This window comes from Pelophylax lessonae (assembly GCF_965119305.1).
Source record: "Pelophylax lessonae genome assembly, chromosome: 4".
In the NCBI taxonomy this organism is placed as follows: domain Eukaryota; kingdom Metazoa; phylum Chordata; class Amphibia; order Anura; family Ranidae; genus Pelophylax; species Pelophylax lessonae.
This window is the reverse complement of record NC_138771.1, coordinates 201,210,823-201,787,538: the sequence shown is the minus strand read 5'-3', so window position 1 is coordinate 201,787,538 and position 576,716 is coordinate 201,210,823. Positions and strand designations below refer to the sequence as shown.

The following is a 576,716-nucleotide window of genomic DNA, read 5'->3' as shown; positions in this document are numbered from 1 at the left end:
AACGCGAGCCCAGGGTGTGCACGCGCATGTAAACCGCAGTTGTACCAAACATGTGCCATATTGCCGTGAACGTCAGAGTGAGAACAATAATTCAAGTGCAAGAGGTACTAGGTAACTCTAAACTGATGAGCTGTAAAGGCTTTTAAAGCATCACCTATGGGGATTTTTGGGCACCATCGGTTTTGGTGATATCCCGGGTGCAAGAAATTTTAAGACATGTAATATTTGGTATTTATTTACTGAATCCAACCCCATATTTTATATTTTAACCAAAAATGGGTATTATATGGTGTGGTTGTGCAATAAAAGTAATTTTATTTTGTTTTTTCCTGAAAATTTGCGTTTAATAAACAGTTGCGTAAATATAATTTGAAACCAAAATTTGCAACTATCAGCTTTTTATTCTACAGGGCCTCTGCTTTCAGAAAATATATAATGTCCCGAGGGTTTAATAAATTTTATTGCCAAAAATAAGGATTCTTACATGTATGCGAAAAAAATAAAATAGCTCTGGATCCGAACTCGATATAGAAGTTTTGTGACTTCTATGAGTGTCTGGTTAAAGCTTGTGGGAGGAGTTTTCATTCTGCACTGGCTGTCCTATCAGGATGCAGGATCCCTGACCCTCGATCTGGACAGTACTGATTGGCCCTGTGTTGATCACATGCACTCTCCCCAGAAAAAAAAAAAATCTAGCAATACCTACCAAACTGAGCATTTGTAGCCTGTCCCCTGGCTTTGTATTATCCGGAAATACATTTGGGACAGTGGAAGGAGGAGAGGAAACAGCCTTTTTACACAATGCAGAGGAGATTAACCCCGGAGAGTATAACAAGCATGCTTTACTGCATATACAGACTGATTTTACTTTATATTTTTCTTTATAAATGTTTTTATGTCACACATTTTTCTGGGTACATTGCGTTGGAAAAGCATGTGAATCCTGGGTGAAAGTTGTGCAAAATTTGTGTTAAAATAAAACATTTATAGACAGGTCCCTTAGTATTTTTTTTTTTTTTTTTTTTGGTTGCTATAAATACTGCTTAATTGCTTAAAAAAATCTATGTTAAATTATACCTAAAAAGTTAAAGCCAAACTTTTTAGTTAGATCGGATAGAGTAGTAGAGGGGGTTAAGACCCCTGCCAATTTTGTTTTGCTGCTTGTGTTCCTATTGCGGAGAAGTGTCAGGAAAAATCCCTTTTAGATTGCTGTCAATGGAACAAGCGTCCCGATTAGATGATGTACTCTCATCTCCAGTTCTGGTGACAACTGTAAATTTTGGGACATCTCATCACTTTTTGTCCCATTGGCACTGGTCATGAGGACAAATCAAGAGGGTGAATCTCCCCAACAGGAACCCAGTTATAAAAAGTTTTGGATTTACATATATATACCAGTAATAAGCATACATTCTAGATACCTGTGCCTATCACATACAGAACAAAAAAAATGACTAATGAAGGCATTTGTCATAGTAAATATTTTTAGCAGCAATACCTGCATTCCATTCTTCGCTTTCTGCATTAACGCCTCTAGTGTTGCCTTATCTTAAGGCACAGATTTCTTTATATTGTTGAGCTTTTATGTTAATGCACATTTTTGTAGCCATTTTTTTTTTTGCACAGAAAAATGGACATAACAAATTAAAGATTATGCTAGTCACTGACATGACTGGATACGGCTTTAGTATGTAAATAGAAGAGAGAAGGGAGTGGATTATTGGAATGTGCCATGAGCAGTTTTTTTTTCTCACTGTGACTGGGCAGATTGCCAAAATCCTTTCAAGTATGTAATAGGCAAGGTAACACTTTTGCCTAACAAGCAGCCCCCACAGTCTGCCTGCAAAATAAAGCTGTCAGTAAACTAGAGAATAGCAGAGAGATGAATGCATTTTAGTATCCACTTATACTGTATATGCCAGTAAACTGCAGCAGTTTAACCAATATATTTATTGAACAAAAAGTTTTCGGGTGAACCAGCAGCTCTTGACTTACATAATATGTGAGGGATGGGAGAGAAAATGTTAAAGAAAACAAAGACCTTTCTTAGTGATCCCAAACTTTTTACATGTTATTGCATATGTACTGTATTTAGCTTGTTTATGAAAAGGTATGTAACACTACCACTACAGGAGCCATTTGATAATTTGGGTTCCCTCTTCTGTACCTCAACTCTGAGAACAACAGTCAGCCCTTCTGACACACCTGCTTGAATGAAAGTTACTGCAAGCACTTACTGTATAGGAGCAAGAGAATAGATTCCTTGATGGTCTGAGCATAAATGAACACACAGATGGTAGATTTAGACACAGTCCATTAGACTGTATCACTATGCCAAGGTAACTTAGAATATAGATCTGTACCAATAGGCTGAGATTATTCAGCAAAGCCAACAATAAACAGTGCTATACGCATTAACTGCAATGTGAATAATAATACTATAACTAGTCTAGAGTTCACTCTAGGAGAATGTCTAGGACAGTGATGGTGAACCTTGGCACCCCAGGTGTTTTGGAACTACATGATGCCCATGCACTCTACAGTGTAGTTGAGCATCATTGGAAATGTAGTTCCAAAACATCTGGGGTGCCAAGGTTCGCCATCACTGGTCTGGGATATGGTGCAATGTTCCCCGAGAGGTACCTCTTAGCATAAACAGTAGGTGAAGGTTTCTGTGTAGCAGCTTTAAAGGGATGGTATTAAATCTTAACTCTTCAGCTGGCTAGCATTGAGGCACAGTTGTACCATTGGTGCACTTGAGAATAGTCTGTCAGGTATCTGTGAGGTAAAGTCTGAAGTGGAGCTTGAGTGCTGAGGATTCAGGGAAAATGTAGACAGGGAAGTCGGGCCAGCAACAGATGGGGCAAGGCGGTATATAAACAAAATCCAAAGAATGGTCAGACAGGCAGAGGTCATACACAAGCTGGTGGTGAAGCACGGAATTGGCCAGCTGGAGAGAAGTCATGAATTCGGGCAAAAGTTCATACACGATAAATAGAGTCTCAGAGCATACAGCACACCCAGGGAGATGATCCAAACAAACGGGCACTGAGTAACAGGAAGTGCTGCTATTTATGGGCTGGTTAAATTGTACATTGTTCGCAGCTGGCAGCAGGTGGGGCTAGTGAAGCAAAAGCAAAGCAATGCATCAGGCTGGAAAATCACTGCAAAGATTCCAGAGCTTCCCTTTGGCCCAACAGGCAAGGCTGCAGGCTGCAAAACTGGGAACCTCCCAGTTCAAGGACACCCAGGTACATGACAATGGCAATTCCCCACAGCAGCAGCTCACCAGTCTCAGTGACATTGCAGCTCATCATCGAGCCAGAGTGATTAGCCCACTATCTGCTCTGTACCAAGGTGGCTCTGGCTGTCAGCACCCCAAAACTCAGCACTTCAGATCCTGCTCAGGCTTCCAATATGCAGCAGTGGTTGTGAAAACTGGACAGCAATATGGATTCTCCAGTCTCACTCATGGCAAGAGGCAGCTGTGTCCTGTACAGCCTGAGAAATTGCAGCTCCTTTACTCTTTTCCTGGCAATCTCCTTCTCGGAAATGCAGTTCAAAAAGCTTTTGATTACAGCAGAGTCTTTCCTCTGGACTACAGTTTCCACAGTGCAGTGCTGCCTGAGTCTATTGAACTCTTCCTACTCAGCAGTTGCCTCCTCTTGCTAGAATAGCTGTTAACCAGTTCAGTACCACAGGGCAGTAGATGTGCAGAACAGCTTCAGCCAGTATTTCTCTCACTGTTATTCTTAGCCAAGCACCTGTCTACAGGTACTTTTAGGTTTCATGCACAGGGGCTTTTACAGGCATTTTGTATATGCTCTGCATAATTTCCAGACACTGTCCTGCACACAGACAGCCAAACAAATGAAGTACTATAAATGAAGTGCCATATTAGTGCTTCTTTGCATCAGCCTTTACCTGTGCATGCATGTCTGATGTATTTTCCGAATTCAGAGGTTTCTCATTCAGAAATACAGTAGGCCCACATGTGCAGAACAATATCGACACAAAATGATTGATGTTTACAGGAGTATGGCCTTGTGCAGACACCATTGAGGTATTTATACTGTATATATCCATATCATATCTCCTCTCAAGTGTTTTTTCTCCAGTGAGAATAAGTTTAATGTTTGTAGTCGTTCCTCCTAGCTGGTCCCCTTATTAAGCACTTGCCCCTTGTGCACTTATACCCCCTTATACCTCCTTCCTAAAGAGGCCGATTTTCAGCTTTCAGTGCTCTCACACTTTGAATGAAAATGACTCAGTCAAACAACACTGTACCCATATGAAATTGTTGTCCTTTTTCTCACACAAATAGAGATTTCTTTTGGTGGTATTTAAGCATTACTGGCTTTTTTATTTTTTGCGCTATAAATGAAAAAAGACCGAAAATTATGTAAAAAAAATGTATTTTTCTTCGATTTTGTTATAAAATTTGGCAAATTAGTTATTTTTATTCATAAATTTTGGCTGAAATTTTTACTGCTACATATCTTTGGTAAAAATAACCAAAAAACTTGTATATTATTTGGTCTTTGTGAAAGTTAGGCCCCTTTTACACGAGCGATCCAATCAGATCCGCCTGTCAGTTTTTTAGGCGGATGTGATCGGATCCCCCCATGCATCCCTATGGGGCAGCGGATGTCAGCGGAGACATGTCCACTGACACCCGCTGCCATCCACATCCAATCCTGTCCTTGAAATCCGGACAGATGGAAACCCTATTTTCCATCCGTCCAGGGGATCGGATCGGATGAGAGTGGACAGGTGGTCTGCTCTCATCTGATTCCACCATAGAGATGCATGGGGCTCTGACATCTCCCTCTCCGCACACTATGCATCTAAAACATAGTGGGTACAATTATAGTAGCATCAATTACATGTTGATCAACTAGTTAGTAATCTAGATTATGTATTACTGGACGGAGCTGCGTGATGTCAATCCCGCGCATTCGTGCGGGGGTGGCCGGTCACAGCACAGGGCTCTGAAGAAACGGGACGGGCGGCCATTTCTTCGGAGCGCATGCGCCGATGACGTCATCAGCTACATTCAAAGTAAATATCTCATAAATGGTGCAAGTTTATAGGTAAGCCTTATTAAAGGCTTACCTATACGTAAAAGTTCTCAAAGTGGGTTTACAACCACTTTAATAAAGAAAATATATAGACATCTCCTGTACACTCCATTTACTTCAGGGACTGGACAAAGATACGAGCTTGTTTTTATCTTGTGCTAATGCTGACAGGACAGAAAATAGGTAACTTAGGAAAACAGTGCTCGTATAAACCCTTTGGACATTATGTATTCCCTAGAGCTTATATTTAGAAAAGTAGCCATTTATAGTACATCGACCTAGGATAAAATGCTGCCAGAATCAGCATTTCTGAAAGTAATTTCTAGCAGCAATACATTTTAATGGATGTTGCACCACTTATCTTGCTATTACTATCCCATCACAGTACATAACAACTTCCTGTATATGTCTTAAAGAGTTTTAACATAGGAATACAAAATTGCATACATTATTTGAGTATTACATAAGTAACTATGGACAAAATGACATAATCAATGCAGTCTTTCACTAAGAATAACAGAAGTAAGACTGCTTTTTATCAACTTTAATAGATAAAGCTGGTGGTTAGAGGGCTGAGACAAACCATTTAACAAGAAAAGGGGTGCTTTCAAAGGTCATCAGTTACTCGTTTAGTCAAAAGGTAAACATAAACCTGTTTCTGTAACTGAATATTCTTTAACCACTTGCCAACTGCCCCCACGTACATATACTGCGGGGCGGCGGCTCTTCTGCCTGACATCGCGTACAGGTATGTCATTTTGTGCTTCCGGGTCTGTGGTGTGCACACCCCACCAGCGAACTGCTTACATTATGATTGGACATGGCGGGAGCCAATCAGCGGGTCACATCGCCATTCTGTGATAAGGGAAGAGAGAGATCCTGTGTTCCCATAACATGGATCTCTGTCTTCCCATAGTTAAAGCATCCCCCACAAAGTTAGAAAGCACTCCTTAGGGACTCATTTAACCCTTTGATCGCCCCTGACGTTAACCACTTCCCTGCCAGTGTCATTAGTACAGTGACAGTGCATATTTTTTTGCACTGATCACTGTACTGGTCTCACTGATCCCCAAAAAAGTGTCAAAAGGGTCACTTAGTGTCCGATTTGTCCGTGGCAATATCGCAGTCCCACTATAAGTCACTGATCGCCGCTATTACTAGTAAAAAAAAGAAAATAAATTAATAAAAATTCTGTAAAAATATCCCATAGTTTGTAGACACTTAGACCCCTTTCACACGGCTCCGTTCCGTCGACAGAGCCGCGCTGCTCAGTGGGGGATTGATCCGCCGATCCCCCGCTGAGCAGGTGGATGACAGGCCTGACAGGCTCTGTGTGCAGAGATGGAGGTGTCAGATAACCGCTCTCCTTTATGGGGAAATCGGATGAGAATAGACCACCTGTCCGTTCTCATCCGATCCGATCCACCAGACGGATGGAAAATAGGGTTTCCACCCGTCCGGATTTGACAGACAGGATCAGATCGGATGTCAGCGGACATGTCTCCGCTGACATCCGATGCCCCATAGAGATGCATGGGGCATCCGTTCAGATCCATCTGAAAAACTGAAAGGTGGATATGAACAGTCCGCAAGTGTGAAAGGGGCCTAACCAATCAATATACACTTATTGCAATTTTTTTTTATTTATTTTTTTTTACCAAAAACATTTAGCAGAATAAATATTGGCCTATATTTATGAAGAAATGTGATTTTTAAAAATGTTTTATTGGATGTGTTTTATAGCAAAAACTATAAAATATTTTTTTTTTGTCAAAATAGTCTTTTTTTTTTTTTTTTGATTACAACGCAAAAAATAAAAACACATAGGTGATCATATACCACCAAAAGAAATCTCTATTTGTGGGAAATAAAGGACATCAGTTTTGTTTGGGTCAGCATCGCATAACTGCGCAATTAGGAAAAAAGAAATCTGATAAATGATAGAGTCATAAAGTATATCAAACAAATTTCAGTAGCGCAGGGATGGTGGAACACAACTCACCACCACATAAGTGTTCATAAGCATATATGGAACATGAACCTACATGCAACCCTTAAAGAATGACTAAAAGACATAAAATCAAAAAATCATCCGCAAATAGTCCATATAAAGTCCATATGTTTGAACATATACATAAATGTGCACTTAATCCAAGGAGTATTTGTTGGACATGATATTAGGGGTATCACCCCACTCTCCACCACCAACATGCCGGGGGAATGCCTGAATTCAACACTCACCAGAAGGAGCTGCTTACCCACTCTCGTGGATAAGCTTAGAGGGCATAGATTGCAGAGATCACAACAGCATCACACCTCAGTTTCCAAACAAGGCTGTATCACTGCTTCCAACATCTGCATGTACAGAACAAGGCCAGGAACAAAGAGGAAAATATGCAGCACTGTCAGGGTTACCTGATCCGAGGCCGAGGTGCTGAGAGGGCTCCCCTTGCGGCTCAGTGCGGCACACCCCTGGAGATGGTACAAAGAGTGTGGCGCCCCAAGTGGCACGGGTTACCAGCTGCAGGCAGGTAGGCAGAACCAGAGCAATCCGAGAGCGAACTGGAACAGGCTGGAATCGCAGCAGGGTATGAGTCTTCAAGGCTCTGAAGCAGCCGGGCTACCTTGTGCCAAGGAATAGTCTCTAGTAGCGGAAACCGTGGTACAAGCCGAGGTCATGCACAGGAGACAACCAGAATAGCCGAGGTCTTGAAGCAAGCCGGGGTCATACACAGTAGGTAACGGAAGCAAGGTCAGTGGGAGAAGCCAAGGGTCAAACCAGGAGCAGGAGATCAAACGGAATCAGGAACAAGCCAAGTCACAACAGGAAATCCAAACAGGAAACAGGAAGCACAGGAAACACAGGAAGCTGAGAGATAATCCAGCAATGAGTCTGATCCTATGGCCACCTTTTATAGGCCATTTCCCTGACAGGCCAGCAGAGGGCTGTGTCAGTTGAGTCAGGAGCATCCATTTCTATTACTGGCAATGTTGCCAGTTCTCCTATGGCCATTTCCCTGACAGGCCAGCAGAGGGCTGTGTCAGTTGAGTCAGGAGCGTCCATTTCTATTACTGGCAATGTTGCCAGTTCTCCTATGGCCATTTCCCTGACAGTGCCCCCCCCCCAAGGGGCAGCCTCCGGATGCCCAGACGGGCCAGTCTCTCTGAGTGTCTGTTGTGGAACTCCCGGATCAGTCTAGGAGCGTGTACATTATTTGCAGGCTCCCAGGAATTTTCCTCTGCAGAATACCCCTTCCACTTGATGAGGTACTGTTTTTGTCTACCCCTCTTTCTGCAGTCCATTATGGCCTCCACTTCATACTCCGCTTCACCCTCCACCAGGACTGGAGGAGGGGGTAATTCATGCCTACCAGAAAAAGGGCTGGGTACAACTGGTTTTAGCAGAGATACATGAAATACTGGGTGAATTTTGTAGGAGTTGGGTAAAACCAGTTCGAAAGCCACAGGGTTGACCTCCCTTTTGATCTCAAAGGGTCCAACGAATCTTGGACCCAGTTTTCGGGATGGGCAGGAAAGTTTCAGATTAGCTGAGGAAAGCCACACTTTGTCCCCTCTTTTAAAGGTAGGTTCGTTTCTTTTCTTTTTATCATAGAACCTCTTGTAATCCGTTTGTGCTTTCTGGACGGCCTCCTGAAGGAATAAGTAGTTTGTCTGAATAGAATTAATCCGGTCTTGGACTGCAGGGACAGATGCTTCCGGAAGGGTATTGGGCAAAAAGGAGGGATGGAACCCATAATTCGCCCAAAATGGGGACTGGTTAGTGGAGGCATGTACCGAATTATTGTATGCAAACTCCGCACATGGGAGAAGGGATATCCAGTCATTTTGGGCAAAGGTACAGAAACAACGAAGATACTGTTCTAGCGTCTGGTTTGTTCTTTCTGTCTGGCCATTGCTTTGGGGATGGTAAGCGGAAGAAAGACATATTTAAATGGACAAGGTCTTACAAAGATCCTTCCAAAATCTGGAGGTGAACTGTACTCCTCTATCGGAAACAATATTATCCGGAAGCCCATGTAGTCTGATTACTTCCTTGATGAATATTTTTGCTGTTTCTGGGGCTGATGGAGTGCCGGTCATGGGCAGGAAGTGGGCCATTTTGGTCAGACGATCCACTACCACCAAGATGGTAGTAAAACCCCCAGATGAAGGTAAGTCAACAATAAAGTCCAATGAGATCATCTTCCAGGGTTGCTCAGGGATGGGTAGAGGCCTTAACAGACCCCAGGACTTGGTGTTGGACCCCTTGTTGCGCTGACAGACAACGCAGGAGCTAACATAAGACTGGCAATCCTTCCTTAAACTGGGCCACCAGAAGGAGCGTTGGATAAGCTCAAGGGTCTTTCGTACACCAAAATGTCCGGCCAGCTGATGGTCATGGAAAGTCTTTAGAACTTGGAGCCTGACTGGTTGGGGAACGAAAACTTTGTCCTGGTGCCAAAGGAACCCGTCTCGACTCTCCAAGAGGGGTATTTCTGTGTCCGTGTACTGGGTGGATGCCTGTTTAATTGAGGATTTTAATTCTGGCTGGATCAGGAAAAAATGTTGTGCTGACAGAATGGTACTTGGTTCCACAGACTCGGGGGCATCAGGGAACATTCGGGAGAGGGCGTCTGCTTTCCCGTTCTTGGAGCCTGGTCGGTAAGTTATGTGGAAATTAAATCTTGAGAAAAATAAAGCCCACCGGGCCTGTCGTGGTCTCAGACGTTTAGCGGCCCTCAGGTATTCTAAATTTTTATGATCAGTGAAGATCAAAATTGGGTGGGCGGCACCTTCCAATAAATATCTCCACTCCTCCAAGGCGGTTTTAATGGCCAACAGTTCTCGGTCACCCACATCGTAATTTCTCTCTGAGGGGCTCATCTTTTGAGAGAAAAAGGCAATAGGGTGAAGTAGGGCCTTAGGTCCTTGGCGCTGAGACAAGATGGCTCCTGTGGCTATTTCTGAGGCGTTTACCTCTAACACAAAGGGTAAAGCCGGATCTGGGTGCTGTAAGACTGGTGCAGAGGTGAACAGTCCTTTGAGTTTGTCAAATGCTGCCTGAGCTTCTGGGGACCATTTGAATCTGGTCTGCTGGCGAGTCAACTGCGTAATCGGTGAAATGATAGCTGAAAAGTCTTTTACAAATCTTCTGTAAAAATTAGCAAATCCTATGAATTGTTGAACACCCTTCTTGTCTGAAGGGGCTGGCCACTCAAGGATAGCTTTCACCTTTTGTGGGTCCATTGCGATTCCCTTGGTAGATATGATAAGACCCAGGAATTGGATGGAAGTCTTTTCAAATTCGCACTTTTCTGCTTTAATGTATAAACCGTGCTTCCTCAGAGTTGCAAGGACTTTTTTCACGTGAGCTCTGTGGAGATCCAGGGTAGCAGAGAAGATGAGGATGTCATCTAGGTAAACGATTATGAAATAGTCCAAAAATTCCCGGAAAATATCGTTTACGAAGTGCTGGAACGTGGCTGGGGCGTTACATAATCCGAATGGCATAACTAAATATTCAAAATGTCCGAACCGGGTCCTGAAAGCCGTTTTCCATTCGTCCCCCTCCCGGATACGAACAAGATTGTAAGCTCCCCGTAGATCAAGTTTAGTAAAGAGCTGGGCAGTTCGGAACCTTTGGAAAAGTTCAGGGATGAGGGGAAGTGGGTATCGGTTTTTAATCGTAATTTTGTTAAGTTCCCTGTAATCCACACATGGCCTTAGTGAACCATCTTTCTTCCCGACAAAAAAAATTCCAGCTCCAGCGGGGGAGGAAGAAGGGCGGATGAATCCCTTTTCAAGGTTCTCATTAATATACAGTCGTAAAGTTTCTAGCTCAACCTCAGATAACGGAAATATACGTCCGAAAGGAATCTCGGCACCAGGAAGCAGTTCAATGGGGCAGTCGTAAGGCCGATGAGGTGGGAGAACATTGGCCGCCTTCTCATCAAAAACATCCAAAAACTCGTGATAGACTGTAGGTATAGCCTGACTGACATCTGGAATTGATTGGATGGTTGAACAACTGGCGGGACTGCTAACCCCAGGAACGAAGCAGTGTTGCAGGCAGTAGGGAGAGGTAAAGGAAATCTCCTTCTTGGCCCAGTTAATCTGTGGATTATGGGCTTGCAACCAGGGAATTCCCAGGATGATGGGGAACATGGGAGAGCAAAGGATGTCAAAACAAATGAATTCCTGGTGGCCAGAGTTTGTTATTGTGAGGATGGGCTTGGTTTCCTGGGTGACAAGTCCAGAACTGGGCAAGGAACCATCGGCCAGATGTACCTCAAGTCGCTGACGTTTATTGCAGAGGGGTACACGGAGTCTTCTTGCCAAAGTCAAGTCCATAAAACAGCTGCAAGCCCCCGAATCAACTATGGCTAGGAGCCGGACCTCCTCTTCCGCCACCTGTAGTGAGACAGGAAGAACGAGATGAGATGGAAAAGATCCGGAAACTTGGAAGTAAGGGCTTTGTGGGAGGAACTTACGGGGTCTCACGGGGCAGTTTCGTAGGAAGTGTCCAGACCCTCCGCAGTAGAGACAAAGATTGGCGTGTCGGCGGCGTTGTCTTTCATCTGCACTTAGTGAAGAACGCACTTGGCCGATCTGCATTGGTTCATCCTCTGCATGGGTAGCAGGGAAAGGTGCTGGTGTTGGAGTGAAGTGGTAAGGGGCCCTAGGCAACATCCAGGTTGGGCGAGAAGTCTGTGAGCGCTCAAACCGACGCTCCCGGAGGCGCCTATCGAGCTGGATAGTAAGTTGAATCAGTCCCTCTAGAGTAGTGGGAATCTCTACCCTGGCCAACTCATCCTTAAGAGATTCGGATAATCCCAGACGGTATTGGTACCTGAGGGCCGCCTCATTCCAGCACGTATCAGTGGACCACTTGCGTAACTCTACTGTGTAATCTTCGGCGGGGCGTTTTCCCTGCTGGAGGGAATGCAAGGTAGCCTCAGCCGTAGCCACACGCTGAGGATCATCATAAAGTTGGGCCATTAGATCAAAGAAGGTGTCAATAGAATTGAGAGCAGGGTCCTTTTGCTCCAGCAGGCCATGAGCCCAGGCCTGTGGCTCCTCCAACAGTAATGAAATCACAAACCCAACCTTTACAGTCTCTGAAGTGAAAGTCCTAGGCTGGAGGGCCAGGTATAGCTGGCATGCGTTTCTGAAGGCCCTGAATTTCTTCCGTTCACCAGAGAAGCGTTCAGGTATTGGCACCCGTGGCTCAGGGGGAGGAACCATCATAGTGTGGGAGGAAACTGGCTGTCCCAGGAGGGATGGAGCAGAAACTGTGCTGGTGGATGAAGGACTGGGATCCGCAGGAGCAGGAGAAGTTGTCAGATGTTGCAGTCGACCTTCCAGTTGGAAGTATCCCTCCTGCAGACGCTGTACTGCCTGGGTAAGGGCAGTGACCTGCTGGCATAGAGCCACGAGTGGGGAAGCACCTCTGTCGGCCTCTGACATGGCTGGATTATACTGTCAGGGTTACCTGATCCGAGGCCGAGGTGCTGAGAGGGCTCCCCTTGCGGCTCAGTGCGGCACACCCCTGGAGATGGTACAAAGGGTGTGGCGCCCCAAGTGGCACGGGTTACCAGCTGCAGGCAGGTAGGTAGAACCAGAGCAATCCGAGAGCGAACTGGAACAGGCTGGAATCGCAGCAGGGTATGAGTCTTCAAGGCTCTGAAGCAGCCGGGCTACCTTGTGCCAAGGAATAGTCTCTAGTAGTGGAAACCGTGGTACAAGCCGAGGTCATGCACAGGAGACAACCAGAATAGCCGAGGTCTTGAAGCAAGCCGGGGTCATACACAGTAGGTAACGGAAGCAAGGTCAGTGGGAGAAGCCAAGGGTCAAACCAGGAGCAGGAGATCAAACGGAATCAGGAACAAGCCAAGTCACAACAGGAAATCCAAACAGGAAACAGGAAGCACAGGAAACACAGGAAGCTGAGAGATAATCCAGCAATGAGTCTGATCCTATGGCCACCTTTTATAGGCCATTTCCCTGACAGGCCAGCAGAGGGCTGTGTCAGTTGAGTCAGGAGCATCCATTTCTATTACTGGCAATGTTGCCAGTTCTCCTATGGCCATTTCCCTGACAGGCCAGCAGAGGGCTGTGTCAGTTGAGTCAGGAGCGTCCATTTCTATTACTGGCAATGTTGCCAGTTCTCCTATGGCCATTTCCCTGACAAGCACATACAATCCTCCTACCTGCTTACTTGCTTTTTCCTTGGAAAATTGTTAAATTCAGGCATTCCCCCAGCACGTTGGTGGTGGAGAGTGGGGGGATCCCCCTAATATCACGTCCATCAAATACTCCTTGGATTAAGTGCACATTTATGTATATGTTCAAGCATATGGACTTTAGATGGACTATTTGCGGATGATTTTTTGATTTTATGTCTTTTAGTCATTCTTTAAGGGTTGCATGTAGGTTCATGTTCCATATATGCTTATGAACACTTATGTGGTGGTGAGTTGTATTCCCCTATCCCTGTGCTACTGAAATTTGTTTGATATACTTTATGACGCTATCATTTATCATCTAATTTTTTCATTATTTATAGAGTTGAGCGGACACCTGGATGTCCGTGTTCGGCGGGTTCGGCCGAACTTGAAAAAAATGTCCGGGTCCGTGTCCCGGACTTTTTCCGAACTTTACCCGGACACCAAACCCCATTGAAGTCAATGGGGACCCGAACTTTCAGGTACTAAAATGGCTCTAAAACACCAATGGAAAGGGCTAGAGTGCTGCAAATGGCAGCAAAACGTAGTTAAGAGCATGGCAAGTGCTCTTAAAAAAAATCCCCTTTAACTTAATTTTTTAATAGCAGATTAGAACAGCAATCTGTAGTAAAATATAGCTGAACGCTGCACACAACAGACTGATAAAAATAGATTTTTTTCTCCCTCCTCCTCCTCCTCCTCAGTGGGCTCAAGTGAGGGCAAAAAGATCGTTCACTGCACCACCCCCCACACAGCAAAATCGATGTAGACTGTCCCTGCCTAATCACCCCAGCCTGTCCCTAAAATGCTCAAAAAGATCATTCACAGCACCACCCCCCACACAGCAAAATCGATGTAGACTGTCCCTGCCTAATCTCTCCAGCCTGTCCCTAAAATGCTCAAAAACTTTCCCTGCCTACACTCCGACCTGTCCCTGCATTCTTTTCGGACACAATTTTTCACTGTCTGTCCCTAATCAGCAGCCAGCACGTATGATGTGTGCTCTCTCCCTATACTACAGCAGAATGACGCACCGCGCTGTGACTCTCGAACTTATAAAGACATGGGTCACATGCTTCAGATGGCCAATCACAGCTACTAATACATTCGTAGGCATGGCTGGGATGGCGCACACCAGTTAAACGCTTGTTGATTGGCTGTTGAAAGCCCGCCATTAAAAGCGCGCCATTACATACAAAACAGGAAATAAAATTACCGAACACAGATTTTAAACCCGAACATACAGTAAAGTTTTCGGGTCCGTGTTCGGGTAACAAAAATCCAATTATTCGGTACGAACCCGAATAATACAGTCCGTGTTCGCTCAACACTAATTATTTATTCTTTAAGTAGCAGCACATTATCAGATCACTTTTTACTCCTAAGCGCATAGGGTTACTTGCCATATTTTTGTGTTATCAAGAGCTATTGTGAGTATCTGTGTATTATTATTTATATGACTGCGCAATTGTCAGTTAAAGTAACACAGTGCTGTATCACAAAAAATGGCCTAATCAAGAGGGGGGTAAACCTTCAGGAGCTCAATCGGTTAAACATGCTCGCTGGCATTATACTTTGTTAGTCACTTATGTAAAGTCCATCTTCATCTACTAATCCATCGCACTATACCCCCTTTAGATAGTGCTGCTGTTCAAGAAGAGTTACATTGCTCCTTCGTAGGTATAGAGGTGCGGTGATTGTAGCTACCCTAAGTTAGAAAGTGTGTTACTGGCTGGAAAACTAGGTGAAAATAAATGAAGAAGAGTCTAAAAATGATTGCAGCCCCATTCATATTTGTGCTTACAAAAAAAATAAAAACTCTGTAAATTCCCGTTTCCTCCCATGGACACATGCGTGACAATGCACCGACTTTGTGTGCACTGCTTCGAAGTGATATTCATTGTAAATAGCATACCAGTGCACCACACGATGCACTCCAGTACACCACAATGTACTTACCATCTGTTGTGGTGCACTCTGCTGCTAGAAAAGAATTGTTTGTGATGTCCATTGTCAGCCCATTCACAATGACATATATTGTATAACTAGTTGATGCCACTCAAATGCCACATCCAAGTATAGATCTCAAAACCTTCATTTGTAAATGTTGAACTTAACTGGCATGAAAGGGAACTGACCCATTAGATCATAAAAACATACCATATTTTGTTACAAATATTAAAATACTTTCCGAACCCAAGACAAGGGATTTAAAGTGTAACTGTTGAGACAAAAACATTCCCCTCTGTTTACAAGAATTTGAACAAACTTTGATGCAGATTCCTACCTTTTGTTATTCTGAAGAAATCTGTGTGTTTGTCTGTATCCATGTGAGTCTAGTGGGATTGGTTTCCTAATTACCAACCAGCTGCGCATCTGCAGGGCTCCAATGAGATAAGCTGCTGGGCCTGCATCTCTTTAGATGTGATTTCCTATGGGGAGTATCTCACCAATAATGACATTTTTGTTGCAGGGGATGCCTAAAATCTGATTTGTATCTTAGTGCAGACATCTGGGAAAATTGGTGAGCCAATCACACAAGCAGGAAATTATGTTTCTGGGGGGCATTCTGTACACCATCTGTGTACAAAACACCTCCAGGTAGCCATATTGCATTGCATTTTCATAAAATTACAGAGCTGCAGACTGAAAAGGATATTTTATTAACATTTAACTACAATAGGACTTGTGTCGCATTGTATACACTGTATTATTATTTTTTTTATTTGCTATTTTTTTCCCCCACGAAAGTGGAGTTAACCTTTAACCCCTTCCAGACCGCCCCACGCATATATATTGGGGCAGGGGGGCCCTTCAGTCCAAAATCACATTTTTGTAAGTGATTGAGTTTCCTGGGCCAGGGGCGCACATGTCCGCCGTCGGCGACCAGCTCCCGCTGTGATTGGACGCAGCTGAAGCCAATCAGTGGGTCCGGTGGACCCGATGTCCACCAGGACCCGCCGATCATTCCTGAAGCAGACAGAACGGTGGTGTTTGGTGTTTCTGCTAAGTAGGAACACAGATCTCTGTCTTCCTACAGTACAAGCAGCCCCCACCAGGTAGAAAGCACTTCCAGGGAACACATTTATCCCTTTGATCGCCCCTGATGTTAGCCCCTCCCCTGCCAGTGTCATTAGTACAGGTACAGTGCATATTATTTAGCACTGATCATTGTATTAGTGTCATTGGTCCCCAAAAAAGTGTCAAAAGTGTTACTTAGCGCCCGATTTGTCTGCTGCAATATCACAGTCCCGCTATAAGTCACTGATTGCTGCCATTACTAGCAAAAAAAAAAAATGATAATAAAAATTCTATAAAAGTATCCCATAGTTTGAAGATGCAAAACAATCAATATATGCCTTAATTGGGTTATACCAAAAGTATTATTGGCCTTAATTGGTGAAGAAACTAGATTTTTGAATTCTTTTTTTGCATGTGTTTTATAGCAGAAAGTAACAAAATATTTTTTTTTTTTTTGTTTACAGTGCAAAAAAATAAAAACTGCAGAGGTGATCAAATATCCCTGAAAAAAGCTCTATTTAAAGGAAAAAAAGGACATCAATTTTATTTGTGTACTGCATTGCATGGCCGCACAATTGTCAGTTAAAGTAATGCAGTGCCGTTTTCCAAAAAATGGCCTGGTCGTGAAAGGGGTAAACCTTCCGGAGCTGAAGAGATTTAATAAAGTTATACTTGATTGCACAGCTTATTTGCCACATTACGTATCATATGATATATTCACACAATGGCTGGTTGCCTTATAAAGTCCTCATGGGTCGACGTGTTTCCTGTTTCTGCTTCTTCAGGACATATGAGAAGAGTAGCAGTGGCAAGTGGAAAAAGAACATAGTAAATGTAATGTGCATACATCCTAAATACATATTCAGTTACATTATCTGATTACATTAAATTTGTGTGGTTCACACATTACATTCCTGTGCACAGCAAATATGCAAGATATCCCCTGGGTGTGCACTGGAGTGTCAAGGAGGCAAAAGGGACGTTAGTCAAAAAGGGCACCATGTGAACTGTAACACAACATATCGGTACCATAAATAAAGGCATAGAATCCAGCCTTTGAATAAATAAATGAAAATGCCAGCCGGTGTTCTACTTACATATACTAACAAACAGAGGACAAGAAGTCTACGCAAGAAATTGCAAGGAAAAAAATCATTACGTTTTATTGCTTAGTTAAAAAACAGTTAGTTAGTTTTTTTTTAATGACTTTTCGTATAAATTAAATGTATAAATTAGGCCCCGTTCACATAGCAGCGACGCTACTTCCCGGGGCGACCTCCGAGGTCGCGGTGCGCTGCTCGCCCCGCGACCTCGGAGCGGCCGGCACGGACTTCATAACATTGAAGTCTATGAGGGTCGCTCCGGGTCGCCCCAAAGAAGCTCCGGACCCTTTTTCTAAGTCGGAGCGACTTGTGTCGCTCCTATTAGAACGGGTCCGCAGCTTCCCTATGGAAGGCGACCTACGGCGACCTGTGAGGCGACCAGGTTGCCTCACAGGTCGCCCCAGTGTGAACGGGGACTTAGTGGAACCGGTCATTACATTGGGGAATATCTCCCCCATAACATTTACAGTAGAGACATAGTAAGCCAGCATTTGACTCACGTCGGCAGCAACCGACAAAAACGGAAATATCAGCATTATTTAGGATTGACCTTTAAATACGGTTATAAAATTACTCATTCTTGAAGTTCTACTCTACATCTTATTCTATAGTATATAAAGATTAAACTAGCAATGACCTGTAACAATAACTTTCTAATATTTTTATTTTGATAAAGGAAAGCAATCACATGAAATTAACCATTACAGATTTGGTGATAAAGGAACACTTTGACTGCCACCTGATATACCCCATTCACTGCAAAGCAAGTGAATGTTACATAAGTGAAAGAAATTCCAAAGGTTTCATTTATAATTTAGGATGCTCTAAGTGTTTCAGATGAAGCTAAAAACACATTTCATTATTATTGATGATTATGAGTCGTGCTGGCATAAAACATGAAGTCACATTCCCATCTCTATTATTTATGATACAGTATGTATGCATGAGCAAAACGCACTTCCCTGATTGCATATTTATGAAACTGAATGTCAGATGAAAGAGAAATGTAAACACCTAGCTTTGCCTTGTTCTGTGTATAATACATTAATGAAACTGTTTTATTTTGTTAATTATGATGCTAATGTGAAGTGAACTTTGTCCTCAAATAGACAGTTGACTCAACAGGATAAATTTGGATTGAATAGTAACACAAATGCTGTACGCCTTCTCAAGTCGCATTGATTGAAATATTTCACTATAAGTACATAATTTGCTGCCTATCTTTAGATTCATTAGAAGTTTTAAAAAACGAACGCCAGAAAAAAAGGTAAAAAAAAAAGGAATAAGTTAGTTACTAATGCTATCACGTTTACACTGTAACTACACCGAAGTTAGAAATTTTAAATAAAATATAATCTTAATATAAATACTCTGTAATCTCCTGAAGACACAATCTAGAGATAGTATTTCTCAAGGGCAGTAGGAGTGTAAAATGAGTCTTTCTTTTTCTTTGCTTCTTGCATCACCAGCAGAGTTGTATAAAGTACTCGAAACCCATACTTGAGTAAAAGTACAAGTGCTCGATCAAAAACTGACTTGAGTAGAAGTGGAAGTGCTCAATCAAAAAGTGACTTGAGTAGAAGTACTAAAGTATTAAACATTTTTTGTACTTAAGTATTGCAAGTAGTTTTTTTAAAAAAATTTGCTACTCAAGTACTGAAAGTAAAAGTACCAGTAGTTTTGAAAAAAAAATTGCTACTCAAGTACTGAAAGTAAAAGTACAAGTACTGTGTTATGTAGTTATTAAAGAAAGAAGTCAAAAGTTTGAACAGCATATTGTCTTTTATTATTTCAAATGCAGCTTTTATTTATGCATACAGTAGCATTTATTTTCGTATGCGCTGATAATACACATGTTTTGAGCTTCATGAAACCTGCCATCTACTGTATTGGCAATGGTAATTTTTATAATAGTAACGAGTAACTATGCAGCACAAAAAAATATATTGGAGTAGAAGTATTGAAATTATCGAAAAAATGTAGTGAAGTAAAAGTGGAAGTAGGAGAAAAAAAGTCTACTCTAGGAAAGTACAGATACCGCCTTTCGGTACTTAAGTACAGTAGTGAAGTAGTTCTACTTAGTTACTATACATCTCTGATCACCAGTCATATTCAAACTTTTGACACATGCCTTACATTGGGTTTTGTAAATGTGAGAGGCAACAAGGAACTTGCAGTTGGCTTTTAGGATAACAAGCAGGCATGCTCTAGGATTGCTATAAGGGACAAGCAAATTTGTGAGTTTTTGCTTCACTAAATTTTCATCAAAAAATGGGACAAGTTTCAACAGTTAGTAAAATGCACGGGAGTCTATAGAGAAGGTTAAAGTGGTTTTAACCACTTTCCTACTGGGCATTTTCACCCTTTCTGCCCAGACCAACTTTCAGCTTTCAGTGCTGCCGCTGTCGCACTTTGCATGGTCATGCAACACTACACCCATACAAAATTTGTATAATTTTCTGGAGACATATAGAGCTTTCTTTTGGTGGTATTTAATCACCAATCATTATTTTTTGCTAAACAAACAAAAAAAGAACAAACAAAAAGTTTTCCTTAGTTTCTGTTATAAAATTATGTAAATATGCACATTTTCTCCTTCACTGATGTGCGCTGATTAGGCTGCACTTATGTGGACTTGATAGGCACTAATAGACTGCACTGATGGGAAATGATGAGCACTGATGAGGAGGCACAGATGAGGCTGCAATGATAGGCGGCACTGATAGGCAATGATTGATAGGCACTGACTGGCAAGGATGGGCACTGATAGGTGGCACTGCTGGTTACTGATAGGCGGCACTGAAAAGGTAATGACTGATATGTCCTGACAGGCAGCACTAATGGGCACTGATTGGCAGCGCTGGTGGGCACTGATTTGCAGCACTGGTGAGCACTGTTAGGGCTGCACTGATAAGAAGGACACTGATTATTCAGTTTCGAGAGCAGTGGCTCTCTCCTTTTTCTTCCTCCACACAGGGCATATCGATAGAAGTTGGAGCCATTGGCTCTTGCTCCTGTCAATCAAACCCTGTAATAAGGGAGCGAGGGGAGGGGGGGGGGGGGCAAGCTGTTCTGTCTTTTCTATGGAAACAGTTAGCATGGCTTGGGATCAAGCCAGCAGGTGTGCATCCTTCTATGGTGGCCAAGTTCATTCTTCATAGCCCCACCATACATAAGGATGTAGCCACTCTCTCTTGCTTGCTCCTGAAATGGACTAGGTACTATAGACTATAGGATTTTTAGTGTACATAGAGCAGTGCACATGACCAAAACTGACTTGCACCATCTACATCCAAATAAACACAAGTTAAGAGAAAATGAAAAGTTTTTTTGAAGGTTCATAGAGAACATTACAAGAAGGCACAGCAAGAAATAGTTTCATAAAAAATAGATTACAGGGCCATTAAGGATTGGATGTGTATACATTTTTTGGGAGAATAAGGATACCATTTAGTGTCACTTTAAGGGCTTGTTTACACGTGCTTGAAAATGTGGCTTCAGACACGCTTTTTTAAAGCGCTCTGAATGCCAACCAATGCCCCTGTCACTAAATAAAATGGTTAGCTTACAGTCCTATTTACATGTTGCTTTGCTTTGCTTTGCTTCGCTTGAAAAATTATACCCCGTGCCGCTTTCTTGGTGCTTTAAAGCGTCTCCGAAGCCTCCATAGATGTCTATGACAAAGCTCGCTTAAAGCACTTGCAGCATTTGAGAAGCTTTTATTCAGCTTTAGCTTCACTTAGTTTTTTTTGAGATATTGAGATATGCCAGGAAGCACTGAGAAACAAAAAAGGGAACATCCAGATTTATAGCTAATAAAGCCACTGATGGACTTTTAATTTCAAAATATGTGTACTACTGAGGAAAATAATATATTGGAAACACATTCATTATTTATATAGATTATATAAAAGGCTATTCTGTCTCCCTTTTCACTGGATAACAGGTAATGCTTTCAGAAGCAAGGTAACATACAGTATATTTCTAGCTCATATACTATATAGTTAAAGGTTTGTGGACACCTGCCATAATACCTAGATGAGCTTTTTAGGCATACCATTCCAAATCATAGGCATGTTGCTACAACCCCTCCCCCCTCCAATAATAGCCTCTATTCTTCCATGAATGCTTTCGAAGAGATTTTTCTGTTTCTGATATTGTACTACAACAGCTACCTCTCAGAAAGACGTCATCAGAAGTCACTTCCAGTTCATGTGTATATATTCTAAGAACATCTGGTGTGCAGCATGGAGCAGCAGGAAGGTGAGCAGGGTCTGGACTAAAGCAGAGCAGATGGGGACCAGAGAGAGAGGACTGAGAGGCAGAGGATCAGCAGAGCTGAGGGACCAGAGCTGGAGAAACTAGCAATGTCATTCATGCTGCGCAGCATGGAATAAATATAGTGGGAGGTGATCAGGGGCCAGAGAGAGAGAGAGAGAGAAGGACCAGAAAACCAGAGGATAAGCAGAGCTGGGAGTACTACTGCGCAGGTGATCTGCTGAAAAAGGGTACTAACAAGCTGGGGATCTGCTGAATGAGGGTACCAATGAGCTGGGGATCTGCTGAATGAGGGTACCAATGAGCTATGGATCTGCTGAAAAGGGGTACTAATGAGCTGGGGATCTACTGACTTGGGGTACTACTGAGCTGGTGTTCTACTGGCTCCCTTTAATTCAAATTAAAAAATCAACAAATACACAGAGCATTTGACAAGCTTCATTAAGGTTTCAAAAAAGCATAATATAAGCATATCTAAAAACACATAAAAAAACATGTTGAGGTGGTAAACTCTTTAAGGCGTGTTGAAGTTGAAGCAAGTGTAAATGAGCCCTAAGAATGCAATGATTTTTAAATAGCTTTAAAGTTAGGGAAGTCCCTTTTAACTGTCAAAGATCTGTTCTTGCACAAAAAAATTGCCAGGCCTGGCATCAACCCTAAGCCTCGGTTCACACTAGGGCGACCTGTGAGGCGACCTGGTCGCCTCACAGGTCGCCGCAGGTCGCCTCCCATAGGGAAGCTGCGGACCCGTTGTAATAGGAGCGACACAAGTCTCTCCGACCTAGAAAAAGGGTCCGGAGCTTCTTTGGGGCGATCAGGAGGCGACCGCCATAGACTTCAATGTTATGAAGTCCGTGGCGGCCGCTCCGAGGTCGCGGCGCGCTGCTTGCACCGCAATCTCGGAGGTCGCCCCTGAAAGTAGCGTCGCGCTAGTGTGAACTGGCGCTAGCTCTTTGTTTAAAAACAGCCACATAATGATCACATGGCTTTGTTGATAAAGCAATGGCACACAACTACAGGAAATGGACATGACTTTGTTCAATGAAATCATCCGTTCATTCCTAATCACTATACGAAAGAGAATGGGGTGTGCTGGTGCAGTACCACTATGCCTGAATGAAAAACCTGAATGATTTTGCTCCCTGCATGCATCCATGGTTTTTCATTTTTTTGTTTTAATTGTTTTAAATCGCGAAGTAGTGTTACCACAAAACAGTTTTAGAGCCGGTCCACACTAGCGCGACTTGTCAGGTGACTTGTCAGCCTGACAAGTCGTGCTCCCTCGTGGTCCATTGACCACTACAGGACCCGTTCTAATAGGAGCGACACAAGTCGCTCCGACTTAGAAAAAGAGTCCTGTACTACTTCGGGGCGACCTCGCAGCGACTTGAATAGACTTCCATTATGTGAAGTCCCTGCAAGTCGCTCCAAAGTCGTGGTGCATGGTAATGCACAAGTCGCCCCCGAAGTAGTAAAGAGTCGTGTCGCCTTAGTGTGAACCGACTCTTAGTCTAGTGTATTATTTTTTTCTCTTATAAAAGAAGCGATGATACTATGAGATTAAAACTTGGTCCAACATGAACTGAACTCTAAACGTCTAAATGCACAGATGTCAATCGTACATGAGAGCTGTTTTACCTGCCAAAGTATTTGTATTTCTCTCTTTTCAGTCCTGATATTTACACAATTCTGCTCTACAGCACAGCCCTGTCTAACAGGGGAGGGGATTTCATCTTTCCCTGCTGCAGTTTTACTTTCACTTACAGCCCCCCACTGCGCCCCAAGCCTATGACATTATAGTGAAAGAAAAAAATACGATTTATTTTTTTTCAGTCTGCTTTCTCCTCCTATCAGCATTACTTATTTCACTGCAACACACTTGATTGGCTCCTTGTGCTGCTCCTCCTTCCTTCTATCTCAATACTACTTTACAGCCCATACAGTAGACTAGTTTGATAACAAGCCAAATCCAGGTACACCTATTATTTGCATGTGAAAAAAATACATTATATATTATTGGTTACAGAGCCACATGAATCGTGCCTTTAATAATTGCCCTGAGTTCAGCTTTACGCATTGTCCTTTGGTCCAAGCCATGAAGCCTAGCTGGCTGTTAACCTTTTTCATTTATTTTTTTTTATTAAACAAACATTTTACTATGTGAGAAAGTCTAAAATTATTTTTTTTTTTCACATTGTTGTAAATAATTCTGATTTGGCCAATACAAGGATGCAGTCTAATACCTTTCTCCTACCATATAATTTGATATTTAATAATTGTAGGTAAAATAAATTGTTCATATTTTAATTTACCTGGTCTTTTCTTTGCATTATTTGTCTTGTCCTTGGTGTTTCATTTCAATTTTGTTTGATACTATAAAATGATAGATGGGATCTGATTAAAAATATGTTTGCATCCATGTTTTTAGTTAAATTGATTTTTTATTTAACTGAAAATCATCAGTGATTCAAGTTATTCATCAGTGAATAATTTTAATCAATCCATTTATTTATTCTGAAATATATTACCACACCTTTCAAGCTCAAACAATAAAACAGTGACAATAACAATTGCATTTCATTTCAAGAAGGAGAATCGGTTTCCACTGAATGCCTCTGTATGAATTCAGATGAATGTTACATGGATTTAAGAATGTTTGAATTTAGAAACATTTGGTCAAGTTTTTTGGAAAGTGCAAGCAATGTGTACAGAAATATAAATGACGATGTTGCAGTTAAATTTGGGCAAAGCTTAAAAATTGAAGTTTTGCTGCCTATCAGCAGATGTTATTGTGCCAAAGCAATTTGTAAAAAATGAAAAAGATAAGGACCTTTAGTATATAATTCCCAATTACAAGTGATAAAGAATTCTACAAAGGTGACAGTATCTAGGAACACTTGTTCTAGCTCACATGAGCTTTTAGGATTTTGACATAATCTTAGAAATATCCTACACATTCCAATTCCTGATAACTGGATTACATTGCTAATAATAGGTTTGGTCTAGAAACAGGAAGATTCCTTTGGGTGGAAGCTTGCACGTTTACTAATATGGTGCAGAGTGTAACTGGGCAGATGCAGAATGTTTACTGAAAGTACTATATCATTCATAACTGAGTTTGTTCGCCCATGTCTAGCTTCACTTTTGTGGTGGGTAGGAAAGTGCGCTGATTCAATATAGGGTGTGCTGCTACCTTAGAGTGTATGTTGTAGAATAGGTAAAGAAATCAGGTGCCCTGCCCTAGTGCATATGTGCAACATACAAAATGATGTAAACAAATAAACCAAAAATGCAATAATAATGCAAAAAAATGAAAACGTATGCAAATCGTGTAAAACAAAAAATGTCCAGAAGGTGACTAGTGATACACCAATGTGCAATAAACGTTCATATTATAAGTCCATAAATAAAGTGCAAAAAATGGTGACAAAAACTTCCAGCTTGGGGAAAGGTGAACTGTGATTGGAAGGTGCAAAGTCCCACCACCAGCTTGGCCTCTTACCAGAAGTTAAACGTTAAGGGCATATATGAATATGACCGCTCCAAAGGTCATGCAGCCAGGTAGAAAAGTTCCCAGAAATACAGAAGGCACTCTGACACACTCGTGCTCCCTAGACTCTTACCGGACAAAAGCCAAACAAGAAGCCTGGTTCTATGGTGATGAGTGGTCCTGCCGGGGGTTACTGGACTCTAGGATGGCTGATGTAGTTGCTTGTGTCCAAGAGGAACAGACCCAGTCAGAAAGCCTGACGAAAGAAGATACTGCCAAAGGTGGCTAGACTCTGATTGGCTGCTGTAACTCCTTAGTCTGGTCGACCTCAATAATAGGGGACACAACAGAGGGGACCGCAATGGTGCATTACCAACAGTAGATTTTTATTAAAACAAATGGTTGCACTTACAGTTGTGAAGACAATAATAGCGAGTTCCCTCACGGAGGAGCTGTATGGCGGGGTCCGCCTGCAGTGCGGACCGCTGCCTGGTCTAGATGTGATGACGCGGCGCCTCCTCTCTGACACGTTTCTCCCGATAGGGCATCCACTTAGATAGGAGGTAGAGCCAGCGCCATCACTACCGCCATTATATATGCCCTGTAGCAAGTACTTCCAGGGTTCGGGACCCTCCCCTTCTTACCTGTAGACTGGCCACTTATCATACTCTTTAATAGCAAAGTCCAAATCAACCAAAAGGGGATAAGGGGACTCTTGGGCATCACCAAATATTGTTATGATGTGTGGTTACAGTCTGGAAGGTCGGGATGTCCACCGGAAGTACTTGCTTTGTTTACTTCCTGTCGTCTCATATCTATGATACTGCTTCCTGTGCTGATGACAAGGGCATTTCCTGCTTCCTGCATCAGCACAGGAAGCAGCATCATTTCCTGCTTACACAGGAAATGCCCTTGTCATCAGCACAGGAAGCAGCATCATAGATATGAGACGACAGGAAGTAAACAAAGCAAGTACTTCCGGTGGACATCCCGACCTTCCAGACTGTAACCACACATCATAACAATATTTGGTGATGCCCAAGAGTCCCCTTATCCCCTTTTGGTTGATTTGGACTTTGCTATTAAAGAGTATGATAAGTGGCCAGTCTACAGGTAAGAAGGGGAGGGTCCCGAACCCCGGAAGTACTTGCTACAGGGCATATATAATGGCGGTAGTGATGGCGCTGGCTCTACCTCCTATCTAAGTGGATGCCCTATCGGGAGAAACGCGTCAGAGAGGAGGCGCCGCGTCATCACATCTAGACCAGGCAGCGGTCCGCACTGCAGGCGGACCCCGCCATACAGCTCCTCCGTGAGGGAACTCGCTATTATTGTCTTCACAACTGTAAGTGCAACCATTTGTTTTAATAAAAATCTACTGTTGGTAATGCACCATTGCGGTCCCCTCTGTTGTGTCCCCTATTATTGAGGTCGACCAGACTAAGGAGTTACAGCAGCCAATCAGAGTCTAGCCACCTTTGGCAGGATCTTCTTTCGTCAGGCTTTCTGACTGGGTCTGTTCCTCTTGGACACAAGCAACTACATCAGCCATCCTAGAGCCCAGTAACCCCCGGCAGGACCACTCATCACCATAGAACCTAGCTTCACTTTTACCATCTAACTCAGGATCTTTTTCTAACTAAAAATTAGAGGAGAATTTGATATTCTAATTATGCTTGTCTAATTTATTTCTTATCTCGGAAGATGGGTGGTGCAATATTTCGATAGAACCATAAAAAACCCACCACTTTTCTTAAAAGCATTGGGGATTCCCTATGGCATCAGTGGTTCTTAGAAATCGGTGACAGCTGAAAGCTGCCATATATAAAATGCATGGCCCCAGCCAAACAGGGAGCTGAACATGCTAAAGAATGGGCGTTTAGCTGAACACTCAAAACAGCCAAAGTTCAGTCCAAACCTTTGGGTCATCCATTGTCCTGAATAAGTTCCTTGTTGCAGATAGTGTACCTCTTTTTTATTCCAAAATCATTTTTATTAGTATTAAAATGGGCATAAAGTAACAACATAATGCTAGCAAAGACTTGCACCTATATTGTACAAATTAAGTCAAAGGAAAAGATAGGGATAGATAGGACATGGTCTCTGCAATATAGCATACATAGAAGGAATGTATTACATAGAGCATGGGTGCTCAACTTGTGGCTTTTCAGCTGTCACCGGACTAAAAACCCCATGAAGCATTGCAAGGCTGACAGTTAAAAGCATTACTCCCAAAGACATAGGCATAATGGGACTTGTAGTTCTGCAATAGCTCAAGGGTCACAAGTTGAGCACCTATGACATTGAGTATTGACAAATTATCAAATTGAGGACAAAGGAAATGAAAGATTAATCCTGAGTACGTTGGACCTAAACGCATACGAGGTGGTATCAAAAAGTTTAGAGACTAGCTCTGTGCTTGCGAGGATTTCCAGTAAAACCAGTCACAGAACAGGTTTTGTAAATAGCAAGTAAAGGCATAGGTTTCTTTACCATAATGACTTGATGGCTTCACCTTAAAATTAATATCTAGGAAACTGTGGATCCACATATCTTCCATCGTAGACCAGAAAATATCTTTTGTGAGATAGATTGATAGATAAATAGAAAGATAACCATAGAATCTGCTTATGCCATTCTTTTTTATAGTAAGATATTTGTAAGCAATGCGCTGTGTAGTTTGTTCATCCCTAGCTCTTGAGTCTTTAGTCACCATCAATTATAGTTGAGACCTACAAGGTCAAAAGGTTATCTAATAAGATTAAAGTTTGGGCTCTGGGGCATTTAAATGAACAGTTTATGCCTTAGAGACCTTTCTCTAACCAAACAGATTATGATCTGTTCCTTAAAGATCATGATCTGTTTGGTTGGCCATCTTGTGCCACCTCATTGGTTTTCCCATTGGGTGTCTTGATCCCCTTCCACTACTCCCTTGTCAAACACTGAGTAACGGTCACCAAATAGAGACGCTATGTTTTATCAAGTTTCAAGCTGGTTTCATAAAGTTCTGTTGCTGGAGGCATCTACTTCTGAAGAAGTGAAAGTATTCACAAAACGCTCCAAGTTACAAGATGCATTCCTCTCCCATATTGCAATCATCTTGGTTATGTAAAGCATGTACTTGAAAATATACCAGCTTGATGTACATTATATATTGTTACGTGTAACCTATTGGCTTGATATGCCAAACATTTTTTATGTGTACTTTTTACATTTATATGTCAAATTCTTTTACAATAAATTGATATTTTATGACTTTTGTATTATGCCTCATTTAAAGAATATTGGTTGTTTGTATGTTATAAAATGATTAGATGTTTTGTTAAAAAAGTTGTGATTGTACAAAGTCTTATGAAAAAAAAAAAAAAAACAATATGCTTATCTAAGTGCTCAGCCCAGACATTACATGCATTGAGGCCATCTATTCTGTACTTGTTTCATCTTTTTTGGTGAGTTTTAGTGCTTTAAACAGCCTTTTTAAATGAACAGGCTGCTTTACTTCAATGCACATTTGCTAATGCAGCCCAAGTGTGAATAGGCCCTAAGAATTTATTCAAATTTCACTTTGACATTAGGAAGGTATTTTTTGCTGTATAATAGCACTGGACAACATTTTTTTGAAAAGTAACTTTGGGTTTCTCAATATTGATCCTCATCTGCCATGTAGCTGCTCAACCCCTTTTTTGTCAAGGTCTACCTGTAATGAAGCTATATCTAGTGCTGAAGTTATTTTCCTGCATAATTCGCATTGCATCAGCAAACACTGAAATAGAGCTCCTAATTCCAACATCTATATCACTAATAAACAAATTAAACATCATTGGCCCCAAGACAGAACCCTGGGGCACACCACTGACAATTTTACACTATTTAGAGAATTAGTCATTTATCACTACTCTCTCGAACCATGTAACCAGTTTCCTATCCAAGTACCTCTAATTTCATCAACCCCAACAGACTTTATTTTATAGAATAAATGTTTATGAGGTTTGGTATGAAATGCTCTAGAAGAATCAAAATAAACTACATCCAATCCAATTTCTCATTTACTTCTATATTACTTATTGAAAAAAATGACAATGGATTCCTAGAGCACTGTGGGTTAACTAAAAATATAGCACAACAGTAATCATATTCTTTCAGGCAGGCTGCCTCTCATAAAATCTAAGGTAAAGTTGTGTTATAATGACGAGTTGCTGCTATAAATCACTGCTTTAACTAATTGATTTATGTAAATTTCAGCTTAAACTGTGAAAAAGAGTGTTTTTTTTAACAGCGGGGAGTAAAGAAAATAGAAAAGAAGCCTAAAAAGCCACTTGCTTGCCCAAAAAATGCTTGAAATATATATATTTTTTTTTAGCTCTGAGCATAATACAGGAAATAAAAATAAAACCACCATACATTCTCTTAAAGCTGGGCATAGATTAGTATAGGCAAGTCTGACTGTCTTTCTGGGTGTTTTGGGATAATCTCACCCCTAAACAAGGGAACTCTAGTACACAATAGCAATCTTTGGAGCAATTTTGGTGAGAAGGAACCTCATTCCTCAGTCCCAGCAAGGTGAAAAAGAAAACAAGATGCCTGACCTGTCTGACCTGTAAATTACCTGTAAATTAAATAACATGAGTGCCGTGCTTCACCTTTAAGATCAAAAACACCATATATACACTACTCAAAAAAATGAAAGGAACACTTTTTCATCAGAGTATAGCATCAAGTCAGTTAAACTTCTGGGATATTGATCTGGTCAGTTAAGTAGCAGAGGAGGTTGTTAATCAGTTTTGAAATTAACAACAGGTGCACTAGATTGACAACAATGAGGCCACCACCAGCAGTAATGATTTTACAGGGGAAGGCAACAGGGAATTTTTTCCCTACTCATCTTTTCTGACGGTCAGGGTGCCAGGAAACCAGACTACACAAAGATGCAAGTAAAATAAAGCAGTTTATTGGAGCAACAACAATAAACGCACAGCAAGAGTGAGGAACGAAATCAGGAACAGCCAGGGTAAAGTCAAGAGCGGGTAGTCATCCAAGCCGGGATTGAGTCTAGAAGCGGGTAGTCATCCAAGCCAGGATTGAGTCCAAAGGCGGGTAGTCTGCCAATACCGGGTCATCTGCCGATGCCATGTCATCTGCCGATGCGGAATCGAGAGGCAGGAAAATCTTCAGCCAAGCCAGGTCATGCACAGAGGAACATGAAGAACAGAAGACTGCTAGCAGTGATGCATCTTGGAGCACTAACACAAGGGCAAAGGACTGCAAGCCAACTGGTGATATATATAATAAGGTGTGCAATATTATCACCCAGGCAGCAGGCAAGTGATGATGCAAACAGAGTTTATAAAAGACAGCAGTCTGCACATGTCCAAGATGGCTGCCAACAGGACGGCAAGGCAAGGTTTTTCACTAGTTTTGCATTTGGCTAGGGTCAGTGTCACTACTGGTAGCATGAGGCGATATCTGGGCCCTATAGAGGATGCACAGTCAGTCCAACTCCTCCAGGATGGCATTGCCAGAAGGTTTGCTGTGTCTCCCAGCACAGTCTCAAGATCAAGCAGGAGATTCCAGAAGACAAGCAGTTACTCTAGGAGAGCTGGACTTGGCCGTAGAATGTCCTTAACCCATCAGCAGGACTGGTATCTGCTCTTTTGTGCAAGGAGGAACAGGATGAGCACTGTCAGAGCCATACAAAATGACCTCCAGCAGGCCACTGGTTTGAATGTCTCTGACCAAACAATCAGAAACAGACTTCATGAGGGTGTCCTGAAGGCCCAATGTCTTCTAGTGGGCTCTGTGCTCACTGGAGTCTGGGTCTGGAGAAGCCATGGAGAAGGTTATGCTGCCTGTAACATCGTTCAGCATGATCGATTTGAAGGTGGGTCAGTGATGGTCTGGGGAGGCATATCCATGGAGGGACACACAGATCTCTACAGGCTAGACAATGGCACCCTGACTGCCATTAGGTATCGGGATGAAGTTCTTAGACCCATTGTCAGAGCCTCTGCTGGTGTAGTGGGTCCTGGGTTCCTCCTGGTGCGTGACAATGCCCAGCCTCATGTGGCAAGAGTATGCAGCCAGTTCCTGGAGGATGAAGGAATTGATACCATTGAACGACCCCCACGCTCGCCTGACTTAAAGCGGAGTTCCGGGCACAGAAGTCATTTTTTAACAAACATACCCCCGAGACAGTCAGGGCTAGCACATTCCACAATGGCTAGCCTCTGATCTGTCCCGGTTCGCACTTACCTTTTAGAAGAAATACTTACTTATAACATTTCTTCCACAGCGTTTCCATCTCTCTTGTGGGCAGCTGAAGCCGGCGCGGTCCTCTTCTGTGTCTTCTTCCGCGTCTTCTTGTCCCAGAATGCGCCTGCACCGGCCCCTCTCGTCACTTCCGGTGCGTCACCCGGAAGTGACGAGCGGTGCCGGTGCCGTCGCATTGATTCCTGGGAGCGATGACGTTCAGCTCCCAGGAATCATCGCGAGACAGGAAGTGACAGCGGAGCCGCGGCGCTGAGGGAGGAAGTACCCTGAGGTGAGTATTTACGATCTTCAATTACAAGGTGAGTTTTAAAAAAAAAAAACCTAACTATCCAATTCCTTTTCAGGTTATGCAGAACTAGCGGACGGGCACAAAAAAAATATCGTTTTTGTGCCCAGAACTCCGCTTTAAATCCAATAGAACACCTCTGGGACATTATGTTCTGGTCTATTTAACTTTACCAGGTTGCATCTAGGTCTGTTCAGGAGCTCAGTGATGCCATGGTCCAGATCTGGAGGGAAATACCCCAGGACACAATCGGTCGTCTCCTTAGAAGCATGCCCCGATGTTGTCAGCCATGCATACAAGCACATGGGGGCCATACCATACAAACTACTGAGTACCATTTTGACTTGCAGCAATGAAATTTCAGCAAAATGGATAAGCCTGCTGCATCACTTTTTCACTTTGATTTTCGAGGTGTCTTTGAATTCAGCCCTCTGTAGGGTGATAATTTTCATTTCCATCAAACAATGAGGCATCCTTTCGTTCCTAACACATCACCCAGTTAATATCAGTATAGATAATCCAACATGATATTTTTTCGCATTGAGATCTGACGTGTTTTCAAAGTATTACTTTAATTTTTTTGAGCAGTGTATATATATATATATATATATATACTGTGTTTAAATATAGAAGTGTGAATTCTACCACTATAGTGCTTGAAAACCATATACCAATGTTGTATAATAGTATAAACTGCAAATTAAATTAAATTAAATGTACATCAAAATAAAGTCCATCAATTGTAGGTGGCCATAAGAGTCACCTTATAGTATTAGGCCACACAATGAGATCCGCGTTACTGTTCAGTGCTCTTGTGGTGACAATTCATTAAATGTGTATTACTCGTGCTGCATGCTGTACTCTCACCTGGGATAATGGATCATATGTATTAATATGATCAAATAGCGTTTTTGTCCCTCCTAGGGGGACTGAAAGTGTTGTACCTGTGGTTCAATGATAGCATTGGTTCCTCCTTCTACCAGATTCTCCTGCCAGCCATGTACATATAAATATAAAAACAGCAATAGTGCTTTATCTTTAAAATCACTCCATTTATTACTAAAATCTCCAAGTATTACACTCTTTAAAAGGTGCTACCAGTGCACTAGACTGTGAAACGCATATTACATCAGCTATGTACACCATCATGGAATTACTATATGTTAATATAGCGGTGATTGCTGTTCTTTGGTATCCACTGTTAGAGCATTGTGCCGTCAAAGTCCCTCCCCTATGCATTGTACCACAGGGATATATGGCTTCCTCACGGGGATAAGATAAGTCGTCTGACCTGCATGATTGTTTTGTTGCCTAAGAACTTTCGTTAATGGCTGCAGTGTGCTACCCACAGATATTGTTACCCGGTCAAGCCAGAAAAGGTTGGATAATGGTACTATCTGCACACAATTAAAGATGAATAAAATAGGCAGGCAAGGGACTAGTCACCAGTGTTGGCTGTGATCTCCATACAGCTGATCTTTCCCTTACTCCTGACTAACCTTGCCTTTTTCTGCATTGTGTCTTTATACAGAGGCAGCCATCTACTGTAGGTAGACGCAGGGCTTTGCTTCCTAATGTTAGGAGAATAAAGAACAGCACAGTAGTGACACCAAGTTGCACTCTAAATCTCAGAATAGCACTGCCTTAGACTACTATTTTTTTTTTATAGCTACTCATATAGCGCCATTAATTTACACAGCAGTTTACACATATATTATACATTCCCAACAGTACCTGTCCTCAAGGAGCTTACAATCTCTTACATACTGTACATACACTAGGGCCAATTTAGATTGGAGCCAGCTAACCTACCAGCATGTCTTTGGAGTGTGGGAGGAAACCTTTGCAGGCACAGGGAGAGCATACAAACTCCATGCAGGTAGCAACATGATTGGGATTCAAACAAACAACCTTAGTGCTGCTAGAGGGAAGTGCTAACCACTTAGCCACTGTTCTACTCTCACTGCAATGAGGCTATAGTTACAGGCATGCCTAAGCACCGTCACAAACCAAGAAGTCCACTGCTTTTTTCAGGAATAATTTAAAGCAAAAGCTACTCTTTAGGCACAATTAACATCAGTGGCGGCTGGTGCTCAACATTTTTTTTTTTGGGGGGGGGGGGGGCGCAAACAGAAAAATGTAATAGGCATTGCTTTGCGGCAAAAAACGCTGTAAAAATTGTGTGACTTTGAGGTCACAAAAGTGTGAAAGGGGCCTTTAGTAATCAAGGTATAGTGTGCCCCCTTCAATGCAGAGTGACCAACATGCCCCCTTTCAATGCAGAGAGACCAGCGTGCCCCCATTCAATGCAGAATGACCAGCGTGCCCCCTTTCAATGCAGAATGACCAGTGTGCCCCCCTTTTAATGCAGAATGACCAGCATGCCCCCTTTCAATGCAGAATGACCAGCATGCCCCCTTCAATGCAGAGAGATCAGTGTGCCCCCATTCAATGCAGAGAGATCAGTGTGCCCCCTTCAAAACAGAGAGATCAGTGTGCCCCCATTCAATGCAGAGAGATCAGTGTGCCCCCTTCAATGCAGAGAGATCAGTGTGCCCCCTTCAATGCAGAGAGATCAGTGTGCCCCCATTCAATGCAGAGAGATCAGTGTGCCCCCTTTCAATGCAGAGAGATCAGTGTGCCCCCATTCAATGCAGAGAGATCAGTGTCCCCCCATTCAATGCAGAGAGACCAGTGTGCCCCCTTTCAATGCAGAATGACCAGCGTGCCCCCTTTCAATGCAGAATGACCAGAATGCCCCCATTCAATGCAGAGAGATAAGTGTGCCCCCTTCAATGCAGAGAGATCAGTGTGCCCCCATTCAATGCAGAGAGATCAGTGTGCCCCCTTCAATGCAGAGAGATCAGTGTACCCCATTCAATGTAGAGAGATCAGTGTGCCCCCTTAAATGCAGAGAGATCAGTGTGCCCCCTTCAATGCAGAGATATCAGTGTGCCCCCTTACAATGCAGAGAGATCAGTGTGCCCTCTTCAATGCATAGATATCAGTGTGCCCCCTTTCAATGCAGAGAGATCAGTGTGCCCCCATTAAAAGCAGAGAGATCAGTGTGCCCCCTTTCAATGCAGAGAGATCAGTGTGCCCCCTTCAATGCAGAGAGATCAGTGCGCCCCCTTTCAATGCAGAGAGATCAGTGTGCCCCCTTTCAATGCAGAGAGAGATCAGTGTGCCCCCTTTCAATGCAGAGAGATCAGTGTGCCCCCATTCAATGCAGAGTGACCCCCCGAGACCAGTGCACTTACCTGCAGCTACACCTCAGTCCCCCGGCGTCTCCTCGAGTCTTCTTGCCTCCTCCTCGGCCAATGGCATGGTTTTGCCTTTCGGCCAATCAGGAAGCGGGTCTCGGACCCGCTTCCTAATTGGCCAGGAGGAGAATCCGTGTGACAATAGCAAATTTTCATTCGCTATTGTCACACAATGAGTGGGCTTGGGGCGCACTGCTCTGCGCCCCAGGTCCACCCTTTTCTGAAGCCTATTAGAGCCTCTGGCTCTAATCAGGTGACTCAGAAAAAAAACCCCATTGAGCTCCATGAGTCCGGCAGATTAGGGGGCCGGACGCATGGATAGGGGAGGCGGCGCCCCTGCGCCCCCAACGCACCGGCCACCACTGATTAACATTTTAATATGTACCCTAAAATGTAATAAATCACTTTTTTGAGTTCAGTTTTATCTTATAATGGACCTGTATTGAAGAAATTATACTATACTGATGTTTTTTTTTGCCTTAATGTCCTTGTGAATAATTTTTGAAAGCCGCTGATAGGGAAATTGCATATTTCATTATGAATGTTGGCCTCACAAATATATAAAAAACTTGTAATATCCTGGTTATCCTGATTACCTTAATGACTTCATGCTACATGAATGTCATTGTAAATTGACTATATGGACAAGCCAGCCCACTCATCTTATTTCAGCAATGTGCCATTTTCCTTAGTAGGTCATTTTGCTTCAGTAGGGGTGGGTTGGCCATTCCTTACACAAATCTTATATATTACAGTTATAACTTGGAAAATTCAGTATCCTATCAGAGCTTGCAATCATGCATGCATCTGTAATCACCTGTGTGCCACGCAGTGCAAGCAGGCAGGACTCCCTGGCTGAAACAGCATCTTTAGTTAAGTATTCTTGTTATATTTTCTAATAATATTATCTGTATCTGTCATTAGTTTTAGTAAATGTTATACTTATAAGTATTTGTGTGATCTTTCTTTGCACATATCAAATACAACCCCAAAAAACATAAACTATCATGTGACCGTGACTGGGTTTTTTGCTTTTATTTCTTAACATAGTAAATACATTTCATATGCAAACCATTGTTCCTTGCAGGGACTTTTTTTTTTTTTAGCCTGTTACTCATAAATGTGAACTTTAAAATGCCAAATATTTGGTTGGCACTTAATATTGGTTGTGCGTATTGAATGTTAGAATAGAGTTATTGTTTCTATAATTAGCAGTTTGTCACTTCAGCAGTATGGCCACTTAGATATAAATACTCAGATTTAGTTAAAAAGGTAATGATGATAACCTACTTGCAACAACAACAACTTTATAAATTATGATGGCTTGCTGCAAGATGGCTTTCTAAATTGTATTCCCCCTACTGGTAAAATCAAATGTTTCAAAGCTCTTGAAAACAGGTTCCTCTGATTAACCACTTACTGATCAAATGTGTATTAGACTGCACTTACACCACTTCACTTGTGTTGCTTTAAGAATATGTCAATCACATGCATGTTGTTGTGTGCTGACACCCCCAACTGCTCCCCCTTATAGTTGCACCCCGGGTTGTACAATTCTTATTTTTTTGTTTACTATACAGAATTTACTGTATATAGTGGTATCAGTCTGTGCAGTGCTTTACACATGCTGTGGCTATGAAAGGAATTATACCCCCTTACCCATTTGGCAAACACTACTGCTCACCGAACGTTACCCAGTCAGGTTATTAGGACTGCGCTGTAACTGCCCTGCAACTTCATGCAGTGCATGTGGTTGCATCTAATCTACAGGATTAAGGGTCAGGATTAATTCTCATACACATAAGCTCACACACACACACACAGCATTTTTGACAATTGAAGACTGTACCATCATTAGCATTATAGGGTAAATGGCTAATTTGCATTGTTGTCTGTAGGGGGGGGGGGGGGGGGGCAGAGAGATCGGGACTCAAAAAGATGCCTCCCTCTTTCACTGCTCTGTTCTTTCTCTGTGATCAAGCTCCCAATGTGCTGGTCTATCTGAATGGGGCTGAGACTGTCGGAACCGACACACTATACATCAGCACACTGAGCGCTTGATCCACACCCTTTCTCAACCAGGATGCTGTAGCACCCCTAAAGACCTCAGGCAGCACCCCCAGGGGGCTGTTAAATTCCATCTGAGAAAGACTGCCCTGTGGGTCTAGCCGGCAGTTTAAAAAAAATATCTCTAAATACTCTTTCTTCATAAACACTGTAACTGTAAACCTGTTTTTTTTTTTTTTTTTACATTGATTAGTTGATAAGAAGATCGGGGTACAACAGACCATCTTGGCCATGTCAATTTCAGGAGCCCAAGAGATCCTAATGCACCCACTGAGCTTATGGCCATCGGCCATTGGGTAGCATGTACAGGAATGAATGGAAAAAGGGAAAGGGGTTTCAAGGGACCCCATTTTCCTACTTTTTCCTCATGGGAGGGCTGCAGATAGGCAGTTTCTAGCTCCCCCCTGTATAGAGCGTCTAGGCGGGAGATACGGAGGTTGGAGGATTCTGATTGGCTAAAAATAGCTGCCTGCGGAAGGTCAGGTGACCGAAGTTTCTGGAACCGAGGCAGGCTATATATAGGAGTGGGAGCGAGGGCATGGAGTCAGTCGCCTCAGAAGATCAGCCGGAGCGGAGCTTCAGGATGAAGACATTACTTCGCCAGCTGCTGGAGAAGGCTGAAGCTGAGGGAGGAGAGAAGTGGCTGCGGCGCTGCTTGGAGCTGACGGCAGAAGAAGAGACGGAAGAAGGACGGCTGCAAAGAAGAGACTTGCCTGAAGAAAAGAAGAGGACGGCGGAGGGAGAAGCCAGCGGTGACGGAAGAAGAGGCGGGAAGAGAGGCAGGCCGAGCGGAGGACGGCGGGGCAAAAAGGAGGCGACTGCAGGAGAAAACATGACGGACCAGAACGCTACAGGACCGGGACTGGAACAACAAGACAGTGCCGCAACTACCGAAGAGCGGCTGAAGAGAAGAAGGACGCCAAGAAGACAATACAGCCCACCGGTGGAAGAACAGAAGGCTGGAAGAAGGCGGGGAAGTCAAGAAGCAGCGAGAGAAGAAGAGGCGGGTGCAGCGTCGTGGCAACATGAAGTAACAGAGGCCGGAGCTGTCGGAGGGAGGTCCACTGCTGGCCTCAGTGGCAGCTGCCGGAGGAGCGATAGAGAAGACAGCCCTTTGTATTGGCCGGCAGAAGAAATGCAGGTTTTGGAAGAACCGGGTACTGCCGGGCCGGGTGAGTTAAATGTGGCTATATTTGAAAACTTGAACCAGTCCTTAAATCTTATAGTCAATTCCTTAAATAGTCTACACAGTAAAGTACAACCTGGGAATGTATCTTCAGTGTGGCAAAACCCTGAGGAGGGGAAATTGGTGCCAGAGAGATCAACAGGTTTCAGAGAGAAAGTACCTGAAATTGTGTTGAAGGAAAGTATGCCCTGTTCACCTTCTCCTCTGGGCTTTCACCTGGGTGCAGGTATTAAGGAAAAGATTTGGAATGGGGAATTCGTGCATATCTTATCCCTACTTCCATCTAGCAAGGAATTCCTAAAGCCGGAGAAAAATGATGAGGATAGGCGAAGACCAGTTGCTAAAACTTTAGACACGAGTGTGCTTTTTGCGCTGGAGCGCATAGCGTGTCTAAATGTTTTAAAAAAGATGGCAGCCAATACTCAATCAGGAAAAGAGCCATTTCTTAAGGGGCAAACTCCTGGTGAACCTGCAAGAAATGCAAACATGGCTGTGCAAATACCCAGATCAACAGAGGGCCAACATACTTTATGAGGGTTTTGCAGAGGGTTTTAGACTACCTATCTTTGAAGGAAAAGGTTGTATAAAGGTGAGAAATTTAAAGTCAATTGAGGAATTACCACATATAGTAGAAGACAAAATAAATAAAGAAATTGCAGCGGGTAGGGTTGCAGGCCCATTCTGTAATCCACCATTTAATAACTTTAGAATTTCTCCTTTGGGTATCCTGCCGAAGAAAGAGCTGAATAAATTTAGGCTAATCCATCACTTATCTTTTCCCTTGGGCAGTTCCCTTAATGACCAGATAGACCCGAACGATTGTTCGGTGGAATATGCTTCATTCGAACAGGCGATAGTTTTGTTGAGGGAACTGGGCAAGGGAGCACTGATGAGCAAAGCTGATATTTTGTCAGCATTTAGGTTGTTACCCATTCACCCGAGTTGTTTCAACTCGCTAGGTTTCATGTTTAAAGATAAATTTTATTTTGACATGTTTCTACCTATGGGGTGCTCATTATCGTGTGCATATTTTGAAACATTCGCCACCTTTCTGGAATGGGTTTTGAAAGAAAAATCAGGTTCCAAATATACAATGCATTATCTGGACGATTTTTTATTTCTGGGCCCAAAAAATTCTAGTGGCTGTTTACAGCTATTAAACTCGTTCAGAGATATTTGTGCCCAGTTCAACATTCCACTAGCTGAAGAAAAAACTGTACCTCCTTCTCAAAAATTAGAATTTTTGGGAATTTTGATAGATTCAAATAGCATGGAATTTAGATTACCTAAGAACAAGTTGGATAAAATTTACAATCTCATCTTAATATTGATTAGGAAGAAAAAGGTTTTGCTGAAAGAACTGCAAAAGCTTTTGGGTAATCTGGCCTTTGCTACTAGAATTCTGCCAGTTGGGAGAATATACTCAAGGCGTATGTATCTTAAAATGGCAGGATTGAAAAGTCCATTTTCGCATATTAGGCTGACTCAGGATATTCGTGAGGATATGCTGATATGGACACAATTTTTGCAAACATTCAATGGTAGAACAGTGATCCAAGAAGAATTCATTACAGACTCACAATTCTGTTTGTTCACGGATGCAGCAGGTTCTATCGGGTTCTCGGCCATTTGGAGAAATGAGTGGTGTGCAGAAAGATGGCCGGAAAAATGGAAAGTAAAAGGTCTGTTACAAAACATTGTATTTTTGGAAATATTTCCAGTCATAGTGGCAGTAGAGATTTGGGGACGGAAGTTTCAGAACAGGAGAATCCTATTGAGTACGGATAATAAGGGAGTATTATTTGCAATAAATTGTTTAAATTCTAGATCACAACCAGTTATTTCAATGATTCGATATTTAGTTTCCAGGTGCCTGTTGTATAACATTTGGTTAAAAGCTCGCTATATTCCAGGTAAACTAAATGTTATTGCTGACGCTCTCTCACGTTTACAGATGAGCAAATTCTTCGAACTGGTGCCGGAGGCCAACAAAGTGGGTATGAAATGTCCCGGGCATCTATGGGACTTAGTTTAGTCCAAGAGAATATTCGTAACTCCCTGGCGTACTCAACATGGAAAAGCTATTGCAGCTCCTGGTCACTGTGGTTATCATTCTTACATGAGACCAATAATGGACGGATGGCAATTTCAGAGAGATTGGTATTATGTTTCCTCGAATCTTTACTTCAAAAGAAATGGTCTTGGTCACATGTTAACAAAACCTTATATGGAGTATCGTATTTTATGAAACTGAAGGGTTTTGAGTCTATATTATCCTTCTTTTCGGTACAGCAAGCTTTAAAAGGATACAAAAAGAAACAAACTAGGATAAATTATCAAGGCCCAATCTCTGTGAATAACCTAATAGATATTTGTAAATATGCTGATAGAGTATGTTTTTCAGAATATGAAGTTAAATTGTTGAGAGCAGCATTTTCTGTTTGTTTTTTTGCAGCCTTTCGAATATCAGAATTGGTTCCTAGATCGAAAAGAGATGAGGGTGGTTTGTTATTTGAGGATGTAGTTTTTGAAAAGGATAAATTAAAATTATTTTTGCGCAAGTCTAAGACAGACCAGTCAGGTAAAGGGACATGGATATTACTAGGAAAGTGTACAGAGGAATCCATATGCCCGATAAAAACATGGAAGACATACTTGGAGGTGAGGCCTGGAAAGGGGTCACGGCTCTTTATTCATAGAGATTCGTCTCCTCTGACTGGGTTTCAGTTTCGAAGGATCTTCGGAAAAATTTTAGCTGTCTTAGGGCTGTGCAATAAAGGCTTATCTTGCCACTCATTCAGAATTGGGGCAGCCACGGCTGCGGCAAACTTAGGAATGGGAGGTGATAACATAAAGAAAATTGGCAGGTGGAAGTCAAATGTCTATCAGAGATATGTCAGATCTAACTATGTGCATTCTAATTCCAGGTAAGAAGTTAATAGTTTGGATCGTTGGGCACTCTTATGTCCGCTGGGCCCACAAAAGAGCTGCAGAAAGAATTTATGGAACCAATCTGGATCTGGACCCAAGTTTATTTGAATTATATTGGTGTGGTAAGGGAGGGATGATCTGGGACAATCTGATGACTGAGCTAGGTAGACTGAGTTATGGTTGGCCATTACCGGACATACTGTTAATCCACCTAGGAGGTAATGACATCGGGAGAATAAGAACAGTGAGGCTATTCTTTAAAATATGTTTTGTTATCAAAAAATGGAAGGCCTTTTCACCTGGTACGGTTGTAGTATTTTCTGAGATCATCCCTCGACTTATTTGGTTGCAAGATAACGTAGGAAAGGTGTTTGAGAAGATGAGGAGAAAAATCAATCATAGAATAGAGAAATTCATGAGTATAGGTTATGGCATATCCTTTAGGCATATGGACTTGGAAGGGGGTATTCCGGGCCTGTATTGGAAAGATGGGATACATCTTTCGGATATAGGTTTGGATATAATGAATTTAGGCTTACAGACAGCTATAGAATTGGCCGCGGGCTGGTGGGGTAGTCAGGAGGTTAGTACCTCCTGACTTAGTGGAGGTGTCTTTATATGGTTAAGTGATAACCCGAGCGTCAAAGCTGGGTAGTTGTGTTATGTATTGCAAAGTTATGCTAATGGTAAAAGTGAAAAATTATTGATTGATGGATTAATGAGTTAATTAATTTATAAACCAATAAATAAAGGCCGTGGCCAAGTTATTATCCAAGAAAGCTGTCTGGTGTAAGTTATTTATTAAATATATAATATAGATGCTTGCCATCCCATTAACTATCCACTGCTGTGGAAGGTTCCTCTAGCCATTTGGCCCAGACTCTGTCAAATTTTTCAGAGCAACCTCTGTGAAAATGCCTGTCTATATAGTAGGGCAAGGCATTGTTTCCAAAAAGATAGAAGAGTGGGGGCCTGTTTTTTTTCCAGCAGAGCATAATAGCCTTTCTGGTGTAAAATAGTAGGAGGCCAATCATGGTTGATTGGTTGCAGTTTATACATGCAAAATATAGTCTTTGTTGTATATCTTCAGCTGCAGGAAACTTGAAATGTGAAAGGATTTAAAATATATCTCAACCCCAAAGCAAACATTTTTTACATTGCAGTTTACAAGGGCTTGTTCAGACTTAGGGACTGCAGCTCCTCTGAAAAGTGATCTGAAATCCATTGATTTCAGAGATGTGTCTCCTCAGCACCTGATTTAACCCTTTAAATGCTGGATTACCTTGCAGAAATTGCGGGGAGGTGAGTGTTGTCACTCTTGGACAGGAAGTGTGTTACCGACAGGTGAAAATACAGGAAAAATAAGCTTGGAAAATAAAACAGCCACTATATCCAAGGACTGGTAAACTGCAATATATATAGATATATGTTTGTTTTTTGGCTTTGACACACTTTTCTTTTTTCAAATAACATACCAACATAAAAAATGTTTTATTTTATCTGTAAATAAATTCACCATGTACTACAAACTATAACTATTGTGAGCTGGGATAAAAGGAATCAAAAGCCCTCCATTAAACCATTGTGAAGCACAGATGTGCATTCTTTAACAGAGGGCATCTGCATGTCTCACTTCCATCAAAAATACAAGGAAATGAGGGAATCATTCCTAATTTTTAGACAGTGGGTGTAGCCATGCAAATAATTATTGTTTGTCCCTGGGCTGACAGTGTGACCAAAACCTCTTATTACCCTTCAATAGCTCTAATAATAACTCTTTCCTCCCTTCTCTACTGTGCAACCAGAACCGCTGGTTTACAATACAGATACCTCTTTATATTATAGAACTATTTAATCCAAACTGTATTCAACTGTTTAAGGCTTATTGGCCATCATCAGTGAATATTGTAGAAACCACGGTTTCCTTAGTTGTTAAATCAAATGAAAGATTCTTCAGACTTGCATTTTCTGCATTTTTAGGGTTCCACGTTCTATGCTCCTTTCACTAGGTTATGAGTCATTTGTTGTTCATCTAGAATACTGGCAAGCCGTAAGTGGCAGTTCTGCCTTACATACTATCTTTGTTAAAGCTAAGCTCCAGGCTCCTTCAGAAAAAAAATTAAAGTCAACAGCTACCAATACTGTAGCTGCTGACTTTTATTATTAGGACACTTACCTGTCCATGAATCCAGCGGTGTCTTCATCCCAGCTGATTTTTCAATCGACACTCCAGTGCGGCCACCACCGTCTAGGCTACTGGCGAAGCACTCTTTGTGAATGGCCTGGCAGGGGAGGAAGGAGGAAGGGGGCCGCCGCAAAGTCAGCCTGGAAGTAGAAGTGGCAAAACCAGGGGTGGGCGGGGAGGCAAACAAGCAGACCTTCCCCTTTTGGGTGGAGCTCCGCTTTAAGTTAATGCATAAAGTTTTGATCTGAGATTAGGTCAAAGTGGTAATGATTCATTGCTGCAGTAATTTTGGAGTACATTTGCAACATTTAACGTTTTTCCTGCTAAAAAATCTATCCATCCCTGATGGTGAACTAGAACTAAGGACCATTGCTTCTTTTTGTCCTTGCAGTTTGGCATACATTGAAAATGTTTTTAAACCATCTTCCCTGACACATAAAGCAAGTGTAAGGTTTTCGCCCTATGTGGAACTCTATTATCCAAACGTTACTCTGAAAACTTATATAAAAAGCACTGATAAAACCTTTTTCATAGCTGATGGCTATTGATCTTGTATGATTCACGTTTGTTATTTTGTCCCTGTATATGACCAACATATAGGTAGCTCTCTTTCCCAAAAATTGGAAACATGTTCTTGCCCCTGCATCCGATTAAAGGGACAAGGTCATGATTGATGCCAATATTGAACTCTGAGGATCAGTGACTCTGCCCAGGTTTGATATCTCACAGGTCTGGCAATTCCTATTTGAAATTCAAAGGCTGGCTAGCAGCAGAATATAGTTACCAACGTGGCCAAAATATACTAATGACAGAGTATAGATGGGTGTTCTCTTACAAGAATTAACAGACAACAGCCACAGTGTAAAAATGGCCAGCCGTAGAACAATTTTATTGAGCAAGACATGGCCAAAATGTACTAGAGACAAAGAGAGCAAGCAGGGGATTTACTGCAAGAATTAAGGTACTGCATAGTATACAGCAGTGTATAAGTACACGTATCAGGGCAGCTTTAATCAGGTCAAAAATGTAGTAGAGACAAAAATAAAAAAAGGGATTTTCTAAACCTCTTGACCATTATTTAAAGACCATGTAGTACATTGCTGTTTTAAAAAAATCCTCGGGACACATCTACACATGATTAGCCAGGATGAAGAATCTTGAATCCATGGTACCTATGAGAATAGTAGTTCCTTGGCTGTCATACCAGGACTGTGACCAAAATATACTGCAGTCAGATGCAATCAGGTACCTCGAATCCCCCATGATTCTCCTATGACAGAATTACTTAAAAATGAAACCCCTTAAAATAGCCCCTACAACCCTTAACAATAATCTACATCATGTCCCTAAACCAAACCATTAACACTCAGCCCAATCCTAAACATAACCTTTTTACATCAATGTAACCTACAAGATTCACCTAGGATTCATTCATCGTTCCAGTTATATCATTTTTACAAAAATAATTGGATGAAAGCTGTGTGAATCTTGTGTAAAAAGTAAAAACCTTTAAAAACAAGTGCATGTTAAGACAAAAAAAAAAATGCAATACATCTCTGCAATTTAAGCACATATACCATGTTTTATCCCTGCAAGTACAGAAAATAGTTGTATAGTTGCCAGAAATGCACTTGGCTCCTAGTTGCTTGTTGTGGGCATCACACAGCATTTTTGTGGACAGAACGGTGTCAGCTCTGCCCAGTTGTCTTTTGGTAAAACACAGAATCCCTCCTGGTGTCCTTATCTCCACAACATAGGGACTATTTTTTTTGCAGTCACTGCAGAAAAAAAAATGCTTTGTATGATTTTCCCTTTTTTCTTCTTGTAAAAGAAAATTGCCCACAAGTGTAGAAATAGCTGAAATTTCAATTGTTCAGCAGAACTCTATGACTTTATCATATAAATATGTTATTTAAACATTATCCAAGGAATGTGCTACACAAAAATAACAGTTTGTTATCAAGAATAGCTCCTAGCTATCTGCGGAATTAAGGACGCAGAACTGCACACAGCTTGGTTGATTAATTTCTGGCTCACTTTATAAAGATCTGTTTTGCTAATGTTCTGTAAGCTTTTATAAAACTAAAATGCTCTAATAAAGAATATAGTAAAAATGAACAAATAACCAGGTTTTACTGGCTCATTTGTTTGGATACTGTAATACAGCACAGTTTGAACATAATGCTGCGTCTTAATTACCTGTCACATTTTTCAAATATTATTAAACTTTAATTGTTTCTCTTTTGCTTTATTCTTTCCAAAAAATGCATATCAGCAAATGTATTATTCAATAAAATAAATTATGCTTCATAACATTAAAGAAATTAATCTAAATGAATGTGTTAGATTTATCAAAGCAAGAGGAAAAATCAATATAATTCAGTAGTAGCACTGTTTTAAGGAAATAGCATAAGTAAGGATATAACCATGCAAACAAAGCTTTGGTTATCATGCAAATCCAGACAGTGGCTGCACTGTGAGGAACTAGATTTACAAAAATACACAGGGTGCATCCTTAACCACTTAAGCCCCGGAAGATTTTACCCCCTTCCTGACCAGGGGGTATTTTGCGATTCGGCACTGCGTGACTTTAACGGACAATTGCGCGGTTGTGCGACGCTGTACCTAAACGAATTTAGCGTCCTTTTTTCCCACAAACAGAGCTTTCTTTTGGTGGTATTTGATCACCTGTGCGATTTTTTGATCATGCGCTATAAACAAAAAAAGAGCGTCAATTTTGCAAAAATAGCAATATTTTTCACATTGTTTTATATGAAATTCCCCAAAAAAAATGTAAAAATCAAAATTTTTTAACATTTTTGGCCAATTTGTTTTATGCTACATATGTTTGGTAAAAAAAATCACAAAAAGCGTATTTTGATTGGTTTGCGCAAAAGTTATCGCTCTTTACTAACAAAGGGAAAGATTTTTGTAATTTTTGTTGTTTTTTTTTAACGCGTAATGGCGGCGATCTGCGATTTTTTTTGCAGTACTGCGACATTGCGGTGGACAGATCGGACCCTTGACTGACATTTTTGACACTTTTGGGGTTACCAGTGACATTACTGCAGTAATCAGTGCTATACATATGCACTGTTACTGCAAAATGACACTGGTAGTGAAGGGGTTAACTTTATTTGAGAGGGAGGAGCTGTGTGTGTCCCTAGGGGCGTGATTATAACTGTGATTGGCTGTGGCTTGAGCTGTAGAAACAGTGATCAACGGTCCTACATAGTAGAACCGTGTGATCACTGTTTCTACACAGGGGAGAATGACAGGCGGCTTGTTTACACTAGCCGCCTGACTTTCTCCCTCTGCAGCGACGATCGCAGAGTGACCGGCGGACATCGGATCCGCCAGTCACACGCGCGGGGGGGTCCGTGACCACACGGGAGCGCGCCTCCGGGGACGCGCGCTCGCTCCCTAGACCCTCACAGGCTAGCGATGTAGATCTACGTCACTTTGCCTGTGAGGGGCTGACTGCCGACGTAAATAGTCGTGTGGCAGTCAGCAAGTGGTTAATGGTGCATTCAGGGTGCATCCACAATGCATTCGCTTTGTGTATTAAATTGCTTGTAAAGTCTCATTTAAAAAAAAAAATACAAAACTTGTTATACTTACCTGCTCTGTGCAGATGGTTTTGCACAGAGTGGCCCAGATCCTCCTCTTCTCTGGTCCCTCTTTTGTGCTCCTAGCCCCTCCCTCCTGTTGAGTGCCCCCACAGCAACCTGAGCCGAGTCGCAGCTCCCTGTCTCCATTCAGACATGGAGCCCTGACCTGGCCCCTCCCTTTCCTGATTAGCTGATTGATTTCGATTGACAGCAGCAGAAGCCAATTGCGCTGCGCTGCTGTCTCAGCCAATGAGGAGGGGAGTCCCGGGCAGCTGAGACAATTCTACAACATCACTGGATAAATATGGGCTCAGGTAAGTATTGGGGGGGGGGCTGCTGCACACAGAAGACTTTTTTTTATCTTAATGCATAGAATGTATTAAGAAAAAAAAAAACCTTCTGCCTTTACAATCCCTTTAAGTGCCAGGTTTGGTGTTGTGCTGGATCCATATAGTGGTGGACCTATACCTCCTGCCTCTTGCCTCCTCTAGGATCCCCTGCATTTCTTCTGAACTGTACTGGAGTTAGTTCTGCATACCTGAAATTTCATCTGGCACCACTATGTCCTAAAGAAGGAGCTGTGCAGAGGTCTGTGTGCAGAAAGCTTGTTTAGGTTGCGGATCCTATGTTAATGTCTTAACTTTAGCGTGCTGCCTAAGTAGTATGTACAGTATAACTACACCACTATGTTGGCTCTGCCATTTACATCAAGGAGGTCAGAAATCACTTTTGTGAGGCACGTACAAACTGTACATCATTGCTAAGGTTCTGGTATATGGGTACACCTCCAAGAGCAGCCCCTAAATGAGCTGCATTTATATTTTGTGTAATACATTTTCTCATTTGGAGGTGAGTTCCTGGTTACCAAAGAAAAAGCCAAAAGAGCAAAAGTAAAACGTGTGCACATCAGTAAAGCTATCTGAGGACTATCTGGTGTGAGGACTCCAAATAGTGTAAAAAGGTAAATGAGAAGGGAAATTAGGGTACGGTCAGGCAGGAAAATTTGCACATGTTTAATATTGCTACAACTCTGTTGGCGAGCTCTATCTTCCCCAGTGCAATAACTGTAATTGAAAATACACTTAAATTGATTTCAGAGGGGATGGGTGATTCTCAGAATTCAGCAAGTATTATCTAAATATAGCAAGTCTTCATTGCCTGTGGCACAAGGCTAAGTCTCAGAAAGACTTCAACCAATATAAATCTGCCCTCCAAAAATACAATTCTTGCCTCCACATTGCCAAACAGTCCTATTTTATCATTCTAATTAACGGCTTTTCATCCAGTCCCCATCAACTCTTCTCTGCCTTTAACTCTCTACTTCGTCCTCCACTGCCTCCACCCACTCACTCATTGCCCAGGTGATAATGAGATAAAATTGATACAATTTGGTGATGGGACCTCTACTGTACAGATATCTCCCCCACATAACAATCCATATCCACAAGTACAGTACTTTCCTCATTCAATCCTGCTAGTATAGATGAGTTTGCTAAACCTTTTTCTAATGCATACCTAACCACCTGCCCCCTGGATCCTATTCTCTCACAAATACCATGGTCACCCTCTGACTCTTTCCTACGCTCTCTAACTCACATCTTCAATCTCTCCCTCTCTTCTGGCATCTTCCTCAACTCTCTAAAACATGCACTAGTCACCCCCATACTTAAACGCTCTCATTGAATCCCACAATCTTAACAACCTACGCCCCATGCCTTTGCTTCCCTTTTTCTCCAAACTCCTTAAATGCCTGGTCTACAACTGACTGAGCTACCACCTCTCTGAGAATACCCTTCTTGATCCCCTTCAGTCTGGATTTTGACCTCAACACTCCACAGAAACTGTTCTCCTAAAGCTCACAAGCATTTTACTAATAGCTAAAACCAAAAATCTCTTGATACCCTATTACTCTTTCATTGTAAACAGAATGCAGGACCAGATATGCCAGAACCCACCTAACTAACCGGACCAGTAAGGGAGACACAACAAATATATAGAAAATATTATCTTTATTATACAAAATTCATAAAAACAAAGGCCTAGGAGCCTAAAAATGATCAGAAATAAATGTTGCAAATTTGATTCTACTGAAGTTCCAGAAGACCATAAACAAGTGAATATCATGTAATGTAACAACACAGTAGAGCTGTATGCTTCGGGCAACCTGATCTGCCAGGTTAAGGTCTCGCCAATTACACAGCTTCTTCAGGACCCCATATGGCAAGGTAGAGCAACACTGAATATTTTATACAAATAAATACTCACTATAATTAGCACAAAAAGGAGAGTGGTCCCCAAAATAAACAGTCACAAGATTTATCCAGCCCTGATTTATCTAGCCATCTCAGGGCTGGATAAATCTTGTGACTATTTTGGGGACCGCTCTGTTTTTTGCACTAATTATAGTGAGTATTAAAATATTCATATCATTTTCACAGGGTGGCCCTGTTACACTGTCTAATTATATTACTCTCTTTATATGAAGCTTTAATAAAGTGCTGTCATATTGGTTATTTTTCTTTTATACATAGAGTACATTTTCAATATGCTGATGGGACTTTTTTGCAAACTTTGATGTATCTTACCGTAAATTGCCCATTAAGATGAACGTTGGTGGCCCACTATTGTACCCGTCATTGGAAACTTTATAGTTGTTCCCTCTTTTTGTGTGTGTGTGTGTCTCTTGGTGTTTTACACCAGGGCACTATTTATGTGATACATATTGAAAGAGTTATTGTTCTACAGGTCTATGTTTAGCACCATTGCCTGTGGTGCATTCCCGCTGTCCAGTGGCAGGTTCTGGTGCCCCTGTGCCCACCCCCAGACTGTACCTATTGGGAATTTGTATGATCGACCACAATAATGTAAGCATTATCATTGGTTTAAGAAATGATATGTTTGTTTTGGGTTATATGGTATATTTTGTATATACTTAGAATTTAATTTTTTGTTGTATAATACATTCAGTGTTGCTCTACCTTGCCATATCAGGTCCTGAAGAAGCTGTGTAATTGGTGAAATATTAATCTGGATTGGGTTGCCAGAAGCATACAGCTCTACAGTGTTGTTACATTACTTGATATTCACTTGTTTATGGTTAGTGATGTCGCGAACCTAAAATTCGCGGTTCGCGAACGGCGAACGCGAACATCGGCAAATGTTCGCGAGCCGGCGAACCGGGCGAACCGCCATAGACTTCAATAGGCAGGCGAATTTTAAAACACACAGGGACTCTTTCTGGCCACAATAGTGATGGAAAAGTTGTTTCAAGGGGACTAACACCTGGACTGTGGCATGCCGGAGAGGGATCACGCAAAAAAAAGTTCTTAAAAATTATAATTTTTTGATAGAGAGCCAATTATTGGAAAAATTAAAAAAAAATAAAAATAAAAAATTTCTTTGGATTTAGCATCTGGGGGGTCTAAAAAGTGTACCTGTGAAGTTTCAGCTCTGTAGCATGTCCAGAACCCCTAAAAAACAGCATTTTTCTTATATTTTCAGGAATATGGCTTCTCTGCGGCTGGCTTTTTCTCTTGCAGGCATTTAGCGGGCATTTTTTTAGGCAGGCATGTCATTTTTTGTATTTAGTGTCTGGGGGGTCTAAAAAGTGTACCTGTCAATTTTCAGCTCTGTAGCATGTCCAGAACCCCTAAAAAAACAGCATTTTTCTTATATTTTCAGGAATATGGCTTCTCTGCGGCTGGCTTTTTCTCTTGCAGGCATTTAGCGGGCATTTTTTTAGGCAGGCATGTCATTTTTTGTATTTAGTGTCTGGGGGGTCACAAAAGTGTACCTGTCAAGTTTCAGCTCTGTAGCATGTCCAGAACCCCTAAAAAACAGCATTTTTCTTATATTTTCAGGAATATGGCTTCTCTGCGGCTGGCTTTTTCTCTTGCAGGCATTTAGCGGGCATTTTTTTAGGCAGGCATGTCATTTTTTGTATTTAGTGTCTGGGGGGTCTAAAAAGTGTACCTGTCAAGTTTCAGCTCTGTAGCATGTCCAGAACCCCTAAAAAACAGCATTTTTCTTATATTTTCAGGAATACGGCTTCTCTGCGGCTGTCTTTTTCTCTTGCAGGCATTTATCGGGCATTTTTTTAGGCAGGCATGTCATTTTTTGTATTTAGTGTCTGGGGGGTCACAAAAGTGTACCTGTCAAGTTTCAGCTCTGTAGCATGTCCAGAACCCCTAAAAAACAGCATTTTTCTTATATTTTCAGGAATACGGCTTCTCTGCGGCTGTCTTTTACTCTTGCAGGCATTTATCGGGCATTTTTTTAGGCAGGCATGTCATTTTTTGTATTTAGTGTCTGGGGGGGTCTAAAAAGTGTACCTGTCAAGTTTCAGCTCTGTAGCATGTCCAGAACCCCTAAAAAACAGCATTTTTCTTATATTTTCAGGAATACGGCTTCTCTGCGGCTGTCTTTTTCTCTTGCAGGCATTTATCGGGCATTTTTTTAGGCAGGCATGTCATTTTTTGTATTTAGTGTCTGGGGGGTCTAAAAAGTGTACCTGTGAAGTTTCAGCTCTGTAGCATGTCCAGAAACCCTAAAAAACAGCATTTTTCTTATATTTTCAGGAATATGGCTTCTCTGCGGCTGGCTTTTTCTCTTGCAGGCATTTAGCGGGCATTTTTTTAGGCAGGCATGTCATTTTTTGTATTTAGTGTCTGGGGGGTCTAAAAAGTGTACCTGTCAATTTTCAGCTCTGTAGCATGTCCAGAACCCCTAAAAAACAGCATTTTTCTTATATTTTCAGGAATATGGCTTCTCTGCGGCTGGCTTTTTCTCTTGCAGGCATTTAGCGGGCATTTTTTTAGGCAGGCATGTCATTTTTTGTATTTAGTGTCTGGGGGGTCACAAAAGTGTACCTGTCAAGTTTCAGCTCTGTAGCATGTCCAGAACCCCTAAAAAACAGCATTTTTCTTATATTTTCAGGAATATGGCTTCTCTGCGGCTGGCTTTTTCTCTTGCAGGCATTTAGCGGGCATTTTTTTAGGCAGGCATGTCATTTTTTGTATTTAGTGTCTGGGGGGTCTAAAAAGTGTACCTGTCAAGTTTCAGCTCTGTAGCATGTCCAGAACCCCTAAAAAACAGCATTTTTCTTATATTTTCAGGAATACGGCTTCTCTGCGGCTGTCTTTTTCTCTTGCAGGCATTTATCGGGCATTTTTTTAGGCAGGCATGTCATTTTTTGTATTTAGTGTCTGGGGGGTCACAAAAGTGTACCTGTCAAGTTTCAGCTCTGTAGCATGTCCAGAACCCCTAAAAAACAGCATTTTTCTTATATTTTCAGGAATACGGCTTCTCTGCGGCTGTCTTTTTCTCTTGCAGGCATTTATCGGGCATTTTTTTAGGCAGGCATGTCATTTTTTGTATTTAGTGTCTGGGGGGTCTAAAAAGTGTACCTGTCAAGTTTCAGCTCTGTAGCATGTCCAGAACCCCTAAAAAACAGCATTTTTCTTATATTTTCAGGAATACGGCTTCTCTGCGGCTGTCTTTTTCTCTTGCAGGCATTTATCGGGCATTTTTTTAGGCAGGCATGTCATTTTTTGTATTTAGTGTCTGGGGGGTCACAAAAGTGTACCTGTCAAGTTTCAGCTCTGTAGCATGTCCAGAACCCCTAAAAAACAGCATTTTTTCTTATATTTTCAGGAATACGGCTTCTCTGCGGCTGTCTTTTTCTCTTGCAGGCATTTATCGGGCATTTTTTTAGGCAGGCATGTCATTTTTTGTATTTAGTGTCTGGGGGGTCACAAAAGTGTACCTGTCAAGTTTCAGCTCTGTAGCATGTCCAGAACCCCTAAAAAACAGCATTTTTCTTATATTTTCAGGAATACGGCTTCTCTGCGGCTGGCTTTTTCTCTTGCAGGCATTTATCGGGCATTTTTTTAGGCAGGCATGTCATTTTTTGTATTTAGTGTCTGGGGGGTCACAAAAGTGTACCTGTCAAGTTTCAGCTCTGTAGCATGTCCAGAACCCCTAAAAAACAGCATTTTTCTTATATTTTCAGGAATACGGCTTCTCTGCGGCTGTCTTTTTCTCTTGCAGGCATTTATCGGGCATTTTTTTAGGCAGGCATGTCATTTTTTGTATTTAGTGTCTGGGGGGTCTAAAAAGTGTACCTGTCAAGTTTCAGCTCTGTAGTATGTCCACAACCCAAAAAAAACAGCATTTTTCTTATGATTTTTAGTAGAAAACTAATGCAGTGTCTTTCCAGCTGTCTTTTTTTCTTTCTGGCAAGCTGAAATATGATATGCCAAGGCAAACATGCCTATCAGTTGAGCTATGACACAGACAACACTGCACACATGGGGAAATATGTAAAGCAAAAAACAGGAAAAGGAAATTAGGTGACGGTCACAAAACATGATATTGTGATTGGCCAAATAAAAAGTCACCTCGCGATGAGGTCGCGCCAAAGTCGCGCTAAGTCGCGCCAAAGTCGCACTGGAAGCGACGCTACTTTAGTGGTAGCGGCAGTGTAAACCAGCACTAAAACATCCAGTGTGTGAATACGATCAGGTATGATGTTTTATCGGTCAAGTAGTGTAAGGGTTACGCCCGTCGCCCGCTTCACAGTGACAGACCAAACTCTGACAGACCAAACTCCCCGTTTAACAGTCAGTCAGTCCATTTGCACAACCGCAAACTCCCAATTTGCACAAGGTTGGATACCAAGCTAGCCATGTCCCGTTCCTTGTCCTCACTGACATCATTGAAGGTCTCTTCCTCCACCCAGCCACATACAACACCAAGGGTCCCCGAAAGGTGAGAACAAGCCCCCTGGGACGCCTGCTGTGGCTGGTATTCCACCTCCTCAAAGCCACCTTCCTCCTCTGACTTCTCTTCTTCAGACTCCTCTCTCTGCGTTGCCACAGGTCCAGCAATTGACAACGACAAGGCTGCTTCTGGTGGTGATGAGGACCACAACTCTTCCTCTTCATGCTCATCTACAGCCTTATCCAGTACTCTTCGCAGGGCACGCTCCAGAAAAAACGCATATGGGATGAGGTCGATGATGTTGCCTTGGGTTCGACTGACCACCAGGGTTGTCATCTCCGCAAAAGGACGCATGAGCCTACAGCCATTGTTCATGAGCATTCAGTAACGCGGACAAAAAATACCCAGCTCCGCAGAAAGAATGAAAGAAAATGAATGTTTTTTTTTATGAAAAATTATCCTGCGGATCGCTTTTGGTCTGTACACAATGAAGCAACGACCTTATCATCTGGGGTGTGCCAACACAATCCTAGAGGTGATCGCTTCATTGTGATACGCAAGCCCCTTCACCACGACAAGGTAACGATCACGAAGGGGAATTGACACATGTATGTGCCTTTTTTTTTGTTTTTTGTTTTTTTGCAGCCACAGTGTAGCACCAGAGGCCAGAAAAATTAGGCATGTACACATGCATGAAAAAGTAGGTATTGTTGCAGCCGCTGCTGTAGCAGCGGCCTGAAAAATTGAGGTTTTAAGGCAGAAAGTGCACTAAAACATTGCTGCTTGAACCGTAGTTGGTGGCGGAGACGTCACGTAAGTCATCCGGCATGCAGAGAATGATTATATACAGCAGCGTGTGGACCATTTTTAGGCCAAGGCATCTCAGTCATCACCAGGCCTTTTTTAGTCAAATGCATCCCCCACTGTCAGTCCCTTCGGGATCCATGCCTCATTCATCTTAATAAACGTGAGGTAATCAAGACTTTTTTGACCTAGGCGACTTCTCTTCTCAGTGACAATACCTCCTGCTGCGCTGAAGGTCCTTTCTGACAGCACACTTGAAGCGGGGCAGGCCAGAAGTTCAATGGCAAACTGGGATAGCTCAGGCCACAGGTCAAGCCTGCACACCCAGTAGTCAAGGGGTTCATCGCTCCTCAGAGTGTCGATATCTGCAGTTAAGGCAAGGTAGTCTGCTACCTGTCGGTCGAGTCGTTCTCTGAGGGTGGACCCCGAAGGGCTGTGGCGATGCATAGGACTAAAAAAGCTCCGCATGTCCTCCATCAACAAGACGTCTGTAAAGCGTCCTGTCCTTGCCGGCGTGGTTGTGGTGGTAGGAGGAGGATTACTTTCTTCCCCTGTTGGATTCCCGTTGTGCTGTGACATCACCCTTATACGCTGTGTAGAGCATAGTTTTTAACTTATTTTGTAGCTGCTGCATCCTTTGCGACTGCCGGTAATTGGGTAACATGTCACAGACTTTCTGCTTATACCGGGGGTCTAGTAGCGTGGCCACCCAGTACAGGTCGTTCTCCTTCAGCCTTTTTATACGAGGGTCTCTCAACAGGCATGACAGCATGAAAGACCCCATTTGCACAAGGTTGGATGCCGAGCTACTCATGTCCAATTCCTCGTCCTCACTGATGTCATTGAAGGTGTGTTCTTCCCCCCAGCCACGTACAACACCACGGGTACCAGATAGGTGACAACGAGCACCCTGGGATGCTCGTTGGTGCTCGTTGTCACCTATCTGGTACCCGTGGTACCAGATAGGTGACAACTCTTCCTCTTCCTCTTCCTCTTCACGCTCATCTACGGCCTGATCCAGCACTCTTCGCAGGGCACGCTCCAGGAAAAAAACATATGGGATGATGTCGCTGATGGTGCCTTCAGTGCGACTCACTAGGTTTGTCACCTCCTCAAAAGGACGCATGAGCCTACAGGCATTGCGCATGAGCGTCCAGTAGCGTGGCAAAAAAATACCCAGCTCCGCAGAGGCTGTCCTAGCACCCCGGTCATACAAATACTCGTTGACCGCTTTTTCTTGTTGGAGCAGGCGGTCGAACATTAGCAGTGTTGAATTCCAACGTGTCGGGCTGTCGCAAATCAAGCGCCTCACTGGCATGTTGTTTCGCCGCTGAATATCTGCAAAGTGCGCCATGGCCGTGTAGGAACGCCTGAAATGGCCACACACCTTCCTGGCCTGCTTGAGGACGTCCTGTAAGCCTGGGTACTTCTGCACAAAACGTTGCACAATCAGATTCAACACATGTGCCATGCACGGCACATGTGTCAACTTGCCCAAATTCAATGCCGCCAACAAATTGCTCCCGTTGTCACACACCACTTTGCCGATCTCCAGTTGGTGCGGGGTCAGCCACTGATCCACCTGTGCATTCAGGGCGGACAGTAGTGCTGGTCCGGTGTGACTCTCTGCTTTCAGGCAAGTCAACCCCAAGACAGCGTGACACTGTCGTATCCGGCATGTGGAATAGCCCCTGGGGAGCTGGGGGGGTGCAGTTGGTGTGGAGCAAGACGCAACAGCAGAAGAGGACTCAGCCGAGGAGGTTAGCCAAGAGGATGGAGTAGGAGGAGTAGAGGAGGTGGCAGCAGGCCTGCCTGCAAGTCGTGGCGGTGTCACCAACTCCTCTGCAGCAGAGCCACGCATTCCATGCTTGGCAGCCGCCAGCAGGTTTACCCAATGCGCAGTGTACGTTATATACCTGCCCTGACCGTGCTTTGCAGACCAGCTATCAGTGGTCAGATGGACCCTTGCCCCAACACTGTGTGCCAGACGTGACATGATTTCCTTTTCCACAATAGAGTACAGGTTGGGGATTGCCTTTTGTGAAAAATAATTTCGGCCGGGTACCTTCCACTGCGGTGTCCCAATAGCGACAAATTTTTTGAAGGCCTCAGACTCCACCAGCTTGTATGGTAAAAGCTGGCGGGCTAAGAGTTCCGACAAGCCAGCTGTCAGACGCCGGGCAAGGGGGTGACTCTGCGAGATTGGCTTTTTGCGCTCAAACATTTCCTTCACAGACACCTGACTGTGGGCAGGTGACGAGCAGGAACTGCTGAAGGTGAGAGGCGGAGGGGCGGGTTGTTGATAGGGGGCATGGAGGACAGCAGTGGTTGACGTGGCTGAAGATGCTGGACCAGGAGGAGGATGGTGGCTTTCAGTTTGTGTGCTGCTTTTACTCATGTGTTGATCCCATAGGCGTTTGTGATGTGAGATCATGTGCCTTCGCAAAGCAGTTGTACCTAGGTGGGTGTTGGACTTCCCACGACTCAGTTTCTTTTGGCACAGGTTACAAATGGCATCGCTGATATCAGAGGCAGACACACAAAAAAAATGCCACACTGCTGAGCTTTGCAAGGACGGCATTCTGGTGGTGGCAACAGCTTGCGTTGATTGGCGTGCTGTCTGGCTGACCCCGGGTGCCGAATCTACATGCTGTCTGACTGCGCCACTAGCTCCTTGCGATGACCTCCTCCCCCTGCTTCCAACTCGTCTCCTCCTCCTCTCTGTCTCCCCATCTGAACTTTCCCCCTCTTCTTCTGCTCTTCGAGCAGGCACCCAGGTGACATCCACAGACACATCGTCATCATCAGCCGCTTCACTTGACAACTCAGCAAAGGCAGCAGCAGCAGGTACAACATCATCATCATCACAATGTACGTCCATGTGTATAATGCTGCCTGACTGAGACATATCCCCGTTATCTACATCCTCTGGCACTAATAGTTGCGCATCACTTATTTCTTCAAACTGATGTGAAAATAACTCCTCTGACGGATCAAGTGAAGCGGCTGTGGTGCTAGTGTTGGTGGTGGTGCCGGCGGGCTGGTGAGTGGTAAATTGAGAGGTGCCCGAAGCTGAGCTGGAGGAGGATGGTGCATTAAGGTTCCGAGCGGAAGCTGTAGACGATTGGGTGTCCTGTGTAAGCCAGTCAACTATGGCCTCAGAATTTTTTGAGTTCAGGGTCTGTGGTGGCCTCTGAACACTGGGCATTATTCTAGGGCCTAAGGAAATCACAGCACCACGACCACGACGGCCCTTGCGGGGTGGCCTGCCTCTGCCTGTCATTTTTTTTTTAATGTGTTGTTACTGTTGTACTATGAGTGCAAGCTGCTGTGCCACCTTATATATCAGTGGTGGGTGGGCAGTGGCACAGTACACTCTCTGTGGACCTGACAGCAGTCACTGGCACCCAGGCAACTGCAATTTAAAAAATATATATATTTTTTTTTACTTTGCAAGCTGCTGTGCCACCTTATATATCAGTGGTGGGTGGGCAGTGGCACAGTACACTCTCTGTGGACCTGACAGCAGTCACTGGCACCCAGACAACTGCAATTTAAAAAATATATATATATTTTTTTACTTTGCAAGCTGCTGTGCCACCTTATATATCAGTGGTGGGTGTGCAGTGGCACAGTACACTCTCTGTGGACCTGACAGCAGTCACTGGCACCCAGGCAACTGCAATTTAAAAAAAAATATATATATTTTTTACTTTGCAAGCTGCTGTGCCACCTTATATATCAGTGGTGGGTGGGCAGTGGCACAGTACACTCTCTGTGGACCTGACAGCAGTCACTGGCACCCAGGCAACTGCAATTTAAAAAAATATATATATTTTTTTTACTTTGCAAGCTGCTGTGCCACCTTATATATCAGTGGTGGGTGGGCACACAGTGGCACTGCAGTGGGCACAGTACACTCTGTGGACCTGACAGTCACTGGCAGCCCAGGCAACTGCAATAATAAAAAATATTTTTTTTTTCAATTTATTGCAACAAGATGCTGTGCCAACGTATATATATCAGTGGTGGGCAGTGCACTGCAGTGGGTACAGTGCACTCTGTGGACCTGACACAGCACTCACTGCAATTATGACAGAGGAAAAAAAAATATTTTTTAAAATGCCAGGTACTGTGCCTGTGCCACCCGAAATGAGTGTGGTGTGCACACAGTACAGTCTGTGGTAGGTCTGTGGCCTCTCACACACAGCGGGCAGGCAACTGCAGTGTACAATAGATATATATATATATATATATATATATATATATATATATATATATATAAAAAGAAAAAAATCTATTACCTTACCAGCCCTTGAAAGGGCTTTTGGGGACACTATATATATATATATATATATGTATATATATAAATAAAAAAATCCTCAATTACCAGCCCTTAAAAGGGCTTTTGGGGACACTAGATAGATATAGATATATATATATATGAAGAAACAACTCAATTACCAGCCCTTAAAAGGGCTTTTGGGGACGCTAGGTATATATATATATATATATATATATATAAAAAAAAAAAAACACAAATACCAGCCCTTAGAAGGGCTTTTTGGGGTGCTGATATTACAGCAGTAGTGGACCAAGAACACTGCAAGACCAGGAACACTGACTAACTGTCCCTAGCTTAACAGCAGCAGCAGCAGCAGCAGCTCTCCCTACTCTCACTACACACACTGCTTCAGAATGATCTAAGATGGATGCTGCCCTTGCTTATTTATAGGAGGTGGGAGGGTGTGGGAGGGAGGTACGCTGATTGGCTGGAAATGTGTCTGCTGACTGTAAAGTTCAGGGTCAAAGTTTGCCTCAATGATGTCTTATGGGGGGCGGACCGAACATCGCATATGTTCGCCGGCAGCGGCGAACGCGAACATGCTAAGTTCGCCGGGAACTGTTCGCCGGCGAACAGTTCTATACATCTCTATTTATGGTCTTCTGGTACCTTAGTAGAGTGAAATTTGCAACATTTACTTGTGATCATTTTTAGGCTACTATGCCTTTGTCTTTAGGAATTTTGTATAATAAAGAGAATATTTTTTATATATTTGTTGTGTCTCCCATGCTGAGCCTCTAAAGTCTGGCTAGTTAGGCGGGTTCTGGCATTTCTGGTCCCACATTCGTTTTGCTTGGTTCGGATGTGGCTTCTAGCCAAAATTCATTTTTGTACTCTTCATTGGTTCTCATCCTACCTATCCCACTGCACCTTCAGTATCACTTACAATTTTACCTCCTCCTCTCCTTTTTTCTGTCGGGTCCCTCAAGGCTCTGTTCTTGGGCCTCTCCTAATCTTGATCTACACCTCCTCCCTGGGTCAGCTGGTAGATGGCTTTCAATACTATTTCTATGTTGAAAACACTCAGATCTATCTCTCAACCCCTCAGCTTACTCCTTAATGCATAACTCATTTACTAACAGACACATCAGTCTGTATGCCACACCACTCCCTCAAACTCAATCTATTCAAAACAAAGTTCATAATATTTCCTTCCCCATGTGCCCCTTCCCCTGATTTCTCTGTCAGGATCAATGGCATAATTATCAACCCATACTCGCATGCCAGGGTGCTAGGTGTAATCCTGGACTCTGAACTCTCCTTTTGGCCCCACATCCAATCACTGTCCAAAGCTTGCTGCCTCAACCTCTACAACATATTTAAAATACACCCTTTCTTAATCAATAACACCACAAAGCTTTTAATTCACTCTCTGTTCATCTCTCGCCTTGACTACTGCAACGTTCTTCTCATTAGATTACCTTTACATAGGCTATCTCCCCTTCAGTCCATTAAAAAAATGCTGCTGCCAGACTCATCCACCTTACTAATCATTCAATGTCTGCTACCCCTCTCTACCAATCCCCTAACTGGCTTCCGTTAACCCAACTAATTAAATTCAAAACACTAACAACAGCTTACAAAGCCATCCACAACCGTGCCCCCAGTTACATCACTAACCTAGTCTCAAAATACCAACCAAATCATTTTCTTTGTTCCTCCCTAAACCTCCTGCTCTCTAGCTCCCTTGTCACCTCCTCTCATATTCACTTCCAGGACTTCTCCCAAGCCTCTCCCATCCTCTGGAATTTCCTGTCTGACTTTTCCTACTCTTTCCACTTTAGGCGATCTATGAAAACCCTTCTTATTAGATACGCCTATCCTGCCTCCACCTAACATCTGTACTTTTATTTTTTCTATCAGCTCATCCCTTGTAGTTATTACCTTTTGCATCACTTGCCCCCCCCCCCCCCTTTTAGATTGTAAGCTTTAACAAGCAGGGTTATCTGATTCCTACTGTAATAAACTGTATTGTAACTGTACTTTCTGCACTCATGTTGTAAAGCACTGTGCAAACTGTTGGTGTTATATAAATTCTGTTTAATAGTAATAATAATAATAATAGTACATCTACCCCTTTATGTACTTTTGAACAATATCATGGTGAGACATAGCCTACACTTTCTAAAGAGACTTTAGAATATGGTTCATCCATTGCAATGCTAAAAACCCATATGCATGCAATTAGGGAAAAAACAATTTCATCAGGCATGACCGAAACATTTTTGGAAGAGAATCTCAAAATTGTAAGAGAGAATATATGACTTGGGGGGGGGGGGTCAATTTATCCTGTAAAATAATATATGCATCATCTTAAGCAAAAAGCAAATGTTAATACTGATAAAATGGATCATATTAAAAAAAAAACAAAAAAAAAAAAAAAAAACAGATCTTTCAGAACAACATTAGAATTGATGAGTTCCAGAAAAAAGGGGAGGTGTGTAACAAAATATATTGGGAAACTTTTTTCTCTGTGTTTGGGAGAGATGCATTTTTCTCTGTGTTTGAAGTTGAGAGGGCTCAATGTGTCCTAACCCACCCTATTTCATTTGTGGGAATGCCAAGATTAATCCTAGTCATATTAATTATCAGGACACAAATACCATTCTGTAGAGAGCACTCTGCCTTGAGGATATTACAATAAATGGTACAAGAGATCGTTATTTCCAGGTTTTTTCTGCAGAGGTGCAATGAAAAAATGATTATGTTCCAGGAAATTAAAAAATGTTTGCAGAAGCTGCAAAGTTCATGTTATGTTCAATCCTGCATGACTAAGAGTTGTTGCTAGGGGGAAACCCCAATTTTTATACACCAGCTGATGCATCTTAATGGATTAATAAGAATTAAAAAAAACTATAACAGTGGCTGGAATAATTTCACACCTGGCAGTTTTTCAAGGTACTGAACCTTTTTTTTCTTTATCTTGCAGGATTTGGGAGCACTGGATGTGTAGAGTAGAGAACAGAAGAGTACAGTAGAGAAAGGCTGTCTCCTAACTAAGTTGCTATTTACGGGTTTATTTTTTCCCACTTATGCTCCTAAGGGAAGATTTGAGTAATGGTGTTTTTTTTCCTCCTTCTAGTCTTGTTAATACTGAGCTTGAGCATCACATGGGGTGATGGAGTGTCGGCTAACAATACTTACCAAATGTACCAAGGGCTATTTCAACAGATATCCATCAAAATGTGCACAGTACTTTAGGACATTTCTCTTGTCCCTTGTATGATACAAAATCTCAGGAGCAGATTTTCTACTTTTATTAACTTTTCATAAAGTTTTTAGAAACTTTTTCAGAAAATGTCATTGTGCATAACATAATATGATGATACAAAGGTACAACCTTGAAAATTGGACAACTGATGTTATTTAAATGCTAAGGACCTCCAAATGATCACAAAAATGTATGCTAGTTTGTATGTATTATTTTTAACACTTTTCAACAATAGAGATAGTGTGTTATACAAAATATACATTTTAGTTACATGGCGAACTGTTCTAATACAGTAAAAAAAGTATATAAAGAATGGAACTGGAAGAACCCTTTACTGCCCATAAAGTGTAGAAGTAGGTAAATGGGACTTTTTTTGTGCCACTAAATAATCACACATGAAAAACATTATTATTTCATGGGAATGTAGACTGCACTATTACTGTATATATAAACTAATTAAAAAGAAACACCAAACACAATTCATTGGTAGTTAAATGGCCACGGCACTATTATTGGCATAAATAAATAAATAAATAATGGATCAATAAATAAATAAATACATAATTCAAATAACTTTATTAATTCAAAAATTCGAATAAATATTGAATAAATTCAAACTCCAAATAAATATGCAAATAAAATTATCGCTTAGTCATAAAAAACTCAAGCGAATCAATAAATAAATAAATCAGAAGTCCCCCCTTATAATAAGGATGACAAGCCAAAAAAAAGTGCTGGCGACAGGGGTGGGAAGGAGGGGAGCTCGCTACGCCGTACTAGACCAACTGATCCCGGAGCCCTCACGCAGCTGCTTATATAGCCCTATTTGATCGCGTGACGGAAGCTTCTAGAAGGTCACGTGTTTCCCGTATGACGCAAAGTCAGGTTTCTCCCGCCTAAAAGACCCGTGCGTGCCACGCGCGGCTAAAAGGTATACAGCATTTCATTTTTTTTTATTTCTTTATTTAAAACTCACAGTGGCAGCCACAATCCCATGCAGCGAGCCATGTACTGCGCCTCGCTTGCCATTATCTACATATTTAAAATAACAATTTGGACAAACACTTAAAAAAACAGTACTCTTCAGTGGACAATCAACGTGTGATATCTGGTGTCTGGGATAGAAACAGAAAGGTGAAGGCAAAAAAAAATACAGAGTAGTCCATTGAGTCAGCTCATTTTATTTATTTATTTTTGGTTTTTGTTTGCTTTTTTTAAAAAAAAATTTGTTAATATTTTTGTATTTTTGAAGCCATTTACTGTTGATTGGCTCATTATCTTTCCTTAAAGTTTACTCCAAGCATCAACTATCCTTTCAGTAAAATAATACTTTCTAAAATTCGAAATTTGAACTTGTCTCCAGTTAGTTTGAGGACATGTCCCAGTGTTCTTGATTTCGGTTTCATATTGAAAAAACTGCCCTCCTGAACCTTACTCACCCCCTTGATGTATTTAAAGGTTTCAAACATGTCTCTCCTTTCTCTTCTTTCTTCCAGACTGTACATATTAAGTTCCTGAAGTTGCTCTCAATATGTTCTATCCCCTAGACCTTTTACCATTTTTGTTACCCGTTTCTAGACTCATTGTAATTGATATGTTGCTGCTTGCTGCTAGGCAGATAATGTCTTCAGTACTTTCTCTGTCTCCGATTTGGAACAGACTTGATTTGCTGCATGTGTTCTCCAGGTCATTGGCTCAGAAAGTGTTGAACCTTCAGATTTCTTTGAACATAAATTATGTTCATAGCAACAGGGCCTGGTTATATGTCTGCCCCCAAATGTGATGCAAACGTGTCAACTAGTCCTGGGTTCATGGTCAGGGAGTCTAACTATAGTAACATTCCTCATTCACTTGTAGCACTTTTCATTTCCATTAGCTATGGCTTAAACATCTAGCATACTTACTGTGGAAACATCTTTTATTTAGAGACAAGATAAATAATGTGCATGGTATAATAAATGTGTTAAAAGTTGAAATTTTGTAGGGAATTACACATATTCTCACACATTTTGATATAGACTAAACAAGGACTGTAGAAAGTTTCAGTATGAGATATTGTACAGGGACCACAGAAGATTTTAGGTATACCCTCGTGTCTAAATGCTTTGTAACAGAATCAGTCAATGTGTCCCCAATGGCTCACAAGTGTGAAGAGGGACTTCTGTTCTTCATTAGGACCTAAGAAGTTCAAAAAAGACCAAACCATAGAACTAAATCAATGTAATGAAAACAAATCACAATTGCTACTTTCAATGACAACAAATCACAGCAAAACTTTGTAATTAAATAATGATGATACAGTATATACATATTGGTGAACTATGAGCTGCTTCTGTGCTCCTGATTTCTCACTCATGGGAGGATAAGACTCTACATAATAGGTAGGCTTAATTTAATCATGTATAAAATATAGAATGCATCACCCCAGACTCCGAATTTATCCATATTTGTGTTGTTTCAGGCAAAACAGTTTTTCCTCTGTGCACAGTGTAATACATAATGTAAAAGCAAACAAACATTTTAGTCCTGAAGCTGTCTTTACAGGTTTCTGCAGGCCCCAAGATTTTTGCAGGCCCCAAATAATAATAAATGATAGATGGTAATAAAAAAAATAGATTTTGTTTTCTGTAACAGAGAAAAAAGAAAGAATGTGTAAATGTTTCTCCCCTGCTTTTGTGTGATAATGAATCATTTGTCTCTGTATTTCCCACTTTCTAAAAAAAAAAAAAAACCTCATCGGATGTTTATTTTCTGTTTACTGACGTTTAGTTGTACAAACAATAAATCATCATTGTGAGTTTAAACAAATTCTGACCTGCCTGTTTCTCCTCAAGTGTTCCTGTGAGGACATGACAGAAATGATTTTTGCAGAGTGCAGTGGGATATTTATCTTTATTAATCCAATTTATCATTCCCCCTGAGTCAGCTCTAACCCAAGGCTGCTTTCTTTTGATAAATTAGGAAAGAGGTCAAAATACTATAGTAGTTTTATCCTGGCTGTCTATACACACTCTTACAAAATAGGGCCTACACATTTAATTTATACACATGCTTTACACAATAGAGCGCACAATCAGTTGGCATTCTCAATATTAAGAGTAGTGTTGAGCGAACACGGACTGTATTATTCGTGTTCGTACCGAATAATTGGATTTTTTGTACCCGAACACGGACACTTTACTGTATGTTCGGGTAAAAATCCGTGTTCGGTCGTTTTATTTCCGGGTTTTGCATGCTTTGGCGCTCTTTTCATGGCGGGCTTTCAACAGCCAATCAACAATCGTTTAACTGGTGTGCCTTAAGCCATCCCAGCCATGCCTGCAAATGTCTGCAAATGTCTCAGTAGCTGTGATTGGCCGTCTGAAGCATGTGACCAAGTCTTTATAAGTTCCAGGCAGCCGCAGCGTCTTCATTCTGCTGCTTAGATCAGGGACAGAGCACACATCAACGTGCTGGCTGCTGATTAGGGAAAGACAGGCAGGAAAAAACCATTTGTGTCCGGATAGAATTGAGGGACAGGTCGGAGTGTTTAGGCAGGGCGAGTTGTAGGCATTTTAGGGATAGAGTCTGCTGAATTATAGGGTCAGTGTCTTCTACAAAGTACAATCGATATTGCTGTGTGGGGGGTGGGGTGACTCTGCACTCAATCCTGATCTACGATCTCTTCTCAATCCTGTTAGGGAGAGGCTGCTGCTGCTGAATTTTAGGGAAACTGTGTTCTACAAACTACAATCGATATTGCTGTGTGGTGTGGGATAGGAGATAGGCAGGTGTCAGTGATCCACATCCATTTTTCTGTGTGTGAGCTGCAGTGAACACAATCTTTTTGGGCTGCAGTGAACACAATCTTTTTGGGGTGCAGTGAACAACGTCCTTTTTGGGGTGCAGTGAACAAAATCTTTTTGGGGTGCAGTGAGCAACATCCTTTTTGGGGTGCAGTGAACACAATCTTTTTGGGGTGCAGTGAACAAAATCCTTTGTGGGGTGCAGTGAACACAATCTTTTTGGGGTGCAGTGAACAACATCCTTTTTGGGGTGCAGTGAACAAAATCCTTTTTGGGGTGCAGTGAACACAATCTTTTTGAGGTGCAGTGAACAAAATCCTTTGTGGGGTGCAGTGAACACAATCTTTGTGGGGTGCAGTGAACACAATCTTTTTGGGGTGCAGTGAACAAAATCCTTTTTGGGGTGCAGTGAACAACATCCTTTTTGGGGTGCAGTGAACAAAATCCTTTTAGGGTGCAGTGAACACAATCTCTGTGGGGTACAGTGAACAGAATCTTTGTGGGGTGCAGTGAACACAATCTTTGGGGGGTACAGTGAACACAATCTTTTTGGGGTGCAGTGAACAAAATCCTTTGTGTGGTGCAGTGAACACAATCTTTGGGGGGTGCAGTGAACACAATCTTTTTGGGGTGCAGTGAACAAAATCCTTTGTGGGGTGCAGTGAACACAATCTTTGCGGGGTGCAGTGAACACAATCTTTTTGGGGTGCAGTGAACAAAATCCTTTTTGGGGTGCAGTGAACACAATCTTTGTGGGGTGCAGTGAACACAATCTTTTTGGGGTGGAGTGAACAAAATCCTTTTTGGGGTGCAGTGAACAACATCCTTTTTGGGGTGCAGTGAACAAAATCCTTTTTGGCGTGCAGTGAACACAATCTTTTTGGGGTGCAGTGAACAAAATCCTTTGTGGGGTGCAGTGAACACAATCTTTGTGGGGTGCAGTGAACACAATCTTTTTGGGGTGCAGTGAACAAAATCCTTTTTGGGGTGCAGTGAACAACATCCTTTTTGGGGTGCAGTGAACAAAATCCTTTTTGGGGTGCAGTGAACACAATCTTTGTGGGGTACAGTGAACAGAATCTTTGTGGGGTGCAGTGAACACAATCTTTGGGGGGTACAGTGAACACAATCTTTTTGGGGTGCAGTGAACTAAATCCTTTGTGGGGTGCAGTGAACACAATCTTTGGGGGGTACAGTGAACACAATCTTTTTGGGGTGCAGTGAACAAAATCCTTTGTGGGGTGCAGTGAACACAATCTTTGTGGGGTGCAGTGAACACAATCTTTTTGGGGTGCAGTGAACAAAATCCTTTTTGGGGTACAGTGAACAACATCCTTTTTGGGGTGCAGTGAACACAATCTTTTTGGGGTGTAGTGAACAAAATCCTTTTTGGGGTGCAGTGAACACAATCTTTGGGGGGTACAGTGAACACAATCTTTTTGGGGTGCAGTGAACAAAATCCTTTTTGGGGTGCAGTGAACACAATCTTTTTGGGGTGCAGTGAACAAAATCCTTTGTGGGGTGCAGTGAACACAATCTTTGTGGGGTGCAGTGAACACAATCTTTTTGGGGTGCAGTGAACAAAATCCTTTTTGGGGTGCAGTGAACAACATCCTTTTTGGGGTGCAGTGAACACAATCTTTTTGGGGTGCAGTGAACAAAATCCTTTGTGGGGTGCAGTGAACACAATCTTTGTGGGGTACAGTGAACAGAATCTTTGTGGGGTGCAGTGAACACAATCTTTGGGGGGTACAGTGAACACAATCTTTTTGGGGTGCAGTGAACTAAATCCTTTGTGGGGTGCAGTGAACACAATCTTTGGGGGGTACAGTGAACACAATCTTTTTGGGGTGCAGTGAACAAAATCCTTTGTGGGGTGCAGTGAACACAATCTTTGTGGGGTGCAGTGAACACAATCTTTTTGGGGTGCAGTGAACAAAATCCTTTTTGGGGTGCAGTGAACAACATCCTTTTTGGGGTGCAGTGAACACAATCTTTTTGGGGTGCAGTGAACAAAATCATTTGTGGGGTGCAGTGAACACAATCTTTATGGGGTACAGTGAACAGAATCTTTGTGGGGTGCAGTGAACACAATCTTTGGGGGGTACAGTGAACACAATCTTTTTGGGGTGCAGTGAACAAAATCCTTTGTGGGGTGCAGTGAACACAATCTTTGGGGGGTACAGTGAACACAATCTTTTTGGGGTGCAGTGAAAAAAATCCTTTGTGGGGTGCAGTGAACACAATCTTTGTGGGGTGCAGTGAACACAATCTTTTTGGGGTGCAGTGAACAAAATCCTTTTTGGGGTGCAGTGAACAACATCCTTTTTGGGGTGCAGTGAACACAATCTTTTTGGGGTGCAGTGAACAAAATCCTTTGTGGGGTGCAGTGAACACAATCTTTGTGGGGTACAGGGAACAGAATCTTTGTGGGGTGCAGTGAACACAATCTTTGGGGGGTACAGTGAACACAATCTTTTTGGGGTGCAGTGAACAAAATCCTTTTAGGGTGCAGTGAACACAATCTTTGTGGGGTGCAGTGAACAAAATCCTTTTTGAGGTGCAGTGAACACAATCTTTGTGGGGTGCAGTGAACACAATCTTTGTGGGGTACAGTGAACACAATCTCATACTTCTGAACATTTGAGGGTGCTGCCTGTTCCATACTCCTCCTCCTACTGCTCAACCATCCTTTTAGGGGTACAAACAATAGTAATTGGGGCCTAGTGTGGTGGTGTACGTGTGAGATACATACACTTTCTTTTTGATCATATTTTCTATTCCGCTATTCAATTAAATCCTTTGGGGATCAATTAAATTGCGTGATAGTCTGTGTCGGTACGTGTGAGATCCACCTTTCCAAGTTTTTGGGGTTCATCTCATACTTCTGAAGATTTGAGGGTGCTGCCTGTTCCATACTCCTCCTCCTACTGCTCAACCATCCTTTTAGGGGTACAAACAATAGTAATTGGGGCCTAGTGTGGTGGTGTACGTGTGAGATACATACACTTTCTTTTTGATCATATTTTCTATTCCGCTATTCAATTAAAACCTTTGGGGATCAATTAAATTGCGTGATAGTCTGTGTCGGTACGTGTGAGATCCACCTTTCCAAGTTTTTGGGGTTCATCTCATACTTCTGAAGATTTGAGGGTGCTGCCTGTTCCATACTCCTCCTCCTACTGCTCAACCATCCTTTTAGGGGTACAAACAATAGTAATTGGGGCCTAGTGTGGTGGTGTACGTGTGAGATACATACACTTTCTTTTTGATCATATTTTCTATTCCGCTATTCAATTAAATCCTTTGGGGATCAATTAAATTGCGTGATAGTCTGTGTCGGTACGTGTGAGATCCACCTTTCCAAGTTTTTGGGGTTCATCTCATACTTCTGAAGATTTGAGGGTGCTGCCTGTTCCATACTCCTCCTCCTACTGCTCAACCATCCTTTTAGGGGTACAAACAATAGTAATTGGGGCCTAGTGTGGTGGTGTACGTGTGAGATACATACACTTTCTTTTTGATCATATTTTCTATTCCGCTATTCAATTAAAACCTTTGGGGATCAATTAAATTGCGTGATAGTCTGTGTCGGTACGTGAGAGATCCACCTTTCCAAGTTTTTGGGGTTCATCTCATACTTCTGAAGATTTGAGGGTGCTGCCTGTTCCATACTCCTCCTCCTACTCCTCAACCATCCTTTTAGGGGTACAAACAATAGTAATTGGGGCCTAGTGTGGTGGTGTACGTGTGAGATACATACACTTTCTTTTTGATCATATTTTCTATTCCGCTATTCAATTAAAACCTTTGGGGATCAATTAAATTGCGTGATAGTCTGTGTCGGTACGTGTGAGATCCACCTTTCCAAGTTTTTGGGGTTCATGTCATACTTCTGAAGATTTGAGGGTGCTGCCTGTTCCATACTCCTCCTCCTACTGCTCAACCATCCTTTTAGGGGTACAAACAATAGTAATTGGGGCCTAGTGTGGTGGTGTACGTGTGAGATACATACACTTTCTTTTTGATCATATTTTCTATTCCGCTATTCAATTAAAACCTTTGGGGATCAATTAAATTGCGTGATAGTCTGTGTCGGTACGTGTGAGATCCACCTTTCCAAGTTTTTGGGGTTCATCTCATACTTCTGAAGATTTGAGGGTGCTGCCTGTTCCATACTCCTCCTCCTACTCCTCAACCATCCTTTTAGGGGTACAAACAATAGTAATTGGGGCCTAGTGTGGTGGTGTACGTGTGAGATACATACACTTTCTTTTTGATCATATTTTCTATTCCGCTATTCAATTAAAACCTTTGGGGATCAATTAAATTGCGTGATAGTCTGTGTCGGTACGTGTGAGATCCACCTTTCCAAGTTTTTGGGGTTCATCTCATACTTCTGAAGATTTGAGGGTGCTGCCTGTTCCATACTCCTCCTCCTACTGCTCAACCATCCTTTTAGGGGTACAAACAATAGTAATTGGGGCCTAGTGTGGTGGTGTACGTGTGAGATACATACACTTTCTTTTTGATCATATTTTCTATTCCGCTATTCAATTAAAACCTTTGGGGATCAATTAAATTGCGTGATAGTCTGTGTCGGTACGTGTGAGATCCACCTTTCCAAGTTTTTGGGGTTCATCTCATACTTCTGAAGATTTGAGGGTGCTGCCTGTTCCATACTCCTCCTCCTACTGCTCAACCATCCTTTTAGGGGTACAAACAATAGTAATTGGGGCCTAGTGTGGTGGTGTACGTGTGAGATACATACACTTTCTTTTTGATCATATTTTCTATTCCGCTATTCAATTAAAACCTTTGGGGATCAATTAAATTGCGTGATAGTCTGTGTCGGTACGTGTGAGATCCACCTTTCCAAGTTTTTGGGGTTCATCTCATACTTCTGAAGATTTGAGGGTGCTGCCTGTTCCATACTCCTCCTCCTACTGCTCAACCATCCTTTTAGGGGTACAAACAATAGTAATTGGGGCCTAGTGTGGTGGTGTACGTGTGAGATACATACACTTTCTTTTTGATCATATTTTCTATTCCGCTATTCAATTAAAACCTTTGGGGATCAATTAAATTGCGTGATAGTCTGTGTCGGTACGTGAGAGATCCACCTTTCCAAGTTTTTGGGGTTCATCTCATACTTCTGAAGATTTGAGGGTGCTGCCTGTTCCATACTCCTCCTCCTACTCCTCAACCATCCTTTTAGGGGTACAAACAATAGTAATTGGGGCCTAGTGTGGTGGTGTACGTGTGAGATACATACACTTTCTTTTTGATCATATTTTCTATTCCGCTATTCAATTAAAACCTTTGGGGATCAATTAAATTGCGTGATAGTCTGTGTCGGTACGTGTGAGATCCACCTTTCCAAGTTTTTGGGGTTCATGTCATACTTCTGAAGATTTGAGGGTGCTGCCTGTTCCATACTCCTCCTCCTACTGCTCAACCATCCTTTTAGGGGTACAAACAATAGTAATTGGGGCCTAGTGTGGTGGTGTACGTGTGAGATACATACACTTTCTTTTTGATCATATTTTCTATTCCGCTATTCAATTAAAACCTTTGGGGATCAATTAAATTGCGTGATAGTCTGTGTCGGTACGTGTGAGATCCACCTTTCCAAGTTTTTGGGGTTCATCTCATACTTCTGAAGATTTGAGGGTGCTGCCTGTTCCATACTCCTCCTCCTACTCCTCAACCATCCTTTTAGGGGTACAAACAATAGTAATTGGGGCCTAGTGTGGTGGTGTACGTGTGAGATACATACACTTTCTTTTTGATCATATTTTCTATTCCGCTATTCAATTAAAACCTTTGGGGATCAATTAAATTGCGTGATAGTCTGTGTCGGTACGTGTGAGATCCACCTTTCCAAGTTTTTGGGGTTCATCTCATACTTCTGAAGATTTGAGGGTGCTGCCTGTTCCATACTCCTCCTCCTACTGCTCAACCATCCTTTTAGGGGTACAAACAATAGTAATTGGGGCCTAGTGTGGTGGTGTAGGTGTGAGATACATGCACTTTCTTTTTGATCATATTTTCTATTCCGCTATTCAATTAAATCCTTTGGGGATCAATTAAATTGCGTGATAGTCTGTGTCGGTACGTGTGAGATCCACCTTTCCAAGTTTTTGGGGTTCATCTCATACTTCTGAAGATTTGAGGGTGCTGCCTGTTCCATACTCCTCCTCCTACTGCTCAACCATCCTTTTAGGGGTACAAACAATAGTAATTGGGGCCTAGTGTGGTGGTGTACGTGTGAGATACATACACTTTCTTTTTGATCATATTTTCTATTCCGCTATTCAATTAAAACCTTTGGGGATCAATTAAATTGCATGATAGTCTGTGTCGGTACGTGTGAGATCCACCTTTCCAAGTTTTTGAGGTTCATCTCATACTTCTGAAGATTTGAGGGTGCTGTCTGTTCCATACTCCTCCTACTCCTCATCCATTCTTTTAGGGGTAGAAACAATAGTAATTGGGGCCTAGTGTGGTTTTGTACGTGCGAGATACATACACTTTTTTGGATCATATTTCCTATTCCGCTATTCAATAAAAACCTTTCTAGGGCAAGATCTTAAATTACAGAAATATGAGGAGACCGTCAAATAAGGGCCGTGGCCTGGGTCGTGGTGCTGCTGGTAGAGCTCCTGTTGCAAGGAGAGGACGTTGTCGATCTGTGCCAGCTACACGCACATATGAAACACCTTCCTCAAGTGTGAGTAGGCGACAGAACCTGCATCAGTATTTGGTAGGGCATCATACGCCCCTAGAAGTGATGAGGCCAGAACAAGTGGAGGCGATAGTAGATTGGTTTGCTGCTGACAGTGCCTCCAGTTCCTTCACATTGTCTCCCACCCAGTCTACTGCAGAAAGGTCACAGTTGGCACCTGCAGCCGATGTCCAACCGTCTTTCACCTCACCCCCTTGCAAATCAGGCAAGCAGTCTGAGCCCCAAGCCATACAGCAGTCTCTTCTTCTTTTTGATGACTCTGTCAGCAGGGTTTCCCAGGGCCATCCACCTAGCCCTGCCCCAGAAGTGGAAGAGATTGAGTGCAGCGATGCCCAACCACTTATTTCTCAAGATGAGTACATGCAAGGATCATCGCAGCACGTCTCCGATGATGACGAAACACAGGTGCCAACTGCTGCGGAATTACGAATTGTGGAGACTGACAAGGGTTGCAGGGGTGAAGACTGCATGGAAGATGATGTGGAGGACGATGAGGTCCTCGACCCCACATGGAATGAACGTCATGCAGGTGACCTGAGTAGTTTGGAGGAAGAGGCGGTGGTCGCACAGAGCCACCAGCACAGCAGAAGAGGGAGCAGGGTGCAGAAGCGGAGCGGCCATGCCCTAGACACTACGCCCGCTACTGCCCAACGCAGCAAGGGAACGAGCGCACCAAAGTCAGCTCAAAGGAGTTCTCTAGCGTGGAAGTTCTTTAGAAAATGTGCTGATGACAGGACACGAGTGGTTTGCACCCTGTGCAATCAGAGCTTGAAGCGAGGCATAAACCTTCTCAACCTGAGCACAACCTGCATGATCAGGCATCTAAGTGCAAAGCACGAGCTGCAGTGGAGTACACACCTTCAAAACCAAGAAACGTCTCTGGCTCATCCTGCTTCCTCCTCTGCTGCAGTCTCGGCCACTCCAGCCACATCTGTAGTGATACCGGCACCTGCCACCCCACAAACAGACGATCTGTCAGCAACACCACCACCTGGGTCACCAACAACCATCTCCACAATGTCCCGTGGAAGCGTTCAGCTTTCCATCTCCCAAACACTTGAGAGGAAGAGGAAGTACCCCCCTACCCACCCACGATCCCTGGCCCTGAATGCCAGCATTTCAAAATTATTGGCCTTTGAAATGCTGTCATTCCGTCTGGTGGAGACGCACAGTTTTAAAAACCTTATGTCGGTGGCTGTCCCACAGTACGTCGTGCCCAGCCGCCACTACTTTTCCAGGCAAGCCATCCCTTCCCTGCACAACCAAGTGGGGGAAAAAATCAGGTGTGCACTGCGCAACGCCATCTGTGCCAAGGTCCACCTAACTACCGATACGTGGACCAGTAAGCACGGTCAGGGGCGTTATATCTCCCTAACGGCACACTGGGTAAATGCAGTGGCGGATGGGCCTGAGGCGGATAGCAATTTGGCGCATGTCCTTCCACCCCCGAGGATTGCAGGGCGCTTCAGTTTGCCTCCTGTTCCTAACTCCTCCTACTCCGCTTCCTCATCCTCTACCGCCTCCTCATCCGGACAGCGTAACACCTTCACCACCAACTTCAGCACGGCCAGGGGTAAACGACAGCAGGCAGTTTTACAACTTGCCTGTTTGGGGGACAAACCACACACCGCGCAGGAGTTGTGGAGGAGCATGGAACAGCAGACAAATGAGTGGTTGCTGCCAGCGAGCCTCAAGCCCGGCCTGGTGGTGTGCGATAACGGGCGAAATCTCATAGCAGCTCTGGGCCTAGATGGTTTGACGCACATCCCTTGCCTGGCGCATGTGCTGAATTTGGTGGTGCAGAGGTTCCTTAAAAACTACCCCGATATGTCAGAGCTGCTGCAGAAAGTGCGGGCCGTTTGTGCGCACTTTCGGCGTTCTCACCCTGCTGCTGCTCGCCTGGCAGCGCTGCAGCGTAACTTCGGCCTTCCCGCTCACCGCCTCATATGTGACGTGCCCACAAGGTGGAACTCCACCTTGCACATGCTGGAAAGACTGTGCGAGCAGCAGCAGGCCATAGTGGAGTTTCAGCTGCAGCACGCACGCGTGAGTCGCTCTGCGGAACAGCACCACTTCACCACCAATAACTGGGCCTCCATGCGAGACCTGTGTGCCTTGTTGCGCTGTTTTGAGTACTCCACCAACATGGCCAGTGGCAATGACGCCGTTCTCAGCTTAACTATCCCACTTCTATGCCTCCTTGAAAAAACAATTCGGGCGATGATGGAAGAGGATGTGGCACAGGATGAGGAGGAGGAGGAGGATGAAGAGGTAACATTTCCAAGGCTTTCAGGGCAGTCATTCGCAAGGGGCTCCGAGGGTGGGTTCCTGCACACACAAACGCCAGGGACACAATTGTCCAGCAGGGGCACAGTTCTGGAGGATGAGGAGGATGAGGAGGTGGTGCCCTGCAGCCAGTGTATTATCTGAACGGGTATTTAGCACGGCTGGGGGCGTTATAACAGACAAGCGCAGCCGCCTGTCCAGAGACAATGTGGACAAGCTCACGTTCATTAAAATGAACCAGGCATGGATCCCACGGGACTTTTCCGTACCTTATGCAGAATAGCAATGGATACCGACCTTACCCACCCATTGTTCCATTTTTGCTCTTTCTCACTCTTTTGGGGTGTACCCTCATTTAAAATTTGTGAAAAGAAGCAGTGTTGGCTACCTCGTCCTCCTCCTCAGGGCCAGATTAACGTAGGGGCTATTGGAGCTGCAGCTCCAGGCCCCTACCTTTTATATAGGCCCCGGGTTGGCCATATTCACTGTTACCGCTCTTCTGTCACTTGTAAACACAGAAGTCTGGCTTCTATGCTCGCTTCCCCAGGCAGCACCCTCAGAACCTCCCCACACAGCGCGAAGGCCGGACAAGGAGGGACAGTTGCCGATGCATGGATGTGTTTATGGGCTTCAGAGACAGCATCCAATGTTGAATTAGGCATGCATGGCTGCACCCTTCCTCCTCTGGGTGCATGGCAAGGCACGGCCCTTAAGGCCCTTCAAAATCCTCAGCACCAAGCCCATGATGCTCTTAATCCGGCCCTGGTCCTCCTCCACCGCCGCTTCCACCTACACCGCCCATAGGTGTGCACAGCCTATTGCATTAAGGTGTGCACCCCAAAGTTGAAATACACATGCATGTGTTTGCCAGCAGGGAGAGTAATGTATTGGGGCCATGTACCTGTAGGCAAAGAGAAATAGAGCAGAGCAGGTCCGAGGGAGATCTTTCCCATCTCCTCACTGGCAATGCTATGTGCCCTAGGTGATTAGGGTGTGCCCAGGCACACCCGGCACACCCTGTGCGCATGCCTATGTCACCGCCACATCCACCACCACCTCAACCTCCCTCCTACTCCATATGGGCCTCGTCCTTCAGAGATGAAGAAGAACATTGTTTTATTTTTCTGTTTTTTTTGTTGTTTTAAGTTATTTCCCTATCCACATTTGTTTGCAGAGCACTTGCCATGCTCTTAATTACGTTTTGCTGCCATTTGCAGCACTCTAGCCCTTTCCTTTGGTGTTTTAGAGCCATTTTAGTGCCTTAAAGCTCGGGTCCCCATTGACTTCAATGGGGTTCGGTGTCCGGGAAAAGTTCGGTAAAAGTCCGGGACACGGACCCGGACTTTTTTTTAAAGTTTGGCCGAACCCGTCGAACACGGACATCTAGGTGTCCGCTCAACCCTAATTAAGAGTCATTTGAGGGATATTAAGTGAATGTAAATGCAAAATAAACGCATTTCTAGACTTTCTTTGCAGCATTTTTATTTTTTATTTGCTAGTTGCAAAAATACCCACTGATCCTGCCAGTCTATGCACTGTAGCCCCGTATATTTCTACTATGTTTGGTCAATGGTATCCACAGATTCAGACCTATAGTAAAGCTGACAGATGTACAGTTCCATTTGTAAAGGGAATAGCGGGATGCTGTGCAAAAGCAAAGTGATCCTTTAGTTCAGCCTTTTTAAACCAGGGTGCCCAGGCACCCTGGGGCGCCTTGAGGCTCCTTCAGAGGTGCTTTGGCAAAATGCCTAAAAATTGATCAAAAATTGTATAAAAGCCAGCAGGTGGATGAATGGGAAAAGTGTTCTGCATAAGTCGCAGAAAAAAGTTGGTTATATGGAGGGTGAATTATGCACAAGGTAACACATAAATTATGTGATAATAGGTCAATTTATTATGATAATATTGTGTGGAATGCACACTGTGCAGTACAAGTCATGATGTTTCAACGATAGACAGAAAACAAGACGGACAACATGTAACAAAAATACAAAAACCGGCTGGTACAAAAACAAAATGACTAATCAGGGTGAAAAATAGGGTATGTGGGAAGTTCACATGGAGTGTCTCAATATTGAGCTTCTTCCTCTCACATAATTGTGTATGGCCTGATCAGTTCCTTGTGGAAGCTCGGGTGCGACGGGAGGAGTGATATCACTCAATGTATGGTGCAGAAGGGCTGATCCGGTAAGACAGGGGTTAATTGGAGAGGAGTTCGATCCAAATGGAGGATATGCTGGAGGGATAGTTAATCCTTTTGCATATTCCTCTGCATTGCCTATTAGGGCTGGGCTGTATAGCAGTTGAGTGTCCTGGTATGTGGGGAATGCCTAGAGGGTGTATGCATGCATCGCGGCGACAGTAAGCAGCTGAGTGGCTGGTGTGTATGCAAATGCACTGGTATGATGCCAGGGTTTCTGGGGGACTTTGTAAGGTACAATGGTCCTGCTGACAGTATAGCTTATACTCAGTGTAAATACCTGTAAGTTCTGGCTGTGTCTTCGCCCCGCAAAAAGTACCTGTCCTGTTGGATGTCCTGTGCTTGTCTGCTTACTGAGCTGCTGCTGTCTGCCTTCCCTTTCTTATGGTCGGTGTCCTCCTGACTCGGGTGTCTCAGTCTGTGAGAACCGTGCGCTCCTTTCCCTCGCATCCGCCATCCACTACAGGAGTGTAGTGTGTGTACGGCCGGGCTGATGGCGTCAACTAGTTTCGCTGGGCGTGGCGTAGCTTCGTCTGGACGTTCATGAGGTCGGCAGCTGGTCCCTTATAAGTAGTCTTCACAGCTGCACAAACTCAAGTAATCAAGTGGGTGGGGAAGTTTCTGCAGCGTTTTTTTTCAATAAATGCTTGGGGCATGTCTGGATGATTTAGCAGGTAGGGCTAAAAGCATTCTTGGCATTTAAAAAGGACATTAGATGGATTCCTCATGAAGCAGCAGCAAGGTGATACAAGAGACATCCTTAAAGTGGTAGGGGGGTCATTATCATGGAAAAGAAGAGAGGTGCTGAGAAACATGTGATGTTATAGGATAGGATGATAGAAAGAAGGGATGTGAAAATACAACATGAAAACCATGACAACATGACAGCAAGACAACAAAGGGGACATGGCCCACAGTCACATAGGTACTGCACCTAATCTATAAAGGGGGTACTATATGTGTGTAAGAGGCATCGACCACTGTAAAGAGACGTCTATAGAGGTCATTAAGACCGCTTAATAAATTTGGCTCATACAGAAATATAGGTCGGTGGTCGTGTCATGGTGTGTGGGGGCCTAGGTTAGTTGAATGTGTATGGTCCAATCAAATCAATTGTAGCTAACCATGGAGTAAACTCTGGAGGGGCCGAACAAATGGCAAATAATGCATGTCAATGCTATCTTGTTAAGGAGTAAGTGTCGTGGCCTGGTAAGGGGGATGAGTATTAGGATGTCTACTAAAGGGATATGGTATAAATAACTAGGAATTTCAGTATTATTGTTCAAGTAAAATTTGGAGGTTCATTTCAGTGTTTAAGCCTAAAGGAGTTAGGCTATTAAGGTTAAAAATCCACCATTTCTCTTTTTGTAGTAATATGCGATTAAAATTGCCTCGTCTGGGGGACATTTTCAACTCGTAGATACCTTTCCCATGTATGCTATTTTGGTTTAGACGGTGAATACAATACTTACTGAATACACTTAGGTGTATACACAGTCACAGGTATTTTATCCTAGGTCCGCACCAACCCCAACAACCACAATTTTTGACAGCAGGTGGATGAAGCCTGCCTTTTAGTTACACAAAGCCAAAGGTTTTCATTATGCACCATTAGGACTTTCTAGACACTGGCATCCTAACAACCAATGATGTCATCAGTTGATAATGAGGATGTCTGTTGCCTCCACAGCATCTTCGTTTGACCCTCCTGTGCCCCTCTCCCTCAGCGCTGGAGTGACATTAGCTGCCTGATGAAGAGAAACTGAAGAAGAAGAGAAACACTGGAATACTAGTCAGTATCAGTGTATAAAAGTGTATTCGCTTTGTAACAAAAAGATCACCTCTAACGCTGGGTGTCCTACGTGTGAATGTTGCTGCATGCTGTAAAACTATTAGAATCGTTTTTTACATTTTAGAATGGGGTGCCTCGAGACTGTCCATAATTTAAGGGGTGCCTTGAGATTGTCCATAATTTTAAAGGGTGCCTTGGGATTTTCTATAATTTTAAAGGGTGCCTTGATTGAAAAAAGTTTGAGAAACGCAGCTTTAGTTCCCTAATCAGCCTCTGACTGTAGATGAGCTCGAGCATCCTCCAAACTCATCTCTAACCCAACTTAGAGCTCTTTTGGATACCAAAGTGATGCAAACGGGAGTTCAGAGTTTGGTTTGGAGATGAGGTTGGAGGACGCCGAAACACATCTCTACGGGTGATGCCAGGGGAAGATCACAATCTCAAAATACTATATCCTTAAAGTTGTAATAAAGCTTAGTTTTTTTTCTCTTTAATAACCATGTTATACTTACCTGCTCTGTACAGTGAATCTGCACAGAGCCGCTCTGCTCCTCCTTATTTTGGGGTCCCCCACCTACGCTCCTGGCTCCTCCCCCTCAAGCAGTGCCCCAGAGAAAACGGCCTGCCTTGGGGGCACTGCTGCCTGCTCGCCCTCGAGCCCCTGCTCTATGCGTCCATAAGACACATAGAGCCATGGCTCTACCCTGCCCCTGCCCTCTCCTTATTGGCTCATTGGCTGTGATTGACAGCAGTGAGAGCCAATGGGCTCCTGCTGCTCTCTCAGCCAATGAGGAGGGAGAGTCCTGGGACAAGCTATCATCAACATCGCTGGATTGGAGGGGGGTCAGGTACAGATTGCAGGGGCTGGGGTGGGGGCACTGTACACAGTAGGTTTTTTACCTTTATGCATTGAATGCATGAATGTAAAAATCCTTCAGCCTTTAGAACCACTTTAAGCACAGGTGATGATTAAATTGTGAACATATGCAAGTGTGAAATTACAAAAGAAATCTGGTAGGGGCTGTAAGAAGTACATGAGAAAGCTGAACTGAGGAGTGAGAAATGACCCATCTGCATCTCATTGTAGTTAAAAAAAAGCAAGAGTTCTGAGTTTGGGTTAGAGATGAGTTCAGAGGACAATTGAGTTTATCTCTACCTGTAACATCATCCTTACAAAGTTAAAATATCGTAAAATAACCCCCAAATGTTTGTGCAGGTGTTTGTTTTCCTTGTAGCAGCTAATGCTTTAGGTGATGTATTTTTTTTTTACTTTAAAGGAAAAGCCGTATTTAGTAAAGGCTTGTAACAGAAAATACTTTTGAGAATATTCACTTCAGCCACCCAACCATATGCAGATGGAAAAAGTAAACAGAAATTTTCATTTCACTATTTCATAATTTAAGTGAATAATCATTCAATTTATTATGTGAAGATTCTCAACTACTTTAGTAAATTAGCCTCATATTTCAGTATCTAGGTGCACAGTGAATTTTGCAATAGGAATATTAGCCTACTGTTAGCTATCTCTAAAACTCTTTGTAATTATTTTTTTTTTTTAGCTTTACTAATAATACTGTTTAGATTGATAAATATACCTGTGCAAGTTTTATTAACTTTGTTTCTATGCATATTTTTTTATACTATATGTTTGTAATTTGCATGCTACATAGTACATGTGCATTGCTGCTGATTTTCACAACACAGGTCTTTATTTCGGCTAATGATCCCTGTGTGGCTGATTTGTTATCTCAGAAGTTATTAAGAAAGGAGGCCGAGTAATTGTAAATTGATGATTTCTGTCTCTAATGGCTTATTTGTCACTTAAAGTGCATGTTGAGGCAAAAACTTTATTTCAAGTTTTGGATAATGCCCAAAAGTATTGGAATGTGTTGGCATACTGTTTTTTACAAACACAGGCATAACAACCAATATTGTATATTATACTATTATTTATATATATATATATATATATATATATATATATATATATGTATATATATATAAAATATATTATTAGTACTACCAGCAGCTGGCAGTAATATAACGCTTACTTAACCACTTACCGACCGCCGCACGACTATTTACGGCGGCGGTCAGCCCCTCACAGGCAAAGCGTCATAGGACTACGTCGCTAGCCTGTGACGCTCTTGGGAGCGAGTGCGCGCCGCCGGAGGCGCGCTCCAGCTCAGTCACGGACCCCCCCGCGCGTGACATCAGGTCCGCCGGGCACTCGCGATCGTCCGTTACAGCGGGAGAAAGGCAGGCGGCCAATGTAAGCAAACCCGCCTGTCATTCTCCCCTGTGTAAGAATAGTGATCATACGGTTCTGCTATGTAGGACCGTTGATCACTGTTCTTACACCTCAAGCCACAACCAATCACAGTTAGAAACACGCCCCTAGGGACACACTTAACCCCTCCCTCTCAAAAAAAGTTAACCCCTTCACTGCCAGTGTCTTTTTTACAGTAACAGTGCATATGTATAGCACTGATTACTGTAGTAATGTCACTGGTAACCCCAAAAGTGTCAAAAATGTCAGTCAAGGGTCCGATCTGTCTGCCGCAATGTCGCAGTTCCGCAAATAAAAACGCAGATAGCCGCCATTACTCGTTAAAAAAAAAAACAACAAAAATGACAAAAATCCTTCCCTTAGTTAGTAAACGCAATAGCTTTTGCGCAAACCAATCAAAATACGCTTTTTGCGATTTTTTTTACCAAACATATGTAGCATAAAACAAATTGGCCTAAAATGTGGTAAAGAATTTTGATTTTTACATTTTTTTGGGGAATTTCATATAAAAAAATTTGAAAAATATTGTTATTTTCAATTATTATTGACGCTCTTTTTTTGTTTATAGCGCATGATCAAAAAATTCTGTAGGTGATCAAATACCACCAAAAGAAAGTTCTGTTGTGGGAAAAAAAGGACGTCAAATTTGTTTAGGTACAGCGTCGCATGACCACGCAATTGTCCATTAAAGTCACGCAGTGCAGAATCGCAAAATAGGCCCTGGTCAGGAAGGGGGTAAAATCTTCCGGGGCTTAAGTGGTTAATGTAATATTCTTCTTATTGAAACTACTTGGTTATTATGTAACTTCCTGTGTCTGCCTTCCTGCTGTATCCAATTATACAAGAAGGACTTAGCTGTGTCCAGTATAATCTTGAATGGTAGAAGTCATATCTGCAGAAGTTTTCCAACAGATATAGGCCCAGCTACAGCCAAAGTACTAAACCCTGCTGCAGATTCAGAAATACAGTAGCTCAGAATTACAGCAAAATAGTCTCTGAAAAAGAGAGTAAGAAAGCATACGGCTGCTAACTGTCTTTCATCAACATTTTCACTTGCTAATTTGACAATCCAGAACTAATACATAGTTACAAAGTCAGGTTGAAAAAAAAAAACACAAGTCCATCTAACTTAACCAATGAAAAACCTCAGCAAAGCATGATCCAATTTGCTACAACAAGGGAAAAAAATTCCTTCCTGATCCTACGAGAGGCAATCAAATATTCCCTGGATCAACTTTACCTATAAATAGTAGTACCCAGTTATATTATGTACACCTAGGAGAGAATCCAGGCCTTTTTGAAAGCAATCTACTGAGCTGGCCAGAACCACCTCTGGAGGGAGTCTATTCCACATTTTCACAGCTCTTACTGTGAAGAAATCTTTTCCTCTAGATGTAAAGAGTGTCTCTGGAAGGTCAGGACCTTTAAGAGGATAGGTCAGTTAGGGTCAGATGACTCCCGGGATGTTCTGGAATTCCTGGGGGTCCCTATAAATAGGGTCAGCTTGTTAGGTAAGGGGCCAGTCATCTGAGGAGGATCGTCAGCAGAAGTTCCCACACCCCCCCCCCCTTCCCCTGTCACAGCTTTTTTTATGTGGTAGGGTCCCTCTGGTACAGTTAGGAGGGGACAGTTTTTAAAGGAAATTAATTTTCATGGTTTATTCAGATCGAGTCCTAGTGGCTTAGCTGTTTTATTTATGGTTTTTGGTATATAAAGGTATTTTCATTTCTAGGTTAGTATATATATATATATGGTCAATTTATATTAATTTAGTCTGTATTTATACCAATAATAAAAGCCGCAGCCAATATATTTATCCAATAAATATATTAAATTGATGAATTAATTTGTGTTGTTTTTTTTTTTCTTTATGTCATGGCATTACTGCCTGTGATCCCATAACTCAACACCAAGTTCACTATATGAACCCCTTATGTATTTATACATGTTAATCATATCCCCCCTTAATCTCCTCTTATCAAGAGAGAATACATTTAGTTCCTCTAATCTTTCCTCATAGCTGAGCTCCTCCATGCATCTTATCAGTTTGGTTGCCCTTCTCTGCACTTTCTCCAGTGCTCTGATATCCCTTTTGAGAACTGGTGCCCAAAACTGAACTGCTTATTCCAGATGAGGTCTTACTAATGATTTGTACAGGAGCAAAATTATATCTCTGTCTCTCAGAGAGTCAATGCCTCTCTTAATACAAGAAAGACCTTTGCTTGCTTAGGATCTACCAGAACACCCAGATGCTTCTCCACTGTGGATTCCCCCAGTTTTACTCCACCTAGTATGTATGATGTATGCTTATTCTTAGCCCCTAAGTGCATAACTTTACATTTATCAACATTAAACCTCATTTTCCACATAGTTCCCCAATAAAACAGTGCATTGAGGTCAGTTTGTAAGTTGGAGACATCCTGTAAGGAAGTTATTCCACTGCATAGCTTGGTGTCATCTGCAAATACTGACATGGTACTTTTAATCCCAGACCCCATATCATTTATAAAGATATTAAAAAACTAAGGGTCCCAACACTGAACTTTTGGGTACACCACTGATAACCTTAGACCATTCATAGTAAGAATCATTAACCACTACTCTCTGAATTCTATTAGTCCTGAAAGTTTAAAATAAAGATGCTGAGAAAGTAAAAGGAAGCGTATACAAGAGCCAAAACTGCTGCTAAACTTCCATCTGAAAAGTGGTCCACCACAGATTGCCTTTTAGAGGGAGGTAAGATTATCGTAAATGTAAAAGAAGTCTTAGTTGATTCCACTATATTTTGTTTTAATTTTTTTTTTCAATCATCTGAAACTTCTGCATATGTACCTCTGTTACCAAAGCCTCTTAGAAGTAATGTTTGGTGGCCATTAAATTGATCACACACGTGTTATTTTTAATATCATAATAACAGCATTAAAATCTGTAAAAAAAAAAGAAAAACAAGAAAAAACACACACACAACAAATTGCTCATAACAACCTAAAGCTTGTTTACAGCTTCAGGTACTGATAGCTATACTTCACAATCAATAAAAGAATGAAAGGCTGTGATGACATTGGGGAATGGAGAAAATGACAAATGATACTAGTAGGAGGGCAGATGAGAAGCCAAAGAGGCAGCGTAGACAAGACATGAAGGATAACCTGAGATCTTTGAGGAAAAGAAAATACTGAGAAGATTAGAATCTTCTGAAATACACAAGCCACATGCTATAAAAAAACGAAGTCTTAGAATTATAAAGCATTTCTTTATTGTGGCTCTTGAGGTGACTGCGCAGTTCTTTAACTATTCATCAGATAAATAATAATTTGTAAAATGATTCTGGATACTAACTTAAAAAGAATCCCATTCCTTGTGAATAAAACATTCAAATCCTGACAAGCACATAACTCCTTACTGGGAGTGATGGAAATATAACACATTAATAACGCCTAGTAAGTATTTCAGGTAAGTAATGCTGCCAGTCTTAGTCTACTTTGGCAGATACAGCTAATTAAAACATATAAATCAGCTCATGTAGAATGGATATATTTACTTGGTATTTCTTACACTAACAAAACCACAAGCCTCTCCTACTAAGTCATGGCTTTAGATAATAGAAGAAGTGGTAAGAAGACTTCTATTTCGGGATTTCTAAACTTACAAGAGCATCTCACATAAGGATTTTATTTCTGCAGTTTCTCTTATCATAAATAACAAATCTAGCATTACCAATAGGCCAATAGGTTTCTTGTGATATTTAAGTGGTTTACCTTGAGGGAATCAAAACAATGAGCAAAAAAAAGGATCAACAGCTGTTTATATATATATATATATATATATATATATATATATATATATATATATATACATACACACATTTTTATTTTATTTTTTACAGGTACAGTGTGTTATGGCTTTATAAGAATGCTGTTGCCTGATAAGTGTGTTTTCTGTCCACACTTCTGTCACCCTCTGGAGCTCTTCTATCCCTCATTTACTGTATATATCTAAACAAGAGATTTTTTATACATCTATACACCTTACACTCCCCCCTGGCACAGCCACCTGTGGTGAGGTGTACATACCCTGTTATGCCAGCCCATGCTGTGCATAAAGCCAGCCCACGTTGGACGTCTTGGCTCTTGGGTAGTAGCGCTGCATATGTGTGTGCCTGAGTGTGTGCCTGTGTGTGTGTATATATACACATACATCCCCAAACACACACACACAGGTAGTCAGCTCAGTGATACTGGGCTTGTGAAAGTGGGGCCGCTTAAGCATGGCTGCCAACCCTTAATTTATGGGCAGTTGGTAAACATTAGTGCTATTTGCTTCTCTCTGTGAATGTCCATGGACAGGAGTAAGCATCTGTTAAAATGACACTTTCTTAGCTGGTGGACTAGCAAAACATGTACAACTAGAGCCAGCTATAGCCTCTATCAGTCTTTAGCACCCCAAGATAGTGTGAGAACTCAGGACGGAGGGAGGGAACTCTGTGAAGCATCGATTACGCCAATATATTTTTTGCTAATGCCTCAAACCTATGCTTTGTGACCTCACCTTCCTTCCCCAACCACCACATATGACTCTGACATGGATAGGATTGGAAAAAAAAAGGAGAAAATATGCTGGCACCAAGCAACAGAATAAATAACAATTGTGTGAAATGAAACAAGAGAAGGGTGTTTCGCGCTATAAACAGAATATAAAAAATTAATTATTGGAAAAATGTGCTAAGCTGCTGCCCCCACTGAGACTACTACCATAGTAGAGTCAGCAAGAAATGTAAGTTTAAAAAGTGAATATGGCACTGCTTGTTTCTGGTGTGGACACAATGGACAAAAGTGCATCTGCAGTTGATGTGCTTAATAAAGTGATTCATTTCTGCTTGATAATAAATGTACAAATAAGCAAATAAAATGTGAAAGCAAATACATTTTTAAACAACTCTCAGTGCAAATCGTCAAACTGATGTGCTATGACACAATATATGTATGTATGACACATTATAGAAGTCCATAATGTAATGATATTTGGGTTCATAAATCTCGCGGTGTGCCGGTGGTTTCACACGTTCGCCCCCTTTTTCTCCTCACTTACCAGAGGCTTTTGCCTTTAAGGGGAGTAACAGCATTCATAACTCTTTTTATACAGTTTCCAGATCCAGGTCTGTGTTGTTTTCTTCACAGGTTGCCTGCCCATCCAGATTGCACACATGCTGAGACAACAGCAAATGGGCCCCATAATGTAAATCCGTTTTACCGTTTATTTGCAAAGTATGTTTAAAAATGCACTCTCATTGTTCAAAAAATACCACAGCATTAAGATCAGGAAGTCAGGCCTCAAACCGGAAGCGACATAATGACGCTGGAAGCTCTGCCCTTTGCTTTTCGTCACATCAACGTCACCAGAAATGTACCATCTTGCTACACTTCTGAGTTTATATATGCTACAGTATTCTAGCAACCCAGGGACATGTGGCCTGTAGCCATATTTATTGCTCAATTACGGTTTTTCCTTTAGTTACCAGGTGTCTTAACCTCTTGTTAGTACGAATGTCGATCATATTTATTCAGTTACAATTTCCTCTATAATTGACAGGTTGCCTTAACCCCTTGTTAGTACTAATGTCGGTGGGGCTAATTTGGTATAGTGTCACGGGGATGCCAGCATACTTTTTCACAGGCATTATACATATTCAAAAGTCAAATACATTGCTAGTCAACAAACAAATCATTAAAATAACACATAAAACTAAAAACTTTTCTAAAAAACATTTTTTTAATGATTTGTTTGTTAGTAACAATGCATTTAACTTTTGAATATGTATAATGCCTATGGAAAAGTATGCTAGCATCCCCATGACACTAGACCAAATTAGCCCCAATAAGAAGCACCATAGTTACATTGTTACATAGTTAATCTGGTTGAAAAAAGACACACATCCATCCAGTTCAACCAACAGAGAGAAAAAAAAAAAAAACAGAAAACCTCCATATACACTATGCAATACCAACAGTTGATCCAGTGACATAGTTAATCTGATTGAAAAAAAAAAAAACACTAGTCCATCTAGTTCAACCAATATGAAACACACACACACACACATCGTAAACCTCAATACACTATCCTATACCCACAGTTGATCTAGAGGAAGGCAAAAAAAAAACCCAATTGAGAGTATGATCAATTGAGAGGGGAGAGGGTGTTAAATCTTGAAAATGAAATTTGCCCATTTGCAAGTCTAACAGACCAGGTATTGTCAAACAAAGCATAAAACAAATAAGTGTGCACAATAAATTGCAGCAATGGCATACCGATGTCTAAATAGCAGGTGAGCCCAAAAGTCTCATGTATAAAGGAAACTAGGATGACCAATGAAGAAAAGTTGAATCAAGGATCCAATTCAGGTGATAGACCTTCACCCAAAAGCAAGCTACTGCTCTCACCTTGAGCCTAGACATCTGTTTTACCAGCAGGTCAAATAGGCATGTATGTATATATACACCTACACATACATAGGTGTGAAAGTAGCAGAACACTATGCTTGCACTAATGAAATAATTAACAGGCATATGTCTCTGCTCCTATCACACCTATATATGTGTATGTGTATATATACATATAAGTGTGTGTGTATATATACCCCTATACAGAAGTTCAGATGTTTTGCCTGCCTCCAAAGACCCCAAAAAAATGCCCAAAAAAACGCCTGCGTCAAAAAAAAATGCCCAGGTGTGTTATTGCAGGGGTTTTTTTGGGGCATTTTTTTGGGGATATGTTTGAGACGTATTACACCATTGGAAGTGTTTTATCCTTACATGTTGTGCGGGCTATGAGGAGTATTGAAAGGAGTGGACAACGATCATGAAGCAGAGTGGACTGTACATGTCATTCATGTTTTCCTGCTGGTCCAGTTTAAATCCCTGCGCTTTATGCTCATTTGTGAGAACAATTGAGCAATAGGGTCTGGTGAGTTACCACTTCTTCTGATTTCATCCCCGTCACTTGGTGGTGGAAAATAGGTGACCCTAGTAGACTGCACGACTTGATGGCTGTTTATTGGACTTCCCTTTCATTTGTTCATTTTTTAATTAAGAGGACTATGGGACGTTCCGAGTGATTTTTAGTGATTGCATTGTTATACTAAACATATGTAAACATTCACTGGTCGCTTATAGTTCTGTTGAGACAATGATACATTGACTCTTGTGCTACTATTATTTATATTTTATGGTCTTTTGATCACCTCTGCAGTTTTTTTTTTTTTTTGGCGATATAAACAAAAAAAGACCAAAAATGTTTAGAAAAAATTAAATTTTCGACTTTTTCTTATAAAAAATATCCAATAAACTAAATTTTTGTCATACATATAGGCCAAAAGGTATTTAAGCGTATATTTATTGGTTTGCGCAAAAGTTATAGCGTCTACAAACTATGGTGTATATACTGGAATTTACACAGCTTTTACTTTCTGACTGCCTATCTCATTTCTTGAAGTACTAAAATGGCAGGACAGTACAACCCCCCCACCAAAGCCTAGTGACAGGTATACAAAGCTTCTACGGACTTCAAGGGCTTTACACACCCAGTCTAAGGAGTTTTTCACAAATGCTGAAGTGAGGCAAGGATGAAACCTATTGCAGTGGTTGCTCTGATGGTGCTGATGGATGGTTTTCTCCAGAACTCTGAGCTCAGAACAAGACCATTTAAACTGGGTAACTCATAATATTAGACCTGCCTATGCTGCACAGTTGGGCTTTGCTATTATTGCCTCCCTAATAGCGATGTCCTGAAAAATGCCCATAATAAAAACAACCACTATGTGGGAAGAGAGTCTTATCCATAAACCTTTTAGAGGCAAGAACTGTAATAATAAAGAAGAGAGAAAGGACTCAATTTGCTATAAAATACAAATATTGGAGCAGGTATATTATATTGTAGCTACCATCAGCCAGGATGAAAAAAAAAACCCACAAAAAATCAACATCAGAATAGCTGCAATTCCTCAAGTGAATGTTTTACTGTATAGTCTCTTACAGGGCTTATAGGCCCATAATAAATATGGCACAGCTCTTCTGCTTTTAGCATACGGATAGGATGACCAAAGACAGACAGCTCAGACTTAAAGGTATTTTTGGGGTCTGTTTAGGGTTTATAAAAAAATCCATCATACTTAACTTAGTGCTGCAGCATTGGCTCTAAGGCCAAGAACTGAGCATTCACATGATCAGTGAAGAGAGAGATGACTGTCAGGCACCTCTCTCCACTATGCTTTCCCAGAGATCACTGTGGCCTCAGGCAGTGAAGGGGACGGGTGCAGCTAGCTTTGGCTCTAAGAACATGCTGAGACCCAGAGTCAGCTGTCAGTCAGGCAGCTGGGTAGATCCTGATAATATGGCTGGGATTCTTCCAGAGCCTGGAGAGGCTTTGCTACGTCAACTACCAGCGAGCTATAGCCTGCTGTCAGCCGACTCGGGGTCACAGGAGGGCAAAAGTAAGTGTACTCTGTGACACACAGGAGAAGTATTGGGAAAAAGCGTTAGCCATACTTCTCTTTTAAGGAACCCATGGAAGAAGGAGTCTTATACTGAAGTGGAAGAAAAAACAGAGAAAATAGTAGTAGTAACTATGATCAGTAACTTGGCGTGGAACTCAAGTGAGCTGGAATTCTTTTTGCCAACCCTCAATTTTGCTGTGTACAAGAGGACAGAATAAGTAAATATGATTCCTTAATCCAAGAAAGATTGTATGGGTTAAATAATATCAATGCTTAGCTATATTATAAACACAAACAATATTTTTCACAATGTTCTCTACTCTTTCTGAATCCTGCTCATAACAGTTGTAACACAGTATGTTATGGTGTCTCGTGATAATGCTAATACTACAAACATTAATTAGTTATTTAGATAATAAAAATGAACCCGTGTTTTATTTTCTGCTCAATATAATCTATTTTAATATTGGTGTTGTGGGGAAAAATGAATCTAAAGCTCCATGAATAGACAGCTGTTATCAATTTACTTTATACAGCACCAACTGCTAAAAGTTTTGACACTGTTAGCTCATCAAAATTGAGACTTCCTTTTATTAAAAATTTAATCAACAATAAAATCAAATCTCAAGACACTTAACCTCCCTGGCGGTATGATTATGTCAGGAATTACATACCAAAAGCGGTACAATTGTTTTCATGGAAATTTGGCGTTATGTATTATAGGCCTACAATTCTTAGTAATTACTGACTTAAACCTGACCAAAACAAGAGTCTAGTAGACATCCCAGATGTGATAAATTTGAAACACAAACACGTGAATTATAATTGAATCAATAATATAATTTTATATATATATATATATATGTGTGTGTGTGTGCATATATATATATATATATATATATATATATACACATATATATATATATGCATATATATATATACCGGTATATATATATATATATATATATATATATATATATATATATATATATATATGCATATATATATATATATAATCAGGGGCGTAACTAGAACTTTCAGGGCCCAGGTGCAAGAAATCATGAAGGGCCCCCCCCCCCCCCGAACACTGCCCTAAAACTCCTTCAAGACCCTCAACCTCTTACAGGCTTGTAAGGCCCCCTGGACACCGATGGGGTACATACAAAAAAAAAACGACTGTATATACTTTATATATAATATTCTTTCATTAAAGGGAATGTGAACCTCTACAATCGATTTCTTTGATTTGCCTCCTTAGGATCGGTAAAATCAGACCTGGGGAATGAGACCAGTAATAGTGCTGGTGGGGTAAGGGGGGGTATGGGATCAGTGGCAGGACTGGCGGTGAGGGGGGAATGGGACCAGTAATAGTGCTGGTGGGGAAAGGGGTGTGTATGGGATCAGTGGCAGGACTGGTGGGGAGGGGGGAATGAGACCAGTAATAGTGCTGGTGGGGAAAGGGGTGTGTATGGGATCAGTGGCAGGACTGGTGGGGAGGGGGGAATGGGATCAGTAATAGTGCTGGTGGGGAAAGGGGGGTATGGGATCAGTGGCGGCGGTGGTGGGGAGGGGGGAATGGGACCAGTAATAGTGCTGGTGGGGAAAGGGGGGATATGGGATCAGTGGCAGGACTGGTAGGGAGGGGGGAATGGGACCAGTAATAGTGCTGGTGGGGAAAGGGGGGTATGGGATCAGTGGCGGCGGTGGTGGGGAGGGGGGAATGGGAACAGTAATAGTGCTGGTGGACTAAAGAAACACCTCCAAATTCACCCATAAAAGGCAAACAATTGCGCTCAGGAGTATAGGACAATGTTGCTACTTATATAGAAGTAATTATAGGTAATGAAATCATGTATAAATGTTGTAATATGAATTAGATCACACAATACAAAATAGAAAAATTATAGTAGCGCAGGAATGGTGGTACCTCCTAGCCACCTTTAAGGCTCTTTCACACGGGCGTTCCGATCAGATCGGCCTGTCATTGTTTTAGGCGGATCTGATTGGATGCCCCATTCAGCCCTATGGAGCAGCGGATGTCAGCGGTGACATGTCCGCTGACACCCGCTGCCATCCGCATCCGATCCTGTCCGTGAAATCCGGACGGATGGAAACCCTATTTTCATCCGTCCTGGGGATCGGATCGGATGGGATCGGATGAGAACGGACAGGCAATCTGCTCTCATCTGATTCCCCATAGAGAGCAGCTGGGCTCTGACACCTCCCTCTCCGCACACAGAGTGGAGACGGAGCTGTCATCCGCCGGCTCAGCGGGGATCGGCGGATCGATCCCTGCTGAGCAGTGCATGGTCCGCAACGGAATGCGGACCGTGTGAAAGGGGCCTTACGCGTTTAAAGTAAATTGGGAAAACCGACTATAATATAATAACAGAATTACTGCGCACTTCAGCTTAAAATCATTTAAAAGTCCTTAAAAGTCCATAAACTCAAATGGGCAATAACTTGAAGCACACACACGTACATATATCTACACACATATAAACACACACACATACATAAACACACACATACATACACACACATACATATATAGATGCACATATGCACACACATACAGTACACACACATACAGTACACACACATACATACACACACATACATACACACACATACAGTACACACACATACAGTACACACAAATACATACATACATACATACATACATACATACATACACACACATACATATATAGATGCACATATGCACACACATACATACATACATACATACATACATACACACACATACATATATAGATGCACATATGCACACACATACATACATACATACATACACACACATACATATATAGATGCACATATGCACACACATACATACATACATACATACATACATACATACATACATACATACATACACACACATACATATATAGATGCACATATGCACACACATACATACATACATACATACATAAATGCACATACAGAAAGCCTTTTTAAAAAACGAGAGAGGACTGTACCTTCCTGCCGGGTATTGCACTGTAGGGGGAGGCAGAGAGCACAGCACACACTCTGGTTTCACTTTACATTGCTTCCAATGTTATGTGAGATCAGCTCCGTCGGGAAGATCGGGCAGCTCTCGGTCTCAGCTTCGCTTGCCGCTCCTCCTCTCAATACATACAGGGGGCCCTCTAAGGCCCCCTGTAGCATTGGGCCCGGTCGCCATGGCGACCCCTGCGACCCCTGTACGTCCGCCCCTGTATATAATATAAAATGTGTTTTGTGCAATGTTTTTTTTTTTTTTTGAATTTCCCTCCCTAGTTCCGCTCCCATGCAGCATTGCTGCTGCAGGGAACGGAACTAGGAAGTGATCCGAGGAGGAGGAGGGAGGAGCGGCGGGACTCTCTGCTGGCGATCTCAGTAATGAGAGATCATCGCTGGATCGCCAGGATAAGGTAAGAGAACACCGCTGCGCTCTCTGCAATCCACCCCGAGCGTGACTCGGGGTTACCGCTCCTGATATGAAAAATCAACCCCGAGTCACGCTCGGGATTACCGCTAAGGAGGTTAAGGGCCATACACGCCATTCACTATAAGATTTTCTGAAGACTTTTTCCTTCAGATTTACCTTTTCTATGTAGTGCAAGGGCCTGCCAGATTGCATACAAATTGAAAGTGTTTAGGTTTGACCTCATATTATATGGTTTTGGTAAGTCTGAAGAAAAAAGTCTTCAGAAAATCTTATAGTGTGTATGGCCCTTAACTCAGGACTTTTTCACATTTACGTGTCTATATCACTGGTTTTTGATCAGAGAAAAAGGAAATGTGCCCATGCATAAGCACATTCAAGTGCTTGTAAATGTGACTACAATGGATTAGAAAAAACTTAGCTAAGAGAAGTTTAAAGTAGAAGGGTTGACTTTAGAATGGTGCAATGTTTGAATTGCACTGATTGCCTTGTTTAAAGGGATTGTAAAGTTAAGTTATATTTTAAATTAAAATAACTAACATGTTTTACTTATCTGCTCTGTGCAATAATATTGTACAAAGTGGCACTGAACCTCCTCTTCTGGGGTCCCCTGCTAGTGCTCTAGAACTCCTCCCATTCATAACTGCTTGCTATGGGGGTCCTCGTGAGGGCTCGATCCTGAGCCGGGCTGTGTGCATCCATTAGGTCCCACTGCTCTTAGCCAAGCCCATGAATGCAGGAAAATTGAAGAGCAGGGCTGCTGCTGGTGGCAGAGCTAGATCGAGAGTGGTGTTGGATAAGTGTTTACGAAGGAGGGAGGCACAAACGGTGGAAGGTTTTTTACCTTGCCACTAGGGTACAAAACCTTCTGCCTTTGGAATCATTTAAAGTGATTGTAAAGCTTTAATTTTTTTCATTAAAAAACAACCATAATATACTTACCTGCTATGTGTAATAGTTTTGCACAGAGTGGCCCGTATCCTCATCTTATCTGGCCCCTCGCTGGTGCTACTGGCTCCTCCCTCCTGTCAGTTGCACCCACAGCAAGCAGTTTGCATGTAAGCCGAGCAGCTGCTATGTGTGTTCTTTTGGCGATTTGGTCCCGCCCCCTCTATCTCCTGATTGGCTATAGTGGACATTACTGGATCAAGAGTGGGCTCAGGTAAGTATTAGGAGGGCTGAAGGGGCTCCTGCACACAGAAGGTTTTTTACCTTCATGCATACAATGCATGAAGGTAAAAAATCTTGTGCCTTTACAACCACTTTAAGAATCATTGGTCTCTCCAGACCCAAAGACTATGCAAAGATGGGTGCTTGGGGAAGACCAGTAGTATGGAGTACAGAAATATCAAGTAGTTGAAAGGGAAGTTAGGGTGTAAAAAAAATAAACTTTTTTATGATAGAGCAGGGAAGAGCTTGAAGATCTGACATGTTTTTATTGCTGTCATTTTCCCACTGGGAAGATTCATCCATTGTGTCGGCCTGTGTTTGTTAACAGGACAGAAAGCAATTGGAAATCTAAAATTTTACAGTTACAACCTCAAAACAGGTAGAGGGGAAATCTTCCAACGGGGATTTCTTTTCTGGTAAAAATTGCCCAAGAGTGGATTTTGGGGAGATTTTAACTTACTTCTGCCCTTTTTTTTTTTTTTGGAACAAGCAGAGAAGGGAGAATATCCCCATTGATGAAATGGGCAACAAAAAATATAACATAGTAGAGGGTCTATTCAAAAGCTTAAAAATACATTTGGCTGGAGTTCAATTTTACCTGAATGTAATGTTTGATGTGACTTTCAAATTTCACAAGATGGCTATTTCATAGGTTTGATTGTTGTAATAAACTTATGCACTGCTGTATGTTACTATACCCCACACAATGAATAAATTGAATAAATGAAAACAAAATAAATGAACTGCTGCAATGACCTCTCAAGTGTACTCTGTCACTTTAAAATTTAAAATAATTCAACATAAATGGTGCGCTGTTCTAAATGCGTGAATAACACACCCATGGGCGTCCCGCTTCATTCCCCAATCTCACACTGAGTCCACTCCACACAGTGCGCAGCAGTGATTATGGCCACCAACTTGATCCGCCAGGTGGCTCCCTCCTCCCTCCGTCCTCTGCTGCTCTTTCTACAGCTGCAGGGGGCGGGCCAGGGATTCCCTGCTGACGTCAGTCAGGAGGGGTGGAGCTGCGCCCCGCAGAGGAGAGCGGAGCATCAGCTCAGCCTGGAGGGAGAGAGGAAGCTGGAGTTGGGACACACGTGACCCGGGGCGGTGGCGGTGAACTTGAAGAGTATCTGAGACTGAGTAAGTCTAATAATTGATTGTCACTGTCACAGTGTGCACGGGCTTCTTTTGCATACTTGGACTTTTCCTTTTAATTAGTAATTAGAGGGGCTGGATTGTCCAGCTATATTTATCTAGCGCTGCACTATTTACTTATTTGATTGCTCATCAGTATAGGTTGTTCATGCTGCACTCAAATGTATGATTAAGTGTATATTTTTCAGTATTATGGCTTTATTTGATGAATGAGCTTTTGTTTCCATCAGACCCGCTTCTCCCTCCATAACTGGGCATTTAGCTGCAGGAAGAGGGCACAGGTGCATCGTCCAGCCCCATTGCCGACAGCCTGTCAACCTCTGAGAGCTTAACGGCTGCTGCAGCTGGGCAGTGGTTTTATAATAATAATAATAATAATAATTTAAATAATACATTTTATTTTATATATCACCTTTAAAGGCTGTTTCTCAAAGTGCTTTACAAGGAAAATACAAGGAATCAAGGAATACACAGGCATGGGTGTCCGCAAGAGAGGGGGGGGGGGGGTCAGGTGCCCCCCCCCCTGCAATCTCAATGTCCCCTTTAACAACTTCTGGACCAGAAGGATTTGCCCCCTTAATGATCAGGCCATTTTTTTGCGATTCAGCACTGCGTTAATTTAATAGAAAATTGCGAGGTCGTGCGACTCTGTACCCAAATAAAATTGATGTCCTTTTTTCCCACAAATAGAGCTTTCTTATTTTTTGCGCTATAAACAAAAAAAGAGCAACAATTCTGGAAAAAAACAATATTTTTCACTTTCTGCTATATAACATCCCCGCCCCCCCCCCCCCCCCCAAAAAAAAAAAATTAAAAAACTAATTCCTAATCATTTTAGCCCAATATGTATTCTGCTACATATTTTTGGTAAAAAAAAAAATAAAAAATAATCGCAATAAGCCTGTTTTGATTGGTTTGCACAAACGTTATCACGTCTACAAACTAGGGGAAAATTTATGTCATTTTTATTGTTTTTTTTTTATTTTTTACTAGTAATGGCGGTGATCTGCAATTTTTAGCAGGACTGCGACATTACGGAGGACAGATCGGACCCCTAACTGACGTTTTTTTTAAACTTTTGGGGGTGACCAGTGACATTACTAGAGAAAATTAGTGCTAGAAATATGCACTGTTACTATAATAATGCCATTGGCAGGGCAGGGAAGGGGTTAACACAGTGGGTGATCAAGAGGTTAAATGTAAGCCTAGGGGAGTGATTCTAACTGTGTGGGGGGGCATGGCTTGTGAAATGATCACAGAGACATGTGATTCTATATAGAAGGATCACAGGCGCTCTGTGATCATTCCAGAGAGAAGAACGGTCAGCTGTGTTTACAACAGCTGACCATTCTTCTCTCTCAGCGGGGAGCGATCCCTAGTTGCAGGCGTGCAACCGACGTAGGTCTACATCGGTTTGTGCAGGAGGGTTCTTTACCAGTTTTCAGAGCGCCGATCGCCCCTCATGTGACCCATCGGCTTTCTCCTCCCCCCCGTCTGACAGCTGCCTGCGGTGGGCGGGGCAGAGGATTCCCCACTGACGTGCGGTGGGCGGGGATGAGGATTCCCACTGATGTCAGTTGGGAGGGGAGGAGGAGGAGAGGCCAAGAGGAGGGGAGGAGGTGGGTCACGTGAGCGGCAATCTACGCTCTGAAAACTGGTAAAGAACGGCTTATTTTTGTAAAACACATACACAGGGGTACACAGGATTATTAACAACCTCCCACCCGGCCACTGTACATATACAGCCAGGTGGGAGTCTCGTCCTTCTGATTGGTCGTTCCCGAACGTCCTGCAGAAGGAGCGAGATCGCGCCGCCGCGGGCAGGCGCAGCGGCGGGATCTCAATGTGCCTGTGTCCCTCGGACACATAGCAACAAGTTTTGGCAGGAGGGCCCTGTGATTGGCCCTCCTGATCACATGACATGTCCAATCACAGCCGTAATGTAAATACAGCCATTGTAACATTGATTACCAGTGCAGCCCTGGGGGGGGGTGCCACTAGAGCCAACAGGGATGCCCACCCATAACCACCAGGGATGCCCACCATGGCCACCAGGGATGGCAATCAGGGCTCAGAGAGCCTGCCAGTGGTGCCCTCCCTATCAGTGCTGCCCACCATTGCCATCTATCAGTGCTGCCCACCAGTGCCCGTTATTGCCATCTATCAGTGCCGCCCACCAGTGCCCATTATTGCCCACCAGTGCTACCTATCAGTGCCCATCAGTGCCGCCCATCAGTTCCGATCAGTGGCGCCTATCAGTGCCGATCAGTGCCGCCGATCAGTGCCCATCAGTGCCACCTAGCAGTGCCCATCAGTGCTGCCTGTCAGTGCCCATCAGTGCTGCCTGTCAGTGCCCATCAGTGCTGCCTATCAGTGCCCATCAGCGCTGCCTATCAGTGCCCATCAATGCTGCATATCAGTGCTACCTATCAGTGCCACATATCAGTGCCCATCAGTGCTGTATATCAGTGCTACCTATCAGTGCCCATCAATGCTGCATATCAGTGCATTCTCATCAGTGCAACCCCATCAGTGCCTCCTCATCAGTGCCTGTCAGTGCGGCCTCTTTAGTGCTCATCAGTGCAGGAAAAAAACGTATCTATTTACAAAATTTTATAACATAAACAAAAAAACTTTTTTTTTTCAAACTTTTGTGTCTTTTTTTATTTGTGCACCAAAAAAGAAAAAACCTTGTGGTGATCAAATACCACCAAAAAAAAGCTCTATTTGTGGGGAAAAATGACATAAATTTGGTTTAGGTACAGTGTTGCATTGCATGACCGCGCAATTGTCATTCAAATTGCAACAGCGCTAAAAGCTGAAAATTGGTCTGGGAAGGAAGGAGGTTTAAGTGCCCATTATTGAGGTGGTTAAACAGACTGTAGACAGGATATGAAATTTTAAATGAAATGACAGCAGCAGGATGGGAGGAGACGGGCACTGACAGGTGCAGACAGGCAGGGAGAGAGGGGGGAGAGAGGACAGAGGAGGATAGGAGAGCTGCGGATGACGGAGACACATATATTGACCACGGTGTCAGGGCTCAGCAGCTGTGGTATACTGTGGTCAGTTTACAGAGGGGAGGACATAGCCAGGCAGGATCGGTATTTTAGGTGATAGAAGGGACCAAATTACACAGCACAAGCACTGTGCTGTATAACATGCTTTAAGGGAACAGGATCAATATTTTTTTCTTTGTTTAGGTTAACAAACGCTTTAAAAATAAATGACGTCGCCTTTAGGACTTTGTCGAAAAGGGGTGGAGCATAGGTGACCTAAAATGATGCCCCCCCTGAAAAAAGTTCTGCGGATGCCCATGAACACACCCCTTTAGGGGGTAAAAGAATAAAAAAAATGCACAAAACCATTTAAATCCTTTTTAGTGAGATCAAACCATGCTAAAATACCATGTGGTTTGCTAATAGGGAAAGTTCCAAAAAAATCAACTTAAAAAACATAAAAAAGTAATAATATTGTAGTGAATATTCACAAATAACATCTATATTTAAAGTTAAATAAGCTGGTACTGCAGTCACAATTATCAGTAAATATTTTTCCTCTTTCCACCACCAATCACTTGTGGGTGAAGTGCTCGCTCACCTCACAGAAAGATCTGGTCAGTATGCGCCTTTGGAATATTCACTGCAGGCTTGCAGACTGCAGGCTTTGCATCCATCCAATGGTTTAACCTTCCAGTGTACTTTCCCATTTATAGGGCTTTTATGGATACAATTCCACTTCGCTCAGTTGCTCAAATATACGAAGGGGATTGGCTCATAGCACAATATGTATTATATAAAACTTTAATGTATACTCATTAAAAACACTCACATGGAATCTCTCTTGTACAAAGCATGAAAGTTGAAACATTAGCAGATCGCCTCCCCATTGTCTTCCGGGTAATGAAGACACCGGAAATGACGTCACTGGCTCTGCCTGGCATGTTACATTACTTGTCACTTGACTCCCACAGGGTAATTGTTTATTGGTAGCCATAGCGACCAGTCGATCATCACGATAGTACACATCAGTATTGTAAATAACAACAATCTTTCCCAGCAATATAAAATATGAATACATAAATAGTTCTGCCAGCTTCTGTACTAATTATGGTAAATACATTAAAAGATATTTATACACACAAATTGATAATTACTGTTATTGTTAAACTGTCTTAATTTGCTGAAGCCCATATACTAAAATAGAATATTTAAATGACCCCAGAATGCACAATCGATGTAGTTAAAAATCAAACCCCTCATATTGAAACAATGATGGACATATGAATATACCTGAAATACAAAAATAAATTAAATAAAAATGATGTATATAAGAATGTGCATATATAATGAAAAGTCTTTCAGGGGCCCATCTAATGATGAAAAAAAAGTACCGCTAATATACAAATATTTCAGTAATTAGAAATAAGTTTAAATCTAAATCAATATTATGCCCTTTAGGTTGAAGTGTATCAAATTCTAAAATCCATTCTGATTTACTTTTGCTTAATTGGATAATTTTATTATCCCCTCTTCAATGTGGCTTATACTTATCAGTCACCCAAACTGTAGTAATGGCAGCTTCTTGTTATAGTACTGTGCAAAATGTCTTGACACACTGCGTTTACTTAAACCTTTACAGATATTTTGAATATGTTCACGAATGCTTATCCACAAGTGTCTCTTTATTCGCCCAACATGTTGCATGTTGCACATTCCCTTGCTAGGAAGGGAGCATTCTGGTCAATCAGCCAGATTGAATTGTTCCACAATTATACCTATTCACCCAATGGGAATGTGTATATTTGTACAGCAAACTTATGTGAGAGGTTTCTCCAGGTGACAGATCTATGGAATAATCTTTTGTCTCAAGGTAAATTAAAGCCACAGTTAATTTGTCAAAGCCCTTGCCAGCATTTTAGTATTATATCCCTATTAGGGAGTTATATCTTCAAAAAGGACACTTACTAGAAAATAATTTTTCATAGTGTGTGTCAGGGTTAGAACTTGCGATAATGCTTCTATTGTTGCCTATGTCTTTTTGTGCTGTTGATAACTACACCTCCCATCAAAGGGGGTAGAATGTGGGGGGTAAAACTAAACATTTTGGCTGGGGTTAGGTTTTTAAAGAGATAATAAAGGCTTTCTAAAATAAAAAAAAAAAAAAAAACGAACATGTGATACTGACCTGCAGTGCCCCAATAGAAATGTGTGATGCTCAGCACCTTACTTCTGCGCTCAGAAACAAGGCTCCAAGATCACTCCTATCATGGTACTCATACTTGGCATCCCCAAGGCTATGCCTTGCTGCCCTCTACGACCAGGGTGGTCAACATATACTGCAAACAATAAACAAAGAAAGGGCGCACCGGCCTAGCGCATTAGTCTCAGTAAGGCTTTATTTATTACAGAATAAAAATGTCTAATCACAAACAAGTGATGTAAACCAGCATGTCAGATTCAAATGACGGAGTCCATAGTAATAGAGTCCACAGTCTTTGATGAAATGACGGCTAACACGTTCTGAGGCTACGCCTCTTCCTCAGAACCAAAGTGGGTTTGCTTGAACAGAGCAGCACCGATCCTCCTCCTTTCAGGTACCTCTCTCCTGCCAAGTGCCCCCATAGCAAGCAGCTTGCAATGGGGGCACCCAAACAGGATCATTTCGGAGCCGGGGCTCTGCGGGTCCAATCACACACAAAGCCGCAGTTTGGCCCCGCCCCCTCTCTCTCCTCATTGGCCCACTGGCTCCTGCTGCTGTCTCAGCCGGTAATGAGGAAGAGTACACAGGGAGCCAGGGCTCTCATGCACATTGCTGGATCGAGATAGGGTTCAGGTAGGTATTGGGGGGCTGGAGGGGCTGCTACACACAGAAGTTTTTTTACCTTCATGCATAGAATGCATGAAGGTAAAAAAAAAAAACCTTTAGCCTTTAAAACTACTCTGAAGTTGACTCATACTGTTGCACTGACCAAAATAAATTATAAGATACAATCTCTGAGCAGGAAAGAGAGCCTGCATACATAAGTTAAAAAAAGTGTCTAACTGCATTTATATTAACTACATTAATGCTGAAATATTAACATGCCAAATTGATAAACTAATTTACATTAAAGAAATCTCACGGCAAAACAAAACTAACAGCAGCATCTAGTAGCTGTTAAAATAAGCTGTCAGCACATAACTGATGCAGTAGAATATTTTACCTCACAGCTTTCCCCAAGCCTTATACACTTCCTGCTAATGGACATTATAAGTACATGTCCCCTTCTCTCCACAATGCCATGCCTGGCTGCTGAGCTTCTTTTCAGTTTTTTATAGTTGTTAGAATTCCTATAAAATATATTTACTATGCATGAATGAATAAAAGTGATGGGAAGTCTCTTCAATGGAGAGAACACAAAGATTTTAAAGAGACCCTGTCAGGTAAAAAGAATTGAACACAAAGCTTTACCTGCAATAGAATAGACTAAATACTTTTCCGATTGCTGAATGATTTGTTGCCAATCTGGCGACTCCTGTTTCTCTTCATTTCATGTCCGGGTTTTTGAAAACTAAAAAAAGAATGTGTTCAGATTTGGATTTTAGAGTGTTGCTCTTTATTTCTCAAACATGACAACATGTTTAGGATATGAGAAAGTGAATGAGACAAGAAATAGTTGGCAAAAGTAGCTGAATAAAGTGGTTTCCTAAGTAACAATATTCCAAGGAGTGAAAGAAGGAGCTAAAAACGCTCTTCTTTTTCTGACCTACTGGTAGACTATAAGTATCCTATTGTGGTGGTGCAGTTGAAATTCAGAATTACATAAAAATTTAGGGCAGGGAGCTGTTTTCAATATATAACTAAACAATATTCAAGCCAATGGGTCTCCTTTTAAAGGACGCCTAATAGGGCTTTTATTCTATGTTACTTTTTTATGTTTTGAAGTTTGCAAGTTTTAAAATGTATGTTTTTTTATCTTGCTTATACACTATTTACAAAGCATCAAAGCATCACAAGTCTTGGGCAAAAATCCAGAAAAAAAAAGGATCCCAGATCTCACCAAAAGTTGCTTCTGCATAGTGATTTAGGATACTAAATGTTCCTAAGCTCTTGCAAGAAAAATTGTGTTGCCAACCTTTCCATTGTGGTAGCTGGGTCAGCGGTAAATACAGTGGGTACGGAAAGTATTCAGACCCCCTTAAATTTTTCACTCTTTGTTATATTGCAGCCATTTGCTAAAATCATTTAGGTTCATTCTTCTTCCTCATGAATGTACACATAGCTCCCCATACTGACAGAAAAACACAGAATTGTTGGCATTGTTGCAGATTTATTAAAAAAGAAAAACTGAAATATCACATGGTCCTAAGTATTCAGACCCTTTGCTCAGTATTTAGTAGAAGCCCCCTTTTGATCTAATACAGCCAGGAGTCTTTTTGGGAAAGATGCAACAAGTCTTTCACACCTGGATTTGGGGATCCTCTGCCATTCCTCCTTGCAGATCCTCTCCAGTTCTGTCAGGTTGGATGGTAAACGTTGGTGGACAGCCATTTTTAGGTCTCTCCAGAGATGCTCAATTGGGTTTAAGTCAGGGCTCTGGCTGGGCCATTCAAGAACAGTCACGGAGTTGTTGTGAAGCCACTCCTTCGTTATTTTAGCTGTGTGCTTAGGGTCATTGTCTTGTTGGAAGGTAAACCTTCGGCCCAGTCTGAGGTCCAGAGCACTCTGGAGAAGGTTTTTGTCCAGGATATCCCTGTACTTGGCCGCATTCATCTTTCCCTCGATTGCAACCAGTCGTCCTGTCCCTGCAGCTGAAAAACACCCCCACAGCATGATGCTGCCACCACCATGCTTCACTGTTGGGACTGTATTGGACAGGTGATGAGCAGTGCCTGGTTTTCTCCACACATACCGCTTAGAATTAAGGCCAAAAAGTTCTATTTTGGTCTCATCAGACCAGAGAATCTTATTTCTCACCATCTTGGAGTCCTTCAGGTGTTTTTTAGCAAACTCCATGTGGGCTTTCATGTGTCTTACACTGAGGAGAGGCTTCCGTCGGGCCACTCTGCCATAAAGCCCCGACTGGTGGAGGGCTGCAGTGATGGTTGACTTTCTACAACTTTCTCCCATCTCCTGACTGCATCTCTGGAGCTCAGCCACAGTGATCTTTGGGTTCTTCTTTACCTCTCTCACCAAGGCTCTTCTCCCCCGATAGCTCAGTTTGGCCGGACGGCCAGCTCTAGGAAGGGTTCTGGTCGTCCCAAACGTCTTTCATTTGAGGATTATGGAGGCCACTGTGCTCTTAGGAACCTTAAGTGCAGCAGAAATCTTTTTGTAACCTTGGCCAGATCTGTGCCTTGCCACAATTCTGTCTCTGAGCTCTTCAGGCAGTTCCTTTGACCTCATGATTCTCATTTGCTCTGACATGCATTGTGATCTGGAAGGTCTTATATAGACAGGTGTGTGGCTTTCCTAATCAAGTCCAATCAGTATAATCAAACACAGCTGGACTCAAATGAAGGTGTAGAACCATCTCAAGGATGATCAGAAGAAATGGAAAGCACCTGAGTTAAATATATGAGTGTCACAGCAAAGGGTCTGAATACTTAGGACCATGTGATATTTCAGTTTTTCTTTTTTAATAAATCTGCAACAATGTCAACAATTCTGTGTTTTTCTGTCAGTATGGGGTGCTATGTGTACATTCATGAGGAAGAAGAATTAACTTAAATGATTTTAGCAAATGGCTGCAATAAAACAAAGAGTGAAAAATTTAAGGGGGTCTGAATACTTTCCGTACCCACTGTATATCATCTAACTTTTCTTTTAAATAATGGGAGGGGATGTAATGATCTGACTTTCTAGTGCAGGTTTTTTTGTGCAAGCTCTGCTTAATTTAATATAATAATTAATGGTGCCATTTGTCATGTCTATTGCAATATAATAACCTATTGTACTGTATATATTCTTAAACCACATTATTGTTTATTTCTTGATATACGGTAATACACCACAGCAGATTTGTTATCTTAGCAACATACTGTTTACTAGACCTTAGAATAAATAGCACCGAAGGCTACTGATCTTAGAGTGAAGTTAAGACCTTCCATGCTTTCCCTAGAATTGGTGTCATGCAACCTATCTTTTGATTAGGGATGCACCGATACGATATTCGGATTGGATATCGGCCCCGATATGGCCATTTTAGATGGATCGGGGGATCGGTAACATTGACCGATCTACTGGCCGATCCGGTTTTTGCTTGGTAACGGCTCAGCCATCCCTTACTAGGTGCAGTAGTAGAATGGGATGGGAGCCGCTACTTCCTGTATAGGTCCGGCTCACAGGCGGAGTGATATCAGATGCACTCCGCCTGTAAATGGAGGAGCCGTACACATGAAGTAGCGGCTTTGCTCTGCACTGCAGCCGCTTGCTTTGCGTGTAGCTCCGGATCGGTTCCGGTATCAGTATCGGCGATTTCACAACGCCAGATATCGGTATCGGGTCCAAAAAAGTCGGATCGGTGCATCCCTACTTTTGACCATATAAAAATATAAGAGGGCAGCATGGGAGGGCCTCCCATTACTTTCCTTCTGGTGTCATTTGTCTTGAGATCTGCCTCTAAATGTTGTAACATTACCCATCAACACTAAGCCACCAATGAGAACTAGTGTGGCAGGTCCAAGGCCCAGAGCATCCACTAGGAGGCCTGAGGCTAGACATGCCACTGTATAAAGCAGACGTGAGCAACCTTTGTAATCCAGCTGTTGTGAAACTTTATGTTCCATGAGGTATTGCAAAACTCTGACAGCCAAAGGTATGACTCCCAAAGGCAAAGGCATAATGTTAATTGTAGTCTCGAAACAGATGGAGTGGAAAGGTTACCTACCCCTGGTATAAAAGTTACTCAAGATCAACAATAATGAAATATGGTTTGTGTGTGTGAGATACCATTATAAGAAAAGTGTTGCTGTTGTTTAGTTGTGCCTTACGACGCTGCACCACGTGAGCTTTCTGTCCATGTGAGCTTTCTGTCTTTCTATATTCAGGAAAACAAATTGCCACACTGTAATCTAACTGTAACAGATTTGTTTTCAAAAATGATTACATTATTATGTAATTACACTATTTATAGCAAAATGACTATTAAAAAAATAATGTGTTAAGGACAATTTTTAACAAAATATGAAAATACTGTTGATTAGAGAACAGAATATCTCCACCCTGGTAAATGTTTTAATTATTGACTTAAGTTTTACACTAAACCATTTAATTATAATATTTAGACTTAATTAATCTTTTCATTTGTCTGATGTAATCAGTGTTATGTATGGTGTGTTTAGCTTCATTTTGATCTCTAGATAATTAGGCATTTCATACTTTTTGATCCTCTCTTTTAATACTGTTTACATGACTATATCCTCTTATTGTACTTACTGCACGCATAACTTAAAATCCTCAAGATTACATTAATAATAAAAATAGAAGATCGCTTAGGTTTGACATAATACAAACTTACAACTGTTATATTTTTTCATTAAATCATCATGTTGTAAGAAAATAAATGTAGAAAAATACTTTAAAATCTGCTTGCTACAACAGATAGCTGGTGAAATGTTAAAATATTTTACTTTTTTCCTTATTATTGTAAATATTGACCAAATCAAGAATATATATAATACATATACGTTTTTTCCCACTTATACCTTCATACTGCAAAAGTATATCTTGATATACTGAGGCTGAGTTACTAAATACGTTGAGAATATTTATTTATTAGAGAGTTAAGATTTACTTTAGTTATGTGCAGATGAAATAAATAAAATTAAGTTTGAATTTCACATGATTGGATAATTAAAGTGAATCTTTAAGCCTTGTACACTATTGTTTTTTTTTTTCAAGTTAGCGGGTTAATCTAAAAAAAACCTGACAGCTCAGGTCGGAGCCGCTGTACTAACAATCCAATGTTAGTACAGTCATCTCCCCTGCTGTGCTATTGTGTTCTGATAAGTGAACACATCTGTGCAGAGAGCAGCCTACACTGTAAATGGCTGATATGAATCCACAAGGTAGGGATTTTACCAATGACACAAAATCTTCCTTTACAAAAAAGTGTGCTGGCAATGTATTTAGCATTAAAATAGACATTTTTATAAAAACAGTGCATGCAAGAATAAATTACTGCCATATCAACAGATGTATTGTTAGGATTGCAAAAGACCATGGGAACCCAAGGACCACACAGAAGAGAAGAGAACAGCAGTGGGCATGACAAGAGTGACTTAAAGGGAAATGGTAAGAAGCAGAGGCTATTTGTATACAATGCACACACACAATTACAACAAATGCCTTAATTATTATGCAACAAGTGAAAGTCTTACAGACGCACATAAGCCTCAAGACAATGGATCATTTTTTATAAAATTCAGCTCCTCTATTACATATGCTTTTCTACACACTAATACTTTATTTGAGTCTACCAAAAAGAAAAACTTATTTAAAATTGTTAGAGACTACTTGGCAATCAGCAACTGTTAGGACAACGAAAACATTCTTCAGAATTGTGTACAACATAGAATATGTACAACATGATTTATGGGATGCAGGGGTCAAGACTAATTTACAACAAAACATGTACAGTGCAGCTGTCAGAATTATGTAATGTACAGCATAGCTTATACAATGCAGTGAACAGAACTATAAAATACACAGCACAGCTTGCAGAGTGCAGCTGTTAGAGGCTGTTGTTCAGGAGTCTGTTCTCCCTTTTGTTAGTGGTCAGTGGAAGCTTCAGTGAATACACCACTGTTTCCCTGGTCTCTGCTGAGTGGCGTAAGGCTGGAACCATGCAGCATTGCGTTAGATATAGCTCTGAAAATTAGAGTGACATTGTCAGGGAATCCCTGTGAGACATCTAGTGTGCAGATACGCGCATGCGCACAAGGATGCTCATGCCCATGTTCTGTAATGATTGATCTCCAGCTTTTCCCTGTGTCCTGAGTTTATTCTGTATGATTCCCTTGTTGCTGATCAAGCTTGCTCCCAACCTGATCTTGGATTCTGCTTCTGACCGGTCTTTAATCCCTGACCCAGCTTCGTTCCTGACTTTTACTTTGCTCATGATTTGGTACCTCGCTGCCAGTCTGTCCTGCTCAAGTGCCTGTTGGCTGTCTGCTGTACCAGCTCTGTGCACCGCTGAGTGTTCCTGCCTCAAGTCTGCTGAGAGCTCTGACAAGCTGCACGTGCTGAACCAACAGTGTGAGCGGAGTTCCCCTTTACCATTGGCTAGACTTCTGAACCTTACTACTATTCCTGATCCATTGGTTTGCCAGGCTCCTTGGGACCCCATCTCCTGCTGCAAGTTCTCCTATCAACATCTGCAGGCACTCGTTTTGCTCCTGTCCCTCTGTACCCTCTGTTCTACCTTCAGTGGGGCTCGGGTTGGAGATATAAGAGAGGCTGACCTCATAATTTCAGTCTCCTATGAGGTACATGGCAGACATGCTCTGTCAGAAGTCCTGTTTACCCAGAACACCAAGCAGGGGACACAGGTGTCAACAGATGCCTAGCTCTAACAACACAACATTTTACAGGATACCAAAATTTAAGCTAAGATGTCATCAGTACCCTGTAGGTAGGAGTAAGCATTTCCCCAGTCTCCTCTCTTTCCCAGTGTGACAGACTGTTCCCTTCTACCATTGGGAGTTTGATATTCATCAACATTGATGCCTGTTTGCACTAACCAATGGCAACAGTATCTGCTAAGACTCCGGTGTGTATACCTATGCCATTAACATTGACGCCGCCTCAACCTGTAACTGTTCTCTTACCCAGGTATTGTATATCGCTTCTCGGCCTTTTGGCTAAGATCAAGTGTAGTATCTGTTCTTATCAGTTGGTATGGGCCTTAGCTAGTACCAGTATGACCGAAACCCGGAGCGCTCAGAGTATTGAGGTATGGGGAGTAGGTCATCTGGGAAAGCATGTAGGGCCCGCCGCCTTCTGATTTGAATGGGTTGAACTGTCCTAACCAGTTTGAAGGGAGCAGGAAAGCCGGTCTGGAGGGTGAGCCCGGTGGAACTGCTCCTGGATGTAATGGGCTGAGGAACAGGATGGCGAGTGGAGGGTTTTCTCTCCTGGGTTTTGATCTGGCTGGCTAACGGGCCTGTCCCCGGGGGAGGTGAGTTCTCTCTAAGCTGTCCAGGTTCTGATGTCTGCTGGTGGGGATAGGCTACACTCGGTCTGGCTGGGGGCTGAGATAGAAAAAGCCCGTAGTGTAAGTGCCCCTGGGGTGGCAGCCCAGGGGTGCCTTAATTTCTCACTGGTGAGGGGCAGCTCGCTGTGAGTTTTTTCGGCACTTTGGTCACTGCACTATGCACACCTTTTTCGCACCTGCCTCTTGGGACAGGCCTTTTGGCTTGCACCAGAGGAATTTTTTATTCCGGCTGGAAGACCTGCCTTGGTTCCTCACATGGCACCATTGCACTTTCCCCACTTCCCCTTCCCCACTTCTTTGTTTGTCTGTCCTTTTTCTTTGGAGTTCGTCACCTGCACTATCACCTTGTTTTCTTTTATTTGCACGACTGGAGGGTGTGGGTCCTCAGGCCCTGCCTTGAGTCTTGGGAGGGGGTTGATATGGCCTTTTGGCTTAGTTCGCCCTCTCTCATGGGGTCTCCCTTCGTGGGAGCTCCACTTAGTACTTGTTGTGGGCTGTTTCGGCAGTCCCCCTGAAGAACGGGGTCAGTTTGGTTTCGGCCGACTGACCACAAGTACCTTAAATCCCTGTCAGGAGTCTTGCGCCCCGGGGGATCGAGGTTTCGGGTCCTACCTCTTCGGAGGGAAGACCATACGTTTTCGCACACCCTGTGCTTTTTTGTGTTCTCACTTTGTATGTGTGCACTTTTTTATGCACCGGGTTGAGTCTTTTGAGTGTGTTGCACACGCTACGGGCTTTAAAAAAAAAAAAAAAAAAAAAAGGTATTGTATATCTTAGTTTTCTATGTATGAGAAATATTTGTGGTGGGCTCATGCAATATCATTGCTTGCTGCTGCCTCTGTGCTCATGAATTGCTTATGGTACTAATGTTCCATGACACTGCTGAGAAAAATGACAAGTTTGTTTACTTTTTTCTCTGGCTAGTTGTGCTTGATTATTATTGTGTTATCCCCCCACAGAGATCACTGGCTAAGGACCCATACACACGATCAGAAAATAGTACGAAAAATACTGCTTTCGAAAGCGATCATACGATAATCTGATCGTTAGTACAAAGCTATCAAGAGCCAATCACAACAGTTCATGCTATATTATCCGATGGGACAAGCACAAAAATGTTTCTTGTACGATACTAGATCGTACGATTTTCGTTTAATCAGTACAGTTGTCGTCCGAAAATACAATACAAAAACACATTCAATCGCTTTTTAATTTTTATTCTGTTGTAGGAGAATTTTCGTAACTTTAGTAACCTCTTTTATTTTTTATATGAGACTAGCATGCAAAAAAAAAGGACAATATTTCGTCCAATAATCTCATCCTGTGTACCAGGCATAAGGAAAAAAACTGAGAAAACAAAAACCTTGCTGATTAGATGATTCAGGAGTTGTAGGTCTGAACTGCACAACTTAGAAGTGGGATGAATTTTGACTGATTCCCTTCTCTCTATTCCATACACACTTGCCAAAGACCATGCGGTATATTTATTAGGCAGTGAATGTGACATTCACCAAACATGCATGCGTTTTAAATGCCAGTGATTTCTTCACCTGCAGTGAATGTTTGGGGAATGTCACATTCACTGCTTTATAGGACTGTCTCCATGAATACCCCTTGCTTATACTGGCTGGCAGATGGAACCTCAAACGTGACGTATTGGTATACTCATCTATTTACAGTATAGCAAGTCTCATCAATTTAGAGCAATACTTCATTAATAGTGCAAATAGCTTGTAGTGAATGAAAAGCTGCTACTTGGTAAAGCCCTCATTACACTGTTATTGCCGCAAAACACCTAAAAGAAAAGATCTCCAATTTAATGATGTTACAACAAACAATAGCCCTAGAAATTTCATTGGTGAGAAGGATGCTTGTGAAAGATGCTTTTGAACACTGACAGTGTTTTTTCTAGATAATGTACTCTATTTCATTGCAGTCTCTTTCTTTCATAAACAATCTAATTTTACAGACAAGTCATTTATATCCCTTAATTGCTCATTACTTAAACTTTCCAGTTAAAATGCATAAAATTGTTAATATAGATTCTAATTATATTGTAACAGAAACTTGTGTCACAGTATTTAAAAAAAAAAAATCTGAATAATTGCAAAGAAAAAAAAAAAAACTAACTAGGATTTCAAATAATTGCTTATTAATAGAACTTTACAGTACATTGTTACAATATAATAATTTACATAACTTATGCAATCTGTAACTATAATAAAGTGGCTCTATCGTGCAAATAAAAAAAATATTACAATTGGATAGAGTTGTGAGGGGTTAGAATAGCAATTTGGTTTTAACTGTTGTCTGTGTCTCTGTTTGGGAGATTTAGTAACTCAGGGGTCTTCAAACTATGGCCCTCCAGTTGTTCAGAAACTACAATTCATATCATGCCTAGTCATGTCTGTGAATGTCAGAGTTTTACAATGAATCATTGGATGTGTAGTTCCGCAACAGCGTGAGGGCCGTAGTTTGAGGATCCCTGCCCTAACTGATCTGATCACCAATGTTGTCCTGATTGAAAGTAAAGATAAATCTAAAATTTGAGTTGCCATTAGAAAAAGAATAGATGGCAAATCTTCCGATGGGAACATTGCTTCCCATGACAACTAAAATGGTTTCCACTCACATTGGAAAGAAATCTTCCCACTTCCTATTAAGTTTACAGTACATAAAATAAAGGGAAATCTCATTAATGAGGCAGATTTGGCAAAAACAAACTGGGTATAACCCTCCACTACTTTATCCAAAATAAAAAAAGTGTTGCCTTTAAATACATTTTAGTTAAGTTCATTTACTAACATAGTAGGGGATGTTTACTTAGTGGATAAAGCGAAGTTGTGTTCCATTAAGTCTTATTTTCTTTTAACCACTTTAAGACCAGAAGGATTTGCCCCCTTAATGACCAGGCTACTTTTTTCAACTTGGCACTGCGTGACTTTAACTGACAATTGCGCGGTCATGCAACGCTGTACCCAAACAAAATTTATGTCCTTTTTTTCCCACAAATAGAGCTTTCTTTTGGTGGTATTTGATCACCTCTGCGATTTTTATTTTTTGCGCTATAAACAAAAAAGTGCGACCATTCTGAAAAAAAACACCAATATTTTTCACATTCTGCTATATGACATTCCCAAAAAAAAAAAAATTTAAAAATCAAAATTGTTTAACATTTTAGGCCAATTTGTTTTCTGCTACATATTTTTGGTAAAAAAAAAAAAAAAAAGCGTATTTTGATTGGTTTGCACAAAAGTTAAATAGAAAGTAATAACCGCCCTAATGGTACAGGAGAACAGCAGCAACTTCAAGTGTGACCACACCCCAAGCAATATTTCTATAAAAAGTCACGCTAACTTGAGTAATGGAAAATAAAGTCCATAAAGTCCATATAAATCAGGAACACAGTGTCCAAACAAGCTCCCTATGGGTATACGCTTACCAGAGCTGGTAAATCAAAAGGCAGGTTCTCAGAAGCAAATCTCGTCCCTTTGATAGTAGACTGGAACCAATATCTCGCGTAGACTCAATAAATTGGAGGAAAGATAAAAACGCAATAGCGTAAAACCCAACAAAAACGGATGAACAAATACACCAGAGTGAGTGACTAACAACTGGATGAATAGTGTGAACTCCACCAGTGTATGAAAATCAGAAAAAAGAAGAATGCTCTAAAAGGGACACCTATAGGTACCCCTTACCAAAGGTAGTTGAAAAACATGCAGTCATATATTGTGTGCAATCCTGTGACAGCCGGTGTCGCCTCTTACCACAGTGTAGAGATATGTTTGCCAATGTGAATGGAAAATCCTAAATAAGTGTCTTCTATGTAGATAACCACCACCAATATCACTCGCCTCTTACCAGATAAAAAATCAGATTGAGCCAAATAAAGCAAGAGAGTCAAGTATGACAGGACGCCAGCCTTCACCAATAGGATTTGCCTCTTACCCTAAGGAGATGGTAAATGAGCCTATGGGAATGATGAGCTTCACGGAACCTGCAGTGGACTCCAGGGCGAGTGACTCCAATATAGCCAGGGTAATCACCACCAAATGAAAGAAAAGACCTCCATAGTGTAAAACCATACGATTTATTGGAAAGAAAAGAATAAAACTTACAGAAAACGAGGAAATGGGGAGCATGTATATCAAGTCTATCCGCTCGTCCGCACTTCCTGGTCGCGATTTTTTTGGGGAAAACGTCATCTGTGACGAAACGTCGTAAGGACACGGCGTACTGACGTCATCCGATCGCGACCAGGAAGTGCGGACGAGCGGAGACCGTCCGGCCGGCGGCCTTGATATACATGCTCCCCATGACTCTCTTGCTTTATTTGGCTCAATCTGATTTTTTATCTGGTAAGAGGCGAGTGATATTGGTGGTGGTTATCTACATAGAAGACACTTATTTAGGATTTTCCATTCACATTGGCAAACATATCTCTACACTGTGGTAAGAGGCGACACCGGCTGTCACAGGATTGCACACAATATATGACTGCATGTTTTTCAGCTACCTTTGGTAAGGGGTACCTATAGGTGTCCCTTTTAGAGCATTCTTCTTTTTTCTGATTTTCATACACTGGTGGAGTTCACACTATTCATCCAGTTGTTAGTCACTCACTCTGGTGTATTTGTTCATCCGTTTTTGTTGGGTTTTACGCTATTGCGTTTTTATATTTGCACAAAAGTTATTGTGCCTACTAACTGCTGGAAATATTTCTGTAATTTTTATTGTTTTTTGTTTTTTTTTTACTAGTAATGGCGGCAATCTGCGATTTTTTGTGGGACTGCGACATTGCGGCAGACAGATCGGACCCCTGACTGACATTTTTGACACTTTTGGGGGGACCAGTGACATTACTACAGTAATCAGTGCTAAAAATATGCACTGTTATTGTAATAATGACACTGGCAAGGAAGGGGTTAACAATATATGTGATCAAGGGGTTAAATGTGTACCTAGGGGCGTGTTTCTAACTGTGGGGGGGTGTGGCTTGTGAAATGACCATAGAGACCTGTAATTCTATATAAAAGGATCACAGGGGCTCTATGATCATTTCAGGGAGAAGAACGGTCAGCTGTGTTTACAACAGCTGCCCGTCCTTCTCTCTCAGCGGGGAACGATCGCGGGTGTTTCAGGCAGAAATCGGAGCCACCTGACTGGTGCATCGGCTTCCCCGCTGACAATCATGAGCGGGAGCGCACCGCCAGCGGCGCCTTATCACCCCCTAGGTGCCACCAAGCGACCGACGTAGGTCTAGGTTTGCCTGGGAAAGCCACACTGCCGTAGTAAATATGCGTTAAACGGTCGGCAAGTGGTTAATCCCCTGCATGCAATGGGGCATTACCACAGTTTTCCAATATTCGTTAAGCTAAATCAACATGTTCTACTCCTCCAGTAAAGCAACCCTACTGCTTTATTAGTGGAGCAGAAATCTTATCCTCACCCTAAATAATCAAATCAATGCACTAATGAAAATATAATTAAAGCAGTATAAAACCCAAAAGCAAACTTTTATTCTATAGCAGCTTACCAATTCTTAGATGTGATAGCTGCAATCATTTTCTTTTTTAGCCTTTATTTCTTCTATTTTCATCTGGTGATAGAGCCAGTAAGTCTGTTGTTTTTCAAAGGTACAAGCTCTCCAGCAGAATGTAACAGTTGCAGAGATGAGACAAACCATTTACCACTAGCATGGGTGATTACAATGATCAGCTTTTATTTATTTATTTATTTCTTTATTATTTCTCCCAAATGGAAAACAAAAACTGCTTATAAAGTATTAGCTAGAGTTTGGATCCAATTTGTTACTGTATTTAAATCTGCTAGTACATTTACTACTCCCCTCCCCCCAGACTGACAATGTTGCTGTTCAAAGATGCCCCCTGTGCTCCTTCATCCAGAGTGGGGGCATCCCTATACAGGAGGTGTGTTACTGGCCAGATCATCAGAAGAAAAGAAAACAAATGTAGCCAACACATCTAATATTTGGTAAGCTGCAATATATTACATTTTTGGTTTTGGGTTCAATACAACTTTACTTTTTTTTTTTTTTTCTAGGCAATTTCTTGCACAGATAAATATTATATATAGCATTGGCAAAATAGAAGGAAGAGCAGACATTCAGGAACAGAGTTGGACAACGCTAGGAACATGTTATGTCTGGCATCCAACAAATTTATAGTGTTTGTCTTCACACATTCCAGTATTGGAAATACAGATTTCCAGAGACTGGTCCCTGAAAATAGAACAAAGCTGATTAATTGCAAGAGCTTTGTAAGTTTATGTTTGTGAACATCCATATTCATCAAGTCAGGAATCTTTGCTTAAGTAAGCTGTAACTCTGCACATCAATGAAGCTGTGTGTTCTTCATTGACTCAATTAAGAGTGTGCATGACAAGCATTCATTGAGGTATTATATAGATTTATTCAATTCATGAGTAAATTATCCTACTTTTAACTTAAAAAATATAAATGTAATTGTATTAATTGTGAAAGCTATTGCTAGATCTTTTTGCAAAGCGCCTTATAGCTACCCAAAATTTGCATATAAAAGTTCAGAACTAACCTTAAGTTTGTATCACAAGCTGTGAAATTTTTCTAAGGATGCTTCAAACCATTACATGGGCTCTGTGCTCTTTCATTTCATGAATATTTTATTCTATCTTTTATTAGTCTTTTTAGATGATGGCAGTTTCAGTCTAATGTTTATGCTGAGTTGCATGTAAAATATAGCTTGACTTTAAACCCATTTCATTTCTGTGATTGTTCTAGCCACTGCCTTAGTTATGAAATTTTAGTATGTGTGCCAATCTACGCAGCTCACCAAAGGAGTAATGACGTGTTTTAGCAAAATGTGTTGAGCATTTGACTTAAGATGTGTAGACCAGAGTTCTATATAGTAATCGAAACCCATACTTGAGTAAAAGTACAAGTGCTCTATCAAAAAGTGACTTGAGTAGAAGTGGAAGTGCTCGATCAAAAAGTGACTTAAGTAGAAGTACTAAAGTATTCAACATTTTTTGTACTTAAGTATTGCAAGTAGTTTTTTAAAAAATTTTGCTACTCAAGTACTGAAAGTAAAAGTACCAGTTACATAGTTACATAGTTACATAGTTAGTGAGGTTGAAAAAAGACAACAGTCCATCCAGTTCAACCTATGATGTGTGTGTGTGTGTTTGCTTTTAACCGTACATTGTATACCCCTGTATGTTTGGTCTCTAAGGTGACCATCTAACAGTTTTTTGAAACTATCAATGCTCCCTGCTGATACGACTGCTTGTGGAAGAGAATTCCACATCCTTACCGCTCTTACAGTGAAGAACCCCTTACGCATTTTAAGGTTAAACCGCCTTTCCTCTAGTTTTAGTGAGTGGCCACGCGTCTTATTGTATTCCCTTACTCTGAATAGTTTGTTCCTTATGCCAGGGTCGCCAGTACAGTATTTGTACATTGATATCATATCCCCCCTCAATCTTCTCTTCTCCAGAGAGAATAGGTTCAGTGCTTGCAGCCTTTCCTCATAGCTGATGTCCTCCATTCCCCTAATTATTTTTGTTGCCCTTCTCTGGACTCTTTCCAATTCCAGCACATCCTTCCTGAGGACCGGTGCCCAGAACTGGACAGCATACTCCAGGTGTGGCCGGACCAGAGTCTTGTAGAGAGGGAGAATAATCTCTTTATTTCTGGAGTGAATCCCCTTTTTTATACATCCCAGTATTCTGTTGGCTTTACTTGCAGCAGCTTGGCATTGCATGCCACTGCCAAGCCTGTTGTCTACCAGTACCCCCAAGTCTTTTTCCATCTTAGACTCACCCAGAGGTTCCCCCCCTAGTGAGTAGCTTGCTTTCTGGTTTTTGGCCCCCAAGTGCATTACTTTACATTTTTCAACATTAAACCTCATCTGCCATGTAGTTGCCCACCACGTTATTTTGTCCAGGTCTGCTTGTAAGGTTTCCACATCCTGCATAGAAGATATTGGCATGCCTAGTTTAGTATCATCTGCAAATGCCGAGATTGTACTAGATATCCCCTCCTCTAGATCATTTATCAATTAAACAGGATTGGTCCCAGGACCGAACCCTGGGGGACCCCACTTTCCACATCAGCCCAATCCGAGTACTCCCCATTAATCATCACCCTCTGGACTCTCCCCTGGAGCCAGTTCTCTATCCAGGTACTCACCTTATGGTCCATACCTACCTTCCTTAGTTTGTACAGTAAGCGTTTGTGGGGAACGGTGTCAAAGGCCTTTGCAAAGTCCAGATACACCACATCCACCGGCTTACCTTTATCTAGGTGGCAGCTCACATCATCGTAGAAGGTTAATAGATTGGTTTGGCAAGAATGATTTTTCATAAATCCATGCTGATTGCTACTAATAATACAGTTTTCATTGCTAAAGTCTTGTATATGGTCCCTTAATATCCCCTCCAAAATCTTGCAGACTACAGATGTTAGGCTGACCGGCCTATAGTTCCCCGGGATACACCTCGGCCCCTTTTTAAATATTGGTACCACGTTGGCTTTTTTCCAATCAGCTGGCACCATACCCATCTGTAAACTATCCTTAAAGATCAAGAATAAGGGTCTGGCAATCACCTGGCTGAGCTCTTTAAGAACCCTCGGGTGCAAGCCATCCGGTCCCGGTGATTTATTTATGTTAAGTTTCTCTAGTTTAGTTCTAAGTCTATCTTCTGTTAGCCATGGCGGCCAGTAGTTTTGAAAAAAAAATTGCGACTCAAGTACTGAAAGTAAAAGTACAAGTACTGTGTTATGTAGTTATTAAAGAAAGAAGTCAAAAGTTTGAACATCATATTATTTTTTATTATTTCAAATGCAGCTTTTATTTATACATACAGTAGCTTTTATTTTCGTATGCGCTGATAATACACATGTTTTGAGCTTCATGAAACCTGCCATCTACTGTTCTGGCAGTGGTAATTTTTATAATTGTAACGAGTAACTATGCAGCACAAAAAAAAATATCGGAGTAGAAGTATTGAAATCATTGAAAAAATGTAGTGAAGTAAAAGTGGAAGTAGGAGAAAAAAATTCTACTCTAGGAAAGTACAGATACCGCCTTTCGGTACTTAAGTACAGTAGTGAAGTAGTTCTACTTAGTTACTATACATCTCTGGTGTAGACACATTTATTGCCATGTTATGAGCAGTATATTCTGGCATCAGTTTGCATTTAAATTGTATTACATTATAATGTAAATTATGTTGTACAAGTATTGTAACGATGTTAACAAATATTTACAAATGATTCCGAATATAAAAAAATATCTTAAATAAAATTATTGTGAACTTGATAACAACTGCTTTATACTGGCGTTGGCATTAATAAATGGTATTTTATGCTGAAAAGCATTACACTAATATAGGGGACTCACACTTCAATCATGGAGACAAACATACATATATATTTATAGTTTCCCATGGGAAAAAAAAATGACAGGAAAATTATATCTGGCAGCTTGGCGCCTTTCTGAAAAGCCGAGCTTTGTCATACAGCTTGTGCTTCACTCACCAACAATAATGTAACTTATTATAAGTTACCTGTTCTATAGTGAAGTGATGAGTGATCATTTGCATAAATTATAGTGATTCACCACATAAAGCCTGGTGATGAGTAGGTTGTTAAGTCATTATTACTCATTTGCATAATTTCCTATGAGAATGTCAATATCTTCATCATCCCAAAAAATACAGTTTCTAGAATGTTGAATATTGTACAGTTCTAAGAGGAGCTAATAATGACTAAATTATGTCTGTATTTCTCTTTTAAATCCTAATTTTAGTATCTGTTTTTAACTATGTAAGTGGTTTTATCTCACTAGCCATAGAGTTGCCCCAACAATGTACTATAATACCTTGACTGTTGCCCATAGGATAAGTACAAAGAGTTGGTGCCAGTAATTGAATTTCAAAGGAGTTAAGATTCTGAGTTAACATTAACTGCTAGGAATTGGTATTTTATTGTGAATGAGTTTTTTTTTACATTTTTCAAAGTTAGGTGTCTGGATAGGGATAAGTGTAAAGGGGAAGATATATCAAATGGCTTGTTCACACCACAAAGAGCATGTCGATACACATGTCCTTTTGGTTCATCCTTTGTTGACTGAACAAAAAGGCAAAGAACAATTTGGATCTGATATCACGATTTTTTTAGGACAACCAGATCATTTTTTTTTTGTTTTTGACACACAAATGCATAAAAAGTTTGGGGCTGCATTTTTGCAAATGGAGTTGGAGATTTGGTTAGCATCAATGGTGTCCTCAATGTTGAGAAATGCAAGCAGATGCATATCCATCATGCCATAGCATCAGGGAGGCTTGCGATTGGCTTCAAATCGTTTCTGCAGCCCAAAACATACAGTAAATATCATTAAGAACTATTTTCAGTGTAAAAAAGAACAAGGAGTCCTAGGAGTGATGGTTTGGCTCCCATAGAAGCCTGACCCTAACATCATCAAGTCCGTCTGGGATTATGAAGAGACAGAAGGATATGAGGCAGCTTCCATCCACAGAAGATCTGTGAACCTACCTGCCCAGTTTCTTCAAAAACTGTGTGCAAGTGTACCTAGAAGAAATGATGCTCTTTTAAAGGCAAAGGGTGGTCACACCAGCTTACACTGGATATCTGAATTAACAGGAACAAGACAATGAGAATTCTACCCTATTTATAGTCCTGTATACCAGAGACCACCCACAGGATGTAATCAGTCCTCATGGTCAATTCCATATGTGGCAGCCATCTTTAAACACACAATGTCAGCTTGCTCACTAAACCACCTGTGGGTGAGAGATATTATTACACAAGTATGGGGACATTTGTCCTGAATCAGTTAAAACATATCCACAACTGATACACTCTGTCATACAGGTGACTCCTGATAATGTTATCAATGTAGTGAAAGCTACTTGGGTTCTTCATATGTTGTTAGGGATAAAGTTGGATGGAGGTTTGAAGGTACATTTCACCTTAACCTGGAGTAAGCTCGGTGAACACCTGTTAAAAAACCAATGGGGTTGATTTACTAAAGGCAAAGAGACTGTGCACTTTGCAAGTGCAGTTGCACTCTGCAAGTGAACTTTCTCCAGAGCTTAGTAAATAAGGGGTTGGTCTGCTGACTGCGCTCATCTAATCATGTGCAAGCAACATTTTTTCAACAGGACTCCTTCCAATTACCAAGATGTATTTCAGCGGAAATAGTTCTGCATGCTGCATTGTCAATTTGTCATGTGTTATTAGTGGCTGCAAATGCATGAAACCTCTCTTTTGAATATAAAGAACAGATTGTCCTTGGTTTAAATAAATTCATAGACTTGCATAATATTGTGTATGAGTCACCTTTAGTACATTAACATGCTTCTTCAGCTTTTTACTGTTTTTTTTCCCTGCAAAATTCTGACTATAGGTGAAGCACTGGAGAAGAGTAAATGATGGTGGTTTAACACTGGAATAAAACACACGCGCCCACTAAGACAACTTTTGAACTTTAACCTCCCTGGCGGTATGATTGTTTCGGATTTTAGGTGCTGAAAGCGGTACCATTATTTTGCATGTAATTCTTAAGAATGAGCAGCCCAAACCAACTATTTACATATGATTTTTTTTTACTGTGCGTTCTTCTTTATAACATCTTGGGTATGATAAAGTTTGAAACACAAAATCATAAATTATAATATAATAAAAAACTATAAATAAGTTAAAGTATGTATGTATGTATACATATATATGTACTGTATATATACATACATATATATATATATATATATATACAGTATATATATATATATATATATACATATATATATATATATATATATATATATATATGTATATATACATAAAAAGTACAGAAAAACTGCAGGAAAGGGCACTGGGGGGCAAACTAATGTGAATTTATTTTATTTTGCAATGTATCTGTGTGTTTGGTGTGTTTCACATTTGAATTTGCCGCCGGTTCCACCCCCCTGCGAACCTCACGTCGCAGGAGACGGAAGCCGGGGCACACAGAGGATCGGGAGGAAGATCCACCGCCACACACCGCTGGGATACATCGCTGGATCCTGGTGACAAGGTAAGTAACCCCTCTACCAGGATCCAGCGATCTTCCTATAGGTACCCCGAGTGTGGCTCGGTTTACCGCTTTTGGCATGAAATTTATCCCCGAGCCACACTCGGGAATACCGCTAGGAATGTTAATGTGATAAAAACAGGAATGCTACTCACAAAGGTGATAACATGGCAGGCACATCAGATGGTTGTGAGACATGATGATCCTCTAAATGATGTATGACTGGGGGGATGAACATCCATGGGAACAAATGTGACTTAACCAGGCTAGGGGCTCCACGGTCTGGTTTGCCGGTGGTGTCTGGCACTTCCGGGACTCATGGAACGCACAGTCATACATCATCTAGAGCAGATCTCTCCATAAAGAGGACCTGTCATTATTATTATACAGGATTTCTATAGCGCCAAGAGTTTGCGCAGCGCTTTACAATGTGAGGGAAGACAATACAGGTACAATACAATTCAATACAGGAGGAATTAGAGGGCCCTGCTTGTTAGAGCTTACAATCTAGAAGGGAGGGTCAAGTGAAACAAAAGGCATTGTAATAGGAATAAAAGTGATAAAAGCGTGTTTACATGCAGAAGTGAACTGATACGTAGGTCGCACCTTCGTATGTAAACGGTGTTCAAATCACACATGTGAGGTATCACCGCAAACATTAGAGGGTGAGCAATAATTCTAGAGCAAGACCTCCTCTGTAACTCTAAACTGGTAACCTGTAAATATTTTTAATTTTAGCCTATGGAGGTTTTTAAATACCGAAGTTTGGTGCCATTCCACGAGTGTGTGTAATTTAATAGTGTGACATGTTAGGTTTCTACTTACTCGGCGTAACATCATCTTTCATATTATACAAAAAAATTAACTTTAGTTTTTTTTTTTTTTTTTTAAATTCATGAAAGTGTTATTTTTATTTTCAAAATAAAATTGCGATTAAAAAACTGCTGTGCAAAAACCGTGTGACATAAACAATAGCAACGACCGCAACTTTATTCCCTAGGTTCTCTGCTAAATATATATATATATATATATATATATATATATATATACAGTGCTTTGCGAAAGTATTCGTCCCCTTGAAATTTTCGACCTTTTGCCACATTTCAGGCTTCAAACGTAAAGATATAAAACTGTAATTTTTTGTGAAGAATCAACAACAAGTGGGATATGAACTGGAACGAAATTTATTGGATATTTCAAACTTTTTTAACAAATAAAAAACTGAAAAATTGGGCGTGCAAAATTATTCAGCCCCCTTAAGTTAATACTTTGTAGCGCCACCTTTTGCTGCGATTACAGCTGTAAGTCGCTTGGGGTATGTCTCTATCAGTTTTGCACATCGAGAGACTCAAATTTTTGCCCATTCCTCCTTGCAAAACAGCTCGAGCTTAGTGAGGTTGGATGGAGAGCATTTGTGAACAGCAGTTTTCAGTTCTTTACACAGATTCTCGATTGGATTAGGTCTGAACTTTGACTTGGCCATTCTAACACCTGGATATGTTTATTTGTGAACCATTCCATTGTAGATTTTGCTTTATGTTTTGGATCATTGTCTTGTTGCCACCACCATGTTTGACAGTGGGGATGGTGTGTTCAGGGTTATGAGCTGTGTTGCTTTTACACCAAACATAACGTTTTGCATTGTTGCCAAAAAGTTTGATTTTGGTTTCATCTGACCAGAGCACCTTCTTCCACATGTTTGGTGTGTCTCCCAGGTGGCTTGTGGCAAACTTTAAACAACACTTTTTATGGATATCTTTAAGAAATGGCTTTCTTCTTGCCACTCTTCCATAAAGGCCAGATTTGTGCACTATACGACTGATTGTTGTCCTATGGACAGAGTCTCCCACCTCAGCTGTAGATCTCTGCAGTTCATCCAGAGTGATCATGGGCCTCTTGGCTGCATCTCTGATCAGTCTTCTCCTTGTATGAGCTGAAAGTTTAGAGGGACAGCCAGGTCTTTGTAGATTTGCAGTGGTCTGATACTCCTTTCATTTCAATATTATCGCTTGCACAGTGCTCCTTGGGATGTTTAAAGCTTGGGAAATCTTTTTGTATCCAAACCCGGCTTTAAACTTCTCCACAACAGTATCTCAGACCTGCCTGGTGTGTTCCTTGTTCTTCATGATGCTCTCTGCGCTTTAAACGGACCTCTGAGACTATCACAGTGCAGGTGCATTTATACGGAGACTTGATTACACACAGGTGGATTCTATTTATCATCATTAGTCATTTAGGTCAACATTGGATCATTCAGAGATCCTCACTGAACTTCTGGAGAGAGTTTGCTGCACTGGAAGTAAAGGGGCTGAATAATTTTGCATGCCCAATTTTTCAGTTTTTTATTTGTTAACAAAGTTTAAAATATCCAATAAATTTCGTTCCACTTCATGATTGTGTCCCACTTGTTGTTGATTCTTCACAAAAAATTACAGTTTTATATCTTTATGTTTTAAGCCTGAAATGTGGCAAAAGGTCGCAAAGTTCAAGGGGGCCGAATAATTTTGCAAGGCACTGTATATATATATATATATATATATATATATATATATATATATATATATATATGTGTGTATATATATATATATATATATATATGTGTATATATATATATATATATATATATATACATAATGTTTGGGAGTTCTTGGTAATTTCCTAGCAAAATATGACCGTTTTTACCTGTAGGAGAGGAGTACCAGAATAGGCCTGGGCTGGAAGTGATTGCTTAAAATACTGGGCTTACACAAAGGGGTTGATTTACTAAAACTTGAAAGTACCAAAATCTGGTGCAGCTCCGCACAGAAACCAATCAGCTTCCAGATTTTTTGCCTAAGCTTATTTGTTGGAAGCTGCTTTGATACCATTCATAGCTGCACCAGATTTTGCACTCTCCAGTTTTAGTAAATCAACCCCACAATGTCCTTCTTCCTTTAGGCTGGGTTCCCAAATGTGCGATGACAGACCTTCCATGTGTGATTTGCATCGCATTGCGGTGCGATGTCTGTGCGATGCAAATTCAGCCATACATGTATGGCTGAATTTGCATAGCGTTCGGACCAAAATGGTGCAGGACCCTTTTTTAGGTCTGCACTTGAATCGGAAAAAGTGTTCTGCAAACCCATTTGGGGATGTCAATTACTTTACATTGACGTGAAACACACAAAGATAAAATTCCCAGTTCAATTTGCCAACCAGTCTGCTTACCAACCAAATTGGCCTGTCTAACAGTTTGCGTCAATACAGGGATTGACGCAAACTGTTAGACAGGCCAATTTGGTTGGTAAGCAGACTGGTTGGCAAATTGAACTGGGAATTTTATCTTTGTTTGTTTCATGTGCGTTGCCCTTCCATGTGTTCTTTGCTATTAAGGCCAGTTATAGGTGGGGGCAGAGGCCATTTTCTTTGTTGTATATGTGTACTGGTGAGTGGACATACTGGGTGCCTTTGCTGTAACAACTATCAGCTGGGCTTCCATTATGCCCCCAATTACCTTTCAGGAGGGATGGGCGACCTCCAGGCTCACCTGCCCCCTATCTATCCATTAGCTTGCATGTGCTCCCACTGTGGAGACTCTTTAAAATTCATTAGAGTTAGGACTGCAGGTAACAGGGAGCCTTGACGTGGCCCTGCAGCTTTCACATGCGTTTGCAAATGTGTGCTAACTAAACCCCTGTATTGACGCAAACTGTTAGACAGGCCAATTTGGTTGGTAAGCAGACTGGTTGGCAAATTGAACTGGGAATTTTATCTTTGTTTGTTTCATGTGCGTTGCCCTTCCATGTGTTCTTTGCTATTAAGGCCAGTTATAGGTGGGGGCAGAGGCCATTTTCTTTACTTTACATTGACACCTGCAGCGGTTCGCAGAGAGCAGTGAGAACTGCCTATGAGTCCTGTGGGAAGCGGGAACTGGAATCGCACTGGTTCCCACATCGCACAGGTGTGGGCCCAGCCTCAATATACTATTTCAACACAACTGTTTCCCAGGTAATTTTTTTGACTCGGTTTCTGTAATGAAGGTTTTTTCTTTTCTCTTATTTGTTTTGGTGAGGAAAATGTACATGAGTTTATAGAGCCTTATTTCCGTTGTCTTAGAAACTAGATTAGAAGTTTGAGAATTTCCTTATTTGTTTGTATAATCAGCTTGGGAAGTGTACAGGAGCGCTTCTTCACCCCTGTTGTTCTGTTGTCTTGGAAACACTATAGCAAACTGCAGCCACACTATTTAACATGCATTCCAAGAAAAAAAAAAAAAAAACTTAGTTGTTAAAGAAAATGTAAACAGGCATTTTTTGGCAGTCTTTTATACAAAGAAGTACCTTGTACTGAGCTCACTGAAAACATGATGAAGTCATAAGTGATTCCAATGAAGAACCGGTTTTCCAATAAATGGCTACTGCTCCAAGATAAAGCTATAAGGTTATCCTTTAATTATTTGTAACTATCTTCTATAACCATATGATACTATATAGTACCTTCAAACACTCTGTCTTCTGTATGACTGTGTTTTGTATGACATGTACACAGATACATGCATGAACTGTTTCATTAGAAAGAAGCTTCCCTCTAGAGTATCTGAGTAGAGAATGCCATATGAGCACAGCTGAACCTAGCAATACACATAAGTAGAGAGACACAGGATTCAACAAAGCTAATGAACAGTGCTACTCAATATACCACCGATCTATTCATTTCTGCTTTATCACCATTTTAACCTTCTAAATATTTAACCTTTTATTTTGAAAGGTGGCATTATGGAAACAATCTTTACAGCTTTCAATAGTAAACAACATCCCTGTCAGCAGAGGGTCACTTGTACAAAAGTTACATACCTGCTAAAAGAAGAGTCATGATAATGGAAAGTTCACTTCAAATACTTTCTGCAATTTTCCTTTCCTAATAAACTCCATGCCGCATATGTTTGGGTAGCCCCATCCTCGCTCCTACCTCATAGGACCCCACTCCCATAAATTTTCAGGCTGAGCCAAAGGCCGTGTTTCGTAACTAGCCTACTAGCCTACTCATGACTCTGGGAGGGAACTTCTGCCGCCATGAAGTCCATCAGGAAAGGAAAATTATGGTAAGTATTTGATAGTAAATTTTTTGTTTTCCTGACAGACTTCCATGGCAGCATACGTTTGGGAACTTACTAGTCCAAAAAACAAGGAAGGGATGTCGGAAAAGTAGGCTTTCAATCATAGCCAACAAACCCTATGGATAGATATTGACAGCATAAGGAAGTTAGCTACATCCCACAAAGAGCCAGAACAGCTTGAATGGAAGATATGTCATCCTCCAACTAATCCTAGCACCCTTTCACAGGGAGCATGTGAAGTCTAAACACTCCTGTATGAGCCCTAAGCTTTATAAGCCTAATCAATAGCTGGAATGACCCATCCATCAAAAATTCGGGATGACATCTCCGTCCCACTGATTCTACTAGAGAGAGTGACAAATATGTCCTAAAAATCTGAGCAAAACAGTATCTTAAGAGCATGCTTGAAAAATCCCCATACCTGTGGCATGGAACTAGTTATTCTTGGTGGTCCTGTATATGGGAGGAACAAATCCTTTGTTCTCATAGAATGCCGAAGCCACCTCAGATTGCCGCCCAGCATGGACATAAACACTACCCATACTGGGCAGAAAGCCACATGGATCCCTCTTGACACAAGGCCCAGATCCCGGCAAATCTCCTGATTGAGGAAAAGAACCCATAGAAAGGCTACCTTTATGACTGAGACTTTACTCAAAGCTGAACTGAAAGAGATTCCACCTGGAGCAGCAAGTTGTCAAGGGGCCTTATGTGTTCTGATTCTGGCCAAGCTTCCTGCTGAGGATGTAGACCCAGAGAGATTGACATCATGGCTCAATCCTTACTCCAACTGGACTGGAGGGGATCCCATCTGGAGCTATAAGTCACCAAAGGATCCTTCCTAGCCTAAAGCTGTGATCTTGGCAAACATCCTGGCTGAAGAGATAGTCTTAGAGTGCATGTCTTCAAAGCTAAGTCTTTACCCAGGCTGGACTGCTAAAAGATCTCATCTGGAGCCGGCAAGGAAGCCCTGAGCGAGAAGTAAACCCTGTCAAGAGAGACTTTGTTCTCTTTCGAGTCCCAGATGCAACCCCCTACCAAAGTATTGGATGAGTAAGGGATAGTCTACCCAGGAGACATTAGATATGACAGGGACTGCAGAGATCAGCCCTATAAGAGAGCTTTAGGATCAGTTAATGTCCAGAACGCACCTGACCAGAGGACTGAAGCAAAGATAGCAAAGCAGTCCAAACTGAACAAGCTCTGTTAAAATTATTTTGTAGGACTTATAGATATTAGCTTGGAGAAACAGCCAAGCCTGATTAGTCTCTTCCTGCCAGGATGAGAAAGTGGAAGAGATGAACAAAGGTGGAATATTGCTCTTTACTACAGAAGATCTCATCTGAGAGAAAGGATTTCAATCCGATACCCCGATATCAAAGGTAGAATACCAAGGCCTGTTTGGCAAATAGGGAATTACTGCAAACATTGCCATTGGTCTTAGCAACAGACCCCCCAAAAATACTGTATATGGATCAAACTGGAAAGCATATGGCTTGTGAGACCTTTCCTGATCTGACACAGCATCCGCACCCAGGGTTTGGCCCAGGCCCCTAGGGAAATGCTTTCCAGCTTGTAACAGTCAGGAGATGGTACCAGATCTAACTCTGAAATCTTGTCCAGAGATAAAATCCACTTGAAGGGACCTGTATGTAGGAACCACTTATTGGCCCTTCAGTTTCTGACCTCCCCCCTGATGTAGGACACCACTGTGAAGTTGTTCAGCCTCACTGGAGACTTAAAAGCCTGCTGTCAGGTGACAAAAAGCAAAGCAAAGCATGAAAGACATGGCCACAAAACCAGAGTGTACAAACTAGCTTCCCAACAGGGGAGTTCTACTGGAAAAAACTTCCTGGCTGGGGAGTTCCACTGGCAATCACTCAGCAGCACAGAAGATTCATTACTGTGCCAGCACCCACGGCTTTATCTGCCTGTTTGCAAGACATTAATTGCTGGGTGCATGATCAATATTGGAGAAAAAAAACCCTTTCAGGACAGCAGGCCTTTTCCATTGAGCACACCTCAATATAGGGATGGGGGAGACCATGGTCCTGATCATCAGGTATTGAGACACTGACAGGAGAAGAGAGGAAAGTCAGTAATACCCAGCATCTTACCACCAAAGCTGTATCTTCCTAGCAGAAGAGGAGCAACTAGGTACCCATAAGATATGCATGGGTGGCATAAATATGAAAAAGACCAGTAAGCAACCTCTCCCCCAGAAGTGGAGCTCTTTGCTGGATACTTGGTTGAGGACTCTTTGTCTCTTCAATTCTTTCTGAAATCCAGGCCGGAACTGCAGGTGCAAACCTTTTTGGAGTTAGACACTGACTTTTGAACTGCAGTACTCTTTCATTCAGCAGACATGTACTCTCAGGGAAGGAGTTCAAACTAAACACAGCTCTTAGCTGTCAAATGAGACTAGCTCTTGGAGAGGGTTGTTTAGACTCTCACAATGAAGACAAGATTGTCCCACTTGTAGAATTATTCCCAGCTATTTGCTATCAAATGAAGCTAGGCTCTCCAAATACGTATATATATATATATATATATATATATATATATATATATACACACAGTCAGGTCCATAAATATTGGGACATCGCCACAATTCTAATCTTTTTGGCTCTATACACCACCACAATGGATTTGAAATGAAACAAACAAGATGTGCTTTAACTGCAGACTTTCAGCTTTAATTTGAGGGTATTTACATCCAAATCAGGTGAACGGTGTAGGAATTACAACAGTTTGTATATGTGCCTCACACTTTTTAAGGGACCAAAAGTAATGGGACAATTGGCTGCTCCATCTGTTCCATGGCCAGGTGTGTGTTTTTCCCTCATTATCCCATTTACAAGGAGCAGATAAAAGGTCCAGAGTTAATTTCAAGTGTTCTATTTGCATTTGGAATCTGTTGCTGTCAACTCTTAATAGGAGATCCAAAGAGCTGTCACTATCAGTGAAGCAAGCCATCATTAGGCTGAAAAAACAAAACAAACCCATCAGAGAGATAGCAGAAACATTAGGTGTGGCCAAATCAACTGTTTGGAACATCCTTAAAAAGAAAGAACGCATCGGTGAGCTCAGCCACACCAAAAGACCCAGAAGACCATGGAAAACAACTGTGGTGGATGACCGAAGAATTCTTTCCCTGGTGAAGAAAACATCCTTCACAACAGTTGGCCAGATCAGGAACACTCTCCAGGAGGTAGGTGTATGTGTGTCAAGTCAACAATCAAGAGAAGACTTCACCAGAGTGAATACAGAGGGTTCACCACAAGATGTAAACCATTGGCGAGCCTCAAAAACAGGAAGGCCAGATTAGAGTTTGCCAAACAACATCTAAAAAAGCCTTCACAGTTCTGGAACAACATCCTATGGACAGATGAGACCAAGATCAACTTGTACCAGAGTGATGGGAAGAGAAGAGTATGGAGAAGGAAATGAACTTCTCATGATCCAAGGCATACCACCTCATCAGTGAAGCATTTTGGTGGCAGTGTCATGGCATGGGCATGTACGGCTGCCAATGGAACTGGTTCTCTTGTATTTATTGATGATGTGACTGCTGACAAAAGCAGCAGGATGAATTCTGAAGTGTTTCGGCAATATTATCTGCTCATATTCAGCCAAATGCTTCAGAACTCATTGGACGGCGCTTCACAGTGCAGATGGACAATGACCCGAAGCATACTGCGAAAGCAACCAAAGAGTTTTTTAAGGGAAAGAAGTGGAATGGTATGCAATGGCCAAGTCAATCACCTGACCTGAATCTGATTGAGCATGCATTTCACTTGCTGAAGACAAAACTGAAGGGAAAATGCCCCAACAACAAGCAGGAACCGAAGACAGTTGCAGTAGAGGCCTGGCAGAGCATCACCAGGGATGAAACCCAGCGTCTGGTGATGTCTATGCGTTCCAGACTTCAGGCTGTAATTGACTGCAAAGGATTTGCAACCAAGTATTAAAAAGTGAAAGTTTGATTTATGATTGTTAATCTGTCCCATTACTTTTGGTCCCTTAAAAAGTGGGAGGCACATATACAAACTGTTGTAATTTCTACACCGTTCACCTGATTTGGATGTAAATACCCTCAAATTAAAGCTGAAAGTCTGCAGTTAAAGCACATCTTGTTTGTTTCATTTCAAATCCATTGTGGTGGTGTATAGAGCCAAAAAGATTGGAATTGTGTCGATGTCCCAATATTTATGGACCTAACTGTATATATATATATATATATATATATATATATATATATATATACACGTATATATATATTATATATATATACACATGTAACCCAGAGCCACGCTCGGTAATACCGATAAGAAGGTTAAGGGGATTGTTTAGACTTTCGCAATGCAGACTTGTAAAATCATCTCAAGCTATTTGCCATCAAGATAAAGCTAGTCCTTGAAGGGGCAGAATAAACCGTCCCACCGTCTGAATGTCCCGCTTGTCAGAATGATTATTTAGGATAGAATATTCTTCATCTCAACTTCCATTGCATTGGAAGAGAGGCAAGGGTTAAGAAGGGCTCCCAGGCTGCAACTCCAGACAGATATACCCCTTAAGGACAAGTCCAACACAAAGCTATCACCAGAAGATGCTACAACCCCCCCCCCCCCCAAGGGCACACCCAATCATCCTAATTGAGTATACCCTGAAGGACACAGTATCCTCCAATGACAACTCCATGTATACGGTCAGCCAAGCTGCCACATTAACCAAATAGGTGACTCATTATGTTCGAAAACCTCTTCCCCATAAGTGCCTTTATCTGACATCCTGCAGTGCAGGTAGAAGTGTCCTGGTTGGGGTTTGAACTTGAGCAACCCAGTACTGCAAGGTGCTGACCACTAAGACATTCTGCAACTCTGTCCTTCTGTTCAATTTTCACCCCTCTTGAAGAATGATCTTCTTGATGACAGTATGCAAAAAGAAGAAAAAAATATTACATTTTTTAACCTTTTTTAAAGATTTTTTTTTCTTTTTATTAAGATTTTATTCTTTTACACACTCTCATCCGAGTAGTTCAGTGTCACCATAGCCTACTACCCTGGGGTGAGGAGGGGGGCGGGGTGATTAGGGATTTTCTTCTTACACTGTTACTGCTTATAACAATCATTATCACTTTGATAAGCAATAGGTTTAATTGTCATTAATTAGTTTAATTCATGGCAGCTTGCATACTGTTGTGATCTGTGATTGGCTACAGCTAATCACATGGTACAGGGTGCCAAGTTACATGTGATAGCTGTGGGCCAATCACAGCATCACAATAGTAAGCTAGCAGTCGTGAATGGAAGCCATTAATGACTGTTTTGTTAACATGTAATCATGTGATTGCTATGATTTGTCACAAGGACTGTGTACTGAGTGCCCTGCTCCACTGTATCCATTGGTGCCTGCAGCTGCCACCTGCTCACAGTAAATATTCCGTGGGTGAGTGGCAAGTGGTTAAAAGAGTAAGCAAATATAGCAAAATAAAATTAGAAAATGCATTTACAGCTAGATACATGCAGCTACAGTAAAAAAAAGTAATATTGCAATTTTGTTTTGGGAGTCTCAAGTTCTAACATGCCACCTGTTTGCAGCTCTTGCATGTATTTCACACTTCTGGCTCCCTCACCACATGCAGTGATTTCTCCTGCTGCCTCATAGGTCATTGCAGGACATTTGAGCTAGTGGGAGAAACCCCGGTGTGTGGCAAGAGGAAACAGGTATTCAACCTATCTGACAAGTTGACTAACTTCAGCAACCAAGGAGCAACGATGAGATAACATTTCAACAAATGGGCTTCTGGAAAGGTAAGTAAAGTGACTCCTCTTTTAGTATGCATCTAACTCTAAACAAATGACCACATGTTGACATAAGTGCCTGATTTCTTTAGACCTATGTCAGTGCTTACATGCAGTTCTTATTAACATTTATGATAAATACAGCCTGTAAATCAGACCCGTTGCAGAGAGAAATGGATCCTGAGATGTTCTGATGTAAATTTAACATTGCTAGGATTTTAAACAAGGGGAAAATGCAGGCTGGTTGTACATACAAATGCTCACGATGACATCAGACATCTACAGAAGTTTAGGTTTGTAGAGATGCAACAATTCATAAGGGCTTAAAACACGTAAGATGTTGGGCCCAATACTACAATCCCTGACTGTCACAGCACAGTATGTCTGTTCCTGGAGGAAGCAGTGTACTACAGGATGCCTGCTCTTGGCTACTCTTCATTGCCTCCACATCTTAACATTTTAACACCAATGAAGGCATGATGACATACAGCTCAGAGAGTAAACGGTATAAATAAACATGATGCAGCTACACAAGTGCACAAGAAGAGAGTTGTGATGTGTAGCTTAGTCACGCCACCTTCATACTGCTGAATTAGGCACATTTGTAAAAGGGATAGGGGATATTTTTACCTAAATTAGTGGTAGCAAAAAATTTGGTGGTGGGTGACCGATGCAGTTTCCTCTCAGATTGACCTCAGATGCAACATAGACATAGTAGCAGCATGTAAATAGTGATATAAAGAATGCAGCACAACCCTTTACTCTATAAGTAAAATCCTAACATGTGCAAAATACATACAAGTGTAAATGTTAAGTATGTCACCTAATGAATAGTGTTAAAACTCCCATATGGTGGTGAAAACCTTTTCAACTCACAATCCTATTCCATGCATATAATTATATATATTATGCATAAATACAAACTCAAATAACAGTGTATGGGTGATATAATTAACCACTCCTGGACTGAGCCCATTTCTCTGACACATGTTGTATACAATTTAAAATCTGTATTTTTAGCTAGAAAATTACTTAGAACCCCCAAATATTTTATATATATATATATATATATATATATATATATATATATATATATATATATATATAATTATATGTATATATACATATATATATATTTTTTTTAGCAAAGACTCTGGAGAATAAAATATGACAATATTTCTTGTCACGCGGTATTTGCGCATTGGTCTTTCAAACACCATTTTTTTGGAAAAAATATATTTCACTGCATTTAAAAAAAAATAGACAGTAAAGTTAGCACATTTTTTGTATATTTTGAAAGATGATGTCATGCCGAGTAAATAGATACCTCACATGTTATGGTTTAAAATTGCAGACATCCGCAGAATGGCGACAAACTACGGTCAATAAAAATCTCCATAGGCGACGATTTAAAAATTTTTAACGGTTACCAGTTTAGAGTTACAGAGTAGCTCTTTTTTAGAAATATTGCTCTCACTATGGCAATCGCGGCGATACCTCACATGTGTGTTTTGAACAGCGTTTCATTTGTGGGCTCAACTTCTGTATGCGTTTCCTTTCATGCGCGAGCTCAGAGCAATGGGGGTGCTTTAAAAAAATGTTTCTTTTTATTTTATTTCATTTTTTAATTTTAGCACAGTTTTAAAAAAAAAACTAAATCTGATCACTTTTATTGCTGTCACAAGCAATGTAAACATCCCTTGTGACAGTAGTAGGCAGTGACAGGTACTCTTTATGGAGGGATCGGAGGTCTAAAAGACCAAAGACCCCTCCACTGCACTTCAATGTATTCAAAATGCCAAAAACTGCATTTTTGAATACAGTCACTTTTTTAAATTCGGCGCCTTCCGGGCTACTACATCGGAGACTAGATCAAAGCTGAATCCGGCTATGATCAGGACTCCAACCAACCAGCGGACATGCAGGCTGGTTGCTCGGGTCTCCCGGTTCCACAGTGAGTATAACAAGCATGCTTTATTATAAAAAATTACTCAAAAGAATCCACCCTGCGCTAAGTGAATATATAACACTTCAAAAAAGGACCTGTCGCTGCTGCTCATCACCGGGTGATCAAAATATATAATCTGGGCTTTGCAGCAATGTCAACATCATTATCTTTGGCACCATAAATGAATTAAAATCGTATGCTCCCTAATCTATACTAATGCAAAATGGAAATAATAAAATAATTGAAAATGCGTATAAAAATTGTGTATAAAAATTTAATGAAAATAAAAAAATATTGAAAAATAAATAAAAATTAAAATAAATCAAAATAAAAAAAGGTAATGAAAATAAAAATAAATAAAAACAAAAATAAAAAATGGAAATAAAAGTGAATAAAAACTAAATTATAATGAATAATAATGAAATAAAAATAATAATGTGAAAAAAGAGAAAATCAGAAAAAAGATATTAATAAATAATGATATAGTGTTTGTTCTGGAGTATATATATGTTTAAGTAAACCTTTTAGATTTTTTTATTATTTATTATGATATTGCCATTATAATATTGTTTTAATAAGAGATGTTCAAAGTATGAGATAGGAATTTAAATGTATTAGCTGGTTTTAAACAAGCAATAAGCAGTAATATTTCCTTTGGTTAAATTTAGTTTTACAAAATAGAAGTCAGATTTCTCGGGTGTACATGAGGCCGTGTACACCTAACAAAAAATTAATCTTGGGGTCATGTGATTGCCAGAGCTCACTATAAGAGGTTGCAGGGAAGGCGGTAATCTTGGTCTATGAGAACGCCCACTGGGAGGGGTGAAACACATAGACGAGATTCTGGGCTTTGCAGCAACGTCAACGTCATTTCCGGGCTGTTGGAATACAAGCAGAAGTGTGCTGGAATGCACGCCGCTTTTCGTATGGTGAATACATGCTATTGCCCTTCAACCTGCCTCTAGGAGCGTATAATTTAATTATCTACACGTCTATGAACATCTGATATATTGTAAGTGCACATTTTACTAGGATATATTTAATAAAAAATATTGAACATACTGCACTATTGGGATCTTTTTTGTCTTTCCATGCCGAGCATTGGAAATTACCAGTATCAAGTTTGTTAAGACCCCTAACCCCATCTTCTTCTTAGTGGGATTATGTATTCACTTGAATAAGATATGTACACGGATTGTTGTATTCATTTTTAAATTGGTCATATATGTTTAAGGAGATGCACTGTCTTTAGCGCTGTGTTATGGTTATATATAAAGCATGCTTTATTGCATATACAGACTGATATTACTGTTGTGGGATTAGTAACACTTTAAGTGAATAGGTGAGCTGTGGTAGAACCCCCTAGCTCACCTACTAATTTGTGCAGATTTGCAGGAAGTCAAAGAATTATATTTATTTAGTAAATAGTGGTGGAACCTCAAAAGTTGTTCCTCCTTCAAAGTTGTTGAGTTTGTATTTATGCATAATATATAGAATTTTATACAGGGCTGTGAACTTTCTGCTTCAATAACTCTGTGCTGAAATAATATTTAGGCTGCAGCTCTGCAAAAGCCAACATTTTAATTAGACATCTAGCATATGCACTTGAAAATTGCCTAAAGTATGACAGTCCACCTGAAGTCATGCTGCTTTAAATAGCTACTGAGAATCTTATTAGACACAATTCACTTTGTATATATTTTTGGGGGTATCTACAAAAAAATGCTATTGTTTGTAGAAGCAATATGGTATACTGTACAGTAGAGTGTTATTATTTATGGTGAAATCTCTTTTATCACCAATAACTTACAATCTTTTATTATAGTATACTATAACAGAGTACTATAACATAAAAGTGAATGTCGGTTTAAGCGGGCAGGCAAAACTAGTAAAACAAAGTTTTGTAGCAAACATTTTCAGTGTCTTGCATCATGCATTTATTGATACTTTGATAACCTTGGTAAAGCTAAAATTGACAAATACACCACTGAAAATGTATTTTACAATCCAAATAATTTTATATCTGTCTATCCAGTCCTGAGATGTACAAAGCATTTCTAGGCAGCACAAGCAGGCTGGTGGCCTGACATTTCTCCACCCCAGCCCCCCCCAAATTAAGCAATATAACCTAGTCAACTCCCTCCCACCATCTACCTTGTGATCGGATAATGAAGCCTCAGCAGCAGCAGACTGGTGAGCTCATCTTACTGCTCTGTTCTCCTATCAGATAAAGGAAAATTGAGGGTGCAACCTGAGTGTAGTAGAATCACAAATTTATTGTGATAAGACAAATGGTAACTCACATGTATGTATTGCTTTAAGTCTTTTAAGGTCCTTGCGGTAAAAGCAAGGAAGTATAAAAACCTATTTAGAGTATATTAACTTGCTTTACTATTAAAATGTTGTACTCACTTTTAGAAAAAACAACACACAGCATATGGGATATCACAAAATATGCCTACAACATGCACAAGCTATCTATCCTTCCTAGCAACTAAACATGTACAATGTATAGGCATACACTAAAGCATGGGCGTAACTACAGGGGTTGCAGGGGTTGCAATCGCAACCGGGCCCCATGCTCCAGGGGGCCTGTGTGGCTCCCCTGTACACCTGGATAGGAGGGGCGGCGGGGGCAGCATGTAGAGAGATCACTGTCCTCCTTTTTCCTCCTGTAGCTGCAGGAGGAAAATGAAGGAGATTGGTTCCTCTGTATGCTGCCCCTGCCACTCCTTCTATCCAGTTCACTTGTGTTCTGCTGTCTCTGGGACCCTGTGTGCTTCCCTGGTCCCCCCCCCACTGTGCTGCCCCCCCATGTGCTCCCTCCCCTCTCACAATAGAGAACCAGTCATAGTCAGTGACATTGTAAAAAAATAAAAAAAAATGACAAAAAATAATACAATTAAAATACCAAAAAATAAAAACTACTGGCACCAGTGGGTGAGCTTCCAGGATCGCAAAGGTCACACTTGCAACCGGGCCCTAGCATTCCACCAATGTGGGGGGGCCCCAAGATGGCAGGAAGGGGGCCCACTGCAGAACTTGTGAAAGGGTCCAGCTGCGGGACCGTCATAAAGGGCCCCGCAACAAGAGTAAAGGGCCCAGGATCAGTGGGAAGAGCCCCAGGCTTGAAAGGAAGGGGAGGCCCTTCATGGTTTTTTGCACCGGGGCCCTGAAGGTTCTAGTTACGCCTCTACACTAAAGAGTTATCTAACTTTTCCTGATGATGGAGTCTTTTTCCTTTTAATCCAGGATCTCTCCAGACTGCTGGAGTCCTCCAGAACAACCAGTGCTGCTAATTTGTCTGGAACAATGGTTGTGTTTTAACTCCTTCCCTCCCCCTACTTCCTGCTAACATATTTTTCTGTCCTGAAAAATGCTGTACTCACTTGTAGGAAAAAAAAATACACAACATACAGAAGTATCACAACTTAATTAACAAAGTAATAGGGGAAGTCTAGCTTCTAAAAATAATACATGGTCATCACTCTGTAGTTATGGTACAAAAATCACTAAAAATTGCCATAGCTACAAATGTGCTCATTAAAAACTGGTTGTCCCTCTGATGGTGGTGGTTTTGTTGCAACAGCTAACCTAAGATACGGTCCAGGACTTGCACCAGGCTTGTATCCTGGATATACCTTTTCCTGTTGGTTACTGCTACTCCTTCCATGCCATCCATGGCAAGGAGGTTTCCCAAGTTCTGTCATAGTATTTACCGACTTACCCCAGACAAAGGAGGAACACCATCAGCTTTGTCGGGGTTTTGTTACCTGAGTGGAATTAGAACCTTCAGCAGGAACAGGCCTCTCAGGCAGTCTCTGAGTGACCAGCACCATACACCCTGCACTTGACATAATTTGGGAGCCCTCCTTACCCCAGCTGGCATAGTGGGAATAGCAGTCACCAACAAGACAAGATATATCCAGCATACATGACTGGTGCAAGTCCTGGACTGGATCTAAGATTCCCTGTTGCACCGGTACCACCACCATCAGAAGGACAACCAATTTTGATGAGCAAGTTTTTAACTGTTACAGGAGTTGCCATTTGTCTTCTTGTCACAATAAAATGTGCAATTTTACTACATGCAGAACTCTTATCTGCCATTTAAAGAGACACTGCAGTCTCCCGGAGGTGCTGCACCGAGTGTCCTGAGCCCAACAAGAGTTTCCCAGGAACCCAAATTGGTCTAAATGAACTGTGTTGTGGAACCCATTAAATGGCTACTAGTTCACACTACATTTTGCGCCTTACACCCTTACGCAATAACTTACTTATCTGTATTCCTATCTGTCCATGTGCATGCAGCACATCTGACTGGTTCAGTCTGAGTGCTTCTGTTCAGGGATGACAAAGACTAAATTCAAATAACATCAAACGATTTGTGCTTCTAGACTTATTTATTTTGTTTTTTTTTTGTATACTTTGTGATACTATCAATAAAATATATCTTAGCTGTTAAAAAAATACACATCATTATGTTAAACATAAAAATGTTTTTCTCAAAAAATGGTATCCTTCAAGTTTTTTATATACTCTAAGCTTCCTTTCAGCTTTCCTAATCAGTTTTGTATTATTCTGCAGTGCATGCAAACTCTTTGCCATCCTGAACCTGTTTTGCATTATTGATTCTAGCTCCCTAGCTTTTTTTGCTATATGTACTCTTTACACTGAAAACATGTTATATAATTTTTTATTTTCAAAAGTTCAACTTCTTCTTAGATTTTGTTTTTACAAAAAATTCTTGACGATTTCATGCTTTTTTCTAAAATAAATTAATTAACAGTGAACAGTGTTGTAAATTCTGCTGCCAGCATTGTACAGTGATGTGATCAGCTGTAGTAGTTGTGTTGGAGATCACAGTTTTACATGCTCGTTTTAGAAATAGAAAAATATTCAAGTTGGCAGGTTGTACTATGATATTTTCCCTAATACCAGTCTGTCCAAACTTCAAAAGATTTATTCAGCACATATTTTGCAAGCACAGTCATTTTATGACTATTATTGATTCAAAAAAGGTTTGGTAACACAGGAATGCCACACATTAGATTACCATTTCATTATTACCTTGGAAACACTTTTCTCCCCCCCCCCCCCTTTCACTCATGCCAGCCTGTGACACATATTTGAATTCACTGGAGAGATTTACTGAGATAAGAGAGCTTTTACTGAAATTACCCAGCAGTACTGTGGCAGCAATAGTTCCAGCAGAATCTATATAAGCAAGCTGAGCTATAGAGCAGGATGCCTGCTAGTTAGTTTTGGCCAACAGTAAACTGCTCCTGTGATGATTATATTTTATTATTTATTGTTCTCGTTAGCAGGACTGTTAAAGCAGAGTGTGAACAGCAAGTACTTTTTACTAGTGAACAGTGAACCACGCACGCCTGGGGTGGCAGTCATTTTCTGCAATAGATATTAGTGTGTACTGTATAAACATTTCTACTATTGACAACTGCTTTGCATTAGCTGGTCACTTTGCCTACTTATCTTATTATATGGATAATTTGAACAAGCATTAGAGGAAAAATTTTTTATATATATGACCACAAATGTCAGGAAGGGCATGCTAGTAGACAACATGTTTTTTTCTAGACATAGAAACATAGAAACATAGAATGTGTCGGCAGATAAGAACCATTTGGCCCATCTAGTCTGCCCAATATATCTGAATCCTATGAATAGTCCCTGGCCCTATGTTATGAAGGATAGCCTTATGCCTATGCCATGCATGCTTAAACTCCTTCACTGTATTTGTAGCTACCACTTCTGCAGGAAGGTTATTCCATGCATCCACTACTCTCTCTGTAAAGTAATACTTCCTCATATTACTTTTAAACCTTTGCCCCTCTAATTTAAAACGGTGTCCTCTTGTGGTAGTTTTTATTCTTTTAAATATGCTCTCCTCCTTTACCGAGTTGATTCCCTTTATGTATTTAAAAGTTTCTATCATATCCCCTCTGTCTCTTCTTTCTTCCAAGCTATACATGTTAAGGTCCTTTAACCTTTCCTGGTAAGCTTTTTCCTGCAATCCATGTACTAGTTTAGTAGCTCTTCTCTGAACTCTCTCTAGAGTATCTATATCCTTCTGGAGATATGGCCTCCAGTACTGCGCACAATACTCCAAGTGAGGTCTCACCAGTGTTCTGTACAGCAGCATAAGTACTTCTCTCTTTCTACTGCTTATACCTCTCCCTATACATCCAAGCATTCTGCTGGCATTTCGTGCTGCTCTATTACATTGTCTTCCCACCTTTAAGTCTTCTGAAATAATTACTCTTAAATCCCTTTCCTCAGATACTGAGGTCAGGACTGTGTCAAATATTCTATATTCTGCCCTTGGGTTTTTACGCCCCAGGTGCATTATCTTGCACTTATCCACATTAAATTTCAGTTGCCAGAGTTCTGACCATTCTTCTAGTTTTCCTAAATCCTTTTCCATTTGGCGTTTCCTTCCAGGAACATCAACCCTGTTACATATCTTTGTGTCATCAGTAAAAAGACAAACCTTACCATTGAGGCCTTTTGCAATATCACTTATGAAGATATTAAACAAAATTGGTCCCAGTACAGATCCCTGAGGTACCCCACTGGTAACATGACCTTGTTCTGAATGTTCTCCATTGACTACAACCCTCTCTTGTCTGTCACTCAGCCACTGCCTAATCCACTCAACAATATGGGAGTCCATGCTCAATGACTGCAGTTTATTGATAAGTCTTCTATGTGGGAGAGTGTCAAAAGCCTTACTAAAATCTAGATATGCAATGTCTACTGCACCTCCACCGTCTATTATTTTAGTCACCCAGTCAAAAAAATCTATAAGATTTGTTTGACATGATCTCCCTGATGTAAACCCATGTTGTTTTTCATCTTGCAATCCATGGGATTTAAGATGTTCCACAAACCTATCCTTTAATAGGGTTTCCATTAATTTGCCTATTATTGATGTCAGACTCACTGGTCTATAGTTGCTCGATTCCTCCCTACTACCTTTCTTGTGAATGGGCACGACATTTGCCAATTTCCAATCTTCCGGGACGACTCCTGTTACTAATGATTGGTTAAATAAATCTGTTAATGGTTTTGCCAGCTCACCACTAAGCTCTTTTAATAATTTTGGGTGTATCTCATCAGGACCCTGTGACTTATTTGTCTTCACTTCAGACAGCAATCTTAGAACGTCTTCCTCTGTAAAGACACATGCATCAAACGATTCATTAGTCATCCTTTCAAGTGGAGTTCCTTCTCCTTCTTTTTCTTCTGTAAAAACTGAACAGAAGTATTCATTAAGGCAGTCGGCTAGCCCTTTATTCTCTTCTACATACCTTCCGTCCTTTGTTTTTAATGTAGTTATTCCTTGTTTTAATTTCCTTTTTTCATTTATATATCTGAAGAATGTCTTATCCCCCTTTTTCATACACTGAGCTAGTTTTTCTTCTGCCTGCGCTTTAGAAGTTCTTATAACTTGCTTGGCCTCTTTCTGCCTAATCTTGTAGATTTCCTTATCTTCATTGCTCTGGGTTTTTTTATAATTACAAAATGCTAGCTTTTTATTTTTAATGATTTGGGCCACTTCTGCTGAGTACCACAGTGGTCTCTTCCTTTTTTTGCTTTTACTGACAAGTCTAATGCAATTTCTGTTGCCTTCAATAATGCACCTTTTAAGTAGTCCCATTTCTCCTGGACTCCATGTAATCCGTTCCAGTCTGATAAGGACTCATTTATGACTAATTTCATTTTTGAAAAGTCTGTTTTTCTAAAATCTAAAACTTTTGTTTTTGTGTGGTGTGACTCTTTCACAGTTCTTATATTAAACCACACTGACTGGTGATCACTAGATCCCAAGGTTTCGCCTACAATGACATCATATACCGAATCCCCATTTGTGAATACCAAATCCAAAATGGCCTCCCTCCGGGTTGGCTCCTCAACCACTTGTTGCAGAGACAACCCCAGTAGGGAATTTAGAATATCTGTACTCCTGGTAGAACTTGCTATTTTGGTTTTCCAGTTTATATCTGGAAGATTGAAATCTCCCATAATGATAACTTCTGCTTTCATTGTCATTTTAGCTATTTCTTCAACTAGTAGATCATCTAGTTCTTTAACTTGACCAGGTGGTTTATATATCACACCTACACGAGTTACTGCATGATTAAGACCAGCCTTTTTCAACCAGGGTGTCCGGGCACCCTGGGGTACCTTGAGGTTTCTTCAGGGGTGCCCTGGTAAAATGCCTAAAAATTGCCCCAAAAGTGTATACAAGCCAGCAGATGGATGAAGCCTGCCTTTTAGATACACAAAGCCACAGGTTTTAATTGTGCACCATTATGACCTTCTAGCCAACAGTGTCCTAATAACCAATGACCCTGCCCATCTCTGTCAGCGCTGAGATCACATTAGCTGAGTGATTGAGAAAAACTGAGGGAGAAGAGAAACATTGGAATACTAGTCAGTACCAGTGTGCAAAAATGTATTGGATTTGGAAGAATAAATTGCCTCTAATGTAGTACCAGTGTGCAAATGTGTATTGGATTTGGTAGAATAAATTACCTCTAACATTGGGTGTCCAACGTGTGTGGATGTTGATGTATTATGTAAAATTATTAGAATAGTTTTTTACATTTTAGAATGTGGTGCCTTGAGAGGGTGTCTTGAGCTTGTTCGTAATTTTAAAGGGTTTCCATTTGGATTGTTCATAATTCTTAAGGCTGCCTTGTCTGAAAAAAGGTTAAGAAATACTGCTCTAGATGGACTTATGTGCCTCTTCACAGGCTAATGTATGCTTCCTCTCATAGACATAGGAATTTTGGCTTATGTGTATGCATATGGGTACGCACATAGGTACGCATACATCTGCGTACCAACGTATCAGTGCTCAGGATCAGTGCTGCTTTGCTTTTCAGCATTCCCTGTACCCTGTCACCCTGTGATTCTGCATCCTGATTCCAGTACCTGATCTGGTTTGTCTGACTACTCTCTGCCTGCGCCAACCCTGGCGTGTCCTTAACCTTCACTTCTGTCTGCTCCATTTGCTTCTCTTCCACTGATTGGCTCCTGACCCAGCTTGAACTCAGACCACGCTCTTGCCTGCCCCTCTGTATCTGATCCGTCCTGCCAGTGTATCACCCGACCTGCCTGACTCTGCTAATGTTCCTGAGGTTTCCAGTACTCGCCTTACATCCTGGTGTGCCTGTTGTTCTACAGTCTGCAACCAGTGCATGCCTCACCCGCTCGCTGTCACCAGTACCAGCTTGCTTCAGTCTGCCATCCACCAGCTGTCTACCAGCCTGCCTGTTTCACTGAAGACTACTGATGACCTCTCCTGCCTGCCGTATATACCCGCTCTGCTTCTGGCAAGACCTACAGGCACTCGTGCTACTCTGCATTCCTGTGCCTTCCGCTCACACTACCAGGGGCCCCGAGTCAGAGGTGTAAGAGAGGCATTCCTCTACATTTTGAGCTAAGTTAAGGTACGTGATAACAACATCGCAAACTAATTGCACAGAATGTACCTACATTGTATCTACCTTCTGTTTATTTCAGCTTAGGTGAAAATGTGTTGAAGGACTATACAGGTTTATTCTGTACAGAGCAGGGAACACATTGTATTGTATTATAAGGATTTTTTGGGCTTGGGTGCAATTAAACTTATACAAAGTGTAAAATGCCAGCAGTGCTAATCAAAGGTATATGTTGTGTGCTTGAGAACCTTCCAGTTGGCCTTCTATCTGTAACTTTAAACTAATGCTGAACATGAAGGGCATGAATACAAATTTGTCAGGTGCCCATCCACATCCAACGTTTATTCTTCTTTTGCTTTTGAGAAAACATTCCAAGTTATAGGGACAAATTACAGTGGCCCAGACTAATGGCTACTAAAGCTTGTGCTTATCCAAGCACACCAGATCACAATATGGTCTTTTTCATAAAAGGTGTTAACTAGAAGAAATGTTGGATTTTAGGTCATTCATCTCCACCCAATTTGTTTTTTTATACCCATTATTGGTTAAAATGAATATAACCTCCTTATATCCCCTTTTCTTGTTCACCCTCATAATATTTATACTTTCAAAGGTTATGGTGGAAAAAAATAAAGCTGGGTATACACTAGTAGATTTCCGAATGAATGCTCTTGTCAATACTCATACTAAAATTGTCAGTACAATTGAAGGCTTGATGAATGTCATTTGAAAGTAGCTTCATGGCGCAGGTAAGTAAGTGCATGTGGAGAAAATATAATGTTCTACATTTGATCTTGAAGTGAATGGACTTTATTGAGTGAAAACCAAATGCATTATTAGAATTGAATTTGTTCAAAAAAATTTCCATCTTGCTTTTTCAAAATTTCTGGTCACTGCAGTCAAAAAGGAACATCAATTTGACCCCACCTACAATTACAAACTTTAACAAATGTTGAGACATTTCGAGTAAAATACATTTTGAATGAAAATCTGCTATCTATATACAGTTTTAGGGAAATGGTTTATGAAATATGACCAAGATAGATATTTTTTTGTCTACCAAACGTTACAGATAACCCCTTGAAGGAAATCCATGTGAGGCAGAAACCTAAAGAGCCCAGGGCTCCTTCACAAAGCTGTTATCTTATAGAAACAGAGCAGGGATTCTTAGATCACCTTCTACTGGACACCAGCAATGTGCTAAACACAATAGTCTTGGTATCAATATATAAGGGTGGAGCATGCTTTGACTATTCTGGCTACAGTAAATTTTATAGGGTAAAAAGCTATCCACCTTCAGAGCAATAGCAAACATAAAAACTCTGTTATATTTGACTTATCATTCTGAAACCTTTACATTGTATAATCAACATTTACCAGAAAAGTCAGATGTAATCTGTAAAACCAGGGGATCTATAAGGTGAGTAATTTAAAGTACAGTACACTCTGTTGAGAACAATAATAAAAAAAAAAAAAATCTCATTTCAACCCTTTGTGAACCGTTACGTCCAGATTTCTAGTACATTGTGGACATGATTTTATCCTTTAATCTTCTTCACTGCGACTGTAGCATGAATGACTTTAATAACATTTCATAACTTCTGAATTACTACCCTGTAAAGAGAAGTCTTACATACTATAATACATTAGGTGGTTTCTGTAAAAATGCACTAGAGAAAGAGCAGAAAATGGTACTGAAAAAAAAAATTAATGTATAAGAGAATATACTGTAGTGAGAGGATTATCTAAGAAGAAAAGAGCAACACTGAGTTTAGATATACATTTAATCAATAATGTGATACTTGTTAATACATGATTATGCAACACGAAATTGTGCAAGGTGTGTCCATAATTACATATCTGCTTTCAAAATGCATGGTGCCATCACCAGTAATACAGATCAATGTTATGACAAACTAATAAAACACAGAGCTCCACAAATACAGTATCTCACAAAAGTGAGTACACCCCTCACATTTTTGTAAATATTTTAAAATATCTTTTCATGTGACAATACTGAAGAAATTATACTTTGCTTCAATGTAAAGTAGTGATTGTATAACAGTGTAAATTTGCTGTCCCCTCAAAATAACTCAACTCACAGTCATTAATGTCTAAACTGCTGGCAACAAAAGTGAGTACACCCCTAAGTCAAAATGTCCAAATTGGGCCCAAAGCATCAATATTTTGTGTGGCCACCCTCATTTTCCATTAATAATCTATGACTTGTTATATATTAATCCGAGCTCTTTATCATTTATATTGGGGTAATACAACGCAGTGTCACTTTATATTGGGTATTCTCAAGTTTTGACATCATTGGACTTGGCGAACTCTGGGGGTGACGTTTTCAGCGTCCACAGCTGCCTTTTGCTAGTGTTATTGGGACAATAGAGAGACTTATATAGATACTACAACCACAGGCAGTGTCTTTAATGCTCCTGATGATGCATGTGATGTGAAATGGCCGTAGAGCTACTGAGACATGCCTGAGGTCCAGCCGCCACTCTAATATCTAGTGTCAAGGCTTCTGATGGAAGTTGACAGATACATTTCTGCTTCTTGTCTTTCTTGGACCTCGTTGCATCATTATTACACTGGTTGGTAAGTGTCATTTTTAGATATTTTTGTATTGTAATTAAAGATATTTTTTATATTAAATACTACACTATGAGTATCTCCCTTTTATTTGGATTTGTATATGCATTGTCCTATAATTTAGACAGCATTTAGCCCTGGTGAGTGTGCATTTTATCCATTTGGTGGAGGACAACGTTCATGAGTGATTTAAACTGTATCATCTTTGCACTGAGTCACCTCTTCGGTTTTCACAATTTATTTCCATCTTTGGACTTTTACTGGACTTTTTATCATGTTGCTAAATATTGATCAGAAGGAAGAAGCAGAAGGATCCGGAGCATGATGTGACAGGAGCGGACATTATGCTATAGTTAAGTCAACATCCTAAACCAGCAGTGGCCTAAGCAACATTTTACCACCCAAAACTTCAGTGAGTTTAAAGGAGGATCTGGTTGGAGTATATCGGGAGTGTTGCCTGTCCTGGTATCGGGTGTTTATACCTTTGGTGTCCTGAGTCTGCATTTACTGACCCCCTGTAACTTAAGGGGTCCACTTCATCCGGTAAGCCTTGAGTGCACACCGGGTGTTCCTGTGTATTTGGTGGAGGTGTTTACAACCTATCAAATGCTGTTATTATTGCCATCATCAAATCTACTATTTCTATTGGACATTCATTGTCATTATTATGGACTATTTATTTATTTATTTAATTAATTATTTATTTGGCACTATATATGTTTAGTCCACTTTATCATGAACATATGATTGTACAGAATTTATTCACTCTCTGTTAATTATTTATTTATGCACTATAATATGAACCTTATTTTTGCCTTGATTGTAAGGTTTTTTATTTTGCACAAGTGTTTTTTAGTTGAGCGCAACTTTTATTTAGCAATATTTAACCTTTTTCATATTTCACACATTCACGTGTTTGTTGCGGCTCCTACTAAGGAGTTAATCCTGCACTTTCTATCCATTATTTTTCATCTATACACGGTTATATTTATATATATATACATATTCACTTCCTTTGCACGGGTTTTTGTTGGTATTAACACCACACATTTTCTTTTAAATATTGATCACTGAGCATTGCAATTGTTTTTTATTCATTTTTTATTCACCCTTATTTTACAGCACTTCCTTAACCCACTTGGGCATGGAGTTCACCAGAGCTTCACAGGTTGCCACTGGAGTCCTCTTCCACTCCTCCATGACGACATCACGGAACTGGTAGATGTTAGAGACCTTGTGCTCCTCCATCTTCCATTTGAAGATGCCCCACAGATGCTCAATAGGGTTTAGGTCTGGAGACATGCTTGGCCAGTCCATCACCTTTACCCTCAGCTTCTTTAGCATGGCAGTGGTCGTCTTGGAGGTGTGTTTGGGGTCATTATCATGTTGGAATACTGCCCTTCGGCCCAGTCTCCGAAGGGAAGGGATCATGCTCTGCTTCAGTATATCACAGTACATGTTGGCATTCATGGTTCCCTCAATGAACTGTAGCTTCCCAGTGCCGGCAGTGCTCATGCAGCCCCAGACCATGACACTCCCACCACCATGCTTGACTGTAGGCAAGACACACTTGCCTTTGTACTCCCCACCTGGTTGCCGCCACACATGCTTGACACCATCTGAACCAAATACATTTATCTTGGTCTCATCAAGCCACAGGACATGGTTCCAGTAATCCATATCCTTAGTCTGCTTGTCTTCAGTAAACTGTTTGCGGGCTTTCTTGTGTATTATCTTTAGAAGAGGCTTCCTTCTGGGACGACACTGTTATATAGGCTGTACAGTCACTACCTTACATTGTAGCAAAGTGTCGTTTCTATAGTGTTGTCACATGAAAAGATATAATAAAATATTTACAAAAATGTGAGGGGTGTACTCACTTTTGTGAGGTACTGTATATATATTGCACAGTAATCAGCATGCAAGGTTTTAAAATAATTTTATGAATAATATTCACTGTATTCATGAATTGTAATTTGCAAATATCTGAGTTGGTTTGGGTAGTGTTAGCATGTTAAGGATCAATTTACACTCATCAGTTTATATCTATAGCTACATGCAGTTTAGTACTCAGCACTTTTGATCATTTAAATATGTATATAAGCACATATTGATTTGCATATAGTGGAGGTGGTTGGATAATATCACTTTGTAAAGATCAAATAACACTTGCCACTTTATATGTATGGACACATGCATTGGTTTACACAGGATTTATAAGCACCAAGTACTTTTTAAAAACTCGTCATTTCATTTAAATATAGCTAATTAGCTAAAATGTCTCAGTCTGTAAAAGATTTTTGTTTTGTTTGTTCATATTTTTTTTAAAGCTTCTATGTTTATTTCAGTAAGTTAGAGTGTCCACAAATATGAAAATAAATATCATGATGGCACAAATGGCCTTTTGTCTTACCACGTGCATTCAAATCTATCCTTAGTATAGCTATAGAACTTACATTTTATGATGTGAGTTGGTCACATTTGCCTGTTCATATCTTAAAAATGTCTGACATGTGCAGAGAGCATGTGAGCTCCTGGGGAATTCTCCATGCTTTGTATGACAGCATGGAGGGCAGATTGGGAGACAGCTGGGGAGAGATGTCAGCCCCTACACTCTCTCAGGCTTAGTGGTTATGTTAGCTCTCTTAGACAGCTTACTTGAGTGACATTTTTATTCTATTTTAGATTAGTGCTTTTCATAAAATGAAGAAACTTCAATTAAACCCAGAGCACAATGAGAGCTTCATTAAAGGTTTATTAAAGTGAACCTTGCAATTATCCAGTCTTATAAACAGAGCAGTACCTTCATCATCTGTTCCATCAGTTGTTTGAAATGCATTTCTCCTTTTTGCAAATGTGCAGCCTAAGGCTGGAGCTGGTGTGCGGCGATTAAATCTCCTTGCTATTGTGGGATTTAACTGCTTATTGGCAATCATCTCATGAGCAGCACACTGAAATCAACCTAATGCTAATAAGCTAACTGTCAACATGCAGTTCAATCCCTTAGAAGCAAAACCATTAATTAAAAGGCTAAACAGCATTACAGATCTGCAAATTGTAACACAGTTAACCTTTTTATCTGTTTCCTCCTTATAACCCCTTGAGTCCCACAGGTTGTTCTTTTTAATTTTAGAGATGGATTCATTTTGAAATGTCTACTGTAACATTTATTATACACCATCTTTCAGGGCATAATGCTTTATTTGGTAGCATAGAAGGATCCACATACATAGTTACATAGTTAGTCAGGTTGAAAAAAGTCCATCTAGCTCAACCAATAAAAAAACAAAAGAAAAAAAAACAGTAATGAAAACCCAACCATACAATCCCATATACACAATCCTATACCCACAGTTGATCCAGAGGAAGGTGAAAAACCCCAACAAAGCATGATCCAATTTGCCACAGCAGGGGAAAAAAAATCCTTCCTGATCCCCTGAGAGGCAATTGTATATTCTCTGGATCAACTTTACCTATAAATATTAGTACCCACTTATATTAAGTACACCCAGGAAAGAATCTAGGCCTTTTTTAAAGCAATATAGTGAGCTAGCCAGAACCACCTCTGGAGGGAGTATATTCCACATTTTCACAGCTCTTACGGTGAAAAAACCTTTCCGAATTTGGAGACAAAATCTGTTTTCCTCTAGACGTAACGAGTGCCCCCTTGTCCTCTGTGTTGACCTTAAAGTGAACAACTCAACAGCAAGTTCACTATAAGGACCCCTTATGTATTTTTACATGTTGATTGTATCCCCCCCCTTAATCTCCTCTTCTCAAGAGAGAATAAATTCAGTTCCTCTAATCTTTCCTCATAGCTGAGCTCCTCCATGCCTCTTATCAGTTTGGTTGCCCTTCTCTGCACTTTCTCCAGTTCCCAGATATCCTTTTTAAGAACTGGTGCCCAAAACTGAACTGCATATTCCAGATGAGGTCTTACTAATGATTTGTACAGGGGTAAAATTATATCCCTCTCTGTGGAGTCCATGCCTCTGTTAATACAAGAAAGGCCTTTGCTTGCTTTGGAAACCAAGTTTGGAAACTAAAATATAGTTTGGTTTTAAAAAAAAAAAAAAGCGCACGTGCAATGCTCATAAAACAAAAACAAAACTGATGACAATCCAAAGTGTGTGTGTCTATAATAGAATGTTCATGCATCAAAAAAAAAAAAACAAATCCACTGTAAATAAAAGATAAAATTAAAAAAAACACTGAAGATGTGAAGTGTCTGTGACGTAACGCTTAGGAGGAGCTAGTGACGCAAGGCTTTCTACACACCAACCGTAACAACACTAGCTGATTCTCTTGCGAGCCGATAGAGCGGATGCATCGGCTCTACTTGTGCTGGGAAGTTTTTGGGGCACTGCAAAGTGTTCACAGCACATGAGGATTGCTTGCTTTCACTTTATACTACTTCATTGGCATGGATGTGCATTTCACAGCACAGTTTTCACATGCACTTATTGAATAGTGGTTGACGATCCTGTTATATTCGTGTATTTTCTGGCATTTTCTATGGTAGTATTACATTATATTGTTTTATATTTATTTTTTCAGATATCTGGGGATAATACGCTAAGAGGAGAAGTCACCCAACTGATTGGCAGATTTTTTATTTACTCACAAGTACTGACTATTAACTTTTAGAGGTGAGAGCACCTGATAAATCAACTGATGAATGGATGAACTTTATAAAATATTTTTCTCTTTTACACCCTTCAAAAAATCTAAAATATTTTATTTCTTTTGATTTTTATCTATGCATTTGTGGATTTTTGTCATAATTGGGACTATTTTTTATTTATTTTTGTGAGGAAACTTTGAAGTTCATTTCTGATCTGTTGTTACAGTGTACCACACATTTTGGTTATTTATGTTTATGATATCATTAATTGTTTTACTTACACATTTTCCTACACCTGAAAAGCGCACCACCCATTTCTTTCATATTTTACCTTACAAGCCTTTAAAGAACTTGTTTTGGTGAGTGCTGCAGTTCACCTATAGGTGTGGTCAGTCGCCACCATAGCAGCGCATCCCATTGCCTTTTTTAATATTCATATGGGGTAAAAAAAAACTTCTCCAAGTGAAAAAAAAAACCTATGCACTTCATACTGTTACGGTAAGCCTTTGATATGCGTGTAAATAAAACTTGGAGGATTTTGTTTAGGGATTTTACCCTTTTAGTACAATTTTTTAGTTTTATATAGTTTTGTTTACTAGATTCTAGTAATTGGACATGTTAAAAAAATAAAAAAAGGCATTCTCCTTTTTTTTAATTTACATTGCACATCTTCCTATAGTTACCCCATAATACTGTATAGTCAACAAAGTTTTCAATTCAAAACTAAATTTTGCATAAGTACGTTTTTTTTTTGGGTGAAAAAGTGAAAGTTTGCATTTGAATATAGGAGACTTTTTTCTTTTCTCTTTGAAAGCTACATTGCAACATACAGAGGGGAGAAGATAATCAAGATGGTAAAGTCATAGTTTTATGAATTTATGATCATTAAATTCTAAATAACATTGTACACAATTGTATCAGCAACAGTATAATGAAACCGCTAGATGCAAAATAGTATTCTTCCTTTATTAAAATAGCCAGCAGGAAAAAGTGCTAGTCTGACCTGTTTTGTGCAATGCTTTCTCAAAGACAGTTTCCTGAAAAAGCTATGTCTAGTTAAAAAAAACTTCAGACTAGAACTTGTTCCTGCTGGCTATTTTATTAAAGGAAGAATATTGTTTTTCATGTTGGTATGCAGTTTTACTGTTGCTGGTATGACAGTTTGCTTCAGTGGAGACAAGCCAAGCTGAGCCGAGCTGAAATGTAACTATGCAATGGGAAGTCTGATCTCACCTGGGCTCCAGTCAAAACTAAAAAATATGCCCAAAGATGTAAAGAGGAAACCAGAATTACCTGTTTAGAACACGATTTTATAATCTAGGCATTGCTGTAGTGCACCAGTGTACCCCAGACTCTGTCCTTGGTAATATGATTATTTTTCCTATTTGAGGATTCTTGCTTTATCTCAAATACAGAAAGTCTGATATACTATAAGCAATGTCCATACAGAAAAAGTTTGAAAAGCCACCTTTTGGATTCGGACTGGTCTTGAAAGTTTAAATAGTGATGCATGAAATAGGAAGGGAGGAAGTCACAAACACACATGTCTGGCTTTGTTACCATCTACCCCCACCCACACACACCATAGATGTAACACAGTACCTCACTGACAACATAGAGGTTAGGGAGACAAACAAATAAGATTGGTGACAAGCAGAAAGGGAAAGGATAAGAACAGAGCATAACACCGATAATGTTGGTATTTGGTCAAATATACCAATAACCTACAAATTCAAATATTACATCTAAGACCTTAAAGAGGAAGTAAAACTTCCTCTGTAACATGTACCTATAGGTAAGCCTATGAAAAGTGAAATTAAAAATGACCAGCGCTATGGCTATAACCGTTAGGCGTAAGCTGCCACCAACCTACCCCTGGAGAGCCAGGGGTTAAAAATGGATAATGGGTGTTGTTGGTATGTGGCGCTGCCTTTTCAAACTGACAATGGATGCACTGAAAATTGCTATATTTAGTGTTAGTTACCAATAAATATATACACTTATGACTAGTGTATTTTAAGAGAGCATACACATAAAGTAAATATAAATATAAAGTTCACCGTGCTTTGGACCAAAGTAAAGTGCATATAATATCTGTGTGAAGTGCTGAATAGTGCAAATAATTAAAACTAACCGTGCCAGTGTTTTATAAACTTTATTATTAGAAAGTGCTTATATAGTGCAAATGATACATATAAAAGTAAAGTTTCGTGAAAGCCTCTATGTGGAGGTGCTATATGTGCATATTATTCAAATTATACTCATAAATGTGAAATTGTGTATATATACCTCAGGTGGGAGTTAAATAGTTTGTGAACAAGATATAAAGTGCTGATATTTTTCTAGCCCAATCGTAATTGACAGTTATCACCAGCGTATAGTGACTGATTATTGTGGGGGTGCTGATGGTGTTTGTCATTTGAGTCCACCAGACTACACGGACCTCCAGGGAGGAACTTACAGCCGATCCCACTATCATACCAGAGCAGCCCCAGGACCTGTGATTACATACAGCCAGCACCCCTATCTCTAAGGGGAAATTTAAGGGTGAGTGCATACCTGTTGGGGGACCACGGGTATAGGCACCTTCAGCACCCCCACAATAATCAGTCACTATACGCCGGCGATAACTGTCAATCACGATTGGGCTAGAAAAATATCAGCACTTTATATCTTGTTCACAAACTATTTAACCCCCACCTGAGGTATATATATATATATATATATATATATATATATATATATATATATACACAATTTCACATTTATGAGTATAATTTGAATAATATGCACATATAGCACCTCCACATAGAGGCTTTCACGAAACTTTACTTTTATGTGTATCATTTGCACTATATAAGCTCTTTCTAATAATAACGTTTATAAAACACTGGCACGGTTAGTTTTGATTATTTGCACTATTCTGCACTTCACACAGATATTATATGCACTTTACTTTGGTCCAAAGCACGGTGCACTTTATATTTACTTTATGTGTATGCTCTCTTACAATACACTAGTCATAAGTGTATATAAGTGTATATATTTATTGGTAACTAACACTAAATATAGCAATTTTCAGTGCATCCATTGTCAGTTTGAAAAGGCAGCGCCACATACCAACAACACCCATTATCCAAGCCTATGAAAAGGCTTACCTATAGTTTAGGAGCTATTTACTTTGCATGCAGCCAGTGACATCACTGGGGCATGCGCTCTTAAGAAGGAGCGGACGCCTGTGCTATTCCTTCAAAGCCCTGTGCTGTGAACGGCGGCTCCCGCCCACATGCGCGGGAGTGACGTCATCGCAGCTCCGGCCAATAGGTGGATACCATGTGAACGGTGAGCGGGCAGTGCTGCGGGGGCTTCGTTTTAAGGTAAGTATATCATAATGAGCTAGTATGCAAACTAGCTTATTAGGCCTTTGGCTTTCAGGTTTTTATTTTTTAAATTTTTTTTTGGGGGGGTTTCCAACCTCTTTAAAGCCATGTTTAAACTTAGCAAAGCATTCAGCAACTACTACGCATGCTAGAAAACTGCATTGCATGCTCAGGTTACATAGGTAGAAAAAAAATGACACTTGTCCATAGAAGACAGACAGGAAAACGTGAATCCCTCAATCCCAAAATTTGCAGTTTATCTAGAGCAGGGGTGTCATACTCAATTTCATTGCGGGCTGCATCAGCAGTATGGTTGCCCTCAAAGGGCCAGTTGTGTCTGGAGTGTGCTATGTACAGAGTGTAGAGATCAGGAATATGCTACATTCAGAGTTCAGAAGTGTGCTACATATAGAGTGCAGAGTTCGCAGGTGTGCAATGTACAGAGTGCAGGGTTCAGGAATGCCCTACATACAGAGTGCAGGGTTGAAGAATGCTTTATGTAAAGAGTTCATAGGCCAGAGGTGTGCTGTGTACAGAGTGCAGGGTTTAGGGGTGCACTACGCATAATGTGAAACCCCAGCCCCAACCCCCTCCTTCCAAAGCTTCCTCACATCTCTCTCTTCTACCTGGCGTGGCTCTAGTACCTTCCTGTGTAGGTGGCTCTGCCTCAACTTGCAGGGAGATCATTCTCTCTCTCTCAGATTCTGGAGTCCCTGCCGAGTCCTGACGTAAATACATGTAAGGATCTGTTAGTTCTGGGAGCCACTGAGAGCAAAGCTGTTCCTTGTAAACACAGAAGACCTCTGTGTTTACAAGTGACAGTGGGGAGCGGGAAGGGAGGTGAGAGATGGAGGTGGTGGAATGGAGTTCTTCCATGTTCTGGATGCAAAACTGAGTGCAAGGGCCACATGACAGGGTCTGATGGGATGGATTTGGCCTGGCGGCCTTGTGTTTAGCATATGTGATCTAAAGGAAGGCAAAAACAAAAACAAAAAAAAACAAATGTTACACAGTCAACCAGATCTCTGAATCAGCATGCCTCCACATTATTTCTCCATTAAAATGTTGCGCTTTTAGAAATCATTCTAAAGCAATCTACTGATTTTTGGATCTGGATCTTTTTGAAAGACTATTTATATATTCATAGGTTAAGCCCTTTTCCAAAATTGTAAAAAAAAGGCCCTTGTTTCTTTTGTAGGCTTCCTAAAGTGGCCAACTCTCCACTGTTAGGCAGAGGGGTGCAATGGACACCCAGCATATAGCACAATGGCAGCAGAGGTGTCCAGTGCGTCCCCTCACCAATATTTCAACAGTACAAATGGCCACTGCCCACACATATAACTGGCCTTTACAGCAAGGAGCATATAGAAGGGCAACACATGTAAAACAAAGCCAAATCGCCAGCCAACCTGCTACCTATAGAATTACCCTGTATAACAGTTTGCATTAAAAACAGGGGGTTTTGCAATATACATGCGTAAGGCTACTGTGGAGGCCGTGACAAGGCATCCCATTACTATCCGCAGTCCTAATTCTATACATTTTTGTTGCGGCCTCCTTACGTACGTTTTTGCAAATGTGTGCTAACTAAACCCTTGTTTTTAACGCAAACTGTTTGACAGGTAAATTTTGGATGGTAGCAGGCGGGCTGGTGACTTGAGCTGTGAATTTTGGTTTTGTTTAAACACTTCTGGACTGGAAGGTTTTACCCCCCTTAATGACCAGGCCATTTTTGCGATAAGGCACTGCATTAATTTAACTGACAATTGCGCGGTCGTGCGACGCCATACCCAAAAAAAGTGATGTCCTTTTTTTCCCCACAAATAGAGTTTTCTTTTGGTGGTATTTGATCACCTCTTTGATTTTTATTTTTTTGCGCTATAAACAAAAAAATAGCGACAATTCTGAAAAAAACAAAAAAAAAAACAATATTTTTTACTTTCTGCTATATAATATTCCCGATAAAAAAAATTAAAAATCAAATTTCTATCATCATTTTAGGCCAATTTGCATTCTGCTACATATTTTTGTTATAAGAAAATTCACAATAAGTGTATATTGATTGGTTTGCGCAAAAGTTATCGCATATACAAACTAGGGGAAAGATTTATGTCATGTTATTTATTTATTTATTTTACTAGTAATGGCAGCTATCAGCGATTTTTAGCGAGACTGCGACATTGCGGCGGACAGATTAGGCACCTGACATTTTTGACACTTTTGGGGGGACCAGTGACATTACTACAGTGATCAGTGCTAAAAATATGCACTATTACTGTACTAATGACACTGGCAGGGAAGGGGTTGACACCAGGGGCTATCAAAGGGTTAAATGTGTCCCTGTGTGGGGGATGAGCTTGCTGAATGAACACAGAGACCTGTGTTCCTAAATAGGAGGGACACAGGATACTGGTGTTCAAAACTGACAGAACAGTTGTAAACCCGGCAGACCGCCATTCTGTCTCAACGGGGAGCGATCGTGGGTGACCGGCAGACATTGCGGCTGCTGGACCCACTGATTGGCTCCCCTTGTGGCCAATTGGCATGCGCGTGCCCCCACTAGCGGTCCCGCAAAGTGATGTACAGGTACGTTGTTTCGCGGGACAGAGCTGACCTGCCGCTGTAAATCTACGGGGGCTGGTCGGCAAGCGGTTAACATGCATTGCCCTTCCATGTGTTCCTTGCTGAGAAGGCTAGTTATAGTTGGGTGAAGTGGCCATTTGTTTGTAATTGAACACAAGCCTTTTCTTCCACTTTAAATGTTATTACCACTGTCTAAGCCTAGCTAGGCCTTTCTGTTTGTGAAAGAAATTCCCAACTTTCTTATTAATATCAGGGTCTGTAGCAGTAGTAATTTAGCTGCATGGGCACCTATATTTATTTAGACCCATAATACCTTTTACTATTAAAATCACATCTCAGATAGAGACAGGCACCACCACCATTTCTATTTACCCCTGTCCTCGGAAAAAGGGCATAGCCAGGAATTATGCCTGTTCAGTCATGTAAAGAATAAAAACAACATTTTCCAGCAGCTATACCTCAGTATTATTCAAGCACCACAGCTTTAAGCTCTCCAATTTTGTTTGTTATAATTCTGCATCTGTGAACAGAAGCTTTACTCTGCCACTACTTTTTACATTTAGATTTACATAATATTTTCTGTTGTGCAATTTTCATACACTCATTAGACACCTTCTAGTAGTTTCTGGCCCATATTTGACCTATCTGCCCCAGCTTGTTCCCTAAATAAGTTTTAAATACTTCTCTACGTGTCTCATGAACATCTCCTGTAGCACAGTAGGAATACTTCTGTGCAGTTACCAAACATCTTTGGCATATTGATTCTCCCCTGTGGTGCAAATGGGTTAAACTTGACTACTGATTACATGTCAACAGTGAGTTAGGGCAGTGTTTCTCAACTCCGGTCCTCAGGGCACACCAACAGGCCAGACTTTAGGTATTACCTTGTGGAGATGCAGCTGGAATACTGCAATCACTGAGCAGCAAATTAGATCACCTGTGATGTATTTCAGTTTTCTTGCAAACCTGGCCTGTTAGTGTGCCCTGAGGACCGGAGCTGAGAAACACTGAGTTAGGGGTTAACTAAGTCTAAATTATAATTTATGTTGCTAAATAGAATTTCTTACATGCCTGTGTAAGCATTATCTCGCATAATCAATCTCACACATTTAACAATAGAAAACCTGGTGCAAGGTGTTACATTTACCTGTCGCATCTATTTTAGTTCAGAGGCCATGCTATAGTCATTTGCCCCAATATAATGGATAAGTGATATGGCAGCTTTCTTGAGCATTCTTGGGTGTCTGGCCAGAGTTGAGTCTGTGCAACCGAGCTGGCCACCCTGATGCAGTTAACCGTCAATACTTTTGATAAATAGACACCAGGCTGTCATTACAGCAAGGTATAAAATGCAGTTGTTCTCTTCGGGAACTTCGGAGCCTCACCTGTGAATGGCTCATTGGGCAGGACCCTTTGTTCCTGACAAAGACCCTGGCCATGGCTGTAACAGGGCTTCCAAGTCAGATGGCACAGGTATTGAGTGCAACTCTTTTGGTGATTGTTGTTTTTTTTTTCTACCTCATGTATTGCTTTGCTGTTTATATATACATATATCCAGTATATATATACACTGCTCAAAAAAATTAAAGGAACAGTTTTACTCAGTGTATAGCATCAAGTCAATTAAACTCCTGGAATATTGATCCGGCCAGTTAGGCTCCTTTCACACGGCCGCTCCGTGTGAAAGGTCCGCTGCGGGACTTTTTTTTTTTTTTTTTCCACGGAGCGGATGACATTTCTGTCATCCGCTCCGTGTGCCCGCATATCATCCTATCCGTTTGCGGATGATATGCAGACATAATGTAAGTATATGGCACTGCGGATGTCAGCGGATGACACCGCTGACATCCGATTTTCCTTCCTTTCCGTTTTTTACACAGAAGGAAAAATGGGGTTCTGTTCCGTTCGTAAAAACGGAACAGAACTGACAGGAGGAAAATCGGGTGTCAGCGGATGGTATTCCGCTGACATCCGCAGTGCCATTCACTTACACTTTACATCCGCAAACGGATTGGATGATTTGCGGACACACGGAGCACACGGAGCGGCCGTGTGAAAGGACCCTTAGATAGCAGTTTCAGCTGCTTTGGTGTTAATGAAATAACAACAGGTGCACTAGATGGGTAACAATGAGACGACCTCCAAAACAGGAATGGTTTTACAGGTTAAGGCTACTGACATTTTTTTTCCCTACTCATATTTTCTGACTGTTTTTTACTAGTTTTGCATTTGGCTAGGGTCAGTGTCACTACTGGTAGCATGAGGCGATACCTGCCAATAGTATAGGTAAATAAAGATGATTGTTTGCTTTCAAGCTACTTTGTTTTGTGTCCTGTTGGTTAGGCAATACATACCCCAATAAAATAATAGCCCAGTCCTTCAAAACCCTGATATGTTCCCTCTTATACCATTTATTGTATGTCGTACTCTTACAGCTTGTTGTCTGCCGCTTTGTACATGGCACATAAAACATTCTGTCAAATGGTGGAGATTCTCTGCAACACACACATTGAATTATCAAATACAATTTTTAAGAATCCTCCACCTTCCTTGATTTTGCCATTGGTTCCAATATGGACCATGGGAGCTGCATGATATGTAGCTCTTACAGGTTATCTCTACCCAGTCCGCACTGTGCCAAAACCTGCAATCCGGGAGAAGGCAACCCCTCTGCTCCCCCACAATCCTGTGATGGATTGTTCCTCATTTTTCCCATGTTCAATACAGTACATTGATCCCTACAACAGTCTTGATGACATTAGAGGACTTCAAACTGTCAGACAGTAGGTAAGAAGAGGCTGTAGGGACCAGTCTAGCAGCATAGAGGAGCCTACAGAACTGAAGGTTTGGGTAACTAAAATTACTTTACCAAGTCCTCCAGACATAAACAAGCAGTTAATCTTCTTATAGTGGGGTTGAGTTTTTAACGCTTTCTGAAGTTCTAAGAATTCTAAGAATTCTGTTTTCTAGCAGTATTAGTTTGGGTTTTATTGTGGGTATCAAGGCCGTATGACACCATAATGTCCCATGAGCTACTTTTCCGCGTGTCACTGGAAAAACAAGCCAAAATGCACTCCCATTACTTTAGGTGTGAATGGGGCCTGAAAGTGAAATTGGCGCGTTTCCACAAGAACAATGAGGCTCCATTCACATCTGTGTGTTTCCAAACACAAAGCATACTGCACAGCAAATGCGTGCTTTGCCATGGATTTCAGAAATGCTACAAATGTGCAACTTGTTTGTGTTGCCTTTGCATGTTAAAGGCCCCCCAAGTGTGGCAAATGCACCAAAAATGGTGGTAATGCACCATGCTCTGCTTCAGAAAAAAGTGCTGGAGCTTGTCTGGGGCGATTGTTGCGTGTAGGGCAGCCCATTCAAGTGAGTGGGCTGCCCTATATTTGACAAGTGAAAATGCTTCAAAACACCTAAAACAAAAGCATGTGGGAATGTGAGTTTTCGCTACGTGGGGATATGGATGAGGCCTGACAACTCTACGTCCACTCCGTCCTATGTACTTGTATAAAGATGGCCATACACTATGCAATATGATTGTACAATCTCCTTTAGATTTACCAGAACTATGGAATAGAAGGACACACCTGAACAATCCATTTAATTTGTATTAAATATATAGCTGATGGGAGAGCTGAGGGAGATTGTGCAATCAGATTGTATAGAAAGTGGGTGGAAGGTGGTATAGTAATGAAGGAGGTGTGGTCCAGATTGGTAAAAACACCCTATCACACCCTCTTCTGTGATGCCACAAGAAGGTGAAGACTTCTGGGAGCTGACCTACAGGAAGTGAATGCTGAGACCCTCTACAGGAAGTGATACAATCGAAAAAATAATGTAAATAAACTGACAAGATTTGAAACCTCCTGTGCATAAGGTGTGTGATAGAAAAGCATATTTGAAAGGCTGGGCCAGAAATGGCATTGGAAAATGCTTCTATTTATTATAAAAAGTGAAATTCTGCCTGAATAGGTAAACTTATCCTTTAAATACTTATTATGCCACCCAGGCCCTCTTGGAACCCCCAAGTGCGAACAACAACTTATGAGCATCACAAGTAGTAGTATTATTGTTAAAAAGACTTATCGGTATTTATTTGCAAGTGTTAACAAGTTTGTGACATAAATTACAACTGTATTGACACCTACAATATTCTTAAGCCCTTTCAGTGCTATGTTCATTAAAATGCAATCCACATTCAAAACTCCCATTAAAGCCATTTAATTTTAAATATTAAAAGTCTCACTGACAACTGCAGTTGATAGTCTCCTTGGATCAAGCCCCAGTACTTTATGTTGGTTAATTTAGTAATTAGAAAAAGCCATACTACACCACATTTCTTAAAATTATTCTGGATCATTTTCTCCAAGTTTCCCCATACGCAATAAAGAAAACTATGTTAGCAGTGTTTCAATATTTTTAATATAATAAAAAATTAGGATATAGCGTTACATAAGTATAGATCCTCTAAAATTGCAGATATAATTTGATTCAGCAAAATACCTGTTACCATGCTTACAAAAGAAATTGGTAATTACAATAAATTTTGTTTTAACAGTACATCATAGAAATAGACAAAATATTTATGCATATATTATGCAAATAATATTACATTTACAAGTCTGTTACAAGGTTGACACCAAAAAAAAAAAAAAAAGAAAATTATATAGAATAATTTCCATCATTTAAAGGCAATTCACAATCATTTTGAGGAACTGGGTGTGTGTTTAAGGCCATTAGTTCTAGTATAATGTATTGTATTTGACACATAGTAGCACAAAACTGTGTTATAGGTTGTAAAAACTGTACATGCAAAAAAGAAAGTTTTTTTTTTTACCATTATATATGAACAAGCATATATATGTATTTGGGTAATTTAGTAAACATAGTTTCTGTGTATAGAGTAACAACGGACGTGCATTTCTCACATTTCTTGTGACATCTCAGAGTCTCATGTTAGCATTACCCCTGCGGAGCAATGGAAGACAGGGTTCTTACCATTTCCGTCTTCTCATACTCAATGGCAATAATGCGAGTAGGTGCTAACAGGAAACCTCAACATGTTATCATCTCTTTGACACACAAAGATTTAGACACATGCATCTTATTAAAACTTTACAGAGAAAACATTTTTTTCTTTCCAAAAAAAAGGCCGTCATTCAAGCATGTAAATAGCTTGAATTTTTAATCACCATCAGTGGCTCTTTATGAGTAAGCTTCTTTTTGGCTTGTTTTTTTTTTTTTTTAATTAAGAATAAATTATTCAGGGTAAAGTAGTAAAAATAAAATCACACTTTTTCTGATTTGTGTGTGGTAAGTTAATTTTCTTATGGGGACAGTTTATTAAGTGCTGCATCTCGGGATTTCTTCTTCCTTTCCAAGAGGTGTGAAAGCACTTGTCCACGTCTCTTAATGTTTGTGTAAGAGATCCATTAAAGTGCTATTGCTTTTTTTTTTGTGGCTATAATTATTGCCAGTCAGAAGACACTGGATTTTAAAGAATTTAAAACTTTCTGTAAGAATCGTTACAAAAGTACTGAAATTTAAAAATTAGTAACATGTAAACATTAACACCAAGGAATTGCATTCCCACATAAGTAGAGCTTGGTTAGGGAGGAGGATACAGTTTGGGTTAAAAGCGTGATTTGTGCTTCCCCCAACAGTTTTAATAATAAAAATCAATAGTCACAAAAATAAGACTCAGGAAACAGTTTCAGTCTTTTGAGTTTTTTTTTCCTGCCGAGTATATAAAATCTTTCTGTTTTCACATATATCCATATTTACAGTTTTGGTCTGTAAACAGAATCATTTAGATCCGGAAAAGTCTCTCTGTATTCCATGCAAACAAGCAGGCTTGTTAAAAGTCCAGACTTAGTGCACCTTACGTTGAAGCTGGCCTGGCATTGGCAGCTTGCACAAATATTGGAAGAGCTGTACTTTATACTAGTCAGATCTGAGTCTGTAAAAGGTGCCCAGTTGGTGTATATGGAGGTGGAGCAGGAAATGGCTTGAATCCTCTGGATCTCATGTACAGCAGAAACTGATCAGGAATCTCCGCTAACACGTCCTTAGCAAGCCGTGCCATGCTCAGTACATGGTTTCCAGTTCGGTCAATGTAGTCTCGAAAGGGAACAAACTGTAATAAAAAGCAAAATACAGTGTATTGTTAAAGAGAAATGTGACATCTTATGGAACACTCCATCAGCCATATTAACAGGTTTCAAATAATCCGAATGTAATTCAAGCTTTACACAACAATGCAAAGAGTCCTACAACAGCTGTTGAAAAGCAGTTTTGGAGGACTGGATCAGAGCATTCAATCCCCCACCATGCCGTTATAGCTGCCTTGTGTCAGAGCAGGGAGCCTTTCTTCATTCTGGATCCAGCTTTAACAGTCTAAACTCAGTTTTTTATCTGAACTAGTGATAATAATAGCTTAAGTGATATCTCCAGAGTATTCCCTCCCCTAAAGGTAATGTGATACCGCATTACTGTATCCTGTAAACCTTTGAGGAAAGTTCATAGGAATACTGTATATCAGGAATTTACTTAGACTGGTAACAGACATAGTCTAGCTAAAATTATTATATTGGTTATATTCATTTAATGCAGTGCAGTAGGAAATAAGAGGTGAATCAATTATTTTGTTACCTCCCCATTTCTATTAATTGCCATTCTCCACTGTTGCCCATTGTCATAACAAAAGAAAACATGTAGAAATGTTTATGGTATTATTAGGACTTTATAGCATACACTAAATAGAATACATATGTTTTAGAAGAATCTTGCTTGTGAGGTACTTTAACCACTTAAGCCCCGGAAGATTTTACCCCCATTCCGACCAGGGGGTATTTTGCGATTCGGCACTGCGTGACTTTAACGGACAATTGCGCGGTCGTGCGACGCTGTACCTAAACGAATTTGGCGTCCTTTTTTTCCCACAAACAGAGCTTTCTTTTGGTGGTATTTGATCACCCGTGCGATTTTTACTTTTTGCGCTATAAACAAAAAAAGAGCGTACATTTTGCAAAAATAACAATATTTTTCACATTTTTTTATATGAAATTCCCCCAAAAAAAAATGTAAAAATCAAAATTTTTTAACATTTTCGGCCAATTTGTTTTATGCTACCTATGTTTGGTAAAAAAAAAATCGCAAAAAGCGTATTTTGATTGGTTTGCGCAAAAGTTATCGCGTTTACTAACAAAGGGAAAGATTTTTGTCATTTTTGTTGTTTTTTTTTTTAACGCGTAATGGCGGCGATCTGCGATTTTTTTTGCGGTACTGCGACATTGCGGCGGACAGATCGGACCTTTGACTGACATTTTTGACACTTTTGGGGTTACCAGTGACATTTCTACAGTAATCAGTGCTATATATATGCACTGTTACTGTAAAAATACACTGGTAGTGAAGGGGTTAACTTTATTTGGGAGGGAGGGGCTGTGTGTGTCCCTAGGGGCGTGCTTTCTACTGTGATTGGCTGTGGCTTCAGCTGTAAGGACACTGATCAACGGATCTACATAGTAGATCCATGTGATCAGTGTCTTTGCAGCGAGGAGAATGACAGGCAGCTTGTTTACACAAGCTGCCTGACATTCTCCCTCTCCCCCGCCGATCGCCGAGTGGCCGGCGGACATCGGGTCCGCTGGTCACACGCGCAGGGGGGTCCGTGACCACGCGGGAGCGGGAGCGCGCCTCCGGGGGCGCGCGCTCGCTCCCTAGACCCTCACAAGCAAGCAACGTAGCCCTACGTTAGTTTGCCTGTGAGGGGCTGACCGCCGACGTAGATAGTCGTGCGGCGGTCGGCAAGTGGTTAACATGAGGGTTATGCAAAAAGTCAATTACAGGCATGTCGAGCTCGACCCCACTGTGCGACCCTCTGACCCCCCACCTGCCTCCTCTCAAACCAGTGAGTGGTCACATGATTCAGTGATGCACAGCCTGTGCCCGGTCACATGGCCATGATGTAATTTGCCATCTTGTAACAATGCAAGAGTCTTGCATCTGCCGATCATCCAGTGCTGAAGCGGGCTCACTATCTGCTGTATCTATGGAGTAGCCCAGCATGCTGTTCAATCTGGGTACCGGTGTAAGCTTGGAAAAGCAGAAAGGTGCTGCCCTCATACAAGGGTGTCACATACTTATCCAGTCAACTGTCTCTTTCATTAGCTGCAGGACAGGCATCCCATTAAATATATACTGGGTGCTTCTGCATGGTTACATCTTTCCTGCAACCCTGTACCAGCCTGAGGATGATAAGGTCGCTGCTCCTATACACTTCTAGGCTAATGAAATTGCCTACGATTAAAAGGTTAGTTCCTTTAGAACTGTAATCTCAGCTATGGCTGAACACTGGCGGGTAAAATAGATACTGATCTTGTTATCGTGGCGAGTCTCACTCCTGTGACTGCGTTCTCTATAATGAACAAAAAATGAAGAGGGCAATAGGGGAGTGAGACCAGACACAGAGATATAACTGCCTCATCATGGAAGTGGGCAAATATAAGAATGCTTAGGGGATGCCAAACATACTTTTTACTGCACATACATTCTCCACTGAGAAAAAAGATAGAAATACATTGCTGTCTTATTACTCTAAGGTAGGTCCTAGCATGAGGGTCAGCAACCTATTGTGATAAACCTATTGATCAGGGGCATGTGATGAGTAGATCATGAACCCACTGTGCCTCCAGCCTACTTGGCGCTGACACCTCATATGACATGGCCAAGGGAAGACCTAAGAGGACTTCCCTAACTCTGCTGAGTGCCACTACATCTTCAGTCCAGTGAATGAATCTTTAGAGGGAGTGGGAAATTTGTGCTGTGGCTGATTTTAGCTTGGGGGAGTGAATGTTTGTACTGGAAGGGGGTATTTTTTCTGGGGGGAGAGATGTGTGTTACATACTACTAATCTTAAAAGTGTTATTTATCCCCTGAGCATGTCAAACCTTTCTTACTTTTTAATTAGGTCTTGCTAGGTTATCTCCTCTAAAAAAGAGTGCTGAACCGTGATGATATTGGATTGCTTCCATGTTGTAGAGTTAGATCTGTACCTCAAAGTTGCCTACAGCTCATCTAGCAACTAGCAAAAAAATCTAGAGCCCATGGTTTCTTTAAATCCTGGTTTAATAGGTTTCATTCAGTTATTTATGATGATTCATTTTCAGATAATCATTTGACAAGTACCTGTACAATGTCTCTTTCTGCATATCGTCCTCTTGATGATACTCGGACTTCATCTCCATCCAATTCCACCATTGCTATCAAATAAATAAAGATTTGTCACAAACCACTAATACAAATAATATACCAGTGTTTTTCAAAACTACACATGGACACCTTTTTAAAAGCCAGTAATTTCCCCCTGATGGGTTGTCACATGTCTCAAGTATCTCGAGGCATGCACATTTATTACCAGCACACTTTACATATTATGAAGTCATTCCTTCTAAAGGACAACTACTTTCAGCCAGATTGGACAGTGATCCTCCTGACTATGGGTACTTAGGGCTCTTTCACACGGGCGTTCCGATCAGATCCGCCTGTCAGTTTTTTAGGCGGATCTGATCGGATGCACATTCAGCCCTATGGAGCAGTGGATGTCAGCGGTGACATGTCCGCTGACACCCGCTGCCATCCGCATCCGATCCTGTCCGTGAAATCCGGACGGATGGAAACCCTATTTTCCATCCGTCCTGGGGATCGGATCGGATCAGATGAGAGCGGACCGCCTGTCCCCCATAGAGAGCAGCGGGGGCTGTGACACCTCCCTCTCCGCACTGCAATCGGAGACGGAGCTGTCATCCGCCGGCTCAGCGGGGATCGGCGGATCGATCCCCGCTGAGCAGCACGGATCCGCCTACGGAGGCGGACTGTGTGAAAGAGCCCTTACTGTATAATCACAGGGGAGACATTTGCTGAAACAATTAGCATTTTGTCTTTATTATCACAACACAAATAAAAGCTTCTCTGTCCACACCTCTTGATCTATATGTTTTTATGTTGAAACAATATGTTACACCTATGCTTTTATCCATTGCATTTTATCCATTGCACATACATTCATAGTTGCATAGATGAAAAAATGAAAACAAAAACTTCAAAACAACACAGCAGAAAACTGGATAAACAATGACTATGCATTGGTGGCCTTTGGCATTTAATATTTCTGTAGCAGATGATGCATTATTCTCTGAAAATTGATCATAGAGCATTTCCCAGTCAGAGGTTCAAATTTAAAACATATAGTTTTTTTTTCCCTTTGTATTCACTTTTTTTCTCAGCCTTTTGATTCTTAAGGAGCAAAGTAGAATGTGGCCAAAACCCTGCTACATTTTCTGTAAATTGCACATTTGCTTTTTGCAGAAACACTTCTTTGTGAAAAGAGAAGTGACCTGTAAACATGCTTTTGTTTGGTTCTAAATTATATATTTTCATTGCAGAGCATATTTAAAAATCTTAACACTGTTGTGACAAAGCCCAGGAGTATGGCTGTTCATTTATTTAAATTATATTACCCGTGTCTGTGTGTTATACCATTTAGAGGCTTAGGCATCCAAAGCACATAAAATAAAGCAAATGCAATCACAGATATAGTGTTGGCAGGAATGAGAGCCCTTTTGTTGTCACTGCCAAAAATCATCTTACAGAACAAGCAACAAAGCTGTACCCTTTGTTATCAATAGTGAATGCAACAGAAGCAGCATTGAGGCACAACTGAAATCCTAAGTTAAGTGAATCAATATATGGGTTGGCAACGTATAGCGCATAATGATTGTGTGCTGCTGTGAGAGGTGATCATGTGCTGCAATGTGTTGTTATAATTCATTGCAGTGCTTGCGCTTTTTTTTTTGTTACGTCTGTGTCATTTCAATGTGCTGCCCAGCAGACTATATTAAAATAACTGGTAATACATTTTTCTAATAGCAGATTCATTATAAATTAGAATTACAGCACATCCAAACATTCTTTTCATGAGGGCTTGCACACTTCAAAGTTTTTGCTAAAAACCAAATGGTGCTGAATTAAAGTGTTCATATGGTCCAACAGTGGAACTTCCCTTCCATCACACATTTCAATGAACTAAAGGCAAAAAAAGCTGAAGTACTCTGCTTTTACTGAGCATCCCTTCAGGGTTCCACCTCAATATAGGAACATACAATATGTGAACCACTCACCATCAAATTCGGCGGGTCCCACTCCAACAATGATAATGGACATTGGAAGTTTTGAAGCCTTTAAAGAAAAGACATTTATTCTTAAGTTTAGCATAAAATAACCACAGCTAATAGCATGATAAATGTATGTTTTTTTCTGCCCAAAAAAATGGTAGAAATAATTCTGCTTAGCTCTACCTCTTAACAATAAACACAATTTAAGACCATAAAACGCATTATAATGAGTCAAAGAAATTATTTTTGTAAGATAGGACACCTCAATATGAAAGGTAAGACTGCCCTGAAATATCAGTGTGGGAAGATGCTATACTTGACAAGTTCTCTTACTGTCAAAAGCTCTTCAATTAAAGAAATGGACATGCCTATAATAAAAAGGGTGTCATCACTGAAGTTTTATGCTCAAGACAAAGGTATCACTTGCCAAAAATCATAGATGCTCCAAAAAGTACACTAGATAAGGCCTTTGCTGCTTCAATGTTCTTTGAATAGAAAAAAACACTTACATTAATAAAAAGTTATATCAAAATAAAATAATCAAATCAAATAAATAGGAGGTGATCTACTATTTCACACATGTTTTATCTTGTATAAGAACAGTGTTAATAGCAAGCTTTTACAAAGAATCTGCCGAGCTTTGGGCAAGCTTTGTTGAAGCTTTTAATCTATTGAATTTCAGTTTGTTAATGCTGAACACAGATTCTAATGGGAGTGCTGACAGCCACTTTAAACAAGCTGCTAGCAGGCTTCAGTACTACTTGAAGCTCGTTAAAATCCCGCAGAAAGTGACAATCACCCCTCCCATTAGGATGTGTGTATAATATTTCTAAACATGAGCTGGAGGGGGTTTTAAAACTGCTTGAAGCTTGCCGAACGCTTGGCAGATGCTTTCTGATAGTTTCATAAAAGCTTACTGTTCACACTGCTCTTTTACAAGCTGAAGCCCACGTGAAACAGGCCTTACAACATATACCGTAAATGAGGGAATAAAGTTAGCTTTGCCCTTTACTAGGTGGAATCGCTGTGTGGAATCGCTCTCTTCAGACACACACAGCAAAATATTGCTGGCCCGAATGCTGCTGAATCACGAAGGCTGGGATGGAAGATACATGATGATGCCTCAGCTACAAAGCGAGCAATTCAAAGGAAAAAACCGACACCCTCTTAGCAATCCAGCCACTGGTGATGTTGACAAATTGTCAGTGTCAAATCGCTAGCGGCAGATTCACAGTGCATCATCAGCCTTACTGCTGTTAAATTTTATTTTAGTGTACTGGGGTAACATAAGTGAACCCGTTGCTTTTCCCTGCATGTTCTCGTTAAGGCTGAACTGATATAACAAGTTAAAATAGCTTATCTCCATATCCAGCCTAGAAGTATTGGACCTTTTTCTGTTTTACAGACATGCATGTTTACTTATGAACCTGTGCACACACAGAAAGATGGCACAGTTTGCAACATTATATAAATTGGTAATACATAAGCATAGTATTTGTGTTACCAGATGCAAAGCATTAAATCCACCTAATCTACAACTTGTTGATTCCATCTGATGCCTAATGAAGCAGATTGGATTTTGCACCACAGAAAGCACTGCAAGCATAACATTCTTGGAAAAATGTGAGGATATAGAACTTCTCAGACTTCTAAAATTCCAAGAGTTGGCTACTTATATTAATTGAAAGCATCAGTGACACAAATTATATGCTTTTAGCCGAGTGCTATGTAATTTTCCTGCAACCACTGATTCAATTTAAAACAGTATCCATTGTAGCTTACTAAGAGGATTAAATATAATTTATAGTCTACCCAATATACAGTAATGGCCATGGCAAATTCACAAGCTGCAGTGTTCCCTGAAGCAGGCATATTCCTACATTGCTTTAAATAAAATGAGCATTTTTGCACACAGCAAAAAGCCCTACATCATGAGAACAGCTTTTTTTATTCATATGACCATAAATATTTTAGGTTCATCTTCCTTTCAGCAAGCACATAACATCTGCTAGATTTGTAAAAATAATTCAGACAGTCAGCCTAGAGCTAAACAATGTTCAAAATGTCAAAGCAGACAGTTATATTGGGGTACACAGATGACCTCCTCCTTCTGCATACCACAGGGGACTGTAGCAAATATCGACACGCTGCATCATATTATATCATAATAATTGCCTATTGCTGTTAAAACAACACTGTCATTCAAAGGAGCTAAAACATACTGTACGTGAAAAGCACATACTTATTGTACTCAGAAAATTCATACATAAAATAAAATCACACATATACTTATTGTAATTAGAAGGTTCATCCATAAAGAATAATACGTGTTTAGGAGGTAGAGACAAATTAAAGGGTCTTTCCAATCTACTAAAACAAGAGGGAAAGTTCCTTCATACAGAAATCCAAAAAACTAAGTACAAGGCAATCATGGCATATCACTCTTCTTTATTTAGTTATAAATTCTAAAAACAATTAAAACAAAAGCAGCCGATGAACATTTTTCCTGTAAAGCGCACACTTTCTCAAGGCAGCTCCTTCGTTCCTGTCATCATACTTCCAGAATGCAGTGCTTGGAATTTATTGGTTTTAATTTAAAATGTTACTAAACCCAGAACAGTAAAATCAGTCTGTATATGCAGTAAAGCATGACTGTTATACTCACTGTGGAACCCAAGGGATCAATCCTCTGCATTATGTAAAAGGGCTGTTTGATCCTGCCTTCCCAGATCCTCAACTTCCTCCACTGTCCCCAAGCCACCTTCTGATAAGATGGAGCCTTCAGAGTCACTCTACACATGCTCAGTTTGGTGTGTATTGCTAGTTTTTTTTTTCTTGGAGAGGTTGCATGTGATCAACACAGGGCCAATCAGCACTGTCCAGACAGAAGGTCAGGGGTCCTGTAGCCCCATAAGATATTCAGAGTAGAATGAAAACTCCTCCTACAAGCATTGACCAGACATGTATAGAAGTCACGAGATTTCTATATACTATACTGCTAATGAGAAAAGGTATTTATCCGTTTATATTTACTAAAATAATTGCATTTCCATGTTCTGTGTACTGTGTGAGACCAGATATAGTGAATGCAGGGTCCCGAGTTTAGTAACACTTTATTGAGGATAGCACTAAAACATTGCCTGCCTCACCATTCTTTGGATAGACAGGAGGACAACAAGTTGGAATGGCAGAGATATAAAGCAGAAACCTTTGTTGTTGTATATGATTAAAGGATTCAAACTATTAGGTAATTTGCTATTGTTAAATGTCAGTTTATACCCATTATTGTAATGTGCACCTTATATGCAATAAAGTAAAGGGACTAATAGAACGCAGCTCACTGAGGAAGACAGCCCAATTGTAAGAAAGTGAAAGACGGCTTCAGTCTAACTCCTCATAGGTCATGCCCTCAGATGTGTTTCGTCCCACACACTGGGCTTAGTCCTAGAGGTTTTTGATTTGGCACTTAGAGCAGCACTAAAAGTATTTTAAGTATGGTCACATAAAGGTAAAGAGGGTTACATGTTAGAATTCCTGATGATTACCTACATATCGGTGGCTAGAGGATTGCAATTGTTACTGTTCTGAAGTCAGTCCCCTGCCACCTAATAGTTCAGATTGACTCCTGGGCAGGATGAAAGCTATAGCTGGATGCTGCAGAGGTAGGGAGCATATGTCACTGGAGAGTTGTACCTGAACCTGATACCTAAGATAAACAAATGAGCTGCCAATGCAGATCTCCTTCTGAAAATACTAGTAATCTGTCTCAGGCTACAATAACTTCTAGCATGCAAAAGGTAAAGTCAGAACAAAGTCTGTGCTGCTGATTTGCATACCCCTATAAAAGGTTAGTGATGCAAACTGTGGTGAGGCCACTGAATAGTAAAATAGCATTTTTAGAAGGAGAGGTCAACAATGATAGCCTACGTATTCCCCTAGTACAGGTTTCCTTTAAAAAGCAGTCTTTGTTGTGTGGCTGTAGCACTGACATCCCACATGCTTGCTGACAGCATCCTCAGCAAGAATCACTAAAGCCACCCATAGACGGTCCTTAGGAACCAGCTGAATTTCAATCCATTTATGGGCAGGCTGGTTGAACTGAAGTCGATCTATCGTCCAACTTCAGTACAAATAGCCTGTCTTTTTATTTGTTCGATCAATGCCAGTGGCTATAGCCACCAGCAGTGATCATTGTATTCTGATGCCTGGGAAAGTAACATGTCCAAATCCTTGGTATCTTTATTGAATCATTAAAATTACATCACAAGTATGACAGGAGCATTGAAATGTGACACGTTTTGTGCTAAATTCAGCATTTACTCAAACATCATATGATGGCTGGGAAACCTCCCGCTGTCAGAATACAATAGCAGAGCGGATGGGATTCCCCCATCAACATTGATTGTGTTGATGGAGGAATCAGGCAATTTTCTTTCTTTTAACCCATGGTTTCTGCAGTTAAAGAATGCAAGGGGAGCAGGGAACAACTGTAGGGACACAAAACACCCCAAATAAGAATTGCAGGATAAACATAACAAGTCTTAATAATGCTTCTCCCCCTCCTAACACCTATGCTGACTAATATCTGTAAGAAAGAAGTACAGTAAAACCTTGGTTTGAGAGTAACTTGGTTTGAGAGCGCTTTGCAAGACAAGCTAATTTTTTTAATAAATTTTGACTTGATATACAAGTGATGTCTTGATATACAAGTAGCGTCATGTATAAAAAAGAAAAGAGGAGCCTCTAAAGTGTAGCAATATGGTTACATTTAATGAAGGTTCAATATTTAGCAACTCACATGGTTGATAATTAAAACAGGCACATCTAAGTATGCAGGCATCTGGGGGAAAGCTGTCCACATAGATCTTCTGCACAGCCATCTTCATCATCCCTTCCACGCTGCACTCCACGAGTGATTTAAAGCCTCACTTTCAGATCACTCTACTGCAGGCTATTCTTCCCGGTCACGATTGCAGACTGACAGTGGTGAGAGCCGGTGGTTCAGAAGATGGTCTATGTGGACAGCTTTACCCCGCATACCTGCATACTTAGGTGTGCCTATTTTAATCATCAACCATGTGAGTTGCTAAATGTTGAACCTTCATTAAATGTAACCATATTGCTACACTTAGAGGCGCCTCTGATCTCTCTTATATGCTGTAGCTCTACTAGATTTTGCTTCTAATCCCCTTGGGAAGGCTGCATATTGTGGATGGACATTTTATGGTTACACAACCTATCACATTGCTATAATCTTTGTATATAGACTATAAACCGAAGGATTTGTGGAACAAATCATCTGAGTTTCTATTATTTCTTATGGGGAAATTTGCTTTGATATAAGAGTGCTTTGGATTACAAGCATGTTTCCAGAACGAATTATGCTCGCAATCCAAGGTTTTACTGTATACTTACCTATTTTGAGCCTGCTCTGATGATCTGGTTCCCCTGTGTTTTTCAGTAATTTTTGCAGGAGACAGGAGAGAGCACTGACAACAGATAGGCTATAGGGGCCTATTGGTAATGTCACCATTCCAGGTTTTACCAACTGTTGTCGAGTGCTGCTCCCTCTCCCCGATGACTGACACAGGGGATAACGTAACCAAACTGGAGTTGGCAAAAATAGGTAAGTATATACAGTACATCTTTCTAACATAGGTTAGTCAACATAGCTAATAGGATGGGGGGGGGGGGGCATTTTTAAGACTAGACTAGTAAACGTTAGCCTGGAATTCTACTAATTCACTGCATAGACATTTACAGCCAAATTTTAATCTATGATTTAAATAAATCTATTAACTTATAAGTGTATATACATTTTAGTCACTGAAATGTTGATCAGATTGCTACATTTACAGGATATTATAGTCAAGTAGTGTGCACCTATACTCACAGATTCCTTAATGGATCCTTCAATGATGTACTATAATATTTAGAGCTTAGCGACCCCCACACCAATTACCTCCTGAGCAGGAAGTTCTCCCCTTCTCACTCCCACCACTATCACACTCCAGTAACAGCTACAGTTAAAGGGGCCATATAAGCCACAGTACATCATTTTTACTAAAGAAAAAATGTTTTTCACAACATACATAAGGCTTATAAAAGAGAGAGCTTATTAAAGAAAAAGCCAAACACCAATGTACAGTTTCTTCACTTTCAGATCATATTGCAATTGCATTGATCAGTTATCTCTCTAATGAAAGCCAGACATGCAATTTTGCACTGAATTTTTTTACTACATTTGATTTTTTTATCATATTTGGGAGAATTTTCTTTAATGATGACAATTATGTTTTAAGTTACTATAATATTCCAACAGTTTTAATGCATTTTCTAAAAATTAATGAACCTGAGAGAAATAGGAAGGGGGCATTGCTGGTCTTCTCCTAAAAAAAAAAACGTATTCCAAGAAAGGGACTCAGAACTTATTAAAGTGATTGGATCAGCATGACTGTAAGATTTTGTTCACACGGTGTTCAGCTTGTATAAGTGCAGTATGTACAGCAACATTTTACAAAGCATTTGTAGAATTCTGGCAAGCTTTGCTGAAGTCTGTAAATCATCATTCAGCAGCAGCTTTGTGAAAAGTAAACCCAGATCTTAAAAGTGTGAGTGCTGACTGTCACCTTAAACAAGCTGCTTGCAGGCTGCAGTAGGCTTCAGCACTACTTGAAATTGTTGAAAGCCTGCTGAAAGCTTGTTTAAAGTAACAGCAGAGCTGTGTTTAACATTCTAAAACTGAAACTGCAGTTTTTTTTCTTTTTAAGGCAGAACTTAAAAAATATTGTTAACAGTCAGCTTTATGTCTCTTCTGTATTAAAGGATCTTAACCCCCCCCCCCCGTCCACACTGTACACTAAGCTGCACATGCAGCAAACATTCAGTTTTTGCACCTGTCAAGGTAAATTAACTCCCACAAATGTGCAGTGATGTCACCTAGGGGCAGCCAATCAAACTAGCTGAAGATTGGCACTGTGAAAAAAGCTTGACAAAGATGTCAGCAGCCAGTGAGAGAGCATCCAAGTGGATTCACTCCTTGTTTTCCAGCTGCTTGAAACATGGCAACTTCAGCTTTATGGATTTTGATCATTGTTGAGATTGCTCTTTCAATGTAATATGTTGGGAACTCTAGATATGGTTGGATTGACATTCCAGGATACTACAGGGTTGCAGTGGAGGTAAGTATAGTTCAGTTTTAAAGGCTTCATCAAGGAGTTTGCTGAACACACTGCCCTCATGCAACCTAAAGCCTGTGTGAACAAAGCCTAAAGGCCCGTACACACGATAAGAAAATCTAAAGGGAAATTTTGTCCGACGACCGTTCTGCCGATTTTCGGATTGTTAGTATGGTGCTTTCGACAGCCGACTCTGACTTTTCGGCTGACAAAATCCTGATGTGCAGGCTATAAAATTTTTGTTGTCTGTAATACAACGTCCGATTTTCATCTCATTAGTACAGATTTCGACTGAAAAAAATCTTAAGAGCAAGACTAGGCATGCTCAGAGACGAAAGAACACATACAAAGCAATCCAACACATGACATCACTTCTGAAGTAGAATTCTGTCGTACGGGAAAATTTGTATGAAAAAAACCTCTTCACTTTCCACATCAGACTAGCATGCCACAAAAAACGGACGACAGATCTTTCGATAATCTGATAGTGTGTACGGGGCTTTAGGCAATAGAGAGGATAGCAAGCCTACACATGTTTTCAGTACAGGCTTCCTTTTAACCTTTTAAAAATGGTTTAATTTTTATAGATGTGACTAGGATAGTAAAATGACTGGATTATTGAAAAACCCTGGAGAAAACCAGATAAAAGAAACCACAGGGGATGACTGTGGACTGAACTGTGCTCTTCCACAGGAGGTGTGTGTGTTAATTATAATCAATTAACCATGTATCTCACTGGGAGGAAATTAGGTTTTCAAAAAACACAGTGTGAATAAATTGTCATGCACAAAAAAACAACGATGGCATATAAAAACGAAAAATCGGACATAGCCCAAAGTAAAGGAGTCTGGGGGAAAGTGTGCCCCCCCCAAAAAAAATAATAATAATAAAATGAGTGGGTAATTAGAAAAAGAATAAAATCAGAGTGTAGAGTACATAAAAAGGAATAAAAAACAGTCCTCTGGAAACTCAACACCGAGAGTGCTGATGCTGATAGGCTGCGTAGGAGAACACTGCTATCTATGTAGAACAAGACAAAAGAAAAAAAAAAAAAAAAAAGAGAGCGCACATCTCATAGGGCAGTACTGCGTGAAAGATTTAATAATGAAAAACAATAAAATATTACACTCACAAACAATAAGAGAGGGGGTGTGGTGGGAGCAAGATGCTAGAGCTGAGGTAAAGTCCGTGCAAAGGATGTCTGACTCCTCGCCTTGGCCACAGGCTGGGGAGAAGCGATGGCTGCTGCTGGAGATACCAACACTGCAGTACAGATACAGTAGCTCACAAAAATGAGTACACCCCTCAAATGTTTGTAAATATTTTATTATATCTTTTCATGTGACAACATTGAAGGAATTACACTTTGCTACAATGTAAAGTAGTGAGTGTACAGCTTGTATAACAGTGTAAATTTGCTGTCCCTTCAAAATAACTCAATACACCAGTCAATAATTTCTAAACTGCTGGCAACAAAAGTGAGTACACCCCTAAGTGAAAATGTCCAAATTGGGCCCAAACTGTCAATATTTTGTGTGGCCACCATTATTTTCCAGCACTGCCTTAACCCTCTTGGGCATTGAATTCATCAGAGCTTCATAGGTTGCCACTGGAGTTCTCTTCCACTCCTCCATGATGACATCACGGAGATGGTGGATGTTAGAGACCTTGCGCTCCTCCACCTTCCGTTTGAAGATGCCCCAAATAAGTTTATTTTGGTCTCATCAGACCACAGTACATGGTTCCAGTAATCCATATCCTTAGTCTGCTTGTCTTCAGCAAACTGTTTGCGGGCTTTCTTGTGCATCATCTTTAGAAGAGGACGACAGCCATGCAGACTAATTTGATGCAGTGTGCGGCGTATGGTCTGACCACTGACAGGCTGACCCCCCCACCCCTTCAACCTCTACAGCAATGCTGGCAGTACTCATACGTCTATTTCCCAAAGTAAACCCCTGGATATGACGGTGAGCCCATGCACTCAACCATGGCTAGGCCTGTTCTGAGTGGAACCTGTCCTGTTAAACCGCTGTATGATCTTGACCACCATGCTGCAGCTCAGTTTCAGGGTCTTGGCAATGTTCTTATAGCCTAGGCCACCTTTATGTAGAGCAACAATTCTTTTTTTCAGATCCTCAGAGAGTTCTTTGCCATTAGGTGCCATGTTGAACTTCCAGTGACCAGTATGAGAGAGTGAGAGCGATAACACCAAATTGAACACACCTGCTCCCCATTCACACCTGAGACCTTGTAACACTAACGAGTCAGTAACCAATGAGAACATGACACTGGGGAGGGAAAATGGCTAATTAGGCCTAATTTGGATATTTCCACTTAGGGATGTACTCACTTTTGTTGTCAGCGGTTTAGACATTAATAGCTGTGTGTTGAGTTATTGTGAGGGAACAGCAAATTTACACTGTTATATAAGCTGTACACTCACTACTTTACATTGTAGCAAAGTGTCAATTCTTCAGTGTTGTCACATGAAAAGATACGTATAATAAAATATTTACAAAAATGTGAGGGGTTTACTCACTTTTGTGAGCTACTGTATATGAAATACAATAAAAACAAATGCACAATTGTGTAAATAAGATATAAAAACAGTAAAATTACTATAACAACCGACTGCAACCCACATTCAAGTGTTTTAAATACGTATCATGATATCATACATATCATGCACATTTTTTTTTTTCACCTGCGCTCATGGCCGGTGCGAGGTTAGGCCCACCTTATTTATAGTGGGTAGTTAGACAGTTTTGACAGGTTGATAAAGAAGCGGAATTGCTTTGAAAATGCGTTCCTGTTACCAGGGGAACATTGCGGTGTTTTACAGGTGATTTTCTGGACGGTTCCTGAACCCTGGTGGCTCCTGTCCTCTTTTCCTGCAGAGTCAGTATCTCCAGCAGCAGCCATCGCTTCTCCCCAGCCTGTGGCCAAGGCGGGGAGTCAGATGTCCCTTGCACAGACTTCACATCAGGTCCAGCATCCTGCTTCCCACCACACCCCCTCTCTTATTGTTTGTGAGTGTAATATTTTATTGGTTTTCATTATTAGGTTTTTCTCACAGTACTGCATGAGATGTGCACTCTCTTTTTTTCTTTTGCCTTGTTCCACATTTATTGAAAAACCAGAATGCTTTGGGTGGGGAACAACTCTAATTATCACCCCTGTGAGTCTGCTGAGAAATGAAAAACAAATGTTAGCTGGCCTTGGGTGCTAAAGTTAGCACACCTGACCAATGTACCAACTACAACACTTTTATAGTAAGAATGATCCAATATTCACTTCAGGAAATAAAAATACAATATACTAGAATGTTATTTTTATGGCTTGCAACATGACATTCCACAATAACATTTTTATAAATTGTGATACTTTATATCCTGTGTCACCTCCATAGTTGGACTTCAAATTAGTTGATAAAATGTATACGACACATTTTCTATTCATCCGGGTAATTGCCTTGAATGAATACTGTTATATCCGAAAAGCAGCTTGTACGTTAAAGCATGGATTGTTCCTTTAAAAGCAGCAATTCAAGCGAGCATTCCAAGACAGCAGGTGATTTCAGTATAAATGGGAAACTACCAGAGCTGCATGAAAAGCAGTTCACTTACATTGACTATTGCCTCCTTTGTCTGAGCCATGTCAGAGATAACTCCATCTGTAATAATCAGCAGAATAAAGTACTGGGAGCCATCCTTTACAGAGGCCGCATATCTACAAGAAAAAAAAAAGAACAATTACTCTAAATATAAGCTTTGGAAAACAGCTACAAACAATCCTGAATGCATTTGAGACCTGCCATTAATATGTCTGCATGAAGACTGTAAGAAGGCTTTAGTACAAGTCAGATATAACGGGTTTATTTTAACCATTAACTAGGTTCCACTGGCCATTTCTGAGAGAACAATGTCCCCATTAGATGCTGCATATCTTGGAGGGGTTGTGTACATGGTAAAAAATTTGATCTACAACCAAAGACCCAAAGGTACAACATGAGGGAATGCATAGAAAATCAAAAAGTCAATGTTAGCTGCAGGTGCATCTGATAGATATAGATTCCACACTATAGGTAGGATTTACATGCAGTGTTCATTGAATTTTGAACATCACTATGATAGAAGAAACTGTAAAGGTCATGAAAGCAGTTTATTACCTACTAACACTGGGAAAAATTATATGAAAGGGAAAGAGAAAACTATTATTGAATCAAGATTAGACTTAAGTCCTATACTCCACAAGCCTGCTGGGAGTGGTTCCATCTACTACCTCTGTGGCTGGATAGAAATTGGGAAAATCAAGCATTTTAATTTTCATGTTTTAAGAAACCCCCCTGCTCTAATACTACTAAATGGAAGGCTATTTGGTACTTTAATCTCCTTACTTTTGAGATTTTTTATTTAGCAAAGAAAGTGCAACATACAGCAGCCCACAACAACCATTCAGAATAAATCCATATTTGTTAGGAAAAAAAACGTATTTTCTACAAAGGATTCTGAACCTTGCATTGCCTTAAGACAAACAGGCTTTCTCGTCTCAAAATTCTATAGACCCCACAGTTCCCAAATACTGCGATGAGGACTGCCAAAAAGCCTGACACGGCAGTATGCAGTTTGGTATAAATGGCTCTGTAATATTAGGATACATTTGAACTATGTGCCAGTAGTTCTGGATGTGCATCTGGTTGAAGGGATATAACATAATGATTTGCATGGGTCTGTCCACTGTTCTGAAAAAAAAACCTTCTTTTGGGATATGTGGTGGAATGAGACCTGTGAATACCTTCTTTATTACCCAATTATTGTACCCAGATAACTGCAGCGCTAGATCTCCTTCCTAACTATCTTAACTTAACTAACTTAAAGTAAATTTAAACTATATACACTGATTGAGACTGTGGACCAATTTCTTGGAAAAGCACTATTGCCTTTTGTAATTTGTGGAGACTGCACTACGTAAATTAAGTAGGAAATTAACTTAGTATTTAAGTAAAATATTATAGTTTTTATTTTATTTTATTAAAGACTATAATCCTTCCACTTTATAAAACTCTGGTCCGACCGCATCTGGAGTATTCTGTCCAGTTCTGGTCGCCAGTCCTCAGGAGGGATGTGTTGGAGCTGGAGAGAGTCCAGAGAAGGGCAACTAAAGTGATTAGGGGATTGGAGGACCTTAATTATGAAGAGCGTCTGCAATCGCTTGATTTATTCTCCCTGGAGAAGAGACGCCTGAGGGGGGACATGATAGCAATTTATAAATATCTCAATGGGGATCTCAGCTTAGAAAAAAAGCTGTTAAGTCGAAGAGATTGCATGAGGACTCGAGGGCATACAATGCGATTAGAGGAGAAGCATTTTAACCTCAGGCAACGTGGGGGGTTCTTTACTGTTAGGGCTACAAGACTGTGGAATTCTCTACCACAAGAGGTGGTTTCTGCGGGTAGTATGGTGTCTTTCAAAAGACTCTTAGACGTACATCTCAAGGATCAGAACATTCAGGGCTATGAGAGATGATTACAGCCACACACACCTACACAGGTTGAACTGGATGGACTATTGTCTTTATTCAACCTCACCTACTATGTAACTAATAGGGAACATATATTCATCAATAGACCATACAAGGGAAATTGTGCAGACAGAAAAAAATATGCTTGAACCATCCTAATGAACACATGTACTATATAGCTGACTAACTAATATATTTGTATTCATTGGTTGTGGGCTCAAATTTATACCAGTTCAGATCATTTTATTCAGGTTACTGATATAAATCACTCTATGGCTATACTATAAACCCAACCATTATCCTTGCACTAATCTCCTACCTGTTCACAAACTAGCAATTTCAGTCTGGCCAGTTGCCAAAAAACATCTGCTTTCTCTGTTATAATTATAAAGATGTATTTGTGGAAAAAATCCATACTTATATCTTTATAACTTGCTGAATAATCATAATAGGAAGCTGGGGATTACTAAACTAACTCATTTATACATGAATAATATGAAGCTTGCAGTTAAATGGAAACTGCCATTTATCTAGGACAATATTTTTTTAGATGCACTATATGCCAAAATTATGTGGGCATCCTCCAAATTATTTAGTTCATGTATACACAGTGAAGTGCACTGCTACTGTGAAAGCATACAATTGTGCCATTCCAAGATTGTGACAGTTTGTGGAAGGTTCTTTTCACTTCCAGCAGGACTCTGACCCTTTAGCCATGTTTATAAAAACACGGTTTGATGAAGGAACTTGAGTGGTCTCAACCTACTAAGCACCCTTGTAAAGAAATAAAACACTGACTTGGAGCCAGGACTTATTGTACAACAGCAACACCTGACTCCATAAATGCTTTTTTTTAGGCTAAATGGGCACAAATTCTCACAGCCACACTCTAAAATCTTGTGGAAATCCCTTCCAAAAGAGTGGTGTCTGTCACAGCTGCAAAGGTGGGTGGTGGGTGACAAATTCAGGCAAAATTTATAGACCTCCTCTTGCAGCAGTAGCAAAATGGACAACACCTCTATACATTCATTGCATGACCAACACCTGTCTGATGTACTGTCCTTTATTAGAAGCATTACATAAGGGGGCGCATGCGCGGCGCGATGCTGGACGGAAGCTAGGCATTTAGCTCCGCCGGAGGGGACAGGGAGAGACGGCTTCCACAGGGCTTTTTAATCCCAATTTTGATCCGCAAACACCTTGCACCCCCGTAGGAGACAGTCGTGCATGCCGTCGACCGGGAAGAGACAGCGAGGCCGCCCTCCTAAGCATTCCCTGACCACGTACCTGATCCGGGCCAAGGAAACATCTAAGATGACCCAAGATGGCGCCGCACCATCTCCCGCGCCGGAGCCGGATCCTACCTCTCCATCACCCACGCCAGCCACATCGGTGACCCACACGACTAATCATGAGGCTAATCGTGAGTACTCTCCATCGGTCACAAAGGCCGACTTGGATGCAGGCTTCGCCGCGATTTATGAAAAGTTAGCAGAAAAGTTCCAGACAGCGATAGACAAATCCACAAACACATTAACTGCTGAGATAGCGTCTTTGGGGGGGCGCACCGATCTGCTTGAGGCCAAACATGACGAGCTTGCGATAGCCCACAACGATCTGCGGAAGGATTTTGAACAACTTTCCGATAACTACTCGATCTTACAATCCCAGGTCGAGGACCTAGACAATCGGAATCGCAGAAACAATCTGCGTCTTAGGGGTCTCCCTGAAACCATAACAGATTTAATGCCTGCAGTGCTCAAGTTGTTTGGAGACCTTCTGCCAGATAAACCAGCCTCAGCATTTACATGCGATAGAATCCACAGAGCTCTTCGGCCAAAACCTCCCCCGGATAAGCCACCAAGGGACGTTGTCATGTGCCTTAAGGATTTTCTGACAAAGGAAGACATCCTTCGAGCCTCTAGGAATACTCCTAACATAATCTATGAGGGCACAAGGATCCAGATATACCCGGACATTTCCCAAGCTACCTTGGATAAAAGACGCAGAATGAAAGAAGTCACGTCTGTCCTGCAGGCTGCCAGGATCCGTTACAGATGGGGGTTCCCATTTAAGTTATCAGTCCCACATAATGGCACGACCTATGTGGTCTTTAATCTTGCAGAGGGAAAGGAGCTTCTTATTAAACTGGGCCTCATCACGGCGGAGCCTGTGTCACACCAGCTTACTACTCCCAGGCCCTCACCTATCTGGTCTACTCCAGCCTCCAGAAGAGACAATCGCCGAAGTCGCAACCCTTTTAGAGATCCGTCTACCTGACCTAACCCCGTTGGAACAATTTAGTTCTGCTTGTCTTCTGATTTTTGAACGATCATAGAACTAGTTCTACTCCTGTTTTGGAAGATAGGGGAGGAAGGGAATTTTTTTTTTTTTTTCTCCTTTTTTCTTCCTTGGCTTCCCAGAAGAGTTCGCCTGCTGGTGGGCTCCTTTTTGCTCAAGCTCGGCTTCTGTTTTCTTGTTGGTTGTGCCCTATACGGATTTTGCACTAATGAGGCGTTTGGCTGACCTGCCCTACCTTCCTTTAAAAAATTTTTTTTTTTTTTTTTTTAATTTTGCTAAAGAGATGCCCCATATTGAGATTTTAGAAAGGTCTGGTTTGCTATATGCTGTGGGCAAAGGCCTTCTCTGGTTGTATGGTACGATATATATTATGCTTGTATTGTATCTCTCTCTCTCCCCTTTCGCTGGTTTGTCCCCACAAATCTGCCTGTGTCGACCCCCACTCCGACCCCACCCGTTCGCGCAATGCGTTCTGTGCGGATGGACGGTCTGGCTGTGGATCTCCATGGGCAGGAATTGGACGGTACAGTCCAAAGTTACTTGATTTTATGGATGGGTATATTTTTTCTTACCCATCCCCCAATCTTATTTTGTGAATATGTGTCACTTGTTCTTTCATATGTTTTTTATTTCGTTATGCTGTTAATTCTGATTTGCACTAAAAAAGGAAAGTCTAATGATTTGATCAATATGTTTACTCATGCGAGGTGGCTCCGCACAGTGTGGTCCTCCTTGTTTGGGAGGTCTCCTGTGCGGGGTGTCAAAGCTTTAAACCTTCCACCAAGTACAGGTATATTATTACATTTCGATGAATCTTCAGTTGGTAAGAGATATTTGTTCAGGTTTTCTTTGTCACGACATGCTAGCCTGATTAATGCACTAGGCGATTTCTCAGGTATTTATCATGGGTCTTAAGGTGATATCACACAACGTGCAGGGTTTTAATTCTCCTAATAAGAGGCACAAGGCATTCAGTCATTACAAACGGTTGGGAGCAGATATTATTCTCCTGCAGGAGACACACTTTGCTGAATCCAATAGCCCGAAATATTTCCATAAAACGTTTCAACAGTTCAGATGCTCTACTTATAGCAACAAAACCAGGGGGGTCGCCATCTTTGTTCGCAACAGTATAATGTTTGACGTCACCTCCTCTTTTTGCGACCCAGAGAGTAGATTCCTTATTTTGAAAGGTAATCTGAATGGGAAAAAAATCACCATAGCCTCAATTTATGCCCCAAACAACTCCCCTTCGGCCTTTTTCAAGTCATTTTTAGATACCCTAGCGAAATTCGAATCTCCACACATGATAGTTGGGGGAGATTTTAATTTAGTGGCACACCCATCATTGGACAGGAGCAAAATTTTACCATCCTCCAAAACATTCCCTAAATTTCTGACACGCTCGCTGAGTGACCTACAGTTAGTGGACGCATGGAGGGCGCACAATGTGGGTATCAAATCATACACTTTTTACTCGCACCCTCATGACAGCTCAGCAAGGCTTGATTACATTTTTTGTACTCCTGTTATTCTGGCAAGTTCTTCTAATGCTCAAATCCACCCATGCCCCTGGTCTGATCACCAAATAGTCTCCTTTGAAACAAGGTGTATTGGCCTTGTGGACTCTACTTATAATTGGAGATTAAACGATTCTTTGCTGAATGACCCCACTTTTGTTACCCAGATATCCACCTCCTTGGAAGAATATTTTTCCCTGAATGAGAATGGTGAGACTCCGATCTCCACTATTTGGACTGCCCATAAGGCGGTGATGAGAGGAAGAATCATTGCCCTGGCCTCGGCTCGTAACAAAGCTAGATTAGCGGACATTACACAACTGACAAAGGACCTAGACCGCTTGTACCTGCATTTCAATCAATCCCCTTCCCAAGCTCTAAGAGATCAAATTGATTCCAAAAGACAAGCTTTAAACATGATCCTAACCAATGATACAGAGAAATCTCTTAGATGGTCTAAGGCTAGATTCATTTTACATAGCAATTCTCCCTCATCCATGTTTGCCAGGAAACTGGCCCAGAACGTTAGGTCTACTCATGTTTACAAACTAAGGAGATCAGACGGCAAAGTAGTTTCTCATCCCAAACAGGTACTTGATGTATTTACTAAATTTTACAAGAACCTTCTATCCAATCCTTCTTCATTCCCAACAAATAAATTTGAACCCTGGATCAACAAACTAGACCTCCCAGCCCTCTCTCAGACAGACAGAGATAGGATTGATGCCCCTTGTTCAGAGGAGGAGATATCACATATCATCAAATCCCTTAAATCCTCTACAGCCCCAGGTCCGGATGGTTTTTCAGCCACTTATTATAAAACCTTCGCCCAATATCTTACCCCCAGGCTGACCAATCTTTTTAATGATGTCCTTCAGGGTGGTAGCTTTCCAAGTGAGATGCTTCTAGCAAACATGTCCCTTATCCCAAAACCAGAAAAGGATCATACACTGCCACAGAACTTCCGACCCATATCGGTCATGAACAATGATCTCAAACTGTTTGGTAGACTCCTGGCCAATCGGCTGGCGGAACACATGACTAAATTGATAGCTCCTGACCAAACCGGTTTCATACCGGGAAGGCAACTGACGGTTAACATAAGACTCACGGCCAACATTATACAAGATGCGAACCGTAATAAATCACCGACCTGCATGGTCAGCTTAGATATTCACAAAGCTTTTGATAATGTCAGCTGGGAATATATGGAACACCTTATGCCAAAATATGGATTGGGAGAAAATTTTATTAATGGTTTCAGGGCTTTGTATGATTCTCCCCAAACAAGAATCCGCATCCCGGGATGTAATTCTGACTTTTTCTCTATTAGCAGAGGCACGAGACAGGGGTGCCCCCTCTCCCCCCTTCTGTTTGCTCTTGCCATTGAGCCCTTGGCGTGTGCAATTAGAGGGAATCAAAAAATTAAAGGTTATAATATGGTAAATAAGGAGTATAAACTTAGTTTGTATGCGGATGATGTCCTATTATATCTGTCAGACCCACATGTCTCCCTGCCACATGTTCTAATTGAATTAGCTGAATTTCAAACTTTCTCTGGTTTGGGCGTCAATATTTCTAAATGCTCTCTGATGCCACTGCATATGCCTCCTTGGATGCAGACATCCATCAGAGAGAGTTTTTCTTTCTCGTGGTGTTCTGGATCCTTTAGATACTTGGGCGTATTAATTACCCCCTATTTTGAATCCCTATACATTACTAACATTCCCCCTATGTTTAAAAAACTGGGAGCTCTGCTTCAATTTTGGTCCTCTCATCACATCTCGCTGCTGGGCAGAGTGGCGGCGGTGAAGATGGTGATCATCCCGAAAATTCTTTTTCTCTTTAGAGCACTCCCAGTTTTGGTACCTAAATCACACATAATGAGATTTCAGAGGGAACTGTCTAGGTTTGTGTGGAATGGTAAAAAGCCTAGGCTTAGTAAACAAGTTTCTCATGCATCACAAGAACTGGGGGGGTTGGGTCTTCCTGACCTGTGGTCCTATTACTTGGCAACTAAGTATATACAGATTGCGCATTGGCACTACGATGGGAGTGATATACCCTGGCTTTCATTTGAGAGGTCTTCTGTTGCACCATACTCTTTGCAGGCTTGCCTCTGGTCAACACCCAACATTCTCAAAAAACTCCTTCAATCTAATAAACTCGTGCATAATCTCCTTCAATTGTGGCATAAATATAAAAATGCATGCTCCATGCTCTCACAAATTTCTCCATTGGCAACCTTTATGTCAGAAGTTGACTCACAGTCTTTCTCCTTGGACAGAGACCTTCTTAGACCATGGCTGCGGAAAGGCCTGGTCTCCCTGAGGGCTCTTTCTACGGGGAATGTATTTAACTCTTTTGATCAAATCCTAGCGATACATAAACTACCGGAATCCGAACGCGCCCACTATGAGATCATTAGAGATTTCTTCAACTCAAAACACTCCTTAACTTTATCCCCTCCCTTCACCCCCTTTGAAAATATGTGTTGCTCTTTCCCTAGAGGTAAGGGCCTAATTTCCTTGTTATATATACATATCAATAATTCCTTTATGCCGGAGAAGCACAAGTATATGCTTAAATGGGAGGAGCAATTGAATACCTCCTTTTCCATTTTGGACTGGAGGTGTATGATAAAAAATATGAGAGCAGGAACCAGATCTTCTACAAGCAGAGACTCTCCAATTAAGTTGATTACCAGGTGGTATCTTACTCCCTCTCTGCTACATTCTTATTACGATTCGGTCTCTCCTAGGTGTTTCAGAGGGTGTTCCGAGGAAGGCACTCTTATGCATATATTTTGGGGGTGTAATCATCTCCAGCCTATCTGGAGAAACGTGAGTCGACTGTTATCAATCATTGCAGATTCAGTCATTCCCCTCACACCAAGCATGTGCATTTTGTATACTAACATCAGGGGAGTCCCCTCCCAAAAGTCCAAGTTATTCTACACCCTGTTGTCTTCCGTTCAATGGATGGTGGCTTCCAACTGGAGGTCCGATCTGATCTCCTGGTTGTCTCCAGAATGGAAAACATCAAAATGTCAGAAAAGGTACTACATTCAATTCAGGGAAGTATGTCGGTTTTCCATGCTAAATGGGATGTTTGGGATAAATTTGCCTGTTAGCAGTTTCCATTTTTTCTTTTCATTTCTAACACTCTGGTTGTTTACACTGTGTACGGAGATAATCTAATATACTTGACATGTCTTTTTTAAACTACATGGCTGCTTAATGTTATGTATTCTTTGTATAATCTACGCAAATTTGTTTTTGTATGCTGTTATTGTGCTACATTGATCTCTATACGGTTGTATTGATCTTCTTATTGTTCAAATATGACTTTCCAATAAAAATATTTTGTAAACAAAAAAAAGAAGCATTACATAAATCTAAAGTGACCCAACTCTATGTTATGCATCAGTCTTACCTAACCCTATTAAACATGAAATCCCAACATTCAACACCTCAAATATAATCCTCATTGCCACATTACATCTTTATATTGAGTTTGGAATCATATACTATTCTATCTCTCTAAAGACCTGATATACAGAATTAGTTGGACTTTTGACTGGGCTTTATTGTGCCCATTCATGTCTCTGAATTAGAATTAGAATTTGTTTGACTATGAGCTGGGCAACAGGTTAACTTTAGTGCCGGCCTCCCGAGCAGCACATATTTTCCTTATTTTTGCTTTACAGTAGTTCCATTCAATCTCTGGAACTGAGAAAAGGAAGTACTTTGCAAGTTCAGAGTCTAGTCAGAACTAACACAGGACATAAAACTAAGAGGGGTATATGCTAATGCCAGGAGCCTAGCTAATAAAATGGATGAGTTGGAAATATTGGTACATGAGGAGGACATAGACCTTGTGGGAATAACAGAGACTTGGTTCGACCCCTCACATGACTGGCTGGCCAATATCCAAGGGTATTCGGTGTACCGGAAGGACAGGGAAGGAAAAAGAGGGGGAGGGGTATGTCTCTATGTCAAGAACAATATAAAGGTGATAGAAAGGAGTGACATTACGGATGGGATGAGCATGGATTTAGAATCTGTGTGGGTTGAACTCCATAGGGAAGGAGAAAAGGGGAAAGTAATTGTGGGGGTTTGCTATAGGCCACCTAACCAAGGGGAGGAGGTAGAGCTGGAATTCTTAGCACTAATGAGTAAAGTGGCAAAATTGGGATCAGTCGTCATATTGGGGGACTTCAATTATCCCGACATTGACTGGGACGAGGGGACTGCACACTCACAGAAGGCCCGCCTATTCACGGAAACCTTACTGGATAATTACATGTCACAGTTGGTGGATTCTCCGACTAGAAAAAATGCAGTCCTGGATCTATTGATCACTAATGACCCAGACCTAATCTCGCAGGTAGGAGTCCAGGACAATCTGGGCTCTAGCGATCACAGGATGATCACATTTAGTATAAATAACAATATAACAAGGCAAGTGGGGAACATAAGAACCCTAAACTTCAGAAGGGCAAACTTTCCAAAATTGTACTCATTGATGGAAAGGGTAAACTGGGACCAAACCATGGGATCCCTGACCACAGAGGAAAAATGGGAATGCTTTAGGAACATATTAGGCAAAGGCATCTTGCAGTGCATTCCTATGGGAAATAAATTTAGAAGAGACAAAGCCAAACCTGGCTGGCTAAACCGTAGCGTCAAAAAACTTATTAGGGGAAAAAAATTGGCCTTCAAGAAGTATAAATCAGAGGGCACAGTATCGGCTTTCGAGCAATACAAGGAGGCAAATAAGAAAAGTAAACAAGAAATCAAGATGGCTAAAATCAACTTTGAGAGACAAATAGCGGAGGATAGTAAAAAAAACCCAACGAAATTCTTTAAATATATCAACAGCAAAAAAACTAGGGCAGAGCATATTGCACACATAATTAACAATGATGGGAGGATGGTTACAGAGGACACTGAAAAAGCAACCGTGCTGAATGCTTTTTTCTCGTCAGTCTTTACACAGGAAACGGAGGGGTACACTGACCATGACTGTTTGGTTAGTAGTAATACACAGGACTTGCCACTATGGCTAACAGAGGGTGAAATCAGGGAAAGGCTGGATAAACTCAACACAAACAAATCACCAGGCCCGGATGGCGTACATCCGAGAGTACTCAAGGAACTCAGTAAGGTTATATCCAGACTACTGTTCCTGATCTTTGCTGACAGTATTAGGACAGGAGATGTACCAGGGGATTGGAAGAAAGCTAACGTGATTCCGATATTCAAAAAGGGCCAGAGGCATATCCCGGGAAATTATAGGCCTGTCATTTTGACATCAATAGTATGTAAACTTCTGGAGGGGATGATAAGGGACTATATAGTAGAGTTTGCTAAAGACAACAACATCATCAGCAGTAATCAGCACGGGTTTACAAATGGGCGTTCTTGTCAAACCAATCTATTAACATTTTACGAGGAGGTGAGCTGTGAGCTAGATAGGGGGAGACCAGTGGATGTGGTGTACTTGGATTTCGCTAAGGCGTTTGATACAGTTCCCCACAAGCGCTTAATTTATAAAATAAGATCTGCAGGTATCGACAGCAGGGTTTGCTCTTGGATACGGAATTGGCTTAAAGGGCGTGTCCAAAGAGTGGTAATAAACAGCGCATACTCAGACTGGTGTGACGTAGTAAGCGGGGTGCCCCAGGGCTCAGTCCTGGGACCAACCTTGTTCAATTTATTCATAAACAACATTGAGGTCGGGATCAGTAGTTCGATATCAGTTTTTGCAGATGACACAAAATTGGCCAGAGCAATAACTGCACAGCATGAAGCAGATATCCTACAGAATGACCTGGACAAAATTACAGAGTGGGCAACGACATGGCAAATGAGGTTTAACGTGGAGAAGTGTAAGGTTTTGCACTTGGGGACTAAAAACATAAAAGCATAATACACGTTAGGAGGGGAACCCTTGGGGGAATCAAAAATGGAGAAGGATCTGGGAGTCTTGGTTGATGATAGATTAGGCAACAGCATGCAATGTCAAGCGGCAGCTGCCAAAGCCAGCAGAATATTGGCATGCATAAAGAAAGGGATGTATTCCAGAGATAAGACTATAATCCTTCCACTTTATAAAACTCTGGTCCGACCGCATCTGGAGTATTCTGTCCAGTTCTGGTCGCCAGTCCTCAGGAGGGATGTGTTGGAGCTGGAGAGAGTCCAGAGAAGGGCAACTAAACTAATTAGGGGATTGGAGGACCTTGACTATGAAGAGCGTCTACAATCGCTCGATTTATTCTCCCTGGAGAAGAGACGTCTGAGGGGGGACATGATAGCAATTTATAAATATCTTAATGGGGATCCCAGCTTAGAAAAAAAGCTGTTCATTCGAAGGGATTGCATGAGGACTCAAGGGCATACAATGCGATTAGAGGAGAAGCGTTTTAACCTCAGGCAACGTGGGGGGTTCTTTACTGTTAGGGCTACAAGATTGTGGAATTGTCTACCACAAGAGGTGGTTTCTGCGGGTAGTATGGTGGCTTTCAAAAGACTCTTAGACTTACATCTCAAGGATCAGAACATTCAGGGGTATGTGAGATGATTACAGCCACACACACCTACACAGGTTGAACTGGATGGACTATTGTCTTTATTCAACCTCACCTACTATGTAACTATGTAATATAGGGTGGTCTCCTCGAAAACATGTGAGCCAATCAATAAGCTCAAGTTCTGCCACACGAGAGGAAGGAAAGTGAGCCACATGCTCCTTTATACCTTGTTTTACTTTCTGTGGTCCTGGCAGCTGAATGCAGCAGTAGAGGAGGGGTGAAGAAAGCTGAATATGTGCTTCTGGGGAGGGGGGTAATAAAGCAAAGCACAGGTTTACTTGAAAAGTCATTAATACTATTGTTGCCAAATCATGAAAAATGTAGAAAAAAAAAAGATTGCATTTATCCGGACCTAAATTTTTTTTTGCCAACTGAAATGCACAAATCTAAATCTTTACACACAACACAGAATCAGTTTTCTGTTGTAATTCCAAGCACATATCGCTATTCCCTTGTCACTTTTAATATATGAAAACTGTGATGGATGTGTATAAATAAAAATATCAGAGGAGTGTTTCTATAGCAAGGACAAAAACCTGGAGTTCTGTTTTGCCTGCTTCGTCATAGTTGCAACAGCTACATTAATATTTCTTAGCTGTGTTTATGATTAGAGACTATACATACTTGGTAACTTATGAATTGATAAAAATGCTTTGTACAAAAAAACACTAACATCTTTTCCTTACATAACTCCCTCTTTAGATTTGCAGCACTTTTCTGAAATAGCATATTAGACTGTGTTTCTGGTATTTTTAATAAACAAAGGAATTTAAAAAAAATGGATGAAAAATGCATACACATCAAAAGTAAGGAGTATATAAATGAACTTAAGTATCAGTGGTCTTTTTATTCCTGTTTATTGGAAATTGAATAGAAACTGTATTCACAGGTTAAAGTACTACATTTATGTGGGAAATGTTAACACAGCCTTTCATGCATGTGAACCTTTTTAAAAGCATGTGAAGCACCAATAAACAGTCTTTAGTATTAACCAATCTAATCTATTTCAGAAACTGCCAGCCCTCAGAATGATGGAAAAGAAGATATTTGTTTGCACTTTGTTGAATGGGTCCTTGGGGACCTAACAAACTTAAAGAGCTTTTAGGTTTAATAAAATGTAACCTTTTCCCATCATATGGATTCCTGAAAATACCGGCAGTAGGTTAAACCTATTCCAGAGATCAAGAACTCCCAGTGAAATTTTCTACAAAATAGAATTCATGTGCGAACTTATAACTGGAACCCAAGCATAAAATATGGATATATCTGCCGGAATAGAAAGTCAGTTTAATCAAACCCCTAAAGCAGCAATATGCAATGGCCCTTCCACTGTTCACCTATACTACTGACACAGATAAAACAGGGTGCCGTGTCGTGGCTCTGCAGCTTACACATGCGTTTGCAAATGCATGTCAACTAAACCCCTGTTCTTTATTTTTATCGAGACAGGTCTACTTGGTTGATGGCAGACTGGAGGGTGAGTACATAAGACTGGGGGCTGGCTGGCTTCCATGCACCTCTCTTAATCCTTTTCAATTTGTTTTTTCACCTATACTACTGGGTGGGAAGGAGCATTTGACTCATTCCAGTTATCCCCAGTGACAGCACTACTGCCTGACAATTGGCCCAGCACTGTCATATCGGAGGGTAGAGAGTCCTCAGCCTTTTGTAAGCTCAGACAAGTCCACTTGTAGCTTACACAATGTGGCAAGATTTTGAAGAAAAGGTGAGAATATGCTGCTGAAGAATAGACAAGCTAAAAGAGAAGTATGGCCGTTAAAAAAAAAAAACCCAAAAAAACCCATTCATACTCACCTAGATCGCTGCGGCACCAATCCCAGCTGCAGCTGTCCCCCCAAGACCGAGAACTAAACGATTGCCCAGTTCTCGGTCTTCAGCCTGCAGAGAGCTGGTGACTGTCAGTCACCCCTTCTCTGCTCTACTCCTCCAGTGCTCACTGGAGCACTGGGCTGTGGAGGGAGCAGGAACAGCTAGCTCAGTCCCCAGCGGCTTGCTAAGAGGCTGAGTCAGTTGCCAGTCTAGGAATCTGAGTGGGCCCTGCCTGTAAAGTGGGGTTCTTTCCCAAACCTGGACCAGCTGAGTGATGAACAAACTGCACTCCTGTGATCCTTTGGCTATACTTCTTTTTTAAGTGATTCTAATGCTTCACCATGCTTGGGCAATACGTAGGGTTACTGAGCAAATGTTGGCACTATTCACAATACTACAAATGATTATCCCTACTAGTCCTGACTTTACGGAGCCTACAAACATCTTTTTAAACTTGAAAATGTATATATGTTTCCATGTTCAATATGAATGCTTAAATCTGCATTAATAATTAATATGCAATGATTTTATTTTGCTTGGTTGGCTACTGAAGCCTATGTATGTAGTCCCTGGTTTGCTGACATTTGATAATATGTACTGTTTATTTCAAAACCACAAGAGAAAGTGGTGCTTGGCAAATAATGAAAAAAAAACATGAAAAATGGATTGTGCACAAAAAAAAAAAATCCACTCAGCTAAAATATTCCTGTTGCTGAAACAAAGGAATGAGATTCCTAAAAAAATACACAAAAACATATTTCAATATCTGATAACAATGCCTTTTAATTTTAATGCATACAAAAGCTAGTACTGTGCATTAGAGGGGATGTAAGCTTACTCATTTTCAGACATCCATATTCACCTTTGATGTGCTCCTATAATTTGCTGATTAAGTTTTTTTAATTGATTTTTACTACAAATCATTTTTTTAATTTAATCATGTTAGTATGCAAAGATACACAAACTGTGTTGCATTATTTATTGTTAATTATATACACAATAATAACATCCTCCTTAAGAAGTTTTTTACCTTGCTACATGATTAATTACTGGGGCAAAATTTGTTGGACCATACAGTTGTACACTTTTCAGACTTCTGTAATAGGCTTCCATAACACCTTCAATCCCATGGCAGTATGGGTTTTGTGGATTTCCATTCTAGAACACAAAATTACAGAAAACATTTTTAACCAAAATTCAATGCATCTAATAAATAGATTTTATCTGAATGGCAACCCAGCACACTTTGATAGTGGATGTGTATTACAGCATTGGATTGCAGAGTGTTTTGCTTTGCCAAAAATACTGTATGCAAAGTGATAATACACTGAAAATCCAATGGACGTGGGCCCAAACCTTCAACTAGAGCAGATGCTTGGGATGTGCTTATTAGAGTTCCTTGGGTTTCAGGGCCTCCAGTGCTCAATAGGAAAGGTGAATGAAAATGCAGACATGTAGAGGAGCCTTCCAGGAAACACAAATATCAAACTCACATTGACAAATATAATTCAACTTTGATCTAAAGCCAAAACCTTGCTTTTTTTTTTTTTTTTTTGTGGACAAAGTATGGAAGGTTTAACATCCTGATCCATTTTTTGACATCTATGTTCCACTGAGGACACTGCCATTCACTTCCCTGTTCCATGCAGAGAAAATGGAACAAGAGAATAGTGCTACAATGTAAAGAATATCCTTTCTTAGACAATTGTCACTGCACCAAGTGCCCCATTTGGTGACTTCTCTCTTCCTGATCTGGTGGCCGCTCAACATTTTGGATTTTTTTTTTAACTTTAGCCCTAGAGACATTGGTTATTAAGACATATTTACCTAATCTCCTCAATGGGGAAACAGCAATATAAACATGACATGGGATGTTAGCCCTTTCTTACTCCAACCAAAACTACAAAACTAGTTCCTAACCCTGCTTCCTTTAAAGGCTCCACACACACATGCTTTGCTTCATGCAGATAATTTTAATAGGAAGGGTACAGTATATTAGGATTAACCACTTCAATACCGCCTTATAGCCAAAAGACAGCAACAGCATGGCTCTGTTGTTCTGGGAGGGCGTCCATGGACGTTCTCCCAGACCATGCCCTCACGCTCCCTGTGGGGCATGCTCTGTGATTGCGGTGTCCTTCGTACACAGCTTATCAGACTTGTATAAAGTACTCGAAATTTCTACTTGAGTAAAAGTACAAGTGCTCGATCAAAAAGTGACTTGAGTAGAAGTGGAAGTGCTCACAGAAAAAGTTACTTAAGTAGAAGTACTAAAGTATTCAACAAGTATTGCAAGTAGTTTTTTCAAAAAATTTGCTACTTAAGTACTAAAAGTAAAAAGTACCAGTAGTTTTGAAAAAAAATTTCTACTCAAGTACTGAAAGTAGAAGTACAAGTACTGTGTTATGTAGTTATTAAAGAAAGAAGTCAAAAGTTTGAACATCATATTGTTTTTTATTATTTCAAATGATTTATTCAAATGATTAACCTGTGTTTGTTAGTAGTTTCTTGATGCACTTTAAGCGCTGTAGCACCATTTATTTGTTTGTTTCATATTTTCTTTTTATTGGAAAGATTTGGTATAGCAGCTTTTATTATACACAGCCTTTATTTTCGTATGCGCTGATTTACAAATGACATTATACACATTTTTTTGAGCTTTATGCAACCTGCCATCTACTGTTCTGGCAGTGGTAATTTTTTTAAAAGTAACGAGTAACTATGCAGCACAAAAAAAAATACTTGAGTAGAAGTATCGAAATCATCGAAAAAATGTAGTGAAGTAAAAGTAGAAGTAGGAGAAAAAAATTCTACTCTAGGAAAGTACAGATACCGCATTTCGGTACTTAAGTACAGTACTTAAGTAGTTCTACTTCGTTACTATACATCTCTGCAGCTTATCACAGATCGAGGTAAAAGGCCAACCACAGTGGCCTTATACCATGTCCAATCACAGTTGATCACATGTAAACAAACATGCTGGTTATCAGCATTCCTTTCCTTAGCACTGTCACAGCATGAAGAAAGGAGAGCTGGTAACCAACAAGTGTGATGGGATATTTACACAGATAATTAGGGCATTGATCATCATTGCCCTGAATATCAGTGCAGCCCCAACAGTGCCAATCATTGGCCATCAATGCAGCTTATCAGTGCCAATCAATGCCCATTAGTATGGCTTCATTAGTACAGCCTACAAATAGAGGCTGCACTGATGCGCACTGGTGGGCACTGATGAGGCGGCACTGATTAGGCCCTAATCAGTGCCGCCTCATCAGTGCACATCAGTGCAGCTTCTATCTGTGTGAACTCTAGTTTTTATTCATCCATAAAGCATCCCATACTTGAAAAAACAACAAAACAAATATAATTAAAAGAACTTACCAAAGCAAACTCATGACATACTCTTCCATCAGGTGGCAACTTTGCTCCAAATCCTAGTGCAGGAAACATTTTATCACTGTCATAATCCTGAATAATTTCTCCAACTGCTTTTAGTGCCATGCCATATGCGTTCAGCTGATAAGGATTCATGTAATGTAGAGAGGTGGGCTGTGCAGGGTTCCCTGTGTGAAAACACAACTTCATTAGTTTTTGCACTATTTAAATACTGTATAAGCTTTCTGTTGTCAAAGAGTTATTGTGTGAACTAAAAAACCTGCACTCAATACTAATTAAATTCAAAACGTGAGCAAATAAATGCTAAAAAAACAAAGACAGCAGCGCTCACTACTATTTGAATACAAAGATAACACAAAATACTATTAGCCAAAACATGTTGCGTTGTCTCTTTAACAAATGTGTCACCAAAAAAATTACAGAATTACAATACAAACCACTGTTTCTTTAAATAAATATAATAATAACATTTCATTACAAAATACTACTACAAATTTATGGGTAAAAACAGTGATGAATCAAATATACACGAATGGTATAAGCCCTGTTTCACACAGGCGTCAGCTTGTATAGAAGCAACAAGCATTGACAAAACAATTGCAGAGCTTTCAGCAAGCTTTGTTGAAGCTTTTAAAGAACCAATCATCTCCAGTTTGCAAATATTCAACCAGTGGAAGACTGGGGCCCCCTGTGTCCACACTAAAGTCACACCAACACAAATCCTCACCTTCATATTGTAGCTCAGCTGCATGGAGCAGACATTTGAAGAGAGAGAGAGAGTGAGAGAGAGAGAGAGAGGGTGAGAGTAATAGACAGAGAGGGGGTGAGAGACAGAGAGGAGGAGTGTGACAGAGAGGGTGTGAGAGACAGAGAAGGGGGTGAGAGACAGAGAAGGGGGTGAGAGACAGAAAGGGGGTAAAAGACAGAAAGGGGGGGGGTGAGAGGAAGCAGGGGGAGAGGAAGAGGGGGGAGAGGAAGAGGGTGGAGAGGGAGAGGAGGGTGGGAAAGAGGGGGGATGAGACAGAGAGAGGGTGAGAGAAAGAGAGTAGGTGAGAGACAGAGAGGGGGGTGAGAGAGAGGGGGTGAAACAAAGAGAGGGGCGAGAGAAAGAGAGGAGGGAGAGGGGGGTGAGAGAGATGGCGTGAGAGAAAGAGAGGGGTGAGAGAAAGAGATGAGGGTGAGAGACAGACAGGGTGTGAGAGAGAGGGGGTGAGGGAGAAATCACAGCCCAGGACCCTGACCCACTCTACCATTGCACAGGTGAGCTACTTCTGGCATAAGGTCGGGTGCCACCGCCACCACCTCCTCCTCTGCTCACCATCACCAGCAGTTCCCAGCTCGCTCTGCCTCCTCATCCATCCTGGGTTCCCTCCACAATTTTGCCAGGCCCCACTCTGAGCCACATTCCAGTCTGAATAATGTGTGCAACAAATACATTGCCCCTATATGACACATATACAGCCTCTAATGGGGCCCCCTACTGACCCTGAGTGCCTGAATGGTCAGTCCGCCCTTGTGTTTAACACAGATCCTAATAGGAGTGCTGATTGTCACTTTAAACAAACTGTTAGCACTCTTCACCAGGTTTGTAACAAGCATCAAGAAGTGTCTTGTAAAAGCTTGCTGTTTACACTGCTCTTATACAAGCTGAAACAATTGTGAAACAGGTCTAAAACTGCACTGTATAAATATAAAAGAAACACACAAAAGAGCATCCATCCAGCAGAAGGTGAGTGTTAACAAACTGTGGCAATCTTCACCATCCAAATTCAGCATTCCACAACCAACGACACACAGTAGCTGCCTACCAGAAGCGAAGACCCTAAATGATAGGAGGTCTTGGAGAGCTTAGGTACACCAGGGCACTCCACAGGTAATTCAAGCAATTTCCTGGCCGCTCAAAGCTCCATTAAAATCAGGCCAAATAATATGTAATATAGTGAATAAAACAGAGGCAGTGTAGTAAGAAAGAAATCCCATTTATTTATAATACATTTTCTTTTATATTTATACACTGCAGTTTTACATCATCAGGATATAGTTGCTTCATCACTCTTTTTTACCCATATATTTGTAGCAATTATTATGTACTGAAATGTTAGTATTCTGTCACTTTCTAAGAGACAGTGGTTTGTACTGTAATCCCATTGTGACACTTAGTTAAAGAAACAGCCCAAGACATTTTGGCTTATAATAAAACGTTATTGTGCACAATTATATTTCAATTTCCCCATTTCTGTTTGGTGTAAATTTAATATTAGTGTTACTGTCAAATATTTCATCATTATTTAGCAAATTTAGTCTGACTGAATAAGCAAACCTTGAAGCCTTTATTAACTTCATGGGAGTACACACTACTTACCACTGTTCCTAATGGCTCCGTAATACTGACTTAACAACTGTGTGAAAAGCATATTTAATTCTGACTTCCCGACTGCCAATTTTTGACATCATAAAGATAATGGCTTTTCTTATCCTTAAGATTCTTTTCTGCTTGGTGGGTTTCTGTACTTGTTGAATTTAGATCAGCCAGTAGAGCAGAGAAGATTAACTGAAAGGTCTTGTTTAGCAGAATAATATTTCATCTCCCAGAGAGGCTGATGTGAACCAGCAACCCTGTTTTGGTGACACACTAAGACCTCCTACAGCCAATACACATTTTAGATCTGGTCCCAAATCTGTACAAAAAGCCAACAGTAATGCCAAGACACCGTTCTTTCTAGGCATAATAAATGTTTAGTACAAAAAGTCTCTTTTGTAATCCCAAGCAATGTCACTAAAAATGACAAATACAACATACATTTCTGTATATCGCGTCCATAGTCCAGTCAGTATATTCTGCTATTTCTGGAATTTTTAAAAATATACTGTATATTACAAAATTGCAGAAAAAAAATGCATAATTGCAAGTAGTAGTCCTGAAATCTTTAGTTGGAATTGATTTATTTTAAAATGAAAAAGAAAAAAAATGTTTTCAGACCTTGATGTAGCTGAAAATGATTTTAGATTATTCACTTTAAGTGTTACCAAACTCACAACAGTAAAATCAGTCTGTATATGCAGTAAAGCATGCTTGCTATGCTGTGGAATCTCAGGGGTTAATCCTTCCCACTGTGTAAAAAGGCTGTTTAATCCTGTCTTCTCTGATCCCCCCTTCTTCCACTGTCCCCAATCCTTTGCCTGACAGTACAGAGCCTTGGGGGCACTCTGCACATGCTCAGTTTGGTGTGTGTTTTTTTTGGAGGGGGGGGGGGTTCATGTGATCAGCACAGGGTCAATCAGCACTGTCCAGACAGAGGGTCAGGAGTCCTGTAGCAAAGGACGGTCAGGAGAGAATGAAAACTTCTACAAGCTTTAACCAGTGCTCTACTGGACACTGATAGAAGTCACAAGACTGCTATATACTGCTGGTGAGAAAAGTTATTTCGCAGGTCATTTTTACTAAAATCATTGCATATCCATGTTCTGTGTACTGTGGGAGACCAGACATAGTAAATGCAGGGTCCTGGGTTTAGGATTGAGGATACCACTAAAACATTGAATTAGCAATAGCAATTAGCAATAGGAAGAATACAATATTATGTTATATCAAAAGCACAAACATTGAGAAATGTCTTCAATAGGAACACAACACAGACAGCAAAATAAATAAAATCACTGTTTTATTCATGGGTGATAGGTAAGAATCTCAATCAGGATATTACTCCTATCTCCCTACTGTGGGCTTACTTTCTGGTGACCACAGAATAGGAAAACAGACCGCAAAAAAAGTTGTTTTATTGCTTTCTGATTGACTGTTGTAGAAGTTCCTCTCACATTATGTCCCACTAACGTAACAACAGGTTAGGGAAAAATCTCATTGTGGTGACCACACAAAGTGAGAGACATTTCTTCAATAGGAATGCAGACAGCAATAAAAATCTTTTACACACACTTTCTTTACAAAAAAATCTATATACACTGCTTTAATATTCTCTGCTGGAAAAGTTCTCTTTACATCATACCCCAGTGACCACACAGCAGTTTAGGGAAAATCTCATTGTGGTGATCACAAGAAGTGAGAAGAATCTCCCCAATAGAGACTCAAACCACATTGAAATCCTGACAAGGGTTCAAACCTTTCCATATTCTAACCAAGGAGAAGAGTTCTGCTTCAGCTTAGTTGAGCTCTTTGCATGATTTTATAGAAGCTCAAATATTTAGATTCTGTTCTGTTGAATTTTGTGCCATTTTCCATAAAATAATGCATGTATATTACATATTCTTACCATTTGATGCTGTGAAGTCTATGGCGACTGTGAAATTGATTTGGGTCCTACAGATAAAAGAACAAACAAAAATAAAAATAATGTAGGTTTTATTCTGCTGTTATACAGGCAAGCTTCTTATAGCCTAGGCCATCTTTATGTAGAGCAGCAATTTTTTTTTTTCAGATCCTCAGAGAGTTCTTTGCCATGAGGTGCCATGTTGAATGAGAGAGTGAGAGCGATAACATCAAATTTAACACACCTGCTCCCCATTCACACCTGAGACCTTGTAACACTAACGAGTCACATGACACCAGGGAGGGAAAATGGCTAAATGGGCTCCAGTGGCAACCTGTGAAGCTCTGGTGAACTCCATGCCCAAGAGGGTTAAGGCAGTGCTGGGAAATAATGGTGGCCACACAAAATATTGACACTTTGGGCCCAATTTGGACATTTTCACTTAGGGGTGTACTCACTTTTGTTGCCAGCGGTTTAGACATTAATGGCTGTGTGTTGAGTTATTTGAAGGGGACAGTACATTTACACTGTTATACAAGCTGTACACTCACTACTTAACATTGTAGCAAAGTGTCATTTCTTCAGTGTTGTCACATTAAAAGGTATAATAAAATATTTACAAAAATGTGAGGGGTGTACTCACTCTTGTGAGATACTGTAGGTTCTAACCCTTTTTGAAAGAACAGGTTCACCTTTCAGAATATGTTTCATGTCACACCCATAATTAGGGAGTAAGATGATCCAGACCTGACACCCACCCAATCCCCCCCCCCTGGTGACAGCGGGCGGGAGGTCTTCTTTCTGTATCAGTTGTCACATTTTGAAAATAGCACGGCCACGTGAGTACCGTCACTCCTTGCGGCTGATTGCTTGTAGTTCTCAATGGTCTGCGAGGGCACTGATGAGAGCTTTCACTGATTATTCACAAGCCCTTGTAAAAAGTCATCCCATATCGCAGGTAGAGGCTGAAAGCTGCAAGGCTTGTGTGCAGGAGTCTGGCATTGCACCCCTAATCAACTGGTCACAGGTGCAATGCTTTGCAGGCCCTGCGGAAAAAATGATAGCTGCGTTTTTTTCCTGCAAAAATATGTGTATTTATTATTTTTTTTCCCAAAAGGTGAACTTAGCCCTTAATTCATACAGAACTACAAAAAAATATTGGATGCAGTTGGTCAATCAAAACCATCCCCCTCCTACCAACATATCATGTTGTACCTAATCTTTTATTACATGAGATTATTTCTATGAATATCAAAATTTTAGTCTGCGCACACTCCCTGAAAACCCATCTTTTTGAAAAAGCTTTTATATCCCAATAGACGTTAAGTTATTATAAGCAGTCCTTCTTCCATCTAAGTATTGTATTGTATGCCTTTATTTCAGTGACTGCATCTTTACCTCTCATTGTACAGAGATGTAGTGGCATTGTAAAAAGTTTTTAAAGAGTGAAAAATCTATGCAGGAAGAGATAGAAGGGATTTGGGGTGTTAATATAAACCACCCATGGCCTTCTAGTCCTTTAACGTGGTTCTAAAACCTAAACATTTTTTACCTTACTGCATTCCTTGCATTAAGGTAAAAAGGTTTAGGCATCATCATCCTCCCTCACCCCTTCCGGGTAGAGGCAATGGCTCTCGGGACTTCAGCAAAGCCAGTGAGAACCGGAAGTGAGGGGAGAGAAGAGCTACAGGTGTGCACAGTGCTGGATCGAATGAGGGTTCAAGTAAGTAAAAAGGAGCCCCCATTTTGATCCAGTGCTGTGCACGTCTGTAGCTCTTCTCTCCCCTCACTTCCGGTTCTCACTGGCTTTGCTGGGGCACTGGAAGCCATTAACTCCCAATGCTATCAATCAAAGCCATGATGAGGGAGAGGGGGGCCAGGGCTTAGCCCCGCTGTCTGTGTCAATGGAAGCCACTTTCCATGGGGGCACTGGACAGAAAGGAGGGACCAGGAGTGCTGGTGGGGCACCCAAAAAGAGGAGGTTCATGGCCTCTCTGTGCAATTCCATTGCAAAGAGCCAGTAAGTATAGACATGTTTGGTATTTTTTGTTTTTATTTTACCTTTACAATCTTTTTAACCTAGCACCCCAGATTTCCAAAATCAAGTATTTGTTTCTTTGGAACTTTCTAATTCCTATTTTCTAGGCCCATGTGTCAAGTATACCAAGTATGCCTAGAAAACTGAAGGTATGGATCAGAAGTAGAGTTTGTAGCAGGTTTGGGGCAACAGTTGCATGATGAAGAATGTGTAATGCAAATGATTGGAGGTTGACCTGTGGCCTTATCCTATGGTCCACACATAAGCTGCAGTAACAGTAACTCAATTCAAAGTCAAATTGCTCTATCTAAAAAGGAAACAGTTGGAGTTTTACCCAAGCTGATGACATTTTAAAAATATAGGGGTGTTCTTTTTCTATTTTTAAAAGTAGAAGGGTATATGGGGGGGGGAGGTTAAAAATAAGTGATGACAGAGGAAATAACTGTAGCTTAGATATTTGAGAAAGAATCTAAAGAGCCATGAAATGTGGTTCTAGAGACCGTGAGCTACTGTATATCTACACCGCATAGACTATAGCAAATCTAGTGCATTATTCATCTAATATAACCAACTTCTCCAGATCTCTGTTGTCATTAAACCCCATGTGGTATCTGTGAAGGTCACAGAACATTTAAAAAATCTGATCATGTACAAATCCTGCTAAAAAGCTAAAGTGTTTTCAACAACTACGGAGGTCAGGGTGTTGCTTGGAAACTATAATCTACCATGCTATTTTTATGACTAGGAGTCACAACACGAGCAATTTTTTCAGCAAACAGTCTATAAAGAGCGTTTAGGCTACAGAAGGTTTCTTAGCTGTTGCTGTGTGCGTGCACTCTTGTTATGGTAATCAACATTTAACCTGTTTTTAGAGCCATAATAATATAAGCTAAGCCTAAAAGAATGTGTTATTTTCCTTTACTTTGTATATGACTGCTATTCAGTACCTATTACCTAGTGTCATGTATGGCATACCAAAGGCCACTGCAGGCACACTTGGGAGCCCTTAACAATGAAATTAAGTGTAGCGAAAACCTATCAGATCTTGCTAAAATCAGTTTCACACAATTCAACACAGTAGAACTAAGATGACTGGTCATGTGTGACACTGTGAAATAAATTTCACCAAATTCAGCACAATTTAACAGAAGCAGATACTTTATACCTTTCGGAAAACTGACGTCTTCTGTTTTGTATTGCTGATGAATTCTCTAAATGCTAGTGGTTAGGAGTAGAGTTGAGCGAACACCTGGATGTCCGTGTTCGGCGGGTTCGGCCGAACTTGAAAAAAAAGTCCGGGTTCCGAACTTTACCCGGACACCGAACCCCATTGAAGTCAATGGAGACCCGAACTTTCAGGTACTAAAATGGCTCTAAAACACCAATGGAAAGGGCTAGAGTGCTGCAAATGGCAGCAAAACGTAGTTAAGAGCATGGCAAGTGCTCTTAAAAAAATTCCCCTTTAACTAAATTTTTTAATAGCAGATTAGAACAGCAATCTGTAGTAAAATATAGCTGAACGCTGCTCACAACAGACTGATAAAAATAGATTTTTTTCTCCCTCCTCCTCAGTGGGCTCAAGTGAGGGCAAAAAGATTGTTCACTGCACCACCCCCACACAGCAAAATCGATGTAGACTGTCCCTGCCTAACCTCTCCAGCCTGTCCCTAAAATGCTCAAAAAGATTGTTCACTGCACCACCTCCCACACAGCAAAATCGATGTAGACTGTCCCTGCCTAACCTCTCCAGCCTGTCCCTAAAATGCTCAAAAAGATCGTTCACTGCACCACCCCCCACACAGCAAAATCGATGTAGACTGTCCCTGCGTAATCTCTCCAGCCTGTCCCTAAAATGCTCAAATAACTTTCCCTGCCTACACTCCGACCTGTCCCTGCATTCTTTTCGGACACAATTTTTCACTGTCTGTCCCTAATCAGCAGCCAGCACGTATGATGTGTGCTCTCTCCCTATACTACAGCAGAATGACGCACCGCGCTGTGACTCTCGAACTTATAAAGACATGGGTCACATGCTTCAGATGGCCAATCACAGCTACTAATACATTAGTAGGCATGGCTGGGATGGCGCACACCAGCTAAACGCTTGTTGATTGGCTGTTGAAAGCCCGCCATTAAAAGCGTGCCATTACATACAAAACAGGAAATAAAATTACCGAACACGGATTTTAAACCCGAACATACAGTAAAGTTTTCGGGTCCGTGTTCGGGTAACAAAAATCCAATTATTCGGTACGAACCCGAATAATACAGTCCGTGTTCGCTCAACACAAGTTAGGAGCTTTCTTCTGTGTAGATGTTACTGGCTGGAATGGTGGTCTGATTTTATTGTTACTGGAGAGATTTACAGTAGCCATTACCCTACGCAATAATTAGTGGAAGCTTCCTTCTCTTCATAATAGGCTGCAGGGAGCTTTTTCATACACATTACTAATCCAAAGTGACCCTCTTGGTAGCAGTTATAGGGGTCTTAGATTTTGCTAGGTAAACCATGCTAGTTCTACCACTGCTTACTGGCATGATTTGCATTTAGGTGGACAACCTTGGTATTTGCCTCAGGCCCCTAAGTCCCGAAGGGCTTTAACCACCAGCTCCTCAAAACTGCAGGCTCCCCTCTCAGACGGAATGGTAGTGCTCTAGACTGCCAGGCCTGGGCGGGTGGCAGCAATTAACACCTTTGTGAGCTCCTCGCTCTTCTTCTTGCTGTGTCAGTGCCTGACGTTTCCTTTTACAGATATAGCTGGTTGCTTTGTTTCCTCTGCAGGCTACGATTCTTGTTGCACAGGAGAGAGCAGAACACTGTGCACTCATTAGGCGCCTATTAGGCAAAGGCTACCTGCATGGGAGCAGTACAAAGCCAACTGTTACAGGCACATTAATGAAATGAGACTTTTTACACCTTCTCCCAGCTGCTTTTCCTGAGTTTGTCAAATCAGTATAGTAAATCATCCATGGAAGAAGGAGCAGACCAGTATAAGTTATGAGAGAGTGAGCTGCCAGTGTATAATTCCAGAAGGCTAATGTTATTCACACTGGGGTTGATTTACTAATGGCAAATAGACTGTGATCTTTGCAAAGTGCAGCTGCCCTCTGCAAGTGCAGTTGCTCCAGAGCTTAGTAAATGAGGTAAAGCTTCACTTTGCAAAAAGTACCCAATCAAGTGCAAGGAAAACTAAAAAAGAAAAAAAAAACTGCATTTTTGCTTGCACATGATTGGATGATGGAAGTCAGCAGAGTTTCTGCTCATGTACTAAGCTCTGGAGCAATCTTGCAGAGTGCAACTACACTTTGCATAGTGCACAGTCGTTTTCCCTTTAGTAAATCAACCCCAGTGTTTTGGAAAGAATAAAGTAGGAAAAGGTGTTCAGAATGCTATAAATTATTCCTGTCCCATTATTAAACAATTTATGGTGTAACAATGAGACATTCCTATCAGTCTCTACAACAAAAGAGCTTCAATTCCAATGTCCCCACTACAGTTACAAACTGTGCTATTTATACATTTATATAGCTCTGACATATTCCACATTTCTGTACAGAAAACACTGTTCCAGTCACATCACTTCCTCACCCAAAGGAGCTTACAATCCCCAATGCCCCTCCACCGTCACACATAATTATTATACTTTTATACAACGTTGACATCTTCCCCAGTGCTGTGCAGAGAACACTGAGGCATTCACATCATTCTTTGCACCAAAGGAGCTTACACTCCCTTATGCCCCTCCACATTCATACATAATTATTATACAATTATTATATTATTTTACAATTATACTGCTCTGACATATTTAACAGTGCTGTCCAGAGAACACTGAGTCAGTCATAAGATTAGTCATATTAGCTTATGTTGCAGATAAGTTTACATGCTGATGTCCCCTCCACAGTCACAATGATTATTATACGATTATTATACGTTTCCATAGTTCTGACATATGCCGCCATGCTTTAACCACTTGCCGTCTGCTAACAGTACATTTACTGCTAGTGGGTGGCACAGCCAGGCACTGTAACATATAGGTACCTCAGAATCCACTTTTGCACATGTGCATGCCCTCTGCTAATCTGTGCTGTGATTGGATACAGCACGAGTTTGTCAGCAGGTTACAGCCAATGATTTTGGCTGTATACCTGCTGATCAGCTGTGGCTAATCACAGACACACAGAACATTGAACACAGAAAAGCGATCTGGCTGTTTCTTCTCCCTGAAATCAACTCTGAGTTTAGGGAGAAAAGACAGCCAGATCTTGTGAGAAAAAGGAGCACACATACACTTGTTAGACACTCAGTTACCCCCTTGACTGCCCTTCTGATCAACCCTATCCCCCATTAGTGTCATTAGTACAGTGTACAATATTATCACTAATCACTGTATTAGTGCCATTAGTGACATCAGTGTCAGTTTCCCTTCCAGCCAGTGCCAGTTAGCACCAGACTGGCCACCACACTATCAGTCACACTAGAAGACACTGATCATCGCCATTACTAATATAGCTTCTATAGCTGTGTAAATTCCAGTATATTTACCATAGTATATAGGTGCTATAACTTAAAAAAAAAAAAGATTTAAAAAAAAATTATTTACACTTATAGTGACTTATTTTTATCCAAAGACATGTAGCAGAATGCATTTTCATTTTTTTCATTTATATAATTAAAAAAAAAAAGAAAACAGTAGTGATCAAATACCCCCAAAAGAAAACTATTTGTGTGAAAAAAATGATACAGATTTCATTTGGGTACAGTGTTACATGACTGAGAAATTGCCACTTAAAGTAGTACACTGCTGAATAGCAAAAAATGCGCTGGTCATGAAGAGGGTAAAACCTTCTGGAGGTCAATTGGTTAAAGAATACATTACAATCAGTTTTGCACCAAAGGAGCTTATGATTTAATGTCCTCATTACACTCACACACTATTACTATATTCCGGTGCTTATGAACAGAATTTGTAGTCATGGTTTTAGGAGCTCAACAGGGAAATACAATATAAAATTGTCACTTTGTATTTCCTTTGCTTCATTTATATGCAGATCAAAGGGGTGACCCCATGATAAATAAAAAAAAAAAAAAAGTAACTCTTATTTAATCCTAATCCTCACTCATTAACTTCGTCCCTTCTTTACATATCTTTTTTTAGGCATTTTTACTGACTTTGTTTTTGTTAGTATTTTACATTACTACTTTGCTAACTTTTTCATTTTTATTGATTTGATTTGTCAGATTGTCTTAGAGTTGCATTTTAAATCATTACTTTGCTAACTTTTTTTCATATTTATTCATTTGATTTGTTAATTTTTCTTAGTGTTGCATTTAAAAACTGTTTTGAATATTTAAAAAAAGCACTTTTATTTCAATTGTAAATAACTTTGCAACACTTTGTAACATAATTGTATTTTTAGTTCCATTTTAAAAAGGGAAAATTATAAAATAAAATATATACATCTACAGTAACAATATTTATTTTTTTCTTTTAAGAACCAGCACTGAAAAGTGTTTCTTTACTGTTAGTTTTCATAAAAAATACAATTATTTTTGTGAAGCAATATCATGAAAAGAAAGTTTCATATGTCTCCAAAACAATACTATATATGTATTATTTTGTTATCCTAAGGCCCCTTTTACACTTGTGCGACCTAAAAGTCAGGGGATTTTACCGCATTTTCGACTAGACTTGAAGCAATGCTTGTGCAATCCTGAGGTCTATGGACTTCAAAACCCCAAATGTGAAAGGGGCATAAAGCGTCATTAAACAGACAATGAAAAGCTCTCATTACATGCTATATAACAAAGTGTTCATACTAACAAAACCACTAAAGCATTAATTTTTGTGTAGACTGAAATATACCAGTTGAATCCTGCTTTCGGCTGTACTTCCCATATTCTCTGTGACTCCACTGCAGGTTGAGATTGAGCAGCTGGTGTCCTCTACGGAGCATGCCCAAATTCAGTCCCCTGCTAAGCTCTTCCTTTTCTCCTTTTTCTCATCTGTGGAGCCCACATGAATATAGTCACCCATGTGGGTGTATACACAGTGGTAAATGACACTTCCCTCCCTCCCCTGTCCTCCATGTCCTCCTATTGCTAAACACAATGGGGTGGTATATAGTATGCTCATTGATTACATTAGTTAAGAAACTCACAAAAAAGCTTAGTTTTAATGTAAATCAGTATTAATTGTATCTAATGTAATTGCTAGTACCCGAAAAGTAAAAAAAAAAAACCTTGTATGCAGATGCTGTCTGAAAAACAATAAAGCTAGTGTCAATCTTGTTTGCATTTTCCTACACAATATTAATGCACAAAAAGTACACATTTGCTGCTCAATAAAGATTTATGGGGAGCTGTGAACAGTTATTTGATATTTATAAACGAATTTGAATTGCTTTTCTAAAACAGTTTTTTTTTTCATCATGTGACGGGCTCAGCATCAATAAGGGCTGGGCAGACACAGACTCATACTGTAGATAGCAATTTCTAAGTAGAGTAAAAAAAATGCCCCTCTCTGCAGATGCCAAAGAACAGGAAAGATCTTATGACCACACAAATGGGTTGTGGGAATAAGGTAATTAGAGGATTAAAAAAACAAATTACAGTGTCACGATATACAATATTTGATTTATGTGAAAGAATTATGGCAATAAACACTTCTCTGTTTGGTATCACCTTAAGTATTGACAAGATTATCACTGAATAAACAGATAGTAGAGGTATATAAATAGCTCTGGTTCATAAAGGGTATACAGGTGCAGGAGATAAAGTGCTTAACACATCTATAGATTTTCATTCGTTTGCAAATCCCTATATAATTTTATTAACAGATACAACCTTATCAAAAAGACAAGGCTTCAAAATGGTTCATTGGAAACAAAAATATACAATCATTTGTATGCGCATATATAATTTGGGGTCACAGCAAGAGTTGAAAGCTGCTTCAGCAAATTCTTCTATTATTTATAAGCAAATATGATCCTTTCTCACTATTTCTAGATGTTATTTTTGCCTGTATGTATGTATGTATTTCTTTGGAAAAAATTCTGTACAAAATTGCACATCTGCGTTTCACATGTAATAATAATTTATCTTCATTGTACATTCAACCTAGGTAATTACACCAATTTAATTGAAAAGTGTAAGACCAATGAGTAATCTCCGATGTTTTGAGTGAACTGAAGCATTAAATGAATTTGAAGCACAGTATGAAAAAAAAAATGCAATTAAATCATAACACACTAAGGCTTTATTCACACTTGCCTCCTGCACTTGTTTTATTTAATTGCAGAGAAATATAAACAAACTATATTTCCCAGATTACTTTCTCCTGCATTTAAATGTTTACACATGTTTATGTGTGCTCAGATTTGGACACGCAGATTTCGATTTTCTCCAAATTCAAGTAACCCGAATGCACTTAAATGCAGGTAAATGCACTGTGTGAAATGTAGGATGACTGCATGCATTTATATTCATTTAGAAATGTCCTATAAACTTATATACAATGTATGTATCTAACTACCAATGTGAAAGAAACTTACAGTACCTCACAAAAGTGAGTACACCCCTCACATTTTTGTAAATATTTTATATCTTTTCATGTGACAACACTGAAGAAATGACACTTTGCTACAATGTAATTAGTGAGTGTACAGCTTGTATAACAGTGTAAATTTGCTGTCCCCTCAAAATAACTCAACACACAGCCATTATCATCTAAAGTGAGTACACCCCTAAGTCAAAATGTCCAAATTGGGCCCAAAGTGTCAATATTTTGTGTGGCCACCATTATTTTCAATGCAATGAGTTCCCAAGAGCTTCACAGGTTTCCACTGTAGTCCTCTTCCACTCCTCCATGACGACATCATGGAGCTGGTGGACATTAGAGACCTTGCGCTCCTCTAACTTTGAGGATGCCCCACAGATGCTCTATAGGGTTTAGGTCTGGAGACATGCTTGGCCAGTCCATCACCTTTACCCTCAGCTTCTTTCGCAAGGCAGTGGTCGTCTTGGAGGTGTTTTTTGGGTCATTATGTTGGAATACTGCCCTGCGGCCCAGTCTTCAAAGGGAGGGGATCATACTCTGCTTCAGTATGTCACAGTACATGTTGGCATTCATGGTTCCCGCAATGAACTGTAGCTCCCCAGTGCCGACAGCACTCATGCAGCCCCAGACCTTGACACTCCAACCACCTTGCTTGGCAGTAAGCAAGACACACTTGTCTTTGTACTCCTCACCTGGTTGCCGCCACACACGCTTGACACCATCTGAACCAAATAAGTTTATCGTGGTCTCATCAGACCACAGGACATGGTTCCAGTGATCCCTGTCTGTCTATCCCTTAGTCTGCTTGTCTTCAGCAAACTGTTTGCAGGTTTTCTTGTGGATCATCTTTATATAAGGCTTCCTTCTGGGACAACAGCCTTGCAGACCAATTTGATGCAGCACTGACAGGCTGACCCCCCCCCCCCCACTCCTTAAAACTCTGCAACAATGCTGCCAGCACTCATACGTCTATTTCCCAAAGACAACCTTTGGATATGACGCTGAGCATGTGCACTCAACTTCTTTGGTGGACCATGGCAAAGCCTGTTCTGAGTGGAACCTGTCCTGCAAAAACCGCTGTATGGTCTTGGTCACTCTGCTTCAGCTCAGTTTCAGGGTCTTGGCAAACTTCTTATAGACTAGGCCATCTTTATGTAGAGCAACACATTTTTTTTTCAGATCTTCAGAGAGTTCTTTGCCATGATGTGCCATGTTGAATTTCCAGTGACCAGTATGAGAGAGTAAGAGTGATAGCATCAAATTCAGCACACCTGCTCCCCATTCACACCTGAGACCTTGTAAAACTAACCAGTCATATGACACCGGGGAGGGAAATGGCTAATTGGGCACAATTTGGACATTTTGATTTAGGGGTGTACTCACTTTTGTTGCCAACGGTTTAGACATTAATAGCTGTGTGTTGAGTTATTTTGAGGGGACAGCAAATTTACACTGTAATACAAGCTGTACACTCACTACTTTACATTGTAGCAAAGTGTCATTTCTTCAGTGTTGTCACATGAAAAGATATAATAAAATATTTACAAAAATGTGAGGGGTGTACTCACTTTTGTGAGATACTGTAGGTTCTAACCCTTTCTGAAAGAACAGGTTCACCTTTCAGAGGGTGTTTCATGTCACACCCATAATTAGGGTGTAAGATGCTCCAGACCAGACTCTTTTTGCGAGATACTGTAGCTTCTCAAAACTATACTCAGCTAAAATTTTGAATTAATCAGTTTCTGTTCGGCTTATTGTCAAATATCATCCCTCGTTCTGGGTGGACTTCATATGACATCCTCTGGAAATGGGCTGCTCTGTGGTGCAATCTGCCACCAGCTGTGTCTGCTGGACACAGCTGATGACTGATCAGTGTACCAGCCGCTGTGTTGGCTGTGACCAATCTATTGTGCACAATTGTGTTGCTAGCTATGATTGGTCACAGTGACCAGGCAGGGCCACACACAGCCCATCTGTACCATGTGATTAGCTGTGGCCAATCAAAGCTAATCACAACAAAACACACTGAATTAATCAGTTTCATTCAGTAAAAATGGTTGCTTATACCAGTGAAATTCACTGGTATGAACAATCATAATGTGTAAAAAAGAAATCCCTATCACTTCAGCAGAGTAGTACAGTGTTTTTTTTTTTTTTTTAATTTCTCTATTTTCCAAAAAATTTAGACAAAAAATCTACAACTTAAAAAAAAACTTGCCATGCCTCTTACAAAATACTTTAGACTGTCTACTTTTTAAAAAGGAGTAATTTGGGGGATATTTGTACTGTCCTGGCATTTTTGGGCTTCAAGAAATTAGATAGGCTATCTACACCAGGACTGATCGATTTTAGGATGTATACCATAGTTTATGGACTCTATAGCTTCCCTACAGACCAAATACCATACAATGACTTGTATTTTTTTTTTAAAATGCAGCAGAATACATTTTGGCCTAAATTTATAAAGAAATATTTTTTTTGCAAAATTTTATAACAAACTGCAATTGTTTTTAAAATGCAATTGTTTTCAAAATTTTTAGTCTTTTTCCATTTATTTAGCAAAAAAAAAAAAAAACCCCAGTCATGATTAAGTACCATGAAAAGAAAGCTCTATTTGTGGGGAAAAAATTACAAAACTTTAATTTGGGTACAGTGTTGCCTGACCGCGCAATTGTCATTCAAAATGTGACAGCACTTTTGAAGCTGTCGGCTGTGACTTCGCTGTGGAGGCGGTTGCAGAGGACATAGTCGACAAAAAAAGCCCCATAATAAGTCTATGGGTGAAAATTGGCCTGGGCAGGAAGGGGACGAAAGTGCTCAGTAATTAAGCGGTTACATATTTTTCCAAGACAGAAGTAATTCAGAGATGTAGTCAATATTTAGGCTTTTTTCTAAACAATTCTGGATTATAATCCAAAACTATGGCTTGAAATCATAATATCTTTTAACTTACTTACAAGTTTAATATGTAAAACAAAGTAGAATTAAAGTAGAAGTCCACCTTAACACTAAAATCCCTGCATCTATAGACATCTACGGATGTAACACTAATCAATCTAGCCCTGTAAAGAAGAAATCAGTATACATACATTTTTTTGAAGCCGATCTGACCCAATCCTACGCTGAGCTGTTGGCCACGACTTCACTGTGGAGGTAGGTGCAGAGGACACAGCCGACAACGGAACCCCTATAGTAAGTCTATGGTTGACGTCACTCCCCATTCATTTCTCAGCTGTTGTTGGGTGTGTCCTCTGCAGAGTTTTTGCTGCTGGGGACTGGAGCAGATCGACTTTAAAAAAAGGTATGTATACTGATTTTTTCTTTACAGGGCTAGATAGGTTAGTGTGAGATCGTGGATGACTATAGATGCAGGGATTTTCGTTTTAGGGTGGACTTACACTTTAAAGGAAAAACTATTTTTCATGTTGAAATTTTTTGTAAGTATGGGAGGGTTTTAACCCGTGTCAATATTTTTAGTCATCTGTGTCCCATTGGTGAGATTTCCCTTCACTTCCTGTCCCATAGCCAAAACAGTAAGTGAAAGGCCATAAAACTATACTTTGCGTATCACACATCACTCTGTAATTTCAAAAAGAAAAAATAAAGACGATGCTCTTAAAGCAGAACTAAAGTAACTAAATGCAATATCAATGAAATGTTAGCCTGCTTTGTAAGCTTTAAGTCATACACACTGCGGTTTGACATTTTACACACACATACACACTGCCTCTGTATTGCAATTTTTTCATGGGAAAAGAAAACCGCATGTGCATGCACACATTTACCAGCTGTCCCTGGCATCAAGCAGATGCCTGCAAAGCAATGTACTTTATGCCAAAGTGATGTTGCTCCCCTTTACCAGCAGCTAGACTACCTCTCACAATAGCTATTACTGACTGATTTCAGAGCTTATTGCTGAATGGACAGCACATGCATGAGATTTTGTTTGACATTGGCTGTGGGCAGATGGGGCTGACTGGAAAAGCGACACCAATCAGTGACATCATTTTTTAAACACAAGGTGCAATATTTTTTAGGATATAAAACATAACTCAATATTATAAACAGTCCTTGTGATCTGTCAGCTGCAAGTGCCAGCAATCAATGATGCAGATCCAGTGCTCCATTCCGCAGATCAAGTCAACCTTCTTAAAAAGATTAACTCCAAAAGTAAGAGGTCAGTAGTGCCTGGGTATAGGACAGAGAGTGACAACATCCTGGTAACTTTACAAAGGGAATGTGGGCTCACTTTGTGGCAAAGCAAGGAAGCAAAAAAAAAAAATCCTCTGTAGTGTATTAATTAGTGAAGAGGAATAACACCGCTCAGGCCAGTCAATATCCACAATCCAAAGTGGATGCTTAACCTCAGCTCGCCACCGTGAAAAGCATACATGAAGAAATTGGCCGCACGCCACCAAATGATCCGATGAAGAAGAAATTTCTTTTATTCACATAAGTGTTCACTAGTGAACAAACATGTAGCATTCGTGTGAAACGCATCTACTATTTCCTACCCTGCTGTACCTTGCACCACTCATGTAAATAAAATAAATTTTTTCTTCATCGGATCCTTTGTTGGTGTTTCTTCATATATGTCATATATGTCCGGCAACATAAAGTGAATATGTGTATACTATGGATAGAAGCTGAAACAATAGGAGAAAAGAGCGCACGCCGACCTCGGGTAATAACGTTTTTAATAGAAGACACACAATACACTATATGACAATTGCACTCACATTTTCTCTCTTTATAATGGGCACATCTGCAAGGGCCTTCTCCTCCTCCTCCCTCTCCCGGATGGCTTAAGATGTGCCCGTCAACTTGGGATGCCGCTACCGCCTACTGTTTCTCCTACTTCTCCCCGCCGAGCGTCTGTGAACCGGACCGTAGTGCGCCTGCGCACCGGCCCGCCAGCTGTCTTGATTGCGCAAGTGCGCCTGAAGCCTTGTCCAGCGTTCCGCTCAGTACCTCCAGGTATGGGGATGTATGGGAGGGTGTCTGAAGGAATTCAGCATTGCAGACTAGTTGCCATGACTACGCGTTACGCAGGCGGAGCCTCCTTCTTCAGGTCCATGCATACTGCAAGCAACTAGGACTGTACAGAGGATCAGCGCGCCTTTACTGGTGACATCTCACAAATTGTGTAGATTTTTGTTGGATATGTGTATACTTTGGAATACCACCTCTATCCTCCTAAACTTCCAAGGATTGTTCATAAAGACTCCTGAACTTTTTCATAAATTTCTTCATATATGTGTATTAATTAGAGCTTTACAAAATGAAAATTTTGTAGTCACACACACTAATCACAATGTTAGGAAAACAATACATGACATTACAAAATATGCATACAACATACATTTGCACAAGCCATTTATCTAACTCCTCCCCGGTCCTAACACACTCCTGACCCTCAGATTGTTCTACTCAAGTTCATCAAATCATGTTATAAATACTTAAAATAATTCAGTAAATCATCCACAAATAAATATGAAAACAATATAAAAAATGCAAAAAAAAAACCAAAAACAAAACCCTTTTTCAATCACTGTGTTAATAAAATTCCTAAAAGTGAGCAGTTGTGAAAAAAACTTATTACAAACTCCCAAAAAGATGTGAGAAAACCATATAGAATTCAAATACAGTCCTTTCACAGTCCATATGATTTCACAAGTGTCCCCACATTCTAGATTCCAATGTGAAAGAATGTGCATCCACCACCAAGTGACACCCTTTTTGTGGACCATTGGGATACAGATGGTCAAAAGCGCTTATTTATAGCCTTTAACCACGTCCTCCAATTCCATTAGGATTTCCCCACCGATATTATGAATAAGCCAGAAGATTAAAAAAAAAAGTGCATGCCGTAGTGTAATATATAAAGCCAAATGTATTTAAAAGTTACTAAAAAGTACCCTGACACAATCACTAGTGGCACAGAATTAATACACATATTATGTGGGCAGCAACAACAAAATAATGCAAACAGCGAGTGTAATGAACTAGCTTTCAAAGCAGCAGACTGATTTTACCATACTGAACCCTCCAAACGTCGGTTGGTGGGCGTGCGTGATGACGTAATGTCGTAGCCATGCCCAGCGTGTTTCATCAGAGAGATTACATTGTCAGGGGACCAGCTAGACACCGCAGATCCGACTAAGAGTTTAAATACACCACCCATAACCAAGCAACCAAAACAACAAGCAGGATAGCAAGACTTGACACATAATAGTATCATAATAGGTTCTTAACCTCCCTGGCGGTATGATTATGTCAGGAATTATGTACCAAAAGCGGTACAATTTTTTGATATCTATAATTTATAATATATTTAATATATATATATATATATATATGTATATATATATATATATATATATATATATATATATATATATATATATTATAAAATATAAATATTATATTAATAATAAATATATTATAAAATATATTATAAAATATAAATATTATAATATATATAATATATATAATATATATTAATAATATAATTTATAATTTATAATATTTAATATTTTTCTGATACTAAGGTGATACAGTGTAATCCTCTCAGATTACATTGTATCACCTCCTTTTTATGTGTTTGTGTTGGTGCAACATTTGAATTTCCCTCCCAGTTCCGCTCCCATGCACCATTGCTGCTGCAGGGAACAGAACCAGGAAGTCATCAGAGAGCGACGGACGGCGTGGCAGGGATCTCGGCGGCGATCACAGCAATGGGAGATCATCACTGGATCGCCAGGAGAAGGTAAGGAACCCCGCTGCAGGCTCTGCACATCTACCCCGAGCGTGACTCGGGGATACTGATCCTAGCATGAAAAAACCACCCCGAGTCACGTTCGGGGTTACCGCTAAGGGAGTTAATAACCTTAACAGATCTTGCAGAAACAAGCAAGATATGACCCTAATAGTGCCCAGGGCCGATTGCTGACTCCTATTGTAAGATTGGTCCTACAATAGGATGGATCCTGCAGTAAAAAGGGGAGCTAGAGGTTGATTGTAGAAATCTGACCCTAGTGGTTAATGTATTTTTATCTTTCCAAAGAAAGAAGAGCAAGTGTTACATTGCCCACTATTTGGCAGATAGGTTTGGAAAGACGCATGTTTCAGGACAGGGATGGGGGTGAAATTGTAATAAAAGAGATTGAAACCTGGTACCAATTGTCTGGCTGTTTCCCATCACCCACTAGGTGTAGGAACCAGGAAATGGGGGTTGGGCTCCTAATATGATTGTCATGTATATCATTTGAGAAATGTGGAAGCTTACCATTTTACTGCAGCTATGTCATGTCCTGCACCCACCATTCAAGTGCCTGTCTAGCTGGGAATGTTTTTTCATTTGTAAGCATGACACAACTTCTGCTTTCAGAAGGAAATACTAATAGAGTGGGGAAAAAATGCTTAAAAAATTGAAGTTCAGCATTTCAGGACTGTGAGCCTACTGAAGTTATCAGAATTATACAATCTTAGATGGACAACGCTATAACTTGATAATGCTGCATCCTGTACTTCATACATATTTCATTAAGTTTAGTTCAGAAAAAACACTGCACTTGCAATTCTGCAGTAGGTGTCAATGCAACGCTAATGACTTTCTAAATGCAGGTTGCATATGCAGTGCATTTGCCTGCACTGGATAGCATGGTACAGAAGTACCATGTGATCCAGTTGCAGTGCATTGCATGCACTACTTTTGGTGCAGTGTAGTGCAATTTTAGCCGATTCTAATGAATGGGCTAAAATGCACTGCATGCAAATCACACAGGAATCGCACAAGAATGGGAGCATTGTTCCTGTGTCATTCCTGGTGTGAACTGGCCCCTATACTAATGTGTTATATCTGTATTTTGTACCCATATTAAATCTTTTTTACCAACATGTATTTTTGTATTCACTGTAATACTGGGAGTTCATCCAGGGACAAAAGATTCAGAGATAGTTGGTTTATAATGCTGCATTCAGAAGCATTTAGGCCCTGGCACACAAAAAAAGCAAGGATCAGTTTTGTACCAAAAAGTGCAGACAGCAAGACCGTAATTACAGAGGAAAGGGGCCTGTGTCCCTCAATGAACTCTAGCATAAAGATTTTACGGTGAATACAAAAATCTAATTTTCTTTGTTTATTGAGAGACACAGGATTTAGAGACAATTGGGATATCCAAAAGTAATCCAACTAAGGGGTGGGAAACACAGCAAACAAAACTCTAACTGACATAACTAAAAACAGAACATTGGGGGCTTTCTGCAGCGTAATGTCATTTAAAGAACCTTATGCATAATGCTGGCAACAGATAGGGGTTGATCATTCACTTGGTAAAATGGAAGATTAGGTAGCATTCTTATAAATCTAGAAAACAGTTACCCAATGCCAAAAAGCCCAAGCAGTCACAGATCTAGTAGAGTGTGCCTTTATATGGAACCCATTACTGAAGATTATAGGCTTGAAAGGTGAGAATTCCCCTTTGCAGGGACCATTAGGAATAACAGTGTGTTCTTTCTAAAGGAAGCAGCAGCTGCAAGATAGAAACCCACAGTTCAAACTACATGCAGACCATAAAGTACTTGTACCAGACAGAGGGAAAGACGCGGAGTGCCCTGGTTGAGGGAAATGATGAAACCACCTTATGAAGACAGGAGGCTCTAAGCCTTAATACCATCTTGTCCTTGTCAGACCAGAAAAGGTTCTTTACAGGACAAAGCTACCAGTTCAGACACATGCCTTGTGGAAGGGATGGAAAAGGGAATATCCCTAATAGGTTAAAAAGGTGGTTTTTGAAATAAAATGCCAAGAGAACCCATAGTGGTATTTGGTTCCTCGGACCAGTGGGTGGGACTTTGAGGCAATAAGTTGAGAGACAAAAGTAATATGCGTTTTTTCGTTTATCATAAAACAATGTTTATCGTAAAACAATATTTAGCATGTACAAGACATGAAATGTTGAGTGCTGGATGGGTAAGAGGCCCATCCGTGATGGTGCACGAAAGAAAAGGAATGTGACACTGTGAAAAATGGTGACTTTTTTTAGAGACGCAAAATCCTGCCATCCATAGGTGTTGGATGTTGCAGGATGCGTTTACGATAAACATTGTTTTATGATAAACGAAAAAACGCATATTACTTTTGTCTCTCAACTTATTGCCTCAAAGTCCCACCCACTGGTACGAGGAACCAAATACCACTACTTGTTCTAATTAGGGATGTTGGCACCAATACACTATACAAACCTACTCTAAACTCTGGTTTTCTAGAGCTCAACCCAAATCGCTTTGCCAAGAGAACCCAATTCAAATACTACAAAGACACGGGTGGGCGCACAGGGGAAGCTACTTTAGAAAAGCCCTGTACAAAGGTCTTAATCAAAGAATAGAAGGATAGTGCTGTCTTAAACAATAATGCAACGGTCAAGAATTTCCCTTACTAATACTCAGGGCCAATTGCGGATCCAACCCTGACTGCAAAATAAAAAAAAAATCAGGATTTGTTCCACAGAATAGTTTCAGGGATATACAGTAAGCCTCTTTCCTCGAACCAAGTAAATTATGCTTTCCATTTGTGATTTTGGACCTTGCAGAAGCAAACTCAGCTTTTAGCACTGTGGATCAACGAGGTGGAAAGGCCCTGTCCCTCAAGACTTGGGCTTCAACAGCCACGTTGTTAAAGCCAGTGATCGTGAAGCAGGGTGGTCGATTTGGCAATGTTCACAGACTGTCTACCAGGTGTTTTATCATATAGGAGTACGACATCAACCTGGGCCAGCCTGTAGCTATGGTTATAAATGAAATGCCCTCCATCTTGATCCTGCAAAGCGGACAAGGAAAGAGTTTTAGGTGAGGACAGGTGTAGATCAGATTGTACTGCTCCCACATAGCAAAAAGAGCATCTACTGCTTCTGCCAGAGGATTTCTTCACCTTGAGAATAAACGGTTCAGTTCATTGTTTCAAATCCACATTTGGCCTTCCCCACCTGTGACACAGATTCTGAAACACCTCTGGGTATAGGGACCATTCTCCAGTGCCAGTTTAAGTTTTCCTCCTGCCAACTGTCTATGCCTGGAATGTGAACAACAGACAAGGCTGGCTTGTATAGTTCTGCTGAGAACTGAATCCTTCATCTTTCTGTTGCCAACAGCATTTTCTGACTGAATCCCTATCAGATGACCCTTCGGTTATGATGTCCAGTGTTGCAGGGACAACACAATCACCCAAAGTTTTCAGAATGTTGATTAGAAGACTTCAGCACACAAGTTCCCTGCTCTGAAAAGGTTTCCAGGACTGTTATACATCTGCTATATGCAGGAAAAATTATTGTCACTAGACTCTGGAAATCGAATATAAATCCCTTACTCTCTAATACGATCTCAGATCTCAACTATTAATGTGAAATGGAATGGTGGTTCACTATTAGATCCGCTTATCTTGTTAAGTTTACTAAGACATGGGCTGCATGGTTCCAAAATCCTAATGGTGCAGTTTTAGTATGATAATCTAATTGTAAGTAGAATAATTACAACAATTGGTATTCGAGCAGATACTTGTTGGTCACTTATGTTACAATATGACTGTCTCCTTTACCCCCTGTATCCCCCCCCCCCCCCCCAACAATTTCCTATCCCTGCCCTCCCACTCAAGTTCACAATGTTGATGTTACTTCTTACATTCTGCATGTGTATCTTTTACATGTACCTCAGTTTAACACTGGGGGTTCAACCCATTATTCTCTTATACTATGCAAGTGTAAACTTGCCAGTTTATTTGGTTTGTTTTACTTAAACTTTTATTAAAAAAAAAACTATTGAAACATAAAAAGGCTTCCAGGACTGACAGCCAGGTGCTTGTGATGATCTTCCAAGGGAATGGAAGGAATGATTTCCCCAACTCCAGAGCTTGATTCCCTTAGCTACCATGCCAGATACAACCTGGTTCCTAGTGTCACGCAAATCAGTTTGTCCAGGGCTTGAAGGGAGAATTTGTGATTTCTCTTGCGGGAGAAAAACTTTGGCTTTAGCAGGGTCTAGGATAAGATCCATATACAGTATTCTATACAATGAGCCACCTTCAATGCAAACTTCTAAATGTTCCGAATTCAACTGAACTTAAAGGTCTGAACTGTGAAAAGGTACTATTTTAAGAAAGAAATTATGTAATTTTGAAACTGATGGCAGTAATACTTCTCAAGAAAGTTGAGACAAAGCAAAAAAAAAGCTTGCAAAGTAAGTGGTACTAACAAGGAAGAGCTGAAGGAAAATTTGGCAACTAATTAGAATAATTGGCAACAGGTCAGTAACATGATCAGGTATCAAAAGGACATCTTAGAGATTCAGAGTGTCTCAGCAGCAAAGATGGCAGAGGTTCACCAATCTGTGAAAAACTGCGCCTTTTAGGAACCATCAAAATGCTCTAAAGCATATTCAGAAATGGGATTCTGTTGGCCTGCGATGATCCTAAATCTAGTTGATCTATTCCCGAATACTTACCTATGTCGTGCATTTTGAGCACAATTTGTGACTTTGAGGAGGGTATATAGAAACCAGTATTCTTCCTGCTGTCATTGTTCTTCCATGTATGCCAATTTCCTTCACATTTTCTGGGAATGCCCACCTATCCAGTAATATTAGAAGAGGTCCTGGCCTGCCTCATTTCAGTTACTACCATGCACATAATCTCATTTATTAAGGTCTGTCTTCTGAACTTGATGGACTCCCTAGGTCCAACAAATGCCATTCACACCTTCTCACCTTATTATTATTCTACGCATGGAGGTTCATTATACTGCCTTGGAAAAGGACCACAGTGCCAATGTTAGCAGCCTCTGTAAGGCTACCTACTCTAATAGGGGTAAACCTCTCAAATTTGACAAGGTTTGGGGTGGAGGGATCTCCTCTATACCAATCGCCTCTAATTACTGGCATGTTCTTTGTATTTTGGGTATCTTGGTTTTAACACTCATTGGTCTAAGCAATGAACTTGAATCTTTATTTTGTAATGCAATTCTGTTATGGTTCTCTGTGGATGGTCTTGAGTAAGAATAACTCCTCTTTACTTGAGGAAATGGGAAACTATAGGATTGAGATGTCATGCATGGGGTGGAATTATTAATCATCTAGATCTGTACTCTTGGATGGGGTTTGTACTGCACTAGTTACAGAACTTGGATTGTTAGTCTGCCTTGTGGTGGACTTTTTCTTTTTTTTTTTTTCTGTAATGTGTTTATTTGTATGTATAATTTCGCTAAAACACAATAAAAAATTAGAAAAAATATTGTTGAACTATTTCAAAATAATATTGCCCAATGTAAAATTGCAAAGACTTTAAATATAGCATTATTTGTATTACAGAATATCATCATAAGATCTGAGAATCTTGAGAAATCTCTGTGTGCAAAGGACAAGGGACAAGGCCAAAATGCAATACTGGATGCCCTTGATCTTCAGCGCCCATGCGGCACTGCAAAAGGCCTGATTCTGTGATGGGCATCACTGCATTGGCTCATGAATACTTCCATAAATCACTGTCTGTGAACACAGTTTACATGCTAAAGAAGAAGCCATACCTGAACATGATCCATAAACGCTGATGTCTTCTCTGGGCCAAAGCTCATTTAAAATGGTCTGTTGCAACGTGGAAAACTGTTGTGCGGTCTGAAAAATCAAAATGTGACATTCTTTTTGGCAACCATGAGCACCATATGCCCTAAATTAAAAAGGAGAGGGCTTTTTATCAGTGCTCAGTTCAAAAGCCTGCATATCTGATGGTATGGGGTGCATCAGTGCCTATGGAATGGGAATTGCACATCTGAATAGGCCCCATCAATGCTGAAAGATACAGTGGGGTTGAATTACTAAAACTGGAGAGTGCAAAACTCTGGTGCAGCTGTGCATGGTAGCCAATCGGATTTAAACTTCAGCTTGTTCAATTAAGCTTTGACAAAAAACATGGCAGTGAATTGTTTTTTTTTGTGCAGAGCTGAACCAGATGTTGCACTCTCCAGTTTTATTAAATTATATAGCTTATCCATAGAGTAGCATATGCTTTGGCAAGAATAGGACAACATTCCTCTCCCAAAACTCTAGCAAATGATCTTCTCAAATCCCAGACATTTTCAGTGTTATTAAAATAAGAGGGGATATTACACCATGGGAAACATGGCCTTATGTCAACTTTTTTGGAATTAGGGTTGTACTTTGTCTGCTTTTTGTTGCCCTGTGCCAATTTTTTGAGATGTGTTGTTTTCATCAATTTCAAATTCAGCTTTTATTTATTTTTTCTTAAAATGGTACATTTTCTCAGTTTAATAATTTGATTTGTTTTCTATTTTCTACCATGAATAAAATTTGGATTTATGAGATTTGCTAATCATTGCCTTCTGTTTCTTTGTAGATTTTACACAGGGTCCCAACCATTTTGGAGTTGGGGTTGTATGTATCCTTGATGTCTACAGAAGTCAAAAAGTCCACCTGATAGAGGAAGGCTATGACAGACCTGGTGGATTCCATGCAGAATTTTTGAGGCTGAATAAAGACATCCATTGCCTTCAGGGTGAGATGGGCTCTCATTTGTGGAACTATGAAAAGGTTGGAATAAAATCCTCGAAACCCTTCTGCCACAGGAACTGGAGTAATAACCCCTCACTTCAGAAGACTTACAAAAACTACATAGAGGTCTGTTAATCTGTTCTGTGATATTGGATGGTTGTAAGACATGAGTGGGCAGGGGGTTTGAAGTGTAATGGAAGTTTGCAGTCCATAGAAACCACCTCCTGTACCCAGGCATCAAAGATGCTCTCTATCCAAGTGTTCACAAAGGCTATCCTGGATGAGGGTAGCTCTGAAGAGACGGAAGACATCAGATTAAGAAATAAGATGGTAGACATCTACTAACTTGTCTATAGTGCAGGGCTGTTGCCATGAGCAACACTGTACGTACAAATCGAGAATAAGTATGGAGTAATGTTTGAAACATTCAAAAGAATAATTCTGTGCAGCCATTCTTGTGAACAAAGCACCCCTGCCAGACAGAACAAGCAGATTCCTCTACTGCAGTAGAACAGCTCTGTCAAGAACAGTGGGTCAAAACACACCCCCAAGTTGGTGCATGGCAATGTATCCATCAATGTCTAACTGTCCCCTGTGTTGGCCCTCCATTATCTAGTCCAAATGTACAGGGATTACAGGAGTCTGATATGAAGACATACTACGGTATGCACCCCAGTTACATTAAAATACATTTGTAATACATAAATAACTGCACTAAATTGTGTTCACCACTGAAACATGTTACATGTTCCACCCATTGTTAAGGTGGAATATGCAAAATGTTACAGCTCCTGTACCTTCTACCTCCGATATCCCCCTCCTGCAAATGAATAAACTTCAAGTACCTGTAGTTTGATTGAACTGAGGGTGCATTGATCAGCACACCTGTAGTCCATTCCCACTGTCTACAGCTTTGCAATGACAGCCAGTACAGAGCTACAGGCAACAGAGCTTTAGGCAGTGTGTGCAGGAGCCTAACATTGCACCCACAATCTCCTGATGGTAAGTGCAATGCTTTCCAGGCTCCTGTTTTAAAAAATAATAAATGGACATTTTTAACCTGCAAAAATATGTGCATTTATTATTTTTTAAGTAAAGGTGAACTGAGCCTTTAAGTTCTACACACTTTACTCAAAACTAAACGATAATTATGCAAACAGGGAGCACAAACTCTGATCCTGAATTTCATAGCTACATTGTACGAACATGTCCCGGGTTGCATTTTTCCTCTATGGCATATAAGCCTTTGGATCAACACTACAGCCCGGCAACTAGCATTTTCAGAAGAAGGGTGATGATAGCGTATATATTTCTCTGAGCTTCAAAACCCAATAACAATGGAAGTTACTATAAAAGAACAAAGTATTACACCTGTGACAAATTGCTGTGACAAATTATTATCACCTCTGCTGCTTTCCCTTATTCAAACATATTATAGAATTCCCAACACCTCATCTGTCTCTGAATTCCCTTCTGTGGCAAGTTTTATTGCTCACACCATTATTTTGTGTGACCTATAATATCGATGTGGTATTTGAACTGCATTGTTCAGGTACATCTTTCCAACACTGAAAAGGTCTATTTATAACAAAAAATCTGCCATATGTAATAAAGCAGCAATATAATAAAGGCAGAAGGGTTTTTATTTGATCTATATGAAATGTACCGTATAGAAAAAGTACAAAATATTCAGACCAGTAAGAGCCACATTAAAAAAGTTTGACTAACTAGCTGTGCAGTCTGTTAATAACAATCATTTAAGCACAAAAGATAGTGTAGTTTTGCTTTTAATGCCAAAATACATGCACAAGCCCTTCTTCTACAAATGTTTTACTTAGTTCAAATGACATTTGACCAGAAGTGACAAAGATACAACAAAGATACAGCAAAACTTTTAGAGGGAGAAGTAGAAACACAGTAAAAGCACAAAGGCTTAAAGTTACAGCTACCTAATACTGTAAAGGCACTTTATCAAGTTTATTGGAAGTGCTACACCAATATATTAAAATGCTTCCCTAGTTAAAGTTTTTCATTTATTTTAAAAAGTAAAACCAAACAGTTACATCTAATCTCCAGGTAGTTAAAAAAAAGAAACACATTCATTTGGCTCTAGGTTCAAATAAATTATTTTTATTTTTTAAAAAACTACTTAAAGAATCTGAATTTAATTTTTTATCAGCCTCTTGCAGTGCCCTAAACAGCTTTGCTCTAACTAGCAGCAGGGAGGAGGCAGAAATAGGAACCAATTAAATATTTTGTATGTAAATGTGCTGACATGCTGATGGGAGGAGACAGCAGAGTAAGCACTGACTTCATCAAACTATTGCTGCGCCTTCACCATCTAGTAAGCTGAATGGAGGAGGAGAATAGACACCCCCTTATCTTGCATTTTATAAATGTCAAAATGAAAGTGATGTTATCGACCTGGCTGTGTAGCAGGGCTGAATGAATTTCCAAACTGCACAGAGAGCAATATATACATTAGGCAGGTAAAACCGCTCCCTTACAGTTCACCTGATGTGGACATGCTTATTCCATGTCAGTGGCATACCAACCAATGAAGAAAGGCACTCAAACTAGTACTCTACTTCTAAAAACAAGTAAGCAACTGGCAACTTCCACATTTCTAACCAAGGGAGAGTTGAGAACCTAATTTTTTTACAGCGGACTATGTCTGGGTAAATTTCCACTCACTGCTTGATAAGAACAGAAAAATTAATCTCTTTATAGGGGGTGTTAGAATGCTTCCTGAGTTTTTATATGTTCGTGTCTTATAGGGTATTTTTTCCATAGGGAACATGTATAGATAAGAAAGAAACAATCAATTGCTCCAGCTTTATTTGTCCAGATTTAGAAAGTTGATGTGAAAATATATATTATTCTGGCTATTTAGGAGTATATTATGAATGCTATCTTTCTACTCTAATATGTCTTACATTATGCAAAATAATTTGGTACTTGTATTCCAAAGTATTTGGTATAAAATTGGATTTTTGACTTACCGTAAAATCCTTTTCTCTTAAGCTCATTGACAGACGCAGTCCTCTTTGATTAATATCAGTAGGGTTATACTGCCCCCTACAGGAGTAGGACACTAGGCAGGAAAAACATTCTGGCCACACCTTAGGGGCAGTCCCAGAGGGTATATCCTCTCTCTCCCTGCTACAGGATGTCAGTTATGTCACAAAGCAGTGTCAGAGAATTTAATCCAACCCAACTCAAAATAGAGGGGCGGGTACTGCGTCTGTCAATGAGCTTAAGAGAAAAGGATTTTACGGTAAGTCAAAAATCCAATTTTCTCTGTCGCTCATTGACAGACGCAGTCCTCTTTGATTAATATCAGTAGGGACGTCCCAAAGCAGTGCCACAAATGAGGGGTGGGATAACGGAAATCAAAATCCAATCTAGAAGGCCCAACCAGTGCCAACCAGAAGTCTTAAAGGCTCATCGGACAAAAGGATGAGACTCAACTGAAAACCCACCAGAAAAAAACCCTCGAGGTAGACCACCGGTCTCCTCAAACAGCGGCCTGCAGAACCTTGCGGCCAAAAGAGGCATCCGCCGATGCCAGCACATCAACTTTGTAAAATTTTGTAAAGGTATGAACCGACGACCAGGTAGCCGCCTTGCAAACCTGAACCACTGACGCCTGATGGCGGAAGGCCCAGGAAGCACTAAGCGCCCGAGTGGAGTGCGCCTTAACAGGGAACGGAGGAACCCGACCCTTAATAGAATAAGCCTGTACCACCGTCTGTCTGATCCATCTGGAGATAGTCGCGGCAGACGCAGGTAACCCCTTTCTAGGGCCATCCGTGATCACAAAAAGTGAATCCGTCTCACGGAAAGATTCCGTAGTAGTCAAGTACACCCTGATTGCCCGAACCACATCCAAGGAGTGTAACGCAAACTCCCGAGGATGACTGGGCTTAGGACACAGGGAAGGTAGCACAATATCCTCATTTAGATGAAAATCTGAAACCACCTTAGGAAGGAAGGATGGATTCGGACGAAGAACCACCTTATCCCTATGAACCACCAGATATGGGGAACGACAGGACAATGTGGCCAGTTCTGACACCCTGCGTGCAGAAGTGATAGCCACCAAAAAGGCCACCTTCTGGGATAAAGTAAGCAAGGGAATCTCCCTAATATTTTCAAAGGGAGGTTTCTGAAGAACCGACAACACCAAATTAAGATCCCAGGGCGGCAAGGGTGCGCGCACTGGCGGAGCCAGGTGCTGCACCCCCTGGATGAATTTCCGCACCAAGGACTGAGTAGCCAGAGGCTTCTGAAAGAAGATTGCTAATGCTGAAACCTGACCCTTGATAGTGCTCAAGGACAGTTTCTGCTCAACCCCCTTTTGCAGAAAATCCAATATTCGGGCCACCGAGTAAGAACGTGGAGGAAACCCAAGGGATTCACACCACGCGATATAAGACTTCCATGTGCGATGATAGACTTTTCTGGAAGTCGCTTTCCTTGCTTTAATTAGAGTAGGAATAACTGAAGTTGACAAACCCTTGTCCTTCAGCACCTGGGTCTCAACAGCCAGGCCGTTAAAGCCAGCGATCGTAAAGCAGGATGGAAGATCGGTCCCTGAGACAGCAGATCCTCCCTGAGAGGAAGTCGTCAAAGAACGTCCGCGACCAGCCCGACCAGGTCGGCGTACCAGGCCCGACGGGGCCAGTCCGGAGCTACCAGGATAACTGGAATTCCCTCCACCTCTATCCTGTGAAGAAGTTTCGGCAGCAATTTGAGAGGAGGAAAGGCATACAGTAGCTGGTACTGCCCCCACGGGGCGACCGGCGCGTCTGCGGCGTCTGCTAGAGGATCGTGGGAGCGAGCTACAAACCTCCGCACCTCCCTGTTGAGCCGAGATGCCAACAGATCCACATCCGGGGTGCCCCAACGAAGGCACATTTGGTGAAATACCTCTGGATGAAGGGACCATTCCCCTTGATCCAGAATCTGACGGCTGAGAAAATCTGCCTGCCAATTCTTCACCCCCGGAATGAATACTGCGGAGAGGGCTGGAATAAATCGTTCCGCCCAACGAAGGATGCTGGCCACTTCCATGGCCGCCAGGACACTCTTGGTGCCCCCCTGGTGATTGACGTAAGCCACGCCCTAGGCATTGTCCGACTGGATCCGCACCGGGCTGCCCCGGAGCTGCTCGGTGCAGTGAATCAGACAAAGTCTGATCGCTCTCAGTTCCAATACATTTATCGGTAACCTGGATTCTTCCTGAGACCAGAGCCCCTGAGCAGATCATCTGCCGAGAACCCCACCCCACCCGGATAGACTGGCATCCGTGGTGACAATCGTCCAATAGATTGGAAGAAATTACTTCCCCTGACTGAGCATTGGTGACCGAAGCCACCAAACCAGAGATTCCCTGGTCCGTTCGCTCAGCCGGATCCGATTGTTCAGGGAATCGGGATTCCGGTTCCATTTGAGAAGACACTCCTTTTGGAGAATCCGGGTATGAGACTGGGCAAACGGTACTGCCTCGAAGGAGGACACCATCAGTCCCAGAACCCTCATGCAAGTCCGCAGAGAAGGCCAGTTGACGGTCAATAATAACTGAGTCGTCGACTGAATCTTCCGGAGTTTCTCCGCCGGGAGAAACACTTTTGCCAAGGATGTATCCAAAGTTAGGCCCAGATAGTTCAGTCTCCTGGTGGGGACCAGGGATGATTTCTGCCGGTTCACCAGCCACCCAAACTCTTCCAAAGAGATCATAGTGATCTCCAAGTTTAGCAACAGAGCCTGCGGAGACTCTGCAGGGAGTAGAAGGTCGTCTAGGTAGCCTAGAACCGAAATGCCCCGCTGTCGCAAAAAAAGTGCCAAAACTGGGGCCAAGACCTTTGTGAAGACCCGGGGAGCAGAGGCGAGACCAAAGGGTAAAGCCGCAAACTGATAATGGTTCTCTCCCACGGAAAAGCGAAGGAAACGCTGATGTCCTGCGTAAATGGGAATGTGACGATAGGCATCCTTGATGTCTATGGACGCCAGAAAATCCCCCTGATGCAGGGAGGCCACTACTGTGCGAATGGACTCCATCTTGAATTTTTGCACCTGGACAAAATGATTGAGTGCTCTCAAGTCCAGAATTGGACGCACCTTGCCCTCTTTTCTGGGTATTGTGAATAGGTTCGAATAGAACCCCTGAAAACGTTCTGTCTAAGGAACGTGGACCACCACTCCTTGTTGCATCAAATCCGTCACTGCCCCCCGCAAAGCTTGTAAGCGATTCGGGGATAGTCGGATATTGGAAGGGAAGAACCGCACCGGTGGAAGTGATCGAAACTCGATCTTGTATCCTGACCGTATGACCTCTTGAACCCATTTGTCTGGAATCCTGGAGAGCCATGGGTCCGGAAACCGGTGAAGACGTCCCCCCCCCCCAGATATGGGTGGGGGCGCACCTTCAGGCTGTATTGGTCTTATCTTCAGGTCTGGCAGGGCCGGACCTTTGTTTACTCGACCAGCGCCCTTTGAAACCCCCTGGGGGGGGGGGGCTTTGGAGGACTCCGCCCCAGAGGAGCGAAAAAACTTCTTATGAGCGGAAAAGGAAGGTCCCCGTCTGCGACGAGGTCCTTTCCCCTTAGTAGTCTGTGGTAAAAAGGTGCTCTTGCCACCAGTGATACCCTTGATAATCTCATCCAAGGTGGCACCAAACAGGCGATCCCCTTGAAAGGGGAGATTAGTCAAAGCTTTTTTGGAAGCTTGATCCGCCAACCAGCATTTTAACCACAGCATACGCCGGAGGACCACCGCCGAGATTGATACGCGCCCCATTAATGGAGCGGCGTCCAGGGCGGCGTCACAGACAAACTGTAGCGCTTGTACCATCTGCTCCAGCAAATCCGATACTGCCGGGGGGAGACTCCTCCCCTCCAGATCTCGGCGTAACAACTTGGTCCACTCTGTCAATGTTTGTGCAACCAGAGCAATGGTGAACACTGGCCTTAAGGCTGACCCTATTAGGGAAAATATAGAGCGGGATATAGATTCCACTTTACGGTCCACTGGATCCCGAAAGGATGGGGCGTCCTCCACCGGGATAACCGTAGCTTTATTTAATCTGGAAATCGGTGAATCCACCGACGGTGGTACCGTCCATTTATGAAGGAGAGATTCTTCAAACGGATAGCGTCTAGCAATCCATTTGGAAATACCAGGGGCTCGTTTTGGACGGACCCATTCTTCCTTAATTATATCTTGAAAACATTTGGGCAAAGGAAACACCTTTGCCATCTTGGTAGGTTTGCGAGTACCAAAAGCAATTTCAGTATCAACTGCTTCCATAGGTATAAGCTCAAGTCTTAAAGTTTCCCGCACAGACACAATCAGTGCATCTACCAGCGCTTCATCTTGCGCTATAGCGGAGGGAGAAATGTCTTCCTCGCTATCCGAGTATATGGGATACGAGGCACTAGCCCCAGAAGAGGGACCTGCAGCCGCCGCGACAGGCTCAGAATCTGTATCTCAAGTGTCAGACGAAATAGGGGTAGGCGGGGGTCGCTTTTTAGCCCCCCGTCCCTGACAGGCCACCTCCACCCGGGATACAAAAGACTCCAAAACCGCTGACAATGCATCAATAGTAAGTGGAGAACTGGAGGGTCCTGCGGCCACCTCGAGGGGATCAGGTGGGGATACATGTGTGGCAGGGTCCATGACAAATCCAGGAACACTTGCCAGCAAACAAGGATTGCAAAAAGAAAACATTTTTTATGTAATCCCCCAGCGCAACAGCGCCCCTCAGTGCCACCTGCTTCGGACCCCCACAGAGAGAGAGAGAGAGAGAGACCCCAAGGGCTCACCACCTGATGCACAGAAGCTTCTACCGAACTGCTCTCAGCGCTGTCCTTACAGAACAGGAAGTCTTGTGGATCGATTTACCCGGGTAAAGGAGGCGGCTCCGCCCCTTTACACGCCTTCCGGCACTCCCAACGCTACTCCTCGAGGTAGCTGGGTGTATCCAAGATGGCCGCCGCCATGCAGAAGACATTAGGCTACGCCAAAATGGCGGCCCCGCACGGCCCGTGGAAATATGACGGCCCCGTGCGGTCTGCGGCGGCTCCGTGCGGCCCATGGAAGGATGGCGGTCCGTACCGCTGCATCGCTATTAGAGGACTCCCGTGCGATAGGTAGGTGCCTGATAATATCACCCCTCTGCACGACTGTTTCAACAGTAACGCCAGCGGCGCCCTGTCTCCATCCCTGACCGCATCAGCCATGGATCCTTAGTCCCCTGGGAACTCCAGTTTGTCTGCCAATGACTCTACTTGCTGAGCCACCTGGAATGCTGTTTTTACAATGCAGACTTTCCTTGCAGTGACAGACTCATATAGATTGTCAGCTCCCAAACCAAGCCTCCAGGAATGGTATACCTTACTCACCAACTCACACTAGCAAGGGGGAGATATGTGAAGTGTGTCACAGGATGGAGGGGAACCCCGGATCATGAGGGTCCGACCATCCACAGAGGGACCCGCATCTATTCCCAAAACCCGACAGGGGGAACATTCTACTCACCATACCGGAACAGGCGGGCACCCACTCCTAACAGAACCCCTCTCCACCGAGGTGGGGGGGCTGTCGACCAATACGGATGCCGTGACTCAGTTTCTGACTGGTCGTAGGCGCCCTGGCGAGACGTTTAACTCGCGGGGCCAGTCCCCGTCCAGTGGGACTATGTCGCGGCCAACCCAGCGCGGAGCTAGGGCCTGCACGCGCTCGTAGGCCGGCTGGGGTGACCACTGGATCTCAACATCCAGCCCGTCGCCCAGCTCCAGCATAATTGCTTGAAGATCTCACAGGAACAAAAACTGGAGAGAAAAAGCTAACTAAAAAAGTTTTATCTAAAAAAGCTTGCCAGGACCAGAGATCCCAGCAAGGAACTTAGGTCCTTACTCCTGACTAGGCAGAAAAAAACTGACATCCTTTAGCAGGGAGAGAGAGGATATACCCTCTGGGACTGCCCCTAAGGTGTGGCCAGAACGTTTTTCCTGCCTAGTGTCCTACTCCTGTAGGGGGCAGTATAACCCTACTGATATTAATCAAAGAGGACTGCGTCTGTCAATGAGCGACAGAGAAAAATACTTTTGGTAGTTTTATTTTTGTAAGTTATTGTTTATCTGTAATCATTTCCTGTTTTGTTAATAAACACATTTCAATTTTTATGCAAGAACAGAAGTACTTTTCATCTTTGAGGGCTTCTCATTGGTAAAGATATTTCTGCAAGTTTATGAAGTCCTAAAAAAACAATTTTACAAAAGGGGAACAGAAATAAAATATTATTATTATTATTAAGTGGAAGAGATTTAACCTGTCATGTTTTTACTGTAGTCTGTAGTCTTTTGGGCTATTCGGTTGGTTTTAACCTCCTTTCGATTGACTGGGATGTGAGGGTAAATGTCACTAAAGGTAACACACACAGCAATAAAAACTTGGTTTTAACTTACACAATCAGCCTAAAACTAGAAATATTTTGGCTGGGATTTCACTTTAAATGATGGTTAACCAAAACATTGTTTTTCTAAATTACCCCACTCGAATATTAATTCACTACATGCCAGAGTGTTATGTCTATATAGGAGGGAGGGTAGGAGCAGCTAAATGTCTTTGACAATGTTAAAGACCCAGAAGGGAAGTTTCCAGCATTTTAGTAAATGTAAATTTAAAAAATTCAATACAGCCCCATGTGAGAGCAAAAACACATTGACGTTAAATAACAGGATTAAGTTGTCAGTCATAAATAGGGAGGAGGAACAGCCCTTACTGGCTACAAAGAAGGCAAATCCCACAAGTGTGACTATTGAAGTGTGCACTGTCTGTCGACTAGTCACAACCAATAACAGAAATTCACTTAGAAAGGCAGAAAGCCATAAGAGGCTGCAGATATGGCAAATCATTCATGTACTGAGCTTAGAAAAAAGAAAAAGTATACAAATGCAGGAGACACAGGATTCCTTGTCAACCACAATAATAAACACAGCGCTAGGAGTATCAAAACAAGATTTCTGTACATATAGGCACTCTTATAGGGGACACGATTATGCTGCAGATGCCATTTTCATGAAGAAATACAGTGTACCCACTTGCTGGTAGTTGTTCACCTTGAAGACACCATCTTCCTGAAGACAAACCAATGCCTGAGAAATTCCCAATATATTATAACCAGAACGCGTGCATCTCCTTTGTATATGAAGATATACAACACCATTTTTCTTCAAAAAGATGAGAAAATTACATCACCTTCTCCATCGATAAAATATATGTGAATTCTTACCCGGTAGATTACCCTTACCTTTGAAAAAACAACTATTTAGGGAAAGTATGTTTGTAAACAAACACATAAAGGAATTTAGATACGCTAAAAAAAAACCTTTTTATATTTTAAATGCTATTCAGGACTATGTCCCTAGGCTGCAAGGGCTTGGGTCACAGACTGTTGGTAGGAAATGGCAGTTTCCTACCCTGCACTCCATGCTGTGTTTAGTATTATACAGTGTGTCTCCTGAAGGTAGTCACTGCCAATCACTCTCTCTTTACTATAAGTCTGTCAGCCTGGGAGGACACAGGATGACTATGGGACTGCAGGTTCATTGTGCTTTTGCACAAGTAATTTACATTTTTAGATTTACATACACTTTAAGTGGAATAGAACTGGTTTGTATAGGCTTTCAAAAGGTAAAGTGTGGCCTTCTCCAACCCCCTTCCACCCACATCCTCCAAAAAAAGGTAATCTACCAAAAAAAAAAAATAGTGAGTGATGGTCACAAATATAAGCAACAAATGTGTTTACAGATGCCAACTGACAGTATAACATCCTCTGAGGCACAGAAGCAAAGGGAAGTTCTTCATAACAAGGGTATATATAAGCTTGTATGGACTAAAGACTGTCCTCAGCAATAAGAGCTAGGTGGATGATTGACATGGAGAAAACGTAATCCAAAATATCTGATAAGAAATAGAGCAGACGTACCCATACCTGACATAGGCTGTACAATATAGCAGAATAACATAATCAAACACTCAAGGTAAGGTCCACACGGGTAGCTCTGCCTTGAGGTGGAAAGGTCGAATCAAGCAAATAAGTTTCATAGTTAGAAAGAGTAAGCCAAAGATGGAGTTGTGAACAAAGGAGAAGGAACAGGGGCAACAGAGCAGAAACCAAGTACACATGCCAAAATGAATTGCAGAGAATAAATAGCGCACCAAAAACAAAATATCACAGATTTAAATTTCAAAACATACAGAAGGGACTCCAACAAAAGCCTATTATAATAGGTTTCCATATGGGGCAGATTCACATTTTGATGTAGGTGCACTCACACTTATCCAGATGCCACAACTAAGGGTAAAATCTGATCTTCTTAAGTCAAAATCTTATGAATAATTTGTAAAATAAGAGTTTTATAACATATGGGTTTCATATAACATTTTCCATATTGGTGGATTGGCTTCATAGGTTTTTTGTTATTTAGATTTTGGTACATTGCTTTGGATTTGATAAAAAATGCACGTAAAACTGGACTGACTTATTTAATTTCATATTTGCAAACACCTTCAGCTTCATATCTTGCTAAAACTTTGCAACGTTCTTCAGTGAAATATAAAGATTTCCTTATACCATGTATAAGTCTATTGAGCGACTGAAACATTGGATGAAACATTGGAGTAACTGCAGTTACTGTCAGGTTTAATTAATATAAATGGACACTGTAGGGAGGCTCCAGTCACAAAAGGTACTAATGTCACTTTGAGCCTAATTTTCTACATCTTTTTAACACCATGTCATTTTAGAGCCAGTCACCTCTGGCAAGACGAGCATCAGTTCTCTTAGTGAGGGGATCTTATAATGGCTTCAGACCTGGCAGCACAATTACAACCTTTTTGAGCTCACATTTGATCCACTCTCACCACTTTTACTTATCTACACTGTCTAGAACTTCCAAAAGATGTATTTCAAAAACTCCATGGTTTAAAATAGCAAAGGTTTGGGTCACTAGGAAGGTCAGCTAGTTAACCGCATGGCTGTCTGAACACTCAGCAATCAAATGTAGCGGCTTAATTAACTACAATCAGACAAGCACATCCTCTTATGTAACACAGACTGCCCTTTAGTAAATGTAATATATAATCAGAAAAATATGCCCAATTATACTTTATAGGAACAAACCACAAACCGCGTCCATGCAAAGGTCACTAAATACAAAATGCTGCATCCATCTTAATATACTAAGCAGCGACCATAAATAAATATTCAACTACACAATTAAACACAGTCAAGGTAAACAGACTGCAGTGTTTCAACAAGAAAATTCCTGCAATAAAAAGACCGTTGTTAAAGGAGTGGGTGTATGTTACACAGTGCTGACCTAACAACAAGAACAAGAGTTCACTGTTCTATGTTTAGCAGATAGCAGTAACCCTCCATACCAAAGAGAACCTTACTGACAAAGGGCTAAGGAAACATGTTTTACATTAGCTTCAATTAAAGAGAACATTACATCTACAGTCTAATGTGTGACACTCATTATATACATGCACTTGCAACAATCCTTTTCAGAATTATTCTGAATATAGAATGATTAATTGAAAAAAATGTGACAGACAACATGAATGCAGGGATCACATTTGTTAGGTGTTAGCATTGAGTGTTTTGGATAGGAAGTTGTCTTAAGACTGCATTTAAAGTGGTTGTAAACCCTTACATATACTCACACTGGAGTCTAGTCTCAGATAATAAATAGAAAGTTAAACAAATCCTACTACATATGGTATACCTGTTTATCTGCAGCTATCTGACCTGTACAGATTTCTACAACACACAAATGAAAGGATTTTTCTCAGCAGAAGAAAGCAGGGGGTGGATATCTGATGTCACACACACTGCACAGCTAGAGCAGGGACCTGATTGTAATCTGAGAGCTGATTAAAAGAAAGTGACATACACCTACTCCCTCCCTTCCTCAGAGAAATATAGAACTGAGAGGTACAAGTCATCTGCTGTGTTCTTGAGGGGATAGGCCATCTTCCTGGAGGCTTGTAACGCTCCGGCGTTTGTTTAGTGAACTGGATTTGCAGCTGCAGAATTTCCACTCAGTAGTCGTGCAGAGATGTGTTGAATCACCATATCCAACTCTCCAGACTCATCATTGTGGCCCAGCCTGCCTCAGCATGCAAATATACAGGCACTCAGATAAGATGTCCCTGGAGTGATAAGTTGTATACGATAGTATAGAGGTGATGTGCTGAAAGGACAGGCGTGAGTAGTGATAGCAATGATAGGCACTCAATAGTAATGTTCAGGAGTGTTAGCAGATGGTGATAGATAGTATGCAGATAGGTTATCAATCATGTACAATTAACAGGTGGTAGGGGACAGCAGATGAAGTGTACAGGAATTGCTAACTCAGTGCAAGGATATAGATGGTAGTAGACTCAAGAGCTAGCAATCTATGTAACAGTGCAGATGATAGAAATAGTAATGCATAGAGAGCAACAGTCTTTAGTATACAAGAGTAGATAGTGTAAGTTGATAGGAAGGAATCCCCTGCGGGGTACTTATCACTAGTTGGTTTTAGAGAGATGAGGGGTCCGGTAATGAGGAGAAGGATCGGTAGCGAGATACAGGATCCGTAGCGAGATACAGGAAATAGCTGGAGGCTTCGGCAGCGTCAGACAAGGCTGTGTAACAAGCGGTTTGCACGAACACCTTGTGAGTGAAAAATGGATTTTTGTAAAATCTTACCGTAAAATCCTTTTCTCTTAGCTCATTGACAGACGTAGTCCTCGGTGATACACCACCTTCGGGTTATGTTGCCTCCACAGGAGCAGGACTAGACAGGAAATTAAAAAGCTCTGGCCACACCCCAGGGGCAGTCCCAGAGGGTATATCCTCTCTCTCTCTGCCTCAGCAAATCAGTTATGTGAAAAAGCAGTCTTTAGAGATTTTAACCCAACTCAAAAAAACAGAGGGGCGGGGACTACGTCTGTCAATGAGCTAAGAGAAAAGGATTTTACGGTAAGATTTTACAAAAATCCATTTTTCTCTAGCGCTCATTGACAGACGTAGTGCTCGGTGATACACCACCTTCGGGACGTCCCAGAGCAGTATCACAACTGAGGGGTGGGAAAATGGAAATCAAATCCCAATCTAGAAGGCCCAACCGGTGCCAACTAGAAGTTTACAATGCTCATCCTTAATGATGAGACTCAACAAAAAAAGAGAAAACAATTTTTTTTTTTTTTTTTTCAAACAGAAAAAAACCCTCGAGGTAGACCACCGGTCTCCTCAAATTGCGGCCTGCAAAACCTTGCGGCCAAATGAGGCATCCGCCGATGCCGTCACATCAATTTTATAGAATTTTGTAAAGGTATGTACTGACGACCAGGTGGCCGCCTTACATACCTGGACCACTGACGCCTGATGGCGAAAGGCCCAGGAAGTACTGAGCGCTCGAGTGGAGTGTGCCCTAACAGGGAACGGAGGACTCTGACCCTTAATAGAATAAGCCTGTACCACCGTTTGTCTAATCCATTTGGCAATGGTCGCGGCAGATGCAGGCAAACCCTTTCTGGGGCCATCCGTGATCACAAAAAGTGAATCCGTCTTACGGAATGATTCCGTAGCTTTCAGGTATACCCTGATTGCCCGAACCACATCTAAGGAATGCAACGCATGTTCCCGATGATGCTTGGGCTGAGGACACAAGGAAGGTAGTACAATATCTTCATTCAGATGAAAATCTGAAACCACCTTGGGAAGAAAAGATGGCTTAGGATGAAGTACTACCTTATCCCTATGAATCACTAGGTATGGGGACTGGCATGATAATGCAGCCAGTTCTGACACCCTGCGAGCAGAAGTAATAGCCACCAAGAAGGCCACTTTCTGGGATAAAGTAAGCAAGGGAATCTCCCTGATGTTTTCAAAAGGAGGTTTCTGTAGAACCGACAAAACCAAATTAAGATCCCAAGGCGGTAAGGGCGCGCGGACTGGAGGAGCCAGGTGCCGCACCCCCTGGATGAAATTCCGCACCAAGGATTTGGTAGCTAAAGGCTTCTGAAAGAAGATTGCTAATGCTGAGACTTGACCCTTGATGGTGCTCAAGGCTAGCTTCTGCTCAACCCCTTGTTGCAAAAAGGCCAATATTCGAGACACCGAATAGGTACGTGGAGGAAATCCTAAAGATTCGCACCACGCAATATAAGTTTTCCATGTGTAATAATAGACTTTGCTGGAAGTCGCTTTCCTTGCTTTAATAAGGGTAGGAATGACTGAAGCTGACAAACCTCTGTCCTTCAGTACTTGGGTCTCAATGGCCAGGCCATTAAACCCAGCGACTGTAAAGTATGATGGTAAATTGGTCCTTGAGACCACAGACACTCCCTGAGACGAAGTTCCCACGGAACGTCTACGACTAACATGTCCAAGTCGGCCAGGCCGGCTTGAGGAGGCCAGCCTAGAATTTCTAGGACCACTGGCGCTGATTGGATCTGAACCAGGCGTCCCTAGAGGTATCTGGCCCCGACCATCCGAGCCACACATTTATCAGATACCTGATAGTTATCAGGAAAGGTGATCTTTTCTGGTTGAACCTCAGGGACCGAAGTCACCCGACTAGAGGCTACTTGGCCTATCTGGTCAACCAGATCCGATTCCTGTGAGGTATCGGGACTAATCTTAGGAAAAGGTAAAGGAAAAGATCTATTCAGGGAACGGTAATTACCGCTTCCTGTGTTACTTAAATGTTGGAAGGGAAGAATCGCACCGGTAGTAGTGGTTGATGCTCGATCTAATGTCCTGAATACCGGTGAAAACGTCCCCCCACCCTGAAACCGGGTGGGGGCGCACCTTCAGGCTGTGTACTCCTTTGCTTCGGGTTTGGCTGGGTTGGTCCTTTGCTTGTCCGACCAGCCCTTCTTGAACCCTCCTGGAGGAGTCTTGCCTTTCCCGCTAGTACCAGCCGGGCGCCCTTTATGGGCGGTAAAGAAAGGTCCTCGCTTGTTGCGAGGTCCCTTAGCTTTAGCAGCCTGTGGCAAAAAAGTGCTCTTGCCCCCAGTGGCATCCTTAATGATTTCATCTAGGTTGGCCCCAAATAGACGATTCCCCTGAAAGGGGAGATTTGTCAAGGTCTTCTTGGAACCTAGGTCAGCTGACCAGCATTTTAACCACAGCACACGTCTGAGGATCACCGCTGTCTTAGATGCATGCCCTAATAAGGGAGTAGTGTCCAAGGCTGCGTCACAGATAAACTGTAGCCCTTGTATAATCAGATGTCTCCTGGGGAATATCTTTTCCCCTAAGATCTTGGCGTACCATTTTCGCCCATTCCGTAAGTGTCTGGGAAACTAGACCAATAACAATTACTGGTCTAAAAGCTGACCCTATCAGAGAGAAGATGGTGCGGGACTCTGCTTCCATCTTTCGATCCACATGATCCTTAAAGGACGAAGTGTCCTCCACTGGAATAACCGTGGCTTTATTCAGCCTGGAAATAGGCGGATCCACGACTGGTGGTACCGTCCATTTCTTAATGATGGATTCCTCAAACGGATAGCGTCTAGCAATACGCTTGGAAATAGTAAAGGTACGTTTAGAATGCTCCCATTCTCCTTTAATCTGATTACCGAAACATTTAGGTACAGGAAAAGCCTTCATCGTCTTGATGGGCTTATTAGTACCAAAAGGAATCTCTGTTTCAGTTGCCTCTGCTGGTAAAGCCTCAAGTTTTAAGGTTTCCTGCACTGCCACAACTAGTGCGTCCACCAATGCTTCTTCCTGAATTATAGCAGGAGAAGAAGCGTCCTCCTCACTGTCTGAGGGGGCTTTACCTGGGATAACAGCCCTTGCAGAGGAACCTGCAACTGCCGTGACCACCTCTGAATCTGAGTCAGAGGTGTCAGATGGTATAGGGGTAGGCGGGGGTCGCTTCCTTGACCCCCGTCCCTGACAGGCCGCCTCCACCCGAGCCACCATAGACTCCAAAATTGCTGTAAATGACTCTATACTCTGTGCACCGGCGGGTCCCGTGGCCCCCTCGAGGGAAACAGGTGGGGGAATATGTGTGGCAGGGTCCATGATAACTCCAGTTACTTCCTGGATAATATAATTCAAAAATAAAACTTTTTTTTTTTTTCGACCCCCGGCGCCACAAAAGCCCCTTAGTGTTACCTGCTAGGGATCCCTATCGATCGATGCAACAGGTTACAGCGCTGTCTTAGTAAACAGGAAGTCTTTTGGCTGGCTGCCCAGGAAGAAAGGAGGCGGCTCCGCCCCTCTGTACGCCTTCCGGCGCCTCCCCCAAGCTCCACGAGGTGTTTGGATCACCTCAAACATGGCCGCCCCCATGCTGGAGACACGAGGCTACGCCAAAATGGCGGCTCGTGCGATCCAGCAAAAAAAATGGCGGCGGCCCGTACTGAATAGCGGTGTGCTGCAGGGCACACAACACTCTCACTGCATGGGGATATGGCGTGGTTGGCGGTACCGGCCCTGGCGGACCGCATGGCCGTTCGGGAGGCCTGCTAATAGCTGGAGATCTGATTAGGAAGGCAGTCTACATGTCCGTGGCTTCTGACTGGTAGGTAGCTTATTCTTAACCCATAAGATTCCCAGAATGCCACAGATTACATCTTTAAAACATGTATACAATTAGATTGTTAGCTCCCAAACCAAGCCTCCTGGCTTTTTGCACACATAAAATCACACTCAAAGTAGGAGGATCTGTGTCATGTTGTAGGATAGAAAGGGACTCTATCTTACCATACAGAGAGGGGCCCGCGTTCACCACAAAACCCGTCAGGGGGAAAGGGGGAACATACTACTCACCATACCGGAACCAGGCGGGCACCAACTCCTGACAGTACCCCTCTCCACCGGGGCGGGAGGGCTGTCGACCGATACGGACGCCGTGACTCATGGTCTTTGGCGTTTCAGCGAGACGTTTAACTTGCGTGGACAGTCCTTTAATGGCCTGCACGCGCTCGTAGGCTGAACTGGGGTGACCACCGGATCTCAACATCCAGCCCGTCGCCCAGTTCAGCTTTCTTGCTTGAAGATCTCACAGGAACACTGGAGAAAAAAGCTGTCTAAAAAAATCCTTTAAGAAAAAATTCTTGCCAGGACCTAAGATCCCAGCAAGGTATCTAGGTCCTTACTCCTAACTAGACAGAAAATAACTGATTTGCTGAGGCAGAGAGAGAGAGGATATACCCTCTGGGACTGCCCCTGGGGTGTGGCCAGAGCTTTTTAATTTCCTGTCTAGTCCTGCTCCTGTGGAGGCAACATAACCCGAAGGTGGTGTATCACCGAGGACTACGTCTGTCAATGAGCGCTAGAGAAAACCGGCGATTGAAATAGCCGCTCAGAGCGGCGCCTAGTGATGACGTCATGAGATTTAAAGGGACAGGTAGCTATATGCGGAAGAATTGGGCTGGAAGGGTACCGAAGGTACCAGAATCTTACAAGGCTGAGGTGTTGGCTTAATCCAGTGATGGCGAACCTTGGCACCCTAGATGTTTTGGAACTACATTTCCCATGATGCTCATGCACTCTGCAGCGTAGTTAAGCATCATGGGAAATGTAGCTCCAAAACATCTGGGGAGACAAGATTCGCCATCACTGGCTTATTCTATTATGAGTAAGTCTTGCAGATGGCAGAGAAAGGAGAAATCAGAGAGGAATCAGACTCATGTTCTTTGGATTCAAGTTAGTACACGCTATAGAGGAATGTGCTTTGTTCATTTTTCATGTCTGAGGCTTACAACCACTTTAGATGATACATACAACGATACTTTTAACAAAATTTAAAGTCAAGTTGATGCGTACCGGAGAATAACATTTTAGGAAAAGGTCACCACAAAGAAAAAAATAAAATATTAATTTATGACCACCCAGTGTGCTGGAATATACATTCTCAAACATACTTAATTTATTCTTCATATTCTGTATTCCATAGTCCCTCTTTACCCATCAACAAAATGATACATTTTTATCTGCTTTCATTACTTGCCTTATTTTACACCCTGTGACATCATCACTGGATCTTTAGTTTTCTCTGCACCAGTGTTTCTTAACCTTTTTTCATTCAAGGCACCCTTTAAAATTATGGACAGTCTCGAGGCACCCCATTCTAAATGTAAAAACTATTCTAATAGTTTTACATAATACATCAACATCCACACACGTAGGACAACCAACGTAAGATGTGATTTATTCTTCCAAATCCAATACACTTTTACACACTGGTACTGACTAGTATTTCAATGTTTCTCTTCTCCCACAGTTTTTCTCCATCACTCAGCTAATGTGACCCCAATGCTGACAGAGAGGAGCAGGGTCATTGGTTGTTAGGACGCCATCGGCTAGAAGGCCATAATGGTGCACAATAAAACCTGTGGCTTTGTGTAACTAAAAGGCGTGCTTCATTCTTCTGCTGGCTTGAATACAATTCTGGGGCAATTTTTAGGCATTTTGGCAAGGCATCCCTGAAGGAACCTCAAGGCACTCCAGGGTGCCTGGGAACCCTGGTTGAAAAAGGCTGCTCTATGCAATGCAGGAAAATCATGGCTGGTGGGAGGTGCTGGCACAGTGTTGTATATAGTTTTCATAAAACTTTACAGCACCCTGTCTCAGCACTGCTCTTATGCTCTCAGCGGGCTGGGTTTTGGGAAGGGTTATGCAAATATTATAATGCCTTTATTGGGAGATGTCAATCTGGAGGAGTGGCAAATCCTAGTCAGGCTATATTTGTATGTACAAAAAAGAAAATTGATGCTCCTGTGCTTGAGGGATTGTTATATGACTTGGATAACTGGAAACACGACTCAGCTGTTATAGTTGTTGTCCTGCTGTGCTGCATTCTCAACGGGTTGGGAAACCCAAATGAAACTATAAAGAGGGCGCAACAGCCTAGCGCATTACCTTAGAAACAATTTATTTAAAAAAAAAAATCATATGCACATCATACTCACAAAGTGGATAAAAAACAGGCACAAAATAGAACAATAAGTCCACCGGAATTGTCCCCTGGGCGTAGTTCACTGGTACAGACCGTGGTTGGATTCAAACCTCTAAATACAGCTTACGCGTTTCAGGGGTGTCCCCCCTTTTCCTCAGAGCCTGCATTTAGAGGTTTGCATCCAACCACGGTCTGTACCAGTGAACTACGCCCAGTGGACACTTCCGGTGGACGTATTGTTCTAGTTTGTGCCTGTTTTTTATCCACTTCATGAGTATGATGTGCAAACTATTTTATTAAAATAAATTGTTTCAAAGGTAATGAGCTAGGCTGGTGTGCCCTCTGTATTTTTTTTTCTTTATATTTGTATATAGACTGCCCTTGGTAAGGCAACATGAGATGTTGAACCTCCATGACTGAAAGAACTGAAATTCAATGAATAAAAGGGTTGGGCCAGGGACAGTAAGACTGGGGAGGAAAGGACTTGATGATCCTGGATGTTCTCTAGGCTTTATCTGACTTGCTGCAGCTTCAAATGCCACTGTGAGAAGCTCACAGCATGCAGTAAAATCAGAATAGGTAACATCAGTACAAGCGAGGAGCCTCTACAACTGTGCAAGACTGAAAGTTGGCTGGATTTCAACTTTAAACACATATATGTATTTAAAAAGCAGCTTTCTTTAGAAACTCATGATTTTGTGAATTCAAGCTGACAAAAGGCAAATAATAGCAAGATATAACTGTTTTAATGTAATAGGAGAAGGCGGTTTCACTGTCACCTTTCCAAGCTAGAGGTGACTGTCAGGGACAGAGCTAACAGGTATCTTTAGCCATAAGGCACACCTGGAGGCAGCAACGATTTACTATCATTACTGCCTCTAGGACTGCCTTGTGGCAAAAGACACATGATGCATCTAAATATTCCCCGCAGGCTTATTTCACAAACCTTACACTGAGAAGACATAAAATACAAATTATTGTATTTTTTTATTTTTTTTATAGGCACCTATATAACGCATATTGTTAGTCATAGCTATAAGACATCATGTTTTCTATAGAATGATTTATGACTTTGATCCAAGGACATGCTTTTTAAGAAATAGATAATAATTAGATGCATCTGATCTTTCAAGCTGATCAACTTACCTATTCCTATAATCGCTATAATCGCTATGCTCACCAGTTGCCATGAGTCAATATTTTTGCATATAGTGATGGCAGAAGAAAAACCACAGTGGATATTAAAACTGTATTAGCCTTACTATTGCACAAGATGTTTCCGTACTGTATCCACTTTAAAGTTTCTAGACCATATCAAGTATCGTTAAGAGCTCCAAACAGGGTTTATAAGTGGGTATGTGCAAGGATGCAGGACCACAGACCTTTCCAGGGCGCAAGTGTGTTGCCTATGTGTAAATGCAAATAATGTCCTAATGATTACAAACTGAGTCTGCATTGCAGAAATTCTAGTTCAAAATATCATTAGTGTATACTTTTTATAAACAGGTAAATCAATGTAAACTAGACATATTTTCTAACAATACGTACAGGAGAAAAAGTTCCCAGAATAAATTTGAAAAGATTGGTAAAGCTGGTCGATGTTTCTTTAGCTTGTAATGACAAAAACTGTTCAAAACAATTATATTTTCCATGCTCTATTTCATTTTCTGAGCACAGAAAGAAAATGCCACAAAGGCTTTTGGCATGTCATCTGGAGACACTACAAGCCTGCTGTGAGCTTACCTGGGGCTCTAATAGCACTGCTATTATAGCATAATAAAGATTATGATACAAACTTACAAGGAACATTGAAATGATATCTTGCTATTAATTACTGTAATTTTCATCATTCAACATCACCTACAGACTTATGCCTCATTATCTATTACCTTATATCAAATTTAAAATGTATTCTAGACCTATTTGGTTTATTGATGTTATTAACACCATGCTGTTCTAACTGGGCTAAAGGAAGAAATGTTTCAGTTACTGTAAGGATTCAATAATATATTTTAAAATAAATCTATTTAAAATAGAGGGAAAAAATCAAGCAGTTATAATGGCCAATGCCCTACCTCTAAACTCATTACTTTTTTAGTGCATTAGAGTATATATTAGTGTCATCTATGCTTTATGGCTGCTTTAGTCTCAAGTGATCACGTTGTTCCTTCTGCAAGAAGAAAAATCAATGCAGTGTTACAGTTTGAATTGTGCTATATTACCATATCTAAACCAATGCTATTTTTTAAAGAAAGCAGAAACCCTTTAATGCTCCCAGAACTAGAATTGGTGCCATATAACTAGAAAGGTTTTGCTATTAGAAGGGTGAATGGCATAATGCTTTGCCTACCAGTGAGGTTACAATACCATAGATGTACAGTTTCCTGCTATAATGATTACAACCGGGTGAATAACAAGACTTTTTCAATAATTAATAAAGCAGAAAAGTTTATTTTAAGGCTGGAGCTTTATGGATCAAGCAGTACATATCCAATCTAATACATAGTCTGTTTAGCATATTTTTGAACCCTGTAAACTCAATGAAAATCTCCAAAACCTAATTTATAAATAGACTGAAGCCATGGTATAAAAACACAGCAACACTGTAGATTTGAAAGTTGTCACCAATTCCCCTTACCATCTGCTTCCTCATTTTAGCAATCAGTGCAGTGCATTAAGTTTTTTTACATTTTCTTGGTGTTCTCTAAATAATCTTCACATTCCTGTGTCAACAGTTTCTGTTTGAATTGAGACTTGATGCATTCAGCATTGCTGTGAACAGGTTATTGTATAACCCCTGTTTGAAGTCTGAGAACTAACATTTCCTGTGAATAAATCACACATTGCAGAATCCCTGTATCTCAGTCTAGATGTCTGCAGGTGAGAGCTACACAGTAATTAGATCTGACACAGACACAAGCAGGAAAAACATTTACAGGCACACATGGAGCTCACTTATGCATAAAAGAAAGTTTTGGATTTACATATTCTTCAAAAACTTTAAATGCAGTTAAAATTCAGTTTACTTTTTTGGGGGGTTTAAACTGCCCTATTTGGCCAAAAACAGCAAGAGATATCCCTGATTTTAAGATGCTTTGGATGTTGTAAGTTCATAGAGAGTTTTTCTAGCTTTATGGAAAACCTTCACCAAACTGGCTCTGACTCATCACTTTCTACAGCTGTTATTGTCCAGAGGAGGAGGGACCATGATGAATCCCAGAACTTTGTAAATACCCTTAAGGCAGACACATACCTTCCCTGCTTTCAAGGAGATATCTGCCCGTCTATAATGTAGCCATCCTAACACACAAGCTAATGGGGGTAAAGAGCAAAAAAATGCGTAATCCAGTATAGCAATCATAAAATATAACTTTTTATCAGTTTGAAGAAGCCAAGGAAACAGTTGACTAGATACATTTTTTAAAAATACTTATTTTAAGCTGTAAAAAAAACACACTGTTTGGCCACATTTCTAGCAAAGGAGCTTTATGGGTCTATCCCCCAAAAGTAGATTATTCAGTTTATGGTAGATGCTGGAATGTTAAATTAAATGACTGAGCTTTGTTAGCTTAAAAGGGTCGTATGTCTCTCAGACTAGTGGTGAAATCTCAGAACTTGACTCCTTTTTTTTTTTTTTCTAATACATGCCACCATTTTACAAAGACTTTCTAGCTGGACTTTTAAATTGTTTCATATTTCAAAGAATGAAGCAGGAGGGAGGGGACACCCTTGCTATAGTAGAAGGAATAGGAATCCATGGTAGGCAGGGGGAAGCCCAGGAACTTTGGTGAAAGCTTGTCCCACTAGAATCCCCAAAGAAAAACAGAAAACCAGCAGGCAACTTAGCCCACCAAACTCCACATATACAACAACTCAAACGTCACTTTTGGAAGGACTTTTGGAAGCACAGTAGTAATATTATACTGTACATTCCACAGCCTATTATAAAACAAAAATAAGGAATTACACAAGCTACATAGCTGATTTTAGAGATCTGCTGTGGGAGACATAGTATCAAATAAAATATTATGTTCCTTCCAGCCTGCACATAAAAATGATACAACCATTTATCCTTCAAGCCAATTATTTGAGCTTGTCTGTTTTCTACTTTGCAGTGGGAGCCATTGCAGGCACCTAGGGTAATGTTTTAGCGTCCTTATTACTAACTGTTTGGAGCTTTTATAAATGCATCTTTGTTAAATTGGAACACTACATTCAGACATATAATATGCTTAGTGAGCAACACTTAAATTATGCCATTTGGAGTGATGACTTTTCCAACTACAAACAATCATAAAAAAAGACCTGCTAGCTACACATATTGGATACAATTATAAAATGGTAAAGAGGTGACAGGTCCTCGGTACTTGCAGACATGCAGAGACTAGGGTCTAGGAGGTCCTTCTAGCAGCCACAGTAACACAATAATTATGACATTTTCAGTAAAAGTCTGTTAATGTATGTCAAGTTCCTTCCTGTGGGTATTATCCCTTTTACATTAAATGTCCACAGTACAGTCTATAGTACATTACATTGCCAAGCATCTTTGATCACTTAACCTCTGGTAGATTTACCCCCTTCATGACCAGGCCATTTTTTGCGATACGGCACAACGTTACTTTAACTGACAATTGCTCAGATAAAGCCCTTCTCTCTCTGCAAAGCTCTACCCCTCTGGATTTTATAACCAAATGGGAATGAAACCTTGGTTTAACACTTACAGATGAGCAGAAGTTCAAAATCCTATGTTTGTTCCTGGCCTCTTCCATATCCACCAGAACTGCTGAAAAAAACTACAAGCTTTTAACTAGATTGGACTATACACTATCCAAACTACATGCAATGCTCCCCTCAAATTCTCCTTTATGCTGGAGGAATTGTGGTTCCAGAGCCACATATGCCCATATATGGTGGAGTTGTCCTTACATTCTCCCCTTCCGGAGCTCCATTATCTGCCACATAGAACTGATCACTGGGATTACCATACCCTTTGACCCCTGGACGAGTCTATTTCATTGCAGCTTGAACCAGTCGGCTCATAAAAAAGATCAATTATCCCACACCTTCTAAATGCCGCTAAAGTCCTCATTTCTACTCTATGGGGCCAAGCGGAGACTCTTTGCTGCAATGGATACGTAAGGTTGACTCCTTGTTCCTCCTCGAGGAACCAACTTACATTTCCAGAGGTAAAACGCACGAACATTCCAAAATATGGGCCCGCTGGTTCAAGAATTCACCACTATATAAGCAGATCCTTCTACCTCCTTGAGATTAGTGGATGTGCTTATTTGACATATGATGGCCTCCTCTTATACACCTAACACTGTCTGTTTTGGAATTTTAGAGTATAATTGCCAGTTTTTGCCACCTACCTTTTTCTTTTTCCCTCTATCTTCTCTTCTTCTCCTCTCTCTCAACCTCTCTTACATTTACCCTCATAACCCATTCTCATTTCTCTCTATTCTCCATATAAGATGCTATGCATAACATAAGCTTTACCCTTATTACCTACCTGGAACCTAGACTTTGTTTGCACTATGCCGGTCATACTTTTCCTGCTCGGATTCAATTGTTCCACTGTTATATGTACTGTCTTTTGTGCTTGGTTTTGTACCTGTTATCTTTAATAAACAAATAATAAACAAAAAAAAATGACAATTGCACATTTGTGCGACACTGTACCTAAATAAAATTGATGTAATTTTCTCCCACAAATATAGCTTTCTTTTGCTGGTGATTACCACTGCGTTTTTTTTATTTTTTGTGCTAAAAACAAAAAAAGACTGACAATTTTGAAAAAAACCCAATATGTTTTACTTTCTGCTATAAAACACATCCAATAAAAAAAGTAAAAAAAAAATCAAATTTTTTCATAAATTTGGGCTTATATGCTTTCTGCTACATGTTGTTGGTAAAAAAAAAAAAAATCCCAATAAGCGTATATTAATTGGTTTATGCAAACATTATAGAGTCTACAAACTATGGGATATATTTATGGAATATTTATTTCATTATTTTATACTAGTAATGGCGGCAATCAGCGATGACTGCGATATTGCGACAATCGGACACTAACTGACACTCTTGACACTTTGAGGAAACCAATGACACTAATACAGTGATCAGTGCTAAAAATATGCACTGTCACTGTACTAATGGCACTGGCTGGGAAGGGGTTAAACATCAAAGAGTTAACTGTGTGCCTAGCCAGTGTTTTTGGTTACAATGTGTGCTTCTTTCACTAGAGGAAGAGAATTATTCTAGTCCCTGCTTTGCAGGAACACAGGATCGATCCCTTCCCTCCTGTGAGAACTCAGTTCTCTGTGTATTGCTGACAATTGGCGGGTGCTGGAGGACATTGAGTGGCTGGCAGATTGGCTTCTGCTGTGAATTATCATAATCTTTTTCAGGAACTGAAGGGTCTTGCCCACCGTAGACATACTATGGCCCACTTGAACGTTTAGTCCTTTAAATGCGGCCCACTGCTTCATCTTTTTGACATTCCTGCCCTAACCTATTTTCTAACTAGTACCCAAGTTGGGTTTAGATGCACTTTACCAGACCTACTTTACCAGCATTAACCTAGATGTCATTTTTATTACTCTAACATAATGGTTAAGGTGACACTAAATAATATTCTTATTCTCTAAAAATAATCCATACACATCCACTTCCTAATGGCCCTGTAAACCCGTTTTTTATTAAACTGTTTCTCACTTTGCGTTTCAGCCACTTTGTAGCCCACTCAATGAGTTCTCAAGTCTCCCCCTTTACCTCTCACTTCCATTAGTTTGGAATGAGCAGTGCATGTTAGTTGTGTTCATGTACACTGCTATTTGTATAATACAAATCCCATAGTTCAATCCCTAGTGCATCTTCGAATAAGCAAGAGAGGATGGCTACATTCCTACACATAGTAGGACCATGAGAACAAATGTAGCTCCTCTATAAAAAAAAATTAAAAATTTAAAAAATTCTGGAGGTTTGGAGGAGGCAAAGAACAAAAGGGTACTTTTTTGAGTTAACAATACACACTTGAATGCAACATTTGAATTTTTTGGAAGTTTTAGAAAGCACTGACCAACAAATACTGGCTTCCTGAATACTTTTGGGTTTGCTGCTTGTCAGGAAAATAACCTGTAATTTAACTTATCATGTATCGTTTTATAGAAATCTTCTGTTTTTGCATTTTTTTCTTGTATATATTTCATATTATATTAACTAATATAAATTAAGTACACTTTTCGCTTGTGTTAAAAGATGCTTTGTGTAGCTCGTGCATGTCCAGGCATGCACTCAGGGCATATTACATAACATTTGTGAAACTGGTCTAGCTTAGGCATGTTTAGGCCGGATGGATGTTGTCTGGAAAGGCGTTAAAAGCAGCTCACATGCACAGATGCTACTCGTTTCATTGATATCAATTTCCATGTATTTTGATGTGATTGTTTCAAGGCATAACATTGTCTATGTACATGTATTTTATATAACAAGTAAGATAAAGGTCACAGCAGAAATGTCTCACCGATATTGGATCAGCCATGATAGATTCTGCTACATTTGGCAACTTTCAGGAGAGGAGGGAAGAGTGGGTACCTGTTTTTGACAGGTACCCATCCCTACTTCCGGTGGACTCGGCCACAACGAAGTACGTCACAAGCCCGGCCCCCTCCTCCTTTGCCCGCTGCAGCACCATTCAGAATGTGCAGCACGCTTTGAGCATGCTCGGTAGGGAACCGGCCATGAACCTGCAAGGCTTCACTGCCATATTCCCTTACGGGCAATGGCGGCAGCAGCACCCAACAACCAATGAAAATATTGGCTGGGGTGCCGAGATCGCTGGATTCCAGGACAGGTAAGTGTCCTAATATTAAAAGTCAGCAGCTACAATATGTGTAGCTGCTGACTATTTATTTTTATTGGGGGGGGGGGCAGAACTCCGCTTTAAATGAAACAGACGAAGATGCTGCAATGCACTAACCAAGCCCAAACAGCGACAACGATCAGGGTTTTGAACTGTGTATTTCTAGTAAGCCACATCTCCTAATACAGTAGGAAATAAAATACCTGATCAGGGGCTTGAAGTAAGAGCCCCTGCATGATAATATCATAGTGTGCTAGTATGCATCACATACTAGCACATTATGACAGACTTAATTTAAAACAAAGCCCTCCAGTGGCACGCCATCACCACTGACAGGGCTTCCACCTTCACCTGGTCTTTGATCCATGGCACAGTTCTCTCGAAGGACAGCATGCCGCCTATTGAGAATACAGTGCACATGCATCAGTGATGTCACTGGATGCTAGCAAATATCTCCTAAACAGTGCATGTTTAGGAGATATTTACTATACCTTCAGGTAAGCCTTATTCTGTAGGTATAAATAAAAAAGGAGAGTTTACTACCGCTTTAAGCTTGCCATATATGGATCTTTTTATTTTTAAACAGACAGCTGGCTGATCAAAAAAAAGGAACATGTTCCTCCATCCACACATTCGAGATGGATGGAGGAATCCTCCCCGCTCTGATATTGTATTCGGACTCCTCCACTGTCAGAGTACACTAATCAGCTTTCGTTTTGTCAAAATAAAAAGCACTACTGGGTTCAATACTGCAAGGATAGTGTTTGCTAACATGAGGTATGAATATTTCCTGTCTCTTGAAGCCACCAAGATCATTTAATGAATTTCTTTGCATAGGTTGACAACCTTGATCGGTACTGACACTGACAGTTTGTTCACAGCTTGGGTTGTGAGCATGACTCACTAGAATTTTGCCTCTCTATTGATTCAGTGCTAAGCCTCAAGGCTGTCTTGTTACACAGTGGCAATGTATACCCTTCAATACCTATTGACTATGTTGCACACATGAAAGAAACATACAAAAACATGGAACTGTTGTTGAAGCACATCCAGTACAGCAAGTACAACTGGAATATCTGTTGAGATCTAAAATGAGTGGCTCTGCTGCTTGAAAGTAGCTCAGATATACTAAGTACTATTGTAATATGAGAAAATAGGACAGCAGTGCAAGAAAGTTGCATTACATGAAAACAAAATGGCCACCAAGATTTTGGTTTCAGGAAAGAAAAATGTGGCACATAAGCCACTTGTTGACCCCACAAAGATATTTTTGCCTGCACTTCACATAAAACTCAGACTAGTGAAACATTTTGCCAAAGCAATGAACAAGGAAGGTGAATGTTTTTGTTATTTGAGACAGATATTTTTAAGAAAATATGATGCTAAGATTAATCAGTGAGTATTGCGCTCAGCAATCAATTCTTATTAAAAAAGTGCTAAAGTGCACAAGTGCATATGTGATTGGTCACAATCTGACAATATGCAAATACAATAATATATATACGAATAAATAAATAATGGCATAAATAATAAGCTAAAAGTCCTTAAAGTGCTCTGTGCAAACTGTGCAAAACTTAAGTCTTCAGCAATCTTGGACTTGATGGGAAACCTCCACCACAAACACCTCCACCCAGTGGTCAGATAGTATACTCCTTACCAGAATGCGATGACCCCTTAATTACAGGGGGTCAAAACCGGCATTAAACTCCACACTGGCTCAAGATTATCCTCATCGCTGTTATCACATCAAAGGATTTTGGCCCAAATGCCTTAACAAGGTTCCGGATCTCCGGACATCATAGTGCAAAAAAGATAAAGGAAACTCCAATAGTGCATTACCGTTATATACTGGGTTTTAATATATAATATATTGCACTTACATCATAGCGGTATTCCAACGCTTAAAGTACAATGCATACAGCTGGTCTGGTGGATGGGACGCCGCTCACGCTCCGCGCCTCACCTCACCGGAACTCTACGGTCTCACGCTCCCGACGCACGTTTTCGTCAGCCGCGCTGACGTCATCAGGGGCTGACGAAACGTGCGTCGGGAGCGTGAGACCGTAGAGTTCCGGTGAGGTGAGGCGCGGAGCGTGAGCGGCGTCCCATCCACCAGACCAGCTGTATGCATTGTACTTTAAGCGTTGGAATACCGCTATGATTTAAGTGCAATATATTATATATTAAAACCCAGTATATAACGGTAATGCACTATTGGAGTTTCCTTTATCTTTTTTGCACTATGATGTCCGGAGATTCGGAACCTTGTTAAGGCATTTGGGCCAAAATCCTTTGATGTGATAACAGCGATGAGGATAATCTTGAGCCAGTGTGGAGTTTAATGCCGGTTTTGACCCCCTGTAATTAAGGGGTCATCGCATTCTGGTAAGGAGTATACTATCTGACCACTGGGTGGAGGTGTTTGTGGTGGAGGTTTCCCATCAAGTCCAAGATTGCTGAAGACTTAAGTTTTGCACAGTTTACACAGAGCACTTTAAGGACTTTTAGCTTATTATTTATGCCATTATTTATTTATTCGTATATATATTATATATTATTGTATTTGCATATTGTCAGATTGTGACCAATCACATATGCACTTATGCACTTTAGCACTTTTTTTAATAAGAATTGATTGCTGAGCGCAATACTCACCTTTGGTATCAATTTTTCACGTTTTCACGTTCATATTGCGGCTCGCAGTGTGGAAGAAATTCCCGGAAGCAAATTTATAATATAATTTATTTTCACTTGTTTATTGAGAATTTCCTGGTGTCAAATAATATCCTTTTGCGCAGGCTTTTTGGTTAGCACCAATTTCTTTCGTTATAAGATTAATCAGTACCCAACCAGGCCACTCTTGACATTTCTCTCCTACACGTAAAAATCAGTATTTTTTTTGCTAGAAAATACTTAGAACCCTTAAACATTATATATACATACAGTTAGGTCCATAAATATTGGGACATCGACACAATTCTAATCTTTTTGGCTCTATACACCACCACAATGGATTTGAAATGAAACAAACATGATGTACTTTAACTGCAGACTTTCAGCTTTAATTTGAGAGTATTTACATCCAAATCAGGTGAACGGTGTAGGAATTACAACAGTTTGTATATGTGCCTCCCACTTTTTAAGGGACCAAAAGTAATGGGACAATTGGCTGCTCAGCTGTTCCATGACCAGGTGTGTGTTATTCCCTCATTATCCCATTTAGAAGGTGCAGATAAAAGGTCCAGAGTTCATTTCAAGTGTGCTATTTGCATTTGGAATCTGTTGCTGTCAACTCTCAATATGAGATCCAAAGAGCTGTCACTATCAGTGAAGCAAGCCATCATTAGGCTGAAAAAAAAAACCAAAACAAACCCATCAGAGAGATAGCAAAAACATTAGGTGTGGCCAAATCAATTGTTTGGAACATCCTTAAAAGGAAAGAACGCACCGGTGAACTCAGCAACATCAAAAGAACCGGAAGACCACGGAAAACAACTGTGGCGGATGACTGAAGAATTCTTTCCCTGGTGAAGAAAAAACCCTTCACAACAGTTGGCCAGATCAAGAACACTCTCCAGGAGGTAGGTGTATGTCTGTCAAAGTCAACAATCAAGAGAAGACTTCACCAGAGTGAATACAGAGGGTTCACCACAAGATGTAAACCATTGGTGAGCCTCAAACACAGGAAGGCCAGATTAGAGTTTGCCAAACAACATCTAAAAAAGCCTTCACAGTTCTGGAAAAACATCCTATGGACAGATGAGACCAAGATCAACTTGTACCAGAGTGATGGGAAGAGAAGAGTATGGAGAAGGAAAGGAACTGCTCATGATCCAAAGCATACCACCTCATCAGTGACGCATGGTGGTGGTAGTGTCATGGCGTGGGCATGTATGACTGCCAATGGAACTGGTTCTCTTGTATTTATTGATGATGTGACTGCTGACAAAAGCAGCAGGATGAATTCTTAAGTGTTTCGGGCAATATTATCTGCTCATATTCAGCCAAATACTTCAGAACTCATTGGACGGCGCTTCACAGTGCAGATGGACAATGACCCGAAGCATACTGTGAAAGCAACCAAAGAGTTTTTTAAGGGAAAGAAGTGGAATGTTATGCAATGGCCAAGTCAATCACCTGACCTGAATCCGATTGAGCATGCATTTCACTTGCTGAAGACAAAACTGAAGGGAAAATGCCCCAAGAACAAGCAGGAACTGAAGAGCGTTGCAGTAGAGGCCTGGCAGAGCATCACCAGGGATGAAACCGAGCATCTGGTGATGTCTATGTGTTCCAGACTTCAGGCTGTAATTGACTGCAAAGGATTTGCAAAAAAGTATTAAAAAGTGAAAGTTTGATTTATGATTGTTAATCTGTCCCATTACTTTTGGTCCCTTAACCGGTTGCCGACCGCCGCACGACTATATACTGCGGCGGTCAGCCCCGGCCAGGCAGAGTGACGTATCGGTACGTCACTCGCTTGTCACTGACTTGCGAGCCTATCGCGGGCGCGCGCCCGCCGAGGCGCGCGCCCGCCCGCCGCGGCTCGTTCACAGACAAGTCAGTGCGTGTGACCGGCGGACTCGATGTCCGCCAGTCACAATGCGATCGCTCCTGTGAAGGGAGAAAGACAGAGCGGCTTGTGTAAACAAGCTGCCTGTCAGTTCTCCCTGTGTAAAAGTGAAGATCTGTCCGTTCTACTATGTAGAACGGTTGATCTTTGCTTTTACACCAATAGGAATGTCCCTGCACAGTTAGAATCACGCCCCTGGGACACACTTAACCCCTCCCTGTCCAATAAAGTTAACCCCTTCCCTGCCAGTGTCATTTTTGCAGTAACAGTGCATATGTATAGCACTGATTACTACAGTAATGTCACTGGTACCCCCAAAAGTGTCAAAAATGTCAGTCAAGGGTCCGATCTGTCCGCCGCAATGTCGCAGTACCGAAAAAAAAATCGCAGATCGCCGCCATTACGCGTTAAAAAAAAAAAACACCAAAAATGACAAAAATCTTTCCCTTTGTTAGTAAACGCGATAACTTTTGCGCAAACCAATCAAAATACGCTTTTTGCGATTTTTTTTACCAAACATAGGTAGCGTAAAACAAATTGGCCGAAAAATGTTAAAAAATTTTGATTTTTACTTTTTTTTTGGGGAAATTTCATTAAAAAAAATGTGAAAAATATTTTTTTGTTTATAGCGCGTGATCAAAAAATCGCACAGGTGATCAAATACCACCAAAAGAAATCTCTGTTTGTGGGAAAAAAAGGACGTCAAATTCGTTTAGGTACATCGTCGCACGACCGCGCAATTGTCCGTTAAAGTCACGCAGTAAAAAATCGCAAAAAAACCCCTGGTCCTTTAGCAGCCAAATCCTCCGGGGCTTAAGTGGTTAAAAAGTGGGAGGCACATATACAAACTGTTGTAATTCCTACACCGTTCACCTGATTTGGATATAAATACCCTCAAATTAAAGCAGAAAGTCTACAGTTAAAGCACATCTTGTTTGTTTCATTTCAAATCCATTGTGGTGGTGTATAGACACAAAAAGATTAGAATTATGTTGATGTCCCAATATTTATGGACCTGACTGTACATATATAGATCTATATATATATATATATATATATATATATATATATTTTTTTTTTTAGCAGAGACCCTAGTGAATAAAAAGGTGTTGCAATTTTTTTATGTCACACGGTATTTGAGAAGCGGCTTTTCAAATGCACACAAACACTATATAATACCTAATTTTTTGTTAAAATATAAATGATGATGTTATACCTAAAATTTCAACTTTTAAGATTGCGTACGCCTGTGGAATGGAGCCAAACTACGAGACCTAAAAATCTCTTTTACACAGGAGGTCTGAAGCTAACATTATTGCTATCACATGTGTAGTGCAATCACTGTTTACATATGCCTTTGCATTTATACATAAACACGGGGGGGCTTTGAATTTTTGTTATTATTTTTATTTATTTTATTCAAAACTTTTTTACACTGTCTCTTAATTTTTTTTGTAGAAACTTGACTGACAGGTCTTCTTTATGGAGAGATGTGGGGTCTAAATCTCTCATCTGGGCTCCAATGCAGCCAATCAGACACAGATTGGTCTGATCAGCTACTTTCCTAGCTGCTAACGGCCAGGTAAACAAAGAACCAAAACCAGAAGGGAAAAAATCCTCATTGCTTCCAGTTTCTAGGGTCATAGAGAGGGAGGAACAACATCAGTTCCTATTTCTCTCTGTGTAGTGCTGTCATCGTCGCCGGTCACATCACTCTTGGGCTCTTTGTTTGGACAGCAGAGCCCTGGAAAGGGGTAGTGGGGGAGTGGAGACCCCTTTCTGCCTCCTGCAGAAGTGATAAAGTGGCCACTCAAATCACTTCTGGTAAAGAGGGAATCGCCGGCTGAAATTTTTTATACAGGGATGATTCCTTCAGGTGCATGAAGCACAACAGGTCACCGAAGATTGATTTTCTGCATTCAAACACACTTGGAGTTCTTTACCAGATATTTAAGAGAAGTGAATGTCGAACATGGTGAAAAGTTTCACCGGGACATTACAACAATGGAAAAATGGTTGGCTGACTATTGTTGGGTACTGCAGCAAGATGCACAAGACAGTGTACAAATGAAAATCAGCAGCTAAACACTTTTAGCCCTGTTACACTCATGCAGCAAATTGGAAACATTATGCAATTAAATACATTATAGTCATTAAAAGGTATTTTCATATTTATATATTTATCAAGATTCCAATGTGATACAGTGCAAAATGGCTTGTGTAGCAAGTAACTTACATATATATTGTTTGTACATTAAGGTAAATGAAGGTGGAGTTTGTCTTTAAATCACAATAGAACATGTTTTGACCATAATGCTGGCAGTTGGGACAAAACTAAAATCCTCTTGCTGGGTGAATATGCCCAGAAATTTTAAAATATGTCTCTTTTTATCTATAAACATGTAAAAGAAAACCATGAAAACGCTACTCACCCTCCTTTAATATAATCAAGAAACGAAACTTCTGTTTCCACTAGAAAAGAAAGCAAAGTAACCTAAAAGCAAAGTAAAAACAGTTAGATATAAACAAACCATAATCTTACGGTTGGATCTCCTCACAAAGTGAGTCCTAACACCTGAATAATACTAATTGGAGTTTAATACTGTACATTATAAGGCAATTACGGTACTTCTGGTGTCCAACATTTGGTACTGTAACATCTGGGGCTGATACTTCTGGATTCAACAAATAAGTATGTCATTCTAGGGATTCATTTAGTATTAGGGCCAAGTTAAGGTTTGGGTTAGGGCAGAAGTTTTATGGATTAGGGTTTAGAAGGTATTTTAATGTTACAAGATAAGGTTTGTGTTAAGGATGACTTTCGTTGACATCCACCTTCGTTAACATCCATTTTTTGAAATACAAGGAAGCCCTATTTTTCTTCCATAAAAAAATGGAAGCGGCCCTAAATGGACACACAGGCAAACAGTCCCCGTTGACAGCTTAATGTAAAAACAATTAAAAATTCCAAAAAAAACTGCATAGGGGTCCCCCCCCATCCATACCAGGCCCTTTTAAGTGGAACCCCACATCATAATGAAAAGCCCATCAGGCCAAGAAAGGGAGGGGGGGACGAGCGAGTGCCCCCCTTCCTGAACCATACAAGGCCACATGCTCCCAACATGAGAGGGTGGGACTCTTCTGGCAGGGGGGGTTTTAACAAGGGGGCCCAGAGATCCCGGCCCCCACCTATGTGAATGAGTATAGGGTAAAAATAGAAGGCAGTTTTTGACAAGTCCTTTATTAAAAAAAAAAAAAAAAAAAAAACATTTCCCCCGGTGTGGATCCATCATTAATCATGATGCCTGCCACTACCACCGACCTGGAAAAAAAAGAAGAAAAAAAAAGTTCTGCACCCGACAAAGGCCCCCACCATTATACAGTTCTTAGAAAATGAATAGGTGGGGCCGCACAATGACAAAACTGGGGTCACCTGGGGCTTCCAGATTCAGATAAAAGTCACCCTCCGCACCCCCACAACCACCAGGGCAGGGTTGTAGGGAAGAGGCCCTTGTCCTCATCCACATGGGGACAAGGTGCTTTAAGGGGGATCCCCCTACCCAAAAAGCACACCCCCATGTTGAGGGCATGTGGCCTGGTAAGGTTCAGGTGGGGTACGGTGCTCGCTCATGCTCTGATAAGGGCTTGGTATAAATTTTGGGGGGACCCCAAGCCATTTTTAAAAAAACACATCCAAAGGGCCTGGCAGGAATAGAGGAAGGGATTCCCATGCAGTGGTTTTTCTGAATTTTTAATTGCCAGCAATTGTTTTGTTTACATTCAGCTGACAGCTAATAGGTCATCGATTGTTAAGGACATGGCGGTGGGCTTGCCAACCTGCTCCTTAGCAATAGCAATAGAATTCTAATTGTTCTAAAAATTGGTTAGAAAGTAGATGTAAAAACTGAAGTCCAGATCCATTTTTCATCCGATTTTCTAACAAAAAAATGTGACTGAGCAGATGAAGCAAATTGAAAACCCGTGTGAAAGGGACCTAGCAAAAGAGTTTGTGTTGCTGCCTCCTATCCTATATATATATATAAAAAATATAGTCACCATACACAGGAGCTACTACAGTAATCATTTAAAATGAATACATTAGTAAAAGTGTATATTTTCAGATTGATTTTGCATTTCCTATTTTATCACAATCTGAAACTGTAGTTTTGGAAGACATTTTGTACGGCATAGAAAAATGGGTCTGTATTAATATACTATATGTGTATATATACACAGTATCTCAATAAAGTGAGTACACCCCTCACATTTTTGTAAATATTTTATTATATCTTTTCATGTGACAACACTGAAGACATGATACTTTGCTACAATGTAAAGTATGGAGTGTACAGCTTGTATAACAGTGTAAATGTGCTGTCCTCTCAAAATAACTCAAAACACAGCTATTAATGTCTAAACCGCTGGCAACAAAAGTGAGTACACCCCTAAGTCAAAATGTCTAAACTGGGCCCAAAATGTCAATATTTTGTGTGGCCACCATTATTTTCCTGCACTGCCTTAACCCTCTTGGGCATGGAGTTCACCAGAGCTTCACAGGTTGCCACTGGAGTCCTCTTCCACTCCTCCATGATGAGCTGGTGGATGTTAGAGACCCCATGCTCCTCCACCTTCCATTTGAGGATGCTCAATAGGGTTTAGGTCTGGAGATATGCTTGGGCCAAAGTCCATCACCTTTACTCTCAGCTTCTTTAGAAAGGCAGTGGTCATCTGGGAGGTGTGTTTTAGGTCATTATCATGTTGTAATACTGCCCTGCAGCCCAGTCCCGAAGGGAGGGGATCATGTTCTGCTTCAGTATGTCACAATATATGTTGGCATTCATGATTCCCTCAATAACCTGACGCTCCCCAGTGCCGGCAGCACTTATGCAGCCCCAGACAATGACACTACCACCACCATGCTTGACTGTAGGCAAGACACACTTGTCTTAGTACTCCTCACCTGGTTGCAGCCACACATGCTTGACACATCTGAACCAAATAGGTTTATCTTGGTTTCATCAGACCACAGGACATGGTTCCAGTAATCCATGTCCTTAGTCTGCTTGTCTTCAGCAAACTGTCTGCAGGCTTTCTTGTGCATCATCTTTAGAAGTGGCTTCCTTCTGGGACGACAGCCATAAAGACCAATTTGATGCAGTGTGTGGCGTATGGTCTGAGCACTGACAGGCTGACCCCCAACCCCTTCAACCCATGCAGCAATGCTGGTAGCACTCATACGCCATTTTCCCAAAGACAACCTCTGACGCTGAGCATGCGCACTCAACTTCTTTGGTCCACCATGGCAAGGCTTGTTCTAAATGGAACCTGTCCTGTTAAACCCCTTTATGGTCTTGGCCACTGTGCTGCAGCTCATTTTTAGGGTCTTGCGCAACTTCTTATAGCCTAGGCCAGTGATGGCAAACCTTGGCACTCAAGATGTTTTGGAACTACATTTCCCATGATGCTCATGCACTCTGCAGTGTAGTTGAGCATCATGGGAAATGTAGTTCCAAAACATCTGGGGTGCCAAAGTTCGCCATCACTGGCCTAGGCCATCTTTATGTAGAGCAACAATTCTTTTTTTCAGATCCTCAGAGAGTTCTTTGCCATGAGGTGCCATGTTGAGCTTCCAGTGACCAGTATGAGAGAGTGAGAGCGATAACATCAAATTTAACACACCTGCTCCCCATTCACACCTGAGACCATGTAACACTAATGAGTCACATGACACCGGGGAGAGAAAATGGCTAAATGGGCCCAATTTGGACATTTTCACTTAGGGGTGTACTCACTTTTGCTGCCAGCGGTTTAGACATTAATGCCTGTGTGATGAGTTATTTTGAGGGGACTACTTTACATTGTAGTTAAGTGTCATTTCTTCAGTGTTGTCACATGAAAAGATATAATATAATATTTACAAAAATGTGAGGGTTGTACTCACTTTTGTGAGATACTGTATATATCAGTGTATATATATATATATATATATATATATATATATATAAGCTTTTGATTAGCGTTTGTATAGGTTAGGTTTAGCTTAAAGTGAAATTGTCCTCAATCTTAACACTTTGAAAGGAAAAGCCCTGCGTTTGTCTGTTACATTTATTCACCAGTCCACATTCTTATAATAACCACATGCCTCATCATAACAGAAGGAATAGTGTTGCACATCTAATTAATGTGGACACTGAAATATAGAGAAATCTTGGTTTTGGGTGGGGCAATATGATTTTTTGGCAACACGTGAAAATGGTTGTCATTGTATGCACATTTTACACCAATTAGTCATGTTGTGGAGATCATAGTGATAGCACAGGTTTTGTGCCTATATACTGCTAGGTTTTTTGGTTAACATTTTTTGGCACTGCACTGTATTACATACAGCATTTGTTTGATACACAGGACTTTAAATATAAGTTATTTAGGGTTTACACCCCCACCTTTCTCTCACTCTCTTCCATTCCGCTCTCCTCCCAACCCCTATTTCCTTCCTCAGTCTCTCCCCTTTCCCGCTCTATCTTGCCTCTTCTCCCCTCCCCTCATTTGTAGTACAATATTTAGGAGTAATACTTGGGCAAAAGGACTGTGGCATATGTGTGCAACGTATACAGTGACTAGACTCAGCTTCTGTTTAATCACCCCCCTTTGAGCCACTGTTATGCACAACCCAATGATCACTATTATTTGCCATGGCATGCTACATGCACCACAGGACTTGTTTTGTGGCTCCATCACAGGATTCCCCAGGTCCTATTGATGCTCACATTTCTCGCTGTCTTGCTGTTTTGATATTTAATTGTAAGGCCGGGCAGATTACTTTTGCTGGCTTAATATTTACCCATTGTTAATATGTTTTAAATATCAATTCTTTTACTTTCCAATAGGAATTTCTGTCATATTTCAGGTTGACATAAAAAAATGACCTCGGTCAGTAAATATTCTGTTTTTTTTGTAAAAAAGGTTGTGGGGAGGTTGGCAACACTGTAGATACATCTTGTCCATGCCCCCTGAGACTCGGAGAGCATTTTACTTTTGCATTGTAGGGGCCCCACTGCAAGGGTATGTTTTCCTAGATTTCAGCTCTAAACTCATGCCTTTTCTATCCAAAATTGCTAGTCACCTGCAGTAATTGAGCCAGATGTCTGGATTAAAGAACAACATGCTCAAAAAGGTGCTGGGAGCTTTTAGACTTGAATGTGTAGTCAGATGAAGGAAAATTTCAAACAAGCTCAATAGCTTTGGTGAGGTAGTTCGCACACAGCAAGGCTTTTTATTTTTTGGATGGGCATTGAAGTGTAGCTCAATCCATAAAAATACAGAAAGAAGCACCAGACCAAAACCAGATGAACGAGTCCAAGATCATTCTCACAATCGAAAGAAATCTAGAATTCGATGCAACACTTCACCTTTATTGATCCTACATGCAAAATACATCACAGGCAGTGTGGGATACAATAAAAGTTGATGAGTTTTGTGCTGTGGCTAGCGCTTACTCATAACCATGAGGTTATGGAGTAAGCACTAGCCACAGCACAAAATACCTCAAATTTGACTGCACCCCGCACTGTCTGTGAGGTCTTTTGCATGAAGGATCAATAAAGGTGAAGTGTTGCAGCAAATTACAGATTTCTTTTGACTGTGTATCTGAAGAGTTGTGCTAGCACCATCATCTATACCCTGGCTATGCTGTGGATGGATGGCTAATGTGCACACCTGAAGGGACTTTCTCTTTGGTGGGGTCCTTGATAATTTGAATGTTGGGCGCAACACCAATCCTCCTTCATCAGGGCTCAACACACGATACAATTTGAATGAACAGTGACTTCATAGAGCTAGGTTAGAACCAGTATTGAACTCTCCAGATAGAGTTACAACTTGAAAGCAGTTGCTGAGCAGCAATGCTTGGGCTAGGACATCTAATGCCATAAGACAAACGTTGAGTTGAAAAGAGTGAACATTTTTAGAGCAATACAAAGAAATTCCAGTTAAATGTACAGCATTAACTGGAACATTACTAACAGCTGCTAGATATTAGGCTAATACAGGAGTCCACTTTAAAAAAAAAGGAATTTGTAAAAAAAACATTTTTTTCTTACATATATAACTTATGACCTAAGGTTAATTTTAAACAGCTAGTAATCCTATATATTTTCCTTTCTGAATATCTTAAACTTCTTGGCTTCCAAGATCAATGCAGACCAAAGTCACCTTTAACATTGTCTTGCCGTACTGTCTTTTTATGTAGAAATATCATTTCCATAAAGAATTTTAAGAAGTACAAACAGGAGAAACTTGAATTAATGCATTATAATGACAGCCTTTAATATGTCTGTTTTAAGATACCAAGTTTAGTAATTTGCCTTCTCATACAGTTACAAAAATATTAGAAGTGCAAATGAAGACAACCAATTTTGTACTTATTACTTTTTAGTTACAGTCATATTTATCAATAAGGATGAGTGAAGAAGTTCTTAAAACAGAGTTTGCAGCAGGTCATGTGCATTTGGGTAATAATTGGTTTTTCTGCAATTTGTATAATTTTGCTGAAACATGTGAATTTGCCAAACTGTAAACAAAGGACTGCCTGCCTGAATTTCTTGGAATTTGCCAGAGGATCTAACAGTTTTTCTTTACACTTTAAAAAAAATACTCACATTTAACAACAATAAAATGCAGAAAATATATTAATGCCACCAATAATGTTACTTACAGTTCCAGAATTCAGGTATTTTTTCTTCTTCCCTTTTTTCTTGGGATTTATTACCTATAAACATATTACAGTTTATGAATAGAGCATATAGCAAATAATAAGTATCACATTAAAAATAATTTTACATTTCATCTTAAAATAAAGCATTTTCTCTGTCAACTACATTTCATATTCATTAGAACAGTTTGTGCTTATTATTGCAGTGAAAAACAGTTCAAGTGGAGTTTCTACCAAGCTTGCCTGCAGCTCTCACAATGGTAACATCTTAATTATCTACAGTTAGATAGACTAAATAATTGTTCACATACGGAAAATATTTTTATTCTATTTAAAACCGAGTTTAAAAGCAGATGAGTAGCAATTAAAACATAGGAAAGACATGATGTTAATCTGAATCTGCTGATACAAACATAATTTCTTAGAAATAAATAATTTAGTGTCTGGGACTACTGCAAATGCTTGTAAGCAAGCTTTTCTCACCCTCTGTATCAATTTAGGCTCAGATGCATTTTACATAAATGTGTAGTGGGATTACAAATAAAAAAAAATCTTGTTTAAAGCTGTATTGTTCTTGTAGTGTATGAAAATGTAGTATTCACAGTATTGGCTGAAATGTTAATATTTAACCACTTGCTGACCGCTCACTGAGCTGGTACTGCGGCAAAGTGGCTTGATATCGTCCAGCAACCTACGTCGCTGGACTCCTCCTCTTGTGGGCGGCAGGCATGCGCCGCCGGAGGCTCGCTCCCGCTGTATTCAGTCACAGCGGGAGTCGGGCCAGGGGAGGAGCAGCGGTGATCGAGTGTGTGGAGATCCGCCCGCTTGTGTAAACACAAGCGGGCGGATCTCCTAAGTGACAGGCAGGGACAGATTGCAGGGTTCAGCATAGCTGAACCTGCAATCTGTGCCTGTGTCACACAGTCCCCTCCCCCCCACACACGTTAGTAAGCACCAGGCATACATTAACTCCTTGATCACCAATAAAAGTTAACTCCTTCCCTGCCAGTGTCATTTTTACAGTAACAGTGCATATTTATAGCACTGATTACTGTAGTAATGTCACTGGTACCCCCAAAAGTGTCAAAAATGTCAGTCAAGGGTCCAATCTGTGCGCCGCAATGTCGCAGTCCCGCAAAAAAAAAATCGCAGATCGCCGCCATTACTAGTTTAAAAAAAAAAAACAATAAAAATGACATAAATTTCCCGTAGTTAGTAGCTGCGATAACTTTTGCGCAAACAATTCAAAATATGCTTATTGCGATTTTTTTTACCAAAAATATGTAGCAGAAAACAAATTGGCCTAAAATGTTAAAAAATTTAGATTTTTACTTTTTTTTTGGGGGGGAATTTCATATAAAAAAATTTGAAAAATATTGTTATTTTTTCAAAATTGTCGCTCTTTTTTTGTATATAGCGCAAAAAGTAAAAATCGAACAGGTGATCAAATACCACCAAAAGAAAGCTCTATTTGTGGGACAAAAAAGGACATAAATTTAATTTGGGTACAGCATCGCACGACCGTGCAATTGTCCGTTAAAATAACGCAGTGCCGAATCGCAAAATATGGCCTGGTCAGGAATGGGGTAAAATCTTCTGGTCTTAAAGCGGTTAAAAATACGCTCGTTGAGAATTTTTTTGTCAAAGACATGTAGCTAAATACATTTTGGCCTAAATATATGACAAAAATTTAATATATTGGATATTTTTTAACTGTCAAAGTAGAAAAATATTGTTATTTTTTCAAAATTGTCACATTTTTTTATTAATATCGCAAAAAATGAAAAGCGCAGAGGTGATCAAATACTACCAAAAGAAAGCTCTTTTTGTGGGAAAAAAAGGACGTAAATTTCGTTTGGGTACGGCATTGCATTACCGCGCAATTGTCAGTTAAAGTCGCACAGTGCCGAATCGCAAAAAGTGGCCTGGACGTAAAGCAGGAAAATCCTCCGGTGGTAAAGTGGTTAACTGGTCAGACATCTAAAGATGAAAATGTTTTATGCATTATGAATTGAATGACCGTGGGCACTTAGATCTAATATACATGGATAATTGTTATTGCTCAGTGGCTTGAAACTGTTCCTCACGTGTACAATCTTGGTGTACACTTCTGTACACTTCTGTGTTTAATATTAAAAATTAAATATCATACTGAAGACATATAAAAGTAGGAGCAGGAAATGAACCCATACAAAACACCTTTCAGTCAACATAAAACAATATAGATGCATATCAGGTGATAAACAAAATAGAAGAACAGGGTGAATGTCCACGGAAATAGGGGTTGAGCGTCATACATGGGACAGAGGGAAGAGGGGGAATGGAGGGTGGTGTGACAAAGATGGGTAACCTGAGGGGGCTGCATTCAATGGCCCCATCACATATAGAGTAGTTGCATGTCAAAACTATGGACAGGAACTATTTAGCCCATGTTTCCCAGATCACCAAAAATTTGGTCACGGAATAGTATAATATGGCCCCTATCTTTTTATGTTACATTACTTGGTAAATTCTGGGTCAAGTCTCCATTATTCATTGACTTTCCTTTAAATGTTTTTTAGAGTCTTCATTACTCATTGATTTTCTTTTATATAATTGTACACATTGCATAAAACTTGTCTTTGGGTATTATCCATAAGAGAGATAGGATATTATCTTTACAAAGAAAAATTCAAACATTTTTACCAAAGCAGCATTGTTGTATGGAAAGGACATAGCAGATTGATCTACTTTTGCTCTTCCTACACTTAGATGTTGCTTTATTAAAACTGGAGAGTGCAAAATCTGGTGCAGCGCTGCATAGAAACCAATCGGCTCCCAGGTTTTTTTTTTTTTTATCAAAGCATAATTGAACAAGCCGAAGTTAGAAACTGATTGGCTACCATGCGGAGCTGCACCAGATTTTGCACTCTCCAGTTTTAGTAAATCAAGCATCCAATAGTGAGTGTAATGCCATCTTCACTTGATTTCAATAATTTGGTGATGGGCTGGGATGGAGTAGTATAATAATGCAGGATTCCAATTTAGAAAGGTTGGTTTTAAAATCTGCAGAAAGCGGTTTTGCATATGAGGAAAAGTCATTAACTTTTTGTAATGTGTAAAAAAGTGCCAACATTCCTGAATGAATGTATTTAAATATATAGTATTCCACTTAATCCATCCAAACTCCATGCAGATTTTTGGAAATCCAGAACTCAACAGTCTTTGTAATGGCATTTTGCTACATAACACTTTTCAGAAAGAAAATGATGTGTCCTCTGTCCTCCAAATTATATTATTAAATACAACTTGCCTCATAGACATTGAACTGTGACTGCCCTCTGGACAGCTCCCGATAACTTGTAGTGAATTCACCGATGTAATCATGGCTGTAAAACAAATACATAGGACAAAAGAAAAGATTATTTAAGATTAATCAGTAAAAGAAAGCCATCCAAAGCTGTTTCTGCCTGAGTACATTTATCTTCAGCATTAGATCTGAGCTATGAACAGCACTCCTCTATTGCCTAGCACCAAGTATGCAACATTTACAGTAAATCAGAATCATTAGGTTCATTTACACAAGTGAGAAAACATAATTAAATATATTTCTGTTTCCTAGTATTTTGAGCTTCATAGCACAGGCAGATATTTCAGGTTAAACCTCAACAACTCTCCATGTCTCCAAATTCTTGTAAAGAGCAAATATTTAAAACAAGGGGCGTGTTTATAAAAAAAATGCAGATCTATTCATCCTTTGAAACTGCAGGAAAATAAGTCAATGTGGCCACTGGATGGATTTGACAATCAACGAAAATAGGTATTTATTTCCGATAATCATAAGCTCCATCCAGTGACCAAAATAGGCAATATTTATCAGATTCTCTCTACTCTGTATGACTAAATAACATTCAATCTAAAAAAAAATTTGACACAAAATGTAATAGTTTCACAGGACAAAAAGCGGTGCAAATGTTTTATAAATCCAGGTGTTAAAAAAAAAAAAGAGCAGTCACTTTTTTAACATAAATATATTTATCAAGCTGATTATTTTATATTTGTGATCACAGGTACTGATTACCTGTTACTAAAAAAAAACATTTGTATGCCTGCTGATCTACCTTTGCCTGCTGGGTGTACACTGTTCAATATAGAGTACTCTAGTCCTCATATGAAGTGGTGCCATTTTAAAAAGTGTGTTAACCAAATTGTAGAAGTTCAGAATGTTTATGATCTGGATATCCTGGAAATTATTAAAACAGATTTGAACTTCAATAGTCCCCTTTCAATAGGGGACATAAAGTACATAAAGTTGACTACCATACTGACCTTTTGCATGTAAGTTGTCTGGTTGATCCAATGGTTTCATTGCTTTTACTTACAGACACAAAGCAAGTATGCAGATAAAGAGCTTTGATTTCACTCTCTCTTGCTTTTACAACTGTTAGGGACAGTCAGGCAACTAACATCTTCAGAAGATGATCAGCAATGACAGTTTTTTTTTTCAGTTGAGGTATAAAAACTTTACTGAGCCTAATATGTAGATTGACCTTGCTGACCTCATTCGGAAAATGTTAGTTGTTTAACTGTTCTTACATGTATTTATTTTTTTAGTCAAAGACCAAGAACATGCATGAACCCAGTGAAGTGAGCCCAAACTCAAGCTCCTAATACCTTTTTCAGTAAAAGTACTGGAAGTCAGTAGATTATCATGGATGCTAGGAAACTAATAATTTAGGAGAGGTCTGCAATTGCAGCCTACTAAAATCTTTATACACATTTTCTCCAAAGCGTTGTCGTTAGCATGGCTATAAGGGTTGAAATGCTAAACTTTCATATTGAAAACTCTTACTCTAAGCTCTCATCGGTGCTGGTAATTTGACCAAAAGTCTAGGTCTTTAGTCATATGATCTTTGTTAAACAGAAGAATCCGTCAATCTGCAATGATGTTTGCCTTCATCAGTGATCAAGTTGCCAAATACCTAAGTATAAGCAGCACTAGAGGGAGCATGAAGTAGTATATTATCAAGGAATATATTTTAGCCCCTCTATCTCTTTTAATTTATCCATCTGGGTTAGATTAACATAATGCAAGTTTGTGTTGGAGTACAAGCACATTAATCTCAACTGTGGTTTCCATTCCTTAAAGAGGAACTTCAGTTCCCTTGACCATGGCTCTGTCCTAGGGTGGTGCCAAACTTGATTGTCCAGCATGCATGCAGATGCGCTGAAGGGCTCTGCCTTACCTTCAGGACCTGGCAGAGACCTGTGCCACATCTGTGCACAAACCGAGTTATGACAATGCAAGCACAGAAAAAGAGGTCCGGATCTCCTTGACTGACATACTTTGTGTTCATGCACAGATGTGCTGAAATTCTCTACCAGGTCCTAAAGCCTGGAAAAGCCCTTCAGCACATCTGCACATGCATACACAACGGGGTTCTCATCTTGACTTCACAAAAAAACAAACAAACCTGAAAGTGGTAGAATGAGGGGGATGGAGCCAGTTACATGCACATTGCCTTTTGGGGTGAAGGTCTGCTTTAATTAATAGAAATATATATATATATATATATATATATATATATATATATATATATATATATATAATGTGCACTGTAATGCTCATCTTGAATGTAAAAGATATCACAGAAGATTCTAATTATATTCACACAATTATGTTATATTCTATTTGATCAAGTCATGTAAATTTTCCAATGCCGGAAAGGTAGGCTTATAAGTGTCAGCATTAAGTTATTTGCTGAATACAAAATTGTATTGGAATAAGCCAAGCATAGGTTGCACATTGTTGTACAGCTTGCAATGAAAATTTTTATTTTATATATTCATTCAAACTATTAAAATTAAAACTATAACAAGAGAAATATGGACTCTGCCATTGCTAGTTTTTAGCTGTCATGCTGATACTCTGGCTTCAGTCATTTTAGTCACTGACCCTGGCCAAGTATAGAAGGATTTTTGTTCAGGGTGAGTGATTGAAAAGGATCTTTGACTTTTCTACACCTTTCCAGATCTGCACATGAAGGTGGTGGATTGTGGATTAATGTACTAGCATTTTCAGGAGGTCAACAACTACAGCCACCATATTGTTTTCTTGACAGATTTACTTTACAGAGACACTGCCTCTATAACTAATCTTTGCTTCAGATATCACACATGACCTAGCAGACTGCACATTGCCTGTCTCTTTATCAGAAATGTTGCTAAAAGAAGCAACACTTAAAATAACATATCCACTCATCAGCTGTCAGTAAATCTATCAGCACTTATGCATAGTAACATAGGAACACATGCTGCTGTAGTCTAAAGCTGGCCACATGCAGGGATGTTTTACTATTCATCTGAAAATAATGAGGCCTTTCAAACATCCCTTTTACTGAGAACAATCATTTTCTGCTTAGTGGATTTCATAAAAGCAGCCCCAGAACTTATATCCAGATTTATGGAAAGATCTAACTGGCCTGATGCAAAAGTGGCAAAATTGGAGGAGGGCAGTGCCCTCACAGTTTTTTTATTTGATTTTTTTCTGCAAAATATGTAAAACAAACATGTTTAAAGGGTAAATCCACCTAAAGCAAATATGTCAGATTTTCATTGCAGTTGGAGAGTTGAAGCAGACTCAAAGTTCCCCTAAACTTGACCTTCTTAAAACAATAGCCAAACCTTTAACTGGCTGTTTAAAATGTGCATTTACTTGCCTACAACTGCTCTAGGTTTGGCAGAGCTGTGGTTATAAGTAGAACAGGGCCACTGCTAAAGTCTGCCATGGTGATGTCAAGAAGTATAAAGAGTGCTCGAGTAGACTTACTGTTTGCTCCACAATGACTACCTGATTGCCACTAGCTGTGTGTGTTCTGCAACCTAAACATGACGTGCAGCTTAAGTGCTGGTAGATGAATATATGAAAACATAACGACCTGAGGTTAGAGATGCATAGGTGTATATCATGGTGATGTGCAGTGATCGTTTAAGGTTTGTTTTATACTAGCTTACTGTTGTTTCTTTTGGGGTGTGTTGTTTACTACCTCCTGAGGATCCGAATGTAAAGGGCTCTTGAGTTGCACTTGAGTTGGCAAGAATGGATACGTGCTGCAGCAATTAGGAGGGGTCCTACTACACACTATTTTATCATAATTTGAAAAATGTAACAAAAGGATTGGAAACCTCCAGTGGTGGCTGAAAATACTCCAAAAGTAAAAGGTGAGTGTGAATAGAGCCAGCCATTATAGCAGGGAGATCTTGCTATCCGAGTCCTCAAAAGATTTGGGAAGCCAATTATTTAGGCACATTTTACTTCACTTGTAGCGGAGATATACATTTTGAGCGGATTGGTCCATTAAATTGTGTGTATAAAATGATATAACAATGCTGGAACAATGCATGCCAGTTGAAAGTTTTAGTGACTGGGAAATCTTCTTCCAAGTCAAAACTAGAAATCCGTGATAGAACATCGAAGAAAAAGAAAGATATAACAAATAATTCCAACAAAGCTAAAAATACATAATAATATGTTTTATACAATTTCGTATTTGCCAAAACACTAAATATGTTATGATAACCTTATCACAGCAGATTTATGCACCTAAAATCAACCCCGCTGGGTACATTTACAACTAGTTGAGATCCAGTGGGTTATATGACATCAAATGTGGCTACCAAGAGCATAGTGAATGCTTGAATGCTTCAGGACACTAAATGTGCTTTAATCAGACGGACCCTGTCTGGTAGATTTGTAGCAATATAGGAGAATCAGGAAGGCAGAAATCGGTGCAGCAGGCAGTACATGTAAATGATAATACACATTTAACCTGATTTAGTAAAAATGTTTATTTCTGCCAATCGGCATTAACAATAAGTGATACATTTTGTCACAGCAGAACACGAGCTCAGTAATTCCATTTAGTGAATTTCGGATAGTTGCAAGGTTCTGTAGAGAAGCAATCTCTAAACCTTGTGTAATTTGTATTCATTTTACCAGTCCAAAAGACGAATGCCAATGTCTTGCTTAGCACTTTCAGATACTTAATAATGTCTACAAGGTGCTGCAGGAAAAAGCATTTTTGTTCCACAGGTACTGTGTACTGATCAGCAATTTACCCAAATATGCAAACTCTGCAGAGCCAACAGCTGTTCATTTTTTGTGTACATATTCATTTATGTTTCTGAACTAGATTGATAGGTTTCACTAAGATAATTCTGCAATCTACAAAAAATGCTGATGCAAACTTGTAAACAAGTGTTTCACTGTTTTGTTTTTTTTTTTTTTAATTTCAGTTCCCGCTGATAGATTGATATTTTGTAACACAGAAAGAATGCTGAAATATACAGTATTTTTAATTAAAAATTATTAAATGTGTAGAACGAAGCATAAAACACAGTTAAAAATGTTGTAAGTAATGACTGGGAAATAGTTTGAAATCACTTATTTAACTAAATCTGCATATTTGCCAATATTTCAAAATATTTCAAAATAATAATAATAATTATAATAATATTAATAATGTTCGCCCTACCCAATATTGTATAAGGAGACAAAAGACCCCATTAAATGCTTATAAGAACATATAAACATATAAACTGAAATGTCTATTAAACACTACAGTTTTACTTTGAATATTTATCTTCAGTATGCATGCCTAAAATAGGCTAACATTTAAGAGTTTTTTTTTTTTTTTTTATTGCTGATGAGCTGAAAAAATCCGAAAAAAAAAAAGAATAGAAAAATATATATATTAAAAAAATTAAAGTAAGACTTTTAAAACATAGGGTTTTGCCCAGAAAATTAGGAAACCACTTAAATACAGTGGGTAAAATAGGTTTTGAACATTTCACCATTTTTCTAGGTAAATATATTTCTAAAGGTGCTATTGACATGAAATTTTCACCACGTCGGTAACAACCCATGCAATCCATACATACAAAGAAACCAAATCAAATAAGTTTAGATATTAAGTTATGTGTAATCAAAAGGAGGGAAACGGGAAAGTATTGAATGTGCCAACTGAAATTAATTTAAAATGTTGTACAAAATCCTTTGTAGGTAATGACAGCTTCAAGACGCCTCTCCTGTATGGAGAAACTAGTCGCATTTATTGCCCAAGTGTCATTTTGGTCCATTCTTCCACACAGTCAGTTTTCAAATCTTGAAAGTTCCCTGGGCCTCTTCTATGAACTCTGATCTTTAGTTCTTTCCATAGATTTTTTATTGGATTCAAGTCAGGTGATTGGCTGGGCCATTCTAGCAGCTTTAGTTTCTTTCTTTGAAACCAATTGAGAGTTTCCTCGGCTTTGTGTTCAGGATCATTGTCTTGCTGAAATGTCCACCCTCGTTTCATCTTCTGCATCCTGGTAGATGGCAGCAGATTTTTATCAAGAATTTCTTGGTACATTTTTCCATTCATCCTTCCTTCAATGAAATAAAGTTTGCCAGTACCGTATGCTAAAAAAACAGCCCCATAAGATGATTTTTCCACCTCCAAACTCCACTGTTGGTATGGTGTTTTTGGGGTGATGTGCAGTGCCATTTGACCTCCAAAAATGGTGTGTATTATGGCATCCAAAGAGTTAAAATTTGGTCTCATTTGACCAAACTATATTCTCCCAGTATTTCACAGGCTTTTCTAAATGTTGTGCAGCATGGTGAGCGTGTATATAGGCCATGGCGGTTGAGTGCATTACTTATTGTTTTCTTTAAAACAATTGTACCTACAAATTCCAGGTCTTTCTAAAGCTCTCCTAAAGTTGTCCTTGGCTCTTGGACAACTCTTCTGCTAATTCTTTTCACTTCTCTGTCAGAACTCTTGCATGGAGCCCCTGGTCATGGCCGGTTTATGGTGAAATGTAGTTACACTTCCAGATTATGGCCCCAACAGTGCTCACTGGAACATTCAGAAGTTTAGAAATCCTTCTGTAACCAATGCCATGAGTATGTTTTGCAACAATAAGGTTGCAAAGGTCTTAAAAGAGCTCTTTGTTTTTACCCATCATGAGATGTTTCTTGTGTGACAGCTTGGTAAAGTGACACCTTTTATAGGCCATCAGTTGAGACTGAGCCAGCTGAAATTAATTTGCACTGACAAGGGGCATAATTACTTTCTAATTACTGAAAGATTTCAGCTGATGTCTTGGCTTTCCATGCCTCCCTTTCTTCATGTGTTCAATACTTTTTCCCTGTTTCATTCCATTTTATTACACATAACTTAATTTCTGAACTTTTTTGTTTTGGTTTCTTTTTATGTATGGATTGCATGAATTGTTACTGACATGTGGGGAACATTTAATGTCAATAGCACCTTTAGAAATATATTTAAATTAAAAATTGGTGACATGTTCAAAATGTATTTTATCCACTGTATTTACATTAATCATAAATATTCCTCTGACTGGCTGAGTTGGCGTTTGTGAAGTCATCAGACCACCTCTTCAACTGAGCCAACCAGAAGAAGCTTTGTATTTATTCACAGAATACGCATCTCCCTGTGAAACTCTTAGTCCTGCTCGGTCAGACTGGATTTTGTTCTGGTGGTTTGAAGAGAAGTTTCCATTGCAATGCTAGAACACAGCACTGTATACTGCATGTAGCTGAGGCTACATACAGTTCATATAGTGCACACAGCCACTGTATCTTTTAGTAAAGTAAAGATTTTTTTTGGTCAGTTTGGTCCAAATAAATTATTTAAAGTTCACTAAAAGCTGGAGATTAACTTTAAGGCCCCTTTCACACTTATGCAACTTAAAAGTCGCACGATTTTTCCGCAATGCTGTTGACGCGATTTTGATGGGATTTTGACTGGGCTTGAAGCAATGCCTATGTCTTTGGACCTCAAAACGCATTAAAATCGGGCCAAAGTAGTGCAGGGACTACTTTGAAGTTGGTGTGACTTCAAGTCACACAGATATGAACTGTACTCATTGGAAATAATGGAGAATGACTTGTCATGTGATTTTGCAGTCCCAAATCGCAGGACAAGTCACACGAGTGTGAAAGGGGACTAAACATTTTATCTGAATGTGCATTATACCAATTAGTGCAAATGTTAACTTAAACAGTCATATTGTAATGAATTAAAGATGTAAATTTTAGTGATCACCTCTTCAACATAGATCACATGACTAAAATCCCAGGTTTTAAGTTACAGGACTGGCACAGAAGGAAGCCAGATACCTTTTACATCATGAAATAGCTTTGATTATGCATTTGAATATAGCTGCGGTATTGAGAAACAGTCATCTGCTACTATACCTTCCATCTCTATCCCAGTCATAGACTTCTATTTTAATTGTTCTGTCAACAAAAATAAATGAAACTGCATTACGCAACATGAAATTAATACAGTATTTAGACAATGATGATGAGTGTTATGATCACAATGTGATCTTAAAAAGAGATGGTGATCATACAAGCAATTTACAGTATGAATTTACTAATGCAAATATATTTTATACTATAGCTAAGACACATTATTTAGAATAAAAATAATTTACAAAGATGATTTTCTAAGTTCTAGTGTCTTGTTTTATCAAAACACAGCTAATATTAAAGCTAATAGCTAACAGCTAATAAAGAAAAACTGCAATGGATATATCCAAACAAGCAACCATTCAAATGCATACCCACATAGACTGCCTCCTACATTTTATTTAATCACACAATATCATCTGGATAGAAACAAATGAAACAAAAAAGGCATTGTGATTTATTGTAAATCCCTTATATTGGAGTACCGTACAGGACACAGGGCACAGGGCTTATAGTCCGAGAACATGGGTTCTATGCAGGCTAATTATAGGCGATTGGACACTGGCAAAAACTTTGCCAGGGCTAGGGCATGCTTATGTAACCCCACCTTCTCCATGAGACTCCAGTTTTATTGATAGCGCCCTAGGTGATGGACCTCTTCTCTTTAGGAGAATTTTTTTCTTTTAATTCATTTTTTTTCCTGCAGACAGTTCTAGCAAGATCTGACTGCTTATCGTCCTATGTCATCTAGCATTTTTCAGATTGTTAACTCTCACTGCTCACCTTAGGGTCTGTACTGTGTGGGGCCAGCCTTTAATGTTTGCTTTGGCCACTGAATCCAGCTTTAGGTCCTTGGCACCTTGTTGCTTGCATTAAGTGCAGGCTACCTTCACGTGGTTAATCATTGCATTGCTGCCATAACCCTGGTATTTTTTTTAAACGGTGGACGGTTGGCTTTCCGATAAGGGTGGTCCCAGTGGCAGATTCACCGTGGGATCACCCTTCCGGGATGGCGGAGGAGGCGCCCCCCCCCCTCCCGCCGCGTTCCGGTCCTTTTCCCCGCTTACCGGACCCGCCGGCAGCGGGGAAAACGATCCGGTCCCAGATCCTCACAGACAGGATGTCGAGTGAGGGCAAGCTTGCCCTCACTTGACTCTATGGTCTTGGAGGACCGGAGCTACGGAAAATGTTGTTGCCTAGCAACCGGTTTAAAGGTCCTTTTTTTTTTTTTCATTTTATATAATAATTTTTTTTTTTTTCTATCTTTTAGTGTACTTGTGAGATCTGAGGACTTTTTGACCCCAGATCTCACAAAAAAGAGGTCCTGTCGTGCCTATTTCTATTACGAGGAATGTTTACATTCCATTTAATAGAAATAAAAATGATCAATTTTTTTTTTTTAAACGGTGTAAAAATAAAAAATAATAAATAAAATAAATAGTAAAAAAAAAAAAAAAATTAAAGCGCCCTGTCCCCGTGAGCTCGCACGCAGAAGGGAACGCATACAGAAACCCCGCCCACATATGTAAACGGTGTTCAAACCACACATGTGAGGTATCGCCGCGATCGTTAGAGCAAGGGGAATAATTTGAGCCCTAGACCTCCTCTGTAACTCAAAGATGGCAACCTGTAGAAATTTTTAAATTGTTGCCTATGGGGATTTTTAAGTACCAAAGTTTGTCGCCATTCCGTGAGCGTGCGCAATTTTGAAACATGACATGTTGGGTATCTATTTACTCTGCGTAACATTATCTTTCAAATTATGGAAAAAAATTGGGCTAACTTTACTAGTTTCTTATTTTTTAATTAAAAAAAGTGAATTTTTTTCCAAAAAAATTGCGTTTGGAAGACCGCTGCGCAAATATGGTGTGATAAAAAATATTGCAATAATCTCCATTTTATTCTCTAGGGTCTCTGCTAAAAAAAAATATATAATGTTTGGGGGTTCTAAGCAGTTTTCTAGCAAAACAACTGATTTTAGCTTGTAAACACCAAATGTCAAAAATAGGCCTAGGCAAGTGGCTAGGATGCATGATGATGCTCCTTGGATGTTAGGCCCCTCTATATGGCTAGGCTGTGAAAAAGTCTCACACATGTGGTATTGCCATACTCAGGAGGAGTGGCAGAATGTATTTTGGGGTGTCATTTTTGCTGTGTACATGCTATGTGTTAGGAATATCCTATAAATTGACAACTTTGTGTAAAAAAAAAAGTTTTTATTTTTTCCCCACATTTTCCAAAAACCTGTGGAAAAAAATGATATGTTCAAACGACCCATAATGCCTCATAGAATATACGTTGGAGTGTTTGCTTTCCAAAATGGGGTCATTTTGTGGACTTTTCCATTGTATTGGTGCTCTAGGGCCTTGAAAAGTGTGATAGGTAGTAAGAAAGTTTTATGTGTATTTATGCTCCTAAAACGCCTTATGGTGCTACTTGGACGTGGAGTCTCTTTTTGTGGCCAGGCTGTGTAAAAGTCTCACACATGTGGTATCGCCATACTCGGAAGGAGTAGCAGAATGTATTTTTGGGTCTAATTTTTGCTGTGTACATGCTATGTGTTAGAAATAGCTTATAAAAAAAATGTTTTCTTCATTTTCCCAAGAATTGTGGGAAAAAAATACAACTTCAAAAAGCCCACCATGCCTCTTACTAAATACCTTGGACTGTCTACTTTACAAAAAGGGGTCATTTGGGCGGTATTTGTACTGTCCTGACATTTCAGGGCCTCAAGAAAGGAGATAGGCAGTCAGTACATCTGGTGTGATCAATTTTCAGTAATTGGTACCATAGCTTCTAGACTCAATAACTTTCACACAGACTAAATAATATACACTAATTTGGGTTAATTTTACCAGAGACATGTAGCAGTATACATTTTGGCCCAAATGTATGAAGAAAAATTAATTTTTTGCAAAATTTTATAATTGAAACTAAAAAAAAGTGTTTTTTTTTTCAAAATTTTTGCTCTTTTTTTGCATATATCACGAAAAAAAAACCCCAGTTGTGATCAAATACCACCAAAAGAAAGCTCTATTTGTGTGAAAAAAATGATAAAAATTTTGTTTGGTTACAGTGTAGCATGACTGAGCAATTGTCATTCAAAGTGTGAGAGTGCTGAAAGCTGAAAATTGGTCTGGGCAGGAAGGGGGTCTAACTGCTCTGTATGGAAGTGGTTAATAAACAGCTGCACTCCCTGTATTGCACATCCCAATACTTAGACCCGGTTCACACTTCTGCGTGTGCCGGGTTCGCATGTCATGTCGGAGCGCACTGCTCCGACATGACATGCGATCAGCTGTGCGGTGCGAGTTTAGCCATACAGTTTGTATGGCTAAATTCGCACCGCACCCGCAGCAAAGACGCACAGGAGGCATTTTTGCTGCCGCATCAGGATCGGATCGCACAGCGGTTCACACTTGTGCGATCCGATCCTGTGCGAACTGCACGATCGCACTGCGATATGCGATCAAACTGGGGGTGTCGTTAAGATTACATTGACACCCCCAGCGGATCGCATATGGCAGTGTGAACTGCCGGGGGTGCGTGTGCGATGCGGGAACAGGCTGCGAATTCGCAGCCTTCCCGCATCGCAATAGTGTGAACCGAGCCTGAAACATAACAATCAAAAAATGTTGTTGTGCTGTGAATATACTCAAATATGTATTCAAATAGATCAAAATCATGTAGTGCTCATACACTGATGAGAATAAAGTGCAAAAAAGAAAATCCATCCATATATACATGCAAAGCTGTAAGCATGTTCATTCATAATTTATATTGTTCAATAAAGTGCCAAGTAAGGTATACAGATTGAATATATTTTATTAAAGTGCCAATTATTCTCTGAAAAGCATAAAAAGCATAAACTTAAAAAAAAAAAAAAAAAAAAAGCATAAACTTCAAATAATGTTCATTCAAAATGACAAATCTTCAAATGTGGCTTAACTATAGAGAATGATAAAGACATAAGGAATCCTAATTCCAAATACTGGTGGCGACACAGGTTCTCCACATGTGCTTAATTACAGTCCAAAAGCGCTCCAATGAATCCCTTGTCGGTGCTCCACCATATATAATAATGAATGGATGCTTACCAGATGAGGAGGCCCCAAACAAGGTCTAGCCATGCATTAGTGGGCAACAACCCCAACTGTGGGTATGCAGGCAACACTCCCTTCACAGGACCCGTATGGTAGATGTGTCATCAAAAAGATCACCCGATAATGCGGCCGGTTAGTAGTCATTATTCATTAACGCCTCCACTGCTCCTGTGACAATAATGTCTATTGGGATGAAACGTACGTCAGGTTGGAAGACATAGCGGTGACATCAGCATACCCACCTGGGCGCAGGACGATAATTTCTGAATGCCTGATGTATTCATTTTACTTGTGAGTAGAATACTGTTATTTTAATAAATTTCTTATGCTGGGAAATTGCGCATTGAGCGATTGTGTTCCTTTTTTATATACATAAAAATAAAAAATATAAATATTCAGCGCTGAACCTTACAGGTGGGAATAGAAAAAAATTGACGGATTAGCAGCTGAACACTCAAGGGCAATCGCATAAAACCTCCTGAATAAATAAAAATAAAGTGCAGCACAATCCTTATTCATACATTACACCGTAATGCATACATAATGTATATATATCTCATATGCTATAAGAACGTCCATAAATGTGCAGGGTGATAAGAAAGAGGAAAAAAATCCTTCTTGATAGGTGATGTAGATTGGGATCCCAACAATAGATGACATGTAATCCACAGTATTGTGTAATATGGTGCTCAAAACTTCCCACCACCTGGCATTCTCTGCCTCTCACTTCAAAGCACAGACCCTACAGGGTCAGATAGCGTATCAAATTAATCAGCAATATCCAGATCACTTCTCCATATAGATAACACACAGGGCCAGCTAACAGATTCCAGACCTCAATAGTACCAGGGACTGCTCACCCAATAAGATATTCGGTCAGGGATAAAGCTCCATGATATAGAATGGCAATAAGAAAATATCTAGTGCTCTCTGTATTGCTTGATTAAACTTATTAGGACAGTACAGGTAACATTCACATATTCGTATAATTCAAAATGTCCCAATCTACATCACCTATCTAGAAGGACTTTATTTTCCTCTTACTTATCACCCTGCACATGTATGGACGTTCTTAATCTTATAGCATATGAGATATCTATACATTATGTATGCATTACTGTGTAATGTATTAATAAGGATTGCACTGCACTTTATTTTTATTTTTTATATACATGCCTGGTTAATGAATGATAACTACTAACCAGCCGCATTATCAGGTGATCTTTTTAATGACACATCTAACATATGGGTCCTGTGAAGGGAGTATTACCTGCATACCCACAGTGTGGGGCTTTGCCCACTAATGCGTGGCTTGACCTCGTTTGGGGTCTCCTCATCTGGTAAGCGTCCACTCATTATTATGGTGGAGCACAGACAAGGTATCACTTGGAGCACTTTTGAACTGTAATTAAGCACGGGTGGAGCACCTGTGTCACCACCAGTATTTGGAAATAGGATTCCTTTTGCCTATATCATTCACCAATTTAAAGCCACATTTGACGATTTGTCATTTGAATGAACATTATTTGAGTTTTTTTTATGCTTTGTACAGAATAATTGGCACTTTCATTGAAAATATTCAATCTACATACCTTTCTGGCATTATATTTAATATTATAATTTATGACTGCACATGTTTACAGCTTTACATGAATAAATGGATGAATTTTCTTTTTTGCACTTATTGCATTTTATTCTCATCAGTGTATGAGCACCACATGATTTTGATTATTTGACTACATTTGACTAATGCAGGAACATCCATACATGTAGGACACCCAACGTTCGAGGTGGTTTTTTTCTTCCAAAGCAAATACACTTTTGCACATTGGTACTGACTACTATTCCAATGTTTCTCTTCTCCCTCAATTTCTCTCCATCAGTCAGCTAATGTGACCCTGATGCTAAGTTCGAGAGGCAGAGGAGGGTCAAACAGGAATGCTGTGGAGGTGACAGACATCCTCCTTTTCAACTGATGACATCATTGGTTGTTAGGATGTCAGTGTCTCTAAAGCCATAATGGTGCATAATGAAAACCTGTGGCTTTGTGTAACTAAAAAGGCAAGCTTCATCCTCCTGCTGGCTTGTAAACTATTTTTGAAAATGTTTTGGGCATTTTGTCAAGGCACCCCTGAAGAAGCTTTAAGGCACCCTGGTTGAAAAAGGCTGGGCTAGAGGAACCCATATCCTGGCTATAAATCTGTACATTTTGTTTTTGAACCTAGAGGCAAAGATGTCCACATCCTTTCCCCCTACTATTGAGAGCTATTCGGGAAGATCTCAGGGTGCAGAGATTAAACTCCTGGGTCTATATTTTTATGACATAGGTAGTCTGTCTGTCCATCCACCACCTCAAGGATGTGGATGTCAGAGAGCTGGAATGTTGACTTCCGCAAGGAGAGGATCAAGTTTGTTTCTTCTAGGGCAGCTCAACTACTGGTGCCCCTCTGATGGTGGGGGGAGGGGGGGGGCAGTGATGCAGAGAGATGGCTCTCAGTATGTTGATGGAGAGTCTCAGCTCTGCTGAAGACCAGGTCCCCCTGGACAGTTAGGGAGTTGGAAAACTTGCCCCAACCAGTAAGGTTGGAATCTGGTGACCACCTTCCAAGCCATTGGAAGGAATGACTTTCCTAACTCCAGTGCTCAGTTGGAGATGCACCATGCCATAGAAAAATTTATCTGGCTGGATATATGCATAGGATAGCCCATGAGTGGATTTATTTGTTCCATGAGGTGAGGATGTTGAGTTAAGGAGTCCTGGAGTGAAACGAGGCAAAAGGGACTACCTTGAAAGAGGCAACCATTAAGCCAAACAACTCTAAAGCAGAAACATAGGGGTGACTTTTGGATCTGAGGGTCGGCATGTGGGACCTTAGGGAGGCACTGTTTGATGGAGGAAGGAAGAACCTGGATTGGGCTGTGTCCCAAATTAGAGCCAGGTACTACAGGCAGAGAGTAAACTTTAGAAAGATGATTAACCAATCAAAAGTTCAAAGGAAATTAAATTGTCTTTTGGACGTTAGTTGACAATGTCATGGTGAAGGATTCTTTCAGTAGAAGGTCATCCAAGTATCCTGTGACATGGACATCTTGGAGGAGATAGCTGCATCAGATTCTGGTGCACACAGAATCTGATGCAGCTATGCATAGTAACCAATCAGCTTCTAGGTTTTATTGTCAAAGCTTAACTGAACAAGTTGAAATTAGAAGCAGATTGCTTATTATGCACAGCCACACCAGATGCTGTGCCCATCAGTTTTAGTAAATATCCCCCTTGGATCCACCAAAGAGCAAGAAGCGGATGAGCACTCAGAGCCAAAATGGCAGTGCTAAAAATATGAAGTACTTTTCTCCCACAGCAACGCATAGAAAGCATTGGTGCTGAAGGAGGATTTGAATCTATCTTGTAATTCCCCTTGTTTTACAGAAGCAATGACAGATAGTACTGATTCCATGCAGATCTGTTCATAGACTTTAAGTTCAATATTCTTGGTACCCCCACAAAGAGTGCTCTGGGCTCTTTAAAACTCCCAGCCTGCTTAGGGAAGATGCTCCAACAAGATGCTCCACCCCAGAACCAGACTTCTGTGTGGGATAGACTGGGGAGCAACCATTTGCTTGTATGGTTAGATTAAGTCTTTGTGATTATAGACTCTGCTTTATTTTGTGTGAAAGTCAAGTGTCTGGGCAGCAGTAGGCTGTACATGGACAAGTAGTTGGGTACCTGTGTTTGTAGTTAGATGCCCAATGTGGCAAGGGTTTATTTTCTGCTTTTGTTTTGTTTTACCGTTTTGACAAATGAACTTTGTGAACACAGACCTTGTAAATAAACAACACTTGTGTTTCACCAAGATCCGGCTGTCTTGCTGTGCCTTTTCACCCTGCCGCAACTCATCCAGGGAGTCACGCAAAACCCGCTACTGAGCTAATCTCTCACAGTTTGAACAAAAATCTTGGAACCTTTGGGTATAAGAGAACTGTTACAACAACCCAATATTACTAAAATTGTCACAAAGCAGCCAATAAACCTGCCTGTTTTTCTTGCTGAAATTGATAGATTGGTGGGTAGGAAGCAGGGAGAGGCAGAGATAGAAATTATATTTTGTACCCCTTTGAAATGACAGATTAGACCCAAAGGTCTGGGACATCTTGGATCCAGACTAGTGAAAATGCCCATAGATTTCCCCCCACTGCAAGTGGGGGGGGGGGTATCCCTTAATTGTGAGGGGGCTCTTGGGTAGGCTTTATGTATCTAGAGGGCCAGAACTTGTAAGTACTAAGCCATGGTTTGAAGTTGATGGCAGGGGAGAGTGAAAGGGCTCATTTCGCCGACCATAAATATTAGCTGTGGGAGTAGGAGACTTAGGTTTTTTTTCTTTTGCCCCCTTTCACACGGGCGGTGCACCCAAAGGACTGCGTTTTTGCTCATCGGGGATCGATTCGCCAATCCCCGCTGAGTAGGCGGATGATAGCTCCGTCTCCGCTTACTTTGCAGAATCTGAACTGTCAGAGCCCCGCTCTCCTCTATGGGAGATCAGATGGAAAATAGGGTTCCCATCCATCCAGATTTGACGGACTTGGATTGGATTGGATAGCAGCGGGTGTCAGTGGACATGTCACCGCTGACATGCGCTGCTCCATAGGGCTGCATGGAGCATCCAATCAGGTCCGCCTGAAAATTGACAGACGGTGGACGGGATCGGAAAGCCTATGTGAAAGAGGCCTTTGGGGTAGGAGTATCTTTCTCTCTAGTGAATTCCCTAATGAATTTGTCAAGAGATTCCCCAAACAAGCATTCACCTTAAAAGACATGCATAGGAGGCACTTCTAATAGGCAGGTTCAGTAGACCCAGCTTGTAACCACAAAACAATGTGCATTTCATCCTCAAACAGGTTAGGAGGCTTCATCTATGATTTATGAACAGAGTCAGGACAGTGAGAGGCATTGTAGCATGTTTGGCCGTTGGAAACTGAAGGTTCTATGAGTGCCAAAAGTTTCCAATGAAGTCAGACATAATGGCAGAAATGTCTGCTTTTGTTAGATAGGCCGCGCTATGTGCACCTGAGAGTGGAGCTAGAGTCAAAGGAGGGGAGTGGTAGCATAATAAGGCAATGTTCTGGGACAAGGGAACCGGTATCACCCTGAGGGGAATTTTGAGTTTCATGTGGGTCATCGGCAGAGCATGTGTTAGTCGACCCTTCTGTCCCAGCTCCCTTACATCTGTGATCCCCCATTGCAACAGTGAGGGGATCCCCACTGGGTACTCAGAGTCTGGATGCAGAAGGAATAGAATTTGTTGTGTCTGGAATGCAGGAGCCACTATAACCCAGGGGTTGACAGCATTTCTTGGGTGTGTCTTTGTATAAGAAGGCAGCAGGAAGTGCAGAAAACGTGGTGTGCATGTTTTACCACCGTAATGAGGAGTGAATGTCTTCTCTTTTTTGTGCCAATACATGTGTTTGTATACTAAGCACTGAAGTTTTTGTATAGCCAAGAATAATTCAAGTTACATTGTCCTAGCCACTCCAATAAGGTTCCAGGCTTTGCCCATCAGGATGGACATACCCCTAAAGGTGTCTTCAGGGTCTAGGAACCAAAGGAGTTGACCACAGCCCTGGGCCTTAATAGCACTCATTACAACAACATGCCAAGGTAATCGCCTAACACAGGATCCAAGCCATTACAGGCCAGCTTCACACAGTGAGATGTACAGACCCAAAGATGAAAACCAAGGATAACAGATCCAGTAACTGCTTCATAGCCCAGTCTAATGAGCAGTCAAATCGTGATAGAAATGTCTGAAGAAAAAAAGAAATAGTTTAAAAGAAAAAAGCCATTTCAAAGGAAAAAATAATTGGAGCCTCACAGAGTAAGGGGGTTATGTAAGCATACACTGGGGAGGGCCTTAGCAAAGTTTTTGCTGGCATTCAACCACCTGAAGGTACCCTCCATATAACCCATGGCCTATGGCTACAAGCCCTGTGTCCTGTACTGTACAATAATATATGTTATTTTGTCCTGAAAAAAAAAAAAATATATATATATATATATACACACACACACAAACACTAAACATCTCTTTACATGGACATGTGACAACTTAATGCATCTTGTAATATGCAAGAAAATCTATAAGCTACTATACATGGTGAGATGTTTGACAAACACTTCATTATCCACATTCTGATCCATACACTGTATATCATTAACCCCAGAATAAACCATGCCATTTCTCTTGCTAGACTATCTAACATTACCTTCTAACACAAGCCTTTTATGGTTTCCCCTCTCATGTCACAGCTCTGGAGCAATCCCAAAATATCAGCTGTGAAAACTTGGTAAAAATCTTCTTTACCTTCAAAAGTCCAATGTGCAATTTTTGCCTGATGTCAACCATAAAAAATCAATAATTTGAGCCAATTTAAAAAAGGAGGGATAAAGGAAAGTAAAGTAAAAGGAGGTAAAGTCACTGAATTCTCACAGCTGCTACCTAGAGATTGCGTAGAGATCTGTGATATGAGAAAGGGAACAATAAAAAAAGCTTATAACACCCTATAGTCTAGACAGTTAAAAGATAAAAAGAAGAATCACATGGGTCACTTCTTTAAAATCCCGTTACGAAAAATGTGGCTATATATATTCAAATTGTGCTTATTAGTAAAACTGTTTACTAGTTGCAGAGATGTGTAGTAACGTATCTGGGATCAGCTGTCAAAGACACTTTATTCTGCATGGAATTGCTACAAGCAATATTAGCCAATATAAAATAAACAGAGCCATTTTTTAAATCCTGAAACCCCTTTATTACATTTAAATCCAGACAAACAAAACAAGCACTTATGGACTGGCACATATTTATCCAAGTACTGTAGGGAATTGTTAAATGGACAAAGATATTGTAAACATGATGTCATCTGCTAATTTAGAATTCTTGAATAGGTACTGTTGTTTAGTTGTGTCTGACTTAGTACTTCTTAGTTACGCTGGCCATACACTATTATATTTTTTCCTTCAGCCACAGGGCTAAAAGAAAACAATCTGACAGATTCCCCCACTGACCTTTAACAGGGTGGATGGATGAATTCTCCCACTACAACTATTGTCCTCTAAACAGATGCTGTATTTCACTGTATTCAGCCGCTGTTTGGCCAACAAGTTTCAGCCTGGCTCCTTAGATTTTTTAATTGAAGAATGTTGGACAGAAGAGGATCAACAAGGCCAACCATTAAGCAAATATTGGCAGGGTCATCTGAATCTGGCTGAAATGCGAACAGTGTATGGTCAGCTTAACATATCTGGAACAGGCATGCTGTAAATGAGTGTCAGTATATAGTTAGAATTTCTTATCTGTATACATGTTCTTGTTCAATGACTTCATCAGCGTGACCGCTTGGAAACTAGCATTGTCAAAAAGGAAGTATAGCAGAATGTATGGCCATCCTTAGGTAAGATATCGGCAGTAATGATGAGCATGGATGTGTTCAAACTAGCAGCCAGACCCATATGTGCAAGCTCACCAGGAATCTATTATCTGCATATGCCAATCATCTGCAGCCAGGGTATTCCCCACAGCTGCAAGTATACAGGCAGTCCCCAGGTTACAAACAAGATAGTTTATGTTGAATTTGTTCGTAAGTTGGAGCAGGTACATTTTTAGGTGTAGCTCCAGCCCAAGAAAATGTTTACGCTTTTCAGATAGCATAGGGAAGAGTTAACATCCCTGTAACGTTTATTTTGTTGTCTGTGCCCCTGTTCAGGATTTACCCCACTTTCTGTCTCTGGGACAATTGGATTTTGAAAATTTTGGGTTGTTGTGGAAACAAGGAATGGTGATAAATCTTCAGTGGAGACACCTTTTTCTCATAATAACTCTTACAGGAGTGAATTTCCCTTCGTAGGAGTAGATTTCCTCTCACTTCCTGTTGTCTCCCTCCGTTTGTAAATATGAGATGTATGTAAATCGGATGTTTAACTCGGGACCTGCCTGTACAAAGGACATGCATATTTGCCTCTACGGGGGGACTGAGAATGCCCTGGCCACAGATGATTTTGCTATATCAATGACAGCACCCTGGCGGGCTCACATACCCCTGAGCAATGATCAGCCGTATTTTAATGAGTTAGCCCCATCAGACTTGCATTATAAGAAAAAGCAGCAAAACCTGATCTTTATGAAACACAGCAGAGCCTATAAATATAATATGCAAACGCGGGTGCCCCATGTACTCATACAGAGGCAAGGTGTTCTTAAATATTACAATTTTAAATATTACAATTTTATTAAAATAATAAAAGCGTTATCACATTAGATTTGGATTATTTATTGACTTCATTTACATGTTTATCTTAAAAATATTAAGACTACATATTTTGTTTCATATATGTCCATTTAAAAAAACAATGCTATGTGAAGGGAATATATCATCAAAACACGACATGTAGCAGCTTACTAAGTAGATAAGTAACACTTTCAGAGTACTGTTACTATAAATTACTAAAGTCCCTGTGGCCTATTTTAAAAATGATCGAAAATGTCCATAGTATGTGATAAGGCCACTGACTACTTGACAGCAGTAGCATGACTCATAGCTGTAAAAGTGATAGCTCTAAAACTATCTTAAAGCAACAAAGCATTTTGTAGTACTGCTAGAGGATTTTTATTTTTATTTTTTTGGGCAGCTACTGACTTCTTGGTATCTGCATAGGTGTATGCAAATCCCCAATTATCACCTGACAGAGACCAGGTGTAGCACTATGTAGTTTAGTGCTGCACTGCGGGAAGGGGAGGGGATATGCTCTTTCTATACTCCAGAAGTCAGCGTATTTTGGGTATTGGGACCACCTTTTTTTTTTCACAAAGCAGGTACTGACTAGACACCATGTAGTGCCTGTTATTCAGTACTTACCTAACTTTGGTAATTTAAATTCAGGAATGGGTTTAACTTTAAAGGGAAGATGTGATGGTTTTCTGTGTATTTTTAATGTATTTTAAATACATATTTTCCTAGTTTCAGAAAGCTGGCTTACTACAATTTTTGGACTAGAACAACAGTATATCATATTAAATACAAGGTTTAGAGGAGGGGAAAACCTGTCAATCCCACTTAGTGCTGGGCTTTCGTCTAAAAAGCACTGCCTGCTCTACAGACATAATACCAACATTAAACAAATATTAAACATTTAATGGTAAAATAAACATTGTAAACTGCTATTTTATATCCAAAATAGCAGTTAAAAAAAACATTTAACAAAAAAAAAGCAATAGTTGAATTTTAATGAGAAAAGTATCAGGAAATGTTGGTGTAAACATGCATTCAGAACCTTTACCCTTTGCTTATATTTAATAAATGATCTTACACTGTTCTTAATGGAATGCCCTTCACAATACTAAACCTGAAAATATCACAATAGTCTGAAGATGTTACATATTGGTGAAAGATCAGAATGTGTCACTGTCTTACCTGTCAAAATCCCCATTGCACAAAGCTCTGACTGGAATTTTAAAAGCCTGCCAGACTGGGTTTAATGTGTTCTTCACTACCTCTGTCTTGTGGCAAATTGTATAGCTGAAAAACATAATCATTGGAATTAAACATCAAGTGTCAAATGTTAATAATAGCCCTCTTAGTATAAAAACGTGTTTAGTTAAAACTGTTAAATTTTTATATATGGCAGTATACCTTGAAAATACTTGAAATGATTGATATGTTGTCTTTACAGTCATCTTAAATACATATTCCACCGGATATTGGGGAGTTTATTTTAGGTATTTTTTTTTTATATGTTTTATGTGAGAGTTTAGGGGTAGAACCAGAGCCTACATCAACCTGGGACGGAAACTAACAACTAAAAATAATTATAAAAAAAAATAATACATTTGATTTTTTTTTTGCTGCATGTAATTGATGTTGCTTTTTATAAGCCTACAGGTCTATGTATAATACACACCTATTTTTGTATGGTATCAGGGATGACTGAACACATCTGCTGGTTTGGTGTGCATCTGTCAAACTTGTGCCATTCAAAATGTTTGAGCAGCATTTCACCTGCTAGTCCCAGTGCAGCTACAAGCACAGAGGTTGCATTTGATCTGCCATTGCCTGCAGCTGCAGAATATTTGAAGAGGTAGGAATGGATCTTCAGACTGACAGTGTTTCAAAGAGATGCAAAACAGGTCAAATGCTGCCTCTGAACGGTCACTCACACTCTATAATTAAATGAAAATCGCCAGACTTTTTTTTTTTATTTATCAAAGTAAGCTTCAAACACAAGTTAAATACAGAACAACAAAGCTCATCTATACGAGCCTTAAGTAAGTTCCATGGGAACTGGAGCGGTGGAATCTCTAAGAATCCTTTTATTTACTAAAACTATCCTCTAGGACATGCATCATTAAAGGGCAGATCAATGTCACATCCAGACCACAGTAATCCTGACATTTAGGAGCCATTCTGCCCAGCAACCATCCCTGCCGCTGCTGCATTCTAACAGCAGCGAGAGGCAGGATAATTCTGGACAGAGGGTGGGGGCTGCCTGAGTTAAAGCGGAGTTCCACCCAGTGCACATTTTTTTTTTTAAGAATACCCCCGGGACAGTCAGGGCTAGTACATTCCACAATGGCTAGCCTCTGATCTGTCCCGGGTTGCACTTACCTTTTAGGAGAAATACTTACCTTGAAAAAGTATTCTCCAGCGCTGCCATCTCAGGTGTGGGCAGCTTGAAGCCAGCGCGATCCTCTTCGGCGTCCTCTTCCTTCTTCTTCGGTCCCACGATGCACTGCACCGACCCCGACGTCACTTCTGGTGCGCGCGCGTCATCCCTCCACAGCTTCTGGGCATGCCCAGAAGCTGTTTAGAAGGGAATGACGCGTGCGCGCCGGAACTAACTTCGGGGCCGGTGCAGGCGCAATGATTTCTGGGAGCGATGACGTTCAGCTCCCAGGAATCATTGCAAAAGCCAGGAAGTGACGAATTGCCGTGGCCGCCGAGGGGAGGAAGAAGGAAGTAAGGTAAGTATATTTTCTCTACAAGGTAAGTAAAAAAAAAATAAAATAATTGCGATTATCCATTTGTTTTTCAGGTGACCCGGAGCGAGAAGATGGGAGGTAAGTATAAAATTAGGGTGGAACTCCACTTTAACCAGGATGAGGAGTCGGATGGCGCTGCCTGAGTTAACAAGCAGGTGATTGGTTGCTAGGATGCAGGGCGGTGCTAGCAACTAATCACCAGCTTGCAGCTCTTGCCCACAGTCCAGATCTGCTGTGCCTCCCAATCCCTGCCCTGTCTGTGTTAGTTCAGTAATGGGGGTGGCTGAAGACAGTAATGGGGGGATGAGCACAATAATGGGGGGCTGAGGACAATAATGGCAGGCAGAGGGCAGTAATGGGGAGTGCAGAGGACAGTAATGAGAAGACAGGAATTCTGATGTGAAGGGAGCGACTGTGATGTGAAGTGGGGACTGCGGATGTTTATGTAAGAAAGGAATTGTGATATGAGGCATGGTTCAGATTTGTGCACGTTTGCATGTACAGGTCGCAGGTAAAGCAGCCTTTTCGTTTTAATGGGTTGCCATACCTGCCAGAAAAGAAGGAAAGGAAGCCCCTCCCCTTTTTTTAACTCGCACTGCAGCACCATGTGGTTTGGCGTGTGTGAAGATGTGCCATAGTTGCCATCCCCACGCATCTGTTAAAATGCATCTCATTTCTCTGTGGGTCGGGGGACACGTGATTTTTGTTCATGTTTCCAGCCACAGAAATGTGAACTTAGTCTAAGAGGAGAGGGAGGTTGTGATGTGAAAGATCTGAGTCATTGCACAAGCATGTGATTCGTACCTCTACTGGAAGAATATTTTACTGACCGGACCTCTGAATTCCTGCACTAGGAGATGACAATGATAGGAAAGATAGAAGACTACTAGATTATTTTTAACACTCTTTGGGACACTTAACCCCATTGTCAGCTTTGACTGGTTTTCATAGAGAGGGAATCCCTTTTCTACAACCCTTTCTTAAAGAGAAGGAAGGAATATAAGAGAAGCGGAGGAAAAAAGATAAAAATGATAATATGGATTAGGAGATTTGCTAAGGAAGCAGATTATTGTTTGTTCAAGTGTTATGAGAACCTGTGATGCATATTTTTACATATGTATACTGTAACATGTGGACAAGAGGTTTGATGAAATGGAGAACTGATTACATGAGAAGGGAATGAATATACTTAAAAAAGAGCGGTCTGATTGAATATGATGGATAGGAGGGTAAGTCATAGTGAGAATAAAATAATGGCATTTCTTACACAATGTCATCCTTTTTCTGAAAACTTCTATTCTATCATCTATTATATCTGATTTAACATGGTGAATAGGAGGGTGAGTCATAGTGAGAATAAAATAATGGCATTTGTTACCCAATGTCATCCTTTTTCTGAAAGCATCTATTCTATCATTAAAAAACATTGGACAATATTGAAAAATAATCATCCAGGAGTTTTAGAATTTACACATCCTCCATTTACATCTTACAGGAGAGGCAAGATGATTTTGAGTTATATGGTAAGATCTGATTGTACACCAATTGTAAGGTCTGTGATCTTGCAATACTGGCTCCTTTTCATGCCTTAATTGCATCCAGTGTTCTCATATGATCAAAGGGACTTTTTTTACTCATCCACATTTAGGATTCAGGGTTAAAATTAAAGGATATTATACATGTTAGACAAGTTTTGCTGTGAACAAATTAAAGTTCTTGTGTGGGTATTACTATGTTGGAGAGATGACCCAAAAGTAAAAGATTTATTTGCTTGGCAGAAATATTCAATTAGAGATAAACGGGTACAGTTGCCAGTTGCATGGCATTTTGTTAAATGTTCTCAATTATGATAATTGCCTACATTTCAATAGACGAGAGGGTAATAGTTTACTATTACTGAACAAGAGGGAAGTATATTGGATTGAATGGTTAGATACTGGGCAACCTTGAGGGCTTAATTTGGATTTTAATTTGCATTTATTTTTATAGGTATTTTTATTTTCATTTTATGTTTCTTTATGGTCATTTATGATTAGTAGTGTGTTAATGGGTTTGTCTATCACTGTGTTTTGTATAGTCTAGAGATTTATGGTCATGGATAAGAATCTATATGAGTATATACATTGTTTTTTAGAAGATCAACATGCCTCTTTCTATGGGAGTAGGAACTTGACTGTGCAGGGAGCTCTATTTATGCATGTGTGTTCAATGTTCTTATATTAATGATCAAATGCTGAGTATATGGTTCCCATTTATTCATAAATGCTGGGATTGCATGATTTCCTAGCCTGAAGAAAGGGCATGCTGTCTTAAAGCTTGCTTAATGATGGAACACTGAATGTGATTCCATATTCATTAAGAATATTATTCACTAAATAAAAGAAGAAAAAGAATTGGAGTGCTTGAACTTTATTTATGTATACTGTATATATAATATATTGAAGTTGAATATTAAAGAAACCATCTTAGTATAAAAACTGTGTGTTGTTAAAACTATCCAAATTTTATATATGGCAGTATACCTTGGAAATACATGAACTGTTTGATATGTTGCCTTTGCAGTTATCTACAATACATATTCTACAGGATCTGGAGGAGTGTATTTTAGGTCATTTTCAAGAAGAGCACTTTTGTGTGGGTAGAACAAGAACCTATATAAACCCAGGACAGAAACAACAACTGTAGAAATGTTTGTAAGGTGTAAACTACATCTACATTCCATTTAGTAATTTAAATTTTCTTTAGCGTTGTAAAGAGATTTCTGTCAGACTTTTATTGTTGCATGTGATGCCCGTAGGGGAATTTCCACGTACTCCAACCTTGTGACACCAGGACATAACATGAAGGACACGGGTATCTAAAGCAGTAAAAACATATTTGTTCAATGTTTCTTTCCTTATTGATAGCTATATTTTCACTTCATGCCCCTGTGACTCCCTGTTAACAGAAAAGGAAGGGGAAGTTTAACCCATAGGGTAACGAACAGCAAGAATAATCTGTCAAAGAAAAGTATTCTTCACTCTGCTTAAAGCAAAAAAAGGATCTTGGTTAGTGTTAACCTTTAAAGGTGTAATCTCTGAGGCATTCCTCTGAACCTTAACCGCACTCTCTAGTTAGTCACTGACACTAAATAGGTAAATAGGACTGGGGAGCAGACTTTTGAGACCTCACATGATGCACGCTTATTTCAACTCAGAGATTTATTATTTGCTTAAGTGTGGTTCCAATTATTAACATTGTTGCAGTGATGTGTTTTACCTGTTTATAAAGCTCTCCCAACATGTTGATCCCAATCCCACAGTTCACATCCTGTTATCTTTACCACTAATGAAGAGACAGGGAACTAAGGAAAGATATTTCAGTCTAAGGGCTCTTGCACATGGACAATAGATGTGTCTTTTATAGATGCATCTTCCAGCTTGATGTCACCAAACCTATTATGCATTGTAAGTCCCAACTGACATATAACTCTAATGTACATGCATGCTGGAATACACAAGAAAAGCAGGTCACATTGCAACAGCACATTTTAATGAACACGGTCTGCTCAGACCTGTTTTCTCGAGGAAGAGCAAATGTGCTTTGACCCAGTTTCCATGTGCATTAAAACCTGCATTTACAACAGGGGTACATGCAGAGGCAAAATCATGCACCTAACAAAGCATAAGAGCTTCATTGGCACCAGTCAGGAAGATGCATCTGTAAGCAGGGCCATGACAAGGAGGACAGGAGGGGCAGCTGCCCCAAGTTCAGTGATTTCTTGTGTGTGTGGTGGGAGTGGGGGAGGAGGGGGATTCATTAAAAACTAGTAGACCATCTCTGCAGCACTGTCCCACCCAACCTTCACTGTACTACCTCCAACCATGAAATTCCTGCCATGTATGAACAGGAATTCTATGCAATGACGATTTGCGTTACTGCACACCCCTACCCATGGCTGCTGGCATCTTTAGCAGTACTCTGGTGGCTGTATTGTATGTATGTGTGAGGAGGCAGGGGAGCTGCACTGTTTGTATGTGTGAGGGGGCGGGGGGGTGTCTTCACTGTTTGTATGTGGGGGAGGAGGCAGGGAGGTGCATTGTATGTGTGCGAGGGACAGGGTTGTTGCATTGCTTGTTTGCGCGGGGGGGCTGGGGAGCTGACTTTTTTGTGTGAGGGGGCAATGGGGCTGCATTGTTTGTGTGATAGGGGCTGGAGGGGAGAAGGAATGTTTGCTTGAAGCAAGAAGGGTTCCTTTTTTTTTTGGGGGGGGGAGCTTTACTGGGGTGATATTTTCCTGAATGCCATCAGTTTGTGCTGTGTGTGAAGTACTCCTGACTTTTGCACTCTATATATTAGGAAAGCAGCAGTCTTGAGCGTCCAACATACAGCACAGCTGATAAAGTGTAACAGTCAGGATTATGTAACATATCATGAACATTATGACAATCCAGTTATAGTGTCTAGCTGTGGAAACGTCAAGGTGAAATGGGTGCAGAAACCAAACTTAATGCTAAAAACTTTCTGCACAGTCATTTTGGAAAAATAGTGTTTGGAAATGCTGTTTAAGTAAAGAAGATTGTACTTATAGTAATTTTAAATAGAATGAAAAGGAGGGCAAAAGAATTTAGGCCCAACTGCATGGGCATGCGGTCGCCCCTCCCTCTTTAATTAATAAAAATAAAAAAATAAAAAATATATATATAGGGTAACTTAAAAGGAGCACTGTACCTTTAAATATGTAAATGAGGGGTTTTAGGCAGGAAGGATAGGTATCACGTGACTTTTGAAGTAGCCTAAAAGTAAGGTGATTGGTTAGAATGTTCTAGAAGTGGGGCTTATTAGATAAAGGACCCCCGCTCTGAGGTAACTGCACAGTAAGACCGGGACGGCGTGACGAGCTCCCCACCCCCCCTCCCTTGTTGCAAGGCACGTTTGTGTGGTTTGTCACCCTTTTTATTGAAAGGGAGGACTGTTATGATTTATGCTATTTGTGCTCGAGTCCTTTATGACTGAGCAAAGTTTGAAGTTTGCATTTAATAAAGTTGAAAGTATTATTATTATTGAATGGTTAGAATGTGATGAGATTTATTAAAATTTATTAACACCAATAAACGTGCTGCGGCCAAAATATTTGCCAACCTAAATGGTGTCTGTGCTTTATTTATTTATGTATTATGATTATTTCAGTATTCGGGAGAGGGAAAAGGTGTGTCCTGCATTCCCATAGGCTATTGATCTAAACACATAAGACTGGATTTTTTTAGGTCAAGTGCATACATGCAGCAAACTGGTGCAATTAAAGTGGAAACTCATGTAGTTATACAGATCCTTAGATTGGAAAAATACATACTTTAGGTCGAAATGTCTATCACTTTCTATTTTTCACACAGCTAATGTAGCCCAGAGAAATACCCTGGGCAACTGAGGCTCAAATATGGAAAACAACTTCCTACCTGACCCCACTTAAATAAATTTGGATTTTTATTTGATTACTGCTAGCAGATAACTTTACATTGACAATCTTACTAAATGGCATTGCTCAAGACCTAGTGTATAGCACTGAAAACATTTATTTCTCTCATATTTGTACATAACACATAAGACAGCTTTGCCTTTTGCAATATGCCTTCAGATCAATATCAGGTTCCCCCACTTCAGCTTTTATTTAAAGAATAACTAAAGGCGAAACTTTTTTTTAAGTTTTGGATAGAGTAGAGAGGGATTAGAACACCTGTCAGTTTTTATTGCTGTCTGTGCCCTCTCTATTTGTCCTGTTTACCACTTTCATTGAAAGTGAATGTAAAAAAAAAAATTACCCAAATTTTGGGTTTTCCTCAGAAAATTAATAGAGGGGAAATCTTCCAATGGGGACACTAGTTCTGGTGGCCTGGGGGTCCCCAAGAATTACCTTGAATTACAGAGATTTCCTCTCACTTCCTGTTTGGTTAAGGGACAGGAGGTGAAGAGAAACCTCCGCAATAGGACACACATGGGGAAAAAAAAACATGGCGTTATAACCCCCCCTTGCTCTATTCAAAAGAAAAAAAAAAGTTTTCCCAATAGTTCTACTTTAAGCCATTCCACTTTCATACCTGTAAACCCCCTATAAATCAAATTTTTAAATCTGTGCTATGGGCCTCTTTTTCTGCAAAAATGCAGGCATTGCTCAAGATAAAATAATACATATATAATTTTGTTTAGGACAAACAAGGCTTATGGTGATATTGTACTGGAAACGTTATTTTATTTTTTTGCAATCCATAGACAAAAAAATGTAACAAAAAAAAGACTTTTCTAAAATTTGATAAGTATTTAAAAAAATTGTGTTCTTGTAGGTAAAAAGTATACAATTTATTCTATAATTTGTCCTATTTATAAGACACTAAAAAAATGGGTCCTGTACAAAGCATTGCACATATTTTTTTTAAATAAATCTTTCTTTTAATGTAACAAAGAATAAAAAAAAGTTTACATTTTAATGTTTAGCTAGAGGGAGAAAGTGAAGGAATTAATTGGGGCTAATTAGGGTAACGTAAGGGTTATTAAATGGTTAAATAAGAACTTTTTTTTTTTTTCGTCAGGTATTTTTACTAGACATCATATGCACTTTAAAGCTCATTAGTTCTATCTTCAGATGAATGAAACAGAGCTTCTATTGAAGGGGAGGGACCAAAAAAGGTCTGCTGATCAGTCAGCCATTGGCTGAGAACGCTAAACGGTGTGTTCTGGTGGGGGGGGTTAGGGGGCTGTCCCCCTGTGAGAACACAATAGCTCAGCACAAGAGATCACTGTACCAACATCAGATTGTTTACAGCAGCTCCTCCTGAGCTATTCCATTTTTCTTTTTGTTCAGCCCACTGGGTTGAATGAAAAAATGAAAAAAAAAACAACTAATATGTATCAGGCTTAAGGCTTCCGTCAACCTTCCACTATATCTGAGCCAAGACATACAACCTAAGCTGAACATGTATATATTTTAATTGAAGAAAGTGACATCGTTTTGAGACCAAGGAGAGGGGGAGAGTTTCAAATAAGGAAGTGACTGCTCTGGGCTTCAATGATTTGGTGGCCTCCAGCAAGATGAAACAGGAGCAATGCTGCAGGCAGTTTACAGGCACACTAATTTTGGTAGAATAATTATTAATGTAGAATGTATGTTCTTTTATTAAAGAACATGAATTGTTTTTAAACTCCTATGGGTAAAGTTCAGCTCTAAGCAGCAAATTCCAGCTGTTATTTTGAGAGCTGAGAATTGCTAGCAAATACAGAGATAGTTGCAGCAGCATAGCAGAAGGACTGGGTATACTAAACACGTTCTGTGTACTTCGATTTGATAAAGATTTTTGGTCATGTGTATCATGCCCAATGTCAACAACTGGTTAAAGAACATTTCTGGTTTTATTAGTTATTTGTAAACCCTGGCAATGCCCAAAGAACACATCATTTTTCAGGCTCTTTGACAGGATTCTAAATTGAGATGCAGTGAAGCTTGAATACTGGCAGCCAATATTAAATAACTTACCTGCCATCCTCATTGCTTCTGTAAAATACTAGAAAGGGGTCAGATTTTCCAAAAAAGTCTTTCTTGTCAAGTTTATTGGCACAAAACTGCATTAACACAGCATCCTAAAAAAATAAAAATAAAGAATAAATATATATATATTTATATATATGTAAATATTATTTCAAATTAAAACAGAATTAGGCATACATACACCAGCCTACTCAATTTGTTCTGAACTGTAGTGCTGAACCAAATAAAATAAGTAAAGCAGTAGTAAACCCCTGCAAAATAAAAATGCATTCCCCTGTAGGACAAATGCATAATGTGCTCGTATGCATTGCATACGAGCACATTATGCGAGACTTCTCTTTAAACAAACCCTTTCAGCAGCACGCTGTCTGTGTGACAAAGCTTCCATCTTCACCCGGTCTTCCTTCTGGGTTTACAGCCTCTGGCTACATGAGTGGGCAATCCCCCGATGATGTCACTCCTGCGTATGCGTACGGGAGCCCTCGTTCACGGCACTGTATGTCAGACATTCAGAGCGCATGCACCAGTGACGTCACGTGCTACATGCAGTGTAAATATCTCCTAAACTGTGCAGGTTTAATAGCTATTCACTGTACCTACAGGTAAGCCTTTATTATAGGCTCTCCTGTAGGTACAAGTAAAAGAAGTGAGTTTGCAGCCACTTTAAGTGATATCACCTATAATTAGCTTTCCCAGTATAAGGTTATAAGGCTTCTCACAAAGTTTAAATCTCACTGGTGGAAATCCAATTCACAGTTGAGAAAATAGATTAACCAATGTTGGATCATCAGTGATTGGATATTTAAAGCAACCCTACCATTTCCAATGTTTATTTACATTCTTGCCTAGTATGAACTGTTCACCAGTGCATAATCAATGTAACAAAAAAAAAAAACAACTGTACTCAGGTTTTCACCAGAGACCAAGCTATTCCCCTATTTGGTGCTGCCATCTTGCCAGTTGCAAAGCATAGAGCATGTTAAACCATGCTGTCACAGCCTGCAAGTCAAAGACCACTCAGCCTTCCCTGTTTCAGCCATGTGTCAGTTCCCTCTGCACACATCAGCATTAAGAGGGAGCAGTTAGAAATGGAAATGACAGCGTAGCTGTTGACATTGGATAAATGTTTGGACTAAATAGGACTACATTTTCAGTCAGTAATTATTATTAATTACAAGTTTAGTCTGCTTGGCTTGGTTTGAGGGGAAAATGAGCATTTAAGGCCACTGATGGAGAAGAATATGAAGATGACTTTGCTTAAAGACTCGAGAAATGGAAATGTTAACCTTGATTATAGGGTGTTTCCATTAGTGCAGTCATCCTGTTTGTTGGATTCTGCATAACACAAACTCATATTTGTAATAAATGGGAAATGTGAAATAATTCTAGATGAAGAGGTCTTCTGTTAAGACAGCCAGTTGTGAACACTCACAGGTACGATAAAAAGTATAAGCTCTGGGCAGTTCCTTAGTGTCTTTTCATGTGTTCCACTGAAAATTATCAAGTTTAAATGGGGTAAACGTTTAAATCTGTACTTTGCCTACAAATTATCAAAATTTCCATTCTTTAGTAGTTTTTTTGGTCTGGGAAAGAAGAAGTTCCTTATTTCCAAATATAGAAGGTGCCAAATAAACTGTATTTAAACAGTATTTAAAAAAAAAAGCATACTATTTTTTTATAGGGCAATTTCACCTACAGTAAGTTAAAATAATGTTCTTATTTTCAGAATTGGCAGACTGATCAGAATATACCTTAGCAATTTTGTAAAATTAAATACTTTCACATGTCAGTTTTAGACCTTTGTTTTGAACTATTTAGGGCCAATTCATAGAAGATTTGTTGTGCATTTTGTATAAATAATATTTGCTAGACATTTGTCCATCTGTATTTTTTGACATTCGCATTCAAAGGACCCTCACTTTAGGTGTAATGAGGCAGATGGGCACATTTTGTTTTGCACATAAATGTGATGGGTGAAATTTGTTTATTAATGTCATTTCTCTTTTACATTTCATGGGACTGACAATGGGTGAATCTTGCTTAAATTGAGTGGGAACCAAGGTGTGGTGCACAGCTCCCACTATGACCATGCGATTGATTCTGTAGTACTGAGTTAGCACTTTTAATATCTGAGGGTTTTTTTTAATCTAATTTTTTATTATTTTCAATATAAATTCCATCTACACTATGAAGGAATCTAACCTGTTTAACACTTGATATTGGTTGGAGTATGTTAGGTGTGTATTACAACATAGAAGCATCTACCGGGTCTGTGTTGCTACTAGAGGTTTACATTTCCTGACTAAAGTGCATATTGCCTTTCCTATTAAACTTAAAGGGCTCCATCAGTTTAATGAGTTTGGACCCATAGGGGGACTAGCATTCTTTTCAGTGGTGGAGTGGGTACTCACGATTGAGCATGGAATGAAGTGTATTTAGTTGTACTGCAGGTATTGGCACCATTAAGGTTTGTGTATATGTAATGAACCATATGGATTGTAGCGGAATATATTTCTGGCACTTTATATTATTTATAAAATTGTTGTTTTTTTTTTTTTGTAGCACCATATTTATATAAAAATGTATTCTTTGTCATCTCTCAGGATGGTTCTACAGGAGCTTGGAATAGAGGGTATTTATATTGCGCATAATTTAGTTATATAGCGCTGTATTTATATGGTTTGTATGGGCTCTGAAAACTAATACCAGAGTACATAGATGGACAAACATCCAGCAGCCATTGTATAAATGGTATAACGAATATTAGCCTTAGAAAGAAATCCTCACGTATTCATTTTATACAAAAGAGAACATTTTGGGTCATTTACCTTGGGACTTAAGCTGAAAAAGCTTCTCAAATGGAAAAATGAAAATAAAAAAAAAAATGATAAAGAAAGTAGACAAAAAAAACCCAAATTGTCTCTCAAGTTATTGTCTCTCATACATTACACTGTACAGCTGTTCTGACACATCTCTCTGGAGCTGAAGCCTAATAAAGCAAACTGAATTTTCCTCCAACCCAGTCATTTATCAGTAGTTCATCTTTCCATTCACATGCTTAAAAAATAATGTTTCTAAACATACCTTAAAAATACAGTAAATGGCACATTGAATATAATTTGTTGCATGTTTTCTTTTTTGGTAAATCCACTAATATTTGGTCTATTTTTACTGCAGTAATTCATGTGACTTTGTGTTTTATTAAAGTATTACTAAAGGCAAAACTTTGTTTCCTTTTGGATAGAACGGAGAGGGATTATAGTCACCTGTTAGGTCTTTATTGCTGTCTGTGTCCCTCTTAGGGAGATTCACTCTATTTGTCCTGTTTACCATTTTCAATAAAAATGAAGGAGAAAGAATATCCCAAATTTTGGATTGTTGCCACAACAGGAATAGACAAGAAATATTCCAATGGGAACACTATTCCTTGTGACTGTGATGACAACCAAGGATCGCCTCCCTTTGGAGAGGTTTCCTCTCACTTCCAGTTTTGGCTATGTTCCAGAAAGTGAAAGGGAAATCTCCCCAATGAGACACAGTTTGCACAAAGAAAAACTGACAGGGTGTACTGTCTCCCTTACTTTATCCAATATGGAAAAAAAACGGTTTTGCCTTTAGTTCTACTTTAAAACCAATAACTCAAAGGGTATCTGTAGACTTTTTTCGTAGGACAGGTTAAGTGATCTGCCAGATTTTTAGTTTTTAGCTGTTTGTATCCTCACTAGGGAGGTTTACTCTCTCCATTTGTCCTGCTGACCATAGCCTCTGAGACTAAAAGTGTCACTGGAGCCACAGTTGTCAGAGGAAAAAGGAGACGAGGGGAAAAATCCTGATAAAGATATGTGTTCTAGTGACAATCTTGGAGAAATTTTTCTCTCACAATTTCTTGTGCCTTGGGAACCATATACAGTAAACCCCCCTCCACTGCGGGGGTTACGTTCTGGACCCAGCCGCGAAAAGTGAAAATCCGCGAAATAGAAAAACCCTATTAAAATGCATTGTAGGCATGTTTTTTTTTACTGTCACTGTACGTGTAAAAGCATTTTAAGGTCTTTAAACACACTTTTAAAACAATAGAAACTCATTTAAACACATAAAATATACTGAGAGACATAGCAAGAGCTATGGAAAACACAAAAATATTTAATTTTAATGATTTATATAGTAAAATAACATTACAAAAAAAACCGCAATATACCGGGACCGCAAAAACTGAACCGCAGCGGGGGTTTACTGTATGGTGGAAAGTCTCCAAGGATAATGTCTATATATAAATTGGTGTTGCGCAAACTAAAAAGTGAAGAAATAGCCTAATTGGTACACTCAAATAGTCTGTAAGAATATATAAAGCAAATCATCAAAAAATAAAAATTACAAAAAAGTGCATAACAATGATCTGTTTATAGTACAGTGCACATGTTCTGAAAGTGCATAATAGTTTGTATCCAACAGTAATTAACGTACCCAGTTGAATTTCTTCCGTGATATCAACTTCAGTGTGATAACTTGAAAACAAATGGTGTGCTTCCACCCGATCGTGACACCTATCTGCTTCCAGTATTCTCACCTTAGTAAGTAATCAAATGCGCTTTTGATTACACAGAAATCATCCTCTATCAATGTTAGCTTGGTCATTGTCCTGTTCAGTTTGGGTATCTTGTCGTAGTGGTCCCTTTAAGGCTCCCTTACACGAGCTTCATTTTTCTTTGATAATATATTTCTCGTCTTTGGTTCCTTCCAGTCATTATTACCTGGTGATCTTGCCAGTAACACACTTTGTCCTTTTTTCCATATGCTGCAGTGTGCTCATGAAATGCAGAAGCTCTTGGTCCCGTGTCAAGAGCAGCTGATGCAGAAGGGATGAGGGGTTACTGACAACAGATAGGCAATGGAAGCCAGAGGGTACTGTCCCAGAATTCAGCTCTGGTATCGAGATGAAGGCAGGATCACCATGTGATAATAAGGACTGGAAGGAGCCAAAGAAAATAAATATCTTCCCAAAGAAAAGAGAAGCACGTGTGAGGGAGCCTTAAAGGGACTGCCTCCCTTTGGAGAGGTTTCCTCTCACTTCCAGTTTTGGATATGGAACAGAAAGTGAAAAGGAGCCAAAAGTGCATTTGATTTCTCACTAAGGTGAGAATACTGGGAGCACAAAGGTGTCATGATCAGGTGGAAGTACACCATTTGTTTTCATGTAGTCACACTGAAGTTGATATCATGAAATAATGTCCACTGGGCGCGGTAAATACTGTTAGCTACGAAATATTATGCACTTTCAGCACATGTGCACTTTATTATAAACGGATCATTGTTATGCACTTTTTTTATTTTAATTCTTTGGTGATTTGCTATATAGGTTACTACGGACTATTTGAGTGTACCAATTAGGCTATTGTTTCTCTTTTTAGTTTGCGCAAAACCAATTTTTATATATATATATATATATATATATATGCATTATCATTACTTGTGGGAACACGGTGAGGGGTTTGTGGAATCTCCATCTGGCATTATTTTGAGTACTCACTTATATTATAAGCTTATTATTTTAACACTTTATTATTTTTTTTATACAGAGGTAGGGCAGAGGTAGAACTCATTATCAAGTCTCCAAGTATGCCACTGCTCCTCAACTTTCAGCGAGTCTGTTGTGATCACTCACTAGAGGGCTGCTGGATGTCCTTTACTGCTGCAGGCTCTACATAGGCACATGAACTTCTGGCTGTTTGTGAGTGTAATTTATTATTTTTTAATAAAATTATTCATGTTAATGCACAGTTGGTGCCACCACCTCATTATTTAACGTGCGCAGTGGTCACTGGTGGAACCTGTTACCAACCTAACTGCAACATTGTTTCTTTACTATATTATGTTACACCATTTTACAATGTCATTCTCGTTCAGTGCACTGGAGAGCGCAGATTCCCAATATCATTGTTATTTACTACAATTAACCTTTGCTACCACAGTCCTGTTAGAGTTGCAACAAATTAATTTACGCTTTACTGACATGTACACAAATCTGTTGCAAGTTGCAACATTTGTGTTGTGAAGAAGAGACAGTTCTCCAATGAGTGCCTACAATGCTCCTTATGAATTCACAGGTTTCTTTTTTGTTGATATGGAGCACTCTTCATTTGTTTTGCCTTATGAGACTGCACCCATAGAACATTTCTGCATGTCAGGTAGATGGATGGGGCAATTTTTTTTTTTATTATTATGGCTAAATACAGCGATATAAGAAAATTAATTTAAATGGATTTAAACCAGAGATGATTGCAAAAGGAAGTACAGATTACTGCCCTTTCAGAGTCTGTTTAGCTTTACTAAAGCTCAGTTGTTCTATTGTAAACAAAACTGCCAATTTTTCACACAGACAAGCCTATAAGGAAGAGAGCAATATAAAAAGTGAAATACTCCATAAAACAATAAATATTGTTCTTTATTGTGTATTCCTGCTTTAAATAGATTTAACTTGAAATATTTCATATCATTGCTCTTTCTCACATTTTAACAAAAGCCTGACAGACCCTTTCTAAATAAGACCGACAGCAATGTGCAAAGACAAGCTACACACAGTATAGGAACTAAAACAGAAATTTCTTCGTCTAAATGCTTAAATTTAATTAAAATAAGAACTCCAGCTTCATGTGTGATTTGCCTCTGGTGCTTGCTGGAAATATTTCTCCCTTTTCCCTTCCTACTGTGTACATATGAATTTTCATTAAAGGGCATTTCAGCAGGCACATTCTCTGTTTTCAAGACCTGCTGAATGTCTACAACTGGCTACACACTAGTAGAATTTTGTTAAAAATATTTAATTGTATGAAAGTTGGTTACATTTTCTAAACATTAGTCCGATCAAATCAGAATTCATTTTTTACTGTAATGACGAGAAAATTCCAACCAGAAGGATGGAATTTTTTTTATCAAATGAGCACATTTTTAGCAGTGTATGTGGTTTTTGTTCAGGAAAGTCTATTCATCTCAAAACTGAATGTTAAAAGCAAACAAAATGCTGGAAAATTTCAAACAGCAAGTTATTGAATGTGAAAATTTTTGTACAAATGTTCATAAAAATGTTTGTAGTTGAAAATCTACTAGTGTATGGCCAGCTTTAGAGCACATTTGACAAAGGCTGCTGGGCATGTAATTACCATACCTTATGTGGTTCACACAATTTCTATAATCAGTTTCATCTGGGTAAGTATAAGCTACTGCAAAGCCCACCTCATACAGTATGCATACTGAATCCTACCTAGGACTCAGGAACTGCAGCTAAGCATACATTGAAAGTTGCTGTGTTGCTTTCTATGTGTATATGCAGTGTTTGTTGCATTGCAATGAGTAGACCAACTTGCTGGATTCTTATTGTATTGGGTGGTAATGTATGCAGTATTATCCACTTTTATGGGACCAGTAAGAAATGTGAAAGAGGGGCACAGACCTGTGTCTGTGCAGTGTAATCTGGATTGCAAACACATGTAACAAATAGCACGTGGCTTACCATCCTCTACTATCTTCTACTATTCACATTTAGGTAAAGCTATGAGTATTCGCTAAATAGGCATGATGTCTGCTAAGTGTCAATCATTGTTCAGTGGGCATTACTGCAGTTTATTTTGTGTACAATCATTATATACAAGCACTAGGAAAATATAAATGAAAGAGGTTACTTACTCGGCAATTGTTCAGTTCTTCAGCAGTAACAATGATGGTTCCGCAGTTCTTTCCTGGTATACCTCTATTTAAAATGAAGAAAAAAAAAACAAATGAATGAATAAATACATCCTTCCACCAAAATCTTAGTTTTATGAATATTTAAAAAACATTTAGGCCCCTTTAACACTTAGCGACCTAAAAGTTGCACGATTTTGCCATGATTTTGACTGAAATTGAAGTAATGTCTGTGTATTCTTCAGGTCTATGGACCTCAAAATGCATCAAAGTCAGTCAAAAGTAGTGCAGGGACTACTTTGAAGTCGTTCTGACTTGAAGTCGCGCAGATATGAACAGTACTCATTGGAAATCATGGAGTACGACTTGTCATGCGACTTTGCAGTCCCAAGTCGCAGGAAAAGTCCCACGAGTGTGAAAGGGGCCTTACAAAGTCCTAAAGTTGATATTTAAACTGACCATACATGGATTGAAATTCGGTCAGTCAAGCAGGGCGTGAGTGAATCTCGATCTATACAAGACCACTATGGTTGAACAGAAGTTGATCTATCCATCGACTCCTGTTCAACCACTCTGATGGACAAAAGCCGCTCGATCAGCATTGCAGGCAATAGGCTGCAACACTGATATGAGCATTCTAACAGTGGGGGAATCTCCCCGCTGTCAAAAAACAATAGAGCAGGAGGGAGGACTCCCCCATCCACCTCGAAAATGTGGATAGGAGAATCGGTTCAGTTTTTTTTGTTCAGCACACTGCTTGAACAAAAAAAACGGAACATGTACAGCCAGGCTTAGTGTTAACCACTTCCTGCCCAGCCACTGTATATAAACCGCTAGACAGGACAAGTGTCATTCTTAAAATTTGATTTTTTTCTCCTCCAGCACCTTTGTCTTTTCCACTGATCAGATGCACTGGTATGGCCCCTTTAAATGGTATCCTCAGCAAGAAATGTTCTCCTCTCTGCTCTCCTCCAGAATATAGTATTACAGAAATTACATACATTTTGCTATACTTTGAGTGCTGTGACTATAAGAGCTGTGGGTCTTGAAGACAAAAATTGCACTGCCATTTATCTGACCCTCCCCTCTACTTTTTATTTCATTGTTGGTAAGGCTGAATAAAGACACCTGTCTATCTAAAGGGTTCATGAAATACACAGCATTTTGTGAATGGACAAAGGGAGAGGAGGGGTGAATAAACAAAAGTGTGGCTTCTGTGTTTGAGAGTCACACCTGTCACAGGTAAAATACCAAAAGTATAGTGAAAGCTATACTATTTAATATCAAAACTGAAAATGATAAACAGTGCAGTGATCCTGGATGCGGTACACACTGCATAATAGCTGACTATTTGTTACACTACACATTTTATTAAATCCATTTTGCTTCGAGTGTTCTGCTTTAAACTCCAAAATTTTCATTTGGCAATTAAACAAGCTCACACGTTCAGCATTTTCAAAGTAACCCTAATATTTCGAGATTTGCAATCTCAGATTGAAAGTTAATTAACCACTATAAAATCTTTAAAATGCAAAACCATATTTTTTCAAGCATTAAAAAAAAAAAGTATTACAGATGCTAAATAGTGACATATAATAAGGTGTAATTTGGCATATGTGTTGAAAGATGTAAATATAGTTTTCACTCCCTGGTCATCTCTTGTCTCCACTACTGCAACTCCCTTCTCATTGGCTTACTTTTACATAGGCTATCCCCCCCCCCCCCCCATCATACATGATTTATACATCAGTCTATCATACATGCTGCTTCCAGGCTCATCCACCAACCACTCCCTGTCTGCTACTCCTCTCTGTCAATCCCTCTATTGGCTTCTGCTCACCCAACTAATTAAATTCAAAATACCAACAACTTACAAATCAATTCACAACTAGGCCAGCTCGCAGTTACATCATTAACCTAGTCTCAAAATACCAACCTAATCATTCTCTTTGTTTCTCTCAAGACCTCCTGCTCTCTAGCTCCCTCATCACCTCCTCCCATGCTCACATCCAGGACTTTTCCAGAGTCTCTCCCATCCTATGGAATCCCTACCCCAATGTGTCTGATTATCTCCTACTCTGTTTGCTTTTAGACGATCCCTGAAAACCCTTCTCTTCAGAGAAGTCTATCCTGCTCACAACTAACAACTGTACTTGTATTTTCTCCATCAGCTCAACCCCCTACAGTTATTACCATTTGTATCACTTGACCCTCCCTCCTAGAATGTAAGATCTAAAGAGCAGGGCCCTCTGATTCCTGTATTGAATTGTATTGTAACTGTACTGTCTGCCCTCATGTTGTAAAGCACTGCGCAAACTGTTGGCACTTTATAAATCCTGTTTATTATTATTAATAATAATAGTCATATTTTTGTTATTCATACTATCTTAGCTGGTACCGGTAAAAATGACAATAGAGGCTGTTGACTGCAGTGAAATCTATTTTGAGTCAGCGCTTGTCATTTGGAAATGTAGACAAGGAAAAAAAGTGCCTTTCTATGGCAAAACAGTAAATGACAGATACAGCACTAAGCAGTGACCTGGAACTGATTTTCTTGAAAGATTGACTACCATAGAATGTACTCATATTCCACTAAATGTTTTGATGAAAAGAAAGAGTGACATACACAAATCATACTACTTTTACAAAGAAATGCATATATCCAGTACATATACCTTTCCTTATTGTAATTAATTTATCTTTACAGGTACTGCATTACGCTTATATTGTCCCTTACATTTGAACCGGCTTTAGTGCAAACAAAAAGAAACCTTTCCAGTAAAAATATTTTCTTTGTGTGCAAGAAAACTGCAAAACCTAAAAATGAACCCCTGTTGATGTAAAATGACAATGGAAACGACAATTTCTTCTATATGCATAAATGATTCATACAGAAATATGGAAACTGTTAGGTACTGTTCAGCAAAGGTACTGCAAAAATTTTCAATATTGAATAAAACTAGGGCATAGACGGGTTTGCACTTCACAGCTTCCTCTACAGGAGCTACGTAAAAGAAGAAAATTATTCAATGATTCACGTTACCAGAGTTAGCTTCCTCCTTTAGGGTCTGACAGGGAGTGCTATAGCATCAAGTTATATTGCTATGCTTCTTAGTGCCCTACAGGGATCCAAACATTACGTATAACCAAGAAAATATCTTTGTACAGGGTGTTCTATTGTCCTTTCAAGGTTCAAACAGATATGGAGAAAAGCACTTTTAGGAGTTTTGGTAACTGTGGTGGCAGCAACATATATAAAGTAAGCGTGGCCAAGTAGGTACTTGATGTGAATGGCTCTATAGAATTTTTTATAAGTAAATAAATTCTGTTTAGATTAATATTTTCAGCTTGTTTATCAATTATAAAGATACACCGAAAGCAAATTTATAGACTGACAATAACCCAATGGAACACAAATATGTCCTCAGCACCATTAAAGCCATATTTTTACTTAACTGCACACACTCCATGTTTACCTGCAAAAATAATCTCTCTAAAACAAAAAACGAAAAAGAAGCACAACTCCGAATTATTATGGTATTCCATAAAAAAAAAAAAGATTTTAGAACTGATAATTGTAAATATAATTAGCAGAGTGCTCATTTGACTTCGTTGATCATACCCAGTTTAACAAGTAACAGTTTAAAAGTGAACAAGTGCTTTGCTTCCCCCACACCTGCATATACCAATCTCACCCTACATTCTGTCTGCTTAGAGGGAGGAAATACCGTATATCCATTACTTCAGAGTATGCGATGCATGTAACTCTTTTCTCTTCAATCCACTATGCAATGTTTGGTGGCTGAGCGACCAATTGCTAGAGCTCTGTGCTATCACTAAGGATAAATACAGAGAAAGAGAATCCTTTGTTCCATGCTATCTTCAAACAGAGTTACTTGGAGCTTACACTGGGATTCTTATCTTCAAGGGAAGTTGAGTAAAATTATGGGGAAGGGCTGGCATTTAGGGGGAACCTGTTGCTTTGCATTGGGCAAAACATAGACAAATAAGTTGCTTATGAGCATGTAAAAGTAATAATATATATATATTTGAGTTACAAGACCTACATGTGAAAAATTTGCTGAGCAAGCATGTAGTCTATGTTCATTCTAATTGAAAGATAATGGTAGAATAAGAAAATAAGGGGATTGAATCTGCTCAGAATCAAATGGAATATCACAAAACATCATCATCTGCTTCTAATTCTTCTCTATTTCAGTAAGCAAGAGGGTCCCATCCCTCCAGAACCCATCCATGGTGTGGGGCACTATAACATATTAGCTGACCTTCAATCATGCGCAGTGTGCGAATGTGGACAATATACACATCAGAAAATAGGAAGTTTCTTTTGAAACTGGAAATTTCCTTTAAGCTGCCTGATAAGACTGGCAGAATAGATTTTTTGCAATGGATCATGTATAATATATCAATATATTCTAATTAGTAGATTTCGCAGTTTTCATTCAAGGAAAATATTCTGTTCTTTTACACTTGCAAGAACCGCAAATTCAGTCAAAAGATTAAATTCACTCAGAACCCTTCATCGATTTAACTAGTGATTCCTCTAATTATGCCAATTTTTATATGTCCATTTAGTTTTCCTTATATTCTTTCAAATTAAGACTGCAGTGTATATTCAGCGATTATATACTTTAATGAAAGAAGTTAGCATGAAAATGTTTTTATAGATATACGTATGTAATTTAGCCAAAATCGCAAATTAAAAGATTTTCTTCAAAAACAAGAAAACATGGTGAAATGATGCAGGTGTTGTCAGGCAAGATTAAGGCTTTTAAGCAAGGGTTATCTAGTAGAAAACATGAAAACGACAAAATCAAGATACGCAAAAAATCAATATCTTATTTAGAAAATTGTTCTCTTTCCAATCTGAAAAGGCTTGTTTATCTGTTATGGTAAGCTGTGGCGCAAAAATAGCAAATTCAATAAATGCCACAAAAGTTCCTATTAATGCTTTCTTTTTTATAAGTGCAAAAAAAAACTGTAATATATTGCATATTATTAAGTCATATAGTCAATATTGCATATTATTATTATATATATTAAGTCCTTTCTGTACACTGTTATTAAATAGTGATGGGCAGAACAACTCCCTATTTTGGTTCGCACCAGAACTCCCAAACATGTAAAAAGTTCCGACCCAAGCTGCAAACTCTATTAAAGTCTATGGGACCCGAACTTGAAAAGTTCCCATTTTGAAAGCTTATATGCAAGTTATTGGCCATAAAAAGGGTATGGGGGCCCAGGTACCGCCCTGGTGGACATGTATCAATGCAAAAAATTTTTAAGATTGTTTTTACAGGTGCAGTGATTTTACTGATGCTTAAAGTGAAACAATAAAAATGAAAAATTCCTTTAAATATAGTGCCTGGAGGGGGGGAGGGCTTAGACTGCCCGTAAAGTGGTGGTACTGCTGCAGAAAAACTGACATATATAATGAAAATATTTACATTTAAATTGTTAAATAAAACAGTGTGGGGTTCCCCCTACAATCCATACCAGGCCCTTATCCAAGCATGCATCTTGGCAGGCTAGGAACCGCTTGAACCTAACCAGGCCACATGTCCTCAAAATGGGGGGGGGGGGCTTTGCTCTGCCCCCTCCCAGCCCAGAGCACCTTGTCCCCAGCAAGGGCCTCTTTCTGACAACCCTGGGCTGTGGTTGTGGGGGTCTGCGCACAGGGGGCTTATTGGAATCTGGAAGCCCCCTTAGATTCAGCCTTTCCCCATGTGAATGAGTATGGGGTACAAAGTACCACCACCCATTTACCAAAAAAGTGTCAAAAAGAAATAAAAATACACACACAGTTTTCAAAAATTCATTTACTAAAAAAAAAAATATATCCCCCCCGATGTCAATACATCGTTGATCATGATGCCTGCCGCCACCACTGGACCCAGAAAAAAAAAAAAATGCTCCACTTGCGACAAGCGCTTTTTCATTCAGCTGTCAGTGGGGAAGCCTGTTGACAGCTGATGACTCATCTGTTGTTAAGGACGCAGCAGTTGGCTTCCCAGCCCACTCCTTAACAACCAGCTATTCACTGTGTTCTGATTGGGCAAAGCTTTGCCCAATCAGGGCTTAGAATGCACTGTGCAGCACGAACATCCCACCGAGCGCCCTGCAATTTGAAATGAGGCGATGTTCGGGCCAAACTTATGCTTAGTTTGAACTGCTCGCCCAACACTATTAATGATGGTTGTTGAATCAAATATTTCCAGCAATTGAACTAATCAGTAGTGCTTTAAAGTATCCAAAAATAAAAATGCATTGTAAAAACTGGGCCATCCAAAGGACACATGAGGGCATAGAAAAAAATGGGTCTGGCCAATAAAGTGGATGTCACTCTCAGGTTGTATTACTTGTAGTTTCACACCTTTCCCCCTATGCACTGCCTTTTTTCAGAAAAATGTAAGGCATTTGCAAATACTGTAGAGAAATTGCAGTTACACCCTTTTTGGTGTCAGTTTGAACAAAATAAACCCCCATATTGTTGGTGTCAAAGGAGACAAGAATATGTCCTATGTGTGTACTGGTGTTCAGTGATTAGCTACCTCATCACATACTCCCACACTTCTGCTCTGCCTCTCTTCTTCCTTTTGGCAGAGTCATGCTGCCACTGTCAGGCAGGAGATCGCTACACCTGACAGTTCCGGCATAACAGCAGTGCCAGGTGTGGAAAAGCAGAGAATGCTCCAGCACTCAGTACCCTGCTGCCACATTGAACAGTATTTAGGATCCTGTAGGATTCAGTACACTTGGCAACTATGGTCAGTTATATGGGAAATTATAATTTCATTAAGGATACTTAAAAAATAGGGGAGGTAAAAGTATTATAAAAGTAGCAGCTTAATGCTGGTGGAATAAGCTCTTAGCACAGAACATCTTCTACATTTGTCTCTTCAGCACTGCCTGGAGCACTTCTGCCATTTCTCCTATTCTTTGTATTTGAAAACATACTTCCCCCGGCCCCTATACCACAATAAAAAAGCCCAGAAATTGTCATGTGAATTAGAATGGTGCTTTAAGCATATTGTTTGGAGGGATGCTAGGGCAACAAATCAGCAAATAGATACTTAGCAATCATATCCTACTGCTGGTTCAACTACTAGTCATCCGCCCATTGTAGAAAAACCGAAAGAAGACTGATTTTTGAGGGTGCCCTCTAGCATGCACACAAACATGCTCTGTAATCGCTGTGTCCATCAAACGCTCAAGACCACAAACAAAAGTAGAGAGCCAATTAAATTGGCCATGTAACACATAAATCACACATGTAAAAAAAAAAAAAGGCTGTATTTTACAGCCACCACTCTGCTTCTTCTTACACACTGATTGGCTGTGAGAAGAAACAGTGTCCCTGTGCCAGCATTATTTACATTGTCACCAGAGCCAGCCACAGCATCCCTGATTGCTAGCCATACCAGTACAATGTCACCAGACCAGTGCAGCCAGTCACACTGTGCTGATTGCTATCAAGTCCAGAGCTAATGTCGGTGGACCAGAGTAAGCCAACCAGTGTCAGTGATCACTAGCCCCACAAGTGTTAATGTCGATAAACCAGTGCAAGTCAGCAACAGTGTCCCCGATTGTCACCACACAAGTCTCACACATGTCAAGACCCACACAAGTCAAGTGTTACCAAACCAGCACTGCCAGTCACAGTATCCCTGATTACCCCCTCAACATTGCCAGTGTTGCACAACCAGTTCAGTACATCCTAGTGAAAAATATTACAGGTGGTCAGGAAATTAGATATGTAATTTATGTCCTTTGAAAGCCTGGATTTTGGACCCCAGTATGTAATTGGGCTCTGAAACAATCTTACACATGTGGCGTCCCCATACTCAAAAGGGGTAAAAGAATGTGCTTTGTGGTGGAATTCTTAATTTGCCCATATTTAGGTGTGTAATTTATACACATTTTAGGTCCTTTGTTGTATCAATGTAGTAAAATGTTTTTACACATGCAGTATCCCCATACTTGGGAGAAGTAAAATAATGTATTTTGGGGTGTAATTGCAAGTATACCTATGCTATGTGTGGGAAATCATTTTTGAAATTAAACTTTTTCTACTTTTTTCATTTTACATAAAATTGTAGCAAGCCTCTAACGACATACTTTGGAGTGTCTACTTTCCAAAAAGGGTCAATGTGGTGTTGTTTCTACTGTCCTGGCATTTTTGGGACTCAGGAAATTAGATAGGCAGTAAAACCAAAATTGATCAAGTCTAACCAGTTCCCATCCGGCCTGTAGCAATTTGACGGCTGAGTGGGACTTTTATTGTTTCGGGTGGATGTCCTCCAGGAGTGAGGTTCACGCTGCAGATGTGATCTGTCACTGGCTGTGTCTGATCAGTGACTAATCAATGTACTGGCCTTCTGCCGGTACCATGTGATCGCTGTGACCAATGACAGCAGATCACATAAAAATTGTAAACAATGAATGGCTGCGATTCATGCCATTCATTGTTCCAATTGTACTGATAGCTGTGATTGGTCACAGGGATCGCATGGTACAGACAGGGCCAATCACAGCACATCTGTACCATGTGATTAGCTGTTGCCAACCACAGCTAATCACAACAAAACAAACTGAATGAACTGATTTCATTCAATAAATGCCAAACCCCCAAAATGTTTTAATAATTTGTTTCGATTTTTTTTTTATCCAAATTTTTTAACACACTGTGGCCAAAGCACTATACTACTCTGAGGAAGTGATTTGAGGAATTATGATTGCTTAACCACTTGCTGGCCGCCCCACGCAGATTTTCTGCGGCAGGGCAGTTTGGCTGTGCATAATCACGTATATCTACGTGACTACGTGCACACAGGCTCGGTGGTGCGCACCCAATGTGATTAGACACAGCGGAAGCCAGACCGCAGGAGGAGCGGGCTCGATCGCGGCCGGCCTCCCGTGATCTTCGTGGAAACTGACAAGAGAGCTGCCTGCCTATGTAAACAAAGCAGGTGGCTCTCCTGTCAGACAGGCACAGTAAGATCATGTGTCTAAGCTAAGCTGAAGCACTGATCTCTGTGTGCCTTTCACAAAGTCCCCCCCCCCACAGTTAGCAAGCACAATTAGGCTTACACTTACATAGTTACATAGGTAGTCAGGTTGAAAAGTGCATCTGGTTCAAGCAAAAAAAAAAAAAAAAAGTATTGAAAACCCAACCATACAATCCCATATGCACAATCCTATACCTGCAGTTGATCCAGAGGAAGGCAAAAAAACCCCCAGCAAAGCATGATCTGATTTGCTACAGCAGAGGAAAAAAATTCCTTCCTGATTCCCCGAGAGGATATTCCCTGGATCAACTTTACCTTAAAAAAATGTTTTAGTACCCATTTATATTATGTACACCTATGGAAGAATCCAGGCCTTTTTTAAAGCAATCTAGTGAGCTAGCCAGAACCACCTCTGGAGGGAGTCTATTCCACATTTTCACAGCGCTTTCCGTATTTGGAGATGAAATCTGTTTTCCTCTAGACGTAAAGAGTGCCCCTTGTCCTCTGTGTTGACCTTAAAGTGAACAACTCAACACCCAGTTCACTACATGGACCCCTTATGTATTTATACATGTTGATCATATCCCCCCCCCCTTAATCTCCTCTTCTCAAGAGAGAATACATTCAGTTCCTCTAATCTTTTCTCATAGCTGAGGTCCTCTATGCCTCTTATCAGTTTGGTTGCCCTTCTCTGCACTTTCTCCAGTTCCCCGATATCCTTTTTAAGAACTGGTGCCCAAAACTGAACTGCATATTCCAGATGAGGTCTTACTAATGATCTGTACAGGGGTAAAATTATATCTCTCTCTCTGGAGTCCATGTCTCTGTTAATACAAGAAAGGACTTTGCTTGCTTTGGAAACAGCAGCTTGGCATTGCATGCTATTATTAAATTTATGGTCTACCAGAACACCCAGATCCTTCTCCGCTATGGATTCCCCCAGTTCTATTTCACCTAGTATGTATGATGCATGCATATTCTTAGCCCCCAAGTGCATAACTTTACATTTATCAACATTAAACCTCATTTGCTACATAGTTGCCACATAGTTGCCCAATGAAACAGTGCATTGGGGTCAGCTTGTAAGTTTAAGACAAAGAAGTTATTCCACTGTAAAGCGTGGTGTCATCTGCAAAGACTGAAATGCTACTTTTAATCCCAGACTCTATATCATTTATAAACATATTTAAAAGTAAGGGTCCCAACACTGAACCTTGAGGTACACCACTGATAACTTTAGACCATTCAGAGTAAGAATCATTAAAAACTACTCTCTGAATTCTATCTTTTAGCCAATTTTCTATCCAATTACAAACCGATCTTTCCAAGCCAGCAGACTTTACCTTACACAGTGGGGAACTGTGTCAGGCGCTTTTGCAAAATCCAAGTATACTACGTCCACAGCCACCCCTCCGTCTGTCCAAGGTTTTACTTACCTCCTCATGAAAAGAAATCAGGTTTGTTTGACAACTTCTGTCTTTTATGAATCCATGCTGTCTGTTGCTTAAAATATTTTTTTTCTCATCTATGTGGTCTTTTATTAAACTCTCCAATATCTTCCCGACTATAGAAGTTAAACGAACAGGTCTATAGTTACTTGGCAAAGACTTTGATCCCTTTTTAAATATAGGCACCACATTGGCCCTACGCCAATCCAGTGGTACTATTCCAGTCCTTAACAAGTCCCTAAAAATTAGAAACAAAGGCTTAGAAATTACAACGCTCAATTCTTTTAGGATGCATGGGTGGATGCCATCTGGTCCAGGTGCTTTATCCACCCTTATTTTGTCTAAATATTTCTGGACCATATCATTTTGAGCCATTGTGGATCATTTGGGGCTGTGTCAATACCTTCCTCATTATGGTCATGAGCTCCCCCATGATCCTTTGTATATACAGAGCTGAAGAAAGTATTTAATACATTTGCCTTCTCTTTGTCCCCAGTCAGCCACTCCTGATTATTTTGTAAAGGGTCTACATGCTCAGACCTAACCTTTTTACTGTTAATATATTTGAAGATTTTTTGGGGGTTTGTCCTACTATCTTTTTCAATCTGTCGTTCATTTTGAATTTTGAACTTGTAATGCTTTCCTGGAACTGAACCCCTCTATCTCCGCTGGTCCTCGGCACACTGGATCCTCTCTGCAGCTCAGCTCTCTCATTTGACTTTGAAAAAGGAGCGCGCGCTGGTTTCCCACCACAGTGCGCATGCTCGGAAACGCGTCAGTCATTACGCCGGAAGATCCTGTGGACAAGCATCACAGCCACTGTGCGGCCCAAGCCTCCATCTCACTGCGGTTTCACCCTGCTGTCCAAGCCTCCATCTCACTGCTGTGACACCCTCCACTTCCTGCTGGACAGGAAGAGGAAGAGAGGAGATGATTACAGACCCACAGTGATGACTCCAAGCCCCAGCCTCCACATGGACACCGGAAGGACCCATCTTGTCTGCTTATACTTACCTTGATGTAAGTTTTTATTACTTGTTTGCCATATTAAATCGCAGTCTTAACTCAGAGGCGCCTGTTTTCTCTTTTGTTTGTTGCATGTTTGGAGATCGCTTCTGCTCCCCAACAGGCTGGCCCTGAGCATTCAGACTATTTCCTCATCTCACCTTAAGACTTTATCATAGCCTTGATGTGCTATTATATGGACTATCGTTTTTATGTAGTGCTAACAGCTTGCGCCACTTGTTCCATTCCTCTCTGTACCCTCAGGCAGCCACCCGAGACACCCGATCCTTCTGACAGGAGGAGAGACAGCCGTACTCTCCCTCCTGGGACTCTGCTTCCCACCAAAGACTCTGCGACATGCCTTCCCCTCAAATTTATACCCACTCCCAGAATCCTCTGCGGCAAAATCTGCCTTCTGGGGTAGATACAGGCCTGAATGAGCCACTGATTAGGTTTCCTCCACTGCCCAATGATAATCCTCTCATGGAGCCAGTGGGGAGACTCCCCTCTTAGCAGCCACACCTGGGAGACATAACAGCCCAGCTGAAAATGATGGCCCTGCTGTTAGGCAGCCAAGGCCCACTATACTTTTGCCTAGCACCTACCTTCTAGGGTGCTACAGCTATGTAGACCATAAGAGAACCAGGTAAACATTCAATCATGAGTCATGTGACAAAGTTATTCTGCATAACAGAAAAAAAATGGAATATATATAATAGGACACAGAGCAAAGTGTTGTAGACTAATGCTGCGCCAAAACAATTCCTACAGGGTATATAAATAGATGAGGGGAAGTCTTCTCTGTCTTGGTTCATATTTTTAAACTCGCCTGACCTAAACCCCATAGAAAATTTGATGGGTATTGTTAAGAGGAAAAAGACAGACACCAGACCCAACAAGGCATATGGGCTGACGGTCACTATCAAAGCAACCTGGGCTTCCATAACACTTCAGCAGTGCCACAGGCTGGTCGCCTCCATTATTGCAGTAATTCATGCAAAAGGAGCCCCGACCCAGTGCCATCTTAAGAGCATTAAAGGGCCGCGGGCAATGCAGTGCACTGGTGCCCCGCCTACACAATCACCCACGAGAATAAAAATGCAAATTATCGATAAGGCGATATTTATTGGTACATCAGTGCCAGGCTAATGACCACTTTCAACTTCAGTGGCTGGGTCACACACACACAGACGGGAGTCAGACTGGACTGTCCTGCGTGTGCCTGTTCCTGTGGAGGAGGACAGGCATTCCTGCAGCTGTGGGCTCCCCCTCCACGACCCAAGTGGCCTAACAGCAGTGCAGGGCCAACAGGCACTTGCCACCTGCTAAGTTCAGAAGCAGGATGCACATGGGAATTGGAATTAATGCTTGGCTATAGGGCTGGGCCGCTGGGCAGGTGGGGCCCCCCCGCAAGTGGGGCCCCCGGGCAAGTGCCCAGCGTGCCCATTCGGTAAGATGGCCCTGCCCCGACCAAGTACTGAGTACATACTATACTGTACATGGGCATATGTTTCAGTAAGCCAACATTTCTGTATTAAAAATATGTATTTTTTTTTATTGGTCCTATGTAATATTCTAGAGATATTCTGAGATACTGGATTTTGGGTTTTCACTAGCTGAAAGCCATATTCATCAAAATTAAAAGAAAGAAATGCTTAAAATATATCACTCTGTGTGTAATGCATCTATATAATATTTTTTACTTTATGAATTGAATTACTGAAATAAATGAACTTTTCGATGATATTCTAATTTTGTGAGATGCACCTGTACATGGTTCATTGCTTTGTACGGAGTTTACAATTGGTAATAATTATATTTCCACACCAAATTCTAGTGAAGTGATGAAACTTTCTATTATTTTTTCAGATAAGCATAATGAGTCTCTTACTCTAGTAGGAGACTTTAAAAAGCTTATAATGTCTGAAATCGATAGACATCCTCCTCAGTGTGGCAGTCTCCTAGTCTCTCTTCTTTTGTCGAGTTAATGCAAGATATATGTTGTGCTTCTCTAAAACACATACTACTTTGTGGTATGGATATATTTATCATTTAGCGCTCCTAAAATTATACCACAGATTTATAAGATTGTAATATAGCAATGTACAGTATATGCCTCTAAAAGCGCATAGTCAGATGAACAACTAAGTAACTATTCAGAAAAGAGAACGCTGCCAGGTTTGGTTCTGGGGATATAGATTACTTAGATTCACCTTTTACTTTGGAAGAGATAAAAAGAGCATTGGGAATACTCTGATATTAAGACATTTATAATGCATCTTTAAAGCTCAGTGCATTACCAGCCAACTAATAGCTAAATGTTAACAAATCACTTGATTGCTATAATACATAACATTATAAATCCTGACCAAGCAGGCGTCAAGTTTGTTTTTAGGTGATACAATGTGATAACTATCATTTCTAACTTCAGTTAACATCAATTGTCAGGATTATTATTCATTTATTGCTTTCTGCTGATGAACTGAAATCCCATTTACCCAGCTTTTCCACATTTATGTTGGTTTAAAATATTTAGGATTGACATCTTCTATAAATCCTCAGATATACACTTTATTAAATTTGGATCCACTTATAGGTAAATTTATTATTTAAATGTATATTTTACAGGTTCTTTTTTTTTTTTTTTAACTTTATTGCTATCACAGGAGGTGAACAACTTCCCTTGTGATAGCATGGACAATGACAGCTCTTTATTGCCCTCCAAAGCATCTGATCAAACCAAGATCAGTTTGATCAGATGCTGCTTAGCCGGTAATGGCTAGCAAACAACAACCTAGAACCTGAAAAAACAAAATCCATGACACTTCCAGGATCATTTTATCATAGAGGAAGGGAGAAACTGATGTTTCTCCTTCTCGGTCTGTAGCCATCCCAACTATGTGTGGCAGTCTCGGGCTCCCTTTTGGAACAGGGAAGCCTGGGAACAGTGGCAGGTGACAGCAGGAGGAACCCCCCCCCTTCTTCTACGCCCTGCAAAGGCGATTGGGCAGCTGTAGAGCTTCTCGGATCACTTTTACAGTAAAGCCCATCACCAGCTGCTAATTGTAATACCAGGATTAATGCAAAGTTTACCTTAAAACAAAAAATTCTGAATAAGCACAAAAAACATTACATACCTTTAGTGTGATGTGCTTCTTGTGCTCCTGTCTCTTGGTTCAGTAGTAATCTTTCTTCCATCCTCCCCACCCGCCAACATAATCTTCGAATGCAGTAGGGATTTTTAGAACTGAGGAGCTGTCACAGGCACTCATCAAGAGTGTCTGACTATCCCTAACTTTTCTGCTGAACCTCTCCATTAACAAAAGACACAACAGATTCTATAAATTAATCATGATCTATGAATGGAGGGAGCTGACCTTTCAATCATTTGCCTTTCTCCATTCATAAATTGATTTTTATTTATGAAAGCTGTAGTATGACTTCTAGCTGGGCGGACAGGGCAGGCATAGTCAGGCACTCTTGATGAGTGCCTGTGACAGCTCCTCAGTATGATTATCCCCACCACACTGGAAGATTGCTTCGATGGGGTTAGGGGGCATCAGGGAAAAATAAAATACTACAGAACTAGCAGAAAGAAGCAAAAAGTACACATTACATTGCATTTAGGTAATGTCTCTTGTTCTTATTTTGTATTTTTATTTAGGTAACCTTAGGCTTTAAATTACTTATATGGCATTTTAGTGACTGGGTTTTTATAGACTTTATTAATGTATAATGGGTTTATTCATAAAGGGGTACAAATAGCAATAAGGATTTGTCAAGTGTAACCCACCGCTACCAGATCAGGAAAACATTTACATGTGGTTGCACATTGGTCCATTTAAACTTCAGTACTTTGGACAAACTCCACTGTATACAAAAAACAATACAATGGAAAAGTTAAAACATGTCATCATCAATACTCCCTTTCATTTGAGGCACATACTTCCAAATGTTTCCAAATGCTTAAGCATTTACTAAAGAAACTGCTCCTAGACAGCATACTTCATGGCAAAACATAATAAAGTCTGTGCTTCTATTGGAAAGTAGCAGCAGATTTGTTTAAGAGCTAATTAGGTTTCCTACACATGGAGTTTGGGGATGATGCCAGGAATAGCAGGTTAAACACACACAGATTAATTTCTATGACACATTACTGTCAGTCAGATACACTAAACTGTCAAGTAAAATAAGAAAAAAAATAACAGGATTGATGTCATTAGATTTTTAAAACAGTTCTTCACCCTGTAATTGGACAGAAGAACCCCTAAGGATCCAAACATACAGAAAGCTCCAGAGAAATACCTACGGCCTGCAAAAAATAACTTTATTCAATGACCTATACTGTAAAAAAAGTTATAACAGCCACAGAGCATCCAAATTCCAAAACTAGTGCGCCTCTCTCAAAATTACCTCTTTACTCAGATTCTAAGTTCTTGGTGTTTCTTATCATCAGGTCTTATACTACACATAGCATCAGCAATTGTTCTTAGTAAATACTGAGACAATAAACCACAGAAGCTGATTTAGCAAAGAAATGTAGGTCCACAGCAAAGATTTTAAAATTAAAATGAAGAGATCTGGTTGTGTGGTGGGAAGCTCTACTTTTGCCCTAGTTTTAATAAATTATACTGGATGTGAAGCCTTTCACTTATACTTCATATGAAGATATTTAGTGCTTTCTAATGGTGCTACCATTTGCCTCTACCAAGCACCATAACAAAAACATTCTCATAATGCAAGCACGCCATTTCTGAATATCAACTTTCCAAAAGGGATTACTTGGCGATATTTAGTAATATTTGACACTGAAGCCTCTTGTGAACCTACTACAGGCACATCTCAATATCTTAAAGTGGAACTTCACTCTCTCACTCCACATGGACTATGTTTAATCCTTATGCATTAATAAATAGATAAGAAATGTAACATATTTATTGGTTTTAAACTTTTTTTTTTACATTTCTTCGGTTACTTCCTGGTTTACATCCCTAGGCAAATTATTTCATACATCCCAGGAGTCTTCAGGAGGGGAGGGAGGGTTCTCAGCTACTCTAATGCCTGAGCTAAGGGCAGAAGGATGCCAGGAAGTAAATGCTGCATGAATCATCTGCCCTTACTCAAAATGGCCACTGCTAGAAATACCAGAGGGTGTTTTCCATAATGAATTCCCAGCAAAATAAAGCATTGGGACAAATATGGATGGGTGAGTTTGCTTTGAATATGAACAATGAATTAAATAGCATTTTTGGTTTGTGGTACTCAGATGCACTGCAGTTCCACTAAAAACTGCATTTGCTTTTCCACCGCCACTAAGGTATTTCTATTTAGATAAACCCTATCCTTTAGTAAAAAAATACAATCATGCAGTTGAATAAAAAGTCTAATTTTACAAGAAGCTAGTGAATGAAAAAAAAAAATTGTATTTAATACATACGTTACAGACTTCTCGAGATGACTTCCTTGAGATCCAACTATTTCACCCAAAGTGCAAAACATCTGACCAAGAAAGTCCTGGAGAAAATTAAGGAGATCAATGTCAGTGGGGTACACAATTTACACTTCACACACAGAATATTTCACACTGCAGAAAGAGTATGCCACATAAGTTAAATATGTACGTATTCAGTACTTGTTTGGTAAATTGATATTTAAATTAATTTGCTGGGATACAAGTACAGAGTTTACTTTGTAGGGCATTGGTATGGTGTTCATAATACTCAACTAAGCTGTATTTTTCTTCAAGTTGGTACTACATTTATTTTTCTCAGTCATGTTAAATGTATCATCAGAGCCACTTGTAACACTTCATAATATGATGGACTTTTTTTTTCTACTAATGAATTTTACTAATACCATTTAAGAGAAGGAAGGCTCTGGTAGCCTACATACCTAAAAGAAAACCCATTTTAAATACAGTATGTGCTGATGCTTTCAGTAATACCCACATACTAAACTTGTTTTACCTCAAAAGTCTAATTCCATGAACCAAACCCTTGGAAAAAAAAAGTCTGGATATTCCAAACCCATATTAAAGTGATTGTAAAGGTTCCTTTTCTTAAACAAATTGGCAATGTTTGCAATCGTTTTGCACACAACGACCCCGATCATCCTCTGCTGGGGTCTCTCTTGCCGGCGCTCCTGTCTCCTCCTTCCTTGCTTGATCCTGAGCAACACTGTGTGCATCTGTTAATGCACACAGTTCTGCTCAGCTCCACCACTGTTCCCTTGTCACTGGATTTGATTGACAGCAGCAGGAACCAATGGCTCTCACTGAGTCCAGTGAGCAAGAAGAGAGCAGCGCCGCTGTGCTCAGACACAGTGCTGGTTAGGGATCAGGCTCAGGTAAGTATGTAGCAGAGGCAGGGTGGGGGAGCTGCACATAAAGGTTTTTACGATAATGCAGAGAATGCCTTAAGGTTAAAAAACCTTTGGACTTGCAACCACTTTAACTAAAGTTATGGGGTGTCTATCACCTAGAATAAAGAACCAGCGTGAATTACTTTCCCAAAAGTAATTTAATAAAGATTTTGAATCCAAAGGTAATCAATTTTTTTTGGCATTCTGGATCTCTTTGCTGGTCCACTTTTCTTTTGGGTCTCCTGCATTATTGCTCAATGGTCATACCCATAGTACATTTATTTGAACTCCCCTAAATTCTACAAATCATAATAAATAAACCCTTCTGGGTGTTTTAAGAGAAGCAACAAACATAAAAGCTATCCCACTTATCCAGCCTGTGGCCCAATAAGGTAACATTTTAGGATTGTGACATTTTTTAATTAGGTAAATCAGTTGCCAAGATGTTAAACTGTGAGTTGAAATGTTAAATAACAAATGAATCATAAAGCATGATAATATACTTAATGTAAACACATGTAAAATTAACACTAAACATTTTGCAAATAAACTAAATATAATTTTCAGTAGTCACAAGGGGGCCCAACCTGTTGTAAACCTATACCACGGCAGCCATCCCTTTAAGTGCAGAAATTACACTTATAAAATATGTAACTAAATAAAAATAGGCGCTCACCTTGCGCACATAGCAAATTAACAGTAAACAATCAAATATTCAAGATACTCAAATATATATAAACATCAATTCCACAGATCAATGTATATTATCAATCACTAGTTTAAAAAACGTGATGAAATAAAAATAAGTGTTACCCTTGGGCAAATAATATACGAACAGTAAATAATTAATATTACATGTGCTGTGCCTTGTTTATTGTACTGTTAAAAGTTTTTAATAAACTTTATTCTGATTTAAAAAGATATTACATGTGCTGAAAGATTCAAACATTAAATTAAATCTACATGCTAAAATCATCAAGTCCACAAAGCAGTATATGTTGCCAATCGCTGTGTCCATAAACCAAATGAATGAAGGTGATTATATCTTCTCCAAAACCAAAAAGTGCTCCACCACTGAATGAAGGTGATTACATCTTCTCCAAAACCAAAAAGTGCTCCACCACATGCCAATGAATACTGCATTCACAATATCAACAAGGCTGACCAGCAGCCTACAAGCGCTTTAACTTAGTTCCAGGTTTTCAAAATGCCTAAATCCAATCTAATCCAAGTCATTAGCAGTTTTCATATAGCAGATATAAAAAAAAAATAAAAGAGCCCCAAAAAATGGAAAGTATAGTAATTTATTTAGCTGAAAAAATCATTAAAACCATATTTCTCCACTCACATAAAAAGGACCTTTGAAAAGGCAGCGACACAAATCGCTCACTTATGTCCAGGAATATTGCAACGCTACCCGCATCCACCAGAGTTGGCTTGCGTTCCACAAACCCGAAAGTGACGTAGTGGATGGAACCAAAAGTGATGTCGACCACTCAGCTTCAATGCATTTCATGCATCCATGTGGCATCATTGCTGGGGAGTTTAATAATGTGCTTTCCACAGCCCTTGATAGAATGAGGGGTCCTGATAGTGTGAGCACCGCGTTGAGGGACTGGGCGCAGAGCTATGTCTGGGTGGAGGTGTGGCGTTGGACTCTTAACACCAGGAGTTCTCCTGTAACTCTGAGTCCCACAAGATTCTTTCACACTCCGATATGGGTTTCAAACATACTGAATCTCTGACCAAAGTGCTTAAAGTCTGTTACTTACTTAAAGCTTTCTCTAACCACGCTCCCTTGGAGCTGCAACTTCAAGTAATAGCCACCCCTGTCAGGTCTGCACACTTGAAGTATGAGCTCCTTCTGGTTAGTTGACCCCATGGTGTCATACAAGTGTAAAGCTAAGGGTTCATACTGGCAGGAGAATGATCAGGATGCCCCAGTGGGAGTTAGCTGGGGCGCTTTTAAAGCTGTTATGCGGGGCTCTTATATGACACGTTAAGAGGGCCAATGATTCGCCTTGTTCACCTTATTTTCCTTATCCACCTTGTCTCAAAGGGTCTCTGATCTTGAGACATAAAATGTTTCCGATATAATTATCAACAGGGAAACATGCTGAATGATCATACGCTATAGCTCTTACCAACAAGACCCAAAAGAAATTACTGCACTCCGCTCAACATATCTTTGAACAGGGTAATAGCCCTTTACCATTCCCAGAATTTTAGATGGAACTGGGTGCCTGCAGGAGTCCACTGATCGCATAATGGATGCATTTTCTGCAATTTTATAATGATCTATATACCTCTAGGTCACACTATACCACAGAGGATCTACAGGGGTACCTACATACTATAACTCTCCCACCTCTTTCGGCAGAGGACAAAGAATATTTAGATGGCCCAATAACTCTTGAGTTTGAACAAATGTTGAGGCAATTTTCAAAGCATAAAGCACCAGGCCTGGATGGTATACCTATTGAGTAGTACCTTAAACATAAGGCTTATGTGCTTCCCCACTTATTGTCTCTATACAAGTATATTTTTGAGGTAAAATCCCTGTCCACCTTTATGAGAGAAGCCCTTTTCATCCCAATACCTAAACCGAATAAGGATCTGAACTACTATGAGTCCTATCGCCCAATTTCTTTGATCAATACAGATCTCAAGGTTCTCTCCAAACTCTTAGCATCCCAATTGAATTCTATTGTTCCTAAACAAATTAAATCTGAGCAAACTGGTTTCATACTGGGTAAGATCTACCTATATAAATTTGCAGAGATTATTTACTATCTTGCAGGTTCCTAATTCCTCTATTATCACCAGAGTGCTCTTAACGCGGGACATGCATGGCCCTACATGTTCCAGGTCTTTCAGAAATAAGGTTTTGGTGAAACCTTTATCTCCTGGATTAGAATTCTATATACTGGCCTGTAGGCTAGTATAAGGATAAATGGCAGTATATCTGATCCCTTTACTATTCAAAGGGGCACCAGGCAAGGGTGCCCATTGTTGCCCATACTATTTGCCCTAGCAATTGAACCGCTAGTAGAACTCCTCAAGGTTTACCCTCTCCTTAAAGGTATTAAAAAGGGTGCAGATATCTTTATACACAGACGACATGTTATTGTATCTTTCTGATCCTGCCCATAGTATTCCAGCTGTTTTGGTTATTATGTAACAGTTTGGGTATTATTTTGGGTTTAAAGTCAACTGGACAAAATCTTGCATATTGTTAATGAATGGAGACCTACTCTTAAGCCTACCTCAATTCTGCCTATTACAGGTTACACAGATATACATATAATATTTCCATAGTATTTTGGAAACTGTGCAACAAAGAATGATATTATCTTAAAACAGGAACTCACTTAAAAAAAAAAGATAAAGCAGCAGCATGGATTACTTTTTAAGGCATGCTTTTTTTTTTCCAGAGGCAGAATCTATTTTCTTTCAATAAAAAGATATAGAAAAAGGTGTGCTCCTGAGAGTTGCTAGTTTGATACACTGTGGTATTCAATGTATTTCTACACATATGAGGGTCTACAAATGTAATTAACTGTATTTGGCATAATTGTTGCCAATGAATGGCTCAACGCCAAGGCCATATGTAAATAAATGTACACATAAAAAATAAATAAATACAAAATATAAACAATACACTTATATTGTGTCTAATATTGTAGTTACAGGACACATTATAATTTAATTAAAAATGCATTTCAAGTAAAAAAAACAAAAAAAAACAAAAAAAAAACTATTCTAATTAAAAACAATATGAGTAATGCTGGCTGTAAAAATGTAGGCAGTACCATTCATGTTCACATAAGACCTTATTAATTTCATAATCAAACATTATGGATTTCACCAATAAAATATCTCTATTTATACAGCCAATAATTAGTGCAGCACCAACAAAAACATTATATCCATACAATGGGAAACACATTTTGTTAATAAATCGTGATTGCTTACACCAGACAACCTCTTCTGGTACAAAATGGCTGTTATTTTATTTAAAATATAATCAAACTGGTCAAAGACACAGAAAAAATAATCTACTGGCAGTATTCCAAGGCTGAAGTGATTGGAGGAGACAACGCCGAGATGAAGCTTTCGTGGTGTCACACGACGGGGAAAGGTTAACTCTATCTAACCAAAGGGGTTTTCATACTTGATTTTTCTCTAATTCAATGTTACAACTGGATATTTCTACCCAGCCAAAAAAGAGATATATCTAATGACAGCCTAGTCCATGTTACTGAGGATTATGGTGAAATGATGCCCATGCTTGCCCCCTCCATTTCTTCTGAGCAAAGAGCAAGGTTAAATGTCAGCTACAGTTGAAACTTATAACAAACTACTTGTACCACAATGTGAACTTATAATAGTAATAAAACAGGAACGAGTATAAAAAGAGCAAACCAAAGAAAATAATACAAGATTTAAATGTCATCAGAAGGAAAATAAAAAATAAATCTTGCTATACATTAATTTAAAAGCACAGAATATGATGTCAGGAATAATGCTAAAGTCTTATAATACATCCTATTTTATGCTTCTAGATTTGTATCTGAAATTATTATAATTACACATTAAGAATTAAAAAACATTAACTACTGTATAATTGGCTTCTATTGTTTCTTGCTAGATACTGTACATGTTCTTAGAATAGTGTACACTGCTCTCTGTATGAGCACTGCTCTTTGAATATAACAATAGAGATATCTATCTTACTAAATTTGTTGGCAGTTTGATAATACGTCAGCTATCATACATGTTGGTTATCCAAAAATGGGAATTTTTATTCTTACTGTGAAATCCATTTCTCTGAGTTCATTGAAGGACACAGCGCTCCTTAAATCATAACTACTGGGTTATATTGCCTCCTTCAGGAGTAGGACTAGGCAGAAAAAAAAACACCTGGCTACGCCCATGGGCTGGTATACAACCCCCCTCTCTGCTCTGGGTAATCAGTTTAGTAGCAGTATTAGAAGTATCATAACTTTATAGAGGGGTGGGTGCTGGGTCCATCGATGAACTCAGAGAAATGGATTTTACGGTAAGTACAAAAAGCCAATTTCCTCTTTCGTTCATCGACGGACACAGCGCTCCCTAAATCATAACTTCTAGAACGTCCAACAGCAGTCCCAAAAGAAAAATGAGGGGTGGGGAAAATAACCTAAGGCTAAAGATAAGAGCCCTTAACCAGGACACAGGAGCATTAACTGGGTCACAGGAGCCCCGTCTGAAAAATAAAGGTTTAAAGAAAAACACCCCGCAAGAGGGAACAGCCCCTCCTTAACAGCAGCCTCCAAAACATTGTGGCCAAAACAAGCATCCATAGATGCAAAAGTATCTACCTTTTAGAATTTTGTGAAGGTATGCACCAACAGATGACCAGGGTGCCGCCTTGTAAACTTATAATATTGATGCCTGTGACGGAAGGCCCAAGAAGTACTCAGCTCCCGAATACAGGGCGCCATGACAGGGGAAGGTGGAACCTGATCTTTAATGTACTAGGCCTGAGTCACCATCTGTCTGATCCATCCGGAGATGGTAGCCTAAGAAGCGGACAGCCCTTTCCTTGGTTCATCCGTAACCACAAAAAGCGAGTCTGACCTGGGAAAGGACTCTGTAGCTGCCAGATACACCCGAATCGCATGAACCACATCCAAGGTACGCAAAGCAAATTCCCTGGGATGAGCCAGCATGGGACACAAGGAAGACAACACAATGTCCTCATTCAAATTAAAGTCAGAGACAACTTTGGGCAGGAATGATGGACAGGGACACAGGATCACTTTTTCCCTATGGACCACTAAATAGGAACTGCGACAGGATAATGCCACCAGTTCCAATACCCTGTGGGCCGAGGTAATAGCCATCAAGAATGCTACCTTCTGGCATAATGTAGGCAAGGGAATCTCCCGAATATTCTCAAATGGAGGTTTCTGGAGAACTGAAAGTGCTAAATTTAAATTCCATGGAGGCAAAAGAGACCGTACAGTTGGGGCCACATGTCGAACCCCCTGAATGAAGATACGAAGGAGTGCGTGGCTATGGGTCACTGAAAGAAGATTGCCAGGGCAGACATCTGGCCCTTAATGGTACTCAAGGTCAACTTCTGATCAATGCCCTGTTGAAGAAAGATTAAGATCCAAGCCACAGAAACGGATAGAGGATGAGCGCCAATCAACTCACACCAAGAAATGTATGCTTTCCACATTTGATGGTATATCTTGCCTGAGCCAAGGATGATATTGGCCTTACCGTTGCCCTTGGATGCCTGCGGCGACTGCCAGAGGGATCCTGATCTCCCCAGGAACCTCGGTATCCTCATGTGGAACCGAACCAGCTAAAGGAGCTGCATGTAGGGCTGTGCAAACAGAACTGTCTTGAAGGTTGATACTACCAGACTCAGAGCCTGTATGCAAAATGGGAGAGAGAACTATCTGTGTGACAGCAGCCGGTGAATCATGGTCTGTGGTTCCTGAAGTTTGTCTAGAGGAAGGACCACCCTGGTCAGAATTAGAATCAGAAAGCAAAGAAACAAAAAAGGGCGCACCGACCTAGCGCATTATCCTCAATAGAAGGCTTTATTAAAGTAACATTAAAAAATGGCTACTCACAGACGTAAATAAAGTAAGTCATATCAAGCTCAATTGCTCAAACGTCCGGGTGTAGTCCATACAATCGTTCATAACTGATGAGATGATGGCTGACGCGTTTCGAGGCCCAGCCTCTTACTCAGAGCCACTGTGTCATGGCTATCTCCTTGGTTTAAGTAGTGATGTACTGATCCAGTCCCTACCCCCAGGTGGGAGTGTCTCTTCCCCCGGGGGAGTGGCTAGAGCACCACAGCTCTCCCTCTCATGACCTCTTATTAGTGGTACACAGTGACATAAATCGATCATACAGATACAAAACAATGCTAAAAATATGTATGCGTGTAGTTAAAACCATGTGCATAAAAATAGAATTAAAATAGAAGTAAAAGCCATATGCATAAAAAATACCATGAGCAGATACCAAAGACTGATGGAGTTGCTTGCTGAGTACACATAGAGACACTGTAGGAGCTCCCTGAACCGACAATGGAGGGCAGCTAATGTGATCACTATTTGATAATAACCCCCATAATTTTCCTTTTTTACCTTTGCCGGTCTGCTCTGGTCTGGGCCATAATCCCACCCTCTCCTCTCCATACAATCCCCAAATTGATCCCATCATACAGGAGGGGGGGGGGCGGAGAGGATCTGCACCAAACAGGGGGAGTCAAAGCGGGGATGGGGAGCCGATCGATCATTATGCACCGGTCCCCAGCTCCGTGGAATGCCAATAGAGAGAAGACTCTTGTGGAATATGGAGGCGATCGGTCATTGCATACCGATCACCGGCTCCGTGGAACGTGCGCCGCTACATGGCTTCCGGGTTACCGCGATGCGTTCCACCTGTCGTCACTTCCGCTAACATCACTTCCGCTGACGTCACTTCCCATAAATAGAGATACTACGTACAGCGAGGTAGTTCGTCTCCATGGTGACTCTCCCTGGCCCTCCATTGCTCCAACGAGCATCTGCTCCGCCCCTACTGCACAGCACCATATCCTAATTAATTACATATGGACGATTCCAGTAATCTTATATTTTAGCCTCAATTGTAGCACTGTCCCTTATTGTAAGACCTCCACCCTCAATTTGGAACCATTTGAAACCACAATGTGTCTTTAATGGACTCGAGAGGATTGTATACAGACATATGTGTATTTTACTTGCTTACTCTTACTATTAGTACTATTGTAGGCACATGCTCATACGCACACACGCATGCACGCAACACTACATATGCACAATATGCATATAAGGTAGACAGAGCCCTCCTCTACGTTAATCTGGGTCCAAAAACCGTTGATATTAACACATGTATAAGAATATGCTGCACTGTGTATCTAGATAAATGCTCAATATGGTCACAATATAAAAACGACAATTAAAATCAATATAAGGAATAATTGATAGCCGAGGGGAATGTGTAGGTGTACATATACACCTTCTTTTGAAGGTTGACCCGAGGATTGACTTTTCCGTGTCTCCAGGGGAAAAGACCCATCCTCAAGACTGGGTGAACCGATGTCATCATTCACTGATAGTCGCAGGTTCCTGCTAAACCTGCGACTGTACGGCTGTTTGCAAACTGGATGGGACCATGTTTTACGATATAGTTCCGAGACTCTAGAACAACATCCATGGATGCCGCTCCGGAGATTCGAACTAAAACATGATCAAGATTCAATTTAATTTAAAACTAATATCAAAAAGCAGAGAAAGAACAGACCGAATGTAGGGTGACCACGGCACAGGCAAGCCAACGGACCCGGCATCCGACCTGAACATAAAAAAATGTGTATGAGGATCAATGGAGCTAACAAATTCAGTGCACCCATTGTCCTTACAGAACCCCATGGATCTCTAGATCCTCATTTATACCCCCTGGTGCTAAGGACCCCAGAGAGAAAATCCAGTATGATTCTCTCTTGCAGAGTTTCTGGAATCTCACCCCATCATCCTGGTCCTTACTGATGGCTTCAATCCCAAACACCCTTAGCCCTGTAGGGTCTCCATCATGGAACTGGCAGAAGTGGCGGGGTACCGAGTAGTTGTTACGATCTCTCGGTCCCTCCTTGGTCTTTTTGTTGAGTATGCTACACTTGTGCTCCCCGAATCTTACTCTCAGGGGTCGTATGGTGCGTCTGATGTATAATAGACCGCATGGGTAGATTAGGGCATATATAAGGTAGCTCGTGCCACAATTAATGAATTGTTTGATCACGTGGCTTCGCCCATCTGTGCCAGCTACTTCCTTCTTCCGATGCCACATGAAGGAGCAAGCCCCACAATTTTTGACCCCACACCTGAAGTTTCCCTTCTGGTCAAAGGCTGAGAACCACGGGTTAGATGTAGGTACCCCTCGAGAGATTTTAGGTTTACGAACCCTACTGGGTGCGATTTGGCTCCTCAAGTCCTTTGGCTTCCTAAACACTATTTCTGGTCTTGGTGGCAGTACACTTCCCAAAACTGGATCTTGTTTAAGAATTTTCCAATTGTGCTGAATCACGCGTTGGATGTCAAAGGCTTTGTTACTGTAGACAGTACTGAACCTGACTGACCCTGTGCTAGTAACCTTGGGGGGCTTTTTCTTGGAGTTGCTGGTATGCTGGAGGCTATCTATCGGAGATGGGTGTTCGACAGAGAGGTCACTCCCATACATTAACCAATATTTAGCATATGCCTCCTCGATATGTTCTACTTTATAGCCCTTCTCGACAAATCTTTCTTCAAGGATAGCACCTTGTTCTTTGTAGTCAGTCCTTTTTGTACAGGTCCTGAGTAATCTACAGAACTGCCCGAAGGGGATGTTTCTTATCCATCTGGGATGGTGATTGCTGGTTGCATGGAGGTAGGCATTACCCCCACTCGGCTTTAAATGAGTTTTGGAGACTATGTTTCCATCGGAGTCAGCTCGCAGTTTTAGATCTAGAAAGACTAAGCGGGTTTCATCAATTACCTGAGTAAAAGAGATCCCGAACGGGTTATTCGCACAATGTTGTACAAAGCCTGCCAGATCCTCCTTTGTGCCATCCCAAATAATGAGGATATCATCGATATACCTGGCGTACATGGCTAGATTCGCCCTGAAGGGATTGTTCTTCCAAATGAATAGGTCCTCCCAGTACCCCATAAAAAGATTGGCATAGCTGGGAGCAAACCTAGCCCCCATTGCTGTTCCTCTAATCTGCCTGTAGTATTCCCCTACATATGAAAAATAATTGTGGTTCAACACATAATTGATGGAGTCAACCAGAAATGTTGTTTGAAGGGGATGCAAGTTGCTGAGGCTCAGGTAATGTTCAACCGCCTTCAGGCCATAAATGTGTTCAATGGACATATACAATGAGGACACGTCCAAGGACAGCCATTTGTATCGAGGAGACCATTTCATTGGAGTCAGAATCTCCACCATATGACTCGAGTCCCTAACATAGGATGGAAGAGTCACCACCAAATCTTGCAGGAAATGGTCTATGTAACAGCCTAAGTTGCTAGTTAGGCTGTCAATGCCAGCTATTATCGGCCTACCTACCAGGGGGGTTCTCCAGGTCCTTGTGGACCTTGGGGATGTGGTAAAAATGTGGGGTTTTTGGGTGTTGCTTAAATAGAAAGTGATATTCATTCTTCGTAATCACTTTATTTCCCAACGCGTTGTCCAACAGTAATTTCAATGATGTTATATACTCCACTAGAGGATCCTTCTTAAGCTTCTCGTACGTCTCTTGATCATTCAAGAGTCTATAGGCCTCTGCCAAGTATGCAGATCGATCCTGTATGACCAGGCCCCCTCCCTTATCGGCCTGCCTGATAATAATCTCCTCATTGTTCTTCAAACTCTTAATTGTGTCCGTCATACTTTCACCAGTTTCGGATCCCTTTGCTTGATAATTTTGCTTTTTGGGCATCCCATTCTTATTCTGACAGACCTGTTTGATTTCCTCCAACACCACCTCATAGAATGTAGGTATGAAGTTGCCCTTTGCCCAATGAGGGAAAAAGCAAGACTTGGGTTTAAAGGGGGTGTGTATCAGGGCTTTGTCCATTCCTATTAATTCCGGATCTACTGGAAGATCATCACATCTCCCCTCTTCGAAAAGACTCTCGAGGATGGTTAGTGCGTCTTCTTCCCTAGCACTATTGTGGGTCAATTCATCCGGGATAACGGATCCTGGGCCAGGGTTCAGGAAAATTATGGGGGTTATTATCAAATAGTGATCACATTAGCTGCCCTCCATTGTCGGTTCAGGGAGCTCCTACAGTGTCTCTATGTGTACTCAGCAAGCAACTCCATCAGTCTTTGGTATCTGCTCATGGTAGTTTTTATGCATATGGCTTTTACTTCTATTTTAATTCTATTTTTATGCACATGGTTTTAACTACACGTATACATATTTTTAGCATTGTTTTGTATCTGTATGATCGATTTATGTCACTGTGTACCACTAATAATGAGGTCATGAGAGGGAGAGCTGTGGTGCTCTAGCCACTCCCCCGGGGGAAGAGACACTCCCACCTGGGGGTAGGGACTGGATCAGTACATCACTACTTAAACCAAGGAGATAGCCATGACACAGTGGCTCTGAGGAAGAGGCTGGGCCTCGAAACGCGTCAGCCGTCATCTCATCAGTTATGAACGATTGTATGGACTACACCCGGACGTTTGAGCAATTGAGCTTGATATGACTTACTTTATTTACGTCTGTGAGTAGCCATTTTTTAATGTTACTTTAATAAAGCCTTCTATTGAGGATAATGCGCTAGGTCGGTGCGCCCTTTTTTGTTTCTTTGCTTTCAGTACCGGTGGACTACCCCAGTCCGATATGGGCAGCAAGACCTAAGCCATCTGAGAAGCCAGTTGTGAGTCCCGTGAGGAGTGTGGTCGAGGGGTTTGGATACCAAGCGCAGGAGGAGGGTGGTCACACCTTATTGTTTTTTGGAGAATTAGAATCAGACCTAGGTAAATCATTTCCCTGGACAGGGATAGGGGGGACCTTAGGTAATTCGGACATCACCTAAACCTTTGCAGGAATTAAGCACTTGCCAACCACCCCACGCAGATTTACTGCACCAGGGCGGCTCGGCTGCGCATAATCACGTAGACTACATGATTTAGTGCACGCGGGAGCCAGACCGCGGGATGAGCGGGCTCGATCACCACCCGCCTCTCGCGATCTTCGGGGAAACTGACAGGAGAGCCGCCTGCCTATGTAAACAAAGCAGGCAGCTCTCATGTCAGACAAGCACAGTGAGATAGTGTGTCTCAGCTAAGCTGAAACACTGATCTCTGTGTGCCTTCACAGAGCCCTCCCCCCCCCCCCCCACAGTTAGCAAGCACAATTAGGCTTACACTTAACCCTTTGATCACCCCCAGTATTAACCCTTTCTTGCAGTGTCATTTATACAGTAACAGTGCATATTATTTAGCACTGATTACTGTATTAATGTCGCTGGCCCTCGTAAAGTGTCACTTAGTGATAGATTTGTCTGCCGCAATGTCGCAATCCCGCTAAAAATCGCTGATCGCAGCCATTACTAATAAAAAATAAATAAAAAGTCCAAAAATCTATTCCATAGTTTGTAAACGCTACAACCTTTGCGCAAACCAATTAAAATATGCTTTTTGGGATTATTTTTTACCATAAATATGGAGCAGAATACAAATTGGCCTAAACTGAAAAACTGAAAAAAATTTGATTTCTTACATTTTTTTATTAGGAATGTTTTATAGCAGAAAGTAAAAAAAATACTGTATTTTTTACAAAATCGTTGCTATTTTTTGTATATAACACAAAATCTAAAAACCACAGAGGTGATCAAATACCACCAAAAGAAAGTTCTATTTGTAGGAAAAAAAGGACATCAATTGTATTTGGGTACAGCGTTGCATGACCGAGCAATCAATAGTTAAAATAACGCAGTGCCGAATCGCAAAAAATGGCCTGGTCATTAAGGGGGTAAAACCTTCCGGAGCTGAAGTGATTAAATTAGCACAAGGAGCCTCATGACCTAAAACACTTTGTCTCCCCTTCTGGGTACCCCCAAAAGAATAATTTTGTGGATCCCCTTGATGCTCATGAAGGAGGTCCATGAGGCTGGAAACCAGCGAAGATGTCCTCCCACCCCAATAATGGGTGAGGGCAGACCTTAATGCTTAAAGGGTCTTGTCTGCGGCTCCGGAGAAGCTAGCTCTAGGCTTACCAGACCAAGGATGCTTGGAACCTCCCGTTGAAGATTTGAAAGATCTATTTCCCTTATTCTCCATCCCAGAAGCACAAAATAATTTTCTATGTGCTGAGAAGGAGGGCCCCCGTCTGCGACGAGGCTCCTTCCCTTTCCTAGACTATGGCAGGAAGGTACTCTTCTCCCCCGTGATACCCTTAATTATGTCATACAGGGTAGCCCCAAACAGGCGATCGCCTTGAAAGGGCAGATCAATGAGAGCTTTCTTAGAGGCTTGGTCTGCGGACAAATTCTTAAGCCACAGCACTCGCCTAATTACCACCGCTGAAACCGAAATTTTGGACAGCACAGAAACTGTATCCAAAGCTGCATCACAAAAAAAAAATGCAGCCCATGGACCAACTGGTATGTTAAATCAACATAAGCAGCGGGGACCTGCTCATCCCCCAGGCCCTGGCACATAAGCTTGGCCCATTCGGTTAGGATCTGAGACACCAGGGCTGAGGCAAAGAACCAGCCATAGTAAACATGCTGTGTGCCACTGCCTCCGCGTTCCTGTCAGCTGGGTACTTAAAGGACGGGGGTTCCTTTACTGGGATGATGGTAGCTTTGTTCAACCTGAAAACAGGAGGGTCCACCACTGGTGGACTAGTCTTCTTTTTTAAAAGTGACTCTTCAAAAGGGTAACGTAAAGCAAAACATTTGGGGACCACAAAGGTTCCTTACAGGAAAACCTGTCAAAATAAGGCACATATGGAAACACCTTTGGAGTGCGAGGTGACTTATGCATACCAAAACAACACAGCCACGTTGATTGCTACATCAGCTGCATCCTCCATTTTTAAAGTCTCATGTACTGGAGTGTCCTGGCCGCCATCAGCTACAGATGCTGAACCATGCTGCCAGGATCTTTCCTGCACCCTCTGCAATGCTCTGCAATGGGACCCTCTCCTGAAGATAGGAGGCACGTTAGGGGAGACTCCGCTGCGCACTCTGGACCGGTCTCTGCACTGGGACCACCCTGCACTATACCCACACTGCAAATAGTAGGGCATGCACCTAGGGGTCTCCTACACTGGGACACTCCAGACTAGGATGTACACTACCCCAGGACCCTACAGAGTGGGGATAGTGGGGCAGACCCCAGAGGTCTTCACTGGATCCTCTGCCCTGGGACCCCCATCAGTCTCCAGGTCCAGACAGGGAGGAAAGGGTGTGGGGGAAGCCCAGCTCACTGAGGGATTTAAGGATGGGATGGTCTGCATGCGCACGCTGGCTGGGCTGCTAGATTATCCAGCCCGTTGTTCAGCCCAGCAGTTGATTGTAGATCTCCAGAGAGAAAAAAACAAAAAATATGTAAGGGACGAGAAAAAATTGCTAGGACCAGAGATACCAGCCGGGAGCCTAGGTTCTTACTTATGACTAGGCAGATTAAAGCTGATTACCTAGAGCAGAGAGGGGGGTTATATACCAGCTGAGGACGGCCCATAGGCGTAGTCAGGTAATTTTTGTTCTGCCTATTCCTACTCCTGGAGGAGGCAATGTAACCCAATAGTTATGATTTATGGAGCTCTGTGTCCCTTGATGAATGAAAGAGAAATACTTTCTTGCATTTTTTTGTAGTAATGATCTGTAACCCATGGTGATAATAACAGCAAAGAAAAACACATGGAAATTGTTATTTGTATTCAATACTTGTTAATCAAAAGAAGCCTGGAATCTTGCATCCTTCACTTTAACATTTGGAAGTAATATAGGGAAATACAACAGGATCCCTTCACTAGCTCCCAGGACACCACATCCCATCAATTTAGTACCAAATGCATTTTGGCAAAGTAAGGATTTTTGAGGTGTCAGTTTGTTAAATTCATTATAATCACAATACATTATATAAAATCGCACATCTGTTATTTGTAACAGTGTTTCTCAAACTTTTTCCAGTCAGGGCACCCTTGAAAAGTATTTTCAGTCTTGAGGCACCCCTGTCCAAGTCTTGGTTCACGTTACTGTGTGTCGTGTAACACGCGCAAAATCGCGCTCTTTCCTGACACAGACAAATGCTCTGCTCTTTAGGAGGTGCCGTTACCTCTCAATGGTACCCCACATATTGGCAAACATAGGGAGCTTTTGGTGTGACACAATTTGAAAAAAAAAAGGGTTGGGGACTTTTTGCGGGTAGGCAAGCCCATTGAAATGGATGGGCTGCCCTACACGCAGCAAGCAGCCATACAGATGTGAACCAAGGGCTTATTCACATTTCAGGTTGGTTGTTTTTACCACCCCCAACTTCTCCCCATTTAGCTGCAGAGGCAGCAGCTAGCTTAGGGGGGTACACCTGCTGCGGCTTCAGCTGGAGGTATACGCAGGGTGAAAGGGGCTACACTGCAACCACCCCACTACTGCATGCATTGCACGGTTGCAGTGTGGTAATGCTGCATTTATAGGCTTAAAACAGGTGGTGAGGAGGCAACATATTGCTTCTTTACCACCTGTTAAATGCCTCTGAAAAGTGATCAGATCATGGATTGCTTTTCAGAGGAGCATCAGTCCTTGGTGCTATCACAAACAAGCTCTACAAAAGCAGTTCTGATGGCACACACACACGTACACACATACAGATGTACATACACACACATACATACACATACTGTACATATACACACATACATACGCACACATGTATAAAGCTCTTTAAAACATTGTAGCACAGTACCTTTCTTTTTTAGCTGGGTACTGCACTGTAGGGGGAAGAAGAGACCACAGCACACTCCATCTCTTTACTTTCACTTTTGAGGCGGACAGAGCTGACTCACAGTGCCGATGTACAATTTGGCAGGGGATCGGGAGATCGCGCTCATCTGACAGCCCTTCTCTCCCAAGATCACACGGCACACCAGTGTGCGTGGCACATTGGTTGAGAAAGGCTGATTTATAACATTCATATAAAATGTTTTCTCCTTAAAAAAGGCTTTCAGAGAAGCCATTTTTAATAAAATAAAGTAAAGGAACAGTTGTTACATTAACAGAGAAAATATCCCCCTTTACAAGCCATCTACCATCCAGCTATTGGTATCTAATCTTCTAGACTATCTATCATAGTGTATAGCAAACATTTTTTCAGATGGATGGTGGCTGTAGTTCAAACACTGTAATGCATTTCACAAAAGACTTTTGTTTCTTCAGACAGAAATGGGAATAATTACAAAAAATAGACATTACTAAATGGTGGACTGTGGGCCAGACTCAGACAAAGTGACAGTCCCATCCGAACCATAGTAGCAGCCTGAGTGTTCTCTCCTGTGTGTGTCAAAAACAACCCCGACCCTGATGCTATCATCTTCACAGCAAGGCAGAGGGCAAGAGGTGCAGCAGGTTTGGAAGAAGGGTGGACGTGCTACACCTTCCACCCTTTGCCATGCCGTGTAAAGTGGGGCATGGAAGGGGGGAGTTTTCTGTAAATGGTGCTGAGGGCACTGATATGAAGGGAGGGTTGTGATGTAAAAGGGAATCCTATTGTGAGGGAGGAGGGCTGTGATGTGAAGGGGACTCTGATGTAAGGGGGGGGGGGGGGGAAACCATAATGTAAAGGGGGTACAATGATGTGAAGAGAGGACTGTGATGTAAGGGGAAGGTGACTGTGATGTAAAAGGGACTGTGATGTAAGCCAGAGTGTCACGGGAGTGTGATTTGAAGGGAACTGTGTGATGTAAGGGGGGTATGCAATGTGGTTGAGGGTTGGGGGGCTGTGATATTTTAAATGGGGTGGACTGGTTTGTGAAGGGGAGACTGTGGACACTGATGTAAAAGGGGGGGCGGCTGTGATGTAAAGGGGGGAAACTAACGTAAAGGAGAGCATGATGAAAAATAGGAGACACTGATGTAAAGTGGGGGACTGTGATGTAAATCATGTAAGGGGGGGGGTTGTTATCTTAGGGGAGCCTGTAATGTAAAGCAGTGACTGAGACACAAGACACTGATGTAAAAGGGTTCTATGATGTAAATGGGGGGATTTCGATGTGAAGGGACTGTGATGTAAAAGCGGGGCTGTGCTATGAAGGGGAATGTGATGTAAAGGAAGGGGTTTGGGACTGTGATGTTTTAAATTGGGGGGACTGTTATGTGAAGGATAACTGAGGACAATAATGTAAAGGGGGGACTGTGACGTGAAGGGGTCTATGATGGTGATGCTGATGTAAAGGGGGATGTGATGTAAAGAGAGGGACACAGGACACTGATGTAAAGGGGGGACTGTGATGTAAATGATTTAAAGGGTGGACCTGCGATGTGAAGGGAGGGCTGATATGTAAAAGGAAGGACTGAGGACACTGATGCAAAGGGCGGTACTATTATGTATATGAAGGGAGGGGGCTGTGATATAAATTATGTAAGGGGGAGCTATGCTGTGAAGTGGGTCATGTGAAAGGGGACTGAGGACATTAAAGTAAAGGTGGTTTGTGATGTAAAGGAGGGGGGGGGGCAGTGATGTGAGGGAGGGTATGTGATGTAAAGGGAATGGGAGTGTGATGTGGAGGGGTACTGAGGATGCTGATGTTAAAGGGAGGTGGGGTTGTCATGTGCAAAGGGGCTGAGGACACTGATATAAAGGGGGACAATTATGTAAAGGGGGGCTGTGATGTGAAACACTGATATAAAGGGGGCACTGTGTGGTAAAACAAAGGCTGTGATGTGAATGATCTGAATAATTGCACAAACATGGATTTTTGGACCTCTGCTGGAAAAAATGTTACTGACTGGACCTCCGTGATTTTTATTCAATATCCCTTATATAAATCATACTGTGGCACCCCGCTATAGGCATAACCAGATCCAGTGTGACTGTAGAGGCTCAGATTAACAAGAACACATGGCTCCTCATTTATATATATATATATATATATATATATATATATATATATATATATATATATACTGTATATATATATATATGTAGCGGGGTTAAACATGCCTAAAGACACTGTTTGATATGTGGGAAGGAACTAGGCTCCCTCTAGTGGTAGCTGCATGGAATTTCCTGGGCTGTGACTTCATTTTCACAAGATGAAGAAACTACATCTCCCAGGCTGCTTTGCAAGATCCAGGAACTAGGCTCCCTCTAGTGGTAGCTGCATGGAATTTCCCGGGCTGTGACTTCCTTTTCACAAGATGAAGAAACTACATCTCCCAGGGTGCTTTGCAAGATCCAGGGTGCACGGCTGCACCGCACGGCACTATGGGGGAGGTTATTTAAAGGAAGAGAGAAGCGCGCGAAGGGGGGCCTTTCTGCGCTGGACTCTGAGGAACCAGCGAGCGAGAGTGAAGGACTGACACTGGATATTGGGCCAGAGCCTTTTAGCCTGGAGGGACGACGTGGAACCGTCCCATCTCAAGCACGAGGCACATTCCTGGAGGTCATACTGCTGTTTGCCGAGACCGGAAGTCATCCGCCAGAAGGACCCCGCGCGGCTGGCATATAGCCAAAGGACTGAGACCGCAGTGGAAGCGCGCGAAGGAGAAACTTCTGTTGGTGAGAGGGCACATGCCCAATAACTGACTTTATCTGCTGAAGAGACAGTTTTATCTACAGATAGCGGTAGCGCAGCAGGAGGTGATAAAACCCCGGGGTTTATCACCATACTCTCTCAGGAGACTCATAGACAAACAATAAGGTCTGTAAAGGAGTCGCCAGAGGCTTATCTCTCTCGCAGAAGTTATTGCTCAGTTACGCAGACACCCTGCGGTGACAACTAACAGCTCGTTGTTTTCTCTCTCTTGATCTTTATTCCTAATCTGGATTACAAATGAGCTCTATTCAATAACCTTGCTAGCGAAGATCAACAAGAAAGAAGAGAACTCTGGGGGAGGGACTCAGATAGGCCCACCTACCTGGTACTGTGTCTAGCCTTAATGCAGGAGGAGTGTGGGGGTATTCTTTTACCTTTTTAAAGCTGTTTTAAATAACCTTTTATGGACTTGTATTGTATTGTATTGTATCTCCCCTATTCAATTTGATATATAGTAAACTAAGTTTGGTTAATTACAATCTTGTGCGTTGTTCCATTGTGTCACCCAGAAGGACTACTATTCAAGAAGGTAACAAGGTATTGTTGCATAGTGAAGTATTGTATTCCAACCTGTGTATCTATTTGATAGTCCAGTCCTATTCTGGGTCAGTTGTGCCTGAGGAGGGATCGAGCCAATTTGATTGGGTTGTTAGGCAGGGTGTAGACCCAATAATATAATCAGCAGCTCCTGCGGGGGTGGTGCTACACGTGGGGGCTCGTCCGGGATTTCTACAGTCCTGCAATACAACCCTCTCAGCCATAGAATCCCCTCCCACGCAGAAATGGATCCTGTCGCTGCTGCTGAGTGGTGCAAGGAAGAGAATGTCATAGTGGAAAATGGCCTGGTGGTTGAAATCAAGGGAGAAGCCTGGACTGAAGAAAAGCTCCTCCCTGTTTTGAGGGCACTATCCACAGACAGGAAATTCTGGGTGATTGACATGAAAACTGACACCACTCTCCCACACACGTATGCACTGTGTGAGTGGAGGAAGGGGGTCCCTGATTATTTCAACGGAAACAGTGTAAAAACTACTGACCAAACAGAACTTTTCCTGATACATCCAGGAGTTCCTATTGCGGGTCCCTCATCCACCACCCCTGGGGTATCCAGCCAAGAAAAAGGTGTCCAAGAAGGGCATCCTGAGTCATCACCTTTGTCGACTTTTAGCTCAGAACTGTGTGCTGTTCTTGGGGAGATTGTGGCAAAATGTAGTAGGGACTCCTCGAGCTATTTGATGACTGGATATAGGAAGCTCCGGACATTCTCTGGGAAACAGCCTGTGCCTTCAGCAGAAGATGGGTTCGAAGAGTGGTTAGATACCGCCACTCAGGCTTTGGAGGAATGGGAGGTACCAGAACAGCACAAGAAGCAGAGAATCACAGAGAGTTTAAGGGGACCTGCATTAGAGGCTGTACGTAATCTAAAGCTTAGCAAGAAGAACTGCACTGCACAGGATTATTTGGACATTCTGCAAGATGTGTTTGGTCGGAAGGAGAACGCGGCTGAACTTCTCTACCAGTTGGACCACTGTTATCAAGAAGAGGGGGAGAAGTTGTCCGAATTCATTAAACGTCTGGATAGGATTATCCACCAGATTCTGTTAAAGAAAGGAATAGACCCCCGGAAAATAGATGAGACTCGTGCACGACAGGTTCTGAAAGGGGCTCAACCTTTAGATCCCATTGCCATACTGTTACGAACTCGTCGAGATGGCGGCATTCTAGAATACCCCGACCTGATTCGAATGGTCAGAGAGGAAGAGGTCATGTTGGACAACAAGAAGAAAAGTCGGCAGTTTGACTCAACTGCCCGGGTTGGAGTGATAAGTGTGGAAGAGGGTGACTCTCAAGTTGAACTCCTAAAGACCCAAGTGTCTCAGTTGATAGAAATGGTGTCCATCCTGACTGGTCAGGTATCCACTCTACCCAAGGGGAGTATATCGGAGAGGCCAGATGAACCTGTTAGTCTCAGCACAGATCCAGAGCCACGGCCTGCAAGATTGTTAACTTGTTTCAACTGCGGGGGAGTTGGGCATGTTAGAAGGGTATGTCCCAGCTCAGGAAAGGTTGCCACGAAAGCTCGCGAGCCAGCGGGAAACTTCAGAGGACACCGGTGAAGGAGTCAACCGGGTGTCTGCCAGTTTTAAGGGACTCCAGGAGTGGTGCAGGATCAGGGAAACCGAGTCAGGGGGTTAGACCCCAATATAACACCCCCAGTTCTAGACTCCGGGTTACTGAGGGAAGGAGAGTCAATGCACACCGGGTTCAGCGGGGGCCCAGATCAAGGAAGAAAAAGGAGAAGAGGGCCAGGGTACAGAGAACTGAATCAGACAACCAGGCTACATCAAGAGAATTCCCAACTAACTTGGTCGGGCCCTCCCCAGTGGTCTCGGTTCAGGTGGAAGGAATTTACACAAGAGCCCTCCTTGACACAGGGGCCCAGGTGACTCTTTTGTATAGAGACTTCTATGATAAATATCTTACCCATCTACCTTTGCAGAAGTTGGAAGATCTGGAGATATGGGGTATTGGGACCCAAAGTTTTCCCTATGACGGGTATCTGCCAATCAAGTTGACCTTTGATCCATCAGTGGCTGGTGAAGCGGAAACCTTCGACACCTTAGCGGTGGTCTGTCCTCGTCCACCAGGGGCCAACAAAAGCTCTCTCATCGTAGGAACAAACACTGAGCTGGTAAGGCGCCTTCTGATACAACTGGTCCAGGGACAAGATGCTCAGGCGCCAAGGATCCATCCCATGCTACGGCAGGCCTACCAACGATTAGTGTTGGAGCAAGAGACCCCCGCAGAAGGAGTTGGACGACTCTGGAAGCTGGATAGAGCAGAAAAGGTCTTACAGCCAGGAGAGGTGGCCTGTTTTAAGGCTTCTGTTAAACTCACATGGCAACAGCCGGGTCCCTTCATTATCTTTGAATCAGGTCAAAAGGAGAGACAGAGAGGGATAGAAGTGATCCCTGAGGTGATCCCTTTGAAGGTGTTACAGGAAAACCGTGGAAGGGTTTTAGTGAGTGTCAGAAACACCTCTATTACACCAGTGAAGGTACCGGCCAGAGTGCTCCTGGGCCAAGTCAACCCGGCTACCCCAGTTGCCCCCATTGATTTCAAAGAAAAGGAACAGGGTGAAGCGGTTATAGAGGAGCTTTGCTCTGGAAACGCTGCCCTCCCGCCGGAATGGGTGAAGAGGGCCAAGGCACAACTTGCTCGATGGAGGGAAATATTCTCTAAGGACGAGTTTGACGTGGGATGTGCCAGGAGCGCCACTCATAAGATCCGCCTGAGTGAGGACAAGCCTTTCAGGGAGAGAGTCCGGCGAGTCCCCTTAGGTGACTTAGAAGATCTACGTCAACAGCTGGCAGAGCTCAAAAAGATCGGGATTATCCGAGAATCCAGGAGCCCGTATGCTTCCCCGATAGTGGTAGTCCGGAAGAAAAATGGATCTTTGAGGCTTTGTATCGACTACCGAACGCTGAACAGAAGAACCATCCCAGACCAGTATACCACTCCTCGAATCGAAGATGCCCTACAGAGTCTGTCAGGGGCGAAGTGGTTCAGTGTGATGGACTTAAAGAGTGGGTATTATCAGATCCCCATGCACCCCGAAGATCGGGAGAAAACAGCCTTCATCACCCCTGTGGGGTTCTTTGAGTTCAATCGCATGCCTCAGGGGTTGTCCGGGGCCCCTGCTACCTTCCAAAGGCTGATGGAGAGGACCGTTGGAGATATGAATTTGATAGAGGTACTGGTATACTTGGATGATGTTATCGTGTTTGGCAGAACTTTAGAAGAACATGAGGAGAGGTTGGAAAAGGTCTTGAAGAGGCTACATGAAGAAGGTCTGAAACTTTCTCCTGAGAAGTGCCAATTCTATCAGTCCTCGGTCCATTACCTGGGCCATATCGTGTCTGAAGAAGGGGTGGCCACTGACCCGGACAAGCTGGATGCTGTTGCTTCCTGGCCGAGACCCACAAATGTGACCGAACTCCGGTCATTCTTGGGCTTTTGCTCCTATTACAGGAGGTTTGTGGAGGGGTTCGCCCAGATTGCCCGACCCCTAAATGAGCTCCTGAAGAATGAAGAAGATGATGTCCCTGAGTTGGTAAAGCCGGCGAAGTCCACTATAGGCCCCCGGAAGGCTAAGGAATCCATCCAGGATCAGTGGACCCCGGAATGCGAAGGGGCCTTTGTCCAGCTGAAGGAAACCCTAACCACTGCCCCTGTGTTGGCCTATGCGGACCCCACAAAACCATATGAACTGCATGTTGATGCCAGCCGAGATGGGCTGGGGGGGGTACTTTATCAGGAGCATGAGGGTCATCTGCGACCTGTTGCCTATGTGAGCAGAAGCCTACTGCCTGCTGAAAGGAATTATCCTACTCACAAACTTGAATTCTTGGCCTTGAAGTGGGCAGTGGTTGACAAATTGAAAGACTACCTGTACGGAGCTGAATTCATTGTCAAGACAGATAATAATCCCCTCACCTATCTGTTGACTACGGCCAAGCTGGATGCAACAGGACATCGATGGTTGGCTGCCCTCTCTAGCTTCAATTTTAGCCTGAAGTATCGGCCAGGAATCGGAAATAGGGATGCAGATGCCCTATCCAGAAGGTTGCATGTTCCACAGGAACCTGCGGAAGAATGGACTCATTTGGCTCCAGAAGGGGTGCGTGCCCTATATCAGGGAACTGAATTTCGATCCCGAGGAGGGTCAAGAGCAGAAGAGATTGGGGTTTCGGCTATCGGAGTACCCAAATGCTACTGCCAGGTGACCCAAGTTGAAGGGGAGGGTTTGCCCCGGCTGTCCAAAAGGGACTTGCGGAAGGAGCAGTTGGAAGACCCTTTGGGAAAACTTCTCTTGGAAGCCCTGGAGATCCAGAGCCCTGAGTTGCTTCTAACTGACTCCCCTCAGGGGGCCCGTCTGTTGCATAGAGAGTGGACCCGGTTACAGATCAGAGAAGGAGTGGCCTACCGGAGAGGTCCATCTGAAGATCTGGAGGAGAAGTGGCAACTGTTCTTACCAGCTAAATACAGAGAGGGAGTTCTGGCCGCTCTTCATGATAATCATGGCCATCTGGGGCCCGAAAGAACCTTTCAGCTTGTCAGGGACAGGTTCTACTGGCCTTGTATGAGGGCCGAAGTTGAAGGATACTGTCATTCTTGTGTCCGGTGTATACAGAGGAAGACTCTGCCACGTCAAGCAGCCCCAATGGGCCATCTACAAAGTCAGGGACCCATGGAGCTGGTGTGCATTGATTTCCTTTGCTTAGAGCCTGATCTGAGTGGCCAGGGGAATGTCCTTGTGGTAACAGACCATTTTACCAGATATGCTCAAGCATTCCCAACAAGGGATCAGAAGGCCTCAACGGTAGCCAAAGTTCTTGTAGAGAAGTTCTTTGTACATTATGGGTTACCACAGCGCCTCCATTCTGATCAGGGAAGGGACTTTGAAAGCAGACTGATCAAGAGACTGTTAGATATGTTAGGCATTCAAAAGACTAGAACCACTCCCTACCATCCACAGGGGGATGCCCAGCCTGAACGATTTAACAGGACTCTTTTGGATATGTTGGGGACTTTGAGCTCAGAGAAGAAACAGCATTGGGGCAGGCACGTAGCTGCCATTGTGCATGCCTACAACAGCACTGTCAGTGATGCTACTGGATATTCCCCTTATCGGCTGATGTTTGGAAGGGAGGCTCGGTTGCCAGTGGATTTGGCCTTTGGCATTTCGCCTGATCATACCTCTTCAGCATCGCATAGAGGATATGTGGACCGACTGCGGAAGAGTCTGAAAGCGGCCTATGACAAGGCTCAGGCCACATCTGATCAACGTGGACTGCGGAATAAAAAAAATTTCGACCTAAAAGTTCGGATCCATGACCTGCAACCAGGGGACAGGGTTTTGTTGAGAAACTTGGGTGTCCCGGGAAAACACAAGTTGGCAGACCGCTGGAAGTCCCAACCTTATGTTATCTGTAAGCAACTGCCAAACCTTCCTGTGTACCAAATTCGGCCTGAGGGAAGTGTGGGTCCATTGAAGGCTTGGCATCGGAACCATTTGCTGCCTCTCTCTGAAGCGGTTCGTATGCCCCCTGTGGAAGACTTGTCAGCGGCCCCTTCGACTTCTCGCCGGTCCAGACCAGTTACCAGATCTCAGACGATGCTCCCAGATGAGGGAGAGGGAAGTTCTCCATCTGAAGATTTGGAAGATGAAGAGGAGGTACCCGACTGGTTGTGGTCATCTCAGTTGCCAGAACCCACACCTGCCTCCCTGTCTTCGTCTGACTTGGCTGATAGAGGAGCCCTTCGGGCAGAAGTCCCTGAATTCATACCCTTTCATATGCTTCCAGAAGAAGCAGCTGAGGATGAAGATCCTGAGGAGGAGGTTGCACCCTTCTCTGAAGAAGAACTGACCTCTCTTGAACCATCAGGTGCCTCTGTGTTGGAACATGAGGAGGGGGACATGGAAGAATCCTCAGAAGTGCCTGATCCTAGTACCTCTGAGAGCATGCCTCCACGGGAACAGAGGGAAAGGAGAGTCATTCACCCACCTAAGAGACTGACCTATGATCAATTGGGTGAATGTTCGGAAGAAGCTGTTTTTATCTCCAAAAGGTCTCCTGACCAGCCTAGTTCCTCCACTGTAGATTTGGTGGGGGACAACCCTAGCTCACCCCCAGGCACAACTGTACAAGCCACCCAAGTTTTGGGGGGTCTGTGAGAGATCATGAGAACAAAGTATTGAAGTAGAAAACGTTTGCATTTAAGTTTGTACATAAGGATATTGGGTTTGGCTATTATAATAAGCACAGTTTTTGATGTTCACAATTTGGTTTACTTTGTGAGTTAATGTTTGCGCACATTTTGTTGCTCTGACCTCACTATATGTTTTTTTCTCTTTCTCACCTTTTGATGTTTTTTTTTTCAACACAAACTTTAAGATGTAAGTGTTTAAGAAATTGCAAAGGCACAAGTGCTTTTTAAAGGAGCACTATATAAAAGCACTAGAAATCAGCACTATATTAACACTGTAGAAATCACTTATTTGCTTATTAATTGCACTTTATCGTTTTACTGTTGCACTGCTATTAGAATACAAAATTGGATATATTCAGATTGACTTATTTCAGCAAAATGTTAATGTTTTTGTTGTATAATGCCAACCTATGCACTAGGGTACATACTGTTGACCTCTTTGGGGACCAAAGTTTCTCAAGTGGGGGGAGTGTGTAGCGGGGTTAAACATGCCTAAAGACACTGTTTGATATGTGGGAAGGAACTAGGCTCCCTCTAGTGGTAGCTGCATGGAATTTCCTGGGCTGTGACTTCATTTTCACAAGATGAAGAAACTACATCTCCCAGGCTGCTTTGCAAGATCCAGGAACTAGGCTCCCTCTAGTGGTAGCTGCATGGAATTTCCCGGGCTGTGACTTCCTTTTCACAAGATGAAGAAACTACATCTCCCAGGGTGCTTTGCAAGATCCAGGGTGCACGGCTGCACCGCACGGCACTATGGGGGAGGTTATTTAAAGGAAGAGAGAAGCGCGCGAAGGGGGGCCTTTCTGCGCTGGACTCTGAGGAACCAGCGAGCGAGAGTGAAGGACTGACACTGGATATTGGGCCAGAGCCTTTTAGCCTGGAGGGACGACGTGGAACCGTCCCATCTCAAGCACGAGGCACATTCCTGGAGGTCATACTGCTGTTTGCCGAGACCGGAAGTCATCCGCCAGAAGGACCCCGCGCGGCTGGCATATAGCCAAAGGACTGAGACCGCAGTGGAAGCGCGCGAAGGAGAAACTTCTGTTGGTGAGAGGGCACATGCCCAATAACTGACTTTATCTGCTGAAGAGACAGTTTTATCTACAGATAGCGGTAGCGCAGCAGGAGGTGATAAAACCCCGGGGTTTATCACCATACTCTCTCAGGAGACTCATAGACAAACAATAAGGTCTGTAAAGGAGTCGCCAGAGGCTTATCTCTCTCGCAGAAGTTATTGCTCAGTTACGCAGACACCCTGCGGTGACAACTAACAGCTCGTTGTTTTCTCTCTCTTGATCTTTATTCCTAATCTGGATTACAAATGAGCTCTATTCAATAACCTTGCTAGCGAAGATCAACAAGAAAGAAGAGAACTCTGGGGGAGGGACTCAGATAGGCCCACCTACCTGGTACTGTGTCTAGCCTTAATGCAGGAGGAGTGTGGGGGTATTCTTTTACCTTTTTAAAGCTGTTTTAAATAACCTTTTATGGACTTGTATTGTATTGTATTGTATCTCCCCTATTCAATTTGATATATAGTAAACTAAGTTTGGTTAATTACAATCTTGTGCGTTGTTCCATTGTGTCACCCAGAAGGACTACTATTCAAGAAGGTAACAAGGTATTGTTGCATAGTGAAGTATTGTATTCCAACCTGTGTATCTATTTGATAGTCCAGTCCTATTCTGGGTCAGTTGTGCCTGAGGAGGGATCGAGCCAATTTGATTGGGTTGTTAGGCAGGGTGTAGACCCAATAATATAATCAGCAGCTCCTGCGGGGGTGGTGCTACATATATATATATATATATATATATATATATATATATATACCATCTTGTCTACTAATGATCTGTTTAAGGGTTTACCATAGTTGATTTCATTTGATAAAGAGAGTGTCTGGTTTTAGATTAGATGGATTTATGTGACTGAGTACAGATCCCTAGTGATAGAGACATCATAGGCCCAATGGTTCCTAAATCTTCCTTCTGTGTTCTGTTCAAATGTACAGACAGCATCCCTCCACCAAAGATGGATCCCCCATTTGGCATGCATGTTTGGATTGGATTTTTGTAAGAACTTAACGTAAAATCCTTTTCTCTGAGTCCTTTGACAGACACAGCTCTTAATCCTTCTTCAATATTGGGTTATGCGCCATCTACAGGAGTAGACTAGGCAATGAAAACTTTTCACTCGACACGCCTATAGGGGCTGTCCCTCACGATATAATCCCAGACACACTGTGCTTTCAAATCAGTTTTGTAGCAAGCAGTGAAAGAAGACAGATCCAACCCCATTTTAGAGGGGCGGGAGCTGCGTCTGTCAAAGGACTCAGAGAAAAGGATTTTACGGTAAGCTCTTACAAAAATCCAATTTTCTCTATCGTCCTTTGACAGACGCAGCTCTCAATGCTTCTTCACTATTGGGACGTCCCAAAGCAATGTAGGCATGAGGGGTGGCAAAACGCAACCAACTGTTAATGTACATCCAAGGCTAAAAAACGTAGCCACCTTGTGTGATGGCTTAGACATATCATTCTGTTCAAGGCCTGTGGGTCCTTGTCCCACTTGACAAGATTCCCTGTTTGTAGAGGCCTTGTGTGAAATTGAGCAGATGGGACCACCTCAAAAGTCGACACCATCAGCCCAAAGGACCTGATACACGTCCGCAGGGAGGAGAGATTGCTGCCCAACAGCAACCTGATCTCGCCCTGCAAGGTCTGAAGTTTTTCCTCTGGGAGAAAGACCCTCGCCTGAGAGGAGTCTAAGATCATGCCCAGGTAGTTCAGGGGCACTGACGGAAGCAGCACAGACTTCTGGAAGTTGATGGTCAACCCGAACCCCTGAAGTGTCTGAACCGCGAATGCCAGGTCGCCCGACAGGGCGACATGAGAGCTAGTCCTCAACAGGAGATCATCCAGATAGCTCTCATAGCAAAGCCAGCACCGGGGCTGTGTAGCAAAGCCAGCACCGGGGCCAAAACTTTGAGGAATACCCTGGGAGCGGGAGCTAGACCAAAGGGCAATGCCACAAATTGAAAGAGCTCCTCTGCCACCGCAAAACGGAGATACCGCTGATGACCCTCGTAAATAGGTATGTGCAGATACGCATCATTCACAGCTATGGAGGCCAGAAAGTCCCCTTAATGTAAAGATCCTCCCACCGACCGAAAAGATTCCATCCAAACTTCTGCACCCGCACAAAGTCGTACAGTGATTTGAGGTCCAGAATTGGATGCACCTTGCCCTCCTTTCTGGGCACTGTCAACAGGTTTGAATAAAAAACTTCAAATTTGTTCCTGCTTAGCAACTGGCACAATCACTCCCCGTGCAAGGAGAGGACGCACTGCCTCCCTGAGATCCTTCAATCGATCCGGAGACAGACGGAGAGCCTGTCTGCTAGGCGAGACCGAAAATCGATCTTGTACCCTGAAGGAATTAGTTTGTGAACCCATTTGTCCCGAATCAGAGACGTCCAGGGTTCTTGAAAGTAACGCAGATGTCCCCCCACCCAGAATCCAGTGAGGATGGCTCTTCATGTAGAAGAGGATTTGTCCGCCGACCCGACCAGCCTTCCTGATTCCTCCAGAAGGCTCTGAGCGGTTTACCGTTTGCTCGTGCCCTTGCTGCATGAAAAAAACACCTGTGAGCCATGGAAGAGGGTCCCCTCTTACTGCAAGATGCCTTGCCTTTGAGGATTGGGGTAGCAGAGAACTCTTACCCCCACCAAACAGGCGTTCACCCAAAAATGGGAGATCAGGTAAGGCCTTCTCAGAAGCCTGCTCCGCCGACCAGCTCTGCAGCCACACCATGCGGCGTATGGCAATCCCCACTGCTGACACTCTGGCCACCAGGGGAGCTGTGTCCAGGGTTGCAGCCCACAGGTACACTAGGGCCTGGGCCATCTGGTCCGCGAGCTCATCAGAGGCGGGGGACTTGGCTCAGCGGTCAAGTTACCCCTAAGCACTGCAACCCATTCTGTAACCATCTGAGAAACCAGGAGGGACTCGAGCCCACCAGCAAATGCAGGTGGCAGGAAAGGGATTCCTATCAGCCCACCGGGGAGTAGACATATGCCGGTTTTCGGTAATTCAATATATCGCGGTATTGCATAGCCACGGTATTGTTATTGTGGCATTTTTAAAATACCGAGTTTCTCTGTCAAGTCTGCCTGACTTGTGAATTGATACATTTCAGTGAGCTGGATGACTCATTCAATCACACAGCTCTCCCAGTAACTATAAACAAAAATGTTTACATTGTATCTTTTCCTTCCCTCTGCCAGGGAGAAAGGAAGTTTAACCTCTTAAAGACTGGACCTTTCTCTGACACTTGTTGCTTGCAAGTTAAAATCAGTTTTTTTTTTTTTTGCTAGAAAAGTACTTAGAACCCCAAACATTTTATATATATATTTTAGCAGAGACCCTACAGAAAAAAAATGGCGATTGTTGTAATATTTTATGTCACACTGTATTTGCGCAGCAGTCTTTCAAACGCAATTAATAGACTTTAATGAATAATAAAAAAAAAACGTAACCGTAAAGTTATCCCAATTTTTTTTTTTACACAGAGAATCGTGAGAGAATCGTGATCTTTATTCCAAGCTAAAAAATCGTGATTCTCATTTTGGCCAGAATCGTGCAGCTCTAATATATATATATATATATATATATATACATATATATACACACACACACGCATAGCAGCCCACATTACATTATTATATAGCCATCAAGCAGTGTCTGGCCTACCTGGTGATGACTGGTCCTGGCGCTCTGATCCGATGGCCTGGTCTTTAAAGGGGCAAATCCTTGCGATCCAGAAGTGGTTAAACCTGCAGGAGGACCGGTGTTTTTATCTATTAATGACTTTACTATTGCTTTAGGCCTGGTTCACATGTATGCGGGTTGGTGGTTCACATGTATGCGGGTTGGCGGTTCACATGTATGTGGGTTGGCGGCCCACATTTGCACAGGCATAGCAGCCCATTGATTTGAACGGGCTGCTTTGCCCTCATTTTCCGCAGAAAAAAGGTGCATGCAGCATTTTTTTAAAATTCAGTGGCCTTGAAATCCATCCTGCTTTTGCACCATGCGACTAACCTGCAGTTCCTGCTCTGGCAAGCTTTCTGCATTTTTTGTATACGTGGGCACAGCATTTAAAAACAGTTTGCGTGTGCAGCAAAGGCAGGTAAGTCGCATGGTGCAAAAGAAGAATGGATTTCATGGCCACTGCATTTTTTTAAATTCTGCATGCACCTTTTTTCAGCTGAAAACGCAGGCATAGCAGCTCAAGCCCATTCACATCAATGGGCTGCTATGCCTGTGCAAATGTGAACCGCCAACCCGCATACATGTGAACCACCAACCCGCATACATGTGAACCACCAACCCGCATACATGTGAACTAGGCCTAAAGCAATAGTAAAGTAATTTATAAACAACACCTCCTTCAGGTTTAACCACTTCTTGACCACAAGGATTTGCCCTCTTAATGACCAGGCCATCGGATCGGAGCCGAGCGCCAGGACCAGTTATCACCAGTTAGGCCAGACACTGCTTGATGACCTATTTTAGGCCTGGTTCACAGAGTCTGTACTGACTGACTATATAATAATGTGCATAAGTGAACCAAAGCCCCTAAATTCAGCAATGAAATTGAAGTGAGGTGGAAATTTAATAATTTAAATTTAATAATAGAATACCGTGATAATACCGTATACCGTGGCAAAACCTTAATCAATTAATCGCAGCATGAAAATCTGATACCGTCACAAGCCTACCGGGGAGACTTCCACAGGTACCACAGTAGATTTGTTCTGGAAACAGGGTGATCCACATTATTTGAGACTGAGTCAGGAAAGGGAAAACGGTGTTTAAAGCGCGTTTGCCCCACTAGCACGTGCTTATTGCGCTATTGCTCATTAACCAAATCATGAAAGTCTTCAGGACAAGGGAACACCTGACCCGACTTCTGGGCTTTTGCGGGAGCCAAAAACTACCGGCTGTCCTGACTGTGTGGGCTCATCATCCATTTTCAATGTTTCCCTTACTGAAAAACAGTGCTTTCACCTTAGCGTGTTCCTGTGCTGCAGCCAAGGAGGACATATCCTCCTGACCATCTGATTGCGAGGACAGGGATCCCTCAGGGATGGGATTGTCCGTGGCGACCATATCAGGCTCTGAATCAAAGGGCTGAGAAGGTAGTGGCCGTCTCTGGGTAGCGACTTGTTTTATCACAAAGTCCACCTTTGATGCAAGATTTTTCAAAGCTGCAGACAGAGACACAAGAGACTGCGATCCGGATGGTTCGGCATGCGCACTAATAAAGTCTAAGGGGGGATTTTAACCTTGGGACTCCATTTTGCAAGTTTCAGAAAAAATAATGCACTGCTCATTTAAAATCGCGATCGCGGTCCGCAACGCTATACCGTGCTGCATCCGGAGTCCCCCATAAAGGCCGGCAGGAGCAAAAGTGTGGCCGAGGAATACCCAAAGGAACAAAAAAAAAACCCTTACTTTATCACCTCTGAGAGGTAGCTGTTCTGTAATGTAATCTCCAGCATGAAAACGTCTGACAGGAAGTGACATATCACCACTAGAGGCCGCACACTGCCTGTGTAGCCTCAGGCTACAATAAAATGGTGCCAATAGTAAAGTATAGGAAGCTTAAGGAAAATGGCCGCTGCCCATACACAGAGAGAGCCTATGCCCACACTTAAAATGGCGGCTGCCAGCGCTGCCATGAGGTCAGGACCCATGCATGAGGCCCCCGCAGGAATGCACCTAAAGGGACTCCCCAGGACAAGGTAACATTTATTAAACCCCCCAGGCGTCAGAGGCCGACTATAGCGCCCCCAGCGGGAGATGGGAGGGCAGGGCTTGTCCTGATAGGCCTGGGGGATCTTTCAGAGAAACACAGCCCTGTTATCCCCAGGAGTGGGGCCACATCTCCCCCCTCAGAGGTCTGTTTCAGGGACACGGGGGGCATTGCATCACTCATGGACTGGGTGGGCTCCGCTCAGAAGCAGCTCGCCTACCACCCTGAGTGGGGGTGCTGCCAGACAAAAAAGGTACGCTGTGACTCAGGGCATTCCAGGTCAATGTGTCCCGGCAAGGCATCGGCTCGCAAGCTCGTCCCCATCCACCAGGGCTCTGTCGTAGCGAGGCCTGGGCGGACCACAACCTGCTCACGCTCGTTGGAAAGGCTGGGAGACCGTAAGGATCTAGAAAATCCAGTGCGAAACCTCAGCCCGGCTGTCGCTTGTAGTTCACCAGAAAGAACCCCCTGACACTAGCTAGCAATAGTGAGTAAAGAGAAACAAACAAACATTCTTAAAAAAAAAATAATAAAAACCGAAAAGACCGGAGTCCCAGCAGGAAACCTGGGTCCTACTCCTTAACTAGGCAGCAAGAAACTGATTTCAGAGCACAGTGTGTCTGGGGTTGCATTTTCCCACCCCTCATGCCTACATTGCTTTGGGACGTCCCAATAGTGAAGAAGCATTGAGAGCTGCGTCTGTCAAAGGACGATAGAGAAAATTGGATTTTTGTAAGAGCTTACCGTAAAATCCTTTTCTCTAAATCCTTTGACAGATGCAGCTCCCGCCCCTCTAAAATGGGGTTGGATCTGTCTTCTTTCACTGCTTGCTACAAAACTGATTTGAGAGCACAGTGTGTCTGGGATTATGTCGTGAGGGACAGCCCCTATAGGCGTGTCGAGTGAAAAGTTTTCACTGCCTAGTCTACTCCTGCAGATGGCGCATAACCCAATAGTGAAGAAGCATTGAGAGCTGCGTCTGTCAAAGGACGATAGAGAAATAAGGGGTTCTTCACTGTAAGAGCAGTAAGGATGTGAAATTCTCTTCCACAAGCAGTCGTATCAGCAGGGAGCATTGATAGTTTCAGAAAACTATTAGATGGGCACCTTAGAGACCACAACATACAGGGGTATACAATGTATGGTTAAAAGCAAACACACACACACACATCATAGGTTGAACTGGATGGACTGATGTCTTTTTTCAACCTCACTAACTATAAAATAATGTTTTTTTTGTTTTTTTTGTTTTTAATAACCTCTATTAGGCTTCAGCAATTTGAGCCTATGAAGAAGAAGATTATCCATATATTGGAGCTTGAACTACAGGAGATGGGAGCTCAATCTGGCTTTGCCAAACATGATCATATACATGTGCAATATGGCTTTGCCAAACATGATCATATACATGTGGCAACAGTATGAAGGGTAAAGGATTGTTATTTTTAGTAGTATTAATAACATTTTTTCATCATCAGTTGGTCACTAACCCAAAGATCATCATATTTTTAGTACTTGCTTTTGGTCAGTGAACACTACTATAAGCCTTAGGGTAAACTTACAAAGAAAAAAATGGTTGAGGCCATTAACTCTTTCTGCATGCAGTTGCATTTACCAATTTCCATGGGCAAACCAAACATGTCACCATAATTGCCTTCTTTGTCACAAGGCATACCAAGGCTCGCCTCTATGAATTTTAGGTATATCAACTGTCAGTGAGTATCATTGTCATCACAACATATATATATTAATAATGTCTAATGTATGCAAGCTTTATTATTTGTAGCTAGTAATCGGAACAGCATTCAGACAGATGTAGGTACATAAATTATCCCCCATTCGAGTATATTAACAGGAACTGGATTGAAAATAGTTCTGAATGTTTGCTATGTACAAAAAAGAGGAAAAACAGTTTCATTCTAGAAACCGCTATACACATTTATTAATTCTGAACTCCAGGAATTAATCAAAATCTACCATTGCAGAGAACTGCAAGGGTTACATGCTAGTTTAATCTAGGTGTGCAGGGATAAGATGCAATACTGTACAATTCAGGGTCAATAGCCCTGCACTAAAGGCCCGTACACACGTGCAGATTGTCGACCGAAAAGATTCGGCCGCCGAACGATCGGCCAATTTTCGGCATGTTAGTATGATGCTTCCGACAGCGCACTTTCGGCCGAAAAGAATCTGTCGTGCAAGCATTAAAATTTTTGTTGTCCAACACCAGAACGGCCGATTGTTCGCCAGTCAGTACAGAATTCAGCCGACAGAGAGCAGATTTGCAAGACTGGGCATGCTCAGAAAAGAAAAAAAAACAGGAAAGTTAACCATCACATGACATCACTTCTGCAGTCGGCTGTTGTTGGCCGACAAAATTCGTGTGCAGTCTTTAGCACTTTTCAACAGACAAGACAGCCCTCAGACAAAAGACTGCCGATCGTTAGGCCGACGATCGGTACGTGTGTACAGGGCTTTTGTGTGATGAAGCAGCCCACAGGCTAGATCATGGGAACATCACTGAAGCCTGCCAGAGCCAGGGATAAGTTAAGTGATATACAGTGTCTTGCGAAAGTATTCGGCCCCCTTGAACTTTGCGACTTTTTGCCACATTTCAGGCTTCAAACCTAAAGATATAAAACTGTAATTTTTTTGTGAAGAATCAACAACAAGTGGGACACAATCATGAAGTGGAATGAAATTTATTTGATATTTCAAACTTTTTTAACAAATAAAAAACTGAAAAATTGGGCGTGCAAAATTATTCAGCCCCCTTAAGTTAATACTTTCTAGCGTCACCTTTTGCTGCGATTACAGCTGTAAATCGCTTGGGGTATGTCTCTATCAGTTTTGCACATTGAGAGACTGAAATTTTTGCCCATTCCTCCTTGCAAAACAGCTCGAGCTCAGTGAGGTTGGATGGAGAGCGTTTGTGAACAGCAGTTTTCAGTTCTTTCCACAGATTCTTGATTGCATTCAGGTCTGGACTTTGACTTGGTCATTCTAACACCTGGATATGTTTAATTGCGAACCATTCCATTGTAGATTTTGCTTTATGTTTTGGATCATTGTCTTGTTGGAAGACAAATCTCCGTCCCAGTCTCAGGTCTTTTGCAGACTCCATCGGGTTTTCTTCCAGAATGGTCCTGTATTTGGCTCCATCCATCTTCCCATCAATTTTAACCATCTTCCCTGTCCGTGCTGAAGAGAAGTAGGCCTACACCATGATGCTGCCACCACCATGTTTGGCAGTGGGGATGGTGTGTTCAGGGTGATGAGCTGTGTTGCTTTTACGCCAAACATAACGTTTTGCATTGTTGCCAAAAAGTTTGATTTTGGTTTCATCTGACCAGAGCACCTTCTTCCACATGTTTGGTGTGTCTCCCAGGTGGCTTGTGGCAAACTTTAAAGACACTTTTTATGGATATCTTTAAGAAATGGCTTTCTTCTTGCCACTCTTCCATAAAGGCCAGATTTGTGCAGTATACGACTGATTGTTGTCTTATGGACAGTCTCCCACGTCAGCTGTAGATCTCTGCAATTCATCCAGAGTGATCATGGGCCTCTTGGCTGCATCTCTGATCAGTCTTCTCCTTGTATGAGCTGAAAGTTTAGAGGGACGGCCAGGTCTTCGTAGATTTGCAGTGGTCTGATACTCCTTCCATTTCAATATTATCGCTTGCACAGTGCTCCTTGGGATGTTTAAAGCTTGGGAAATCTTTTTGTATCCAAATCCAGCTTTAAACTTCTCCACAACAGTATCTCAGACCTGCCTGGTGTGTTCCTTGTTCTTCATGGTGCTCTCTGCGCTTTAAACGGACCTCTGAGACTATCACAGTGCAGGTGCATTTGTGCAGGTGCATTTATACGGAGACTTGATTACACACAGGTGGATTCTATTTATCATCATTAGTCATTTAGGTCAACATTGGATCATTCAGAGATCCTCACTGAACTTCTGGAGAGAGTTTGCTGCACTGAAAGTAAAGGGGCTGAATAATTTTGCACGCCCAATTTTTCAGTTTTTTATTTGTTAACAAAGTTTGAAATATCCAATAAATTTCGTTCCACTTCATGATTGTGTCCCACTTGTTAATCCTTCACAAAAAATTACAGTTTTATATCTTTATGTTTGAAGCCTGAAATGTGGCAAAAGGTCGCAAAGTTTAAGGGGGCCGAATACTTTTGCAAGGCACTGCACCTTCTTAATGCTCCCCTAGACTAAACAAGCATTTAAAACTAGTCGTGGGGGCTCCACTGCAAGGGCAGAGTTTTTCTTGTGTTCAACTTCAAATGAGAATATTTTGCCTTGCTTTTTGGAAAGTATTCATCAGCTAGTTTTTTTTGGAAATTATTATTTTAACTAAAAAAAAAAAAACAGTTTTTGAACTGTAAACCTGGCAGGATGAAAAAGACTTATTTTGTAAATACATCCAGACTACTCCCTACTCGGTTTGCTGAAAAAATCCAACAGGAAAATTGTCACCAAGATAAAAGCAAATTGTATAAGGGGACTATCCAGGCTGTCTTCTACATATTCACCTAGTTTTTATTAAAGCAGAAAAATCTATTATACTATTACCAATATTTTAAACTTAATTAGCCTACGCTATGCAGCCTAGCCATTTCTTCAGCGCTACAAGAACATCTAAAAACATTAAACCACAAAGTGTGCAGAATCATATAATCATTTTTATAGTCTTTGCTGGTTTTGTACAATGTCTTGGAAAATAAAATAAACCAGGTTCAAAAGGAAAAATGTATAGAACTGGGGTAAAAGTAATTTTCTTGCTTCATATTATCGACCACAGGGCCAATTCATCTCTGAATTATACAACACCTACCTATTAATTCCACAAACTCAGTTGCTAGATATCAATAACATTTAGTCAAGTATAGTAATTTTTGATGTTGAAAAATAGGAGTTTTGTACTTATCCTAAAATCCAGTTCATCAACGGACACAGCACTCCATAAATCATAACTAATGGGTTATATTGCCTCCTCCTGGAGTAGGACTAGCAGAAAAAAAAAACACCTTGCTATGCCCATGGGCCATCCTCAGCTGTTATATAATCCCCCTCTCTGCTCGAGGTAATCAGTTTAGTAGCAAGCAGTATTAGAAGTATCAGAACTCCATAGAGGGATGGGTGCTGTGTACTAAGAGAAATGGGTTTGTACAAGTACAAAAATCTATTTTCTATTTCGTTCATCGACGGACACAGCGCTCCGAAAAACATAACTACTGGAACGTCGAAAAGCAGTGGCAAAAGAAAAATGAGGGTTGGGGGAAAGTAACCCAAAGCTAAACATTAGAGCCCTTAACCAGGACACAAGAGCCTTAACAGGGTCACAGGACCCCCCATCTGAAAAATAAAAGTTTAAAGAAAAACACCCCTCAAGAGGGAACAGCCCCTCTTAAACAGCAGCCTGCAAAACTTTGCGGCCAAAAGAAGCCTCAACAGATGGCAAAGTGTCTACCTTATAGAATTTTGTGAAGGTATGCACAGACGACCAAGTGGCTGTCTTGCAAACTTGCGATATTTGTGCCTGATGACAGAAGCCCCAAGAAGTACTCAGTGCCTGAGTAGAATGCGCCGTGACAGGGAAAGGTGGAACCTGACATTAATGGAATAGGCCTGAGTTACTGTCTGTCTGATCCATCTGGAGATGGTAGCCGAAGAATCGGCCAGCCCTTTCCTTGGTTCATCTGTACCCACAATAAGCGAGTCTGACCCCTGAAAGGGCTCAGTAGCTGCCAGATACACCTGAATCGCACAAACCACATCCAAAGTATGTAAAGCAATTTCCCTGGCATGAGCCAGCTTGGGACACAAGGAAGGCAACACAATGTCCTCATTCAAATGGAAGTAAAAGACAACTTTGAGCAGGAATGATGGACAGGGACGAAGAACCACTTTATCCCTATGGACCAATTAATAGGGACTGTGACAGGATAATGCCACCAATTCGGATACCCTTCGGGCCGAGGTAATAGCCACCAAGAATGCCACCTTCTGGGATAATGTAGGCAAGGGAATCTCCTGAATATTCTCAATTGGAGGTTTCTGGAGAACTGAAGATACTAAATGTAAATCCCATGGAATCCCTTGAAGGTACTCAAGGCCAATGTCTGATCAACGCCCTGTTGAAGAAAGGTTAAGATCCGAGCCACAGAAAAGGATCGAGGATGAGCGCCAATCGACTCACACCAAGAAATGTATGCTTTCCACGTACGATGGTATATCTTGCTGGAAGATCCACTGATCCAGATAGACCTCTATCCCTCAGTACCTGGCTTTCAATAGTTAAGCCAATAAAACTAGCGACTGTAAAGCAGGATGATAGATCAGCCCTTGGGACAACTGGTCTTCTCTGAGAGGAAGCCCCAAGGGACATTTATGGCTACCAGACTGATTGGAAGATCCTCACCCTTGATTCCTCGCAGAAATTGCAGAAGAAGTCTGAGCCAAAGATGATACTGGCATTACCGTGGCCCTTGAACGCCTGCGGCATCTGCCAGAGGGACCCTGTTCTCGCCACAAACCTCGGTATCCTCCTGTGGAGCAGAATCTGCTAAAGGAGCTACATGTAGGGCTGTGCAAACAGAAGTGTCTTGAAGCTGGATACTACTAGACTCAGAACCTGTATGCAAAATGGGAGAGAGAACTGTCTGTGTAACAGCAGCCAGTGAATCACAGCCTATGGATCCTGAAGTTTGTCCAGAGGAAGGACTACCCTGGTCAGAATTAGAATCAGACATAGGTAAATCAATTCCCTGGACAGGGATAAGGGGGACCTTAGGTAGTTCAGACATCACCTGAACCATTGCAGGAATTAAATCCGCACAAGGAGACTCAGGACCTAAAAACCTGAAAAGGACATGCTTTGTCCCCCCATCCCAATAATGGTATCGTCTGTGGGTCCGGAGAAGCTAGCTCTAGGCTTTCCAGAATAAGGATGCTTGGAATCTCCTGGGGAACATTTTAAAGATCTATTTCCCTTATTTGCCATCCCGGAAGCATAAAATCATTTTCTATGTGCTGAGAAGGAGGGCCCCTGTCTGCGACGAGGCTCCTTCCCTTTCCTAGACTATGGCAGGAAGGTACTCTTCCCCCCTGTGATACCGTTAATGATGTCATCCAGAGTAACACCAAACAGGCAATCACCCTGAAAGCATAGATAAATTAGAGCTTTCTTAGAAGCTTGGTCTGCGGACAAATTCTTAAGCCACAGCACACACCTAATCACCACCACTGAAACAGAAAGTTTGGACAGCACAGTAGATGTATTCAAAGCTGCATCATAAATAAACTGCAGCCCATGGACCAACTGGCCACTAAATAAACATAAGCAGCGGGGACCTGCTCATCCCCCCCAGGCCCTGGTGCAAAAGCTTGACCCATTCAGTTAGGGTCTGAGACACCAGGGTGGAGGTAAAGACTGGCCACAATGTCGAACCAGCCATAGTAAACATGCTGCTGGCCACAGCCTCCACTTTGCTGTCAAGAGAGTCGTTAAGAGGATGGGGATTCCGCTACAGGGATCATGATAGCTTTGTTCAACCTGGAAACAGGAGGGTCCACCACTGGTGGACTAGTCCACTTATTTAAAAGTGACTCTTTAAAAAGGTAATGTACAGCAAAACGTTTGGGGACCACAAAGGGTAGTTTTGGTTGTTCCCTTTCCTTACAGGAAACCCTGTCAAAATAAGGCACATAAGGAAACACCTTTGGAGTGCAGGTGACTTATGTGCACCAAACGACACAGCCACGTTCGCCACACGCACTGCATTGAAAAGTGGGTTTACCAGCCTATTCTGGGCATTGTCCTACTATCTGCTCCCTTGAACTTTACTCCACCCTTGGCGTATTGAGTCTACACACCACGGGTGAAACTTACCTGGAGGAATGGTTGCCATCAACAACTCTGAACGATAAGTACCCTTCTGATCCCTTAGGGGTTCTATTGAATATGCAAATCCTTCATTTATTGCAAAAAGACTGTATCATACTATATAGTATGGAGTAACAAGTTCTTTCCAAGGAGGTTCAATGTGTGATCAATGCGTGATTGGGGTCACTGGTATACCCATATAGTCCATGAGTGCAATATCCCATATACATACCTCTGGAAGATGATACAAGTATTATATGCTTCCTGAACGGGTTGTGTTTGTGCACACATCACTGTTCACCTGATTATACCATATCATTCATTCACCATTTACTTCAAAAGGGATACACCTCTTCCTATGGGCCTCCTCTGGACAACGAGCATGGGTGATTTGCATTCAAATCTTATTGATTTAAAGGGACGGAGCCATTGTTCTCAATTTCTTCACTTGAACCTCAGGGACCTAAAAATTATTGAACAGTTCTCATTCTGTGGATAAATAATGCCTGGATGCAGCTTTAACCACTTTACCACCAGAGGATTTTGCTGTCTTACGTCTGGGCCACTTTTTGCGATTTGGCACTGTGCGACTTTAACTGACAATTGCGCGGTCATGCAACGCCGTACCCAAACGAAATTTACGTCCTTTTTTTCCCATAGCGCGATTTTTACTTTTTGCGCTATAAACAAAAAAAGAGCGACAATTTTGAAAAAATAACAATATTTTTCACATTTTTTTATATGAAATCCCCCCCCCCCCCAAAAAATGTAAAAATCTAAATTTTTTATCATTTTAGGCCAATTTGTTTTCTGCTACATATTTTTAGTAAAAAAAAATCACAATAAGCGTATTTTGATTGGTTTGCGCAAAAGTTATTGCGTTTACTAACTAAGGGAAAGATTTTTCGTTCTTGGTGTTTTTTTTTAACGAGTAATGGCGGCGATCTGCGATTTATTTTTGAGGGACTGCGACATTGCGGCGGACAGATCGGACCCTTGACTGACATTTTTGACACTTTTGGGGGTACCAGTGACATTACTACAGTAATCAGTGCTATAAATATGCACTGTTACTGTAAAAATGACACTGGCAAGGGAGGGGTTAATTTTATTGGAGAGGGAGGGGTTATCGTATGCCTGGTGCTTACTGACATGTGTGGGGGGAGGTGACTGAGTGACACAGGGACAGATCGCAGGTTCGCAGCTATGCTGAACCCTGCGATCTGACCCTTCCTGTCACTTAGGAGATCCGCCCACTTTTGTTTACACAAGCGGGCGGATCTCCAAACTAGATTCCCCGACGATCAGGGAAGAGCAGCGGTAATCACCGCCGCTCCTCGCCTGGCCCGACTCCCGCTGTGATTGAATACAGCGGGCTCGCGCCGCCGAGAGAGGGGAATGTCTGGCGATGTAGGTCTACGTCGCCAGACGTTATTGAGCCACTTTGCCGCAGTAGAGCTCTAGTGAGCAGAGGTAAGTGGTTAAAGAAGTCAACACACAAAATAGCAATAACAAACCCCAGGGAGAATATGATCAGAGGGGAATTCTGAGAGCCATGGCACCGAAACTATGAACTTTTAAAAATTTCAAATGGCAATTGGGTGTTCACCTGTTTGCTACAGTTTTGAAATGCAGTAGTTGAGTATGCTGGATATGTCATTATCAATATTATCACATATAGATACATATATGTATATTAACAGGCTTAATAGGGGGCAGAGCAGTTAGGACATGTTTTTAAGTGTCTTGTCATTTATAACTATGTGGATTTTATATTTTGATTTCAATTAAAGATGGTGACATTTATATGTCAATGGGAGCAATCGTACATTAAAGTGGATGGTAATTTCACGGTCAATCAAGTTGATGACGTACTGTATATAGACCTATAGAAATTCATATGTTAGTGGAAATATATAAGAGAAGGTAGAGCTTATATCCATTTGGATTTGGGCATTTGTGCTTTGTGCTTTGTTTAAAGAATAGTGGAGAAGTTCCCTTCTTATAACTTGTGGGAAATTTGTTCTATACCTTGTAGAACTCTAAAGTTCTTTTTTTGTTTTTGTGATTGTAGATCTCCCAAGAGAAAAAAAAAAACAAAAAGGAGGAAGAAAAAATTGCAAGGACCCCAGCCGAGCTAGACAGATTAAAACTGATTACCTAGAGCACAGAGGGGGGTTATATACCAGCTGAGGAAGGCCAATGGGCGTAGCCAGGTGTTTTTTGTTCTGCCTAGTCTGACTTCTGGAGAAGGCAATATAACCCAGTAGTTATGATTTATGGAGCGCTGTGTCCATCGATGAACGGAAGAGAAATGTAATTTTAACATGCTGCCTGATATACACAACAAAATTAAGAAAACAAAACACAAAGATGATTTGTAATATTGTTCGTTTATTTGGAAACTTTCACCTAGAGCAGTGCAGTGGTCAACCTTCTTAAAATTGAAATCGTATGTGTGGCTCTTGATGTCACTAAGGGGCCCCTCACAATATTCAGGGAGAGTAATGCAATAAAAAGCTGTCAGAGACTAAAAATCCACAGGAGGAGATTGTTAATGGTTAAAGGACCATGGGCATGCTACAACAGATGGTCTGAGACTATGGGAATGTTACAAGATGGTAAGCCACTGGAGACATGCTTCAAGAGACAGTCATAGATGAGGGAAAGGCTAAATGAGATTGCTAGAGATCGCCGCTATTACCATTCCTTTACAAATGAATGCACCACATTTGTGTTTTCTATATGCATAAAAAAAAAGTAGGTGGAAAGCACAGAAAAAAAGAGGACTATGTTAAGCAAATAAACTAAACCATTTAACTACCAGAATCCAGTCTTCAGAATGCTTTTACTTCATTGGCTTGAGTAAGCAACAAAAACAGACTACAGTCTGAAGGGCCACGCAATAAAAGCCAAAAGTCTGCACGCAGTCCCAGGGCTGCAGGTTAAGCACTAGGTGCCTGGGGTGACTTTTGCCCTTCTTGTTGATCAAGTCATCAAGATTCAAGTTGTGTTAACTTTTTCTAACTGAAACTATGCAAGAAGGGTATTTGGAGAATTGAGAATATCTATATTGTTAATACAGGTATTTGTATAAGTTGGAACTTTTACAAATTTTACAAAAACATATTTGAACTCCATGGGGAAGTGTATTTTCTAAGCCTAATCAACTAAATAATATATGTAACTATACACAGCATTTCTAGAAGGCAAGTCAAGATGGTGACAATAAAGACAGTGATCAAATAATATTAATTAGAAATAATGGACAGCAATATGTTTTTTTTTTCTCAGGCATCTATATGTTCAAATGAACTTCATACTAACTATGTTTGAAACATCCAACATGTTTTTATTGTCTATTGATGTCAGTGGTTATTAATGCCACTAACAATCTATTAGCTTCAAATGTCAGTTTTACAGTATAGATTAAAAAAAAAATAAAGAAACCTAAATGAAAACAAATTTTTTTTTCTGTTTACATTAGCCCTAAAATATGAATTACTACTATACAGGAAATGGAGGACCCTGAAATTTCAACTTACATGTTTTGCTAAATTGGGACTTTTGCAGTCAACATCATATCTGAAATAAAACACAAAAATCAAGGTAGGTCAAGCTATCAAATTGTATTACAATAATAGTACCAACAATAATAATAATAAAATCAAAGTACACAAATGAGATCTTGCAGCTTCTGACAGTTTCTCTGGTATGGAAAATAGTGTTTTGTGTTAATGTACACTAACTAGATTAGCTAGAAAAATCCATAGTTCTTTACAAAACAGTTTCACAATATAAAATTTAGTGGACATACTAGTTTTAAACAGGATTTTTGCCAGCACATGATTGGTTAATTGATAAGAACACATTTTATGATCTCTGGTAACATTCACTTTGCAAAATGAACAGTCTTTATTCCTCTAGTAAATGAACCCATATACTGTATATCATTTCCATATTCACATAAACACTCGCTGTCACTCATGACCCTATTAACAGATGCATGTACATTCTCTATGCAAGGTGTGAATTTCTGCTATGAGGAATATGAAGATTCTATATTAAAAATCTTTATAATATTCAAGGTGTTCTTATTCTTCAGTTCCCAAATAATAGGAAAACAAGTTTCCTACATAACTTGCTGTCAGACATATCAAAGTTTTTAGATACTGATATTGTTATTTTTTTTTTTTTAGCTCTCCTTCACCTAGTTGAGGGATTAAGTTTTATAGCCAAAAAATGAGTAACAGGCCTAGGAAATATTTCAGAACCTGAAATTAGAATGATAGGAAAACTATGCAGATGTGACAAAATTACCAAAATACACTGAAATATAGAACCAGGGGATTGGGGGAAAGATCTATTCATTAGAAGAACAAAATACGACTTTCTTCTGCCAAAAAAGGGAGGGTAGAAAGCCTCAATTGTAAGTATACAATTAAGTCATTATTTTCTGAATATACAGTATAACGTACAATGTAAAATAGTGGCAGCTTCATTGGGTCAAACTCACACTAATTACAATTCCGCCTAAAAAAAGGGTAGTATACCACCGCCTTGTTACCCGCCTTAACATACAACAGACCCCAGATGTTCACATACCATGCATGATATGACAGGTGCAATCTGACCTGAGCCACAGCTTTGTTCATATTTTTTGCTTCTGTCTCCGTACTTGCTGTTTTTACACAATAATATTTCAAAAAGACGAATGGGGCCATCTTAGTTTTTGGCAGATCGCCCTTATATCCCTAAAGAATATTACTCTGCATGCACAGACAAGCAGGGAGACAGAAATTCTGCCTAATACAATGCTTCTACTCAAAGTGGCAATGAATGCAAGTTGTTATGTTAAAGTATGGTGAGTGTTATGCTAGGAATGGAAACACAACTGACAGGCAATTAAGTGCTATGCTTGGTCAGACTTAAAGTGCAACTATGGTCAAAATGTTAATACTGACTGATCTTGAAGCTGGTAATTGTCTGCCATGCGAACAACCTACTGTAAGCTGAACTAAATGCCACCATGGACAGCTTTTGTACTGCAGGGGAATGCATAGCCCACAATCCTCCTGAAACCCCAAAACCCTCAGAGATTACCCAGATCTAAGGACTCCAGTGTTATAAGCCACAATCTGACTTGCACTACAGACTGTGGGGGTGAGCTTATTCCCACTACAACTTCACCAACTGCCTGGCCACATACTTGACAGGGCATGGACACTCTGATAACTTAAATGGTTGTTTCCTTGGGACTGAACCTCCACTGATATCCCTCACAAGGTCCTAGTACTCTTTGGCAATGACCCCACCACTTAACCTTACACCTACAAAGTGATAGCAACCTCCCTACCTTTGTTTTCTTTAGTTCAGAGAATAGAAAACCCCAATCCTGTAAAGACTATTACATTTGTACAAATAGAAAAAAATAAAAAAGACTTTTCCCTATGTATACAGGATCCAACAGGACCAAATCAAAATAATAGTAAGAACTTTAATCACAGCCTTCACATTCAAAATATTACCCAAAGCTGTACCATGCAAGACATTCAGAGGCACCTAGAAGACCTGGACAATAGGGATCACAGGACCAGTATCAAAAAATAAGGGTTTACCTGAAAATATGACCTAGTTAGACCTAGACACACTACAGGTAATATTTAAAGTGGTTCTAAAGGCATGAGTTGTTTTTTTTGTTTTTTAACTAATGCATTCTCTGTATTAGGTTAATTAGACACAGAAAAAGCAGTGGGAGCCATTTGCTTTAAATCCTGTGAGTGGGGGAGACTTCAATGAGTCTTTTTCCAGTGGTGTGGATATGCATACTATTGATAAAAAGACCAGCTATTGTGTCAACTCTCTAGAAAACATTCCCTCTATGTTATTTGTGGGCACTGTATAGCCCTGTCATCTGCACGTAAAGAAAATTCAGTAAGAGCCGCTAGCAATAATCGCATGTAAAATTCAAAGGCTGATTGTTACAAATTGAATCGATCAATCACCTTGGGTACATTCAGCCTGCACATACATGGTTCGAATCTTGACGAGTTCCTGGCCAAAAACCTTTGTTAAACAAAAAAAATATATATATTTTTAAGCTTCAAGATGGCATTCACTGCTATGAAAAGACTGGGTTTGATATCTTTATATACTAGGATTCCTTCACAAGACAGAAAGGCTGCTCAAGAAAAAGAGAAACCAGCAAAAATTTAGCCCATTGCCCACAAAAGGGTAAACAACACTGAGGTGTTGCCAAAGAAAATGATGAAAACCTGGTTCCCTATCATGACCATCAGCAGTCAAAGCTGTAGCCTGTGGATTGTCATGGGCCAGTGGAATTAGTGAATTCTGAGGTTGACGTGAGAAGCATCCACTCCACTGTGCATGTGTTCTCTGCAAATGCGTCCCTGATAAAAGTTAGGCTGCTTTCACAAGAAGGGTTTGATCAGGTCTGCCAGTCAGTTTTTGCAGGCAGAATTGATAGAACCCTCCATTAACCCCTACAGACCAGTGGGTGTAAATGGATCTGTGTCCTGTTTACACCCGCCTACCTCCAATCCAATCTGGTCTGTTAAAAAATAAAATCAAATAGAAGGGATTCATCGCCCACCATCTAGGCAGATCGGATTAGAGGGCAGTTAAGTGTAAATGGATAGTGGAGTCCGCTTACATCCCACTGCATATAAAGTAAAGTCGGTCTGCAGAAACCGAGCAGGCATGGGCCTGTCATCCGCCGCTCTGCTTTGATCAGGTGTTAATACTGCTGACCACGATATAACAGCTGAGGGTGACCAATGCAGAGAGATAGGTGATAAAGGTAAAAACCTGCAGAGCTAAATAGAATATATATATATACACACACATACTGTATATATGCACCCTGTATATACACATTTTTACTAAAAGGTATATATATATATATATATATATATATATATATACAGGCAGTAAAACTTAAAGCACTGCCAGTACAGTTTAATCAACTGTACAAATAACCAGACAATCAAAGAACATGGAAACTAAAATGAAAACCAAAGAAAGTATGTAATAAAGAACATGTGTAAGTAAACAAAAATTAGATAAAGGGTAGCTGAAAATGGGATATTAAAAAGTTTAAATAGATTATTCTCCATCATTGTCTTGATACACAGTCTGCACATAATTTAAAATTAATTAGGAATCAGAAAGAGAACTTCAAAGACAAAGGACATAAAAAGCATGGTTCCAACACAAGAAATAATGATAGAATACAGTGGCTTTAAATATGAAAATCACAGAGCTCAAGTCTTACATATACTGCATGGCAAAACATTAAAGCGATAAGAGTATTAAGGAAGCTGCTGCTAAATCCAATCATCCCTTGTATTCAAATGTTGCAAAATTCTTAAGAAGGTGTACCAGTTTGTTAGTACAGAGGGCCTTAACGCCATTTAATGCAAGGGACCACATGTCAGCTTTACTGTACCCTTGTGTTATTAGCATTTTATTTAGCGGGGGGTCTCATCTCTTATTATATTATAAATACATACATGGCTGAAATGAGAATATTAGAAATATTGAAAATCGCTTTTTTGCAATTTGAAATAGAAAATATTTGAAGTAGAATAATATTATTTTATATACATTAAAGCTAGCATGATTGCACATTACAAAACATGCTTACCAATTACATATCTTCCCAGTACACTTCAACATCCGAACTGCACGACTAACAAACAATTTGTTATTGTTGATATTTATTTACGCTGATCCTTGCAGGGATGTTGGGAATATTCTAAATGCCTTTCTCAGATAATTAATCTGCTTTAGCAGATTTGTAGGTGGAAGATATAAAGCACAATCTATTACATCATAAAAAGATAATTATGCACTAGGCTCAGGTGGTCAGTTGGCTCAGTGTATATACACTATATTATCAAAAGTATTGGGACACCTGCCTTTACATGCACATGAATTTTAATGGCATCCCAGTCTTAGTCCGTAGGATTCAATATTGAGTTGGCCCACCATTTGCAGCTATAACAGCTTCAACTCTACTGGGAAGGCTGTCCACAAGGTTTAGGAGTGTGTCTATGTGAATGTTTGACTATTCTTCCAGAAATGCATTTGTGAGGTCAGGTGCTGATGCTAGATGCTCTATTTTATCCTAAAGGTGTTCTATCGGGTAAAGGTAAGGACTCTGTGCAGGCCAGTCAAGTTCGTCCACCCCAAACGCACTCACCCATGTCAATATACTAACATCAAGGAGTTTCATATAGGCTGTGAGGGTTTTGGTGGCCCAAAGCCATCTGGTGAGTGATCACCCTTACCACAGGTGGAGAAGAACAATAATAAAGAGCAGCACTTTTTAGGAAGAGCATGGAACACTAATCAACATGTAGTGATTTTTTAAAAATTGCACAAAGGACTGTCACTGCTGTAATTGATTACAGGATAATCACTTATTGCTAATAGCAGCGGTGTTCTGTTTTATTATTATTTCTTGTCATGCATTTGGTGTTTATGTTGGTTTTCTATGTGGAAACACATTTGGTTTAACAGCTATCGCCTCAACACAAGATTTTTTAAACATCATGGATGGGCATTTGAGTGTAACACTATACACGTTGCTGAGGCCAGGGATTTTTTTTTTCTACCTCTACTCATTTTCACTATATGTAAGATATTCTCTTTCCTATACATAGAGACAATAGCGCAAAAAAAAAGGGCATAACAAAAATCCACACTGCATTTGATCACTTCTGCTTTTCTAAGCTGCTGATCATAAGCCTACCACTAGGCCATCTGTATGTATACATATATCCCTCAGATCAGATCAAGAAATAAATCTTAGGCTTTCTGCATGTGAGAGGCTGGGTAGAGTTAGCAGTGCCTAACATTACACAACCTGATGGGATCTGGCTGTGAGGAGGCTTATCCTCAAATGCTTCCAGCCTGAAGTAATTTTGGGTAAAATGCATCCCTATCCAGTGATTGTTGAAGCCTGTGTGTTTGAAAGGCTTACAGCAACTCCAGTTGCAGGAGTATCTAGTGAAACAGGGCTCAAAATTTCAAGTCCTGAGTTACTAGCCAGGCCTTAAGTGTTACTCGCCACCAGTTGCCCCACCCAAACTTACCCTGCCCCGCCTATTGTTCCACCCCTAAACACGCCCTCTAAAATTATCTCATTAGGTGCAACTGTTAAATGTTGTATGCAGAATTAGGTTACAAAAATAAATATTAACAACTTTAACATTAATAATATAAAGTAGGGATGCACCGAAATGAAATTCTTGGCCGAAGCCGAAGCCGAATAATAATGAAATGCTTGGCCGAAGGCCAAAGGCCGAATACCGAACGCGGTGTTTTGCATTTTTTCCATTTATTTTGCCAATTTTTAGGGGGCACGCTGATGGGCACATTTTATGTTAGGGGGCACGCTGATGGGCACATTTTATGTTAGGGGGCACTCTGATGGGCAAAACAAAACATTTAAATCAGCGTTGCTCTTAACATAAAATATGGCCATTAGCGTGCCCCTTAAAATAAAATATGCCCATCAGAGTCCCTTAACATAAAATATGCTCATCAGAGTGCCCCTTAACATAAAATATGCTCATCAGCATGTCCCTTAGCATAAAATAAGGGGCACGCTGATGGCCACATTTTATGTCAAGGGAGCACTCTGTTGGGCACATTTTTTTTTTTTTTTAAGGGGCACTTTATAGGGCACTCTAATGTAATGAGCATGGCAAGTGGCAACAACATATGGCAGTCTGCACACTAATGCTTGTGCAGCTGCCAGCTACCGTATTCTCCCCCAAATGTGCTCAGCTCCACATCACATACCTGAACTGCAGCCAGAGCCAAAAGCCCCGAACAGGGGGGCGGGGCGTGGACCTAGTGTGAAGGAGCCGCAGTCAGGAGCAGGGGGCGGGACGTGCGCGTGACGTCACACCCCCTACTCGCGGCTGGACAGGACACCGGCGGCGTGTGAGAAGGGAGCTGCAAGCCGCAATGAGGAAGGTGAGCGGTCAGGGCGGAAGCTGACATTGTTCGGCTCAAAATTATTCGGCCTTTTGACTTATTCGGCCGAACGCCGAAAGTGCTATTTTCTCTATTTTCGGCCGAATAATGTTCGGCCGCCGAATATTCGGTGCATCCCTAATATAAAGTATATTTATATAAAGTATATGTGATAAATAAAATAAGGAATATAATACAATTGGCTACTATAGGCACTGTACATATCATTACTGCCTTGTTAAGTAAATATGTGCTACATTGTGTGTGCAGGATTGAGAGGTGCACTACGTACAGACCGCAGGGTTGAGGGGTGCAAACGTATACTCCACAAACGGCTTAAAACATGCCAGTGCCAGGTTCAAAAAGGACCATTTTGGAACCTGGCACTGGGATGTTTTAAGCCGTTCACAATACCTATTGACTTTTTTTATGTTTACATACAGTATTTCATGTTTTTTTTCACTATTGTCACACATGCACGCTCACTTTATTTGTTTACAATAAAATTTAGATCCACATGTGTGCTATAGTCAAAATTTGCGCATAACTATTGGGACATCATGCATTTTCCGAAAAAAAGAAAATCTTTTTTGTCTGTACACATTGTTGTTTTCTAATTCTATACAGGAGTCTGTTAACCTGCCAGCATGTTTTTGGATTTTGCGAGGAAACCCACAGGATTTGACCCCAGTGCGATAAGGCAGTAGTACTAAGCCACTGTGTATTATTGCTTAGTGCTATCTGCTCTTTTACTTGTACAATATTCTGTATCCTGTCCTGCCTTTCCCAGAAAGTGGCATCATTTGGGCGGTGGCATAAATGTGTGGCCTCCAAAGGTGTCCAAATTGTTCCTGATATACAGGGCGCCCTCTGGCATCTGGGTCCACTATAAGCCAACAAGTGGCTCTCCGCATACAGTGCCAGAATTTTATATTTCATTATATATTTCAGTTGGAATAGAGCACAATTCTGTGCTGGACAAAATAATACAATATCTTTGTTTTCTGCATTCAACTCTCTTTACTTGAGGGACCCCTCTGGTGGTATACTGGTATATTTTATGTGAGGCTAAGATAATTGTGTGCCATCAGCATTCAGTACTGAATATTGAGTTAGTTGTTGTGGTTTTATTTTTAATTGTTCTATAGTGAGTGGACTTTGCATGTAGGCTGTTACCCGAAGTCTTGCTCGCTGACTCTTCTTCCTCCTCCTCGCTACCCTGGGATGCACATCTTCTCTGCTGCCTCAAGTCAGGGCTGTGCTGGAAACTACAGTTCCCAGCGTGCAGCGCGGCTCACAGAGAGATGACTGGGGAGGCGGCTCGTGCGGCTTGTCTAAGACCGAGCAGACCCGCCCCCCACTCTAGCCAAGCCGAGCGGATCCGCCACCAGCTGTGCTGGAAACTACACTTCCCAGCGTGCAGCGCGGCTCACAGAGCGCTTCATAGAGATGACTGGAGAGGCAGCTCGTGCGGCTTGGCTAAAGCAGACCCGCCCCCCACTCTAGCCAAGCCGAGCGGATCCGCCACCACCTGAGCCAAGCTGAAACAGTCGCCCTCAAATAAATCCCACTCGCCAAATGCGAGCAGGCGAGTGGAAATTTTGAGGGCTGGTTTAAAACATTTACCCTCCTCAATGAAGAAGGAAGTAATGTTTGAAATCTACTTGGCTGATAAAATTTCTACAGATGGGAACTGACCTATGATGGGGAAAAAATCCCAGGATGATGATATTGAATAGATATCACTGCTTAAGCATGGTGGGTTTGAAATGATGACAGTTTGATACAAAGAAAAAAAAAGATTAGAGGAGAGATTTGTAAAATAAAAGAACACCCTTTGTAGAATTAACCACTTCTGGACCAGAAGGATTTACCCCCTTAATGAGAGGCCATTTTTTGCGATACGGCACTACGTTACTTTAACTGACAATTGCGGTCCTGTGATTCTGTACCCAAATAAAATTGATGTTTTTTTTTTTCCCCTCAAATAGAGCTTTCTTTTGGGGGTATTTAATCACCTGTGTGATTTTTATTTTTTGTGCTATAAACAAAAAAAGAGCAAAAAATCTGAAAAAAAACAATATTTTTTACACTCTGCTATGTAACATTCCCCCCAAAAAAACCCTTAAAAAAATCACATTTTGTCATCATTTAGGCCAATTTGTATTCTGCTACATATTTTTGGTAAAAAAAAATCCCAATAAGTGTATATTGATTGGTTTGCGTAAAATTTATTGCGTCTACAAACTAGGGGAACAATTGATGTTGTTTTTATTTTCAATTTTTTTTACTAGTAATGGTGGCGATCAGCGATTTTTAGTGGGACTGCAACATTGCGGCAGGCAGATCGGACACCTAACTGACATTTTTGACACTTTTGGGGGGACCAGTGACATTACTACAGTAATCAGTGCTAAAAATATGCACTGTTACTTTACTAATGACACTGGCAGGGAAGGGTTTAACACCAGGGGCAATCAAAGGGTTAAATGTGTCCCTAGGGGGTGCTTTCTAACTTTAGGGTGGGCTTTCTGTATGAACACAGAGACCTGAGTTCCTAAATGTGAGGAACACAGGAGTCCTGTGTTTCTAACTGACAGAACATGGCAGACCGCCATTCTGTCCGCACGAGAAGCAATCGCAGGTGCCCGGCGGCAATCGCGGCCGCCGGACCCGCTGATCAGCTTCCCCTGTGGTTAATGGGTGCATTAAGACCCGCTAGCAGTCCGCGATGTGTCCTAGTTACGTAGTTTCGCGGGACAGAGCGGACCTGCTGCAGTGCAGTCATTAAGAGGTTAAAATAAATAATGATACAACAAACATGTGATTTATTGGTTAAAACAGAGGATGTTTAAAATGTGAAAAAAGAACCATCAGAGAGAGGTGGAAGATTTAGAAATGTGTAATTAATGTAACAAACGGAACACATGGTGGAAGACAAGAAGGAACACATAACAGATGGTATACTAAACTGCATACAAAGAACTTTCAACAACATCCACCTAAGAACAGAGCCTATAGAGACACCAACATTTTTAGGGATCAAAGAGAACATTGAGATTATTATCCCAAGGAGAGAAAGAAGTTAATAGGAAACAGAAATATGAGCAAGTGTGATGTGCAAAAGAAGACTAAACATTAAAAAAACTTGAAAAAGGAAGGTCCCCAAGGTAAAGTTAATAGAGAAAAAGCATGATAATATTTTACATACAGGCTTCAGAAATAGATCCACCTTTAAAGTGATTGTAAACTCGTTTTTTTTTTCTATTAAAAATAACAAACATGTTATACTTGCCTACTCTGTGGAGTTGGTTTTGCACAGAGCAGCCCGGATCCTCCTCTTCTCGGATCCCTGGCTGGAGCTCCTGGCCCTTCCCTCCTGTTGAGTGCCCCCAGAGCAAGCAGCTTGCTATCGGGGCACCCGAGCCAAGCTGCAGCTCTGTGTAGTCATTCAGACAGAGAGCAGCCATTTGGCCCCGCCCCCTCTCTCTCATGATTGACTGAGTTTGATTGACAGCAGTGGGAGCCAATGGCGCCACTGCTGTGTCTCAGCCAAACAGGAGAGAGAGTCCCGGATGGCTGAGGCACTCCTGGATAATAGGAGGGGAAGGGTAGCAGTTTTAATGAAAGCCATATATAGAAGAGATTAAGAGGACTCTGAGTGACTACCATGCATATGAAACCTTTTAGTTGGTCCCAACTGTACCAAGGGTGGCTATAATATACTTTTTGCCTGATACGCAAAAATATAAATAGATTTCCCAATAGAGACCTATATTTTAGAGCTATTTATCCCAAACTGCATGATTGGCATGGCTTCGCCAACTGTTCTGTATTGAGGGAAAATCCACTCATTTATGGGACATGTAGTGGAAAGAGACATTGAAAAACTGTTTTAGGAAGGCTTTACTATGCTACAAAGCGAACGAGTAAAGGAAATAAAAGGTTTTCAAATGTGTGGTAGATGTAACCAAAAATAAAAAGTCTAATAATGGGGGAAAAAAAAACTTTTATTCAACAGTTCACCTTATGTTATAGTAGTTTCATCATATACTTTATGTTCTTACATGTCTATGTGGCTAACTTTACCAACTTTACTAACTTGCACCACACAAGATAGCGCAAATAAATATTTATTTTATTTCAATGAAGGATTATAATGTCCCCGTACATTTCAAGAAATGTCAAAAGTCAGACCCAAGTGTTAAGTTTTGAAGGCTGAAAAGAATCATTATGTCCTCACAGCTAGTCTTAGACATAACACAAAAAGAGGGAACAGAGTACAATGTGTAGTTTGCAATTAGAGATAGAAGGAGACTGATAGGGTGGAGTTGATAAAGATTATAAAAATACGTTGATGGCAATAATACTGATATGATAGGTTAATAAATATATGTGTGGGATTATATACAGTGTATACGAGTATTTTCGTTGACAATGTAGGAGTTAATTATTTATTTATTTATTTATTTTTATTGGCAGTAAATGAGCTTATGTGTGTAAGTATTTAAAGAATAAATGTTTATTAAGCCCCAAATCTCTGCAGAAGTCTATGAAGAAATGCATCAGGCATGTTATGCATGCTTTTTTATGATTTAAATGTTTTAGGCCCTTAATGTCCGAAGGTAAAACAAACCTTGAAGCTGAGGTTTAGCCCAAAAAAACAAACTGTTTTAGTCTTTGCAGCTTTAGGTACATTACTTAGATGTAATGAATTACATCCCACGATGTGCAGGTTACCTGATTCTGTAGAAATATTCACTGCAGGGCTGCCATGTCATCATTCTGTTGCTGAATCTTTGGCACTGTGGGGGTTACCAGCTTTAGGTCTCTAGGCTCAGCTTCACTAAAGACGATCCAATGGGGACAGGCTCTCTCCTGCCTTCTCCTCAATTGAGAAAAGTTCTTTCACTGATTACACTGCATTTATCACGATCGGTGAATGGGATAGCCCGATCAGTCACAGGATTCTCCCCACCCCCTCCCACACATCGTGCTATGGGCGGTGTAATCAGTGAAAGATCTTTTCTCAATGGAGGTGAAGACAAGAGTGGGTGTGTTCACATCAAATCATCTTTAGTGCAGAGACAGAAGACCCAAAGCCAGAGGTTCACTGGCAGGAAGAGGACAGGGCAGCCCTGCAGTGAAGATTGCACATTGTGAGGCGTACAGGTAAGTAATGTACCTAAAGCAGTATAGAAAAAAAAAATTATTTTGGGCTAAACTTCAACTTTAATGCCTGAACACAGTTTTTCAACTTTGGTATGTGTTAGTAAAACTACATATCTTTGCAAATAGTGCATCTGAATGAGCTAAACCTTGTTTTTTTCAAAAAAAATTGGACCTTCGTCAGGTATTAATGGCTATCTCCAGATTTTTCTTTATTATCAAAGACGTACTGCCCAAAAAAGTAACATAAATAAAAGTATTTTTTTAAAATTATGTATATTTCTTGATATTACCATAATCCACTACCAAAAAAAAAGAAAAAATATTCTGCTACTCTTGACATTTGTGGCAATGCTACATACTGTATGTGTATATTATTTATTGTATGTACCTGTAGTAAGGCCAACAATAGTGTGCATTTTGGTTTTTTTAATGTTTTGTTAATCCTACCTAAAACATGCTGACCTGGATCTTCGACCGAGACCTATGACCCTAAACTAGATCAAGCTTTTTTTTTTTTTTTTTTTACACAAACTCTTTTTTGTTTATATTTTTCTCCTCTAGCTAAACAAGGAAAAAATAGGTTCAACATTCCCTCTTCTCCATTTAGAATGTAAAAGAGAGTATAGGGTGGGTTTTTCAGAGTCGTCACTGTGATAGCCAATCATTATTACAAGACCCACAGCTCCTGGTGACAGCTCATCCCCCTGCTGGGAGCACACTTCCCCCACAAACAATGGTGTTATGCCAGAATCAGTAGGTCAAATTAAAGCGGAGTTCCAGCCACAAATGTTTTTTTCAATAAAAATACCCCCGGGACAGTCAGGGCTAGTACATTCCACAATGGATAGCCTCTGTACTGTCCCGAAGAGAAGAGTGGAGAAGCGCTCTAAGTGCAGACAGTTTATTGTTGATAACAAGGCAAGGTTAAATACACTCACTAGGCGTAAAAGATCAAAGGCTATGTCTGTCCAACAGTCCTGCAGCCATCCACTGGGGGGTGTCCTCCGTTCACATGAAGCCGTGTGCAGTTCCAACACTGGTGGTGGGAGGAAAGGAAGCCGGCTGCCTCCCACAAACGATCAGCAGTGAGCGGTCAAAAGGCTCCGGTCTGCGGCTACGTAGTGTAGATGATAGCTGGAGGCACTCTAAGACAGGGATGGTGGGGTCTGTCCAATGGGTTACGGCATGCACCCCACCATCCCTGTCTTGAGAGTGCCTCCAGCTATCATCTGCACTACGTAGCCGCAGACCGGAGCCTTTTGACCGCTCACCGCTGATCGTTTGTGGGAGGCAGCCGGCTTCCTTTCCTCCCACCACCAGTGTTGGAACTGCACACGGCTTCATGTGAACGGAGGACACCCCCCAGAGGATGGCTGCAGGACTGTTGGACAGACATAGCCTTTGATCTTTTACGTCTAGTGAGTGTATTTAACCTTGCCTTGTTATCAACAATAAACTGTCTGCACTTAGAGTGCTTCTCCCCTCTTCTTTTTGTCTATACAGATTCTTCCTTCTCATCTGTGGAAGAGCTGCTCAGTGCCTATGGACATTTCCCTTTAGGATCATCCACCTGCTCAGGGTATCTTGTTGTACCTAATTGAATTGTACCTTTTCATGGTTATGCTCATTTATAGTATAATTTTATTACTTGTCAGTGCCTTTTTCCTCTCTTCCTTTCCCCCTTACCCCCCTCCCCTGTCCTCAGTTGCATATTAGATTTTTTGTCTATTCCTCATATGCTGGAGGTCGTCTTAGCGCTCTGTGTTTGTTTTTTAATCTGTACTGTCCCGGGTCGCATTTACCTTTTAGAAGAAATACTTACCTTGAAAATTTCTTCTCCAGCGCTGCCATCTCGGATGTGGGCAACTGAAGTCAGCGCGTCCTCTTCCGTGTCCTCTTCTCCCAGAATGCGCCTGCACCGGCCCCGCTCGTCACTTCCAGTGCGGGCGCGTTATTCCTTCACAGCTTCTGGGCATGCCCAGAAGATGTTTAGCAGGGAATTCACACCAGAAGTGACGAGCGGGGCCGGTGCCGGCGCATTGATTCCTGGGAGCGATGACGTTCAGCTCCCAGGAATCAATGCAAAGAGGAAGTGACGGCGCGGGCAGCAGAGGGAGGAAGTGGAAGAAAGGTGAGTATATTTTTCTTCAATAACAAGGTAAGTAAACAAAAGAAAAATCGTAACCATCCATTTATTTTTCATGGTACCAAAAGCAAGCGGATGGCAAAAAATAGATTATGTCGGTTTTGTGGCCGGAAATCCGCTTTAAGCTGTTTTATGCTATGTGAGTTTTTCGCTTCTTCCACATTAAATTGGTAACCGTGGAGAATTTTAATTCCGGTGGGACAAGGTTCTGTATCCTGGCCCAGAAAGAGAAGAGAGATAGAATCATCACCAAAGATCTGGAACTGAGCAAAGATCTTTTTTACGAACCGATCCTCCTGCCAGTTTTTTAGGTGAACCTGATCAGAAGCTTCATATTCCTTTACATTATGGGCAAGGAGATGTAAATAGATTGATGGATGGAAGGTAGCCTGATGCAAAAGGACACAAGTCAGTTTATATCAAGCTGCCCATAGAGCTATCATGGGATTGCAAACATCTGCTGTCAAAATGCAGACTGAGACTGAAAAGGCATGGATGTCACAAAATTGACATTTGTCCTGTTCAGCTGTGATTTAGCAGGGGATCTGTTCACAAACCCCCTGATGGTGCACAGAGCTGAAAAAGCTCATGTAAAAGCCCCCTAACACCTGTCCTCTAAATATGTAAAAGTGGAAATCTCAGGCCTTATGCATGTGAGAGCAAGGGGCATTAATAGTGCCGACACCAAATTGGTGAAATCCGGTGGTAGGAAGATGTTTCCACAATCAGTTTTCATCTGCAGTAATGTTGATATAACATATCTGGTAAGTGTAGAAGCTTATGGGTTTGTAAGTTGACTGCTACTGTATATAGCTCCACAGTACACCAATGCAAAACTTGTCAGGCTACACAATGAGCCAACATAAATAAGAACATACCAAACAAATGAGTTATAATTTTCCTTACTTATAAATCTTAAAAATTAATATTGCTTATTGTTTTAAGGTTAGGTTTTGAAACAGCACCTCCTATCATGTGCAATTGGTTATGTAGGCATGCAAATATTTTAATCTAAGAACATTTCTAGTTGTATATCGCAAACGTCAGTCAAGTAGCAAAGCTAATATTACTTACAAAAGTGTAAACTGGGATGTACACTATGCCATGACAGCCAATCAGAAGTTATCATTTTAATTTGGCAGACCAAAACAGATTTGACTGGTTGCTATGGATAATTGCATGTCACTTTTATGTGTACCATGATAAAATCAACATACATTTAAATAACTATGGAAATGTATTGGGGGGTTAATGGGCTGTTCACTTTAAAGGGAATTTATCCTTAGGTTAGTGAATGAGGTGAAGCTTTTCTGACTTCCATCGTCCCAACTTGATCGAGTATTCTTTACAAAGAGAATTTTCTCCACAATCACTAATTTAAGGGAAATTCCATTGCAAAGTAAGCAGCCTATTTTCCATTATAAATAATGCCAAATAAACCCCAAACACTCCCCATCACATTTTTTAAGGTAATGCAACACAATTAACATAACTTACAGATCAAATCGCAGATTCTGTCTTTCCTCAAAGAAGTAGTCCATTATAAATTTTTTTACAAAGTCTGGATTTAATGTGTTGTCGATTACTTCTGTCCTGCCATACTGCAGAAGAAAAAGATAAATAAAAGCAGAATAATTAATTTTACATAATGACACATTAAACACATTAACATACAGTGTTTGTTGAAAAAAAAGAGGAATTTACTTACTTCATTATATTTCATCATTAAATTAGTGCTCACTTAGAATTTTTATTATAATTAACATTCCAGGGAAAATCAATTAAAAAATATATGGAAGCTTCATGCATCATTACTGAGAACATTCCCTGGTGACCTTTAGATGACTGATGTACATTAATGCTGAATTAAAAAATATAATCAACACATGAAAACTTTGATTATACAAGTGACATTAAATGAACCTGTCCAAACATAAAATAACAGTGTGTTGCAAGTTAATAAATACCCAGCATAAAAGGTACATATGTTGCTTGAGGGTTTTTAATAACCATCAACAATAAAACAAAAACCATAAAACAAGCCTGGCATTAGAAACCGTGACATAACAGCACAACCATGAAATAGAAGCACCGCTCTTTAAAATGGACTAAAGACGGTGATTCAAAAAAGAGCAGCAAGATCATTTTTAGGGACCTCGCTGTTTTCAATGTCGAGCAACAAAAATGAGAGCTTTTGTTTTTATTTGATTTTATTTACAAAGTTTTTTCTACTCTAATGCATAAAACTACAGTTAACTTAAATGTATAATGGTTTTGTATTTATACACTGCCCGGCCAAAAAAAAAGTCGCCACCTGGAATTAACCACTTTAAGACCGGAAGGATTTGCCCCCTTCCTGACCAGGCCCTATTTTGCGATTCGGCACTGCGTTACTTTAACGGACAATTGAGCGGTCATGCAAGGATGTACCCAAATAAAATTGATGTCCTTTTTTTCCCACAAATAGAGCTTTCTTTTGGTGGTATTTGATCACCTGTGCGATTTTTATTTTTTGCGCTATAAACAAAACAAAGCGACAATTTTGAAAAAAAAAAAAACAATATTTTTCACATTCTGCTATATGACATTCTCAAAAAAAAATTAAAAATCAAAATTATTTAACATTTTAGGCCAATTTGTTTTCTGCTACATATTTTTGGTAAATAAAATAAGCGTATTTTGATTGGTTTGCATAAAAGTTATCGCGTCTACGAACTACGGGAAAGATTTGTCATTTTTATTTATTTATTTTACTAGTAATGGCGGCAATCTGCGATTTTTTTGCGGGACTGCGACATTGCAGGTGACAGATCGGACCCCTGACTAACATTTTTTGCACTTTTGGGGGTACTACAGTAATCAATGCTAGAAATATGCACTGTTACTGTAATAATGACACTGGCAGAGAAGGAGTTAACATTATGGGTGATCAAGGGGTTAAATGTGAGCCTAGGGGAGCGATTCTAACTGTGGGGGTGTGGCTTCTAAAAAAATAACCATAGAGACATGTGACCCTATATTGAAGGATCCCATGGGCTCTATGATCATTCCAGGGAGAAGAACACAGCTGACCGTTCTTTTCTCTCAGCGGGGAATGATCGCGGGTGTCAGACGGCAATTGGAGCCGTCTGCCCACTGCATTGACTTCCCCGCTGACGAGCGGGGGTGGGAGAGCGTCGCCCCCTAGCCTCGTGTACGCGAGCGACGTACACCTACAGCGATTTGCCTGGGAGCGGCTGCAGTCAGCAACCAGTTAACTAAGCAACTAACTGAACTAAGCATGCAGTAACTATCCTGTTGGATAGTTACTGCATGTGCCCAAAGAATGAGGTCAGCTGACTACCTGAATATACTGAATGACCAGGTTATTCCATCAATGGATTTTTTCTTCCCTGATGGCACGGGCATATTCCAAGATGACAATGCCAGGATTCATTGGGCTAAAATTGTGAGAGTGGTTCAGGGAGCATGAGACATCATTTTCAATCATGGATTGGCCACCACAGAGTCCAGAACTTAACCCAATTGAGAATCTTTGGGATGTGCTGGAGAAGGCTTTGCGCAGCGGTCCGACTCTCCCATCATTTGGTGAAAAATTATCCAACACTGGACGGAAAAAAATCTTGTGACATTGCAGGAGCTTATCAAAACAATGCCACAGTAAACGTGTGCCGTAATTAAAGCTAAAGGGGGTCCAACAAGATATTAGAGTGTGTGGCCTTTTTTTTTTTTTTTGGTGGCAACTTTTTTTTTGGGCCGGGCAGTGTATTTTATTTATTATGGTCAGGTCAGGGGTAAAAAAAAGGTAACATTTTACAGTTTAGAAAAATCAGAAATTTCAATTATAAATATTTTGTATTTTATATGAAGTCAGCAGGAGGTGCTCTATGATCCTTTACTTTTTTCTTACCCACCCTTTTCTGCTTTGTGCACAAAACTCAGTAACTCAAGCTGACATATTCAAACACAAGTGAAAGAGTCAGAGAAAGAACATATCTTCCTCAGGCAAACAATTTCTACCGAGATTTCCTTTAGAAAATCCAGTGTTCTGGGAAACATTTTTCATGGTGGGTTGTTTTACTAAAGGTAAATAGTCTGTGCACTGCAAGTGAAGTTTCTCTAGACCTGAGGGGAACATGCAAGGGAAAAAAACCCCCAAAAAAAACAAACAGCATTTTTGCTAGTACGCGATTGGATGATAGAAATCATCAGAGCTTCTCCTCATTTCAGAGCTTCCCTTCAGGTCTGGAGCACTGCAGTGCACCCCCAAGTGCATTTGTAATGCACAATATATTTGTCTTTAGTAAATCGACCTTAAAGTCTCTCTGCCAGATAAGATCAGAGGATCAGATCTACTTATGCTCATGTCTATGCGAACACGTTTGAGGTAATTTTTAAGCTTTTATATTACTAAACAGCTGATTTTTTTTTTTACTTCCCACAATGCCATTGTTAAAGAGTGATACATTATGGCAAGCGTCCATCACAATCATACTATTAATAGAATGTCATTCACTAAAAGGTGATATCAGTCAAATTGGTACAACAAAAGGCAAACATCCAGAATTTAGATCTGGCTTTAGAAAATAAACAGTAAGCTAAAAAGTTAGTGGTAAACAGTTCCCCCAAATGTTTAAAAGGGCAGCAAATGAGAACATTTGGTATTTCCACAGGCATCAAATGAAATAGGAAGGCATTTTAAAGCTTATTACTAAAAAAATGGACTTTGCAGAAGTAACAACGGAAACATTGTTGTAAATCAAATGTGACTTAGAGGGAAGTCAATATTGGCATGCACAATTGGACTGTTGGACTTATCGCGGTTCTCCATCATCAGTTTGGCAAGTGTATCAGTTGTTTGATCAGAATTTGGCACAGGCACTAGAGGTTCTTGACAGGCCGGGCAGCTAAAAGCCTATAATTTGAATACAATAGGTGGCTCTGAATTTTCCCAACTTTTGAATATCATCTCTTATCATCATCTCCATCTCTCTTGTCAACCTCAAAAGGGACCTCAGAAGCAGACTATATATGGTACCACTGGTCATGGTTTTCCTGTTGCCTTTTAAGAGCATTAGCATGCACTGTACCTCTAAAAGGTATAATTGCCATCCATGACACTTATAGTAGTAGTATAGTAGGGTCATAGGGCATATAGTAGGGTCATAGGGCATATCAGCACCCTCCTAAATAGCAGCAGTGATCAAAACACAGAGGCAGGAAGATTGTAAGCTGTGGTGCCATGAAGTGCCTGAAGTCTATATTAGATCTATTGCGATTAGTAAGGGGAAGGTCACACTGAAGAGATAGGTAAAAAAAATATCATCTATTAACCCTTGCTAAGGCAAGGCTTTTTTGGGGGGTTCTTAGTTATAGTGCATATTCTGCCTTCTGATGTTACTTTGCAAGTTTTTAAATCTTATTTGTATTTTACAAGCAACAGATTCTTAATTTTCAAAATTCATTGATTGCAATACCTGCCATACATTACAGAGTATCTTTGTTACTATGAATTCAACAGTATTATGTTATAAATTAAGTATTATGTTATAAATTAAGTATTATGTTATATGTTAATTATGTTATTATGTTAAGTATTATGTATGTTATGTTATGTTATTGTTATTGTTATTGTATGTTATTGTATGTATTGGTATGTTATGTTATGTTATTGTTATGTTATGTATGTTAAGTATGTTATTATGTTAAGTATTATGTTATAAATTAAATTATGGAAGGTGCTGTATGTCTATATTTATTTTCAAGGCATTCCCTATCCATTTTAATCATTGTTAGGAAATAGACAAAAACTCAACCTGCTTTTCATATACAATTTAAGCAATACAGTTAGAGACAAATAAAATCGAAACAAACTTACCTCTCTCCATTCCTTGTTTCCAATACCTTGTGTATACAATACACATACTGTAATATGAAAAAAAATAATATTAATCTCCGTCTAATGGGTGTTATGGAATTTGACTTTATGTAGTTCCTTGCTTGAATATACATACGTTTGCACATGTGCAAAATTTATAATAGGTTTACATACACAAGAACATATGTAACGTTTACATCCACTTAACATTTTACAAAGTCAATTAAACAAAAATGCAATGTAAATTAAAAAAAAAAAAAGATAAATAACAAAAATACAGTATTTACATTATATAAACATCTGAATTATCTGTAATGAACAACCTTGATCCACAGCAGTACCTGCAGTAAAGGCAGGAGCTCATGCACCTCACTGCCTCTAGTGAAGGAAACAATATGGCAGGTTATTGTTTAGGGACGCACATGCACATACACACGAATACACATATCAGGTACTAAATTAAAATGTTATTGCTTAATATTAACTGACAGTTCTGATGTTATAAATACATTTTTTTTTTCAATCTCCCTTGCGGGAATGTCTGACCCATGCACCATGCATTCCTCCGGTACACATGGTCATTATTTTTACATCTTTTTTTGCTGTAAGGTAATTTGTTTTCCTTACTTCCATTCACATATAACTAGGCTGAATTGGAGTGAGTCACTGCTTCTACCTCAGCTCTGGCCTAGAAAACTAGACTATTCTGTCAGCTGTAATTTTGCCTGCTGTGTGAGCTACAATAGTTGAGCACTGAGACAAATGTTTCCTTTTCTGTACATAGGAAATGTCAGGCTTAGCTGAAAGGTCATTGCTACAAAAATGTTTAATTGCTGCACTACAGACATACATGCTGTATTCCTTTTATGTAAACATTTAACTTTTTTTTTTTCAAGCTATAAAATCTGCATTTTCTCACTTATCTTCACACACAGTCAGAATATAACAGCTTTCTCAACAAAAAAAAAAGAAATTGTTGATTCAGTATTCACCTCACAGTCACTATTTATATTGATATATTTCCTGGAAATGTTGAAAATACTTAGATGCTGAGAGCCAACATCTAAGCAGGGCAGCGAAATTTTACAATGCACAGCAAAAATATAAATTAAATGCCTGTTAATTTATTCCTATGGCACACAATGAAGCTGGCCTTTCAGATTTATAGGGGAAGGGATGCTAGTTCAATCACCCTCTCTCTGTCTTTATTAGTGAAATATTACAAACCTACAGAGGGCAAGAAGTTAGAAGAAATCTCCAAAATATTGGGCTGTAGTTGGGCTTTAAACTATACACCCAGGTTTGCTAACAACACTGAAACATAAATTGGAAGTCAGGTCAATCATATGCTAAAAGCTGCCCATACATTGCTACAGTTGCAGAGATATAATTCAGCAGAAACAATGAGGGTAGATTTACTAAACCTTGTACACACAAAATCTGGTGCAGCCGTGCATAGCAACCAATCAGCTTCTAGGTTTTATTGTAAAAGGGTAAGGCTCCTTTCGCACAAAGGATCCGATCAGATCCGCCTGTCAGTTTTTTAGGCGGATCTGATCGGATCCTCCATGCATCACTATGGGGCAGCAGATGTCAGCGGTGACAAGTCCGCTGACACCCGCATCCGATCCTGTCCGCTAAATCCGGATGGATGGAAACCCTATATTCCATCCATCCAGGGGATCAGATCGGATGGGATCGGATGAGAGTGGACAGGCGGTCTGCTCTCATCCGCTTCCCAATAGAGAGCTGTGGGGCTCTGACACCTCCCTCTCTGCACACAGTGTGGAGACAGAGCTGTCGTCCGCCTGCTCAGTGGGGATCCGCGGATCGATCCCTGCTGAGCAGAGAACGGAGCTCATCGCAAGGCAGATCGTGTGAAAGGACCCAAATAAACAAGCTAAAGTTAGAAGCTGATTGGTTACTATGCACAGCTGCACCAGATTCTGTGTGCACCAGTTTTAGTAAATCCCCCCCAATATCCCTTGATTTATTTAAAATGCTACCATACTGCCATACTATTAATGCTGTCACTCTTGGGCTGATTTTTTTTACATCATAATGTAACAAAAAATGAATGTATTTTTCCCAGTGAAGTTAAAAAAAAAAAAGATGTCACAAATCAGTTACCGGTGTTTAATGAAAAGTAAAGTCTTGCATCCTAAAGCAAGCTAACAATATTAAATTATAGTTGGACATTAGGAAACAATCCAAAGAAAAGATCCTCCAATAATACCATATGCACACATACACATTCTTGCTTTCGTCTTAAAATTATGGATGAGCTATGAACTGGGCGCATCCAATGAAATTGTAAAGAACATGGCACAAATCCATTACACCTTTTGTAATAAAATGCAAGAATGGCTTAGGTCCTAAAGCAAATACAATTATGGCTGGGCAAGAAAAGACAGTTCAAAAAAACAGAAAATCTTTCTGTGATTAAAGTGTTACTAAATCCACAACGGTAAAATCAGTCTGGATATGCATTAAAGCATGCTTGTTATACTCAATGTAGAATCTAAGGGGTTAATCCAGTGCATTGTGTAAAAAGGTTGATTGATCCTGTCTTATCTGATCCTCCCCTTCTTCCACTCTCCCCAATCCATTTTCTGATAGAACAGAGCCCTTGGAGACACTCTGCACATGCTCAGTTTGGTGTGTATTGCTAGAGAGTTTTTTTTTTTTTGCTTGGGAGAGTGCATGTAATTAGCACAGGACCAATCAGCACTGTGCAGACAAAGGGTCGGGGTCATGCAGCCTCATGGGACAATCAGGGGAGAATGAAAACTCTTCCTACAAGTGTTAACCAGTGCTCTGCTGGACACTGATAGAAGTCACAAGACTGCTCTAACTGCTGATGAGAAAAGGTATTTTGCATTTCCATGTTCTGTGGCAGACCAGATATATTAAATGCAGGGTCCTGGGTTTAGTAACACTTTATCGCACCCACAAATTCATATTTGCGTATTACAAGTATGTATAATTTGTGAATTTTATAGACATAGCTATCTTACACTGACAAATCCTAGACAGCTGACTTTAATAGAAACATGTGGTTACTGTAAGCTTAACTGATTGTCGCTATTAAAAAAAAAAAAAAAAAAAACACTGCCTGGCTGACACTCATACCACCAATCTTGGATCACTTGAAAGGCTAAGCTTACTGAAGAATATTCAGCATCTGACACGCGTGAGCGCTCCAGGTATTCAACACTTTTTTTTTTTAAGTAGTGACATACTCATTTTAACTACCAGGAGGAGTGGAAACCTGGTACCTAAAGCTTCCTTCACATGTTTTGGTATCTTTTATGCAGCACCCTCCTAGGTAGGTGCTAGAGAGAGAGTATCGTTTTTAGGTCTTTTTGCTTAATTTTGCCAGGGAAATTTATATTGCTCTCTGCCTACCAGAGAGCAGGATCAATTAGTGAGGTCTGCTCATGGTGCTCAGGTGCAACTCAGCTTGTCTGAAATGTTTTCCACTGGTCCAATAGGGAGGCATATTGGACAGTGAGAGGAAACCTGACAAGTGAGTGCACAGGCATTGTTACAGCCCTGGTGATTGGCAGAAGAAAGTGCATCAGTGCATGCTGGGTGATTGTATAAATGCCAAGGGCACATGTGCTTAGGGTCTTCGGCTGAAGAGCGGGATCCCGGAGGGAGGAGGTGGCTGCCACTCCTCTGTAGAAACTGCCATGTGGCCTCGGTTAGTTGACCTGAGGGCCTGAATGTCAGACAAAAGCTGGACCCAGAGGTCCTGCAGAGCTGACTGCAAGGGAGACACTGGGGAGGATCTAATTCTGCCTACAGTGAGTACAAGTCTGTGTCCTGGGGCCTGTCCAGAGAGGGACACCCCCTTCTGCTAGAAGAGTCAGTGGACGGGTGTCAGTCAAGGGGATGCTAGAGAGTATCCTGAAGATACCTAGTGGACAACAGGCTTGGCAGTGGCATGCAATGCCAAGCCACTGCAAGCAAAGCCATCAGAATACTGGCATGTATAAAAAAGGGGATTCACTCCAGAAATAAAGAGATTATTCTACCACTCAACAAGACTCTGGTCCGGCCACACCTAGAGTATGCCATCCAGTTCTGGGCACCGGTCCTCAGGAAGGATGTGCTGGTACTGGAGAGAGTCCAGAGAAAGGCGACAAAAATAATTAGGGGAATGGTTGACATCAGCTATGAGGAAAGACTACAAGCACTGAACTTATTCTCTCTGGAGAAGAGACGATTGAGTGGGGATATGATAACAATGTACAAATACTGTACTGGCGACCCTAGCATAAGGAACAAACTTTTCAGAGAAAGGAAATACAATAAGACACGTGGACACTCACTAAAACTAGAGGAAAAATTATTTAACCTTAAAACACGTAGGGGGTTCTTTACTGTCAGAGCAGTGGGGATGTGGAATTCTCTTCCACAAGCAGTGGTATCAGCGGGGAGCATCAATAGTTTTAAAAAACTATTAGATGGGCACCTTAAAGACCACAACATACAGGGGTATACAATGTACGGTTAACAGCAAACACACACACACATCATAGGTTGAACTGGATGGACTGATGTCTTTTTTTGACCTCACTAACTAAGTAACTATAATGTACTTGCATCAAGTCTGCTGCTATAGAGAGCAAGAGGACTTAATTCTTCCATGCAAGTGGCAGTATGGTTAAAGCAGCATGTCTGCTTCCACAAATAATCTGGAGAGACCAAGTGAGAGTTGTCCTTATCTATTGTGAATACCTTAATGATGTGAATACCTTAATGATGTAATCCAGGGTGACAGCACAGAAGCTGTATCCAAAGCTGCATCACAAAAAAACTGCAGCCCATGGACCAACTGGTCCGCTAAATCAATATAAGCAGCAGGGATCTGCTCATCCCCTAGGCCCTGGCATAAAAGCTTGGCCCATTCGGTTATGGTCTAAGACACCAGGGATGCCATAGTTAACATGCTGCGTGCCACAGCTTCTTCTTTCCTGTCAGCTAGGTCTTTAAAGGATGGGGATTCCTTTACTGGGATCATGGTTGCTTTATTCAACCTGGGCACAGGAGGGTCTACCACTGGTGGACTAGTCCACTTTTTTAAAAGTGACTCCTCAAAAGGGTAACGGTAACAGCAAAACATTTGGGGACCACAAAGGGTAATTTTGGTTGTTCCCATTCCTTATAGGAAAACCTGTCAAAATAAGTCACTTAAGGTCCGCCCCAAAAAAACCGCCAAAAGGGGAGAGGGGGGATTGTACTTACCCTTCCATGGTGCAAGTAACGCTCCAGAAACATCAAAGTAGGGGAGCTGTCGGCCTAGAGAATGCTGCGACTCAGACCCGCGCCTGGTCGTATGCGACCCTGCGAGATGTTTAACTCATGGGCCAGCCCCTATTTGTAAAGGCTATGTCGCAGCCGACCTAACGTGTAGCTGTGGTCTGCCTGCGCTCACTGGCTGGGCTGGGGGTACCACTGGACCTAGATTATGCAGCCTGTCACCCACCTCGGCAGTTGATTGTAGATCTCCAAAGTGAAAAAAAAAACAAAAAGAAGTGAGGAAGGAGAAAAAATTGCTAGGACCAGAGATCCCAGCCGGGAGCCTAGGTTCTTACTCCTGACTAGACAGATTAAAACTGATTACCTAGAGCAGAGAGGGGGGTTAAATACCAAGCTGAGGACGACCCATGGGTGTAGCCAGTTGTTTTTTGTTCTGCCTAGTCATACTACTGGAGGAGGCAATATAACCCAGTAGTTATGATCTATGGAGCGCTGTGTGGAGCACTGTGTCCAAACTGCAACACAAAACCAACTTATTTATTTCAAAGTGCCAGTGAGTTAATACCTGTAGTGAGAAGGTGATATATCACCTCCTAGCCAACTGTCAACTGCCTTTTAAAAATTGATCCACCATAGATTGCTTCTCAGAGGGAGAACAAAGGCTTCTGCACCCCCAATCCAGCTGCTCACCTCTGCACCCCAAAGCCCCCTCTTTGCTTACTTCTACATGACCTCCCCTGCACACTATTGCACCCCCACAAAGCTGCTGACCTCTGCACACTGCCTCTTTGCACTCCAAATCATTAACTACCCCCCCTTCCATCTGCTCACTGCTGACCCAGTATTTCAGAAACCTGAATGCTGTACCTGATTAAACATCCAGCATCCTAATTTTAGCCCGATCTGGGACAATAAGACTTATCCTGAATTGTGTAAGCTGGACCAGGCAGACAGGTGGCGTGCATACGGGGTGACTCACCTTGCCCATATTATGCAGGAAGGGACACTTCTGACTTTTGAACAGCTTAAGGAGCGTTTTTCACTTCCGGACAGTATGCGGTTTTACTATTTTCAATTACGGCATGCGATGCAGGTGCAGGCAGCCCGGGGACAGCTCTTCCTGTCCTCGACCCCTGTTTTCTTCCTTATGCAACAATATACGGATACCAAGGGCTTCATATCTGGTTGCTATGCCTCTCTTCTGGGTTCGTTCTTGGAAAAGTGCCCGAGCTCGGCGTGTGATCGTTGGAGCGAGGATGTGGGGGAGATCCCGGGGGAGCTGTGAGAGGAGGCCTTGGAGGTAGTTCGCAGCTGCTCTCTCAATGTCTCCCACCAGGTGTCGCAGCTTTATATCCTACTAAGAGTGCATCACACCCCCCTGAAGCTTCATGCAATGGGTCTTCGCGACGATGATCTCTGTGGCCGCTGCCAGAGAGAGAAGGGGGACTTGGTTCACTTGGTGTGGAGATGTCCAAAGTTGCACAGATACTGGTCAGCGGTGTTATCTGCCATTAATGGGGCCCTGGGGGTGGATATCCCTAGGGATCCCAAACACTGTATTCTGGGGTTACTGGAGTCGATAGTGGAGGATAGGTTTCTGAGAGAGGCCGCAACTCGGGCACTCTTTCAGGCCCGTTTACTTATCCTGAGACACTGGATAGCACAGGAACCACCTACGTATAGGATGTGGCTGGAACAGATGGCTTCTACTTTGCGTATGGAGAAGGTTATCTACCAGCACAGGGGGGTGCCTCAGAAATTCGCTAAGGTTTGGGGTGTATGGTTGGACAGTCCGGGCATGGCCCCTGATGATCTAGTTCTGGACCGTTTGTTATTGTAACCTTTTTTTTTTTTTTTTTTTTTTGGGGAGGTACTCCTGCTAACTCTTGGTTTGCATGGGGGAGGGGGGGGGGAGTTTCTTGCATTTGCATATGTTATGTTCTTTTTAAAGTGCATCGAACTGTACTTATATGTGATAACCTTGGGGGGGATTGTGACATGGCATGGACTATGTACTGTATGTGGCTTGATGTTGCCATCCGACAGTTTTTTCTTGTGTTTGTTTTTTTTTTTGTTGTCTGCATGTAATGGTGTGAATTTTTCTCAATAAAGTTTTTTTTTTTTTCTTGATTTAAAAAAAAAAAAAACATCCAGCATAGCAGTGGCAAGCAGAACTCCCAAGCTTGCTTCCGTTTGTTTGCATCCACTTCTCTGGCACCATTCAGGAGATGATGGTGGGAGGGAACTGGGGGACGCGCAGGATCGGCATATGGCCGGTCGCATAATTTACATATGAATTTCATGTTTTTTTTTATATATAAGTAGCTGTTTATATGGGAATGTCACGCTACTTGCACATGAATGCTTTGCTATATTTTTTATGAATCAGCTGTACACACACTGTAGCAATACTGGACAGAAATAGCGACGGGCTCAGGGACGAGGTGTATCTCCTCCACACCGCACCCCCCCCCCCCAAAGAACTACATTACCCACTCAGCTCTGGGGCCAGGGGGTGATGTGTCTGGGGTGGGCGTGGACAAGACAAGGCGGTGCTGCCCAGTTGGATGAAGTCACACCGACAATGGACACCGGAGCTGGGTGAGATTTTATTATGCTGGGGTCACCTGCAGCCTGCCGCTGTCTGTTTATGGTCTCAGCAGTCACCCTCAGATACTCTGCTCAGGGCCACTGACAGGGAGGTACACAGGGGGATCGGTGTGGTGGGACTGGAGGAAAATTACAGGACGCTCCACTGTATCTCTCCTTCTAGCAGCTGAAGGCTGGCTTCTTCCCCTCTCTCCCCTGCCAGCTTTCAGTTGCTAGAAGGAGAGACACAGTGCAGCGTCCTGTAATTTTCCAACCGTCCCACCGCACCGATCCCCCTGTGTACCCGTTCTGTCAGCGGCCCTGAGCAGAGTATCTGATCAGTGTGGAGGGCGACTGCTGACACATCACCCCCTGGCCCCAGAGCCATGTAGGAGATGTAGTTCTATGGGGGGGGGGGGGTACAGTGTGGAGGAGGTACACCTCATATAGGATGGTCGGTCAATGTGTGCTCTTCTTCTTCATGTGCCCACAGAGAGGGCTCTGCATGCCACCTGTGGCACAGTTTCGCCATCACTGCTCTAGGGTGTATGAATTGTAAGCGTGTGCTGGGGAAGGTACAATAGAATATGTAGCCCACAACACTGCAATCCACTGTAATTGAGCACAACATAGAATGGTATTGCACTGTGTAATAGCTAACTTTCCTTACACAAAACGTCAGCTCTCCCAATACTACTTTAGCACTGGCAAATGGCTGCTGGGAACCCATCCTTTTATAGTTCGGGGGCTTGAACATACCATGCCCCAATTTTGGACATTCAGACCAAGCTGACTACGGTTGAAAGGTCTGGCAGGGCATATTGGGTTTATTAAAGTTTGGTCTGGCAAATTTAACCACGAGCCTTGAATCTGTACTTCATCCTCACATCCAATACTCAGGGTGTCTACATTTTACTCATACTGCCAGTCAAAAAAGTTTCAGTTAAGCACAGGTTTACTCTAAATTTAAATCCTGCCAGTAATTATGTTGTCTGACACTGATGCCTCAGGAAAGCTGTTTGCACACCATAAATAGCCCAACTGTTGTCAGAATATTTCAAAGTTGGAGATGTTAGATGATTGTTTTTCAACATATAGGAGTGTCCTAACTCACTATATATTTGGAAGGCAGAACATTTACTGAGAACTCGGGAATGTCACTGAAAAATGTACTAAAACAAACCACTCTAAATCCTTAATCTCTAGAACTTCTCTTTTCTCCTTAATTGTTGCTCTGGAACTAAAATACATGCTTGTGTTTCTCTACCGCTGCAGTCAAATTTAATCCCTGGAATGTTCTTTGCTTGCAATATAAAAAAAGACAAACTCATGAGCAGTTTGGACTATTGTAAAATGTCCATTATTGCGCATATATATATATATATATACAGTATATATATATATATATATATATATATATATATATATATATATATAAATATATATATATATATATATAAACATACACACACACTTTATATACACACTGTATATATACACAGTAGTTTGCAAAAGTTTTAAGCACGTATGAAGAAAATACTGTACATTCAGAATGCTTTAAAAAAAAAAAAAAAAAAAAAAGGTTAATAGTTACTTTTTTTTAACAATGAACAAAATGGAAAGTAAATGAACAGAGAGAAGTCAAGATCAAATCAATATCTGGTATGACCACCCTTTTCCTTCAAAAAAGCATCAATTATTAAATTCTTCTATTTACACTTGTGTTTTTGAAGGAACTCTGCAGGTATGTTTATTCCACACATCTTGGAGAACTAAGCATAGATCCCAGACAGACTCAGTGATGTTGAGATCATGGCTCTGTGGGGACCAAGCCATCTCTTCCAGGACCCCTTGTTCTTCTTCTTTACATTGAAGATAGTTCTTAATGACATTGGCTGCATGTTTGGGGTTGTTTTCCTGCTGAAGAATACATTTGGGGTCAATCACATACTCCCCTACAGGTATGGCATGATGGATACGTATATCTGCTTGTATTTCTCAGCATTGAGGACACCACTGATCCTGACCAAATCTCCAACTCCAATGCAGCCCCAAACTTGCAAGAGACCTCCAGCATGCTTCACTGTTGCCAGCAGATGCTCATTATTGTACCGCTCTCCAGCCCTTTGTAAACAAACGGCCTCCTATCACAGGCAAATATTTTAAATTTTAATTCATCTGTCCAGAGCACCTGCTGCCATTTTTCTCCACTTTAGTTCCTATGTTTTTGTGCATAGTTGAGTCACTTAACCTTCCACGTTCTATATCAAAAATGTAACTATTTGTCTGTAGCAGGAGGCAATTTGTTCATGAAGGAATGGAGAGTGGTAGAATAAGGAGTGTCTGCAGTCAACAGTGAAGCATGGTGGAGGTTCATTGCAAGTTTGGGGCTGCATTTCTGCGAATGGAGTTGGAGATTTGGTCAGGATCAATGGTGTTCTAAATACTAAGAAATACAGACAGATGCTTATCCATCATGTCATACCATCAGGAAGGCATGTGATTTGCCCAAAATGTATTCTGCAGCAGGACAACAACCCCAAACATACAGCCAATGCCATTAAGAACTATCTTCAGTGTAAAGAAGAACAAGGAGTCCTGGAAGTGATGGCTTGACCCCCACATAACGCTGATCTCAATATTGAGTCTGTCTGGGATTACATGAAATGACAAAAGGATTTGAGGCAGCCTAAATCCACAGAAGATCTGTGGTTAGTTCTTCAAGATATTTGGAACAACCTGCCTCTGAGTTTCTTCAAAAACTGGTCACACCAAATATTGATTTGAATTGAATTGCTCTCCTGTTTATTTACTTTCCGTTTTGTTAATTGATAAAGCATTTTTTCCCACCTGCCAACTTTTACAAAGTACTATATATATATATATATATATAAATATATATATATATATATATATATATATATATATATATATATATATATATATGTATATGTATATATATATATATATATATATATATATATATATATATATATATATATATATACACACACTCACACACATACTTTCCGATACAAAATAGACCAATCTGAAATGTTTCAATTGTCAATCGTCTCCAAGCATATACTGACCTTCCCTATTCTAATAAATTAAAGAAGGTGAGCTGACAAAGTAGATGACAAGTTTTCCACAAAGTGTAACCTCATGCCTAATGAAGAGACGATATCCAATGTAATTTTTGGTAGGGGGTTTCAATATTACACCCTCTAAACAAAGGAATTCTTTATGCCTATGAATTGACCAACTAACATCCCCATCTTCTTCCCAATTCAGTTTTTTATGAGCATTATTATTTTTTTCAGAACACATGTTTGTATCTTTTATTGTAATGTACTGTATGTACTATTAAAAAAACAGCAATCAAGAAATGGTTCTTGCTTATAACGCCTGTCTTCTATTCATCCTGAAAGCTTGTGTGATCTGTAATGCCAACTTCACTCAGCCTTCGTGGTGGAGAGCATAAGGCTGGCGACAGGGGTCCTTTTTTTGTTCAACCAGCGGGTTGAACGAAAATAAAAAAAAATACCCAATTCCACCATCTACATATTTAAGGTGGATAGGGGAATTCTCCCCACTAAGCTTTAGTATTCTGACAGTGGGGAGACTTCCCGGTCATCAGAATACATTGATCAGCACTACCAGGTATAGTTGGTGGCACTGATCAAGTGGCAAAGATTTGACAGGGAGATTATACAGAAGTCAACTGGTAGACAACCCCCCTGCCCATACATGGCAATTCATCTGGTCCCTGCTGAACTGGCCGAATTTTGTACCACTTCCTTGCCTTTGTAATGCGCATGCGCAGTAATAGCAAGGGGAGTTGAGGACAGTAAAGGAGGGAGCTGAGGAGGGCCGTAATGGAGGGAGCTGAGGAGGACAGTAATGGAGGGAGCTGAGGAGGACAGTAATGGAGATGCTGAGAACAGTGAGGTAGGGGCAGAGGACAGTAATGAGAAAGGAAGAGATTTTGATGGGAAGGGAAGGGAAGTGATTGTGATGTGAAGGGGGGCTGAGGATGCAAAGGTGAAAACAGGATTGTGATATGAGGCTTTGTTCAAAACTGTGCATGCAAGTTTGTACACATATGTTGCATGCGCTGCCCTACATTTGAAAAGCGCAGGGAATAAAGTCCCAACCCTTCTTTTTCAAACTGTGCAACAGCAAGTTGCATAGTGCTGCAGCACATGTGGTACAGCACGCACATAAATGTGCCATAGGTGTCAATGTGCAATTAGGAATTGATGGCACCCCTGCACATCTGTTCATGTGCAGCACATTTCTCTGTGGGTCGGGAACGCATGTGACTTCACACATGTTCCCCATCCAGAGATTTGAACCTAGCCTAAGAGTAGAGGGGGGGCCTGTGATGTGAAAGAGTCATTGCACCAACATGAGATTCAGACCTCTGCTGGAAGAATATTTTACTGACCGGTCCCCCACAAATTTTAAATCAATATCCCTGCTATGTTTTGTTCATATGACATTTTTTGAATCTTCAAATTTAAATGTCATGCTCCTTTTGAAATTATAAAATTCATTCAAAACTACTTTAAGTACACATGTACCCTAAAAAAAATCTCCCGGATGAATGCTAACAAACCAAACACAAATTAAGAAAAAGCCTAGGACAACATTTTTATTAAACCAAAGCCTGCGTTAGGGAATGAAAAAAGAAGTGTTAATATCTATCAAACAAATAAAAACAATACATTGCAAGCACTAATATAAAAAAATGTATGCAATATACTGTACATTATGCTACTTCCAATCACAAAACGCAACAATGAAAATGTGTTTTTTAAGCAAACAAACTAAAAATAAACATTTCACATTTATCATTTCTGTTCAGTTTTCAGGTAAGCTTGCATTTCATTTTGATTACAGGTATGCTTTAAAAATTAGACCAATGGTTTTAATATCTGCAGCAATTGCAGTTAATTTGCCCATCGAGTGCTGAGTTCAATTCTCTGATTCCAGTCTTTATTATTAGGAAACATTAGCTTTAGCTGCCAGTACGCAACATTGTGATCTCCTAACAAAGGTAAGGAAAAATGTCAGAGGGTCATGTGTCATTCATAATGATGTCAATGTTCGCTATAAGCTTAGGTCACTGTAGACATCAATAAAAGACTTAATAGACACAGCAAATTGAACCACCTTGTTTGAGATTCAACTTAGATGATAACAATACACAACCTATTACAGGGCTCACAGTTATACTCAATCCACCTCTGACCTAACAATATTTATTAATTCAGCTTTTCTCATTAAAAAAAAATATATGATTTTCTTACCACTAAATGGCAAAGGAATGTAAGAGGACCTTGTGTGCAACTCACCTGCTTCTCTTGTTCAAAAATAGATCCAAGAAATCTAGTATGATCTATTTTAATGTAGGGGAGCTTCACAAATAGGTTATTCACTATGTTATTTACTCTGTGGCAACTTGAAAAGGGTATAGCAAGTAAACTACCTATAGGACCCAAATAGGTACAGTACAAATGCTAACTATTGTAGCACTGGTAGTGCAAAAGAACACACTGTATGTATATTCAAGGGTAATAATTTAAAAGATAAATCCTTCTAGGAGTAGCATGGTGCACCACAACATTAGGGGTGGTACCTGCATTTTAGCGTCCCAAATGCTCACGGTCCTGCCAAGTGGACACCTGTAAGTAGGGAGGCTGCACTGAATATTTTCCTATTAAAAAATAGCAGTTGTAAATACTGGCAGACTGGTGGACTAGACCCCAAAAATTTGGATCATTAGAGCAATGCATAAATTAATTAGCAATACTTAAGGTTAGCTTCATCTAAAATTAAAACCCGCTGCTATTTAAAAATGAAATCCTGTTAAAAATAAAATGTTAGCTGTTCAAATAGATCAAGCATAATCTGTCTGAATGGTGTGGTATCTGCAATATGGTATTCGATAAAAAGAAAAACTGATCAAATAAGTAAAACATAAGCCAAAGCTAGTGTTAGATTACAAAATGTGCTGTTCAACTCAATTCAATTCAAATATAGTTTACAAATTTGTTTGCTAATGCTAGTTAATTTCTACAATATTAGCAGCAGGCTTTACTTTTAGTGGTAGCTGTCCCTTATAATGTACCAATTACTTACCCACAATGAAGGCTGTCATATATTTGGATCTAGACAATAGTGACTAGATAGCCCAAACATTGGTGCAATTTACAAAAACAGGATTTTTGTACTGAACGTAAAATTCTTATCTTTGAGTTAATTGAGGGACAAAGAACTCTGAGACATTTGGGTTATACTGCTGCCTAAAGGATAATTTGCATACATGTAAAAACAGCCAGACCAACCTGGTATAACCCCTCCCACCTCCTTGCCTAAATGTTATAGCAAAGTAGTGCCCAGAGCAAGATCATAATCATAGAGGAATGGGATCAGTGCCCCTCAATGAATTAGAAGGGGAGCGCAAAAATTCTGTTTCTTTTTTGCTCATTGAGGGACACAGGATTTAGAGACATGTAAGATGTTTAAAAGTGTTGAATGGTGGGCCACACACAGCAAACAAAAAACCAACAGGCCCACTTAAACACAAACTAGGATAACCCACAGCTCAAAGAGCTGCCTGAAGGACCTTGCATCCAAAGCTGGCATCAAAAGAGGCTTAAACATCCATCTGTTATAACTTTGAGAATATGTAAACAGAAGACCATGTTGCAGCCTTGCAAATCTGGAAAACAGTTGCTGATGCAAAAGTGCACCTTGTCAGAAAAGGGTGGAACCCTATCCCTAAACTAGTAAAGGTTCTTTACAAGATAAAGTCACCAGTTTAGTCATGCCTTGCAGAGGTGATGGCAACAAGGAATAAAACTCCTTGAGTGAGCATGGAAATAAAAAATATTCCTAATAGTTTTAAATGTGTTTTTTGAATTGCAGAGAGAATTAAAATTCAAATTTTATGGGGGCATATGTTGGTGCACAGGGGAAGCCACACATAAGACACCCTGTACAAAGGTATTAATTAAAGAATGAGTGGCTAATGGTCTTTGGAACACAATCACATGTGCCGAGATCTAAACCCTAATAGTACTTAAGGCCAAATGTTGATGCACACCTGATTATAAAAACAGCAAGCTTCATCCCACTTTTCCCAGTATTTTCTGAGATACTCATTTTTTTTTTCTTCACACCAACCAAAGTATGCAATCTTCCATATGGTAGATTGTCTGGGAAAAAAAGACTTCCTGAATTTTAACATCATAGGTATCACATAGTCAGTAAGACCCATCGCTCAAGATCTGGTGTTTACAGCCATGCCATTAAAGCCAGCAGCTGTGAGGCAAGACAGCAAACCAGTTCCTGGTACAGAGGATCCATTTAATCTGCAAGATTATCTGCCAGAACCTGGTTCAGGTCAGAGTACCCCATCTGTCTGGGGCAGTCCGAAGCTATAGTTATCACCAGAATGCCATCCATTATGACCCTCTAGAGAATATGACAAAGGAGTCTTGGGGTTCAAAACAGGTTTTACTGATCTCACATAGCAACCAGAGCATCCGGTGCTTCTGTCAGAGGATCTCTGCACCTGGAGACAAGCCTGTCCAGTTTAGTGTTGAATCTGGATTCACATCTGGCATCCTCCATTGTGGCACAGGTTCTGAAAACACTTATGGGTTTAGGGACCACTTCCCTGATCCAGGCACTTCTGGCTGAGATGGTCTGCTTCCCAAATGCCCTCACCTGTGATGTGAATGGCGTAAATGGCCGAAAGAGAAACTATGGCCAGGACAGCCTCTTTTCTATCTTTTTTGCTGGGGCAAGACTTCTGGTTACCTCCAAGTTGATTGACATATTTCACTGTCTTGGTATTGTCCAACTGGATGCTGATTGGAAGAGCCTCCAGTCAGGATGTCCAGATTTGTAGAGGCAGCCCCCTTCTTAATAAAGGCCACCTCAAAATGGGAATCGTACAGCAAAACATTTGGGAGGTGTAAACTTCCGGAAATAGTGCATGCAATGTAAAGGTTTTGGTGGTCTTAGAACCTTTCGGGGACCATAGATTAGTAACAGCAACAATACTAGTAGAAAGTATAGGTTGCACTTTCATCTTTAAATTGGCATGCCCCACGTCCAGAAGAGCCAAAGAGCCAAAATAGTCTCTGAGTTATGGCAGATGCCTGCCTCCTTGGGGACAACTTCATTCAGCAAGGATTTTTGAGATTCCTCATCACAAGTTCTGCATGGGAAGACGAGGTATGTTTATGTCATCTCCAGTCAGAGTCACCAATTAACCTTGCAATTTGGCCCATAAAATCCTGCGTAGCAGCGGTAAAATCCTACAAAGTTAAACTCAAGAAGCAATAAGAGATAGCAGAATAACCCAAATGTTTCCAAATCCTGGGCCAAATATGAAAAAGAAAATTAGTTAAATATAATAAAACTGTGTAAAGGGCAATTCTGTGTGGTAATCTATGAAAAATTCTTATAGCAATGTAGACTGGATTTACCAAAAAATGCCAAATTTTGACTACTTGGCTACTATGAACGTCTGAATATTACTGTTCTTGACACAGTCTTTTATCCACTGTAGGTAATTAAATAGTACAAAAACTGTTATTTTACAGCTGAATACAAACACTGCACCACAAATACATATGTTTAAATAAGGAATACATACCTCCTATTTTTGACATTGATGATAGCTTTGTGATGTCCCCAAAAACTGTGGCCTTGATATTATCAAAAATGGTCGCCAACTGATCGACAGTTTATTTTGAGAAAAAACGGCGGAAAATACCATTGCTAACAAGCTAATGAATGAGGGGAACATTGCGAATCATAACAACGTTGCTCAAATTCATTGGCTCGTTGGCAATGCCATCAGCCATGTTTCAGTGGACCAAGAATGTGAAAGCAGATGATTCCCTTTAACGGTGAACTTTGATGTCATTTATGCAGTAATTAACTCTGAACAATCACATTCCAAAAACAGAGGCACTACATATGCAGATCAAACAGTTTAAAAATGATTAACAAAGGAATGCTTGAAACTGTAGCCTTTAAAGACTTTTGTCATGAATGAAGAGCATAGTGACATTGAATATCTAAGTTAATTAATGGACTGTCCACTTAATTAACAAAGACTGTTGCAAAAATGTATTGTTTAACACTTTGGCATGACAGATGACTTGAATGATATGACTTGGAGGAAGAACAATATCTGATCTTTATTTACTGCTCTTTTCGAAGATCTTATTTTAATGGGGTAAATACAATAAAAGACATCCTAATTAATAGGTTATTAACTACAATTTCATGTTAATCACTGAAAAATAATCATCAAAAGAACAGCAACAGATAACATTTGTTTGCAGACATGATTCCCAGTAGAATATCAAGTATTATGAATGACAAAATAATGACTAATTTTCCTTTTATTTATTCAAGTAAGCCAAGAAATTAAATAACATTGTAAACAGAGTGGACCTAAAATGAAGCCTCACTCATGTTCAAGAAGGTTCTAGAAGCTGTAGGAAAAATAAAATTGCTTGAATGTACAAAAGTAACACTTATTATAATGACAAGTATAAATGGTAGATGATTTCAAAAATAGAAAACTTAACAATTCATCAATTTATTAGAAATACAAAGTAACAATTTAAACAAATCTATAGGACAAACAATCTTTTTATCATTATTACATGCTTATCAGCTATACGTTAGATCTTTAAAGTGGTTGTTAAGCCACTTATATAAAATTATATAATTTCCTCTGTAATAGAACACTAAGTGCTCTTGTGCCTGTGTTATAAAAAAATATGCAGATTGGTACCATCTCCCGGCGATCAGCTGACTCCTCAGATCTCTCCTCTGCCTGGCTGACACCTCCAGTGGGCGGGCCTGAACACTGAAGCTGACGTCAGCAGGGAGGAGGGGAAGAAAGGAGAGAGAGAGTGAGCCAAGGGGTCACGTGATCGCCAGGAGCTGCTCAGATTTTAGGTACAGATCGCATATTTTTTCTTTAACACAGACACAGGGGTAGTTAGTGTAATAATAAAGAAGGGATTAGATAATTTTAAAATAATTATGAGAGCAGCAGGAGGGGAGGGGGTGGGCACCGATGAGCAGACAGGCAGGGAGGGGAGGGGTTGAGAGTAGGGCAGAGAGGACAGTGCAGGGCTGCGGGTGACGGAGACACGTACATGGGGTCAGGTCTCAGCAGCCATGATAAACCGTGGTCGGTGTACAGGGAGGAGGGCAGGAACTGGCAGGATTTTTAGGTGATACAGGGGACAAAATGACACAGCACAAGCACCGTGCTGTATAACAAGCAAGGGAACAGGATCTTTTTTTTTTTTTTAGGGTAACAACACTTTAATATATGCATTAATTTACTAAAACTGAGAAGTTGAAAATCTGGTGCAGCTGTTCATGGTAGCCAATCAGTTTCTAACTTCAGGTTGTTCAATTTAGTTTTGACAAAAAAAACCTGGAAGCTGATCGGTTTCTATGCAGAGCTGCACCCAATTTCGAACTCTCCAGTCTTATTATGTCACCCTCAGTGTTTTTACAAACTGATTATGATAAGTTTAAATGCAGGTCTCCAATAAATGCTTATGACTATCAAGATGTAAAGATTTCTCTAAAAATATTAATGATTCTATCATTTTTGTCATTGAGCTACCTCATCCCATGCTCGCCTCCAAGACTTCCCAGAGCCTCTCCCACTCTATAGAACTTCCTACCCCAATCTGTCCAACTATCTCCTACTCTGTTTGCTTTTAGACAATCCCTGAAAACCCTCCTGTTTATAGAAGCCTACCCTGCCCACACCTAACAACTATACTTTGATTTTCTCTATCAGATCATCCCCCACAGTTATTACCTTTTGTATCACTTGACCCTCCCTCCTAGATTGTAAGCTCTAATGAGCAGGGCCCTCTAATTACTCCTGTATTGAATTGTATTGTACCTGTGCTGTCTGCCTTCATGTTGTAAAGTGTTGTGCTAACCGTTGGCGCTATATAAATCCTGTATTAAAATAATAATTTTCAAACCAAAAACTACATTGATAAAGGCACTATATATGCAAGTAAATGTGCAGTGAAATTATTAAAACCTCTGCTTCATAGTTTAACCACTTGCCGACCAGCCGTGTATTTACTGCAGCAATGTGGTGCTATTGCGTCAATTGCCATACCTGTACATCATTTCATTCAATAGCCACTAGATGGCGGGACCGCGCCACCGGAGGAATTGTCGCACTATGATTGGGTAGCAGGGATGTCAATCAGCAGGTCCAGGGGAACCGGGAACCGATGTCCACCAGCCAACTGCGATCATCCCCGGGAGAGGCAAAACAGTGACCTGCCTATGTAAACAAGGCAGATTGCTGTTCTGCAAGGGGACAAGAGGGAGATCTTGTGTTCCTGCTAAGGAACCTGCATCTCTGTCTTCCCCCAGTCAGTGCAACCCCCCCCCCCCAGTTAGTAAGCACCTCTTAGGGACACACTTAACCCTTTGTTCGCCCCTGATGTTAACCCCTTCCCTTCCAGTGTCATTAGTACAGTGCTAAGAAAATGCACTGATCACTGTATTAGTGTCACCGGTCACCAAAAAGTGTCAGTTAGATGTCCAATTTGTCCGCCGCAATGCTGCAGCCCCACTGAAAATCGTTGATCGCCGCCATTACTAGTAAAAAAATTTAAAAAAAAATTCCATTAAAATATTGCATCGTTTGTAGACGCTCTAACGTTTGCGTAAACCAATTGTTATACACTTATGATTTTACCAAAAATATGTAGCAGAATTAGGTATGCACCGAAATGAAAATTCTGGGCCGAAACCAAAACCGAAAATGCAGGATGCCCTTGGCCGAAAACCGAAACCGAAAATGACTTTTTCCCCCAAATAATTTTAAAATAGATAGAAGAGGGGCATACACCAAAAACAGGCAGCGACGTACAGCTGTCGCTGCCACCCTGTCACAGTATATGTACTGTGACGGGTTGGCAAGAGGTTAATTTAATTACCAATGGTATTAGTATTATGCAGCATGAGGGGGTTAATGTATTGCCACTGCTGGTCACTGATGCATTAGTGACCGACCAGTGGCAGTTAATTAACCCCTTTGTGCTGCATTAGTGCAACCAGTATCAGTGTTAATTAACACGGGTATCACTGATACTGGTTGCACTAATGCAGCACAAATGGGTTAATTAACTGCCACTAGTCGGTTACTAATGCATCAGTGACCAGCAGTGGCAATACATTAACCCCCTCATGCTGCATAATACTAATACCAATGGTAAGCTCGCCTAAGCCTCCCCCCCCCCACTGCCTCAGCGTCCTTACTCTCACTCTGCTCTTCCGGTGTACTTCATTCAAAAGACGCGCCTCGGGCCGGCGGCCCGCCTCCCGATTGATGTCACTACTACTACGATCTGTGCATGAATGAACTGACACACTGGGCGGGAGGGCAGGCGAGCGGCCGCTAATAGCTGTAACTATGTGAGCGCTTCACTTCCCTGTCAGAGGAGATACCTGCATGACAGGGAAGTGAAGCGCCCGCATAGTTATAGCTATTAGCGGCCGCTCGCCCGCCCTCCCGCCTGGTGTCAGGTCAGTTCATTCATACACATCGTAGTAGTAGGGACATCACAGGGAGACGGGCGGCCGGCCAGAGGCACGTGTTTTCAAACCTGTGCTGCGCCCTCCTCCTTCTTCACGGCGGCCATTAATTTCGGCATTTTTAACCCATTTTTGGCCGAAATGGGATAAGCCCATTTTCGGACGAAAATTTCGGTGCATCCCTAAGCAGAATACATATTGGCCTAAATAGATGAAAACATTTAATTTTTAAAATGTTTTTTTATTGGCTGTGTTTTATAGCAGAAAGTAAAAATATATATATATATATTTTTTTCAAAATGTTTGCTCTTTTTTTTGTATATAGGGCAAAAAAAAAAACAAAAACGCAGAGGTGATCAAATGCCACCAAAAGAAGACTCTATTTGAGGGAAAAAGGACATCAATTTTATTTGGGTACAGCGTGGCACGACCGTGCAATTGTTAAAGTAACACAGTGCCATATTTTTTTTGCCATTGCCTGTCCTTCTCCTACCCATACTTTTTTTTATAAAGAAAAATAACATTAATTAGTAAGACTTTTCTAGTACCTAATTCACTGAATACTTGTTCTAACCATTAAAAATTATATTTATAATAAATCCTTAAAACTTCATAAAAAAATTAATATTGTACACAGAGCCCTATATGGGACATACATGGATAAACACCTCCCTTATTGCTTCATATACAATCGGCCCATCAATGTGTATTTGTACATTAATTGCAATGAACATATTATTAAAGATTGTATCAGTGGTATGTCAAACCATCAGCTGTGCTGTTATGACATGATTGATGGGAAGAGGGAAGCCTCTCAATGAGTTTCATAGACTGGCATCCACTACCTTGGGAGATGTACAGAGGTGTTGGTCTACAACAACATAAGTAGGTAAGTATTTTATAACTAATTACTAAATTGACTAATCAATAATAATGACTCACATATCCACAATGCAAAGTGCAACAAACAGTTAAAACCTGTATCACGTCTGCTGGCAGGTCTGTAGCCATCTCCAGTTTCCTATACTCTGCTAGGAAGACCACAAAAACACAGGGCTGTCCAAGGGCCTAACATTTGAGCCTACAATCATCTCACAGACCATACAGACCATATAATCTACCATTCTGTGTAGGAAGTAGAGGGTGAGCTGAAAACCCTACACTATACTATCCCCCTATTCCAACTGTACTGACCCATACTGTAGGTGGCTGGGGGTACTCACATCTCACATGCGCTTCCCCATGGTTCTAGATCAGGGCTAAGACAGTCTAACCGTCGCTCTCGCCATTACCAGGTTTACAATGTGTTCATTGCATCCAAGACCTTGTCCACCAGCACCTATGTGGTGTCTAATGAGTTGCACCTTTCACACTTCCCTCATGTGTAAGGCATCCTCTTAAATAATATCACTTCAGCCAGAAGCAAAGTCCAGTTTCTCTACATGAATAGAGAGTAGAACTTCCAGTCATTTGGCAATGTAAATAAGGTCACAAAAAAGTGCAGCGCTCTCCTTCAATAAAGTGCATTAAAGTTATAGTGCATAAACAAATATCTGAAAATAGTGTAAAAACCATCTATATATATAATAAATTCACCTGAGTCCATCTGTTCTTTTAATTATCAATACATTCCATCAATAAATGATTCAATGTCCATCAAAAAAATGTTGCAGTGCCATACACCAGAAATTGCCTCTGATCACCACAGTGCCCTTCATTCCACCCATTGGTGTCTTCTCACTTGCTTGAATGGACCTCACTAAATAAAGGAGGTCTATATGCGCTTTGCAGTGTTATAAGTGGCACCGCTCACACTGGCTGTACAGTCCAAATCCATGGCTCTCAGCGTGGTGTCACGTGTATAATAGGCAAGAGGAAAGAACCATAGTGCAAATCGCTAATCAAACATATTTATTACCATATAAAAATCCAGTTACATTTCAGAAGTAAAAAACAAGCATTTTTTAACAGTAAGAACAATTGTTTGGTAAATTTTGGTACCAGAAAAGTCCCACTAGTTAATGATATTTCTCGCTGTGGAAAGTCAGGCACCTTATAGTCATGTTTATGGTTATGGTTTTCCCCCTGCAGCAGTGTCTCCAGTGCTCTGACTGTAATGAATTAAATAAAATAAAAAAAAATACAACTGGCTGCTGAGTGCCTGGGGGAGAAAGATTATGCTGGCAAAACAGAGAAATTGCAGATGTGCCTGGCCTCTGCCGTATGCAGCCCAACACTTGCATCAGCACTAGTGGTGCACAGAAATTAAACTTTTGGAGCCGAAACCGAAAATGTAGGATGCACAATATATATATTTTTTTTATAAATAATTGTATTGTATTCGACTTTTTAATTAATATCATGAATTTAAATACATATTAATTTATTGTCGGCAAGTACAAGCACCTTTTGAAGTGGTGTTAAAAACCCTGCTTGCTGCATTTTTGGTGTATATTTAGCAAACCGCGCCAAAAACACACCTCCTCTTTTAATTACTTTAAGACCGGAAGGTTTTGCCCTCTTCCTAACCAGGCCCTATTTTGCGATTCAGCACTGCGTTACTTTAACAGACAATTGCGTGGTCATGCGGCGCTGTACCCAAATATAATTGATGTCCTTTTTGCCCACAAATAGAGCTTTCTTTTGGTGGTATTTGATCACCTGTGCAATTTTTATTTTTTGCGCTATAAACAAAAAAAGAGCGACAATTTTGAAAAAAAAAAAAAAAAAAAAACAATATTTTTCACATTCTGCTTTATGACATTCTCAAAAAAAAAATTTAAAAATCTAAATTTTTCAACATTTTAGGCCAATTTGTTTTCTGCTACATAATTTTGGTAAAAACAACCGCAATAAGCGTATTTTGATTGATTTGCGCAAAAGTTATTGCGTCTACTAACTTCGGGAAAGATTTATGTCATTTTTATTGTTTTTTTTTTTTTTTTACTAGTGATCCTATATAGAAGGATCACATGGGCTCTATGATCATTTAAGGGAGAAGAAGGGTCAGCTGTGTTTACAACAGCTGCCGGTCCTTCTCTCTCAGCGGGGACGATCGCGGGTGTCAGGCGGCAATTGGAGCCACCTGCCCGCTGCATCGGCTTCCCCGCTGATGAGCGGGGGCAGGAGTGCGCCGCCGGCGGCTCGCGCTCGCCCCCTAGCCTCCCGAGAGCGAGCGCCGTACATGTACGCCGATTTGTCTGAGAGCGGCTGCCTGCCGCAGTACATCGGCAGCGGGCGGTCGTAAACTGGTTAAATGTAATGAAAATGCAGAAAGAACGCGTCAAAAATGCACCCATATTGTGTTTTTGATGCATTTTTTGAGTCACATGACCTATGAAAAACACACCATGAGCAAGGTAAAATCACGGTAAAATTGCTGTAAAATCACAGCAAAATCACGGTAAAATCGCAGAAAATTTGCTGTAAAATTGCAGGCATATTTTTGGCGGCTGAAATTTCATTGCATCACTAATCAGTACCAAAAAATACAGAGAAGAAACAAATATGGAAATGAAATGTTAAAAAAAAAAAGAATTCTACTTGATTAAGTAGGAAAGGTGTCAAAGGTGCAAAGAGTTTGGACAAAGTGGAGCTCAGTGTGATAGACTTAGGGGTGGTTAGAATGTACCTTTTTTGCAGCTCCATAAGGACACCCTCAGACAGGACCCTGGCTGCATGGCAAGCCAGAAGGTAGAGCGAATATTGTGCAAGCTCCAGTCTGGACACCCAATAGCTAATGGGGTCCACATCAGCTATGAGTGCTGCCTGAAGCAAGGCCCAGGCACTATAGTTATAAAAGAAAAAAATAACTCTGCTAGGGATAGGAATTCGAGGCATGTTGGTCATCAGATTGGATCCTGCCACCATCTGCAACATTTTGGGCTCACTTTGGGATTGTGTCATCGGATTGATCAATATACTCTTGTATCAAAAATCTAATAGGGTGATCACCCAAAAGTGGTGCTCCATTTTGATGACCCAAACGGTGAGCTACTAGTGCAGGCATTCCAACATATAAGACCTAATCTGCCACAGCAGCAGAGAACCCAAAATCCCCCAATCTCACCCCAAGCACACACAATTCCATGGGTTTGGGAGAACTGTCCCCCAAAAGCCTGCCCCATTTCCTCCCCTTCACCACCAGGACCCAAAACCTCCCCCTCATTGTAGATCTCCTCTTCCTCAGACAGTTTTCCAGGTGAAGGTCAGCAAGCAACTTAAAACCATTGCCACACACAACTAAGCTTGGCTGAAAATGGTGTGGGGTCAGCCACCCCTTGGCCTGGGACTGAGAAGCAGCCAGCAGCTCTGGCCCAGAGTGGCTCCTATGCACCAGGCATATGAGCTTCAGCACAGAATGGCAGTGTTTAGCCTGGAATAATGCAAATGCTCTGTGGAGGTTGGGGACTCATGGTTTTAAGGAGTCAGACGATGAAGGCCAGTAAGGAAGAGTTGGTGCAAGTGACTGCTTGGTCACCATCTGAAATGACACATGGTGGTATTAACCAGCTCCAGTTTAATGCCCCATTCTGCACCCTTCCCATTCACCAGAAGACTGTCTCAGTGCACCATGAAAGATATGAAATGATATAAAGTGTCCCTGCCCACACTTACTGAACCACACATCCATGTTCATGTGTACCCTGCCACTGACAGCATGGTTCATCAACACAGAAATACATTTTACATGCTCATGAAATACAGGAGTTACATACTGTGTAAAATATTGGTAGTTGATCACCTGCCACTGGTGTAACACAGGCCATAAATTCAGGAATTGAGTCAGATTTAACAAGCTAAAATGGGAGCAGGTGCAAAATTATCTGCAAAATTCGGGGTAAAATAATGGTGGATGATTACCTGCGACCGAGGTGTAGCACAGGCCATGACACCAAAAAAGGGGTAAATTTAACTAACTAGACTGGAAGCAGATGCAAAATTAGCAGTTTTATTAAGCTGGCATTAGGACACTGGGTATGAGGTTGATCTTGGGATATTTTATCACTTGCCTTGGAAACGTTGATGTTAGAGACAGTAGAGTGGGTGTAGAAGAATTCTGCAGAAGTTTAAGCCTTCGATTGACCCTCCTTAGCATAGCCCCATCCATGACCCTATTCCACCTGATGTGGCCTATCCTAACCATCTGGCACGCTTTTTGAAACTTCCCTCCCTGTTACTAGAAACCACAGATGTTGCGGTGGATGCAGCAGGAATACAATGTGGAGTGGAGGTAGATGCAGAAAATGAGAACAAAGAGAGGTGTGAGCCTTTTGCTTTCAACCCGTCTCATGGAAGTGCTGCTCCCACTAAGCTCTGCAATGCCAAGCCACATGTTTTTCCTTGTGCATATGGTACTCAAACGGCTGGTATTTTTACTACAGCTGATACACTGCAGACTGCAATGGTACTGTCAACAGTAGATACATTTAAAAAGTTCCACATTGCAGAGTTCTTTCTATTTATTGCCTATTCAAGTGATTAGGTGTTGTCCTCATGCTAGGCAATTTCTCCCAAACACCTACCTGAAGAATATATTTTGATTTTTTTAGGGAATTTTTCCAGGGAAAGTGGGATTTAAAGTGTTTTTGTGAACTCTGTATTAACGATCTAATAAACATTTAATATAATGCAGTGTGGTACTATAAAAAGATAGGCTTTCAATCTATACTACTAAATGGTTGTACTACTCGCCAATTTTTAAAAAGCTGAGGAATTTAACTTTATTTTTTCAAGAGTAAACTTTCCTATTACTTTTAGATCGATTATGGCTGCTACTTCCACCGGTCACTTCAGCCCTTTTATTACTTGATTTAAAAAAATCAGGTGTTACAGCCAGACTACCTAAAATCTATTTCACATTGGAATTAAAGAGAATGGTATGCTAAGGTTGTGTTTAGGCCAAGCTAAATATAAAAGGTAAAAAAATTTAAGTACAATAATAATTACTATGTAATACCCCAATATGGTGTTGGTGATACTATATGTAAAAATCACTCTGTTGCATAACACCACATACAGCTTAAAGGCATCACCCAAGCATATCGTTTAGATCAGGCATGTCCAACCTGTGGCCCGGGGGCCGCATGCGGCCCAGAACTGCAGGCAATGCGGCCCACTGCCCCCTGAAATTTATTTTTTATTTTTTGCTGGGGAGGAAGGAAGTCGGGTCGGGGGAACGGCCACAGCGGCTTCCAACTAACTGTAGGCAGAGGCTGCCTTGGAAGGGATCATCCTCTAGTTGTGTTAAATTAGTGCTGGGGGGGGGGGCGTCAGCGCGGGAAGGGTGCGGCGACGTTTTATTACTATAGTATAGTATATATTCTATATGCGGCCCGAGAAAATTTCTCTACACTCAATGTGGCCCAGAGAAGCCAAAAGGTTGGACACCCATGGTTTAGATCATTTTTTTTATTTCAAGAAACCCCCTGCAAATAAAAATAAGGCTAACAGAAACCACAAAGTAAACAGTAATCTTGAAGTTACCTCTAAAGTAGTGAAGTAAAACTTAAAAAAATAAAAATAAATAAATCACATACATCAGTCTTGTAATAAACACCTAATAATTTTGTGTACCACAACAGCATAATTTTAACATTAAAATTACCGTGAAAATTTGGCAAATAATCTTGAGGCTAGCACCAATTGTTTAAATATATATGCGTTCAAGGGCTACCAAAATGTAAAGAGCAAAAATTGTGTATTCCTACCATCCTATTAAAATGTACTGCATCCAGATTCTCCTGCTATTAGCAATATTAATGTAAATTTAAAAACATGTAATGCATCAAAGACCTAAGAATATATGGTTGTTTTTGATAAAACAAGCTTACTTACATGGATCAGATTTGGAAAATGTGTCTCTGTCCAAAAGGTTCCTGTATGAAAAAATAAAAGATTTATTTCTATTAATCAGAGTTTATTAGGGAACTGTACAGTATTGCAAGAATTACATACATATAAGGTCACTTACTTCACTAGAGTATAATGTATGCAGTATTTTATTTACCTTTTTTTTTTTACTTTTACAAATAAAACTATTTTTTTTTTTCAGTTTGCCGATTGTTTAAGATTTTACTCTTCCCAAGTCTGATTAAAGCTAGTAGCATTCCACCCTATGATGCAGACCACAACCATCAGTCTCAACAGAAAATGAAAAATAAAATTGGTAATACAACAGGTCCTCATTCATGATTTTATACTGCAATAGGTAATCCAGCCCCAAAACAACTTCTTCCTCTACCCTTTTCAACATATAGTTTCTGGGATTTTTTTTTTTTTTTTTGCACCAATCATGTCTATTTGGTATGTAAAATATTATTTAGTAAAATTGAATGGCTTTTTGCTCCTTAAAGTACACTCTTCATGAGAAAATGATGTAGGTTATCACTGTCCACCACTATTTTTTTAAAGGGTTAACTGCCTGGTTGTCCTGCCTATATATGATATATATATATATATATACACACCTGAAAAATTACGTGCTTGAACTACCGTGAAATGGTGGAATGTGAAGCATGCTCTCCCTTACTGGAGCCTTCACGAATGACGAAAATCTAGTCAGTCTGTCTGAAGGAAGATGTAGCTGAGAGGTAGAAACGAACCACTGTAACCACATCCAAGCAATAAAGGGGTTTCTCTTTAGGATGAACCAGTGCAGGACAGAAAGATGGAAGAATAATGTCCTGGTTAAGGAGGAAGGCAAAGACCACCTTAGAAATTAAGAAGGCTTATAAAGGATAACAAAGGGCTTTTTTATACAAATCAAAGCTGCGAACTTAGAAATTAGCCTTGCCTCATGTCAACGTACCTAAACAAAATTTTTATCATTTTTTTGAGACAGATAAAGCTCTCTTTTGGTGGTATTTAATCACCACTGTTTTATTTTTTTTGCTAAACGAACGAAAAAAGAGTGAAACTTTTGTGAAGTTTCTAAGTTTTGGGTATAACATTTTGCAAATAAGTAATTTTTCTCCTTCACTGAAGTGCGCTGATGAAGCTGCAACTGAAGGGCACTGATAGGCTGCACTGATGAAGTTGCGCTGATATGCGGCACTAATGGGCACCGATAGGCGGCAATGATGGGCACTGACAGGCAGGACTGATGGGCACTGACTGGTAGCACTGTTGGGGCTGAACTGTTAATTAAGACACTGATGATCAGTGCCTTGATTATCAGTGTAGATGTCCCCTGTGTGGATTGCTCCTTACCAGTTCTCCTCACACGCTGTCAGCATGAGGAGAGGACTGACGATAACCGGCAAATCCTGTTTACGTTGTAATCAGCTGTGATTGGACACATCTGATCACATGGTAAAGAGCTGCTGTGATTGGCTCTGTACCTCGATCTGTGATCAGCTGTTTCTGCTACCCCCCGGAAATGTGCGACCACGCTGTAGCCGTCATTCGGCTATAGCTAAGACAGAAAGAGGTTAAAAACGTTATAGGTTTTCTATTTTCAAATGTGAATAAAATATGTGTTTATGAGATTTGCAAGTCATTGCATTCTGTTTTTATGTAGATTTTACACAGCATTCCCAACTTTTTTAAATTAGGGTTGTAAGCACCGGAGAATGCAACAAGCAGAACCAATGAACATGTCCTATTTCAGACAATCTTTGCAATTACAGTTGGTATACTCTATAGGGTGACTTTAGGGAACAGGAGCACAATAGAGGCTGCATCTTGGCCCTGGACTTGTAAAGCGCTCTACCACCCGTACACTAGGTGTCTCTTGAGCACCCCAAGCAGAGCCCAGCTCCCAAGGGTACAATTCAGCTCCACAATCTTCATTCCAGCAGGGTCAGGGTATGGCCTCCAAGGTGGTGCCAAGGATAAGCCAATCTGCATAGCTGGATATAGAATCCCTGCTCAGCATGAATAAGAATCTTGATTGAAGAAAAAAATGTCTTAATATAGATAAGAACAGCAAAAAAATGTTGGTATACTTTGCTCCAAGAGAAAAGACATTCATCTTCCTCTGGCAGATGACTGAGGCATCATGGAGTTGTTGGGGTTTTACTTGGCTGGCTTTTTCTTTGCAAATATCCAGCAGTATATTGTTCCTGATTCTACTGATACCGTGTACTTGGTGAATGAATAAGAAAATTAAAGCAGTATTATAGTGGTAGTAAAGGCTGAAGGTTTTTTTTACCCTAATGCATTCTTTGCATTAAGGTAAAACAAATTCTATTGTTAGCCACCTTCCGGACCTTCTGCTTCAGACTACGCGGATTTCTGGCTCCCTGATCACTGGTTTGTCTGGTTACCCGTTTTGGCTTCCGAACCCTGGCTTATGTTTTGACTATGTTTCTGATCTGTACTATTTTTACTATTACATTAAAGATGTGATTGTTACTGCATTTTCTCAGTCTGATTCATGGTTTCTGACACAAGGGTACTTAAAATGGTCATCTTTTATTCATTCATGTAAAACCTTTATCCCAAATAGAACAAAACACTTTGCTGCAACTACTTATAAAGTGTTAGGTGGAGTACAGGTTCTAATTGTTAGTCAAGTCCATCCTAATCTGCTAGTCTAACACTACCCTCCCCCTAGATTGACTGTTCTGCCTCTCCAACCTAATCAGCAGAAGAAGAACTGGCAGACAGTGATTGTAGTACCTTGTGATTTGGTGTGGCACATTTTTAAACGTAGTGCATGCACTACTTTCTCTGCATTCTGGTGTGATTTCAGCCCGTTCAGAGGAATGGGCTGCAAAATCGAACAGCACAGGAATGTGCAGGATTAGCACAGGAACGCGGACCATGTTCCTCTGCGATTCAGGTGTGAACCAGCCCTTAATATTGATATTATTGAAGAGTTGCAGCTGGGTGGGAATAATATAGTTGAAGAGCATGGAAACTTTTATTTATACATCTATACCATCAGAGCTAGCATCCTGTCATCCTTCCTCAGCCCCTTTGGATCTTCTGCCCAAGAGAGAAAACCTTACATTTTCCTCATCAAACCCGCTAACACTTTAAAACATTTCTAGCTATGGGATTCAGAATACCATGTAGCACTACTTGTGCTAATGGATGTCATACTTCTTAAACATTTTTCTTTAAAATTTTATACACTGTCAGCAGCTCACCTCCCCTTCTGCTTCCTCAGAGCATTTAAAGGATGAATAAAAATGCCAAAAGCTGATCTTCAGTTAAAAATGCTGTTTATGCTGACATGCAAAGGAATGCTGGCACAAATATGCATATCTGGCAAGTCAGATATTATCTGCATACTTGTTATGGGTAAATTACTCAAAGCATAGAAGACAGAAGGCAGCATGACAGATAGGTAACTAGCAGTTGCAGGATTACAAGTCAGCAATGGCATACATCACATTAACTTGCTTGAGTTGTCAAATGCATATGTATATTTCGGAAGTGAAGCTCTATAGTGTTCAATGGACCATACTGACAAAGCCACCGAGTTCCATTCTGCTTGATTCAGTGACAGCCTGAAGCAGGCAAGGCACAGATGGAATTTTGGCAGGATATCAGACATGCTCTAAACATCCATTCTCTTGAATCTTTAAAGGGAATATATTAATATATACACACATATACATATAAACACACACATATACATGTATGTGCTTGAGCTTAATGAAACTTAACCCTGATTTTAGCTATTTCAGCTCCGGGAGGTTTTAACCCCTTAATGACCAGGCCATTTTTTGCGATTCGGCACTGTTGCTTTAACTAACAATTGAGCGATTGTTCAATGCTGTACCCCAAAAACAATTGATGTCATTTTTTTCCTACAAATAGAGCTTTCTTTTGGTGGTATTTGATCATCTCTGCGGTTTTTAGAATTTGTCCTATAAACAAAAAAAGAGCAACAATTTTGAAAATCAAATTTTTTGATCAGTTTAGGTCAATTTGTATTCTGCTACATATTTTTGGTAAGAAAAATCGCAAAAAGCATATTTTAATTGGTTTGCGCAAAAGTTATAGTGTTTACAAACTACGGGATAGATTTTTGGACTTCTTATTTATTTATTTTTTTATCAGTAATGGCAGCGATCAGTGATTGTTAGCAGGACTGTGACATTGCGGCGGACAGATCGGACACCTAACTGACATTTTTGACACTTTTTTGGGGACCAGTGACATTAATACAGTAATCAGTGCTAAATAATATGCACTGTTACTGTATAAATTACACTGGCAGGGAAGGGGTCAACACTGGGGGTGATCAAGGGGTTAAGTGTATGCCTAATAGTGCTTACTGACTGTGGGGGGGGGGTGGGTTGGACAGAGGCAGGGAGAGATCGGTGATTCAGCTTAGCTTAGCTGAATCACACAATCTTTCCCTGCCTCTATGACAGAAAAGTTAACATAAGCAGGGGGCCCTTGTGTTATTCTAGCCGAAGATCGTGGGAGGCCGGCGGCGATCGAGCCTGCTCCTCCCGCAGTCTGGCTCCCGCTGTGTCTAATCGTAGATCAATGTATTATGCGTAGCTGAGTAGCTCTGCCGCAGTAAATCTGCATGGGGCGGTCGGCAAGTGCATAAACACTGATTGCTCTTTACAGTTGCTCCTTCTCACAATTCAAGCCTGAATCATCCTATTCAATAAAAACAAAGCACTTCCTGTGTGGCTCTTATCCCAACAGTTGTTAAGTAGGAAATATAGTACAGAGCCCCTAAAAGCTCCCTCTTGTTATTTATTTACAAATATCTTTATATAATAACAAAAATATAAAATATAGCGCCGGTTCACACTACCGCGACGCTACTTTAGGTGGCGACCTCCGAGGTCGCGGTGCGAGCAGCGCGCCGCGACCTCGGAGCGGCCGCCACAGACTTCATAACATTGAAGTCTATGGCGGTCGCCTCCTGGTCGCCCCAAAGAAGCTCCGGGCCCTTTTTCTAGGTCGGAGCGACTTATGTCGCTCCTATTAGAAAGGGTCCGTAGCTTCCCTATGGGAGGCAACCTGCGGCGACCTGTGAGGCGACCAGGTCGCCTCACAGGTCGCCCTAGTGTGAACCGGCACATAATGTAAAATATAAAAACATGCTTGTAAAAATTTCTAAATGTTAACACTAGCGCATAAAATACTAGTTCAAAATATGAATTAACTTAACCTCTTATTACCATCCATATTTATTTATACATTTATGTGTACAGCCATCATCCCTTCTTCACCCACAGCTCCCAGCACAGTGACCACGCTGTCACCAGTAACTCCCAGTCACTGTTCACAATTGGGAGTTAGTGGAGTATGTTCCTGATCACAAGAGCACTGTAAAAGCCAATCACAATGATCACATGGTTGGAAGCCCATGTAATGCCTCCGCTATTAGAAACTTTTAAAAAGGTATACATGTGGTAAAACAAACTTTTCAATACTCTTTAAAAATAAACTTCACTTTTGCTAAGAAGCAAAACAAACCCTGCAGGAGAACTACATATCAAGGATCCTAGTAAACTTTTTGAGGTTTCATACAATTGTCTATACTGAAGAAACTGCTGCATGCTCTTTGATGTTCTTTCTCAATCTCAATGCAAAATATAAAATTAGTCTTTATTAATCAACTCAACTAAGTTGGTCTCAAGTGCTGCTTCTGAGCAGTGACATGAGATCAACAAGAAGAACCAAAGAAAGCTGTAGAAGACCACAGAGATTGACACTCCCAGAAGTGTCGGTTTACCAGCAGACTTTGGAGAACCATTTCTACAGATCAAAGTGGAATTCAGTGGTGCGGACGGCAGGAAAGGTCTCTTCTTTACAGGTATGGGCTTAGTTGAAGATATTTTATTATGTGATAGGATTGCTTTAACCAATTTGCCGCTGCTCACTAGAGCTCTACTGCGGCAAAGTGGTTCGTTATCGTCTGGCGACGTAGACCTACGTCGCCAGACACTCCCCCCTCTCGGCGCCGCGCGCGCCGCCGGAGGCTCGCTCCCGCTGTATTCAGTCACAGCGGGAGTCGGGCCAGGGGAGGAGCAGCGGCGATCACCGCTGCTCTTCCCCGATCGTCGGGGAATCGAGTCTGGAGATCCGCCCGCTTGTGTAAACACAAGCAGGCGGATCTCCTAAGTGACAGGCAGGGTCAGATTGCAGGGTTCAGCATAGCTGAACCTGCGATCTGTCCCTGTGTCACATAGTCACCTCCCCCCACACACGTCAGTAAGCACCAGGCATACATTAACCCCTCCCTCTCCAATAAAATTAACCCCTTCCCTGCCAGTGTCATTTTTACAGTAACAGTGCATATTTATAGCACTGATTACTGTAGTAATGTCAATGGTAAACCCAAAAGTGTCAAAAATGTCAGTCAAGGGTCCAAACTGTCAGCCGCAATGTCGCAGTCCCGCAAAAAAAAAAAAAAAATCGCAGATCGCCGCTATTACTCGTTAAAAAAAAAAAACACCAAAAACGACAGAAATCTTTCTCTTAGTAAATGCAATAACTTTTGCGCAAACCAATAAATCAAAATACGCTTATTGCGATTTTTTTGCCAAAAATATGTAGCAGAAAACAAATTGGCCTAAAATGATAAAAAATTTTGAGTTTTCCATTTTTTTGGGGGGGAATTTCATTGTTATTTTTTCAAAATTGTCGCTATTTTTTTGTTTATAGCGCAAAAAGTAAAAATCGCACAGGTGATCAAATACCACCAAAAAAAAGCTCTGTTTGTGGGGAAAAAAAAGGACGTAAATTTCGTTTGGATACGGCATTGCATGACCGCGCAATTGTCAGTTAAAATATCACAGTGCCGAATCGCAAAAAGTGGCCCAGACGTAAGACAGCAAAATCCTCCGGTGGTAAAGTGGTTAACTGCTTGTCGACTGTATACAGTACATACATGATGACAAGGTGGCTCGCCTGTGCAGGATCACGTACCTAGTATGTGATCCGCGCACCAAGGTAATGAAGAGCGGCCCTGCCACCCTGGCTGTGTTGCAATTGGCTGCAGCATGAACCAATCAGCAGGTGCCAGGCAGCTGATTGGTCATTGGCACCCAACAATCGGCTCCGGACACTACTTAAAGGGCCCTGTGTAGGTAAACAAACACAGGGCTCTATTCTGACAGCAGCAATGTGCTGCTTTTTTCTTCCTGTAAAGCAGGTAAAGCCCACCACCTTGCTACCTCATATATAAATATGGATGGTAATAAGAGGTTAAGATAATTCATATTTTGAACTAGTATTTTATGCGCTAGTGTTTACATTTAGAAATTTTTACAAGCATATTTTTATATTTTACATGATATTTTATATTTTTATTATATAAAGACATTTGTAAATCAATAACAAGAGGGAGCTTTTATGGGCTCAGTACTATATTTCCTACTTAACAACTGTTGGGATTTGAGCCACAGAGGAAGTGCTTTGTTTTTTTTGCTTTTTTCTTCCTGTAAAGCAGGAAGTAAAAAACAGCACATTACTTAGTAAAAATAGCACACACAGTACACAGTAACACTTGTTGGCCACACATTTAACCCCTTGATCGTCCTTGATGTTAACCCCTTGATCGTCCTTGATGTTAACCCCATCCCTGCCAGTGTCATTAGTACAGTGACATTGCATATTTTTAGCCCTGATCACTGTATTGGTGTCAATTGTTCCCAAAAAAAGTAGGAAAAGTGTCAGTTAGGTGTCTGATTTGTCCGCCGCAATATTGCAGTCCCGCTATAAGTCGCTGATCGCTGCCATTACTAGTAAAAAAAAATGTACATTTCATAAATATACCCCATAGTTTTTGGATGCTATAACTTTTACGCAAACCAATTAATATATGCTTATTGGGATTTTCTTTTACCAAAAATGTGTAGCAGAATACATTTTGGCATTTTTTTTTATTGGATGGGTTTTATTCGCAGAAAGTGAAAAATATTGTTTTTTTAGTTTTTTTCCAAATTGTCTTTTTTTTGTTTACAGCGCAAAAAATAAAAGCCGCAGAGGTGATCTATTACTACCTACAGAAAGCTCTATTTGTGGGGGGAAAATACATACATTTTATTTGGGTACAGTGTCACACAACCATTCAATTGTCAGTTAAAGTAACGTAGTGCCATATTGCAAAAAATGACTTGGTCATTTAGGGGGGGTAAAACCTTCCGGAGGTCAAGTGCTTAAAGTCCATCTCAAGGCAACACTATCTCTCTTTCCATCCATTCCACCCCTCCTCAGCCATTTAGCGCTTGTGGAAATACCTTCTAAAGCAGTTTTGATAATCACCTGAATACTCCACCATCTATGTCCCTCACCTCCATCACTTCCATAAGTCATGACTGATCGATCCAGCCCTGATGCTGATAGATTCCACATCATGAGGGTCCCCACCATTGGGCAGTCATTAGGCAGTGTCCATGCCTCCCCAATAAAAATGAGAGAAGACTTGGGACATGGAACGTTTGTTCATTTGATGAAAAATGACCATTCCCTCTTAGCCCATCGTGCCCTTCTCATCAAAACATTACATGTTCGAGTAGGCCTTAGATGCAAATGACAGGAATGCTACCACAGCGTGTTCCAGAGCTTGCAGTGTTTATAGCCAGCAGATTTGCCTTTGTATTCTTTATTCAGATGATACTTTAGTAGCTCCCACTACTGTCAATCACAGCCAGTGAGCCAATGAGGAGAGAGTGGGGGCAGGATCAAGCCACACTCCGTGTGTGATTGGACATACAGAGCAGCTGCTCGGTACCAAGCTGCTTGCTATGGGGAAACGTGGAGGGAGGGGGGCCAGGAGTGATGACAGGGGACCAATAGTGATGGTGGGGGACCAATAGTGATGGCGGTGGACCCGAGAAGAGAAGGATCTAGGCTGCTCTGTGCAAAACAGCTGCATTGAGGAGGTAAGTATGATAAGTTTGTTATTTTAAAAATAATTGCCTTTTGATATAACTTTAATTTGGTCAACATGTGGCAAATGAAAGACACCGAATTGCTGGGCAAACAGTTTGCAATGGGAGAACCCCGATAAACATTCAGAATGAGTACAAATAGGAAAATAGTGTAAAGCTAGTGCAGCACACCAATGCAGTTATTCATGAACTTTTATTACAAACTAGTTCAGTGCAGAAATAGCATGTGAACAGATAAACTTTCTAAAAGGATCTATTTATCAATTCACCTCCAGGGAGCAGGTTTTTGAATTATCCACTCTATGAAATAGGTCACACTGCATTTGTGAACTGCAGGCAGATCATATTTAACTGATCTTTCCATCTTTAGCAATGTACCAACAAAACCAATTATTGTTCAGAAATAAACAGTTGGTAAGTAGTGGAAATGTCACAGTTCACAATGTTTTTCCCATGCAATACCAGTTTTCTCTTCCAATTATGTGCACCCCACACAAAGTAGGATTGGTATGTTTTAAAATACGTTGTGTTCATCACCACTGTCACTTTGCTATATTAATTTAGATCATGAGCACAGGCAACTAAATTACCCATTTACATCAAAGCTGCTGTGAGGGGCCACCTAATGAAATTAACAAAAAAGCTTGATCCACAATCCGACGACGTATACATTTGTGGTCATATTTGATTTACATCACCAATAAACATTCAATATGCATTCACTATACAAATACACAACAAAGCCTTGATGACATGGTTTTTCTCAGAGATCATCGTTTGCTGAAATATTATATATACTGATCATTATCTTTAAAAGCACACAAACTTCAGAATGTGGCAAGTTTAAAGATCGTGGGCTAAACTGATGAAATCTCAACATAGATAACTTTTGTGCATAGCATATAGACAGCTTTACATGACTTTGAAAAAAAAAAAAAAAAATCGCTTGAATCACTATTTTTTTTGGCCTTCTACATCAGCCTACTGTGTGTACATGGCTTGTCTCTTTTGTCAGATGATACTTTATATGAATTGTGAAGATGTTGCTTATTTCAGTTACTGCTGTCAGCTTTTCCTGATCGCTAATGATGTGGAGCTACTAAATTACTAGTGTGTGAAAGACACATGGAGACTCATAGAACTTTCCTTTGTGCTTTCATAAAGCTTGCTGCTTTATCCAGAACATCTATTTATGTCCACAATTAGTTCTATTGTTTCTTAAAATCAAAGAACAGATGCAAGGAATAAACACTGGTTCAGATCAGAAATTGTTTTCATTTCTGAAGTCATAGACAAGAAAAGTCACAGAAAATTACAGAGACTAATAATCACTGTAAAGCAGCACTTTTTATACAATGCTTTATCTTTATCACAGACACAAAAAACATGAAAGGCAAATGCAAATTACAAATGTCTTTCACTTACAAAAGATATTGGCACTTAAGCTGCAGAAATTACAAATATGATATGGTAGCGTGAAGCTATGCAAGAACGCCAAATCCCCTTTAATAATTATGTTGCACGCATCTGGAGCTTTAGGTGGATTTATTCTGGTCATTAGAGTGGTAGCAACATCACAACCGTTTTTAGAGGAAAAAAAAACAAATTAAAAACAAATAATAATTTACTGACCTTTTTAAATTATACAATACTGCAACTCCACCCCCAACCTATCCCTCTTTTTCTTGTAATGCAAGACTCTACAGGCCATCAGCCTGCTCTTTCATACAAATGGCAAATTAACCACCCTCCTATGTTGGGGGGATGTGGCCTGGCATGCTTGTGCCGTCCCCTCCTCCTCCTTTACTGGCCACCCAGATTGCATGCTCAGATAAGGGTCTGTTATGGATTTTGAGGGGGGGGGTCTCATGCTTTTTTTTTGGGGAGGTTCCCTTCTAAAATCCAAACCACTCGAAGCATCCGTATAAAATTTGAAAAGGGGGGGGGTAGTGGGGGTGGTGCTATGCATTTCATTTCATTCTGGAGGCTTGTTCAGAGGAACACCCATTAATTCAGCCACTTGCACAAGATTCTCTATAGGTGTATAGTACTGCACACAAGTTTTGGGCAGGTGTAAAGAAATTCTGCGTAGTAAGAATGTTTTCAAAAATATATATTTGAATAGTTTTATTTTATCAAGTGAGCGAACAGAAGAAAAATCTAAATTAAATCAATATTTGGTTTGACTAACCTTGGGCTTCAAACCAGCATCAATTCTTACACTTGCACACTTTGTACACTTGCACAAAGTCAGGGATTTTGTAGGATTGGAGTCAGGTGTATGATTAACCAATTATTCAAAGCAGGTGCTAATGATCATCAATTTCATATGTAGGTTGAAACAGCCATTATTTGAAACAGTGTGGCTAAATGTTGAACGCCTGTGAAATTATATAAGCTCAACGCAAGGTAGCTGTGCTCTCTCAACGCATACACATTGACTAAATGAATAAAATGGAATAGAAGCACACCATAATCCTACATAAAGTACATATACCCAAAGTGAAACAAGGAATAAAAATGTTGCTACTGAATTATCACTGATCCAAAGTAATTGCCTAAAGTAATCAAACATGATACAGCAATAAAAAAAAAAAAAAATAATGAATGAGACATTATGCAAGCAAAAAGTTAATCATATACAGAATGATTAACAAAGTGTAAGTTAATTTTATACAGATAAACAAAGTGCCAATGCTTAATTTAAAGCTAACGAGAGAATTCATAGGTAGAAGCTCATAACGAAAATTCAGTGCTCTAACAAAAGAGTCCACAGTGATATACAAAAAAGTTATAAGATCTTCTGTAACAGAAGTGCCAGTGCTCAAAGTACTGTAATTATCCTAGTTCGGAGCCAATCCACATCAATACACTCTGTGTGAGATGTGCTCCTACCCCAATGGGTGCAAACTCACCAGATGTAGTTGATCTCTTTTAGCCTATGCCAAAAAAGATCAAAACAGGCTTTACACAGCTCCACTAAGCATGGCTAGGAGTCCTTCACTTTATCCTGTTCCCTTTAACACAGACCAGATGCAGGCTTCGCATACATAGAGGGGCAAAAGCAAAGAGGGATTTAATCGTGCAAAACGTCTTTAGTAAAAACATTTTTTAAATTATGTTTAAAAACTCTCACATTTTTTGGTGCCACCCCGACACCTAGAAATCATCTGCCAGCAATTGAAAAGTGCAAACCGTTACTCGGATGCGGGAACCGGTATTAATGCTCACACTGTCTCGGAGACCAGAGAGGACTGCTAGCCTTTACTCGTACAGGTTTCAAAGTAAATGAATTGCTGCCAAAAAAAGCCATAACTCCAACATGGAAACAAGGCTAAGCGGCTCAACTATGCACAAAAACATAGGAATTAGGGTGCAGAAAATTGGCAGCAGGTGCTCTAGACTGAGGAGTCAAAATTTGTGGCAGGAGACCGTTTACCGAAGAGTGTCTGAGGGCAACAGTGAAGCAATGTGGAGGTTCCTTGCAAGTTTGGGACTGCATTTCTGCATATGGAGTTCAAGATTTGGCCAGGATCAATGGTGTCCTCAATGCTGAGAAATACAGGCAGATACTTTTCCATCATGCCATACCTTTAGGGAGGTGTGCAAATGCCCCAAAATTATTCCGCAGCAGGACAATGACCTCAAACATACAGCCAATGTCATTAAGAACTCTCTTCAGCATAACAAAGAACAAAAAAAAGTTGTTCACTTTTTTTTTCCCCCAAAATTCCAGCTCCACTAAATACAAATATAACAGTAATGTACTTTTTTTGCAAAAAAAAAAAAAAGTAGCTTTCCATTAATTCTACACCGGCTTACCTCACTTTCTTCGTAGCTGTTTAAACACACTGCTCAATTCCTTCTGGAAGTTATTAGAAAGCCATTTTATTTTTGCAAAAAAAGTATATTAATGCTATATTGGTACATATGGGAGCTGGAATTTAGATAAAAAAAGGTGAACAAAGGTGAACTTATTCTTTAGGGTATTTTTCATTCCAGATCAAATATTAGGAGTTTCTACATTCGCCTGACTAAAGGCAACAAGGAAACTGTTACACACATTACAAACATTAAGGGAATTATTTGCTATGCTTGCACAAATATTGAAACATTCGCAAAGCACAATTTTTCTACATCAGCCCCTATGTGTCTCCTGAAAATAATGTGAAATGTAAATTGTATTATTAATATTGCTTAGGGAGATCCTCATAAGAAAGATATCTCTTCCACACTGCTAGATTTTCAAGCCAGTCTTTTATCTTAGCCCCAACCAACTCTGTTTTGTAATTTCGGCTAAATGTAAACCAAAAGAGAATCATTTCACACTATAATACAATGATAGTTCAGACACACAAGGGTATTAGTTGTTTTTCCCAACACGATCCTGTTTATAATGATTCCTGCTGTTTCAACGTATCCGTTTCCTTGGTCACAAAAGTGTTCATAATATCTTGAGTACGTCTATTTCACCTCTAAATGCCAAACATTCCAGCTATTTTAACACAGGCAAAATCTATTTCTGCCAAACTGCTAAAAATTCTCATATACAAGCAGACCTTATAAAATATATTATAAAATACTCATAACAATGTCTAGACACAGCAGTTCTAAAACATTTACTGCCACCGAACATCTCTTTTGTTTGTAGGGCTGGAGACTGGTTTTATCTTGACTGTTCTTTAAGTCTGCACATTGTAGCACTTGTCTTTGTCTATTCCTGACAATTTAATTTACACCTTTACTTAGTAACTAGTATTTGGGTGACAATCAAAGCACGGATCTGAATACTGAAATAATTCTGAGAAAAAAAAGCCAATATGTTTTCCTAAATTTAACTAAGTTAAAAATAACCTACTACTATTAGGCTGTATCTCTTACATGGTCTGTCACTAGGGGCTCATACCCCCGCATATGTATGACAGCATGTTACATCACCTCTGCATTTTGTGTTCAAAAGACCCAGATCATCATAGTAAAAAACAGGGCAGGGCTCTATGGAAAACAATCAGAAATTCACCTGCCTATACACACGGGATATTTTGTTAGAAAATTTTGCAGTGTAGTTACAAACTTCCACAGGTATGAATCCCTGGCCTTGCTTCCTTTTTCTGCTTCATGTTATACCTCTTTTAAAGAGGAAGTAAACCCTCCTCTGCAACTTTTACCTATAGGTAAGCCTATGATAAGGCTTATCTATAGGTACTGTAAATATCTCCTAAACATGAACCGTTTAGGAGATATTTACTTTGCATGCAGCCAGTAACATCACTGACGCATGTGCTCTGAAGGAACGGCGGCTGGTGCCGTTCCTTCAGAGCCCTGTGCCGTGACCGCCGGCTCCCGCGCGCATGTGCGGGAGTGACGTTACCGTGTCTCCAGCCAATCAGATGGCCGGATGCCGCAAACCCGGAAGAAGGGGCGACAAAACATGTCATCCGTGAGACAGGTGAGCGGTCGGCACTGCAAAGCTTCATTCTAAGGTAAGTATTTCCTAATGAGCTAGTATGCGATGCATACTAGCTCATTATGTGTTTGTCTTTCAGGTGTTCATTTAAAAAAAAAAAATAATTCTGAGGTTTACAACCTCTTCAAACACGCAACGGTTAAAAAAATCATACTTTCAAAGGTTTTTAAAACAATCCTAACCACGTTATGTTACCTATGTGTCTAAATATATTCTACATTTCTCTCCCTTTAGAGACAGGGACTTTTTTGGGTTCCAATGTACTCTGTCTCGCTATCGAGCTGTGTATAATTTAGTACTATTTAAGGTAATTTATTGCCTGTTTATATACCCCAGTAAGCACATCCTCTGGACACTTTTTCTGGGAATTTCTTGTGGTTTTTCTCTCACGGTTTTTTGAACCTTATTGATATCCTCTTGGATGCCTATTTTGGTTCATAACATACACGCCACCCAGCTGTCACTGTCTTATCTCTCCTCCACATCCGTGGGTAAGACGTATTGTGGGGATTCCGGGCTTTCCCTCTCCTTGGTGCACCGTCGGGTGATGTTTTGTGGTGATGGGCTGTGCATTGCATACACAGGAGCCGCATGAGCATGTTTAACCATTATGCTGTATTTTGCCTGTTTGTTTATTTACCATTGTTATTTTTTTACATAGGTCTATTAAGGCTTTTTCTCTATATAGCATATTACAGACCCCTGAAGAAGCAGCCCCAAATAGGCTGCGAAACATGTTGGGTTAATTCTCCGAGGTCCTGCACATCGGATGAGCTATATATTTATCATCGCCTATTGTTTGTACCTCTGTTACTGCATTATATGTACTCTATGACATGTTTTTATACACATACAAATGTCTTCCCCTATCTGGTTTTTAACGATGTATAAATAAAATACTTGATTTTACCACTTTTTCTATGACTGTTTCTACGGTACCATTAAAATCCCACCAGCCCTCATCACTTTTTCTAGGACTTTTGTTCTGATTTTTCTTCCCTTTTTTTCTTATCTTTCCATTCTTGCATCCTTGTCTCCCTCCCTCCTTTTTCCCTCCTTTCTTTATTCCTCCACCATTCTTTCCCTGTCCCCCTCTTCCCCCTTCCCTTCCCTCCCCTCCCATCTCTTTCCTTTTCCTTCTATCCAGTCCCTGTCGTTCCCTCCTTTACACTTTTTCTTCCCTATGCCCACTTATGGTCTTTCATGCATTTTCTGGATGAAGGCTCGGACACCTCGAGCCCCCATCCGTCTGTTTGGTAGTCTTCTTTAATCTACCATAGATTGATTATTCAACTGGGATGTCGGTACCTTGTTACTACTTTTTGTACATCAAACACTTTAATTCTTCTTTGTCTATTCCTGACAATTTAATTTACACCTTTACTTAGTAACTAGTATTTCGGTGACAATCAAAGCACGGATCTGAATACTGAAATAATTCTGAGAAAGAAAAAAAAGACAATATGTTTTCCTAAATTTAACTAAGTTAAAAATAACCTACTACTATTAGGCTGTATCTCTTACATGGTCTGTCACTAGGGGCTCATACCCCCGCATATGTATGACAGCCTGTTACATCACCTCTGCATTTTGTGTTCAAAAGACCCAGATCATCATAGTAAAAAACAGGGCAGGGCTCTATGGAAAACAATCAGAAATTCACCTGTCTATACAAGCGGGATATTTTGTTAGAAAATTTTGCAGTGTAGTTACAAACTTCCACAGGTATGAAGCCCTGGCCTTGCTTCCTTTTTCTGCTTCATGTTATACCTCTTTTAAAGAGGAAGTAAACCCTCCTCTGCAACTTAAACCTATAGGTAAGCCTATGATAAGACTTACCTATAGGTACTGTAAATATCTCCTAAACATGTACCGTTTAGGAGATATTTACATTGCATGCAGCCAGTGACATCACTGGCGCATGCGCTCTGAAGGAATGGCCGCTCGTGCCGTTTCTACAGAGCCCCGTGCCATGACTGTCGGCTCCCATGCGCATTCGGGGAGTGACGTTAACGCGGCTCCAGCCAATCAGATGGCCTGATGCCGCAAAACCCGGAAGAAGGGCGACCAAACAAGTCACCCGTGAGACAGGTGAGCGGTCGGCACTGCAAAGCTTCATTCTAAGGTAAGTATTTCCTAATGAGCTAGTATGCGATGCATACTAGCTCATTAAGTGTTTGTCTTTCAGGTGTTCATTTAAAAAAAAAAAATAATTCTGAGGTTTACAACCTCTTCAAACACGCAACGGTTAAAAAAATCATACTTTCGAAGGTTTTTAAAACAATCCTAACCACGTTATGTGCTAATGATTCAAACTACTACCTTAACAGCTTCTGCATTTTTTGTACACAGTTTTGTTTAGTTAAAAGTGTTACTAAACCCACAACAGTATAACCAGTGTGTATATGCAGTAAAGCATGCTTGTTATAATCACTGTGGAACCTAAGCGGTTAATCCTCGGCATTGTATATAAAGGCTGCGTGATCCTGGCTCTCTGATTCTCCTCTTCATTAACTGACTCCAACCCATCTCCTGATAGAACAGAGCACTAGGACTAGGCTGCACATGCTCAGTTTGGTGCGTATTGCTAGAGAGGTTTGTTTTTTTCTTGGGAGAGTGCATGTGAGCAGCACGGGGCCAATCAGCACTGTCCAGACAGAGGGTCAGGGAGGGGATGAAAACTCCTCCTTCAAGCTTTAAGCAGACACTGATAGAAGTCATGAGACTGCTGATGAAAAAAGGTGTTTAGCAGTATACATTTACTGTACGAAAACGATTGCATTTCCATGTTCTGTGTACTGTGGGAGACTAGATATAGTGAATACAGGCTCCTGGATTTAGTAACACTTTAAGTTGTGCAAGGCTCTTATCAGTTAAAGCAGATACTTTAGATTGATATTAAACCCAAAAATAAAAATCAAATAAATTGAAGCTCAACAATCCTTAAATCTAGGCGCAGCGAAGAGGGGCCCGTGAAGAGGAGGATCCGGGCTGCCCTGTGCAAAACCACCTGCACAGTGCAGGTAAGTATAACATGTTTGATATTAAAAAAAAACAACAAGACTTTACGATCTTTTTAAGTCCACCTAACACAAACCTTTCCTCAGATTGATAATGCTGATGTTCAAAGGTGGCTCCTTTGTTCCTTTAGCGGAGTAGAGGAACCCTAAGACTGGAAGTATGTTACTAGCCAGTTCACCAGATCAAAACAAAGGAAGAAAAAGCCTAGGAAAATACTAAAGTGATGCAGCCACCACATTTAAGAATTGGTAAGCTGCAGCATATTACATTTTTGGTTGCAAGTTTCATACTATTTTAAGCTCTTATCGAGAATATCTAGAATTTTGTGGGTTAAGCTTAAGGTATAATTTAGTTAATAGCAAGATAAGTGTTAGGATTTCATTTTCAAGGTTAGCTTAAAGGATAATTGTTTTTATGAAACATCTAAGCCAAAAGCTGGCCATAAATTATAAATTTTTATTCAATTTCCTTTGGATTTACCCTAAACTATGTAGTGCAAAGGTCTGCCTGATTGCTTACAAATTTAAAGTATTCAGATATGACCCCATATTATATGGTTTGGGTAAATAATCTGGTAAGGAATATTGTACAAGAAAATTGTATAACGTATATAGCCACTCTTATTCCTTCCCTTTTCCCTCTTCATTCACTATATGCTCCATCCAATTTATGCTTAATCAATACAGAATTTAGTTAATCAGGTGATAAAATCCAAAGGCTATTGCCTACCATGGGTTGAATGGGGAATTAATCCTTCAGTTAGCCTATAGACCACACATAGCTGTACATGGAAACATTTTTTTTTACTAAACTGGATACTGGAGATCCTATATCCTTACAAGGTCACCTTCACATCTGAGGTTTATATTATGTGAGATACAATGGATAGGAAGGGGGCAGTAGGGTTTAGATATTCTATAAGTATTGATATCTCTTAAAGGTTAGAACTAGGGTGCTCTTAAGAGTTAAGTGTTGGGGTGAAATGAAGATGAAAAAAGTGAATGGATCATTCAAGTTATTAAATCTGTAAGTTGGAATATAAACTCACGAGACTACACAGGACTGATTTTGTTATCGGGAACAAAAATAAAACCTGTCTAGAAAGCATTATTAGGGGCAGATTAACTGCTTGCTGCCTGCCCGCCCACAATGTACTTTGAACGGGTGGCTACTGTTGCCAAAGTAAAGTACCTGTACATCACTGCCTATTTCTGGGTTTAGGGCACGCACATGTGCGCCCCCGCCCGACTCTTGCTGTGATTGTACACAGTGGGAGATTGTCAGCAAGTCCTAGCCAATGATTCAGGGTCAGAGCTCTGTGCTGGTTAATAACACAGAGCTCTGTACTATTATTATTATAATTAGTATTTTTACCATTATAAGTCGCTGATCAATAGTTTGTAGGGGCTATAATTTCTATGCCAACCAATTAGTATGCACATATTGGGTTTTTTTTTTTAATCAAAAAACATGTAGCAGAATACATTTATGAAAAAAATAGATTTATTTTTTTATTTTTTTCATTGGATGTTTTATAGCAGAAAGTTAAAAATATTGGGTTTTTTCAAAAGTTTTTTTTTTTTTATTATTTATATCGCAAAAAATGAAAAACAAAACTAGTGGTGATCAAATACCACTAAAATAAAGCTCTATTTGTGTGGGAAAAAAGGATATAACATTTCATTTGGGCATAGCATTGCGCAATTACCAGTTAAAGTAGCACAGTGCCGAATAGCAAAAAATGGCCTGGTCACGAAGGGTGTAAAACTGTCTTAATGGATGATAGAATTTGTTTCAACACTTGCAATAATAAAAAAAAGTATATTGTGAAAAATTAGGCAGTGTTGAAACTTAATCTCAGCCATAGTGTAATTTTATTTAAGGCTTACTATACAGATAGGAAGAGAGAAATTTATGTCAGGTTCTTATTGGTGTCTGTGACCCTAAATTCTTAAAATTTACCTTAACCAAAGAACCTTAACCAAAAAGAAGAATCAGCCTTGGGTCAAAAAAGATATCCTAAATTTCATTTGAAACATCCTATGAAGCACCAGTAAATATATTATAAAAAGAAGATTGCAGAAATGTGACTTTGTCTATAGAAAGCAAACAAAAATGCAAACAACTTGGTAAGGGGATAAGATTAGTGAGAGGATGAACCAAGAGGCCAATCTCCATAAACCAGCTGTAAAGATTCATAACTATGATGTGGCAGTTACGCATGGGATAAAAATAACTAAAATAATAGAAGGCTAGTGAGAAAAAAATATATTAATCAATTCTTTACAGCGCTATTGGTCCATGTATACAAATCTAAAAAAATATATATATATATTATATATTAGAGTGCAAAAACAGTGTCTACTTTTCTAAATTCCACAAAAAGTGCAGTAGTACAGATACAGTATCTCCAACAAATTCAGGCTCTTTACCCTTGATACAGTGTCCATATCATGGATCCCATAAAAGTGCTCTCATATTCGATTCTTGAATACATGCAGAAAAATTACACAGTGCTCCAGTGATCCTCCACCATTAACACAGAATAGTCACTAGATTTATATGACTACCCAATACAGGTAATTCAAAAAAACACTTGTTACAGGGGATTAAACACCATCCACTTTCACCTGGACCAACTCCTTTTCTCCCGTCTTGCTGGTGTTTTAATCATGGCAGGACCGCCATAGTGTGAAACCTTGAAAAAATATATTTTTTTGCCATAAAATGACTTCCACATTGCCTACTCAAATTAAAAAGTGCTATGCCTTGCACTAAGGTACATTTGCTTGTTTGCTGACAGGAAGAGTACTAGGGTACCTGCTCCATATGCTGTGGCCACGAGTGGTCCCTTCCTACTCTACCCCGCGTGTATGATGTTTCACCTTTCAGGTGTATTGTGCGGGATGTTGTCACTTCCTGGCCTGCCCTGGCGCTGCGTTTCATCGCCCTGATGTTTTCAAGAGGCATGCGCATTTTACATTATTATTTATTACAGTGAGGAAAAAAAGTCGGTGGGGAAAAAAAAAACTTTTAGGCTCCTTTCACACGAACGATCCAATCAGATCCACCTGTCCGTTTTTTAGGCGGATCTGATCGGATCCTCCATGCATCCCCTGTCAGCGGATGTCAGCGGTGACATGTCCGCTGACACCCGCTGCCATCCGCATCCGATCCTGTCCGTGAAATCTGGACGGAGGGAAACCCTATTTCCGTTTCCCCCGTAGAGAGCAGCAGGGATCTGACACCTCCCTCTCTGCACAAAGCGCGGAGACGGAGCTGTCATCCGCCTGCTCAGCGGGGATCGGCGGATCCATCCTCCCTGAGCAGAGAACGGTCTGCACCGGACAGCGGACCGTGTGAAAGGAATTTAACAAAATGTACACGGGATACTGTGAATGTAAAACAAAAAAATCTTTCTGGTCTAATGAGATCACAATCTATTTTTTATCTTCAGCATGTATGGTAGAAACTGGAGTGGTTTAAATGAAGACAATGGCCATTATGATAAGAACTATGCAGAAAAATTGCAAAGCTGTTACAGACTTACCCCAGAAGACTGGCAGCTATAACTGCAGTCAGTTCTACCAAGCATTGACTCTAGGGGTAAATTTTTAAGCAGACAACAGATGTAAGCCTTTTCCTTTTTTTTTTTTTACGTTAAAGTGTACCCTTCAGTAGCCTTACAATTCCACATGGGTAAATTCCTGACAATTATATAATATGACGCGTACATATTCTCAAAAAATACACTAAAATTAACAGTGCAAAGAAAATGTAATCTTTAAAATATCCAGAAAAAAGGTTATAGATAGTTACTAAATACAAAAGTTTTTAAAATTTAAATTTGTGCATTTTTACAAGTCAGTGACAGTTAAAGGTATGCAAACATTCGCTAAAGCCTCGTACACACGCACAGATTGTTGACCAACTGATCGGCCGTCTTTTGTCCAGTGTTGTTTGTTCGTTGAAATGTGCTCTAGACTTGCAATGGACTTTTGTTGGCCAACAAAAAACAACTTCAGAAGTGATGTCATGTGATGGTTGACTTTCCGTGTGTTTTTCCTTCTCTGAGCATGCCCAGTCTTGCTCATCTGATTTTTGTCTGCCGAAATCTGTACTGACTGACGAACAATCGGCCGTTCTGTTGTTGGCCAACAAAAATTTTATAGCATGCACACCAGATTTTTTTCGGCCGAAAATTCGCAGTTGGTTGTTGGAAGCATCATACTAACAAGCCTACAATCGGCCGATCGGACGTTGGCCGACAATTTACGGCCAACAATCTGTGCGTGTGTACGAGGCTTAAAGGTTAGACATTTGCAGAACAGAAAAAATTGTTTTGTTTCATTTCGGATATATTTGCTATGTTACTAATTTGGTTTCATGGATTCGTTTTGGAATTCGTTTAGTTTCGAATTCCAAATTTTCAGAACGATCCGAATTCAAATACGTTGAAAATGTATTGACCGATCTGACTTCTGTGTGAAGAATAGCTGGTTGTTAAGGAGCAGACAGGGAAGCAGGTTTTCCCACTGACAGCTGAATGTACAATAGGATGGCAGCAATAAAAAAAATGTAAGAAAACAGCATGGGGTCCCTTTACCATCCAATACCAGGTCCCTTCAGGTTTGGTATAGATTAAAAAATAAAAAAAAATGGTGTGGGGTCCCCCCCCCAAAAAAATCTATACCAGACCCTTATCCAAGCATGCAACCCAGCAGGTCAGGAAACCATACCAGGCCAAATGTCCTTAACATGGGGGGATGCTTTATGGTAGGGGGCACCCCCCCCCCCCAAAGCACCTTGTCCCCATGTTGATGAGGACAAGGACCTTTTCTCCATAACCCTAGGAATGCTGGGTGGATGACATCACCCGCTGACATCATTGGGTGGCTCTGCCCCTTAGTTATTTAAGGTCAGGTGGCAGGAGTCTTTGTTGGGTGCAGAATTTTTTTTTTTGGTGGCGACGTTCATCGTGGGGACATTGATTTTGCTTTCTGGATTTTTTTTAAATAAAGGAATTGCCAAAAACTGTTTTTATTTATTTTTGACATTTTTCTTGGTGAATGAGTAAGGGTACAATGTACCCCATACTCAGTAACATGGGGGACTCTAGGGATCTTCCAGATTCCGATAAGCCCCCCACCTGCAGAACCCCACAACCACTGGTGAGGGTTGTAGGCAGAGTTGTATAAAGTACTCGAAACCCATACTTGAGTAAAAGTACAAGTGCTCGATCAAAAAGTGACTTGAGTAGAAGTGGAAGTGCTCAATCAAAAAATTACTTGAGTAGAAGTACTAAAGTATTCAACATTTTTTGTACTTAAGTATTGCAAGTAGTTTTTTTCAAAATGTTGCTACTCAAGTACTGAAAGTAAAAGTACCAGTAGTTTTGAAAAAAAATTGCTACTCAAGTACTGAAAGTAAAAGTACAAGTACTGTGTTATGTAGTTATTAAAGAAAGAAGTCAAAAAGTTTGAACATCATATTGTTTTTTATTATTTCAAATGCAGCTTTTATTTATACATACAGTAGCATTTATTTTCATATGCGCTGATAATACACATTTTTGAGCTTCATGAAACCTGCCATCTACTGTTCTGGCAGTGGTAATTTTTATAATTGTAACGAGTAACTATGCAGCACAAAAAAAAATATCAGAGTAGAAGTATTGAAATCATCGAAAAAATGTAGTGAAGTAAAAGTGGAAGTAGGAGAAAAAAAATTCTACTCTAGGAAAGTACAGATACCGCCTTTCGGTACTTAAGTACAGTAGTGAAGTAGTTCTACTTAGTTACTATACATCTCTGGTTGTAGGAAGAGGCCCTTGTCCTCATCAACATGGGGACAAGGTGCTTATGAACCACACACCATTTTATTTTTTTTTAAATTGGCATTCTTTTGTTTACATTCAGCTGTCAGTGGGGAAACCAGCTGACAGCTAATGAATCATTGGTTGTTAAGGATGCTTCGGCCGGCTTCCCAGCCTGCTCCTTAACAACCAGCTATTCTTCACACAGAATTCGGCTCAGTCGATACATTTTCGACTGATTCGAATTCGAAGTTAGGGATGATAACCACACAATCCCTGACCTCCTCTATCAGGAATCAGAACCAATCTGAGCATAAGCTCCTAAGTGCTCAAAGTTCATTCACAGCTTACAAGAAATTTGTGAACACATTCAATTACCCATTCAGCATTCCATCCTAATTCACCATACTGAACATTAAAGTGGATGTAAGCCTGATTCATGAAAATTGACCTGGGCACATGTAGCTGCAGTGTTTTCTTATCTCTTTTCAAAGCCCTAAGTCTCGTGGCTTTCTCCTGCTCCGTTCTTCTGTTATCAGCATAACTGACAAGTTCTCCATCAACTGAGATAAAACCAGGCTGAATTTTGTGTAGGGGTGGGTGCTATAAATAGATTAGCAGAGAGCTTGTATATTCACAGCACAGCTCTTCCTGTTTCTGTCTATGTGGAGAGGGGGTGTGTGCCTTTCCTCTAATCAGCTGTTTCATAGTGTATGGCCAAAATTCCTTTCCAGTGAATCAGAAAGAGAAATTCTAACAGGAGGTGCACTTTCAAAATAGTCTAGAAAATAGTCTAGAAAGCTGAAGACAGCACATGTACAAGTAAAACTTATGTAGGATGATTTGCTTCATCTTCTTGATCTATATCTTGTGGGTATATGTGAGGGTATACATCCACTTTAACCACATTAAGACCGCACGCCGCACATTTAATGCGGCAGGCTGCCTCTCCTGCGCGAACTGGCGTAGCCCTACGTCAGTCGCCCGCGTGATGCTGGGGGGTGAGAGTGCACCGGCGGCGCGCTCTCACCCCCACTAGGCAGCGGGGCTGTCGATGCACGGGACCGGCGACCGTGATTGTCGCCAGGCACCCACAATCACTCCCTGCTGAGAGAGAAGGACGGTCAGCTGTTGTAAACACAGCTGACCGTTCTTCGCTCTGAAATTATCACAGAGCGCCTGTGATCCTTCTATATAGGATCACGGGTCTCTGTAATCATTTCACAAGCCCATACAGTTAGAAAATGACAAATATCTTTCCCCTAGTTTGTAGACGCAATAACTTTTGCGCAAACCAATCAAAATACACTTATTGCGATTTTTTTTTTACTAAAAATATGTAACAGAATACAAATTAACCTAAAAGGATGAAACATTTTGATTTTTATAGATTTTTTTTGGGAATGTTATATGTCAGAATGTGAAAAATATTGTTTTTTTTTTTTCAGAAATGCCGCTCTTTTGTTTATAGCGCAAAAAATAAAAATCGCAGAGGTGATCAAATATCACCAAAAGAAAGCTCTATTAGTGTTGAAAAAAGGACATCAATTTTATTTCGGTATAGCAAAATTACGCAGTGCAGAATCGCAAAAAATGGTCTGGTCATTAAGGGGGAAAATCCTTCCAGACCAAAAGTGATTAAGGTAGTAAGGATCCAACACCAGATAGGACTATATGTGGACAGTATGACAATGAGAGATTTTTGTGATTTAGCTATCTTGCAGACAGACTGTGGTCTACAAATGAAGCCAGCCACACATGGATCGAAATTGAACCTGTTCAGCAGAAAATGTTGACCCACTCCCGCTGAGCTATTGTGTTCTGACATCGGGAAGACTTCCCCGATGCAAGAACACACTTATAAACGCTGACGGTAAATCAACTTCTGTACAACCAGCCTGTCAGATAAATGTAGTTCAATCAGCGCTGTCAGCTATAGCCAGGAGTGTTGATCAGTGTGTTCTGATGGTGTGGAATTCTCCCTGCCATCAGAACAAAATAGCTCAATGGGAGTGATCCCCCTATCCACATCAAATGTGTAGATGGGGGAATTGGTAAGTTTTTTTGTTCAACCTGCTGCTTGAATAAATAAAACTGGATTCCCTATGGACTGCTTAAAACGAGTTTACAGCTGCCCTCTGGTTGACCTAATATATTACATGGATCATTGGCCACCTAAGAGAGCCCACAACCATCATGTATATAATACATATTTAGCAGTCCAAGTGTTAAATGCAAACTAGGTATACTCTCTAAAAATAGATTACATTTCTTCAGAAATTTTAAATACCATGATAGAACTCCACTAGTAAAATGCAGCATTTTTATGCCTTAACCTTCAAACAAGAATATAAATATTATATGATGAAACAAAGAGACTGTTATACAGATAGCCTCCAGCACTAAGTTTGTACCTCCAATGGATTTTGACAGATGCATTGTTTCTAAAAGCTTGGCCACATGGAAGGAACTTATGCAGCTAACAATTTCAGGTTCATGTTTCTGACAAAGGGTTTAATGAGCAGAAAGCTGAACTGTTCCAAATCTAGGCAAGGTATTAGAAATCTAAAGACAGCAAGTGGTGTTCAGTCAGTTAAGCTTAAAATAAAAAAAATACCAGGACCAAAGAAAAACATTACAGTACTGAAGCAGACACTCCGCCTAAAGGATACATGTACGGATTAAGGTTGAAGCTGAACTCCAGGCAAACAGCTAAATACACAGATGAAATACAAATATGAGAGCTCTTTTACTTGACAGGACTTCTATTTCTGACTAGGTAGAGAAATATAGACCGCTCTATCACACAACATAGACGGGGCAGGATACCTACTTTTTCTCTAAGGTATCTAAACCCAAGAACAAAAATTTAACATACCACAGCTTAACAGTCCTAAGTAATAATGACTGCATTTGGTTTATATTTTCAGGCTTTCTTCCCATTATAGCCCCCAGAGATCCTGCCATAACAAACTTCCTGTCCTACCATCACCAGACACATTCACCATATGGTTTCATCGATTGAGGAGCATCATTAGCACCCTAGAACAGGACTCTAGAATGCCTCCCCCTTTTCCCATCTCTATAACCAAGTGGGTAAGTGATTTGTGGTCCACAGAAATTGCTGAAAAAAGGGCTAGTGATGAAAGTGCAGCAGAGATTAGAGAAAACTACCAGTTTACTAGATTTCTACTTATTAAGCAGATAACAGAACACTTTCTGGCTCAACACATTTTTATTGAAGTGACAGAAACATAAAAATATGCAACAGTAAGGGCTATGCAGCCCTGACACCAGTATCAAATGTCAATGTAAACTTGCAAGACTCTGCTGGTCATTGAGTCCAGGTTCAAGCAGGTCACATTATAGGAGATAACACGTTAGACCTGGAGGAGATCAGAGTTCAGAATCAAACTGAGGGAGGTTGTAAGAAGACCATCTCTAAAGAAGCCCAGGTTCACTCCGCCATGGCAAAAAACAAAGGGAAATATACGCCGGCACAGTATAACTGAACAAAAAAAATCTAAAAAAAAATGGTAAATAACAAGAAAAAAAGAAAAAAAAAACAGGCCAGAAAAAGGAGACAAGAAAAAAGAAGGGAGGGGGGGGGGAAGAAAGGGCCTTTGATTGCCACAACAAGCCTAAATCCACGACCCTATGCCCAATAGGGTGGGGAAAGGTTACAGGTGCAACGCCCTGTGGTAAGGCAGAGAATAGTCTATCCACAAAGACCAGACTTTCAGGAATTTGTCATACTCATCTCCCAGTATGGCTGTCAATTTCTCATTAACCATGATGCTGTTCAAGCAGGTTTTAACTTCCTGGAAATGGAGTACAGGAAATTTCCAGGAGCGGGCAAAAGTTTCCATAGTTGCAATAACAAGAAAGGCAATAGGTTTAGCCTGCTTTTTATGTACTGCCTGTTAACAGAGCTCCAACCGGGTCCTTCCTGAGATTGCAATGTAGAAGTGTATAGATCAGTGTGTATACCAGGCATGTCCAACCTGCGGCCCGGGGGCCGCATGCGACCCAGAACCCCAGGCAATGCGGCCTACTGCCCCTTGATTTTTTTGCTGGGGAGGAAGGAAGTCGGGTCAAGGGCATGGCCACAGCGGCTTCCAACTAACGGTAGGCAGAAGCTGCCTCGGAGTGGAGGGGGGGGGCGAGCATGTGCAGTGTTTCTGACTCCTACCACCATGACCACTTCAAGTCACTGAAGTGGTCATGGTGGTTAGAGTGTTCCTTTAATATCTCTCAGAAGAAGTAAACCTCTGTATACTGATTCCATTTCATTTCATCATCCTCTAGTTGTGTTAAATTATTGCGGGGGGGATGCGGCGACGCGGCAAGAGCGTGGCAGCATTTTATTACTTATATACCTTAACTATAGTATATATTTTATATGCGGCCCGAGAAAATTTCTCTACACTCATTGTGGCCCAGAGAAGCCAAAAGTTTGGACACCCATGGTGTATACCCTAATCCACAGCCTTCTGACCCTAATCTACAGCTTTCTGACTTTTGGGAAAGTCCATCAGAGGTGGGCCATTGTGCCCTCCTGCCCACAGTTCTGAAAACGGAGAAGGGAATGTCCTGGAACAAATTTAGAGATACAAGTAAAGGTACCAACGCATAAGGAATTTAAAGGAATTCTGGGATCAAGTAGCTGTTGATGACCAGATCTTCTTGCAGTCTTTCTGCAGGATGATAATGAAGCCCAAATCTTTTTGTCTTTTGAGAAAAGGCTGAGGTAAATAAAGGGGGGGGGGTGAGGGGGAGAGGGGGGATATTAATGCCTAAATGTTTTTTTACCCTAATGCAGGGATTGCATGATGACCCCGTTCACACCTGAGTGATTTTCTGCTTGAAGCTCTACTACACTCTAACAAAATTCTATTCATTTCAATTGCCCTGGTTTACATCATTTTGTCACCTGTAGCAAAAAAGTACATGAGGTTCTTTTCGGCCCTTATAGACATTAATGGGAAGGCCTGAAAAACTCTCTGGCAAAACAGCAGCTCTTAACCTGTAATCTCCTCCCTCTAGTGCTTTCTATAGGCTAAAATAAAAATATCTGAAGCTTGAATACATATGTAAAATGCTTTTAATATGCTTCTAAAATGCTCGTAAACACATTTACAAAACTCTGAAATAAAATTACATAATTTTTACGTAATCATTGATCAATAGTAAGGCTCAAGAGGGTATAAAGAAAAAGCTTTGTTTTCAGGAAAATTCCGATATGCATAGACCTTCACCTGCCTATACTACTTTTTCTGCAGGTAACTTCTGGTTAAGCATTTCTTCATGTGCCTACTTTCAGTAATCCAATTAGTAACAGGTTTACAATAAAGGGTCATTATGTGATACATATACCTCTGCTAGTCAGTAAGGTCACTCTGCTGCTTACGGACATAATTACTGATACTTAATGGAAAATGTGTTTAAATTACATGATTGACGGACTGCTTGTACAGAATAACAAATCATTTTGCAGGTAAAGCATTTACATTGAAACTCCACACAAATTTACATACATATTCATTTACTAATTACTGATGTTGATCTGCACTTCGTCATTTAAATAACGGCTGGCCATGCCTGACACTTCGCTTGTCAATATGTGGATGGAAAACTGGACAGCTCAGCGATGGGACTTTGTAGACTACAAAAACCTTTTACATTTTTTATTCTAGTTTATAGGTAACTATTACAGTTACGGTGGCTTTACATTGCCCTGCTATGCTTTGGCCGCAATGCGGGAGCAGCGCAGTGTACCAGGGATTTGGGTGTAGGTTAGCTGTGCTTTGCCATAGACTTCAAATATATTCCATGGTTTTGGCACATTTTCTGAAAGTGCACCAAAACTGCAGGACATAATAGAAACCTATGGCAAAGTGCAGCAAACCCGCACTAAAACTGCAAGTACACTGCCCTGAACCCACACTGTGGCTGAAGCGCAGCAAGGCAGTGTGATGTTGCCCTTATGAGTGCACTCATGCACAACCCCACCCTGTTCTGCATGGCAAGCACTAGTCCTATAATGGTTATCAGTGAAGGCAAATGTGCTACTATGATTTCATGCACAATTGCCAATTGCCATTGTTAATTAGAAGAGCTGCATACTTACACTGGTGAAGCTCTGCAGTTCTGTGGCAAAACATAATGAACACAACTCGATTTACATAATATATACATATACATACACACACAATATCCAATGGTTGCCACCGCACACAAATCAGGGGTAAAAAATGGGCCCGGGTGCACAGTAGAGACTGCAGCGCATATAAGCCAAAGAAGAGAGCGGCTCTCACGGGTCTTGAAAGGTAAATGGACAATGACGGTTTAATCAATCATTACAGTCATTACATATTTCACAGCAATGCCATTAGAAATGACAAAACTATTTAAACAAATTTAAATTTAAAGCGTAACTCCACTTTTGTTGAGAAAAATACATTCCCCTCTGGCTTATCTCTGTACATTGCAGGGATTTTAACAAACTTTGTTGCAGATTCCTGCCTTTTGTTATTCTGAAGAAATCATTGTTTGTTCCTCTGTGCCTCTGTGCTGAGTGGGTCTAATGGGGATGGTTTCATAATTATCTGTCAGCTGTGCAGCTTCAGGGCTCTAATTAGGGAAGCTGCTGGGCCTGCATCCCTTTAGACGTATTTCCTATTGGAAGTATCTCACCAAAAATGACATTTTTGTTGCAGGGGATGCCAGAAATCTGACTTGTATCTTAGGCAGACTTCTGGGAAAATTGGTGAGCCAATCACACAAGCAGGAAATTATGTTTCTGGGGTGTGGTCAGTACACATTCTGTGTACAGAACAGCTCAAGGTGGCCATATTGCATTGCATTTTCAGAAAATGAAAACAGCTGCAGATTGAAAAGGAAAGGTCATTTTTAATAACATTCAATTACAAAATGATTTGCGTCACAATTGTATACGCTATATTGTTTTTTCTTTATTAGCTGATTTTTTTTCCCAACGAAAGTCAAGTTACTCTTTAAACAATTAGGTCGCACAACTGTGGAATTTATTAATGAACATGCAACAGTTAACACAGAATTTCCCTATTTCATAAAATGTCTAAAAGCGTCTCTCCTTTTGTTTGAACGGCTGTTCAATGGCACATTTGGGCGCACGCTTAATACAAGTTTCCCAGAGTCGTTTTGGTTTTCTAAAGAGAGCACAGTAGGAGTTGCTTTCCTTCAGGCACACTGTCTCTCATTGAACCCATGCATAGAGATATTTTATATTTACTTGATAAAAAAATTATTTCTGGGGCCCTTTAGAGGGTACCTAACAGCGGAGAACTTAGCAATTCACAACCTCTCTCGTGGATTAGGTGATATTTGCAATCTGGAGAAAAGTGAGAGGTGAAGGCGTAGTTGGCGTGAGGGAGCAAGAATCAGCAGATAGTTTTCCTTGGCGAAAAATAGGAAAACATCATCAATAGAAATGTACAGAGAGACTATTCTGGGGAAGCACTGTGATATATGCTGTGCTCCCCTGCAAGGATTAAATGCTCATAAATGTCTAGGGGACATGGAAGAGCAGTTTTAGCTACTCAATTCTCCACTCCTTCATGCTGCTAGACTGGTTCGGACAGTCTCTTCTAGCCTGCTCTCTGACATCATCAATACTGATGCAGTCCATTGTCAATGCATGTGGAAGTGCCCTAAAATGGTACCAGAGCTGACTGTTTGTTTTAGGGAACCCAAAAGAGGGCACACTGTTAGTCAGTAGCAGACTTGAATTTAGTGCCTTAGATTGGTGATTGACCGATATCATTTTTTTATTGCCGATACCAATATTTTGGTCATCGCATATCACTATCGGTTGATATTTTTGTACATTAAATTTTTTTCTTTTTTTACAGGTACTCTTGTGGAGGGATCTGGGGGTCTAAAAGACCCCAAACCCCTCCTCTGCACTTAAAAGCATTAAAAACGCCAAGTTTGGCTGTTTTGAATGATGTAAGCTTTTTGAATTTGGCGCCGAGTACCCGGAAGTAATGTCATGACATCACTTCCGGGTTTTTACATGGAGACCCGATCAGAGCCAAATGTGGCTTTGATCAGGTCTTCTCTTCGGTGGCCATGCAGGCTGATTGACCCGGGCGATCCGCGGAAGGCGGCGGGAGGGGGGGGGACGTCCCCTCCCGTTCCTTGTAATGACAGGCGAGCTGCTTCTCAGCTGCATCAGTTGTCATTACAAGAAAGCCGACCGTCAGCTATGGACGCCGGTACAGGGGCGATTCCTCTAGCTGCAGGCATCACTCCGGTACAAGCACTTTCACTAAATATCGGCACTATCGGTAACCTCCGGGGCCGATTCCAATATATCGGGGAAAGTGCATATCAGCCGCCAATAATCGGTCGTACCCCACCTTGAATGAACAGATGTTTTGTTTTATGCTTTTGGACTTGCTGTACAAAGTCCTTCTGCATTGATGCTCTGTTTACTGCCATGCTCAATAAAAGTGAAGGGCAAACCTGATTGGATTGCTCCTGGGAGTCTCTTTCTCGTGCATAGTTTAGGCTAGATTCACACTTTGTGCATGCCGCCTTTGCATGGGCACAGCAGCCAATTCATTTCAATGGGAAATGCAGGGCAAGGGTCCCTGTACCTTCTCTAAAATGCAGCCACATGGAAACCACATGGAGATTTAGCACCATGGAGTTCCCAATGCATGGGGGTGCCATTAAGAATTACTGGCACCCCAGCATTTCTGCAAAGGAGCAGTGTGTTTTGGCTGCAGATGCAGGAATGCCTGCAATGTAAACGCTGTCCGGCACCCACAACAGGATGAACCTAGCCTTACTGCTGCCACTAGCAGTTAAGCCTGCCTCCTTACAATATATAGCAAAATCCTGACATGGATGATGAATGTAAAACCTTAAGGGAATATGTGCAAATTTTGCAAACACATTCGTCTGCATCCAGAATAAGAACTTCTGAAAATACAATATATTTTTTTAATAAGAAACTGTCACTGATTAATACCATGAGATCACGATATAGAGCAATAATAAAAGCAATAAGTAATCAGCTGCAAGAATAACCTCAGAAAATGTATGAATTTCAATACAAATAATTGCAGGTATGTTGTTTAGAATGCCTAGGGCTTCCAGAGTTAAAAACGGAAACTGTAGGTGTAGGTGGTGTACAAACGAAGGAAATCAATGACCCAGAAAAACCAAATTACTTGTCTCTTGAAAGAAAAATGATACTTATTTGTCAGTTATGGACAGTAGCCCTAGTTTTGATTTTTTTTTTTTTTACAGCCCACAGGTGTTCCTGTCTGCATGTATCACTTTACAAAGGTTTGTGTACACAGCGCTCAGTTTGTCTCTTCTGTTTGATCAGACTCAACAAACAGACCTGAACCAACAGTGTTCACTGAACTGTGTGGGCCGGGTGTGGAACAAAATATAAGATCATTCAACTCACAAATACTCCTTTTCCATAGCTTTCACCACATCCTGTGCTTAATACTGTCTGAATAGCTTTTAGAATTAAATTACTGGAACTCTACTTAGTGGAAAATTTAAAGTAAAATGCTTGAATTCAGAAATGCTGCCAGATTTTTACTACCTGCACCCCCAGGTCATCTGATACCCCCTTCATACTCCTATCCACTGGCTAGCCTTAGTTTCACAAGTCAAAGACGTGCAAGGAATGAGTGCGCAGAATTATAGAGTGACTCGAGTGCAATGCAAGCTACCATTTTGTCTTTCTACTTTTCTAGACATTCTGCATTTCAGTTTTCCTAAAGGATAAATACTATTTTTGCAACCAGATACAAACGAATCGTAAAATATTTTTAGAATACCTAAGCTCCTTTGTGGTATTTATATCTATTTAAAATGTACCATTATTTCAGAAGTTATTATGCATTTTTGATTTTCTAAACTTCTTAATTGAACTTTCTGCACATCAACTTACAACTTTAAATTGTTTCTATTGTATCAATTAAAGATGGCAATAATTTATTTTCAGAAAAAGATTAGAGCACATTGGTAAAACTTTGAAATTATAATATGTTGTTCTAAAGCAGGGATCCTCAAACTACGACCCTCCAGCTGTTGCTGAACTACACATCCCATGAGGCATTGTAAAACTCTATAATCCACAGACATGACTAAGCATGATGGGAATTGCAATTCCGGAACAACTGGAGGGCCATAGTTTGAAGACCCCTGTACTAGAAGAATGGCCCATAAAAAAGTTCTGGAAATATTGGACAGCTAAATTACATACAAAAGTGTATTTTTGTCAACTGGAGAATAGCTGTCCCACTTATCAGTGAAAAATAAAAGTTTAGTCCCCAAAAATATTTTCTATACTGACCTAATTTACCTGTGATGAAGTATGTCCTACATTGTGCAGGAAGGTGGATGCTGTAATGAAGTATATTCTACATTGTGCAGGAAGGTGGATCTGGTAATGAAGTATATCCTACATTGTGCAGGAAGGTGGAAGCTATAATGAAGTATATTCTACATTGTGCAGGAAGGTGGATCTGGTAATGAAGTATATCCTACATTGTGCAGGAAGGTGGAAGCTGTAATGAAGTATATCCTAAATTGTGCAGGAAAGTAGATGCTTTAATGAAGTATATCCTACATTGTGCAGGAAGATGGAAGCTGTAATGAGGTATATCCTACATTGTGCAGGAAGGTGGATGTTGTAATGAGGTATATCCTACATTGTGCAGGAAGGTGGAAGCTGTAATGAAGTATATCCTACATTATGAAGGAAGGTGGAAGCTGTAATGAAGTATATCCTACATTGTGCAGGAAGGTGGATCCGGTAATGACAAATATCCTACATTGTGCAGGAAGGTGGAAACTATAATGAAGTACTGTATATCCTACATTGTGCAGGAAGGTGGAAGCTGTAATGAAGTATATCCTACATTGTGCAGGAAGGTGGATGCTGTAATGAAATATATCCTACATTGTGCAGGAAAGTGGATGCTGTAATTATTTATATCCTACATTATGCAGGAAGGTGGATCCGGTAATGAAGTATATCCTACATTGTGCAGGAAGGTGGATCCGGTAATGAAGTATATCCTACATTGTGCAGGAAGGTGGATCCGGTAATGAAATATATCCTACATTGTGCAGGAAGGTGAATGCTGTAATGAAGTATATCCTACATTGTGCAGGAAGGTGGATGCTGTACTAAAGTATATCCTACATTGTGCAGGAAGGTGGAAGCTGTGCTAAAGTATATCCTACATTGTGCAGGAAGGTGGATACTGTAATGAAGTATATCCTACATTGAGCAGGAAGGTGGATGCTGTAATGAAGTACATCCTACATTGTGCAGGAAGGTGGAAGCTGTGCTAAAGTATATCCTACATTGTGCAGGAAGGTGGATACTGTAATGAAATATATCCTACATTGTGCAGGAAGGTGGAAGCTGTAATGAAGTATATCCTACATTGTGCAGGAAGGTGGATGCTGTAAGGAAGTATATCCTACATTGTGCAGGAAGGTGGATGCTGTAATGAAGTATATCCTACATTGTGCAGGAAGGTGGATGCTGTAAGGAAGTATATCCTACATTGTGCAGGAAGGCGGAACCAGTCAATATCTTCAGTGCAGGGATGGCCTTTCCCCTTCCTGTTGCTGAACTTTCAGAGCTGCAATGGTTAATTGATCCGAGTGTTCTGTGAAGCTGCATTAACCACTTCTGGACAGGAAGGTTTTACCCCTTTAATGACCAGGCCGTTTTTTGCGATACGGCACTACGTTACTTTAACTGATAATTGCAGTCGTGCGACACTGTACCCAAAATAAATGTATCTCCTTTTTTGTCCCACAAATCATTCATCACCTCTGCAATTTTTATTTTTTTGCGCTATAAAACAAAAAAAAAGAGAAAAAAAAAACCCATTATTTTTTACTTTCTGCTATATAACATTCCCAATAAAAAAATGTCATCATTTTAGGCCAATTTGTATTCTGCTACATATTTTTGGTAAAACAAAAATCCCAAAAAGTGTATATTGATTAGTTATCACGTCTACAAACTAGGGGAAAGACTTATGTCTTTATTTATTTTACAAGCAATTGCGGCGATTAGCAATTCTTAGCGGGACTGCGACATTGTGGCAAACAGATGTGCTACAAAGTAGCGCAATTTCAAAGCTGCACCAGTGTGAACCAGGGCTAAAGCTGTAGGGAGAAAAAAAATCTTTAAGCCCTAGGTTCAGAAAGAGAAGGAGAAAGAGCTGCATGTGGCCCAAAAAAAAACACCAGTTTGGCATGTCTGATTCAGAGTTTTTAACCACTTCTGGACCGTAAGGATCTGCCCTCTTAATGACCAGGTCCTTTTTTGCGATTCGGCATTGCTTTCGTTTAACGACAATTGTGCGGTCGTGCAACGCTGTACCTAAATAAAATTGATGTCCTTTTTTTCCCCACAAATAGAGCTTTCTTTTGGTGGTATTTGATCACCTCTGCGATTTGTATTTTTTGAGCTATAATCAAAAACAGAGCGACAATTCTGAAAAAAAAAACACAATATTTTTCACATTCTGCTTCATACCATTCACAAAAAAAAATTAAAATTTCTTGCCATTATAGGCCAAACCTTCGTCTGCTACATATTTTTGGTAAAATAAGTGTATTTTGATTGGTTTTCTCAAAAGTTATCGCGTCTACTAACTATGGGAAAGATTTATGTCATTTTTATTGTTATTTTATTTATTTATTTTTTTACTAGTAATGGCGGCGATCTGCAATTTTTAGCGGGGCTGCAACATTGCGGCGGACAAATCGGACCCCTAACTGACATTTTTGACACTTTTGGGGGGACCATTGACATTACTACAGTAATCAGTGCTAAAAATATACACGGTTACTGTAATAATAACACTGGCAGGGAAAGGGTAAACATAGTGATCAAGGTGTTAAATGTGTACCTTGGGGAGTGTTTTCTAACTGTATAGGGGTCGGGCTTGTGAAATGATCATAGAGATCTGTGATCCTATATAGAAGGATCACAGGCACTCTGATCATTCCAGAGAGAAGAACGGTCAGCTGTGTTTACAATAGCTGATTGTCCTTTTCTCTCAGCGGGGAGCGATCGCAGGCGGCAATCGGAGCCGCCTGGCCTGTGCATCGGTGTCCCCACTGCCGAGAGGGGGTGGGAGCGCGCTGGTGGGAGCGCGCTGGTGGTGGCACGCGCTTGCCCCCTAGCTCCAGGTGCGTGATCGATGTAGAGCTAAATGGGTAAGTATCAGCTCTGCTCAATAATAAATATCGTGTTATTAGTGCTAATATTAAAATATGTGTAAAAATATCCTTTTAAATAAATATTACTACCATATCATACCATGTGAAATGCATCATCTGCATAAAATATATTGTAAAGTGCTAAGTGACATAAATCTCATTCAAATAAATGCATAAATCCAAATAAATAATAAATAATATACAAAAATGTCCAAAAATATCCAGGAATATTATAAAGTGCTATATATTATTACTTTTAAACTCATTAGTGTAAATAATTCCAATATTAAAGTGTCCAGTGCTCAGTGACAACAAATAAATTCATAAATATTCCTCTTCATACAAGAAAGTGCTCAGTGCTGGTCTGCGGTCTTACACCAATGCGGAGATAATCACAGTGCTCATGCGTCCGGGTGCTCCCCTCTCAGTCCCCTACTCACCGGACTGTTAGAGGAATCAAGCCTTAATATCATGCACAACAGCCAGGATCACAGGAAAGCACCAAGTCTCCAGCACCTCAGATCACTATCTCCTCTCACTCAGATCGCAGCAGTTTCCAATTAATACCATCCAGGAATAGATCCACCATAAAAATTCAAGTAGAGAGAGACCTCATCATGCAGTATTAACGACTTTATTAGAGATCAATTAAAATTGCACTTACAGCGTTATGTGTCAAACATGTGGTAAAGCTCCTAGCTCGGGAAGCCAAACTTTCCTATGCAGTCCACCCGCTCGGACCGGAAGTGACGTGGTACGTGAGAGTAACGGCTTGACGCGTTTCGCTCTGCCAATCAGAGCGTTCTCCTGTAGAGCTATGTCGGTTCTTGCAGGAGGCGCTGTCTGCCACAGAAAAAACTGTGGCGGGCGGTCCAGAAGTAATTAATGTAGATTTTCTTTGAACACATTTTTGTTTATTATATGCTTGGTAAATCTTGGCTTAGACATCATTTAATACTGATCCTCTGGGCCAGTTATCTTAGTCCAGCAAAGTCATATTTTATCAATATTTTCCAATTTATCATTTTTAAAACATGTGTTTCCTTTTCTTTGTACAAGTATACTATATATAATCCATTGGTTACCTTTTTCTTTAAATGTACAACATACAACTAGCACGGAACCAAATTGCATCCAAGGTGCATTGACGCAATTGAATCTTCACAGTCATTTTCTAGAGTAAGTTAAAGTGTAAATATTGTAACTATTATTTTGGATAGAGTAAGGGAAGGTTACAACTCCCGTCTGTTTTTTATTATTTATTATATTTTTATTTATTTATTTATTTTTTTGCCATCTGTGTCCTTTTGGGGAGAATTCCCTTCACTTCTTGTTCCATAACAAAAGCAGGAAGTTAGAGCAGGGATTTCCAAACTACGGCCCGGCAGCTGTTGCAGAACTACACATCCCATGAGGCATTGTAAAACTCTGACATTCGTAGACATGACTAGGCATGATGGGAATTGTAGTTCCTGAACAACTGGAGGGCCATCGTTTGGGAATCCCTGAGTTAGAGGAAATCCTTCCAAAGTGAGGGAATAACTATGTGTCACCAAGATCACCAGAACTAGTATTCCCATTGGAAGATTTTCCCATTATTAGGCAAGATTTACATATGTGCGGGAACAGAATTCAGCCTGGGGCTTGTGTGTTTCTGTTCACAGAATAAGTTCTGAATTTTTGCCTGAATTCATATCTGAACCGGACCCAAAATCGCACAGAACCCTTTTGGAATTTGCACTGCGGCTGTCCCAAACATGTGTGAACTGGCTCCATTGAGAGTCAGTCACACTCGCATGTAATGCGAATCAGATGCAGTGAAAAACGCATCCAATACGCACATATGTGAACCCAGCCTGAGTGTTCTGATGTCAATCCCTCTCCATTTTATCCAAAATGTAAACAAAGATAAAAAATAAAAAATGTTGCCTTTAGTCAAACGTTCATGTTATATCCTACAAGCTGCAATGTGATTTCACTTATCTTCAGGGGTTTTTATGAGAAAGCACATTACTTCTTGTTCTTTACATGAAAAGTGCAATAAAGAAATTCAGTTTTTTTTTTTCTTTTTTCTATATTTTTTACACCCAAGGTGAAATAATTATTCTATCTTCTTCTTATTGAACAAGGAAAGAAAAGAACACATCTAATGAAGAAACAGGCAGTAAAAAGCTTAAGGTATCAAGATCAGCACAAAACAGACTTTCCCGCTTACACACACAATTTGAGATTTTTGCTTTCAAATGATATTCACAGTGCTGAAATAACTTAAAGCATTTATAATAATGAACATCTTTTTTCTTTCAATACTTCCCACACCCACAGTGCCATAGTTAAAGAGTGATGTATTTTGGCATGCATCATTCACTATACCACCATTAACATTACTTGATTTAATATCTTTAATACTGTTAAAAATAAAAGCAAAAGAAAATAGCAGAAATGTGTATTTAAGGGAGTTATTAAACAAGTAATGTCATGCAGTAAGCCTAGGTTCACCAGTATGCAGTTGCGGTTGATGCAGTTTTCAGACGCGTTTTGCATTTTTAAACCCATGTTTTTGCATGCGGTTTTCATGTACTATGTATTTTTTTATTTAAAAAAATGTGAATAGTTGGTTGTTAAGGAGCAGACCAGGAAGCCAGCCTCCGCATCCTTAACAACCGTACTGTCTTCAGGCTTCCCTGCTGAATGCTGAATGTAAAAGCAAGAACAAAAAAAAAAAAAAAAAAATCAGGAAAAAAAAAAACAGCATCCGGGCCTGGTGTGGATTTTGAGGGGAACCCCTCGCCAAAATAAAAATAAAATAGTGTGGGGTTCCACCCAAAAATGATACCAGACCCTTATCCGAGCATGCAGTTCGGCAGGTCAGGAAAGGAGGGGACAAGTGAGCGACCCCCCCCCTCCTGAACCATACCAGGCCACATGCCCTCAACACAGGGGGTGCTTTGGGGCAGAGCCTCTTCTTCACAACCCTGGGCGGTGGTTGTGGGGATCTGCAGGCAGCGGGCTTATCATAATCTAGAAGCCCCCTTTAACAAGGGGGCCCCAAGACCCTCGCCCTGCCCATGTGAATAGGTATGGGGTAAGGTATCAGCAACCCAGCATGCATCAGCTGATAATGTCACAAGTGGCGGGGCGACCAGGTGAGGTCTTCGGGTGCCCTTACCTATTTAAGTACTGTCAGATGGAAGAGCAGGCAGACAGAGAGCCTTCGGCACAAACAGGCTTTTTTTTTTTTTTCTTTTTTTAGGGACATTGTTTTTTTATTTTTTCAAAACCTTTTGTAGTGTCTTTATTCACTTTTTACAATTTTTTTGGTGAATGGGTAGGGATGCTATGTACGTATTCAAACGCGGGGGCAGGATCCGGGGGTTCTCTTGTCAAAGGGGGGTTTCAGATTCCGATATGCCCCCTTTCCGCAGACCCCCACAAGCACTGCCCCAGGGTTTTGGGGAAGAGGCCCTTGTCCCCACCCCAGACAAGGTGTTTTGGGGTGGGGGGGGCAAAAGGCCCCATAAAGCACCACCCATGTTGAATGCATGTGGTCTGGTATGGTTCAGGAGGCGGATGGGCGCTCGCTTGTCCCCTCCCTTCCCTGACCTGACAGGCTGCATACTCAGATAAAGGTCTAATATAGAATTTGGTGGGGGAGGTCCACACAGCATTTTTTTTTTTAAATTTTGGGAAGGTATCCCTCTCAAAATTCATACCAGACCCAAAAAGCCTGGTGTGGATTGGGAAGGGACCCCACACCGATTTTCACAATTTTTTTATTGATGGAAATTCTTGTTTTTACATTCAGCTGTCAGCGGGGAAGCCCACTGACAGCTGATGATTCAATCGGTTGTTAAGGATGCGGTGGCCAGCTTCCCAGCCTGCTCCTTAACAACCAGCTATACATAGGGGTGGATTTACTAAAGGTAAATCCACTGTGCACTACAAGTGCACTTGGAAGAGCATGTAAATGTAGATCTGAGGGGGACATGCAAGGAAAAAAAAAAAAAACTGCATTATTGCTTGCACATGACTGGATGATAGAAATCAGCAGAGCTTCCCCTCATTTCAGATCTTCCCTCAGATCTAGAGCAACTACACTTCCAAGTGGTGAGTATATTGCGCTCAACACATAAGTGTTCATCAATAAAGTGCTAGTGCAAATAAATAAATAATAAATATAGGAGTGCAAAAAGTCTCTAAAATGCTCAATATCAGTTAAAAGTCCAACGATCAGCAGCAACAATTTTTGATAAAATTATCTTTGTTGCCCTTCACTGTACTCTCTCCAGTTCTAGCACATCCTTTCTGAGGACCGGTGCCCAGAACTGGACAGCATATTCAAGATGTGGCTGGACTAGAGTCTTGTAAAGTGGGAGAATAATCTCTTTATTTCTGGAGTGAATCCCCTTTTTTATACATGCCAGTATTGCTTGCAGCGGCTTGGCATTGCATGCCACTGCCAAGCCTGTGGTCCACTAGGACCCCCAGGTCCTTTTCCATCTTAGATTCACCCAGAGGATCCCCCCCCCCCCCGCCAGCGAGTAACTTACGTTCGTATTTCTGACGCCCAAGTGCATTACCTTACATTTTTCAACATTAAACCTCATCTGCCATGTAGTTGCCAACCCCATTATTTTGTTCAGGTCTGCTTGTAAGGTTACCACGTCCTGCATAGAAGATATTGGACTGCATTGCTTATTATCGTCCGCAAATTTGTTGAACATTTCCAGCCACTTCACAAAACATGACAAGGAGATTTCCAGTATATTATATAAAGCCCATTTACACTAAGTACAGGTGCTTAAAGACTGAATACAGACACTCTGAACATTGTGCTTAACGATGATTATCACAGAACACTCCTTATTAAGATCCCCATCACCCTAAGAATTGCAATACATTTCTTCAGCTTTCCACCAAGAACGAAAAAGCATAGCCCATATGTCCACAGGTTAAATATGTTTAAACAAATCCACATCCCTTTTGTACGTATCCTGTTCTCCAACACAAAAAAAACAAACCAGTTAACCACTTGCCGACCGCCGCACGACTATCTACGTGGGCGGTCAGCCCCTCACAGGCAAAGTGACGTAGGGCTACGTCACTAGCTTGTGAGGGTCTAGGGAGCGAGCGCGCGCCGCCGGAGGCGCGCTCCCGCTCCCGCGTGGTCACGGACCCCCCCGCGCGTGTGACCGGCGGACCCGATTGCCGCCGGCCACTCTGCGATCGGCGGGGGAGAGGGAGAAAGTCAGGCAGCTTGTGTAAACAAGCTGCCTGTCATTCTCCTCTCTGTATGAGAGATGATCACATGGATCTACTATGTAGATCCGTTGATCACTCTGCATACAGTTGAAGCCACAGCCAATCACAGTTAGAATCACGCCCCTTGGGACACACACAGCCCCTCCCTCTCAAATAAAGTTAACCCCTTCACTACCAGTGTATTTTTACAGTAACAGTGCATATATATAGCACTGATTACTGTAGAAATGTCACTGGTAACCCCAAAAGTGTCAAAAATGTCAGTCAAGGGTCCGATCTGTCCGCCGCAATGTCGCAGTACCGCAAAAAAAATCGCAGATCGCCGCCATTACGCGTTAAAAAAAAAAACAACAAAAATGACAAAAATCTTTCCCTTTGTTAGTAAATGCAATAACTTTTGCGCAAACCAATCAAAATACGCTTTTTGCGATTTTTTTTTACCAAACATAGGTAGCATAAAACAAATTGGCCGAAAATATTAAAAAATTTTGATTTTTACATTTTTTTTGGGGGGAATTTCATATAAAAAAAAGGGAAAAATATTGCTATTTTTGCAAAATTTACGCTCTTTTTTTGTTTATAGCGCGTGATCAAAAAATCGCACAGGTGATCAAATACCGCCAAAAGAAAGCTCTGTTTGTGGGAAAAAAAGGACGCCAAATTCGTTTTGGTACAGCGTCGCACGACCGCGCAATTGTCCGTTAAAGTCCTGCAGTGCCGAATCGCAAAATACCCTCTGGTCGTTTAGCAGCCAAATGCTCCGGGGCTTAAGTGGTTAAATAGAATATTTTTTACTCAGTGCTGGAGAAGTCCAAAGAGTCAGGTAGTCAATAAAGCGAGTTGTAAATTACTAGTAGCACCTAGGTTTTGAAATCCATTTTGAGCATGTCAATGGATGAAAACCTTTCCTGACACCTTCAAAGTTAGCATTGGTGACTAGTGTACACACCACTATGATGTGTGAGCTTGTGCCAGAAGCACTGTCTACCTCCTCCTGACTAGCTATCAAGCTGGATGGCTTGACAAAGACGGTACTCCCCCAAAAACACACATCCATGGTTACCAGGAAACTGAGGAGGGACATCAACACAGCCCAAAGCGAGCCCCAGTAGGCAGCACTGCATTGACACAGGTTTTTTTGCTTTACCACAGAGCTCAGCTTGACAGCTATTCAGGAGGAGAATATGGCAAACAGCTCCCTTGCAGTATTGCTGCTGGTCCTTGCACAGGCACATCTTACCTTGCACATCTTACTGGCCATATACACTGCCCCCTTCTCAGTAAATGTGAATGCATTAGATGTAGCTTTTAAATTATTTTCCTTAAAATATGTGTCTTATTGTGCAAGATTGCTGCACCCGCTTTTCTTTTTTGTTCTGTTTGAAGTGTCCAAGCATCCATTGTGTTGTTGTCAGAACTACAGGATCGTTACCTTAAAGCGGAGTTCCGGCCACAAAATCGACATAAATCGATTTTGGGCCATCCGCTTGCTCTTGGTCACCTGAAAAACAAATGGATAGTTACGATTTTTTTTTTTTGTTTACTTACCTTGTTATTGAAGGAAAAAAGACTCACCTTTCTTCCACTTGCTCCCTCTGCGACCAGGCGGCCCGCGCCGTCACTTCCTCCTTGCATTGATTCCTGGGAGCTGAACGTCATCGCACCCAGGAATCAATGCGCCTGCACCGGCCCTGCTCGTCACTTCCGGTGCGGAGGCTCATTCCCTGCTAAACAGCTTCTGGGCATGCCCAGAAGCTGTGGAGGGATGACGCGCCCGCACTGGAAGTGACGAACGGGACCGGTGCAGGCGCATTTTGGGAGAAGAGGGCATGGAAGAGGATGCAGAAGAGGACGCGCTGGCTTCAGCTGCCCACATCCGAAATGGCAGCGCTGGAGAAGAAATTTTCAAGGTAAGTATTTCTTCTAAAAGGTAAGTGCGACCCGGGACAGTACAGAGGCTATCCATTGTGGAATGTACTAGCCCTGACTGTCCCGGGGGTATTTTTAGCTAAATTTAACCCCTGTGGCCGGAACTCCGCTTTAATGATATAAGGAAGACTGTGTTACTCCATATTGGACCATACCTAATTAAAATGTGTACATTGCAGATAGGATAAGTTTGCTCTTTTGCACAGTTTTCCCTCTCATATTTCTAGCCTGACAAGTTCATTTTAAGGCAAGAATCCATGTTTTCATTCCTGATGTCATGCCTCAGATGATGAAGCAAGCACCAGTTCAGTGAGCAATTTTCACACTATGATTTTTATTAATGGAGTCACCAGCCTGAAAAGCTGTGTTCGATACATTGTGGCCATCAATTATATTTACAGGCATCATCTTTAACGGATTATATGGAAACTCTCTTCACCCAGAAGAAAGTAATATATTCATTGAACAGATGGATGATCTGGAGGTGGAAAGGTAATTTCCTACATTTCCCCTCCCTGGCTGTGTGTTTTTCACCTACAGTAGCAGAATGGATAGCTTTGACAGAGTGAGCCTCCTAAGTTACTAGTCTGGCTCATGCATAAAACATGCCATGACACTTTAGATACACCCAGGAATCTAACTGACAACTCCACCATTGCAAAGCCAATGACACACATGAATTTCATGGGAGTGGTCTGTAGTGAAAGTAAATTTCATAGATTCTGACACCTCAATACATCTGCATCATCATCAGGTATTCCAAAATTGGTAGGATCAGGTTGTGAATAGTGACAGTTAAGCACATTTGTCCGTGCTTTACGAGCAAAGATTGGTTAACCAACTTGAAATAAGTGTTTAATTTGAAAAAATGTACCTTATAGTGGTACTAAAAAAAATAATGACATAACAGTATAGAGCCATTGATACATGATTTATCTTATCACTAGACAAGTGGCGTGATCATAGGATTTTTGAACAAAGCAGTTACTAACTTGGCGGCATGCTGTTACTGTACACTTTCTTATACACCTCACTTTTGTGGAATACAATGTAACATATCTGCTGTGTCTATTAGCTTGGAGAATAAAAGAATCTCTCGGTTAAGGTCATTCCTTTAAAGCTTTCATCTCTGCCAATACTTTTTTCATGCAATATTTCTTACTATCAGGCTCTTATGCTGGCCATACATACAGTACGTCAATCCTGTCTTTGACATTCAGATTGAAACTAGCACGGATATATTTTTGGTACCATTTTGTTCAGTTTCAAGAGATGTTACAGAAGTGAGTTGGAGATGAAAGCATCTGGATGGGTTGGAAAATTTGGTTTATTTCAGGCTGGCAAGGTGTTGTACGGAGTATCTGACCAGGTGGCATAGGGAGTATCTGACCAGGACTGAAACACGCACGTTCATTTATTTTTTACATTTTCCTGCAACCTTTCAATTGGATTGATTTAGTCAAATGTACCATTTGTACTGCATCTAATGATCATTTCTGAAGTCTGAACAATGAAAAGGAATGGATCGAATAGTAGGTTGAATGACAAATCAATGTGTATATGATCAGTAAAAGAGATGACTTTTTAAAAGCCACCATTTGGTGAATTCCGTTGTCTTTATAAACGTTCTTCTGGGCTTTTCATTGGAAACTTCAGCTTTTCTTCTTGAAAAAGTGAACTACTAAGTCTGTCTAAGCATTTCTTCTTTCTACAGCTTAACGCTACTGAAGTTAAAGACTACATAACAATCCAAAGTACCTGTATGACATTTTTACATGCTGTCAGATATATTTATCATTTGAAATTGGAGAAACCTTAGGCTGCTCTGTAGCAATTCATGTACTATGTATAGATTTGTTCTACTTTTATGAATGTCTCCTGTATTACTACTGAAATCTGCACTCTCATGCATTCAGCTGTTCAGACCATTTAGTCAGCTTATAAAAGCCGGTCAAGCAAAGCACAAAAGCAGCAGCATTGTGATTGGATATGGGCAACATGCCTGCTTCTTTCTTCTACCTGAATACACATTGATGCCTGACTCACTGCTTTGTTTATCGGGACATAAAATAGTGAATCTGAATCATCAAATAGACAGAGGGAAAAGGCTAGATTTTAATTTGGAACGCTAAGCATGCCTAATGAAATGTGGCATTTAAATGACTTTATTTTTGTTTAAACCAATAAAGTGGTATATTTCAGTAACATTCTCTTTTTTTATAAACTTTTACTGACAGCTTGTCACATTGTGGCAGTATATACATGAAAAGCCTAAGATACAAATCCAATTACTATATTCGATTCTTCTGAATTGGTGCTTTCGTTGCATTATACCCAAGAAGAGCAATGCTTTATTCTCATTTGAAGAGCATGTTAAAATGAGAAAGCTTTTTGGTTTCTAGGCTAGACCGGCCTTTCATTTCAAGGCTGTGAAGTTAAATTAAAGGCATGACACACATTCTAAAAATGACCATCTTTCCAACTGCAAACTACTGAAAAAGACTCCACTGTGGCACCGTCTACAATATTTGTATTCATTCTGAGGTTAAAAGCGTATATATAAACCTAAAAGTGTATATACAGTGGGTACGGGAAGTATTCAGACCCCCTTAAATTTTTCACTCTTTGTTATATTGCAGCCATTTGCTAAAATCATTTAAGTTCATTCTTCTTCCTCATGAATGTACACATAGCACCCCATACTGACAGAAATACACAGAATTGTTGACATTGTTGCAGATTTATTAAAAAAGAAAAACTGAAATATCACATGGTCCTAAGTATTCAGACCCTTTGCTCAGTATTTAGTAGAAGCCCCCTTTTGATCTAATACAGCCAGGAGTCTTTTTGGGAAAGATGCAACAAGTCTTTCACACCTGGATTTGGGGATCCTCTGCCATTCCTCCTTGCAGATCCTCTCCAGTTCTGTCAGGTTGGATGGTAAACGTTGGTGGACAGCCATTTCTAGGTCTCTCCAGAGATGCTCAATTGGGTTTAAGTCAGGGCTCTGGCTGGGCCATTCAAGAACAGTCACGGAGTTGTTGTGAAGCCACTCCTTCGTTATTTTAGCTGTGTGCTTAGGGTCGTTGTCTTGGAGTCCTTCAGGTGTTTTTTAGCAAACTCCATGCGGGCTTTCATGTGTCTTACACTGAGGAGAGGCTTCCGTCGGGCCACTCTGCCATAAAGCCCCGACTGGTGGAGGGCTGCAGTGATGGTTGACTTTCTACAACTTTCTCCCATCTCCTGACTGGAGCTTTGGGTGATCTTTGGGTTCTTCTTTACCTCTCTCACCAAGGCTCTTCTCCCCCGATAGCTCAGTTTGGCCGGACGGCCAGCTCTAGGAAGGGTTCTGGTCGTCCCAAACGTCTTCCATTTGAGGATTATGGAGGCCACTGGGCTCTTAGGAACCTTAAGTGCAGCAGAAATCTTTTTGTAACCTTGGCCAGATCTGTGCCTTGCCACAATTCTGTCTCTGAGCTCTTCAGGCAGTTCCTTTGACCTCATGATTCTCATTTGCTCTGACATGCATTGTGATCTGGAAGGTCTTATATAGACAGGTGTGTGGCTTTCCTAATCAAGTCCAATCAGTATAATCAAACACAGCTGGACTCAAATGAAGGTGTAGAACCATCTCAAGGATGATCAGAAGAAATGGAAAGCACCTGAGTTAAATATATGAGTGTCACAGCAAAGGGTCTGAATACTTAGGACCATATGATATTTCAGTTTTTCTTTTTTAATAAATCTGCAACAATGTCAACAATTCTGTGTTTTTCTGTCAGTATGGGGTGCTATGTGTACATTCATGAGGAAGAAGAATGAACTTAAATGATTTTAGCAAATGGCTGCAATATAACAAAGAGTGAAAAATTTAAGGGGGTCTGAATACTTTCCGTACCCACTGTAAATCCTAACAATAAGCTTCTTTTTTTTGCTTCCATTTAGTTTAACCATTTCAGATGCCGCATCTATATACCCGTTATGGACCTGAACAAATGTTTACACTTTTGCTGCAGGCCTATTGATTTGGCAAGTCAATACAAAAAAAGTAAGAAATACATACATGCTTTTCTTGTTTGGGACAAACGTAGCTTTCCATAGTGATACTTTCTTTCACAAAATATTCTATTTTTTATGCAATCTATAGACAAAATAAAACTAATACTAAGTGTCTTTTCAGTTTTGACCATTTTAAAACAACTAGGGTTCCAGTTATAAATCATTTTTTACATGAATGTAAGAAGCATCCATGCAGGCTGCACAAATGTCCCCCATACTTTCTCTAACACTAAGACTTCCTATGATCATTAGCTCCATCTAGTTTCCAAAATACAGTATGCATGCTGACTGAGGTATTTCAGAAAAAAAATCCAATACATTTTTTTATAAATAGATCCCCTGTGTTACATAAAGTAAAAAGGATAATTATATTCTATAGCTTCTGCTGCTTATAATGACACTAAAACATTAAAATTAGGATGTTGGTACAAAGTATTTCTCAGTTATTTATAATTTTTTTGCAACATAAAAAAACGCTGAACAAAAAGGAAGGAGAAAAAGTTGAAATCATAAACAAAATTAAAAAAAAAACTGCGGAAAAATTATTAATGAATTGTGTTAACCGAAATCATATGCAGATCGAAGGCCATCATAATGATCTGTAGTTAAATGGAGATGAATAATGTTACATTGTATTTCTGAATAATGTAGCATGCAGCAGGTTTTATCCAGCAATTATCAGCTATAGTGGTGGGGGTAAAGGACAGAGAGTTCCAAGAACGGCCTATGTACTTCAGTAAAATTTCTTGGGCGTGTGTAGCACGCTTAAGGTTGCAATGGATTAAGAGTTTTATTATATATTTGAGGAGTGAAAAATACCTGTTTACCAGGCCAGGAATCCAGTAACCTGTAAACTTTCTATGCAATCTGCTTGTGGTGCACCGTAGAACAGAAAGTGTTACTGGCATGATCACCAGGTAAAAATAAAAGTCTGAAAAAAGTATACTTCTGTACCAACCATATATAAGGTCTGGTAAGCTGCAATGTATTACATTTTTGTTCTTGGGTTTAGATATACTTCAGTGCACTCCAGGGCCTATAGGAAGAAGGCAATATCTGAACAACACTCTGACCTGGAGCTCAAGCAGTACATGCATTAGCAAAAAACAACAACCAAAACATACAGTATATACTCGTTTAAGGGCAGCTTTACACCTATGAATGTGCATTAACACGTTAGCAAAGTGTGTTTCACATGTCTTTTGAGGCGCATTTATTTCTAATGGGCCACATCACGTCATTGGAATAAAAAAATGCACCTACCCCTTCAATGCACCACAATTAAATAAGAAAATGAATAAGACGGCATGAAAACATTTTCATCTTTTACTAACTGCAAATGCAACCAGAGTGAGATCGTACAGAGAAAACATATCTAAAAAAAATCTATACTAGTTCAGTACTTGTAAATTTATCAGTGTTATTTATGTATAAGGATATTTAACAGACATCATACCATCCACATTAGTCATACATTCTAAAAAGTCATCCACTGCCTATGGACTCCTATGTACATCATAGTTCCCAAGTGACCAGAACAGGTAGATCAAGAAAGGAATCCAATAAAGAAGGTTTAGTCGATAAAGTGAGGTCTGGAATAAGGGAGATCTCTTCTGCAAAACTAATGCTGCTAGGGCAGTAAATGAAGTGGACATACTGTGGGTGGGTTTCCAAGCCAAGACTGATGTACCCAGGCCAGGGCTGCCTTGATAGCTTTACAAGAGTGACTGAAAGAATAGGACACACAGAATGTGTGCCCAGGCCGATTGGTGCCAATAATAGACAAGCATGTGTTCCAGTTGGAAGTGAAATCTAAGCAGTGACAAGAGAACTGTACTCAGAGCCAGGAGGCTGAATGTTATTTCTTGCTATATTATGCTGAATCAAATCCCTCTGAGAGAAAACAGTGTATGTTTGCTACACCATTGATTAATAAATACGGGCACAAAGCCCTAAAGCGTATTCTGTCATGCGGACTGGCTCAATACAAGCTCCCCAATTGTTGATGAACCTTACACAGTTTATTTAATAAAAATGCTAAAAATAGAAGTAATTGTGGCTGAATTGTATAGGCTATGTAGGTAAAAGGTATGATGCTTTTTTTTCCCCAGAATATTTTGTGATTTTTTTAATTTGGTCTGTGAGAACTCAAATATCCCAGTGGCTAGTGGTGATCTTGAACAAAGATTTGTCCTTTTTTCTGTAATTAGGGCCATATGTTACTAAAAATTGCTGGGTTGGGCATTTGTAACACCGCCCCTTAATCAAATGAGCAGTGACAAGGCGAGGAGTCAGTGGGAGTGTGTTCAATGAGCCTTGGCACCCCCTAGATATGAAAAGAGAAAGCAAGTACTTTTGCATAACTTATTTTTTCTTGTCCATACCGGACTTAAAATACTTAAATTCGGCATCAATAGAACCAATGTACATCTCCAATCCCAACATGTAATAACCCTAGTCCTCTCCTTTCCAGAAACGGAGGCAAAATCCAAACTTTGCTGCCTCAACCCATCACTGAGCGATCCAATTCATTTTCTATTACTCAAATGATCGAAACTGGCATTTAGGAATATTTTGAAATCAACACAATCCCAGATACTTTGAAACTGACCCAATGATTGGCAAACTCCTTTCTGATTCAAGTAAGGAATGATAAAGGAAAAATTAGGCAAATGGGTCAAAAGAAAATTTGCCCTCAGTGCCAAGGTATTTTATTAAAATTCTAACAAAAGTGAAAAATTGTTAGCAAAAGAACTTCAAAATAAGAAAGCAAATTCAACCATATATACCATACAGGACGCTCAGGGCAAGGCCTGTCACAAGATGGAGGAAATCATGGCTCAGTTTGTCAAAAACTATAAGCAATACTATGAGCATACTATGAGCACTTATATGACCTAAGCAATCAGGCTCGCAGAAACATTCTCCTCCGGATCGCCAAGCGATTCGTGATTATCTCCAAAAAACCTAGACAGACTCATCTCTGCAGAAGTCTTGAATGCTCTCAAAGAGATGAAGCAAATTAAAAGCCTGGGGCCAGATAGACTTACCATCCAATAAGAGTTTTCCAGATTTAGTCATACCCCAATTTTTACATGCCTTCAACTTCTTATCACAAACTACCAACCCTCCTATTCAACTTCTTGAGGCTCACATTACAGTCCCCCACAAAAAAGATCATACTCATATTAACATTCAAAACTACAGGGCAATATACCTATTGAATGTCAACATGATGTTTTTTTTGTGTAATCAAAATGTATTGAATATTCAGACAACCAAACACAATACAGAAAAATACAGTAGCAATAGAAGGAAAAATGTAAACATTAAAAAGAAGAGAAAAAAAAAAACATGATCTGGCCGTAGAGGAAAAACAGTCGGTTTATCCAACACTGAACTCTATGGAGGCAGTACAGTTATATGAGGAAAAAACACAGTTATTACCCATATACAACCATAATCAGAAAGTAGCTCTGGCAAGACCTTTCTTTGTGCATAACTATATAAAGCTGTACAGTAGCATCACCCTTCTAGCTGAATCCAATAAAAGCTACAATTATATGGATATGTGTAATGCATCGCAGGACACTAGTCATTGACACTCAACATCCTAGCAGAGTGAAATGAAAATCTCCTGATCGGAGTTAGGAAGCTAGTCCCTTAACTGACCAGACACAGAGAGGCAAAAAGGGCAACATGATATTTTAAGTGGGTTTCAGGAATGTCCACATGATATTGTTAGCTCAAGTGGGTTTTGTCCCAGGTAGGAAAGCTTAAAACAATACCAATAAAGTCATTACTTTCTACCATTGGAGTGGCCTGGGACTACATGGAGGCTCTTCTTATGTCCTTGGGCCTGGGACAGAATATGCGAGCCAACATACACATGCTAAACTTCAATCCACATGCCAAAATAAAAGAAAGTCGATGGCCACCTGTAGAATACCTTCTCTATATGTAATGGGACCAGACTAAATGCTTTTCTCCCCATATATCCCTTTTGTAACTTTAGAACTGTTCCTTAGTCACATCCACTCACATGTGGACATTAATTGGTGGTTTTCGTTGTTTTCGTTAAGGATATTCTTTGATTTCTCTCTGACCCACTGATTACACACCCATCACTACTTAAAAACATTTGCCTCTATATGTTGGTGTCTAACTTTAAACTGAATCTGCCCCAGAAGGTCTCTCATTGTCAATGGGAATTTCCATTCTTATGAAGGACAGATGAGATTCTTTTGCTTGGCATCCAACATCTGTCTAACACCACTGAATTATGTACATGCAACTTTATTCCTCTACTTCTAAACTGAAAACTAGATGTAACTAAATGGTATAAAACAGGATTGTCTTGGTTTTGGAAGGCTGCAGCTTTAAAACTAAACATTCTTCTTAGAGGCTTTTACCTCAAGTAAGCAGTCCCAATCAGATTGCCACCCTCCTTTTTTGCTGAAATACGGAGACTGTTCTTTGTCTTTATTTGGAAAGGCATGGCCCCAAGAATGACACTTGTTGCTGCCAAACCACAAGGGAGGAAATCGGCCTTCAAGATTTGCAGCTATATTACAAAGCCCACCTGTTGACTAGGCTGGTTGACTGACACATTCATGGGGAACTCAAGGATCAGATCTCATTTGAACAATGTTATGCAGAAGACACTTTGACCTCTGCTCCGTGGATCACACAGAACGAAACCTCTCTTCACTTAAAATCTCATCCATTGATAGGATCAACCTTACACTGCTTCCGGTCAGTATGCAAATATTGTGTTTTCTTCTATACAGAGGCCAATGACTCCCCTTTTACCCAAGCCAGATTTGATTTTTCTCCACTCCAATTTCTGCTTCAACACTCCCCAATCATGGGACAATCATACCTCAAGTCGTTAGCCATGCACATGATTAAAGAGGTTGTAACCTTTTTACAGCACGTTAAACAGTATAGTGCTTGTGCAGTCTAAACTGTCCCTTTCTATGCTGTAAAAAAAAATAATAATATTTTAGAAACTGCCTGTTCCTGTGTCCCCCTATGTAAACTGAGCACTGTAATCATGGCTGCTGATCCGTGATACCATGGTCAGTTTACATGCCTCCATCATACTGTAGTCTCTCCCCTCTCCCCCTCCCTGTCAGCTTCTGTGTGAGAGCGATCTCCTCCCCACCCTGCCCCTCCTGCTGCTATTAGTAGCTGGCAGTAGAGTCAGAGTAGGATTACTGCCAGCCCCTCTGTTATACAAAAGTATACTACACAGTGTAAATGTTTGATTAAAATGATGTCGCTAAATATCTTCCTTCAGATTGCTTCTGTGCGGTCACGTGACCTCCCGCCGTTCTCCTCCCTCGATCTAAGGGCTCCAACCCCCCACCCCCTCCTTTTTTCTATCACTTTCCCCCCTCCCTTTCATGCTTTCTTACAAAGTTTATGTTGCTGGTGTCAATCCCCCTTCCTTTCTTTCTTGATTGCGATGAACCGTTGCATTGCTCCCTTGTGCATACTTTACTCCCTTGTGCATACTTTACTTTAGAGGGAGTTTACCTCTCACCTTTCTCCCCCACTTTCAAGCTAAATGTATCCAATTTATTTTTTTCTTCACTATAGGGGCTGGGCATCAAAACAGCGACAGTACTTATGAAAAAACACTGTCTGGAAAGGCAAGTATAAAGTTTCCTTTTATATGGGCTTCCACACATTCATATTTCATCTAAAAAAATAGATTACATTGTTTTGCAATTCTATATAGTTAATTTTGTTATTCACACACTCATAAAAGAAAGCACAGCCAGATTCATACCTGTGCCAGGAACACTAAAAAAAAACTGACATCAAGTTTGCTAATTGGACAATGAAGAAACGTCAAAACTATGTTCACTCTGCCCTCTTTTCCTTTCAGCATGTTACCTGCCATGTTTATGCGGCACAATCCGAATGGCTCAGAGTGCTGGTGTCAGGGGTAGTATAAGGGACTAATATCAAGAAAAGGAAGGCAATTACACACTTTAATACATAATTAGGAACATCAGTATTGCACGGATTCTGGCATTTACCAACACATTCACTCCAGGTGAATCTTTCAGATGCATGTGTTTTAAAAAAAACTCATGAATGATTCACCATCAGTGATTTTTTTTTTGGCGTCACACATTTAGAGCCTTATAAATATGGACATTGGTGTTTGTAGACTTGCTTGCAGTTACATTTTAGGTATGTATGTAAGGCTTTTTATATGGGCTTGCTGCTTGACCTTTTAGTAGCTGCAAGAGTTATTAATGTATACCCCTCAATAATACTTTAATAATAAAAAAAAAAAGATTCACAAATTTAGTGACAGCTTGAATGATACAGTTTCTAGCCATGACAGCACCATGCCAATGTACTAAATTACATTTAGAAGCTAATCAGAGGAAGCAGGCAAATGCTGATTGTCCTTAACTGACTTGTTCTATTAGCACTACTGAGTGACTGCTAGCATTGCAGAGAATAATTCACAGCCCAAAAGCCAGCGTGAAATATGATGTAGTCTTGTGTTGATTCCTTTTTCTTTAAATTACAAAGTTTACTGCCAGAAAAATAAGCTATAATACTTCCAGCTAGCTAGAGTTTATCTATGAAATCCAATGTGTTTTCCAGCTGCAGCTTTCAGAATTCAGATAACTTTGACCGCCACAGTAAAGCCTTGGAAAAGTTTTAAAGTAAAATAAAATCATAATAAATAAAACCAGTTAATCATTTAGTTAAAAAAAAAAAAAAAATTAGGCAATCTGATATGCTAAATCTACTAGAGTGTGAAATCTGAAAGTCAAGTAGTACAAGCCAATGTTTGTAAAGTAAATCTGTATTTTATCTATGGAAGGCAAAATAGGTTTGTTTTAATGTTCCTTCTCCCCAATAGCAGATATTCATCTTCTAATCATGTGACAGCACTGATGCTTGGGCCAGCACTGTCACTGCCACTACCGGCAGGAACATTCCCAGTGCTGGATGTAAGGGGGAGTGGTATGTTACTTCCTCTATCACGTGACTTGGGCTGGGGATTGGCTGATATACCCAATCACTATTACATGGGAGAAGGCTGCATGATCCCCTAGAACCAGAAGCACTGGGTATTAGGGATAGGCCGATATATCGGGGGCACTTTCCCCAATATATCGGTATCGGCCCGGAACTGCCCGATATTGCTGATATTTGTGTGACGTCATTCTGCCTTCTTAGGCTTCCTCCTTCACCTTGGACAGCCTCGTCTTGAGCCGGGACTAGTCTCACGGGAGTGTATCACAGTCATACACCCACCCACAGCAGTCCGATGCCAGCCAGTCACCCACATCAACAGGCCCTGTACCAACCAGCCAGCCACAGGCACTGTACCAGCGATCCAGCCAGCCACCCACAGGCCCTGTACCAGCCAGCCACCCACAGGCACTGCATCAGCCAGCCACCCACAGGCCCTGTACCAGCCAGCCACCCACCACAAGGTGCCAGCCAGCCACCCACCACAGGGTGCCAGCCAGCCAGCCATCCACCACAGGGTGCCAGCCAGCCAGCCATCCACCACAGGGTGCCAGCAAGCCAGCCACCCACCGCAGGGTGCCAGAAAGCCAGCCACCCACCACAGGGTGCCAGCAAGCCAGCCATTAAGCATTAAACAAAAATTAAAATGTTCAGAACCAGATTTGTGTCAAAAATTGTCTTTATTTTTCAAAACTTTAAATGTACAAAATATTGGCCCATATCGACAGATATGTTGTGACCAAAATATCAGTATGGGTATCGGCCCTGAAAAAAACATATCAGTCTATCCCTACTGGGTATTGTTGCAAGCTGCCAACCAAGGAAGGAGAGGTAGAGGAGTGTTGGCAAGGTAATTTTCTGTAACAAAGACACTATCACTTTTCCTGAATAAAGCTTGCGTGAATGGCTCACTGCTTTTCCAGAAGTCTATATAGAATTTAAACTTTAGGCAACCGTAGGCAATCTGATTCCCAATCCCACCTGGAGGGGACTGTTTTTAAGATAAACAAAAATGAATTTTACCTTAATGGCCAAATTAAGTCTCAGGAAAACTTGGCTGTTTGAACTAAGGATGCATAAAAACTATCTGTAATGTTCTTCAAAACAGCCCCAGCACTAGTCCAGCCTCTTCTCTTCCCCAGTCTGCACTAGAGCTGTGTAATCTGCACAGTTCATGCCCCCCTGTTGATTGTACAGCTCTACCTCCATCTTGGTTGGGGGCATGTTGGGTCACTGCAGAAACACTGCTGGGGGGAGAAGGGTTTGTCACATAGAAGCCTACTGTTAAATGAAACCTGTATACTGTAAATAGAATAGTTAGAATTCCACGGCTTATCACTGCTTTATAAAATACGTCTGGTTGTTACACTAGTATAATAGCTTAAATACGGACATGGAAAGAGCATGTAGGTCAAAATGTTCTGACATCAGTCTGAGTTTACTTGTTGCATGCTTGTTTTAGTTCAGTAATACAGAAACTAATGATACCAGTGCTGTAGATGCTAGGGGCCTGAAAATCATACACTTAATAAGGCAGCACCAAAATCAGTCTCTTTCCATTACCTTTATTTCAAGGACTATAGCTTTCCCTGTGGAATGGGATCTAGAGTTGGAAGGAACTTGCATTTTATACCGATTAAAGCTGGCCATACGTAGCTTGTGTTTTTTTTTTTTTTCAGATTGTGACTGCATCTTTGGAAATTCAACTTGTGGACAGCCATTTTGGCACCAACCAGCTTGACAAAATTAGATTAAAAAATCAACTTTTGATGAATGACCCAGGTGGAAAATTGCCAGCCATACAATGATTACATCCACTTTGTATACAGTGGTAAGATACAAGAATATCAAAAACGTAAATGTATTCAATATTTTACAGTATTCTAAGTGATTTTGCAACCAGTTTAGGGTATAGGTAAGTGGGGATGAACAAGTTTATATAGTTTTGATAGCACATACATATGGGAAATGGTATTGACATACAAGATGTAGAAAATGGTACACACACACATATGTAAGAATGAAGGAATTACTGCACTTAATAAAAAGATATTAAATTGCTCTTATATATACACAAGTCAGTCAATTAGATTACAGTTAAGTTCCTAATTGTTCTTATCAGCATTACTAGATACACCATGTATATATAATCGGCATTTTGCGTGCATTCCACACCTCACTGCAATAGATGTATCCTTCCTCGTATAAACCAAGCCTCACTCTCACAGTGAGGTTGGACTAGTACACCGCAAATCGCCGCAAGTGTTCAGTGCATGCGCACCGGCACTCTGTGAAAAGAAAGCAAGAACAAAGTCGAGGCCTGACTGGAATGCTGGTCACAAGGCCATCGCCGTCATTTGGCGCAAGCGCATCACAAAGCACCCAAAGACGGCAATGTGATCTAACATGTAAGCCGGAAAAGAGCAACTGCCAGCGTGAGCCGCATCGAAAAGCTTAATAGACCGGCTTTTAGGGATTGACCGATTATCAGCAAAGCTGATATATCGAGGGCTGATATGCACTTTTCCCGATATATCGGAATCAGCCCCAGTGGTTACCGATTTTGGCAATATTTCGGGAAATAGCATGTACCGGTGTGGTGCCTGCAGCTAGAGGCATCACCCCGGTACCGGTGTCCATAGCCGACCGTCGGCTGTCTTGTAATGACAACCGATGCGGCTGAGAAGCCGCTAAGCTGTCATTTCAAGGAGTGGGAGGGGACGTCCTCCCGCCGCCTTCTGCTGCTCGCCAGCGTCTCCCATCTCCCGGAGACCAGGGCAACCAGCCTTCCCGGCCGCTGAAGACCCGATCAAAGCCACACTTGGCTTTGATCAGGTCTCCATGCAAAAACCCGGAAGTGATGTCATGAGTGACATCACTTCCGGGTATTGTCTGGCGCCAGATTAAAAAAAATGACAGCATTCAAAACAGCCAAACTTGGCGTTATGAATGCTTTTAAGTGCAGAGGAGGGGTTAGGGGGTCTTTTAGACCCCCCCAGATCCCTCCACAAAAGTACCTGTCAAAAAAAATAAATAAATAAAAACATTTTTAAATGTACACAAATATGGGCCAATACTGATATGCATTGGCCAAAATATTGGTATCGGCAAGGAAAAACCGATATCAGTTGATCACTACCGGCTATCCATATTTACTGCACCGTGATAAAAATATGAAATGGGGAATAGAAAATAGAGTTTTAAAAAATACAAAAAAAAAAAGGAAAACAAACATTACACCCCCCTCCCCCCCGCAGGGCCACCCCAAAGGTCATAGGACAATCAAATTGAAGAAAAATGGTATATAACTCAGAAAGTCTCCCTTAGCCCATACACAGACCCACACTCTGTGTCCATCGGTGAACTAGATGGACTGGTGTCTTTATTTAACCTTACCAACTATGAAACTATACATACACACACATTATTGTGATCTGGCCAGATTTATGGTTTAAAGTTCTGTACAAAAATACAAAAAACCTAACCATGACCAGAACAGCTGGTTTATCACTGACATAATTTAGCTATTCGCTAAAGAAACAATTCTAGCTACTTATCTCATGATCCAGACATAACTTGCAGCATCTCACTTACTCACTACTCACAAAGATATCCTTTTGTCTATTTCCACAGCTGAGATGGCATCAAGCCTGAGAGCACTGAACACCGACATCCTCTGGGACTAAGAATGGAAGTTACCAAAATACCAATACTTTACTTATATTTCATGTACAGTATAAATGAACACAATGGCAAGTATGGGTATCACAAGTAGACCTAATTAATATATAGGACAGAATGGTATTTTTCAGTGCCCCAAAGTCATTGCAATAAAATAATTTAATCTATTAAATAAGAAAAAAAATTGGAGATAGAGTTATCATTGACATTTTATAACTAGCAAATATCCTTCTGTGCTAGTTACACATTTCTATTATACAGAAAACATATGTAATTCAAGTCCCTTTTTTTTACCTTGAAAAAGAAGCAATTGAAAGCATTATCTGATACAAGACTGTGGTAACAAATGCATTCTTCACTTCCAAATGTCAACAACATGTTCCACAATAGCTTATTAACCTCGCTATAGCTTGTATCTGCTGGAAAATCTGCAAAAGGCGACACAGTGCAAGAGTTGATTTATTAAGCCAAATCATTTAGTATTTCCATCACACAGTGGCACTTGGAAACTGAAACATCTCCGGAAATAAAAATGATTATTGTCTGCAACAGCATTATGAAAATGTATCAATTCAACTGATTAGATACATTAATAGCAACATCTCCACCCATACAAATAAATACATACTATACAATGGTGTTATTTTAAGACTGGATTATCACAAATACATGCAAAACTATCTTTAGACCGCATTCACACTGCAGCGGCACGACTTCTGCACGACTTTGGGGGCGACCTGTGAAGTCCCGTGCACCGCGACTTCGGTGCGACTTGCACGGACTTCATATAATGAATGTCTATGCAAGTCGCTCCGAGGTCGCCCCGAAGTAGTACAGGACCCTTTTTCTAAGTCTGAGCGACTTGTGTCGCTCCTATCAGAACGGGTACTGTAGCACTGAGTGGACCGCGAGGGACTGCGACTTGTCAGGCTGACAAGTCGCGGTAGTGTGAATGGAGCCTACTCTCCATCATTACTGATTTGAGTGTAAGCTACAGTCCTATTCATTAATTTCTAGATAAATCTGATTATCTTCATATAGAAAATCTTACCAATGCTTGTTAAGGTTTTAAAAATATTGTTTCTATGTAAAGTTAGCAATTTTAAACACACACACAGTGGCAGTTATACTTGCTTAGAATCTATGAAGGCTCTGCTTCCTGCTTAAATTAATCGTAAAGGATCAAGTTTTATTTAAAAAAAGTAATAAACATGGTATACCTACCCGCTCTGTGCAATGATTTTTGCACTGAGCAGGCCTGATCCTCCTCTTTTTGGGTCCTGGCTCCCCCCCCCCCCACTAAGTGCCCACTATAGCAAGCATCTTGCCATAGGAGCATGGGTGCATGCTCACTCCCAAGCCGGCTCGGTGTGTCCATTGACATACAGTGTGCAGCTCCTCCCTGTTCCCCCTCCCCCCCTCCCCCCCCCACCATCTACACTGGCTGTGACTACCTCCCATTGCTGTATCTGAGCCTATGAGGGGGAAGAGAGTCAGTGCTCTCAATCAAAGCGATGGATTGAGAACAAACTCAGGTAAGCATAAGAGGGGGGGCTGTACACAGAAAGTTTTTACCTTCATGCATAGAATGCAAAACCTTCAGCCTATACAACCACTTAAATACTGCTGTAAAATAACTTTATCTCATTCTTGTTGCAAGTCTGAGAGGTCAATGTGTCTGAAACTGCATTCTCTGTATGGCTGAAATTCTTTCTGTATGATATGTGTGTCTTGTGAGCTGCTATGAATTTTTTTTTGTGATAACTGATAATATGCCATCACCCTAACACACTCCCCATACAAATGTGTACCTATAACCATCACAATATTGGTGCAGTGCTATTTTTCCTTTTACTTATCATGTATTAAAAAATGAAAATGTGAAAAAAAATGTAAAAAGGAAAAAAAGGTTGAAAAAAGACACAAGTCCGTCTAGTGTAACCAATAAAGGAGAGAAAAAAAACAATCATACAATCCCATATACACAATTCTATACCCACAGTTGATCCAGAGAAAGGCGAAAAACCCCAGCAAACCATGATCCAATTTACTAGAGCAGGGGAAAAAAATTCCTCTCTGATCCCCCGAGAGGAAATTGGATATTCCCTGGATCAACTTACCTATAAATGTTAGTATCCAGTTATATTATGTACATTTAGGAAATACAGGCCTTTTTTAACCACTTCTGCACCGGAAGGATTTGCCCCCCTTAATGACCAGGCCATAATTTGCGATTCGGCACTGCGTTACTTTAACAGGCAATTGCGATGCTGTACCTAAATAAAATTGATGTCCTTTCTTCCCACAAATAGAGCTTTCTTTTGGTGATATTTGATCACCTGTGTAATTTTTTTTTTTTTGCGCTATAAACAAAAAAAGAGTGACAATTCTGAAAAAAAACAACATTTTTCACATTCTGCTATATAACATTCCCAAAAAAAAAAAAAACGTAAAAATCAAAAGTTTTTAACATTTTAGGCCAATTTGTTTACTGCTACATATTTTTGGTAAAAAATAATCGCAATAAGCATATTTTGATTGGTTTGCGCAAAAATTATTGCGTCTAACTACGGGAAAGATTTATGTCATTTTTATTTATTTTTTGTTTTTTACTGGCGGCGATCTGCAATTTTTGGTGGGACTGTGACATTGCGGTGGATAGATCGAACCCCTGACTGACATTTTTGACACTTTTGGGGGGACCAGTGACATTACTACAGTAATCAGTGCTAAAAATATGCACTGTTACTGAAATAATGACACTGGCAGGTAAGGGGTTAACATTGTGGGTGACCAAGGGGTTAAATGTAAGCCTAGGGGAGCGATTCTATTCTGTGGGGGGCGTGGCTTGTGAAATGATCATAGAGACCTGCGATCCTATATAGAAGTATCACAGGGGCTCTATGATCATTCCAGGGAGAAGAACAGTCGGCTGTGTTTACAACAGCTGCTCGTCCTTCTCTCTCAGTGGGGAACGATCGCGGATGTCAGGCGGCAATCGGAGCTGCCTGCCCCGTGCATCGGCTTCCTTGCTGACGAGCTCGCCCCCTAGCTCCCTGCGCACGATTGATGTATACCTACGGCGGTTTGCGCAGGAGCGGCTGCCTACCGCAGTATAGCTGCGGCGGGCGGTCGTAAAGTGGTTAAAGAAATCTACTGAGCTGGCCATAACCAGCTCAAGGGAGTCTATTCCACATTTTCACAGCTCTTACTGTGAAGAAACCTTTCCGTATTTGGAGAGAGAAATCTCTTTTGCTCTAGACATATAGAGTGCCCCTTTTTCTTCTGTGATGACCTGTGAATAACTCCGCACCAATTTCACTATATGGACCACATATGTATTTGTACATGTTGATCATATCCCCCCTTTATCTCTTCTTCTCAAGAGACAATACATTCAGTTCCTCTAATCTTTCCTTATAGCTGAGCTCCTCCATTCCTCCTATTAGTTTGGTTGCTCTTCGCTGCACTTTCTCCAGTTCCCCAATATCCTTGAGAACTGGTGCCCAAAACTGAACTACATATTCCAGATGAGCTCTTACTAAACTGTATCAACTCAAATATCCTGTGCACTCCAAGTGATTCCTCCTTGTCCTCCAACGTACTCGGTGTACCATGTGAAAATAAAAACTATATAGTGCCTTATCCTTATAAACTTAACTTTCTCCACCTAAATACTACCCACATAAACAAACTCCACCGTGCTCTAATGGGATCTTCTTTTCATGAGTGTTATGAAGATTATAGGAACCAAGGAACTCCTGGGCTTTAGAGCAATGTTACCCTGTGCTGTTTGCTTATAAATATTTTATCATATAATATTGGATTCATTTTGCACTATTTATCTTTCTTTTTGACTGCATTGTTTGTCAGGTGGACTGTTATATAGATTTGCAAAGTATTTTCTGTTTCAAATTATATTATTTTTTTTATATACTGTATTTATTGATGCATTGATATACTGATTTACTGATTTAAAGGTAAAGTATGGCCAAACCCTCTTTTTCTGCACTCCTGTGACCCAAATTCAGCTGACAGTTGGCTAATTCCCACTGTCTGCTGACATCACAGAGCCAGTCCAGGCTCTGTAGGGATCCTGACAATATCAGGATCTGCCCAGACGCCTGATCAGCAGCTATCTCAGCCTCTTAGCATGCCAATGAAAGACTGATCCAGCCGTTCCCTCCCCCTTCTGAGCTGTCCTCCAGTGAGCACTGGAGGGGCAGACCACAGAGTGGAGACTGCAAGACTCCAGTGGCAACCTGTGAATCCCCTGTGAACTCCGTGCCCAAGAGTGTAAAGGCAGTGCTGGAAAATAATGGTGGCCACACAAAATATTGACACTCCAGGCCCAACTTGGATATTTTCACTTAGAGGTATACTCAGTTTTGTTGCCAGCAGTTTAGACATTAATGGCTGTGTGTTTAGTTATTTTGAGGGGACAGCAAATTTACACTGTTATAGAAGCTGTACACTCACTACTTTACATTGTAGCAAAGTGTCATTTCTTCAGTGTTGTCACGTGAAAAGATATAATAAAATATTTTTACAAAATTGTGAGGGGTGTACTCACTTTTGTGAGATACTGTAAGTATGTATATATTTTTTTAACCCTTCACTTCTCTTTTAATGCACTCCTTTTTATTTGTATAAATTATTTGTTAGGGTATGAAGATGAATAGAACCTAGTTCACACAAGTAAGTTTTCTTTTTTTTGCAATATGAAGCTGTACCATATTCCACTGGCCCAGATTGCAGGCTTAGGAATGCTTTGTTTGTTACAATAGCTCACATGGATCTTTAGGTATTTGCAGACAAATACATACACAATAAATATTCAATGTACTTTGAAATCAGTCAGTATAAGCTATACATCAACTACTTCTGCGGTCTACCATGTTAGTGCTAGACAAAGGGAGATGTCATTTTTCAGTGAGTCTCTATGATCACCTTTTCTAAGAATCAGGATAATGTGACCCATAGGCAGGGTCATGTGGTCTAATCCAGCCTTTTTCAACCAGGGTGGCCAGGCACCCTGGTGCGCCTTGAGGTTTCTTCAAGGGTGCCTTGGCAAAATGCCTAAAAGTTGTCCAAAAATTGTACACAACCAGATGTGTGGATAAAGCCTTCCTTTTAGTTACACAAAACCACAGGTTTTCATTGTACACCATTACAACTTTCTAGCTTCCGGTGTCCTAATGACCAATTGCATCATTATCATTCAATATGGAGGATGTCAGTCCCCTGTACAGCATCCTTGTATACCCCTCTTCCCTCTCTCTCTTTCAGCTTACATTAGTTGAGTGATGGAGAAAAACTGAGGGAGAAGAGAAGCATTGGAATACTAGTCAGTACCAGTTTGCAAAAGTGCATTTGCTTTGGAAGAATATTTTCCCTTTAACGTTGGGTTTCCTACTTGTGTGAATGTTGCATGCGTTATCTAAAACTATTAGAAAAGTTTTTACATTTTAGAATGGGGAGCCTTGAGATTGTCCATAATTTTTAAAGGGTGTCTCGAGATTGACCATCATTTTTAAAGGGTTGCCTTGAGATTGTCCATCATTTTTAAAAGGGTGCCTTGAGATTGTCCATTTTTAAAGGGTGCCTCGACTGAAAAAAGGTTGAGAAACACTGGTCTAATCTAACACAATATGGGTGTACATCCAGTGCTTATATATGTCAAAAGCAAAGAAATCTTACTCTCTAAATGAAAGTTAAGTGTATGACCAATCAATTGTAAAGCCAAAGGGCTGACACACGGAAGCAGGGTGAGTGTCCTTAGCCCTGTGCTAGATCTCCTTAGGACTTACAATGACTCTAGGACTCTGCACAAGAAATGTAAGTATAAGCAGTGTAAGGATCGAGCAATAAACTTAACCCATTGCCGTGCTTTGAATGGGCAAACTATAGGTTCACCTCAAGGTTCCCTTTATGTTTATAACATTTTCTGATCTTCATTTTATCAAAATACTTGTTTTCCATGATATTTTGGCATTGTTGAAGGAAACTTGACAGAAGCAAAGGATGTCAAGTATAAACTCCCTACAGAGAGTGCGCTCATTGGGTATAAAACCAATGGCCTCAAAACTTGAAAGCATGTGTGCTATCCACGTAGCTATTATAGAAAATTAGTTCATTGACCTACGTTGTATATTGTGAAAATATCTCCCCTGAGAAACTATTACAACATTTAAAGCATGACCTAACTTTATTCCACTAACACAGCCAAAATTATTGATTACAGGAACCCCTTCCTCTAAAGCAAGGGTAAAGAATTCCAACAAATGATTGCTAAGCTTCAAGAATTGATTGCTTTCACTCAACTCTGCAATTACATTACTAAAGGTGCTGAGATTTTCTCCAAGTGAACACAGATCATTTGACAATTTGGGCAACTGAATCCAACTCCTACTCCACACAATAATTTGCACTGCAGGCAAAATAAATATACACAGGTGAAAAGTCATAAATGGAACAACTCTGATGCCATCACATGCATTAATTTGTTTCATAAATTAATCATTTCATCTAATCCATTTCTTCACAAACATGAAAGTGCATCCTGTAGTCTTTACTGCATTAGTGACATTTTTAAAATGCCATCTCCAATGCCTAGGGAAATTGCTCTGATAAGACCAAACCAAAAAAAGTATTAAAATGTAAAAAATACATTATCACATTCCTAATAATAACAATAATAATAAAATAATTCTTAAAAATAAAGATAAGTATTATGTTGAAGAAAGCCCAATAAAAATGTGCATCTTTCAGGAAGTTACATACAGTATCTCACAAAAGTAAGTACACCCCTCACATTTTTGTAGATATTTTAATATATCTTTTCATGTGACAACACTGAAGAAATGACACTTGCTACAATGTATAGTAGTGAGTGTACAGCTTGTACAACAGTGTAAATTTGCTGTCCCCTCAAAATAACTCAACACACAGCTATTAATGTAAAAACTGCTGGCAACAAAAGTGAGTACACCCCCAAGTTAAAATGTCCAAATAGGGCCCAATTAGCCATTTTCCCTCCCCAATGTCATTTGACTTGTTAGTGTAACAAGGTCTCAGGTGTGAATGGGGAGAAGGTGTGTTATATTTGGCGTTATCGTTCTCACTCTCTCATACTGGTCACTGGAAGTTCAGCATGGCACCTCACGGGCAAGAACTCTCTGAGGATCTAAAAAAAAGAATTGTTGCTCTACATGAAGATGGCCTAGGCTATAAGAAGATTGCCAAGACTCTGAAACTGAGCTGCAGCACAGTGGTGCAAAACCTTCAGCCTATACAACCACTTAAATACTGCTGTAAAATAACTTTATCTCATTCTTGTTGCAAGTCTGAGAGGTCAATGTGTCTGAAACTGCATTCTCTGTATGGCTGAAATTCTTTCTGTATGATATGTGTGTCTTGTGAGCTGCTATGAATTTTTTTTTGTGATAACTGATAATATGCCATCACCCTAACACACTCCCCATACAAATGTGTACCTATAACCATCACAATATTGGTGCAGTGCTATTTTTCCTTTTACTTATCATGTATTAAAAAATGAAAATGTGAAAAAAAATGTAAAAAGGAAAAAAAGGTTGAAAAAAGACACAAGTCCGTCTAGTGTAACCAATAAAGGAGAGAAAAAAAACAATCATACAATCCCATATACACAATTCTATACCCACAGTTGATCCAGAGAAAGGCGAAAAACCCCAGCAAACCATGATCCAATTTACTAGAGCAGGGGAAAAAAATTCCTCTCTGATCCCCCGAGAGGAAATTGGATATTCCCTGGATCAACTTACCTATAAATGTTAGTATCCAGTTATATTATGTACATTTAGGAAATACAGGCCTTTTTTAACCACTTCTGCACCGGAAGGATTTGCCCCCCTTAATGACCAGGCCATAATTTGCGATTCGGCACTGCGTTACTTTAACAGGCAATTGCGATGCTGTACCTAAATAAAATTGATGTCCTTTCTTCCCACAAATAGAGCTTTCTTTTGGTGATATTTGATCACCTGTGTAATTTTTTTTTTTTTGCGCTATAAACAAAAAAAGAGTGACAATTCTGAAAAAAAACAACATTTTTCACATTCTGCTATATAACATTCCCAAAAAAAAAAAAAACGTAAAAATCAAAAGTTTTTAACATTTTAGGCCAATTTGTTTACTGCTACATATTTTTGGTAAAAAATAATCGCAATAAGCATATTTTGATTGGTTTGCGCAAAAATTATTGCGTCTAACTACGGGAAAGATTTATGTCATTTTTATTTATTTTTTGTTTTTTACTGGCGGCGATCTGCAATTTTTGGTGGGACTGTGACATTGCGGTGGATAGATCGAACCCCTGACTGACATTTTTGACACTTTTGGGGGGACCAGTGACATTACTACAGTAATCAGTGCTAAAAATATGCACTGTTACTGAAATAATGACACTGGCAGGTAAGGGGTTAACATTGTGGGTGACCAAGGGGTTAAATGTAAGCCTAGGGGAGCGATTCTATTCTGTGGGGGGCGTGGCTTGTGAAATGATCATAGAGACCTGCGATCCTATATAGAAGTATCACAGGGGCTCTATGATCATTCCAGGGAGAAGAACAGTCGGCTGTGTTTACAACAGCTGCTCGTCCTTCTCTCTCAGTGGGGAACGATCGCGGATGTCAGGCGGCAATCGGAGCTGCCTGCCCCGTGCATCGGCTTCCTTGCTGACGAGCTCGCCCCCTAGCTCCCTGCGCACGATTGATGTATACCTACGGCGGTTTGCGCAGGAGCGGCTGCCTACCGCAGTATAGCTGCGGCGGGCGGTCGTAAAGTGGTTAAAGAAATCTACTGAGCTGGCCATAACCAGCTCAAGGGAGTCTATTCCACATTTTCACAGCTCTTACTGTGAAGAAACCTTTCCGTATTTGGAGAGAGAAATCTCTTTTGCTCTAGACATATAGAGTGCCCCTTTTTCTTCTGTGATGACCTGTGAATAACTCCGCACCAATTTCACTATATGGACCACATATGTATTTGTACATGTTGATCATATCCCCCCTTTATCTCTTCTTCTCAAGAGACAATACATTCAGTTCCTCTAATCTTTCCTTATAGCTGAGCTCCTCCATTCCTCCTATTAGTTTGGTTGCTCTTCGCTGCACTTTCTCCAGTTCCCCAATATCCTTGAGAACTGGTGCCCAAAACTGAACTACATATTCCAGATGAGCTCTTACTAAACTGTATCAACTCAAATATCCTGTGCACTCCAAGTGATTCCTCCTTGTCCTCCAACGTACTCGGTGTACCATGTGAAAATAAAAACTATATAGTGCCTTATCCTTATAAACTTAACTTTCTCCACCTAAATACTACCCACATAAACAAACTCCACCGTGCTCTAATGGGATCTTCTTTTCATGAGTGTTATGAAGATTATAGGAACCAAGGAACTCCTGGGCTTTAGAGCAATGTTACCCTGTGCTGTTTGCTTATAAATATTTTATCATATAATATTGGATTCATTTTGCACTATTTATCTTTCTTTTTGACTGCATTGTTTGTCAGGTGGACTGTTATATAGATTTGCAAAGTATTTTCTGTTTCAAATTATATTATTTTTTTTATATACTGTATTTATTGATGCATTGATATACTGATTTACTGATTTAAAGGTAAAGTATGGCCAAACCCTCTTTTTCTGCACTCCTGTGACCCAAATTCAGCTGACAGTTGGCTAATTCCCACTGTCTGCTGACATCACAGAGCCAGTCCAGGCTCTGTAGGGATCCTGACAATATCAGGATCTGCCCAGACGCCTGATCAGCAGCTATCTCAGCCTCTTAGCATGCCAATGAAAGACTGATCCAGCCGTTCCCTCCCCCTTCTGAGCTGTCCTCCAGTGAGCACTGGAGGGGCAGACCACAGAGTGGAGACTGCAAGACTCCAGTGGCAACCTGTGAATCCCCTGTGAACTCCGTGCCCAAGAGTGTAAAGGCAGTGCTGGAAAATAATGGTGGCCACACAAAATATTGACACTCCAGGCCCAACTTGGATATTTTCACTTAGAGGTATACTCAGTTTTGTTGCCAGCAGTTTAGACATTAATGGCTGTGTGTTTAGTTATTTTGAGGGGACAGCAAATTTACACTGTTATAGAAGCTGTACACTCACTACTTTACATTGTAGCAAAGTGTCATTTCTTCAGTGTTGTCACGTGAAAAGATATAATAAAATATTTTTACAAAATTGTGAGGGGTGTACTCACTTTTGTGAGATACTGTAAGTATGTATATATTTTTTTAACCCTTCACTTCTCTTTTAATGCACTCCTTTTTATTTGTATAAATTATTTGTTAGGGTATGAAGATGAATAGAACCTAGTTCACACAAGTAAGTTTTCTTTTTTTTGCAATATGAAGCTGTACCATATTCCACTGGCCCAGATTGCAGGCTTAGGAATGCTTTGTTTGTTACAATAGCTCACATGGATCTTTAGGTATTTGCAGACAAATACATACACAATAAATATTCAATGTACTTTGAAATCAGTCAGTATAAGCTATACATCAACTACTTCTGCGGTCTACCATGTTAGTGCTAGACAAAGGGAGATGTCATTTTTCAGTGAGTCTCTATGATCACCTTTTCTAAGAATCAGGATAATGTGACCCATAGGCAGGGTCATGTGGTCTAATCCAGCCTTTTTCAACCAGGGTGGCCAGGCACCCTGGTGCGCCTTGAGGTTTCTTCAAGGGTGCCTTGGCAAAATGCCTAAAAGTTGTCCAAAAATTGTACACAACCAGATGTGTGGATAAAGCCTTCCTTTTAGTTACACAAAACCACAGGTTTTCATTGTACACCATTACAACTTTCTAGCTTCCGGTGTCCTAATGACCAATTGCATCATTATCATTCAATATGGAGGATGTCAGTCCCCTGTACAGCATCCTTGTATACCCCTCTTCCCTCTCTCTCTTTCAGCTTACATTAGTTGAGTGATGGAGAAAAACTGAGGGAGAAGAGAAGCATTGGAATACTAGTCAGTACCAGTTTGCAAAAGTGCATTTGCTTTGGAAGAATATTTTCCCTTTAACGTTGGGTTTCCTACTTGTGTGAATGTTGCATGCGTTATCTAAAACTATTAGAAAAGTTTTTACATTTTAGAATGGGGAGCCTTGAGATTGTCCATAATTTTTAAAGGGTGTCTCGAGATTGACCATCATTTTTAAAGGGTTGCCTTGAGATTGTCCATCATTTTTAAAAGGGTGCCTTGAGATTGTCCATTTTTAAAGGGTGCCTCGACTGAAAAAAGGTTGAGAAACACTGGTCTAATCTAACACAATATGGGTGTACATCCAGTGCTTATATATGTCAAAAGCAAAGAAATCTTACTCTCTAAATGAAAGTTAAGTGTATGACCAATCAATTGTAAAGCCAAAGGGCTGACACACGGAAGCAGGGTGAGTGTCCTAAGCCCTGTGCTAGATCTCCTTAGGACTTACAATGACTCTAGGACTCTGCACAAGAAATGTAAGTATAAGCAGTGTAAGGATCGAGCAATAAACTTAACCCATTGCCGTGCTTTGAATGGGCAAACTATAGGTTCACCTCAAGGTTCCCTTTATGTTTATAACATTTTCTGATCTTCATTTTATCAAAATACTTGTTTTCCATGATATTTTGGCATTGTTGAAGGAAACTTGACAGAAGCAAAGGATGTCAAGTATAAACTCCCTACAGAGAGTGCGCTCATTGGGTATAAAACCAATGGCCTCAAAACTTGAAAGCATGTGTGCTATCCACGTAGCTATTATAGAAAATTAGTTCATTGACCTACGTTGTATATTGTGAAAATATCTCCCCTGAGAAACTATTACAACATTTAAAGCATGACCTAACTTTATTCCACTAACATAGCCAAAATTATTGATTACAGGAACCCCTTCCTCTAAAGCAAGGGTAAAGAATTCCAACAAATGATTGCTAAGCTTCAAGAATTGATTGCTTTCACTCAACTCTGCAATTACATTACTAAAGGTGCTGAGATTTTCTCCAAGTGAACACAGATCATTTGACAATTTGGGCAACTGAATCCAACTCCTACTCCACACAATAATTTGCACTGCAGGCAAAATAAATATACACAGGTGAAAAGTCATAAATGGAACAACTCTGATGCCATCACATGCATTAATTTGTTTCATAAATTAATCATTTCATCTAATCCATTTCTTCACAAACATGAAAGTGCATCCTGTAGTCTTTACTGCATTAGTGACATTTTTAAAATGCCATCTCCAATGCCTAGGGAAATTGCTCTGATAAGACCAAACCAAAAAAAGTATTAAAATGTAAAAAATACATTATCACATTCCTAATAATAACAATAATAATAAAATAATTCTTAAAAATAAAGATAAGTATTATGTTGAAGAAAGCCCAATAAAAATGTGCATCTTTCAGGAAGTTACATACAGTATCTCACAAAAGTAAGTACACCCCTCACATTTTTGTAGATATTTTAATATATCTTTTCATGTGACAACACTGAAGAAATGACACTTGCTACAATGTATAGTAGTGAGTGTACAGCTTGTACAACAGTGTAAATTTGCTGTCCCCTCAAAATAACTCAACACACAGCTATTAATGTAAAAACTGCTGGCAACAAAAGTGAGTACACCCCCAAGTTAAAATGTCCAAATAGGGCCCAATTAGCCATTTTCCCTCCCCAATGTCATTTGACTTGTTAGTGTAACAAGGTCTCAGGTGTGAATGGGGAGAAGGTGTGTTATATTTGGCGTTATCGTTCTCACTCTCTCATACTGGTCACTGGAAGTTCAGCATGGCACCTCACGGGCAAGAACTCTCTGAGGATCTAAAAAAAAGAATTGTTGCTCTACATGAAGATGGCCTAGGCTATAAGAAAATTGCCAAGACTCTGAAACTGAGCTGCAGCACAGTGGCCAAGACCATATAGCAGTTTAACAGGACAGGTTCCACTCAGAACAAGCCTTGCCATGGTCGACCAAAGAACTTGAGTGCACGTGCTCAGCGTCATATCAAGAGGTTGTCTTCAGGAAATAGACATATGAGTGCTGCAAGCATTGCTGCAGAGGTTGAAGGGGGGGGTCAGCTTGTCAGTGCTCAGACCATACACCGCACACTGCATCAAATTGGTCTGCATGGCTGTCATCCCAGAAGGAAGCCTCTTACATAGTTACATAGTTACATAGTTAGTGAGGCTGAAAAAAGACACAAGTCCATCCAGTTCAACCTATGATGTGTGTGTGTGTTTGCTTTTAACCGTACATTGTATACCCCTGTATGTTGTGGTCTTTAAGGTGTCCATCCAATAGTTTTTTGAAACTATCAAGGCTCCCCGCTGATACGACTGCTTGCGGAAGAGAATTCCACATCCTTACCGCTCTTACAGTGAAGAACCCCTTACGCACTTTAAGGTTAAACCGCCTTTCCTCAAGTTTTAGTGAGTGGCCACGTGTCTTATTGTATTCCCTTACTCTGAATAGTTTGTTCCTTATGCTAGGGTCGCCAGTACAGTATTTGTACATTGATATCATATCCCCCCTCAATCGTCTCTTCTCCAGAGAGAATAAGTTCAGTGCTTGTAGTCTTTCCTCATAGCTGATGTCCTCCATTCCCCTAATTATTTTTGTTGCCCTTCTCTGGACTTTCTCCAGTTCCAGCACATCCTTCCTGAGGACCGGTGCCCAGAACTGGACAGCATACTCCAGATGTGGCCGGACCAGAGTTTTGTAGAGTGGAAGAATAATCTCTTTATTTCTGGAGTGAATCCCCTTTTTTATACAACCCAGTATTCTGTTGGCTTTGCTTGCAGCGGCTTGGCATTGCATGCCACTTCCAAGCCTGTTGTCTACCAGTACCCCCAGGTCCCTTTCCATCCTAGACTCACCCAGAGGTTCCCCCCCTAGTGAGTAGCTTGCTTTCTGGTTACTGGCCCCCAAGTGCATTACTTTACATTTTTCTACATTAAATCTCATCTGCCATGTAGTTGCCCACCCCGTTATTTTATTCAGGTCTGCTTGCAAGATTTCCACATCCTGCATAGAAGATATTGGCATGCCTAATTTAGTATCATCTGCAAATACTGAGATTGTACTAGATATCCCCTCCTCTAGATCATTTATGAATAAATTAAACAGGATTGGTCCCAGGACAGAACCCTGGGGGACCCCACTTTCCACACCCGCCCAATCAGAGTACTCCCCATTAATCACCACCCTCTGGACTCTCCCCTGGAGCCAGTTCTCTATCCAGGTACTCACCTTATGATCCATACCTACCTTCCTTAGTTTGTACAGTAAGCGTTTGTGGGGAACGGTGTCAAAGGCCTTTGCAAAGTCCAGATACACCACATCCACAGGCTTACCTTTATCTAAGTGGCAGCTCACTTCATCGTAGAAGGTTAATAGATTGGTTTGGCATGAACGATTTTTCATGAATCCATGCTGATTACTACTTATAATACCGTTTTCATTACTAAAGTCTTGTATGTGGTCCCTTATCATCCCCTCCAAAATTTTGCAGACTACTGATGTTAGGCTGACCAGCCTATAGTTACCCGGGATATATCTCGGCCCCTTTTTAAATATTGGTACCACGTTGGCTTTTTTCCAATCAGCTGGCACCATACCTGTCTGTAAACTATCCTTAAAGATCAAGAATAATGGTCTGGCAATCACCTGGCTGAGCTCATTAAGAACCCTTGGGTGCAAGCCATCCGGTCCCGGGGATTTATTTATGTTAAGTTTCTCTAGTTTAGCTCGAAGTCTATCCTCTGTTAGCCATGGCGGCACTTCCTGAGGTGTGTTGTTTAGTTCGGCCTTACAAGCTGGGTTCGTGTAGCCCCCCGATTCCTTTGTGAAGGCTGAAGAAAAGAAATTATTTAACACTTCCGCCTTTTCTCTGTCCTCAGTGGCCATTTTTCCTTTATCATCTTTTATGGGGCCAATGTGTTCTGGCCTCGCTTTCTTACTGTTTATATACTTAAAGAACTTCTTGGGGTTCTTTTTACTCTCCTCCGCTATATGTCTCTCGTGTTCTATTTTAGCCGCCCTGATTTCATCTTTACATTTCTTATTACACTCTTTGAAATGCTTAAATGCTGCCAATGACCCCTCAGTCTTGTATTTTTTGAAGGCCTTTTCTTTAGCTCTAATATACATTTTTATGTTGGAGTTTAGCCACCCAGGGTTTAGTTTTGCTCTTTTAAATTTATTTCCCTGTGGAATGCACTGGCCCACCCCCTTGTTAAGTATGCTCTTGAAGCACTCCCATTTTTCCTCCGTGTTCTTTGTTCCCAGGGTTCTATCCCATTTGATATTTTCTAGCAGCGAGCACAGTTTAGGGAAATTGGCTCTTTTGAAATTCAGTGTCCTTATATTACCCTTGTGTTTCCTATTACTGTAATTAATACTGAAACCAATTGACCTATGGTCACTGTTCCCTAAGTTGTCCCGTATTTCTATATCCGTGAGCAGGTCTGTATTGTTGGTAATCATTAGGTCAAGTACTGCATTGTTTCTTGTCAGTGCATTCACCATCTGACCCATGAAATTGTCCTGCAAAACATTTAGGAACTGTCGAGCCTTGGCTGAATGCGCGGTTCCTTCTGCCCAGTCTATATCCGGATAATTAAAGTCCCCCATTATAATGACATTTCCCATCCTTGCTGCCAATCCTATCTGTAACATGAGGTCCACCTCACCCTCCTCCCTCTGGTTTATGGGGCCTATAGCATACGCCCAATATTACCTTCCCCACCGTGCCTTCCCTTTGAAGCTCTACCCATAGGGATTCTGCTTCGTCCATAGCTCCATTATTAATATCATCCCTCATATTTACCTGTATACTGTTCTTAATATACAAACATACCCCTCCCCTTTTTTACCCTCTCTATCTCTGCGATAAAGGGAATACCCCTGAATGGTCGCCATCCAGTCATGAGAGCTGTCAAACCAAGTCTCAGTTATCCCCACAAAATCTAAGTCCTCCTCAAACATCAGGACTTAGATTTGTCTCTTCTAAAGATGATGCACAAAAAAAGCCCACATAAGTTTGCTGAAGACAAGAGACTAAGGACATGCATTACTAGAACCATGTCCTGTGGTCTGATGAGACCAAGATAAACTTATTTGGTTTAGATGGTGTCAAGTGTGTGTAGCGGCAATCATGTGAGGAGTACAAAGACAAGTGTGTGGTGGTGGGAGTGTCCTGGCCTGGGGCTACATAAGTGCTGCCGGAAATGGGGAGCTACAGTTCATGGAGGGAACCATAAATGTCAACATGTACTGAGACATACTAAAGCAGAGCATGATCCCTTCCCTTCGAAGACTGGGCCGCATGGCAGTATTCCAAGATGATAAAGACCCCAAACACAGCTCCAAGATGACCACTATCTTGTTAAAGAAGCTGAGGGTAAAGGTGATGGACAAGCCAACCATGTCTCCAGAACTAAACCCTATTGAGCATCTGTGGGGCATTCTCAAACGGAAGGTGGAAGAGCGCAAGGTCTCTAACATCCACCAGCTCCTTGATGTTGTCATGGAGGAGTGGAAGAGGACTCCAGTGGCAACCTGTGAAGCTCTGGTGAACTCCATGCCCAAGAGTGTTAAGGCAGTGCTGGAAAATAATGGTGTCCACACAAAATATTAACACTTTGGGCCCAATTGGGACATTTCAACTTAGGGGTGTACTCACTTTTTTACCCAGCGGTTTATACATTATTGGCTGTGTGTTGAGTTATTTTGAGGGGACAGCAAATGTACACTGTTATACAAGCTGTACAGTCACTACTTTACATTATTGCAAAGTGTCATTTCTTCAGTGTTGTCACATGAGAAGGTATAATAAAATATTTACAAAAATGTGAGGAGTGTACTCAATTTTGTGAGATACTGTATTTAACATTTTCTAAATTCTAAAACCCAATGTAGGTATACCAATAAGTAATATAAGTGAATAATTATTTGCAGCCTATATTCTAGTTTGGTCTACTCTAGTCCTTGTGACTTCCTAACCTCCTATGTTGAGAAATCATGAGATATTCTAGTTTCAAAGTTAAAAATCACTTTCATGGATACATTACTGGTCTCTGAAATCTTAAAACTGTGATAAAATGTATACTTTTTTTTGCTACATATGAGTTACTGAACTTTTAGGACACAGAGGTTCAGAGCTCAAGCTGCCCTCCAGTCATTGGAACGAACACATTCTGAATTGAGAAGTCACATGCAGTGTAGAAGGAAACATGAATTGTGGCATTTTTTTTAAACTAAGAAAATACTGGATAATCTGATTGGTAAAGAAGAAGCCACTTTGTATGATCAATAAACGCAATATACAAATTTTCAATATTCAATTTGTAATGTTCCCATTACTTTTCAAAGCTAGGAATTAAATGTACCAATTGCAGTTTAAAAAGAATGAATAATCAGTATAAAACTAAGTCTTATTTAAAAAGGACAAAAAAAAGCAATGCGCAACAAATATTAAATTTTTCATTATATGGTGTTGGTGCTCAAAAAAAAAAAAATGTCTGTTTACACCTGCTGCCTTGCTGACTGTTAATTTTGCTATTGATGGTTCTCTTGCACAGCAAATGTGTGGTTTATTCCTATGTTATTACTAGAAGAGACACACTAATACAGAACAACTTTAAATTAGGGTATACATATTGTGATGTGATTTTATTCTAGCAATAAAATTCATCTGAGCATATTTGCCAACAAGCATCATGGCGTACTGTTAAACAAATGGTCAATAACAATCAATTAAGGTGGCGCACATTTTAGGAATGCTTGAAAATATTACACTTGAAAGAAGAACAATTTAGGCAGGGGTTTGAACTCAAGATGCCATGAACTACATGGAGAACTCTTTAGTTCAAATCGGACACAAAATTTGCATGTGTTTGGCAAGTATTAGGTACCCCATTAGGTACCACTAACATTCAGGCTTTATTTACTTACAGAAGACCATTTCTAATCAGAATACTGTACAATGGGTACAGTATTATATAAAGCTGGTTAAAGCATTTTGTTACAATTTTAACAGTGAATACCTTTCAATACAATTTAAAGGATATCTATATTCAAAGTGCTCTTTATCTGTGCACTCACTTTTCATATAAAGAGGCACAGAAGAAGGAGTGCACACAGGTGTCAAGCAGTTTAAATAAATAATCTGAAAAAGATCATAGATAGAGGCTCTTAGTGTGATCACAGTAAAAAAGGCTCTTAGTATTCACATTTAGAGATTCAGAAAATGTAAGTTTTATAATGCTGCACCAGATGAATTGCTCTTACAGAAACATGATCATATCCATCTAAAGTTGAATACCCTTTCTTCCCTAAATGTAACTAAAATATGAACCTATCACCCTCATGATCCATGAAAAAATGACCAATATCCTCCACGACTCCCATGCTACATTCCTCAAAGTATGGGCCCCGTGGTGGTCCTTTGCATTTCCTACTCTACACCTGACCAGCCTAGGCCTCTCAACCTAAATTAACTCCATTCCCAGCCTGGGGGAACTTCCTTTTTCCACCTCCTCTTCAACTCTCCTCCTACCCTTTTCTATTTCTGGGCCTCTTGCCCACAGCTCTGCTCTTTCCCCGTTGTGTGGGGTTTTTTTTTCTTTTTTCCTTTGTTTTATTTCTCCCGTGCTTAGTTTGATTTTATTCTTCCCATTATTGCGGACAGTTTCGCTCCCCTTGCCCACCTCAGGCCCTGAGTTTGCAGGCTCAGGCATTCTGCATTGACCCCCGGCTTCGGTCTGAGGGTTAAAGTTAATCTATATTGTATATATTATAGCATATTTTTCCTTGTGTTTTTGCGTGAAATTCTGTAATATACTCTGTGAAATATACTCGAGTATAAGCCGACTTTTTCAGCATGTTTTTTTATGCTGAAAAAGCCCCCCTCGGCTTATACTAAAGTCACTGTCTGACTTACCTTTTAAAAATGGCGCCGCCCGGCCGAGTCTCTTCCAGGCTCAACATGACAGTGCTGTCACACGAGGGAAGAGGAGCAAGTCACAAGAATCCCAGTAGTACACACTATTTCTCCTCATTCCCAACAGGCAAAGGAGCGGAACAAAGCAAAAGGGTGTCAAAAGGAAAGAGGAGTATATGCAGGTGGATTACATCATTTTTGCTTCATTTTGCATGGGGAATTTAGCAGGTTCACTTTAAGATGAGCCTAGTAAACATGTAAAAAGGAGCCTAAGAGCCGGTTCACACTACCATGACCAGAAAGTCGCCCCGTGACTTGAAGAGACTTGTTTAGAGACTTGGAAGAGACTTGGAAGAGACTTGTGCACTACTTTGAAGAGACAGGCGACTTTGTCTGTAGGGAAAGCCTGGCTAATCTCTTTCTTCTTCCTGGAAAGTCTGATAACAAGTCGTGTCAATTAAGATAAGGAGGCGAATCCCATTGAAGTATATGGGATAGTCGGATCACAGGTCGCCTCAAAGTAGTACAGGACCCTTTTCTGAAGTCGGAGCGACTTCAGTAGTGCCAATTAAGACGGCACTGATTGATTAACATTGTTTTTGTTATGTCAAGCGACCTGGGGCTACACAAGTCGCCTCACAAGTCGTGCTAGTGTGAATGGGCTCTAAAGGTTTACGTGTTAGAAATGAATTGATAAATATTTTCATAAAGTAATATATTTCAAATATATTTATCTGAAAAAAAGAAAATAATAATAATAACTATATATACAGTGGGTACGGAAAGTATTCAGACCCCCTTAAATTTTTCACTCTTTGTTATATTGCAGCCATTTGCTAAAATCATTTAGGTTCATTATTCTTCCTCGTGAATGTACACATAGCACCCCATACTGACAGAAAAACACAGAATTGTTGACATTGTTGCAGATTTATTAAAAAAGAAAAACTGAAATATCACATGGTCCTAAGTATTCAGACCCTTTGCTCAATATTTAGTAGAAGCCCCCTTTTGATCTAATACAGCCAGGAGTCTTTTTGGGAAAGATGCAACAAGTTTTTCACACCTGGATTTGGGGATCCTCTGCCATTCCTCCTTGCAGATCCTCTCCAGTTCTGTCAGGTTGGATGGTAAACGTTGGTGGACAGCCATTTTTAGGTCTCTCCAGAGATGCTCAATTGGGTTTAAGTCAGGGCTCTGGCTGGGCCATTCAAGAACAGTCACGGAGTTGTTGTGAAGCCACTCCTTCGTTATTTTAGCTGTGTGCTTAGGGTCGTTGTCTTGTTGGAAGGTAAACCTTCGGCCCAGTCTGAGGTCCAGAGCACTCTGGAGAAGGTTTTTGTCCAGGATATCCCTGTACTTGGCCGCATTCATCTTTCCCTCGATTGCAACCAGTCGTCCTGTCCCTGCAGCTGAAAAACACCCCCACAGCATGATGCTGCCACCACCATGCTTCACTGTTGGGACTGTATTGGACAGGTGATGAGCAGTGCCTGGTTTTCTCCACACATACCGCTTAGAATTAAGGCCAAAAAGTTCTATTTTGGTCTCATCAGACCAGAGAATCTTTCTCACCATCTTGGAGTCCTTCGGGTGTTTTTTAGCAAACTCCATGCAGGCTTTCATGTGTCTTACACTGAGGAGAGGCTTCCGTCGGGCCACTCTGCCATAAAGCCCCGACTGGTGGAGGGCTGCAGTGATGGTTGACTTTCTACAACTTTCTCCCATCTCCTGACTGCATCTCTGGAGCTCAGCCACAGTGATCTTTGGGTTCTTCTTTACCTCTCTCACCAAGGCTCTTCTCCCCCGATAGCTCAGTTTGGCCGGACGGCCAGCTCTAGGAAGGGTTCTGGTCATCCCAAACTTCTTCCATTTGAGGATTATGGAGGCCACTGTGCTCTTAGGAACCATAAGTGCAGCAGAAATCTTTTTGTAACCTTGGCCAGATCTGTGCCTTGCCACAATTCTGTCTCTGAGCTCTTCAGGCAGTTCCTTTGACCTCATGATTCTCATTTGCTCTGACATGCATTGTGATCTGGAAGGTCTTATATAGACAGGTGTGTGGCTTTCCTAATCAAGTCCAATCAGTATAATCAAACACAGCTGGACTCAAATGAAGGTGTAGAACCATCTCAAGGATGATCAGAAGAAATGGAAAGCACCTGAGTTAAATATATGAGTGTCACAGCAAAGGGTCTGAATACTTAGGACCATGTGATATTTCAGTTTTTCTTTTTTAATAAATCTGCAACAATGTCAACAATTCTGTGTTTTTCTGTCAGTATTGGGTACTATGTGTACATTCATGAGGAAGAAGAATGAACTTAAATGATTTTAGCAAATGGCTGCAATATAACAAAGAGTGAAAAATTTAAGGGGGTCTGAATACTTTCCGTACCCACTGTATATATATATATATATATATATATATATATATATATATATATACACACATACATATACACACACACTGTATATATATATATAATATATATACACATACATATATATATATATATATATATATATATATTGCAAAAAATTATTTTTGTCCCCATTTTTCATGAGCTGAACTCAAAGATCTAAGACTTTTTCTACATACACAAGGCCTATTTCGCTCAAAATACTGTTCACAAATATATCTAAATCTGTGTTAGTGAGCACTTCTCCTTTGCCGAGATAATCCATCCCCCTCACAGGTGTGGCCGAGATAATCCATCCACCTCACAGGTGTGGCATATCAAGATACTGATTAGACAGCATGATTATTGCACATGTGTGCCTTAGGCTGGTCACAATAAAAGGACACTCTAAAATATGCAGTATTATCACACAGCACAATGCCACAGATGTCGCAAGTTTTGAGGGAGCGTGCAATTGGCATGCTGACTGCAGGAATGTTCACCAGAGATTTTGCCCGTGAATTGAATGTTCATTTCTCTGCCATAAGCCATCTTCAAAGGCGTTTCAGAGAATTTGGCAGTACATCCAACCAGCCTCACAACCACAGACCACGTGTAACCACACCAGCCCAGGACCTCCACATCCAGGATCTTCACCTCCAAGATCGTCTGAGACCAGCCACCCGGACAGCGGCTGCAACAATCGGTTTGCATAACCAAAGAATTTATGCACATACTGTCAGAAACCATCTCAGGGAAGCTCTTCTGCATGCTTGTCGTCCTCATCAGGATCTCGACCTGACTGCAGTTCGTCCTCATAACCGACTTGAGTGGGCAAATGCTCACATTCGATGGCGTCTGGCATTTTGGAGAGGTGTTCTCTTCACTTCACGGATGAATCCCGTTTTTCTTAGATCTTTGAGTTCAGCTCATGAAAAATGGGTGCAAAACAAGTGTTGCGTTTATCATTTTGTTCAATATATATATATGTATATATATATATATATATATATATATATATATATATATATATATATATATAAATAAATAAATAAAACACACAAAATTAAAGGAACACTTTGAAAACACATCTGAGCTCTATATGGAAAAATATCATGCTGAATATCTAAACTCATATGGACTGCGTAATGTGTTAGGAACAAAAGGATGTCACATCGTTTGACAGAAATGAAAATGATCAACCTACAGAGGGCTGAATTCAAAGACACCCTGAAAACAAAAGTGAAAAAATGATGCAGCAGGCTAGTCCAATTTGCTAAAATTTCATTGCAGCAACTGAAAATGGTACTCAGCAATTTGCATGGCCCCACATGCTTGTATGCATGCCTGACAATGTCAGGGCATCCTCCGAATGAGACAACGTATGGTGTCCTGGGGTATATCCTCTCAGATCTGGACCGGGGCATCACTGAGCTTCTGAATAGACTGAGGTGCAACCTGGCAACGTCGGATGCACCAAAACATAATGTCCCAGAGGTGTTATATTGTATTTAGGAATGGCAAGCATGGGGGCCATTCAATGGTATCAATTCCTTCATCCTTCACGAACTGGCTGCATACTCTCACTACATGGGGCTGGGCATTGTCCTGCACCAGGAGGAACCTAGGACCCATTGCACCAGTGTAGGGTCTGACAATGGGTCCAAGCAGTTCATCCTGATGCCCAATGGCAGTCAGGTTGCCATTGTCTAGCCTGTAGAGGTCTGTGCGTCACTCTATGGATATGCCTCCCCAGACCATCACTGACCCACCACCAAACTAGTCATTCTGAATGATGTTACAGGCAGCATAATGTTCACAGCTTCTCCAGAACATTTCACGTCTGTCACATGTACTTAGGGTGAACCTGCTCTTATCTGTGAAAAGCATAGGCCACTAGTGGCAGACCTGCCAATTCTGGTGTTCAATGGCAAATGCCAATCGATCTCCATGGTGTCGGGCAGCAAACACAGGGCCCACTAGAGGACGTCCGGCCCTCAGGCCACCCACATGAAGTCTGTTTCTGATTGTTTGGTCAGAAACATTCACACCGGTGGCCTGCTGATGGTCATTTTGTAGGGCTCGGACAGTGCTCATCCTGTTCCTCCTTGCACAAAAGAGAAGATACAGGTCCTGCTGATGGACCTTCTACGGCCCTGTCTAGCTCTCCTAGAGTAACTGCTTGTGTCCTGAAATCTCCTCCATGCTCTTGAGACAGTGCTGGGAGACACAGCAAACCTTCTGGCAATGGCACGTATTGATGTGCCATCCTGGAGGAGTTGGACTGCCTGTGCAACCTCTATAGGGTCCAGGTATTGCCTCATGCTACCAGTATGGACACTGACCCTATGCAAAACTAGTAAAAAAGTCAGAAAAGATGAAAAGTAAAAAAAAAAATGTCAGTGGCGTCCACCTGTAAAACCATTCCTGTTTTGGAGGTTGTCCCATTTTTGCCCATCTAGCGCACCTGTTGTTTATTTCATTACCATCAAAGCAGCTGAAACCGATTAACAACCCCCTCTGCTACTTAAATGACCAGATCAATATCTCAGGAGTTTAACTGACTTGACTTGAAGATATACTCTGATTAAAAAGTGTTCCTTTAATTTTTTTGAGCAGTATATATATATATATATATATATATATATATATATATATATATATATATATATGTTGGAGGCAATATGTGGTTTTACGTGTTCCCAACAGGACATTCCTGACAAGGAGTCATAAATGGGAATTCTTATCCTCACAGGATGTTCTCGCATAAGCCTTCTGTTGTGAGGTATGGGTGTAGAGGAGCCTCAGATAAGATCTCCTGGGGAGGTTATACCAACATCAAAGGCCAACTGTTAATAAAAGATGACCCAGGTCAAAAACAGTGATTCGTGGACAGATGGTGCCCCTAGTGGAAGAATATAACATGCTTCCTGGAAAGATGAGATACTTCCTGTTGAGTAGGAAGGGGGCATCTCATGAACTGTCATTGGACAAGAAGACAGTGGGTGTTTATGTGGGTGGTGTCTGAGTGGACTTTAAATGCGGATTTCCAGCTAGAATCTCTCTCTTTCTCCTTCCTGTGTGCTTGAGACCAGCTGAAAGATATTGAATCCCGAGGACGAATATGTAACGTATTATCTGTAATTGTTTTGTAATATTCCTTTAGTGTTTAATGTTAGCATTTCTACTTTCTTTATAATAAATTAGATCCTTGTTTATTTAAGCAGTGTGTTTATTTTTATAGCTAGCATTGTTAGTATACCTTCCATTAACCTTATCAGAGCTTTGATAGACTATTATAGGAATAGACAATAGAATACATTTTTATAATAAATAGGGGAGGGACAAAACCACCCCAAATTTATTTCAATATGTATATATATATATATATATATATATATATATATATATATATATATATACACACACACACACACACACACACACACATATATATACACACACACATACATACACACATATACATACATATATATATATATATATATATATATATATATATATATATATATATGTATGTATGTAGCACCCTACTGGGTAGGTGCTAGGTAAAAGTATAGTGGGCCTTGGCTGCCTAACAGCAGGGCCATCATTTCAGCTGGGCTGTCATGTCTCCCAGGTGTGTCTGCTGAGAGGGGAATCTCCCCACTGGCTCCATTAGAGGATTCTCATTGGGAAGTGGAGGAAATCCAATCAGAGACACATCCAGGCCTGTATCTATCCCAGAAGGCAGATTCGGCCACAGAGGATTCTGGGAGTGGGTATATGTTTGAGGGGAACGCATGACGCAGCATCTTTGGCGGGAAGCAGAGTCCCAGGTGGGAGAGTACGACTGTCTCTCCTCCTGTAAAAGGATTGGGTGTCTCGGGTGGCTGCCTGGGAATCCAGAGGATGCTGAGTTGAGCTGCAGAAGGGATCCGGTGTGCTGAGGACCAGTGGAGAAAGAGGGGTTCAGTTCCAAGAAAGCCTGCCAAGGTCATGAGTACTGTGAACTGCCCCTAGGGGTCTGCCAAGTGTAGAGGGGACCACTGCAGAGAAGGTTCCGGGGATCTGGGAGTCAGCTGAAGTGTAGAGGGGGCGCCAGCGGTTGGGCCCTGTAGAGCTAATGTGTACAGCGTGTAGTGTACAGAGTTAAGATTTGCAGTGGCACAAGCAGTGACAAGGAGCTACCTCAGTCAGTGAAGAGCTGAAGGGACCTGTTCAGTGACTTTTGAGCTAAATTGAGTGTCAGGAGTCAAGTGTTCTACAGTCCTGGATCTTCTGAGCTAACAGACAAGTTAAAGTCGAGGTTCCAGCACTAGTTCAGCAGAGCAGTATCTCCAAACGTCAGGAAGCGCTGCTCGGCATTCAGCTGACGTCAAGACAGCGCCAACGGGGATTTTTGTATAAAGTTCCAGTTAACCTAGTTGAGCCAGAGGAGTATCCCACTCCTTCCCTTCTCCCATCCCCAAAATACAATAAACAAAACCAACCAAAGATGCCGGAGTGGTCAATGTCTCAATTCTCACACTTAGGTTCACAACTTAAATGTGTTGAAGGTGTAACCATTAACAATGGCAGACCCACATCAGGCCCAAGGCCTGGAAAAATTACTACATATATATAGGCACACACGCACGCACGTACACTATATTGTATTAAGTATAGGGACACCTGCCATTACATGCATATGAGCTTTAATGGCATCCCAGTCTTGATCCATAGGGTTCAATATTAAGTTGGCCCACACTTTGCCACTATAACAGCTTCAACTCTTCTTGGAAGGCTGTCCATAAGGTTTTCGAGTGTGTCTATGGGAATGTTTGACCATTCTTCCAGAAGGGCATTTGTGAGGTCAGGCACTGATGTTGGATTAGAAAGCCTGGCCCGCAGTTTCCACTCCAATTCATCCCAAAGGTGTTATATCGGCTTGAGGTCAGGATTCTGTGAAGGCCAATAAAGTTCCTCCACCCCAAACTCACTCATCCATGTCTTTATGGACTTTGCATTGTGCACTGGTCCAAATCAATTGGGGGAGGGGGGATTATGGTGCGGGGTTGTTTTTTAGGGGTTGGGCTTGACCCCTTAGTTCCAGTGAAGGGAACTCTTAAGGCGTCAGCATACCAAGACATTTTGGATAATTTCTTGCTCCCAACTTTGTGGGAACAGTTTGGAGATGGCCCCTTGCTGTTCCAACATGACTGTGCACCCGTGCACAAATGAAGGTCCTGACCTCAACCCGATAGAATACCTTTGGGATGACCTCACAAATATGCTTCTGGAAAAATGCAGAAGCATTTCCATTGACACACTCCTAAACCTTGTGAACAGCCTTCCCAGAAGAGTTGAAGCTGTTCTAGCTGCAAAGGGTGGGCCAACTTAATAATGAACCCTACAGACTACGACTGGGATACCATTAAAGTTCATGTGCGTGTAAAGGCAGGTGTCCCAATACTTTTTACAAAATAGTGTTTATATAGTTTATATTATACCAAAAGGCGCCGATTCACTAAGTTTAGTTTACTACCAAAACTCTTTTAATCTTCTATACCTTAATTCTTTTAGTCATCAAGCTTCACTTAGGACCATAGGTTAGAAGAAAGATAACTTTACCACTAAAGAACATGGATGTTTGAAAATTTAGAGATACAGTAAACTTCTACATCTGCAGGTATTGTAGCTAATAACTCAGAGTATGACTAACAATATATACCCACAATCACTGTTCAGTTTAAAAAGGAAAGAACGGTCACAGCCAAGCAATCATTATCACAAAGCTTGACTAACACTTGACCAATTGATGTTGTGCCAGCACGTTTTTTTTTTTGGCCAATCAGTACTGTCCCATGCCAGTGTAAGTATAAAAGGAGGATACCAGCCAATGGAATCCATCACACAGGAAAATAATTATTTGCATAATCAGACTGCCATTCTCTTAAAAAAAATGAACCCTAAAATGTGATCATTACCAAAAAGTCCAAGATGATTGACCAATAAGTGCTACACTTGCCACTATTCTAGCATCATATTGCTCTTCTGTCCTTTGCGCTCTGTAGGATTTGCATAAACAATAAACATCAAACTAAAAGACAATAAAAGCCAATTCTAGAGATCTGTCAGATTCGTTTTCTGAGGATGGCATGTTATGATAACAGTAACATGGAGATGACAAGATCTAAAGATGGAGCTTTACAAAATGTCAGAACGGAATTAAAGACTGACAGATGCTGATTACTTAATTGGCTTAGGATTGCCACTGTGAACAATAACAGATCAGATAGAAAACATTGTTGTGCTCCTACTGAAAAATAAAGATAGAAATTTACTGTTAACATGTGCAATCGCTCAATCACATGAGGGAATAAACATATCTCCCAACAAGAACCAGAAATAAATGTAATCAACACATATTCACAACATGCAGATAACAGGCACCCACACGCATGAGATAAATAGCATATGCTTGGGATCAAACTGTCTTTTTTTTTTACCTCAACCTATATGAAAATCTTCACCTTCACATTTTACCATCAGTAATCATATACTGAGGGGTAAAATGTGAAGGTAAATATTTTCATACAAGTTGAGATAAAAAAAAAAAAAGCCAGCTTGATCCCAAGTATATGCTATTTATCTCATGTGTATGGGTGCCCGTTATCTGCATGTTGTGAATATGTGTGGATTACAGCCTGTTGGGATATGTCTCTACTAACTTTGCACATCTAGACTTTGCAATATTTGCCCACTCTTCTTTGCAGAACTTCTCAAGTTCAGTTAAATGTGATGGTGACCGTTTGTGGACTGCGGTCTTCAAATCATTTCACAGATTTTCAATGGGGTTTAAGTCTGGGCTCTGACTAGGCCATGCAAGGACATTCACCCTTTTCTCCTTCAACCACTGTGTGGTAATTTTTTCTGTATGCTTTGGGTCATTATTATGTTGGAAGGTAAAACTTCTTCCCATTGACAACTTTCTGGCAGAGGGAAGCAGATTTTCCTCAAGAATTTGATAGCATTTTGCCCCATCCATTTTTCTTCTATCCTGACAAGTGCTCCAATCCCTGCTGCAGAGAAACACCTCATAAAAGGATATTACCACCTATATGCTTTACGGTAGGAATAGTATTTGGATGGTGAGCTGTATTGGATTTCCGCCAGACATATCATTTGGTGTTGAGGCCTCAGAATCAGGTGTGTTTTGGCAAAGCTCAGTCATTACTGCATGTGGCCTTTTTTAAGGAGTGTATTTTTTCTTGCAACCCTCCCATACAAGCCATATTTGAAGAGAATTTGTGATATTGTTGTCACATGCACAAAGTGAACACTTTTTTTCATAAAGATCCTGCAACTGCTTCAGAGATGCTGTAGGCCTCTTGGTAGCCTCTCTGATTAGATTCCTCCTGTCCCCAGTCTGATCCAGGGAGGGTCTGTGCTGTACCAAATACCTTCCACTTCTTAATAATAGACTTCACGGTGCTTCTAGGCATTGATAAAGCTTTTGAAATTGTTTTTGTATCCATCTTCTAACTGTACCTGTCCACAACTTTATCCTGGAGATCTTTTGACAGTGCCTTGCCACCCAGAGTTGATTGTTTGCTTCAGTTGCACCATCAGGGACTGGAATGCTCCAGGAAAGCTCTTTTTATGCTGAGCTAATAAAAATGACCACAACTGCTCAAAAATGAAGGTCAAATTTCTTTGTGTGCCATTGAGAAGGTGATTAGCTACGCCTGATTGAGTTTATAGGTCATTTTTAGGAGGGGGATCAATTTTTCTAACTCAGTGATTCTGTTTTTGAATTTAAAAAAATAAATTCTGACATCTTGGTGTTTTATCTTTCACTTGGATGTTAAAAGTTGCACTGAGTAAACACAGCTGGATAAAACAAAAACTGTGTCTATCTTCATTTTAGTCTGCAAAGCAACAAAATGTGGTTATTTTAAAAAGGGGGTGATTCTTTTCTATACCCACTGTATATATATAAAACAGCCTTGCATTTTAAGTGAAAAGCACAGTATCTATAGACACCAATCAGAATCCACCTGGTAGCTGTCTGATTTTAGAAAACTGACTTCTCATTGTTTACTAAAGTTTACTTAAGTTTGCACCTAGCATTTTCATCCTTGTGATGTTTATTATACAAGGACACCTATCCCATAAATCAGATGTAAGATAGGTTATATAAAAAGTATGTTATGGAGGGAAAAAAAGAGAAGGATTAAATGGACTAGCTTTTTTTGTTCCATTACATTTTAGAACAGAAGTACTTTAGATTAAATCAAATGTGAAAAAGGTTAACTAATATATGTTTAAAGCTGAAGTTTAAGCTAAACCTTTTCACCTAACAAAAATGTAAAATACTGTAACTTAGCAATCCTAAGACCTGATAGCTACATTAGTTCTCTATTTTTAGGATTTTTTCCCTTTATTTCACCTGGTGATCCCCAGCCCCCCTCCCCCCCCCCCCCCCCCAGACACCCTTCCTGTTTTAAAGGGACTTCATTCTGGATGAAGTAGTAAAGCAGACACCTTTGGACAGCATCATTGTCAGTCTGGGGAAAGGGTGGTGTTAGACTACAAGATTTAGATGGACTTGATCAACAAGTTGAAGCTGAACTTAAACTAACACTTTGGTGTACGTTTATAAAACGGAGAATTTTTTTCTTAGTTCACTTCTCGGCAGTTCCCCAGAGGAAAATGATCTCCTCTGGCACCCGGTTTATGAAGCGGAGAACTTCAATACTCACAGGGAGAACAAAGGAGAAGTTCTTCCTCTGAAAACAGCCGAGATCTGTGTACAAGTGAATGGGCTGCCTGTAATAACGTGAGACAAAGTGAGATTACAGTACGAGAAAATCACTGGTACCCGTTTATTAAGCAGTGATAGATTATCACAACGGAGTACATGTGCATTATTCGACCCCCACCTAATGTTAATAAAATAATTAGTCCCCCTACATAAATATATATATATATATATATATATATATATATATATATATATATATATATATATACACACACACACACACACACACACACTGTATACACACACACATACATTTTATATATATATATATATATATATATATATATATATATATATATATATATATTATACAGTCACATCGACACAATTCTAATCTTTTTGGCTCTATACAAAAAGCCTGGCAGAGCATTACCAGGGATGAAACCCAGTGTCTGGTGATGTCTATGCATTCCAGACTTCAGGCTGTAATTGACTGCAAAGGATTTGCAACCAAGTATTAAAAAGTGAAAGTTTGATTTATCATTGTTAATCTTTCCCATTACTTTTGGTCCCTTAAAAAGTGTTGTAATTCCTACACCTTTTACCTGATTTGGATGTAAATACCCTTAAATTAAAGCTGAAAGTCTGCAGTTAAAGCACATCTCATTTGTTTCATTTTAAATCTATTGTGGTGGTGTATAGAGCCAAAAAGATTAGAATTGTGTCAATGTCCCAATATTTATGGACCTGACTGTATATACACACATTATATATATATATATATATATATATAGATATATAGATATATATATATATATATATATATATATATATATATATATATATATATATATATATATATATATATATATATATATAGATATAGATATATAAAAATAAAATTATATATATATGTACACACATACATAAATATGCCAGGAGGACATGTTTACTGTGTTGGGGGGTCTGTTCGAGGAAGAAGAAAGTCAATAATCTTCCTGCTTCCCCCCTCAGTTCTCCCCTCGATTCTGTCTTCTCTCCCGGATTCTCCACCTCTGAGCTGGTGAATCTGGGAGTGTGAATTCTGGCACAGATCGCCAGGGAAGTGCAGAGATCGCAGCTTTATAAACTAGCCATTTCTGTGTCAGTCAATGACAGATTCTCTGTGTGTGGAGATGATCAGCATCCTGCACAAAATGCCAATATGCTTGTGCAAAGTGGTGAAAGTTCTGCCAATCAAGCTGGGGGTGATCAGCAGCCAGATGATTTGACCGGCAGTGTGCCATTGGGTCCAGAAAAATCTGTGCCCCTATCCCCCCAACAGCCTATGGAGCAAGATGACCTATCTGAGCCTGCGGAGGGATCAGATATATTAAAATGTATTGTACCTTTACATGGTCGCAGGTTTGCCCTGTCAGTTGTCTCCGAAAATGAAGAAGAGGATAATGATGATGTTTCTCTCTTTATCTATATTCTTAGACGGTGGCATGTGACAGCGGAGGATATCAGGTCCCTCCCTAGGAGACTCCTGGGTGAGAAGATCGTGGTGAAGATCGAAGAGGTGAAGTGGAAACCATGGACCACTTCTTGCTTCAGTGCCTTTTCAATGTAGAAGTCTATAAAAAGGTGGGGAGGGCTCTGAATTTTCCTGTCTTGCCTAGCATGTCTCATGCTGAGTGGGTGATGAACATTGCAGAATCGCAAAGGATTTAATTTGGACACTCTTTTTCTAATCAGTTTAGTAGTCCGATATTACACCTGGAATGCACGGTGTCAGGTATCCCTTTGGCGAAAGTCCTTCCTGTTGCGGTGGTGGTGTGTGAGATTCTTGATGAGGTAGGGAAAATTTGGGGCCTCGAGAAAGACAGATTGCGGCAAAGGGTCTGGATAAAGACGTGGAGGAATATCAGGCTTGTAGCTGCTGTTTGTTGATCTCTGGGTGTTGGGTTCTTTCTCTGTTTTCTCTCTGGACACTCCCTTAGATTTTGAAGCATAAAGATCCTTTTGAAGAAAGGCTACATACACATGATGATCTATGTTACTTGGTCTGAATGTTATTAAAGTTAGAGTAATGGGGTTAAAGATGTCTGCGCTATTTGCCAAAAAAAAAACCCTTTTGTTCATATATTACATAGTTACATAGTAGCTGAGGTTGAATAAAGACAATAGTCCATCCAGTTCAACCTGTGTAGGTGTGTGTGGACATATTCATTTCCCATAACCCTGAATGTTTTGATCTTTGAGATGTACGTCCAAGAGTCTTTTAAAAGTAGCCATACTCCTCGCAGTTACCACCATTTGTGGAAGAGAGTTCCACAATCTTACCGTCCTATGGTGTACTATGTTGAAGTAAGCCTTAATTATGATGTTTAGTTATGTATACAATGTTAGGTATACCAAAATAATAAATATTTATTTTTTTGTAAAAAACAAATAAATAAATAAATAAATAGGTTAAGAGCCGGTTCACATTAGAGTGATCCAACTTGCCGGGGCGACCTCACAAGTCGCGGTGCGCTGCTCGCAACCCGCGACCTCGGAGCGGCCGGCATGGACTTCATAACATTGAAGTCTATGCAGGTCGCTCCGGGTCGCCCCAAAGAAGCTCCGGACCCTTTTTCTAAGTCGGAGCGACTTGTGTTGCTCCTATTAGAACGGGTCCACAGCTTCTCTATGGCAGGCGACCTGTCAGGTGACCAGGTCGCCTGACAGGTCGCCCCAGTGTGAACCGGCTCTGAGATGTGATCCTTGTTTGCAAGATTTTCAATAAAAAAAAAATTGCCTACTCAATATTGAACCCTATGGACTAAGGCTGGAATGCCATTAAAGTTCATGTGTGTGGAAAGGTAGGCGTCCCAATAATTGTTAATATAGTGTATACACATACACAAATGTTTTGCCTTTAATTTCTGTTTTAAACTGAATGGGTTGTTTTGCAAGGTGAGGGTTTACTTATACTTTATTATAAAAAAGTATCAGCAGGTATAATAGAAGGACTGGCAGTTTAAGCTGATTAAAAGAACACAATATTAAGAGTTTATCACACACACTATTTCACAATGGACTTGTGTTCTATGGGACAACACTGCAAATCTGAAATGTTAGTCTTTACAGTATACACAATGCTTAAGTAATGATCGCACAGTCTGGCCATTGCTTATCTTGTGCATATATCTACCATCCAGACATTCAATGACTGCCAATCTCATGGACAGTGGGATAAAAACACCAAGTCAGAAAAAAAAAAAAGGAATTTTCCTTTAAAAGTATTCCATTGCTTATAGGTCTTAAATAAAGCTGGGAAATGAATTCAGAGTCTTCAGAAATAATACCCTTCTCCCCACACATATACTATTACTGCATCATTTCAAAGGCTGTAATGTGTTCATACCATACACCAATAATTTGGACTCTACTGTGTATATAATGTTGGTAAAACTATTACAATTTCTAATAATAGCCTCAGCCACAAAACACTGCTTTTCTCTGTCCATTAAAAAGATTTTATTTGTGCATTCCAAAACCATGTCTTGAATAATAAGCATTTGGTTTTCTTTTTTACTACAGCTAAATTTGGCTCAATACTAGGCTTCAGATGAGATCTAAATTTGTCGATCAGCTATGACAGACTGCAATGTGTGGGCGGTCAGGGTTTCTTGAAGCCATATCAAAACAAAAACAACTGTCAGCTTGCCAGGGTTTTCAGTTTGAATTTCTGCAGGTAAATGCTGCATGGAGAAAATGTACAGCAGACTATAAACAGTTTGTGAGTCAGACTTTGTTAGATCATATGAGCCAATGAAAGAAATTCATTAGATTTCCTTCCAGTGAGAGAAGCTGAGTAAAAGGCCATTAGCAAATAAGTTATGTGTGTGTATATATATATATATATATACATATATATATATATATATATATATATATATATATATATATATATATATATATACATACATACATACATATATATACAGTATATACCGTATAGATAGAGATAGATAGATATATTTAGCACCCTCCTAGGTAGGTGCTAGGAAAAGTATATGTGTGGCCCTGTCTGCTTATCAGGGGGGCCTGATCAATTAGTGAGGTTGTCATGTGTTTCCAAGTGTAGTCTGTTGAGTCTCCCCACTGCATCCAGTGAGGGATCGTGTTGGACAGTGGAGGAAACCTGGCCAACAGTGTACCAGGGTTTATAGCTGTCCCAGTGGGCGGAGTTCGCCGCATTTCACCCTGGGATTGGGTTTAAATCTGGTGGGAGCATGTGACAGAGCATCTTTGGAGGGAAGCAGAGTCCCAGGAGGAGGCTGACGGCTGTCTCTCCTCCTGTCAGAGTGAGTGAAGGTGTCCTGGGCATTAGGTCTGAAGGACCAGAGGTTGAGCTGGGCTGCAGAAAGGGATCCAGAGTGTTGCTGACCGAATGGAGTTGCTGGGCAGGAGTTTCCTGGAAAAACAGTGTCGTGAGTACACAAAATCTGCCCAGGGGTCTGCCTAAGAGAGGGGGCCACTCCAGATGGTTAAAGGGATCCAGGAGGAGGTTAACCAGTAGTTGTGGCATTCTAAGGGGGTGCCAAGTGTTAAGCCCTGAAGATAAGGGAGTGAAAGGGGGCGCCAGTGTGGGCCCTGAAGCGTTCAGCAGTGCAGCAAAAGTGTACAAGTAGCTACCTCAGGAAGGAGTACCTAAGGCAGCTAAGAGAGGATTTCTTTAATTGAAGCTCAGTTATAAGAATAGTTCAGCGTTAACCGGCATCCGGCCAGGGTTAACCAGTCTCAAGTCAGCATTGGCGGGCATTCAGCCAGCGTTAACCAGTGTCAAACCGTACTTCTTAAGTGTCTCCGCCTAATTGTGCATAGTTGAGTTAAAGGAGTATCCCACTTATCTCTTCTCCCATCCAAGTTCCTAAATAAATCAAAAAACCCAAAGATACTGGACTAGTCAGTGTCTCGGTGCTCACACTTGGGGAAACATGCTTAAATGTGCTGTTGTTAGCAGTAACCCAGGGGGACCCATATCCAGCAAAACAGCTGGGAATTGTGCTATATATACACTCCTCACAGTTTTGTAAATATTTTACTATCTTTTCATTTGACAACACTGAAGAAATGACACTTTGCTACAATGTAAAAGTAGAGGATCTGAAAAAAAAGAATTGTTACATAAAGATGGCCTAGGCCAGTGATGGCGAACCTTGGCACCCCAGATGTTTTAGAACTACATTTCCCATGATGCTCAACTACACTGCAGAGTGCATGAGCATCATGGGAAATGTAGTTCCAAAACATCTGGGGTGACAAGGTTCGCCATCGCTGGCCTAGGATATAAGAAGATTACCAAGATCCTGAAACTGAGCTGTAGCACAGTGGCTAAGACCATACAGCAGTTTAACAGGACAGGTTTCACTCAGAACAGGCCCCGTCATGGTCGACCAAAGAAGTTGAATGCACGTGCTCAGCGTCATATCCAGAGGTTGTCTTTAGTAAATAGAGGTATGAGTGCTACCAGCATTGCTGCATGGGTGGAAGGGATGGGAGGTCAGCCTGTCAGTTCTCAGATCATACGCCGCCCACTGAAACAAATTGGTCTGCATGGCTGTCACCCCCAATGGAAGCCTTATCTAAAGATGATGCACAAGAAAGAAACAGTTTGCAGAAGATAAGCAGACTAAGGACATGGATTACTGGAACCATGTCTTGCGGTCTGAGACCAAGATGAAACTTATTTGGTTCAGATGGTGTAAAGCATGTGTGGCGGCAACCAGGTGAGGAGTACAAAGACAAGTGTGTATTGCCTACAATCAAGCATGGTGGTGGGAGTGTCATGGTCTGGGGCTGCATGAGTGGGAATGGGGAGCTATAATTCATTGAGGGAACCATGAATGCCAACATGTACTGTTATATACTGAAGCAGAGCATGGTCCCCTCCCTTGGAGACGGGGCCGCAGGGCAGTATTCCAACATGATAACGACTCCAAACACGCCTCCAAGATGACCATTGCCTTGCTAAAGAAGCTGAGGGTAAAGGTGATGGACTGGCCAAGCATGTCTCCAGACCTAAACCCTATTGAGCATCTGTGGAGCATCCTCAACCAGAAGGAGAAGGAGTGCAAGGTCTCTAACATCCACTAGCTCTGTGACGTCGTCATGGAGGAGTGGAAGAGGACTCCAGGGGTAACCTATGAAGCTCTGGACTCCAAGCCCAAGAGGGTTAAGGCAGTGCTGAAAAATAATGGTGGCCACACAAAATATTGACACTTTGGGCCCAATTTGGACATTTGCACTTAGGGGTGTACTCACTTTTGTTGCCAGCGGTTTAGACATTAATCGCTGTGTGTTGAGTTATTTTGAGGGGACAGCAAATTTACACTGTTATACAAGCTGTAGACTCACTACTGTCACATGAAAAGATTTACAAAAATGTGAGGGGTGTACTCACTTTTGTGAGATAATATATATATATATATATATATATATATATATATATATATATATATATATATATATACACATATATACATACACACACACACACACACATACACACACACATATATATATATATATATATATATATATATATATATATATATATATATATATGTGTATGTGTATATATATATATTTATTACACAGTATCTCACAAATGTGAGTACACCCCTCACATTTTTGTAAATATTTATTATATCTTTTCGTGTGATGACACTGAAGAAATTACAACTTTGCTACAATGTAAAGTAGTGAGTGTACAGCTTGTATAAGGGTCCTTTCACACAGGGCGGTCCGTATCTTCCTCCGCTCAGGCACTTTTTTTTTTAAACGGACTCGAATGACACTTTGGAGTGTCCGTGCTGTAAGTCCGTTTATCATCCCATCCGTTTGCGGATGGTAAACGGAGATAATTTATGTCAATGGGATTGCGGATGTCAGCAGATGACACCCCTGACATCCGATTTTGCATCTGTTCCGTTTTTTAAACAGAAGAAAAATAGGGTTCTCTTCCGTTCCAAAAAACGGAACTGATCGGAAAGGACGCAAATCAGATGTCAGTGGATGGTCATCCGCTGACATCCGCAATCCCATTGACATGCATTATGTCCATTTTTTATACGCAAATGGATGGGATGAAAAACGGACATACGGACCGCCCGTGTGAAAAGACCCTAACAGTGTAAATTTGCTTCAATACTTCAATATCAATATCCAACATCATTTTCAGTTATTTAGCTGCTTTCATCTTCTAATTCTCCACAGTAAACTCAAAAGATTAAACCACAGTGGTTGGTGGGACAACGAAAAACCTTCATGGTCATCAATGGTCATCATGGTCAGCAGGTTTATGCTGTAAATGTAAAGTATTTGTTTGTGCTTCATTCCATCCCATATATTACCATGTTGTTCAGTTCATCAAAAAAAAAAAGGAGTAGATAATTGATACATGCATTCCCAGTGCAATGTTCTTGATATGTGGAAGGTTGGAGAATATACAACTATTTTTTGTAATCCACTTGTTTCTCAGATAAAAACACTTCTTCAGGATTAACAGTCAAAATTTTCTTGCCATGATGCCCTGGGTCCAAAGTCAAGATTGCCCACCAATACAGTAGCTGGCATTTCTCCCCAATGTGCTGCCTATCATGGCAATAGAATTCAGAGATGAGGGAAGCTTCGACTGGGGTCTTCCTTGGCTCTAAAGCCAAGAGGGAAAGGAGCCAGGAATCCTCTTGCTGGCTGTCCTGCATACAACGTCTGGTAAGTTCAAGGAGGGAATTGGGCTGGGGGCAATATTTATCCTGGGAAGGTGAATGAAGATTTGTGCTGAAAAAGGAGATTTGGGGGGTACCACATTATTGAAATACTTGGGGTGCCCAAAGGTGTCCCAGGTCTTTTACAATCCTAGCAACACTAGTCTGAATATATGAAGAATGGCTGAAAAAAACTTTCAGACAAGACACAGTTTGCAAGTGTCTTCATGGACACTGGACGAGGATTCAAAACATCTTGCACCCATGTTGGAGCCTATACTTTTCCAGCACTCAGAACATTCACTACGCAGGGGAGGACATTTCTGAATATGGTCAGCCACAGCAATGTAAGCTCCAAAAAGTGTGAAATAATGTGGCTCAGTGCACACTATAGAAGCAACTAGCAGCTCCTTTAATATCTAGGCTTACTTTTAGGTGGCACATATATTATTGTTTTTTTTTTTTTCCGTTCAACCAGCAGGATGAATAAAAAATAAATAAAAAAAAAAAAAAGAAGAGCTGATTCCCGTATCTATACATTTGATGTGAATGGGGGAATCACTCCTGCTGAGCTATTGTGTTCTCACTGCTGGGAGACTTTCCCGCCATTAGAATACACTGATCACTACTGCCAGCTATAGTCATCAGCACTGATCGATTGGGACAAACCTGACAGAGTGGTTGTACAGAAGTCGATTGGTAGATAAATACAGAGAATTAAGGGTCTTGAAGCCTGATAGGACAATCATGGGAGAAATGAAAACTCCTCCTACAAACTATCAGCACTAACTGATACAAGTCACAAGATTGCTCTAATTGCTGTATACAGCTGATGAGAGAAGGTATTTATCAGTTTATATTTACTAAAATAATTGCATTTCCATGTTTTGTGAATGCAGGTTTTGGGTTTAGTAACACTTTAACCACTTTACCACCGGAGGATTTTGCTGTCTTACGTCTGGGCCACTTTTTGCGATTCGGCACTGTGCGAATTTAACTGACAATTGCGCAGTCGTGCGACGCCGTACCCAAATGAAATTTACGTCCTTTTTTTTACCACAAATAGAGCTTTCTTTTGGTGGTATTTGATCACCTGTGCGATTTTTACTTTTTGCGCTATAAACAAAAAAAGAGCGTAAATTTTGAAAAAAATAACAATATTTTTCACATTTTTTTATATGAAATCCCCCCCAAAAAAATTGGCCAATTTGTTTTCTGCTGCCTATGTTTGGTAAAAAAAAAAAAAAAATTGCAATAAGCGTATTTTGAATGGTTTGCGCAAAAGTTATTGCGTTTACTAACTAAGGGAAAGATTTCTGTCATTTTTGGTGTTTTTTTTTTTTAACGAGTAATGGCGGCAATCTGCGATTTCTTTTTGCGGGACTGCGACATTGCGGCGGACAGATCGGACCCCTGACTGACATTTTTGACACTTTTGGGGTTACCAGTGACATTACTGCAGTAATCAGTGCTATAAATATGCACTGTTACTGTAAAAATGACACTGGCAGGGAAGGGGTTAATTTTATTGGAGAGGCAGGGGTTAATGTATGCCTGGTGCTTACTAACGTGTGTGGGGGGAGGTGACTGAGTGACACAAGGACAGATCGAGGGTTCAGCTATGCTGAACCCTGCAATCTGACCCTGCCTGTCACTTAGGAGATCCGCCCGCTTGTGTTTACACAAGCGGGCGGATCTCCACACTCGATTCCCAGACGATCGGGGAAGAGCCCGACTCCCGCTGTGACTGAATACAGTGGGAGCGAGCCTCCGGCGGCGCGTGTGCGCCGCCTAGAAGGGGGAGTGTCTGCCGACGTAGTACTACGTCGTCAGACCTACAAGAGCCACTTTGCCGCAGTACAGCTCTAGTGAGCAGACGGCAAGTGGTTAAATACAACGTAAAACCAAAAATAACGCATGAATGAATATTAATTATGGTCTAGACACATTGGAGGACACATTGGAGAAAAATGCACTCTTGGAGGGCCACAAACTGTTCTGAGAAACGGTTTGCTGTCTGGCAAATGATAAGGGACAAAGGAATATCACATCAATAACAGATTCTTCAAGAGTCCACTGGGCCTTTCAGTCTGAACATTCACAATAAGGCAGTCTGAGGCAGATTTGACTTATTCAAAAAAAAGGAAGGAAGTATCAGGTCTTTTATCCATATCACCCAAGGTCTGCGAGCAAGAAAAGCAAGGGTGGATATAAATATATATACAGATCTTCTTGTTGATATTGAAGTGTGAAGACACATTTTAAAACAGTGTGCACAACAAACTCAGAGACAAACTTATAGAAATAGCAATACATGTCTGCACACTGAAGGTGTGTTTGTATAAAGTAAGCATCTGCTTTTGAACTTTATTACATATGAATTGTAGCTAAAGGAAATTGTCTAATTAAACTAACGTTTCCAGCTACACAGCAAAATAAGTCTATTTTTGTCTTATTAACCTTTTGGCCCTCATTAAAAAATGACAAATGTCAAATTCACTCATTAGTACTCTTAATAAATAATGATGTCCCTTTTAAAGAATGACATCTCTCATCATTATATTCGCATTTATGTATACTCTAAGCAACATTTTCACCTTTGTAGTTGGAAGATAGCTGGGACAAATGATTAACAATAAAACAACAAATATTAGCAGGAGCAACAGGAAATGCAGAGGGGAAATAATATTCTAATTAAGCCACAGTAGATGTTATGCTATCCATGGTTACAATTATATCTTAAGCTAAGTACTTAAAAGGATATTATAAGGAAAGGCATGTTGCAGACGTGTTATTAATATGTATAAAGCTAGAATGCTTCTAGCAGAAGTAATCATTAATAGGCTTTTTTATAGTGGTATTGAACCCTCACTTTTTTTAAAGCAATATCTGCAGTCTGAAACACCTACTTGGTGTACCTCTTCTTCTTTAACCACTTGCTGATTGCCAGTAGTATATATACCATGGCATGTCGGCTCTTTTTGCGCAAAATGACATATCTGTGGCCAGTGGGGTCTGGCATCTGGGGATAGGGGTAGCCAATCAGTGTGTCGTCCGCCGGCCACTCGCGATCGCTCCCCAGAGAGACCGTTCTGTCAGAGATGAACACAGGGATCTTGTGTTCCTGCTATTTAGGAACACACATCTCTATGTTCATCTAGTCAGTCCATCCTCCACCCAGTTGGAAAGCATCCCCTGAGGACACACTTAACCCCTTGGTCACCCCTGGTGTTAACCCCCTTCCCTGCCAGTGTCATTAGTACAGTAACAGTGCATATTTTTTCACTGATTTCTGTAGTAATGTCACTGGTCCCCTCAAAAGTGTCAGGTGTCCGATCTGCCTGCTGCAATGTCACAGTCCCACTAAAAATCGCTGATCGCCGCCATTACTAGTCAAAAAATAAATCTATCCCCTAGTTTGTAGACATGATAACTTTTGCACAAACCAATCAATATACACTTATCGGGATTTTTTACCAAAAATATGTAGCAGAATTCATATTGGCCTAAAATGATGGAGAAAAAAAAAAAAAAAAAATATATATATATATATATATATATATATATATATATATATATATATATATATATATATATATATATATATATATATATAATTTTTTTATTTTATTTATTTATTTTTTTTAATTGGTCGTGTTTTATAGCAGAAAATAAAAAATTGACACTCTTTTTTTTGGTTAGCAACAAAAATAAAAACCAGAGAGGTAATCAAATACCACCAAAAGAAATCTCTATTTGTGGGGGAAAAAAGGCATCAATTTTATTTGGGTACAGAGTTGCACGACTGGGCAATTGTCAGTTAAAGTAACACAGTGCTGTATTGCAAAAAATGGCCTGGTCATTTAGGGGGTAAAAATCTTCCAATCCAAAAGGGGTTAATAAAAAACGTTGCCTTTCTTACAGTTCTGCGGTGCGCTACATACAGAGTGCAGAGTTCAGGGGTGTGCTACACACAGAGTGCAGAGTTAAGACTTTGTTTTTTCCACAGCTGCCTACCTCTGCATCCCCCATCCACATCTCACTTTCAACCTCTTCAGCATGCAACCCCACCCTTCCTCCACTGCCCCAATCTTCTCACCACCTCCTTAAAAGCTCCACCATCTTCCACATGTCTTACTTTTGTTGCTGTATTAAGCTGAAGCACCCAGTCAGCTCTAGTACCCCTCTGCACACTATAGTTGGCTATATATCATAGGTAAAAAGGTGCTGGTAATCTTAATATATCACGTGTTATAAAAATTAATAAGTGATTTAAAGTGTAATATATGTGATTAAAAATTGCTACAAATATATATATGATCTACTATTGGTGCAATTAGCAAAGAAAAGTGCATACCAGTGGAATTTCAATTCAGAATGCACTGGTATGCACTTTTCTTTGCTAATTGCACCAATAGTAGATCATATATATATTTGTAGCAATTTTTAATCACATATATTACACTTTAAATCACTTATTAATTTTTATAACACGTGATATATTAAGATTACCAGCGCCTTTTTACCTATGATATATACCTATTTATTGTTTTATTACAATTAAAAGGGCAGCAGGTTCAACAATCTTTTATTTAAAGGGCCAGGCGCCTTCTCTTTTCTTTTTACACTATAGTTAGCGCCGCCTCTCTCACTTGTAGGGAGATCATCAAGTGTGGGTGTCCGCATCTGCAATGCACCCCGGGCACCTGAATCTTTATTGTCCCCATCATTCACTAAGTAGGTGCCAATCAGGATATCAGATCAGTGGGAGCCGCTGGGAAACAAACTGTCACTGATAAACACAGAAGTCAGACTTCTGTGTTTACAAGTGATAGTGGTGAGCGGGGAGCAAAGGTCCTGAGCCAGAGGTGGTGGAACTGAGTTCCACTAAGTTCCAGCTGAAGAAAAAGCACTGGAAGTAATACCTCCTAATAAGGAAACCTCTCATATTCCTAGGCATAAGATAAGGTGCAGTAGATGAAGGTAGCATACTAAGATGAGGTAATTGCTGAGTAATTCCTAAAACAATAGTATACAAGGAAAAAAAAAAAAAAAAAAGATTGTAGACTAGGTATACTGAGATATAGGAGCAAAAGTATTACAGCAAAAGGATTGTTACTGCAGATCACACGATTTAGAAGGTACCATACTAAGATGTCATTGCCATTTGCTGAGGTAAGTTCATACAAAAACAGAGACCAGGTATACTAAAACAATACCCCTGCTCCTTTATGAGAGTGCTCATATCCCAAAGGCTTCAGCATTATGTGAAGCACATCACTCAAAGACAACATACTAATCTGTCTTCCTAATGTCTTGGTGATTTCCTGAAGAAAATAGTTCAGGAAAAGTATTAGAGATGGGAGTACACCAACAGCAGGACCACTGCTCTAATACGGGGTAGTGCACTGCAACTAACATACCAGTACTGAAAAGACTTGAAAGGGTATATGCAGAGATAATAGTGCAGATGTCACTCATCAAAGTATTTGCACCACAGAAAAGCTAGAGACTGGAAGATGATGTTAGTACCACTGCTCCAACTAGAGAACACTCTGTGGTTAAGAGATACAGGACATTCATGTCTAGGAGTGCCAAAGTGCAGAATTAAAGCAAAATACCTTATAAAAAGAGACTGGGTTACACCAATGGTAATATCACTGCTCTAACAGAAGTTCAATATGAAAAGTGCAACATGCAGAGTTAGGTGCTCAATAACTTACCCAAGATATACATACACAAGGGAGTAACAGAGACTGGGTTACACTCAAGGTTAAACCACTTCTCTGAACTGCAGAGCAATCTGCCACCAACTGACCCGGGGCAAAACCTGTAAAGCTCCATAAGCAGAATGCAGTGCCTGAAGGTCAATTCTAGTATCTCTTTGCAGGCCCCCTTAGCTTGTTAACATTTTAGGTTGTTGTAGTCAATTTGGTTTGACCCACAGCACAGGAAAGGTACATTTTAGGGGGAAAGAGGACAAGTCCAATTTCATTGCACCAAACTGAGCTTTATAAGCATGCCCTAACAGAAAACAAAGTGCTGAGAAGGTTGATAGAAGAGAAAAAATATGTATGAAAAAGGTAGTTTTACTGCAGTAGAGCAAAGGAGCAAGTGTCCAATCTCCGAGGACACTAGCAAAAAACAGTTATGACAGTTACAGTGGGGTTATGGTGGGCAGGCATTACATTTTTTTGTTTGCCAATGTAAACCTCCGGAAGGGACCAGTATAACCCCATAATGTCTTTGAATTACTTTATCTCTGTGCTCTCAATGGGTATGAAAGAATTGGTGGTTGCCACGGCTAGAAATGCTAACTGCCTTACTGTCAAGGTGACCAATGGTTTTTATACTTTGATTTACTGACCAAGAAGTAGGAAAGGTATAAAGACCGAAAAAATCATTGTTCTGACCCACATAATTGTTCTGGGCCAACGACTCAGGGACTTAGAGTGCTGAAAGCAAGATCCAGCATGCAACCAAGATAAATATGCACACAGAATCTTCCAACAAAAAGGCAATGTAAAAGTAATCGTTTTCTCCATGTTTTTTCAATCACAAGTTAGCCTTCAAGTATACTGTATGTGAACCCTTACTTGTAAAACAACCCGTTCACTTTAAAATAGTAATGCAAGGCAACATGTTTGTATGTATACAGTAATATATACATATATATATATATATATATATATATATATATATATATATATATATATATATATATATATATATATATATATATATATATATAGCCATCATCATGTGATTCTATTTTATAAGTGATCACATGACCTCTGTCCTCAGCTGCATAGATGGCCTACAGAGGTGGGGGTAAGACTGCAGGGGTAGTGTCAGCAAAAGATAGAGTAACATCAGTACACTGATCTTCCCAGTGAGTGGCTGTGCAGGGAGCATGTCTGGAGAATAGACAGGCTGTGCTCCCAGCACAGCCAGGAAACTGACTACACTAGGATGGATTAGCTACCATGCCCAGCATGGTCAGTTTGAACTAGGAAAGCAGAGGGACAGGAAGGATCACCCGGTATTTCACACAAAGGAATAAGTATGTAAGTACAAGTAAATAAGTACTGTATATACATATAAGACTGAAAGGGATGTCTACCTTCAACAATCTGACTTTATACTGCATATGCCAGATTTGGCCCTGTAAATTAAAAAAAAAAACACTTGTGACATACACTTGTATTACCTGTCCTTGTTACTTGTAGATTATTTTGTTGGCTACGGGTATGTAAATGAGTGAGTGAGTAAAAAAGTATAAAGTCACCCTACCTCTATAGCAAATAGCTTGCATCCCAAAACACTTGCAGCACCCAACAGGTAAGATGAGCTGACTTTCAGACAGCCGCAGGTAGTAAGAGCAGTTTAAGAACCTTGCATTTTTTGGGGGTTTATGTTAAGTGAAAAAACATAACATTAGAAAAATCTGTATGTTTGAAAGAAATTTAAAAATACTTCAATATCCAGCATCTGCTGTACATTACTTTTGCCCACTGAGAGCTCATTAAAGCTTCACTCCAGGCAAACGGCTAAATACATAAATTAAATACATATAAGAGAGCAGTTTGTCCTCCCAAAGGATTTGCATTTCTCTCCAACCATTTTTGAAATATACACAGCACAGCTCTGTATGTTAATGTCAGGACCTTAGACTGCTACAGGGGGGACCAGTCTAGCTGCGGGGAGGATCGGGTAAGTATATCACCTTTGTTTGTTCCCCTAGGCATAGATGAATAATTAACTCTTGAAGTGCAGGCACAGCCCCACCGCAAGGAGTTTTTTTTTTTTATGTGCCTGGAGTTGAGCTTTAAGATAGATACCTAAATTGAATGTGATAATGAAAACAGAACTGCTTTATTTCTATATATTTTATGTCTGCCTTGAGTTCCACTTTTAAAGCTAGCTACAGTAAAACAGTATTGTGCCAATCAACTAATACACACAGAGATCATACAGGGTAGAAGTAATATAGACTGAAATGCCTACATTGGTTACCCTAGGTCATTTTCCTAACTGTTGGAGCATGATTTCAAGTTAGTACACTGAATGCAGGATTTATAGCTTTGGTGTTTTGCTCATCAGCACACAGAACAAAAAGTACCCACAGAAATGGAAAACGTGATCGAAAAATGATCAGGGAGGTAAAACGCTTACATTACTCACACAATAAAGCCCTGTCTGGCTACACTATACTATTCAAATGCATCTCAGTGATTTTAAAATTATATGTGTTAAGAGTTTATTCAGCCTAGCGTTTAGTGTGCCAAATTTTATTTCAAGACAGCTCATCCTGCCAATGTTGAACAGAACTTCCATTTAGTGCCTTAAATTCAAGAGAACAACCTTGAACCACAAACCTAGTTTGGATGAAGGATCTCATACTTTGGAAAAATCTGTATGTGAGTCTGTATTAGCAAATGGAAAAATTACAGATTTTTACATCTAAGATTATTTATGGAACTTTAAAAAAAAAAAAAGGTGACTTTATTAATGAATTACTTATTACAAAAAACAGACAGGTTTCTTTTTTCTTGTTAAAAAGGGCTTTTGTGCTCTACCCAAAAATTGTGATATTACATGTATGAATGCAGTCGGTTGTTTTAAAGGCTGTAAAAAGAAAAATTCAAAAAACAATATCCAATCACGACATTCAAAACCATTAATAAGCACAATTTTCTATGGAAAAATAAAATACTTAAAAAGCATATGCAAGGCCAGGACAGTATTAAACATATAGGGGTTTATCCACCAGGAACATTATCACTTGGGTTATTTAGAAAGCCTTGAAAAAACGATGTTGGTTTTCTCCCAACAAAGAGAGAGTATGTAGAGGACAATGTTTACTTTTTGTAAGTACCCGTTACTTTTGTCAAAGTTGTCCAAAAAGTGTGAGTCCACAGAGAAAAAACACTATTTAAATGTTTTTATACTTTTATTTTATTTTATAACATTTTTAGCATCTGTAAAACATCCTTAGGGCTCTTTCACACGGCCGCTCCGTGTGAAAGCTCCGCTGCAGGATTTTTTTTTTTTTTTTCACGGAGCCGATGACATTTGTGTCCCATCCGTTTGCGGATGATATGCGGACATAATGTAAGTCTATGGGGGTTTGCGGATGTCAGCGGATGACACCGCTGACATGCGATTTTCCTTCCTTTCCGTTTTTTGAACGGAACAAAAATAGGGTTCTGTTCCGTTCCAAAAAACGGAACAGAACTGAAAGGAAGAAAATCGGATGTCAGCGGATGGTATTCCGCTGACATCCGCAATGCCATAGACTTACATTATGTCCGCAAATCATCCGCAAAAAAATAGGATGATTTGCGGACAATCGGAGCGGCCGTGTGAAAGAGCCCTTAGTGTTTTAAATGTTTATTGACGGCTTCTATGGACTGAAAAGGTTGCTGGTACACAACATGTTTAAGTTACTGTAATTAAAATAAATAAATAAATAAATAAAAAAAGGAATATGGGGTTTTTCAAGAAGCATTCAGGGACATAAAATTATGTATGTATATATATATATATATATATATATATATATATATATATATATATATATATATATATATATATATATATATATATATATATATATATATATATATACACACACACACACACACACACACACACACACACACACACACACACACACATACATATATACACTATATATATATATACATATATATATATATATACACACAGCTGCAAGAAAAAGTATGTGAACCTTTGGAATGACATGGATTTCTGCACAAATTGGTCATAAAATGTGATCTGATCATCATCATCTAAGTAACAACAATAGACAATAACAGTCTGCTTAAACTAATAACAAACACACAAAGAATGAAATGTTACCATGTTTTTATTGAACACACCATGTAAACATTCATAGTGCAGGTGGAAAAAGTATGTGAACCCTTGGATTTAATAACTGGCAGCAATAACTTCAGCCAAACGTTTCCTGCAGGTGCAGATCAGACGTGCGCAACGGTCAGGAGTAATTCTTGACCATTCCTCTTTACAGAACGGTTTCAGTTCAGCAATATTCTTGGGATGTCTGGTGTGAATCGCTTTCTTGAGGTCATGCCACACTATCTCAAATCGGCTTGAGGTCAGGACTCTGACTGGGCCACTTCAAAAGCCGTATTTTCTTCTGTTTAAGCCATTCTGTTGTTGATTTACTTCTATGCTTTGGGTCATTGTCCTGTTGCAACACCCATCTTCTGTTGAGCTTCAGCTGGTAGACAGATGGCCTTAATTTCTCCTGCAAAATGTCTTGATAAACTTGGGAATTCATTTTTCCTTCGATGATAGCAATCCGTGTCCAGGCCCTGATGCAGCAAAGCAGCCCCAAACCATGATGCCCCCACCACCATACTTCACAGTTGGGATGAGGTTTTGATGTTGGTGTGCTGTGCCTCTTTTTCGCCACACATAGTGTTGCGTGTTTCTTCCAAACAACTCAACTTTGGTTTCATCTGTCCACAGAATATTTTGCCAGTACTGCTGTGGAACATCCAGGTGCTCTTGTGCAAACTGTAAACATGCAGCAATGTTTTGTTTAGAGAACAGTGGCTTCCTCTGTGGTATCCTCCCATGAAATCGATTCTTGTTCAGTGTTTTACGCATTGTAGATTCGCTAACAGGGATGTTAGCATTTGCCAGTGACTTTTGTAAGTCTTTAGCTGACACTCTAGGATTTTTCTTCACCTCATTGAGCAGTTTACGCTGTGCTCTTGCAGTCATCTTTACAGGACGGCCACTCCTAGGGAGAGTAGCAGCAGTGCTAAACTTTTTCCATTTATAGACAATTTGTCTTACCGTGGACTGATGAACAGCAAGGCTTGTGGAGATACTTTTATAACCCTTTCCAGCTTTATGCAAGTCAACAATTCTTAATCGTAGGTCTTCTGAGAGCTCTTTTGTGCGAGGCATCATTCACATCAGGCAATGCTTCTTGTGAAAAGCAAACCCAGAACTGGTGTGTGTAAGCAAACCCAGAACTGGTGTGTGTTTTTTAAAGGGCAGGGCAGCTGTAACCAACACCTCCAATCTCATCTCATTGATCGGACTCCAGTTGGCTGACATCTCACTCCAATTAGCTCTAGGAGATGTCATTAGCCTAGGGATTCACATACTTTTTCCACCTGCACTGTGAATGTTTACATGGTGTGTTCAATAAAAACATGGCAACATTTCATTCTTTGTGTGTTATTAGTATAAGCAGACTGTGACTGTCTATTTTTGTGATCAGATCACATTTTATGACCAATTTGTGCAGAAATCCATATCATTCCAAAGGGTTCACATACTTTTTCTTGCAGCTGTATATATATATATATATATATATATATATATATATATATATATATATATATATATACACACACACACACACACACACACATACAGTATCTCACAAAAGTGAGTACACCCCTCACATTTTTGTAAATATTTTATTATATCTTTTCATGTGACAACACTGAAGAAATTACACTTTGCTACAATGTAAAGTAGTGAGTGTACAGCTTGTATAACAGTGTACATGTTCTGTCCCCTCAAAATAACTTAACACACAGCCAATAATGTCTTAACCGCTGGCAACAAGATTGAATACACCCCTAAGTGAAAATGTCCAAATTTAGCCCAAAGTGTCAATATTTTGTGTGGCCACCATTATTTTCCAGCACTGCCTTAACCCTCTTGGGCATGGAGTTCACCAGAGATTCACAGGCTGCCACTTCCACCCTTCCGTGATAACATCACGGAGCTGGTAGATGTTAGAGACCTTGCGCTCCTCCAGCTTCTGTTTGAGAATGCTCCACAGATGCTCAATAGGGTTTAGGTCTGGAGACATGATTGGCCAGTCCATCACTTTTACCCTTCGCTTCTTTAGCAAGGCATTGGTTGTCTTGGAGGTGTGTTTGGGGTCGTTATCATGTTGGAATACTGCCCTGCAGCCCAGTCTTTGAAGGGAGGGGATCATGCTCTGCTTCAGTATGTCACAACATATGTTGGCATTCATGGTTTCCTCAATGAACTGTAGCTCCCCAGTGCCGGAAGCACTCATGCAGCCCCAGACCATGACACTCCCACCACCATGCTTGACTGTAGGCAAGACACACTTGTCTTTGTACTCCTCATCTGGTTGCCTCTACACACTCTTGACACCATCTGAACCAAATAAAGTTTATCTTGGTCTCATCAGACCACAGGACATGGTTACAGTAATCCATGTCCTTAGTCTTATTTTCTTAAGCAAACTGTTTGCGGGCTTTCTTGTGCATAATCTTTAGAAGAGGCTTCATTCTGGGACGACAGCCATGCAGACCAATTTAATGCAGTGTACGGCATATTGCCTGAGCACCAACAGGCTGACCCCCCGCAACCTCTGAAGCAATGCTGGCAGCACTTATACGTCTATTTCTCAAAGACAACCTCTGGATAGGACGCTGAGCACGTGCACTCTACTTCATTGGTCGATCATGGCAAGGCCTGTTCTGAGTGGACTGTTAAACCACTGTATGGTCTTGGCCACCGTGCTGCAGCTCAGTTTCAGAGTCTTGGCAATCTTTGTATAGCCTAGGCCATCTTTATGTAGAGCAACAATTATTTTTTTCAGATCTTCAGAGAGTTCTTTGCCATGAGGTGCCATGTTGAACTTCCAGTGACCAGTATGAGAGAGAGAGAGAGAGTGATAACACTAAATTTAACACACCTACTCCCCATTCACACCTGAGACCTTCTAACATTAACGAGTCACATGACACCAGTGAGGGAAAATGGCTAATTGGGGTTAATTCGGACATTTTGACTTAGGGGTGTACTCACTGTTGTTGCCAGCCGTTTAGATATTAATGGCTGTGTGTTGAGTTATTTTGAGGGGACAGCAAATTTACACTGTTATTATACAAGCTGTTCACTCACTGCTTTACATTGTAGCAAAGTGTCAGTTCTTCAGTGTTGTCACTTGAAAAGATACAACAAACTATTTACAAAAATGTGAGGGGTATACATACTTTTGTGAGATATTGTGTGTGTGTGTGTATATATATATATATATATATATATACATACATACATACATACATACATATACACACACATGTACATATACACACAAAACTGTATATCTTAAAGTGTTGCTAAACCTACAACAGTAACATCAGCCTGTATATGCATTAAAGCATGTTTGTTATACTCACTGCAGAACCTAAGGGGTTAATCCTCTGCTGATAGAACAGAGCCTTGGAGACACTCTGCACATGCTCAGTTTGATGTGTATTGCTAGAGAGGTTTTTTTTTTTTGGGGGGGGGGGGGGGGGTTGTGCATGTCATCAGCACAGGACCAATCAGGCCCGTCCAGACAGAGGGTCAGGGGTTATACAACCTCAGATCACAGTCAGAGGACTGACTATACTTGCTATATACTGCTGAAGAGAAAATATATTTAGCAGTTTATATTTACTAAAGTAATTGCATTTCCATGTCCTGTGTATTGAGAGGGATCAGATATAGTGAATTCAGGGTCCTGGGTTCAGAAACACCTTAAAGACTGCTTATTATGAAGTAACTATAAAAAGAGTGCACCATTTTCAGCCTCACTAAGCAGATACATTTGCACAGTGAGAAGGAGCCGTGAACAATCATTGTGCAACAATATGGAGCAGGAAACAGAGATTGTTTATATAAAGGCTACTCCCATTAATACAAAACACATTGACTGATTACACAAATTTGTACTGGCTCATATCCTGTAAACAACATGTAAATTGGATGAACCTGGCAAACTCAGCAAGTCTCATCTTTTTGGCAAATTGCAAATTTAGGATTCTCATTAATACACACAAGCAGATTTTTCTGATCCATAGAGAAACCCTTCATTTGTGAATCCACACTGCCTAAATTCATGAATTATGCGATTCTGTGTGGATAAGATGCATATGCAAGAACACATTCAAGCAAATCAAACATTTGTGTTTCACAGATAAAAAGGAGACTTTCCGAATTTACTAACTTGTATCTCTTCAGAATAACTTGCAATGTGCAATTTGGAGACAGGGGGGCAGTTTTTTTTTTTTTTTTAAACGTACATTAATATGTAATTGCCCACCCACGTAATTTGTTAGAACTACAGTGTGCACATCTAGTTTACAGCTGAGAGTGAGATCTGCCAGCCAGTACAGACGAGGTTAATTATAAACATACCTCCACAGTCTCCTCCTTATCATTACATAGAAGAGGAAAGCCAAGTAAGATTTTATAGGATTTTTCACTGAATAAAAAAAGGTAAACAGTCATTTGTAAAGGTGTTATGCCAATCTGGCTGCCAAAGTGGGAATAAACTTTAACCACCTTAGCCCCGGAGGATTTGGCTGCTCAAAGACCAGGCCCTATTTTGGGATTCGGCACTGCGTGACTTTAAGCGGTCGTGCGACGCTGTACCCAAATGAAATTAACGTCCTTTTTTTTTCCCACAAAGCTTTCTTTTGGTGGTATTTGATCACCTGTGTGATTTTTTTTTTTTTTTTTGCGCTATAAGCAAAAAATAGCGACAATTTTGAAAAAATAACAATATTTTTCACATTTTTTTAATATGAAATTCTCAAAAAAATGTAAAAATCAAATTTTTTTTAACATTTTAGGCCAATTTGTTTTCTGCTACATATTTTTGGTAAAAAAAAAAATCCCAATAAGCGTATTTTGATTGGTTTGCACAAAAGTTATTGCGTTTACTAACTACGGGAAAGATTTGTCAATTTTATTGTTCTTTTTTTTTTTACTAGTAATAGCGGCAATCTGCAATTTTTTTTTGCGGGACTGCGACATTGCAGCGGACAGATCGGACCCCTAACTGACATTTTTAGACACTTTTGGGGGTACCAGTGGCATTGCTACAGTAATCAGTGCTAAAAATATGCACTGTTACTGGAAAAATGACACTGGCAGGGAAGGGGTTAACTGTACTGGTGATCAAGGGGTTAAATGTGTCCCTAGGGGCGTGATTCTAACTGTCAGGGGGCGTGGCTAGTGAAGTAACCACAGAGACATGCGATCCTATATAGCAGGATCACATAGCCTCTGTGATCACTTCAGGGAGAATGATGTTAACGATGACAGCCGTCTGTCTTTCTCCCTCTGCTGCAGGAGATAGCGAGTGGCCGGCGGCCATCGGAGCCGCCAGTCATACGCGCTGGCTCCCCAGGGAACGAGCGGGGGCGGGAGCTCTCCCCTACAGTCTCCTGAGCGAGTGATGTAGGGCTACGTTGCTTTGCCCAGCAGCGGCAGAGTGCTGCAGTAAATGTACGGTGGTTAAACAAAGTAAGTGGGCTCTGAGACCAGTAGTAAATTATAGGTGGGAGCATGCTGGTCTTCAATGTTTTTTTTTTTTTTTCACAATAAAAGTTTATTGAAAAGTATATCAAAACATAACTTAGGTAAATGTACAAACATTGATAGATGAACATTGTTTCAATGAACATGAAAGGACAAAGTAGGTTTATCAGCATATCATACAAAAAGTACATGTTTATAAACGAGCTAGACATAAGGAGATTGAGGGCAAGCAACCCTCTATTCTCAATTCAATCTCATCTCGAAAATGACCTATTATTTATGAAACCGATTTACTTAGTTGTCGTGAGGCGGCAAAAAAAAATGCACCAAAGTACCTGAGTTTCTTAAATTCTAGAAAATGAAAAGAAGAAGTGTAGTTAGAATAGAAGAGTGGAAGGTAAGGGTGGGGGGAAGGGAGGTGTAATGGGAAAAAGGGAAAGTGTTTTAGAATGACCAAAGGTCATGAAATGGCCGACTGATTTTGATCTAGGTTTTCATGAGAGTGTCGTAGTCTGAGGTGAGAGTGAACATCATCCAGGGGTACCAATTTTTATGGAAAGTGTCTTAATTTTCTCTTTTTATGGCTAGAGTTTCCTCCATTTCATAAATGTTTTTAACCTTCATTATCCAGTTTTGTATAGAGGGGGTTCAATGTTGCTTCCCAAATTGGATATATGCAAATATAGGGTTTTTGGGGCCGCAGAGGTGGGGATGCTCAAGAACACATTAAAAGAAGCGTGCTTGTATTACAAGTTTCCTGCTTTCAATTACTGTTACAGGTCTATATAATTTTATACAGACAGGTTAGGTTTAACCATTAGCAAATGTAATGGAAATATTCCAAATCTAACAATGTGTAATATTCACAAAACAATAGAGTGAATTGACCACTAAACTCAAAAAAGTTTTATATATTAGGTACACTTTTAAAAGGTATTTGAATCAAAGGTCTATAGATGTTGTTTCAAGGGTTATTCAACTTTTTCTAAAGCTTGAAAAATGACTTTGTGTAAGTTTTAACTAAAAAATACTTTCACATTAGGTCCCATGCACACAGGTATTACAATACAGGTGTCCACATGCATCTGGAGTTCTGTTCAGTTGCATCTACGTGCATTTAGGCTGGCTGCGTCTCAGAACACCAGGTTTTTTGCAGCTAAACATATGTAAAAATGCCTAAACACATCTAGTACATCTAGATTCAGGGAAAAAGGATCTGGGAAGCATACATTTTTTTATACTACCCAGATAATTATCCTGTATAAATGAAGCATGCCCATGTGCATGAAGAGCGGTTACCATCGGTGTGGTGCGTTATATATGCACTGTAGGCATGTTACCATTGAATTCCAAAAAAAAATGTTTTCATTAAAGTGCATCAATGATGCAGCAAGAATGCAGGTTTCTGGATGCCAAGCTGAGCACTTACATCTCAGGGTAGCTCCATCTCCCATCTGTAGTTTACCGTTTGTTTACAGCAAAATTAGCTCCATCATGGGCAAACTCAAAGGGCCCAGCACCACCAATACCCTAGAGGCAGGTCCCTTGTTGACACCTGCCTCACTGAGTATATAAGATTATTTTGACCTGTTCACACAGCACGCAGTCTCAAGCATCTGCCAATCCACAGCCAGAGGCAGTTATAGAAGACCTGAAACAGGCACCAGCGCTATTCCCAGAGGGAGTTCTGGTCCCATTGTAGCAGCAAACAGTTGTAGGGAAAACCAGTAATGGAATTTGGACACGAACTCCAGGAAAACAAACCTTTTTACTTGCTAGCGAAGAGAACTTAGCCCGGCTCACGCTCGCTTGCTAAGTTTCCAAAATATATATGTGATGTACAGGCCTATCCGCAGTTACGTCATAGATACATATTTTTCCTTTATCCAAGCAAAGTATATTTCTCTATGCAGCTATTTCCTGTGAATTTCTAGTTCAGAGCAGTTGACATTTTCGGTTTCCCACCTGTCTGTATTCTTGCCAGTGATCTGCTTAAAAAGAAAACAGACAAAGAGGGAGATAGTGGGGGTTGAAAGTTTCAGCAGGTTATGCTTTCTTTTGTGGTTCTACAAACAAAATTTGTCAGAATCAACCATTTTGTTTTTACTAATCATTTGCCATTTTAGAAGTCTTTTCAGCTGATGCCACATTCTCCCCGATGCTATCGTAGCGAGCGTTTGAGCGGAGACCAAGCATCACATAGCATCATTGCGAAGCAATGAATTCAGAGGGGAAAGCGCTGGGACGCGGGAAGGAGTTATGGTAGATCTAGTTCATCCCGGGGAGGTAATGGTTGGTACTTCCACATGGCCATTAAATGGGCCGTTGCCTTCCTCTCTACAATTGCCTCAATCTTCAGACAGTAATTATTAAGATTGAACTTATCACACACCCCTCCCTCTGCAGCTAGCAGGTAGTCTAAAGCATGCCTATTCTGGTAAATACCTGTACGTAACTTGGTTCCTACTTTGGTAGTTTTGATACATGGGTCACATGATTTGCCCTCCCCCTTATGGGTATGGCCAGTATTAATATTATGGCTACCAGTAATCGTATTAAAGCATTTCTAAAAAACATCTTATCAGTGAATATTCCTAGCTCGGCTGTGCGTTGAGCAGTCAGCTTCAGGGTGTGACCGGAGCAGAGCTAGCAGATATCAGATGTCCTATTCTTCCGCCATGCGTTGATCCAACAGCTTCCAGATATGTGTTGGGAGCAGGGTTGCAGGCCAACTATCTTCCGCCGTGCACAGGCCCGACAGCTTCCAGGTGTGCATCAGGAGCAGGGCTGGAGGAGTTATTCCCTCTGATTTCTCTGGTCATTTTTAGCTTTAACAGGTCCTGAGGGTCTACTGTGCTCAGCCAGGCGTCTATGTGGTCAGCAGCTCACTTTGTCCTGGAGTGGTGTATTGAAGGGATTACCTCAGCCACCCTAATGGCTGGGGGGGGGTTGAAAGTAAGACAGTATAAGGACCTCTTAATTTTTGCCCTAAGGTTGTTGGGTTCCACTCTTACTGTACTGGCCTAAAAGGGGTGGACTGGCTTTGACAGACTTATGGGGGAGTTTCTCCTGGACCCATTTTCCTATGTTCTGCATATTCTCCCCTATTTTCTGTAACAGTTCACGGTTCACCACCCCCCCTATCCGGTGTAAGTCTCCCTTAATGTCTTTTATGATGAGTGAGGGCCTACCATATAGTACTTCAGCAGAGCAATGGGCAGCATCAAGGTCCACTTCATTTGGGTCTCCTGACAGAGTTTGACCAGTTGCAATTTTAGGGTTCGATTCATCCTTTCCACTTTTCCAGAACTTTGAGGTTGATATGTGGTATGCAGTTTCCAAGTGATCTTGAGTGCTGCTGCTAATACCTGGAGGCAGTTGTGAACAAAGGCTGGGCCATTGTCTGAGTATATGGATAAGGGGATTCCATATCTGCGGATGATTTCATGGAGTCGGCATTTGACCACTTCTTTTGTAGTCTCAGTTCGTATGGGCCAGGCTTCTACCCAGCCCGAATAGGTGAAGACGGCTACCAGCAAATATTTGCATCCTCCTGAGGGAGGCAAGACAGTGAAGCCAACTAGTAATTCGTCCATTGAGGAGGCTCCTACAGCTTGTACTCCGGGAAAAGGTACAGGCTCTTGTCTGGGGTTGTTTCAGGCACATTCTAGGGCCTTTTCAACTCAGTTGCCACTGCAGCTGGGATGACAATTCTTCCGTCCTGTAATTGGTACCACCGGTCTTCCCTGTACTTTCCAGGTTCAGTCTCTACCCATTCTTGTTCTGCCTTTGTGTAGATTAGATTGGATCCCTTTCAGAGAGTGGTACTGGAAACAGGGCAGTAATTATCTGTTGTGAGGATAGCTGCAATGCTGCATCCCTGGCCACTTGGTCTGCTGTCCTGTTGCCTCTAGCTACCTATGAGTTTCCCTTCTGATGGCCTCTACAGTGGAACACTGCAACTTCAGAGGGGGCCCATACTGCTTCCAAGAGTTCCAGTATTTATGTCCCATACTCAGTACTCTTCCCTCCAGATGTAATGAGGCCTCTTGCTTTATACAAGGCTCCGGGAGCATGGAAAGTCCACATAAACATTCAGTCTTAAACCAGTAATGGAATTTGGACGTGGACTCCAGGAAAACAAACCTTTTTTTCCGCTAGCGAACAGAACCTAGCCTGGCTCACGCTGGCTTGTTAAGTTTCTGAAATAGGCGTGTACATCACATATATAATTGTCAGTTACGTCACAGATACATACTTTTCTTTCATCCAAGCAAAATATATTTCTCTATGCAGCTATTTCCTGTAATTTTCTAGTTCAGAGCAGTTGACATTTGCGATTTCACACCTGTCTGTGTTCTTGCCAGTGCTCTGCTTAACAGGAAGACAGACAAGGAGGGAGACAGAGGGGGTTGAAAGTCTCAGTTGGTTATTCTTTCTTTTGTAGTTCTACAAACAAATTTGTCAGAATCAACCATTTCGTTTTTACTAACCATTCACCATTTAAGAAGTCTTTTCAGCTGATGCCACACCACCTTCATATATCATGCAGCTCTCTGAGAGTGTCTCTCCTCCACTTCTTCTGCCACTCTCCTCAGAAGACCTGATACAGGCGGTATCAGAGCAGAGGCCTGATTCACATTTCTGCACTGTGGACCAGATTGATTTTCTCCCTATCAGAGCCTACTCCTCATCAGCATCATCAGCATCATGTGCAAGTTCTCCCCCTAGCAGCAAGCGATAGGACACTCACAGCACAGTACAGAGTTTGACAGTGCACAGATACAAATTTACCATGATCTCTCCTGGCTTAGCTTATGACAACACAAACTTATACAGCCACTTCTAACAACCCTCTGAGATGCCAATATTTGATACTACTGGGGGCTGCTCTTTATCCTAACTGTTAGAAGAGATGGAAAATCTGAGACTCCTAAACTTCCTAAGGACCTTCCCTCCTTCTGCAAGGATTTGGATAGTGCCCCAAACTCCCAGCCTTGTTTACACAGGCAGTTTTTTTTTTTAAATAGCTTTTAGAAAGTGATCTGGGGTGAATCACATTTCAGAGCCGATTAAGGTATGAAGAAATATATGCCACCTCCTCCATGTCTATACTGGATACAGGTGGTGAAGGACAATGTGATCTAAATATACTAAATACAAACGCTTTTTGACTTCTGTATTTATAGAGGGTCAAAACTGTCTGGTAAGCTTACATCTATTTTCAGTGGTCGTGGCGGCAGCAATCATGTGGGTCATAAGGAGAATTGTGGTGGCAAATATATATATATATATAGTGGACTAGTTTTCCTTCACGTTGACTTGATTGCTTGGACATTTTTTATGTTTTACTTTATCTTAGTACACATATTTATGGAAGAACTTTTAAATACTATATGATTTGATTATTTTGTTTGGGGAGGTTGATATGATAAACGCGGCAGTTACAGTGCCTTGCGAAAGTATTCGGCCCCCTTGAACTTTTCGACCTTTTGCCACATTTCAGGCTTCAAAACATAAAGATATAAAACTGTAATTTTTTGTGAAGAATCAACAACAAGTGGGACACAATCATGAAGCGGAACGAAATTTATTGGATATTTCAAACTTTGTTAACAAATAAAAAACTGAAAAATTGGGCGTGCAAAATTATTCAGCCCCTTACTTTCAGTGCAGCAAACTCTCTCCAGAAGTTCAGTGAGGATCTCTGAATGATCCAATGTTGACCTAAATGACTAATGATGATAAATAGAATCCACCTGTGTGTAATCAAGTCTCCGTATAAATGCACCTGCACTGTGATAGCCTCAGAGGTCTGTTTAAAGCGCAGAGAGCATCATGAAGAACAAGGAACAAACCAGGCAGGTCCCAGATACTGTTGTGGAGAAGTTTAAAGCCGGATTTGGATACAAAAAGATTTCCCAAGCTTTAAACATCCCAAAGAGCACCGTGCAAGCGATAATATTGAAATGGAAGGAATATCAGACCACTGCAAATCTACAAACACCTGGCCGTCCCTCTAAAGTTTCAGCTCATACAAGGAGAAGACTGATCAGTGATGCAGCCAAGAGGCCAATGATCACTCTGGATGAACTGCAGAGGTCTACAGCTGAGGTGGGAGACTCTGTCCATAGGACAACAATCAGTCGTATACTGCACAAATCTGGCCTTTATGGAAGAGTGTCAAGAAGAAAGCCATTTCTTAAAGATATCCATAAAAAGTGTCATTTAAAGTTTGCCACAAGCCACCTGGGAGACACACCAAACATGTGGAAGAAGGTGCTCTGGTCAGATGAAACCAAAATCAAACTTTTTGGCAACGATGCAAAACGTTATGTTTGGCGTAAAAGCAACACAGCTCATCACTCTGAACACACCATCCCCACTGTCAAACATGGTGGTGGCAGCATCATAGTTTGGGCCTGCTTTTCTTCAGCAGGGACAGGGAAGATGGTTAAAATTGATGGGAAGATGGATGGAGCCAAATACAGGACCATTCTGGAAGAAAACTTAATGGAGTCTGCAAAAGACCTGAGACTGGGACGGAGATTTGTCTTCCAAAAAGACAATGATCCAAAACATAAAGCAAAATCTACAATGGAATGGTTCACAAATAAACATATACAGGTGTTAGAATGGCCAAGTCAAAGTCCAGACCTGAATCCAATCGAGAATCTGTGGAAAGAACTGAAAACTGCTGTTCACAAACGCTCCTCATCCAACCTCACTGAGATCGAGCTGTTTTGCAAGGAGGAATGGGCAAAAATTTCAGTCTTTCGATGTGCAAAACTGATAGAGACATACCCCAAGTGACTTACAGCTGTAATCGCAGCAAAAGGTGGCGCTACAAAGTATTAACTTAAGGGGGCTGAATAATTTTGCACGCCCAATTTTTCAGTTTTTTATTTGTTAACAAAGTTTGAAATATCCAATACATTTCGTTCCACTTCATGATTGTGTCCCACTTGTTGTTGATTCTTCACAAAAAATTACAGTTTTATATCTTTATGTTTGAAGCCTGAAATGTGGCAAAAGGTCAAAAAGTTCAAGGGGGCCGAATACTTTCGCAAGGCACTGTATTTTCACGTTTCTCTTTACTGTGATAAATATCTTATAGTACTGTTGTATCTTTTCGATTCCCTCCCCATTTATGCACATAAGCGCAGTTATTACTCTTTTCTTTTTCGATAAGACATAATACATTTTTTGATTAAAGGAAAAAAATGGTTAAAGCGTATCTAAACCCAAACATATAAAACAAGACAGAATAAATTTTTTAAGACCTGTATAGAAAGGGTTTTGTTTGCATCAGATAGGTTTTCTTTTCCCATACAAGTCTATGCTTGATGAATTACCGCCGGCTCTCCACTGCACATGTGTAAGATCGACTGGAGCAGTTAGTCTAGTCCGGCAGCCGCCTGGAACTTCTAAAGGTATCCCAGGAGCCTTAGGGCAGGTGGATGGGGCTGGTGGGCTGAGATTACATGATCCTTGCCTAGGTGAGGAACGAGGAATTGCAAGCAGTTAATGACAAAAGAATGGTATTCACTTCCTCCCCAAAAAAGCTGCAAATTAAAATGAAGACGGGGAAAGGAAGATGGTGAAAGCAGCTTCTTAAATCAGCAAATCTGATTTAATCTGCACATTCTGTAGATAGCAGGTAAAGACCTAGGTGTCTTTACCTCTGTACTTTAGGCGTAGCTTACAATAAATATTCAAGAATGCATGGAGCCACGTACCTCTGTATCATTCCAGGACAACATAGCCAATTTTACAATCACCAGGTTACAGCATGTATACCTTCCCACCAAGGACTAAATGGTACAAGTCTTCAATTCAGTTAATTATCAGTAATACTTCAGAATATCCACTCACTTTTCCTTAAACTAAAATCAGTCTGGGCTTTACATTCCAATATGGAATAAGCCCCAATGCTTTATTTTAACTCTTAGGGGTTTTTTTAACTACCCATTCTTTATCTAAGGACTTCGACTGACACATAAGCAATGGACACTCTTCTGCACATAAGTGGAGATGGGTTGCTAGGCAGTAAGTTACTGATCCAGCAAATAGCCTCAACAGCTTTAAGATGCCACACTTATAGCCCTTTACTGGAACACAATATGTAATGCAATGCCTGCGTATAACACAATCTAATACTGGTGGTTTGCATACCACAATCTCGCTTATTACTAGTTAAACATTTATCTCCATTTATACTAATATGGCTGCAGCATATTCTAAAGGGAAGTAAATGCCACCTGGTCCAGGGTTTATGAAAGAAGTCAGATTAATAATGGTTTCTGCATTCCATTCAGTATTTCATATTTGGTGCTAATATATTTGATTATTTCTGTAAAACAGACTACACATTTAAGTAATGTATCTATCCATCATCCTTAACAACAGAGTACAAAGGCAGATTAGACTGAGTGATTTCCACAGTGTTGCATGGGGAGGACCTATAAATATTAATTTACTTTTATATTTTTAATGGAAACAGATCTACATGATAATTAAAAAAAATACTTAACAATAAAGCCAATAAACACATAGGTTTAGAAATCATGGTAACAATGACATAGGGTAGTACAGAAACAAGCTGATATAAAAGACAGTTCTAATCCGACGAGCGATGGCTCTGGTTATGTAAGTATTCTCCATTTGGGAGGTTGGGGGAATACAGACAACCACTGGAATAATGTTGGAACCATTTTTAACGCATTGGCTTTACCAACCTAATTTGATGTGAGGCAACCCATGGTAACTGATTAGACATCAGGTTTCCAATGTGTAGTGAAGCTGGCTTCTGATTGGTCGTTGTCGGTTAGTGCATTCCGCTGTAGTCAGGCCCACATTGGTAAATACATTTAAAAAATGCAGGATATAGTGGTTGATGGCATGAGCCATGGATGTACTTGGATACCAATGAAGTATCTCATACTATATTCTGCCTTTTTTTTTTTTTTAAGTTAGTGTTATTTACCATCATGGGGCTAACTATCGTGGTATGCACTAACATACAACAATCAATCAGAAACTAGCTTTTATTACATGCATTGCACATTAGAGCTGATGTCTAGTGTTGAGCGAACACGGACTGTATTATTCGTGTTCGTACCGAATAATTGGATTTTTTGTACCCGAACACGGACACGGACACTTTACTGTATGTTCGGGTAAAAATCCGTGTTCGGTCGTTTTATTTCCGGGTTTTGCATGCTTTGGCGCTCTTTTCATGGCGGGCTTTCAACAGCCAATCAACAATCGTTTAACTGGTGTGCCTTAAGCCATCCCAGCCATGCCTGCAAATGTCTCAGTAGCTGTGATTGGCCGTCTGAAGCATGTGACCAAGTCTTTATAAGTTCGAGGCAGCCGCAGCGGCGTCATTATGCTGCTTAGATTCAGGGACAGAGCACACATCAACGTGCTGGCTGCTGATTAGGGAAAGATAGGCAGGAAAAAACCATTTGTGTCCGGATAGAATTGAGGGACAGGTCGGAGTGTTTAGGCAGGGCGAGTTGTAGGCATTTTAGGGATAGAGTCTGCTGAATTATATAGGGTCAGTGTCTTCTACAAACTACAATCGATATTGCTGTGTGGGGGGTGGGGTGAATCTGCACTCAATCCTGATCTACGATCTCTTCTCAATCCTGTTAGGGACAGAGTCTGCTGAATTTTAGGGAAACTGTGTTCTACAAACTACAATCGATATTGCTGTGTGGGGGGTGGGGTGAATCTGCACTCAATCCTGATCTACGATCTCTTCTCAATCCTGTTAGGGACAGAGTCTGCTGAATTTTAGGGAAACTGTGTTCTACAAACTACAATCGATATTGCTGTGTGGTGTGGGATTGGAGATAGGCAGGTGTCAGTGATCCACATCCATTTTTCTGTGTGTGAGCTGCAGTGAACACAATCTTTTTGGGCTGCAGTGAACACAATCTTTTTGGGCTGCAGTGAACACAATCTTTTTGGGCTGCAGTGAACACAATCTTTTTGGGCTGCAGTGAACACAATCTTTTTGGGCTGCAGTGAACACAATCTTTTTGGGGTGCAGTGAACAAAATCTTTTTGGGGTGCAGTGAACACAATCCTTTTTGGTGTGCAGTGAACACAATCTTTGTGGGGTGCAGTGAACAAAATCCTTTGTGGGGTGCAGTGAACACAATCTTTTTGGGGTGCAGTGAACAAAATCCTTTTTGGGGTGCAGTGAACAACATCCTTTTTGGGGTGCAGTGAACACAATCTTTTTGGGGTGCAGTGAACAAAATCCTTTGTGGGGTGCAGTGAACACAATCTTTTTGGGGTGCAGTGAACACAATCTTTTTGGGGTGGAGTGAACAACATCCTTTTTGGGGTGCAGTGAACAAAATCCTTTTTGGGGTGCAGTGAACAAAATCATTTTTGGGGTGCAGTGAACACAATCTTTTTGGGGTGCAGTGAACACAATCTTTGTGGGGTGCAGTGAACACAATCTTTTTGGGGTGGAGTGAACAACATCCTTTTTGGGGTGCAGTGAACAAAATCCTTTTTGGGGTGCAGTGAACAACATCCTTTTTGGGGTGCAGTGAACACAATCTTTTTGGGGTGCAGTGAACACAATCTTTGTGGGGTACAGTGAACAGAATCTTTGTGGGGTGCAGTGAACACAATCTTTGGGGGGTACAGTGAACACAATCTTTGTGAGGTGCAGTGAACACAATCTTTGTGAGGTGCAGTGAACACAATCTTTGTGGGGTGCAGTGAACTCAATCTTTGTGGGGTACAGTGAACACAATCTCATACTGAAGGTTTGAGGGTGCTGCCTGTTCCATACTCCCCCTACTCCTCATCTAGCCTTTTAGGGGTACAAACAATAGTAATTGGGGCCTAGTGTGGTTGTGTACGTGTGATATACATACACTTTTTTGGGATCATATTTTCTATTCCGCTATTTAATCAAAAACCTTTGGGGATCAGTTAAATTGGGGGATAGTCTGTGTTGGTACGTGTGAGAGAGATCCACCTTTCCAAGTTGTTGGGGTTCATCTCATACTTCTGAAGGTTTGAGGGTGCTGCCTGTTCCATACTCCCCCTACTCCTAGCCTTTTAGGGGTACAAACAATAGTAATTGGGGCCTAGTGTGGTTGTGTACGTGTGATATACATACACTTTTTTGGGATCATATTTTCTATTCCGCTATTTAATCAAAAACCTCTGGGGATCAGTTAAATTGGGGGATAGTCTGTGTTGGTACGTGTGAGAGAGATCCACCTTTCCAAGTTGTTGGGGTTCATCTCATACTTCTGAAGGTTTGAGGGTGCTGCCTGTTCCATACTCCCCCTACTCCTAGCCTTTTAGGGGTACAAACAATAGTAATTGGGGCCTAGTGTGGTTGTGTACGTGTGATATACATACACTTTTTTGGGATCATATTTTCTATTCCGCTATTTAATCAAAAACCTCTGGGGATCAGTTAAATTGGGGGATAGTCTGTGTTGGTACGTGTGAGAGAGATCCACCTTTCCAAGTTGTTGGGGTTCATCTCATACTTCTGAAGGTTTGAGGGTGCTGCCTGTTCCATACTCCCCCCTACTCCTAGCCTTTTAGGGGTACAAACAATAGTAATTGGGGCCTAGTGTGGTTGTGTACGTGTGATATACATACACTTTTTTGGGATCATATTTTCTATTCCGCTATTTAATCAAAAACCTCTGGGGATCAGTTAAATTGGGGGATAGTCTGTGTTGGTACGTGTGAGAGAGATCCACCTTTCCAAGTTGTTGGGGTTCATCTCATACTTCTGAAGGTTTGAGGGTGCTGCCTGTTCCATACTCCCCCCTACTCCTAGCCTTTTAGGGGTACAAACAATAGTAATTGGGGCCTAGTGTGGTTGTGTACGTGTGATATACATACACTTTTTTGGGATCATATTTTCTATTCCGCTATTTAATCAAAAACCTCTGGGGATCAGTTAAATTGGGGGATAGTCTGTGTTGGTACGTGTGAGAGAGATCCACCTTTCCAAGTTGTTGGGGTTCATCTCATACTTCTGAAGGTTTGAGGGTGCTGCCTGTTCCATACTCCCCCTACTCCTAGCCTTTTAGGGGTACAAACAATAGTAATTGGGGCCTAGTGTGGTTGTGTACGTGTGATATACATACACTTTTTTGGGATCATATTTTCTATTCCGCTATTTAATCAAAAACCTCTGGGGATCAGTTAAATTGGGGGATAGTCTGTGTTGGTACGTGTGAGAGAGATCCACCTTTCCAAGTTGTTGGGGTTCATCTCATACTTCTGAAGGTTTGAGGGTGCTGCCTGTTCCATACTCCCCCCTACTCCTAGCCTTTTAGGGGTACAAACAATAGTAATTGGGGCCTAGTGTGGTTGTGTACGTGTGATATACATACACTTTTTTGGGATCATATTTTCTATTCCGCTATTTAATCAAAAACCTCTGGGGATCAGTTAAATTGGGGGATAGTCTGTGTCGGTACGTGTGAGAGAGATCCACCTTTCCAAGTTGTTGGGGTTCATCTCATACTTCTGAAGGTTTGAGGGTGCTGCCTGTTCCATACCCCCCCTACTCCTCATCTAGCCTTTTAGGGGTACAAACAATAGTAATTGGGGCCTAGTGTGGTTGTGTACGTGCGAGATACATACACTTTTTTTGATCATATTTCCTATTCCGCTATTCAATAAAAACCTTTGGGGATCAATTAAATTGCGGGATAGTCTGTGTCGGTACGTGTGAGATCCACCTTTCCAAGTTTTTGGGGTTCATCTCATACTTCTGAAGCTTTGAGGGTGCTGCCTGTTCCATACTCCTCCTCCTCCTCATCCATCCTTTTAGGTGTACAAACAATAGTAATTGGGGCCTAGTGTGCTTCTGTACGTGTGAGATACATACACATTTTTTGATCATATTTCCTATTCCGCTATTCAATAAAAACCTTTGGGGATCAATTAAATTGCGGAATAGTCTGTGTCGGTACGTGTGAGATCCACCTTTCCAAGTTTTTGGGGTTCATCTCATACTTCTGAAGCTTTGAGGGTGCTGCCTGTTCCATACTCCTCCTCCTCCTCATCCATCCTTTTAGGTGTACAAACAATAGTAATTGGGGCCTAGTGTGTTTCTGTACGTGCGAGATACATACACTTTTTTTGATCATATTTCCTATTCCGCTATTCAATAAAAACCTTTGGGGATCAATTAAATTGCGGGATAGTCTGTGTCGGTACGTGTGAGATCCACCTTTCCAAGTTTTTGGGGTTCATCTCATACTTCTGAAGCTTTGAGGGTGCTGCCTGTTCCATACTCCTCCTCCTCCTCATCCATCCTTTTAGGTGTACAAACAATAGTAATTGGGGCCTAGTGTGCTTCTGTACGTGTGAGATACATACACATTTTTTGATCATATTTCCTATTCCGCTATTCAATAAAAACCTTTGGGGATCAATTAAATTGCGGGATAGTCTGTGTCGGTACGTGTGAGATCCACCTTTCCAAGTTTTTGGGGTTCATCTCATACTTCTGAAGCTTTGAGGGTGCTGCCTGTTCCATACTCCTCCTCCTCCTCATCCATCCTTTTAGGTGTACAAACAATAGTAATTGGGGCCTAGTGTGCTTCTGTACGTGTGAGATACATACACATTTTTTGATCATATTTCCTATTCCGCTATTCAATAAAAACCTTTGGGGATCAATTAAATTGCGGGATAGTCTGTGTCGGTACGTGTGAGATCCACCTTTCCAAGTTTTTGGGGTTCATCTCATACTTCTGAAGCTTTGAGGGTGCTGCCTGTTCCATACTCCTCCTCCTCCTCATCCATCCTTTTAGGTGTACAAACAATAGTAATTGGGGCCTAGTGTGCTTCTGTACGTGTGAGATACATACACATTTTTTGATCATATTTCCTATTCCGCTATTCAATAAAAACCTTTGGGGATCAATTAAATTGCGGAATAGTCTGTGTCGGTACGTGTGAGATCCACCTTTCCAAGTTTTTGGGGTTCATCTCATACTTCTGAAGCTTTGAGGGTGCTGCCTGTTCCATACTCCTCCTCCTCCTCATCCATCCTTTTAGGTGTACAAACAATAGTAATTGGGGCCTAGTGTGTTTCTGTACGTGTGAGATACATACACTTTTTTTGATCATATTTCCTATTCCGCTATTCAATAAAAACCTTTGGGGATCAATTGAATTGCGGGATAGTCTGTGTCGGTACGTGTGAGAGAGATCCACCTTTCCAAGTTGTTGGGGTTCATCTCATACTTCTGAAGGTTTGAGGGTGCTGCCTGTTCCATACCCCCCCTACTCCTCATCTAGCCTTTTAGGGGTACAAACAATAGTAATTGGGGCCTAGTGTGGTTGTGTACGTGCGAGATACATACACTTTTTTTGATCATATTTCCTATTCCGCTATTCAATAAAAACCTTTGAGGATCAATTGAATTGCGGGATAGTCTGTGTCGGTACGTGTGAGAGAGATCCACCTTTCCAAGTTGTTGGGGTTCATCTCATACTTCTGAAGGTTTGAGGGTGCTGCCTGTTCCATACTCCCCCCTACTCCTCATCTAGCCTTTTAGGGGTACAAACAATAGTAATTGGGGCCTAGTGTGGTTGTGTACGTGTGATATACATACACTTTTTTTGGATCATATTTTCTATTCCGCTATTCAATAAAAACCTTTCTAGGGCAAGATCTTAAATTACAGAAATATGAGGAGACCGTCAAATAAGGGCCGTGGCCTGGGTCGTGGTGCTGCTGGTAGAGCTCCTGTTGCAAGGAGAGGACATGGTCGATCTGTGCCAGCTACACGCACAAGTGAAACACCTTCCTCAAGTGTGAGTAGGCGACAGAACCTGCATCAGTATTTGGTAGGGCATCAAACGCCCCTAGAAGTGATGAGGCCAGAACAAGTTGAGGCGATAGTAGATTGGTTTGCTGCTGACAGTGCCTCCAGTTCCTTCACATTGTCTCCCACCCAGTCTACTGCAGAAAGGTCAGAGTTGGCACCTGCAGCCAATGTCCAACCGTCTTTCACCTCACCCCCTTGCAAATCAGGCCAGCAGTCTGAGCCCCAAGCCATACAGCAGTCTCTTATTCTTTTTGAGGACTCTGTCAGCAGGGTTTCCCAGGGCCATCCACCTAGCCCTGCCCCAGAAGTGGAAGAGATTGAGTGCAGCGATGCCCAACCACTTATTCCTCAAGATGAGTACATGCAAGGATCATCGCAGCACGTCTCCGATGATGACGAAACGCAGGTGCCAACTGCTGCGGCGTTCAGCATTGTGGAGACCGACAAGGAGGGCAGGGGTGAAGACTGGGTGGAAGATGATGTGGAGGACGATGAGGTCCTCGACCCCACATGGAATGAACGTCATGCAGGTGAACTGAGTAGTTTGGAGGAAGATGCGGTGGTCGCACAGAGCCACCAGCACAGCAGAAGAGGGAGCAGGGTGCAGAAGCGGAGCGGCCGTGCCCTAGACACTACGCCCGCTACTGCCCAACGCAGCAAGGGAACGAGCGCACCAAAGTCAGCTCAAAGGAGTTCTCTAGCGTGGAAGTTCTTTAGAAAATGTGCTGATGACAGGACACGAGTGGTTTGCACCATGTGCAATCAGAGCTTGAAGCGAGGCATGAACCTTCTCAACCTGAGCACAACCTGCATGATCAGGCATCTAAGTGCAAAGCACGAGCTGCAGTGGAGTACACACCTTCAAAACCAAGAAACGTCTCTGGCTCATCCTGCTTCCTCTTCTGCTGCAGTCTCGGCCGCTCCAGCCACATCTGTAGTGATACCGGCACCTGCCACCCCGCAAACAGACGATCTGTCAGCAACACCACCACCTGGGTCACCAACAACCATCTCCACAATGTCCCGTGGAAGCGTTCAGCTTTCCATCTCCCAAACACTTGAGAGGAAGAGGAAGTACCCCCCTACCCACCCGCGATCCCTGGCCCTGAATGCCAGCATTTCAAAATTATTGGCCTTTGAAATGCTGTCATTCCGTCTGGTGGAGACGCACAGTTTTAAAAACCTTATGTCGGTGGCTGTCCCACAGTACGTCGTGCCCAGCCGCCACTACTTTTCCAGGCAAGCCATCCCTTCCCTGCACAACCAAGTGGGGGAAAAAATCAGGTGTGCACTGCGCAACGCCATCTGTGCCAAGGTCCACCTAACTACGGATACGTGGACCAGTAAGCACGGTCAGGGGCGTTATATCTCCCTAACGGCACACTGGGTAAATGCAGTGGCGGATGGGCCTGAGGCGGATAGCAATTTGGCGCATGTCCTTCCACCACCGAGGATTGCAGGGCGCTTCAGTTTGCCTCCTGTTCCTAACTCCTCCTACTCCGCTTCCTCATCCTCTACCGCCTCCTCATCCGGACAGCGTAACACCTTCACCACCAACTTCAGCACGGCCAGGGGTAAACGACAGCAGGCAGTTTTACAACTTGCCTGTTTGGGGGACAAACCACACACCGCGCAGGAGTTGTGGAGGAGCATGGAACAGCAGACAAATGAGTGGTTGCTGCCAGCGAGCCTCAAGCCCGGCCTGGTGGTGTGCGATAACGGGCGAAATCTCATAGCAGCTCTGGGCCTAGCCGGTTTGACGCACATCCCTTGCCTGGCGCATGTGCTGAATTTGGTGGTGCAGAGGTTCCTTAAAAACTACCCCGATATGTCAGAGCTGCTGCAGAAAGTGCGGGCCGTTTGTGCGCACTTTCGGCGTTCTCACCCTGCTGCTGCTCGCCTGGCAGCGCTGCAGCGTAACTTCGGCCTTCCCGCTCACCGCCTCATATGTGACGTGCCCACAAGGTGGAACTCCACCTTGCACATGCTGGAAAGACTGTGCGAGCAGCAGCAGGCCATAGTGGAGTTTCAGCTGCAGCACGCACACGTGAGTCGCTCTGCGGAACAGCACCACTTCACCACCAATAACTGGGCCTCCATGCGAGACCTGTGTGCCTTGTTGCGCTGTTTTGAGTACTCCACCAACATGGCCAGTGGCAATGACGCCGTTCTCAGCTTAACTATCCCACTTCTATGCCTCCTTGAAAAAACAATTCGGGCGATGATGGAAGAGGATGTGGCACAGGATGAGGAGGAGGAGGAGGATGAAGAGGTAACATTTCCAAGGCTTTCAGGGCAGTCATTCGCAAGGGGCTCCGAGGGTGGGTTCCTGCACACGCAAACGCCAGGGACGCAATTGTCCAGCAGGGGCACAGTTCTGGAGGATGAGGAGGATGAGGAGGAGGAGGAGCTGGAGGAGGAGATGGAACCATGTTCACAGCAGGGTGGCACCCAGGCCAGCTCATGGCCATCACTGGTGCGTGGCTGGGGGGATACAGAGGACACGGACCATACACCTCCCACAGAGGACAGCCTTTCGTCGCCTCTGGGCAGCCTGGCACACATGAGCGATTACATGCTGCAGTGTCTCCACAACGACCGCCGAGTTGCCCACATTCTAACTTGTGCTGATTACTGGGTGGCCACGCTGCTGGATCCCCGTTACAAGGACAACGTACCGTCCTTAATTCACTCACTGGAGCGCGATCGCAAGATGCGCGAGTACAAGCGCACGCTGGTAGACGCCATGCTGCTGGCATTCCCATCTGACAGCGGGGCCACAGTGGAAGCACAAGGCAGAGGAGGAGGAGGAGGAGGTCGCCAACGCAACCAGGGCACCGCCAGCACCTCAGAAGGCAGGGTTAGCATGGCCGAAATGTGGAAAAGCTTTGTCAGCACGCCACAACAAACAGCAGCACCAGCAGCTCAGATGGAACGTCTTAGCAGGAGGCAGCATTTTACCAACATGGTGGAGCAGTATGTGTGCACACGCCTACATGTAGTGAATGACGGGTCTGCCCCCTTCAACTTCTGGGTCTCCAAATTGGGCACATGGCCTGAGCTTGCCCTTTACGCCTTGGAGGTGCTGGCGTGCCCTGCAGCCAGTGTATTATCTGAACGGGTATTTAGCACGGCTGGGGGCGTTATAACAGACAAGCGCAGCCGCCTGTCCAGAGACAATGTGGACAAGCTCACGTTCATTAAAATGAACCAGGCATGGATCCCACGGGACTTTTCCGTACCTTATGCAGAATAGCAATGGATACCGACCTTACCCACCCATTGTTCCATTTTTGCTCTTTCTCACTCTTTTGGGGTGTACCCTCATTTAAAATTTGTGAAAAGAAGCAGTGTTGGCTACCTCGTCCTCCTCCTCAGGGCCAGATTAATGTAGGGTCTATTGGAGCTGCAGCTCCAGGCCCCTACCTTTTATATAGGCCCCGGGTTGGCCATATTCACTGTTACCGCTCTTCTGTCACTTGTAAACACAGAAGTCTGGCTTCTATGCTCGCTTCCCCAGGCAGCACCCTCAGAACCTCCCCACACAGCGTGAAGGCCGGACAAGGAGGGACAGTTGGCGATGCATGGATGTGTTTATGGGCTTCAGAGACAGCATCCCATGTTGAATTAGGCATGCATGGCTGCACCCTTCCTCCTCTGGGTGCATGGCAAGGCACGGCCCTAAGGCCCTTCAAAATCCTCAGCACCAAGCCCATGATGCTGTTAATCCGGCCCTGGTCCTCCTCCACCGCCGCTTCCACCTACACCGCCCATAGGTGTGCGCAGCCTATTGCATTAAGGTGTGCACCCCAAAGTTGAAATACACATGCATGTGTTTGCCAGCAGGGAGAGTAATGTATCGGGGCCATGTACCTGTAGGCAAGGAGAAATAGAGCAGAGCAGGTCCCAGGGAGATCTTTCCCATCTCCTCACTGGCAATGCTATGTGCCCTAGGTGATTAGGGTGTGCCCAGGCACACCCAGCACACCCTGTGCGCACGCCTATGTCACCGCCACATCCACCACCACCTCAACCTCCCTCCTACTCCATATGGGCCTCGTCCTTCAGAGATGAAGAAGAACATTGTTTTATTTTTCTGTTTTTTTTTGTTGTTTTAAGTTATTTCCCTATCCACATTTGTTTGCAGAGCACTTGCCATGCTCTTAATTACGTTTTGCTGCCATTTGCAGCACTCTAGCCCTTTCCTTTGGTGTTTTAGAGCCATTTTAGTGCCTTAAAGTTCGGGTCCCCATTGACTTCAATGGGGTTCGGTGTCCGGGAAAAGTTCGGTAAAAGTCCGGGACACGGACCCGGACTTTTTTTTAAAGTTCGGCCGAACCCGTCGAACACGGACATCTAGGTGTCCGCTCAACCCTACTGATGTCTAATCTGGGTTGCATCACATCTATTTAGATTAGTAAAGCCAATGTATGAAAAATGGTTGCAACATTATTTCAGTGGTTACTTATATTCCCATAACCTCCCAAATGAATACTTACATAAAACATGTCCTTATTTACCATATCAACTGAAAATAGAAAAAGATTCACTTTAATATTGCCTTGGATGTTTAAAAAAAAAAACAACAAAACAAAAAAAACAACAATTCCACATCAACGTACTAGCAACCAGTATGAATGGCGCTATAGAGGAGGAAACACACACACACACACACACACACACACTTTTGCCTAGCCTGCCCCAGATCAATCAAACTAAAATGACCTCCTAACTGGTATGAATTGCTGCCCATATGAACTTTTCCACTTTGTTGGGAGGTAAAAAAAATCTGGTGGCATTTGCATGACATCCTGAATCTAATCCCAGGTTGACTTACACAGCACATCACCTTTTTGTTTTTTTAATCCTACAGTGTATTGTATTACAGGATTTCAACTGTTTCCACAATTATGCAATAGAAGAACGCCAAAAAGAAATTGGTTCCTGATAACATAAAGTTAATAATTCTCGGAAGCAGGAAGTATATTGGGAGGGACAAGTGATTGGCACAGACAGCTGAGTGCAGCTTGTTGACATGGCATCTCGTGAGTCACAGCTATCATCACATTATTATATTCCAAAGTTAAAATTACAAAATCAAACCTTTAAGCTTTTTATATCTGGCTAGGAGGAGATTCATGCAGATAGAAAAATATTGATCATTTACAGCAAGCATAGGGTTCAAAGGGAAACAACTAAACAAACAACTAACAAAATCATACAAGCCAGGTTATGCATTGGTAGCTAATCAATCAGCTAACAATACCAAGCACTTCCATGAAGATAAATAAAAAGACAACAAAAAAACATCATCTGTACTATATGTCAACCTATAGAAACTAATGATTGAAAGCCTTCATTGAGGATCTCTTCTCCTCTTTTGACAGTTTATAAGTTATTTCATTACAAACATATATTACAGGTATAGGGTACTATACAGTGATTACAACCTTCATCGAGGATATATTCTTGCTTTTTCTGCCATTTATCAGCTCTATCTTACAGGTATAGAGTTCTATACAGTGCTCCTAACCTACAGTGGAGGACCTACTCTTCTCTTTTAGCAGTGTAAAAGCTATTTTCACTAGAAATATATCCTACAGGTATAGTGTACTATACCTTAATTACAACCTTTACTTGGGATCTATTCTGGGCTTTTAGCAGTGCACAAGTTATTTTTATTAGAAATATATCTTATAGTTATAGTGTATTGCGTAGTGATTTTTCTCCTGTAGCTGTTTATTTGCTATTTTTATTAAAAATATATCTTATAGTTACAGCATAATAGGGATTAAAAACCTTAATTGAGGTTCTTTTTTTATCCTGTAGCTGTTTATATGCTTTTTGATTATAGATATATCTTATAGCTATAGCATAATAGTGATTAAACTCCTTAAATTGAGGATTTTTTTTCTCCTTTAGCTGTTTATATGCTATTTTATATAAAATATGTCGTATAGCTATAGCGTAATAGTGATTAAACTCCTTAAATTGAAGATTTTGTTTCTGCTTTAGCTGTTTATATGCTATTTTATTATAAATATATCTTATAGCTATAGCATAATAGTGATTAAACTCCTTAAATTGAGGATTTTTTTTCTCCTGTAGCTGTTTATATGCTTTTTTATTATAAATATATCTTATAGCTATAGCATAATAGTGATTAAACTCCTTAAATTGAGGATTTTTTTTCTCCTTTAGCTGTTTATATGCTTTTTTATATAATTATATCTTATTGCTATAGCGTAATAGTGATTAAACTCCTTAAACTGACTGTTTTTTTTTTTTCTCCTGTAGCTGTTTATATGCTATTTTTAGTATAATGACATCTTATAGCTATAGCATAATAGTGGTTAAACTCCTTAAATTGAGGATCTTTTTTTCTCCTGTTGCAGTTTATATGCTATTTTAACATAAATTTATGGTATAGGTATAGTGTACTATATAGTGCTTACGACAACCCTTCGTTAGGGATCTATTCTTCTCAGTTTATACGCTTTTTGTTTTATTATGCATATATCTTCTAAGTACATAGTATACTATACAGTCATTTGAACCCTATCAAAGATTTAATCTTCTTTTAGCAGTATATAAACTAATTTTATTGGAAATAGGTATAGTGTACCATACAGTGATTATAACCTTCATCAAGGATTTATTCTTCTCTTTTGGCACTTTTTTTAATACATCTTTTAGTTACATTGCAACACACAGTGAATAAAAACCTTCATCAAAAGATCTAGTCTCCTCCTCCTCGTTTACAAACTATCTCTACTAGCTATAGTATACAGTTGAGTAGTTGTGAAATACTTCCGTCTTCTTTGTTGTTACATTATATAAAGAAATGATCCACACACCATAGATGGCATCACAGGACAATGACATGCACATTTCTAATGCATCAGATGTTGGCTTGAAAAGTGAAAGCTTTCAGATGAAGTGCCTAAACATTATGCATAGGAAGACACTGGCTGTCATCCAATCTGGAGAAGCCTGTATATAGGGAGTGCAGCCAGGACATAATTGCTGATCGCAATGTTTACATGTCAGACTGGAAGTGACTTCTTTCCTAATTGTGGGACACTTTTAGCCCATACTAGAACACGTCCCATGTAACAATGTATCTAGATGAGCAGCCCAAGTCACAAGTACAATCTTTGCACAGATCACACACAATCTACTCATAATCCTAACAGCCCCGATCACACAAACTTCCCAGGCAGCACAGGAAAGTTCCTGAGACATGGGATCCTCACCTGCAAGAGATTGTTAACTCCACTTTGGTGGCTGGGATGCTAGCGCTGAACGGGTTAAAGTCCCCTAGAGAAGCCGTACTCCTGTAGCCGAAATCCATCTCGTAGCCCAGTTTATCCGGTCCGAACATGGGGGCGGCGGAGGGGGTTTGGAAGATCCTTAAGGCGAGCAGATGAGAGGAAGAAGCAGCAGCGATCTCCGGCGAGCACACTGCTCTGACAGCGAGCGAGAGAGGAGGATGCAGCATGCAGTGACAGCACATGGGAGGGGGGAGGAGGAAGGGGCGGGGCCAGAGCTCACACTGTCAGCCTGGATCTTCCACATCTGGAAACCCCCGATTACTGACAGTCCAACCCTATACTTGGCCAGGGATCGCTTCGCTCCAGATGCGTGTCCTGCCTGGCTGATAATCAGGACACAGCAGCTGAAGACATGTACACCAATTCCAGGTACAAAGAGTGACCCCCCTCCATGACTGCAAAGGTTAACTGCTAGTTAAAATGTAAAATCATATATCCATTTCCACATTACATTCCAATCATTTTTAAGTTAGAATAGAAATTTAGGCAAAACTTTTTTTTTTTCATTTGGGATAGAACAAGGGAGGTTTGTAAACCCAGTCCAGGCACATGCAGAGGGGGGCGGAGGGTGCTTGGGCACCTGCCCCTTGATGCCCAAAGGGCCCTTATGTCAAGGCAAACATCCCAAGTCTTCCGCGAGGTGTGGGAACCTCTTACATTTGGGCAAGTGCCCTGCGATGTCCAGGGCACCCGGCTGTCAGCGTATCCCAGAGTCAGAACAGATGCAATGCTCCCTGTATAGTTCCGGCTCCGTCCTGTCACAGGTGGAGTGATATCAAATGCACTCCTGTGAGAGGAGAGATACAGGAAGCATCGGCTCTGCATGCTTCTTACAGCGCCACTCCTCATACTCCGACGTTGATGAGTCTCATAGGAACCAGCATTTCCCACCTGCAGTACCAGCCAGCAATACCCACCAGCAGTACACACCATCAGTACCCACCAGCAGTACCCGCCATCAGTACCCACCAGCAGTATCCACCAGCAGTACCAGCCAGCAGTACCAACCAGCAATACTCGTCAGCAGCACCCACCAGCAGTACCAGCCAGCAGCACCAGCCAACAGTGCCCACCAGCAGTACCCGCCAGCAGCACCAGCCAACAGTGCCCACCAGCAGTACCCGCCATCAGTACCAGCAAGCAGTACCATCCAGCAGTACCCACCAGAAGTATCAGCCAGCAGTACCAGCCAGCAGTACCAGCCAACAGTACCCACCAGCAGTACCAGCCAGCAGTACCCGCCAACAGTACCCACCAGCAGTACCAGCCAGCAGTACCCATCAGTAGTACCCGCCAGCAGCACCAGCCAGCAGTACCAGCCAATAGTACCCACCAGCAGTTCCCGCCAGCAGTACCAGCCAGCAGTACCCACCAGCAGTACCAGCCAGCAGTACCAGCCAGCAGTACCCATCAGCAGTACCTTCTTTATTATTCTGTATAACAAAAGAAAAAGTCTTCAGGTTGGCACAACTTAAGACACAAAATATTTGTTACCTTTTAAACTTAAAATAGTACTTTCTGTTCTGTTTCTTTTTCAAAGCTGCATCACAGCATTTTTTTGCCCTATCAATACAGAATCATCTGTATCGATACGCGTATCAGGAAGGAATGCGTCTCGATACATTGCTGTATTGCTGGATAAGGGTGGAGATAACAGGAGACAGCAGAGATCCATGAGTATTCATCAAGAGATGAGAAATGTGTCGGTGTTCTATCAGAATACTGCTACCCACGGAAGGGACATTGTGAACAAGATTGCTTATTGCACATGAGCTAAGGCGGCAGCGGACATCTTCTTACACCCAAGCAAGTCTTCAATTTCACACTTATTTTAGCAGTTAACTCACCTTATATACTGAAATGGGAGCCTGCGTACCTGGCATTGTACTTTCCCTTTGTCCCAGCTGCATGTGTATCTGTCTGCATTGCGTGCACCGCTGAGTGCCGCTAAATGTGAGTACCTTTTACTATATCTAATAAAGATATTGGTATTCAGACAGAGAGCACTATATATGTCCCCTTTGTTTTATATATACACCGATTTCTGAGTCTGATTGGAGTTCATCCATCCCCACCTGAGTGATCTATGTTGGGCTGTCCGAGAGAGCTAGGAGAGGATAATCCCCAGGCTGCTACAGCTGATATATGCGATCTTTGACCCTTTATGGGTCTGTGGCTGAGGTGAGAGACCAATCTAGCCAGTGGTGGGATATATGCACAGCGGTGTTTGTGAAGAAATTTTTATGATTTTCTTACCATCTTTGTTTTTTTACTACCATGTTGGAAGTTTCTTCTTTTCACCTTTATTTGGACACTTATGGACTTTATTTTAGACTCTTTTGATATTTATTACACCATCAATATCACCTGTTTATATATTGATTAAGTATTTCTATCGCAGCACTTTTATAGGTATTTATATACTGAAATAGACTATTTCACTCACAACTGATTGAAATAGTCTATTACACAATATAATCACTTTGGCTCTAAGCAGTGCGGGGTACTAAGATGGTCGCTGCCATCTTCTGCCTGTAGGCTTGCCACTGTATTTACTATAATACTAATAATACTATATTAATAAAAATCTAATACTGTATTTTAGTATATAAGGTGAGTGTACTGCTAAATTATGTGTGAAATTGAAGACTTGCCTAGGTGTAAGAAGATGTCCACTGCTGCCTTCATGTTCTGCCAGACTAGAAAACCTATTGGAACGCATGGTGGCCATTTTGGAATGCATGGCGCATGCGCAGTAAGCAATTTCTCCTCAGAACTTCACTTCTGTTACATTTTCTGATGGGTAGCGGTATTCTGGCAGCACACTGGCAAGCAGTAGTGTGAGTGTGTCTGTCTGTCTGTATATACAGTATGTGTGTTTGTCTGTATGTCTGTGTAAATCCAGGAATTGAACAGGCAGCAGCTTTAGCTGTCCACAGTTAAAATGGCTGCAGCCAGACTTAGTGGATGGAGATTTCTGCATGGTATTTTGCAAGTACAGAATCACAGAATATAGTATATAAAATAATATGCAAAGTGGTTGGAGGGAAGCTTCAGAATAGCAAACATGTTTTTACTACAAATTATGTGAGCAGACTGCAGTTCCTCTTTAAGGGAATTCCTTGGGGACTCCCAGGTCACCAGAACTAGTGTCCCCATTGGACAATTTCCCCTCTATTACTTTTCTGGAGGCAACCCAACAGTCTTCTTTCTTTTACTTTCAATGATAATGGTAAACAGGAGACATAGAGAAGGTGAATCTCCCTTAAAGCAGAGCTCCACCCAAAAGCTGAAACTCCGCTTGATTGCTCCCCCTCCTCGATAAGATCACTGCAATCATTGTATGGTGATCTACAAAATTTCCAGCATCTCCTCCTTCCCCCCTGCTGCCTTCTGGGAGACACACAGGTCCCAGAAGACAGTGGGACCATTCAGAAAAAGCAGCGCAAATTGCATATGCGCAGTAGGAAACAGGCTGTGAAGCCGCAAGGGTGGAGTGAAGATGCCAGCGCCTGCACCCGGAGCCAGTGAGCGGATCAGCTCGGGGTGCCGACATTGTGGGCTCCCTGGACAGGTATGTGTCCTTATATTAAAAGTCAGCAGCTACAGTATTTGTAACTGTTGACTTTAAATTTTTATTTTTTTGTTTTTACAGGCTGGAACTCCTCTTAAATGGGGCACAGACAGCAATAAAACCTGCCAGGTGCTCGAATCCCCCTTTACTCTATCCAAAACTTAAAGTGATGCTAAAGTCTCATTTCTTTTGTTTAACCACTTTAGGACCGCGCGCGGTAATACTACTGCGGCAGTGTGGCACGATACCGTCCAGCCACGTAGTATTACGTCATGCGCGATCGCGGCTCCAGAGCGGCTCCTTGGGTCCCGATACCGATCACATTCGGTAGGGAACCGATCAATCACCAGATACTGACCAATGATTTTTGGTCAGTGTCTGGCGATCGGTCCCCACCAATGACAATCTGTCCCCTGTCTGTGTAATGTAAACACAGACAGGGGAAGTGATGTCACTGTCCCTCCTGGAGTCCTTTCGGTTCCAGGAGAGAGACAGAGACACACCAAAAACGTGAGTTCCACCAACACTACACTGACACACCTCACATAGGCACATTTAACCCCTTCATCACCTCTGATCACCCCCTGATCACCCCCAAACCCCTCACAGTGAACACTATATACAGTGGTATACAGATATTTTACTGATCACTGTATAAGTGTCACTTGTGAGCGTAGTTTGCGCCTGCGTTAGGCCCAAATAGGGTTAGGGTACCCGCCACCTATCCCCTAATAAAGTTTTAACCCCTTGATCAGCCCCAGTTAACCCCTTCACTACCTATTACTCTGTGCACTAAATACAGTATATAGGTAAATACTGATCACTGTATTTAGTGTCACTAGTGACCCTAATTTGCGCTTGCGCTAAGCCCAAATAGGTTTAGGCCACCCGCCATCTATCCCCTATAAAGGTTTAACCCCTTGATCTTCCCCAGTTAACCCCTTCACTCCATATAAAACAGTGCACTAATATATACAGTATATCAGATAACTACTGATCACTGTATTTAGTGTCACTTGTGACCCTAATTTGCGCTTGCGCTAAGCCCAAATAGGTTTAGGCCACCCGCCATCTATCCCCTATAAAGGTTTAACCCCTTGATCTTCCCCAGTTAACCCCTTCACTCTCTATAACACAGTGCACTAATATATACAGTAAATCAGATAACTACTGATCACTGTATTTAGTGTCACTTGTGACCCTAATTTGCGCTTGCGCTAGGCCCGAATAGGTTTAGGCCACCCGCCATCTATCCTCTATAAAGGTTTAACCCCTTGATCTCCCCCAGTTTAACCCCTTCACTTCCCTGTCACAGTGTTCACTATATACAGTGATTACCGATCACTGTATTAGCGTCACAGGTGACACAACTTAGGCTAGGTAGTTAGCGTCAGGGTCCCACTACACCACCGTTACTTAGCGTCAGTTAGAGTCAAGTACACTAACACACACACACCACCGTTACTAGTATAGTGTTTGAACAGATCAATATCTGATCTGATCAGAACTATACTAGCGTCCTCATAATTTAGTGTTCCCCAAACGCAGTGTTTGCACAATCAGCACTGATTCCTGCTAGCACCTGCGTTTAGCCCCCTTGCCCAGACTACCTTACCCAGGCAAGTGTAGTAATCAATAGATTACTGACACTTCCAAAAAACACATCACACAAAACCGCTGCGTTAGCAGAGTCAGGCCTGATCTCTGTTAGCACTAGCAGTTTTTCTTTGTAGCGACCAAATAGTCCTCGACAACCAGGTGCTTTTATTACCTAGTAGTCGCACTACTGTACCGGTAAATTTAGTTACTAAAATGACAAAACGTTGGTACAGTGGTGAAGAGGTCTACGAAATGCTGACCACGGCACGTGAGAGCGATGGGGAAGCCTCACTGTCAGAATCAGGGTCAGTATACGAACCAGATGACAGCAGCGGCTCCCTGACAGATAGCTCCGACAGAGGGGTCCCTGCTAGGGTCAGGCGTACCCGACCCCATTCTGGAGTTAAGGTGTTATACCTGAAGGGTTTCACATGTACTGTCACTTTAAGGCTGGCTCCACCCAGGAGTGATGACAAGGGTCAAGGGGCAGAGTGGCCATCTTTAGACACATGTAGAGATGTATGATATGCAGAGCTGTCCTGTAATGCTGTACAGTGAGTCCTGAATAAACAACCGTTGTTCCAGACCAGAGTCCTGTGTCTCTCACAACACGGAGAATATAACACTGGCGACGAGGATGGGATTTACAAGGTTACTATCCGTGTGAGAAAGGAAAGGAAGAAAAAAAAAACTCTGGATTGTCAGGAATACAAAACCCACAGAGCCCAGCAGGAAAATGTCATTGATCGGGACATTAAGTGAATTTGATGGCGAACAGACAACGTGGAGCTCCTGGATTGAAAGATTAGAACAATATTTCTGTGCAAATGCCATCCCAGACGACAGGCAAGTAGCAGTTTTTCTGACACTGGTTGGTGCTAGGACATATGACACTCTTAGGGATCTCCTTTTCCCTGAAAAACCAGCAACTAAGACTTTGGCAGAGCTCCTGACACTGTTAGGGAATCACTTCCAGCCTAAACCACTAGAGATTGCAGAAAGATTCCGGTTCTATCAGCGGCAGCAGCAGCCGGGTGAAGATATTAAGGCTTATGTGCTCGCCCTTCGCAGACTAGCCTCAACCTGTTCTTTTGGGGAGTATTTACCAACTGCACTGAGGGATAAGTTTGTCATGGGACTGAATAGTGAGTCTAGCCAAAAGAGACTGTTAACAGAGAAAGACCTTACCCTTACAAAGGCAATTGAGATAGCTTCAGTGATGGAAATGGCTGTGAAAGATACAGAAGCTTTGAACCCCCAGAGCAGAAGGGGAGAGGTTAAAGAGGAAGTTTTCAGAACAGCAGTCAAGCAAACTGCAGCTAACGGTAAATATAGACCCTCACCAACCAGGACGTCAGCTTGCTACCGTTGTGGGAATACAGACCATGATCACAAAGTCTGCCGGTTTAAGGATCAGCTCTGTCATAATTGTGGAAAGGCAGGCCATCTGAAACGAGTCTGCCGTAGTAAGAAGGTGCGAAATAAACAACCTCTGAACCCCAGGACAAAGGCATATATGGTGGGAAGATATACATCGTCATCTGAATCAGAGGATGAGGAAGTGCTCCACAGATTGGACATACATCATATGCATTCAGCACCCTCTGCAATGACTGTAGAGGTAACCGTGGAAGGAAAGAAACTCAAGATGGATGTAGACACAGGAGCAGCAGTTTCAGTTATCACCCAGAAACAATGGAGAAAACTTCTGATCCGAACAACTGTCCGTCCAACACCAATCAAACTGCAGACATATTCAAAGCAGATACTCCACCCACTGGGGTACGTGAAAGTACAGGTATCCTACAAGGGTCAGACAAAGAGAATGCCATTATATATCCTAGAACATGGGGGACCCCCTCTTTTTGGGAGAGACTGGATTGCTCACTTTGGCATGCCAGACATCGCCATTAACCCCTGCAACAGCGTGACCATCCCATCAGGGGATGAAGAGGGATGGGTGAAGTCCCTGAAACAGCGATTCCCGCAAGTCTTTGATAACCATTTGGGAAAAATAAAGCATGACTGTGTGAGACTCAGGCTGAAACCCAATGCCCAGCCTAGGTTCTTCAAAGCTCGGACGGTACCTTTCGCACTCCGAGCAGGTGTGGAAGCTGAACTAAGCCGGCTGGAGGAACAAGGTGTCATCTCAAAGGTAGAGCACAGCGAGTGGGCATCACCAGTTGTACCAGTAAAGAAAGCGAATGGGGACTTACGCATTTGTGGCGATTTCCGCATGGCACTAAATTCTCAACTGGAGATAGACCAGTATCCCCTACCCAGAGTAGATGACATTTTTGCCTCTCTTGCAGGAGGTCAAAAGTTCACCAAGCTTGATCTCAGGCAAGCTTATTTACAGTTTGAGGTCCACCCTTCGTCCCGCAAGTTTCTAACAATCAACACTCACAAGGGACTGTATGAATACAATCGGATGGTGTTTGGGGTAGCCTCCGCCCCAGCCATTTGGCAACGCAAAATGGATGAGATTTTGGCGGATATTCCTTTCACACAGTGCCTGTTAGATGACATGCTCATCACGGGCCTGACGGACCAGGAACACAAGCATAACGTGGAGCTTGTGTTGGCGAGACTGCAAGAACAGGGTCTAAAAGTGAACTTGGCGAAATGCCAATTCATGGTACCTAAATTGGAGTTTTGTGGCCACCTTGTGGATGCAGAGGGTATACACACCACGGAAGCCAAAGTTGATGCTTTAGTAAAAGCTCCAGCCCCGACCAACGTCCAGCAGCTGCGATCATACCTGGGCTTGCTGAACTATTACCACAAATTCCTGCCGGATCTAGCACACACTGTGTTTCCATTAAACAAGCTTTTGGAGAAACACTCCAGATGGAACTGGTCGGCTGCATGCCAACGTGCTTTTGAAGTTTCTAAGCGAAAGCTGTTGGCGTCACGCATGCTCGTGCATTATGACCTCCAAAGGCCTCTCACCTTGGCTTGTGATGCCTCACCCTATGGTCTAGGGGCTGTACTATCTCACGTTTTACCAGATGGGTCAGAGAAACCTGTGGCATTCGCCTCCAGGTCCTTGACAAAAGCAGAAAGCAATTACTCTCACATTGACAAAGAGGCTCTGGCGCTCATATGGGCAATTAAGAAGTTTCATCTTTACCTGTATGGTAGGGAATTCACCATACTGACTGATCATAAACCACTCCTTCAGATCTTTAGCCCTGACAAAGGCATCTCCCAGACGACTGCAGCCCGTCTTCAACGCTATGCCCTATTCTTGGGAGCATATAGCTACAAAATCCAGTATCGCAGCCATGATGCCAACGCTAATGCAGACGCCATGTCCCGTCTGACAAGGACATTAACAGACTCTTCTCCACCTGTCAAGAGTTGTCGTTACACCAGCCTGTCCTTTCTGTCTTCCGGGGAAGTAGCAGCCCATACAGCCAAGGATACCTTCCTTAAGACAATACTCTCCTGGGTACGGTACGGTTGGCCTGCAACTGTCACACAGGATTATGAGCCTTACTTCCGTAGGCGTCTGGAATTAACTGTGTCTGGCAACTGTGTTTTATGGGGAGACCGAGTGATCGTTCCACAGACCCTCCGGAGACACATTCTGGAATTGCTACATACTGGTCATCCCGGGGGCACACGTATGAAACAAAAGGCCCGAGGCTATGTGTGGTGGCCGAACCTCGACTCCGATATCACGACATATGTGAATGCGTGTGCTGGATGTGCACAAACTGCGAGAGACCCTCCTCGAGGGTGCGTCCAGCCCTGGACTTGGCCCACGGTTCCCTGGTTTCGCCTACACTTGGACTTTGCAGGCCCGATCAGAGGACACACCTTTTTGATCATTATTGATGCCCATTCAAAGTGGCCTGAGGTCGTTCCTGTTACTCAGCCAACGACTAAGGCGACGATTTCCATACTGTTACATCTCGCTGCTACGTTTGGATACCCCAGAGAAATTGTCACAGACAACGGTGCACAATTCACAAGCCAGGAGTTTCAGGGTTTCCTGACTGCCCACAACATCAAACACAAGTTGACCGCACCTTACCACCCGGCTACAAATGGTCAAGCAGAAAGGTTTGTACAGACCTTCAAACGCTATTTCAAAGCTACTGTGGCTACAAGTAAACAACAGTCCCTGTCACCCCAGCAGCTGGACTCCTTCCTTTCTGCTTACAGAACCACACCACATGCAACCACTGGGAAAACTCCAGCTGAACTTCTTTTGGGTCGGCAGCCATGGACTGTTTTGGATATGCTCCGCCCTCAAACGGTCCAGGAACATGTACGGCAGTCCCAAGACAAGAGGGTCGAACACGACGAGATTCCCCGGTTTACAGCCCAGCAAAAGGTATGGGCCCGATCTTATGGCGCTTCCAACACTCGTTGGATTCCTGCTATCGTCGCAGAGACTTTGGGACCCAAAATGTATAGGGTCTGCCTGGAAGATGGTTCCATTTGCAGAAGGCATGCGGACCAATTGCGTCCTCGTTCTCAGCTGCCCGAATCCCTGACATCGGCTGCACCTCCAGTGTCTCAAGGATCTGCTCCTACCGGATCAGGAGGCATTGAGACTGATGCTTGGGGAGACTCTGAACTTTTGAACTCAGCTCCAACAGAGCCCTCCAGCCCTGGTCCAGAGGTCTGCTCACCCTCTGAGCTAGGGAATCCCCTCTTGGCCCCGCCGGTGTCCATTCCGGCCAGCCCTGCTTCCTCCAGCCCCGAGTCGCTGGGTGCCCGTCCTCAACGACACTGTCGCCCTCCTGACCGGTTTCAAATGCAAGACCGGTTACGAGACTTTCGACGGGCCCGCCGAAAGTGATCCGCTGCCATTTTCTCCCCGGAGCTTCCCTGGAAGTTGTTCTCACATCCGGACATGGAAGAAACCATGTAAATCTCCTGAGTTGGAGGACTGTATTGGACAATTATGAGTTACTGTTTTATGCCTGTTCTTGTTTTGTTGTTTTTTTTTTTTGTTTTTTGTTTTTTTTTTAGGTATGGATGGAAGGTGTTATACCTGAAGGGTTTCACATGTACTGTCACTTTAAGGCTGGCTCCACCCAGGAGTGATGACAAGGGTCAAGGGGCAGAGTGGCCATCTTTAGACACATGTAGAGATGTATGATATGCAGAGCTGTCCTGTAATGCTGTACAGTGAGTCCTGAATAAACAACCGTTGTTCCAGACCAGAGTCCTGTGTCTCTCACAACACGGAGAATATAACAGTTGACTTGCAAGAACTGGAGGTTTCTCGTATGCAGCAGAGTGCCAGTACTAGTGCCGCTCACACTTCTCGTGAACTGGCAAGCACGAGCGGCCTAGTACACCCTAGACCTTCAACCAGCACTGCAGTATCACCTGGTGACGTGGCGAGTCACCTGAGTGCAGTTGAAGCTGGTGCGGTGGCTAGCACGAGTAGTGGCCCGCAGCCACCGCGTATCCCGAAGACAGGCCCGTAGAGCCCATAGTGTCCTCCCTGAAGCGCTGGCATTTCCTAATTGGCAGCCCACAGATTCCACAGCGCCAGTACTTCCCCCATTCACCGCCCAACCCGGAATCCAAGTGGAAACAGCTGGTTTTAATCCCATAAACTTTTTTGAGCTGTTTTTCACTGAAGATCTTTTCAGATCTATTGTGGACCAATCAAATTTGTACGCTCAACAATTCATCGCCGCCAACCCAAATTCACCCCTTGCCAGACCATTTGCCTGGAATCCTATTACGATTCAGGAGTTTAAAACCTATCTGGGCCTTTCCTTCTACACGGGCATTACAAGAAAGAATGAATTGCGGTTATATTGGTCCACTGACCCAATTCATCAAATGCACGTGTTCTCTGCTGCTATGTCCAGGGCTCGATACGAACAAATATTTCGGTTCATGCATTTTAACGACAATGAACTCTGTCGTCCTTGGAGAGACCCTGAATATGATCGGCTCCACAAAATTCGGCCCCTCGTAGACCACTTCAATCAGCGGTTCGCAGCCTTGTTTACCCCCCAACAAAATGTCTGCATTGACGAGTCCCTGATTAAGTTTACTGGTCGCCTTGCTATCAAACAGTACCTCCCCAGCAAGCGTGCCAGATACGGGGTCAAGTTGTATAAGCTCTGTGACAGGGCCACAGCCTATACAGTTAATTTCCGTGTCTACGAGGGAAAAGATAGCACTGTGGAGCCCCCCGATTGCCCAGACTACATAGGGAGCAGCGGCAAGATAGTTTGGGACTTGGTGTCACCCTTATTCGGAAAGGGGTACCACTTGTACGTGGACAATTTCTATTCAAGCGTGCCACTTTTTAGACATCTCTATCAATTGCAAATTGGCGCTTGTGGCACCGTGCGATCTAATCGCCGGGGCTTCCCCCAACGGCTAGTGAATGCCCCACTGAGCTCGGGGGAGAGAGCCTGCTTGAGGTGCGATGAATTGCTTGCAGTGAAGTGGAGGGACAAACAAAACGTTTACGTGCTGTCCTCCATTCACCCAGACACGGCAGTCCAAATTACTACGGTCACCGGTGTTGTTGTTGAGAAACCCCTCTGTGTCCACGACTATAACCGTAAAATGGGAGGGGTGGACTTCAACGACCAGATGATGGGACCGTACTTAATTGCCCGTAAGGCCAGACGCTGGTACAAAAAAGTGTCTGTATACCTATTTCAATTGGCTGTTTACAACGCTTTTGTCTTATACAAAGCGTCTGCTGGAACATTATCCTTCTTTCAATTCCAAGAAGAGATAATCAGAGCCCTCCTGTATCCAGCTGGTGCTCCTGCCCAACTTCCCCAACCAGATGCAGTGAGCCGGCTGCATGAGAGGCATTTTCCGCAATACCTCCCGAGTACCCCTACCAAACGATACCCCCAAAAAAGATGCCGTGTCTGCAGCAAGCGCGGATTTAGGCGTGACACCCGGAATTATTGTCCCGACTGTCCTGACCAACCTGGTCTTTGCAACGGTGACTGTTTCCGTCGCTACCACACACTAGTGGATTATTAGCGTAGGGTACAGCATGGCACAGTTTAGGGCACATTTACACAGGGTCTCAAAAGATGTTCGATGGCTATCGTCATTTTGAGAGACCCGAACCTGGAACCTGGAACTCGACGTTTGAAGAAAAAAAAAAAAAACATAAAAGCCAAAAATAGTTGTCGTCTCAGTCATTTTTTATGTTCTTCTCCACTTCCTATGTACTTTTAATGTCCTTTGTATGTTTTTCATTCTTTTGTGACCTGTTTCTCTTGCAGGTACTCGTCGGCTACCACGCATTGATTTTATATATTCTGACACAAACAGTGTTTGCGCTCAGCATATATGGATACCTTTGCTGATAGCAGCTGTGGTGATTTTCTGATTTCAGCACTGCAGTTAAAATCTTATTTTGGTATACGTGGATAGTGCCGTGTATACCCATCATTAAATTCAGTGGGTGGTTGTTTGGGCGGTTAATGATGAGAATCCAAAAATTTTTGTTGTGTCAGTCATTTTATATGTCCTACTCTTCCTAATGTACTTTTTTTAATGTACTTTTTTTTTCATTCTTTTGTGACCTGTTTCTCTTGCAGGTACTTGTCGGCCACCACGCATTGATTTTATATATTCTGACACAAACAGTGTTTGCGCTCAGCATATATGGATACCTTTGCTGATAGCAGCTGTGGTGATTTTCTGATTTCAGCACTGCAGTTAAAATCCTATTTTGGTATACGTGGATAGTGACGTGTATACCCATCATTAAATTCAGTGGGTGGTTGTTTGGGCGGTTAATGATGAGTAATACTACGCATTATTCCTGTGCTGATTTCTGATAGGTTCTCTTTTTTTTCGTTCAGCCCACAGGCTGCATGAAAAAAAAAAAAACCTATATGCCAAACAAAGACCAGCAATGTACTGGTACGTTGCTGGACTTTGAGTGGTTATACCAGGATGATGCCTGCAGATTTAGGCATCATCTTGGTATCGTTTTTTACAGCAAGCGGTCGGCTTACATGTAAAAGCAATCCTAGCGGATAATTGGCCGCTAGACTGCTTTTACATGCAGTGGGAGGGGACTCCCCCCCCTCCTGCCGCCTTCCTCTGCCTTCCACGGTTTTTCTCGGGCTCTCCTGTCCCACCGGTTAACCCGAGAGTGCAGCCGGTGGTTCAATTATCTAACCATAGAGCTGATTGGAGATGAGAATGGCTCCAATCATCTCTATGGCCTAAGATGCCGGAGGCTACGAGCATTTCATGACTTCTGTTTCGCCAGAAATAAACAGCGCCATTGGAAAATTGGGAAAGTATTTTATCACACCAATTTTGGTATGGTCAGATGCGTTAAGGTCAGAGGAAAGATCTAGAGTCTAAAAGACCCCAATTTTTTTTAAAAAGAGTACCTGTCACTACAGATTGCTATCATAGAGGAAATTTTAATTCACCGTGATAACAATAAAAATGATTAAAGAAAAAAAAATGAAAGAAAAGGTGTCAAAATAACAAAAGAAAGCAAATTAAAAAATAAAAATAAAAAAAAAAAAAAATCAAGCCCCCCTGTCCCCCCGTGCTTGCGCGCAAATGCGCGCACAAGCGTTGGTCTAGTGTCATATGTAAACCGCAATTTCAGCATGCATGTGAGGTATCGCCGTGAACGCCAGGTCGAGGGCAGTAATTCTTGTGGTAGACCTCCTCTGTAAGTCCAAAGTGGTAACCTGTAAAGACTTTTAAAGGCTTTTAAAACCGTACGTAGTTTGTTGCCGCGGCACAGGCATGCGCAATTTTTAAAGCATGTCATGTTAGGTGTCTATGAACTCGGCATGAGATCATCTTTTAAATTTTACCAAACAATTTGGAATTATATAGTGTATTTTTGCATTAAATATAAAAAAAGTGTTTTTTTTACGCAAAAATTGCGTTTGGAAAATGTGTGCGCAAATACCGTGTAACAAAAAAAACATCCACCATTTTGTTCTGTAGGGCCTCTGCTTTAAAAAAATATATAATGTTTGGGGGTTCAAAGTAATTTTCTTGTGAAAAAAAAATATTTTTTCATGTAAACAAAAACTCACAGAAAAGGCTTGGTTTTCAAGTGGTTAGAAGAGTGGGTGATGTGTTGCTAAAATTGAGCATAAAATGCCAGGACTGTTCAAACACTCCCCAAATTACCCCTTTTTGGAAAGTAGACACCCAAAGCTATTTGCTGAGAGGCATATTGAGTCCATGGAATATTTTATATTTTGCCCTAAGTTTCAGGAAAATGACAATTTGTTTTTTTTTTTGTTTTTTTTTTACACAAAGTTGTCACTAAATAATATATTGCTCACGCATGCCATGGGTATATGTGAAATGACACCCCAAAATACATTCTTCTGCTTCTCCTGAGTACAGGGATACCCCATGTGTGAGACTTTTTGTCAGTCTAGCCGCGTACAGGACCCGGAAAACCAATCCGCACCTTCTGGCTTTCTAAGGGCGTAAATTGTTGATCTCACTCCTTACTACCTATCACACTTTTGAAGGCCATGAAATGCCAAAATGGCACAAAACCCCCCCAAATGACCCCATTTTGCAAAGTAGACACTCCAAGCTATTAGATGAGAGGCATGATGAGTCCATGGAATATTTTATATTTTGCCACAAGTTTCAGGAAAATTATTATTTATTTTTTTTTATTTTTTTTTACACAAAGTTGTCAGTAAATGATATAATGCTCACACATGCCATGGGTATATGTGAAATGACACCCCAAAATACATTCTGCTGCTTCTCCTGAGTACAAGGATACCCCATGTGTGAGACTTTTTTGTAGTCTAGCCGCGTACAGGACCCGGAAAACCACTCCCCACCTTCAGGCTTTCTAAGGGCGTAAATTGTTGATCTCACTCCTTACTACCTATCACACTTTTGAAGGCCACGAAATGCCAAAATGGCACAAAACCCCCCCAAATGACCCCATTTTGCAAAGTAGACACTCCAAGCTATTAGATGAGAGGCATGATGAGTCCATGGAATATTTTATATTTTGCCACAAGTTTCAGGAAAATTATTATTTTTTTTTTTTTTTACACAAAGTTGTCAGTAAATGATATAATGCTCACACATGCCATGGGTATATGTGAAATTACACCCCAAAATACATTCTGCTGCTTCTCCTGAGTACAAGGATACCCCATGTGTGAGACTTTTTTGCAGTCTAGCCGCGTACAGGACCCGGAAATCCACTCCCCACCTTCAGGCTTTCTAAGGGCGTAAATTGTTGATCTCACTCCTTACTACCTATCACACTTTTGAAGGCCATGAAACGCCAAGATGGCACAAAACCCCCCCAAATGACCCCATTTTGCAAAGTAGACACTCCAATCTATTTGCTGAGAGGCATGGTGAGTATTTTGCATCTCTCATTTTTTTGGAAAATGAAGAAAAAACAGGAAAATGCATTTTTTTTTCCTCTTTTTTCAATTTCCAAAACTTTGTGACAAAAAGTGAGATCTGCAAAACACTCAACATGCCTCTCTGCAAATAGCTTAGGGTGTCTACTTTCCGAAAAGGGGTCATTTGGGGGGGGGGGGTTGTGCTGTCTTGGCATTTCATGGCCTCCGAAACTGTGATAGGTAGTCAGGAGTGAAATCAACAATTTACGCCCTTGGAAAGCCTGAAAGTGGGGGTTGGCTTTCGAGGACCTGTACTCGGCTAGACTGCAAAAAAGTCTCACACATGTGGTATCCCTGTACTCAGGAGAAGCAGCAGAATGTATTTTGGGGTGTCATTTCACATATACCCATGGCATGTGTGAGCAATATATCATTTAGTGACAACTTTGTGTAAAAAAACAAAAAAAAAAATAATAATAATATATTTCCCGGAACTTGTGGCAAAATATAAAATATTCCATGGACTCACCATGCCTCTCAGCAAATAGCTTGGGGTGTCTACTTTGCAAAATGGGGTCATTTGGGGGGGTTTTGTGCTATCTTGAAATTTCAGGGCCTCCGAAACTGTGATGGGTAGTCAGGAGTGAAATCAACAATTTACGCCATTAGAAAACCTAAAGATGGAGATTCATTTTCGGGGTCCCGTACACAGCTAGGCTCCCAAAAAGTCTCACACATGGGGTATCATTGTACTCAGGAGAAGCGGCAGAATGTATTTTGGGGTGTCATTCCACATATACCCATGTCATTTGTGAGAAATGTATCTTTTAGTGACAACTTTGTGTTAAAAAAAAAAAAATTGTAATTTTCCCAAAACTTGTGGCAAAATATAAAATATTCCATGGACTCACCATGCCTCTCAGCAAATAGCTTGGGGTGTCTACTTTGCAAAATGGGGTCATTTGGGGGGTTTTGTGCTATCTTGAAATTTCAGGGCCTCCGAAACTGTGATGGGTAGTGAGGAGTAAAATCAAAAATTTACGCCATTAGAAAACCTAAAGATGGAGATTGATTTTCGGGGGCCCGTACACAGCTAGGCTCCCAAAAAGTCTCACATATGTGGTATCCCTGTACTCAGGAGAAGCAGCAGAATATATTTTGGGGTGTAATTACACATATACCCATGGCATGTGTGAGAAATTTATCTTTTAGTGACAACTTTGTGTTAAAAAAAAAAATTTTTTTTTTTTTTTTTAGTCATTTTTCAAACACCTGTGACAAAAAAATTAAATATTCAATGAGCTCAACATGCCTCTCAGAACATTCCTTAGGATGTCTACTTTCCAAAAAGTGGTAATTTGGGGGGGTCTTGTACTGCCCTGCCATTTTAGCACTTCATGAATTGAGATAGGCAGTCAGAAATTAAAGCTGCGTAAAATTTCAGTATTTACACCATAGTTTGTAGACGCTATAACTTTTGCGCAAACCAATAAAAATACGCTCATTTAATTTTTTTTTGTCAAAGACATGTAGCTAAATATATTTTGGCCAAAAAAAATGACATAAATTGAGTATATTGGATATTTTTTAAAAGACAAAGTTGAAAATGTCATTTTTTTGCAAAATGTTCGCTCTTTTTTTATTAATTTCACAAAAAATAAAAAGCGCAGAGGTGATCAAATACCACCAAAAGAAAGCTCTGTTTGTGGGAAAAAAAGGACGTAAATTTCGTTTGGGTACCACATTGCATGACCGCAAAATTGTCAGTTAAAGTCCCACAGTGCCGAAGCACAAAAAGTGGTCTGGACGGAAGACAGCAAAATCCTCCGGTGGTAAAGTGGTTAAAAATAACAAACATGTTAGTGCCGGTTCACACTAATACGACTTGTCAGGCGACTTGGTCAGCCTGGCAAGTCGTGCACCGTCGCTCCCATAGTGTAGTACAGGACCGGTTCTAATAGGAGGGACACAAGTCGCTCCGACTTAGAAAAAGGGTCCTGTACTACTTCGGGGCGACCTGGAGACGACTTCCATTGACATTCATTTTATGAAGTCTGTGCAAGTCGCGCCAAAGTTGCACTGCACGCAACTTCACCGGTCGCCCCCTAAGTCGGAGCGACCTAGTGTGAACCAGCACTTACTGTATACTTACCTCCTCTGTGCACTTGGTTTTGCACAGAGCAGCCCGGATCCTCTTCTTCTTGGATCTCTCGCTGGCGCTTCTGGCTCCTCCCTCCTGGTGAGGGCCCCCAGAGCAGTCAGCTTGGACACCAAAGCCGAACTGCAGCTCTGTGGGTCCATTCAGACAAGGAGCCGCAGCCATGGCCCTGCCCACCCCCTCTCTGTCCTCATTGGCTCACGGACTTTGATTGACAGCAGCGAGAGCCGATGGCACCTGCTGCTATCTCAGCTAATGAGGAGGAAAAGTTCCGGACAGTCGAGCCTCTTGTGCAATATCGCTGAATCGAGATGGGCTCAGGTATGTATTAGGGGGGCTGAGGGGGCTGCTGCACAGAGAAGGTTTTTTTATACTAATGCATAAAAAAACCTTCAGCATTTGAAATCATGTTAAAAAGTTTTGCCTTTAGTTATACATTAATCCTATTAAACTGAACAATGTTAAATTATGTAAACTTACTTTGTGAAGATCCCCACACTTTTAAATCCTGCAATTCTGTGACATGTGTTCACTAGAGATGTCCTGTTGATAGGCACTGCTGTATCACACCTTTGACGGAGCCTGCCTTCTAAAATACAGAGGCGCTGAGAGGAGGAGTTTTAGGAAGTGGAGTCAGTATAGGAATCACTGCTTGCAGGCAACAAGGTATCATGGCATATGTATATAAGAGAGAAGAGCCGGCAACTCCAAAGTCCTTAATGCAAAAATGTATTGGCTACGTGTGAGCATTAAAAAACAAACTGCTGATGCGTTTCAGCCTGAGCCTTAGGCATAGAAAGTTTAACAGGAAATAATAAAAACATTTATAGAGAAACAAATACAAAACTCCACCCTTTTTCCAAAGGCACAAAGATGGCTAATTACCTTATTATCTCTCAGGAGTGTACCCTACATATAAGATTAATCCCAGGAGGGAGGCGAGAAAGGAAAGCACCAGTGGCGGCCAGTCTATTGAGGGCGCAGGGGCGCCGCCCCCCCATCCATGCGTCTGGCCCCCTAATCTGCATGCAGGGGCGCCAGACGCATGGAGCTTAATGGGTTTTTTTTTTAAGTCACCTGATTAGAGCGAGAGGCTCTAATAGGGTGATGCAAAGGGTGGAGCCGGGGCGCAGAGCAGTGCGCCCCGAGCCCACCAATTGTGTGACAATAGCGAATGAAAATTCGATATTGCCACACCGATCCTCCTCCTGGCCAATCAGGAAGCACGTCCGATACGCGCTTCCTGATTGGCCGCAAGGCAAACCCCATGCCATTGGCCGAGGAGGAGGCGGGAGCGGGAGGACTGGAGGAAACGTGCCGCCGGGACTGATGAGAAGCCGACACCGGGACACTGATGAGAAGCCGCCGCTGCTGCTCCAGGTAAGTAAGGGGGCATGCACGCTTATCTCTGCATTGGGGGAATGTACGCTGGTCACTGCATTGAAGGGGGCACGCACGCTGATCTCTGCATTGGGGGGCATGTATGCTGGTCACTGCATTGGGGGAACGCATGCTGATCTCTGCATTGGGGGCATGTATGCTGGTCACTGCATTGGAGGCACGCACGCTGATCTCTGCATTGGGGGCATGTATGCTGGTCACTGCATTGGGGGCACGCATGCTGATCTCTGCATTGGGGGCATGTATGCTGGTCACTGCATTGAAGGGGAATGCACGCTGATCTCTGCATTGGGGGCATGTATGCTAGTCACTGCATTGGTGGAATGTATGCTTGTCACTGCATTGAAGGGGGCATGTACGCTGGTCACTGCATTGAAGGGGGCATGCACGCTGATCTCTGCATTGGGGGAATGTACGCTGGTCACTGCATTGAAAGGGGGCATGTACGCTGGTCACTGCATTGAAAGGGAGCATGTACGCTGGTCACTGCATTGAAGGGGGCACGCACGCTGATCTGTGCATTGGGGGCATGTATGCTGGTCACTGCATAGGGGGCATGTACGCTTGTCACTGCATTGAAAGGGGGCATGTACGCTGGTCACTGCATTAAAAGGAGGCATGTATGCTGGTCACTGCATTGAAAGGGGGCATGTACGCTGGTCACTGCATTGAAAGGGGGCACGCTGGTTACTGTGCATTGAAAGGGGGCACGCTGGTCACTGTACATTGAAAGGGGGCACGCTGGTCACTGTGCATTGAAAGGGGGCACGCTGGTCTCTCTGCATTGAAAGGGGGCACGCTGGTCACTCTGCATTTAAAGGGGGCACGCTGGTCTCTCTGCATTGAAAGGGGGCACACTATACCTTATTTACTAAAGGCCCCTTTCACACTTTTGAGACCTCAAAGTCACGCAATTTTTACAGCCTTTTTTGCAGCAAAGCAATGCCTATTACATCTTTCTGTTTGCGCCCCCCCCCCCCCAAAAAAATTTTGAGCACCAGCCGCCACTGGAAAGCACTGAGTCCTAAAGAAGTAATGTTAATAATAGTGCAATCAGCATGGTTGCTATGTAGTAGAATAGGGTATGTAGAAATCAAATGTAACATGGATGTAATTGGGCTTTTTTGGACCCTAGTCTGCTCCCACATGAGCAAGCCCACCTAGAAGCTGTTAGTACACAAAGCCAATTGTAAGCATTCCCCACCCTGCAGCCGCACATTCCCACATACACTACATACACCTGTATACCTGCGGCTGTGTAATGGGGGTTGCCCTGGGTGCAGATTATTGGCCCAGTATAGGTGACAGCTTCCTGACAGGCCTGTTCATCTGGGATCGGCCTAAGATCTGAAGTTCCAAGTTTATCATTAGTAAACAGGAGAGGAGAAGCTTCAAACGCATGCAGGGAATATAGAAGGAGATGACCAGTAGACATGAGCTCAGGTGTGTTCAGATGCCCTTCCACATGACAAAGCCTACCCAGAAGCTGTCATCTGTAGTGGGCCAATCATCTGTAGAAGGTGGGTGCACACATACATTTCTCTTGTATACTTGAAGCTGCGGAACAGGGACTGCTCCTGAGTCCTGACACAGATGTTTGACCCTTTGCAGGTGACAGGTTCCGATTGGGCTTGGCCACATGGGTTCAGAAGGGCATATAAACACACCCAAGCTCATCTCTTATAGCCAGCAGACAGGCAGCACTCACAACAACATGAAAATAGATTTTTCAAGTAAGCTTATATTAGATTGTCAAATATAACTATTGTTTGCATCACTATTACAATGCTGATGTTAAAAAATAAAAATGTATGCTGTGACTATAGCTCTCCTTTAAAGCTCTCCACACTTGTTACAATCCAATTGTACACTTTCTGTAGGATCTACCAACATCTATGTAATTCAAGGGTTTGCTTGACTGGATACAGGTTGATTATATTGTGTCCTAGTTACTCATAAGGTTGATTGTACAAATATTGTACAGTCAGATTGTAATATGTATGGTGACCCTAGGTTTAGAGGTACAGGGATGATTAGTAATAATTACCTTGCTCCTCATTGCTAGAGGTTTCTTCGATCCATGTGACCACTTTCTTGAAGCCTCCTTTCTAGGGAGCTTGCAGCCACTGTCGCACATTTGCTTCTTTGACGTACAGTGCAGGGTTAATAGCCCTGCATTGTACTTGATGATGCCAGGCTCTGAGCCAAGGAGAGAAGAGGAGCCTGTTGGAGTGGGATGTAAGGTAAGTAGTACAGCCTCGTCAGCTCCCTTTGGAGTGGGGTGGCCACTGCAATGCTATTTTTCCTCCATTCCAGAGTTGGCCTTTAAAGCTTCATTCACATGGGCGCTGTGGCCCATGAATGCATGAGAATAAGTGCTTTGTCTAAGAGACCTGAGCCACCTACAACTGCATGCAGGCAGCCTAGGTTTATTTATGGGGATGCAGCAAGTTTGCAGAGTGTGACAGGAGTGCAGGAACATGTGTGCAGCTGTGAATAAAGACAGGGTGTAAAATTTCCTAAACATAATTTTATGTGAAAGAAATCCACTAATGTGTTTCATTGTTTATAAGAAGTGTTCCTGCAGTCTCTCAGCCTGTGAAATGATTGACAGTCATTAAAGGAATCAGGAAATGTTCTTTTTCCAACTGCTTCTCTGCTTATGTCAGGGCGTTGTCTTTTAACATTACAAAATTTCCCCAAGGCTGCCTGATCTTTACTTCTGGGCTTGTTGTGTATGTCTGTGAAATAAAATTCCATCCAGACTGATATTCAGTCAAGCAGCTAGCAGCACTATGCAGCTTACAACTACCACAAACTTTGTTAAAATACATAAGGCTTAATTCACAAAGCTAACACACCAGGGTGAGTATCCTAAAGCTGGCCATACATGGTTCAGTTGCTGTCTGAATGAAAAATTAAACTGATTCCCCCAACGACACATTCAAGGTGGATGGGGGAATCCCCAATGCACTATTGTCCATAGGCATGGCATCAGGGGTCACATAGGTCGCAATTGCGACCCCCACCCATGCTCCAGGGGGCCTTTGCAGTCACCCTGTGATGGAGCAAGCAGAATCCGGGTCAGAGTGCGATGTCAGCAGCCAGGAGATCCTCCACAAATAATTTGAATGAGAAGATCTGAGCTGATGGCTGGAAATGTGTCAGTGCTGACCAACACCGAGCTGTCATAGGGCTGAGTAAGGGGAAGGAGGAAGAGAGCACAGTAAGGGAGTTTGGACCACCGTGCTGAGGTAAGACACTGGTCAGATCTGTGCACAGAAAAGACACACACAGACACACACCGCCTCCTACCACCTGCTGACAAACTCACACAAATACTCCACAAAAATCCCCAAACATCTCCTGGGGGGCCCCCAAGGGGCTACAGGGCACCTATCATTACCTGGAGGGTGGAGGACATGTGTCTTTACCAGGAGGGGGAAACTCTGTCATTACCTTGGTGGGGGGGTATTTGATTTGTTAAAGCTGGGGAAGAGCATGTGTCATTACTTGGTGGGGGAAGGGGGTCTTGTGTCATTACCAGGTGGAGGGGGGGGTCATCTGTCAATTCCCGGTGGGGGGGATCATCTGTTATTACTTGGTGGGGGTAATCTGTCATCACCTGGTGGGGGTCATCTGTAATTACTTGGTGGGGGAAGGGGGGTCATCTTTCATTACCTGATGGGGGGGTCATTTGTCATTGCCGGGTAAAGGGGTCATCTGTCATTACCTGGTGGGGGGTCATCAGTCATTACCTGGTGGGGGAAGGGGGTCATCTGTCATTACCTGGTGGGGGTCACCTGTCATTACCTGGTGGGGGTCACCTGTCATTAGCTGGTGGGCGGTCATCTGTCATTACCTGGTGGGGGGACATGTGTCTTTACAGGAGAAGTGGGTCATCTGTGATTATGTGAAGTGGGGGGCTCCTGAAGTAAGGGGGTCATCTGTCATTACAAAGAGGAGGCAGTTGGGCATGTGTTATTACTGGGAAGGGGGGAGTGTCAATTTTGCCCAATATCTTGCACCTCCAAATCACTGCAGTCTGGCCACAAGAGAGGTATCTGGATGCTGTTTAAAAAAGTATAAAAGAAATCATAAAATGTAGTGTTTGTCAATTACAGTATGTTGGATGCACCATTCGGAATTTAAAGGTGAGAATATCTGAACATTTCAATGATGCATTAAACATCAATGACAAAAAAATATTTCTAGTGTGTCTAAACATTTCAGAGTAATCCATGGAGGTAACCTTAGTTCTTTTTCCTTTTTTGGTTTAGAACATGCTGGAAGACCAGTTAGAGGAGGTGATATACACCGCACTTTACTACAGCGTGAGGTGTGGTGGATCTACAAGCTCAGTACAAGAGCACCTAGTGGAATGAACAATAGGATGGACATAAACCTTTTCTTGAAATAATTGTGAAGTTTATTAAGGGTTAATGTTTATTTTCCTATTGGACACCTTCCTTGATTTTTGACCGACTTGAACACACCACCTCACCCCTGGTGTTATGTATTGATGTTAATTGCAATTAAGTATGTTCCACCCCTATTTTTAGGAGCAGTTTTCACATTATATAAGCTGAAATGCATCAGCATTTGTCATGATGTCAATGCTTTCCATGCTGGAATAAAGAATTTTACTTGGAAGAAGCCTTTTCATGCTTTATTCATATAACATTTGGTTTGGACGTTCAACCTGAGCACCGACACTTAGCTCTTTATCTTTATCACAGTGCGGTGGAGCTAGGGTGAGTTGTTATCTATACTGTATAAAAGAAAGGTTTTTAAAAAACAAGTGGCACACTCTCTGATTATCCCCCTGCCTAGCCCAGTACAGTATCCCTTCTGCCCCTGCCCCTGCACAGCCATTCACATGCACACACGGTGGAGGCAGGCAGGCAGGTGAAAATGTTGGGCTTGTATGTGAATCTGGAAGACAGAGGGTCCGCTGAGTTTCCTCTTTTACATACAAGCCCACCACTTTCACCTTGCAGCTCAGAGTGCGGACTGCCTGCTCCCACCTTGTGTGTTTGTGCAGTCGGCAGTGGAAGAGAGAAGAGAGACAGCCACCATACAGCTACCATATATTGGCGCACAGAGGAAGGTAGTGGGGGGCCCTAGGTCAACTTTTGCATCGGGCCCACAAGTTTCAAGCTACGCCTCTGCTATTGTCCATTGTATTTTGACAGGGGGGAGACTCCCCAGCTGTCAGATTACACAGATCAGCGCTGCAGCCACTGATTGAGCAACTTTTACCCAACAGGATGATTGAACAGAAGTCAATTGGTCAACTTCAGTGGTCACACATGGATCAAAGTTTATCTGGTCCTGCTGAAGCGGACAAATTTCAGTCCATCTATGGTCACCTTTAGTCTCAAACAGTGAGTTATTTTCAGTTGAGTCCAATGAAATGTAAAAATTAAGGAAATGAAAGGCACATGTCTGAAAATAGGGTGTCTCAGGGCTCATGCACATGGCTGCAAAAAACACAGAATTTTTATCAGGAAACTCTGTGTGCATATACAGTATGTGAAATTAAAAACAAAAATAGAAAAATCGCTGTCTATGGGCAGTAATCTATGTGTGTATGCATGTAACCATTAGTGATAATTTTTAACCACTAGTTAACCACCCCATGTAGATATATGGCGGGGGGAGGGGGGGGGCAACTGCTCTGTTCTGGATCACGTATAGGATTAAGCTCTGAATTTGAGTCGAACGTAAGTTAGACTCGAACATCAGCTGTTCGTGTGTTCGCTGAACACACAAACAAGCGGGGCGCTCGGCGGGAAGTTCGCCCGTTGATGTGCGCCCGTAATGCACTGCGCTGGTGCAGTTATTAAATTACTGATGATCTGAAGATTGGCCAAAGCATGCACATGATCTATATGCTTTGGCCAATCACAGCACAGTGTCCTGTCAGAGGCATGATTGGCCAAAGGCAGGCTGCCTATAGCCAATCATGGCTCAGGGGCTAAGTCCACGCCCCACACTATATAAGGCTACTGCTTACACGGCAGCCATATATAGTGTATGATAATAGAGGTTAGGCAGGTAGTTAGTGGATAGTGAGTTGAGTTAGTTTAGTGCAGTCAGTGTAGTGTACAGGTTATACCCCACTTTTATATTGTATAGATATGTTGTAGTCCTGGGTCCCCTCTCCATGCTCCCCAAGTTTTGTGTCCCTGTCACTTATAGTTCGTGAGCAGTGCCATGCCAAGCTGACTGAGATTTCAAATAGACGCCAATGTTAGACAGGGAACAGTAAGTAGAAAAGAAAGTGGCACTTCCAGTCCCAGGAACTTGGAAACTTGAGTTTTATTCTTCAAATCAAAGGTACAACATCAGACAGGAACACAAGACAAACTGGACAGCAGACGCGTTTCACACCTTGTGCAATGAATAAGCACAAGGTGTGAAACGCGTCTGCTGTCCAGTTTGTCTTGTGTTCCTGTCTGATGTTGTACCTTTGATTTGAAGAATAAAACTCAAGTTTCCAAGTTCCTGGGTCTGGAAGTGCCACTTTCTTTTCTACTTACATGGACTTCTCAGGTTGCGGACCTTGGTGAGCACCCATTCCTGCAGGACTGCCACAGTTGCTCGGGATCCATCCGGCTCAGCTGGCTGCTTTCAGAGCGGTGATTTGTTTGTTTCTTTTTGGTTTCCTAGACAGGGAACAGTGCCATGTTAATTTGACCAAGATTTCCCATAGACGCCAATGTTAAAGACAGGGAGCAGTGCCATGCCAAGCTGAAAAAGATATCCCATAGACGCCAATGTTAGACAGGGAACAGTGCCATGTCAAGTTGATCCAGATTTCCCATAGATGCCAATGTTAAAGACAGGGAGCAGTGCCATGTCAAGCTGACCGAGATTTCCCATGGACGCCAATGAGCACTGAAAGCTGAAAATTGGTCTAGACAAGAAGGGGATGAATGTGCCCTGTATTTAAGTGGTTAAGGGGAACCCTATGACAGAATTAAGAAATAAATACGCCGTGGGGTCCCCCCCAAAATCCATACCAGACCTTTATCTGAGCAAGCAGCTCGGCTGACCAGGATGGGGGGGGGGACAGATTAGCCCCCTCCTTAACCATATCAGGCTGCTTGCCCTCAACATGGGGGAGGGTGCTTTGGGGTGCCAATACAGATAAGAAAACATGAAAAAATAGCGTGGAGCCCCCCCCCCCAATCCATGCCAGGCCCTTGGGGTCTGGTTCGGATTTTACGCCAAAATTGAAAAAAAAAAAACGGCGACCCTTATCCGAACAAGCAGTCTGGCTGACCAGGATGGGGGGGGGATGAGCGAGCGCCCCCCTCCTGAACCATACCAGACCGCTTGCCCCCCAAAGCACCTTGTCCCCATTTTGATGGGGACAAGAGCCTCTTCCGGACAACCCTTGGCTGTGGTTGTCTGGGTCTGCTGGTGATGTGCTTGAAAAACAAAAATTTAAAAATAGTGCCCCCCCCCCAATGTAAATCCATTGCCAATCACGTCGCCTGCTGAAAAATAGAAAAAAAAAAACTCTCCCGTCTCTTCACACGCCTCTCACGTAATGAGCTGTTTGAGCTGGGACAGCTCCTTTTATAGGAAAGGGGCGGGGACACCCCTTCTGACGTCATGAGCACCCCATAATGCTCTGCGCTGGTGCAGTGAATAAATTACTGACGTCACATCAGAAGGGGCAGTGCCACCGGATGATGTAACCGGGTGTCCCCACCCCTTTCCTGTAAAAGAGCTTTTACAGCTCAAACAGCCCATTACGTGGGAGGTGTGTGAAGAGGCGGGAGCAACCTTTTTTTTTTTTTCGGCTGTGGCAAACGACATGATTGATGATGAATTTACAGCAGGGGATGCTATTTTTTTATTTTTTAATAAAGGACTTGTCAAAAACTGTCTTTTGTCTTTATTTATTTTTTGTACACTTTTTTGGTGAATGGGTAGAGGTACGATGTACCTGATATCCATTCACATGGGGGGGACCGGGATCTGGAGGCCCCCTTGTTAAAGGGGGCTTCCAGAATTCCGATAAGCCCCCCACCCGCAGGTCCTGACAACCACAGCCCAGGGTTGTCCGGAAGAGGCTCTTGTCCCCATCAACAGGAGTACAAGGTGCTTTGGGGGGGTACACTTTTTTTGGGCAATAACTTGCATTATAGCCTTTAAAATGAAGACTTTTGATTTTTCATGTTTGAGTCCCATAGACTTCAATGGAGTTCGAAAGTTGAACTAACTTTTCCCCCCTTTGCGGTGTTCTGGTGCGAATAAAACTGGGAGGGTGTTCGGCTCATCACTAATCACGTACATGATCCATCATTTCTAGGTAGGGGGCGTGCGCGGCCCCATCTGTGCTGTGATTTGGCATGGTACAAGTCGGTCAGCAGCTCCTTATTAATGATTTATGGCCGGGCCCTGCTGATCGGCTTAGCAAATCACAGTACAGAGCCCAGCGTTTACTAACAATACAGGGCTCTATACACGGAGTCTACCTGCATCCTAACGATTGAAGAATGCTACATGGCTTCACTGGGAAACTGCTTGCATCCTGGTAACCTCTAACCAATATTAATAAATATACATGTTCGCCAGCACACCATGGATCTTGCATAGCAGTCCAAAACTTTTTATTGCAAAAAGATTACATTACAACAGGGTAAGTGCAACATTTCAGAGCCACGCAGGACCCCTTTGTCAGGCATGTGACCAATACTAATCATCTTTTTTTCCCCTTAATTTGTGAAACCAGATATTCTCTCCCATGCAGATTCCTCACTGCTAGTGGGCACAGGTCCAGAGCTGTGATGCCCCCCTGAGATCACTGGTCCCTTGCTATCCTTCTGTGATGATATTGTCCTCCTAACTCTTCTGAGAGGACCCTGCAGCAGCCCATTCAATAGAAGGTGTCCACATCAACCAGGTGTTGATGTGGACACCTGAAAGAACCAAACCGTGCTTTGCATTCATCGAGAAAATGCAAAGCGTTCCCCGAATGACTCAGTTAGCATCTGGGACCCAAATGCTGATGGAAATCACTGTAGTAGCAGTGATTTCCAGCTCCAAATTGCTCAATGTACCTATTAGAGATTGGCGAACTCATGCTCAGGCTAAACATTTGCCTGTTCGACCATTCACCGAACATCCAAATTCGCTCACCCTGCAGTACACTGAGCGCAGCACAGTGCATTCTGCGCCCTGATTGGGCAAAGTTGGTTTTTAATTAGCGGAGCGGGGAAGCTGTCATCAGGTGTCAAAGGGTTTCCCTGCTCACAGCTGAATAAAAAAAAAAAAAAAGTGCCGGTAAAAAAAAAAATAAAAAAAAACAGCATGTGGTGCCCCCCAAAATCAATTTCAGACCAGGGCATGCAGCCTGGCAGGTCACAGCGAGCGCCACACTTTTGAACCATTCCAAGCCACATGCCCTCAACATAGGGGGGAGGGCTCTGCCCCCCTACCCCAAAGCACCTTGTCCCCATGTTGATGGCGACAAGGGCCTATACCCGACCACCCTGGGCTGTTATTGTCAGCGGTCTGCAGGCAGGGGGCTTATCAAAATCTGGAAGGTCCTCTAACAAGGGGACCCCCAGATCCCACTCCCCCACTATGTGAATGGGTATTGGGTACATAATACCC

At 41.1% G+C, this 576,716-nt stretch overlaps 1 protein-coding gene across 2 annotated transcripts; it reads right to left on the bottom strand.

Annotated features, from left to right (window-relative positions):
• Positions 1 to 161,480: 161,480 nt before the first annotated feature.
• On the bottom strand, positions 161,481 to 548,164 carry CPNE8 (copine 8). 2 transcript variants are annotated; one of them, XM_082257084.1, is made up of 20 exons: positions 547,931 to 548,164; positions 414,082 to 414,122; positions 386,758 to 386,804; positions 382,377 to 382,480; positions 367,099 to 367,138; positions 322,793 to 322,869; positions 305,877 to 305,940; positions 298,185 to 298,288; positions 289,116 to 289,220; positions 275,554 to 275,595; positions 267,604 to 267,679; positions 264,315 to 264,368; positions 258,034 to 258,095; positions 200,038 to 200,084; positions 195,755 to 195,936; positions 193,401 to 193,528; positions 178,231 to 178,333; positions 167,433 to 167,490; positions 165,442 to 165,515; positions 161,481 to 162,388 (listed from the first exon to the last, which is right to left on the bottom strand). In XM_082257084.1, the coding sequence occupies exons 1-20, from the start codon at positions 548,056 to 548,058 to the stop codon at positions 162,200 to 162,202; spliced, it is 1,725 nt and encodes a 574-aa protein (XP_082113210.1). In that variant the 5' UTR covers positions 548,059 to 548,164; the 3' UTR covers positions 161,481 to 162,199. The 2 variants fall into 2 exon arrangements, with proteins under 2 accessions (XP_082113210.1, XP_082113211.1); XM_082257085.1 differs by lacking the exon at positions 275,554 to 275,595.
• Positions 548,165 to 576,716: the final 28,552 nt, after the last annotated feature.

What these genes read in the sequence shown, in the direction of transcription:
- CPNE8 (XM_082257084.1), bottom strand. Translation starts at nt 548,058, where the DNA reads ATGTTCGGACCGGATAAACTGGGCTACGAGATGGATTTCGGCTACAGG. An exon ending in GAAACAAGGAATGGAGAGAG is followed by an intron (nt 382,481 to 386,757) that starts GTAAGTTTGTTT and finishes TTTCTTCTGCAG; the next exon opens with TATGGCAGGACAGAAGTAAT. An exon ending in GTCCCAATTTAGCAAAACAT is followed by an intron (nt 322,870 to 367,098) that starts GTAAGTTGAAAT and finishes AATTTTCTCCAG; the next exon opens with GACTTTCTTGGTCAGATGTT.